Genomic DNA, 572,213 nt, shown 5'->3' on the forward strand with positions numbered 1-572,213 from the left:
AGTGGCGTTCACGCTACATCTCTTGTCTCCCACCTGCTACTCACAAGTGGAATTGCATGGCTGCCTTCCTCCAGGTTGGATGAGGCTATTAAACTCAATCAGGGAAAGGAGGGGTGAGCAAAAGTAACACAGATCACTCCTGAGCCAGAACTTTCAGCTAGTGAGTCATGATAACCATCTGAAGGTCGTTTCCCTCTCCCAGAATGACCAGAAGGGTCACTGAGGTGCTGGCCTCACCCCTGCACAAGGAAGACACATGGACAGGAGCGCTCGTGAGCCGGCATGGATGTGTGGACATGTGGCAGGCAGGACACACGGAGAGGAGTGCTCATGAGCCAGGACGGACGTGTGGCAGGGAGGACACATGGACAGGAGCGCTTGTGAGCCAGGACAGACGGACAGGAGCGCTCGTGAGCCAGGACACATGGACAGGAGCGCTTGTGAGCCAGCACGGACGTGTGGCAGGGAGGACAGACAGACAGGAGTGCTCGTGAGCCAGCACGGACATGTGGCAGGGAGGACACACGGACAGGAGCGCTCGTGAGCCAGCACAGACGTGTGGCAGGGAGGACACATGGACAGGAGCACTCGTGAGCCAGGACAGATGGACAGGAGCGCTTGTGAGCCAGCACGGACGTGTGGCAGAGCTGAGAACACCACCTTGTGTTTTCAAGCACAGGCTATCACAAGCACAAATGAACATTTCCTCACAGACACGTGAGCTTAAATTCTCCTCCCTGTGTGCCTTAAAGCTGCAAACCTCAACCTTATTATTTTAATACTTTATTGTTTGATTTTCATCTAAAGTAGCTTTTTGACAGAACCCTCTGAGTCGTGCTTCAGCGGGAGAGAATCCCGTTAGCGAGCTGGGGCCGGCCCGGCCTTCCTGTGGCCAGCTCATGTTAGTGTCCTAACCATTGTCTGTTGCCTATCAGAGATCCTCTTCAGAGACCTGCTTTCCACGAATACCAACACGTTCTAGTGTTTCCCTTCTTTGTAACATTTACATGTAAATCCCTAAATGATTTCTTTTCACCTGTCCTCTTTTCGGTGGCTGGGAGGTAAGAGAGCAAAGCATCAGGTAGAAACCACTGACCATAGAAACATGGATATGTGTCGATGGATTGTTTCACTAATTTGTATGGGTTTTAGTCAAAGTGCCTTCCAACTAATATGGACCTACCATGGGTTCCAGCTATAACCACTTTGGGCTATATACCCAAATAAATCTAAGTCCACATATGGTTATTTACATACCAATATTTATTGCAGCACTATTCCCAATAGCTAGTTAGGTGCCTGTTGACAAATGTATACGGATGGATAGACGATAAATGGATGGATGGATGGATGGATGGATGGATGGATGGATGGATGGACACACAGGTAGACAGACAGACAGACACAACAAGGGGTTATTCAACTACAAGAAAAAATAAAGTGTCATTTGGAGAAAAAAGGATGAGCTGGGGTCCTCGTGCTAAGTGAAACATGCCAGACACACAGACAAGTTCTGCATGCTTCTGGGTGGACGTGGGGCATGGAAATGCCACCGAGAATCCATTGTCAAGTAAAACTATCACACACTAACACCGCACTAAAGCGTGTCGCCTCAGCATTCATACTGGACATCTGAACACGCCCCCCTGTGTTCAACAGTAGCCCTCCTCCACGGGGCTATTGTTAGTGGGGGTGGGATTTCAGGCCACCCTTCCGCATGAGCTCTGATACCTGGCCTTGTACTTCCCCGCTTCTAGAAGCTGCCTTGTGCTCTTCTAAAAGCTTCAGTCTTTGGAAATACAGAAAAGAAGTGCGTGGAAATACAGAAATGCAGATGAGTCGAAGAACCAGCTCCAGTGGTATCCTGGGTAACAGAAGGACCTCTGCTAGGTTCCTCTCTCCCGGCTCAGATCAAACCGCGGGGCTGACTGCTTCTAACAAGTCCACAGGTAGGTAGGGATAGTCTAGCTCAAACGGCAGACTGAAGTCTCCCCTCAGTCTGGTCTTGTGGCACCCAAAATAGCTAACTGTAGGCTATTTGTTAAATGAACAATAAACATCCTTACACACTAGGCACTGTTAGAATGTTCTCTTACTTATAACTGAACCCAACTAACCAATAGAAGCACGATTACTTCCTTGGTTACGGTTTTCCTAGATGGTGACTTGGTTTTCCCTCTGTGAATCTTTGCTTTCTGTATTGTTCTGTCTTTTTTCTTCTAACAGAAATTTAGTAGCTCTGCAGCTACTCATAAAATATCACTTGAAGTTAAAATCCTGCTTGTTAGTGTTCTGGGTCTCTCCCGTTACCACCCCTCCGCTCCTTCTCCCTAACCTTATTGTCTCTGCTGTAGCTACGGCCTTACAGAGGGTAGAACGTGCACTAATGCGCTCGAACCGAAACTCAAACCAGGGCGACAGGTATTTACTGTGTGCCTTGCATGCTCCAGCCCTGGGCCAAGTAGTGTGACAAGTACAAAGACCAGACCCCACGCCTCTCCTCCCCACCCTCCTCCCCACCCACCCCTCATCTCCACCTCCTCCTCCCTACCCACCCTCTCCTCCCCACCCATCCCTCCTCCCCACCCATCCCACCTCCCCACCCATCCCTCATCTCCACCTACCCCTCATCTCCACCTCCTCCTCCCCACCCACCCCTCCTCCCCACCCACCTCCCCACCCATCCCTCCTCCCCACCCATCCCTCCTCTCCACCTACCCCTCACAACCCACCTCCCCACCCACCTCCCCACTCATCCCTCCTCCCCACCCACCTCCCTACCCCTCCTCCCCACCCACCCACCCCTATCTCCACCTACCCCTCATCTCCACCTCCTCCTCCCTACCCACCCTCTCCTCCCCACCCATCCCTCCTCCCCACCCATCCCACCTCCCCACCCATCCCTCATCTCCACCTACCCCTCATCTCCACCTCCTCCTCCCCACCCGCCCCTCCTCCCCACACACCTCCCCACCCACCCCCTCCTCACCACCCACCCCTCATCTCCACCTCCTCCTCCCCACCCACCTCCCCACCCACCCACCTCCCCACCCACCCACCTCCCCACCCACCTCCCCACCCATCCCTCCTCTCCACCTACCCCTCACAACCCACCTCCCCACCTACCTCCCTACCCCTCCTCCCCACCCACCCACCCCTCATCTCCACCTACCCCTCACAACCCACCTCCCCACCCACCCCTCATCTCCACCTCCTCCTCCCCACCTGCCCCTCCTCCCCACCCACCTCCCCACCCACCCCTCCTCTCCACCTACCCCTCACAACCCACCTCCCCACCTACCTCCCCACCCACCCCCTCCTCACCACCCACCCCTCATCTCCACCTCCTCCTCCCCACCCGCCCCTCCTCCCCACCCACCTCCCCACCCACCCACCTCCCCACCCATCCCTCCTCTCCACCTACCCCTCACAACCCACCTCCCCACCTACCTCCCCACCCATCCCTCCTCCCCACCCACCCACCCCTCCTCTCCACCCACCCACCCACCTCCCCACCCATCCCTCCTCTCCACCTACCCCTCACAACCCACCTCCCCACCTACCTCCCCACCCATCCCTCCTCCCCACCCACCCACCCCTCATCTCCACCCACCCACCCCTCCTCCCCACCACCCCCTCCTCCCCACCTCCTCCTCCCCACCTCCTCCTCCCCACCTGCCCCTCCTTCCCACCCACCCCTCCTCCCCACCTCCTCCTCACCACCCGCCCCTCCTCTCCACCCACTCCTCACAATCCACCTCCTCCTCACCACCCACCCCTCCTCTCCACCCCCTCCTCTCCACCCACCCCTCCCAACCCACTTATCATTGTGACTTTCATGTGTGGAATTGGAAATAGAAGTGACGTGCTTTCAAGGTAAGAACAGGGGAAATCTTTGAGTTCGCAGCCCTGTCGTGAAGACACTACCGACCTCCTCCTGTCCCCTGGAAGGTCCCTTCACGGCGCAGTGCGTGGCAGGAACAGGCCTGCTTAGAACATCCGTGCGCGGCCGGCACGCGCGCGCGCTGACTCCAGGTGCGAGGATCAGCAGCTCCAGAGCGGCTTCCCTCCCACCACAGCCAGCGGCGCGCACCCCTAAAATCCTTAAAACTCATGCAGCAACTACCCTTGGCCTGGAAATGTTGAGCCTTTCTCTATCCACTTATTGGGGGAGGGGAGCTTTTTATCATAGCCGCCAGAGGTGGAGGGAAGGGTAGATCATTCCCCTGGAGAAGATAACATTAGATTACTAAGTGACCCAGGCAGCAAACGGAGACGGAACTAAAAATAATGACCTTCAACGGGTACCAAAGTGCATTTTGTACCAAAGTGCATTTTGAAATGAGAAACAAAGTGTAAAAATTCAAAGTAAGGAACACGTGGTATTAGGAAGTACAAAGAGCGCGTTACAGGCACAGGTGACCTGGCGCTGCTGGCGGTGGGGGCAGAGGGTTTGCACCTGGACGCATAAACACAGGAGCAACGGGACGGCCCCACCTCTCTGGACTGTGTAACGGAATCAACTCATGTGCAGGAAGCAGACGTGGACTGTGGAATTTGCACACCACGTGAGCAGGGCCCCTCAGACCTTGGCTTCCTGTGTTCCCCGAAAAGGCAGGAAGCATGGGGGAGGGGCGTGGAGGTGAAGGGACTCATGCAGAGTGCTTTTTGCCTACTTCGATGGTCCTGATATTCTACCACGAGACTGCTGCCCACAGACTCACAAACAAGGTAACACGGGTCAAATGATGCCACCTAGAGGAGAGCCCACGCGCGTCCAAAAGGCACCTGGGGGTTGGAGTGCTCATCCGTCCCCACCTGGTGCTGGTCACCGGGACGAAGACGGCCCCCGGGGCGGCCCCCGGGCTAGGGTGGTGACCTGCGTCAGTCACGGACCACCTGCCCAGGTCACACTTCATGCCCAAGGTTCTAAGAGGTTGCAGATTTCCATCTTCTATGTCCGTGGAGCTAGGTGACTAACGGCATCTACCTGACCTATCTAGCAGGACAGGTGTCTGAGCGTAAGCACCCTAGCCAAGACTTGCTTCCCACGCGTTGATGAGGACACACTGGCTCAGGCAATCACCCCAGGGTCACACACCAGTGAACCCCCAGCCCTAAGCAAGGCCTGAGGCCCCCCTCAGCATGCCCTAGTGCAACCTGGCTGGTACTCAGTGGCTGCATCTTGAAGAACAAAGCAGGCTCCTGTGAATATAGCTGAATGCATGCAGCAGGACGCTGCATTATTGAAGAACTGCGATGGAATGATATAGAGCGGGGTCATGACAAGACACAAACAAACAAACAAACACACTCTCTTTCACTATAACCTGCTCACCAGGCAAGGCCATGGAAGCCCAGCCCCTGCCCTCGACGCTAGAACTGCTGTCCTACCCCCGGTCGCTGCATCACCCCATTTGGTCTTTGTTATAGCAAGACAACGGCAAGAGAAGTCCTGTCCACAAGAGACAGAGACAGCAGCCCGCCAGTCACGGAGCCTGTGCCGGAACACGACTGCCCAGTGAGCTGTTACACTGAGCTGGGGCCAAGGCCTGCCTAGCGAAGGCCTGGGGAGCTGGCCAGCCATTTGATTCACCGCTGAGCCCGGCGGTCCACAGTGCTGCCCAGATAACCACATGTGAAGGTTCCATAGCACACTCCCTTCAAGAAGAAACGCGTCACAGCGCACGCGAGGAGTCCTGGAGGAAGATGAAGCTGACTGAAAAATTTGCAAACGTAATTATCAACTTAATAGTGTGTGTATCCAGTTCAGATTGGTGTATAATCACTTAACTAATAGAAAGAAACTAATTTGCCATTACAGCTGTTTTGAGATTACATTTAAAGGCAAAATTAGCACGTACTAGGAATTACAGACACAGACTCGATTTTAACTTTAAAAAAAGACCATTTCTCTCTGATTGCCCCATCAGTAGCTGCAACAAACAGTAACTAAAGATGGAATTAGCACTAAAGTCCTGAGCAGCAATGGTGGATGAAGTACCGTACCAGCCCATGCCAGGGCCAGGTCTAGCAGCCGTTTACTAAGTTTTGATGATAAAATACTCATCAAAACTACTCTTCACCATGACCTGAATGCTAGAGACATAATGGTCCAAAGAACTGGCACTCTGATCAAAAGTCCTCCTTTTTCATTTTATGTCAGACAAGGAGAGCGGTCCTGTCCTGGAGCCCTCACCCTGTCTAGAGGGGAAAACCCAGGTCAGACTTTGACTGGTTAAGGTTTTATCGTAAGCCGATGAACACGGTCTCCTGTTGGAGACTGACGCCAGCAGATTCAAAGGCACAGGAAAGATTGTTATCTATATGCACAAAGCAACCCGTTCTGTGAATCCCTACGACAAAGCAAGATGACTCAGCCTGACGCTGGGGTCAAGCTCTGCCAGGGGATGCCTGCCCGGGCCTGGAGAGCACATCCTCCCGTGCTAGCTGCGACCCCCAAAACCACCTGCACGCCCCTGGGTGGGAAGTCAGTACGTCCTCACAAGCACACCACGGGGCACCATGTGGCCCTGGCACACAAGTTCCTAATTCATTTTAACTGATTTGAATGGTGACCACCAAACGCCTCAACGTCTCGGGAGGAAATGTCTGCCATTCTTATTATTATTAGAATCTGAGGGTCTCACGGGTCTATTTAGAGCCTGAGGCCAAACGATTTTTAATAAGCGAAAGTCATCTGAAAACAGAGTGGTCCCACAGTTAGGGGACAGCCTGGCCCACAAAGAAGCAGTGTCTAACTCCAAAAAATGGAGCCAAGAACGGTGCTCACCGTGTGTGTGTGTGTGTGTGTGTGTGTGTGTGCATGTGTGTGTGCGTGTGTGCATGTCCGTGTGTGTGCACGTGTGTGCGTGTACGTGTGTGTGTGCGTGCGTGTGTGTGTGCGTGTGTGTGTGCGTGTGTGTGCGTGTGTGTGTGTGTGTGTGTGTGTGTGTGTGCGCGCGCGTGTGTGTGTGCGTGTGTGTGTGTGTGTGTGCATGTCCGTGTGTGTGTGCGTGCGTGTGTGTGTGCATGTGTGTGTGCGTGTGTGCATGTCCGTGTGTGTGCACTGTGTGCGTGTACGTGTGTGTGTGCGTGCGTGTGTGTGTGCATGTGTGTGTGCGTGTGTGTGCGTGTGTGTGTCCAAGACAAGCTGAGCTCTGGAAAACCCAGGTCCCTGCACCTCAGAACCAACCATTAGCAGATGGCCAAGTACACACTTTCTAGTCTTAACTTTAAACAAGAAATGTTAATCTCATCATTTCCTCATTTCTAAAAAACATAGTAGTAATAATAACCCATTTTTTCATACCAGGTAAAGAATGCACGGCTGAACTCACGTGATTAGCTCCTTCTTCCACCCTGATTAATGAGATGTTTCTTATGGCCTTGACCTCCTTTCTCTTACTGAATTCCTCCCCTCTGCTTTGAAGGCTGCCAGCACAGGAGCGTGGCATTCACCGCAGTAACGATCACACGTGTGCTTGGGGCACCTGGGTGATATCTGCAAGATACTTTCCCATATTCAGTGAGGAATGCAGAAACAGGCCTTCCTATAAAATGATCAAATTACTGTTTGGAAAAGCCTCATAACACATGACTACAACATGGCCAGCTTTGTTAGTTAACAAGGTTAATATGGCGCCTTCTGGCGAAGCAACCAAAGCCAGGCAGAGAAAGGGCATTGTTCTGGGAGTGAGGGCACAAACGTCTCCAGCCTCCCATGGCCTACCCAATCAAACCACAGGGCAGGGAGCCGAACCCCGCCCGAGACCAAGCAGACTCACCCACAGATTAGAATCCAGATCTCTGACTCTCAGCTTCCCATTTACTGAAAATCATTCCGGATGAAATAAAATTCATGACATCTGGGACCAGATTTTCCTGGAGCATCTAAATCTCATCATCAGTATGAGGAAGAGGTACAGAAAGAAATCTCATTTTGAAGAAAAAAAAAATGTAGAGCTATCTATGTATATATAAACATTAACACAGCCCTCAATTCAGAATAATCCTGGAGGTGACAGTCACGCAGCCAGTGACCGCTAAGGAACTGAGCAGATAAGAATCCTCGATTCCGCTTCCCCCAATTCCCCAGAGAGGCAATGATGGAGAAAGAGAAAACCAAATCAGGCAAGAATGTATTTGTATAGTGTAAGTAAATTAAATTTACATTCTCTATTTAGCTCCACTCAGGCTCACTTGTGAGGCCAACCACCAGCACAGGCTGGAAGGCAAGGTTGCTAGGGTTCCAGGCAGCATGGCTATAGTTTTTTTTTTTTGTTTTTTTTGGGGGGGGAGGTCCGGTCGTGGGGCCTGAACTCTGGGCCTGGGTGCTGTCCCTCAGCTCTTCAGCTCAAGGCTAGCACTCTACCACTTGAGCCACAGCACCACTTCCGGCTTTTTTCTTTTTGCTTATGTGGTGCTGAGGAATCGAACCCAGGGCCTCAGGCATGCAAGGCAAGAACTCTACCACTGAGACACCTTCCCAGCCCCATGGCTGTAGTTTAAAGCTGAAACATACCTCAAATTAGGAATCACTACATTTAATTTTCTTTTAAGTCCCTTCAATCAAGATTTCCTGATTCTGCCGGGCACCAGTGGCTCATGCCTGTAATCCTAGCTACTCAGGAGGCTGAGATCTGAGGATCTCGGTTCAAAGCCAGCCCGGGCAGAAAAGACTGTGAGACTCCTATCTCCAATTAACCACCAGAAACCTTAAGTGGTGCTGTAGCTCAAGTGGTAGAGCACTCACCTTGAACTGAAGAGCGTAGGAACAGCGCCCAGGCCCAGAGTTCAAGCCCCATGACAGACAAAAAAAAAAAAAAAAAAGATTTCCTGATTCAATGCATCTAAGATGTTTTTTAGTTTGTTCATTCATTGAAGAAGTGTTTTTTATTGATATTGCAGGGCTGGTGTTTGGAGGGCTACAGTTACTGCGTCAGGGAACAAGTGTGCTTCTCTCTGAACAGGCCACCTCTTCCCGTTTTCCCCCAGTTTCTGTCCCCCACAAGTGACAGCGTTCATTGTCGACAGTGTCTAGTGAGCATCACTGCTGCATTGGTTCACCCTTTGTCCTACCTACAAAAGGTACAGTAATCAAACCCAGGAGAAAAGACGACAAATAACATCCAGACGCAAAATAACCTCAGGTATGACCGGCCTCACGGGAGTGAGTGGTGGCTGAGCCAGCGCCCCGTGTCACACAGCCCCGAGCCCTGAGCCCCGAGCCCGGCTGCGGTTCCTCGGGCTGGGCAGGCCTCACGGGAGTGAGTGGTGGCTGAGCCAGCGCCCCATGTCACACAGCCCTGAGCCCCGAGCCCCGAGTCTGGCTGGGGTTCCTCGGGGTGGGCAGGCCTCATGGGAGTGAGTGGTGGCTGAGCCAGCGCCCCATGTCACACAGCCCCGAGCCCCGAGTCTGGCTGGGGTTCCTCGGGGTGGGCAGGCCTCACGGGAGTGAGTGGTGGCTGAGCCAGCGCCCCGTGTCACACAGCCCCGAGCCCCGAGCCCAGCTGTGGTTCCTCGGGGTGGGCAGGCCTCACAGGAGTGAGTGGTGGCTGAGTGAGTGCCCCCCCCGTCACACAGCCCCGAGCCCCGAGTCCGGCTGGGGTTCCTCGGGGTGGGCAGTTCCCGAGCAGACCCTGAGCACGGCATCATCCCTTACAGCTACCTATGCTTGCTGAGTTCTCAAGAACAGCTTGTCTTTAGTGGGGGCAAGATGTAGGAACGGGGGTCTGTGTGTTATTTAAGAGGGCTAATGCACATGGTAAGACCAGCCGCCCTGAGCCTTGCCCGTCACCGCAGACCGTGGGTGTGGCGGCCGCATGGCTCAGGGCGGTCACGGCTGAGGGCTGAGCCGCCCGTGCCCCGACAGTGCAGCGCTGGGCTGCAGATGCAAGATTCCCTCCCACCCCCAGGCCACCGGAGTCCCCACACCTGCGCTGGGCAGCCCAGGCGGCTCCCAGACGCTCCCGGCCGCGTGGGGATCGCGGTGGGATCTCTGCCTTCTTCCCTGCATTAAGTTTGTGAAAAACTGCCACCCGCAAGCAGTTCAGCGGCGCCCGAAGGTTCATGTGCTTACCTGCACGAGGCACCTGCGGGACCTGAAATCTTGGTTTTCAGAATTTCTTTTCATTTCTTGTACTTATGTATTTTATGAATGCATTTAGTGGGGAAAAAAAAAACATGGAATAGAACTGTGAAAAAGGTTTGCGTAGAAGTGGAGATTGAACCAAGGCCTGGTACCAGGAAGCACTCTACACCGCAGGGCACCCAGCTGGGTGCCCACGACTTTTACTAGGAAGCAAGGGCCGTGGGAAGACAGCAGGGAGGCGGGGGAAGCTCAGGAACAGGTCCTACGGGGACCGAGGTGGGTGGGAATCACATCACAGCGTCTGACTGACGGCCAGGCCCTGCTGCCCCTCGCTCAGAGCCTGGAGCAGGTCCCACAGGCCACGAGATTCTCGTATTTTCCATCCAGGAGATGCTGAAGATAGCACTGCTTTCACGGTGTGATACTTTTATAATAGACACAGGACAGCTCACAGACTCGTTGCTGTATTTGGTCCACGTAATGATGACAATGTTCACCATTACTGGCACTGCCGAGACCCCGGGGACTAGCAGGGGGGGGGGGGGCGGGGACACTGTCACCAACCAAGGTCACAGGCACCTTGTCTGAAATAGTACTCGTCACATTTCATCGCAGAGAAACTTGCCTCTCATTTTCATTCTCTCCCACTCTCCCTCCCTCTCTCTCACACAAACTCCCCAATTTAAAAAAAACAAAGAGGAAGAATGGTACATTTACAGGAGGGGAGGGGAGAGGCGGGGAGGGGAGGGGCAGGGAGGGGAGGGGTGGGGAGGGGAGGGGAGGGGAGGGGAGGGGCAGGGAGGGGAGGGGCGGGGAGGGGAGGGGAGAGGAGGGGAGGGGCAGGGAGGGGAGGGGAGGGGCAGGGAGGGGAGGGGAGGGGAGGGGAGGGACAGGGAGGGGGGGCACGGTGCGCTCTCTGAACAGGAGCAGAAGCAGCTGGGAAAGGTCCAGGGCAGCCCCGCAGCCAGCCCCACGCGAACATCAGGAAGAGCGCTTTGATGATCTTCCAGCCAAGGCGCAGGCCGGGGAGCTGCGTCACTGTGCATCTCGCGTCGGGAGACAGCTGAGCCCACAGTAACCCCAGCACCACGGAAGGTCCCCTCACAGGACCAGCTGTCACCCCAGGAAGCCTTCACGGTGGGGGACTCCCCCCACCTCTCCCTGCTGCCATTTCCTCCTCTGATTGCCACCCCTGCCCCTTCCCAACGTCTCTATCAACTTCTACGTTGGCTGGCCGCCATCCACCAAACAATCCCAGAGTCCGGGCAACTGGAACAGTGGCCCCACTTCCTGAGCAGGCTGCAGGTCAGCACGGGCTGCGTTGCAGGTGAGCCCAGCCAGGGACCCAGGGCAGGCCTTCTCAGGGCAGAGTCGCAGAGCGCGGGGCGGGCTGGGGGCCTTGGCTGAGAGCGGCAGCCTCGCTTCTCCTCATTCCCCTGCACAAGTTCAGCATGAACTGGCCGCCATCGTCAGCCAAATAAAGATTTTTCAAAAGAATGATACAACCGAGTACGTGCGTTACTAAAACAACCGGAAATTTATAAGACCTCAGAGTTGGAGACATGCTAGACCAACCCCAGAAAGCTAGGGCGGTGACCAGGACTTGTGTGGAATACATTATGCCTTCATCATTTAGTGTAGAAAGCATAGAACCCAGTGAGTCCTGTGGGACCACACAGAGTCACAGAACTTAAGCGAGTGAGGTGAAGAAGTACTTAAATACAAGTCAAAGGAGGCGGAGAGGCCTGGGTCTGTGTGTAAGTCCAGGCACGTGTGGCGGCACTCACAGCCTCCAGCCTGCTGGATGCCGGGCGCTGCGTGGCATCAGCGGGGTGTTGGGTGGGGAAAGTCTGTCCAGAGCTGTGGGTGTTTCTGATCACCCCCTCCACTGCTGGCACCCTAGTCTGCAGTGTTTGCATTTGCACTGGAGTCCTCCCCGGCTTCAGAGAGAGGAAGGCTGGGGCTCCCTCTGGAGGTGCACAACAGCTCCGACTTCAATCGGCTTGGAGCCAGGAGTTCCCTCATTTTGCTTCTTACTCTGAACTCTCGGATGTGGCAGAAGCTTGGCTTTTTAGAAATACAGGGTTCGTAATAGGCGCAGAAAGCGTCTTACTTGATATTGATAAGTATCCAACATTAACCCTCCTTCCATAAAAGTGGTAGGATGTCATTTAGTCTGTTGCTCCCTTCCCCTAAAACCATCACACGCACAGATCCAATTTCATTTTCACACTGGAAGGAATAAAATTTTTACCCTGGGGCTGGAGCTTGAATAATTTGCAAATTAAATTTTGCTTTTTTTTTCAAAAAAATTGATTACAAGTCAGTGCAATCACCAGGAAGAAACACGTAAGTCGTTCCTAACTTTCAATGTTTCCACAGTGATTACATGTTGTATTAATCAAGGTCACGGCCACCTCGTTGTACCCGTGTCAGTGAAGACCTGATGCGATGTGTTAATTAAGAATCACCATGGCAATGGCTGCCGCCTGAGCTCCACAGCCCTCCACGAGCAGGAACGGGGCATGGGCACGCGCTTCACCCTGTTACCCCCCCCTCCCCCGCCCCCCCCGTCCTCCCCCAGTCCCCAGTGAGGCTAAAATCCCATCAGACAGACGCAGCAGCACCCATGCAGAGACCATAGGACCCGGCCTTGTATTAAAATCCTGGGAGGAAACATTCACTGCTGCTTCATTGTATGTATGGATAGTTTTCAAATACCATGCTCTTCTTTATTGCTCAAATCTCATTCCAAATATGATTGCTTCTGTGGGGAATTAGAAATGATTAGAAAACAAGTCCTAAGCTACAAGTTAAAGCCCGATTTTTCTTTCCAGCACTTGGGGACAAATTTCTGTTCTTGCTACACAGGCTCAAGATCAGCCCCTGACCCCTGGGGCTCTCTGTGGCCCCCAAAAAGCACCCGCCTCCCTCTGTCATTGAAAACCCTAACATTCACAATTACCAGCTCAAGTCTCAGCATGGAAAAGAGCCATCTCGTCTGGAGATAAAGGGATGGGCTTCACATGTGTTTGTTTTTTGGCAGCCTGGTGTTGCAGGAATTCCCACCTTGGTCAGATCATCCTCTGAATGCTCCACGATGACCCTGTCCACAGTGCATTCTTTTCTATCTCTCCAGTGATCTCTCTAAGCTACTGAAGCCTTAAACTCATTTCTCAGGCTTCTGCAAAAGAAGTCTTTTTTTTTAAGTAGAGAAGAAACATAATCTATGTTGCCTGCCTGCAAAAGTAAAACATCTTTGTTTGCAAATGCATTTCTTTCCCAAAACATGACACTGCATACCATCTTCTTGTTTTCCCCATAGAAAACGCGTCTGCAAAGAGAAATTAAGAAAAGTTTCTTCCACAGGGGCTTCACTGTTATTTAGTTTCTAAAATACTAACTACTGATGACCACTGTAGATGATCTTTCCTACTGCAAGAATGTTCCGGGCTGAATTCTGCTCCCACTGCTCTCCAGAGTGTTCTGGGCTGAATTCTGCTCCCTCTGCACTCATAATGGGGGCCTGGCCCTGCTCCTGAGCTCGGCGGGCAGGTGGTCTCCGGGGTGTGTGTCCCCCTTCGTGAGTGGCCCTGTGAGGAGAGATCAGGACACACGGAGGACACAGGCAGGGGCCCATGTCCCGAAACCAGCCCTCGCCACCCCTGGGCCTTCCAGGACGTCCAGAAAACCAGTTTGGTGCCTTCACCACCAGCGGTGTGACACTTCAGACAGAGCCGCTGTCACCCACTGTCACCTGCCCCACGTGTCAGGAGAGGAGAGGTCACAAGCAGGAGAGCTCCAGGCATCGTGTCTACATTTAAGACGGAAAGGAGGGAATGTGACTTTAGATCAAAATGCCTGGAAGGCAGGACTCGCACCTTGGACTTCAGACGCTCTGCTGCCTGCTGCAAAGGCACTGCAGGGCTCAACACAGTTAATCGGCTCCAGAACCAGAAAATCCAGGGGTGTTGACCTGGTTCAGAGGACATAATCTGGACTAAGAGTCTTTGTCTCTGGATTTTTCTCTCACTGTATTTCCTTCTTTCCTGCTTCTCCTGAGTATTCCTAGAAATCCTAGGCTTTTTTTTTTTCCTCATGGCAACAAAGTGGCTGCTCAGTTGCAGGTCCCACATCCCCACCTCCCAGAACCCTATGGAAAAGCACAGGCTCACTTCCCCCTTCGCACACTCTCCTGGACTAATTATGAGAGATACGTTTTATACTCCACCCTCAGCCCAGTGTCTAACAAGGCTGTGTTCACTTGATAATATCAATGAGCCTCAACACTGCGGAAAGGCAAAGCTTTGTGCCAGCCCAATTAAATTTCTCCTTCGGTCATCAGATGTAATGACAAGAATGATCATTCTGCTTCAAAACCATCAGTGAATAAAGTATTTAAAAGTAATCTAATCAGGGCTGGGAAGGTGGCTCAGTGGTAGAGTACTTGCCTCTCATGCATGAGGCCCTGGGTTCCGTTCCTCAGCACCACATACACAGAAAAAGCCGGAAGTGGTGCTGTGGCTCAAGTGGTAGAGCGCTGGCCTTGAACTGAATTGCTGAGGGACAGCGCCCAGGCCCAGAATTCAAGCCCGCCTCCCCCCAAAAAAGTAATCAAATCTAATCTAAGTCAAAACAGATCACTCAGATAGAACATAGATCGGTAGCCAGACACAGTGGCACACACCTGTAATTCTAGCCTTCAGCTGCCTGGGGCAGGAAGATCACACGTTCAAAGCCAGACTGCTCAACACATGAGACTGTTCAAAACATAAAACACACAGAGAGAGGAATTTAACATCATCTGCACAGCCCTAGAACCTTTTCCCTCTCAGCCACAGTCATGATTCCTCATCACTCCCATTTCCACTCCAAAAGCATCTGCCACCTAGCCACCGTCTGCCAACTTCACCTACTTCCACAACCTACTACCCACTTCATCCAGCCTCTCCTCTGTCCCTATGCGCCCAGCCACTCTAGAGACGTTGGGAACGCTTGTTCTCAGGTTAGGAAGGAGAAGTGGCCGTGTAGCCCCGCCCCTCTCTGGACTTTCTCTGACTGGTTCATGGTGCAGTTCTACGCCTATGAAGCACACAGTGGGGCTCGAAACGTGCCTGCGGTGCACAGCAAGTGGAAGCGGCCGGTAGCAGCCGCGCTGGGGCCACCAGGGGGCGCTCCCAGAGTCGGCCTCACGACTCACCGCGGCAGCGCCCTGGCCAGACCCAGTCAAGGACTGTGCTGGGTGCGACCACAGAAAGCGGCCAACCCTGTGGGCTTTGCCACCTTAGCAATCACAAATCAAGGCCACAGACGGTTGTTTGCTGAGCAACTCTTGTGTCAGCTAGGGACACAATGTAGGGATGAAATGGCACGAATGCACAATGTAGGGATGAAATGCACGAATGCACAATTTCAGGGTGAAATGGTTCTAGCATTCCGTTTCGCTCCTCCATGAGCTGAGGGTGCGCAGTCTGCAGCTGGCCCCATCTCCCCGTTCTCTCTCCTTTCTTCCGAGGTCCCCGATATTTGTGTTCTCACAGTCTTTAGCAGCACAACGTCCATCGGTGTTAAGTGTGTCCACACTAGATCACATGCCGCATGAGGAAAGCAGCCACGTTGAGCTGACAGGTGCTTTACAGCCAACGCTGCGCTGTCGTCGGTGCAGCGGGAACAGAGGGGTGGTGCAAGGCCACTCTGGGAGTGCTGGTCCTCCATGGACGGACGCGTGCTGTGCTGGCCCCAGTGCACGCCACACCTCACAAGGCGCTGAAATTCTGAGTGCTCTACCAGCGCCTCTGGCTGGGCCAGGACCGAGAGCCAGGCAGGAGTGAGTACCTCGAGCTGAGCAAGGAGCTGCCTAGGCCCCGGGCCCCTCAAGGCACTCTACACATGGGGTCAATCAGGACCTCCCCTCCCCCAAAGAGCCTGGGCTGGCCAGCTGGGCATCCCTGCTGGGTCAGGTCTGCTTCCAGAAGGCAGGCTGCCTGCTGACCCCAGGACGGGCCTGAGAGGTGAGGACGCAGACCGCAGGATGGACCTGCAATCCATCCACACCCCACTTCTAAACAGTGCCTCCAGCGTGACCAAAGGGAAGTATGGCTCACACAGCTTCTGCGGTTTGGCAGGTCCCGCCATGAAAAGCACTGCTAACAAGGTTTGAGGAACCGTGAGTAGTCAGCACCAGGGTGACAGGATGGCTGATGTGATGTCAGGAACAAGGCGGCCCCACCATGGAACCCACAGCCTGGCGAGGTTCACGGAGCCACAGAAACAACCCACAGCCTGGCGAGGTTCACGGAGCCACCGAAACCACGGAGTCACAGAACCCACAGCCTTGCGAGGTTCACGGAGCCACAGAACTCACAGCCTTGCAAGGTTCACAGAGCCACAGAACCCACAGCCTTGCGAGGTTCACGGAGCCACAGAAACAACCCACAGCCTTGCGAGGTTCACGGAGCCACAGAAACCACGGAGCCACAGAACCCACAGCCTTGCGAGGTTCACGGAGCCACAGAAACCACGGAGCCACAGAACCCACAGCCTTGCGAGGTTCACGGAGCCACAGAACCCACAGCCTTGCAAGGTTCACAGAGCCACAGAACTTGAGGCCTTGCGAGGTCACGGAGCCACAGAACTCATGGCCTAGCAAGGGTCACGGAGCAGCAGAACTCAGGGCCTTGCTAGGCTGCAGGAGCGAGGGTCACAGAGCTGCAGGACAAGCAGGGCACCAGGACCCACAGAGGCCAAAGCTCAGACCCCACTCTGCAGTGTTGCCTCCTTCTCCCAGGGCAAATACAGCCCCACCCCAAATGGCAACTGGATAACAAAGAAGACAAAAATCAAAACTGCAGTCCCACAAGTGAACATGCAGACAGCGCCTGGACACTGACGAGACTCCAGTAACACAAGCCACACAGCAATTAACTCTAAGCACCTGCCTCTAACGTGATCATCACTGATAAAGAACTGCCAGTTAAACGAGCCTGTTAACTCTGTCCTCTTTTCCTCTCCCTTTCTCCCTCCCTTAGGTTCTCTCCCTCACTTTCCCCCTCCCTCTCTACGCTCCCCCTCCCCTTCCTCCCCTCCCCTCTCCCCTCTCTACGCTCCCCCTCCCCTTCCTCCCCTCCCCTCTCCCCTCTCTACGCTCCCCCTCCCCTTCCTCCCCTCCCCTCTCCCCTCTCTACGCTCCCCCTCCCCTTCCTCCCCTCCCCTCTCCCCTCTCTCTTCTACTCTCTCCCCTCTCTCCCCTCTCCTTTCCCTCCCATCCACCCCCTCCTCTCTCCTGGCCACCATGATGAAGCAAACTTCCCTCCTCCACCACTCTTCCATACCTTCCAAAAATCAGCAATATTTTAGAGAGTTTAGTTCATTAAAAGCTTCATTAAACAACCCATTTTCCATTCCACCGATGTAAAACCTTTTCTTAAAGACAAGAAATTTGCCCTATCATAAAACAAGTATTTTAGTATGCAGGTATGTTTCACTTTGCTTTTGGTGTGAAGTAGCTCTATGAAGGGGTCTGGTTACCATCTTTACATACAGGCACATACGGTTCTCTCCACTATATTCACCTTCCCTCTGTATCTATTACATATTGTCTATTTGTTACATTTTGTGCAGATAATGTGCTTCTGTGATGTTTACCCCACCCACCGCCCTCCTTTCTCCAAATAGCTCCCCCTTTACAATCATTTCATATCATGGGTAGATCCTACGATCCTGCATATGAACAAAACCACGTGACTCCTTTCTGAGCTTGGCTCGTTTCTAGTTCCACCCACTTTTCCGGAAAGCACGCCACGCCTTCTTTACGGCTGAATAATACTACAGAGCATATGTGTGCCCCATGTTCCTTCACCACAGCTGCTGGTCTAGGTGTTGCTTTGGAAGCTCTGTAAGGGCCGCTGGGCTGGCCCCTGGAGTCAGGGCTCTGACCCCAGGCCTCGCTGGCCTGTACGCTCTGAGACTGCTCCTTGGGTACAGTTTGCAGCCTGGTACAGTGTTGTTGTTATTGTTACTTTGTTTGGGTTTGATGTAGGCTTTTTGTTCTCACCAAAACGACAAGAACAGAGAAGGAAGCATATCAGATGTCTGGGAGCCGAGTTAGTCCTCAGGCTCAAGCTACAGAAGGGAGACTCAAAAGGTGTCAAGACAGACAAAACCTGGGTATTTTCCACTTTCACATGACGTTTCTTTTTTCATACACAAGAGTACTCTGGTGATTTTGTAAACTTATTACAAGAAAGTATAGTGGTTCATTTTCCCTAGACCTTTTTCATAGTAGTATCAGATTTATTTCGCAGCAAATCTCACTCGGGGCAGACTCCGTCACACAGGTTTTGTAACTTACCACTAGTTACTAGCTGTTTTATCCCCTTTAAACTTTTGACTTCAGATGGAAGTCTTTTTCTTAAGTATTCTTTCTAGTTGGGAAACAGCTAGGGAGAGATATTATATAGTCAGTGACTTCCGCGGGTCCCACCATTCTCACGGTTAACTTTTCGCTCCTGTGCCGGTACTGGGACTCGGATCAGGGCCTCAGTGCTCTCTCTCCACTTTTTCTCTCTGGGCAGCACACCTCCTCTTGAGCCGCAGCTCCACTTCCAGTTCTTAGGTAGTTTATTATAGATAAGCATTTTTAACAGACTTCTTTGCCGGGACTGACTGCAAATGGAAATCCTCACATCTCGGCTTTCTGTGGAGCTGGAGCTGCAGGTGTGAGCCACCAGAGCCAGCTCTGACACTAACTTTCTACTTCTTTCAGGGGTGAGGGACCCTTTCTCTGCCAAAGGCCGTTGAATATTTGTAACATATACAGTGAGGCAGAGAGGCCACAGGAATCCACGAGCTGCGGGTCCCACCATGCACCCCAAGCTACGAACCTGCCGGTCCCACCATACACCCCAAACTACAAACCTGCCAGTCCCACCATACACCCCAAGCTACGAACCTGCCGCTCCTACCGTGCACCCCAAGCTACGAACCTGCCGCTCCTACCATGCACCCCAAGCTACGAACCTGCGGTCCCACCATACACCCAAGGCTTTATCAGGCTTCACAAAGCCCTGAGCCAAGGCTTCCCACCCATGAAGCCAGCTCCCTAAGAGGAATTGTTTTGTAATTCCTCCTTACCTGGCAGCCGCATCTCGGGTCCTGCTCCTGCAAGGCCTCTTCTAGGAAGCAGTGGTCTACCGCGGTGGAGATGGCGGCTCTCCTCCTGGCCACGGGCCTGGTCACGACGTGGCCGCAGAGGGTCATGTCATTACCACCTCATCTGAGGGCGGCCCCTGCCCACCCACAGCGGTCCTCCACCTGGCTGTGGTGCTAGAAACCCAAAGTGCTTTTCAAGCACAGGTCCCCAGGAACACTTGAGCCCAATTAAGTCGGATTTTCCGTAGCAGAATTAGTAGTAGCTTGTGCATGTGTCACTTTTGTTTGTTCTTTAAAAGTACTTGTTCTAGTGTGTTTTTCTTTACCTCCACTAGACCTGAACCCTCTTTCGGAGAGGTGGAACTCTTCCGCTCTTTTTAATGTTCCTAGCTACACAGTTTGGGTTTGTAGCTTCTAATTACACATTAGAACCACAGGTGAGCGACAAATCCTGAAATGGAAGGAAGTAAAACTTACGTGAAAGAACCAAGCCAGCACTAAAGATGTCAAAGATGTATAGACCAGAAAAGGCATCCACGTTCCTGAACATGCATGTTTGGGGCCTCTGCAGACAGGCAGGAGGAGCTGTCTGAAAGTGCCGTCAGCAGAGGCGTGGCTTGGGAGGCCCAGGCCCCCACTTTTTGGTGTAATACACAGAGCAAGGAGATGAGAAGGGAATCTGCAGTTACAAACAAATCCTGTAGCCAATCAACGTAAACCAGGTGCAGGTGCAGTAACTGCTGGGTTCTTGCTGAGCCAAGTAAGCCAAGGTAAAGGCTGCTTACTAATAAAACTCTCCCATTAGAACGCTTTGATCTTTGATTAGAAATTGAATAGGCTCAGGAGTGTAGATTGTTTTCTGTGTGCCTGCTCTCCTGTGTTCTCACAGTAATCTAATCAGAGCTACATGAAACCAACGTGGTTGTTACACATAAAATTTTTTGAAAGCAGTCAATATTCTGAAACACCACAAGATGGAGATGATACTCCATTTACAGGGTGCTAGGCGTTTGGGTTTGGTTTGTACTCTTTGTTTAAAATGCTCCCAAAGTCTTTTGGACTTTTGTGGTTAAAATAAAGAAAGAAAGAAAGATTTCCAAGTGGATGGACCTAGAACAAATCGCATTAAGTGAGGTAAACCAAGCTCATGTTTTCTCTCGTTTGTGGAAGCTAGATCTAAAGTGCACCGGGACATGATAAATTATACGGGACTGTAGGTATTCACACACAGCGAGGCCGAAGGAGGACACTGCTGGGGGAAGAGCACAGGCCTCTGATCATACAGAATGCTGCTTACCGAATGAAGACAAAAAATGAAGATCTCCAGACCATCAGCGTTTCTAAATGACATTTAAAAGCAAAACCTCCAATAAAACAAAATTGTTACAAGGCTAGCCATTATAAAGCGGGGTGAGGACTGTGAGTAATCTTTGCTTGTGTGCTGGCCGTTTGCATTTATCTTCTGTATGGAGCTCTGTAGTTTCCTCTAAGAAGCAGCTTCTAGATAAGGAGTCATTCACCCCTGATCCCACCCCTGCTAGACTTGAGAATCACTTAAAGTCACTGTCGGAGCAGGCCTGACATCATATGACTGCTAAGAATAACACTTATGGTGTTAAGCATCTAAAGTTGGGTGTTTGTTTCAGCTAAAACAAGAAAGAAATCAGTACCTGGTGCCAGTGGCTCACAGCTACCAGCCTAACTACCTTGCGTTAAGATCAGGACTGGGACCAGTTCCTGCAAAACAACCTGAAACCTCACCTCAGCCAAGAAAGCACGCACAGTGGCGTGCGCTGGCCATTCCAGCCCCACTGGAGGCTGCGAGCAGGAGATCACAGTTCCAGGCCAAGCTGGGCAATGCAAGTTCATGAGACTTCTTCTCAATAGAAAATCTGGGCATAGTGGCGCATGTTTGTCATTGCAATCTAGGCCAACCTGGGCCTATCTCAAAAGGAACCAGAGGAAACAGGGCTGGAGGCACTGAAGCCCTGGATTCCACCCTCTGTGCCACGGAAGCAGAAAAAGGAAATAGGGGTGCTGTAGAAGTGGGGTGCTAACGTAAGAAGACATCTAAGAGGTAGCGTTTGCGGTCAGGAAATGGGCACTGAGGCAGTAACCACCAGACACTGTGTAAATCGTACTCTCAGTAATGTAAGAGTATAGACCAGAGTCCTTAACCTTGCAGTTGGAAAGGACTGGTTCTCACCAAGGGATAATTTTGGCCCCCCTGGACATTTCTCAGAAACTGAAGACATGGTTGATTTGGTCCAAACTGGAGTGGGAAGAAGTGTTCGTATTGGCTATATTGGCTCTCTTAAGCCAATGGAAAATTCACAATGGATGGGAAACAAAGCAACAGTTGTAACTGTCATTTCTCCTCCATACTTAAATCCTGTTTCAGCTGAAATGGTTTGCTGTTCAGATTAAGTGGCAAAAACCAGACCACAAAGCCTAAAATGCAGAGGTTCACAGAAGTCAGTCATGGAATGAATACACAAAAATGCATCTAGATTTCCTTACATCGTTTCTATCATCTTGTTTTGTCTGCACTTTGTGAGCTTACAGTGGAACTACATTTTCATGTTTTAAGCACACTTGTGTGCTTTTCTACCCTGATCTTGAGATGCTAGCAGTTCTGCTTCACTGGGTTTAAGCATGACAAAGACTCCTACTTCCCTCACAAATCCTCTGGCTCCCACCAGGATAAAATTACTCAGAAAAAGTAAGCTAACTTATCCCACTAGCTCCTGTAAATAAATCTGCTCTCACAGAGTTCCTGGCTACTGGAAGCGTAGGAAACTGTGTTGAGCAGGCAGCTTCTGGCAAGTACTGTGTCATGGCATACCAACTAGAGAAGGAAAAACAAAAACACCCCGTGACATTCCAGAGAACACAACCTGCAGTACTGGGGACTGAACCCAAGGCTTCACACACTCTAGCAGGTGCGCTACCACTGGGCCACTCCTCCAGCACAGCTAATCTTTGAAGGGAGAAACAGATGAACAGCACCTTGAGTGAGGAACCGCCCGCGCGGGGAGCAGGAACACGATTTGACTTAGATGGTAGATTTAGTGCCCACACAACTTTTGCCATCATCCGTCAAGTGGTACCAACCAACGATCAAGCACATTTCACCTGGTACTAACATTGCACGGGTGAGAAAAGGCAAAAGCAGAAATTACGGGGCCCACAGGAGACCCAGCAGCCCGGGACGAGGGTGCTGACCAGCACACTACCAAGCACGCCTCACCCTGGCTACCTTTACTTCTCCCTCCTCACCCAACCGCCTTCTTCTGTTGGAATTTAACCTCTGCCTTCTCAGCACCTTGGTGCCCTGGGAGCTTCTTCCCTTTTTTCTGTTGGGTCTGAGAACTTCACGCTCAAGGCAGCGAGCAGCAGTGGCCCCAGGCCTCTACCAGAGCCAGACTGCCATGTTGGCCGCACAGTGCCAACTCCACACCTTCCACAGACCTGCTCTTGAACTGCCCACCATCCCACACAGAGTTCATCTGATTTGCAGTAAGAAAGGATGTTCACTACGCATTTGCTAAGTGGAATCAGAAAAGAGGCAGTAATGCTTAAAATCACAGCCTAATAGTAGCGTTAAGTCTGATATGGCTGCATTTCAGTAAATCCAGACATAAATTAAGGAAGCTGTGTAGCACATATTTCATTAGAAAAATTATTTTATTAATTATGTTATATACATTTTACTTAATACAGAATTTGTAACTATCTGATTCAATATATATATGTAATTTTTCATATTGAACACTGAGGCAATTTATACAATGAACAAAGTTTAAACACTTCTATTTTAAATAAGTCTGTCAAAATCTAGATATATATGTGTGTGAATATGCGAATATATATGTTAGTTAAGAGAAACTATAGAAAGTTTAAAAACTTTAAAGCTTCAGAATTCTAAGAAAACCACTATAAAATGTTAAGTATTTCAATGAAAAATTAAATCTTTCAAAAATGACTAAGAACAAATCTGTATTTTTTTAATGCTGGACCCAAACATAACATGGAACTATTTAGGTTTTAAATTATAAATTATGTTAATTTTAACATTTGCAAAATATTTTCAGTGTCTTGAATAGCAAAAGTTTAAGAAAATTTATCAAAACTCTAGCTCAGATGAGAAGAACGATCCCTTTTAGAAGTGTCAGAGCAATAAACAATGCAATTTTCTTCTCTCTGGCACTTGGCAGTAGGGACAAAAACACAGGATTTATTTAAAATAATAACAATCTTATTTGTTTCTCCTTTTCATTTCAAGTAAAATGGCTATGTATGACAAAATGTTTCAAATTATAGATTAAGTATCCAAATATTCAGTAAATAAACAAAAACATAGTACCTTTCAAAGTCCCAAGATGTTCCCAAATATAAGAGGGAGTTGGTATCTTTACATGTAACATTACAGAACCTATGCTATCATTGGATAAATAATCCTATACTGTTATCCAATTTATCATAAAATGAGGCCAAATTAAAACAAACCTATACATTCAACTAATATAAATAAACTTAAAAGTTCGTGGAATAACTCTCCTACATATGAATAGAATACCTATTACATACCAGCTTTCCAATAGTCTCCATTCCTTTAATTAAATTTGATATACTTATTTCATTCCCAGAATTATCTCCACTCCTTGCCATCCACACAAAAGTAAGAAAATGGAAGTATGATTTCTAAAATTATTTAACAATTCATAGATTATAACTTCATTTTAATTATTATGGTCATTTAAAAATCTAACAATATATAGCTTTCCAATCTTGTCAGCCTATAGACACGATCATTTAAGACAATTAGCACAAGAAAAGATTGCTATAGCAGCTTTCACAATTCAAGCAAAAGACTTCAGGAAAGTGCTCAATCTGCTCACTGTTTTTTTGTGTTTTTTTTCGTTTGTTTGGGTTTTTGTTTTTGTTTTTGTTTTTTTTTTGGTGCTAATACACTGGACTTGAACCCAGGTTTTTCTGCTCCTATCTCACTCTGCCAATTAAACCACACTCCCAGTCCAGTTTGTCTACAGGTTTAGAAATACAATCGCTTGGATTTTTCTGTCCTGGCTGGCTTCAAACTGCCGTCTTCCTAGATGGCAGCCCCCTGAGTAGCTATGATTCCAACAGCAGACAGCTGCCAGCACCCTGCTATCTCTAACTTCTGCTAGAGAGTCTGGGGAATGTTACTCTGACAGAAGGATGACTGCTGATTTACAAAAATGAACAGACACAGACATGTACTTTACACCTATACCAATTAGCTCCTGACCATGTATACAAATAAAGGGCCAAAACACATTATGAAACACATAATTCTCAAACTATTTCAGATACATTTCACAGGACTGTTGTGAAAACTCACAACACAAAGAAAAAAAAAGCACAGCGTTTAGTGATTATCACAAATACTATTTACGGAACAATGATGAAAGTGAAATGTCATTACTGACTTGAGTTTGTCATCTTCTGTTTATTTCTGATGGTGGCTCGGAGTTTACGTATGACCAGCCTATCGGGTAGAATCATATCGCCTTGTTGTTCTAGGTAATCTAATAGATTCTCGGTCCACTGGAGGGCAGCTGCATGATCTATATGTTTCTCTGGAACCAGTTCTGTGTCCTCCTCCTCATTTTCACTGGATTCATCTGTCTGGCCTTGGGCTCTCTTGATGATTTCAGTGTCGGTTAACACCTCGTATCCTGGCTCAGTACTGTCCACTTCAAGCCATCTTTCAATGTTCTCAGTGGTGGGGCTTTCCAGTCCTCTGGTATGCTGTAAAAGGGTGGCCACAGTAGCCACAGAAATATCTTCTTCATCAAAGACCAACCCTTCTTTCTCCTCTATGGTGGGGAGAATCTGCTTCCAAGCTCTGCTAATGGTAACCGGCTTCACCAAGTTCCACGCCATGGCTACTTCATAAAGTGCGTCCAGCAGAGTTAACCTCTTCCAGAATGATTTCAGGTCATTGCCTTCTTCCAGATTGTTCTGCAGAAGGCCTGCCCGATAGTTCCTCTTGGTCGCTGCTATGACCCCCTGGTCCAGGGGCTGAATCAGTGGAGCCACATTGGGTGGTAAATACTTGGCAAAGATCTGGCCATCCTCTGACCGCAGGACGTTTTCATTTGGGTGCGTTGGCGAATTACCCAGCAGCAGCACAGCCTTCTCCTGCAAGCCTTTGGATCTTAAGTGCTCTCGAACCTGTGGCACAAAGATCTTATCGAACCACTGTCGGAAAATGGAAAGGTCCATCCATGCACCTCTCCGGCTGAAATAAGAGACGGGCAGGTTCACGGTGTCCGTGGCCTTGAAAGAGCGAGGCTTCCTCGCTCCGCCCACCACACACAGCTTCAGCTTGTGCAGACCCGTCGCGTTGGCGCAACACATGACAGTGATTCTTTCCTCGGAGGACCTGTGCCCGGGGGCGGAGCCTTTCCCTCGGACGCCCGAAGTCCTGGCAGGGAGACACTTCCAGAACAGCCCGGTCTCGTCCGCGTTGTAGATCTGTTCGGGCTGCAGATTCTCCCGCTCGACAAAGTCTCGGAAGCTGTTGCAGAAGTCCTCCACGGCGGCCTGGTCGCCGTTCGGCCGCTCGTTCCGGATGTTGACCTCCCGGATGCTGTGCCGCTGCTTGAAGCGGGTGAGCCACCCGGCGGAGGGGTTGAAGTCGCCGTCCATGCCCAGGGCGTAGAAGAAGAACTCGGCCCTCTTGGCACAGATGGGCCCGGACACGGGGCGGCCGCGGGCCCGCTGCTGGTTGAACCACTCGAGCATGGCGCGGTCCAGCTCCTCGTACATGGACGGCTTCATGGACTTGCGCTTGGCCAGCAGGCTGGTGGAGTCCGAGCTGCTGGCGTAGCTGATGATCTTCTCCTTGTTCTTCCGGATGTCGCGCACCGTGGTCTCGCCGATGCCGTACGCCGCGGCCAGCCGCTTGGGCGGGGCCCCGTCCTCCAGCTTCCGGATGATGTCCAGCTTGTCCTTGATGGTCAGCACCACGCGCTTCCGCTTCCCCGACATGGCGCCCGGGCGAGGAGGCGCGGCCTGGAAGAGGGGCAGAGGGGGTGACGGGGTCCCCCAAACCCTGACCCCGCGGCCGGGTTCGAACCCAGCTCGGCGCGCGGCCCGGGCCTCGCTGACCCCCGAACCCCCCCCCGGCCTCGCTGACCCCCGAACCCCCCCCGGCCTCGCTGACCCCCGAACCCCCCCCGGCCTCGCTGACCCGTCCTCCCCCCCGGCCTCGCTGACCCCCGAACCCCCCCCGGCCTCGCTGACCCCCCCGGCCTCGCTGACCCCCGAACCCCCCCCGGCCTCGCTGACCCCCCCGGCCTCGCTGACCCCCGAACCCCCCCCCGGCCTCGCTGACCCCCGAACCCCCCCCCGGCCTCGCTGACCCCCCCGGCCTCGCTGACCCCCCCGGCCTCGCTGACCCCCGAACCCCCCCCGGCCTCGCTGACCCCCCCGGCCTCGCTGACCCCCGAACCCCCCCCCGGCCTCGCTGACCCCCGAACCCCCCCCCGGCCTCGCTGACCCCCGAACCCCCCCCGGCCTCGCTGACCCCCGAACCCCCCCCGGCCTCGCTGACCCCCGAACCCCCCCCGGCCTCGCTGACCCCCGAACCCCCCCCGGCCTCGCTGACCCCCGAACCCCCCCCCGGCCTCGCTGACCCCCCCGGCCTCGCTGACCCCCGAACCCCCCCCGGCCTCGCTGACCCGTCCTCCCCCCCGGCCTCGCTGACCCCCGAACCCCCCCCGGCCTCGCTGACCCCCGAACCCCCCCCGGCCTCGCTGACCCCCGAACCCCCCCCCGGCCTCGCTGACCCCCCCGGCCTCGCTGACCCCCGAACCCCCCCCGGCCTCGCTGACCCGTCCTCCCCCCCGGCCTCGCTGACCCCCGAACCCCCCCCGGCCTCGCTGACCCCCGAACCCCCCCCGGCCTCGCTGACCCCCGAACCCCCCCCGGCCTCGCTGACCCCCGAACCCCCCCCGGCCTCGCTGACCCCCGAACCCCCCCCCGGCCTCGCTGACCCCCGAACCCCCCCCGGCCTCGCTGACCCCCCCGGCCTCGCTGACCCGTCCTCCCCCCCCGGCCCTCGCTGACCCCCGAACCCCCCCCCGGCCCTCGCTGACCCGTCCTCCCCCCCGGCCCTCGCTGACCCGTCCTCCCCCCCGGCCCTCGCTGACCCGTCCTCCCCCCGGCCCTCGCTGACCCGTCCTCCCCCCGGCCCTCGCTGACCCGTCCTCCCCCCGGCCCTCGCTGACCCGTCCTCCCCCCCGGCCTCGCTGACCCGTCCTCCCCCCCTCCCCCCCGGCCCTCGCTGACCCGTCCTCCCCCCGGCCTCGCTGACCCGTCCTCCCCCCGGCCCTCGCTGACCCGTCCTCCCCCCCGGCCCTCGCTGACCCGTCCTCCCCCCCGGCCCTCGCTGACCCGTCCTCCCCCCGGCCCTCGCTGACCCGTCCTCCCCCCCGGCCCTCGCTGACCCGTCCTCCCCCCGGCCCTCGCTGACCCGTCCTCCCCCCCGGCCCTCGCTGACCCGTCCTCCCCCCCGGCCCTCGCTGACCCGTCCTCCCTCCCTCCCCCCCGGCCCTCGCTGACCCGTCCTCGCTGACCCACGCTCCCGCCCGGGCCCACCTCGGAAGCAGCGACTCCACAGCGCTGACAGCCGCGCGCGCCGCCCCGCCCGGCGCCGCTCCCGGAAGCCGCCCCGGAGGCGGGACTTCCCCCTGCCCGCCGGAAGTGGGCGGGGCGTCCTCTGCGCGCCCAAAGCCGGGGCGGGGCGGCGGCGGGGGCGCTTTGAAGGTGAGCGCGCGAGGGCGGAGCGCGGCGCGGCCTGACAGACAGCCGAGGGCGGAGCGCGGCGCGGCCTGACAGACAGCCGAGGGCGGAGCGCGGCGCGGCCTGACAGACAGCCGAGGGCGAGGACCGCGTCTCCCGGCGGGCGCCAGTGAGGTACGACGGGCTGGCAGGGACGCCGCGCCCTCGGCCCCGCTCTGCCCCTCGGCCCCGCTCTGCCCCTCGGCCCCGCTCTGCCCCTCGGCCCCGCTCTGCGCCTCGGCCCCGCTCTGCCCCTCGGCCCCGCTCTGCCCCTCGGCCCCGCTCTGCCCCTCGGCCCCGCTCTGCGCCCCTCGGCCCCGCTCGGCCCCTCGGCCCCGCTCTGCCCCTCGGCCCCGCTCTGCCCCTCGGCCCCGCTCTGCCCCTCGGCCCCGCTCTGCCCCTCGGCCCCGCTCTGCCCCTCGGCCCCGCTCGGCCCCTCGGCCCCGCTCTGCCCCTCGGCCCCGCTCTGCCCCTCGGCCCCGCTCTGCCCCTCGGCCCCGCTCTGCCCCTCGGCCCCGCTCTGCCCCTCGGCCCCGCTCTGCCCCTCGGCCCCGCTCTGCCCCTCGGCCCCGCTCGGCCCCTCGGCCCCGCTCTGCCCCTCGGCCCCGCTCTGCCCCTCGGCCCCGCTCTGCCCCTCGGCCCCGCTCTGCCCCTCCCTCGGCCCCGCTCTGCCCCTCGGCCCCGCTCTGCCCCTCCCTCGGCCCCGCTCTGCGCCCCTCGGCCCCGCTCTGCGCCCCTCGGCCCCGCTCGGCCCCTCGGCCCGGCCGCCGGGCAGTGGGGACGCGCGCCGGTCTCCGCGCTGCCGTGGGGAGGAGCGCGGCCTGGAGAGCGGGTTCCGGCCTCTGCCGCCCGCCGTGCCGGGCGCGGCCCTCGCCGCCCGTTCCGGGTTGTTCCCTGGCCCGGACCCTCCGGCGTCGGGGCGGGCAGAGCCGGGCGGGTCCAGGGGGGGTTCCCGGGGCGCCGGGTGGCGGGGGTCTCGGGAGCGGACCCCGGTTGGTGGCCGGTGTCCTGGCCCGGGCAGTGGGGGAGGGACCGGGTCAGCTCCAGCCAGGTGACAGCCCTGGAGCCGAACCCCACCTGGCTGCGCGGCGGGCTGCTGCCGGCCACTTCCCCAGAAAGGCCACCGGACATTCATCTGAGCCCTTTCTTGATCCCTCCCAAGCCCCTTTATGACAGAAAACATCGAGGAGGGGAAATGTCTTAAGAACACGGGTGACATTTGAGCTAGTCTAGGGCTCCGCTGACCTCCAGGTAGTGTCCGTGAACACCGTCCCCTGCTCGCTCACACGGCCGGCTTTCTCTCTTCTGGAGAACATATTAATGAATGAAGATCTGGAGGAAAGGGTGTTGAAAGGGTGTTCTGGGGAGAAACTCAGGTGACATCATCACAGTCCCTTCTTTTAGTTGTAGAATTCCAGTACTGTGAGACAAGGAACGCAATTGATGGGAATGAATTTTGGCTTTTAATTTCCATTCGCTGGCAGGAATCATACCTGTATTATGTGTATCTCAACTTCTAAGCAATCATGAAATGGTGATAGTATTGATCTTCTCTATTCACTTATTGCTTTCTGGTTTTTATCTAACGGCAAGGTATTATTACAGAATAAAAGTCTCATTTCAAGAAACTGAGTGTATGCTGAACATACATAGGAATTGCATGCATTTGCATAGATGCTTTTTCTGAGTAAATCCTAAAGATAGCCTTCCATGCTCATCTCTCTCCAGGTTCGTTCCTCTTTCCTCTGCCCTCATTCTTCCCAACCCAGTCTAATATAGTAAAGAGACCCAGAATTTATCAATAGGAGTCGACTACGTTTGTATTTCCCCTTGCAATAACAGATTTTTTTTTACCTTATTGATAGTTTTGAAGTTGAAATGCTGGCAATTTTTTGATTGACCAAATAAAATCATTTATTTAAAATAAATATATGTTGTCTCAAGCACTGAAATTCTGCAGTTTTTCAAAATAAATATTTTTTCATCAAAGTCTGCCTTTCTCTAAAATCTTTACTTTTGACCTCATTGGGCCATCCCTTAAATTTTCTAATTAGTATCATCCGTAAGATAGTGGAGGGAAGTCTGCAAATATTCCTCTCTTTTACACATTCTTTTCTTGCCTAATGAATGAATAATTTACAAAAGTGTCCTAGTTCATCTGTACTAAAATTCAGTTGGTAACATGATAGGAAAAGCATATTTGTAAACTCCAGACCAATTTTATGGTTATTTTCTGAAAGTAAAATTTAGCAAGGAATAAGATATTAAAATATTTTAAAGGCTTAATCTTTACTACCTATACAAATATATTGGCAGCAGTCATTGTGTCGTACTGGATGGGGAGTCAGGAGACCTGCTCTCACTAGCAAGCATTGTGATCTTGGGTAAATCATTTATACTCCATGTCCTTGCCTTTGATATTTATAAGTGAAAACAAATGGTATGTTCCTTGGAGGATTATTGTCAGGATTTAAGAATAAGTATGAATAACTATGAAAGTAAACAAAAAATTAGGCAATTTCTTTTTAATGAATTTTTTTAATTTTTAAAATAATTTTTTATTTATGTGGTAGTGAGGAATTAAACCCAGAGCCTCATGGCAAGCTCTCTACCAGTAAGCCACATCCCCAGCCCTTGTATTTCTTAATACGTACAGACATCAGTCTTCTTAATAGTGTGATCATCTTTTTCTACCATTGTCCTAGAAATAACATTATAACTTTCTGAACATCTTTTTGGGTTTTTGGTTTTGGTTGTGGCTGTGGGGCTTGAACTCAACATCTGAGCACTATCCCTGAGCTCTTTTGCTCAAGACTAGCATCCTTTCACTTGAGCCACAGCGCCACTTCCAGTTTTCTGGTGATTAATTGGTAATAAGGATCTCACAGACCTTCCTACCCAGGCTGGCTTCAAACTGTGATTCAGATCTCAGCCTCCTGAGAAGCTAGGATTATAGGCATGCGCCACCTGTGCCCAGCTGAGGGTGTTATCTTTTTAAGTCATCTGGTATGTGTAAATCTATTTTGGATCCTAATAAAATCAGCTTTTCACATTATTTCTTACTGTCCATGTTTGCTTCAGTCTATCAAAACCATCTTTGTCATTCATCATCTTTAGTGTTTTTTCATTATTTCTCTCAATTCCAAACATGTTTAGAAGAAAGGCTTATTACAGTGTAATGACTCATGACATGCTCATAATTGGTTTATTCAAATTTAACGTATTTGCTTACAAATACTTATTTGTACTGTATGCCTTCAAATTATAAGTTCCCTAACCTATCTAGTTTCTATTCTAAGAAACACCATCTTTTCAGAAACTCAGTGGACATATTGTAAAGAATACATCCATCAGTAACATAGGAATTTTTTTTTAAAAAGTAACCACACATCTCTGATGTTTTTTTCACCTTCATTGGTTTTAATATAAGCCTTCTTCAAGATGCAACCAAACTATAATGCAGGTAACAGACTCTTGTGCCTAGTGACTAGAATTGTTAATATTGCTATTAGGTTATTGTAGCATTTATTGTCCACACCATAAACATCATTTCTAGCGTATAGTGTTACAACTACTGTTCTGACTTTTAGAGTTGTTACCATCATAAACAGAGACATTGGCTTATAAATATACCAGGATTTATACAATTTAATCAGAAGTATCTTTCCTATTCCAAGCAATCATCTTTTTTATAAACCTGGTCCAGCAATACCTCACTGCTCAAAAAAAAAATTAACTTCCAAGTTTTGGCATTTCTTTCAAAGTGTGTCTCATGTGTTTATGAATGTCCTTAATAATAGTTGGAAACTGCTAATAGTCTACATACATACCCTTAGATTTTTATTTTTCATTTCTGTGGGGGTTTTATGCTGTCATTTATAGAAAATTCCAGGAATGTTCTGTACATGGTAGAAATACTGAAATGATCAGACTCATGTGGTTGTTTCATTGCAGGGAGCTAATGGCTAAATTCTATAAGCCCTTACACGCATGTATAAGATCAGCCTCATTACATCATGACCACACTTCTAGTCCATAGCAACCAGAAGTGATTCTGATTTTCTAATTATCTTACCTATCTCTTGATTGCTCCTTTATTATATACTTGGGATCATTTTAATGGAAATCACCCTTTTTTAACATCAGAAACTGACAGCATTTGGTTTTCTTCCAATATCATCTCTGCTTCACCATGAAACGTTCTTGTTTTTCTACTTGACTACACGATTGGATTGTTAGTAAATTTTCTGTTGGATTGTACCATATCTAACCCTACTGCCAGCTTGCTAAGGTACAGAGAGGCTATCATCAGACTGGATAGGTTATCTTTCACTTTTCACTGCTGCCTCATGTCAGTTGCTACTTTACAACTTTCCTCATGCAAAGTGATTCTTTATAATTCATGTCAGTTTGCTACTCAAAATCCACCTTTGCCTAAAGGATGATCACCTTGGATACCTCATTCTACTTTTCTATTCCTGTCTCCCGTTTTGAGCCTGAAGTTTCGTTTTTGTTTGTTTTCCATCCATAGTTTTTCAGCCTCATTTACTGATCATAAAATGTTTGTTATCAACACCAAACACTTTGTTTTTACTGTTTTTACCTTCCTGAAATTACTTTTTCCTTTACTCTCTCTTTCCAAACATAATCAATCTTTCAACTATAAATATTTTGTGAAGGGCTTGGCCTATTAATATTCTTGCATGTTCATATTTTAATTGCTGTTATTTTTATCATTCATTTTGTACCAAATGAATACCTTGAATTTTTCTTGTTTTTACTTTCGTTTTACATATAAGTATTTATTTTCTGAAGGTCCCAGGAACATGCTTTTTCTTTGTATCCCTTTCAATACAACATAGCACAAGTTGGAAAATATTCATGTCATTGTTTCATAGATGTTGAGTAATTATTTGTATAATGGTTTATAATTTTATATTTATAATAACTTCAGATATCTTACCCAGATATTTCATGTAATTTTACCTTTGTGGATCATTCAATAAAATCATATAAAGATGATGTTTGCCATATATTAATTCATTGGTACAATCTATTATATTTCTATAACTTTATTTTGTAGAAGCTTTCATGAAAATGGTACATGTTAGAAGACATGAAACAAGGAAACGTTCTAAAACTCAAGTGCCTGAACAAAAATCTCGAATTGACTGGCGGCGGACTAAGAGAAGTATCTCACAGTTATGTGACGATGATGAGGAGTTGGGTAGTGACGATGATCTGGATAGTGAGGAAAGTGTTGATAATAACGAAGAGCTTGATAGTAGTGAGGAACATCTTGATAATAAAACAAAAGCAAATGAAAGAGAACTTGCGTTGACCAAAGTTGAAAGTGAAAGAAGCAACAGTAACCTCATTTACACCGGCAGTGGCTCAACATTTGAAGAAGAAACGAACAAAACAAAACTTACTGACTTACTAGGTCATGACAAGCCTCTGAGTCAAGAGGAGGAGGATCTCCACAAGCACAGTGAACAGATCTTAGAGGAGGATTTAGATGAAGAATGTGTCAAACGAGGAAAGAGAAAACGGATAGCCTCTACGATGTATGACAGCAATGAAAGTGAGGACAGTGATGTTCTAGTTAGAAAAGTAGGCATTAAATGTCCACGTCGAGTGGTGGAGGATGACTGCTCCTCCGTGGAAATGGAGCCAGAAAACCCTGAAAAGTCATTAGCTGCCCGAAAGCGAGGACAACTTCAGAAGTTGAAAGAACTCGCAAAACAAAGGTCTCACCAGAGATACAGTAGTGGTAGAGATTTTGAGGTGTGTTGTATTTTGTTGGTAGTATTATTGTTGTTTTTAAATTTTTACTTAAACTTATTTAATTTTTATAATTGCCAAAGTACTAGATTCTCTCTTCAGCAAGTCTAGAATTTATCAGTTAATAAAATACCCCTGAACATGTTTAATTGCATGGTTGTTCCTAATAGTCTTGTTTTATTATAAGCCTCAGTTTCTCACTTTTTTAAATTGAAAGGCTGTTGTTCTCTGGTCTTTCCTCTTCTTAAATGCTTACATTCTTAATGTCTATCTTAAACATTTTATACCACTTAACTGAAGCATAATCTTCCTAATAAGTTTGCCATTCAACATGACAAAATTCTCTAATTTTAATCTTAAAAATATGTGCTAATTTTGTGGATTTCTTTTATTCACAGATTTAACCTTTCAGACTTATATCCATTCTGGCCCAATTTACTGAAGCATTTATCTTAATTAGGACTCTGAAAAAGAATCTTGCCCAAGTGATAACGAGGATGATGAGGAAGAGGATGAAAAGGAAGACAATTCTGAATATGAAGAAGGAGATGATTATATTATTGATGATTTCGTAGTACAGGATGAAGAGGGTGACAGAGAGTATAAAAATGAACAAGGAGAAAAATCAACTATATCACAACTGAAATTAGTAAAACAGGATTCTCTTTGTAAGTTAAATATCAAGAACATTTTTTAACTTGGTCAAATTTATATATCAAATAAGCAAGTCAACTTTTTAACATTTTTCAGGTATCTTAAATGTGTGAGGCTCACAGTTATTCCAGTGCTCTCAGAAATGCTTTCAATCTAAAAATATATTAACCCCAACTAGTCTTTATTTCTAGTATCTCTGTCAACATTTACCACTGTAGAAATACAATTTGAAACATAATTTCTTTATTTAAAATACAGCAACAACATTCCATGAAAGAATAAAAACTATATTTTCTAAAAATATTGTTTTGCAATTCTAGACCTTGTTTTTGGCAGTACTGAAGCTTGAACGCAGGGCCTTGCTCTTTCCCTCAGCTTTCTGGCTCTTGACTCTACCAATTGATCCCTGCCTCCAATCTGACATTTTGCTGGTTAATTGGAGATAAAGTTTCAGAGACTTTTCTGCTTGGGCTAGCTTTGAAACATGATCGTCCAAGTCTCAGCCTCCTCAGTAGCTATGTTTACAGACATGAGCCACAGAAGCCTAATGAACCATCTTTTGTTTACCATAAGAGGTGGCTAGATTCTTACACTTGCTTTGCATTTAGTCTGTTGTGACGTGCTGGTTTGTTCAAGTATATGCAAACAGTTTTCAGACAGATAGGGAGCTGAAAAAGGGGAGGGGTGTTTTGAGAATATTTTTAAAATTTGTAACAGTTTTTAGGGGCTTTATTGTGCTAGATTCATACAAGACATATGATAACTTATCATATTCAAACCTATCACCCTCTTAGCATTCTCAGAATAATTGTAGATATTCTCACATAGATAGCTAGCAAGAAAAGGGAAGAATAGTTTAATAGCTATCTTTAAAATGATAATGGATATTCTAATTTAACGATACACCAAAAGCTGACAAATGATTTTAAGTTAGTCATAATATGGAATCTGAAGCCATGTGAGCCAATGTTTGGTGCTCACCTTGTAGTCCATTGGTCTGTGTTGAGTTTGATTGGGCCTTCTGTCCATGTTTAATTTTGTAACACTAATGTAGTCATTTGGAAAAGACAGAGTGTGTTATGCAGATCTTCAAATTTCTGGTATGAATTTTGCTGTATGATTTTTAAAATGTTACATTCATTACTATTACCACTAATCACATCAGAACAATCATCTGATACTGAGAAACTTCAAAAGTATGCCAAGTTCACAATAGCACATATAAGTGTATCACAATTCTGATTTCTAATGTTCCTAATAAGTTTTCCCTTAGCAACCTTGGGGACATTTAAAATAATATCTGAAAACTGCACTAGAAGCAAGTAAATTTGGAAGATAGAGATTTGCTTAGTGCACCAAGTCTCCAAGGCAGCTACAGGCTGAGTCAGCTGATTCTGCTGCTGATACTCCCAGTTTCCTAGCACTGATCATTTCTATTCAGGTGTGCTTTGTCTGCTTGATCCTAGCATTTATTTTAAATTAATTTCAGATTCTTTCAGTGATCACTATTCTCACTTTGAAAGAGTTGTGAAGGCTCTTCTGATCAACGCTTTAGATGAATCTTTTCTGGGAACATTGTACGGTAAGTTTGCAGTATAAATGAAACATTAAAATTTGTTTTTTTCCTAATTTTTAAACCATCACTTTTAAAATTAGCTTAAACAAAATCAAGGAGAGCCATTCTTAAAACTTACCAGTTGTTTCTTCTAGGATGCACCACACCAATAATAGATTTGAGTGAAAAGTTCAGTGGGTTTTTCATTTGAGATAAGTAAAAAATAAGAACATGAACAGATTCATGACCCAGAAGAGCTTTCCATGAATTTGAAGAAATAAACTCCTAAAACAGTAATGCTCAGAACTCATGTGCTGGCCCAGTTTCTCTCGAGTTTTTGGAATTTCACTTCCATGCCATTTTATGCTTTCATGTAAAATGAATATAATTCATTTACTACAGAAAAGTCTGTGCTGTGGGGGAAGGCTATGGAGTAAGGGGAGCTGAAATCTATGCCATGGAAGATTGATCAAAGAATGTCTCTCAGGGCTAACTTTAAATAGAAACCCGAAGTGAAGGAATAAGTCATACAGCATATAGGGACAGCAAAAACTGAGATCCCCCCCCAGGGAAGAGTTCCTGGTATTCAGGAATGACTTAGAAGGCCTGCAGAGCTAGAGTGGAATGAGTTCTGAGACAGGGTGGAAAAATGAGTTCAGGTAAGTATGTACCAGACATCAAGGCTTGGTAAAGCCATGCTGATGTGTGACTTTGTGGCAATTAAAAAAAAAACACTTATTAGATTCATTAGTAAAATTTCAAAAATGGCAGGAAACAAGGCATAACTTCACAGACCATGACAGATGTTTATAAATAGAGAATATAGTATGAACCAAATCAGGAAGGCAGAAGCGAGCGTGGCATACCAAAGGAGAATGAGGAAAATAACCAGCTAAAGGAAAGTTCTGCTTTGTTGGCACACGAAGTCACCACTGGATCTGTGGAATGGAGCTGATTCAGAACTTTGACCTGGAATTCAGTGGTCAACCCATGCCAACTTTGTGTGAGAGAATACAAGATAACTTGCCAACCTTTTATATCTGACTTTTTATTATCAGAAAATAATGTAAAGTTCCCTTGTATTCTGGAGAAATGAAATTTTCATTTTTTTTGTAACTTAAGTATTTCTGACCAAGTATCTTCCTAACACTCTAGGAAAAGGTCTTTAAATATTCAATTGATCCAATTTTTCATATGGACAGAATGATTGTTTTTATTACTGTTACCAATCCCCTGGCAGATGGTACCAGGCAAAAATCATATGCAAAAGAAATGTTGACATCTCTTCACTATTTGGATGATCGCTTTATTCAGCCTCGTCTAGAGAACTTAGTTTCTAGAAGTCGATGGAAAGAACAATACAAGGTATGCACTCTGTGACTCTCATGCACTTTGGGGAGATGGCCTCAACAGACCTAGTCTTCCAAAGCACTGACATTTGTCAGCGTATTTCTCCTCACCTGCCTTAAAGGCTATCATTGTTTTGATCATACACATGAATTTATCTGATAGTTAAGTATTGCTGGATGATAAATAAGTTTAGAACATCTCTAGGGCTTAGTGGTTCAAGGAGGCTGACACCAGCCAAAAGCTGGAGACTTTATTCAAACAATAACAAGTACAAAGGGCCTGAGAGTGGGGCACATTTCATCCAATTCAGCTTTGAATTCACTGGTGGTAAATTAGCTGTAAATTGCTAGGTTTAAGAGACATCTATGCAATCACAGAATCACAAGACTTCAAGTTGAAGAATGGCTACCATATAAAGCTTTTTGATTTGGTACATTATTAAACCTCTTAAGCCTAAGTTTCTTCCTCAGATAGAATATTTATCAGTTTAAAGGGAAATGTGTACTTACTTGGAGCATAAAAGGTGTACCACAGCTCTTATAATGTAGTATAAATTGTTTTCTTAATAGAAAAGCAGTAGGACTGGATGTGGTGGTGCATACTTGTAATCCTATCTCCTTGGGCTGTAGAGATTGCAGTCCAAAGTCAGCTGGAGGAAAAATTAGCAGACTCCATCTCAACAAGCAAACCAGATATAGAGTTATAAGTCTGTTAATTCCAACTGGACAAGACACTTAGGTAAAAAGATCATAGTCAAGGTAAAAAAAAAAAAAAAACAGAATATTTGAAAATGAAAGCAAAAAGATCATAGGTTATAGCTTAAGTAGTAGAACACTTGTCAGCAAAGTTCAATGCCCTGTGTTCAAAGCCCAGTACTAGGGAAGAAAGGGGAAAAGATAACAGTATATATTTATAGAACATGCGACTTTTGCCAAGAATTATATGTAAATTGTGTTATTTATTCTATGAAGTAACACATGAGGAAGTCACCATTATTTCTACTATGCTAAAAATGATGAAAATATAATTTAGAAAAATTAAGTAACATAAGGTTCCATTGTTGGTAATTACATAGACCAGTATTTAAGAAACAGTCCAAGAAACCTCAAGAACCATGCTCTAGGTCATAGTATGCTTTCCTGTACTATGATAGGTTATAGAGAGTTTGGACAAACTCATGCTGGAACAGTATTTGTGAACTACACAGGGTGATTAGAGATACAGGTGACTCTGTAATATCTTAGGATAAGCTAGTTCTACTGCTGAACACAAAGAAATAATATGACAGAGTCAACACTTCCAAAATCTCAATCATTTATCCCAGCAAAATGTATTTGTCAGTATGTCCAGTAGGAATCATCAAAAGTGCTCTGTTTGCTGTAGTCATTCAGGAAGCCAAGCTGACAGCTGTTACCTGGGGCAGAGCTTCACTGAGTACCACAGAGGCAGAAAGTAGCTAGTCACCTTAAGATACCTGAATCTCAGCCTCTAAGGGGCCATGTCTGGAGGAGCTATAAGCAGGAGAAATATGAAGAACAGAAGGAAAACCATGTTTTGAATCACCATGTGGGAAAGAATCTATCAGTATTTTTGGATAGGTAATTATTGTCTGGCTAGTGGAGGATGTGAGTATGGATTAATAATTATGCTAACAGTGTATTCATTATGTGCACATCAAATGCTACAGCAAAACCCACTCCACTGCTAACTGCCAAGGTAGTGGCTGGTACAGACCCCAAGTGTAGGCAGAAATCCTTGGTCACAATAACTCCACCGCCCATGCAGCTTATTTGTGCATGCCGTGTATTTGCTGGGTTTGTTTATTCATTGTTAAGTTCAGCTATTAGACTCCATCAGTAGAAGACATGTAGAAATCAGCATTTCAATGTGTATCAACACTACTTAGCAGTAACTCATAAGTATGAGAGAGATAAAAGTTATTCTTCCCAGTCTAGTTCCTTTTCACTTACTATCCAAGATTAAAAATCTGTTTCTTAAATTTAATAACACATTTACTGTATGCTCTGTATTAAAGTAAGAAATATGAGTGAGTTTTGCTTTTATATTTCTTCCCACTAAGATATATTTTATTTTGGCTAGATTCTTATTTTATCTTAAATTTTTGTTTTCAGGAGCGAGTTGAAAATTATTCTTCTGTAAATATCAGTCAGAAGAATGCTGAGAACTGTACCTGTCAGGCATGTGGGCTACATCGTCACTGCAGGTACTCTGTGCACTTGTCAGGAAAGCAGTACAACCCCAGGACCATGGAGACAGATGATTTCATGTCACATGATCAGCAGGTATTCCATTCTCTAGTGTCAGTTTTCAGTACTTAGAAACGTTAAGTTCATAAGTTTGCATAGGGAGTCCTCAGTAATATTCACAAATAGTGAAAAGAGTACAAGGAGAGAAGGTATGATTTTAATATGAAAAGTATGTCTTACATAGCACATTCTTCCTCACTCACGCACTGAAGTAACATTTTTCTGTACATTTCTCCTGTCATGGGAAAAGGGGTGCACAGATGGAGGGTGGTGAGGAGGAGGTCACTGGGCAGGGAGCCACAGTTGCCAAACAAGAACTGGACCCAATGAAAACGTTGATGTGATATGATCTACAATACTAGTAGACTGCAGGTAAATAATTGAGGATGACTCGTCCTAACATGAGAAAGCTTTCTGACTATCTGGAGTATGTCAGAGTGCATAGCAGCCAGCATTTCCACAAGGAGGTCTTAATTGTGAATGAGTAAGTAATTGGTATACAAGAGCAGTACAAGACAACAGGAATGGCAGATAGCACTTCTACTTACCTTTAGCCTTTATAAGAATGCTGCACTTGTAAAAACAGATGTGTTAGTATCAAGCATTTCCTTTGCATATGCATGGAGGATGGAGGATGGATGAATAGGAAAGAAACCAGAGTTATCTCTAAATCTTTCCTGTTATTAGGTGGTGGAAATACTATTTATTTAAATTCCTCTACTAAATGAGGTAGTATGATTTCTCAGTTCTACTGTGCGATATAGTTGGTCACATCCTCTGGGCAGTAAGAGTATAAAAGTATCACTTAGAAAATGTATGTAGGCATAAGGAATTCAGTTAATATTTTTAATGTAAGTCTTTCTCAGCATAGCAGATGTACATTTCCCGCTCTTTCAAAGCTGCTCTACGATGTTCATTGAATAACACATGTAGAATCTTATCAAAAGTGATTTAGTACTTCAGGGATTTGCACCTCTTCCTAGCGAAGAAGGTAGGGTTTAAAAATGATTTTCATAGCTCTACCAATCCTGTGAAGCAAAAAGACTCTATATACAATAATTGGTTCAAATATTTAAAAAGCGAAATGGATCACATGAAATAAGAGCAAAGGATATTAGTACACTAATCACACAATAGAAAATATAAACATTAAATTAATGAATGAATGCTTATTCCCTATTTAAGTGAAATTATCTTAAAATGTAGGTTCATAGCCTTAATGTAGCAAAATGTTTCATGCTCAATTTATAAAATGCAACATTGTCAATATTACAGTGAGACCAGTAAACATATAGAAAATAGTATTACTAGAAGAAAAGGTAAGATTTATCTGGATAGCTATATATCACAAGAGACACAAAGCTATATATAGGCAGTACCTATAAGTTTGTCCTATGTAAATAAATTCAGTAAAAGCAAATGATGTCTTTGTGAAGGTCATTGAATTATTATAAGCATTGATATACTAAAAATTTGGAAACAATCCATGGTAGCAGTATAATACTCTACAATATATCAACATTATGTGTCAGGATAAAATATAGCCATTAAAATAATATCATTATTGCTATTAATATTTACAATTATTGTGAAAGCATAGTGAAGGTAAAGTAATAAGCAGTATAAACATTATCCTTTAGACCATGAGAATGACAATTTGCCTTGTGAAGGTTAAAATGTGTGTGTTTGTGACTTTAACTAAGTATCACTATTCCACAATAATGTGAAATTTATGTAGTTACCTAATCTCAATTTAAAAAATGTTCTGATCATCAGAAAACAAAAACAAAAAAATTATCCTTTGTGTAAAAACTGGATGTATGTAAACTAACCTATTGTATATTAAGCAAGTGTGACTGACATTCTTTTACAAGTATTTTTATTATCATTTAGTAGTTGCACAAAGGAGTTGCCATTCAGCAGTTTATTCATACAGTGCATCTTGATCAGTGTCACCCCTTTCCACATGCTCACTCGTCCCTCCCAACCCATGCCTTCTCTCACTTTTCCTAATTTTGTAGGAGATTTATTGACATATTCTCTCCCACTTTTTCTCTTCATTTGTCTACCTCCTAACCCTTGACATTACCCCAACCTTTTCAAGTACCTATTTCTTGGTATTTGATTTGTTGAATTATGATTTTGCCTTTCTAAGGAATTACATTGTTTGAGTTCTGTCCTGAATCTACCATATTTTAGTTAATACATTTGTGTACCATCCAGTATACTTATTTACATATTTAATAAACTAATTCTAGGCTGGGTGCCCGTGGCTCACACCTGTAATCCTAGCTACTCAGGAGACTGAGATCTGGGGACTACGGTTCAAAGCCAGCCTGGGCAGGAAAGACCATGAGACTCTTATCTCCAATAAACCACTCAGAAAACTGGAAGTGGTACTGTGGCTCAAGTGGTAGAGCTCTAGCCTTGAGCTGAAGAGCAGAGGGACAGCACCCAGGCCCAGAGTTCAAGCCCCACAACCGACAAAAAAAACCAAAAACAAAAACCAACTAATTCTAGCTTCCACATATGAGCAAAAACATGTAACCTTTGTCTCTCTTGGCCTAACTTAATTCACTTAACCTAATTTTGTCCAGGTTCTTCTATTTCTTTGCAAACAATGCAATATGATTTTTTAATGTCAAATTGTATTTTTAGTGAATTTTTTGGGGGTCCATCGTGGGGCTTGAACTCTGGGTCTGGATGCTGTCCCTGTGCTCTTCAGCTCAAGGCTAGTGCTCTACCACTTGAGCCACAGTACCACTTCTGGTTTTCTGGTAGTTAATTAGAGATGAGTCTCACAGACTTTCCTGCCCTGACTGGCTCAGATTCCAGCCTCAGATCTGGGATTGAATCCCAGATCTCAGCCTCCTGAGTAGCTAGATTACAGGTGTGAGTCACCGGCACCCTGCTAAGGGAATAATCACTTATTAAAATCTATTTTAAGAGCTAAGCTTTGAGGCTTATGCCTGTTACTACAGCTACTTGTGAGGCAAGATGAAAGGATCAGAGTTCAAGTTAGCCAGGCTAAAAAGTAAGACCCTATTGCAATGAATCTAGTAGTTCATAGTTAGAATCCCAGTTATGTGGGAGATATTCTCAGTCTGGCCAGGGAAAGACAGTAAAAAAATAACCTAAAAGCAAAAATAACTGAATGAATTTTCCATTTTGAAGTGCTGCTGCAGGTACATAAAGCTGATACCCTGGGATTAAATTGAGTTCTTTTTTAAGGTGCAGTCAGTACTGTGAAGAAATTCCTTAACTGAATTTGTCTAATGAAAAAACTTTTCACCTCATGTCTTTGAAAGAAATAATACACTGTTGGAAAGTGTGATTATGGTGAATGAGTCATTTCATTACAGCAGTGTGAGGTAGGGTGCTGAAAAGAGAGGCCTTGGATCTCCAGAGTGGGGACACCTGAGTTACCTGGAGGACAGAGAGGTGTGAGACTGAAAGTCAGCTGAGAAAACTACGGATCTTGAGTCAACTGCCCAGAATCTGCCTGGACTCCTTCAGCCTCCTCTAACCTGAGGAAAGAGGTTGCAAATTTGAGGAAGTGGCCAGCCTTACACAGTATGTGCATGTCACAAGCAGAGCTGGAGGAAGGAGGAGTCTTCTCTGTTGTCTGTGGCACTCCTGTCTGCTGCACTGTGGAATATCTGGAGATCTAACACAGGAAACAGACTTCATCCCATCTTCCTCTTTCATACAAATCCTTAACTCCCTCAAGTTGCTGACTGGTTGAGAATATCCTTAGCTAACTGGATACTGCCAAATCTGCATAATGCAGTTCTGTCCAGTTGTCTTGCCTGGGTGAGCAGTGTTGATTGACATGTCCATAAGACAGACTTCATAAATTACAACTAAGATTCTGTCTATGGCCCCGCCACTCAGCATCTTTAGCCTTAGGAAAATTTTGGTGTGTGTTCAGCTCCATGTCTGATTTCTAGATATGCAGGGTTGCTCGGTTCACACTGACAACTGATGTGACCCCATTACTCTCAGATTTGTTGGTTCACGGGACCAGGCCAACCCTGAGTAGTGGGTTAGTAGTTCGTGTTTCACATTGCTTATCACATAGCACTTATTTGATCCATTCTTGCTGTAATTGTTTTATTAGTGTACAGAAATATACTTAGGCGATTAGAAGCAGCCTCCATATACATATGTGGAAATTTTAAGGAAACTACTCAGGATAGGGATTCTTTTTGGCTATTTATAGTACTTTAAACAAATGGAATATTGCAGTATAAGCTGCCTTGTTCCTTGCCTATCAGTTTATATGATAAAGAAGAATCATATTGGCTGAGTGCCAATGGCTCACCCCTGTCATCCTGGCTACTCAGGAGGCTGAGATCTGAGGATCAAGGTTCAAAGCCAGCCCAGGCAGGGAAGTCTGTGAGACTCCTCTCCAGTTAATCACAGAAAAAGCCAGAAGTGGCACTGTGGCTCAAGTGGGGGGAAAAAAAGGAGCCTAGGGACAGCACCCAAGCCTAGATAAGCAAAAGAGGAGGAGGAGGAGGAGGAGATGGAGGAGGAGGAGGAGGCGGAGGAGGAGGAGGAGGCGGAGGAGGAGGAGGAGGAGGAGGAGGAGGAGGAGGAGGAGGAGGAGGAGGAGGAGGAGGAGGAGGAGGAGGAGGCGGCGGAGGAGGAGGAGGAGGAGGAGGAGGAGGAGGAGGAGAAATGGCAGAAATGGAGATACACGGGGTCCTCTCATAGCCACTGCAACAATTGTGGTGTCATTTTTATCAAAGTGGGACATACTGCCAGTTGAAGTGCTGAGGTATCACTTAATACCAATTCTGGTTTGATAATGTTGAAATGGAAAAGCTAATGTAGTAAAAAAGCAAAGTATACTAATACTTGATTATTTCTAATGATCTAAAAAGCAAGAAAAATAGGCATAGAATCATGAAAAGAAATTGAAACATATTTTCTACAACTTTTGGGGGTTTAGAAAAGCATGTGAACATGTCCAAAATACCATACTCATAAGAAAATGCATCAAACATGAGTTGCTAATCACTGTAACTTAAATTTGCTTTTGCAATGTACTCTTGGCTCATCTATTGACTATCACCTGTGTGAAGTCTAGCTTTTTTTTTTTTCTTTTTGCTTATGTGGTGCTGGGGAATCGAACCCAGGGCCTCATGCATGCAAGGCAAGCGCTCTACCACTGAGCTACCTTCCCAGCCCAAAGTCTAGCTTTTTTGTCACAGAACAAGTTCCACAAATATTAAAAACTACACTGTAGTACTTGTACTGGATTTGTGAAAGTATCACCTGTTAGTGAACTTAATTAAGCATAAACAAAGTACATATGTTAGCAAGAAGTTCACATCTTTCTTTAGGCTGCTACATGACATTATAGTTGATAACTTCATAATATTCAGACCCCTTCTGAGGTCTTTTCTACAGTAAGAGAAATACTGTAGGTTAAATTGACTTGGTTTGGGCAGTCAATAATGCTTTCTTCCTAGCTTAGCTATGGGTGTGGATAACATTGTGAAAACATGTTCTGGTTGATTAATGCTATAAAAAAGAAGGTTTTCAATTTTATAATCCTACTTTGTTTAAACATATAAAATTAAAATTCTAGCTAGCAGATATTTATGTGATATTCACATATGATACATTGGCACAACAAATATGCTTAAACACCAATTTATTTTTTATACTACACATGTTTTGAGGAAATCAGTTAAAAATTACCAATACTTAACATTGGTAAAGAGTTTTAGTTTTGCTTGTTGCTTATTCTTAGGATATTATCATAATCCAGAGATTTTAACACAGTAATATATACATGTGGTACTTGGCATTCTTTCTCTTGTTCCATGGTGTCCATCTTTCTGCCATTTTCTCTTCTTTCCAAACCTTTACTATTTTCAAGAATCACCAGCTTGAGGAAGTTGATCCTCCCTGTTTAGGTTAAATACTGCTTTTACTTATATCTTTTATGTATCACTTTTTACATGGCTTTAGGTACATTGTTTTATAATTTATTTTCTCCCAAGACTGTAAGCTCCCTAATGCAGGTAATAGGTCCTTCACTTATCCAGTATCCACTACAGTACTTGAGCATAGCAGATGCAAAGTTTTTGTTGACTGATTCTGTAAATTAAAGACAAAGAAGCTATTAAAGAAACAGGTAAGAAAGTTAATAATGTATTTATTCGATTGTAATAGTAAAGAAAATGTAATAATTCATTATTGTGTTATACCCTTCATATGTAAGATTATTATGTCTATTTTTTGTGTTAGGTATTTACTGTTGGCAGAATTTGTGCCAACCGCACCAAAATTTATCATAAACTGAAACATTTTAAATTCAAGCTGTACCAAAAATGTTGCTTCCTGGCAAATACAGAAGACGTTGAGGATGAACAGGTTAAAGAAACCGTGGAAAGAATTTTCAGTCAGTCAGAAGAAAGTGGCTGGATTAAAGAGGTAAAACCAAAGAACCACCTCCTTCTGTGGACCCTGGAGCCTAGTTTAATGAGCAGAAGGACACAAGTGAATTCGCAACAGTGACATGCCAGGGTCTCCTCTCTTGTTTTTGAACTTTCCCTCTTCCACTCATTCCTTTCATGCTTACCATTGTCTAACCCTGAACTATAGATAAAATCTTAACAAAAATACTGTTCTTCTGTGCCTTTTCAATTACACAAGGTCCTTACACATATATGAAGTCCCCTGATTATCTTTGACAACATGTGGGATTTGTGTCCGCTTTACAACAGTTCTTACAACCTGAGAGGGAAGAAGCACCTGGTACCACTGAGGACAGGATCTCCACTGCCAGTTCAGATGCCACCCACAACCTCTCCTGGGGGACATGGGCTGAGCAGTGAGGAGAACTAACTGAAGATCAACTGGCAGCTCATAAGCTCTGGTCTGCTCACAGAGCTTTTACAGATGTCTATGGTGTATGCCAAGAATGCTAATAGGATGGCAGTTTCTAAAATGAGGCTAGCTTAATGGATGTATAAGATTCAAGTCATAGATATTTGAGCAACTTAGGTATTTAATCTTTAAAAAGGAAAGGAAAACCTCATTTGAGAGCCCATGCTTCACTTCTATCTCATAGGGAAATGTGTAAAAGAAGAGGAGAAAAGGCAAGAGAGTTTAGCAGATACTATCCGAGGAATGGGAAGAAAGAACATTTCACCTGGGACAGGTTAACCTGCACCTGTTGTGTGCAGCCCAGGCCTCCTGGGAGAGAGGAGGGTACAACTTTAAGCAGTTGTCTTGTCACCTCCCACCACCACTGGTGGTTTTGTCTGCTCATGGCATCTCAACCCCCTAGTCTTTCTCTAGTCTTTTTCTCTAGTGTCGTTTGCTTTGCTTCCAGTTCTCTGATTCCAAATGCTCGATACTGCCCCCCCCACCTCCTCCCCCCCACCTTCTCTGTGCCTTTACATTTGCCTTAGGGAAGAGCCATCCACTTATCCAGTAGCTCTGTCTTCATTTTCTTAGTTGTTGAATTCATAAGTGCTTTTATTGATGCCATTAAGAACTGCCAACCCTCTAATGGAATTAGAAAACATATTGCTATATTACATTTGTAAATTTGCTTTGTTTCCCAATGCCAAATTGAACTCAGGGCTAAGTACGTATGATGCCACCGAGCTGCACCCCAGCCTGGTAAGCCACATTTATCAAGGATAGAGTGATACATGTAGAAAAAAGACTATGCATAATTTACATAGTATTACTATTATATATAGGAAACATTAAACTTCTTGAAGGAAAAAACAAAAGGCATTTCTGAATCATGTACTTTAAAGAAAGCTTAACAAGGTTAGGGACAATAGCTGGGATCTGAAATAACAAAAATATTCCTGAGCGAACACAGGTAAATGTCATGAACGTTGCATTCACTAAACATTAAGCAGTGAAGGCACATCACAGCACACATGTGTAAAGTATTGTGTACATTCTTTCACAAAAATAAGAGCTTCGTTTTCTGAGATTCCTCTCACTTTAAAAACTAAGCAGATGACTTTCTTAAACTAGTTCCTAGAAATCATGAAATTTATATCTACCATAAACCTATAAGGACTGTGATGAATCTCAAACGTTGTCCCACAGTGTCTGACATCCTCGCCCTCACTGTCTCTGTGTCTCTGATGAGCCCCGAAGTAACGGCACGTAGGCTGCCTGTGCTCCTGATGCAGGCTGGTTTCCTGGCTGCGGTCAGGTGGCCATGGTGACCCCTGCAGTGTCCCCTCATCATGCCTGGACTCTGGCATCTGAATGCACCTCTCAGCTATGCCTCACACAGATCATTTGTGCTTGTCTTTCTGCTCTCAGCTTGTCCTTGACATTTTGCTTTTTCCTTTATCTTTACTGAGCATTTCCCTGTACTATCACATAGTATCTCAGCCACCTTCCCTCAAACCTGCCAAGCAGGCTTCATTTTTGTTCTTCCTTCTATTCACTGAACTAGGTTTTCATGTTTTTAATCTAATTGCATTAAAGGAATATAGAATCACTCAAATATAAGAAAAGAACAAGTGAGCCAGGCACTGATGGGTCATGCCTGTAATCCTAGCTACTCAGGAGAATGAGATCCTAGGGTCACAGTTTGAAGCGAGCCCAAGCAGGAAAGTCTGTAACACTCTTATCTCTAGTAAACTAGCAAAAAGCCAGAAGTGGAGCTGTGGCTCAAATGGCAGAGCACTAGCCTTGAGAAAAAAAAAAACTCAGGGATATTCCCTAGGCCCTGAATTCAAGCTCCAGGGATGGCACGCACACACACACACACACACACACACACACACACACACACACACACACACACACACACACACACACACACACACACACACACACACACACACACACACACACACACACACACACACACACACACACACACACACACACACACACACACACACACACAGAAAAACAATAGGAGAATTGTAATAAAATTGAAATATATAAGACATATACTATGTATCTTATTCTAAAATACCTTTGGAAACATGCTAACAAATGTTTTCATTAAGGAGAAAGTAGAAGGCTAGAGGCACAGCTCATGTGGTGGAATATTTAACTAACAAGTCCAAAGCTCTGAGTTCCAAAGGAAAAAGAAAGAGAAAAATAAGCAGATGGAGTCCTGGCAGTTGAAGAAAGATTATTGGTACTGGAAAGAGGAGGAGGAGGAGGACAAAAGTTCCTATGGACTAGGGACACATGAACACCAGAAGTGAAGAAAACTCCAACAGAAGCACCCAAGTTGGCTTACAATTGTGTTTGAATACATTTTAAGCACATTTCTACACAAATAAGGACTTTACATTGTAATCAGAAACCTATCATTTTCCTTAGTCTTCTAATTTCTTCATCGAAACTTCTTTTCCCTTTTTTCCTTACCTTCAATTGATGTTTCTCAAAACCTTGCCCTTAACCATCAGAACTGCCTAGAAGCTTGTCAAAGAAGAAACATAAATATATAGGGTGTTATGCACCAATGAAGACATTGATTTTTTTTTTGGTTGGTTGTGGGGCTTGAACTCAGGGCCTGAGTGCTGTCCCAGAGCTCTTTTGCTCAAGGCTAGCACTCTACCACTTTGAGCCACAGTGTCACTTCTGGTTTTTTAGTTAATTGGAGATAAGAGTCTCATGGACTTTCCTGCCAGGGCTGGATTTGAACCATGATCCTCAGATCTCAGCCTCCTGAGTAACTAGGATTATAGGTGTGAGCCACATGTGCCCGTGATTGATTCGTTGGTGAAGCAAATATGAGAACCGCAGCTTACTAGTACCTGTTGCACTAGGTTTTGACCCCTTTTCCAGGATTCCTTTGTGGGTCCAGTCTGCTACCTCAGACTAGAGACTCCTGATTCCTTTTATGTTCTGACTTCTTTCTCACTGCATTCCCATAATCTCAGCTATTTTTATCAGTAGGTCCATCTGGTAAGGGATAATCTTCATTATTAAAATAAGACCCAAACTCCCTTAATGTCTATGAAGAACTATGGGAGCTGCGACTTTAGGCAGAGAAAAATGGCTGCGTAATGCTAACTGCCTTTTGTGTTTTACTTTCCCTTTTGTGTTTTTTTTTTCTCACCAAAGCTATCACCCCTCCTACCCTTTAGAAATGGTGTGCTATAAGGTATAAGTATGCATTCACATATGTGCGCTGCAAAGTTGTCTCCCTCCTACCCTTTAAAACACAGAGTGTATGCTGTAATGTAAAAGCATGTGTTCATGTATGTGTGCTACCACTTTCTAGTAGTAGAATTTGGAGACAATTAAATTATTTTTCTAAATCTCATCTGTAAATGTGAACTAAATATTAATTAGGTTTTGGTTGTGGAGATAAATAATACACTTCAGGCATTTTAGTATAGGACCTAGAATTAGAAAGTTGCCAATTAATGTTGGCTATTATTGTAATAACGCTGAGAGATTTAACTTCCTTTTATAGTATAACGGATAGATTTTCATTTTCCAAAATGAACTTAATAAATGAGAAAAACAATGTAAATATTATGATACAAGAGCATAAAACACTCAAACTTTTAAAGTCTGGGTTTCTAGTCCTAAAGCACTTTACTGATATCTAATGATATCAGTATCTAGGCCAGGGAATGCCTAAGTAGTCTCTGACATGGGTTGGAATCTTAAGATCTTGAGAATATACAAAAGGGTTTTATGGCCTTGCCTAGAGAGGAAACACACCCCTTCTGTGTCCCTGTCATCACGAAATTCTTGGTCATTGAGATCTTCTATTTCTTGGGAATAGACCCCCAGAATTCACGAGTCAAGAAACCATTAGAGCATTTAATCTCAATGTAAGTAAGCACTTTGAACTCTGTATGTCCCAAACAGAACTCACTGTATCTTTTTTGCTCCTCCAGTCTTCCTGTGGAAAAACCCTGAGGTTTTCTACCTACTCACCTTGAAATCTCTGTATCACCCTTGAATCCTTAGCTTGTTCTACCTGGTTCATTATCCTTCATCTTCATTGTCGTCATTCAAATTTGGCATTTGGCATTTGGCATTTAAGCCATCCTAGGCAACAGGACAGCTCAATTTATTGCCCTAGGTTCTATAATTAGTTGCTAAGTGGTTTGCTAAGTCTATTATTTTGTTCTTTCCCTTGTGTGTGAGGGGGAGGGGTGGGGCCAGGGGAAGTGGTGGTGCTAGGGTTTAAATTGAGGGCCTCACACATCCTCTAGTTTACTTAATACTTTCCTCAGATCATATTAGTTACTTACAGTATCAAAGTATCTCATTACTTCGAAGTATCTCATTATTTGTCAAATCACTGCTCAACTCGTTAGCCTAGCATCTCATGCTTTTATACTTGGTGTCGTTGGTGTGACCTAACCTTTCTCTAGGAGAACTCAACTCTCCAGATTCATACATCCCTGGCATGTCAATGTTGATGAACTGTTTTATGCAGAAATCTTCGGCACTAATGTTTTGCCTACCAAATCTTGTTACTCAGAACCCTTTAAAAGCCAGTTTTTCCTGGTCTCAACTACTTGTGGCTCCTCTTCTGAACTCTTTTTCAAAGTTACTGCATTTGTACATAAGGATGGTACTGGAAAATTATCACCTTAAGACAGTCATGAAATGAATAATAGTACTGTTTGATTTCTTTCCAATGCTGTGACTTAGAAATCCTTATTTGAAATTTAGCTCCTAATCATTTAAATAAAATGAATTTTGTTACAAACATGAAATAGATTTGTTCCTGTTTGTGTATGTAGTTTTGGAAAGGCTAATTTATCTTCACTGTTTTAAGTCAAATAACAAGCTTTTCTATTGTATGTGCAGAAATATGGTCAACTTCAGAAGTATCTCGATTTTGCGGATAACTTTCAAGATGAGAAGTTTGAGTTGTAGCCCATTTCCTTTGAAGAAGATCTTATACTTTCCTGTAAATATGAAGATCATGTTTCTCTGTATCATGTGACATTTATATATTTTATGTGTATCTTCATGGCAAAATATTTGCTCATGTAAAGTCCAAGAGAGATGGCACTCTACAGTCTAATAAAACTTATCTGCTGTACATGAAAAACATAAGATTTATAATTTTTAACCCAACAACTATATTTTAAAGTTACATAGCAATGCCTCTATAAGACACGACTATCAAATGAATGTGTTATGCCCTTTACATTTTGGAAAAATATATTGTAACAAAATATAATTAAACTAACATCTATATGTATTTATTACTGAATCCCTGTCCACATCTGTGTATTATCTTTTGGCAATATTAAATAAACTCCTCTAATTTTGTTTGTCTACTGTCATCTAAATCAGTGAGCCATGGAAGAAACCTCAATGTGTCATTCAGTCCAGCGACCTTGCCATAAGAGTTTGGCTGTTAGTTAGCTTCTTGCTCTCAACCTTCAAGTAAGATTACCGGCCTGAGCCACTAGCTGTGATGACACCTGATTAAATGTAATTTTTTATGCCAAGATTGGAATGTGGTTGTCTTTTTTTCCGCCTTCGTCTTTGACACTGAACATTAAACCCAAGGCCTCTTGTATGCTGGTCAAGTGTTTTCCTTGACCCATACCCCAGCCCTTTTTTGTTGTTTTTAAGAGAGACTCTTACTAAAAGTGCCAAAGCTGACCTTGAACTATTGATCTTCCTAAATAGCTGGCAAAATCTGAAACTTTTTGAGAGGTGACATGCATTTTAGAGCATGTTGGATTTTTGTAATAAGGATGTTCAGCTGGTGAAGGCTGTTAATTTTCCAAAACCTGAAAAACTCCAAAATCTGAAACATTTTTCATGCCTGTATTCTGTCTGAGTATAGTTATTACTGTTTCCAAGCTAACACTACAGATTCTGAGATATATGTAAAAGCAGGCCAGACTATGGCAGATTAAACTGTGAACACAGGTAATCTTGAAGTGTGCCCATTGATTTAGTTCATTCTCATCTATAGTTCCTTTTGAAGCAGGGTCATATTACCAAAATATTAGAGTTGATTTAAATTAATAAAACTCCATTGATGGAGTCCAAATGACTTCCAAATTAGAATGTCGGGCTTATTTTGGTTCAGACTTTATATTCACCTCAGTTTATGTTCCATAATTGATCATGACAGGCAGAACTGTGTCGTTGACATGAAATTTGTTTCAGGAAGGATCATCAGTAGGGGGTTAAATATTTGCATGAGAGATACTTGATTTGTGTTGTTATTAAACTTCTTTATTACATAGAAAACCAAACACCTTGATAACAACCTTGCATTTGGTTTTGTCATAGATGATTGAATTTCAAAGTCTTTTTTTTCCTTCTAGCAATACCATCCTCATAAAGTATTTTATTTTCCCTACTGGATTGCTTGTGACTACCAGATGGACTTAGCCAAAGACACTTAGGAAGGCAGGTATGGTACCTTCAGTGGACAGCACTTATTTCTCCTCTTTCACAGCTCTGAGGACTAACCCACCAAGCTCCTTACCGTACTAATGAGCCCTTCCCAGTGTGAGCCCAGCGAGTGCGCTCAGTGGTGTCATTCACTGCATATTGAAAAATGAGCATCCTGTCCTCAGGGGGGCTGTGATGCAGGCCTGGAAGGGAAAATACATCCCCTGGCTGGGAATTTCTTAGCTTTTTAGAGCTGGTGAAATGGTTGCATAGAGGTTGGGGAATTTCCCCAGTCTTCCCCTCGTGACCAAGGCCAGGCTGAGGTGAGAGGGTGGTTGAGAGGCACAGGCTTTGGGATTCACCTCCTGGCCACTGGGAGGCCCTCTGCCTTCCTCTTTCCGCAGGCCTGGCAGATTACTCACTCAGAGCAGTGGCACCAGCCTTCCACCAGGGAGCCTCGAGCACCCCCCCATCTGCAGCTTGCTGGCTCGCTCTCTCCTCTCCCTCTCCCTCTGTCTCTCTCCCTCTCTCTCCCCCTCTCCCTCTCCCTCTCCCTTTCCTATCGGAGCACAATGAAAGCCAGTGTGTTGCTGTGACTTCGGGCGGCAGCCAGTGTCAGCAAAGCGCCTAACAACAGCCTCTGAGAAAGAGAAAGGAAAATACAAGCTACTTTTTTTTTTCCTTTTCCATTTATAAAGCGGAGCATTACAAGAGATAGAATCACATTGCTGATTGCGAGTCCAGACCCTCACAACCACTGGCCGGGATGGAGTGTACAAAAGTGGACAGAAAAGTGGCTGGACAGGACTCCGGGCAATTTGCTGGAAGTTTGTAAGTTTGACCATCTTTTGTAAATTACTCTCAGAAGAGTTTGTCTCTCTTGCTACTGTGTTAGAATAGAGCTGGGGATAGAAATAAGAATCTTAAGCAGGAAAGAAAAAAAATGTGTTGACGGCTCTCTCTCAGTGGTTCACCACTTCGGATTGCTTTCCTTTGAGGCTAGAAACCTTAGAGGAATGAGAATTTTTTACCGGTGATTGGATTAGCTGAGGGGGGAAAAGCCTGGTGCCAAAGTCCAATTACTGACAGTGCTGAGGACTGAGAGCTGTCTCCTCTTGGAAGACAACGGGGCGAGGGAGGAAGAATCAAACACCGAGAGCAGCTCCTGGATGTGGCATATTTTGAACACTGATTTGAAAAAAAAATTCTGAAGGCCACGGTTTGGAAAAGTGAGGACTGGCTGCTGGTTCCCTAGACCAGCCCAGACGGCCACAAAGAAGGGGGCGAGGCGGCTGGCCCGGGCCCCGGGGTCCCCTGCTGGGTCTTGCTGGACGCCCTGGGATCCTGAGCCAACCCCAGGCCCTGCGCTCGGCCGGTCCCCGCTGGCTCCCAACTCTGCCCAACTTCTCCAGAGCTGTCAGGTGCCTCGGAATAAGCTCCTGGGGCTCGTTTCCAGCTCACCCCCGCGCGTGGCTCCTGCCCTTCCCGGACGCCCCGGCCGGCTTCCGCAGACCCCGTCCATGTAGCCCTGCTGCGCGCCCCCGGCCGACGCGGATCCGAGGGCCCCAGCCCGCAGGAGCCCCCAGGCCGCCAGCCCGCCCGGCGGGATGGGGGACACGGCGCCCCCGCAGGCGCCCGCGGGCGGGCTGGGGGGCGTCCCCGGGGCGGGGCTCCTCGGGGGGGGCCCGGTCACCCCGGTCACCCCACGCGTGCACAGCGCCATCGTGGAGCGCCTGCGGGCGCGCATCGCCGTGTGCCGCCAGCACCACCTGAGCTGCGAAGGCCGCTACGAGCGAGGCCGGGCCGAGAGCTCGGACCGGGAGCGGGAGAGCACCCTGCAGCTCCTGAGCCTGGTGCAGCACGGCCAGGGGCCCAGGCGGGCGGGCAAGCACGCCAGGGCGGCCCCCGCCGCGCCCCCGGCGCCCCCGGGCCCCGCGCCGCCCCGGGCCGGCCCGTCGCCCGCGTCCGACCACCTCCGTCGCCAGCAGCACCCGCTCAACAGTGGCAACACTGGGATTAACGGCGACCAGCAGCAGCGGCCAGCTTCGACCTCCGGGGACCAGCGGAACTCAGCCCTGATCGCGGTAAGGCACCTGCTTTTCCCTGGCTCTTGCTCTGGTTGTGTGGCTTTTATGATGGCAGAGGTCACCGTGGCCCACGTGGGGGACGTGGCAGCCAGGAAGGCCGCAGGACACTGGTGACCGCAGAAGCCAGGGGTGATGTTGTGCAGTCCGCTCGCCTCCCTGCCCAAGGCCCGCGGGTGCTGATATCTAGGTTATCCTCCAAGCGGAGGGTATCCCCAGTGTATACAAAGATGAGGTCTGGGACTTCCGGGGGGCCCCAGCTTGTTTTGCTTTGTTGTGTGTATTTTTGGAAGATCCTAGGCTGAGGATCCTTCACTTTGACTCACCATCTCTGATTGGGCCCAGCTGGCCCCACAGCATCCATCAGCTCAGCTGACCTCTATCAAAGCCACTTCCTCCGGCCCTGTGCCCCTCCCACCTTTGAGCCCCTTCCTGCTGGACGGTTGAGAAGGTAAATGTGTAAATGCCGCTGAGAGCTGCAGACCAAGTTCCCAAAGGCAGTGAGGATGTTCCTTAAGAGGCCTGCTCCCTGGGCTCCTATGGATGGATGTTGGTCACCACGGTCAGTGTGGTTTCTAGACACTCCAATAGTGCTGACCCCACCGTGAGGAACCGGCTGGCCCACGGCGCCCCAGGAAACACCGTGTCTCCAGCCACTCCTGGTGACAGCAAACGCAACCCCAGGTTCTGACTAAGTTTCTGACTGGAGCTGCTTCCTCAGAGACACAGGCACAACCCACTCAGAGGGAGTCTCCCTTGAATCATTGATTCTTAGTGCCAGTCCTGGTCAGGTGACCCTCTGCCTGGTGTTGCTGGTTTCCTCCAAGCTGCTGAGCCTAAGGCCTGTGGGTAGAAGGTAGAGCCCTGCCGTGCAGGGCTGTGGCCCTCCCCTCTGAGATCCACAGGGCTCCCGAAGTTCTGTAGCTGCTCAAAGGAAGGATGGCACTGTGGCGAGCCCCTCCTCCCAAGGAAATGAAGGGCCTATGGACAGCCAGACCCTAGGGTGCTTCTTTCTAACTCTTCTCATTCCTGCCCCGGGTCCGTGGTGGTCAAGTTTGGGAAGCTCTGAGCACCAAGGTATTTCTCTTCTCTTCCTCCATCCGTCTGTCTGGCTCCAGATGAGAAATGCCTACCCTCGCCAAGCTGCCCAGTGTGCTGCTTTTACCGTGAACGCAGGGAGCCCAAGGGGCTGCACTGGGCTTCCAAGCCTACTTCCTTTCCTACCATCTTCTCCATCCCAGATTCTCCCTAGACGTCCCCAGCAGAGCAGTGGGAGTTTCTTTTGGGAAAGAGGGAGGGTTGGGAGAAGAAGGAGGGTAAAGAACGGCTGGAGTGATGAGAAGAATGAGGTTTATAATTATGTGTGTGTCACTGGTATCTGCAGCCAAAAGTAACTAAATGCCTTGATTGTCCCAGAAAATTTATAATCTGTCCACAAGGCTCCCCATAATACGGCTTTGTGTACTTCAGTCTCCTGGTAAGAGTTTCAGGGATGATTCTGAGAGTGAGGCACCAGGCAGACCTTGAGATGGAGACTGGCCACGCCGGGTGCCCAGACCCACAAAGGGGCCAACCATGGTGTCCCTACGACCTTTGCATCTCAGCCTCTGCAGGGAAGGCGGCATGACCTTGTGTCCCTGGTTTTCTAGCTCTTGCCAATCTTGGAAGTAAGACAAGATTGTCTCTTTATCCAGAGTATTCTGGGTTGAGAAGTGAAACTAACTTCAGTGGTTGTTGTGACTTTACCATAGCAATGTTCCTGCGGGCAGGGGAGCAAGGAAACTATTCCACCTTCCTCCACGAAAGGCTTCCAGCTACAAAAGCCAAAGGTGTATGCTCTGCCGGCCAGTTCTCCCTTTTCCTCACCAACCATCTCCTGAAACCTGTCCTTGGAATGTTTTGTCCCCTTGGTACTCAGAGGTCTGGTAAAAGCAGGAAGGACAGGCAGCTGATACCTAATGTTTAATCTCCACTGAAAATGTGTGGCGCTTTGAGGGTTAGTGCACACACACCCTCTCCCCTTTGAGTTATTGGAAATTCCCTCTCCATTTTGGCTAGTGAATGTGCCTTGTTGCTCTGCATGCTACAAAGGGAGAGGGGCTGCAAGTGCTGGACTGACTGATAACATTGTATGGGGAGGGAGGTCTGGCTTTAGGGAGTGACTCACCAAGCCCAGAACACATGGCAGTCTCGCTGCTCTTTGACTCCTCATTTTCTGAGACAATGTTAATTTACAAAGGCCTCTGCTCAGAGCAAGTGTTAAAATTCTTTCTTAGTTTTATTATCACTGTCTCCACAGCCAGATTTATGGAATCTGGATGTGCTGAATGTATCACTTTAATGGTTAGTGTGTGTGCTATAAGTGGCTAGAATGTCCTTTGGAGGAAGGGGGAGACTATTGATCCTCTACAATCAAATGTGTGCTATGTCCTCAGATGGAAGCGGTTTCCCACATACCATCTAGTAAAATGCTCATCTCTAATGGGTGATGTCTGTGAATAGAGGTAAAAGAACAGCTTCTGTTCAGTGGGGTAATGTCGGCTTTGAGGGGTGTTCTATTACAAAGAATATATAATGTCCAGATCCTTTCAATAGCCTACATTTCAATAACAATGGAAGAATAACCCCCAAACCAGTTCTAATTCTGTCTACACTGAGAACCTAATTCTGAGTCCTTACGCAGCCAGTTTCTTCATTTAGCCCAAGTACAAGTTTAGGGAAAGGCCACTGCTGCTGGGACTGAGGGCTGAGCTTGTAGGCTTGGAGCAGGTCTGCTTTTCTAGCCTCTTGGAGGGGGCAGTAGGCATGAGATCATTTTCTGCTGAAGTATGTTTGAATCTTTGAGTGAGCTGTGAAACCGAATAATTGCAGGTCCATGGGACAGTAAGGTTAGACTTCCTTTCCCTTTTGCCTGAGACAAGCTCTTTTTCTGCTGCCTAGGTTGTGAGATGCACAGGGAAGTAGTTTCTAGTCATTTCTGGCCTTACTGATTATCTTTTTCTCTCACGTGGCATGGACCAAAGAATGCAGATTAGATAAGGATTCTGGATCACCTAGCTTTGAGCTGCTTGGTGGTCACTAACCAACGGGGTGATCTAGGACAAGACATTTAGAAGTCATCTTCAAAACCAAGAAGGAAAAATTTAGCGGCTGCCCTCCCTTGTTGAGTGAAGCAAATGAACCTCTGTTTCTGAATGGGCTTCGGGAGAAAAACCCCTTCAGAAATGCAAGACTTCCTTTGTTACTAACATTACTCATAATGAACAGCTAAACAATGAGTAATACTACCAGATTTTCCAGAGATTAAAAGTATACTCAGTCTTCAGTTGTCTGTTTTAAATGGTGCCATAGCTTTTGTTGTAAACAGAGGGCTTTGGCATTTCTAATTTAATGATAATCAAGATAAGAGAGAATCCCTGAGGTCCCCAGGAAGTCTTCCTTAAGACATCAGAGTCCTGAAAGTAATCTGAGTTTTCTAGTGCCTGGCCTCTGCAGGCCCCTGCACGGATATGCAGGCTTTGCAAAGTTGCAGCCAGGGCCTGAAAGGAATATTGGAAAAGTTGTTTATACAAGTAGCATGGGAAAGTTAAATAAATTCTCTAAAATGCTAATCATTCGCTTAAGAAAGTCAAACAAATTAAATGATTGCCAGAGTTTCCTGGTTGTTTTTAACTGATAATCATCAGGTTTCCAATTGACAGCTCAAAATTTGAAAGCTGCAAGCAGGGGGGTGGAGGGAGGTCCCGGTATGGGCATCTCTGATGGTCTATTGGATAAATATCCTTCTTAGGCAGTGATGGAAGTGTTCACCTTGTTTATATCTGCAACTGTCATTCCTGAAGAACAGGCCTATTTTGTTGTCGTTGTTTAGAACGAAGTAACTAAGGGAGAGCTCACACCTATTCAGGATTACCTCTTCTTTCAAGTACAGATAGACAGAGGGCTTAGGTAGAAAGAGAAGTTGGTCATCAAAAGCTGACAGAGAGCCTGCCTTGACAGCAAGGTGAAACTGCTATGTAAATAAACATAGGTCCGTATTTTTGTAGAGAGAATGCATCTGCTTTCTTTGACATAATGTCATTGTTAAATGATATTTGTGAATTTTTTTCTAACTCTTAAACTTGTAACACCTATGACTTCCCTAAGCCTGTAATTATTTTTAAGTCTCAAGATGTTAAACCTGGGCTTTCAGATGTGCTCAGACATAGAAATTAGGTATGACTACAGTAGTAGCCATGATACGCTGTTTTGTTTTTTATATTTATTTGATTATTGTTGGCCTGAGAAAAACTGGAAAGAAACCCTAGAAAAAGCCATTCATTTCTGCTGTACACAACAGATAAACCTCCTTGACCTCTGTGACAGACATTCGTGCAAATAGACAGGGCCATGCTTAATGAAAACAACACTAAACTCTTCCTTTTGCATTTTCTCGCGAGTAAGTTTCCCTCACACTCCAGGAGGCTCTGTGGGAGAAGGGGAAACATGGCTAAAGACATGATCCCTGCTCACTTACAGTCCCATGGAGAAATCAAGAGCACACAATGTGCTGACCAGGCAGACTGTTCAAAACTGGCATAGAAAAGCATAGAACGAAAGGAACAACTGTACAAGATACAGGGCACTTGGATGGCTTATTTAAGTCCTGCCAGCAAAAACCTGGCAACATTTGTTCCCTTTTATAAATAAGAGCAATGAACTTTAGAGATTCAGCAAATGGACGAATGTAGGCACAGATTTTCAGTTACCCCCATGTTTAGACCCATACTATATACCTCTTGCTGCACAAGTTTAGGGAAGTAACATTCTTTATTCAGGATCAGTATCTCTAGCTGCAAAGGAAAGCTAGAGCTATTTAACAAGACGAATAGGTGTTTGATGCGCAATAGTTGTATAAAATACAAGTACTGTACATCATTGGCAGAGGAGAGATTTATAGTCAGGCTTTGTGAGGAATATGGGTCTCGGCAGGGCCGAGGGGGCAGGGAGAATGGTAAGGTTAAGCTGGGGAATGGGAGATGTGGAGGGGTAGAGCCAGGTACGTGAGGGTACGAGAGCAGTGTTGGAGGAGAGAGCTGGACCCTGACACTGCTCGCCTGCTGGTGAGACAGACCCACCCGTCCTGGAGCTCACCAGCAGCCCTGGTAAAAGATGGAATGAGGAAGCTCAGAGGAGTCAGCAGCTACGAAGCAATAATAATCCTTCATGTACTTGAGGACAAGTATTACATTTCCCCTGCAGCAGACTCTTCTCAGAGCATACTTCCTAAGTGTTCTGTACTACCTATCTCCAACGCCCTCGAGCCGTTTCTCCCATTCACAGTGAGATATATACAGCATGACACGGCCTTTGGCCCTGGAAGGAGAGGTTTGAAAGTACACTGGCTAGACACAGACGGGAAAGTAAAAGAAGCAGAAGCAAAGCTACTGCTCTGCGCGGACTTGCTGAGCTCCCCATCCAACCAGAAAGGACATTACTCTCCTTTCTGAAACTTTCTTAAAATGATTGGTGAAGAGAAGGTGCCCCACTGCCCTGTTTCCTTCAGTGGTTTACTAGAACAATTGCATGTGGCGGGGGAAGGGTAGACTCAATCTCCCTAGAGTCAGTTAAATACCTTCCTTCCTGAGAACAGAACCAATTAACACCTTACAAATCCCCGGGTTCTAGGACCCACTGTCTAGAACGTGACTGGAGTGTACATAGAATATAGACTGGTTTCCATTCAGTTCCACTTCTTCTGTGAAGTGCGGGCTTGGAGGTAAATGAGAAATGTATGCTATATATTCAGAGTTTTGAGCTCTGAAAGAGAGTAGCCCAAGCTAATGGATTTAATTAAAATTTTAATTTGCAGTGTCTAGTTCTTCAGTGAATGTAGTCACTGAGTAGCAAAAGGTTAGAAGCTTCTTGCTATGAAGATTTATATTTATGCCTTTGAGAACCACATCTGGGCTAAGGCTGCTAAGGAATCAGTGGGCTGTCCGTAACTGCAAGTGAACAGACAACACAGATCAGCCCTCTTCCTCACCTTGTCCAGGAGCATGTTAAAAGTTCCTTGCCTTGATGTGGTTCTTGGCTAGGAAACTTTCTCTGCTCAGTACCTTCTAAAACATCCCTTTCCACAAGAAACCTGAGGAAGTATTGCCAAAGATTCAATGCAAAATTTAGAAAGCAGGATGTCAGGGGCTGGGGATGCAGCCCCCTGGCAGAGTGCTTAACTAGCGTGCACAAGGTCTTGGGTTCTATCCTCAGCACCAGGGTGGGAAAATAGAACATGGTATTTATGTTGCAGTAATTGGATTGGAACAAGAATGTTCTTCGTCCTTTGCTGGGTAATATTTGAGCAAAGATGGATTTATTGACTGTAACTCAGAACAAAGAATGTAGTCAAAACATTTTGGTGTTTTTCTTGTTCTCTGTCATTTAAACTTAGATTTTCTTTCCTTTTCTCACATGGACAGTAAGGTTTAGGAAGTATAGCATCAGATTCAGTTGGGTTTATTTGTTGTTGTTGTTTAATGGTGTTCTTTATTTTTATGACTGATTTTGGCAGGTTCATAAGTACTAGGGGACCACTAACATGTCAATTTAAAAATTCTCTTTTGTCAGAAATGTGCCTGGATTATATTAGTGGGTCCCAACCACATGAAGTCAGCAGTCAACAACAGGGTTGTTTTCAGGTAGTCCTGACGGATCTGAACAGAAATTTAATGACACTGCTATCTAACAAAATTTTTAAAGGTAGTTAAGGCAAAAAATCTGCAGCTGCTAATAACTGCCAGAAATCTGTTGGATATGTGGTATAATCTCTTAAAGTCATGGTAACCAGGGTAGAAAGAAGTGACTTCATTGAATACATTCTATCCACTGTACTATATTGTATCTTTCGAGTGAAGATTGTCATACTGGCTGCTCTTTTTTGGAGGCCTCTGGAGTCTGAATTATATAAAAATTAAAAATGCTCTGGCTGAGCAGCTGAGAAACCAAGTTTTTTTTGTTGCTGCTCATGTTCACTTAAGACTAAGCCAAAAGAGACTTGCTAAACCAGCTAAGGCTTGTACAGCTGATTGCCACAGCACACTCTAATTTCAGGCAGCAAAGGGTATGAGTTACTGGTATTATCCCATTTGGTTGTTTGACAGAAGTGTTGGAAAAATTGTAAAGTGCAAGCATAAAAGACATCAGGAAAGAGTAGTAGTCCTGACAGAAACAACGGACAAAGGCAGTAGCTTAGTCAAGTTGGATCTATGTCCTCTAAGCATTGCACCAAAGAGAGCTTCCTTTTCTCACTTAGGTTTTTTTGCATGTGGATCTGTTTGCAAGCTCAGTCCCCCAGAGAGAGATTCTGAGCTGTCTTTGTGCTAAATTAAACATTAGTTTTCTCCTTGGGAACCTGATCTTCCATAGACTAGGCAACAATATCTTTTTGAGAGAGCTCCCAGCTAAGCATTTCCCCCAGGAAGAGAATGCTCAGGAGTCTTTTCACTTCTCTGTCTGCTTAGCTGGTGTGACTATGGTTCCTGGGAATTGTTTTGTCTAAATAGGTCTAGAAGCCCTTAGAGCAAGGACTTGTACTTTAATCCTTAGCACAAGACTGCCTTCCACTGCTTAGCATATAATAAATAACCACAGAGCACCAGCCAGGTCATGTAGGATAACAGCCATGTATGGGAGGGAGTTTCCTGGCCTCCCTGCCCTCCTCCCTGGTTCTGTACCCACAGCAATGAAAAGGAGCATGTTGCAAATTACAAGCCATGTGACTTCCATTCCTCCCCGACTCCATTCTGCCCATCCCCCTAGAGGACCAGTTCATATTGCTCTAAAAATAGGCCACTATTTACAATTTATAGAGTTGTATGAGCCCTTAGAGAGAAAGCAGACCAAACCCTTTTTTTTCATAGGTAGAGAAACTAGAGCCCTTTAAAAAAACAAAAACAAAAACAAAAACTCCCTCCCAATATCACAGAGCAGTAGAGTTAGAACCAGAGCCCTCTCACTCCACGCAAGGCAATTGTGTTACAAAGGTTTTCTTTTTAAAACAGAAGAAAACCATTACGGGACATTTTAGATTTTTGTTGATATTTCATAGTAGGAGAAGTGTGGAGCTTAGAGCCAATGATAGTTTTCTAAATAGCCATAATAATTCCTTCCATCTTACATACTTAGTGTGATGTGTCATTGGTATGCTCCTTATTAAAAACAAAGCTATCTCCTTTGAATCTTGCATGACCTTGTGATACCCTTTCACCAATACTATGTGACAGAAATGACAAAAGGACACACACTCTAAGGTGGCCCCACCTCTATTTCACACTCCTGAGCATGTATGCCCAGCAAAGAGAAAGGTTCTCCTCTGTCCTATACCCTTGAACGTGTGTGGCCTAGCCAGCCCCCTATTCAGAGAGCCACACAGGGAACCCAGTGAAACCAGCAGAGAGATCACCAAGCAACCTTCACTGTTCAAAGTCATGCACTTTGGGGCGGTTTGTAATGTAGCAAAGCAAAATGGCCAGCCAAATCAAAGCTAAAAATCCTTCATGGCAGAGTTGCCCTGCTTTCTTATCTGTGCTACCTCAGATGGATTTCTTCACATTTTTGAGCCTCGTTCTCTGCTTTTGAGGATAATCCTAATTCTCTCAAAAGGTTATGGGGGTTAAATGAGATAGTTCATGAAAGAGCCAGTCCACATAGCACACAGGAGAACTGGACACACATTCATCTCCTTGCTCTCTTTTGTCTCTTAGCACCATGTTAGAATTCAAGCTACCCTTCCTTTGTTATCTTGCTTTTCCCTCTTGTGCATCACCATTTTCCTAGCCTTCCTCAGCCCACAGCTCCCCTGAACAATTTTTTTTTCTCTCCTGGATGATGGCCTGGTGCTATCATTCCTCCCAACTACCAAATTTCCCTGATTCTTGTTACGCTCCAGGAACCACATCTGCCTTGGGTGTAGTCTACCCTTACAATAGAAAAGGGTTAACCTCATAAAGATGTCGCTCCCTTGTACTGTTACGCTGCCCTTGGGAGAAGTCAAACAGCACAGCAAATATGTATGGGCAGCATAATTGCATTTGATCTTCCAGGTCACAGAAGACTTTGTTAGCGGTCTCTATTCAGCACTCCGGGAGGAAGAAGCTCAGTCTGACTGCAAGTGTGCTGCTCCCACACTGCCAATTCATTTTTTCTAGGAAATTAAGTGCTTCTTCTTTTCTACCTCATCCTTTACAATAGGTGAATGAAGAAAGAAGGAAAGATGCTGTGGCTTGCCTACTTGCTGTAGTTAGCGGTGCCATCCTGTGAGAGTCTGGCCTGGGAACTTGGTGTTTAGATTTGATAGGAGCTAATGGTGCACCTCATCAAAGTCTTTGCTTCTTTGGTATTTGGCTTTTTCTTTGGAGAAAAAGAAGCACTTGGCGAGTAGATTGGGTTATTTTGTGTCTTTCAATAGTGTTTTGTGTGTGTTTCTTAATTTCAGTGACTCCTTACTTCTCTATCTAAAAAAGTGAAAAAAAAGTCGAGAAGCGTCTAACATATTCCTGGGCACTAGCTCCCAGCCATGAGGAAGGGGTTGTCTTTGTATTCCTTGCTCAGCATCCTTCCTGGACATAATGAGCACTCACCATCTCTGACCCTGCGTGTGGATGTGAAGTTCCAGTGTAAGAAACACAGCTGTTAGTTGGATTCATTAAACTTTCACAGGGAACACTGATTTTCCCTAAGTCCCCCCAACTGCACTGGTAACATTTCTGTGGGGGTTAAAAAACTCCCCCAAGTACTACTGTGAAATAATTCCATGAAACATAAATATAAAGTGAAAAGTAAAATATTCGGTAGAATTCTTGCTCAGGAATTGTATGTATCAGTCTCTCCATCTGTTCTCCCCCATGCCCCACAGCCCAGACACATAACAATTGAAAAGTGTGGATTGATGGATGGGATTTTATACATGTCATCACTTCATTTTTTAAATATGTTTCCGCTTTAAAGGGGAGCTATAAAAGAGAGTCACTGAGAAATTGGCCTGGGGGAGGGGAATTCAATCCGTGGCTTCTTTTTTCCCCTCCTCTTATCACTAAAACCCTAAGCAGAGAGTGTAATCACCTATTCCCAAGGGCAGCCCTAAGCCCTTAAAACTCTGCTCTGTTTAGGGATTTAACAGAACTGGGGGAAAAAAAGAAACACAGTTTCTGCTCCCAATAAGCCAACAAAGGAAGATTTTCCTGAATAAACAGTAAATCCGAAGACTTTCCTGACATGAACCCTTTCTTTTCTATCTTTAAATGCAGTTAGATGCAGCTTTTCCTCTGCATCTTTACAATGTGGAGAGTTTTGGGGGGTCTTTGGACCACGTTGGAGCTCTAGACCAGCTGGGTGCATTTTCCTTAACAAAACAAGATGTAAGTAGCATGAAGCCAAAGAGTCATTTGGTCTTGGCTGTCACTTCATGTTGTTTCAAAGGACAGAGCGCTCAGCTTCATTGTCTGTTAGGTTGCAACCATAGAGATAATGACTTTTTCCCCCTCAGTTGCTTCTCAACACCTTGGAATTTCTTTTGTCAGGATTTCTAAATGGAAATATCTTAATGTTATGCTATGCAACATCGCTTTTCTTTCTTAAAACACTAAAACAAAGTTTCCTTTCTTTTTCAATACATTAAATCTTACCTTTGCTTAGAGAATGTACTTCAAGCTCCAATCTTTCTCTCTCTCCCTCTAACACACACACACACACACACACACACACACACACACACAATTTTGTTTATTTTGGTTGTATATGTATATGGACACAAGTTGACTACCCGTATGAGTTTCAGAAAAAAAATGAGAGATGAAGAAATACATCAAAGAATATTTAAAGGAATTGCTGTACAAAACAAGAGCATGCCAATCTTCAGAATCTAGAAATGGGGGAAAGAATGTTATACTTCATCAATAAATGGATCAATAACAGGAAACCTTCACCCTGGCCCGTGCTTTAACTAACAAGGTATCATCAGGGCAAGCTGCCCTGCTTTGTTTCTCCAGCTGCAACCCCTAAGTTTGGATTCCTCAGCACCCTGCATGGCTAGATTATCTTGTCATACTGCATTCAGCTCAAATACCACCTCCTAGAGAGACTGCCTTGGCTGTCCTAATTAGGGTAGCCACAAATGATGATCTCCTTCTCTCCCCGAATTGCTAGTACTACTCCTGTGGAAGAAGTTTTCTTTTCTTTATAACTTTCATCACTGTCTGAATTTCTGTTCATTTCTTCTTTCTTTATGCATTTCCTCTCTTCCCCCCAACAGGATCGTAAGCTCCACGAGATGGGCATCTTAGCAGTTTTGTTCACTGTTTCTGTCCCAAGCCTTTAGCAGTTCTTGGGGCAGCACGTTTGGGGTCGTCAGTCAGTGTTTATTGGGTCAATGATAATAAGCCCAGTGGCTTTTAAGCTAGAAATGTCTTTCAGAGACAGGGGTTAGGAAAGAGAGAGCAATGTGTGGCAGGATTCCTACCCCCCTTCCTGTTTAATTATTCTCTAATCTACGAGGGTGTGTGTGTGTGTGTGTGTGTGTGTGTGTGTGTGTGTGTGTGTGTGTGTGTGTGTGTGTGTGTGTGTGTGTGTGTGTGTGTGTGTGTGTGTGTGTGTGTGTGTGTGTGTGTGTGTGTGTGTGTGTTGGCATGTGGTGTGTGCGTCTGTCTGTCTGCATAAAACAGGGCTTCTATGAAAAATTCTTAGGCTAATCTCTTAAAATTCTGACTAGATCCAAATTCTAATGCCCTATCCCTGACATGAGAAAAATGTTAGCTGGTATAAGGAAAAGGATGATAGATCAGAGTTACAGATACTATGTTCCTACAATATGATTGATCCTGTGCTACCTTGCACCACAAAGGACATAACAATTTGTGTGTGTGTGTATGTGTGTGTGTGAGAGAGAGAGAGAGAGAGAGAGAGAGAGAGGAGTATATACCCATATATATATACATATACCCATATACCCATACTATAAAGGCTTGAACTCAGGGTCTTATAGAGCTTCTTACTCTTGCTCAGCTTCCTTGCTCAAGGCTGGCACTCTACACCTCCAGTCAATCATTTTTGCTGGTTGATTGGAGAGAGCCATTTAGACTTTTCTGCCTTGGCTGGCTTTGAACATGGATCCTCCATCTTTCTGAGCAGCTAGGATTAGAAGAGTAAGCCACTGGCACCCAGCAGAGAGGCTTTACATTTTAATGGGGAGACACACAGTAAACAAATAAAGAAACAAGATAAATTTAGCTCCTCATTCCTTACTTAATGTGGCTGATTAAAGATTGATTTGGGTTAACTAAACAAATCTGGGAAGGGCTGTGGAAAGTGGGAAGTAGGAATCTCACACACACACACACACACACACACTTCTGAGGGACCCCTTTTCACGATTGTTCCAAGCCTGTGGGGGGTGGCACAGCACTAGGCCCCTTAGCCAGTCTGTGTGAAATGAGGATTCTGGTCTTTAGGAAAACACAGTCTTATCATGCCTTCTACGCCTAGCACTACCGTGTTCACTTCGTCAGAAGTCACTGGACTCAAGAATTCAAAAAACCTGATGGAAGTTTTCTTTAGTAGAGAATATAAGAGGTTGTGATGTGGTTGAGTGATTTCCTAGGTTTTATACATAACATTGCAAAAGGAAAAAAAAAAACAGAGAGAAGAAAGAAAGAAAGAAAAAAAGAAAGAGAAAGAGAGAGAAAGCAAGAAAAGGAAGAAAGGAAGAAAGGAAGGAAGAGAAAGAAAGGGGAAAGAAAGGGAAGAAGAAAAGAAAGAAAAAAGAATGAAATAGAGGAAGAAAGAAAGAGAAAGAAAAAGAGAGAAAACAGACAGGAAGCTGGGAATAGCATCACAACACTGGTAAGGTACAGCAAGCTGTCAGGAAGTATTCAGAAGCATGTAGTGGTGCTTACAATCGTCACAATAATATCTTACATGTACACATCCATATGGTCCTCACAGAAATGCTGCTATCTGCAAGCTATCAGTATAGCTATTTGTGGTTCACAAATAAGTTGAAATTGATCATAAAATCCACAAGTTCTGGGACTTGAACCAGGTCCTGGGCAACGTTCATGAGCTTTTTGCTTAAGGCTAGCTCCAGTTCTGTTTTTTTGCCCATCAATTGGAGTTAAGATTCTTACAGACTTTCTTGCCTGGCCTGGCTTCAAAACATGATCCTCAGATCTCGGCCTCTGGAGTGGCTAGGATTGCAGGTCACTGGTGCCTGGCATCAAATGCTATTTTTGAATCACTCATCTGTAGTGTGTGGGCCTGTGTGTATGGACATCTCAGGGTGTTCTGGGGGCTAGCACCTCCGTTTCAAGGACAGGTAGGGCAAACCCAGATTTGTTCTTGCTGATCCCTTCTGTGACCATCAATCTACTCTTGGGGCCAGCGGTTCTGCAATGGGACACAGTTGGCGAAGTTGAGCTAGTCCCTAAATCCTCAACTATACTCACAGCTAGGCGGAGACCTGGCAGCTCACGTCCACACAGGCTGAAGCAATGCCTCGCTCTGAGGGAGGCGTGAGCAGAGTGAGGAGGTCGAACACCCCTGCCACACCAAAGCTAGAGGAAAGGAAGTTTAAATCACCAATTTGTAGGAAAGGGAAGTAAGGTGAGGAAACACTTTAGTTTTTTTAAAAGTCTATGTTTTGCTGCCTGTATTTCTTGTTACCCTTGGGAGTCAACTGTGGGTCTCAGGAGAGCTACAAGATCATTAAGAAGAGAAATTTGATCTTGAATCAGAGAAACACATTCTCTTTGGAACTAAAACTGGTCTCTTAAGTATTTCTTCTTACTGTTGCTTATTTTGGAATACCTTAGATTGAACTTAAGGGAGAGATCATTGGCTCTTTTCTGAGAAGAGTTTTTTTTTTTTTTAATCCATTTCAGGTCTAAGAGGAGAATATATATTTTTAAAATTGATGAGTGTTTTCTTATTGCCAAGAGAAATGTGGTGGCTTGTAATTGATAAGATTTTGTTTCCAGGTGAAGATGTGCTTTATGTATCTTTTATTTTCGGTATCAATGGTCCTATCAGCCATCTAGTACCTAACCATTTAGTAAATGTTGAACTAATAGTTTTGAAAGAAGCACCGCACTTTACATTTCTCTGAGTATATGTCACTAAATGGAAATATTGATCTCCAAGTTATCTTTTGTTTCAGCACATTAAAAACATCACAGTGTTTAATATGTCAGATGCTATTCTTAGTTTTTAAAATATTGGCTTATGTCCTTCTTACACTATGAGATTATTCCTACTTTACAGGTCAGGAAATTGAGGCCTATGCTGAAGGAACATGATACTATTTAGCCATAAGCAGTAAAATCAGAAATTGAACTAAGCAGGATAATGCAATGCCCACAGTTCAAACCACTGTTGACACTGTGAGTAAAGAAAATCATACTCGCATCTGGGTGTGGCTAGGCTGCAGCTCACATCTGATCTGGAACTGATTTGGAACCCACTTGCAGTAAGACATTTGAAGGTCAATGGCAACCAGACCTAACTAGTTATCTAGGTGCAGGTATCATTCAGAGGGAAGGCCTACAGGCCAGAGGCTGCTCTTTGAGATAGTTGCCCTAATCCTACATTTGAAAATGTAGGAAGTTCTTGGATAGGCATAGTCCATGATTGACATGCATGTCTCAGCCAGCATCCCAGGGCAGATCTGAGTTCTGAGGAGGCTGCTCAGGGGATACGTCCAAGGAGAAAGGAGGGCTGTGCTGGGTATGAGAGAGCACCAGATGACTGGCCTCTAGGAGTGGACCCTGCTTTGGGAATCCAGGCCTGGAGCATCTTCACTACAGATTCCAGATGAGGTGTTGATCCCAAGGAGAAATAAATCAGAACTGACTGTACTGAGAGTGGAACAAAAATCCCTTCATGGAACAAGCTTAGGTTTGCGTAAGTTCATTAACTTTAGGGAAAGTGCCTTGAAGACAGGTGTGACCTCTCTTCCTGACTATACAGATAAGGTTTCTCTGTTTTGTGAGTTCTGTGCAGCTGCACTTTGCTCCTCCCCTGCAGTCAGATTGCTCTGGCCAAGCCCCTCTTACCTGACAACTGAAGATATGCATGCATTCTGGAGGAATTCCTGGTGGGGTAGAGGTAGCAGGGAGACAGTGTGGATGTTTCAAATAATGGCCTTAACTTGAAGGTGACCAATAGGACTTGCTTTGAAAAATCAATGTTTTCCTTTAGCAAATACGTGTTGACATGTTTTGTCTAAGCTCTACCCTAGGCTGTAGAAACAGAGAGGTGAGTGGACAGTATCTAGGATTTCTTGGACAGTGCTTTTCTTTTTTATCAGCAGCTCTTTTTATGCTACTAGATAAGAGATCTAGCTTCTAGAGGAGTTCTCTGAATAGAAAGCAGATTGTGCACAGTGGCCAGTGTGTGTTTTCAGGGAGGACATTTCCATGGTGTCCTAAGATTCTCCTCAGGTTGTAAGACCCAAAGAACCCGAAGACCAGCACAAGATTCTACCAACAGCAAGGCTGCGTGGGTCTCATTCTATACAGGACAGCCCGCCCAGGAGGTCTGCACACTCTCCCTTTCTTTCTGTGTCTATTCATCCAGTTTCAGGAATCTGATCAGAAAACAAATATAGCTTGCTTCATGCTTAACATATTTCCATAGCCTTAGACAGTTATCAATTTTGTTATCTATCTAGGTAAAAGGCCAATGGTCTGAGTTATTTTCATTCTCTATTGCAGTTAGTTTAAACCCAGTCCAGTAAATTTTTCACTTTGTTCTTAAGTGACCTCTCACCATTTTCAGGCTTCTCCTCCGCCTCTCTTGACCTCAAACATGAACTTGATATCTCCTTTCATAGTGAAGAACTTCTTGGTGAATAGGGAAAAGTGGACTACACCTCCCTCTTGGGCTTTTCAGAGTCACACTGACTCTATTATTATTAGCTGTGCTCTCTGGGCTGCTGGAGTTCCTATTTTGGCACTGGACCATCAAACGCCCTATTTTTAAGAGCCTTTCACTTAGTTGTAAACATGTGCTGTGGCTGGGAGCTCACTCTCTTTACTCATATTTACCCAAAGCATCTTAGCTGTTGAAAAGCTGTTATGATGAAAAAATTCAGAATCAAAGCTCAGCATCCAAGATTATTTTTTACATTCATCTAACATAGAACTCTGTGTGATCTTTATCAAAAAAATAATAAAATGACATTTAGTTGCTTAATTTGATGGTCCAGTCATAGTGCTAATTTGAGGGGAGGAAGAAATAGAATGGCCAAGTCATGTCTCTTTGAAAATGCTCTTCAAACTTGTCCAGAGGGCGATGCTTGCTGCATAACACACATGACCGAGCAGATGACAGAGAGGTCAGTCCAGTTTGCTACAAAAGTAGTTTATGCCCTGAACGTATTTAGAATAAACACAACATCCTGTAGACGTATCTCCAGCACACTCTAAATTCTGGAGCCTTCACTAGTCTCATTAGGAGAATATAAATACCATCTCAACCTAACCATTAGCTTTCATACATGTGTTAATGGGCTGTCGATGTCTGAGAACCATGTATGGATGGTTACACACACACATGTACACATATACACACATACACACATAGACACATAGACACAGGAATTGGGTGAAATAAAAATACTACCTGTATAGCTAATATTTTGATCTTTCACAAGAATTGCATACAGTGTAACAAAACATACTTCAATGTTTTGAGGAAGCTTAAAACAGGAGGATCGGGAATTTAAATGCTGGAGAGGTTGAACTGACGACTTCCTCTTGTGATTTATGACTCTAAAAGTAATGTTAAGCAGATTCTTGTATTCCACAGGAGAAGCAGTGTTTGTGGTACTTATCACAATATGAAAATATCTGATTGTTCTGTTTTAAGATTATATTTCCTTCAAATAGGACTTAAGTTCTAAAAAAAAAATAGAACAAAAGTTAATGTCTCTGGGATGCTTTTCCTAACGTGCACAGACTGTATTCTTTCCTTTTGGGCAGGCAGGTTCACTCTGCAGCCCAGGATGTCTGTGCCATACCATCACAGTACGTGTGTTCAGGCCATGGCAGACCACAAGAATACCTCTTATGTTCTAAAAGCTATCAGGAGAGGAAAATCTTTGTAAAATCCTGCTTTAAAATTCCTGGTGGCTTGGGTTTTTTGTTGTTACAAAGTGAGATTTCAGTTGTCATGTTAACAAGAAGGTGAAATTAGCCAATTGTACCAATTATCTATTGCTGCATAACAAAACTTAGATGCTGAAAACAACACACTTTCTTTATCTAAGAGTCAGAAACTGGGGAGCTGCTGGGTAGGGTGGCTGGCTCAAGGCCTTGTGTAAGGCTTCAGTCCAGGTACTGGCTGGAGCTGCAGTCACTTCAAAGCCTGATTGAGGATGGAGGATCTGCCTCCATGTTCACTCAAAGTGGTTATTGGCAGGACATCTCAGTTTCTCACTGGCTGCTGGCCATAGATGTCCGTTGTTTCAGGCCCCTCAGAACCTGCCTGAGTCCACAGAGTCCCAACCAACCCGAGACAGTGATCCAACAGGGAGAGCCCAATGCTGACACCAAATTTCAGAAGTAACACTCTTTCCCTTAGACATGTGGAAAACCAGGATCATTGGGGCCATGCTGGAGGCTGCTTAAAGTAGACCTAAGCACTAGTTCACAATTAAGGCTATACCACCGCTATTTAAAATTCAGTCACATCATATCCACTGAGGGTCAGCTCTCTACGAGGCCCTCTTCTAAATAGAATATAGCAGAAAATCAACAAAGATCTTCCTCTCCTGAGTCTTACATTATGTTTTATATGGCTGTAGTCACTATTTCCATAGTGAGTCCACATGGGTTGTGGGCTATTGTAGTTAGGATAAGTACAGGGGCCATTGTTTTAGACAAGAGCCGCCCTGGGTCAGCTTCAGCAGGAAACAGGTGAGGAACCGCCTTTATCTACTGGTAATAAGGATAGGTTTTTAGAAAGAAATCCAGAACAATGTCATCTCACTAGTGATTACATTCTTTTATTAGTTAACTTCAAGTGATAGCCTCTCTCTAAAGGCTAAAAGGAGGAAGGGAAGTACTCAAGAATTAAGGGAAGTAGAGAACATTATAATACAGTTTGGGAGTCCCACCATCTCATGTTTGAGCCATAACCTTCCTGCTTGCTTCTCTTGGACATATTGTTTGACTCATCTGGGCCTCAGGCTTATGTTTCTAAGATGAGGATTGCAATAGCACCTTTCCGGGAGTTGTAAGCAGCCAGTGACCCAAAGTTCTTATCACAGGATCTGGTTCTTAGGGACTGCTCAGTTTTATCTGCCTTTGCTTCCATCCGACCCTATCTGTGTACTAATACATGATCAGGACTCATTACCAAAATTGCTGTCAGAAATGTCCTCCTAGTTAATCCCAACTCTCCAGGACAGTAAGAGGATAACTAGACCCCCACAGCAGTCTCCCCTGTCAGTGTCAGAGCAGCGACTGTCTCTAATATTGTTAGGAATGAGGAAGGAGAATTCTGCCTGGTGTTCACTATGTCTTCTTATTTATCAACACAAGTTTACCATTTGGAAAGCATAAAAGTGCTTTCTGAATGCAAAGGTTTCCTATTTGTGCTATTTTTGTTGACTATCATGTGCTAACAAGCCTCTGTCAGCAGACACACACTCTCCAGGGTCTCTGTCTTATTTTGTCAGCCTCAGGCATCTGGGCTAGAAAATTCATTTCCCTCAGCCCAGGCCTGACCAGGCAGCCCTTCCCTGCCACAGAGGTGGCTGCCTTCCCTAGTGCCTCTTTTTTTTTTTTTTTTTTGAGTGGTATCATTAGAGAAACTGGCAGTGAGAGAAAAGGGACCCTGGTCACTGTCAGCTTCAGGAAGAAGATAGGAATTCAGTTGGCAAGTATGTTTTGATAGAGTGGAAAGTATAATTCCTGAAGTTTCCTAGAAGTCTGATCCCTGAGCACCACACATACCCCTCATCTTGTAGGCCTCCATTGCCAGGAAATACATGCACAGTCAATCCACAATCCCTGGAAACATAGGAAGACAGGAACAAATGCAACCAATTCTGAAATAGCCATGGGCTGTGACTAGTTTGAAGTGGAAGACATTCTGAAGATAGGAGGGCAGAGAAGGTTGGGGAGGAGGGTGCAAAGCAGGTGCAGATGCTTTGGAGTCAGACTCTGACACTGATTGGCCCTTAGACAGCAAGGGATGGTATTTCTTAACCTAACCCAAAGCCTATTCATGGAAATAATGCCTACCTGTGAGACTAAGCATGTAAAACAGCATTTAACACATTGAAAAGTCTCAGGAATAACCCCGTTTCTTCCTGCACTCTACCAGTTTTCTAAGTTAATCAAGTTAGACTAGGAGGTAATTACAGCTTCTGGTGGGGGGGTGAAGGGGGTTGGTTCTCTAACTTTGCTGTATTTGTCAGTCATGGGAAGTGTGCTAAAATTCTGGATTCCACCTTTAGAAACCCTTGGTTCAGGAGGTCTGCTACATTTAGAAACCCAAGCCTTATGCTAACTCTCAGTCTTGGGAGGGGTTGAAGTCATCTTGGCTTAAACATTCTAGTATTTGTAAAGGTCAGAGATAAAGCACGTTCTTTTAGAGACTGACCATACTTGTTGTGAAGCTACTGGTGTTTCCAGTGGCTTTGGGGTGTCTGGGAAGGTGCTGCTCCCCTTCCACGGAGACTCTCGTCAGCTTCATGTCCAATGTGAACGGAACAATCAACTACTTTCACAGGCACCATTGCAAATGCAGGCAGGAACGGGGTACCCAAGAGTATCTGTGGAATGCAGGCCTGAAGCTGAAGGAAAGTAGGACCAGAGGGCTGGGACAGATAATGAGTACTGAGACACGGAGTGCTTAACTCTTACGTGACGATGACTCTCCACCAGGTGTGTAGGGCACGGTGGCAGGCAGGAATCTAACTGTCTGGTCTTCAGCAGGCTGCCGGGTCATTTTCTTAATTCAGTCTCCAAGACACAGCTTGGATGTCCCTTTGGTCACCATCTTGTCCATTCTCCATCACTGGGCATCTCACCATCTCCCTTCCATACGTACTAAGAGCCAAGAGCAAGAGACATCCTTCTAACACAAAACTGTTCTTGTGACGCCTCTGTGGAAACCCCTAAGTTGTCTCCTGTTACGCATCACAGGCCGCTCCTTGACTACATGGCAGGTGAGGATCGTGTCTCCCCAGAGACCCCAGGTCTTCTTCCCCTCGGGTTGTTCTCCCACGCATCGCCTGGATCCCTAGCTGCCTCTCAGTCTTTACAGATGTCAGCTCAAATAGCAGCCCACAGAGCATCTCCGCTGTAAAGGTTTCTCCCCACATTCTGCCTCTTAGTCTTTCCTTGTTTCTTTGGAGCATTTGTGCTTTGCTTTTCCCATTGTGGTGTCATCCTCTTCTGCATATAAACACCACCCTGCAGTTTTCCTCACCCATGTCCTGTGTTCCCCACAGTCTGTGGGACTGTGGTTGCTTGTGAATGATGCACAGGTGCCCTGGCTTGCTCTCTTCTAGAACATAGGGTATTCATCCTACCAGAATATTCAGTGGCTTATTTAACCCAACTGAAATGCAAAAAAAAAAAAAATCAGATATTCCTTCATTCTATTTTTCAGAAGAGTCAGAGGATAATGTCTTGCTCAAATGACAGCAAGGTTATCTCCATGTGATAGAAACCTTGCACCTCCTGGCTTGCTGGTGGGTTCAGCAGCCTTAATGGCTGACATGCACTTGTTGATGTACACTGGGAAGAAATGAGATGTGAAATTGGGTTCCAAAGGCCTGCAGTGTGTGCAGACACAGGGTCCACCTCATGTTCTTCACCACAGTGGCCCCGAGACAAGGTACACAGTTTGACCACCGGCACAGAGAGTGGGCTTCGAGCCAAATGTCTGCAGGGACAGACCAGATTGCTGTCTTCCCTGGTGGGCCTCCTGGATACCAGCAAGGAGACCATGAGAATGGGAAAGGGGTGCCATGCAAGTACTCTTGGAATCCAAAGAGACAAAAACTTAAAGGAATATAAAAAAGAAACAGGGAGGGTGGGAGCCAGAATTCCAGGACACAAACACTAATTTTTAAAGTCTGAAAGAGATAGCTTTAGGAGAGTAGAAGGTCGAGTTTATACAAGCATATGGGAAATGCAGTCCTAGGAGACAGTAGACTGTGTAACTGAGCTAGATAAACATAAATGTATTTTATAGGCAGTGCTAATGGAATGTTTGCAGGTATCATTTCCAACAGGGACAAGCATGTTTTCCCTCACTCCTGCTCTCCCCTTGGTACCTCTGGCTCCCCGTCTTCTGAATGAATACTGTTCACCCCGCTGTGTACCATGGGTGGGGTCCGACATTGCCAGTCACCTCCCGGGTGAAGTTCTCTGGCTGAGAGCCTGGCCCTCTCTGGAGCTGAGGAAGGCAGCTTTGGCTGTTGAAATCAGGTTGGAGAGCAGAGATCTCAGGCCCCTTCTCCTGCCTACTGGACTCACAGCGTCCACTCTGTGGCTTCCAGCAGAAGAGTCCCTTGATGTTTTTATAATTTTGGGACAAGATCCCAGTTTCTCACGGTACTGTGACTTCAGCTTCCAGGTCAGTGTGCTGACTTTGCTCCTCCCTGACCTATGGTCTGGGACCCAGGAGGGCAGGGGGCTGCCTGCCTGCCTCTGATACTCCTGTGTCAGTGTCCCCTGGGCCCCCACCGGAGATAAGGCCGATTCTGTGCCATATATTTATTCTTGGGACAAAATGAATCCATGAGATCTTCTAGGCAGACATAAAAAATAATGCTTGACTCGGGGCAGAAGTTTGGGAGGCATTTTGGAAAAAGGAGAAAAAGCTGAAATTATCTACCCATTGCCAGGTTGTGCTGTGTTTTAGGTTATCTTAGCAGGAGGAGATGGCAGTGCCCCGGTGTACAATGCTTATTGTACCTCTCAGATAGGACTGTCACCAACCCACAGGAAGGGAGCTGTTATTGTCCGGGAGTGGGTGAGGCCTCATGAAGAAGAATCTGTGGTATGAGGAAATGTTAAACAGGCGGTTCTTCTTAGGAGAGGGACATGTTGAAATGACTAAGAATGCTTCCAAACTACCACTCTGTTAAAGGTGTTGTCTTTGAGATACTCCAGAAAGATCTTCCCAGGGTGCAGCTGAGGGAACCAGGGGCTTTTAACAGCAGCTATGGGACCATTTGGGAGGCACGGGCTGAGAAGCTGCCCCGACTCCTGCCGACTCCCATGTACACTTTCCATCTTTAAATCTCATCAGCTAAGCAAGGCCCAGCAGAACTACCCTCAGGAGGCCTCAGAACATTCTTTGGTGAAAACACTCAGTGTCCGTTTGTGGAGATTTTTTTTCCTTCATACTCTTGCCCAATCCCAAAGATCCTACTATGGAAAGAAAAAACAAATTCAAACATAGAATCTCCGAATGAATTACTAATGCCCCTGATCGAGTACATACCACAGTACGGAATCACTGGCTCCCTGGCCTGGAACTGGGCAGCATGCTTTATAAAAATGTAGAGAGAGCAGACTTCTGCTGTGAGGCTCCCGTGTGTACATTTTTAGTAAAGTATCAGGTGTCTTCGTCCTCCTGTTTATGAATGTATCTCAAACAATGTGGTCACTTCCCCCAAAACACCTTACCAAACACGCACTGAAGGAGTGAGTAAACCAAAATGTACTGGGAGCCCTTTAGAGGGATTGCTCTTCTTTTCAGTCTTAACAGAAATCTGTAGCAGAAGAGAGGAACCTTTAATGGCAGAAGACAGACTAGAAAAGGGGAAGGAAGTCAGCTTCAGGAATGGGGCAACTTCTGGGAGGAGAGACTAGCTGGGCACTGAAAGATTTTGAGTGTTTGGGACATGTGGTGGGGCTCGGACCAGGAAAGGAGTGTGGGGGTTGGGCGGTAGGGCTGTGGCTTGAGCAAAGGCTCTTCCATTCCAGAGAAGCTGGAAGCATCCAGAGAGGACATTGTAGAATACTGTTCTCTCTACACTAGATTCCAATGAGCACCCAGGATTTGCATTGTTGACAGCTCTTTCTGTGGGTGCTGAGGTATGGGGCTTTGTGAACCTCTTAGAATCAGACTATTGGTTTCAAGTCAGGAAGATAGCATTATGAATCGCAGCTGTCTAGAATCTTGCATAGATATAAACTCTATACTTGTTTCCTTCACATGTGAAAGAGGGGAAATAGTGATTAGATGGTTGCAAAGCAGGGGCCCTGCCTGTAAAATAGTTTGCATAAGCCAACACATCCAAGCACTTAGAAGATGGCTGTTTTGCATGGTGGTCCACACCTGTAGTGCCAGCTATGTGGGGGCTGATTAGAAAGATGGCGGCCATCTAGGACCTAGCCCAGGCAAAAGCATAAGAACTTATCTGAGCCGGGCACCGGTGGCTCACACCTATAATCCTAGCTACTCAGGGGGCTAAGATCTGAGGATCGTGGTTCAAAGCCAGCCTGGGCAGGAAAGTCCATGAAACTCTTATCTCCAATAAACAGTCAGAAAACTGGAAGTGGGGCTGTAGCTCAAGTGGTAGAGCGCTCACCTTGAGCTGAAGAGCTGAGGGACAGTGCTCAGGCCCAGAGTTCAAGCCCCATAATTGACAAAAAAAAAAAAAAAAAAAACTTATCTGAAAAATAAACCAAAGCAAAAAGCTAGGTGTGTGGTGCAAGCAAGCACAGGATCCTCAATTCAGACACAGTATCACAAGGACCAAAGAAGAGATTATTATTTTGTCTAGCCACATCTTTTGAGGAGACAGAAATTAGGCATTCTCGTAAGATTTAATAAAGGATGAGCTAATTCATAATTAAACTGCAATTAAAGAACCTATGTCTGCATCACAATATGGGACTCACACAGCTGTAATTCATTTCTGTTAAGAAAACTCTCTAAGGCTAACTTTTTATAACAGGTAAAAATAGCCTGACTGCCACCGATGATGGTGACAGCTGCATACCACGAATGCACTCACAAGTGTGCAGTAAAACATTTTATGATATAGATACACACATTCACATGTCGCGTGCACACACACACACACATTCTGTCACATGTGTTTTGTCACAGGTCAATGGCCTGAGTCTTACTTTTACGCTCCTTCTCTCCTGGACCTCCTATGGTGGAATTCATTTTAGCACATAGCTTCACAACCATTGTTAAAATTAGCCTAGTTTGCTTTGAAATACATACTGCACCCCTTCTAGGGAGAGCTGTCTGGGCTTGTCATTGTGACTGCAGCCACTGCAAAGTGAATCCTATGGTATTTGAAGTTCCCCAGTGCAGAATTGGAATTAGTTCTCATACACAAAAGCCTATTGTTTTGGATATTCACTGGATGATTAAAAAATAAAATGGCATAGGACTTTGCCTGAGACATTTTATCTTTAGCTTCAGACTTTTCCTTTGTGAGATGATGAACTTGGTGGAGAAATATGGGCCACCCTTACATTCTTGTTGCATAGGCTTTATGTGGTGTCCATAATAGTCTTTATGTGGTTACACGCTATACTGAAAGGAAGAGTACCTTTGTGCTTGATACCAAAAAGGACATAGAAGAAATCATTTGAAAAGCCAATGTATGAATTGTTTCTAATTGCCCAACTCAGAGTGAAATTCAGCCTCAGTGCAGTATTCCATCTAATTCTAGACAAGTTGGATTCCAAATGCTTGTAAGGAAGCATGTATAACTTGGCACAGCTTCCCTTTAGCTGTTTCTACAAGTAAACGGTGAGCTGGATTTCAGGATGGCACTTGCTGGCTCAGTGGTGTGACTCCCATTGAGGTGCCGTGTCCCCAGAGCCACTGATGGCTCTGCTACTTTCCACCAGGCTGATGTGGCACGTCGTGTCAGTCAGCGGTGGCCGGCGCCCAGGCCCGTAGATATTCTGTAAGTCATGATTCAGTTCGATGGGATAGCTGGCAGACACATCTTAGAGATCCCAAGGACAGCAGAAGTCAGCGCAGCTGTCCAGCTTCTGTTCTTCCTGCACTTCAGCCTCTTCTTTTGTTGCCCTTGTCATTCTGTAGCATGCCAGGAGTAGGCTCTCATCCAGCACTTTCTCTTTATACACAGGGGCTCTGAGGTCTGAGGGGGTGCCCAGCATCCTGTGCAGAGCCCAGCATCAAGTCAATGCAGTGCTTTCTCTTTTATTCTGAGACAAAATATGACCACATAGCCCACACTGACCTCTCACTCACAATTCTGTCCCAGCCAGCCAGGTGCTGTGATTACCAGGGTGAGCAACCATACCCACTCTGGTGCATGACTTTCTAGAACCCATGTGAGTTAGAATTACTGATCCCATAGCAATGCAAATCTAAGGACTGGGGAGAAAAGGCTTACATGGCTTTTGCTCTAAGCATTTTCTGTTAGAGAAGTTATTCTGTGAGACCTGCTTTTTGAAGAGGTTTAGAGTGCTTTTTTTTCAGTGTACTAAAAATATCAGCCCATATGCAACATCGTGGTAACATGAAAGATGCCTTGGTGACCTCAGCCGCACTGGGGCGGAGAGTGAAGTACTCTTACATTCTCAAGGTCATCATGCTGATGAGATGGTTCAACTGGGTACTCTCTTAAGCAAAATTAATCTAAAAGGTAGTTTCAGCATTTTAGCCCTTCTAAGTAACTGACTCTTCGCATACTGCTTTTCAGATTATTGAGTGGAAAAGTTCTAACTCTGACACAGCAATGGTAAATTTGGCCATTTTTAGAGTAATTTATCTATAGTAGAATTTCCTTTTTGACAGAGTCACAGCATAAACTGAACCATTGTTATGACTCTTGGCTCCAAATATGACTTGAGGTTTTAAAAGCACAAGAAGCAAGTACTCACCTTACCTGTTCTGTGAATTTTAGAGTCTTGCAGGGTGTCCATAAAGAATATGGAATATCTTGGCAGTTAGGACCTTGAGCACTGGAACTGAAACATTAATATTTATTAATTGAGCAAATTGAGGAAAATTATTTCATTCTAAGGCTTTAATTCCCCTCTTTCAAATCATGATGAACTAGGACCTGCCTCACAGAGATAGTTATGATGTTAAATAATGTTAAATACAATCATCACTATCACCATCATCATCACCATCACCACCATCATCACCATCACCATCACCATCATCATCACCATCACCATCATCATCACCATCACCACCATCATCACCATCACCACCATCATCACCATCACCATCATCATCACCATCACCACCATCATCACCATCACCATCATCACTATACCATCCATTAAATGATACAAGGTCACATATGCAGCTCTCTGCATAGATGGTGTGGCTGTAGGTACAAATAAATCAATAGTACCTTTGAGTAGAATAAACCATGTACATACTAGTCTTTCTACTACATCTATAATGTTAAACTGAAGGGAGTTTTGGCCTCTGAGTGTGAAGGTATTGTCTGGGATCTATACAAAAACATATTAGCATTTCAGATCTTGGTATGATGTCAGGCACAATAGATTACTCATTTCAATAGGAGTTCATTTGCTCCAAAAACATTCATCCTGACATCCAGGGCATACTGATGAAGGCATTGTCTTATAACACCACAAGGACAGTGATTCTTTCTCTCTGTGTTTTGCTGAACTTACCCAATGAATTATTTTTGTTTCACTTCTTCATTCAGTGAATTCATGTTGCAGCAGTTTGTATTGGGACAGGAATACACGGAACAGAACATAGGTAGCACATACATACATGTGAGACTGATTCATTCAATAGGTATTTGCTCATGCTCTACGATGCAAATGGCATTGAGTTAGTTGTATGGTCCCTGACTACAAGGACTTTCAGGTGTAATGAGAATATAGACTGGAAACAAGCAAGTATTACAGAAATAGAAATAGAAAGCCATGCTTGTTTATAACCATAGAGACATTCTTTAAATTTTAAGCTGAGACATCGAGGAGCAGGAATTAGATGTGAAAATAACGTTGAGAAGTGTATTCAGAGATAATAGAGAAACTAAACCTATACCTCTGTTGGGTTTGTAGCTTAATATTTTATGCCTAAAGGAAGTTTCTTAAGTGATAAAAGTTACAAGATAATTAGATTATGGGTTTTGGAAAATGACTAGATAAAAGAGAATAAAATATGATCGGGTATGTAGTAAGTGAAATATTGATGCCAGAATCTAGAGTAATACCATAATTACTTAAGTTGTCACTAGAAAGGATCTTGGGGTTAGTATTTAAACACATAGACCCTTGAATGACACACCAGTCACCCAGACATATGTTCAAAAGGCTTCAGTTACACTTCAAAAGTGCTATTGTTTAGCAGATCACTGCACTTACTCTCGGTGGTTTAGGGTATCATTGAAATATCTCGGTATAATTATTTCCATACATTGTCATTGGTTCTACATGTTCCTTATTACATGGACTAACTCCCCAGATTTGAGCTATGGTGAAATGAAACTTCCTCAATAATCTTGATTCAGATACTGATGTTGGTTGTCCCCCAAACGTAGTCTCTAAGACTGCATAAATTCTGCATCTAGAATTATAAAGAAGTCACAAGTCTTCCCTGTGTATGTCTGTGCCGTGACTCCACAGTGTATTAACCTGCATGCATGATCACACGAGGCTGGACGACTCCTCACCCGCACACCAATGCAGCCGTGAGTCAGAGGCCATTCATTTCCTTGGGCTTTGTATTAGTTCTGCTCCTGAGCTTTCCTGGGTAAGCTATCCATGGACAGAAAATCAGATTCTTCCACACAGAGTATGTCTTTGCAGGAGATCTGTGGGATTCTGGACACTTGATACCATGCACCCCAAGTCCCTTACCTGGATCAGGAGAAAGCGACCCTGCTGTCACCTACTGAGGGCTGCTGCCCTGCTTGCTGCCCAGCGCCTATCCTTCAGAGCAGAGTGAGGAAGCAACTGGGGTTTGAAAGCAGCTCCAACTCTGCAGCTTCAGGAATGTGTGGGCGCTGCAGCTTTAAGAAGGCATTTTTTTGCCTCTGGCTGCTGCAGGGAGTCCCTGGGCTGGAGTGAATGGGAGTTTTGTGTAGAGGCTGATCCAGGCCCATTGGTAATCAGGGCAGCAAGGCACAGAATCCTTTCAAACTAGTCTTTACCTACAGTGAAAGTAGAAGTCAAACTCACACTGTAGGTTGGGCACTAGCAGCAACTTGATCTCCCTTCATAGATGATAATTAGCACAGTCTGGGAGCTGGCCGCCCGGCCTGCTTTTAGAAAGTGGAACAGGACTGGGGTTCCGAGCAATTGTCTTCTGTGTTGCTGACGGGAAGTCGCGTGGGAACGCTTAGGACTTCAGGAGAGTTTGTGTTTTGTTGGGCTGAATGCCAAGCTCTTGTGACTTATTACAGCCGTGAGTGAGCATGCAGAACAGCATCCTATGTAGCGATTCAAAGGGCAGGCCCGCTTTAATCAGGGAAAGATAAAGCACTGGGTATTCATAGTATGCTTTATTTCAACTTGGAAATGATAAACAAATGCAAAATTTTGGTAGTCTTTGGGTCTGATCTTTTAACTTTGAAGAAAGCCTAAGTCAATTCCTTGTGCTCACCCAAACTCAAAAATCAAACAAAACTGTTTCTACTTTACATGTAAATATCCCTTATAAAGAACGGGGTACCCTTAACCACGCCCTCCACAAATGCCAGTTCATCTCAACTCAGCCCCAAGAACGCATAATTTCACAGGCTAAATTGATTTAGTGTGAAAAAAAGTGAGTTGGCCAGATTTCTTTTAAATGCATCTCCAGACATTTCTTGGTCTCCCTGATCTAAGGCATTTTGATCATTTTATCCCTGGTGGTACCATAGGACCTGGCCCCGCTATTGTTCAGTCATGGCCAGCCATGCCAAAGGCAAAAAGCTTTCATAGGGCTTTGGCGAAAACGTACTACCTAGGTTCACATATGGGGACATTTTGGAAATTTGCATACTATTTGTGCTTTCAGATCACAAAGGAAACTCACCATAGCCCCCCTCTGCAGTAGTCCACACAGCCCTGATATCTGAGGTTGATGTCAAATCCCTTTTTTATTTTGTGCTGTGTAGATGTTGCCTGGAAGTTCACTTGGAGCCAAGCCTTTTGAAACTTTTTGATCCATCCCAGGGAACTCTTGGAAGAGGAGAGAACTTTACAATTTCCATTTTTAGCCTAAAACAGATGTCAGCATGTTAACTCTTCTTCCTTCCATGGGCCTGGGCACAACAAAAGTGCTCCATTTATTCCCGAAAGTATTTTCATTGACAGACTTGAAGGAAATGTGTGGTGCACAAAGGAAGCTGCTTGAAGCATAGCATGAGGAAAGCTATGTTTTATATTCTAAAGCATGAGAGTGAACGTTGCTTGGGAAGCATTTCCAGGGCTCAGGAACCGTTTTCACAGTGTTTACGCTGGTATTTGTCCCCTGCAGTTTTATTTGGTTGCCAGGCTAGCTATTTATTTTCACACAATTTGACTGTAGAGAGAAATATTTTACATAGAGACAGATGTTTTCATCTGCCTTAAATTTCAGCTACTATATTTCCAGGTTCTGGTACCACTCACAGTAGTTCATCATACAATTGTGCAAATAAAGTTTCTAACATAGAAAATTATTTTTGTGTGCTAGATGACCGATATTTGGGACTTAGACAATCGATGAAGAATTTTTCCGCCAGAATGTTTCCACACAGGATAGTTTCACGTATATTCTAGAATAGGGTAGATCCTGTCTTTTTGTATTATTGGTATCTGAAGAGACCATTCTGGAGCAGTATTGGCTCCCCCTCCCACCGCCATCCTCTGTCCAAGGTGCATTGTTTTCACCATCAAGCGTCATGCATCCCAAGCTTATGGTTTACATCAGCTCTCCTTGCTTGTTTTGTACATTCCAAGGGTTTCAAAACATACCCTCACCGTTATGGCGTCACAGACAGTAACATTTTTAACAACATATACTTGCCATTGTGTATTTCCCTGCGCTGTGCTCTGTGTTTTCTCCCTTCGCTACCTCCTGACTTTTGGCAACCATTGATGTTTTTATTTTAAGATGCAATGGCTTTATGAGTATTTCCTTAAAAATCAGAAGTTATCAAGAAATAGATTAAAGTCGTGTTTTTGTATTAAGGAGTTGTTACAAATGGTGTAGCTCTGATTCCTTATATGCAAGTGACAGTTTCTTGACCTAATAGAGTTTTAATTACAGTCAAGGCAACTGTAGCTCTCAGGAGTTTGGAATTTTCACCAAGTAGTTGAGTTATAATAGAAGGCAAAACAACAGGACATGTTGTTACCAGAGCATAAACCATAGCTTTCTTTGTTCTTGTCCGGGAAAGAGCTATTTATCATGTGTTCTGGGTCTACCTCAGCCATGTTCCCAATTTGTGTTTTAATATTGTGGCACTTCCAGGCTGGCCGGTGTCCCCTTTCCATATCTTCTGTCATTTTTCCAGTTAATTTGCTAAAACGTAACTCTTAGACCAAGTCTGGGCATAAAATCTTTAAATGATATTCTCAGCCTACATCTAAAACTCTAAACTTCCCAACTTGCCCCGTACCTTGAGGATCCGCATGTCGGGCAGACTCTGGAAGCGTGACTATGATAGAAATCCGTCTGACTTTCTGAGGTGTGGGAGAGTGAACCTGGTCTGGTACTGCAGCCAGCGTCCTTTCCCCAGGACACTGTGATCAGAAGGCGCTTGTAGACAACTGAGAGTTCAATGGGGCTGGGGGACACGGTGTGTGTGTGTGTGTGTGTGTGTGTGTGTGTGTGTGTGTGTGTGTGTGTGTGTGTGTGTGTGTGGTGTGTGTGTGTGTGTGCGCGCGCGCACTAAGCCTGTGTCCCGATACCCACAGCTTTGCACGTAGTGTTTGCCGATGGGATCGGTTGGCCATTGTTCCCATAGCTATTTGCTCTTTTCACTCTCTCAGGTGCCCTGAAGAGAAGTGCAGCACAACAGGACACCAGTCCACTGTAGAGGTCTAGGATGGGCCAAGGAGTCGTACACATCTACCCCGTCTTCTGTGGGTACCAAGCCAAACTAGGGCAGCATGCCTGCCTGCCGCCCATCTGTGTCCCATTTAGACTCATTTTCCTGGATCTGTTCTTACAGGACATTCATTTTATCACTTGTATTGGGCCTGTCTTGTCCAAAAGCTGGTCGCTTAGTCATTACTGCTAAAATTAACTCTTGGCGTTGAAATAATTCAAAGGAGGAAAGGAAAATAGATCTCTTTATTTTTTTTATTCATAAAGTTCTAGATGGGTCACAATGGAACACATATACACATAGACACACACATATCCAGAATATATTTTATATGGGGGGAAATTTGCTGTGTCATTATAGAGATTATGTAAATTCTAACAGGATTAGCAAGAAAGAGAACATCAGTTATACTCTGACATTACATGATATTTTGACATTAGAACAGTTTCTATATTAATAAATTGCATGACGTGTCTATGAAGTTAATGAACATACCACTAATTGGGAAAGTATTCATGATGCCTGAGCACGTTTACTTCAAAATGGACTGTGCAAAGATATACTCCACATTTACAAGCAAAATGTTAGAAAACCTTGGTAGCACAATGTCAACAATTGGTCATTGTTGACTGGAAGTTTGACTTTTTTAAAAAAATGAGCCCTTGAATTAATTATAAATTGGCAGAATCCTTTTAGAAAGCATTTTGGCAATATCTTCGAAGAGCTATAATAATCCCTGTGCCCTTTGCCTCAGTAATTTCACTTCTCAGAATCTCTCAGAGGAAAGAATCCAAAATATGGAAAAAGTGATATGCTTGAAAATAATCATAAGCATCAGAGTTATTTATAATAATACCAGCCCTCAGAATGAACTGAATGTACAATAAGAAAAGAATTAACTGAATTTACCTATCAGTAGAGTAATACACATCAATTATAACAGAAATGCTAAGCCCACAGACATTGGTATGTTATTCTTTGGTTGTAAGCAACACATACACACACACCCTACACACACACACACACACACACACAGAGACACACACACACACACCCTACACACACACACACACACACACACACACACACCCTACACACACACACACACACACACACACACACACACACAGGCTCTGACAAATCAAGGAAGGAATTTGTTACAAGAGCATGGAGTGGGGGGGGTTGTGTAGTCCACAACATGTCTGAATAACTCAGCCTAGCAAAGATAAAATATGGGAGCAGCTCTGAAGTTCCTAGGGACAGTCAGTAGGATGTCTGGGACACCTGCTCAGGAGACAAACAGCCCTAGCGGTTTTCTGACAAGTGTCTCCCAGCCTCCATGAGCTGTGTCTGTCTTTGATCATATGACCACTTTAAAGAGGTTATCCTTGACTGACAGCCCCACCCAGATGCCACAGAAGGAGGGGACTCTGGGGAAAGAGAGATACATTGCATAAAGACAGAAGAAACTTTGGTGCTGAACAGACAGAAGAACAGACCTGCAAGACACAGAACTTTTCTCCTCTATGTGTTCCAAAGGAAGTCAGTGTAGGTAGAGACTGAAGTAGTTCCCTTTTGTATCACTAAAGCAAGCTGTGCTGTGTAGAGTGACAGCATAAAAATAAGCCCATGTCTTAACTACGTAGAACTATCTGGATGCACGCGGGGTGCTTGTGAGTGGAGCACCTCACTTTCCAGCTGGCACTGACAGTGTGTGAGTGTCTTCTAAATTTTCTCTTGTGTGTGTTCATTCGCCTATCTCAGAGTAGTCCCAGACCTGCTGACTAAATATCCAGGCATACAGATTCAGAATTTTTACTTTCTAGGAAAAAAGAATTTGTTTTGGACCAATATATCTGTCTGTGGGAATAATTTTTGCCTAACAAATCTATAAAAATATAACCTAGCACCTCTAGCAATTCATAGTAAAAACCCTTTATACAAAAGAATTCATTCAACGCCATGAGGCATATTATTTTAAACAAGGAAACGATAATTGACACCTGTTGAGAGCCTACGCTCAGCCAGGTGTTTGGATAAGCATTTTACATGTTGTCCTCAAAATAATCTGGTGAGGTAACTGAGACATGGAGATTTAGACAGTGTGTCCAAGATTCCAGACTCATTAGCAGATTCAAGAGCCGACTTAAGTCTACCTCTGAAGCTATCAAAAAGGTGGTGTACAAATTACTAAAGTCCTGGTCTTTGTGTAGCTATCTCCCACCCCCCCACTTGTTGCCCCAAGCCTCTGGAGTCATGGATCCCCTCCTATGATGTCAAAGAACACAGGGCTCCTTCCTCCCTTTGCTTATCTTCTTTTGCTAACTCCCCTTCCAGCCCTTCCACTGTAAATGGCTCACTCACGTCTCCACACTGCACTTTCTGTACCGTGCCTTCAGGGGAATGTGGGTCTCCCCTCAGTCGTGTGGTTCCCCTAGGAGATGGCTTGCTTTCATCCTGTCAGAGGTCCACTGTCCCTGGACCTGCACTACGACATTGCCCTGTTCCTGCCTGCTCTCCCACTCTCTGTCTTGCCTTGGACCTGCTCTGACCAGCTGCCTTTCTGTGTGAAGGTCACCTCCACACGCGGTCAGCTTGCCCAGGCTTCTCTTCTTCCCAGCTCCTGCTATCATCCTGACAAATCCACATTGCTGAATGAATCACTTCCAAGACTCAGATTTGAAACCTCTTCGTTTCCTTAGCATTCACATCAGCTCCACAGAGAACTGCTTTCCATAGCCTCATCTTTCCTATACCATCCCTTTAAAACTGTATGTATGAAATCTCAGCTTCAATGTCACACTGTCTCTTGCCCGCTTCTATTTAGAGTTATCCACCAGCATTTGAGAAGTGGGTTGAGGGCTTCTCCAAGGAAACTTCTTCCTTCAGAACCTCTTGCTGCCCTCTGGCCTGGGGGTCAGTCCCACACATGTGGCTAGAGCAAAGTCTAGCTGCTGTGTGTAGATGCTGTTAGCAGGCACAGGACAGCGTGCACCAGGCATGTATGCAGGGCTGCTGGCTGCAGCTACCGCCTTCATGGAGCAGGAAAGCCCTCCAGTTCTAGGGTGACCCTAGATGACGAGCACTGTCCTTGTGTCTTATTATGGATATGTAGTTTCACTTCCCCACAGAACCTATAAACGCATTCCACTTCTCTTTCATATCTGTCAAGACTCTTGAACAGTGTCAGACAGACGGAGTTCACATTCTACCCCTCATAAACTCAGGCGTTGCTGAGGCCCAAGCCAAGACCTTCCACGTGAACTTCACCTAAGGTCACTAAGTCAAAATTTAAAGTGTTAATGGAAAAGCCTTTAAAGGTCTCTAAAAACGGTTTCTCTTCCACCCTCTCCCCATCCTTAGGTGGGCCTCTGGCCCTACACTTCAGTGCATAGAGATGGATGGTTGACTCATTACCTTTTTTTATTTGTATTTTTATTGTAAAGGTGATTACAGAGGGACTACAGTTACGTAAGTCAGATCATGAATACATTTTTTGAGCAGTGTCACCCTTCCCTCATATTTTCTCAATTTTTCCCCTCCCAGGCCCTTTTTCCTATTTCCCAGGTTATATAGTTCATTTCCAACAGTGTCTAGTAAGTATCATTGCTGAATTATTTCACCGTTGTCCCACTGTTTCTGTGCTTCTCCACCCTCCCCCCCCCCCCCCCGCCCAAATCAGAGACATATTACCTTTAATTGTAGAAAAGCTCATCAGAGGTCTGCAGTAAGGATTAGTTCAGGAGAGGACTCTGTCAATAAGTGAACAACAAGGCATTCTTCTGCTAGAAGAAATGTAATACTGCTTTCCCTCTACTTTCCAAGAGTCAACTCAAGTCTCTTCAGTACTTTGTTGGCCATCCACCCACAGGGCTCCTCCCCCTTGCTTATTAAGATACAGTGCAATCAGCAAGGCACCTATGTCTGCCTTCTTTAAACAATACCTGGAACTTAACTGCAGTGGCTCAAGTTCTTCTCCTGTTTATTCTTTTTTTTTCTTTTTTTTTTAATTTAATTTTATTTTATTTGTGAACATACTGTACAGAGGGGTTACAATTACATGGGCAGGATAATGCGTACATTTCTTACCAAGCATTGCAGCCTCCTCCACATCCCTTCCCAGCCTCCCCCCTCCCCCCCCCCCAGTCCCAATCCTTCTCCTTCCCCCCCCCACCCCGCACCGACGTTGTAAAGCTCGTTTTGGACATGACAACTTGTACTTCTCATTGTTGCAACAGGTCCACCTGTATCCTTAAAGTGTTTATTCTTACTTTGCACTTCACTGTGAACTTTCCTTCCTGGAATTTAGGAACTTTCTGATTACTCTTTTCAACTTGCTAGCTGCAATTTCTTAGTTGGTGATGAAATCAAATTAGTGAGTTGCAATTAATATTTTATAAAGTAGAACAAAAAAACTAAAAAGGAATATGTTTTACACAGTGGGAGGATTCTTTTCTGAAAGTTTTGTATGGACATGTGATGTATGCTGGGGTATGGTGTTAAGTGCATATTTGTGATGAGTTGTACTAGGAAAGTTGTACTAGCTACAATTTGGGGGTTGATGAGACCCACAAAAGAGTGTTACAGATGAATAATAAGAAATTTGAGTATTAGCTACACTACCATTTATTTTTAACACAATCTGACACTTTGACCCTCCTTGCCCAGCACAAGTCTTACAAAAAGACAATCCTAGCAAGATGTTGATCCTGCTGCTACAACTGTTAAAAATGGACAGCTTTTCATAAAAAGATTATGTTACTTTTTCCTTCTGACCTCGAGTTTATTTAGTAATTTGGGTATAACAGGTGGGCACATAAGCTGCATTAAAAAAAAAAATCAGTAAATATTTTCCTACCAGAGTGACCTTTGACATGGAATCGCCCTTGTTCCAAAGGAAAGCAACTTCACAGTCTGACCATTTATAGTATATCTCTGAAGTGGCTTTTTTTTCTTTTGTAGAGGGAAAGTATTCAAGCTTGGCATTTGGCATTTGTCTGACTTTCCCAAAATCCTTATGTACTTTTTTCTTTTTTTGGTCCTGTTGTGGGTCCTGAACTCTGGGCCTGGGCGCTGTCCCTCAGCTCTTCAGCTCAAGGCTAGCGCTCTACCACTTGAGCCACAGCGCCACTTCCAGCTTTTTCCTTTTTTGCTTATGTGGTGCTGAGGAATCGAACTCAGGGCCTCATGCATGCAAGGCAAGCGCTCTACCACTGAGCCACCTTCCCAGCCCTCCTTCTGTACTTATTGTGCTTATTTCTATGGAACAGAACTGCTTTAGGACCAAAATAATTAAGAACCAACAGATCAGTCTTGTGAAGAACTGTTTAAAAATGAAACCTAAGCTAATGCTGAAAATACCTAAAATTAATTGGTTTCCTTCCAGAGCAACTTCTGAACTTTGGACATTTAGCATTTGTTTTCTAGTTGCAATAAAAGAGTCAGTTCTGACCTGAAGAGCCACAGTTAAGTAAAGGCTAAGGAAATGGTTCACCAACCACCAGGCTGCTGGACCTGCTAAAAACTATTACACAGTCATTCCAGTCCCAGGCTCTGCTCATCTGAACCATTCGGAGTTCAGAGGATCTTTCTAGTTTTCCTCTTTGCTCCACATATGAAATCTTCTCCGCTTTCATTTTAACCTGAAGCTTCAATGCATCTGTTGGGATGGGATTTTGCCCCATTTTACCTTCTCTGGGCTGGGTCTCTCATGGGAGGGGCATGACACCATATTGGTATTGTTCGCGGGCTTTCAGGGGCTGTTAGGCTGGATGTAATTTTTCAGCCGAACATTTTTGAGGATCTCTGCTTCTTACATCTTTATGGTTGATATTTTGCTGTTGTTACTATTGCTATTTCCTTTCGGTTTACTTTGCTTTAGACCTCTTCTTTTAGTAAAGCATTTGACATTTTAATCGTTATTACCAATTAATATGCATTAGAAAAATTGGATGATTTAACATGCTTCAGATGACCAAAAATGCAGCCCTTGCTCTCTTACAGCCTATTAAGGACTGAGAAAAATTATTCACCCTGTCTGACTGATTTTAGATATATAATTCTATCTGATCTAGCTATAGTGAAATTTAAAAAAATACTATCTTAGTCTGCCACAGACTCACACTTTTATTGGATAAGTGGATTTAAATGTTTGTTTGTTTTAATGCTTTTGAGCTACTCAAGGCCTAACCCTTGGTACTGGGGTTTGTACGGGACCTTGAGCTTGCTGCAGGTGACTTACTGCTTGTGCCACGCCTCCAGCCCCTTTTTCTCGGTTACTTTCCAGGTAGGGTCTTGCTTTTTCCTCCAGCTGACCTGGGTTGCAGTCCTTGTGTTGTGGGAGAATGGCAGGCATGAATCACGGAAGCCAGCCGTTGGTTAGGAGGGAGTCTCATGAACATTGTTTTCTTGGCTGACCTTAATCCAAGACTCCCTATTCTCTACCTCCCAAAATAGCTGGGATTATGGGTTTGTGCTACCTTACCAGGCAAAATGCTTCAAGCCTATCCTATGCCCAACATTTTCAGTGAACTGGGCAGGAACTTGAATTATGAATGCTGTAATAGTAAAAATGTGGGTAGTTGTGTCATACAAAGGTGACATTATAGCCATTTCATTAGGTTCTTTTAAAGGACATGTGGTTATCTATGACTTTAGAGTTGTGTATTTAAAAACAAATTGCCTTGGCATCAAGTGATTTGTCTAAGTTTTTACTTTGCTTTTGAAAGACAGGAAAGTATTTGAAGAAATCCAATGTCAAATAGAAAATCCATAAACAATGATCAACCCATACACAGATCTTTCTCTAAGGTGAATTGATTCACAGAGTTCTCTTTCGTAGTCATGGCTCCTTCTGTGAGGCAGCTAGACTTCTCTCCCAATCTTCCCACTTTTTACATTTCAGTCCTGTGAACACACACTGTGCTGTTAAAAGAGCAGTCTTATTCATGAATTTGCCTACCATAATGATAGCACTATTCTGACACCCTCGAGAGAATAGAGGCATAGAAAAAGATTAGAGAATGACTGCAAAGGAACCAGATAGTCTTACAGAATAACTCGCCCAGCTGAAAGAGTTTTTTGGCAACAGATACAAAAGAAAATCTCTATACAAGCAAGAAGCGGACGAGGAGAATGGTGGAAAGAACATCCCCTGTGGTGACATAGTAATTGTAAGGGCAGGCCTCAGTTTCCCCATTCATAAACGGATACACATAACATCTGCTCCATAGGAATTACTATCAGGATTAAATGAGAAAAGTGTAGTTCTTAGTTTGGTGAACATTTAATAGAGGAAAATTTACTTTCTCCTCACAGGATGCTCTTCTTGTTATGAATTCTACATATACCTACAATCTAAAATGTTATATTAAAAGCCCTATACAGCACTAAATTTTTTGATTCTGTGAGAAGGAAATTTTTTTTCATTGGACCAATTCCATTGTACACAGACTAATTTAACAATAACTATGATATTAACCAGGAGAGGAAGGAGGTAACTTCACTGAGTCCCACACAGGAGAGCAGCCATGGCCCTATGCTACAAGGTGAAATGGTGCATGATAGTAGCCTGGAAAACATGATTTGCTATTCACTGAGAGGTAAGGCACCTTTACTAGTGAGGCATTCCAAAAGATTGCCAAAGCCAGTAGCCTGTAATCCTAGCTGCTCAGGAGGCTGAGATCTGAGGATCGCGGTTCAAAGCCAGCCCGGGCAGGAAAGTCCATGAGACTCTTATCTCCAATAAACCACTAGAAAACCAGAAGTGGCGCTGTGCCTCAAGCGGTAGAGCGCTCACCTTGAGCTGAAGAGCACAGGGACAGCGCCCAGGCCTAGAGTTCAAGCCCCACGACCGACCAAAAAAAAAAAAAAAAGATTGCCAAGAAAACAGCTTTCCCAACTTACAAGTATTAAAATGGACACACAAATCCCCAGTAGAGTTATGCTGTGGAACAGGGCCTTTGGCAGGCAGCCAGCTGCCCCAGCATCCCGCCACACAGCTCAGCAGGGGCTGCTGGGGAGCTGTGTTTGGAAGGTGAGGATCATACAAAAATAATTGTCCTTTCAAGGACAATCAGATAGACACACTCAGACCCTGCAAAGAGACTGTGGCTGGTATTTCTGAATGAAAATGGTGAATACACATACACACATACACACACATTGGTGTGCATATACACACATCGCATGCATACACACAGGAGCAGGTATAAACCACAAGTAGCTCCTTTGACAAAGGATGCCAGAGCCTTCTTTAAATAAAGTGACAAAATAAAAGGTAAAAATTCTAAAATGAGGGGAAGAAGAAAATGCAATCTCACTTGCCTAGATGTGACTTTTTCTGAAGTTGCAACCATGTGATATATAACTAAGAACCAAGCCATAAAGTAAAAAGAGGCCTGTGCAGAATCAATACTGACAATCACATGGTCCTCAGAAAATCTCTGAACTCTATTGAGCTCTTATTAACCCAGGAAGCTAAGTAAAATTTACATACTGCCTTCAGAATGTAGACAAACTCACCTTTAAAAAAGCATGTTGCTATATATGAAGTTATAAACCTGATTTAATAAAACACGAGGAATATTACATCAAGGTAGAACAAAACAGAAATCCCAATAGACAGAGACTGGCAGGGGGCAGAATGCTTTGAGAAGGCAGAATTGAGTCACCCTACTTCACAAACTTCTACTCGAACCTGCCCAAGTGAAGAAAGCTGGGATTTATGAGCGAATCTTAACCGCCTAAACTTCTCGGATTTGAGAGGATTTAGAATGCATAAGTGATTGAAGAGGTGGAGTGTGGTTCTGACAACAGGATACACAGCCATCTTGAAACGCTGATGGTCTCACGCGTTGTCCTGGACTCTGTGCTTCTGCCAGCCTCCCAGCGCTGGCTGTCCAGGGGGACATGCTGGGCTTGTTTTCGGCCTCAGAAGCAGAACAGTGGCAGTTCTTTTGGCAGCAGCACTAACATTAGTAGTTGCAGCATCAATTACCATTTAATGAGCCACATTCTCCCTACCGGCTCCTTCGAGCCACTAGGGTGCCATTTTGTGCTGCAGAGTGGTAAATCAAATGCACTCTACTAGGTTGAAAGATGAACTGCACTTCCCTCCATGCTCAACTTATTCCCTGAAAGCGAGAGAAGTGCTGGGGAGAATAAAAGCCAGGCAGTGTCCAGGGCCAGAAGGGCCAACATGCCCACAGTTACCACTAGACAAAACAATGTCAGTGATGAAGGAGATGTAGTCCAGGGGTACTTGGTTACCTTCTGCTCAAGGCTGCAGACAGAATCACATACTGCTTATACACTTGAGAGAAGTGGGAGGAGTTAGGAGACTTCTAAGGTCCTTCTTGATTCCAGTTACTTATTTATCTAGGATTCATACTGATTCCTTCCAAACATTTTAAGCAGTTAAAAAAAACAGATATGTGGTCATAAAAGTTCTTCAAAATAACCAAAGAAAGGAATTCTGCATCTTTGAATGTGTGTGCATGTGTTCCGGCTGCTGAGAAAGTCAGGTACAGCAAATAAGCAAGTGGTACCAGGTAAAATACCTGCTCTCCAAAGTCATGTGAGGTAATTCTACCTGCATCTCAAGTTCCACACATCTCAAAATTCTCCTAACAATTATTAGCTTCTATTAATTTGAATAAATGCCAGAGAAGCATGTTTAATGTTGAGCATCATGTCACATACTTCTGGCTTCCAGCTTCTAAAGATCAAAAGAAATCAACATTAGATGTATACTTGAGTGTGTGGATGTATTAAAGTCCTGGTCTTTGTATTCCTAATCTGTCAGCTAGTATAGGTTGGGAATTCATTCATTCCTGAGTTTACTGGACCCCACAAGTCCCAGGAAGGGCCTGTAGGGGTCTGAGCAGTGTAAGTTGGAGGAGCCATTCTTATGTGTCCTTTTGCCAGCTGGATAATTATTTAAGTGTGTGGTTACCCTTGAGGCCTAATACACTCAGGGTTAAATACAAGTGGTGTTATTTAGACTCTACACAGGTAAAAGGATTAATCAAAAAGTTGCTATCTAAACACAACTATGTTATGCCAAGTGATAGTTCCAAAAAGCCAAGTTTCAGGTACAATTGTTTTGATATAACCTCCAAGTCACTTAAAAAATAATTCTGCCATTTTAGGACTAAAGTACTAAAATTGAATGTAAGTTCCACAGACAGTTAAGAAGTAAAGTGGGCATTAACCATACCAGAGCTGCTATCCCCATACAGCTTTTGACCCTAAGTGTACAGCCACACTCACGTAGTTAGAAATAAACAGAGTTAATTATGATAAGAATTCAGTACCCAGTGACTTGTTTTATTCATTGGAAAAGTATATCTTCAGCTTCCCATTCTTGATTCTCTGCTTAAGTATCATTCTTCCAGATTATACTTTCATCATCTTGTACAGTGTAAAAGTAAACTTCAATTTTCCACACTTTCTGAAAATAATTAAATTAGTTTAAATTTGCATTGGGCATGAATGAAGAGTCAGATTTAATATAGAATGGTTATGGTATTACATTTTCAGCTTAGTAGTTTGACTTTGTTCAGGCAAGTTGGAAAATGTGTTTATCTGTTTCACACCTGGTTCTAGATTGTAACCAATTAATGTAGTCTGAAAACCTAGGTATCTAGTCCCAAGTAGTAATACTATGATCATTTTAAAAGACACTGCACATTTTCTCTGAGCTTTGGCTTCTTTTTTCTGAATTTTGGTGTGTGTGTGTGTGTGTGTGTGTGTGTGTGTGTGTGTGTGTGTGTGTGTGTGTGTGTGTGTGTGTGTGTGTGTGTGTGTGTGTGTGTGTGTGTGTGTGTGTGTGTGTGTGTGTGGTGTGTGTGTGTGTGTGTGTGTGTGTGTGTGTGTGTGTGTGTGTGTGTTTGCCACCAAGTATTTCCATATATTGAACAAGGACAGACCATTTCCTGTGATTTTTCAGGTGGTTTCCATGTTATGTCATTCACTCATAATGTCCAATGTAAATATTTCGGTGGCATGGTCTAAAGTATCAGGATACAGTTCTACTTAGTTCCAGAGTTTGCGCGGGGCCCTTTCAGGGTTTAGCCTCTCCATCCACACAAGTACCAGTAAAGCATATTGAACAATTCAAATGATCAACGCTTTCTTAAATAAACTTTGTAACTTAGTAGTAACATGGAAGACTGGTTTTCCCTGTTTAGCCATTTGGTGGCCTTACAGGGAATTAAGCAATAAAACATACAAAAGAAGAGCATTTCTATGTCAAGAACATTGGCAGGTAATTTAGACACTTGGTTGTTCTACTCAGGAAGGTGACCTAGGTGATGACTTTGTATTCAGTTACTACCAGGTAATCCATTTACACTCTTTAGTCTCTTAGGACCACTCCGGTTATATGTGTTTTGATCCTAAAACAAGAAACTCCATACTGTTAGAAAATTTTAAACTAAAGAAGACAGAATGGAAATGAAAATAGATATAGCATAATTTTTTTTTACAGATTTCTAGTTCTAGTCAAAAGGTGGCTAGAAAGGCGTGGTCTACTAATAAGACATCAAACTTTGAACTTAAGAAAAATACCCCATCCAAAGAGGGAAATAAGACATGTGTGTTCATACAATGCCCCTTTCATCCTCCAAAGGGATTTCATCTAATGAATTTCCCCTGAAGGACATTTTAGTTACCATTAGCTTCTCTTTGGGATGTATATATTTCTGGCTGTGGTCATTTATTAAAGAGAACGTTAGCAGATGTTATTAATCAAATACATTTACAAGAGCTATGGCTTTTTATGTATGCCTGTGAAGTAGCTCTCCTTTCCTAACAGGTTGTCTGGGGGCCTTTGGTGAAGCTGTCTGACGGTGGTCATCTTTATCCTCATAAGCCTGATGGGTATCTTTTCTTCTTTGGGCCTGATGAGTGCTAGGCACTGGTTACTTTGCACACTGTCCCCATTTACACAGTCATCTCTCCCTCGAGGCTGTCTTCAGGCTGCTGTTTATGGTGGAGAACACATCTATCTGACGGTGAACTTGGGGCCACATTGGAGTCATGGCTGATGTGCTAACTGTGGAAAGATAAGTTTGAGTTGCTGTTTCCCAATAGAAATGCTCAAATGACTTCCTATCCCAGAAATTGATTAGGAAGTACAGACTAGGTTATTTTCAAAGCCCAGGTTGTATATATACTTGTTTGATGCACATTAGGAAATTAGCATGACAATGTATTCAACAAGCTTTAATTAGTAGCTCATTTTGTGACAAATCTCTAATAATAATGATTTTTTAAAAAAAACCCTGGAAGCTGGTGGCTAACACCAGTAATCCTAGCTACTCAGGAGCCAGGTTCAAAGCCAACCTGAAGAGCAAAGTCTATGAGACTCCATCACCAAATTACCAGCAAATTTCTGGACTACAGGTATGGTTTAAATGGTAGAGTGATGGCAGAAAACAAGAATGCTGAGTGAGAATTTGAGGCCCTGAATTCAAGTCCCAGGTATATAAAAGAAAAAAGGTAAAAATAAATGATGATAGTTAATATTTATTAAATGCCTACTATCTGCTAGATTCTGGGCTAATTTTCTATGCCAAGAATAACAGTACAAGAAGTTAAATTTTCTTCTTCCCCTACTGGGATTTGTATTCAGAGTGGGGAGATAATGTAAAAGCAGACACCCATGACATAAGCAGCAGTGGAAACGCCAGCAGAGGTAGTTTGTGCCAAGCAAGTGTCAGCCCCTGGGTTGAAGCCCCAGGAGCACCAAAATGCGAGTGGCTGCATTTGTGAACCAACTTTTGCACATAGAGGACAGACGTTGGCAGTTCTAGTGAGTTTGTAAGTTAAGTGTCCCTGTTGTAGGTCTTTAATACATAGTCCTCTACCTCAGTTACCTTATTTGCGAAGACTTTTCAAGTGGGTATCCTGAACCAGCAATTTTTATCTCTTAGGAAGAAGAAAGAATCACTCAATAGCATTATTGTTGTTGTTTTAACATTTTGTGAAAGGATAATTATAGTGTACAGTGCCTGTGTTTTATTTTCCTTGGCATAGGGGCATCTTCTTTTTCTTTTCTCTGAGTGAAAAGTTGGGGTTTGAACCTAGCGCCTCAAGCTTGCTAAGCTGGCGTGTTACCCCTTGAGCCATTTCTCCTCTGGCTTTCATGACTTCTTTTTTTTTCTTTTGTCGGTCCTGGAGCCTGAACGCTGGACCTGGGTGCTGTCCCTGAGCTCTTCAGCTCAAGGCTAGCACTCTACCACTTGAGCCATAGTGCCACTTCCGGCTTTCTCTGCTTATGTGGAATAGGACCGAGGACTTCATCTCAGGCATGCAAGGCAAGCGCTCTACCACTGAGCGACCTTCCCAGCCCCCTTTCATGACTTCTCGATATTTTCTTCTGTCAGTCACTCATGCCAAGTGCTGTGATAAACATGGAGGGAAGTAGTACTAAACATACACATTCCCCAAAAATGTGCTAAAGAATAAATACTCATGCAATTTTTGGTTAATACACTCACATGAAGGTAAGACAGATAAGGTTGGTTGTGGTCCTGGTTTTGGTATTGGCTAAAAAGTCCAACAGAGTTCAATGCATCTGCATTGAACAAAAAGAGAGAGAGAGAAAAAAACCTGCACCTTGACAGTTCCCATCTCTAGTTTATGGCTTATTTAGCTTTTAATTTTATAAGTGATCAAAAGTTAAAGTTCATGGATTACACAATCTTTTGTTTGCCTCTGTTGATGGCTTATTTAGCTTTTAATTTTATAAGTGATCAAAAGTTAAAGTTCATGGATCACACAGTCTTTTGTTTGCCTCTGTTGATGGATTGGCTCCTGCTTTCCTGAGTTTTTAATGGAAACAATTATATCATATAAGAAACTATCTGGCCTGTTTCTATTCCCTGGCATCATATATGGAAAAATACAGCAGTTAGTTGAATTGTCTGCTAGAAAGTAGCCTTTAAAGGAGAATATAAGGGAAGAACCATCTCAAGTGTATATTTTAAAGTAGAAGAGAAACATAGAGGAGGAACAGTGGGAGGTTGTCTCTGCTCTCGTTCCAGGCTTGGGGGATTATTTACTAATGACATTTGTGTTTGAACTATAAAAGTCATGTGATTACAGATTGTAGTGACATGATATCTAATTTGTCTTCATTGTCATAGCAGAGTTTTCTACCTAATTCATACCAAGAAAACTCAGGTTTTCCTGTGCAATTCAAAGAAATATTTTTAAAAAGGAAAAAGTATCAACATGCCATGTGATCTAGCATTAAGTAAGGGTATTTGCAGCCTTCTAGAGACTAAAAGATCATAAAAGTTGCTACCAGCTTCAATTTTGGTTTGATTCCAAAGGCCTGGGCCTGATCTGTGAGAGTAGATGTCAATATTATTTGTTCTGCTTGATATATGTAATCCTTAAAAAGTTATATTTACAATGAAATTTCAGATTGCAAATTAATGTGTACTAGTGTGTTCAAGGCTAGCACTCTACCACTTAAGCTACAGCACTCAAAAAAAAAAACTTCCAATTTTTGATCTCTAATCACATGTGAGTCTGTTGATGGCCGTGTGCAGGGATCGATTTATAAATATAGTTTACATATCCCAGATTCATTTTGTCCTGAACTGATTCCATGGTAGAACAAAAATGCTAAATTGATTTTTTTAATAAAGTTTTCAAGTAAGAGAAAAGAACTCTTGCAGTTACCATTTAATCTGATTACACTTTTGAGATACAGAAGTCCAGAGAGCCTGGCTCACCTGCACACACAAACTGTGGTATGTCTGCATGGACATTGTGGTACATTCCTCAAAACTGTCCCAACATTTATTAGTTTCTATTAATCTGAATAAAAACCTGGAGAAACATGTTAAATGATGATCATCCTATCAAACACTTCTGGCTTCCAGCATCTAATGATCCAAAGAAATCAACTTAAGAGAGTATAGGTGGAGTGTGTAGCTGTATTAAAATCATGGTCTCTGCACTTGTGTCAGCAACTACAGGTTGGCGTTCATTAGTCCCTGGGTTATATGGGACCCCACAATTCCCTGGGAGGGGCCTTGTGAGGTACCCCAACACACACATGCATCAGCACCGTAGGTCTGTGGTCAGCTGCGCCTCTCTCTCAGCAGTGCGCCTTTGCAGCTCCACCGTCACTCACCATGCCAGTGACCAAGGTCCAAGCCTAAGAACAAACCCTAGGAATGACACATCTGTAACCAGAGACACCCTAAGAGACTGGAAACCACGATGGTGACTGCAGGTAGAGAGACTGGGATTCAGTGTTCCAGAGCTTGGCCAGGCTTCCATGCGCTATTCGTCATCCTCTTTCTCTTCCCCTTACATTGTATATAGAGCTTTATGGTTGGCAAAAGACTTTGCTACACAATGGCTCCTTTGATCTGTAAATGGGCAGCTGGTGTGCCCATGCTTCATATACTGTGCAAGCCCTCTCCCACAGTGAGACGACCCTCCTGATACTTTCTCTAGCTTTTAGCAGGTCTTCTGATCCTGTTCCCTGTCCTGGATGAGCTCCTTCCTACAAGCCTAGAATTTTAAGACAGAGCTCCATGCTGCCATGCTCAACAGTGACCCTGTCTCCTTGGAGAAGACACAGTTGTGTCCATTTTCTATCCTCAGCTGAAGTTTGCCTCCACATCTGCTCTTTCTTCCATATTCCTTATGTCAGTGAATGATGTTGCTCATCCCAGCCAGAAGTATGTGAGTTCCCACAGATGATTCCTTCTGTCTCTTCGGTTCTGTAATCACTCACTTCCTGTGTGTCCATTTCTTAAATCTCCCTCTATTCTTCCCTTCTCCTTTGGAGCTGCTGCCACATGTAAGGTCTTTTATATCACATTTCCTCACTTTGGTGAGAAAATATCTCACTAGCTCCTAGGCCTCCAGGAAAATCCTTTCCAATGAGCAACTGCCAACTGATCTTTCTGAAGTGCTTTCACAGTAAAGTTCAAGCTCATTAGCAGAGTATGTGGAGACATTGTGACGTGGTTGCTGAGAAAAGATACTGGCAGCTCTCAGAAGTAAAGCATGTTTAATGCCTCTGTGCAGAAAGCCTTCCAGATCCTCTCTAATAAACTGTTTATCTTTCATGACCCGGTGGCTTGCAGCCATCTTCATGATGCACCTCCTCTCCAAGTTGCTAGCTTGACCTTAGGTAGTTTTCATTCCTTCTTAATACCTAACATCAGCACTTATCGTAGCACTGAGTGCCAAGTTCTGGTTTGCTGGGCTGTCCTCTTCTCCATATTTTAGGCTCCTTACAGGCAGAGAGCTGTTCTGACGGCTTCACCTGGCCCACCACAGCACAGCCCTTGGGAGATGGTGGAGAATTGGATTTACTTTTTCCAGGGCATAAAGCATGCACGAGAGAGATGGATTCACTGCACGTGGCAAGTAGTTGCCCGTGCTTACCAAAAAGTTAGGCCTATATAAAGTGGTATTAGTTTTTAAATATGTTTTTATTGTAAAAATACTGTACAGAGGGTTTACAACTACATGAGTAAGATACTGAGTACATTTCCTATCGAGCATTGTTACCTCCTCCTTTATTTTTCCCCTACCATCCTTTCCCTCCCCACCTCCCCAACTCCTCCCTCCTCCTTCAAGTTGTAAAGTTCATTTTCTACATAATGTCTTGTACATCTCATTGTTACAATGGGTCAACCTGTATCCTTATTTCAGCATTTTGTTATTACCCTTCCCCTCCCCAAATTAGAAAAAATGTGTATACAAGATGCAGGACACCAGAATCAAATACAGTAAAACGGGTTATACCATGGGGGAGGAACATACAAAAGAAACAAAAAACTCACAGAGTGCATTATAGGTGCATTAAAACAACAGCGACAAAGATTAACACCTCCTGTGTTGGGGTTCATTTCGCTTAATACCATCTTATCTGGTCATATGTACATAGCTTTTGGCTTTTTCTGCTTGTCCTAGACATATACTAGTTATTGCAAATAAGGGAAACCATGGGACCTATGTTTCTTTGGGCCTGGCTTACTTCACTTAATATAATTTTTTCCAAGTCTATATATACTATATATAATATAATATTTAATATATTATATATAATATAATATATATATACCTAAGTGGTATTAATTTTTTAATTATTTTAGTAAGATTTTTTTAAGCGCACTTTACCTACTTTTATCTGCTGTGTGGAATTTGATAATGCCCTCTGATTCTCTTAGTACCTGAGCTGCTTGCAGGGCAGGGGTTCTCGGAGTGGGGTCTGAAGCACAGATGCCGTACCCCAGGGGATTTGTGATCCGCACAGACTGCGTGCTGACCGCGGATCTGTAGGATGGAGACACGCCGCGAAGTCTCCTCCCCGCCATCCTGATGATCCCACGAGGAGAGGATCACTTCCTGTGAGCGACTCAGCAGCAGCCACCCTGACACAGAGGGACAGCCGCATTTCTGGAATGTTCGCTCTCTACCACCGTCCTGTCTAATTATTAGCTCTTTCCACACTCCAAATTAGTATGCCAAGATTTAACGCTGCAAAACCTCTATTCGACTTTCAGTTCTTTCGACACTCAGTCTCGAGCCTGCCTGGCCAATCACGAGCTTGCCTTAGTACCTGGCCAATCACGAGCTTGCCTTAGTACCTGGCCAATCACGAGCTTGCATTAGTACCTGGCCAATCACGAGCTTGCCTTAGTACCTGGCCAATCACGAGCTTGCCTTAGTACCTGGCCAATCACGAGCTTGCCTTAGTACCTGGCCAATCACGAGCTTGCCTTAGTACCTGGCCAATCACGAGCTTGCCTTAGTACCTGGCCAATCACGAGCTTGCTTGCCTTAGTACCTGGCCAATCACGAGCTTGCATTAGTACCTGGCCAATCACTGAGTTGTGCCGTTGAAGGGACCGGCTAAGCTTCCCAGGGGGAGATTTTTTTTTTTTCCATTTTTGTGGGGTTTTTGGTTTTGTTTTTGTTTTTCAGTCATGGGGCTTGAACTCAAGGCCTGGGCATTGTCTCAGCTTTTTTACTCAGGGCTAGCAGTCTTACCACCTTGAGCCACAGCGCCACTTCTGGTTTTCTAGTGGCTAATTGGAGATAAGAGTCAGCCTGCCTGGGCTGACTTTCAACAAAGCCCTCACGATCTTAGCCTTCTGAATAGCTGGGATTACAGGCGTGAGCCACCAGCACCCGGCCCCAGTGGGAGTTTTTACGGAACCTAGACCTAGCTTTCTACTCAGAATCCCCTATACCTGAGAGCTAACTAGCAGTTAGATAAATGAATGAATCCTGCAGTATTTGTCACAATACTTTACAGATGGAGGTTTGTACTCTAGCTGCACAGTGCAAGGATTGGAAGCTTTTTCTTTCTTTTTTTTCCCTAACCTGAGAAGCTATAACACTTGTTTATATGGAAGAAAAGGGGAGAAATCATGGAAATGGAAAGACAGCAGCTATCTTTCCTTTCCTGCTTTTTAGTAGTCATTCTCAAGCTGGGTCAGTTTGATTAGAGTTTTGTTTTGTTTGGGTCCGGTCGTGGGGCCTGAACTCTGGGCCTGGGCGCTGTCCCTCAGCTCTTCAGCTCAAGGCTAGCGCTCTACCACTTGAGCCACAGCACCACTTCCGGCTTTTTTCTTATGTGATGCTGAGGAATCAAACCCAGGGCCTCAGGCATGCAAGGCAAGCGCTCTACCATTGAGCCACCTTCCCAGCCCCTGATTAGAGTTTTAAAAGCAGACATCTAAATGTGTGAGTCCATTCAACAGATCCCAGAAACTACTTACCTTCTGTGTCAATAATAAAGTTGTATTTGGTTACAATTTGACCTTTTAACTGTGGTCAGTACAAGTTGGCCTGACCCAGGTGACTTTCTTGCTTTGGAGGCTGCTGTGTTCAAGGGCAGACAAGGGTAGTTTTTTGCTTAGAAGTGGCCTCTTGTGACTTTGCTGTCTTGGAATTTAGGATGCAGTTTTTAAAAGTTGACCCCTGCCAAACATAAGGAATGGCTCTTGCTGTGCTCACTGTGGAGCCGAGGACATCCTTCCAGACAGCTCTGAGTATCAGTCAGCCCCAGCCAGCGTGGTGTTAGGCATCTCCTCAGGAAGCAACGGGGCTGGAGGACACAGCAGTCTCATACATTCTGTCTGCCTCCCAATATTTGGTGTTCTCTAGAAATGGAGACTGGACCAGGAAACTGGTGGCTGCTTTGTTATGATTTCATGTTCTCTGAAGAGTTGCAGGTTCTACTCCATTTCCACCAACATGAAGTACCAAAAGCTCCCCCAGGCTCAAGCAGCTGCGTGAAAACCGATTTCCACCACCCTTCTAGTTGAGCATTAGGAATCCCAACAACACACAGGCCTTTCCCCAGCCAGCCTTTCCCAGCCATTGCTAACCCTTTTCCCAAGGAATGTGGGTGTCAGAGGTGGGGAGCAGAGTCTCCTGGCTGGGCTGCACGTGGTTACCTCTGCTCAGCATGAGGAACTAGCATAAAATCCTACTCGGTAGTTAAAGCACCATCAAGATGGGCAGAAACTTCAAAGACAGCACTTTTATTGGTTTGTAGCATGTACTGTGTGTCAGGAGCTACTACAAATCGTAGAAATAGCAGAAATGTTTAAACTTGGAAAATGAATAGATCAGGAACAGGCTTTTCTGCAGTTTTCTAGAGTCAAATTACAAAGATGCCTATTGTATATAATGTATCTTGTATATACAGTAGCATTAATAATTAGTATTATTAATATAACTATATATAATATATAACTAATAATATAACTAATAATATTAGCTTTCACTGAAAGGCCTGGCATATCTGATTTCCTCAACAAGGTAAGACAAAAAGAAAGCCACCTCCTTAGTACCTGGATAACGAAGAAAATGCAAAAGGCAGGATGTGTGTGAGAACTAATTCACTATTTGAAAGAGGTCTGGGTGGGGTCTTAAGCACTTTTATAATATAGAAAGGAAGATATAACCTAGATATCCTCCAAGAGGGAGATCACAAGCATCTGTACAAGGAGAGATGATGCAGCTATTGCAATTGGAATGATCTATGTACATTTACGTGGAATTAGGTCAACATGATATTATATGAAGTGGAAATATAGTTTTTAAAAGATCATGTCTAATATACACATATATGCAACAAGATTCAGGTCCAAAATTCATCAAAACATTTAAAGTGGTCATGTCTTTGAATCCTAGTGATAGAGTATTTACACAAAGCATGAAAGCTTTTCCAGAATTAAACATACACCTAAAATGTAGAAAAGAACAAGAATTAGGAGCTGTGAATGTTTTGTATCTTTTGTTTTGAATTGTATTTCATTTTTCCAATATTGTTTAATTGCTAAGTAGAAATAACGTCATGATCCATAAAAAATTTTTATAAAGAAGAAATACCCTAAAATGTTATGCTTAGTAACAGAAATAAAAATATAACAAAGGAAAACTATGCTAAAGAGGAAGGGATATAAGTAAAGATGTTTTTAAAGGAAAAGATTAAAAATGTTTTAAAACAGCACTAAGACTAAACGAAAATACCAAGAAAATAAGGACACAAAGAAAGGAGACAGAAGAACACAATGAAACCGTCTTATAATAGATGGGAGTTACACATTACAAAAATGTAGGGCTGGGAAGGTGGCTCAGTGGTAGAGCGCTTGCCTTGCATGCATGAAGCCCTGGGTTCAATTCCTCAGCACCCCATAAGCAGAAAAAGCCGGAAGTGGCGCTATGGCTCCAAGTGGTAGAGTGCAGGCCTTGAGGTGAAGAGCTGAGGGACAGCGCCCAGGCCCAGAGTTCAGGCCCCACAACTGACAAAAAAAAAAGTAAAAATGTAAACAGAAAAATTTGATTCCCACAACAGCCAGAGAAGTTAGTAATTGTGAACATTTTACCCCAAGTTAGATGGGAGACGTGAAGGCCCGGGGCAGGGCACTGTCTTCGGGGGAGACACTCTCCTTTCTGGTGGTGGAACAGGCACTCTTGGAGTCAGCCAAGCAAGACTCACTCCTTCCTTCACCTGGAAAAATCAGGACTCAAGCTTACTCTCGAACCCGTGCTGCACACCATCTCTTCTCGTCTTCTGCTTTGTTTTCTCTTTTAGCCTTGTAGAGAATAATTTGCTATAGGAAGGAAGAATAAAAATAAAGAGAAAAGGATAAAAAGCTCCAGAACAAGAAAAACTTTCCAAAATGTTTATTTGTTTAAACAAAGAAAGTAAATTGCTTTTGTTGGCACGCAATTGCTATTTGAGGCTAGTGTAATTTTTCCTAAGTCAGATATTGATGAAGCCCAGTAAATTTAGTCCTTAAGTGGGGCCATTAAATAAATAAGTAAATCTTTTCAAGGAATAAATATTCTTCCAAAATTATTTAACTTTTTAGGGAGAATAATTGCATTGAAAAAAGCCGAGAAGATTGCCCTGGTTTGCAAATGATGCACAATTCAGAGTGTTTTCCATTGTCAGAGCAGTACCTTGCTTTTTCAGTGGGATGGGGTGTCTGTTCTGACTTCCCTCATGCTTCTGTGAAACAAACTTTAATGCGATCAGCATCACATAAAAACTTTTTACATTGAAACAGGAAAAAAAAAAAACAGATTCTGACTCTGCATGAGTGGCATGCAGGTGGTGAGGGAGTGGCTAAATGTTCTTTGAATGCCAGGGTAAAGTAGAAATGATCTCTCCCGGACAGCTGAGGGCCAAGCAGATGTGCTGCTGCTACAATTTGCATATATAAACATCTCCAGGGATCAGAACCAGACTTTTGCAAAACAGAAAGGTATAAGGTCATTTTTTGCTTCTATTTAGACCCAGATTGTAACACAAAGAGAGTTGTCTAAATGGAAGTCTTAAATAGCTTAATTGTACAGCAAGTTAGAAGTTAAAGGGTCAGAGTAATGTTAAGTAAATGAATCTGTTTTGGAGAAAACCTGTAATGCAGCATTCCAGGTCTCCAAAGGCACAACGCCATTTGTGTGTGTGTTAAAATACTTTAAGACCAATTACGGTGCTCTCAGACTTCCAAAGTTTCCTCAAATTTCCAACCTGTGCAAAATAGCCTGACCAAGAACAGAGCACTAAGGCTGGTTCACAAACTGCTTCTGAGATTTTGTGGAGAAGATGTTTACATGTTTGTTTGTGTGTGTTAGCATATCTGTCCTGCTTTCCACAAATTGGTTAGGTTCTGGCTGCTGACTGTTGTAAATTTTTAAATCTGTCTGAAAAATCTGACACTGGCACGGTGGGCATTCTTGTGAAATCACGGAAGTGTTTGTCTAGACCTGGAAGCCAACAGCTTTTAACATACCCGCTCAGCAAATATTTTTGAGTTCCTACTGTGTGCATGGTACATGGAGCAGACACACATTTAAGAAACATGGAACTTACGTCCCAGCGGGCAAAACAGAGGTGAAGGGCCTAGATGTGCAAGAAGGCCTGTGGATAAGTCGGAGAACAAGAGAGAATTGTAACTCAGAAGGTCATAGAGCCTCCCTGGGAAGGTGGCGTCTGAGCAGGCACTGCAGGGAGGCGTGAGGGAAGAACTCCAGATACTGAGCAGAGTGAAATACTAAGACAGGGCATCCAAGGGGCCGCATGGCTGGCACAGAGAGGAAGGGAGTTGATATCAAAGAAGGAATGTTGCCTGGGAAGCATTGCATGGGACCTTGTAAAAGCTAACAGGATTTCGGCTTTTGTTCATTTAAATAAGGGTCTTAAGCAGAAAACTAGCATAATCTGGCTGAGGCTATAAATGGATCTTTCTGGCTATTGTGTTTTAAAATGACTGAAGGGAGAAAAGGCAGCATTTTAAAGGAGATGATATAAGCAGCCATGATAACAATCTGGTGAGAAACAGAGCCTTGGAACAGACTGTTAGTGGTAGAAATGGGGAATGTGGTAGAGTCTGGATATCTGATAGAGACAACAGAAATTTTAATGGATAATAGATGAAGTTTGTAAACAGAAAAAAAATCAAGAAAGATACCAATCTTTTCACTAGAAAAACTAGACAGATGGGTTACACTTTGTTTTAAGGAGAAAACTGGAGGATCAAGTTTTTAGAAAGGATCATGAGCTCAGTTTTGGACATGCTAAGTCTCAGATATCTAAGGAGATGTCTTTTGGATATGAGTTGGAGTGGAGGGGAGATGTATCGGTCATCCCCATCTGAAGTGATAGATTTCACTAAAAGTCAGGAAGCTCGGTGGGAGGCCTCTGAGAGTGGAGGTCCCAGCGTTTAGAGGTCACAGGGACAGGCAGAAGTAGGACAGTCTGCCAGCCAAGCAGTCAAGGTGCACGCATGAAGTGATGTTTCATTTGGCGTACCAAAATATCTCTGCACTGGGCTCACAGAATCACATTCACTTTAGAAAACAGTGAAATGAAGTCTAGTTTAGTTCTACCTTCCTTAAAATTCCCATCACAAAGTCACCGGCCAATTGTCTTTGTCAGCTTTGTGAATGGGCAATTTTAAATTTCTGAGTGACTCATGCATCTGGGAATCCCTCTGGGCCTGCTGTGACATGAAATAAGCGGACTGTGATGTCCCGAACTGCACTAATTTCTAACGTTGTCTCAGTGTTTGGAGATTGATCCCAGTCCAAACAGACACCCGTCAAACCATCCGGCGTTTTCTTGATTTGCAAACTCATTTTCTTCCCAAGTCAGCTTTTGAATTTTTCAAATATTTACCTTTTGGATCGCACACAGGTAGAAAACATGTTTATTCCTTTTAAAGATGCTGTGGTAGGAAGGGAAATGGAGTTAAATCTTCTTTACATCCAAAGCCATCATAGCATCCACTTTAAAATAAATGATGTTCTAGAGAGCAGAGATGGTGTCCGGCCCGTTGAGAGCGTAAGTGCCTGTCATAAAGACAAAGCCATCTCCACGTTTCCTGAGTCCCCGTGAAATCAAAATTCACATTTCCAGTTCATTCAACAGGTGCCTTATTGTCAAATGCTTCTTGTAGGAGACACTGTTGTTGGCCCAAACAGCACAAAAAGGGCTAGTAAGCAATCACAGGCGGGTCCCTCACAGTGCAGAAAGCCCAACTCCAGCGTGGGAGCCCTCCTGCCACCAGGGGACAGGCCTCCCTGTCCTGCAGCACAGCCAAGTGGAACTAGGTACAGGAGGAGCTGGGCCACGGTGCAGTGGGTCAGACTAGGCAGGACTTTCCTTCTCCTTCTCCTTCTCCTCAGTGGAGTTTTCCCAGTCAGTTCTTCTTTGCACCTCTGGGCAGCAGTGATGCCCTGAGCAGTGTCTTGAGCACCTTGTGCAGTAAGCAGTAGGTGGTTACAGTCACTTGTTTCATTAAGTTTCACTCTCTGCTTGCCTTAGGAAAATTGTAGGAAAAGGTGTCACCTTCGTCTTTGTCTTCATTTCATCATCGTCTTCTTCGTCATTGTTGTCATCTTCTTGTTTTCCTCCTCCTCCTCCTCCTCCTCCTCCTCCTCCTCCTCTTCCTCTTCCTCCTCCTCCTCCTCCTCCTCCTTCTTATTCTTCTTTCTCTTCTTCTTCTTCTTCTCCTCCTCCTCCTCCTCCTCCTCCTCCTCCTCCTCCTCCTTCTTCTTCTTCTTTTTCTTCTTCTTCTTCCTCTTCCTCCTCTTCCTCCTCTTGTCTTCCACCTCCTCCTTTCTTCTTTCTCCTCTTTTCTTCTTTTTCCTCTTCATCTCCTTCTCCACACTCTTCTCTTCTTGCTGCCACTTCCTCTTCCTCCTCATTCTCCTCTTCCTCCTCTTTTACCTCCTCTTTCTCCTTCCCTGCTTTTTCCCCTAGCTGAAAGCCGAGCAGTTTCACATTGTGCTGAAATTAATATGCTCTGTTTGTTTTGGCTGAATTAAGCATCTATACTCACACATTTCCTCTCTTTTTGTCCATTTCTGCTTCAGACTTTATATGTGGGAAAGGAATTTCATTTAATGGAGACATCAATTTTCTATTGTCTTTCTTGAGCCAGCTCATCTCTGCATGGATCCTGAGTGCTTTTCTGTGCTCCATCATCAGCTTAGCCCTGACTCCATTATTATTCCCCATTGTTTTTTTTTAATCAAATTCCATATATTTCCCACAAAAGCCCAATAGCTGGTTAATTTGCTACAACTCCAAAGAAATTTGCCTTTCCCTTGTAGGCCATATAACCCGCGGTATTCTACATCAGACACGTGCCCTTCAGAGGAGGCTGTGAGAGGAGGTGTCCTTCGTGTCCTTGGTATACTTGGTCATCCACACATTCTCTTAAAAACTATCTGTTCCTGGAGCAGGTACACTCCACGGGAGACGTAGTTGTCAGTGGGGTTGGAGCTAGATGTGCCTTACGTATTTATAAGTTAGCGTGCCTTGGGTGTTGGTCCAGAGGGGATTTGCTGTACGGCATGCTGTGTGGTAGTCGCCGAGGCACCGCCTGGAACCTATCTCCTGTTGTAGAGGGAAAAGCCTGTTGCAGTGCAGGGGTGTCCTTCCTGCTGCTAGGTCTCTAGGCATTAATATGTCTTTCTTTGTTCATTTACCATCAGAACTCAGAGACTTGCACTTGATAGGCAGTCTACTGGTGAGCCAAGCCTCAAGCTCTTTTTGCAATAGTTACTAGTGAGATCCGGTCTCACTTCCTGCCGTTACAGGCCTGGGGCCGTGATCTGCCTGTTTTAGGCTTCCCACCATAACTAGGGGGACAGGTGCATGCCACTGCACTTGGCCATTGATCAGGAAGGGGTCTTGCAAACTTTTCTGCCCTGGCTGGCCTTGAACCATGATCCTCCCAGCCCTAACATCTAAGGTAGCTGGGATTTACAGATACGAGCCAGACGCCTACTTTAATATGCCAGCTTTACATGCTCACTGTGTGGTCAGAAATTACAGACCTTTCTGTACCACATGATTTGCTTTTATGTGACTGTTAATGGTGTTTTCATTATCATATATAAATATGCATAGTTAGGGTTTTTCTTGTGATATTCCCATACGTGCATATAATGTACTTTTATCAAACTCACCCTGTATCACTCTTAGACTGTTTGAGATACAATTAACTTGAAGCAGAAATGATCAGCTTCCAAGTATCAGTGAAGCATCACATGAGTGTGTCGCTCCTCAACAACTGCTGTCCTCCTGAAGTCCAGACTAGCCCCAGGGGGTGGGCAGGGGGCTCACCCTGAGTGGAACCTGGCCAGCATGCCTGCAGTGTGCTCCTTTTCTTTGAATAGGCTTTCTCTCTGCCGTTTTGAGAACTGTGCGGCTACATTCTCAGCCATGTTGCAATTGCTCACTTGAAAGTTTACAAGGCTTGCAGGAGCAACTCACAGGGGAAAGACTCTGTTGCTTTTCCATCATGTTCCGCCTAGGCCCAACTCTCCCCTCCTCTTCCAAGTGCAGAGGCTGCTTTCCTGTCCATGTCTGCATGTGGAATGCCTTGCAGTGAGTGCGGTTGGGCTTGTGTATCCTCTTCGGTAGCTTGTTTTCTTTAGAGATCTCACCATGTTCCTAATACAGGTCATCTGACACTGCAGGCTTTTTGTCCTGAGGAGTAAACAGCAGTTTAGTCGGGTATAATCTGAAATGTGTTGATTTCTTTAGGTTAATGTTATAGCTTCCATATAGCTCAGGCCTGGCCATCCGCTAATTCTTTGAAAGCCAGAGGGGCTTATTCTTCAAGCTCCTCTCCTGACAGAAGAGTACATTTTTATAGTTGAAGATTGGCATGGTTTGTGTATTCATTTTATCTTTGCAAAACCAAATAAGGACCCTGTGTACAACCAAGCTGTGGGGGAATGTGGTAGCCTCTTTCCCTTTTTTTTTTGTCAGTCATGGGGCTTGAACTCTGGGCCTGGGCACTGTCCCTCAGCTCTTCAGCTCAAGGCTAGTGCTCTACCATGTTGAGCCACGGTGCCACTTCTGGTTTTCTGGTGGCTAATTAGAGATGAGTCTCACAGACTTTCCTGCCCAGGCTGGCTGTTGAACTGTGATCCTCAGATCTCAGCCTCCTGAGTAGCGAGGATTACAGGTATGAGCCACTTGTGCCCGGCTTACTTTTCCAAATATTAAAAGTCTTGATTTGGAATGCAGTCAACCTCTTCATTTTAGGAGCTCCTTTAGGAGTGGTTTGGGTCACAACTGCTACTGTATTATAATGACTAGCATAATTTGTAGTGCTTAATCTGTGGATCTCCTTATAAGCTAAATTTGGAAACTTTAGCATGGTAAAACAAGTGAGGCGGGATTCCAAGATGGGTAAAATAAAGCTAGGAGAAATGAAAATCCCTTGCCCAGGGTGACTAAGAGGGACAGGAATAGAGCCTGACTCCTCACAGAATGGTTCTGTGTGGGTGAACAAAGAAACAGAACATGTCAACAAGCAGAGAGAACTCAAGCTCAGCCGTGCAGCATATTTGTACATGCTGCTGTAGATTGTGTTCAGAGGAGTTATTTTTGCCACAGTCTGTTCCAGTGCATAGCCCTGCCAGAGGGGTTGGCTTGCAGATGACTTGTGCCCAGCAGACACAGGAGTCAGAGTCTCCAGAGACTGGATTGAGTAGGGGGCTAGCTCTTATCAAAACTGAACTGACAGGCTCCGCACTCTGTAACTAATTTCACAGCTGTTGACCACATCTTGTTATGTCAGGGGCCACATAGGGTTATGGAGCTGTGAATTTGGAGCTGGGCTAGGCACCCCTACCCGTGAACTTGAGAATAAATAGTAGCTGAACGCAGTGTGCGCAAATGTAGCGTGATAGCCCATGCAGAGACACACAAGGACCCTTGGCCTCAACTGAGGCTATAGCAACTAAAGTAGCCATTTGCTTCCCCTCTGAACTGTAACTACAGCTAGCATTTACTTTTCATTAGAGGGATTTCTATTGTATCTGATTCCTTCACGGAAACCTCCCAGATATATTAATATACAGGCAAGCTCAGGGAGATTGTGACAAGCACAGTGTATAAAGGAACCAACACTCAGATCGTCTGGCTCCACAGTAGGTGCTTTTCTAATGACAATGACCAGTTCTACTGCTAACCAGGTTCCTGCGGCCACCGCGGCCTCCTCACGCCCACAGAATCCAAGTTGAGGCTCCAGGCAATTTCCCTGGGCTGAGAGGATGCAGGGAGTGTGGGGAGCACAGTCTACCTCGCCAGTCTTTCCAGAGCCTCCTTGGTCTCCCTTTGGGTGGAATGGACGCTTACTCTGGAGGTGTTGTGGCCAGTTCTTTTGTAGTTTAATGTTTTATAAGCTCCATGAACATTTTTGGGGGGGAACATTTTAGAAATGCTGAACATATTATTGTGATGAAATAATGATGACTAATATTGCTATTAAATTGTTGGAATCAGAATGGCTTTAACCTGTTTTTATTCAGGATGTTTATTCTAGTTTGTCTTATCTTGTCTTTCAAATGGCCCTGTTGGCTTTGAAACACTAACAATGTTTTTTCTCTTAGGCTTTGTTCCCACTTTGAGCGGTCATGGGCAATATATTTAAAACATAGTGGAGTTAGACGTCACATTTTACTGATTGGTAATAAAAGAAAGCTGAATAATCATTGCTATTAAGGAGATGGTAATATACTTATTCACAGGGTAAATAAAGTGCTCTTGAGACATAGGTTTATAATACGATAGAGTACACAAACCAAATATGTGAACCAGAAATTCCTGAACATTTTTCCAAACTGCTAGGCAGGCCATTTTCCAGGAAAATGCTGTGTCCATTGCTGCCCAGCCTAGCCACAGAGAGATCAATAAACACACAGATGCAAAGTTGAGTCATGAAGGATAACATTGAAAAGACAGTACAAGAAGGTGAGATCGTTTATCTAATGGCTTGCCATTTCTTAGACATTAAGGAAACAAGATAAAAATGGCTTAAAAGTTAGAACAAATAGGGACTCCCAGGGTGAAACAGAATTAGCACTAATCAGAATCCTGAGGAAATTTTTCTACTTTGATTCTTGTGAATTTTATTCATGCATAAGATAATGGTACTGAGGGTTATGTTGATATATCATGACATGATAAATAACTATAAATCAGCACAGCTGGAGAAGTAAAGAACTATATTTGTTCCTGAAATTTTCATTTTGTCATAATATCTTCTCCATAATTTCCAATGTAGCCAGACCTCCCTCTCATACTTTTAGCAACACAGCTTTTCAGGTTAGCAGTGTTCCACAAACTTGAGTGCCTGTTAGCAAAGCATTCAGGCGTCTTCATTCCATCTCCAGAGATTGGGTAGAAGCCAGGAAGAGGGAGGACATGAGACCACTCTTTTTTTTTTCCTTTGGCTGTTATGGGGCTTGAACTCTGGGCCTGGGCGCTGTCCCTCAGCTCTTCAGCTCAAGGCGAGCACTCTACCACTTGAGCCACAGTGCCACTTCAAGTTTTCTGGTGGTTAATTGGAGATAAGAGTCTCACGGACTTTCCTGCCCTGGCTGGCTTTGAACCATGATCCTCAGATCTCAGCCTTCTGAGTATCAAGGATGACAGGCGTGAGCCACCAAAGCCCAGCTAATGAGACCACTCTTTACCAACACTAGCACAGACAATAAAGAGCCAGCAGGGAACAGCCCTGAGCACTGGGAGTCTGCCCTGGGCAGCTTCATGGTCAGACCTGCCGCCAGGTCAGAGGCAGCTGTCCTCTGAGCTCTTGCCTGGCCCCGCTCTTGGATGATAATTAGAATGGATGTTGGAGACATCTCTGAATCCGGTTTGCCTTCCTGGACTTGTGGGATGTGAAGGAGCCTCTGGATTGCCCCATAAAATGGATTTTCAAACAGTTGTCTTCAGCACACACACACACACACACACACACACATGCGAGAGAGAGAGAGAGAGAGAGAGAGAGAGAGAGAGAGAGAGAGAGAGAGAGAGAGAGAGAGAGAGAGAGAGAGGAGGGCGGTTTATAAGTGGAATCTCTAGGCAAACAACTGGAGCTGGGGACACCTCTGTGTGTAAACACTTCCAGATGGAGACAAGCTTTTCTCTTTTCTCCACAGCTTTCATTTTAAAGGGTGATTGGGAGGGAAGCCTGGGGGCAAAGCACATTAAACTCACTTGCCTGGCTTCTCTTCCAAAGAAGACTGACTCACAATTGCAAGGGGAAAATGGCCATCTGAAGAACAAATCTTAATCTGTTCCCTGTAGTCTATCAACCCATGCCTTTCAGAAGAAAAGAAAAAAGTAACTGAGGAAAACAGGGCAAGTTTGTGGAACATCTTGAAGGAGGCTGGTCTCCTTTAGAAATTGAAAAGATATGCAGAAGGCTGTTGGTTTAGTGGTTGGTAGAGCAATGTAAGGAAGGAACTTAAAGCAGCACTACTTGTTCCATAGGGTTGCTTGATTGTTTTCACCCGTTGAAAGAGTTGTGAACAGTTACAGTTGTTTAAATCCTTGGGTCTACCAAAAAAAAGTTATTTTCCTCATGTGTGTGTGTGTGTGTGTGTGTGTGTGTGTGTATTTTTTTTTTCTCCCAGGACACAAGTCATCCTCCCCCCCCCCCACTTCTGTAGCTTCCGGTACCAATGTCTGCCTGAAGTAAAAACACATGTACTTCACCAAAGAAAGAAAGAAAGAAGGAACAAGAGTCCCAGCTGCTCCTACTCTTCCTGGCCGACTCCCACTAGCTATCTCCTTGTTGCTGTAAAGTTCTTCCAGGCCTAAGGCAGAGATGGACCTCTGCTCCAGAGTGACTTAGAATCTATGACTCTGGGCTGGACGGAGTGTGAGAGTCCATGCATTTCTGGGCTCTCCCAGCATTAGACCCTGTGCCCCTGACCCGAAGTGATTACGTAGTAAGCTTTGCTGGGCAGTGCTAGGCCAGGGCCATCTTGCCCACCACATGAATGTGATTCTTGTGTGTGGAGAAGCCACCAAAAAATTCAGCTCACGTAGCACCTAAAGTGAACACTCTCCTCCTGCTCCCCTGTGCCCCGGCAGTGGACAACAACAGGATGTGGTTTTAAACACACATAAGCCTCTTCGGGCTGGCTCTTTCTGTTTCATCCGTTTTTAAGGTACTAGAAAACATAATCTACATCTTTGAAGAGAACTTTTTTTTTCCTTGCCATTCATTAGTATGTTTTCTTTTTACTGTTCCATGTGACATCAGGACAAGATTCCTTTCAGGTACTTACAGTAGCACTGATATATATTCAATGAAAACATGGGATATTTACAAAGCATGCAGATTAACAAGGTACACTAAAATTTCGTCTTCTGTGAATATAAAAATAGATTGCATTCACTGTGCATTGATATCATTAAAGATTCTCTGCTACTGTCCTTCGAACCTAACAGGTTCGAAGTAACAAACAGGTCACAGTAAAAGTGAAAGACAGGTAGTTCCAGAGCAATTTATTTACAAATTAATTATGGCCTGATGCCTGGAAAGGCCATAACTTAGGATCAGGTAGATGCCGACAAAGTGCAGGCACTTTATCAGAGACAGAGGACTTACAGTCTAGAGGAAGTACAGAGGAAGCTGATGACATCCCTGGGTCCCCACGGCTTCCTTGTCCCCTTTGCCCTTCTTTCCAACCTGTCTTTTGCTTCTGGAACTGGGTGTCTTCCTGTCCCATCTGTCTCCTCTTTTCTTCTTCCCCGGCTTTATCCCATTCCCATTACCCCCAGGATTCTTCAGGGAGAAAGAGCAAAGAGATGGTCAGGATGGCAAGCAGGGAAATACTGAAGGGTTAGGTACTTCAAGTTTTGAGCATGTGCTAAAAAGGGGGTGTCACTTCATTCACATTATCTTGGAAAACCAAAGGCCCTTTTTTCTATTTTTTCTCCATAATAAAGACTATCTTGGATTGTGGAGTCTATAATTATGCTCACTGAACAAATAACTCGAAAGGGAAGTAATTGCCTTTCGTATATCAAAGTTTCAACTTGGGTTGTATTTTCTGAGCGCCTTACATGCCTGCGCATTTTGTTATTCAACTATAATGAAAAAGTAGAGTAAGTTCATATCGGTGTCAGTACCTGCTCTGTGTTAAAATCTAAAATTAAAGAAGTCATAAGCCTCCTACTCTGAAGATTTCTCAGTCTCTTAGTGGAGAAAAGAGCATAAAAAGATCAACTGCTGGGGAAGAAGAGAAAGGTTCTCTAAAAGCACAGATCACTGTGCTTTTTAAACAAAGGATGCAAACCAGTCTTCCCTCTCTTAAGGGAATAAAGGGGCTATCGGAAATTTGGCAATGAAACAATTTATATAAATTGCAACATTTTCCTACAACTCTACTATACAATTGGAAATTTTTTCCCACAGAAGAGCCTTCCAAAATGCTGAATGCAAAGCTTGGGATCCCAGAAAATGTTATGTTGTGCCTTGTGCCCATATTTGGTCTGCTGGAATTTGTTTTTTCAAGACGCTCTCTGCTCTCACTTGCAGTTCCACCGTGTTCTTCTGATTCTGAGATTGCCACCACTTGGGGAGCAGAAGGACTGTGGCGGCCTCTGCTCCCCTCCTTCCTTCCTCTCTGCAGAGATATTTATGGAATGCAATAGAGTTCCAGCAAGCGGTAGTTCAGGCTGACATGCTTCTGTGCTTGCAGATGTGTAGAATGCATAGCTTCCTATCTTCATCTGGTTAGCTCAAGAAATAATTTAGGGTGAGCAAAGTCATTTAATAAATACAGACTGCTTACTTCTGTGAACCACTAGAAATGTGGCTCTCAACTTCACAAGCTTACCAGGGGGTGTGGGAAGACAAGCACTAACTACTTTGTTTGCAATTGGGATAAAACTACAGAGGACAAATAGAGGTATCTGTGAGCACGGGTGGGGCTGCTTGTAGAAGATGTACAATGATCAGGAAAAGCTTGTCAGAGGGGATGTGTGTAGGCTGGGCTCTGAGTGGTAAGAGGAAAGCTCTCCAGGCGGAGGGGTGAACGCTGAGTCTGAGCAGGGGAACCTGGCGGTGCAAGGCGATCGGAGACCATCAGAACCACCACAGCACAGGCAGCAGGGCAGAGTGTGCAATGAAAAGTCACAGAATTCAGCACTGGCCTCGGGAATCGCATGTCAACACTGGACTCCGATCCTCACAGGAGTAACGATTTAAGAATGTTCATAGAAAGGGGAATTATCCAGACAAAACAAAGTCTCAAAAGAGCCCAGGTTTTCAGATGAGATGGAGCCAAGTCCAGGCTCTAGCCATGATCTCTCCTGCATTCCGGACTTTTGGCTTAGTGAGTGCCATCCTCCAGGAACAGCCACGGCTGCCCCAAGCACAGATGCCCCTTTGGCAAAAAGGAAAAAATGTCCTGGGCTCAGTTCCTTGGAGCTTGTCAGAAAGCTCGTGCCTTCTCAGAAAGTCTTGGTCAGTTTCTACCTGCCTGTCGCTGGTCAGAACACTACAAAGAAAAGAAAGTGAGACTAGCATAATAGCACAGGAGGCGGGGCTGGAGATGTGGACTGAACACACTAACTTTATACCCTTAGCCTCATGACCACGGGTAAGGAATCACCATGCAGATCCTCAACTCCATGTCTAAAGTGAGGTTAACTGAACTCATTTCTGTGCCCACTACAGAGTTAGCCTCAGCCCTCATGATCGCATGGTGTGATGCTTGACCTGGTGTGTTGTTACCCCCTGGCCAGGGCGGGTTTTGTAACTGGCACTGCTGATGCCGTGTTCACCCGCAGCACTGTGTGAAGGAATTAGAGACATTTAAGCAAGCTCTGGAGGGAGACACCACTTTCTCCTCGCGCAGGCTTCTCTCCGTTGTGTTGCAATTTTAGGCAGTTCTTGGCTTACCTGTCTTGGCTCTCTCTTCATTCTTGTTTTGGCAAGCGCCTTTGTTTTGAGATGTGTGAAATTAGAATCAAATGCAGGTGTTTGAGTTCCTTTGATTTTGTTTTTTGAAAGAGCTTTTAACTCGGCTCAATTTAATGGCAGGATATCAACATATTTTTAATCAGGATTTTCAAAGCTACCTGGTTGATATTGTACCTACAGAAAAGGAAAGAAATCTCTCAAAGATTGAACTACTCGCCCTACCGTTAAGAGCCACAGAGCCTACAAGTTGAGAAAGAAAAAAAAAGTGTTGCAACATTCCTTCCACACTCCCACTCCCCCTGAGGTCCTTCCACTTCCTTCCCATGGCTGTTTTTAGAAGCCAGTGTGTTTTTCTCACGTCCGGCAACAAAGGATGTTTTGTGCTATTACTGAGGTTCATGTGTGTGACTTACTTCAGAACTCTTTCTAGAAAGTGCTGTTACTATTTGCATAGAATTAGTAGAATCTTATCTGCAGTGAAAGTCTCAGGCAGCTACTGAATTTCAATTCACTTTCCTTATGTCTTTGAAAATAATCCGAATAGAAATACTAGCTTTCCTTCTGAAGTCCCATGTAAGTTTTTTTCTTTTACAAACAATATTCAAGTGATTCCTTCAGTGTATTGTCCTGATTCTTATGTGCCATTATAAAGAGTTTTCATGAGTTCCTTCGTCTGAGAGTGACAGACTGAGCAGGGATCATGGGGACCCTATCCACAAGCTTGGCTGATTCTCACGGAGAGAGGTTGTACTGTGGGAACAACCAGGGCAGCCCGTGAGGCTCATTGTGATTCTCTGTGCAGCCACACAAGGCGGGTAAACAGAACTGTCAGGTAGCTGAGGATCACACCCTCCATCCTGAGACAGGATCTATCTTCCCCTTGTCACATAATAGAAACCATCTTAAAAATATGCTGGAACAATCTCATCTCTTCCAGAAGAATAATGGAGTTTACCTCCCAGGTGTTCTCTCTGTTGATGCTAAATGAGCATTTGAGGAGTTGGAGACACGTTTTGTGTCAGTGTGCTTGTTCTAGTACAGAAATAACAGCCTTAGCTGCTTGGTAAATAAGACTGCATTGGAGACACTCTACCTGCTCCTAGTAATCGACCAGCTCTGAAGTCTTCAAGTAAAACCCTCTGCAAGTGGATGTTACAATTCCTCTTCTGTGGGTATGAAAAGAGTTTGGATTCCTAGATCAGTGTAATGCCTAACATCTTTAGCATTGGTCATATTAGATCAGCACACCTCAGGTGGCTTTTAGTAGTTATTTTGACATTGACTCTTTTCTCTACCAAGCTGAATCAAGTGAAGATTTGGAAAGTCAAAGTGAATCAGGAAGCTCCCACATAAATGAGGTGTGGGGAGGGGTGTGTACCCTGAAGGACAATACAAAATCGCCCTTGGTGTGCTTTTTATTCCTGTAGTGTCTATGGTGAGCACAGGCTTTTTGTGCTTGGGGGTACTATGCAAAATAATTTTAAGGTGAACCAATTGACGAGAGGAGCCTAAGTATTTACTGAGACCACATAGCTTAGCAGGAGGAAGCTAGAAGCCAAGATCTCTTGTCAGCACCTCCCAATGAGGTCCACCTGGGCCTATAAACAGGTTATCCTTGAACAAAAGCCTCCAAGTAATCCTTCACTGGGAAGCACAGATGAAAATGCTGGCGGCATAGGTAATGGTGGAAAAGGCATTGAGGTAAGGTTGCCGAAGACCATGACAGAGGGGAGACTGCTTGTGCATGAGTCCCAGCGGGGCTTTAACAGCAGGCAGGCCCTCAGCAAAGCTCCTGTGATGGCTGGGCTTCCCTGGCCTCCTCCAATGCCAGCGAGGACCGTCCTCCCGCCCCTCCTCCCTTAAAAGGCGAGCAGATGTAAAGGACTGAGAAGGATACTTGCACAAAGACTACATGGGGTTTCTTTCATTATGGGAATCAGATAGGGTGCCTGTGAAACACCTGATGCATATGTAGGAGTTAGCTATTAACGTGTGTGATTTAAACAGAGAATTCAGCACAATGTGGAGTACACCTGTATTCAATACGTATTGGTTAACTCCATTACCTATTGTATATGTCTGTGTGTGTGTCTAAAGAGAGAGACATAGGGACAGGAGCGAGGAAGAACTCTTTCTCTCTCTGTCTCTCTCTCTGTCTCTCTGTCTCTCTCTCCACACACACACACACACACACACACACACACACACACACACACACACACACACACACACACCACTCCAATAACATAAAGCACCTAATTTTATGGGGCAGAGTACACAGAACAAACTAGAAACAAACCAGGCTATCCAGGAGCACTCCTCGTCTCCAACTTACACTTCAAGGGTTTCTTGTGATCCTGTCTGGAGGCTCCTCTTTCCCCCGTTGCTTCTTCAACATTTCCACCAGGACAGAACTTGTAGCACCTCATAACACCTTTGGATCCTTACCTATTTGGTAAACTTTCTTGGCTTTTGTGCTTGACTGAAACTCTCGACTTAATGATGATGAAGGTAGTTTCCTAACGGTGTCCCCAAATTTCAGTGATAAAGCAAGAATTTGGATATCAATTTTTCATAAAAGCATAGAAATGCCTCTTTAAAAGGTGGTATTGAAAGGGTCAGGTGGGGATGGGGCTCAGTGGTAGCATACTTGCCTAAATCCCTGGGTTTGATCCCAGTACCACAAAGAAAGAATAATAGAGGGAATGTGTTGAAAGTAAATTATAAACTTGTATGGAAATACCACAGCGAAGCCCTCCACATTGCATAACTGATATCAGTGTGTACCTTGACGTACAGTACAAAATCGCCCTTGGTGTGCTTTTTATTCCTGTAGTGTCTATGGTGAGCACAGGCTTTTTGTGCTTGGGGTACTATGCAAAATAATTTTAAGGTGAACCAATTGACGAGAGGAGCCTAAGTATTTACTGGGACCACATAGCATAGCAGGAGGAAGCTAGAAGCAAGATCTCTTGTCATTATTGCCAGACAAGTCACAATTAATTCTGAATCAAGTCAGATGTAGTTGTCCTGCCATCACAAACCTGTGTCACTATTGAGTCAATATGGAGAGACAGCAGGACAGGTGAACACCTGGTCATTTCAGAAGTGTCCATCACTTCATGCTCTATACGGAGAGGAAGTGTGGCAGCATACTCATTCTTTGTGATCTAAAGATGGAATTTTCCACCCACTTACTCATTAATTCATACCTGGAAGGCAAGGTCAAAGTCTGACCTAAAAGTGTACATCTGAGCACTTGAAACTGTAAGATTAAAAACTTGGTGTGGTAGCTCATGCCTGTAATCCTAGCTACTTGAAAGGATCAGAGTTCAGGCCAAAAAAGTTAGCAAGACCCTATCTCAATGCAAAACAGCTGTTCACGGCGGTGTATGCCTGTCACCCCAGCTACATAGGAGGTGGGATGGGCTGAGGCCAGGCAAGGCAGGAAAAACATGAAGAACAAGACGCCCCCACCCCCGGGTCATGTTTTCATTCAGTCCCCTCCTGCTCTGTGCGGTCAACAACAGGAACATCCACCGTGTGGACAAAGTTGAATTCAAACATGGGGGAAACGCTTGACTGGGCCCTAGGTCGCCTCGCCCTCCCCTTTCCTGTCTAGGTTCACGCATGCAGGTTGGGGTGGGAGCGTGAGGTGCTAAGCAGAAACGTGCACTAGAGTTTCTGGCCACTGAACTCCTTCCTGGAGTTCTTCTCTTAGCAAGTTTGATACTTTATAAGTTTTTCTTGACTGAGCCTTCTGTGCTCTTCTCTTCCTCCTTGCTTAGAAGTCATCAAACTGATTGTGTGTGTGTGTGTGTGTGTGTGTGTGTGTGTGTGTGTGTGTGTGTGTCCAGGCTACAGGGGTGTGTGGAACTGACTTCAGACATTAATGAAGGCTTTCTGGTCTCTGCTTGTAACCTCAAGCTGCAGTCAACAGAACAAATCAGAAAGTTCCCAGAACTAAACTGAAAGTCTTGTGTAAGGAGGATCACATGAGATTTCTGTCTTTGCAGAACTCCTCTCTGTGTTATGATTCTTTTGATCATGCTACACATGAAAAGCAAAGGATCCGGCCATGAACCACTGCCTTGTTTCCCTGGGCATTCACAGTGGAGACAGAGGGAGGAGTCTGAGGACACTGAGAGAGGAGGTCCTCTGCCCCTCAGGTCACCTGTGCGCATTGCACAGAGACGCCCTCGGAGCAGACCACCACCTCCATACACCACACTGAGGAGTCAGCACTGGACACTGTCCTCCCCGGATTGCATTACAGAAACGGGCACGCAGAGGCTCCCATGCCCTGGGTGGCTTTCAGAATTAGCAGTTTACAAGGACAGTGTGCACATCAATTCGAAGTAGATCTGGGGCCCCCGTGGCTGCCCTCCGGGACACCCTAGCAGGAAGGATCACTTAGTGCCTAACATGTGCACATGCTCCAACCATGCCCCAGAAGAGAGGTCAGAACTTTGTGTTTTTTCAACTGGTGTCCTTCTGCCATCCCACTTTTAAACATCTTGTAAAATCATGCATTCTCCTGACAGCACCCGGAGAACTGCACCCTTAACCAAATGTGTTCTTGTGGAAGCGTCCTCAAATGTAAGTACACAAACTGAGATGGCTGCTGTCATCTGGTGGGATCAACCCCCCGTGACTCAGAAATGCACTCCAAAGCTCACGATCGAGAAAATGACTGAGCCACTCCGTAGGGGAGCTGGCCTTGCCTGAACCAATCACTCTGTCTTATGAGTTCTGGTCTCCCTCTGGAGACCAGACAAGGCCCTGTCAGTGGCCTTGTATCTGTGGTGTCCAGCATGCCACTTGCCATCTAAGCCCTCAGATGTTTGGTGAATGTGAAATGCACAGAATTAAGGTTGGTAGTGTGGTTCCGGTGATCGCGAAATGAGCTTGAGCTAGGCTACAAGTCTGCAGTCCATACGAGCTTGTATTGAAGGGAGTCAGCCGGTCTGGTGTGTCTCAGTGAAAGCCCAAAGTAGAGATCACATAAAAGGTGGAATGTTTCCCCCCTAAACACTCAGGAGTTAAACTGGGGCCTGAAAATCCATTTGTAGATAGTTTCAGTCTGAGGCTAACAGGTATGCAAGAAAGGTTTGTTTAAGGCTTAGTTTCATATGGACTCTTATTTGGGGAAGAAAACCTTCACATGGCACTAATATACCATAAACTGTGATTTATAAAAAGTCATTTCCTATCCTGTCTCGGGTGAGATTTTTAGTACTTCCAATGAACTTCCCGCTGAAAGAGAAAATGGTAAAGCTGGCAAAATAACCTAGCTCTGTGCGATTTGTTTTGAAAGCTTGCTGTCTCTGAGAGCCTCTCCAGCTTTACACTCTGCCAACGCTTTGGGAATGCAGTGGGAAACAGATCTTTGGGGAAGCTTGAAAGTTAAGACAGGTGGACACGGGAGCACCCGAGTCCACCCGTCCTGACCACAGCGCTCCCGTGTCCACCCGTCCTGACCACAGCGCTCCCGTGTCCACCCGTCCTGACCACAGCACAGACCGACGGGGCGCACTGGCTGAGCTCCAGTCGGGACAGAGCTGCTTACCGAGCCGTGGCCAAGGAGGTGCTGGGCAGTGTGGGCGTGGCCGTGGGAGGTGCCCAGCGGCGTGGGCGTGGCCGTGGGAGGTGCCCAGCGGTGTGGGCGTGGCCGGGTGGTGCTCAGCCGTGTGGGGTGGCAGTGAGGCATAGGCATGGCCAAGGAGGTGCTCAGCAGTATGGGCGTGGTCATAGGAGGTGCTCGGCACTGTGGGCGTGGTCATAGGAGGTGCTCGGCACTGTGGGCGTGGCCATGGGAGGTGCTCGGCACTGTGGGCGTGGCCGTGGGAGGTGTTTAGCCCTGTGGGCGTGGGCGGCACTCAGCTGTGTGGGCGTGGCCGTGGGAGGTACTCGGCAGCGTGGGCGTGGCCGTGGGAGGTGCTCGGCGGCGTGGGCGTGGCCGTGGGAGGTGCTCGACAGTGTGGGCGTGGTCATAGGAGGTGCTCGGCACTGTGGGCGTGGCCGTGGGAGGTGCTCGGCACTGTGGGCGTGGGCGTGGCCGTGGGAGGTGCTCGGCGGCGTGGGCGTGGCCGTGGGAGGTGTTTAGCCGTGTGGGCGTGGCCGTGGGAGGTGCTCGGCGGCGTGGGCGTGGCCGTGGGAGGTGTTTAGCCGTGTGGGCGTGGCCGTGGGAGGTGCTCGGCACTGTGGGCGTGGGCGTGGCCGTGGGAGGTGTTTAGCCGTGTGGGCGTGGCCGTGGGAGGCGCTCGGCGGCGCGGGCACGTTCGTGGGCGCAGCCGCGCTGCCCGGGGCCGGGCGCAGCAGGCAGCAGGCTTTTTCTGGGGCAGGAAGTGTCGGCGCCTCCGGCCGCCTTCCACCCGCAGAGCGCGGCGGTGCCCTCGGGCCGCCAGGGGCCGCCGGGCCTCGCAGCACCGCACCGCAGCGCAGCTTCGTCAGGTCCGGCCGGCCTCTCGCTCCTCCTCCGCCGTGGCCGGACCGCTCCCCGGGCTCAAGGTTGCATCCGTAGTCGGGCGGCCGAGGACCGGCCCGGGCCGAGAACCGGGACCCCGCACCCCGGGACTCGCAGGACTGCGTCCCCGCAGCTCCGGCCGGACGCGGCTGCCGTGGAGGAGCGTGGGTGGGTCCCTCCGGCCACGCCCACGTCCCGCCTCCTCCCTGATCATTGGCTAGCGTCTGCCAGGCTCCACCCCCCGGAGGTTGGCATTTTCCAAATGCTTCCTTTTGTCAGCTTGATGTTCTCCAGAATTTAAAAGCGGAAAGGCTGAGAGGAGAACAAGGAAGCTATTAAAGATGCACTAAATAAACTCTACTGGGAACGAGGGTGTTTAAGAGAGAATATGTAACTTTTGCAAGGGAAGTTTTGTGACTGCTTATTTTAACAGAGGTCGTGTGTGTGTGTGTGTCTGGAAGTCTGCGTCTGTGTACCTGTGTATGTGTCCCATGTCTGCCTATGTGTGTGTCTGTCTGTGCATCTGCATGTCTGTGTGTTTATGTGTCTGGAGGTCTGTGTGTGCGTGTGGCCGTGTGTCTGAAGTCTGTGTGTGTGTGTGTCTGCGTCTGTGTACCTGTGTATGTGTCCAATGTCTGCCTATGTGTGTGTCTGTGTGTGTCTGTGTGTGTCTGTGCATCTGCATGTCTGTGTGTTTATGTGTCTGGAGGTCTGTGTGTGCGTGTGGCCGTGTGTCTGAAGTCTATGTATGTGTGTGTGCAAGGCTGTGTGTGTGTTTCCCTACAGTAGAGAAGCAGATGTTTAAAGGAGTCAGGCAGGAAGCAGCTCTCATAAATGAAAAGGTTTTTTTTATTGAATTAATGAGCTAAAGTTTCCCACCAGCAATTCATTCAACCCTAGGCTACATAAAAGAAAACCCATTTAACTGAAGTTTAATCATCTAACTTTTAAACATGCAACTAGATCAGGCAGCTCAGCTACCCCAGATAAAACTGAAATAACTGTGTGCTGACTCTAGATTATTATTAATTGGTAGTTAAAAGCCATACCCTTTCCTTCATGGTACTCTTCCTCCTTCACGGTGCCGAGTGCCAGACTCCATCCTTATTGTCTGTAGAAGCTAAGAGTCCTTGGCACAGATTTCTCTTTCCTTTAAGCTGCATTGTGAGCAGGTGCAGATGGCTTTTATGAACTGAGCCAGTTGAACTGTTCTGTTTAGCCGGCAGAAACAGACATTTTAAAAATGAAACAGCCGTGTCTTACCTATAATTCTGCTAGAAAATGTTTTCCTCCTTTTATGATGAATCTGCCACCTTTGTTTCTCTCTCTTAATGAATCTGTTTACACTTGCAGCCTTCAGGACATCTTCTCACTAAAATCCTCTGTTTTTCAGTCCTGATGATTTCACAACCAGATCCATTGCAAAATAAGAGTGATGGGCATTAAAAAAAAACTCTCTGGAGATTTTAAAGAACCTTTTCTCCCTGTCCTGTTTCTTCACAGCATTCTCAAATAGTTTCAGAAAGACGGAAAATTATGAGACTCTTTACAAACATAATACAAGCTACTTTCCAAAACCTACAATTATTAACTGAGCAACAGAAATTAGGGAGTCACTGCATGTTCCCAAGTTCTTGTTTGGTGCTTACACTGCTAAGACTTTCTGAAGAACAGTCACTTAATTATTTCTGAGTACAGAAAGTGCTGTGGCCCTGGTGGTGGTGATCTCTGGCTTTCTGTTCTAGTCACACCCATGTGGCTTCTAAGGTGCAGGCCAAGTACCCACAGAGCCCAAATCAAGAACACGGAATGAACAAAACCAAAGCTTAATGTTTTACCTGAGCAAAGTAAGTCCCCAAGTAGAACAGATGAACTAGCCCCAGCCAGATAGACACTTATGTATTTTCTAAAATTTTGGGACAGTTCCACAAGCCCACAAAGGGGTGGGGCTGGGGGCGGTTGTTCCGTTGGGTCTGTGCAGGGCATCTTTGTGAGAGCTCATGAGGATGTGAAGGACTGGGTCTCTGCTGCTGTGTTGACCTGCTGCAGGCACAGAGACCCAGGCAACAGTGGTAACTGGTGATGCTGTTCTGTCAGACAGAAACCAACTCGCCAAGCTTCCTCTCAAAACTTAAGGTGTGGGAGATCAAATGAGTCCAGAATCTTCTGACCATACCACAGACAGTGTTTGTCTTCATAATTGCCAGAATATTTCAACATGTTGAGTCTAATAGCTTTTCTAGTTCATGGTGTAGGAAGAAGCTCTTTCAGCCAGCCTGCCTGCATGGCCTGTGGTGAATTATTACATATCCGCGTGCTATTTCAGGAGAATTAGACATCTTAATTATAACTTTTTTCAGCTTGTGTGTATATACTGTATGCTTTTGAAAGGAAATTTATGGTTATTCTTCATTTCAATATGACTTTTCATTTTTCTATAATACAATAGTACCTTTCTGTTGGCAATTGCCATAGGGTAGGAAGTCTTGTTTCTACATCAGAGACTTATTTGGAATCATTGGTCTCGCCAAGATTATAATGTGGTAATTGCATTTAAAATTGAGCTGTGCCAAAGCATTGCAAAAATACTAATAACCCCACTAAATATATAACACTGACACAGACAGTTCATCAGCTTTTCTTAATACTGCAAAAAAAACAAACCAGATTTTCTCTCTCTTTTTTAATATGTGAGGAGAACCTTGGGAAAGAATAATCACAGTATAAAATTGAACAGCTAATCAAGTTTTCCAAATGGCTTATTTTAATTGTACTTTAATACTCTAAACCACAGGCGCCTGGTTTTTGTTGTTGTCTTTGAGTGTAGATTATACATCAAACTGCTGTATCACAACAAAGAAAAAAGTTATTGGTTAATATTTCCTCATACCCTGTAACTGATGATGGTGCCTATGAGTCCTGTAATGAGAAACATCCTCTTCATCCACTGGTCTATGCAAATCAAGTTCTACCTATTACCAAAGAGGAGTTCAGCTTGGAAATGAAGGCTTGGAGCTGTGGTTCTGAGATCGAGATTGTGCTTTGTATGTGTGACGCTCTGGGTTCAATCCCCAACACTAAAAATGCAAAGACCTGACACCCAAGACGTGACACCCCTTTCTGCTCCAGGCCCTTGTTACTGTTACTATTTTTTATGATACAATACAGACTCCAAACTAGGTAATGGCTCAAATAGTACTAGAGAAGCTAGTACTCATTTCCAACTTTAAAATGTTAGAAGGATTCGCCTCTTACTTGCCATTTCGGTTGCTTTGGACCTGGTGGGTGGTCCATGAGCCTTCAGTCCAGTCCTAGGATAACTCATTGTTTCTGACTTGGACTTTGATCCAAATGTGTTTTCTCCACATACTCCTAAAGCCCAGAGAAGCTATATATTTATTCTTTTAGACAATAACTCTTTCAAGAGTTCCCTTTTGAATTCCATTCTCTCCAATCTATTTAATCTGTGACCCAGTAATATTCTATTCTCTTTTATAAACAGATTTGTTACCTGACCATCTCTGTTCTTACCAGACATTTGAATGTTCATATATTTTACTTACTTGTTTATTTTTGGTTGTGGAAATGGAGCTTGACCTTAGAGTCTCGCACATTCACTCAGCTCGTTCTTGGTCATGGCTGGTGCTCTACTTTTAGGCTGGCATATTGCTGGTTAATTTGAACCAAGATGCTCCAAAATCTTAGCCACCTACACCTGGCTTTGTTTATATGACTTGACTTAACTCTTCTAGGATTCCTGGCCTCTTAAGATATTATCGACCCCCTTCTATATCTCTTTTCTATAGATTAGGTTTTGTCTACCTTCCTAGTAGCAACAATGGGAGAAAAGCTATTGATCAGGAGTTGGACTGGACTTGTTTGTGAGGCACTGGACAGTGCGGTCTCAGCCGTGTGGGGACACGCGGCAAGACTTCATTCTAAATTGAGTTCCTTTCTTCTGATCTCACAAACTATTTCCAGAGGTTAGCCACTTACAGAAAGGGAAAACACTCTCTTTTGGAAGTAAAGAATGTATTATTTGACTCAAAACACAACAGGAATATTCCTTGGCTGGGGTTTGGCTGTGCTTTCCTCCTAACAGCCTTCTCTGAGTTCATTTGTGAGGTATCCTCACATGAAACCTGAAATCAAACTCTAAAATGGTGTCAATCACAGTTTTATTGTCTCCTCCATGTTAATGAAACCCACAGCCAAACAACCAAAGCTCTGCACTAATTGCTTGTCCTCAGAGTCGGGTATTTCAGGTCTAATTCTCCTAGAACACCAGCTGGCATGGAGTATGCAAAAGCGTCTTTCATTACTTTAACCACTCATGTACTGATTTCATGCCAGAGAAGCTTTCGAGTCCCTGCAGTGACAGCAAGCAGAACAGTGAGCCCTTTCCTAGCTTTTATTAATATACAAGTCACCCCATGGATGCATGTAGTTGAAACAAATGTTTGGGTTGTCAGGATGTATCCAGATAAAGTGTTTATTGTGGTAAACATTTGCTAGGCAGATTCCTTTCATTACAGAAACATTCCACATAATGAGCAAGGTGCAAACTACAGAAATGTGTGATCCTTGAAGGAACTATACCTGCTGGAAAAGATTATGTCATTTTCCAAATGCATGCTTATGTGGTTCCCAGACTCGATGCATAATTATTATATTAGTGGATGAAGGGATGAATTGTTAGAGTTTGATCATCTTTCTGACCCATTGCTGATCTATGAAATCACACATTGTTGCTGGGAGTGAATGCCAGGTATTCCCTCCCCATTTGCCTAGTTCCTCCTCTTCGTGTTTGTGCACTTACTCTGTCCTGTACCCAATGTGGCCCTCACCATTAAAGTTAAAGTTTCCCACTGGGACCTTAACTGCTTTACCCTATTGCTGTTTCTGCTACAAAAGTTTAGTCTGTAATCGCCCACCACACATCTAGGAAGTTGAATAACCTGTCAAGCAATGTGAAAATTTTGTTGTCTGGAAAAAGAGGGAAGTATTCCTTCTTGTAGATGTTTACATTGAGCTTAACAGTTGACTAAATAGTACAGATAACAGCCATGTTCGTGAGAGACGGACAGTTTAATTTGATACAGAAAACCAACTGGCATGGAACAGTTATAAAGAAGTGAGGGTTATTACGGACTGGGGCAATTAGAGCCAAGGATAATAAGGTGTTAATTGTGTGGGTTGGGCAGTGAGTCTCAGAAGAGCTCAGGCAGGTAGAGATCATCCAGGCTGAGGTCACCCAAGAAGGCTTTCAAAACAAGCCAGCAATGTTCATAAGCCCCCTGCACGTTCATGGCACTGTGAGAAGTCGAATCACAGACATGGGACTTAGATGGGATCTGAGAGGATGAGAGGGGCTCTGCCTTGCCCGGAGGAGGAGGTAAAGCTCTTAGAAATACAGAAGCGGGGGCGGGGCGGGGGGGGAGTTGTGTGTGCAGAGAGTGGACAGGGGAGGCCATGGCTGAGGTAATCGGCTTAGCAGCACTGCAGCTCCTCTTCTGAAAGTCCTCTTACCCTCATGCAGATATGCTGGCTTAGACTTTTCAATCCATTTTGGCTTATGCATTTAGTTCACAGGTTTCTCTGTAAGAGGGAGAGAAGAGCAGTATTATTGTTCTTTGGGGTTCTGGACAATAATCTAGCAGAAATGATAGCGTGAAACTGACTAGCATCATGTCCTTGCAAAGGGAAGCATTTAGGGAAATGAAGGTGTTGGCAGCCCTAAAATGTGTGGTAAATGCACAGAGTGCCCAGGAGCCTGGCAACCAAGTTCTTGGGTCATTTGCTCATCTATTGTCTTTGGGTTTTATAAAACTTCTCGGGTAACTCCATTTAAGAGGCACATATTTCTGTGCTAAAATAGGGAATAGTATTCACTAGTATTAAAATGAATAGTATTCATTATTCCTTGTGCTTTCTGAATTCCATGTACGCTTATCTATATTAAAAATCCCCTGCTATGGAGACTAAGAACCAATCATTACTGGTTCAGAGACTCAAAGACACCCAAATACCTTAATCAGACATCAGGGATGTATAAGGAAAATATGTATTTGGAAGATAATAGGAATTCAGCACTGCAGGCTATTGTGCTTTCTGCCTTCTGTTTAAAACGAAGTGGTTTTGTTTTTACGATAATGCAGTATCACAGTTTTCTATTCTGTCAAGGCAACTGCACTGGACTGGCAGCTGTGGAGATTCTGGAGGCCATAGCCAGTTCTTGCTGCGCCAACAGCACACTCCTTTGTGGGTCCTGTCAGGTGTCTACAGGAGGAACTGTAAATGTAGACTATGCCAATGACATGACACCCCCTGTCATCTTCCTCAGGATCCCAGAGCTGCTGGAGTGTGGGCTCACTTACACAACACGGCAGGAGAAAACACTCATTCTGGCAGAAGTAATGCAGTGTGTCTGCTGTGGGAATGTGGGGGCAGGATGCTCAGACAGGGCTCAGACAGACTTCCTGGGTTCCTGTCTCCCTTCAGCCCTCATCCACAGCCCTGGGCAGGGCCTTAAAAAGCACTTGGGGTGATGATACCTGACATGATAGCAAGAATCTCCGTGTAAACTGGATTTTTGCAGAAGGCCCTCTTTTTCCATTGATTTGCACCATATGTGAAAGTTAAGAAGGTTGCTCAATCCATTAGAGTGCAGAAATGTCAAGGGAACGACTAAGGAACAGCTGCTCCCCTGGCTGACAAGCAGGAGGTCAACCTGAGGGAAGCAGTCACTGGTATCCAGGTGTGCTGACATCCAATCAAAAGACCGATGATTGGCAAATGTATCCTGTCCATGGCCAGAGGCTTTGTGAGCCGAATGGCTATTCTCAGAACTCTTAGGTCCCATCCTGGGTGCTTCAAATCAACCATAGACAATATGTAAATGGAAGGTATGTCTGCGTTCCAATAAAACTTTATAGAAACAGTTCAGGGGGCCTATTTGGCCACAGCTCACAGCTTGCTCTCCTTTGCTCCAGATCCAAAGGACACAGTGATCTCGAAATCTCGTTGGCATCTTCTTTAGGAGCCGCACCCCACATCTGACCTATCATGGAGAATATCAGTTTTTCATAAATCCAGGGGTGCTATTAGATATAAGTGCCTGTTCTGATTCAGGCAAAACTGACTCTTTTCATAGCTTTCTGAGGAAAAGGTTGTTATAAGAATTTCTAAGTATTGAAGAGTCATCCGTCAGAATTGGCTTTGTGCTACTATTTCCTCAGATGTGGAAGATTTGTATTTCTCAATGCTTTTTTGAAGTTGAGTACATTCATAACAAAAGGTCGTTCACTAACCCTGTTAGATAATGGTAACCTGAGTAATCTCAGAAAAATCTGACTATGCACTTCTTTTTCAAAAGTGTGATTCCAGAGTTTTGTGGCTTAAGAAATGGAAATGAAAGCCGGGCGCTGGTGGCTCACGCCTGTAATCCTAGCTACTCAGGAGGCTGAGATCTGAGGATCGCCATTCAAAGCCAGCCCGGGCAGGAGAGACCGTGAGACTCCTATCTCCAATAAACCACCAGAAAACCGGAAGTGGCGCTGTAGCTCAAGTGGTAGAGCGTTTGCCTTGAGCTGAAGAGCTGAGGGACAGCGCCCAGGCCCAGAGTTAAAGCCCCACGACTGACAAAAAAAAAAAAAAAGAAATGGAAATGAAGTAAAAGTTTCCAAGAAGCTCTAAGTTTTGATGAACAATTGCTCTTGGATCACAAACAAAAGTTGATGTACCTATGTACATGTATACATGTTTGCGAGAGAGTCTGTGTGTATGGGAAAGGGAGACACTTGGGGGGGGCAGTCAGAGAAAGAGAGAGAAGGAGGGAGAGAGGGAGGGAGGGAGCAAGAGCCATCTTTGAAAGGCAAGTCAGAAAATATCCTGGCAATAAATGTCCCAGAATTAAAACCTCTTTTCCCATTAAACCTGTTTGGTGGGTTCAGTGTCTTCAGACATGCTGGAGTTAAATCGATCTATCTTTTTACTTAGGCCAGCTTACAAAAGCTTTCTCTTCCTGCAGCTAATTGTTTGAAAACAATCCTTTAGGAAATATATTTTTCTCTGGGCTCAATTCAGCAGCAAGACTTGATGGGGATGGAAAGTCAGTCTGTAGTGCGAATCAAGGAATGGAGAGAGAGGCTGGTCCACTTGCTTTGTTGCCCACTTGGGAGCCCATGAACACAGTTCCTGCCTCAACTTCCCTATCTGACTCCCCACTAGCTCTTCTTCATTTCACTCTGCTCTGTGTTCCTCACCAACTCCTGAACACTGCAGAGGGTTTGTGTCATGATGTGTCTGGAACAAAGTACTTTGTTCTTTTCCATTTCCTTCTTGATCTTACTCATGCTGAGATATTTTAACAAATGCAGAAAACCTACATGAATATATAATGTCTCCCAACATAAAGAGTTCATTTTCAAAGGTAATAGTTTTGTCTATCTGTAAATGCTTTTGGAGAGCATTTGAAAGAAAAGTTGCTTTTTGCTAGGAATGAGTTATAGTAAAACATCCCTTTGTATGGTTCTATTAGTCTCCAAAATGAATCCCATATAATCATCTTGTCCTAATACTTAGTCTAGCTGGGATTTTGGTGAAGAATATTGCTTATAGATTATTTTAGATAACATTTCAGATCATTAAAATCTTGGTCTCTTTCTCAGTCATGTCCATGCACTTGTCATTAAATGATTACACTGTGTCTAGGTTTGGCATGACGGTCTCACAAAACATTTTCCAGTATTTCCTACTTAGCTGAATATGGAAATGTAGCTCAGAACCTGAGCATTTAGTGATCTCACATGACCAAGAGAACATTAAGGAAGGAAGGAATGCAGAAATGGACATGATGATCTCTTATAAAGCCCCTATTTTGGTAGGAAGGTATGGTTTCAATTAGCTAAATGCAGTGCCAACTCTGTTCACACGTACTGCAACATACTGAATTTAGTATTGTCCTCGTCTCCTGCGTGCTGCTCCCAGGATATGTGTGTGTGCAGTCAGACCCTGGAGACTGCAGAGCACGTAGTGGCCCAAAAAGAATCAGCAGGATCTGATATGGGCTACTTGGACCAGGAAGCCCAAGAGGCTCTACCTCTGTGTGCTTCTTAGTAAAGCATTTTACACGTCTACATATCCATTCACTCATTCAAATACAGGAAGTTTTCATCTCTATATCAGGTGCCAGCAGTAGCTCAGGTACAGCCTCATTCTTCCCACAGTTTACTTCTTTTTCGTTGTTGTTGGTCATGGGGCTTGAACTCTGGGCCTGGGTGTTGTCCTTGAGCTCTTCAGTATACACTGCTTCTTATCATTAAATTGAAAAGAAACATATATAACTCATTGAAAAGATAATATGTACAAATCCTTAAAAGAGCACTAAAGTGAAGTACTGCTTTTAAATTGAGAACTAGCATGTATAAATATGTATAAATAGAGTGCTTGTGTTGCATGCCTGAGGCCCTGGGTTCGATTCCTCAGCACCACATAAACAAAAAGAAAAAAGCTGGAAGTGGCACTGTGGCTCAAGAGGTAGAGTGCTAGCCTTGAGCTGAAGAGCTGAGGGACAGCGCCTAGGCCCAGAGTTCAGGCCCCACAACCAGACCCAAAAATAAAAATAAAAAAATAAATATGTATAAACATATATAAATATACATATATTTTACAGAAAATATACAAATTTTTCAGATATTAATTTGTGTATTTTTGTAAACTGGAAGTTTTTGCAAAAATGTTGTCATTGTATCCATATTCTGTCCTAGTCAGATAGACTGTTCTAAACTAGCTGTGTCTATCTATATTCATCATTCCATATTCTAAACAGCTCAGGATTTACTTTCTAAAAATGAAACCAAGTGCATTCATATTTTGGAGAAAGATTTTCATTGAACAGTTCATATTTCATCAAATGTCTTTTTTTAAAGCTATTTCAATTATCAGGTTATTTTATCGAGGACAATAATTCTGAAAATTTGATAAAAATGTTTTCATCCTAAATGCAATAGTTTTCTATTTAAGAAAAAGTCTTGCGGATTCTAGAACATCAAAATATCACAAATTTCTGTTGCCCGTATCTGCCCATCTTCCTAACTTTGATATCTGTAATTTTGCAAGACAGAATATTCTGAACACGGACACCAAAGTAACTAGAATTTTCTGCAATCCAGAATCCACTTTGTTTCCAAATAATAGAAAACTTTTTTTTTCTGGAATGAAGAACTCTCTCAAATGTTTCTTCTCTATTGGTATGACAAATGCCAATTGTAAATTCTTAAGTGATTCAACCAGTGAGTATGTATTCAAGGATGGTAACAGATAACACTGCGTATTTATTTCTTTGTCTGGGTGCTTACAATTATATAAGGGAAAGGGCTGGTCGTGTGCTAGGGAATGACTTGCAGATGTATCTGACAGCTCAGGGAGGTGAGCTGGGGGCTCGGTGGGGCCTGTGGGTGTGGACCGCCTCCTGCAAGGGTGGATGGAACCCCAGTAGAACCGCACTCATTGTTTGAAGAGTACCCAGATACACAACTTGTGGTCCTGGAAGCTGTGATGCTGGAGTTCTTCGTGTGTTAGACAACATTCTGATCACCATTCATCAACCCCTTGGTACCAGGGACTTAAGGTTTTCTCCCTCTCTTCACTTATCTGGGAAATTCTGGCACTAGACAGGTTTGGAATGTTTCTGTTCAAGACATTCTTAAGTGATTTGGTAAGAAGTAAAAGTCTTTACTGCATTTTTTCTGAGAAACTGCTTTTCCTTTTGTCTTGGTTTAAACCCTGAACTCAGCTAAGGCTCTTGATTTCCATACACACTTTCGGGGGTGAGAGGGTAAAGAGCTTTTAGTTTTAACTAAAAATAGACCTTGTTTCAGAAAATAGTTCATGTATTTTTAAAACAACAAAGACCATTTTACAAGAGAATCCACGAACATGGTTTCAAAAAGAGAACCCAACGCTCTGACAGCGGCACCAGCAGTCTTCCACACGGCTGCTGAAGGACTCCCGCCTGCCAGCGGCGCCCCACCAGAGTGGCGTTCAGCCACCCTGTCCAGGAGAGGGGCCTGTCTTGGTCTGCCTCGTCCAGCTGATGGAGCAGGCTGGCGTGCCTTCTTCACTCTGTGACTACGTGTCCCACAGGTGCTAGGCAGGTGCTCTCCATGAAACCCCACAGGTGCTAGGCAGGTGCTCTCCATGAAACCCCACAGGTGCTAGGCAGGTGCTCCCCATGAAACCCCACGGGCAGCCCTTTTGTGCCGCAGTTATCTCCCAGGCAGGGTCTCATGCTTTCACTTGGGGCTGGCCTTCCACTTCCGTCCTCTTCCCTGCTCCTCCTACTTGGCTGGGGCTGCAGGCACATCGACCTTGTTCTTTGAGATGGGATCTCATAGACTGGGGTTGAACTTGAACTGTGATCTTCTCTGTCTCTACCTTCTGCATAGCTGGGATTACAGACTCTGCTACCATGATCAGCTGATCATCCCTTTTCTTTCCCATCACTGGACTAGTCAGGAGAACATAGTTTTTCTGAGGGCAGCATGTAGAAGTCAGTCAAGTGAAACCATTTTTGAATAACTTCATTTTTCTTCTTGCCAACCCTACACCTCTAGAGAAACTGTGTTAATCCTGGGAATCTGGTACTCTTATGAAAGAGAGAAGCATGAGAAATTTCCAGCAACTTCCAGAGAGTTACAGAAAACCAAGAATTCAACCTTGTGGTGGCTGTAGGTAGTGTCCAGAATTAGCTTATTTCAGGAGTAAGCCAGGCTGTGAAGGCCCTAGGCAACTCCAAGAACAGGCTACCAGACACAGTATGACTCTGCAGAGCAGAGAAATCCTATGAGTCTTTCTTCTCTTTTTTAGTAACTGGACAAATGAGTTTGTAGTGAGTCCATATGTGAAGACAGAGACATTAATAATAACAATAATTACCAGCCAAGCACTGGTGGCTCACACCTAAAATCTAGGTACTCAGGAGGCTGAGATCTGAGGATCAAGGTTCAAAGCAAATGAGGGCAGGAAGATCCTTGAGACTCTTTTTTTTTGGGGGGGGGTCTGGTTGTGGGGCCCAAACTCTGGGCCTGGGCGCTGTCCCTCAGCCCTTCATCTCAAGGCTAGTGCTCTACCAATTGAGCCACAGCACCACTTCCAGCTTTTTTCTTTTTGCTTATGTGGTGCTGAGGAATCGAACCCAGAGCCTCATGCATGCAAGGCAAGCGCTCTACCACTGAGCCACCTTCCCAGCCCTGTCCTTGAGATTCTTATCTCCAGTGAACTAACTGAAAACCAGAAGTGACGCTGTAGAGCAAAAGAGCTCAGGGAGGAGTTCGAGCCTTACAACCAACAAATAAATAAACAGTACCTACTCTATGCTCAGAATTAAGCTAAACACATTGTATGAACTTTCTCCATTAAACTTAAGACAACCATGTATGGATGTTGTTACTATTTCTATCTTCATTTTACACATGAGGAAACAGTGAGAGGGGGAAACGCCCATCCCTTGTTCCATAACTGAATTGTCTTTTTTATATTATGTAACTATGGATTTGTCACATTTATTATGTTTCTGATTCATCAATTGAATATAAAATTTCTTAATGTTTCCCAAGTGAAATAATAAGATATTCTCACTAGTCTTTAACCAATTCTAATGGACTTGTTTTCTGCTAATTTTACCTGACTTAGAGGTTTTAGAACAGCAAAGACCACATCTGTCTTTGTGATCTCTTAGATGACCTGCAATTATATGCTTAATAAATAGATTTTCATGATAAAGAAAAGGAGGGATGGGAAATTCAGGTCAGACAATGGCTCTTCAATTAGGAGTTGACATTGCCTATAAAAGATCTTTATGTATTATATCCACTTGGAAATAGATTCATGTTTAATTTTTGCTAAGTGAAACTTTATAATATCTCTTGAAACTAACTGGAAAACTTTCCAAATTAATGCTTAGCAGTTTGGCATGTGGGGGGAAAAATCTTTCCTCTCAAGCAGCTTTTCCAGGGAACGGATTAGTGTTAATTAGAGGGTATTTTACTAATGGAATATTTTTCTTCCATCAGTGTCACTGTCCTTCAACTCTGACAGGGAGTAGAGGCAAGGCTTGCTGTGACAGGCAGGAAGACCATTTAACAAAACTCTTACCACCCACCCTCAGACTACTGCCTTTCCTTGGAAGGCCCGTTTGGGACCAACCTGTTAAGTTACAACTAGCCTGAGTCTTTTCTCCAAGTCCACTCAAATTCTTACTCCAATACAATAGTGAAATAGGTCTTTAATAATTTCTTGCATGGCAAGGGCTTCTCAGGTCAGCTTCAAGCTCCACGCTGTTTGTTGTGAATCAGGTGGGAATGCTGGCAGGAATGCTGGAATATGCAACCACTGAAAACACCTGCCACACTTTGTCTTCATGTGTGCAAGATGACAAAGGCACAGGGGTTGGCTGACGAATATGTTATCCACGGAGTGACAGTCAGGACCTCTTTAGTCTGACAGAGGAGGGTTCTACTATATCACAGAAACTGGTATGCACACTAGGTGTTGTTGCTCTCAGGAACCAATGATCGTAGATTTGAGATGGTTTGAGTTCCTACAATGAGAAAGATATGGACTGTGGTAATCCACACCTCACGGGTCTGTATCCTGGAAGGTCCAGCATCTCCCCCGAGTCAGTTTCATGGTCTGGGCTTAAGGTCTAGTGGAGGCCGTGGTCACCGTTGGGCTCAGGTTGTGTGGTGAAGGATGATTTGCCTACTTGGCACTCACATGGCTGCTAGCAGGTGCTCTGTGAGCTGGCAGCTGGCTCTCCCGTAGCAGAGGTAAAGCTGCAGTGTCTTTTACAACCAAGTTTCTAAATTGAACTCCTTCACTCCTGTTTGTGAGGAGGGGCCTCTGGGTCAGTCCGTCTGACACTGGGTGGGAGGTAGTTACAGTCCTCTTGTGGACGGAGGGAAGCAGTCAATTTGTAGACATTAGGAACCATTGAGATAGAGCATTATTGAAATCCCTCCAATATATTTGCATAAATCATGTTATTTTAAATGGCTTGACATTCCATAGTTTTCTGTTTGTCAATAAGAAGGGCTTTTAAACAAAGTACCTTTCCTGGAAATTAGCTAACTTTCTTAAAAATATATATGACAATATTTTTTTAAAAAACTTATAATCCTGCCGGGCGCTGGTGGCTCACGCCTGTAATCCTAGCTACTCAGGAGGCTGAGATCTGAGGATCGCCATTCAAAGCCAGCCCGGGCAGGAGAGACCGTGAGACTCCTATCTCCAATAAACCACCAGAAAACCGGAAGTGGCGCTGTAGCTCAAGTGGTAGAGCGTTTGCCTTGAGCTGAAGAGCTGAGGGACAGCGCCCAGGCCCAGAGTTCAAGCCCCACGACCGACAAAAAAAAAAAAAAAACTTATAATCCTGAGAGCACGAATCCGAATAATGACACAACCTTGTTTTTACTTCCATCTTATCCCTCTGGAATAGATCTAAAAATTCAAAATAAACAGGTCAATCAATTTCAGTCAGGCTCCAATGGCTCACACTACATTCCTAGCTACTTGGGAGGCTGAGATCTGGAAGACTAAGTTTCAAAGCCAGCTCGCTGCTGCAGAGCGATGGGGCGTGTGCTCCTATCAGGAAGTGTACCCCATATCCTCTGCACACATTCGTGCTGAGAGCAAAGATGACACCTCAAATAATTTGCCTTTTCTTCCCCATCCCTCCATCATGTGACAGCAGGATGGTCAGAAAACGCTTCTGGACTGAGTAGGCCTCCCAGTCTCGAGGCAGGAGACAGGAACGGCTTCTGCCAGGGCCCGAAGTGCTGCTCACCTCAGGGTGACCTGTGGGGCCTCCAGGTCTGAATGCACCTTTCAAACAGCCCTTTATCTTTAATAACTGCATTTTACAATACACGGCCCTTAAAGGAGAAGTCCTGGCCCCAGGAGGGGCCTCCACAAGGCTCCGCACACCCACTCCTCAGCACAGAACAGGTCCGTGGAGGCCCACGGTGGGGGAGGGGGCGTGGACAGAGAGGCTGCCACGTGCGAACTTTACCTGCGGACATTTCTCACTGTGGCTGCAGAGGGCCAGGCCACATGCCAGCCCTGTCCACACCTGGCCACCGGCTCTGGAAACCACGTGGCAGCAGAGGGCCAGGCCACATGCCAGCCCTGTCCACAAGTGCAGCAGCAAGTCCGCACCCACGTGTTCTTTCCGAGACTGGAAATCCAGGCCACAGGCCGCTAAGAGAGAGAAAGGCGCCAGTGATTGACCAGGTCGCTGGCCGCGTGGGGTGCAGAGCAGGGCAGCGATGGAGACTCCGTGCTGATGGCTGCTGGACAGCTTCTTCAGCGTTCACGGCTGTCCACGTTTCATCTGGCTCTGGGTATAGCCCGTCCCCCCCAGTGTCACTGTTCCCACAGGACAGGGGACGCCCGTGTCACCTCCCACAGGACAGGGGACGCCCCATGTCACCTCCCACAGGACAGGGGACGCCCGTGTCACCTCCCACAGGACAGGGGACGCCCCGTGTCACCTCCCAGGGGACGCCCGTGTCACCTCCCACAGGACAGGGGACGCCCGTGTCACCTCCCACAGGACAGGGGACGCCCCGTGTCACCTCCCACAGGACAGGGGACGCCCCGGGTCACCTCCCACAGAACAGGGGACGCCCCGTGTCACCTCCCAGGGGACGCCCGTGTCACCTCCCACAGAACAGGGGACGCCCCGTGTCACCTCCCACAGAACAGGGGACGCCCCGTGTCACCTCCCACAGGACAGGGGACGCCCCGTGTCACCTCCCACAGGACAGGGGACGCCCCGTGTCACCTCCCACAGGACAGGGGACACAAGGCAGAGGGCCACGGAGGGCTCAGGACGGGGTTTTGCTCACGGAGCCCACGCAGGCTGGGGAAGCCGCAGGAGGGCGCGTGGGGACAGCGGTGGGCGGCGGCGCCAAGAGAACGCAGACGGCCACGCGCCGTCCTGACCCGCGCTGGCCCCGCTGACGGCCGAACCTGCTCCGGGGAGGCGCCGCGCACCGGCTGGCTGTCCGTCCGCGCCCTCCCTGTGAACATCCACACCGGCTGTCTGTCTGTCCGTCCGCGCCCTCCCTGTGGACGTCCGCACCGGCTGTCTGTCTATCCGTCCGCGCCCTCCCTGTGGACGTCCGCACCGGCTGTCTGTCCGTCCGCACTGGGCGTTTAGAGACACCCGCCGGGGGCTGCACGGACGTACCTGACGCACGTCTTTTTTTCTAGCACGTTCCACCGTCAGACGATGACCGGTGCAGGTGAGTGTGCAGAAGGCTTGCAGAGGACCGCCTCCACCTGCGGAGCACGGGGGCCTCTGGAAGGGCGCGCCCGCCCGCCCGCGCGCCCGTGTGCCCGCCCGTGTGCCCGCCCGCCCGTGTGCCCGCCCGCCCGCCCGCCCCGTGTGCCCGCCCGTGTGCCCGCCCGTGTGCCCGCCCGCCCGCGCGCCCGTGTGCCCGCCCGTGTGCCCGCCCGTGTGCCCGCCCGCCCGTGTGCCCGCCCGTGTGCCCGCCCGCCCGCCCCGCGCGCCCGCCCGTGTGCCCGCCCGTGTGCCCGCGCGCCCGCGTGCCCGCCCGCCCCGTGCGCCCGCCCGCCCGCCCCGCGCGCCCGCCCGTGTGCCCGCCCCGCGCGCCCGCCCGTGTGCCCGCCCCGCCCGCCCCGTGCGCCCGCGCCCATGTGCCCGCCAGGCCGCTGGCTGCTGGCCTCGGTTGTCGTCAGAAAGGGAGGCCTTCCACCGGGAGGAAACCCACCCGCGCCACGCGCCGGCAGGAGGGCGGAGAGTTCTGGAACGCAGCTAGGATCCTGACTGGAAGCCTGGAGTGGAGGCAGGGAGCACGGAGACGGGGAGAGGGGGGGAGAGCGTGGGGAGCGTGCAGACGCCGTAGGGAGCGTGGGGTGGGGAGCGTGCAGACGCCGTAGGGAGCGTGGGGTGGGGAGCGTGCAGACGCCGTGGGGAGCGCGCAGATGCCGTAGGGAGCGTGGGGAGCGCGCAGACGCCGTGGGGAGCGTGGGGTGGGGAGCGTGCAGACGACGTGGGGAGCGTGGGGAGCTTGCAGACGCCGTGTAGAGAGCGTGGGGAGCTTGCAGACGCCGTGTAGAGAGCGTGGGGAGCGCGCAGACGCCGTGTAGAGAGCGTGGGGAGCGCGCAGACGCCGTGGGGAGCGCGCAGACGCCGTGTAGAGAGCGTGGGGAGCTTGCAGATGCCGTAGGGAGCGTGGAGACGCCCAGAAAGCGTGGAGAGCGTGCAGACGCCCGGAGAGTGCGGAGAGGCCATGGGGAGCGCGGTGATGCCGGGAGAGCGTGGAGACGCTGTGGGGAACGCTGAGTTGCTGTGGAGAGGCGGCACAGGACGTGGAGAGGCCGTGGAGAGGCTGCGGAGAGGCCGCACAGGACGTGGAGAGGCTGCGGAGGCCGTGGAGAGGCCGCACAGGACGTGGAGAGGCCGCGGAGGCCGTGGAGAGGCCGCGGAGGCCGTGGAGAGGCCGCGGAGGCCGTGGAGAGGCCGCGGAGGCCGTGGAGCGGCTGCGCCCTGACCCGGGGGCGGCGGAGCAGCGGCGAGGGCGAGGACGTGTGGCGTGGCCCGAGTCGGGCACAGGAGCCGGTGCAGAGGAGCGGGAGCGGCGGTGGAGGCGGAGGCCGCCGCTGGCCCGGCGGGGTAAGGCCGCGTCTGCGTCCGTGGACTGGCCGGCGAGGGTGACGTGGGGGCCGAGCGCCCTGGAGGCGCGGCGGCGGGGCTGGACGGAGCCTGGCCCCGGCCGGCCTGGTGGGAAGGGCCCTCAGCCGTGCGGACGCACGTGGCGGAGGCACCGACACAGACTCGGTCCGGGCTGAAGCCATCCCGCGCTGCACGAGGGGAAGGGGGCGCCGGGCGCCTCCCCGGGAGGTGAGCGCAGGGCCGCCCTCGTCGCGGGTGGGCGCCGGGTGAGCGCCGGGCCGCCCTCGTGGCCGGTGAGCGCAGGTTGGGCGCCGGGTGAGCGCAGGGCCGCCCTCGTCGCGGGTGGGCGCCGGGTGAGCGCCGGGCCGCCCTCGTGGCCGGTGAGCGTCCGGTGAGCTCCGAGGGCGGCGCGCTCAGCCGGGCTTCCCAAGTGGGGGCTCAGATGGCCGCTCGGGGAGGCCGGGGCCAGGCACTTAGGGCCGCGTCTCACCCGCCGGCGTCAACCGGAAACAGCCGGGAGCCGCGGGGCCGAAAGTGCTGCGTCCGCGGGAAGCTCCTGGGCTCCGGGGATTCGGGCCTGCCTTCTGCCTTGGCAGCGAGCTCGGGGCTCCCAGCATCCGCCGGAAGCTCCGGGCGTTCGGGCCTGCCTTCTGCCTTGGCAGCGAGCTCGGGGCTCCCAGCATCCGCCGGAAGCTCCGGGCGTTCGGGCCTGCCTTCTGCCTTGGCAGCGAGCTCGGGGCTCCCAGCATCCGCGGAATGCCCCATCTGCGGAGAGGAGGCCCGGGAGCAGGGCGCCCACCTCCGACCGCATCTGACCCTCATGTGGCCCAAACCTGCAGCACGTTCCTCCGTGGTGCAGAGGGTGCTGCTCGGGAGTTAACCTGCCTCGGGTCCGGTGTGCTAGAAGAGAAAATATGCCGTTTGCTTCCAAGAATTCTTGACCAAAAACAGGTGCTTTATAAGCCTTACCAGCTTTCCTGAGCTCCTGGGAATGTCCTCACACGCCTGGTGGGAGTGTGCTGCTGCTTGTATTAGAAGCGTTCACTCTGTGTTCAAGTGTTCGTGCTGTGTGCGCGTTACAAGAAAATCCTTTATGATGGGTGTGTGTGTGTGTGTGTGTGTTCCAATTGTCTCCTTGTCCCAAGACTGGGAATAAAAATAATTTGAATTTGTAGCTTGATGCCAGTGTCCACTTTAACCTGATTCACTTGTCTCAGGTTTCTTTGCAAAGCTCTCAGAGGTGCTGTGGCTCCTGTGTCTGGAGACTGTAAAGAACTTCCCCCTCTTCCTCAGAGAACCAATTACTGAGAGAAAGGGAGAATATTCTTTTCTGATGTTTTCTAATTTAAACTTAGTGAATGTTGTTTCAATTGCCATCTTAAAGACAAAGAAAAGCAAAATGTGTGCACAGCGCTCTGTGACTTTCCTCCATGGGATGCGGGGGTGGGAGGGACCTCTAGTCTTTTCTGTGGCCTCCTTTGGAGTCCAGATGCTTCTACACTGTCCTGGGATGAGTAAATATCAGCCCTCTTCCCAGGAAGATTTTCTAGGAGGAGGATGGAAGGAAAACTGCTACTTTTCAGAGAGCTGTACCTGCCACCTTTGCTTCCTATGGCAGAATCTCTGTTGATTTATTTCCATGGTGCTCTGATTTCTAGAAGGAGTAGATATCTCATGCAGTTTTAAGAGTAGCAGTAGCTTCTTTCCAAGACATTAATTCTGGCCACAAAGTTAATGTTTGTTAATGTAATGTACTCGCTGACCTTTAAAAGACCATAAACTAGAATTAGGAGGCCTTTATTCCAGGCCTCAGCCTCTTTCAGTCTCTTGAGTATCAGTGGAAACAGTGCATAGGCTTTATAGTAAGAAATACCTAAATTTGAAGCATAATTTCTACTCGTCACCTGTGTGGATGAGCTCCTGAAACTCCTGTGTTTGTTGTTTAACCTTATCTGCAAGATGGGCTGGGATTGTCCCCCTGACAGGCCCAAATGAATGCCTCTTTCATACACTTTGGCTGGAAACACTCAAAGAATTCTTGTCATCACTTTCCCCTCATTAGGAGATGCAGGCACCTAGGCCTGGGTTTGTGAGAGTCTTACCAATTCCACGAATAAACACTTCTGAGCTCTAAAAGGAGTCTGCCTGTAGGGGTTCAGACTGTGTTGCTGAAATCACCATGCTCTTTCAACTTGTGGAAAAACTTGTTTTCTACTATTGATAGTTCATTTGTTCCTTTATGTCTGTGGGATCCTGGTATTGCTGACTCTTCCTAGGTCATGGGCTAATTACTCATTTATTAGTTTTCTCAGGGTCGTGTTTCTCCTTTCCCCCTCTTCGCTGGTACTTCTACTGGAGGTTGTGAAAGTGGTGACAGGACCTTGTCCTTGTTAGCAGCCTGACTCTCCACCCACTGCTGCTGGCTGTGAAGGCCAGGAGGACAAGGGCTGCACCTCTGCGGCTTGGCCTTCCAAATGGCTGCTTGCCCCTTCTGACCACCCTCCCTTGCAGGGTCACCTTCTCTGTGGATCTATCCTTTGGGAGTCTTCATTGGGTTATTAACTGTCATTCCTGCCTCAGCTTCCATCTCTGGGATATGGATTCTTAGACCTGTGTTCTTTGATCTACGTTTTCCTCTTAGTCTCCAGATCCTTCCTGGTTTGCTGTGAGCTGCAGTGTTCCATCCACTGTAGAGCCCACACCACAAGGAGGGTTGTATGTGGCTTCTCCTACACGGCCTTGCCATCCCTGTTGCCTCCATCCTTTTAACCCCCTACCCCTGAAGACCCCGCAGGGAAGCTTTTGTGAAAGCTGGTCTTTAGACACTATCGCATATGGTTACTTGCCCCATCTGTGTGCTCACAGCCTCTTTGTCGTAATTCCCATTACACTTTCATATTGATCTCTCCCCAACAAGACGATGAGCTTGTCAGATTGGAGACTCGCCTGTCTCCAAAGTCCTGTCAGACCATATAATGTTTTGCACACAGAAGGAATCCATTAAATACCTGTTTGCCGAACAAATGCATTCATCACTGTTATTAAGATCCAAGGAATACTTATTTTTTCATTTTATCTTCATAGTTAAATGTTTGACACTAACTCACTAATTTACCATACATTCCACAAACTAACACAGAGCCTTCCCATCAATATCTTTCCTGTCCTAGCAAGATGGTAAGAATTAAGAATTGGGCTTCCTGAAATATTTCAGGAATCACTGACTTTCAGTGATTCTCAAATTTCTCTTAAATTTATTTGGCTTAAATTGTATTTGAATTTTTTTTTTTACTACTTAAGCTACTCTGGCCTCAACTTTATGATGATTATACAAGATCCAAAGACAGGTAAAGATATAACCCTGAATGTATTCCAAGAAAGGGGTAAAGTCAGCTTAACATGTGGTTTGTGAAAGTAGTCCATACACAAAGCTGTAGAAGAGAAAGCAACAAAAGAATTTCAAACTATGTAATTATTATTATGCCAATTCTGCATACATGTGCATTATTACATCTAAAAGTAGCTTTAGAAGTTAAAGATATAAGCTGGGCACTGGTGGCTCTTGCCTATAATCCTAGATACTCAGGAGGCTGAGGTCTGAGGATCATAGTTGAAGCCAGCTCAGGCAGAAAAAGTCCATGAGACTCATTTCCAGTTAACCAGCAAAAAGCTAAAATTGAAATTGTGATTCAACCTTGAGCCAAAAAAAAAAAAAGCAAGAGCAGGAGGCCCTGAGTACTGATACACACACAAAAAAGTTGGATTACTTGCCCATTCCTGCATTACACATTTGCCCATTCATGCAATACAAATGTATTACAGTGGGCAGTTAATAAGTCTACAGATTGCAAACAATAACAATTCTAATAATGAACATTATTGAGCACTTACTGTATAGTAGATACTTTGCTCAGTACTTTGTGTTCATCATTTTGTCTTCTCAGTATCTTTTCAACAAGATTCTAATTATTTCTGTCTTTTCCATGAGTAGATGAGTCTTAGAAAGCTAGAATGGCTTGTTGGAGCACATGTAGTTTTAGAGCTATTTGATCTTCTGTGTTGAATGGATAAATGTCCTTTAGTCATCTTGGTGTAATTTACTAATTAGTAATTGATAAGTCATTTTATATGCTTGTATTAGCTGTGATTTATGCAATTAAAATAAGGCATATGACTCATTTGAGAAGAAATGGAAAACAAAATTCCTTGAGATTCATTAAGCATAGCAATTGATAACTACTGGATGTCTGCATCCACATTTTAAAAAAGTCTTCTCTTATACCACATTTTTGAACTTACCAAAAAGAATGCATGCTTGTGTTTTTTGGATCTAGAATTCTTTCTTAGGTAGAAATGCAGGAAAAATCTATTTCTTTAAAATTGGACAGTACTACCACAAGGGAAAACTTATTTATTAAATTGTACTTCACTGTTCCATTCAGAGGAGGAGATGCTGAGGTCTATTGCTTGATATAAAAATACAGTAATTTAAAAATTAATCAAGGTTTTCTGGTACTGTTCAAGTCAGTGTGCTCAATCATGATGAAAAGAGCCTGCAGATTTTATAATGGCTCCATGTTAATATATTCAGAATATCTGGCTGTCAGAGTGAGTGCATTACAGGATTCCAATTTAGGGTTCTTTTCTTGATGTTTGGTGCTTAGAGTTCTGTTTTTGAGTAATTGTTGAAGATGGAGCTGACTTCATTATTAGATTGGAGGAAAAAATCCTGCTCCACAGAAGAAGTTTGGGGTTTTAAAGATTTTTAAATTTTTGGTTGTTTTCTGTTTAACAGGCAAAAAAAAAAAAAAAATCCCTGAGCATGTTATTTCTGTCTTTATCAATCCAAAGTAACCAAATTGGAAAGGTACCACAAAATGCTGATCTCCAGGACCCTCTCATAGATTCAGCCAGGGAAGGAGATCCAGGAATATGCACTTGAGTAAACACGTAAACAAGCTGGGAAAAACTTTTTGACTTACTGATAATGGACACACCTACTCCTTAATAGACTGCGGACACAGACCAAAAGCAAAAGGAAAAACTGGTTAGTTTCAAAATGCAGAGTTCATTCCATTTAAAGCATCTGGGCCTAGCCCTGCTTAGATTCTGTCAGAGAATATCATTGCTTTGAAGTGAAATAAATGAAACATACTCCTTTAATGACTGTAAGAACTTCAAGAAAGAAAAAAGGTTGGTTTCCAAATAGTTCTTTTTTAATAGTCCCAGAAATCAGTGCTAAAACTTCAGGGTAGAATGTATAAAACATTCTTGAATTGTATTTCATTCTTGAGTACCAGGCACATTACATTTGTATCACCAAACAGAAATAATGAAAAGCAGGTGCTTTGTCAAGTTATTTTTGTAATTGGAAACTAGGAATTGATATATTTTGCAAAAAATTTTACAGAATGACCCCAGTGGGCGTGTCTGGTGCTGTCCTATAGGTCAAGTAATCTTAGACTGGTAAAGGATATGGTATGTAAGAGCAGGAGTGGGCGGGACATTTAGACTAATAATACCTTTTATGACTATGGGAAATGAATCTTCTTTTTCACCACTGCTGTAAAGAAATGTGGCCAGTTGGTAAGAAGTGCTTGTTCTAAATGTTGCAGAATCTCAGTTTCAGAGCTTACAAATAAACCTTGCAAGAGTGTTAGTATGGAGAAAACAGGAAGACAACTTCCTCTCTAAACATACACCATTTCCTGGGGAGGAAATGGGGGCTTAGAAAAACAGAAATGTTCTTTGCTGGCTCTGTAAGTGAGTGGTGTCTATTTAGAGATGATCATATATGTTTATAGAAACCAGGGCACAGACCTTTAATAAAAATGAAATCCTGAACGTGCTTTCGGAGTTTGGTAATGGCAGACTCAGAACTGGGACTCGTCGGTGTGGTACTTCTGTTTTTGACTACCTTTGATTTCCTCATGTCCCTGCCCTACTGGCCTGGACAGTTCTTCCAGGACAGCAGTTAAACACTACACTGCAAAGTCGACTTGAGCTCTGCTCTATTTCAAATCCATTGGCAAGGCTCTGGAAAACCAGGTCTGGGAGCAGGCCAAGCACCAAGGCCTGAGCATGGGCTGGTGTGTCTGGAGACACCTCACCTGAGACTGCACAGGTGAAGACAAGCAGCATCCAGCAATAATGTGAATAGGAATACTTCCTGACCAGCTAACTAGCATGGCGTGTTTATAACTAGATTTAAGGACAGAGTAATAGTAAAGTGGCCTTTCTTTAGCAAGCAGTTTGGTAATTGTGAGCATAAATGACAAACACCCAGAGCCAAAGGCGTGCTAAGTCTTAAGAACCACATGCTGGCCTTGAATAGTGACTCCAATCATGCTGAGGTTTTGGCTGTAGAATTGTCCTGTAGACCTTTAAGAACCATTGAAGATGGGCCTGCAAATACTAGAAATGATTTGTTTGTGCCACTATTTGTAGCGCCCACGGAACACACAGAACAAGAAGCTGTGCTCAGAGTACCACGGCCATCTCTGTGACAGTGGAGCACTCTAGCCATCCCTTTAAGGAGAACAAATTCTGTACTAGACAGCAGAGTAAATCTCTCGTGAAAACTAAAAAGCAAGTGGCCTCAACATCATTCATTAAATTGCCTTGAAAGAAGACGGTTTAACTTTACTGTGTGATTTCGGGAGGTGTTCCTCCTCCTTTTCTTCTCCTAATACTTTATGGTCTATATATATTTTCTTTCTTTTATCAAACAATATTTTATGAAGACCCATTAGTCCCTCAGCCCCAGTGTTCCTTTTAATACCTCTATTTTTTCCAGATTTGTCTTTATTGGATGCAGAGTTTACAGCAAGAATTAAGAACAAAGCTGCATCTTGGGTTGTTAACTTCACACATAGTGCTAAATAATTGCACATCAGCAACCAGGGAGCCCATGACTTCCAGGCAGCATATTGGCGTTTCTCTAGCCCACAATAAGTACTTAGTAGCACATTAATTTTCCCTTGTGTTACACTATTAATCACATGAGTATCCATGAGTATCCATTTTACCTGAATCTTTTCTTTTTTGTTTGCATGTGCCTGGATGTATGCTTGTGTGTGTGTGTGTGTGTGTGTGCTACTGAACTCAGGGCCTTTCTTGTTCAACTTGCTGGTTCAGCTGGTGTTCTACCATAGAGTCATGCCTCCAGCCCTAAGTTTTGCTGGTTAGTTTGGAGATAGTCTTAGGGACTTTTCTGCCTTGGCTTGCCTCAAAATGTGATCCTCCTAATCTCAACCTCCTGAGTAGCTAGTGTTACAGGCATGAGCTACCTGTGTCTGGCAACAAACATATTTAATGACACGTAAGCTAAACATATTTCCTGTGTTCATAGAGCGTTTTGAAAAGATGAAGGAGCTATTTCTATACAAAAGAACTTCAGTGTTGAATCTGCTTAATACAGAAAATCAATTCCATCAAAACACTAATCATGAAACGCTCATATAAGCTATTATTACACATGTTGTCTACCCTGTTCCACATTTACCCATTTTTCTTTTTTTTTTAATGGTTATTTTTCCTTTTATTTTATTAATTTTATGTGGTACCAAGGAATTGAACCTAGGGCCTCATGCATGCTAAGCAAACACTTAACCACTAAGCCATATTCCCTGCCCTACCCATTTTTCTTTACATGTGCAAGTGAGCCCTGTTAATATGGACCTCTGCAGATAGCATGAGCAAAACATGAATTTAAAGACAAATGTGCTGTTTTTGAGGATCACTTAATGCTCAATTGTTTTTTGCTATAAGCCAGATATCAAGGAAGCTTCCTGAAGAATAGCAAAGAAGTTAGGAAGAGGATGAAGACATGTTTTGATTTTTGAGAGGAAAGAAAGGGGTTCTAGTGCAGGGGGCCTGTCACCATCAGCTGGGAAACTGGGAGAAGAGCAGAAGGTAGCTGAGAAGCAGTGGCGACTGGGTCCCGGGAGAGCAGTCACACCACTTGCCATGCTCACTGAGCCCGTGTGTCACACGTCACACCCAGGCTACAGCCCAAGCAGCATGAATCACACAGCTGGAGGACTCTGCCAGACTGGCGCATTGGAACCCAGTATTGGTAGAAGGTGTGTTTAATTAAGCTTAGCCTAGGCATCTTGAAGGGAGTGGCCAAGTCATGTTGACCCTTGCACCCACAATGCACTGCCTAGGACATTTCAGACCTTGCACAGTGGATACTGGCTGAACCGTTAGGCAGCTGGGAGGAGCTGTACACATGTTAAGGCCCTGGGATAGTATGGAGGAGAGACTAGTCTTAGAAGAATGATTAAATGAAATACTGGTAAATCACACCATTAAAGCACTCCAGATATTGTTACTAATGAAACAATTGATGGCAACAGTTAGGTTACTAATATAGTTGCTCAACAATTGGAGCATTCAATTCTGTGGCAACCAGATGATTATGCGTTTCACTGTGTTGACATCATACTGCAAAATTCACACATTCTGTGATCAGAAATTGCACCAGCACAAGCACAGCCTACCGCACCTAGTGCAGGAGAGACTTGTGTGGCTGAAACGTCCTCCGAAGAAGCACAGACACAGAGACCTGAGCTTTCTGTGCTGGGGGAGCCCTGGGTGGGAGCTCCGCTAAGGATTACTAACATGAATAGTGACAAAAGGAAGCTGATTTCACTTAAGTGTGACTAAAATCACCTCTCACAAACCTCTGCCCACCTTGAAGGAGGTGAAGGGTGGGATAGAGACCTGGGTCTTTGTCCCACCCCCGTTACTTAAGTAATTTCCTCACAGTTAGGTGAAGGCACTGAGGCATTTCTAATATGAATTGTGGTTTTAAAGTACTCAGAAAATATTTGAGGTCTTTGCTGAGACCTGTTAATGCAATGCTTTCATCTGTATAAACATATCAATAGAATTATGGGTCCATAATTCAACGATCTCTTTGTTATCTTGAATATAATTAACTTCATTGTCCTAGGAAGGCTGTGTCAGCAATTCATTAACAATGTCCTTTTGGAAAGGATTGATCCTCCTGCACTGTTTGTTTTCCTACCTTCTTGTATTTCTGCTACAGATCTAAAACAGAGCCCTGTCTCCACCCTGGACACTGACTTTCTTCTGGGCTGAGGCTCTGTCTTACTCTCTTTGGTAGTCCCTGCCTCGCATAGAAACAGCAGGGGTATAGTGGCAGCTCAGTGGTGCAGAGTGTGCCTGATGTGTGCCTCCAGATGTGTTCTACCCTGAGAGGTTTTCTCCTTTGGAGGCAGCCGCCACACAGGTTGGTCTCCATTCCTGCCCCCCTTGAGCACCTCAGCATCTCTGATTATCCCAAGTTCTTAGGACTGGATAATGGGTCCCAGCCCCTCCACAAATTATCTAGATTGGAGTGTTCTTCCTGCCAAACACTCAGTAATGAATGGAGTAGGGGAAAGGAAAAAGATTTCCGTAGAAATGTACGTCTAAGTTCATGGTATTGAGATGACTACACTGAAATTTTGGTAAATCTTTCAACAAATCAATCCTGACGTATTTTTATTCATGGTGGACCCTCATGATTTCAAGAATGTGAAGTTGGAGATTCATGCCTGTTTCTGTGCCATTGTAACTGGTCACTGCTTGTGTGCTGGGGCGGGGGTGGGAAGGTACCGGCGTGCCTGGGCCTGCCTGGGGAGGAAAGGGTGCCAGGCTTGGCCTTTTCCACTCTTCATGGTGCCTTGCTTCTGATGGTTTGCCAAGTGACCAGAAATTTTAAGAGTCTAAATGCTTATGAAATACAAATGCAAGTGAACAAACACAGGGCCATATTTGACAATGAATACTTTCTACATTTTTTAGATTTGACTTGCTACATTCTTTTCCAAAGCCAGCAGGACATGAACTTACCAGTTGATGAGTATATTCACGGTGAAACCATTAGACTAATCATCAAAATGTTCATCTCTTGAAGAATGTTAAACGTTTAATTCGGGCAACTATCCAGATCAGCCCTCATCATTGATGTATAGGCATCACCACAAGCTGAGAGACTGTTCTTGTTATATATCTGGTAAATCCTCAGCTTCTCAGCTGTCCAAAACACAGCGTGGTACCCTCTAGCCATTTAATAAGTATCTGTTGATTAAACGAGTACCTCGTGACTTGGTTCTGTGGTTGTGTTTACATTGGCAGTTGATGTGCCATCTTTTGGAAGTGAAAAGGAAGTGTAGGTTTACTTTCAGTATCTGGCACTCCTGGGCCCTGGCGCATCCTGCCTGCTTGTGAAGCAGTACCCTCGGCGCTATCAAAGGCAGCCTTCTTCCACCCTCCTCACCTAGGGGTTTGTACCCTTTTAGAGAAATAGATCTTCCTACAACGTGTGTGGTTCTGTGTCCTTTTGTGGCTGGTGACCAATGGCTGAAGTGTGCCTCCTCCTCCCTAGTGGTCTTTTTCTAGCTCATCCACGATGGAAGAAGGTCACCTGTGAAGGTGATCTGAAGCTCTTCTCATATTGTGATTCCATTAGACTATTTTCCAAGGGCTTTCCATAGATCATGTGGCTCTACTTGATTTTTTTTCACTAGTACTTTTTGTTGTTTGGGCAAATAAGGTGTGTGCATTTTTTGTTTTGTGCCAGAACTAGGATTTGAACTCAGGGCCTTGTGCTCACTCAACTTTTCTGCTCAAAGCTAGCACGTGAGCAGTGCCTGCAGCTCCCTCTGAGTAGGTTTGGGTGTGAGTTCTTCTTACAGTGGAGTGCTCAGGGTCTCAGACTGGAAACGCAATTGAGTAAAACTCTCAGTTTGAACTAATTTTACCACAGTCGAAATAGGTTTCTAGAGGATTCATAGCTTATGATTGTAAATGGAAAGATGCTGCTATAATTAGAGAAATCACATCCCTTTAGGCAACCAAATGTCTTCTTTCTCCTCCTCTTCATCTCATTCTCCTCCTATTCCTGATGCTTCCTGGAATTACTTCTGTTTTTACAGCGGAGAGAAATGTGTTATCAAGAAGGCATCAGTAATTATGATAAGTAGTTATAGACAATTATCCAAATATCCCACTGCTTTGGAGAATTAGTCAATAGAAATTTTCTTCATTGTATTTCAGATTTCACATAATAAGCGAATGAGGTTTTCACTACCTTTATTTAAAAATAGAAAAGAGAGAAAAAGTCTCTTTTTTGTTTCAAAAGAAGCAAAAGTCTTTGTGTTCTTATACAATATGGCTTCCAAGTCATAAACCAAAGTCGCTCATAAGTAAGCTTATTATCCTGGCTGCTTTTGTTATGTGCAGTTGAAGGCAATTTTTTCCTCCTTCGCGATTACCCCCTTGTCCAAGTGGTGTGAGTGAGGGACAGGGCTGACCAAGATTTCAGGCAGCACCTCCACTTACTCCCCAACTCCCCCCTCCAGCCACTCCCCCCACCCCCCCTCCACCCACTCCCCCCCCCAGTGCCACAGACACAGCCACAAGTTCCCAGCATGTCAGCAGTTAAGACAGGCAGAGTGAGGCCTGATGGTGGCCTGAAGGAAATAATTAAATTGCAGCAGTGTTCTTGTGAAGAATATACTAACTTCAGACATCTTTCTCTGATGAAATCTGTCAAGCTCTTAGTTTTCAAAATGTGGGAACTTTCATACTCGTGTTGCTCCTCGCCACGGGATAGGTCCCAAGAGAGATTCCATTCATTCCTCCTAGAGACACAAGAAAAAGAAGGAAGTTGCACTAGAAGCTTGCTAGAACTGTGCGTACTCTGAGGTCTGACTGGAGGAACAAACTTGGGATCTCAGCACAGCCAAACTACAAAGTATTTCCATTCCTTGTGGGCCATCTAGAGCTCAACTACGGATCCTGTGACTGGAATCAAGTGAGCTGCAGAGAGATTAATCGTGGGCATTCATTAATTATGGCCATGTTCACATTCTCTGTGTGGCTGATCTTTCATCTGTTTGAATGAAGGGTCTTCCTGTCTTTCTGAAGTGATAAAAACTGAATTCAGCTACATACGAAGTACTCACACCTATATACCTTGACTCCTAGCTATCCACTCCCTCTTTCTTCCTTTTTTTTTTAATTTTTTTGGGTCGGTCGTGGGGCTTGAACTCTGGGCCTGGGCACTGTCCCTCAGCTCTTCAGCTCAAGGGGAGCACTCTACCGCTTGAGCCACAGCAACACTTCCAGTTTTCTAGTAGTTTATTGGAGATAAGAGTCTCAGGGACTTTCTTGCCCGGGCTGGCTTTGAACCGTGATTCTCAGATCTCAGCCTCCTGAGTAACTAGGATTACAGGTGTGAGCCACCAGAGCCCGGCTCCACTCTCTCTTTAAACCTCCAGTAAGGTTTGCTTCATGCTAACAAGTAATATCCACTCAGGTGAAGCTGGAAGAAAAACCAGGCTTAATAAAGTGTTGGTCTTCATTTTGGCATTTGTGGAAACTGTTGAAACGCAGAGCGACTCCTGCATCCATTATTTCTCTCATCTCTCCCAGAAAGTGGGCGGATTTCTGGAAGGGTATGGCATTCTCTGGTTGATGTCACCATGCTTCTCCAGGTTCCTACTTAAAAGTGTAAACAGAAACCTTTCTAACTTTACACAATTAGCTTTTAGAAAAACTGTGCTTCTGAGTGTTTGGATTGGGGGAAACTAGAATCAGAAGAGCAGTGACGTCTCAGACGCAAGTACTAACAGACAGGATCCCCAGCAGTGGAGTCACCACAGCCAAGCCACCTCACAGCTCCCAGACAAATCCTACACAAAGGGCAAGATGTGCTCAGAGTAGTGGGCCTTGATCAGAGGCCGAAGACTGAAGGCTGGCCCTGGGGTCTCAGAGAAGGGAAATCCTTTCAGGAATGGGGCCCCTGCCCAAGGCATCACAGCTCACTTTCTGCTTCCTTAAATTCAGTCTGCCTATAAAGGATGTTAACAAGTCATTCTGGAGAAGAACCATATGACTTAGTAGTTGCTTAAGGGAAAAGAATAAAAAAAAAAAGGTGTGTGTGTGTGTGTTGGGAGGGAGAGGTGATAGTATATTGTAGGGAACATTAATAGAAATAAATTATCTGGAATAAGAAAAGCATATCAGAGTTAGGTTTGGCAATGAGAGAAAATACAAAATAGCTAGGAACTGGTAGCTCACGCCTGTAATCCTAGCTATTCAGGAGGCCGAGGTCTGAGGATCCCAGTGCAGCACAGAGCCAGAAATGGAGCTGTGGCTCAAGTGGTAGATCACCAGCCCCAAGTTCAAGCCTCAGTACTGGCAAACGTGGGGAAAAAATGTAAAACAACATATGTGTTTATTTTTATCTTTGTAAATGATATGCAGAGGTCAGTGACCCAGAAAAGGAGGACACTTCACAGAGACTGTATGTGAAGGAGGGGCTAGCGACCCCCATAGGGGTGGGGGGTGAAGGGGGGCTGACTCTCTATTTAAGGACCTAGTCACACCTAGATGCCCATGCAGATTTAGTTACTCACCCCTGGTTCCAGGAGTGGCAGGGAACTACAGCCTTTGTTTTGGGTAGCTTTAGGACCAGCCACAAATCAGGGATAGTCTGACTCCTAAAGGAAGAAAAAGGGACTGTCCTCTGCAGCGTCCCCAGTGCTGCCATGAGAAGCCATAGACTTCCTCTCTGATCTTGGTTCACTAAGGGGTCACTTTTCATTCCTGGAAGCCACACTGGAGGGATAAATAAGAGCCAGCGTGTCCATGGGGACTGGACTAGTGTGGGTGAGATCTGCCTCTGCCCTCCACCTACCCCAGCATGAGGATCATGGAAGACACGGAGAGCAGAGAGTGGGGGGAGCAGAGAGTGGGGGGAGCAGAGAGTGGGGGGAGCAGAGAGTGGGGGGAGCAGAGAGCGGGGGGGAGCAGGGTGGGAGAGCGTTGCTGGAGCTATGTCCACAGCTGGTCAAGCCAGTGAGAGGTCTTTCTGGTCCTCAGAGCATTCCTGAGGACCTGTGAACTTTGGAGAGAGCAGACTTCCTGTCTTTGAAGGAATTAAGTAGTAGCCCAGTCAGCCAGTGATCAGTGGATAACCTTTTCACAGGCCTGCCAGGCTCTGTCTTCCTCCATCTGCCAGACCCCTAGATGAGCCTTTTAAATGAAAATAGATCACAACCCTCCTACTTAATCCTTTCAGTAGCTTTCTATTTCCTCCAATGGTGTTTGCTTACTCAGCTGAGAGTCTCCAGATAAAACTCCTACTTCCTCAAATGTGTCAGATTCTTCCTCCTCAGGGAACTTTGCTCATATCTGCACTTTCACACCACCCAGCCAACTTCTACCCATCCGGCTCCTCTGGGGTCTTTGGTTCCATCCTCTCAAGGTGTCTCAGAACTTCAGCCATTCACTCCGGGATGCTATGGCTGCTCTGGCTGATTTAAGAACCCCTGCCCAGCCAGTCCGCAGGCCCCCTGGAGGTCGGGCCTGCTACACTCAAGCTTAGCCCATGGTAGAGACTGGTGGAGAGGCCCACAGAGGTGCAGGTGGCCGAGGGAGAAGTGGTAGTGGGCGGAGTAAGGAGGAAGCCAACAACAACAACAACAAGGTTGTGGCTGTCTTTCTTGCTCATCCCCTTTGTGCTTCCTAGAGGGAGGGACTGAGGCCTGGGAAGGAAACACTTCTCTCTCACTTGATGGCTTCCTACCCCAGTCAGAGCAACTGTTAGAGGGAGTTTGAAATACTGGCTGTGTTAATGGAGGTCAGAGGCGCTGAGACTGAATTTACAGCTACAAAAAGTGAGCCCAATTTATTTTCTGTTATTCAAAATTAGTTATGTTGAAGGACGAACAGGCACTTCCTGGACGTAAGCTTGTTTGACTTTGTCGTCTACTCGGTGAGCCAGTGGCGTTGGTCTGCACACCAGCCTTGGCTTCCAGGACCCATCTGTGTCTCTCAGTGGCTTTTCACAGACAGACTGAACTCTGGGCCTCCAACACTTGCTGCCATTGGCTGCCTGGTGCCTAACAGCCCCCATTTCCATCAGAGGTCTCAGATACAATATTAACACGTTGATTTACATTCGCGGAGTGAGTTACTATTATTATTCTATTACCTATTGACAAATAGGGAACCATGAGTTTGAAGAATGTATGAGTGGAGATGAAATGTTTCTTTGTGTGTAACCCCTGTTTTCACTGTATTTGCTTTGGGTGCCCTGCATCTAATTCGGGGAGGGGAAGGAAAAAAACAAAATGCTTAAATTGGGATACAGGTTGACCCATTGTAACAATGAAATGTGCAAAACACTATGTTAAAAATGAACTTTACAACTTAGGCAGGGGGTGAGGGTGGGGAGGGAGGAGTTGGGGAGTTGGGGAACTGGGGAGAGAAGGGATGGTAGGGGAAAAACAAAGGAGGAGGCAACAATGCTCAATAGGAAATGTACTCATTACCTTACTCATGTAACTGTAACCCCTCTGTACAGTATTTTTACAATAAAAATAAAACTACAGGAAAGGCATGGGACTGTAAAGAGATTGTGTGGACAGGACTAAGTTCTTATTTGGAGCTTGGGGTGCATCCACACGGTAATTCACACTAAGTGGAGCACCTGCCACCCGCCCACCACCCAGGATGCTAGTGTAGCCCCCACAGCCCATGTGGGACCCTCCAGTCTGGAGTTGCCCTTAAACAAGCAAGACACGCCTCTCTGATTTGTGTTGTAGCTGGCGGGCTGCACACACATTTTCTGCACACGATTTTCTTGAACACATCTGCTTTCCTTGGTGTGCAGGAAACTACAGCAACATCTCTCTAGTTTCAGGGAATTGTGTTATGTTCAGGCAGCTCAGAACAGTGGTTACCCAGAAAAATGACTTTTTAAGTAGCATCAATATCTGAAGCTGATTTTGAAATGATGAACCAGAATTTCCTATTTTATCCAACCCCCCCCCCAAAAAAACTGAAATGATCTGATTGCTACAAGAAAACACAAGCAATAACCCTATTGTAGGCATTCTTTTTTTGTTTGTTTTAAAAGGCATGCAGTCACCAAAGCATGCTGTGGGTACAAGGCATTAATTAACAATGGTTACTATTTACTTACACTTAAAATGCTAATTGATTTGCTTTTTGAAAAATGCTCAGCTTGCTTGGCTTTCTTATAGGTGCTTAACTATGGTGTTAAATTATACATTTTGAAATGGATAGGGAGGTTTAATTCTCTTGATCTATATAGTATTTCAGTTCCCTAAACAAAACCTGCTGGTACAATTAATCATTAACCCACTTGCTTTAGGGATTAGAGGAAAGAGAAGTTAACTCTTTTGTGACTTTAAATCATCAAGAGGGAAAAGATGGTGGGCCGCATGGTTGTGCTGCATTTACAGAGGCTTGGAGACGGGAGGGTAATATTCAATTAAACTTCTAGTTGCTCATAAACACATCTGGCTCTGGCCTGGACAGAGTCCCTGGGAGTTGTATGTATGTGGTGTGAGTCACTCCTTCCTGCTGGGTCCTGGGACAGCCTCCCTCCCTCCCTCCCTCCCTCCCTCCCTTCCTTCCTTCCTTCCTTCCTTCCTTTCTCTACTTTGGCAGCAAAGATTAGTCAATATTTTATTGGAGAAGCAAAGCCCCAGAGGCACGGAGCTCATAATCAGTTATCTTCTCCAGGACCTTCCTGCTAGAGGACGGAGAATTCCTCTGTGAGGGTCTTTCCCTGGAGTCCTCCCTCCAAGGCCCCCCTCCCTGGGCTCGCCGGCCCCCTGGTGCCCAGCCCTGCACTGGAGCCCAGGCACTGCCAGGCAGGCAGGACTTCAGGTTTCTGTAAGCAGAAAGCCAAGCGACATCTGGGGTGTGATCTGTGGCTCGATCTGGGCCTTGCTGAAGAAGATGCTTTCCTTTAACGCACAGAAGGTCAGGAGCATGGCTTGTGGCTAGGTCAGGTCAGGTCAGAAGAACAGCCTGTATTTGAAAGAAAAGATGAAGCAGGGGGGCTTGGTGTATAGAGCATGGGTGCAGACGCCGGTCGGAATCTTCAGCTCTTCTACTTTCATCTTGTCCATATAGAAAGAATCAGGAAAATAAAAATTCAGGTTCTGAGTATTTTTTATCTTGTTTTAGTGACACAGAATTATGTCGATTGCCATGAGGAATTTCAAGCGCATTCATTCTAGACATGAAGCTTTCTCTGTTTGTCAGTACTCCTTTAAATCTCACAGAAGCTGTGGGGTTGAGGGCCAGGGAGGATTCTGAATCCACCTTCAGAAGGATTTTAAAGCTTTCCCCCAGTGTCTTTTCTTGCTGAGAATAAAGGGAGGGAAGGGGCCAAGGACTCAGCCCTATAGCTACATTTTCCCCCAAGGAATTTCACATTTAGTTCTTGTGCCTTTGGCTAATAAAAAGAGACACATTTAGCTCTTGTGAACAAAAGAAACATATTGCAAAATGGAATTCTTTTACTTGAAGATGTTCTAGATTTCATCTCATCCAACTCTACTTGTAACTGGAAGAGAACAAATAATTTACTCTAACAAGGTTACTCTCTCCCTGCAGTAAACTTCCTTGCATTAAGATGGCTTTTTTTTTTTTTAGATGAAATAAAACAGGGAATTTGCTGGTTGGTTCAGAGAAGAGAGCTAAACTACAGAATTTGTATTTATCTGTCAGATCCCTTTCTGTAATTGTGTGGAAATTTTCTTGGATTCACCTTTTCTTTGACTGTTAAAATATACAACCAGGTGTAGACAGCATCACCGATTCAAACACCGGAACAGAATTGATCTGTTACTGTAACAGTATCTCAGCTGGTCTGGCTTAGCAACCTTTCTCTCCCCAACCTACCATTCCAGATTCTCATTCAGCTGACCCTTTCTTAGCATACATTTATTCGATTGACCACCTGGTTGCTATTACAGAGCCTTGGCTTTTCTTTTATTTCTACAACTATCGCCGTTTTTGTTTCTTATTTTGAGGCCAGTTCTGGATTTTCAGTCTGGAAGGTCAGACTTGTATTCTGCCATAGGGTTCCTCTTAGGCAAATGTCAGGTTAGGAGGGGATCCAGAAAACAGACATGGCTTCAGCAAGAGTAAGAAGGGAATAGAAAGAAAAAAGGGGAAAGACCAAATGGAATTTGCCAGCTGCTTTCATTATGTTTCTTAAAATGCAAGCCAAAGTCTACACGAACAGCAAAGATGGACTACTGTCCAGTTACAGTAAATGTGCAAGTTAAATACATTTTCCTTGTATTTCCTAAGAAATAGAATAAGCAAGAAATAAAAATAAGGCATCTCTGGGAACAGAAATTTCCATTTTGTACACAGGAGAGGGTTTCGTTTGAAATTGGTAAATACATGACTGTTTTGCATATGTTCTGGAAAACACGGTTTGTCTTTTTGACCCTCACAGAATTCTTTCCTTTATTACTGTCTCTTCTCGTTTCTGGAGCTGAGGATGTTGTACAAAGAGGCTAGCGCACAAAAATCCACCAGTTCGTTTTTAGTGTTGTGTTCTTCTGCCAACTGAACACTGCTCTCTGATCAAATTGACAGTGTCTGCCTAGTCCCGTACGATTTTGACCCGTGTCCTTCATCAAATGTCCGTCAGTGGAGAGCAGCCAGATCTAGAGGGGAGATAGATAGAATGCTACGGGAGCCTCTTTCCTGGTGACTACGTGGGCACAAGAAGTACGCAAGATGTGGCTCCTAGTGTTCACACTCTTGTGAGTTATTCAGGCGCATCTGTCCCACCAGAATTTGTGTTCCAAAATAATCCCATTTGGGAGTACACAAAAGCAGAGTCAGATGCCTTCATGGTGCCAGCCTGGTAGAAGTCGGGACCCACAGTCCGTGGGGGTGTCTAGGTGCGGCTGGAGCTTTGGACTGGTGCACGCCCCAGGTAGTAGAGATTGCTCCACTGGAGGACAGTTTTACTCAGCTCATGCCAAGGCTCAGTGTGGGCAGAAGGATCCCACGGGGTACTAGTCTACTAGTCTAGGACAAAATTCTTCCTGATCTTCTGAAGACAAGTATCTTTAAATAGATGAACTGAATGCAATTTGGGGTGGGAGGCCAGGCACATAATTATGAAGTTACATCGCTATCCTCTGCTGTTCTTAGAACCATTGGTTCTAAGAAGCATCCACAGAGATGTTTGTAGCACTAAGGAATCGATGTCCAGTTCTGTTAACCCTGATTTATGCTCCTTACCCAATGGGCTTCTTCCTTGAACCCCAACCACAGAGGCGCTAAGGTCCTGGTCTGCAAAGACCAGGGAGCACTGTTCGGGCCTCTCCTCAAAAGCACCAGCAAATTCATCCTTGCTAGAGGCCTGGGCTCCCTCACTGCTCAGCCAGGTTCCCAGCCCTGACTTCCGCCAGTTGACCCTTGGCTTGGGAGAAGGCTCGGGCTCTCTTCCCTCCCTACATTTTCACGTAGGATGGGAATGACGGGAGGTTGGCCCTCTTTGAGCTATCCGGATTTCTGGTGAAATGCCTTTCCCAGCACCCAATTGGGTGCTTCTTTCACATAGTGGACATTCAGCTAATTCTTACTTACCAGGGGTGCCTTCTCTGTTGCCGAACCACCACAGTCCTTTTGCTCACTCTTCTGCAAGCAGTGATTCCCGTTTGGCAATTTCCATCTGGCTGATAGCTGGCGCCTTGCATCCAGTTGAATCCTTTTACACAGAAGTCCCCCTAAGACTCATTTTGAACTACAGAAATTTACACTTAAGCTGTAAAATGCCACATTTTAGGGTGGGCTCCAGATTGTTGAGAACATTTTGATCCTGACCTTATTACCCCAAGCAGTCTTCCTTGGCCATAGATCCATCCTAATGATAAATTCATTAAATGTGTTTCTACACATTTTACCAAATCATCAACACAGAGTATTTACAGATCAGTGCCAGACACAAGCCTTCAAATAAAATATCCAATCTCAACATAAGGGCATTACAGATTCTAGGTTCATTACTAAAAGTAAATACTTTATGTTCTAGTAAAAGAGCTTCTCTGTTTCGATTTTCAATGTGAAATGATTTCCTTGAAAAGACAGAGTAAGAAAAACAAGAAGTTTCTTTTTTCTGCATCTGGTAACATGCACAATTAAGCTCAGTCCCAGACAGGCCCAGTATGCTTTGGCTCTGAACTTCTGAAGAAAAATTATCTTCGTCATCTTTGATATTTTGTGATGAAGATGATGATGATGATCACAGTGAAGATCACAAGGATGGAAATAAACAGAGACAACTGGATAAAAGTGTAAATACCTAATTCTAGTTTTGAAGCTGTTTCCTCCTTGATGGATTCTTTTCTGAATGAAGAATCACTTCCCACATGTGTTCCCAGATAATTCATCAAAGACAGTACAATCAAATCTAAACACACAGTGGCCAAGAAGTCAGGCCATTGAGTAGACTGCAGTTCCTTCTTAGTCTACAGAACTGCTCTGAGGAAGCTCAACAGAAATTACGAAACCTATCAGGACAAACAGAAGCCATGCTCCAACCAGCAGAGCCACAATTCCAAAGCCTAGATTTTCAATTACCTAGAATTAGTCATAGTAGTAAGAGATTACTTTTCTTTCTTGTCTAACGTGCGCTACCATGCGATAATGTTTAAGCTTCAGATTTCTAGTAGAGAACTTAAAGCATCCATTTTAAATGTTTCAAAAGTCTGTGTTCTCATAGAGTTGCTTTAGTCATTGAAAACATGTATACAGCAGTATATGAAGATTCTGTACATAGTGAATATGAAGCAAGCGCGCGCGTGTGCGCACACACACACACACACACACACACACACTTTCACTATACAAAATGGCTACTCATTTCTAAAAGCAAAACCCAAACAGTTCGACAGTATGTAGATCCTGCCGTCGGATCTCATCTGTTGATAGAGTTTGACTGAACCCCAGCAATGTTCATTCCGTTGAAAGAGTGGCAAGGGCTTCTCGTCTCTGGCTTTTTGGGTTCTGGAAAGCTTCTTCTTGTTTGTTTCAGTAATGAACACATGCAGAGCACTTTTAGTGCTGCCGTGATGTCCCCTAGGTCTCTGCCTCATAACTTCTTCCTGTGATACTTCCTCCTTCCAAAGATACTTCACGTGTGCCTTTTCCTCCCCCCCCACCCCTGTATTTCCAGCGCCTGCCCCCCCCAGGCAGCCGAGGGGGGCTCCGTGGCCCTCATGCACCCCAATCTTAGAGCTTCTCAAATTACCACTCACATTTTCACTTCTCAGTAAGGCGATGTGACTTCTCAATAGGACAGAAAGTTCACATAGAGGCCTTGATATTTTCAGAACACGTTATGCCCTGAGGTCTGCTCACCTTGTTTGCTGTAATGAGGATACATGCTTTCTCTTTGCCTGAGGGACCCTCAGGCCATTTGTCCCTGTTTATTGGTTTTCTCATCAGAAGTTCTTAATTAGGCATCAGTAAAATAATACTCCATAGTCACATCCCCATAGTCACACAGGGAAGAAAAGAAGGATTGCACAAGTATCTAGATTCTTCAGAAGAGTGTAGTAGGGGAGATTTACTGACTTCCCCCTTATCATCAACCAAATCAGATTGTGAAATCTGAGCCATGAAAGTTATAGGAATGGCTAGAAACTGACTTCAGCATCTGTGTTAGAAGCATCCAACCTGGGACAGCTTAAGGAAAAGAAAAGCTCAAACACGTGTTTCTCAGAACAGACTTGGTGACTTCACTGGTGAGCCTAAGAGCTCTTACAGAAGTGAGCCCTGCGATCATCACTTTCCAGCCAAGGTTCAGCAGGTGCTGCGACAGTGACTGGCCACTAGCAACAGCATCTAACCAGAAGCCTGGGACATTCCTGCTGCACGGATACTGGGTCTGACGCCTGCCCAGTGCAGGGCCCACAGTCTGGGTGAGGCATCCCAAGCTAGGGAATGAGGGCCTTTAAAAATCCTTAGTCACTTCTGCAGCAAGGCCCTGATACTGGCCAGGGATTCACGGATACTCCTCGGTGGCATGTGACGTACAGCGGGTGAGAGAAGAATTTCACTCTTCAGATCATTTGTTGTAGCACAGGCTCCACCTCCTGATCGAGGTCGGGGTGATGGTGGCGGGCTGTGGCCTGGTCTCAGACGCTCAGGGAGATGCTGCCTGTTCCCTTTCCTGGGAACAGCCCGGCACCGACAGGAGACCACGTCCCCGGCGCGGCATGGCTCCTCACAGAGCACGATCAGCCTCCAGTGATCCCGCAGAGTGTCCAGGGTCTCTCTTGTGGCTCTTCTAGTCACTTTGAGTGTGTTTTCCCACAGTGTTTGTACATGTTGGTATCTCAGCCTGGCCCTGTCAGACAAGGAAGAGAAAAGTATGGAAATGCTATATTGCTCATGTAATTCAGTTATTTAGTTTAGAAAACACAGCGTTGTGGATCTCGTCAGATTTAAAATTGTATCCCAGATGCAGGATCGCATTTAAACACCCACATACAGGCTCGAGATATTCAGCTTTTCCTACGTCCCTTAAATATTCCCTCTGAAAACCATTGTCTTTTTAATCCAACATGAAGCAATGAACAATTCCAAGCTGTGTCACTGTCTCCCATGTCCTTTTCATTCCCAACCCCTCACATTCTGTCTTCTCTAGATCCCCCTGAAATATGGGTTTGACATTGCACGTAATTTCAGAGTCAATGTTTATGTCCAACACAAAGATATTTATTTGAACATAAGGAGAACAGGCTCAGTGTCCCTGTGGCTTCTTTCTTAGGAAGGACAATGTGTCTCAAGGCATATTTTATGGCCTGGAAAGACTCGGCCCCAAATAAACCCCATTTCCCCACAGTGTCAGATTTTCCACTTGAAACACTGACACACCTTGTGACTTTGGCAGTGCCCTGTCATGTGGATAGTTGTCTGCCAGTGCCACTGATGCTATCTTGGATAAAACCTGTCTCATTGCCTGTAGGTTGTGAGAGAAAGAAACTCGCACACCACCTGCACTCTGCATCTCTCTCCATGTCATCCCTGCCCTCTTGTCTGCCTCTCTTGCTTTCTCTCTCTCTGTATGTGTCATCCCTGCCCTCTGGGATATAGTTCAGCCCCCAGGGGGACTGCAGTACCCCTGAAAATTGACAGTCACATTCTATTACAACACAAGTTCCCCACTTAATACCATGGTCTAGGTAATGATTCGTAATCCTCAAAGGGCTTCCTGCCAGTGACAGCTGAGCTCAAGCCATTGAGACACCTTGACGTTTGGTGGTGATGACAACCCTGATCCAATCAGGAGTGAAAGCAATGGTCTGCCTGGAGGCTTCCTGATAGGTCTCACATCTGGTTTACATGTGGGGCTCGTGGGGCCCAGTGGCAGCGATGGGCTGTGACGGTGCCTTTGTTTCCTGTTAGATGTAAACCCTGCAGAGGCAGGGCCTTTCCTCTTCATCTGTCTCTAGTGTCTACTATGGTGTTAGGCACACGGAGTGTTAAGTCATTACTTCCCCTGCCTGGTTCTCTGTTAGGGCTTCGAGCTCCCATCTGTCAGCCAAGACAGGTGCACCAAAGTGCAAAGCCGTTCCAGTTGTTCACAGCTGGAGTCCCTGGTATTGGGGAGGTAGGGATAAAGGAGGATGATAGTTTGAGGCTAGCTTGGAGAGAAAGCTAGTGAGACCCCCATCTCAACTAACAAGCTGGAGATCGTTGTTCTGTACACAGAAGTTATAGGTAAGATTACAGTCCAAGACCAGTCCCATGGCAGGAAGTATGAGACCCTATTTAAAAAATGACTAAAGCAAAGGCAGGCTGGGGTAGATAGCAAGTGTTCAAGCCCCACTAGTGCTGAAAATAAATAAATAAATAGACATATAAAAATAAGAGCTCCTCAGCTCGCTCCTACCTCAGGATGAGCCACCTACCTAACCAAGATCTAGGTGTTTCCCAGCATCTTTTCATTATTCAGTGCAACAATGTGTTGCATCTTATGCTATTTGGCATATTGCAATGGGCTTGGGCTTCCTTCATCACTTCCGGCAAAGGGGCTGTCATCTTCCTTTGTGAGAACTGGGGGCCGGCTTACCTCAGGGGAGGAGCAGGGTTAAAGAGGTGCACCTGCTCGGGCACCGTCAATAGGGCATTTCCTCTCACTCCTGGTCTCCCGTGTGTGTGTGTGTGTGTGTGTGTGTGTGTGTGTGTGTGTGTGCGCGCATGTGCGTGTGCACGTGTGTGCTGGGGCGGGGATTGGGGCCACTATACTTTGGGTTCACAGTGATGTGAGTTATAATTGTGATTTCCATCTCCTCTGGTACAAAGGACAAATAATGGTAAAATGGAGTTGCAGTGGAAGGTCATGTCTTCTCCAAACTCTCCAGGACATGTGGCAGGGCCTGTGGCACTTTCCCCTCCCTGATCCCTGCAGGCCTGTGGCACCTTCCCCTCCCCCTCCCCCATCTCTGCAGGCCTGCGGCACCTTCCCCTCCCCCTCCCCCATCTCTGCAGGCCTGTGGCACCTTCCCCTCCCCCATCCCCCCTCTCTGCAGGCCTGTGGCACCTTCCCCTCCCCCATCCCGCATCTCTGCAGGCCTGCGGCACCTTCCCTTCCCCCTTCCCCCCTCTCTGCAGGCCTGTGGCACCTTCCCCTCCCCCCTCTCTGCAGGCCCGTGGCACCTTCCCCTCCCCCATCTCTGCAGGCCTGTGGCACCTTCCCCTCCCCCATCCCGCATCTCTGCAGGCCTGTGGCACCTTCCCCTCCCCCATCTCTGCAGGCCTGTGGCACCTTCCCCTCCCCCATCTCTGCAGGCCTGTGGCACCTTCCCCTCCCCCTCCCACCCCATCTCTGCAGGCCTGCGGCACCTTCCCCCCCTCCCCCATCTCTGCAGGCCTGTGGCACCTTCCCCTCCCCCTCCCCCATCTCTGCAGGCCTGTGGCACCTTCCCCTCCCCCTCCCCCATCTCTGCAGGCCTGTGGCACCTTTCCCTCCCCCTCCCCCCTCTCTGCAGGCCTGTGGCACCTTTCCCTCCCCCTCCCCCCTCTCTGCAGACCTGTGGCACCTTCCCCTCCCCCTCCCACCCCATCTCTGCAGGCCCGTGGCAACTCCTGGTTTCTGCAGACAGGAGATACTACAGAGGCTTGCTTTGCATACCATTAAAAAAAAATCTCAGTTCAAGTAGAGCCAGGGAAGTTTTTGTTGGCTTGCGTTTGAGCTGATTTTAAATTGCAGAACTAAGTTTAATTTGGCTTCCACTTCCCCTGATGAGGAATAGCAGTTCTACTGCAGGAAAACCTGACACTCCTTTATTCTTGCAAGGATGGTAAAAATTTCTGGGTCACAAACCAGTGGAGAAGAAATAGAGGTGCATGTAAGCCTCCTGGGATAACTGCTCCCTGCAGTAATTATTAGGAGGCGTGAATTCAGAGGATGTCAGCCCAGGATCCAGGACCGTCTTTCCTTCTTGTTTTTCCCTGGTTGCTTCATTCATTGTTGCTTGTGCAACACACTAGGCGGGGGCTGCTTCACCCGCATTTTCCAAAGTGCTTGGAAATGTGGAAAGGCAGTGATAAAAAAATGAAGCCTTGGGGTTTGAAGGCTCTAAGAACATTAGTGTAGCCAGACTCCAAGCCAAGGTGTTCCCCAAACCTGCTGACAAGGCCAGCACCTGCGCCGTGAGTAGCCGCTCCTGTCTCCAGGCATTCAAGCCCAGTTACCACAAGTGTGTTCAGGACTGTGCGTGACGCAGCCCCCCTTTTCAAAGAGACTGCCATTTCCCAAGGAGATCAGACTGCTCCCATTAGTACAATTGATGTCTAAATGTTGACTGTGAAATTTCAGAAGAGAGAAATTGCCAGAGCCTGTAACGTCCCGGGGCCGTCTTCACAAAGGATAGCCCAGGAGAGGAAAGGCAGACGCCGCCTCCTCATGGTAGCCTCTTGGGTCCTGAGTTGTCACCTCACACCTGGGTGTGCCAGGTGGGCACCGGGTTCTAGACGTGAAGGAGAGCAGAGGTGACACTGTGCTGCCTGTCATGTGCTGGGGGATGGGGACGGGAGGGGTAGGGGGGCAGGCCAGCCTGGGGGGACAGCACTAGGCCACTTCCGTGAGTCACTCCTGCTCACCCTGCTCGTGATCACCTCCGTCCATTTAGAGCCCACACAGAGGCGTCAGCCCTCACTGTCTCCCTCCGTCCCCTAGGCCTCGAGAGAGGCAGGTGGGCCCCTCATGTGTGTCTCCTGCTCTCTCCGGACAAGCAGTCCTAATGAGGATGTGCTGATGTGCTGGAGCTGGAGAACGCGAGGGGAGGGAGGAAGGCCAGAGCCCTCCTTCCGGCCTCACGCCTCTGTCACTGCTGCAGGGGCACCAGAGCCTGCCGCCTCCTCTGCCTTCTGCCCCTCGCCCAGCACTCTTCTTCCAGTCCTGCTCAATCACATGGCTCCTAAAACTCAGGCTCTACCATCGTTTCTTTACCCTTTCCTCCCCAGACCTGCCCTCAAAGTCTCAGCCTCGTCAGGCGCAGGTGGCTCACGCCTGTCATCCCAGCTACTCAGTCCCGGTTTGAAGCCAGCCCAGGCAGGAAAGACCCCTTGAGGCACTGTCTCCAATTAACCACTCAGAAACCACAAGTGGTGTTGTAGCTTAAAATGATAGAGCTCTAGCCTTGAGTACAAAGAGGCTCAAGGACAGTGCCCAGGCCCTGAGTTCAAGCCCCACACCAACCAAAAAGAAAAAATCTCAGCCTCTCCATCCAGACCTGACTGCTGTCCTGAGCTCCAGCCCTTCATCTCCAGGGCTCCACGCTCTCTTCAGACAATCTATGCAAAAGGAGGCCCCGCAGCCTTCTTTTACAGGGCCTTCTTCCTCTCGCCCCGTGTGTCACAGGACAAATATAAAACTCCCTCTTCAGACCCAAGCCCCTTTCTTTGGTGGCAGAACGCTTCCTCCAAGGAGCCGGGCTGGTATCTGCTGTGTGCCCAGTCCCTGCACCCACCTCACCAAAAGGGAAGGGGGGAGGCCAGTCAGCATGGCCAAGAACCTGACAAGAGGCAGTTTGTGATGCCAAAGATCACTGTGCCGGGGAGGGGAGGGAAGGAAGTTAGAGGATTCCTGTAAGAAAGGAAGTCTGGCTTGGGTCTGGGTCGGCGTCCTGCGCCTGAGCGGCAGCATGTGAACAGGAGCTGCTCACGCTCTCCATCAGCACACACGGGTGCTGCCGTGTGAGAGCCTTACTGTAGGAGCCTCGCATTCCACAATGTACACACAGAAAAATATTCCCAACACTTGTTTAAAAAACTATTAAAACCATCTGAGTAAAGTTGTGGAGCATCTCAGGAGGACAAGTGAAGTGCCAGCCCCCTCTCTCTGGACTAACATGCACCCTGCCTTCTGTGCAGTTATGGGTACAACACCGTGACCCCCTGCCCTCTGTGTGGGGGTCAGTACTGCACCATGACCACCCTTTCCTCGGTGAGGGTCTCAGTACAGCACCGGCACTGCTGCTGTATTCTCCTGGGGTCTTTCTAAGGTAGCACTAAAGGACAAATGCAGAGGTGCAGGGGGACTCTTCCTCCCGCGCGGGACTTGAGCAGGGACCACTCAGGAAAGAAGCCAGCATCCTGATTCTCTAATTTACATGCAGCTTGAAAAGCAGCTGTCTTGTCTCACTTCCAAAATGAGCAAACACGTCAGCTGGGCCTCCAGCCCTGAACCAGCTGCATTCGAGCCTGTTTCTCACTTGTGCTGTGCCGCAGAGCTGTGAGCTACCTAGGTGAGGTAGCTCAGGAACGCGACTCAAGAACGAGACTCAGCTCGGGCCAAAGATGACCTGCCTGCGTTGAAGATTTCAATATGCATGTGGTCATTCAGCCAGCATTTATTGAGCACCAACTATGTGACAAACATAGATCTACTCTATACTTTCTTGATTTACCACTGTACAAGAAAAAAGATCCGGTCCTGCGGTGACTTGTGCTTTATTGAAATCATGACCTGCCACCTGAGGACTGAGGAGAGAGGTCAGGGCCTTCCACAGAGCCCCAAACACTGAGGAGTGACAAGTCCCTTCCCCTCCCTTGTCTGTGTCGCCTTCGCCTCAGCCATCTCCCTTGGTGGGTGCCCTCACTACACCCTCAGCCCAGAGTTAACTCCTCTTTCTGGACTGTGGGGTATTTCATGTCTGACACACCTATTTTCTGTTCCATTGGTCATATGCCTGCTGGACAGCCAGACAAGCATGGTCTTTTGTAGGACATATGCTTACTTCAATTAGCTTTGAAAACATTTAGAGCCAATCATATGCTTTATGCTTTATGGAGGTCCGGGAAGAAGAGGTGTTGAGTCAGAGAAGTGAGCCATCGGCAGAGTGCCACATCTGGAGCTAGAAGGAGAGCCGGCACGTGCGTGGGCAGAGCCTGGATCCCGCGGAGACTGAGGCTGGGCCAGAGTGAAGGTAAAAGCACAATGGCGGTGACAGAGGACCAGTGCCATGTGGTTACAGCTCACACACAGCCAGCCTCGGTGGTTCTACCTCCCTCTCCTTTACGCTACCTGGGGACGCTCAGAAAGAGAAGAAGCGGAGGTTAGACGGGGAAAGAGGCCAAACTAGTTTGCAATTCTTGCCAGAACAAAAGAGCAAAAACTGCACAGTGAAGCCACGTCCCTCCTCAGCCTTGCTCTCCACCGCTGTAGCCCAGGACCCTCTGTCATTTGTCACCGAGTACGGATGCGTGCACCCGCCATCAACCCTCCACGGACAGGCAAGGAAACCTAGGCCTGCCTTGCTTGGCTTCCTATGAGGATTTAGAGGCTGAGGCATGCTGAAGGTTCTTGAGTAACAACAGTCTCCAAAAGCTCCCTTGGAGAGCAAAGCTCATCTGCGATCAAACTGAATCAGTGCCCTGGGAGGCTCATTTTCTGAGCTTTTTACTGGAATGATAAATATGTTGGCTGTGGCCCTCTGGTGAGGACAGGAAACATTAAGTATTGGTTATCAGTGTCTGATTCAGCTTTAAGTAGGGCAACATTAATTATTGCTAAATGTATGCAGTTTGGTTCATAAAAGTCTGGTGTGGCAGAGAAGAAGGGATGGAAGCACTGGCTGGGTGGCCCAGGCCAGGCTGCATGGCTGTACTCCGGCCGCACGCCGGGGCTGACCTGGAGGCAGGACTGGGCCGCAGACGCCTGCCTGGGTGGATTCGGAATGTCCTGGGCAGATGGTCAGAGTGCAGGTGGACAGCTCAGGTGTGGGTGACATTAGGGATTTCACTTCCTCTGCCTCTCACCCTCTGTTGACACTGCAGAAAACAGTCAGAGGAGGCAGGCCTGACCTAACTTTTGTGACTGCTTTACCTTTCCGAGTGTGCGCTGGTGGCGACCAGGCTTCCTGTGGCCACTGCTTCAGACGGTCTTTGAGGAGGGAATCATTGACACGCACACCTTCTGGTACCCTGTCCCAGGTCCTTGGGAATGGGCCGCTTCTGAAGGAAGTGCTGGTCCAAGCAGGCTTGCAGTTGGCAGGGCTGGAGGGAAAAGAAAGGTGCCTTGTTTCAGGTGTGCTTTCTCCTTCCTGGGTTATCTGAGCGTGGCTCTGGCTGCACCACAGCCGGCATGCTACGCCTTCCGAGATCCAGGTGTGCCGCCATGCACCGACGTTGTGAAACTGAAACACTGTGCAGCTCACGCGGAGTGGACTCGTCTCTTTCCAGAAAGGCATTGACACTTAGAATTTCAGTCCGTGCAGCCTCATTCCCAGGATGCAATCAGAATTACAGGCTTGGAAGAAACTTTAGCAAAATCTTGCTTCAGTCCAGGATGAGAGGTCTGGAAGGACTGAGCTCACACACAGGGCTGTGGGAAGGGGCAAGGAAGAGCCCCTTGCAAGAAACGAATCTGAGACAAAGAAGCCGGTTCCAGTGTCAGGATAGGACTCTGAGCTTCCAACGCAGTGGTGGGGCCATTACCTGAAATAAGCGTGTAAGAAGGAGCCGGGTGGGGGGCGGCGGGCAGCGACAGGTGAGGTGCAGGCCAGCTTTAGACGGGCCACGTTTGAATAGCCCTCCTGATGAAGCCCCACAGAAGTTGGCCAGCCCAGCCACGGAGCAGGTGTTCCTCCGGGGATCATCCCCACAGCGTGGGGACAGGACCCACGGGGGAGCAGAGGGTGTTCTGCCAGAGGATTTTAAAGGAAGAGGAGACGGGGCCCAGAAAGTAACATAACACAGGGGTTTCAGAGGATGAGCTGCCAGGGGGCAGAGTGACATCGGTCCGTTCAAAGCACACCGGTGTTTACACGCAGAACTTTAGGAAAACTAAACTCTTCTCAAAAGCTGGACAGTTGACTACACCCCAGGCTGAAGCATGGAACAAACAAAGCTGTATGTCCAATGGATGCCCCGGCCCTGTGCACTGGACGCCCCGGCCCCATGCTCCTCCACCCAGGGGAGGCCAGAGCACCATAGACTGCAGAATTTGCCCCCAAAGCTGCAGACCTTGAGCCTTGGGACTTCCGTGGTGAGGGCAAGAGGCAGTGGTGGGTGAGTCTTTAGGGTATGGTATGCGCTCCTAGCCCACAGTGCCCACTGCAGGGCAGGAAACAAGATACAAAACGATTCAACGGAAGTAAAACAACCACCTTCTCTTAAAATGAGCCAAAGCATTTATTCTTTATCTAAATTCACTCAACACTTTTGTGTTAAAACGCGTTTACTCGGTGCACCTGGGAGTCTTCAAGCTGGTATGGGTCTGCCATCTTCGTGGGAGTTGTAGCATGAATGTCCTTCACGATTCCACATGTGTGCGCAGGTGTGTGTGAGTTATGGATAAGCAGGGACAGAGAGCTATGTCAGCATTCAACAAGAACCACAGGCAGCATTGAGATTGCATATAACCTCTGTTAGTTAGAACTGTAGCCACACTGCCTGGGATTATGAATGATACATTTAGGCACAAATATCATGCTTAAGATAGAGCAGTGCAGGAAAGCCTAATGCTATTGTCAAATTAATAATCTGGGGAAAAACATTCAACCCCAAATGATGCCAGAGAAATATAAATATGAGGATCAGTACGACACTATTTTTTTCTCCCTCCAAATTGGCAAATCTGTTTTAAAAATTATAACACTCTGGGCTGCCGACGTCAGGAAATGAGTCTCCGCTCTGCTGTGAGAGCGTAATTAGGGACAGCCTCTGAGGACAGCCTGCCAACATCATCCCAAACCTTTAAACGGCTCTTCATCTTTGACCCAGGTGGTCTTCCGGAATTTATCCTAAGGGAACAGTCAAAGAATTGTATACCTAAATTGGGTGACTCTTTATGGTATGTGAAACCCCCTTTTAAAGAAATAGGGGAAGTATAAATGTTTACTACATTAATATTTCAAAACAAGAGAAGTTCCATGCTCATCTTCTGCCACCCTTGTTCAGCGGATGAAGCTGCACTTCCTTGTTTGAAAGGTGTGTTGTGCTGCAGCCATATCTCCATGCACACTCCTCAGGGCAACTGCATCTGTGCGAATTACGCATTTCCACCCTAGAATGACTACAGAAGAACCAGGGCTGGGTTTTGGCGCTGTTTCCACAAGCCTTCCAGATGATTCTCACGCTCCCCAACATCTGAGAACCTCTTGGAACACAAATGTCCTTGATTAGGTTGAAATGCCTATTGTAAAGTAGGAGGTAAGCAGACCACAAAGCAATATGTACTTGAAAAATACCTGCACCAACGTGCGCCTGGGATTTCTGCGGCCACCGCTTCTCCAGCCTGACTTCTCTGGGGCCGTGCGGCAGTGTCAGTGATTGGTTGGCTGTACCGTGGCTTGCGCCTTCCATGCAGACAAGGTCTGTTTGGAGCTGTGTCACAGAGAGCATCTTGTTCTGTGGGGAACTTCATATACAGAGGGAAGTGTAGAGCATTGTGGGCAAAATCCTGCCGTGAAGAGACCGGAGGGTAGGTCGGGACCACCTTCCATCTTTTGTGGTAGGAAGGGGATGGGAAGGGGGAGGACGGCCCTCTGTAGCAGAGGGCGGTCTCTTCTTCACCTCTAAGCTGGAGGAGTGAGAGGTAGTCTCTGAAGCTCCTCCCCTCTCTTACGATAGATTCTGGGTGACAGAGTGACCCCCAGCCAGAGGCAGTGCCGTACTCTCTGATCTGCTTCCGCAGATTGGATTTCTGAAAGCCCGCTGCTTTTTCAGGAGTTAAACCTCCTTTAGCAGTTCCCCTCCTGCTCAACACTGAAAATCCAGTTACCTGATATACCACATGAATGATGTCAGCAATGAAAAGTGACGCTGTCCCTTCAGACCAGTTTCCACAGAGCAGCTGGTGGACAGCGTGCAGTTAGGACACGGCTGCTTCTGGAAATACACAGAGAAACCATGATTATGTGCTGTAAGTCACCAGAACTGTTCATTAGAGTTTCCCTGTATTAGAGAAAACGTAGTAATCATTTAGGCCAGGTAGAGACTTGAGTTCTAATCCTGGCCACCACCTTGTCTACCTCTCTCATTTGAAATTCCAGTTGATCTCCAGCAATATTTTGTTTGTGAACATGAGCTTAGTGAGTTTACAATGGAGAGTTGTATTGGGACGTAACCTGGCTCCTCCAGGTTAGTGAGGAGGCTGAACAGTGGTGCAGAGCGATGATGGCACCATGGACCTCACCCAGGGCCAGAGTCACTTCTGCCGTCTCCAGTGAGCTCTTGACAAGGGCTGGGAGAGGAGCACATGCACTGTCTGGGGCTGGTGATTGCCAGTGTTTTTCTCGGAGTAAAGGAAGTACATGCTTCAACTGCTGAGACAGCCTAGGGATTGGGGAATAGATTTCTGTTTAAAGAGTGAGTGTGTGTGTGTGTGTGTGTGTGTGTGTGTGTGTGTGTGTGTGTGTGTGTGTGTGTGTGTGACGACACAGTGATTAGTGTGCCCTCCACTGTAAAGAAAGGCTGCAAAGTTTGCCTGGCATATGAAGTCGTGCAAGAAAGAAGCCTGGGCTCCAGCCAGCATCCTCGAGCTGGGCTTTTGCACAAGTTGCAAATCCCTGGAGGAAGTGCTAAAGCACAGAAGGCTGCGTGTCGTGGGCTGCACTAATCCAGGCAGGAAATGATAATGACTTAGCTACATAAGCAGGGCCTCTTGTGGCCAGCTGGGAAGGACAGCCATCTAATTCAATAATGGCAGGCCTGGGGCCCCTGGGGTCTAGGCAGGCCAAGCGGGGGGCCCTGCCCAGCTGCCCTTGCTCAGGGTTGTGGGGTTCCGCCGTGAATTCTGTGAAGATGAGGTCTTCATCCTCTAGTACCTAGCACCCAGCACAGCTCCTGGAACACAGCAGCTGCTAGGCCTAGCCTAGGAGATTTTTTAAAATATTTTGCCAGCCCTATAAAATGTTTTGTTTTATACCAGTGGAAGTGCCAAGAATTGCTTTTATGAGCCTCATGTGAAAGCAAAAGAAAAAATTCAGACTCAGTTCTGCATGGAAAGAATGAGATATGCTGAGCGCCAAAGCAATAAAGTAGATTGCTAACAAGAGAGCGGAGGTAAGCGCTCCATGTTGAAGTTGCTTCCTTTTTCTTTTCACTGACCAAACGTTAAGCTGGGGTGTGTGATAGATTAGAGTTGAAAATGAACGGGCAGCTGTGGATGAGGGAGAGGGGGTGATGCGCGCAGGGTCAGAAGAGCTGGATCTGAGCCTGCTTGTGCCGGCACCAATCTGTTGAAAGATCCAACTTCCCTGCCTGCGAAGTGCCAGGCCTACGTTATAATGAGTGATTGCATTTCCCGGGACAGGGCTCCTTCCAACCCCCGCCCACCGCAGCGTGGGGGACGGGGAAAGCAGGAGACATAATCGTGTGGCTAGAACATGGGACGTGCCTGGACAGGCCGGTGATGACTGGCCGGGGCCGCCGCGGAGAACGGAGGGCCGGGCGCAGCTCGGGGGTGGAGTGCGCCTCTAGCGTGTGCGGGCCCCAGGTGCCATCCCCAGCATCAGCAAGCAACAACAGCAAAAGCACCTTGCCTGTCGGACAGCACACGTGAAGTATAACATAGAACTGCGGTTATATTGGTAATGCCTCAGGTTCTTCCTGCAGCATGGAAGTAAAAATTGAAGCAACCTAAAGTGATTTTGAAGCGAGCTCCCATCCCCCGTTCTTAACCCCTGTGACCCCCACCGCCAAGCCCCCCTCGACCCCTTCCCTCAGTGGACTCCAAGATTGCCTTGTTTATCTCATGGAGTCAAATAGGAACCTATTAAGGACCAAAAAAAACCTACCAGGGCTGTTCTCGAAGGACTGTACGAGGAGGAGGGAGGGAGATTTATGAGATGAGGTAATAGAAATACAAATAGAAAAGCACACCCTGAAGGAGCTTTTCCCTTGCAGGCCGGTTCCCTCTGTGATTGATTTGTGTGGAGAGATGGGGAAGCTTCAGGCTGCCACCCTGCCTGCTCTAGCCTCTGCGCATGCTTGGCGGCCAGGTCTTCCAGCTGGATCCTCTGAGAAACACAGGGCCATTTCCAGGGCTCCTCTGTGGCATCACGTGTAGGGAAAGGCCCGGTTCCCCCCGAGTTGTCCCGGTGCTATCCGTGACTGGTAGTCAAGTGTTCAACAGGAGTCGCTCCTAGCAGCGTGAACTCTGGGTCAAACCCAGCAGTGTGGCCTCACCACACTTATCTACAGTGAAGGACAGATGCTGCGTGATGCCCGGCGTGCAGTGCTCACAGGGCTGTACAGATTCCACCATTATTTCATCAGGTTCTGCAAGCAGGTGTGTTACACAGGCACTGTGGCTTCCCACCCTAAAAATGGGAAAGCCCAAGGAATGTGCCGGATTCACGGTTGGGCTGAGAGCTGGGTTCCCTGGCTCTGAATCCTGTTGTCAACCAGGCTGAAATGTCAGTGAAGCATATTATAAAGGAAGAGAAGTGTAACAGGCAGACAGGAGGTGACCGGAGGAGAAGCAGCCAGGATCCCCAGACCCACCTGCCCTGCTGAGGAGGAGAAGCACCAGGATCCCCAGACCCACCTGCCCTGGTGAGGAGGAGAAGCACCAAGATCCCCAGACCCACCTGCCCTGCTGAGGAGAGAAGCAGCCAGGATCCCCAGACCCACCTGCCCTGCCCTGGTGAGGAGGAGGAGCAGCCAGGATCCCCAGACCCACCTGCCCTGCTGAGGAGGAGAAGCACCAAGATCCCCAGACCCACCTGCCCTGCTGAGGAGGAGAAGCACCAAGATCCCCAGACCCACCTGCCCTGCTGAGGAGGAGAAGCACCAGGATCCCCAGACCCACCTGCCCTGCTGAGGAGAGAAGCAGCCAGGATCCCCAGACCCACCTGCCCTGGTGAGGAGGAGAAGCACCAGGATCCCCAGACCCACCTGCCCTGCTGAGGAGGAGAAGCACCAGGACCCCCAGACCCACCTGCCCTGCTGAGGAGGAGAAGCAGCCAGGATCCCCAGACCCACCTGCCCTGCCCTGGTGAGGAGGAGAAGCACCAGGATCCCCAGACCCACCTGCCCTGCCCTGGTGAGGAGGAGAAGCACCAGGATCCCCAGACCCACCTGCCCTGCTGAGGAGGAGAAGCACCAGGATCCCCAGACCCACCTGCCCTGGTGAGGAGAGAAGCACCAGGATCCCCAGACCCACCTGCCCTGCCCTGGTGAGGAGGAGAAGCAGCCAGGATCCCCAGACCCACCTGCCCTGCCCTGGTGAGGAGGAGAAGCAGCCAGGATCCCCAGACCCACCTGCCCTGGTGAGGAGGAGAAGCACCAGGATCCCCAGACCCACCTGCCCTGCTGAGGAGAAGCAGCCAGGATCCCCAGACCCACCTGCCCTGCTGAGGAGGAGAAGCAGCCAGGATCCCCAGACCCACCTGCCCTGGTGAGGAGGAGAAGCACCAGGATCCCCAGACCCCACCTGCCCTGGTGAGAAAGAGAAGCACCAGGATCCCCAGACCCACCTGCCCTGGTGAGAACGTTCTGAGGGAGAGGCCCGGCGCCTCCTGGGCCTGAGGGCATCACCCCTTCCTGCCCCGTTCCCTGCTGATTTAATACACAAGCCCATATTGATCTTTCCTATAGAGAAAAGCACCGCGGCAGGCAAGAGAGAGACACAACTTATTGAAACATACATTTTTGCCTTATTCAAGACAATAAACACTACAGGACATGTGACTAGTAGTAATACACTCAGACTATGATATTACTTTCAATAGATTGGATCTGGTACGAAGAATAGCGCCAGTGGGGCAGGGTTTTGTTACTTGTTTTCATTGTGAGCACCACACAAGCAAGGCTGGCTGCCACTCACTTGGGAACTACACAGCAGTGCAGATTTTCAAGCACACTCTCGACAGGGGGCTCTCTGCGCTGTGGTTGTGTTGGTGTGTTGGCGTGTTGGCGTGTTGTGTGTGGTGGTGGTACTAGGAATGCACTCAGGACCTCTGCCAAGGAGGCCACCCCAGCTCTTCTTGGTCTCTGTAAGGTCAGTGCTTTAGCCAAGTGCCCCACAGGATGCGCCTGAAGCTTGAGAAGCCGAGGCGAGGGGCGGGCTGGTGATGCTCATCGGGCGGTGACGGCAAAGGTCCCTGCCAGACTGTGAGATCCGAGGCCCACACCTGGGGCAGCTGGGCTGGCTTCAGGCGCTCCTCTCGCGTGCCCCTCTCTGTTCCTCCTGCTCACGTTTCTATGACAACAGCCCGGAGACAATTTGTATTTACGAAAATCACATTAATTTCAGTAGAGCCTGGGGACTCCTTACACATCAGTGTCTTCCAAATCCAATGTGACTCTGCAGCACAGCAGCTGCCCCTCCCCAACTGTGGGTGGTGCGAGAAGGGGCGCTGGCCCTGTGAAAACAGGACAGGCTCCAGGCACACCTGCCCGGGGCTCACTCTGTCTTTTCTACCACCTCCCATGTCTTCCAAAGAAGGCTTTATTCTCCTAAAATGACAACTCTAATTTCTGTCCTGAAAAGAAAGACTGGGAACCCAAGGCTTCCAGCACCCGCCTTCCAAACTCGGGGTCTATCTAGACTGTCAGAAATAAATTCAACAAGAGTCAGAGGGTCGTGGGACAGCCGTGCCTCTAACAGCTTGTCTGCCCGCTCTGCATAGAATCCGGCGACAGCTCCTCTCAAACTGAAAAATATATCTTAGAGCTGGGGGCATGGCTTGAGTGGTGGAGCACCTGTGTAGCAAGCACAATACCCTGAATTCAAACCGTGTGTCTACCAAACAAGAAAAAGAGAAGTTTACATAGGAACTAGGATGGTCATGTCTTGGTGTGGGGAAGACTCTGTCTAGCGGGTGTTGATTTGGGATGCTACAGCACAGACCCCGGGCCTCACAGGTCAGGTCCAGCCACCCTGCCAAGGAAAAGACCAGTCACCTCACCGTGAAGGGCGGAGAAAGGAAGCACGTGAATGCACCTTCCTCCAAAGGACTCTGCTTCAAGTTTAAACGAGGAGGAAGGAATTGAGGGGAGGGTAGAGACGTGCATGATAATTACACAGTTCTGGGCCTGCAGGTGTGTGTGCACATCACCTCAGGACGAGGCAGTAGGAGGCATTGCTGTCTGGCGAGTGGCCCGTCTTTGGGAGACTCTGCTTCTCTCCCAGGAGGTTTCTTCCATCTCTCTTTTTTTATTATTATTATTATTATTATTAAGTTTTTTATTGTTAAAATACCATACAGAGGGGAAAAAATTACATGGGCAAGGTAATGAGTACATTTCTCATCAAGCATTGTTGCCTCTTCCTTTGTTTCCCCTTCCCATCCCCTCCCACCCCCTCCCACCCCCCACCCTGCGCCAAAGTTGTAAAGTTTGTTTTTCGACATTATGATTTGTACATCTCATTGTTGCAATGGGTCCACCTGTATCCCTATTTAAATGATTTGTTTTTCCCCTTCCCCTCCACAATTATACCAACATCAAATACAGTGAAAACAGCGGTTGTACCATGCGGGGCGGGGAGGAGACATACAAAGCAACAAAGAAATCATCATATAAATAACTTAGAAACAATAGCAAGAAAAAAAAACCATTTGAGTCCCTATCTTGGGGTTCATTTTGTTTAACATACCTTATCTGACCTTTTCTGCTTGACTTAGACATATACTAGTTATTGCAAATAGGGGAAACCATGGGACCTATGTTTCTTTGGGCCTGGCTTACTTCACTTCATATAATTTTTTCCAAGTCTTTCCATTTCCTAACAAATGGGGCAATGTCAATCTTCCATCTCTTGTTGTGAAGAGATGTTTTTCATGGATTACAAGATGGCTGCTGGAGAGAATGTCTCAGAGCAAATGGTTTACATGTGTTCTACACAAACATACTGTTCTTGTCAGCTGAGGGACAAGAATGGCAGTGCAGGTGGGTTCCGGGAAGGTCATCTGAAGGCTGGCCATTACTCTTCCATGCCACCAGTGGGGAGACACAGGCAGACAGACGCTGATGGTTGCATGGTCTCGTGGGCAGCGCTCCGGGGCGGTGTGTGATGGTGTCTGGAGAGGCCCTCGGCTGGTCAGGGCGGGTGCGTGGAGCCGGGGCTCCTCCCGGTGTCCCTTCCTCTAGAAATGTGATCTGAGTCAGGGGGCTGAGACCTCCAGGCGCGTGACTTCACCTCTGAAGTCTTCACACTTCATCGGCTTCTCCAAACACCGGCTTCAAAACACTGGCAAAACATTGAGCACTTATCAGTCCCTCCATGTGGTGTCTACCTTTCTGGTCCTGCCCCTGAATCATGGTGACACTGGCACAGAAACCATTTGAATCCTGTGCTCTCCCAGCTGTCCTGGCTCCTGCGGCACTGTGTCTCCCCTGACTGCCAGCCTGGGGCGGGGCTGAGGACTCTGACAGCCACTGTAATTAGTCCAGGCACCACGACCTGCCCGACATGGGGCCAAAAGAACATGGAGTTTAGGGTTCTGCGGGTTTCGGGGCTTCTGCCTCAGTGTGCTAATGTCCCTAGCTCAGAAATGGAGCAGCATGCTGAGACTGCTCTCCGGGGACTCCTCCTCTCAGAACCAATGACCGGGTAGACCTGTTGTAATTTGACCTCTGTACTTCGGGAAGAACAGTGGCCTTTCTTTAGCTCCTCTGCTCAAAAACTCTGAAGGTGGTTTTCAGAAAGTGGTTAGCATGTCCTGGCCTCACCCCGTGAGGAAGTCGAGTAGCTTTGTTTTGCTAGTTGGAAAAAATGAAGCATCAAAAGCTGAGGCAATCACCAGCTGTCCTTCAGGGAGGCTCGCCACTGGAGGACCAGGGAGGGGGCTGCCTCCTAGTCAGTGGAGAGGGGGGTCCGTGATGTGTGGAAATGCAGGCGGATACAGAGGCTCCCCCTCCCTCCCTCCCGGAGACACCAAGCTCTGCAGAGATGGCTCTCTCTGGCAGACAGTGACCTTCGGCTAGGCCATGGAAAGTCCAGGTGACTAGAGTACTGCACCTGTGGTGTGTCAGGGTGGAGGGTAAGAGGTTGCCTGGCAGCCGGGCAGCACAAGCCCTCTCCAGTCCACGCAGGGGGGAGGCGGGAGCGGAGGGTGCGAAGCAAGCAGCTCCTTCCTCTGTCCGACCACGGGGACAGATGGAAGCCCCGGGCTAGGGAGGCGAGTGTGTCAGCCATCCAGGGACATTTCCTGTCTGCAGCAGGCAGAGTGCCAGCTCTTCAAGGAGCTGGAAATGGGAACTGGCGGGGGCGGGCCGCACAGCCCTGTCCCTCGGCGGGTTTTAAGGCGCGCAGAGCGGGAGCTTGTTTATGTGCTGCGTTTTCTTTTATGTTTCCTCTTGTCCTACTTGATGGTGTTCAATCCTCAGAGGTCACATTACAGTTATGGCCCTGGCACACTTCAACCAAGCCACTGTTCCGGCCACAGTCACTGCTCAGGAGTGTGGCTGGAGAGGGTCGGCTCACTCAGCCTCCGCTTCTCCAGCGTGCATGTTCTGGAGAGCAGAAGGCCGCCAGGGGCAACCCTCAAGACAGTGAGCACCCTGCCCTCCAAGGAGCATTGTTCACGGAGCAAGTTAATGTGCACCGCCCTCAGATGGCCCAGGGCAGCAGGGAAGGCACAAACGCTGGACCACGTGGCAGCAGCCACCAACTGCATGAGATCTAACAAGAGAAAACGCAGCCTGCTTTAAAAAGGACCACTTCAGGGGTGTGGTGGTACATGCCTGTAACCTCAGCTACTCAGAAAATGAAGAGAGAACTGTGAGTTAGAAGCCAGTCCAGGAAAAGTTAAAGGACCCTATCTGAAACTTACCACAAAAGGGCTGGGAATGTGGCTCAAGTGGTAGAGCCCTCACCTAACAGGCTCAAGCCTGGGTTCAATCCTCAGCAATGGAGTGTGCACAGAAGGGGTAGGTAATACCGGCAAGGGAGAGACACAGCCAAAGACTGCCCTGGGCTCTGTTGGTGCCCCAGAACCCCTTTCCTTACAAAAGCAATGCCGCCCTCTGGCCTCCCTCCGTGGTACGGAGCATTCACCTGCACTGGAGAGTCTGAAGGAGCCCAGTGGAGAGCACTCTCCGACCCGAGTTCTGAACAGACTAGGAGCCCTCTCTGTCATTCACACAGGAGGTCTAAGGGGGACGATGCAGCCTGGAAACCAGCCACCTTGGCCGGCCCAGTGAGACAGTCAGATCAGGACCCACACCTCTGCAGAGTGAGCCACACGGCCAAGAGGCCACGGCGTTAGGCAGACTCGACAGTAACCCTCGGGAGCAAGGGAGAGGCTGCTCCTCACACTGCCCCGTAGATCTGCCCACACCTGCGCTCTGTTCCTCCACAGCCTTCTCTCCACATTACTGTTTGTCACACATAACAGTCAGTGGTAGCATAGTGTGGGTGTGTGTGCACTGTGAGAGAATGCCCTTTGGCTCACGGTGCCTGGTACCTACCAGGCATCCATAAGACTGTTGTGCTGAGCTGACCCCAACTTCTAAGCCTCTTTGCCAACCAATGCTAAAAATGTTCTTGGTTGGGTGGTCTCAGAAACTTTGGCATGTTATTCTAAGTCTTCATTATCAAAGTCGGGATAAACAGTGATAAGACAGTTGGCAGGTGCTAAAGGGAAAGCTATGACACGCAGATAAAAGCTGCCCAGGCAACTGGAGGCTGATTCCGTGTCTCAGAATGAACCTGGGCAGCTGAGTCTGAGGTTCCCTTCTGAGTGATTGTGTTTGCAGCCAGTGCACGTGCTGTGATGTGGGTACAGGGGGCACCAGGGATGGATGAACCCCAAACGTGGCGGGAAACCTTCCATCCTCTGTGGTCCCCTCTGCCCCGGAGCCCCACCAGCACCTGGGAGCTTGCTAGAAATGCAGCTTTTCACACTCGGCTCCCCTAGGACTCCTGGGGCCCCAGTTCAGCCCTCCATCAAGTCCTCGAAGTTTGTTTGATTTGCAGTGTTGTGTTATGCCTGTTCTACTATAGAAAGAGCAGATGTACAGCCAGGAAAGGACTAGCAACCGCTCGTGTATTTTGCAAGGTGTAGTCCTAAACACTCTAATGAATTCTCTCCTTGCATCCTTCCAAAAGCCAGTGATATGGTTACTGTTTTTCACTGACTTTGATAGCTAAAGAATCTAAAAACACAAGGCCAGTGCCTCAATTGCCTTTGGTTACCAAACAGCAGCAAGTAGTCAAAATTATTAATATTTTAATGTAGCATCTCTAAAGTGTTGGAATTGAAGCTAATAAAGCTAATAAATGGTTTGCTAGGGTGGCACAAGAGGCAGAGTAAGGGCTGAGGCCCAGGCCATCTTCCCATCTGCCATACCCAGGGCCTGGGCTTAAGGGCCAGGGAAAGCAGTGGCCCTAGGAGCAAGCATCAGAGTTCTAACTCACTCGGAACTCACACAAAAACTGCGTAGCTAAAAACAGAAGCTGAAATCCCAATGGAGCCTCCCAATATCACAACTGGGTCATCCATGAGCTAGCTGAAGGATAAGAAAAGAAGCATTCCTAGTGCCCCCGGCCCCCAGCCATCTCCTGCTCGGAGAGCCGGGGTGTGAAGCCCCCTGCATCCTGGCTGTAGGAATGGGGTCTTTTGCATCACTTAACCTTGCTGTGGCTCTCTCCCCGCTCCCTCCACCATCTGTGTAGGCCGACTGCTGGCCACGGAGACCGGGGCACCTAGAATGGCTGCCTGCCAGAGCAGCATTGTTCAGCCACGTTGGTATTCTAGCAAGCCTCCCGTCCTTCTTCTGGCACATCAGCATTCTGTGAGCATCGACTCTCCTGGCCCGAACACCCTGCAGGGTTCTGCCTCAGCCATCACCATCCGTCCTGTTTTACACACACGGACTCTAAGGACTGTTCTGGAGAGCACGCTCTTGTGTCAGGAAACTGGAACCATTTTACACGAAACGCTGAGGAAAACATTGAAAGGGCTGTGTGTCTCTCCTCAGGTTCCAGCGTCTCAGCTGCGAGAGAGGAAAGGGCTTTGTCCACTTAGCTCTGCGGTAGTTAAGGGAATTAAAACTTAGAAAGTTTAACACATAGACCTTGGAAGAAGATTTTAATTGGCTGGTTGGCCTTTTCTATCACCATGCATTTGGGTAGCTGTCATGTTTGCGAGTAACTTGTTTCATAGGCTGGTCGTCTAAACCCAGTAGAAGTCATTCTTGGATAGCACCACGGGGCTGCTGAGTGGATGGGCTTGTCTCCTGCTCTTGATAGAAACATGTGCTTACTCTCTCCCGCCTTTGGATAAACACTTTTCTTTCGGTAATTTATCCTAAAAATAGGTGTAGAGTGCCTAATTTTTTTCTTTTTTGGGGTGCTGGGATTGAACTTGGGCCCCCTACTTTCCGGGCAAGCGCCAGGCCACATCAGCCACACCCTCAGTCCTTACCACCTTGTTGGGGTCTCACGCTTTTGCCTGAGTCGGAGCCAGTCTGGGACCCCCGCATCTCTGCTTTCCTCAGTGGCTGGGATAACTAACCTGTGCTGTTGAGCCCAGCCCACGTTAGCTGGAACCTGTGTGGGTAAAGGGCCTGGAATTTTCCGCTGCCAACAGGAGAAGAAGGCACGATAGACTAAGAAGAAATCCTAGTGATCTTTTTGATGCTGAAACACAGTTCAGTGTTCCAGCTCAGCCCAGTGCATCACAAAGATACAGACAGGTGAAAAGCACCACAGGCAGGGCAAAGATGGGCGCTGAGCAGGCTTTGGAAAAGGAAAGGGTCTGTGAGGCTGGAGAGACGTGGGGATCAGATGAGGGGGCCGGGCCATCCTCGCCAGGGCCGTGTGACCTCCCGCCCACCCGGCCTCTCTCCCACCAGCTTGGCCTTAGCGGGGTCTGCGGGGCTGGACTCTGACTCCCCAGGCCTCCCTGCAGCTAGGGCTTCACCGCACAGATCCGGCCGCGGCGTCTCAGAGGCTGCCTGCAGAGGCTGTCTCTGAGCAGCTGCCTGGCCCCTGGGCTTTGTGTGTTTCCAGTGGAAGGCACCACCACCTCATCCCTTTCACACTCTGCAGCCTGTGACACTAGCATTTCAAAGGTGACACCATGGCTGCCCCCAGCACCGGTTATGCCTCGGTCCATCTGAGCCTGTGCAGCGGCGTCTGAAGGCCTGGCCGGATGAGCACCAAGTCGTGACGCCTGGGTCCTGGGTCAGCAGGGCCTTGCTCTTTGCTCAGGTGGACACCTTGGAGGCAAATGCATTTCTATACCTTTGAGCCTGTGCTGGGTGCAGGTCTCTGAGACCCTCCCTGACCATCAACGCACTTGGCTTCTCTTTAGCGGCTCTGAGAACTGCAGCATGGTGACCGGCCGCAGGGCCTCCTTCTCTGGCTGTTTCCCCACATCTTACTGCTGTGCCCTTTTTTGCTCCTGATTCTCCCTGTAACTCTGGCTGAGAGTAGGCGGGGATGCCCACAGAGCTCACGGCAGAGCTCTCTGATGCCTCCAAGGTCCCTATAGCAGCGTCACTGGCCCAACGCCTGTGGGCTTGGCCGCTGTACCGTCTCCATGTGTGGGCAAGATGCTCTCGCGCCCACTGTCGGGCACGACAGGATGGGCTCCACCCGGCTCCAGTAGAGCCTCTGCCTATCAGAGACTGCTCAGCCTCACTTCTGGCATCACATTTCTGCCAGCGTTCTGGAGCTCAGCCCTTGCTAGAACTACCTGTTGGCTCTGCTTACACTGCTTTAGTCGGCTTAAATTCTTCTGCAAACCAGTGTCAAAGGCCTTCCCACATTGTCAAGTACCTGGCAATGATGGCCCATTTCCTCTTCATCAGCACGGAGTTGCTGTAACACGTATCAGAGATACCTGGCTTGTGAAAGAATGGGGTGATTGAACGCACAGGTTTGGAGGCTCCTGTCCGTGATCCTTTGGCTCCATGGGTCGAGACTGTGGTAGCTCATCATGGTGAAGAGTGTGGACAGGGGTAAACCTCTCACCTCGAAAGAGAAGGGAAGAGAGTGCGTCGCGTGGTCTCCTTCAGAGCACACCGAGTCTTGAGGACCTCCCCGCCCGCCTTCTATCGCCTCCGCCGTTTTCCCTCAGCACCACGGTGGAAACCGAGCGTGTCCCAGTCCTTGGGAGGCCTCTAGGTCCATCACTGCAGCAGTGAGGTAGGGCCTGGGACTCTGCATTCCCAGCAAGCTTCCAGATGGTTCCGAGGCCTGCTGAAGCAGGGAGGCTTCACAAATGTTTTGTGAGAGATGGAAAAATAAGGTGGGAAATGAGGTGTGCTGTCCGTGCTTCCCAGGACGGCCGCAGAGACCTCGGTCTGTCTGTCCTCGCTTCTACGACCCCGCTCTCCTCACACCGAGGAGCGGAGGACGGACGGGTCAGGGGGGCGCTGTGCACACCGCCTTGCTACCCTCTTCCTCCTCCTGCCAAGGTAGTCAGGGTGTATTCTGGAGCTGCAGGGCATTTCAGACTGGAAGCATTCTCCTGCTTCAAATCTGACCCCTGACACTTGGGGGGAGGCCGCGTGGCCGGGACGCACCTCAGTGTTCCCGGGTTCCCACAGGCCTCCGGAAGTACGGCCCGTGCACACTTCCCTTCCCCTCACCCGCGGCAGCACTAACAGACTTCTATTGTGTTTTTGCCATTCAGCTCACTTAAAGGGAGACATTCTGCCCCAAATTAATATGCATAGTTGCTCTTAGAAACTTCCAGAGCTACATTCCCAACAAAATCAGACCTACTGTTTTATCTGAGACAACTCCCCAAAGAAAATCGCAGGATATGAATGAACAGAACAATTCTTTATGTTTGCGGTAGACAGGCAGACAAAACCCAATAAAACTGAAGAAAGAAAGAAAGACCCAGCCATGATTGGTTTTCATAATTATGTATTCAGAGTGGAAGGGAACAAGAGAAGAAGGCTTCTTTCAGCATGTCTGGGCGTGACAGACGAGGTGGCCTCACCGCGTGTGTGCAGGAGAGAAAAACGCACCAGTGTCTTGTTAAAGGAGATGCTTCATGTTGGACAGAGATCTGTTTCCATCTGCAGTGCCGGCGACAAACACCCAGTATTTGAGTCCTCATTTGCATTAAGTGTAAAGCCCCTCACAGTAGATCTAGCAGAGTGGCAGGTGATTGACTGGCAGGCACCCCGCCCTTCTTTTCTGTGTCCTGCAGCAGAAACAGTCTTCCGTTCAAGGCACAAAACAGGAATTCACCCAGATACCCATTTTCTCCCTAACAGTGCCCTCAGAACTTGCATGTACCAGGCTTAGAAATCATGCAGGGTGCAAAGAACTGTACCTTCCCTAAGCTCATTTTCTCTTCCTGTAACCAGCTTGCTTCCATGAGATAGGAATAGTTTTAGCAAGAAATCAAAGGAACAAAAGAAAAAAGGGAAATGCTAACTAAATGGGCTTTCTTTTCTTCACTTAGGTGGAAAAGATAATAAACTTTCTTCTTACCTAAAGTACACAGCCTTTGTTGGTGGAAAAGATAAATCCAAAAGATCCTTACTTGAGCTCACGGAGCAATAAATCAGACCTGTGATTATTTTAAAAAGAAAGTAACAATACAGTTCTTCATGTATCTGATTAAGAGAGCTTTAATGCATTCATGAATCATTTCCTACGGGTACCATGAATTCTAGGTTAATGACAACAAAATGTTAAGTGCAGGAAGTATAAAAAAGAAGAGTTACGGCGTAAACTTGCAGTCTCTGTGTTACAGTCATGTGAGAGCCTAAGCCTTGCAAATACATAAATTAAATGTTGAGATCTGGTGTCCTGGCAGATTATTGCACACTACCCGTGGCATAGGAAAGGAAATGATGACAAAGTAGTCTGCTGTATGGTGCACACAGTGCTGTTTCCTACAGCTGCTTCTTCACTTTGTGCCAGTGAGTCAGACATTGTGAGTTTAGCATCACATGTTACTTCAGTGAATTCTTTACTAAATCTTAGGTGATCAGCCTGAAATTGAAATTTGATTGAAGGGTGAACCCTAACCTGAGGTCACCCAGGAGTGGATCCCAGAGTTTGTGCTGTGCCCAGGGCCCACATGACCAGGGCCAATTGAGACCAGAGCACTGCTGTGTGGACACGGGACAGTCGGGGGATGGGGAGCCCTGCGTGGTGGTGATGTTTGCACACTCTGTGGGTCATGACACTGGTGCTCACAGAGTTTCTGCCTGGTGGAAAGTGCTCAAAGTACTTCATACAAAATTACCCTAGAGATGATGGTGTCCACTCATCAGCTGAAGACACTGAGGAGCGAAAAGATCCAGTCAGTGCAGATGCAGTGGCTCATACCTGTATTCTTGGCTCCTTGGAGATTGAGAGGAAAGGAGTTCTAAGCCAGCCTGGGGGAAACGTTCATGAAACCCCATCTGAACCACCAGCTGCCTGCAGTGGTATATACATGTCATCCCAGTTACCTGGGAAGCGTGAATGGGGGGATCGCAGCCCAGGTTGTGAGACTCTATTTGAAAAACATTTCATCAGAGGACAGGGATGCGACTCAAGGGAGAGAATGCCTGCCGAGCAAGTGTGAAGTCCAAAGCAGAAGTCAGATGGCTGTCAGGAGATCCACAGGCCTGGAGTTGGCACTTCCTGCCGCGCAGGCCATGGTCTGCCCCAGCCTGCCTCCCACATCCACTCTTCCCAGAGGTCCTGTGTGCCATTCCCAGCCAGCCCGAGTGTGAGCAAGCAGTACAGAGGACCAAACACCTGGTATGTGGCTTTCCATCATTTTTCTCACCAAAACCTATGATTCCATAACCTGCCTCCAGATCCCAGGAGATATAATTCCTTATTAGAAACCGGTTACCTGCAAATAGTTAAACTACTGATACCAACCATTTAAGCCTCATATCCTGAAGGTCTCCTATGCAGAATAGCACCCTAACAGTGATTCAAATATGTAAATTTTACGTCACTTTGGATTTAAGTAAATGGAAAGTCATTGTTTTGTGTGTGATTGTACTGCCCGATACCACGTCTGTAGGTGGTAAACTGTGCTTATACTTAATCCTTCCCGTTTATGTGTATGTGTACAGCTTTTAAAGGCCCTCACATGTCATGATTTTATCTGGACAGTTCCTTTTACAGAGCTTGGGTGTTAGAGGGCTTTAAGCAATGAGGGATGGGTTGTGCAGCTTATGAATGGAAGGATAGAACTCATATGTCTTCCAGACAAGCCTGCCTGCCTGCCTGCCTGCCTGCCTGCCTTCCTTCCCTCCTGCCTGCCTGCCTGCCTGCCTGCCTGCCTTCCTTCCTTCCTTCCTTCCTTCCTTCCTTCCTTCCTTCCTTCCTTCCTTCCTTCCTTCCTTCCTTTCTTCCTTCCCTCCTTCCTTCCCTCCCTCCCTCCTTCCTTCCTTCCTTCCTTGCTTGCTTGCTTCCTTCCTTCCTTCCTTGCTTCCTTCCTTCCCTCCTGCCTTCCTCCCTTCCCTTCTTGCTTCCTTCCTTCCCTCCTGCCTTCCTCCCTTCCCTCCCTCCCTCCTTCCTTCCCTCCTTCCTTCCCTCCTTCCTTCTTTCCCTCCTTGCTTCCTTGCTTCCTTGCTTCCTTCCTTCCTTCCTTCCTTCCTTCCTTCCTTCCTTCCTTCCTTCCTTCCTTCCACTACGCAGGCTGGTATAAGGCTTCTCATGGGCCTCCCACACTTTCCCTTGAAATAGCACAAGCAACATGATGTTTCCTGGCCTATCACCATCAATATTTCAGCTTTTAAATGAGGAGGGGGAGGTCTCCACAGAGATTTCTGCAGAGATAGGGGCGTTCTTGGTCTCCATTCACAGACGTTGAGCGGTTCATGGCGCCACTGTCTGGTTGAAGCAGGGCTGAGCTGTCTGGCTGCAGTGGGTCCCTCAGTCCTCCTGGGGAGTCGGGAAGCAGGGATTAAAGTGTGCAGCAGCAAATGCTGCCTCTGAAATTTTTCCGTAGAAATGTAAGGAAATGGGAACTCCCTGAAGTTTGGAATAAAACTAGACATCATTGTGAATAATCTCACAGTACCTGCCATGTAAAATCCAGAATAATGGGAGTAGGAGCGAGATGACCAGGGCTCAAAGGCTTTCTGGTGTTCCCCGTGAGGACTGTGATCTGAATCTTCTCACAGCCTCAGACCCCCACACCCAGAAGGCTTTTGTAATTAGGCATATTCTCCTGCACCACAGTATGCTGCTCCAGGGAGAAGCCCATTTGTGAGCAGTTTTAAACTTTGCCAAATAAAGGATTATTGGCAAAAGGCAGTGAACACTCCGATAATGACCCAACTTTAGAAAACACACACCCTGCTGTGTTGTATTCAATCCACAGTTCTCTTGAAATAAAAAAGAGACAATGCCTGCTTTCAGACACTAGAGATCTTTTGTATTCTAATAAAAGTCTAAATTAATGTTTTAAAAGGTTATTGCTATTTTTTCCCATTTAGCTGGCATCACTTATGTCTTATTTAGACAAGATCCTATGTTATTTTACAATTCCTCTTTTTTCACACAAAAACTAGTATTTGATTGCATTAGATCATCAGCTTCTGGTTTTCATTAGCCAAACCAGAAATACCCTATTATTAACAAAAAAAGAGTTGTTTTCTTGTTCTGAAACCTATTATTTTTGAGGCTACTGTGACCGTCAGAGGAAAAATTATCTTTATAAAACCTGACACAGAGATGATCAAGAGGAACAACATAACCTGCTCCACGCCATAACCGAGAGGAATAATTTAATTCCTTGACGTTGTGATGCCTCCCTTATTATGAGAGGACTTCAAAGAGTGAGACTGTGATGAAATAAACTGTTGGCCTGGGTAATGCCGGCCACTGGTGCAGTGCTGCGTGGATTCTACCTTCAAGAGCTCCTCGGACCTGAGGGTTCGGAGGGCTCAGGTCTCCACATCGCTGAACGGAAACTGAGACATCGGCCAATGGTGGGTGTGTATTTCACTGGCCTGAAACAAAAAAGGAGTCAAGATCACTCTCACACAATTCAGGAATCCCCTAATTATCCCACTGTACAATGATTCTCACATAAAAACGCATACACCCTCGCATTATGCCCGAGTACCTGACAAACAGCCATTCTGTCTTCTGTCCTGGGCTCATCCCAGGAGTGCTGTTTTAGCCCAAATTCAAGTGCCTTAGCAGAGACAATAATTGTGTTTTCCTAGAATTCTTTATTCCTCTGTACTTGGACTGATTTTAAACTTTGGAGGATTGAATAATTACCCAGGAAAAAATTGTAATTTGTTAACAGTATGGTAAAAAAAATATCAGGCCAAGACAAAAGTGTGAAAACTAACTTGAACAGGGTAGAATCTCAATTTTCTCCGCTGGCTCCTGGCTTGTGTGCTTGCCACAGGTCTGGTGGACACCCGGTGGGTGGTGTGTCCACGCCTGGGCACTTGAGCCAACAGAGAGGACATCAAGAGGGGAGAATCATCCACCGAGGTGGCAGCAGTCCCCACGCAGAGACCTGGGGCAGCCATTCAGCTCCGGGAACCTTCTGTGCCGAAGGTCTCAATTCGTTTTCCTGGTTGTCCACAGCTTCCTTCATTCAGTAGGTTTTCTGTGTTGAATTACAGTCACGCAGTCATCGCTGCCCACACACCCAGGCCTTTTCTGTGTCACAGAGTGGATGGGCTGGTCAGGGTGGGCGTAGGCCGCAGAGATGGATGTCTCAAAGGCCCTTGGCTTTTGCTTAGGTACCTGGTACCGTTTGGGGCTTCGCCATCATTTCTGGCATCACCCTGAGAAAGCGAAGCTTTTCCACTGCCTGTCTGAAAGGCGACACACGGTTGTAAATTTAAAATCTGGAAAGGTCCCTGGAGAAGCCCCTTCCTCTGAAGATTGCATTCTGTGTAATTTCTGACAAAGAAATCAACATGGCTGGCGATGACTTTCTTTCCTTGGCAAATGGAGAGGAAGGAGCTGTTGTATTGGTGCTGGGTGAATCCTTGTTGGACGTGCTGTCTCTAAGCAGACATCTGAGCTGTGTGGCTGCTGCACACAGGTGCATTAGGAGGGCTGGTTTGATCCACGGTACGTTCAGATGGACATACAGAGAATAGTTTTATTAGCATGTGGGTTTGGCGTATTTTCCTTGTAAGGACTCTAAGCATCAGATGATAACCTGGATAATATGACTTGCGGAATAATTAGGTAACTATTTTCAAGAAATCTGGAAACCACTGTATGAAAAACGGCTTTTCATGTTTTTCAGAGACTTAAGGAAAATGAGTTTACACATCTTTTTGTGGCACAGGATTTGAGAATGGGCTTATTTCTATCAAGATGGAGACTGAGCTCACCAGGAGAGTACACTGATTCCTAGTAGACTCAGGAGCTCTGGGGGTCCTAGCAAGTTGCTGGTCTCTAAATGGAAAAGGTGCTGGGGTCCTTCCTGGCCTGTGGCCCAGAGGTCCTTCCAGCTCAACACTTCCCACTGAGGGTACATTATCTGCCACCTGGCTCCCGGGAGCTCACCTGCTGTCAGCCCTGACCGCCCTCCCCAACCCCCCTCGCCTGCTCTCTCCAAGAGCACTTGGGGGTAGGAAACCCATTAGCAGCCATTAGAGGCTCGGCAGCCACTGCAGTGGATCTTTAAATAAATTTCCTGGGAAGCCTTATGGAGCACAAGATGAAGAACAGCCGCTCTGCCGCCCCTCTCACAGGTGGCTTAAAAAGCTCCCTTCAACCACAGTACCTCAGGGGCAGGGGCAGAGGCCTCCCCACGCAGGGACAGCCGCCGGAACATTCTCACTGGAGGAGGTTGCCCAACGACTCAGGTGTCGGTCGAGCACAGAATGTGGATCTTCCTTCTTTCTTTGGTGTTCCATTTGCTTCCACTCAGCCCTTTTCTAGGTGTGCCCTGCTTGATGCAGGAAGAGGACCTCAAGTCACACACAAGACCACCCCCGTGTTTTCATTGGGACACTCAGTTGGGTAACTTCTGCCACAGCCATTTCCTTCAAAGGAAGATGACAGACGCCTGCTGGCTATGAAGACACTGCTTTGATGATGGGGAATCATGTGGCAGGAAGGGGTTTGTTCATGGAAAGTGACTGTCCTTTGGTGTTAATACATAAAAAGATGCTAAAATCACTGCTTTGGGAACAGAGTACTAATGACAACACATCTAATAGTTTTGATCAGTATTCTAACTTTATAACTTGTTCATAATGTTCCTTATCCAGATGACTGATAGTAACCTTAAATTCCTTACCGTTTTCTCTCCTCCCCCTCCCCAGTGTGCAGATACACATGCAGTGGGTGCACTGCGTACTGCAGTGGAGTGTGGATGGGCAATGAGTTTGTGGACAATGCAAAACTTGTTCTTCTTCATTACGAGAAGCAAGAAGCAAAGGATTCCCAAGCTTAGATCACACGAGGGAACTCTTTTTGGCTCCCAGCAACCGTGTCCTTCAGTTCTCAAAACATGGGGACTAAAGTAAACCTAGACTCAGTGAAAGGCTTTGCTGAGAAGACAAAGAAATTAGGTTTTTCCTAAAGATTTTCTTAAACTGGTCAGATTTGCTTCTTCTGATCCAGGCATGTTAAAGGCAGTAGAAGAAATTCAGTCTTGAGAATTACGACTTTAAACAAAGACCAGAAAGACTTGAGTCTATTTTTAAACCCTTCTCATCTTCTCTAGTAGCCAAGTGCAACGTAATTTGAATTTGTTTCCTGTGAATGTGGCTAACTTGATTTAGCAATCTCCTTCATACTCGATCTCTAATATTAAGCATCTACAAGATTTTCTTTTAACCAGTTTCCACATAGAATTTTCTGTGTAGAGCTACCCTGAGGCCCGTGCTCAGGGAAAGCTGATGACATTGAGATAGAACTGTTGTTGTTTCCCTAATGGCTCTTAAAAAACAAAAACAGCAGTGGAAAAAAAAATACCAGGGCACTAGTCAGGTGTGATTGTTGGCTGACACTTCACTCGGGCTGCCCAGGGTTCCCCAGGAATTATGAACCGCAGTGGTGTCCCCGGTAGTAAATAAAGCAAGATACAGTCATTTTAATGTTCATCTGATTGATTCACCTCTCTTCTCCGTAAGTTTTTAGTAGCACGAAGCTTGTTCCCAGTGAAAGGTCAGCTTGGAAATAAGCATAAAGTTATTTACAGGAACTGAGGCAGAAAGTGAGCTTTCATGCATTTTTTTAAATGTCTGTGTTCTGCAGAAGAAAACGAACAGTGTCATCCGTTGAAAGAAAAACAAGTGGCTACCTCATATGAAAGCCAAATAAATACACACCACACCAGAAGAGAGTGCCACTCACTCTAAAACTGAAACTCTCCAAGGCCTGCTTCCCTGATTCTGAAGATGTAAAACATGCAACTGTGAATCAAGGTCCTAAGAAAAGAGGCAGACATTGTAGGAAAGGAGGGAGGGGGTGGGGGGAGAGGAGAAGACGGAGCTGGGGGACAGGGTAACCGGGCGGGTTTTCCTTTCAGTGTGAGATGCTAACTAGACATTCGTGGTAGCTACAGGACCAACAGCACCTTTCAATGTGTAATTTCTTGTCAGTTATCGAAATGGGATTCAGCTCATGCATATGTAACTGTGGACGTATGACGTGCACGTGTAACTGTATCTGCCGAGCAAACCGGCCCATCCGTGAGGAAAACACAGAGAAGAACCATGGTGGTGAGGAGGAGAGAAGTGGGACTTACACTGAGCTTTGGCCTTCCTAGAGCAAACCGCGAGGACAGACTTCTTCCTGTGCTGGGCAAGGGAACGGTGGGCTGTGCTGTGCCATGGCGTCCGGGCAGTGTGGACTTTACAGTGGGCTGTGCTGTGCTGTGGTGTCAGGCGGTGAGGACTTTGCAGGGGGCTGTGCTGTGGTGTCAGGCAGTGGGATGGCCTGGTCCTCACGCAGGACTTTGCAGGGGGCTGTGCTGTGGTGTCCAGCCAGCAAGATGACCCGGTCCTCATGCAGGACTTACTTTGTGTCATGTTGGTCCTTGATTAATAGCATTAATAGGACCACAGCTCTGTCAATGGCAGGTCACTTCATCAAAACTACTTATTCCCCAGCGTGTGCATGGCTCCAGGCTGGGAAGGGGTGGTCTCTGGTTCATTTCACAGTAATCCTTAAGGTGTATAGTTGCTACTGCTATTGTGAAAATCACACACACACACACACACACACACACACACACACACACACACACACACACACACGCACACACACACACACACACACACACCCTAATACCCAAGAAGTAACAGAAAGCTATAAGAAACTTGACCTGTACAAGGTCTGCTGAAATCAGGACACTGTGACAAGAGACAGGGAGGAGATTCTCCAAGGCTCTGTAGCTGAAGCCAGGACAATGCTATTCACCCAAGCACTGAAGTCAGAGAGACCTAGTTTATGAGACACGTGTGTTTACTACTGCTTCCCAGCCCCAGCCCCGGGCACCAGGGAGAGAATCCTGTCCCTGAATGGCAGGCGTTCTGACTGAGGGGTCAGCCAGCATCCGAGCAGAGCCAGGTGCTGTCATTCCTCTAGAGGTGACAGAGAACATGCCTCTTTCCAGGAAAATTGTAAGAAAAGCTGACCTTTAAGGAACTGCTAGTTACTTATCTTTTTATCTTTTAGTTAGCTTCTCTTCTTAGCCCCAAAATGCCAAAATTGTGACCACAGCTTAAATAATTAAAAATTACAAAAAAATGCTGCCACCTCGTAGCTGAGCAAAATTAATAAAATTCATATCACTAAGTAAAAGTATAGTCCTAAGGGCTACCTCCTAGGCCCAGGTGTGAAGATTTGGTGAGATAATACATAGCAATTGGGGTGGAGCAGTTGATACCTGGCAAATCCTCAGTAAATATGCACTGTTACCACCCCTGCTGTGCTCAGGACCCAGTGCCCAGCGCCACAGGAAGGAACTGTGGCTGCTTACCCCCTAGTACGTGACTGAGCTGCCAAAGAGCAAACAGAAGTCAGTAGTACTTACGTTTTTCCATGTTAACGGCTTCCGTGCACCCCGCAGCTGGGAGAAGAAAGGCAGTGCTGGTTGAGAAGCAGGAGTGTGCCCTTCACATCCTACCACAATATGGCAAATAAGCCGAAGGAATCCAGTTAGGACATTTCCACGTGTCAAATGGAATCTGGTGAAAAGAAGTGTACATTAATTGATGTAAGCAAAGTGTCTTTGACTCATAATGTTTGGACAAGGGTTTGGCTGGATTCAAATATATAAAAAGCCACAATCTTCTAAGCAAGTAAATAATTCCAGAATCTTAAAGTTCTCATTGATGTTGTAATAGAGAACATTAGGATCAGGGACATTTGCTGTTGTGCCTTAATACATTTAACAAATACATGTCATTTTATTTAAGGGTTGAAGATTATAGCAGACACTGGGGTACAATGAGAAATAAGAGATGCTGGTTTTGCTCACTTGAAACTTGTGAGAAAGATAATTTTAAAATTTAGTTGTAATGAGGGGTATAAAGGAAAAAATAGAGTCCTGTATCCTGCCACTTCCCACCGAGACAATCCTGAGTGCTAGAAGTATTTGAAGAGTTACAGAGATCTACTTCAATGATGATGAACTGTCAGGCCCTACACAAGCAGGAAGAGAGGTATCACCATGTGCACCCATAAGCTGCTGTCGGCTAACTACGCCTCTGCTTTCTATTACATAGACATACAAGGTATGTTCTCTCACAGGAAAGCACATTTCCCATTTTTTTAACACTCTGTGAGGTTTTGGTTTGGGGCCCAGTGGCCTGGTGGAGGGGGGGGGACGGAGGGGGCGAATGGGGTGGGGGCGGGGCACTGCAAGGGTCTGGGAAAAGCAGCCTGTGAAAGCAGCCTGTACATAAGACAATAATAATGGGGACACACATGATACGAAATGTGACGTTGCATTCATACCTATTTATCTACCTTCTCCAGATTCAATGAAACTGAACTCGAACACAGAGTCTAATCAACTAAGAGAGGAGCATATTAATTTCACATTAATAGAACCACGTAGTATTGTCATGGATCTCCTGTAATTTTTCCAAATGCTCAGTACTGAAATAAAAAATGTTTTCCTTTAATAGGAAGCATTTTATTAACCATCTAGTAAATTCTGTTCTCATTCTTTCAGAATTCTGAAAGCAGTATCAGTTTCACAGAGGTTAATCATTAACTATGAAATGTGTTGGGTGCATTGAATGAAAGTTATCAAAAATATCTTTGTGCAAGGAAGCCCAGTTTTGTTTTATTTATATTGATATCTAATATATTTTTATATTTTATTTGTTCCTATATCTCTCAGCTGATCGTATATAGAAGGAATTCACTGTATGTTATCAAATCACACAGCCATATTTCAATTTTTTTCTCTAACATTTCTTCCAGTGGGACCACAGAGTAGAAATAGATTTTCCTCTTTGTGATGCTATAGTTGTGAACTGCGGTTACTAGGAAAGCACACTACCGCTTGAGCCATGCTCCCAACCCCCTTTGCCCTCCTCACAGCTCACCCACACCAAGCTGTGCCGCTTGTGCTGGGAGAGGTGTGACTGAGGGCATGATCGGTGGCATCTCAGGCCAGGCCTGCTGAGCAGAGCTCCCCCTGTGGGGAGAGCTTTCTGGAATGAAGTCTTTTCCCCTTCCCGTGTGGCTGTAAACACTGCCTCCACCGCCCTGCACGGGCCTCCAGAGGAGCAGCTTCCAGGAAAGGAGGCTGAGGTGGAACAGAGGTCCCGCTCATTTTCATGGCCTTGTACAGAAGCCGTGCATGGGAGCCGGATTCGAAGCCCGCAGCTGTGCCAAGATCCAGATGTGCTTTTATTCTAAACTTCCCTCCAGATGTCTAGTTACACCGCAGAAGCGCCGTAGAGACGGCTGGTCACCTAGGTATATTCAAATACAAAATGTATCCCCTATTAACCTTATTTTCAAATTTACTCATTGGCTAATTTCCTCAGCTCCCAATAGGCAGCAAATGACTTGGCCCTGACTGAAGATGTCTAGTTGGCCTTGGTGGGAGACTTCAGCAGAGATTGCTGCGTTGGCAGCTCCCTTCTCGGTGACGACCGTGTCCTGCAAGCCCCAAGGGGAAATGGCTCTGCCTGGCAGTCCTCTGGTAGGAAGCCCGGCGGCAGCAGAGCCCGGCGGCTCTGTTAGGTCCTGGAGATGGCTCCGTGGGGTGAGAGCATGCTTTCCTCGTGAGCCCTCACCGTACGCTCCTTTCCATTCAAACAGCAGAGGGGGAGCTTGGCGCCGCTCAGGCCGCCTGACCCTTGTCCTCACTTCAGGCTGAACCTTTCCTGAGGGTGAAGGAACAGTGGGTCTAATGGTGAGGCGTCTGCTTCGAGGGGACCACCCTGCCCTGCTGCCCACCTCCCCGCCCTGCTGCCCACCTCCCCGCCCCGCCGCCCACCTCCCCTCCACCGCCATGTGTTCCCCACACCCTTGCCTTTGCAGACAAGCGCCGTCCCTGTGCGCCAGGTGCCACCCACCACCTGCCGTGCCCACGTGGCCTTCAAGGCCTGGCCTGCTCTCTGCTCACCTCACACGTGGTACAAGAGCCACATTTTTCTTGCTCATTCTGGGGCTTGAAATCTGGGCCTGGGGCTGCTGTCCCTGGGCTTTTGTGTGCAAGGCTAGTGCTCTACCACTGTGCCACAGTTTTCCTTCTAGCTTTTTGGTGATTAATGGGAGATAAGAGTCTCATGGATGCTCCTGCCTGGTCTGGCTCTGAACTGTGATCCTCAGGCCTCAGCCTCCTGAGAAGCTGGGATGACAGGCGTGAGCCACCAGCACCCAGTTCTCCCATATATTTTAATTTATCTCTAGATTATTTTTAATTCTTAATGCGGTGTAAATGCTGCCAACATTGTTATAGAGTCCTTATGGAGTAATGACAAGGAAAGTCTGTACCTGTTCAGTACGGATGCATTTCTCGTTCAGATGGTTTCTACCTGGGCTGTCTGAGTTTGCAGATGTGGAGCCTGTGATACTGAGGGCTGACTTGTTTTCTCTATTGTTCCATTAGCTGCTGTGATTTTCTCTCACAAAATGTCACATCTTCGTTTCTATAAAGTTTATCCTTCCCACTTGACTCCAGAAGCCTAGCGGCAGCTTTCTCTAGCTTTCTCTGGCCCGCGTGTTCCCGGAGCCCTTGCCCAGTGTGGAGCTGGTGGCGTGGCGACAGCTTGTGAGTCAGCGCGTGAGCACAGGGCTCCGGTGTACGGGAAGCCTTTTTCCCAGGTTCCCATGGAGGATCCTCCCTGAAGTGCTCTGCATGGGTTAGAAATCTCTGTGAGGCAGGACCACCAGGAGCTTTTCCCCTCAATCCAACTCCGCCCTAGGGAGTTAGAACTGGAACACAAACCCTTTGTTTCCCCACACGTGGCTGTCCCAGGAAGCATGCTTTCCCCGCGCTTACCTCTGCAGCCTCAGCTCGTGGCTGAGCTCACCTGGTAGAGAAGAAGCCCGTCTGGGGAACACAGCCTGGTGAGATGGTGTTCTAGCTGGAGGGGCCTGACTCCATGCCTTTCGCTTAGCCGTTAGCCACATGCCAGGGCTGCAGGGGTCATGAACAACACGCTGCCCGTGCCAGAGAGAGCAGGCGGCGAGTACCTGCACACGTGGATGGAGTGAGGGTGTGCAAGGCCTCTCCCCTCCCCCTGCAGCCCGGCCCAGGAGAGAACGCACACAGCCACACCGCCCTCTGAGAAGTGGATGCTGGCCTGCGCGGGGCAGAGACGTCCTCTGGCTGCAGGGACACTGATAGGAGATGTCACCTCTGCCTCCTCCTCCTCTAATGGTCTAAGAGGCTGGACTTGAGACAGGTGGTCTCCACACTTCTCAGCCCAAGGACTTCATAGCCCCGGGGTCACTCTGTACAGAACGAAGTTCTTCTGCCTGAATGACCACAAGGAATCTGGCCAGAGCTGGTCTATGACTCGGCCGCCCCTCCCTTTGTGGCTGCGCCCACAGACCTGCATACAGCAGGGTCTTGGCAGACTTTCAGGCTTTCTGCAAATCCAGCCGTGAGCAGGAAACTTTGAGCAGATCCTAGAAGAAATACACAGAGTTTCCTCCTCTTCACTGGGAGTCATGGCTCAGGTTGGAGAGTTGCCTGCCACTCAAGAGGCTCAGGCACGGCTGGTCCTATTTCTGGGGAGATGAGATCAGCCGCACGGTCTCCCAGGCCAGCCCCTCACGTGCATGGGGTCACCGCACACAGAAACGGGGGCTGGACACCTCAGTGCCTGGCTTTCCTGTCTTTCCTTTTCAGTCCCTTCTGTTTGTTTTTCCAAGAGTGTCTCACTGCAGTGAGACTGCCAGGCACCAGAGACCCTTCACAGTTACACGGAAGTGCCGGGGATTCCTGGGACCCAGGAGAGACAGCGGGAGGCTGAAATCTAGAGGCAAAAGACATAATATATGCTTCTTTGGTGATTTTGGCACAGGGTACCAACCTACCTGCCTATTAAGTGCCTTTTGGCCCCTAGCTACCAATACACGCTGGACAAATCTACTTCTTTCCTTCCTGCTAACAGGAAGGGCCATGAAGGCCTCCCTTGCACCAGCTAGTCAACCCGTTATTGAACCAGTATCAACTGATTCCTGTATACCAACGGAAACACTGTAATGAATACACCCGACGTCCAGGAAGGTCTGGTGAGCTCCGTTCCAGGCTGGGGTCCTGGGCTCCCCTACACTTGGAGTCCTCTTGGCTGCCCTGTGGCCCTGGGAGCCCCGCTGCGGGGACCGACCACCTGTCCTCTCTCTCCACACACACATTGTCCTGGGAGGTGATCAGCACCTGAGCTCAGCCCCCTGACTCTGCTGCCCTCACACCTGTAGTTCTTCATTCCACAGGAAACTGGCTTCCTCCCAGAAGGCTGCCTGCACCACTTTCCAATCTCATAGATTCAAGCTCACAGCACTTGCCCTAGAATTACTAAGGAGAGCAAGACACTAGCTTTTGAGCAATTTGGAGGCAGGAACTAAGTAAACGCGAGCTCTTTGTAATTAGCTTTGCTTCCTTCTCCTGTTTCTCCTGCGTCTCCAAGGACCCAGATCCTCCAGACCAGTGGTTTGCAAACCCCGCTGATCATGGTCGCCAGAGACCCTTTACTATTCGAGTTCCTGGTCCCTGCTAGGCTGAAATTCTAATTCAGAAGACTGGAGGAGGGAGGAATGAGGACAAAGAAGAGAAAGAAGATGGAAATTGCTCACCCTGGCACCTTGCTCCACAGCTCTCCACAAACGTGATTTATTTTTATTACTCATTACAAACAGTTAATGATATAATAATTATCCAAAAGCAATTAGATACAGGGTAGAATCAAAGTGCTTAAGGGGCCGGAAGGGAGGCTTATAAAAGAGGCGTGTAAACAGAGGAGGCAAGTGTCCCCCAGGCAGGTATGATCTAGAGATGTGCGGGTTTCTGAGCACCCTCAGTGCCATGAGTGTGTGCAGACGACCCCTGACCCTCGGGTCTGCAGAGGGCGCTGGGCCGCGGTCTCCATCCTGTCGCACCATCCTGTTGACCCCGCAGCAACTCTGGGCACATAAGTTCTGAGCACATAGGGTCTGCCTGGGGCTGTGTGTGGTGCGGGGGATGCCGCAGCGCACACGGCAGAGCCTGTCTGCTCATGGAACGTGTTTTACGCTCTCCCACATGACATCATTGTAAGTTGTAACTGAGGTGATGGAAACAAGCAAGGTTCTGTGCTCAGGGACGGGGTGAGTCCAAGCAAGAGCCAAGCGGGGTTGTCCACAGCAGAGCAGGGGGAGGTGGGCTGCTTTCCTGACTTGTTTCTTGACACATTCTGTTCCCCCACACTTCAAGATTCAGAAGATTGCTATGTGTTTGTTACAGATCTACCTTTCATAGTGTTTTCTGTCTTTGTTCAACAAATCTTTGTTAAGAAATCACTCCTAGATACTGCCAGGGTGCTGGAGTCTGGGCATTTCAAGTATCTTCCCTCCAGAAGCATGGTGGCTGGGTCGTAGCCCGCCGTGGTTCATGGTTGTATGTGCTTGCTTGCCTTCCCTACTAGAGAGTCTTGTATACGTACGACTTCGTTTTGCATCTGCTGCGTCATGGGCCCAGTGCCTTATAATTGTAGGTTTAACAAGTGTCGGTTTTATTACGTCAAATGACAGTTCTTAGCCATCAAAATCATTTCTTGCTATAATACAGGTGGTTGTGGAAGGCTTTGATCTATTAAATAAGAGAATAGAGATTTCTTTTAAATGAATTGGAGTCACCTGGTAAAAGGCATTGTCCGGGACCAAATTATTTCTTTGTTCTTTTTCGGGCCTCATTATAAGTTCTGTTGTTCCTTGACTGCAAAACGTGTTTCTAACTACTGAATGTCCTTGGCTTTCTCTCTGAGGGCACGGACGGGGTGGTGTTTCTGATTGCTTCTCCGTGCACTTTGTCTTGGTGCCATCCTCCAGGCTGAATGTCGCCGTAGCATGACCAGCCCTGGGTGAGTTCTGTCCAAGGCAGCCTTGGGCTGCAGCAGTAACCCAGTGATGGAATTCGCAAGACTAGCCTTATGCCCATGCCTTTGTGACTTTCATATTAGAAAAACATTCCTCCTTGTTCGCTTCATATTCACTTTCCTTTGTAATGCCCTCCTCTTACCTGGCTGTTTTCCTGAGTTCTTTCCTCAGTGCCCTCCGCTGGCCTCTCCCCTCTCCCGTTCCCTTCTCCACCTGTTGCAGAGCACAGTCAACAGCCCCGGTGTCCTCATGCCTTGCCGAGTGGCTCGAGCCCTCCCCTGAGGAGGACACCCTCAGGGCTGCCGTCACCCGGGGGAGCTCGGCAAAGACAAGGGTTCTCCTGGTGGGGTGCTCACGGCTCCCTGTCATGGTAGAGCCTGCTGTTTGGTGAAATTTCAGATTCTACGTGGTTATTGTCAGTAATATTTCAGGCTTCCACAGCCATGCAGCCGTAGAAATGGGGCGGGGTCTGGGGAGGCAAGTGTTCCAGGCAGAATAATAGGAACAGACGGGTTGGTTGGCGTGAGTTGGACTGAAAATGGAGGGAGTGAGAAGGCATGAGAGCTGAGCACATGAGGGTCAAATGGTGGCTCCGGTGCGGCCCATGTGGCGTCCTCTCGGGAAATGGCTACAGGACTCAGTTTGGATTATCTCTTGCCCCGTGGCAAAGTCTGAGGAACGGTCTGGGTTTTCCCCAGAAGGTGCAACTCCCTTGCATTCTTGCATTCTCTAGGTGTTTGTAATGCTCTCTCTCCTGGATGAATGAAGCTGCCTCCAGTCCTGGGCTCCGTGGAGCTCACCAGTGTCTAAGGCTCCACCACCCCTCGGCTGATGGGGCGGCTGTGCTAAGCCCAGCCTGCGAGTCCTCGGGTTCCTGTAACCGAACTTACCCCCCAGTCCTCAGCATGCAGCTCAAATGCAAACCACAGAGACAGTGTCACCTTTGTGCAAACGACAGGGTGAGGAAGAATTAGGAGCGGAGGGAAAGCCGTTTGGTGAGCCTGAGTGGCTCTGTCTAAAGTTGTACAAGAGCTTGGCAGCAAACCTGCCGTGGGGAACATTGTCGGGCTCAGAATCTCCACTGGACACAATGAGGCTCTCCTGGTAAAATGAGTTAATATGTCTGGAGATGCAAGGAAAGAACTTGAAACTGTAGACCCAGAGAAGCTAATGGTCTGAAATAAAACAATGTGGGACAGCGAAATTCTCATGTAAACTTTGGCACAGTACATTTCCTTTGGAACACCATGATTAAATGTCATTGAAAAGAAAGCACAAAGTGCTTTTCTTTTTAAAGACTTTTCTATTGTGTTCTATTCTCTTCCTCCTTCCCATTTATCTTCTAGGGAAAAAAAAAGTGCTTGTTTTTGCACTGCAAAATGCAAGTTGAATTCTGACTTCACACAAGATGAGGCCAAACCTATTTTTGCCTATTGCTCTCTGATTTTCCATGACTCAAATACACAGTGGGTGCCGTGCCGTGCCGAGGACAAACCCGCAGAGAGGAATTGCAGCGGCTGTGCTCAGCAGCTGGCCGGGTGGCTTTCACACTTTCCCTCTTGCTTCTCCTTTTCCTTCTCTCTCGGATAATACTCACCATGAGAGCAGAGGCACTTGTCTACCACAGGAACGATGAGTGTATTGCTGAGACTCGTATTCCACGAGGAGCACTGGCCAGTGAAGAGGGGTAGACGGAGTGGAAGGCCAGAAGCTGCCAGCTGCCCGGGCAGCCGGGCTAAGGGACAGGACAGACTTGGGGGCAGTCTCCTCAGTGCTGTGATGGCTAGCCATCCCACCTGCTCCCTAGGTCCCAGAAACCACGGTGGTCTCAGGATGCGTGCTGTGGGTGATACCTGAGGTAAACGGAGGCACGTGCCTGACCGCTCAGGCTCTTAGTCTGGCCCCAGGACAGCAGTGGCTGGGCCCTGGCTGTGGGGAACCCACCCCCACGCTGCCACCAGAGAACAGCAGGAACAGCAGGCCCCCCGCCCTCCCTGTGCATGCCACTTCCTCCTGCCCTCAGGCGACACCCACTGAGCAGAAACCACGGCTGCCACTCTCTCCTGGGAAGCCTGAGCCCGTTCCCCGGGTGTAGCTCCTTGTCCGGGCTGTCCAGGCTGTCCCGGGCCTCCCTGTGCCATTGCTGTCATGGCTTTGGCCCTGTTGAGTGCCTGTGCCCTGCACTACAGCAGCTTCTGAGAACGCTTCCATCTCCACCTTCCGAAATCCCGGCCGTCACTGCTGTGTTCGGCTTTCCAGGGGGTAGACTGCTTCCCTCTGGCCTTCCCTCCGTGCAGCACGGGAATCTGCCTCACAACAAGCATTCACAAGTACTAGAGTAAGACAGCTCTTGGCAGGTGGGCAGTAAGAACTCACTAGGAATCAGATGGTTTTCCTCAGAGTGGCAGGTGGCTGGAGACGGAGGCCCCTCGGCCTCATGGGAAGATTTGTGTCGACTATTTCTTCCACTTTGGATTGGACGTCCCAAGCTGAGGGCTCTGAATTTCCAGGATGTGTTAGTGTGAGAATCAATCGCTCCTGTTCTTCTCCAAGGGCTTTCTGTTTTTAATTATGGAGGAGAGGCCCAACACGTGTCTCTGGAGAGGTTATGGGTCTGCGGCATCTTACTAAGACACTCGCTTTCTTGTCTTTTTATGTGCTCCTCTAGTCGAAGTGCCGTTTCCTTTTCAGGGCCTGTTTTTAGCAACTTGATGTCAGCTCTTTCAGTTCTCACAGCAGGGAAATCCAGTGGATTCCCAACTGCGATTTGAAGGACCTCAGTGGAGTTAAAGAGGTCAAACCATGGGGGAGGAAAATGCTCGCTGGCTTGGGCATACAAGCACTCCCGCACCCAGCTGTGTGCAGAGACAAATCGCAGCTCTGTATGGACTCATCGACGCCTGTCATAAAGTGATGGATTTGCTAGGAACAGGTAAAGGTCAATAGGAGAAAAAAAAACTTTTCTTTTTACTGCCAAAAGTAATAAAGAGGAAGAAAAAGGCACCTGTGACACTAGGCAACAGGGAGGAAAAAAATGTATGTTACTAAATGATACTGAGAAATTTTAAACACAAACAGTAAGAAAGAAAGATCTGCTGGCGAGGTGAATGCAGGCAGCACAGAGATGGCCTCGGGGTGGCGGATTCTTCTCCCCTCAGCCCCCACACCCCTTCTCCCTGACTCTGACGTCGTTTCTTTGATGGAGAAAATGATACAGGCAGCCAAAAGATAAAATTCATTAGTTCTTTCCTGTTCGGAGCTTGAAGCTGATTGGTTGGAAGCCATTTCCACAGGTGACCGTAGCTGAACAAGCGATTACATCCGGTCTGAACACTTTGAAATACCTTCAGTTGTCAAGATCAAGTGAGGTGCTATTTTAAATAGGCTTCTTGTATCCATAGGTTTCTGATCCTCTGTATACTTCCGGAAATTTCCACAGAAGCTACCCATGCTGATGATCTCTCTTTAAAGTTCCCTGCACAGGACTTTCCCATATCCCCATGTTCATTTGGACATGAAACCCAACAAAAGCCTACCTGAGTGCAATCCCCCAGCATTTCTCAGTGTCCTGTCTCCAGTGCCCTTTCTAGGTGCTGATGTTCCTTTCCCTTGTTTATAGGAGGAAGGGAGAGGCGGACACGACACCTTCCACTTGGTATTTGAATCAGGAATTGGAGCCTCTCTGTATCCCTCAAAGGGATAGAGAGAGAAGAGGAGGAAAACGTGGAAGTGGATGTTGTCCGTGCCACACAGGACAGTAAAGACCGCTGGACGCTGGGAGCTGGTACTTCACGCCTACAATCCCAGCTACTCAGCAGGCTGAGATCTGAGCACCGCAGCTCAAAGGCAGCCAGGCAGGAAACACAAGGAGACTCTTATCTCCAATACACCAGCTACTCAGATAAAGCCAGAAGGGGCGCTGTGGCTCAAGTGGTAGAGCACTAGCCTTGACTATGAAGAGGCTCAGGGACAGAGTCCGGGCCCTGAGTTAAAGCCCCAGGACCAGCAAAAAACAAACAATAACAACAACAACAAAACCAAACTGCTGAAGCAGCCTTCTGCCCTGCAGCTTCTGGGGCCGCTGCCCTCCCCTCCTCCTCTCCTCAGTCGAGCTGGCCAGCTGGCACTGTGGGGAAGAACAGGATGCCACCTTGCTTTCCTGTGGTTGGCCTCTCTTCTTGCCTTCACACCCGCCAGCTTGACCTCACACCTAGACGTGGCTCTGCCTGGAGGGACGAGGAGTCAGCTCCCTCCTGCCCACCCTTCTTCCTCTGGATCTCCCGCTGCCCAAACCTCCTCCCTCCCAGTCCTGACTCTCGATGCTCCCCACCTGCCCCATCCTGCCCCTTGTCTCCCTTCGCTCTTTGTGGGACTCACAACCACAGTCATACTTCAGCCCATGTCTCCGTGTGTCTCTGCCCACTCTATAAGTAGCCCAGAACCCTCTGCTGATTCCTCACGCTGGGTATCTGGCTAGCCAGGGGTGGTCTGCACTCAGAGGCCCCCAAACATCTCGCATCACGTACCCACACGTGAGTCCCCGCTCCCCCTGCCGCCTCCCCGACCGTGGAGCAGGGTCCTTCTCTTTTCCATGGCTCCGTCACTATCCAGTCACTGATCCAGCAATCTGGATCCGGCCCTGATTCCTTTCCCTGTGTGAGCAATCACGGACTTCGTGAGGTTTCTGGTTCCTGATTTCTTCCTCAGTGACCGCGGAGGAAGCAGGCTTATAGGGTCAAATCCAGTCTGCAGTGGCACTGTCCTGTACTGGAGACACAAAATGATCTGCCTAACTTTTGTTGGGGGACTGCCAGGCTGTAATAACAGTGAAACTCTCGGAACGAGGCCGTGGTGCAGTGCCGAGGTAGAGCTGTGGCCAGGCACATGTGCTGAGGACTGGACCCTGATAGCCACGGAAAAGCCAGAGGCTCCGAGGCCCCAGTAGGGTATGACGGGTGCAGAGGCCATGGGTCAGGAAGGGTGGTTGCCTCCACACTCAACTGGCGGGCATAAGGCAGGTTCAGTGAAGAAATGAATTCTGGGGTTGGGGGCCAAACTCCTCATGGCACTGGTCCTGCTGAACTGAGCTCTCAGATTAAAGCACTCTACAAGGTTGAAGTTGGGTTTTTCCTTAGCTTAACTCTCCCATCCTGTGTCCAAAAGGCAAATGGATCCAACAGCAGCAATACTTCTGAAGCTGAGGAGATTCCTGCGTTGATTACGACTGTGTGCTTAGCACTCATCATCAAGCAGCATAACGTTCTTATTTACCCCACTATCTCATGTCTGTTTATGGCGGCGGGCAGTCTATTCCCACAGGGGACCCAAGGCGCTTTGTGACCCCTCCCTCCTTTCCTCCCCCTCCCTCTCCCTCTCTTTCTCTCCCCCCTCCCCCTCTGATGATGATGGTGATGATGAATCAATATTCATCATCACATTTACAGAAAAGAACTCTATAACATTCTGGTTTCAAGATTGGTTTTGAGGACAGCGCGTGTTCTGGAAAGCAGCTGTTCTCAGTGGGTAAGGAGGACTGCTTTGACAGGGAGGATTACCGTTGATTCACAGTTTGGGTGTGTTACAAGTTTTCATCTCCAATATAGGTGGGGGTTTTCCCTCCTCAAAGAATATGGCCGCACAGGAAGAGTTAGAGTCGGGCAGACGGAGGTGTGATTGCTGGGCTGAGCAGGTTAGGTGGAAGGGAGGGCAGGCGTGGCTGCAGGACATCACCTCACAGAGCAGCGAACTGCTGACCTAGGAGAGCTTTGTTGTCTCCTAGTTAGTGGCATTTGAATAATCAAAAAACATTTCCTATAAATGTATGACAAAGAGTGGGACTTGAACACCAAGTTGAAGAGTCTGCGCGCAGACGTCCTGGAAAGCAGAGGGGACTTTCCTATCTGCTCTTACAAGTTCTCACTTTCTGGTATAAAAGGCCTAAGCACCTGGAGTACAGCCTGCGGGGCTGTTTGTGGTGTGAGCCTCTTCGTGTTTCACAGAGCTAGCTTGGCAGGTTCCCCTCATGGGGAATGAGCCGGCGGGAGAGAGCCGGGCTCCCTGAGCCATGGCCTGTGCGGTTCATAGCTACAGCGGGGCAGAGAACACACACAGCGACGATCGGCACTGGCCCTGGAGACAGGTGCTATAAGGAAAATACTTCTTCAGAAGTTTCAAAAACACAATGGCCGCAGCACCAAGATCATCAAAGGGGCCGCTTGGCACTCAGGTGCTTTGCCAAACTGCCTTCGAGCTCTCCTCACATTCCTCTGTGATGGTGTTCAGGAGCCAGACATCCGGGCACCTCTGGACAGGCCGCCGCTGCCTCTGCCTCCGGGTGACTGGGTAGAAACCAGCTAGTGTGTTGCAGTGCTGGGCTGTCCACATGGACACCTCATGTGCAGACTGCCCTGGTGCTTTGGGGCAGAAGGGGTGGGATGTACCCCGAGCCTCCCTGGGTATCCTGTGTAGAACCTGGGAGGACAGAGGAAACCCTATTGAATTCTGCTACCGTGCGAGGACAGCCTTTCGTTTTGATTCATTAGTCCTTCTTTCATAAAGGATGTAGAAAAGCCACATTGGGAAATGCCGAGAGATAAACCAGAATAAATGTGTACACTAAGCCTTACTCCAGCCTTTCCATTTTAATCACTCCAGACAAAACATGCCGTGGTCTCATAAAAACTTAGAATGTAATTACTGGCTTTGTGACTTCTTTGTTTTAATTAGGACTTGTTTATTGCAATAATAGGACTATTCTTAAAGTCTCTTGAACAATAACAGCAAAAAAATACTGCGTATGAGAAGGTCACCAGACACTTAATTACTGGGGAAAAAATGGATTTCACAAAATATTGGAATCAGGTATTCAAAAGTTTTAGAACCCTGCTCTTCCCTCTCCCTCTCTCTCTCCCTCCCTCCTCCCTTTCTCCCTCCCCCTCCCTCCCCTTTCCCCTCCCTCTCCCCTCTTTCCATCAGTTTCACCCTCCTGGCCCCTCCTTGCTATCAGTTTTGCCCCTCCTTCCTCTCACAGACCTGCCCTCTCTGCCTCTAGTGGTACATGGCTAAGAATGGCTCCCCTAGAGGCCACCTTCCCCATCTCATTTCAGGTGCTCGTGAATATAACTGAGTCGGTCTTGCTTCAGTTGTAGATTACCCGAAGAGCATTTAAAAGTTCAGTTTGAGTCAGATGTCCAACTTGATCCAGTCTGTTGGAGGAGGGGAAATGTCATATTCTAGATTTTACTTAGAAATGTGCAGACTCTTGGAAAAATCAGTGGCAGACATGGTGAATGCAAGTTCACTGAACTCTCAATTACATACGTCCTATAGAGTCGATGTGGAAACACTAGAAAACAGACATGAGCAAAGTAAAAAGCAAAAATGCTTCTTCATCCCACCACTAGAAAACTTCAACATCTCAGTGTGTTCTCATAGATGTTCCATTTGCTTTAAACTATCTTTTTATTTCTGTATTCATCTGGATTATACTTAAGGACATGGTATAGTGATTAACAAGACAAGTCTCTCCCTAGAGCTTGTTTTATAACACAAGAGACACTTAAAATTTGGAAGCTAAGTAATAAAAGTTTTGGAAATTATAAGTACTAGAAATGAAATAGCCAAGAGCTTGTGATGAAAAACAGCAGGGAAAATGTTCTTTAGATGAGGCGGTCATGAAAAATGTCCACTAGAGCCACCTTTGGGTTGAGGTAAGGAGAAGGAGGAGGGGAAGTATACATGCTGGGCAGGGAACCATATACACAAAAGATGTGAAGCCAAATCATCACTCACGTGTTAAAACAAAGAAACAGCAAATGTGTTGTGCTGAGCTTGGTGGCAGAGATGACGGGTGTGGCGTGAGGTTCTCAGAGCGCAGTTGGAGGACACACAGCAGCTCGCGGAGCCTAGAGCAGACAGGAACCGCCCACAGGCGAGGAGTGGGGCAGGGAAGGAGCGTGGTGGGCAGGCCCTGCGTCCCACGCGCGCCCTTGCCAGCTCTGTGGCAGAGCCGAGCGCCAGCGCCAACCAAAGGGCGGCGGTGTCTTCCGCTAGTTTCTGAACAGACTGAGCACGTTAGTGGCCGCCTTCAAACCCCAAATGAAGGATGCCCTCTCTGACGTGTGGGTTTGCCGGCACTCAGCCTGGGCGCCGCTTTGAGATGAGTCCCATTCTCACAGCGACAAGAGCCCTGCACATCCATGCCGGCTCTGTCTCTCCACGACCGCTCAGCTCTCCTCAGCTCCCTTCCATAGCCCTGCAAATGGGCAGAGATGGCAAAGCATCAGCTGTGTGTCGTATAAAGGAAACATGGTTCATGGCCACAAGCGGAGAAGCAGTGCACCGTGCACTGACTCATAGAAGGCCCCAGACCTGGGACTGCCCAGGCAGGCAGCCTTCCCTAGCGAGGGCAGAGGGGACACGAATGAAGCAGGTCCACGTCTCCACAGACCTGGACCAATTACAAGAACCAAAGAGCCCAAGTCAGTAAAGCAAGGAAAGAAGAGGAGGGAAAGCATGAGCTTTCCCTCAGGGTGGACCGTGAGCTGGGGCCTTGCAGAGGCTTTCCAGCCCAGGCCTGTGCTCAAGGGGACAGAGAGCTGCTTGATTAATGACACTTAACGCATCCTACATCCTGCCAAGAACAACACAGATTTCAGGAGAACTACCAGCACTATAGACATCACGCTTACTTTGGACTCCTTTAGATATATTTTGGGCAAAACTGAGTCATGGTTGAAGTATTTCATGCGCAAAGCAGTTAGGTTGCTGTTTTGTTCAGGCTTTGGTAGAATATTATGTTCTTTTCCGTGTTAAACACAGGGGTTGGTCTTGAACAGCCCCAGCCCTGGCCTTGCACGCCCGCAGCCATCGATGGTGACTAAGCGTTAGGCAGGAGGGTCACACCAGTGTGCGTTGCGCAGTGTCCTGCAGGGATGCTGTCCAAGTAGGAGACAGCATGCAAACTCAACTGGGAACTTTTCAATTGATGTAGACATTCCGTGCTTGCTGGATGAGGAGAGTATCAGAATGTCTGAGCTGTACTTGATTGTGAGAGAGTCTGAATTCCTTTCCTGCTTTCCCAGGTCTGGTGCTTCCTACAAAACCGTAATTCCACAGACATCTCTGCAGAGCAAGCATCGCACAGAACTATTGCTTTCTGCTTTGATTTCAGACATACTGGCAAATCCTTTTTTCTTGTTGTTCTAACATGTATGAAGAGCAATGCTTCTTATTATCAGTGCGCAGTAATTGGATAAGTGAATGGGTTTCACTGCGGGATTTCCAAATACTTACGTGTTTATGCTTTGAGCATGTCCCCCTTCCCCTCTATAGAAGAGTAGTATTTAAATAATGTTCTAGATTCTTTTTTTTTTAAGTCATCCCCTGCTACTAGCACTAACTATGCACATTTATCAAATGTACAGTTGATACTAAGTAGATAAGTGTGTGAACAAATTCCAATTTTACCAATGAGGAGATGGCATGGTTTTGCAATTTTCATTTTGTCTGTTTCTGGCCTGGCACATAGGCCAGCCAGGATGGCAGGGGGAAGGATCTGTCCGTCAAACTCAGGGTCAGGTCCACCTCCTGTGGGCAGCAATGGCTCTGCACCACGCCTGGAACGTTGCTGGGCCTCTGTGTGTCCCACTAAAGCCCGGAGGCCTGGCTGTGGAGGGGGATGACGCGGTCACGTTCACAGGAGAGATGGGAGCCACGCTTGAAACGGTCTGAGCACTCTCTGTAGGGCCACAGCCTCCCGTTCACCTTCACGAGGTTGCCTGTCACCCTCTCCAAGGTGATGCTGCCCTTACACACTCCCACCCTGTCCAGTGAGGTGCTGCGGGTGATGGGAAACCTGGGACATTTTCCAGGAGAAAGGGCTGGAAGTGCTAGCACTGAGCAGATGAGGACGCTGGATCCCTTTGTCTTCTTTGCAGTGGTGAGTGAGCGTCTGAGGCAAACTTCATCTTTTAGTTAATCTTCTACACGCCGGACATGAAAGCCAAGGGAGAGGGGAAAGCTAAGGCACCGAGCAATTTGGAATATGAGGTGTCTTGAGAGTTCTTACATGGATCCAGAATTCGTAGTGATCCAGCTCCTCTATCCGTCTCTGTCTTGGGTTTCATAAAAAAGAGCTGTTTGCTGACCAGTCTCATCTCGTTTCTCAGAGTCCAAATCTTAGAGAACAGTTTTCAGATGGATCACACATACTTTCTGTGACCCCATATCAGCAACTGAATCCTACCGCCGCCACCCCCACCCCCGGCCCTGCCAGCCCCACCTCCAGCCAGTACAACCCCCCCCCTTCTTTTTCCCCCTGAGGGCGTGAAAGCACACATTTCTGAGATTTGTGCAGAAGAATGTGCCCTGACTCCTCTTCAGCTGCGTGCAGGGCGTGGAGGGCAGCGGAACAGAGCCTCACGCCCCTTCAGCTGGGGTCCTTCTGTTTCCCACGTTTTTCTGAGGAAGACGATGGTGCAAACAGTACCCTGGTGGGAGTGGTGAACGGCGGTGGGCTGGGCCTGACAGAGTCCTCACAAGCCACCAGCTTCTTACCATGCTCAACTGTTCAGTGGCTGAAAGAACACTGAAACATTCAGTCAACAAATAGACTATTAGTGTAAGCATATTAATATGCCTTGGGGTAGGTACTGAAAAGAACTTTCTGTCTCTCTCTGATCCACACACCACCACCAAAACCCAGAGCAAAACTACCACCGCCAGTGTAAATCTCCTTTTACTTCTTATACTCAAGGACGTATACAGTTCAGTGCTTACAGTCTGCCGGGCACTGCCCTGCTGCGTCCACTGAACGATGCAGCACACCACGTCCACCCAGCAGCCTCCTTCCACACCGGGGCGCGGGAATCCGACCTACGTGTGCTTACTGTGTCGCTGCAGCCCCGGCGCTGGCTTCAACCTCCCCATCTCCAGCCTCTCCCCGCCTCTCTCGGCCTCCCCCGGCCTCTCTCGGCCTCCCCCGGCCTCTCCGAGCCTCTCTCAGCCTCCCCCGGCCTCTCTCGGCCTCCCCTGGCCTCTCTTGGCCTCCCCCGGCCTCCCCCGGCCTCCCCCGGCCTCTCTCGGCCTCCCCTGGCATCCCCCAGCCTCTCCGAGCCTCTCTCAGCCTCCCCCGGCATCGCCCGGCCTCCCCCGGCCTCTCCGAGCCTCCCCCGGCCTCCCCCGGCCTCTCCGAGCCTCTCTCAGCCTCCCCTGGCATCCCCCGGCCTCCCCCGGCCTCTCCGAGCCTCCCCCGGCCTCCCCCGGCCTCTCCGAGCCTCTCTCAGCCTCCCCCGGCATCCCCCGGCCTCCCCCGGCCTCTCCCGGCCTCTCCGAGCCTCTCTCAGCCTCCCCCGGCATCCCCCGGCCTCCCCCGGCCTCCCCCGGCCTCCCCCGGCCTCTCCAAGCCTCCCCCGGCCTCTCCGAGCCTCTCTCAGCCTCCCCCAGCATCCCCCGGCCTCTCCAAGCCTCTCCCGGCCTCTCCGAGCCTCTCTCAGCCTCCCCCGGCCTCCCCCGGCCTCTCCGAGCCTCCCCCGGCCTCCCCCAGCCTCCCCCGGCCTCTCCGAGCCTCTCTCAGCCTCCCCCGGCCTCCCCCGGCCTCTCCGAGCCTCTCTCAGCCTCCCCCGGCCTCCCCCAGCCTCTCTGAGTCTCTCTCAGCCTCCCCCGGCCTCCCCCGGCCTCTCCAAGCCTCTCCCGGCCTCTCCGAGCCTCTCTCAGCCTTCCCCAGCCTCCCCCGGCCTCCCCCGGCCTCTCTCAGCCTCTCTCAGCCTCCCCCGGCCTCCCCCGGCCTCTCCGAGCCTCTCTCAGCCTCCCCCGGCCTCCCCCGGCCTCCCCCAGCCTCTCCCGGCCTCCAGAGCCCTGCGCCATATGCACGTGCCATCCCACCCACTCCTGCTCTGTCGTCTGGATGTCAGAATGTCTTCACTCGTAAGTCCCTCCAAGACTCTGCACGAGAGGATGCTCTGTGAGTGCTCAGGGCACAGGTGTTGTCGGGAGAACCACAGCGTGTTCTTCCCTGAAAAACGTGTAAATCTTGCATACTACAACTGGGGTGGCATAAAGATAAATACGTTCATTATCACAAATGAAAGCATGAATGCAGCTTAAAGGCTCACTGTTTTCTTCATCTTAAAATGAGCGGATCCCTGAGGTAAGATCGCTCATACCACGTGGGATCCCCTGCGCCCCTGCCCTAAGTCACCCTTCTACCTGTGGTGGCTGGTGCCGCCCCCCAGACAGGATGAACGCCACCCTCAGCGCCGATCTTCTGGGAGGAAAGTGGGGTGTTGCTGTGCGTACTAACAGAGAGAGAGCTGTCTTCCTCAGGTGGCCCTGCAAGTCGCAGTCAGACGTGGCACGCGACTCCCGGGCTCCACCACACAGGGCCGAGGGTGGCCTCTGGCGCTCGGGCCCAGGGTCATCCCCCGTGGAGCATGGCCTTCACAGTGGAAGTCTTCACTGCATTGTTTACCATACCTGTGGCCTAGAAAAAAAACCACTCCATCTTCAAACTTCAGTTTTTCTCATCTTCAAAATGGGGGGAATGGGTAGAAGTAATGGCAGCTGCTAGAGGGGTTGTGAAGAAAGCACACGTGAGCTTATCTGTCCACAGAGCCGCCACCAGCCCAGCTCGCAGGGAGTGACGCTGCTGTTCCCAGGCCTAAGGCCTGCGGCGGGGAGCCAGAGCTGGGCTGCCGGGGCAGAGCCGGGGCAGAGCCGGGGCAGAGCCGGGGCAGAGCCGGGCAGAACTGGTTTTGTCAAGGGGGTGGAAAATGAATCAAAGGAGCTAAGCTAGACCTAGGGAAAGACTGTGATTTTGTTCGTTCTTTGATAGGTGTTGGTTCTGAGGCCCCTGCTCTTCCTGAGCCCAGGGGGCCAGGCGTTAGCAGCGTTGGGTGTGGTGCACGTGACCACAGCTGACACTGCTCTGTGTCAGCAGAGGAGAGCTGGAGCGCCTCGCTGCACACCCCGCACGCCGCCCTGAGCTGCAGCCGCCCTGAGCTGCAGCCGCCCTGAGCTGCAGCCGCCCTGAGCTGCAGCCGCCCTGAGCTGCAGCCGCCCTGAGCTGCAGCCGCCCTGAGCTGCAGCCGCCCTGAGCTGCAGCCGCCCTGAGCTGCAGCCGCCCTGAGCTGCAGCCGCCCTGAGCTGCAGCCGCCCTGAGCTGCAGCCGCCCTGAGCTGCAGCCGCCCTGAGCTGCAGCCGCCCTGAGCTGCAGCCGCCCTGAGCTGCAGCCGCCCTGAGCTGCAGCCGCCCTGAGCTGCAGCCGCCCTGAGCTGCAGCCGCCCTGAGCTGCAGCCGCCCTGAGCTGCAGCCGCCCTGAGCTGCAGCCGCCCTGAGCTGCAGCCGCCCCTCCCCGAGCCACGGCTCAGGCACATCCTTAGAACTCTCTTTGTTGTTTGTTTGTTTGGGTTTTTTTAACTGTATTTTTTTGTCTTTTCTTTTTTGGTACTGGGGATCGAACCCAGGACATTGCACCTGCTAGGCAAGCGCCTCACCACTGAATTACATCCCAGCCCTCATTAGAACTCTTGGTTTAAGTAACCGAAGCCAAATCCGTATGAGTTCAAGCTCATGACTTTCTTATAAACATTCCATTTTCTGCGAGGAACGCAGAGTCACAGAGCTGACCTAGGGCTGGATTCAGCCTCTGCACCGGAAGTGCATGTCTCTCCTGTCTGTTCCTCTCTCTCTCCCTTCCTGGAGACGTACTTTCCTGTTGCTTTAATTGACACAAGTGAACTGAGGCTCCCAAGTTTTGGGAATCACTACACAGCCATCAGAAGAGAGCCCGGCCTGCTTTCCCTAAGTCTGGAACCCCAGGTTGATTGATCCAGTTTGGGTCCAGTGCCTTCCCTGGTCACCCACCAGTGATTGTAAAAGACTGAAGCTTGTTTGCCAGTGTCTCACGTCACCATAACTGCACTCCTGCCAGGGTGGGAAAACGAGGCAGGGGCAGGGATGATGGACACAGGCGCTGATGAGCTGCATAGGACACACGCGGGTCCCTCCCAGCCCTGTCCTGCTTGCGCCCTGGCCGCTCTCAATTCCTCCTCATTTAACCTGAGAGCCCCAGGCCCCTTCACGTGAGTTTGGCCTTTGCCCAGGACCATTCCAACACACCATGTAGAAATGGCACAGAACCACACAGATCTCAGGAAAAGCCCAGGCCTAGTGCTTCACAGCTCTGTGGCCCACCAGCCAGCCCTTCCTCATCTGTAGAACAGTGGCCATGCCACCAACCGGGGTTCTCCGGAGATGACGGGATGTGGACCACAGCCCACACCTGGCCCTTGGTCACACTGACCTCCTTCTCTTGGTTCAACCACCCATCTTTCTGAAGGACGACAAGTGGCTTCTAGTGAGGAAGGAAGAAAGAATTGCTAGAATTTTCTATCCAGGAAATGTTTCTGCTGTTTCTGAGCAAACATTAAGTATTTAGCGAGTTGAGACCACTGGGAAAGTCACAGGGTGGAGACAGATCAATGAAGATTTGACTTGCCCTCTTTTCTCCTTTTATAACTTTTTGGTGTGACTGGGTTGTCCCTAAGCCTTACTTGATATCGTAAGGTTCATAAAGCGCCATTCATTCAGTGAATAAACCGCGTAAGCACGCTGCTACTCGGGGCCCCTTGCAGAAGGTAGTAGGCCATACGTTTTCTGAGTTGTTTGAGAAAGCCTGGTGCTAAACTGTGCCGTACATTGTCTCCTTTCTGCCCACCATTAGCGGCCGTCACCCCATTGAGACCCAGACACAGACGTTGCCAAGTTCCCGTGGCACGCGGTATTAGGATGGATTTGGCTGTGAGCCTCGAACACCTGTGTAGTTCCATCTCTCAACACCTGGGTTTGTGTTACAAGACTTAGACACTGCCAACAGAAGCAATCTGTGCTCAGATTTGTTTGATAAATAGCAATCTCATGGCTTCTGTCTGTACACACAGCAAGCACCCAGGCACCCGGATCGCCAACAGAGCTCGAAGGGTTGTGGGAATGGCCGCGTGCACACAGGGCTGAACATGAGTGATGCATTTCCTGCCACCCAGCTCACAGTATGCCCAGACACAGAGCAGTGTAACAACACAGAGAAAACAAGGCTCGGGATGGCCAGCACGTCTCAGACCAGAGAACAGTGCTGACTATTAGAGGACAACAGGAGCGATCCAGGTTGAATCTGAAACAGGAGCTGGACATGTTGCGCTGTGTTTAGACATGCTGTGCGCCACTCACTGGAAGGTGCCTGGGGCTGTGTGTGTGCTGGTGTGGCCAGCCTGCTCTGGCGCAGGATAATTCCTTCACCCTCTGACCTGTGCACCAAGCCACGGGGACTCAGTGATCTCTGACCCGGTTGACCTGTCCCTCCAGAAGCATTTGGTGTCACCTGTTTGGGCTTCTAGAGTTCCTACCTGTGCCACTCTGGGATGCATGGGGCTGGTGTTTCACTGCGAAAGCCGGCAAGCATTTCAAAGCTATGATGCTCTTAATTAACGACTGCGCTGATCTCTCATGACTTACTTTTTTTCCTTTTTTTATTCCCTCAGCTCCAAGGCTCCTTGAAAAGAAAGCAGGCAATCAGCCTGTCTCCTGTCAGCAAGAGGCCCAATGGCTTTGTGGACAACTCCTTCCTGGATAGGAAGAGAATCTGTGCTGGGGAGAGCCTCCCTGCAGGGCAAAGCAGCCTCCACGTCAGTAACGGACCGAGTCAGCTCCTGGTGGGGGCCGTGCCCGGGAGCCAGGCACCCCTGCGAAAGGCCAGCACCCTGCCTCCACCGGCACACTCGCCCGGCAGCAGCCTGTTCAACACGGGCTTGAAGGAGGTGAAGAAGGAGCCAGGAGAGGCCCTGTCTTGCAGTAAGCACATGGATGGACAGATGGTCCAGGAGAGCGTCTTTCCTGACAGGTTCGGAGACGAGCCTGGGGAGCAGCTCATGGACCCGGAGCTGCAGGAGCTCTTCAACGAGCTGTCCAACATCTCTGTGCCACCCATGAGCGACCTGGACCTGGAGAACATGATCAACGCCACCATTAAGCAGGATGATCCGTTTCACCTTGACCTGAGCCAGCAAAGCCAGAGGAGCACGCCCAGGCCCTCCCTGCCCATGGAGAAGATAGTAATCAAAAGTGAATTCTCACCCGTCCTGACCCAGGGCCCCTCCAGCTCTCCTCAGCTGAGGCCCCCGTCGGCCGGCCCGGCCTTCTCCATGGCCAGCTCTGCCCTTTCCACTTCATCCCCAACCCCGGCCGCCCCTCAGGGTCAGGCCCAGGCCCAGGCCCAGACGGCGCCCGGAGTGAGCCGGGCCCTGCCGGGCTGGCAGGAGGTGTCCCATGCCCAGCAGCTCAAGCAGATCGCAGCCAGCCGCCAGCAGCAGGCCCGGACGCAGCAGCACCCGCCAGCCCCGTGGCCGGCCCTGCCCTCGTCCGCCGGGCCATCCCCAGCCGCGTTCGGGCAGGAGAAGATCCCCAGCCCTGCCTTTGGCCAGCAGCCGTTCAACCCGCGAGGCTCCCCCATCCCTGGGGTAGGTGGGAGCAGCAACCAGCCAAAAGTCATGGCTAGCTACATGTACAAAGCCGGCCCCGCGGCCCCGGGGGCCGCCCTGGACGCACTGCTGCAGCAGAAGCCTCCAGAGCTCAGCCGGAGCTTCCTCAACAGCTCACACCAAGCCTTGGAGCCCCGGCCGGGCAACACCAAGCCCCTGTTCCATTTTGGCTCAGATCAAGCAAACCAGCAGTTGCCTTCTGTGTTGCCTTCCCAGAGCAAGCCTTCACTCCTACACTACACACAGCAGCAGCCGCAGCAGAACTCACTTGTAAATCAGCAGCAGCCGCCGCCGCCGCCAGCACCCCAGGCCAGCCATCCTCTGTCAAGCCAGCCGCTGCTGAGGTCACCCCTGCCACTTCCGCAGAAGAGCCTGCTTCAGAAGATGCAGAATCCATCCCTCCCAGGCCTGGGCTGTCAAGTTGCACAGCCACACCGACAGGTAAGGCTCCAGCCCTGCATTCCAGGTTCCAGGGACTGATTAGCGTGCTCGGACACTCTCGTTAGGACCACATGGACTCGAGGAGTGGTCCGATGGTCTGGTTAGGACTGGACGGTCTTGAGGAGTGGTCCGATGCTCTGGTTAGGACTGGATGGTCTTGAGGAGTGGTCCGATGATTTGGTTAGGACTGGACGGTCTTGAGGAGTGGTCCGATGGTCTGGTTAGGACTGGGTGGACTGGAGGAGTGGTCTGATGGTCTGGTTAGGACTGGACGGTCTTGAGGAGTGGTCTGATGCTCTGGTTAGGACTGGACGGTCTTGAGGAGTGGTCTGATGCTCTGGTTAGGACTGGACGGTCTTGAGGAGTGGTCCAATGGTCTGGTTAGGACTGGACGGTCTTGAGGAGTGGTCCAATGGTCTGGTTAGGACTGGGTGGACTCGAGGAGTGCATATGAAGACTTCGCAGGACAGGTTCACTTGGAGTACCTGAAGGCACAGGCTGAGATCTGGGATAGTCAATAGTTTTTGCTCATTAAGACTATTTAATTATTACACAAAAATGCTGCCTTATAACTCATGTAATTGGTGCTCATTTGTCAGTCCATCTGCTTTGTTCGGTGTTAGGTCAGTAAGTACTTCCAGAGTCTGTTTCTCATGAACAAAATCAGGGGTGAGAGAAGGGATTGAGAACAACTCAGATTTATCGATGATGATACTAGGGAAGAACTTTTTCTGCTTGTCACACTTGACATCAGACATAGGACTCACTGTGGGATTTGTAACTGGGCCTTTAGCCTTCGACCGTCACTGTCCCAGCTCCTGCTGTAGATCTGTTGCTGGAGTTGTGTTCAGTTAGTTTAGTCGTGAGCTTGAGGGATTCTCACACCCGCTTCCCTTTACTGTGTCCGCCGTCCCCCACTGTCACCAATGGGAACAATGCTTTGTGTTGGATGTTGGATGTGGCATAATCAAATTGTGTGAAGAATGGTTTCAAGTCATTCCTTCTGTTGTCTGGGAGAAAAATGGTATTTGATATTTTATGCAGTGTCTTCAGTGGCCTCATCTGCTGATATTTCCAGGCTTGGAATGTGTTACCTCCTGGCTACAATTTTCTTCCCTTCCTGATTTGCAGTGTCAGGAAAGGGTGAGAAACAATCCTTGGATGATCAGGACTCATGAGGGCTCTATGCCAAAGGAGTGATCTTATTCGGAGCTATAGACTCAGTCACTTATAAAGTGTGCATTTTTTATAATGTTGGATCTAGGCTTAAGTGGATTCTATATTTGGCTTAGAATCCTCCCATGTCTCAAACTTCTGGGAGGGCAGGCAGCCAGTGAATGGATGGTTTGTTGTGACTGAAACATATATTTATACATTTCCTGCTTAGTTTAAAGCCAAGATCCTCAACCTGTGTTACAACCTCAACCCACTCTCTCTACCTACCCATGCTTGTTCGTTGCTGTTCCATATCAATCCTTGGTGTGAACCGGGAAGTATCTGTCGACTTCCCCACCGCTTTAAAGGAGGGTTTTATGCATCTCTGGTCTTCAGCTAAACAACCAAGAAATTGCTTCCAAGTGGCTGGGTGTTGGTGGAAAAAAATCTCACAGGCTGCCATTACTTTTTTTTTTTTGTCGGTCGTGGGTCTTGAACTCTGGGCCTGGGCGCCGTCCCTGAGCTCTTCAGCTCTAGGTGAGCGCTCTACTACTTGAGCCACAGCACCACCTCCGGTTTTCTGGAGATAAGAGTTTATTGGAGATAAGAGTCTCATTGACTTTGCTACCGGGCTGGCTCTGAATGGCTTTCCTCAGATCTCAGCCTCCTGAGTAGCTAGGATGACAGGCGTGAGCCACTGGTGTCCGGCTCTTCTAATTTTTTTTTATTACTCAATGAAAGAAATTATAAGCAAGATTGTATTGGCTAAAACGCCTTCTCCAAGAGGAACGTGGTGGTGAATTCAGTGTTCTACAGTCACCTAACACACAAGCCCTGCTCTTACTGAGGGTTGTTCACATAGGACAATGCCAGGGTTTGAGTTTAGAGACTAGACTGAGGGAAGAAGAAATTGGGAGCATAGAGGACCAAAGTCATAAGGAAGCAGGGAAACAGTTAATCAGAACCTAGGAATGAGACCAAAGAACAGCAACAAGCCTGGGGTCAAAGGTGACATATTGACATGGGTTTGGGGTGGAGGGATGGCGCAATGAGTCAGAAGAGACCCAAAGACCACTCTGAATGCCTCTCCACCCTTCATGGCTCACTTTGGCTGGGTACTGCTAGGAGGAAGAAGAGGTGAAGGCAGGCGGATCACAGGTTGTCAATGACAGATCGGGACAATTATGTGGACATGTTCATTGTGCCTTAGATGTTTAATGCTCTATCTTCTAAGTTTACAAAGGAAAGAAAAATCCAGGTTAAGCACTCTACTCTTCTGGCCAAAGCTTAGATCAGGGTGCAGAGTGGGTTTCCAGCTCTGTGTGTGCATGTAATTAGGCTGAGAGGTTCTATGGGGGATTTTTAAGGGCAACATGATGTAGCCCAGGCTTACCTCAAATTCCTACTCCTCTTCTCCCTCACTTGTCACTATAACTGTACACCATCACGCCCACTTTAGCACTGAAGAATCTTAGTTGGAAAAAGTAGCAGGAGGGAATTTGTATGGTTTGTTGCTTTGTTAATTAAAAAAACAAACAATAGTACCAACTCTATGTCATATACAAATAACCAAATGGACATGTTACCAGCTGATATACTTTTTACAGGTAAGGGTACTGGGGTTCAGAAAGGTCAAATCACTTGCTCCAAAACATTAGTAATTAAAGACTAGAGCTGCCTTAAAAACTACCCTGCCCAGGCAGAGGCAGCAGGTAGAGTGGTTTGTATGGTGGTGCCAGTGCCTTTTCTGTGATAGCTTGAAGTTTGCTGTTCCCCACACGCCTAGGCAGAAATCACAGCCAGAGGTGAAACTCAGATCAGCACTGATATGGGGGAGAAGCCTCGTCCAAACCCAGGGGTGCACAGAAGCAAAGATCCCAGGCTGTCACATTCGCTTCGTTCTGAACTGGCATTGGTTTCTATGTGTTCATTCAAAAAAGATTGCGGAATGCTCGCGAGGTGCCCGGCACGGTTCCGGGTATAGTGCTTCAGTTGTGGTTTGTCTGCAGGAAAGGGGAATATCCATTTCTTCTAAAGACTAAAAATGATGACTCAGAGGTTTGCAAATCCGCTGTCTTCCTCACCTCACAGGCTTGCTCTGCTTCTGTCACTAGGTTGATTTGCTACTTGTGCTTTGGTATCTCTGATCCTAGATAAGAGTAGGAGGAAAAAAAGAAAGTGGGTATGATGTAATTTTTTAATACAATGCTTGTAGGGCTGTCCTTGGGTTTTGTAAATGATAAATAAAACTTGTTCACTCTTCAATGCCATCCCTTGGGATGTAAGTACCTCTGGAGTCAGTTTCACAGTAGGGAGAAACTGTAACTCTTTCATACATGCATTCATTCACATGATAGCCAGGTATCAATCACCACCGTGGGACTGGGGATTAAAGATCAATGATCTGGTTTCACACCCTCAGTTTGAAAGGCAGGGAAGGTCTGGTCTTTCCCTCAAGAGAATTTGATCTAGAAGTGGCAAGTGCCCACGTCCTTAGCACCCTATTAGATATATCTACCGCATTTTCCCGATAGTCACAATCTACTCTGCGTACCAAGCAAACATTACAGGGGCAATTCTCTTAAGTCAACAAGTTCAACTTTAAGCATGCTATTTTAAAACTTTTACAGGGTATAACTTTTATTTACTAGAGATTTCACTTTCCATCCTATTGTGTTGTTCTAACATATAATAGCTGGTTGCACAATGGAATAAGTTGGCATAAGGCAACAATAATGCCTGTATCCTTCAATAAAGAAATAGACATAGCAATAAGAAGTATATTCTACCCTTGGGATCACAACTCACAGGGATCAACAACAGCTAGAAAATGACTCCTTCTATTTTCAGTCCAAGGTCTGTGGCTGTGAACTACACCCATTAATAAGAGCCGTGCATTTAATGCATTAGTGGACAACTTAGCCTGTTGAACACTGACTTTTGAACTAGAAAAAAAAAACTAGGGTTAAGAATAGCTTTAATCCAAGAAATGGTTAATGGAAAATCTGACAGATATTTATCTGTGATATAAATTAATCCTCTTTGCCCTGTTCTCATTAGCTGTGCATTCTCTACGTCAGTTTCAGCAGTTACCGGGTGCTGGAAGGGAGGGGTGGTTTCTTTGGGTGAAATGAAAAGGAAGCCACCATGTTAATTTGTACATTTGCACAGTGATAGTTAATTAAAGTCAGGCACAAAGACTTTAGATTCAGGAGTTCTCGGTTTGAAACAAAAGATGGTACAAATGTTTAGACTATTGGGATCAGAGAGGTGTAATGTGAGTGAATCGTTTGACTCCTTCACATTGTCAATCCAGCAATGGAGCCCAGGCTTACATGTGTATAGACATGCGTGCAAGCACTCGCGCATACACACACACATATACACACACACACACACACACACACACACACACACACACACACACACACACACACACACACGGGCAGCCCTCTGGGCACTAATTAGAAAACGCTGTTGGAATATTTGCACTTCATGCAATGCATTGAAACAATAAAGTGGTGCGTTATTCTCTGAGCAATAAACTGTGGAGCGTAATGTGGAAAGCCAGCGACTGCTAACCTGCAAGACCAGGTTTTCAAGGCCCTTGAGGGTTCACCCTGAATCCTGTGGCTCCTCTCAGGAGCTTCAGTGTATGCCATTAGGAAGCATGACCTTCGCCGACAGGGAGCTTGGCCCTCCTTGATGGTCCCCGGTCTGTGCGGGCTGGCGCCGCAGCCTTGCCGCCTGCTCTCTGGCTCATGGTCAGGCAGGAAAGTCCACGAGACTCTTATCTCCCTCCAATTAATCACCAAAAAAGCAAGAAGTGGAGCTGGGCTCAAGTGGTAGAGAGTTATCCTTGAGCACAAAAGCTCAGAGACAGCATCTAGGCCAGAGTTCCAGCCCCAGGACTGGCCAAAACAAAACCAAAAAGGTCTCCACAGCTGGTGTTTCTGCATACGCGTACTGTACGAGACACACATCATCATTTTATACACATTCCTTGAACCTCTCTGAGACTCAGCCAATGTGGTATTCAGATGATGGAAAACATCACACATCTCAGCAGTAGTCAAAATAACTCTCAACGGCAAGTCTTTTAAAATGAAGAGTTCCTCTTTTATGCATTGCACTGAGGTAAGAAAGGAGAATGTTGGTTCTAAAAAACAGAAACCCAGGACCCACAAGCCTAGCAAACCAGAGTTAAGCTGGTCTACTCCTAGGAAAGCTCCAGACAGCACCTGCAGGGACCCACCACGCGGGCCATCGGGTGTGCCGCGGACGGGGCTGCAGCCCAGCCCAGCCAGAGTAGAAACACGTCCCCATCAACCCTGTGGACAGCACCATGAGCAGGGGGTCCCAGACAGCAGTTCTCCTGCCTTTCCAGGAACCTGTGGGGGGCTGTGTTCATGCGAGGTTCCTTCCCCGCCCCCCCAGCTGGTCCTGTGGGAAGCCGGTCAGACAGACCCTCCCTCCCCCCACCCCCACCCGGCTTTGCCTGGCTCGGCCGCCTTCACTCATTACACAGGCCTTCCTCCCCCGCCTCCGTCCTCAGCATCCACTCTGGCACTTTGTGGGCACTTAAGTGTGTGATCAATAATTGATGGCATATCGAGGGCTGGAGTCAGTTCTTGGGGGATCTGAGATGAGGAAGGTGAAATCCTGCCTGGTCTGAGAGGGAGACGGACAGACGGCTGAGACTCCACACGGGTTGTCAAGCCACGTGCCTGTAGGCGCAGCTTCTCTAAAGGAGAACAAAGGAAATCTGAGCACCTCACTGAAAAAAATGAGAAACCACTGCAGCTGTTTTCTGATTTTTGTAGTCTACTAATGAGAAACAGCCCTCGGAACCTACCCCTTGAACGCCCGTGTTCTGCCCGGCACAGAATCGATGCGGATGGGCCCTGTTTTCACCGCGGAATATTATATCAGAAGGAACACAGAAAACATTATCGATATTTTCCTTGGGAAACCCGTTAGCTACTAACACTGAGCCTCTAAAACTTCAAAACTGAAAACAAATGCATGATCGGCTTTGCAATAAAGAGTGGGATTCAGGGCCAAGCTGGAGCTCTGGTTCTCCTTTCCTGTTAACTTGTATTTTTCCAGGGCAGTACTCCACAGAAAAATAAGCTGCCCCACTCCTCCACCCCGGCGCAGCGCCTCGCATCATCCCCTGAGCGCTCTCTGCGGGTGTGGCTCAGCAGACAACCGGGGAAGCAAAGGCATTTCCACGAGGTTTGGCTGATGCAACCAGAGAACATTTGATTGCTCAGACACAGGAACCTAACTTTCACTCCCATGTCAAAAATGGGGACGTGCAGGAATTCCGCATCCCTCTTCTCTCAGCTCACGGCACTCCATGCAGACAGACGCAGAGAGCACAGAGGCAAGGCGGCGGTGGCCTGGGGCCGTGGCTGTAAATCCTCCCTCACACTCAGACCCTCTCCGAGAGTCTACTAAGGAGATCAGTTGGTTTTATTTTCTCTGTTGGGCCCACGGTTCCCAGGTGACCCTCTGAACTCGCCTGAGAGCAGGGCAGGCTCCACCCTTCACATCCCAGCTTTTCCTGAGAAGCTGAGCGTGGCGAAGGCCTCACGCCTGGCCTCAGTGCCATGCAGGGTCCGGGGCCTTACCACAATGCCTCTGTTTCCCTAGATGTCCATTGAGGCCAATGATCGGCCGTGCACAGCGCCTCTCCACTCTTGTCTCTGTGCTGACAGGGGAGCCGGTGGAGAGTTGCTCCACTTTATGTTCCTATACAAGCACATTCAAGATCAAAATATCCCGTGCTATTATCATTTAAAAATTGAGAACTTCCTACAGATGAGCCCTGCAAGTCAGCTGCAGCCAGCTACTTGGTAAGTTCATCGCAGTTCGTTCTCGGTGCCATCCTCAGGAATGGAGGCGGGGATGCGCAGCACCACGGGCCAGACGGGCTTCCTGGGTCCTTGCCCTGTGCTGTTGTGAGCAAAGATATTAGAACACACCAGGGAGGAAGTCAGTGCTCAGCCAGCCACAGCTCGGCACGTCTCCTTCATCACAGCAGAGCCAGAAGGGCCTCGTGGCACCCAGCTAGCTCAGGAGCCTCGTATTTCTACTCAAGAGACCATCGGGCTCGGCCCATTAAATTGTCACTGCTTCCAGCTAGGACGACTCTACTAATTACGTGTGAGTCTGACAAGAAGGAAATCAAATAAAAAAGAAATAGAGGAGGTGTCAAAGGGATGGGAGAATATAAAAGCAAAACAAAAACCTTCTTGCGAGGTTAAATGGATGATTTTTGCCCATAATGCAGAAGAAGGAAAGATTCACAGCACAAAGAATGCAATAAAACCGGCCAAGTTATTCGGTATTGTTATAGTATTAATGCAGCAGATCGGGGCTCGTCCTGTAAATTACATACAGTCTGTTCCCTAAAGAGTACACTTGGTTTCCATACTAGGGTTTTTAAGTCCTCACAGATTGGAAGTATAAATATGGAAATTTATGGTTATCGATACCTTGAGCCAAATCTGAAGAGAAGGGGTTTGGACTGAGGTCTAAAAGCCCTTGGCTGAACTAGAGCCTCTGAGAGATGGTTCGGTCTGGAGCTGCGTGTTGAGAGGTGAGGAGTAGGGTTGGGGGGGGACCTCCCTCGGGAGCACCCTCGCCTTGGACACCCAAACGTCACTTTGGCTGAGCTCTGAGCTCTGCCCCCATTCACAATCCTTCCATAGTGAAAGTGGTTTTGCATGGGAGAAAAATGAGGAAGGGGGTATCAAGTTCAACAAGAAATGTACTCACCACCTTACTTGTGATGTCACTGTAACTCCTCTGTCCATCAACAGTCTTTTTGCAGTGAAGCTGTTCCCTTATAAAGCGGTCTCTCCATCAGCCTCTCCCTCACAGCCATCTCTTTTTTTTTTTTTTTTTTTTGTTGGTCGTGGGGCTTGAACTCTGGGCCTGGGCACTGTCCCTCAGCTCTTCAGCTCAAGGCGAGCGCTCTACCACTTGAGCCACAGCACCACTTCCACTTTTCTAGTGGTTTATTGGAGATAAGAGGCTCACGGACTTTCCTGCCCAGGCTGGCTTTGAACCATGATGCTCAGATCTCAGCCTCCTGAGTAGCTAGGATGACAGGCGTGAGCCACCGGCGCCCAGCCAGAGCCATCTCTTTGAGGTTGAAGAGACTTGGTTTCCTTCCTTTTCTTCCTCATGTCATATACATTTTTGGCTCTTGAGGCAAAAAAAAAAAAAAAGCTAAATTTATTTAAACTATGTAAAATTGCTCAAATTTAGGTTCAGAATTTCAGAGGTGGCATGTGTCCAGTAAACATCTTAGGAGAATCTCAGAATTGTGACCTCCTGGTTCCAGATCCTAATGCTAGAGCCACGTGTGAGCCTCTAGAACATGACAACATGCGATTACACTCTGAAGCCACGGCTTTGCAGCTAGAACTTCCCCATAAGCAATCTAGGCAAGAGCAAACTGGAAATGGTGAAGCCCCCAAAAGAAAAGTGTAGCTACTTAGAATTTTCTGTAGTTTCTTGTAAAATAGATTGTTTCGAAGTTGAATGAGTTGTGTCCTTGTGTCCCCCCAAATCTCATCACCCACCTAACTTGGTTTTCTTTGTCTTTAAAATGAGGTGTTCTTTGTTGTTGTTGTTTGTTAGTCGTGGGGCCTGAACTCCGGGCCTGGGAGCTGTCCCTCAGCTCTTCAGCTCAAGGCTAGCGCTCTACCACTTGAGCCTCAGCCCCACTTCTGGCTTTTTCTGCATATGTGGTGCTGAGGAATCGAACCCAGGGCCTCAAGCATGAAAGGCAAGCACTCTACCACTGAGCCACCTTCCAGCCCCTAAAATGCAGTGTTTTTTTTTAGGTTTTTTTTTTTTTTTTTTTTTTTTTTTTTTTTGTCGGTCGTGGGGCTTGAACTCTGGGCTTGGGCGTTGTCCCTCAGCTCTTCAGCTCAAGGCGAGCGCTCTACCACTTGAGCTACAGCGCCACTTCCGGTTTTCTGGTGGTTTATTGGAGATAGGAGTCTCACGGTCTTTCTTGCCCTGGCTGGCTTTGAACCGAGATCCTCAGATCTCAGCCTCCTGAGTAGCTAGGATTACAGGCGTGAGCCACCAGCGCCCGGCTTTTTTTAGGTTTTGTTTGTAATATGTTTGCTCCAACAGACTAGAGAAAGGAAACAGACTGATGCAGTTAGAGGTGGTTTCCTGATGGCCATGCTGAGTCCAGTCTTCAGGACAGCCGGTCTTCAAAGTGGATAGTGGCCATCTATGTGTCATGTTGACCCTTCCTCTGTACCTGTGTGTTAATCACATATAGGAGAGACTGAACACAACAAGAGAGCAGGAAGAAGAAGGGTGAAGGAGAGGAGATTTAGTGTCTGGATGATTAGAAGAATGACATTAAATCCAGTGCTCCTAAATAGCTGCAAACCTTTGTAGACCATCAGCACAAACCCAGTCCATAACAGAAAACTAGGCTTTGCCTTCCCCCACCCCTCCCTCCTCACTTGAGAACTGCAGTCCTGAGCCCAGCCCCCCCCCCCCCCCCAGCTCCTCTCCACAGCCCACCATGCTCTCCCGAATCCGTGGGCACAGCTGCATTGCTCAGCAGCCACTCGGGTCACACTGGGCCCCCGTCCGGTGCCACCTGGAGCCAAGTTTCTCCGCAGGCCAGGATCCCGGAGTCCTTGGGACTGTTCCCCTTCCTTGCCCAGGGCACCTGGCCTGCAGCCTGGCTCCACACTGCCAGGTGCGGAGCTGCCCAGACACACCACCCTCTTTGAGAAACTGATCCTAAAATCCTCCGTTAAGAGGAGCTCACTCAGCCGGGCGCTGGTGGCTCACGCCTGTCATCCTAGCTGCTCAGGAGGCTGAGATCTGAGGATTGCGGTTCAAAGCCAGCCCGGGCAGGAAAGTCCTTGAGGCTCTTAGCTCCAAAAAACCACTAGGAAACCGGAAGTGGTGCCATGGCTCAAGTGGTAGAGCGCTCACCTTGAGCTGAAGAGCTGAGGGACAGCGCCCAGGCCCAGAGTTCAAGACCCACGACCGACAAAAAGAATAAAAGGAGGCACTCACTCCCTCGGGAGGCCTGGCCCTTCTTCTGCCCTGGATAGATGCTGCCTCACTGACCACAAATGAGAGTTGCAGGTCAAGCCTGCGCGCTTTCCTTAGCTAGAAGGCCCCTCAGCCCCATGGCCTGCCCGAGGCGGGGACCGTGCCCTCACACGCAGCAGACGCACCCACCCCTGAGCAGCAGATCAGCCTCCCACCTGCCTGTTCCGAAAGCTGGGCCCAGAGACATGCGCCTCATACCGGTGTAAGCCACATGACTTTGGTTTAATATCCAGTATATTTACATCTCCCACGGCTGAATGGGAATACTCTGTGCTTATTTTAATTTAAAGATAGAAACAATTCAAATATTCATTTTATAAAAGAAAAGGAAGGAATAGAAGAAAGTATGAAGAAAGAATGGGTACTCGGGGAGGAGACTGGGTTACAAGGAGGATGAAGGAGGCTCAATACTACCAAAATAAATCACTTGCAGCTATGAGCACAGAGCAATGAAACCTGCTGAAATGGTTCCGGAAGGGAGCAGAGACAATGAAAAAGGGCGGATATTGCCTGGAATGTAGACTAAAGGGTAGAAATGTAACAATGACCCCCCATAACTAATGTAAGTTAATTTTTTTAAGGAGAGAAAGAGAAAGAAAAGCATCTTTTTACTTTTTCTTTCTTTTTTTTTCTCCCTGGTTGTGGGGCCTGAACTCTGGACCTGGGCACCGTCCCTCAGCTCTTCAGCTCAAGGCTCTACCACTTGATCCACAGCGCCACTCCTGGCCTTTTCTGCTTATGTGGTGCTGAGGAATCAAACCCAGGGCCTTTTGCATGCAAGGCAAACACTACCACCGAGCCACCTTCCCAGCCCCATCCTTTTTACTTTTAACTCTCAAGCTAAAATGTCTGTTTTTCAAAGTGACCAGCCGCTCTGAGGACTGCATCAGACCCTTCCGGGGTGGGGTGGCAGGACGGGACCTTTTTGCTAAGCTTCCTTGGGAAATTCTAACATGAGTAGGGCTGAGAATCGCAGTTGGAGGGGGGTTCACATGCACCACGCCTCCACCTTTAAAAAGTTACTCCTTCTTACATTATGTCAAAGAAAACCACTCTAGGGCAATGATCGGAGAAGGAGTGGGGGATCTTTCCTCCAATGACTGGAAAGGGATTCCTGTGGAAACAGCTGATGGAAATATTTCCTCAGTGAAATGCTCTATGCATTGTTACTATGACTCAGGCTACTCAATAATTGAGAGGTAACACTCACTGCCACCGTTTAACCAAGTTTAGAAGGAAACTTGCTGGACTAGAAATGTTAGTAGGTTAGAAGTTTTTTAAAAACATACTTGGGCAGGTATTTTCTTCATATAGTTGCCTCTTTCTTAGGAGAGAATTTTCCACTTGATTTGGCCCTGTTTATAAACCAACAAAGCAGGGAAAAAATGTTAAAACTCAGTACAGAGATCAAAAAGACTTTCAAATCAGCAGCTTGAAACCACAAGCTTGTAAAATATGGTATTCAAAGCTGTTTCCTGGGAATGTATAAGTGATCTGGGTTGAAATGAAAACAACCATGTGAGGTTGTTGTAGTTACTTATTTTTTCAGCTAGCATTCATATTAATGTGAACTACCATAGTCAAAAACATGATAGGCCTCAATAAGTTGTTATTTCCTCACTTTGATTAGATTCCCATGACAAAGTATTTGAAGCAATTTTATTGTAGTAATTTTCTGTTTACCAATAACAGATTTAAAGGATTTTTTAGAAAAGAACCCAAATGTGATATAATTTCTGTAAGAGTTTCATTTGTTGAATCTTATCCTATATACAATAGAAGAGTAGCGTAATTGTGTTTTCAAGGATGGGTGCTGACATAATAGACCTGCTTCTGAAATAGAAACATTACAGTAACAGGGCTGTAAACACATTTACCTCCATAGAAGTGGCCCCTTGTTACTGCTCTAAATGCGGGTTCTGTGGTGTGGAAGTAGGCATTTTGAAAGGTCTGTGTCTTGAATTGCTGTTTTTTAAATAGTGTCAGGCTATACTGGACAGACACGCATCGATTCTGGAAATGTGGCATGAGGGGAAAAAATGTATGTAAATGGAGGCTTACCGGTAGAAGAAAAAACGTTAGAAAGGCAAGTTAGATGCTGGGTTTGCCGCCAGGAACTCTGGGGGAATGGACGTTGTCCTTTCCCGACCCTTTCTGGCTCAGACCCCTCCTCTGGCTCTTCATTCCTCCAGGCATGAGCGAGAGCTGATACCAGGCCCTGTGAGGTCTGCGATCAAGACGGCACATGCTTCTGCCTGGAGACACTCATCACCTGCCAGCCTCAGCCTCCCCACACCTCCCGACACCCCGCCTTCCCAGAGCACACCCGTTCACCCCACCTCCCGACACCCCGCCTTCCCAGAGCACACCCGTTCACCCCACACCTCCCGACACCCCGCCTTCCCAGAGCACACCCGTTCACCCCACACCTCCCGACACCCCGCCTTCCCAGAGCACACCCATTCACCCCACACCTCCCGACACCCCGCCTTCCCAGAGCACACCCATTCACCCCACAGCTCCCAACACCCCGCCTTCCCAGAGCACACCCGTTCACCCCACACCTCCCGACACCCCGCCTTCCCAGAGCACACCCATTCACCCCACAGCTCCCGACACCCCGCCTTCCCAGAGCACACGCATTCACCCCACCTCCCGACACCCCGCCTTCCCAGAGCACACCCATTCACCCCACAGCTCCCGACACCCTGCCTTCCCAGAGCACACCCATTCACCCCATCTCCCGACACCCCGCCTTCCCAGAGCACACCCATTCACCCCACACCTCCCGACACCCCGCCTTCCCAGAGCACACCCATTCACCCCACAGCTCCCGACACCCTGCCTTCCCAGAGCACACCCATTCACCCCATCTCCCGACACCCCGCCTTCCCAGAGCACACCCATTCACCCCACACCTCCCGACACCCCGCCTTCCCAGAGCACACCCGTTCACCCCACTTCCTGACACCCTGCCTTCCCAGAGCACACCCGTTCACCCCACTTCCTGACACCCCGCCTTCCCAGAGCACACCCATTCACCCCACACCTCCCGACACCCCGCCTTCCCAGAGCACACCCGTTCACCCCACTTCCTGACACCCTGCCTTCCCAGAGCACACCCGTTCACCCCACTTCCTGACACCCCGCCTTCCCAGAGCACACCCATTCACCCCACACCTCCCGACACCCCGCCTTCCCAGAGCACACCCGTGCACCACACCTCCCGACACCCCGCCTTCCCAGAGCACACCCGTTCACCCCACCTCCCAACACCCCGCCTTCCCAGAGCACACCCGTTCACCGCACACCTCCCAACACCCCACCTTCCCAGAGCACACCCGTTCACCCCACACCTCCCGACACCCCGCCTTCCCAGAGCACACCCATTCACCCCACACCTCCCGACACCCCGCCTTCCCAGAGCACACCCGTTCACCCCACTTCCTGACACCCCGCCTTCCCAGAGCACACCCATTCACCCCACCTCCCAACACCCCGCCTTCCCAGAGCACACCCATTCACCCCACACCTCCCGACACCCCGCCTTCCCAGAGCACACCCATTCACCCCACCTCCCAACACCCCGCCTTCCCAGAGCACACCCGTTCACCCCACTTCCTGACACCCTGCCTTCCCAGAGCACACCCATTCACCCCTGCAGAATCTGTGCCGCCTACCTCCGTGTGCCCCTCTTCTGGGCTCATTTCTCTCATAGCTCTTACACTTTGAGGTAGACTGCTCACTATGCTTGTGTTTTTGTTTATGTCTATCTGTTAGGTGTCTCCAAAAGCAGCTGCCATTTTAACATCACTCACTGATTTCTTCCAGCACCTTGTACAGTACCTGGAGCATACTACATGCTTTACTATTTGTCATACCAAAAAAAAAAAAAAAAGATTCTGCATCCTTGTCCTTAGCTAATGTAACCCAACCAGAGCCCTGGTTCCTGACTCTAAGGAGCCTGGCCTCACTTTACCCAGTTCTGGACACACACACACACACACACACACACACACACACACACACACACGCACACACTCCCTGCATGAACCACCCTTTCCCTGCTTGCCTTCCTGCTGTCTTGCAAAGAACTGGGAGCTCACCATGGAGCTCAAGATTTCTGTGTGTGTTGTGCATGCGTGTGTATGCATGCTTGAGCATATGTGTGTGCATGGGTGTGTTTGAGAGAGAAAAACAGAGACAAACAGAGGCAGAGTACTGTATCTGGGCCTAAGAGAGAAGAACATGGGAAGTGCTCACATGTTGGGAAGTATGTGCCTTGACAACTAACGTCAGTTGCTATCTTGGGTATATTTTATGGACCTCGAGTTCTTTATTTTGTCTTTGGAATAAATGCTCGACAAAACCAGAGCAGTTTTTCTAGTGGCCTTTCTTGGAGCATTTCTTTAATGTGATTAAGTATTTTAAATCTATCAGCCATGCATTCAAAACATTTCTGAAACTGCTAAAACATGAGGTGCAGAAAGAACCTATTTTTCATTCCATGTTGATAGAAAGATGCTCCTTCTGGTTTTACAGGGATACCGTCCCTGGTTAAGATGGTAGCTTCTTGGTTTAAGGCAGGAATTCTAATCCTTTCTAAACTCTCAACATTTGTTTCTTATACACATAGAATGTAAGCTAAATGACAAACCCAATCATGTGTATAAAATATGAGAGTCTTCAAGAGAGAAAGATCAGTTGTTCTAAAATTAGAATAGCAATAATTATTAAAGCCAAGTAAAAATTTATTCTAGGCCAAGTATTGTTAATTGTTAATTCATTTAATCCTCACAAAAGTTTTTTTTAGGAAGATACTGTTATCTTCCGTGCTTTCTGGCGTAACAAGGTGCTTGTGAGTTAACCGCTTTCACAAAATCATGCAGTTAGTAAGCACATTGTACAGACGGAATAGAGTGCCTTCCACAAGTGTAATTGTGAACTTTTCATGTGACACTGAACTTAGGCCAGAGGCTTGCTGCGGTCCTGGGCTGTGAGGACAGCCAGTGAAGAGCGGGCTCTTTAGATACACGCTGCACGGCTGTGGTCAAGGCTCAGCGTGCACACACATGTCATCAAGCGTGTGTCCCACAGGGTCGGAAGGGACGGGTGTCAGTCCTCCCGTTTGACCAGTATCCTCTGGGGTGGGCCTGACCGGCGGCTGCCTTGTCCAGGAGTGCAGATGGCCCATTACCAAATCACCCTACTGCCCAAAAGTCTCCGGTGAGCCGCTGCTTCGTGACCGGAGCCTCTGCTCTTCCCGGAGCCTTGGCACTGATCTGTCTCTATGTCAAATCATGTATCTTTAGAAAAACAGCGTCAGCCAGTCGTGAGGCTTGGAAGCTCTAGATGAGGATACTGAATTCAGAAACATTTATTGGAGTGAGGACTACTTCTAATCACATGGAACTGTTCCTAACCAAGCCATAGCTAATCAGTAGTGATTACTGAAATGCACATACTAAAGCGTTCACACGTTTTTACTTTTCTCTTTAAACGAGCGTTCATTGAGTAGCTGTTTAAAAAGCCGTGTGATTCTCTAAGCAGCCTTGGCTGTGGTGTGAGCAGTTGGGCCGGAGTGTCAGCGTTTTAGGCCGGTGCCTGGGCATTCCTCTCGTAGAACTGGGAGGTACCAGTGCGTTGTGGGTGCTGACAGGCCGCTGTCGGATGCAGTGGCTTGTTGTACGCCTGCACTTCCCATATTTATTGGCACAGTTGGCACCCGATCTGGGGTGGTTATTATTGTAGAAACAATCGTTCACTTCCTGGAAAATAAAACTTACCGAGAGCATATGTGATAAAATATCCATCCATCCTAGCTTCGCGCCCTGGCGCTCAAGGTGTGGTAACAGAAAGGCCAGGATGGCTCCGGTTTCTCAGAACGTACATAGCCTAAGAACACGTTGCTCACTGGGGTTTTCTTAATGGACTGTCTGTCGTGTGACCCTTTCCCTTCCTGTGAAGCCCTCCTATCACACAAGGATAACTGTCTTCGTAACTGGCCGTCTCACTCACATCTGCTATTCTGAAGCCAGATAAGGCTCTGTCGCCAGTGCCCATCCTCACCCCAGGAAAAGCCTCCCAGGGGCTGCACGCTGACTTTAGGAATAAGCCCGAGCAACACTCTTGAACATGGCCCCAGCTTGCACAAAGCCCGCAGGATCGTCTCTGTCGGAGCACGCACGTCAGCCCTCGGGCCCTCGCCCGCCTTTCCTCTCCAGCGCACACCTGCTCTGCCACGCCGTGGTCCTGGCACACACCCCCGCCCGTCTCTACCCCTCCGGCTCTGCCTGGTGCCCCCGGGGCTCACAGCCAGCGAGGGCGCTCCATCCTCACACGGTGCCTGAGGCATCCGTAGGACTGTATTTTATTGGACTCATTTGAGGTGCTTAGTCTAACACAGAGAAAACTTCAGATAGCAGAGAAAGGAAGAGAATGAAGGGAGAAGAAAATGGGAGAAAAGAAGGAAATTTTTGTTTGAAGTGGAAATGTCTTATCTGAAGTAATTCCCTTCATCATTTGGAATGGCAAGTTTGCATCCTTTGGCCGGCTGCCAGGTGGCCGGCCCGGGAGGCCCTGGGGCTCCTCATTTCCCGCCGCACCGTGTCAGAATCGGGCTGGCCCGGGGACCCCTGTGGCCCACGGACACAGTCCTGGCTTCAAGTTTTTCTTGTCGGGACTGTATTTATCTTCTCAAAGTTAGTTTTTCTCTCCTGAGACACTGTTCAGAAAAGGCAACCTGCACTGCCTGCACTGCCCGCCTGCGGTTCCTGTTCAAGCCGCTGGAGGCCCCAGCACAAGCTGCCTGCCCAGGACTCCCTTCTGTACCCAGAGGCTGAAGCCACACTGTGCTTCCATCCAGAGAACCAAGGCAGACGAACAAAATAAAAAGGGGAAAAAGGGGCTGGGAAGGTGGCTCAGTGGTAGAGCGCTTGCCTTGAGCTGAAGAGCTGAGGGACAGCGCCCAGGCCCAGAGTTCAGGCCCCACAACCAGACCCAAAAAAAAAAAAAAGGGGGGGAAAATAAAAGTAGAGGTGCTGTGATGGATTTGCGGTGGTGTCTCCTTGGGAATGTGATGATCTACAGGTCCTTTCTGAAGAAGAAGTGACAGGGGCAGCCCTTGTTCAAAGTGTGTGTGTGGATATGTATCCCAGGACCAGAGCCGCGAGCAGCTCGAAGGGAATGGACCCCCAACTCGCCGCACCTCTTGGAGGCTCAGTTTCTCTCTTCGTGACACTGAAGAATACTATCTTATTCTTGTCCGTTTCCTAAAAAGCAAATAGAGTTCTTCAGGGAGCACAGTTGTATTATCCACCGAGCCACGTCACAGCTCGGGAAGGAGGGACCTTCAGAGCCCAGCCACAGAGGGGCTCAGCGAACGGAGTGAGCGTGGTGTTGGAAGTGATCTGATTGACCCAACGGCATTCATTCCTCAGACACAGGGCCTTTTAGTCAGCCTTGCTTTATCTTCTTTTTTCTTGTTCTTTTGTTAGGAGAGCAGAGCCAGAGTTTGAACCCAGGGCTCAGACTCGCTGGGCTGCCCTCCGCCACTTGTGCCAGGTCTCCAGCCATGCATTTTATCCACTCAGAAATGGCAGCTTCCAGCTCACAATCCAGTGCCGCTGCCACGCACAAGGGTAAAGTGATCAAGAAATTCTAGCCTTTATTTTAGTCATAGATTTGCAGTTTCCATCTTGGGAATGACAGAGAAATCTTTGACAGAGAAAGGCAGGCTAAGAGTCCTTACTACTTCATAAGTTAGTACTTACTAATGTATTCTAGGGAATTTGCTTCAACTCAGAATGCCTCGGATTTCTCGCCAAAATGAACTCTTTCGAGTGATCCTTGCTACTCTAGAGGCTGAAATCAAGAGTATGATGGTTTGAAGCCAGCTGGGCAAAACGTGTGTGATACCCCTCCCTTCACAACCAATAGCTGTCCCCAGCGGAAGGAGCCTGCCGTCCCAGGGGCCTGGAGCCGAGATCAAGGGGGTTGTGGATCCAAGGGCATCTGGGCAAAAAAGTCCATAAACTCGATCTCGAAGGACAAGTCTGGGCCTGTTAGCGCATGCCTCCTACCCCACCGCAGCTGGGAAGCAGGAACTCCGCCTCAAAATGACCCAGTGCCAAAGACGGGCTGGCAGCATGGGTGGCGGTGGAGGCCAGGCCTCGCCATCCGAGGCCCTGCGGTCAAACCTCAGCATCACACCCCACCCCAGAAGAGGAGAAGTGCATTGTCGTCTCCCGTCTGTGGAGAGGGTGGCCGGGATCTGGGCATGACTCCAAAGCTGCAGACAAACTCTGGAGTCAGAACAGAAGACCGGGGATCCCTAAACAAGATGCCCAACATAGAAACCTAACTTCGGTGTTTTCACTCTGTGAACTTTTTGCTTTCCCGGTCCTCCCTCTGCTACTGTCCGTCGGGGGATTCTGGGCACACCCGATCCTGTGTGTGTGAACCGGGGAGAGACGAGCCTTCTAGGGGCCTTCCCCGTCCCGGCAGCCTCTCCCCGCAGAGGCTGACCTGGGCCGCTGAGCTGAAGCTGTGGGTGGGCACAGCCAGCAGTGCACTTCACCCAGGACGTTGGTATTCCTGGGATGCAGTTAGTTCGCATCCTGCGGCTTTGTTCCAAGTGCATACTCTGCCATCAAAATGGCCCTCCACACTGTTTTTGAATGAATGAAAAGATGTGTGCCTCCCAGACGTAGGGCTTTGCTGTTGGGACGATAGCCGACACACACGTAAATGAGAGCTGGGGAAGTCGTTACAGCTGAGGTGGAAACAGAAAGACTTGTGAATAAACAAAAGAAGTGTGTGTCTCTTGAAGCCAAGATGATGCCAAACATACATGCCACTGGTACTGTGCTTTCCGCTTCATGGAAATCAGTATTCCACTGCTTCAGATGCTCAGACTCTGCATTTCTGAAGAGCCCATTGTGTGTGTCGACGTGACAGGGGCAGGAGAGAGCAGGAACTCTAAGATCCCAAACTTGGAGATTATCAGATGTGCAAACAGAACTGAGTGAAATAAATGTTAGGACAAAACAGACTCATCTCTAAACGTGGACTACCAAACCAGAGTTTCTGTTTCAGTCTCGGAAAATGGCCAGGAAGTTGAAGTAGGGAGTGACTCCTCAGAGTTCTCTAAGATGACTTTGTTAGCGGCCTTGTGCGGCTCCGTTTGGCACAGTAGGGACAGAAGCCCGGGCCCAGACCCTGTCCTCCCCCCCCCACCCCCCCACCCTCCGGTACGGAGTGCCTCATCAGAACAGGCCTGGGTGGGAAGCAAACCCAAAAGTCATTTAGTTCCACCCTCCCGTTACTGATGGAGGGCCAAGGGTGTGAGTTCATTCACACAAAGTAACACACTAGGTCATACAAGTCTCCTGCCTCCTAACACATCCCCTCAAGGAAACATTGATCCCTAATTAGTCATATAAAACAAGGGAACCAGATCCTTAAAAAATAACAATCAAATGCTATTATTTGGTTTTTAAATGAGCCATGTTCACCTTTTCATTTGGTTGCTTTTGTCTTGTCAGCTTCTTGTAGAAAGAAGACTTGCTGCCTGGAATGTCAGCTTGGGCATTTCCTCAGACAAAGGGATCTTTTAAACGTGGCTAGTGTTCCTTTGCGAGCATGGCTCCATCTCACAGGGCACATCCTATGGTTGGTGTTTACAGTCGGTTGTTTAAATCACGTTCGGTGCTTGGTTACAGGGGCCGTTGCTTTGTGTCTGTCTCTCCCTCTTTCTCCTTCTTCTTTGTGCTTGACACAAAAGGATGGGGCCCGGGACCCTCTGGAAATGGATCTACGTGTGCGTGCGTGTGTGAGCTTTACAAAGCACTGTCATTAAACATGAGAAGTCACTCGGTCACATCATCTCTCCATGCAGAGGTAAAGCAGGGAAGGCCTCTGTAAAGTTACACGAATCCACAAAGCTCTGTGTGTGTGTGTGTGTGTGTGTGTGTGTGTGTGTGTTCATTTATACCTTACTACTTAGAGGAGCGGCCTTTTCTTAGTTGATTTATTTATTTAGCTTGTCTCTCTCTTAGGAAGTTTGAGATTAGCTTTTATTTCCCCCTCAGCTGCCACCAGTACTAACCTTCTGTTTCATGTGGAACGTAACTACAGTAACAGATTTTTAAAGAGATCTTTAGGTTTTAATTCTGATTATGCTTTCCTTTCAAATTGTTGAGGTTTTCCTAGAAATCCACGAGGCTGGAGGGTGGGGGCAACGTCTCTCACTAAAGTAGTAGAAGTGGTCGGCCTGCCTTCTGCTTCCAACAGCATTGCTAGTATCAGATGTAGAAGTCAATGTCTGTCTGAAATGGAAATACAGTCCGCTCAACTTTGGAGGCAGGGGCCATCTGCTGGACAGTTGGGGTATTGTGAGCAAAAGTAATATGAACAGAAAGCACCGTGCAGTGTCACTTCATGAACAGACCCAGGGCCCGGGGAGCAAACAGGATCCCTCACTTACCGTCTGCATTCGGATTTTGTCATCAGAATAAACATATCCCTCCCTATCTACAGTGCCAGATCCTGAAGCACTCCAGTTTGTGGCCATACCAAATGTAAAATAAGTGCTTGTCTTCTGAGAAAGAATTTTAAAATGTATCTTACAGTATCCAGGAACCCTCAAAATTAAAAACAGAGGTAATATAAGAGAAAGTGCAAGCAGTGATGAAATAGGGTTATGTGAGAGTAAAGGGTAAGTACCGAAAATCAGAACCACATGCAAGGTTTAAACACAGGCTAGCCACGGACGGCTCCCTGCGGGCCCTGCCAGGGCCGACCCCCAGGTGACACCTGCCTTTCCCACCCTTGAGAGGGGCTGTGGACACGCAGGCCTTGGGAACGCCCCAGGTCCCGGACGCCGGCCTTGCGCGCACTGTGTCACGTGGGCTATCTGTGTTCTCACGCCTTAGACAACATGTGATGAATTCCACTGCCATTGTGCGCTATTAAAATTTTTCAGACACTAATTGACAGCATTCCTCTAAAGCACACCCGTTTCGAGTTACAACTCCGAAGTCGGAGGCTGACAAGAACTGTGAGTGGGAATGACGTTTCTTCATATGTAGAGAAATGAGCTATTGCAGGATTCCAGTTTGTATCTGGCTAGGAAATCCAAGGGGATTTTGTAGCAAGTAAGTGGTGAGCGACCCATGAATCCCAATAGAATATAAAATCATAAACTCCATCAGTATCTTCCATGAAGAGCTCTCAAAATGGAGGCACCAAGGCATGAGCTCTGTTTCTGAATTTAAAATACATGTATGTCGCTAAAAGGGGCACAGGGCAGACAGAATGCCAAACAGATGAAGAGAAAGTGGAAAGATGTTCCCAAACGTATGAACTGTTTGTCCACATGGCTTCCTGGTGCGGATGTCTGGTGTCAGGCACTGCTAATGAGACTGTTACCGCTCACTTCCCTTTTAGTTTATAAATGGAGTAGAATTAGGCAATCACTCTAATGAGGTAATAGGAAGATAAGTGCACAGGAAAATGTGATAGGGTTTTCTCCTGATTCGCCCGTGGCTGTGTGGCCCATTCCCACCCCATTAGCTCCCTCTTCCCTTTCCAGACTCCCTGCCTCAAGCAGGCTGGTCCGCAGCCCCGGGAACATGTTGCTGGCTATTATTTATAAGTCTCTCTCCTCCTGGCAGGATATGGAACAGCTGCTAGTCTATTCTCTGCCACAAAGACCAACTTCCTTCTTTTGCCCCTGGATGATTAGAAGAAAGTTGGGGAGGAGCAATTTATAGCTGTGTGACGGCACCTCTGTCTTATTTTATGTTTATTTATACTGTTTCCATGTCCGCTGGGGATCGCTGGGCTCATCAGGGCCACTCCGCTGTAGAAGTCTCATCGAAGAGGCTCTGATGGCCACAGAGACACTGTAAAACTCAAGGAAGTAGTGGATACTTCTTCTATGGGAATTTGAAGATCAAATCTCTTCTATTTCCTCCTCCTCTTCCTTCTTCTTTACTCTTTTGCTTCTTCTCCTTCATTTTGATGCATTGATAGACATGTGCGTTCTTTGTTACATGAACAAGAGGTGGCTTGGCTTTCTCAAGTCATTTTTCACCGACTTTCTGCCTCCAGGACTCTGCACAGCACCTGCTCAGTAAATGCCGGTGAGTGAACTGTGTGGGATGCTGTACAGAGTTCTGGTTTGTTCTGAGGTACCAACTATGTTAACAGATCAACACTTACTTCCACCCCCGGATTTGCAGCCAGGGCAAGCCCCGTCACCTGAAGGGAGCTCTTCTTCTGAAACTTTCTGCCTTAGATTATTCTGGGCTTCAGGCCTCATGCTAGACAAAAGAAGTAAGGTCATCCAGTAATTCACCATGTAACCTGCAGGTAAAGAAGAATGAGAAAGGTCTCAGAACATCAGACAGATCTGAGCAGCTTGGGAAGTAGATGTGGAGGGATTTCTCTGGGTTCTGCAGGGATTGAAGAGAAGTTGCGAAGTAGGAAGTCGGTGTCAGACCTGTCACCCAGAAAAGATTCACACGTCAGCGTGAAGTCAGAGAAAGTCACCTAAGGGGCAGGAAGGAACCAGTCCAGCCTTAAAGCCTCCTTTTGGTGAGGGTTTGATGCTGGAGGTGGTTTGCTCTGGTCGAGGCCGTGTCAGGAAGGAGCAGAGCAGTTTTATCTGTGTCTTCGATTATGCAGAGTCAGCGCTTGACCTCTTACTCATTTTTTTGGTATGGAAATTGCTTAGTAAGCATTAACTGTGGGTGGTTGAAATGGGTTCCGGAAGAACTTGAGAGGTGATGCTCTTAGTAAGGATTTTATTTTATTTTATTTTTGTCAGTTGTGGGGCTTGAACTCTGGGCCTGGGCGCTGTCCCTCAGCTCTGCAGCTCAAGGCTAGCACTCTACCACTTGAGCCACAGCACCACTTCTGGTTTTCTTGTGTTTTATTGGAGATAAGAGTCTCACAGATTTTCCTGCCTGGGCTGGCTTTGAACCGCGATCCTCAGATCTCAGCCTCCTGAGTAGCTAGGGTGACAGGCGTGATTTGTAAGGATTTCTAAAACAGTAACGTTTCCAGCACTAAAATATCTCCTCATGTAAGTTTCTGTGTGTGACAAGTATCTGGCTGGTCTGGCCCTGGCACCTGCTCCAAGGGCTCCGTAGCCTACCTCAGGAGCACTCAGAACCTGCTCCCACAGCTACTTCAGTGCTAAGAAGGACGCCTGCCTTCCTGACACCGGGTTGGAGGAACGCCGCTGGGGTTCTGAGGGGCTTCTGAGGGGGCAGGTCTGGCACGGGCCCTTCACCTTCACTGCTTTCCTTCACCTCATCTGCTTTCTAGAGGAGATTGTCTTGAAACAAAACCACCCTCCCACCTCCACCGAGTTTTTGATCCAGGGCTCTCAGCGCTACACAGCACGCTATTCAACGTGGCAAGAGTCCCGCAAGGCTCCGGAGAACGGAGGCCTGCAGGCCCGGTGCCTGTGCCGCTCTTCTGCCCTCTGTCCACACCGCCCCCCATTTCCTAAGCAGCTGTGTGGTGACACAAACAAGCTGCAGGGGCACCGGTGGGACTGGAGGCTGGCGAGCCTCACAGACATGCGGAAGACCTGGAGATGAGTCCTTCCTGGTGCACAAACATGGAACGGGCCCGAGGCCTCTCCACACACAGCCCACGGGGATCTCCACCCATGGCCTGCAGGAGTCCACACACACACACATGCACGTGCACACACACACGCACACACACACATACACGTACCACACACACATACACACACAGCCCACGGGGATCTCCACCCATGGCCTGCAGGAGTCCACACACACACACGCGCGCACACACGCACACACACACACACCACACACATACACACGCGCGCGCACACACACACACCACACACGCGCGCGCACACGCACACACACACACCACATACATACACACACAGCACACACACACACAACCCACTGGGGCCTCTCCGAGATGCAATTCTTACTACAGCACCCCAGCTGTGAGGATGCAGCTCGCCAGCCACACACACAGCCAGCTCACTTGCAGTTCTACTGGGAAAGTCCATGTCGCTGTATAGGATCTCATAGTGCAGTTCACACAGACCATCCTTACCTGTTTCCTGGACAGCCAAGCTCAGAAGTAAACCAAGAGTCAGACTACCATGCAAAAGTGGAAAATGTTTTTTGTTAACTCTTTGCTCATGCCACTTAAACTTATGGCATACTCCAAGAAACCCATCAAATGTCTCCATGAAGAGTTCATTCTTACATATCAAACCCATCAAACATCTCCATGAAGAGTTCATTCTTACATATCAAACCCATCAAACATCTCCATGAAGAGTTCATTCTTACATATCAAACCTGCCACGAACACATTCCCACGCAGAATGCCATGGCATGGCACACTCCCAATAAACAAGCACGAGTCAAGCTCGTACCCCCTTCGCATCCACTCCACCAACACGTCCATACTTCAGATCTGAAAGAAACACTGGTACACACTGGCACACTCAGTACCACACGTGTACATTCATAAACCTAAGAGGGATTCCATTTCTGCAAGCCAGCCACTAGAGAAGTTAGGGTTCTTCCCTTGCGTATAGGGTTGTTGAGAGAATAAAATGAGATCAAAGAGTATAGTTGAAAGGACCATGGCTTTTTACCATCTAAGGCAGCTTTATTGTTCCAAACACAGTTGGATAGAATTCTGTCTACTTAAGTACAGAGTGAAGTCCTCACTTCCCTGATTTAGACTATTAATTACCACTTTCATTATATGTAGTTAGAGAGGTTTTTTTCAACAAATGAAAACCACTAAAATGAAACTATGGGTCACCTTCTAAACAGCTATGAGATGGATTTTGGTCAGTACCAACTTGTCTTAATAAAAAGATTCAGTACCCAATTTATTTCCTGGCCTAGATGATGATAATCATCATTTCTATTTATTGAATCCTCACTGTATGCCAGGGACTGAACAAAGTTCTGTAATTGCATTCTCCTGATTAATCATCAGATATTATTCAACTCTATTTTTCAGCAGAGACCAAAGCTCAGAGCGACCACAAGATTTGTCCACAGTTACTCAGCTGCCCACAGTGGAGCCCAGGGGTCAGGCCAGGGGTAACGGTAGCCCAGACTCCACGCTCCGTGCTGCACAGTCTCCAAGGCGATGGTTTTAAAACACTGGATTTTTCCAGGGAAGCCCATTGCTAAGCACAGTAGATGGGTTTCTTACTCCCTTTAAAACTATACTTACCTCCTTTGGGCATTAACAAAAATAAAAGGGATTTTATTGAAATAGAGTATCAATGTTAGATGAAAATATGTGAGAGTGAAATTTTCATTTTATTTTAATTTCCCTTTTCGTCTGTATTGTCACCTATTCTGAAATAAGTTCATATTCACAAGCAAAAGAGGACATGCAAAGAATAGTGAAGAAAAATAGAGCCCAGGGTGCGGGTTCCAAAGTCAGCATTCTGCTGCCATCCTGTCACAGTCCTGTTGAAGGAATAGTGACCAGAACTCCGCGTCTGCCTTGGGGACATTGCAGACACCAATAGGTCCTGTTGCAGTGTCAGATGCATCCCGGCTTTGCTGCAGTGGAAAGTTTAATAGCCTTCCCCCCAAATCTCAGCTTCATGTTTTGTCTACTTACAATGTTCTTGAGCATGTATTCCTGCCAAGAAGAAAAATTAAACTAAATCTTCCACTACGGCTAGCACATTCTACTTTGTTCTGATTAATTCATAGATCTGTGCCATGAAAGAAGTTGAAGTTGGCGAGCAAAATTCTAAATTAGGCAGTTTAATTGTCAAATAAATGTTAAAACTTGCACGAGGGGTGGGGAGGATGTAGAGATGCAGACACGCAGACATTTGGAACCTATAAGTGGGTATTTTCTTATAGGTCATGGCAGTCTAAGAGAAGGAAAAAAGGAAAAAATACTCATTATGTTAGATCAAATAGCTATTTCTTTAGAAAACCTGAAGATAAATGTAGTAAAATTTTAATTTACTTCATTTCCTTCAACGCCTCTCAACACATTTGCTCAGGAAACAGCCACATAAATGAAATGACCTACATGTGCAAAAAATTTTTGCTCAGAATCCCTTTCTTCCTGCCTGAGTTGAATTCGTGCAAAAAGATCGGTTTTCTGAAAAATGAAAGATAAATTTCACCAGAAGGGTTCCGGCTCCCAAAAAAAACTTGATTTGGGACATCAAAGGAAAATAGGAAATGGACGGTTACCTGTTTACTTTTGTTTTCCTGGATCATGTAAGTTTATTATGCTCTTTGGCTCTTATATGTTATTATTTCTCAGTCTGAATTTTGTTGTTTTCTACTAACTTGCTTTCATGAGTGGAGTGGTTCTACCATTAAATAAAGTAGAATAATACCTCTTGCAGCAAATGTAAGGCTTAGCAACCCTTTAAGTGTGGGCCAGCCACGGGTGACTCTTGGTGAGGTTGTACTACTTTCCCCCCAGGACGTGGGGGCTGGAACAGCACAGAGCCCTGAAAGGCCTCCACCTCTCAGCCACCCCCCAGCCCCCCCCCACCGCGTTTCCACAGCTTCTCCTCAGTCACCACAGGAGGCTGACAAGGAGCAGAACAAGGAGATAGTTCTCTTCATCTGAAAGTAAATTCTGTGGTCCTTCATTCAGAAGCAAGACTAGACAAACAGAACCCTAAGGGCAAAGACAATAACAAGCAGGAAAAAGAGAAAGGAAGTTTCTGGATTGTGAGGGGAACAGAGACAGACGGAGGGAAGGCTGAGCCAGGTGCGGGCCAGCACTCCTCCAGCTCACCTTTCAGGCTCTCCAGGAAGTCGCGCCCATTTGGAGTATATTTTCTACTTGACTCGGTCATCTGAGTAACAAAAGACATTCTCCCACGTGATGAATTCTGTCTCCTTTCAGACCTGTGCAAAAGTGGACTGGTCACTGCTCTTTACCCCGGATTGCTGCCCGGTGTGTTGCTACACAGTTTAAGAGAAGGGATTGCAGGTGCAGCTCAGTGTACAGCGCCAGCCAACGAGCAAGTGTCAGGTGCCAACTTCTTCAGTCCTAGTCTTGAAAACACACACACACACACACACACACAGAGTTTAAGGGGAGTGAGTCCTTAACTCTTCCTGGATGTGAGAAGTGAACGTGAAAAACTGTCTGTCCAAACAGGACCTAGGCCACCTTGTTTATGTCCCTACGGTTACCTTTCTCCTACGTGCTTGTCTTGTTCTCTAATGGACATGTCATTTTAGCAGGCTAAAAACAACCATTCCACAACAGATTTTGTCCCCTGCTTATTACACGTATCTTAGAGAAGAGTGACATTTTCCCACAAAATTCTTAGTTGTAGTAAAACTTTCCTTTTTCCTTTTTTTTTTTTGTCCTGGGGCCTGAACTCTGGGCCTGGGCGCTGTCCCTCAGCTCTTCAGCTCAAGGCTAGCACTCTACCACTTGAGCCACAGCACCACTTCCAGTTTTTTGTTTTGTTTTTGCTTTATGTGGTGCTGAGGAATTGAACCCAGGGCCTCATGCACGCAAGGCAAGCGCTCTACCACTGAGCCACCTTCCCAGCCCTGTAAAACATTTTTTAATGTCTATTTTGAATCATTATTTCACTCTACTGAATCATTGTTTCACCTGGGTATTCTATTTGCAGCGGGGGCGGGGCCAGGAGTTCATCCTGGGCCAGGAACCGGAACAGTTTCAGACTGTTTTCACCTTTAATTCCTGCAGCTGCACCAGAATTGCATTGTCATTCTCTGTTCCTAGATGCCCAGCCTAGGACCAGAGTGATTACAGGGCTTTCCCGTGGTCAGGAGATTGGAGCTGGGACTACACCCAACTCACTCTCTGTCTTCTCTCCCTGTGCAAAGTGTGGCTGGAATTCCAGGAACAGAAATCTTCTCACTCTATCTTGAATTAAGAGAAATGTGAGAGAATGCTGAGACACGAGGGTCTGCGAACGCTGCGGCTGGATTTCTCTCTTCTGCGACCCCACCTCTCCCACTTTGTCCTCAGCTGGAGTTTCCTCTCTAAGGGCCCAGTGGCTTTTCCCAGAGACTCTGCCTGCCCAGGGTGCGGGCCGTCCAAGACCAGCCTCCGTCCTCCACAGACCCCGCCCTCAGTCAAAGAATTGGATCTACTTTGGCAGAGCAGATCGCTCCAAAAGAAGGGCTTGTAAGAACGTGTCTTAAGACATGATTGAAATGCATACTCCTTTTAGAGAGCACGTTCCACTTTAACGTGTAAAGTCTGAATGACACACTCGCTTCCACGGCTCTCCTCTCCACCTTCCTGACCCGTCTCACGTTTTCTTTGTTTGGCTTCTTAGAGGCTAGTGCACAATTCTGCGATTCCTATCTTTTTTCACTGTGGCAATTGAGACTTAAATTCAGATGTGCTCCCCTGGGACCTCTGGGACCCTCCCCCTCCATGTGCTCATCAAGGTAGTTTTGAAAAAGGAGAGGATCCTTGCAGTCTTTGAACTCAATCTCATCGGTTCTTCCTTAGCCTTCTGTGTGAGCCAGGACGTGTTCTGGAAGTATGGAGTTGTTAGAATGATTGGGTCAGGAAAGAACTAACTTGCCTCATGAGCAAACCAGTCCCTCTGGCCCCTGGCGTGAGAATGTTACCATTTCCATGGATCCCAGGACCAAAGGCTGGAAAGCACTGCCCGCTACAATCTCAGGATGTGTGCCTTCCAGGCTTCGCATCATGCCTACATTATTTTGAATTCTTGGTCAAATGTTAAAAAAATAAATTTGTCATGAGAGCTGGCAGCCCTTGAGACGTTTGGGGGATTTTTCTGAATGGCAAGCCTTTTCCAAGATCCCACCATGATTTCTTGCATTGAGAACCTGGTTTACAATAGGAAACTAATTAAATGGTTTTATATACATTTCAGGTTGCTAACACACACACACACACACACACACACACACACACACACACACACACACACACACACACACACACACACACACACACACACACACACACACACACACACACACCTGCCCAGCTGGCCGGCCATGCTGCCCATGTTATTCTAGAAAGTGATAGAAGGCCAAGGAGCTGGGAGGCAGAGCCTGTGCTTCCAGGACCCCAGCACTAAGTTGCTGGTACAAAGTGTAAAGCCCTGGCAAGGAAGCATGTGCCGCACGTGTCCCAGTGAGACCCGTTCCGCTCAGGGCCCGAAACACCAGGATGTTGGGAAGTTGAACTGCTTAACTATCATTATTACAACTGAAAGTGCATAAAATGCATCAGTAAAATGGACTCGATGCTTTGACTCAGTATGATTTAAGAAAAATAATGAGGCATGTTGTTCTTTTCCAAAAAAAATGAATATTTGAAGATGGGTTGACAGTAGAGGGTGAAGGGATAAGAATAACAGGGAAGCAGCCCTTTGTCTTAAAACCTTTCGAAAAGTAGTTTTCATTTTCGTGCCTAACAAATAAAGCCTCCCCGATCTCTGACGCTCCCCTGGGGGGGGGGGACAGTTTCTAGCCTGAGAAATGCAGTTGGAAACCTGCTATGCTGCCTGGGGTCCAAACACAGTGCCTTCCTCCTCCTCCTCCTCTCTGCTCTGCTCCAGGAAAGATCAGGGTCCCAGGTGAGCCCGCAGGGGCGCCGCACTTCCTGAGTCCTCTCACCAGACACAGCCCCGTCCCGTGGTTTCCTCGCCCGTGCCCCGTCCAAAACAAGATGATCGAAACGCCCTGCGGTCCGTCTTCCAGCACTCGGTTGGACGTGTAAGTGTGATAAGCATACTACAAAGCACAGCGTGTGCAGCATCCCAGGCTCCAAGGAACTCAAGACCTGGCACGGACTGATTGACTGATGGATTGATTTGCTGCCGCCACCTCCTCCTTCTTTTGTTTGTACTGAGATTTTTACTCATGGCCTAAAGCATGCTAGGCTGCCATTCTACCACCTGAGCCATGCCTCCAGCCCTGCCGGCCTCCACAGCTCATCCTCCTGAGTAGCCAGCATTACAGGGGTGGCCCGCCAGCGCCTGGCCAGTTACACATCCTGCCAGGTGTTTTGGGGCCGTGTGGTGTGTACAGGGCATGTGTGATTCTGTCTTCGGAAGTAAACTAAACTTGTGGGTAATTTAGAGGAGCTCCCTCATTTTAAAATAAGTTACAGTTTAGCTACTGAAAAGCTCACCTTTTGTGTATACAGTCTCACAGTTTTGACAAGTCACCTAACTCCAGCCACGATGGTAGGAGGACGGTTGCCCATCCCGCTCACTTCCTGTGTTCTTTTGGCTGTTCCCCAGCATCCGACCCCCACAACCACTGACCTGGGTCCTGCCCCATCACATGCTGCCTACAATACCCAGGGTAGAATGCTGCTGTACCGGAATGGAGCCAGACAGTATTCGCCTTTTACATCTGGCTTATACTACCTAGAGTAGCACCTCCAGCACCGCTGTGACTGGAGCTGCCAGCGTCAGCTCCTCTGCGTGCCCTGTGGCTGTGCCACAGTGTCTGTCCAGCCACAGGGTGAAGGGCATGTTGGTTGTTTCCACCTTGAGTGTTAGCTCACCTGGGTGAACAGTGGCGGTGTGGCTGCTGGGTCACCTGCTGGTTGTGTGCTGAGCTTTATCAGAGACTGCCACACTGTCTCCAAGGTCACTGCGCCATGTTGCTGTCCCGTCTTCTCACCCAGGTGTGCCGGCTGGAACAGGCTCTCCTTGAGGATTTGACCCCGGGACATGGAGGAGGGGAGTCTGGGGACGCTGAGGACTGAGCCCCACGCACCCTGCCATCGAGCCACCGCACCCCTCCCGGCCCCCAGACAGTAGGGATTTTCTTTTTGGAGACTCTAAGTTTTTTGTTCATTAAACACAAATTGAGTTTGAAGACAGGAAAGAAATAATACATCATGTAATGCAGAAGGAAAGTCGATAATAGCTGCGCCACTCGGCTCAGCACGTGCGCCAGGCATCTCTGCTCTTTGCACGCATTTCCCCGCTTAACCCTAGACTTGCAGGTGCTGCTGTCCTCAAGCCGTATAAAAAGTAAGCATCAGAACATGCTCAGACCCAGACCTGCTGACTTTCAATCCCTGAACTCTTCCTCTCCCTAAACGAAGAGTGAACGTACATCTTTCTCTATGGATTTTAGAGGGGGTGCTTTAAAAATAAAAAGGTAGTGTCACAATACTTTTCCCAAAAATGCGTGCAGTCCTGCCAGCGAACAAGGTAAAAACACATCTTTTCAGTCCACCTTTTGGCCCCTGCTATCTCTTGTTCCCCGGAAGCCAACCTCACCACCCCTGAGACTGCAACTCTGAGCACTGGAAGACTAACAGTGGAAATTTCCAGCCCACAAGAAAACAGGATCAGGAAAGAAGATGAGTGGCCAGATATGGGTGGAATGTGAGGCCTGTCCATTTTGGAGACTTTCTCTCTCCTGCCATCCTAGCCCTACATCCAACCACCAGTCTACATCATCTGAGTAAATAAACCTACATTATCTAATTGACCCCCGTATAAACTTTTCTCGGGGAAGGATCATCCTGTTTCCGTTATGACCTAGTTTAGAAACTGGAGAAAATGTAATCTCCCACATAGGTGAAGAATTCCTTTGAGATGACAAACAACTCCCAGCCTAAGTGTGATTCCTGGAAGACAAGCCCGCAGAAGGTTTAGGTTGTAAAACTCTCCTAGGCCGCCATCCCCCTCCGGGGCTATCACTGCAGGCTCCAGAGGAGACCCCATCGAAAGGTAATTTCCTGAATGAAGTAGGCTCATGTGGAACAAATTGAAAATCCTCGGCCTTTCAACACAGTTGGGTTTTTTTTTTATTACTTAATCTTGTAAAAATTTTCTCACTCTTCACTTCCCGAGAAGATATTTCAGAAACAGAATGAAATTAAAAATTGATCCACTTAAAAATGGAAAATTTCAGTAGAAAATGTTTAGCACGGAGCGAATGGGGCCTGGGGTGAATGCGCTCTGACTCTGAGATTTCCTTTCTGTGTGACTCAGACGCTTACTCCAGACAGCACTGCCCTGCCTGTGATAAATAGCATTTTACAACCTGTTAAAAAATAAAAGCCCCCCAAGCTGAGCACCGGTGGCTCACGCCTGTCATCCTAGCTACTCAGGAGGCTGAGATCTGAGGATCGAGGTTCAAAACCAGCCCGGGGGCAGCAAGGTCCGTGAGACTCTTATCTCCAATAAAACCCACCAGAAAACCAGAAGTGGCGCTGTGGTTCAAGAGGTAGAGTGCTCACCTTGAGCTGAAGAGCTGAGGGACAGCGCCCAGGCCCAGAGTCCAAGCCCCATGACCGACCAAAAAAAAATTAATGAAAAAATTAAAATAAAAGCACTGCATGTTAGAAGTACAGGAACATAGATTCCAGGATTGATGAGATCGGCAAAGGGCGGTGGGTTTAAGAAAGCACAGTGGAACAGTGCCAGGCTGTTGTGCACATGGGTTCCTTACCCTGTCCGTTTTCAGAACGTCAGACTCTTTCTATGTGCCTCATTCTGTAGCTCTGTTGCCTTGACGAAACGTTTGGCTGAGTAGTTAATTGTTTTCTTCTAGAAGGAAAAGCCTTGTGAAACACGTACTTACCACCCATTCTACAGATACGCGTCGAGAGCTCATGCGTCCCCAGTGCTCTGTCTGTGATGAGACACACTCGGGGGACGTGGTGCCACGGGGCCCAACCTCGCTGGGAGAGGCGGGCACGTGGAAATCAGCCAGGGGGAGCACAGGGAAATGGTGGTGAGGAGTCAATCACAGGAAGAAGAGGTTCAGGCAGAGGGAGACGGCGGTGGAGGAAAAAGAGGGGACTGCGTGAGGAGAGCGGTATGTCTCAAATGCCCGTGGTCCAGAGCTTGCCTAGCATTTGTCTCGGTATTTGCACTTGACCTGCGGGACAGTAGACCTCAATCTCTTAAGATAATAAGTGGAACGAGATTCCGATGCTGGGTGCCCCGAGGGGTCCGTGCGATGTGAAGGATGGTGGGCCGGGGGCGTGGCCTCCTCCGCTCCGCCCTCCTCCCTGCCAGGCTCACACCCCAGCTCTGGGAATGTCCTCCCAGCCTGCCTCCAGGCGCTGAGCTCCAGGCTCTGCCGGGGAACCGGTTCAGGCCGCAGTTCAGAGCACTGTCGAGGAGGCCCCGCCAGGTGAGCGGAGAGGACACAGATGCAGCCGCCTAGGACACCACTGGAGACTCCCCGAGGTCGGAGGAGCGGAGGAGGCCTTCCTCTTACCCCTCATCCACCTCAGACTCGGCGTCTGCACCACAGATGCTTTCTGTGCATCTAGGGGAGGAGAAGGTTGTGCAGGAAAGTAGAGAGAGCCTGAGACGGCAGCGGCAAGCCCTGGCCCGGTGCTTCACTGATGACGTAAGAGTCTTTACACACAAGGTCAGTCGTAATTTTGACGCCATTCTTGGAGTCAGTGACATTGAAATCTGGTTCGTACAGAAACAGTGAGGCACAGAGAAGTAGAGCAATTTTTTTTTAATTGTATTTTATTTGAGAACATACTGTACAGAGGGGCTACAATTACATGGGCAGGATAATGCATACATTTCTTACCAAGCATTGCAGCCTCCTCCTTTGTTTACCCTTCACTTCCCTTCCCCGCCTCCCCAGTAGAGCAATTTTTAAGGGAGTTGACAATTAGGAAGTCATTAGTGCTAGGGTCGCATACCCATATCCCTTCTGTATCCCAGGTGGTACTGAGGTTACTGTTGGTTTGTATTTTAATTGTCATTGATTAGTCCTACAAGAGTTTTATTCTGCTGTATCCATATACACATGCAATGGACCTTGATCAGATTCCACTGCTGCACCTCCTCTCCCTCCCCATCCTTCCAGAACCATCTCGCCCGGGCGCAGCCCGCTTAAAATACTGTGTGTGCACTTGTGAAGTACCACGGTGAAACAGGCCGTATAAAACTAAAACCCTTAATGACAGGAATGACCACACATCCCTCCCTCCCCCAACCCTGCTGGGGTTTGAGTGCTGGAGCAGAGTTGCTGGAAGAGGCCGAGCCCGTGCTCCTGCTGCGTGGAGGCTGTGTGAGCCGAGGCCCCGGGGAGAGGCCGAGCCTGTGCTGCGTGGAGGCTGTGTGAGCCGAGGCCCCGGGGAGAGGCCGAGCCCGTGCTGCGTGGAGGCTGTGTGAGCCGAGGCCCCGGGGAGAGGCCGAGCCCGTGCTGCGTGGAGGCTGTGTGAGCCGAGGCCCCGGGGAGAGGCCGAGCCCGTGCTCCTGCTGCGTGGAGGCTGTGTGAGCCGAGGCCCCGGGGAGAGGCCGAGCCCGTGCTCCTGCTCCGTAGAGGCTGTGTGAGCCGAGGCCCCGGGGAGAGGCCGAGCCCGTGCTGCGTGGAGGCTGTGTGAGCCGAGGCCCCGGGGAGAGGCCAAGCCCATGCTGCGTGGAGGCTGTGTGAGCCGAGGCCCCGGGGAGAGGCCGAGCCTGTGCTGCGTGGAGGCTGTGTGAGCCGAGGCCCCGGGGAGAGGCTGAGCCCGTGCTGCGTGGAGGCTGTGTGAGCCGAGGCCCCGGGGAGAGGCCGAGCCCGTGCTCCTGCTGCGTGGAGGCTGTGTGAGCCGAGGCCCCGGGGAGAGGCCGAGCCCGTGCTCCTGCTGCGTGGAGGCTGTGTGAGCCGAGGCCCCGGGGAGAGGCCGAGCCCGTGCTCCTGCTCCGTAGAGGCTGTGTGAGCCGAGGCCCCGGGGAGAGGCCGAGCCCGTGCTGCGTGGAGGCTGTGTGAGCCGAGGCCCCGGGGAGAGGCCGAGCCTGTGCTCCTGCTCCATAGAGGCTGTGTGAGCCGAGGCCCCGGGGAGAGGCCGAGCCCGTGCTGCGTGGAGGCTGTGTGAGCCGAGGCCCCGGGGAGAGGCCGAGCCCGTGCTGCGTGGAGGCTGTGTGAGCCGAGGCCGGCGCTTGGCAGGAAGGCACTCCACCCTTGCGCCACGCCCTGGTCCTTTGCAAGCTGGTTGTTTTGGGAGGGGTCTTGCTTTGCCTGTGTGGGCCTGGGCCACAATATTTACACTTCCTGCTGAAGCTGGTGACACTGGGAGGGGTGCGGGGCTGGGCCGATGCTCCCACCTCCTCAGTGGGATTACAGAGGAGAGCCACCAGAGCACAGAAATCCATCCTCTTAGGCCAAGACCCAGGCACTTTACCAAAATGATTTTCTCTACCATTGCAATCTGGTTACCATTTTTCCTTGAGACAAAATACGTAATTGTCTGTTAAAAATGTGTCTTCCTCCTTGCCCTTTTACTTCCCTAAAATACTGCCAAAATGTCCTTTAACCAGCATTTTCTTCTTTGCCTCAGCTATTCCCTGCCTTTGATACCTGGGCTTTCTGTGTTTATGATCATCCTATATCTTCACTTGCTCCAGTCCTGGACGACTGAGAGTCTGCCGTTTAATTAATCTGTCACTTTACTGTGGGAGGCAAATCCATTTTGAAGGGGATTCTGGCCTTGGTCAGCAAAACTTTCCTACCTCTTGACAGAAGCTCTTGCTCTTGGTAATCCGACTTTCTGTCCATCTGGCATGTTTGCCACCTGTGCTTTCTTATCTCCTGCCCCACCCAGAGTATGCCAGCCATTCTCTCTTTGCTCCAGGTCTGAAAAAGTCCGTGAAGTGAAGGATGTGTGTAAGTGGGAAGGAATTGCAGCACATGGACACCGTGTGTGTCAGAGCCTCTGGTGCGGCCTCTGTTTGCACTTCCCTGCCCCTGCCCAGGTCCACCCCGCCGGGCGCATGCCTGCTGCACCCAGGTCCCGGGTCTGGAGGTCCCAGATACGGGAGGGAGGCTTTGTCCACTGCCCACTCTTGGCTACTGTGTGAGAACCATGGTGAGCAAACGGGTGCGTGAGGAGTGAGTAGGAGAGAAAGAGGCCTCCGGTTCCCCGGGCCGTGCGCTTCCTGAGGCACGGAGCCCGCTGTGGCTCGCCCCGCCCCAGGTGCCCTTCCTGAGGCACGGAGCCCGCTGTGGCTCCCCCCCCCCCCGCCCAGATCCCCACTTGCCTGGAGGGAGGTTGCTAAGGGAGGCTGGCCACCGTGTTCGGTAGACAGCAGAATGCCTCCTGGAGAGCGGCCGGCCCAGATCGCCTTCTGCAGGGGGCTCGGCTCTCCGGAGCCCGGCAGCCTCCGCGTCTGCATGCCTTGCCTGCTCTCCAGTCTTGAGCAGACCTCTGCTACGATGTGCCAGCGGCCTGGCCTGCTTCTACTAAGCCCACGGCAACATCACCCTCATTCCTCAGGTTGAGCCTAATGCTACCAGGGTAGACTATCCGCCGACTACTCCCGGTCAGCCTGCGGTCGCTTCTGTGCCTCACATCAGCAACGCCGTTTCTGATCAGCCGAGTCCACCTTCATCTGACTGAGCTCCACGTCTCAAGTTGAATCCTTCGTGTCCATCTGTACTCCACCCCCCAAAAGAAAAGTGGCTCCGTCTCTCCCCCGCTCTCCCCGTGCTCACTGTGATCTGGTATTTGGCCTGTGTGTTTCTTTCTTTCCTGCCCCGTGGCCATCAGCGAGTGTCAGTGACTGCCCTCGGCCTCGGTCCAGGACCCGTGTCTCCCCACGGCTGCTGCGGTGCAAACCACGGCCCCCCTCCCTCCCTGTGTGCTCTCTGCTCACCTCCTTTCCAGTCCAAGCCACTCACCACCCAGCTGACAGTGACCTTCAAAGCATAAATCAGGCCATATCACACATCCGCTCAAAATTCTCATCATTTCCTCGTCATTCAAGACAACCTCAAATACCGCCTTCATGTGATTCCCTAGGGACCAACATGGGGTCAAAAGTTCCGGAAGCCACTAATGGATGATCTCTGACACATACTTCTTCTGCAATTATACCCCTTTATTCAGATTGTAATGACATCAGAGGCTAAATAATGGCAATAGTTACCATAGTAACTAAGCCTGGTCTACAGGAGGCATTTAACATGCCTTATCCTTTAATCCCTGCATCCACGGTCTCTATCTCACTAATGAGAAAATCAGAGACCTTAAGACAAGAGTGAATTGCCAGGACTTTAACCCAGATATGAGTGCTGTCTATGTTACTCTTTATTTTTATTTTTTTATTTTTGCTGGTCCTAGGGTTTGAACTCGGGGCCTAGGCACTGTCCCTGAGCCTCTTTGTAGTCAAGGCTAGTGCTCTACCACTTGAGCCACAGTGCCACCTCTGGCTTTTTCTGAGTAGTTAATTGGAGATAAGAGTCTCATGGACTTTCTTGCCTGAGTTGGCTTCAAATCATGACCCTTAGATCTCAACCTCCTAAGTAGCTGGGATTATAGGTATGAGCCACTGGTGCCCGGCTCAACTTACAATTTCCTTAGATCTTTGTTCAAGATGTTGATGTATGCCATCAAATATAACAGTCTTAGGTTCTGATTAGAAAGTTGAGAGCAAGCAGATCAAACACAGCCTACAGTTTATGTGAGGTGAAGGCAATGACTCTGGCTCCAGAGAGCATACAAGGAGGTGAACGAATTGGAAAGAATCAGACGGAATGGTTTGTGGGATCGTTGTCGGCAGCCATTGCAAACCCTACGAGCTTCCCCCTGGAGTTTGCCGGGTTTCCTTCCGAGCTTGGAGCCCACTGATAGTTCTAGTGCCCATCCCCAGGGCTTGGGTTCAAGGATGCTCATTGTCTGCGTGGGATTTCTCATCTGGCCGCCACACACATTTGTGTGAAGAGCTCAGTTACCAAGAATAAGGGGGTCTCCTGCTTAAAGACTGCCCTGGTGAGTTCCACCACCTGGGTGAACAGAACACTGTGAAGAAGTTACAGGGCTAAGTGCTGAGTGCGCTTTTATCATTTGTGACTGGATTTCCTGTTTTCTGTAGTTTAGATATATTAGTTAAAATTACTCTGAACCGTTGGAGACCTGACTTCACTTAATCCCTAGCAGTTTGAATAAAGTTAATAGATATAAAGAATCCCAAAGGCTATCTCAATTTGTTGTTTACTAACTATGGTGTTTGTTATTGGCAAGAGAATATGTATTGCTCGGCTGATTCCTTTACGCCAAAACTTAACCTAAATCTGTCTCTTATTATCAACCTTCCCGCCCCACTGACCTCCTCATTCACAGGCATCACAGACACATCAGGGATTTGAGGGAAAACAGATTCCCCACCTCAGCCTGTTCCCACAGGCACGCCCCACCACGGGGCTGCTAGACAAGTAGCCCCTGCGCAGCTGACTCAACATTCATGAGAATGCTTGCCAAGTGTGGCACTGCTGCACCCCAGAAGCAGAGCACCTGAGAGAGGGCTGCGGGAGCAGGTCACGCCTCCCGAAGCGCGACACTGCCTCCGCTCACAAGCTGTGCGCGCAGAGACAGTAGCCACGGTGTCACTCCCACTCCTCAGTGTGTTGCCGAAGGAACACGTTTCTGATGCTTATTCTAGAAAATAGTGTCGGATCAATTCCTTGCCATCTTCACACGTAACCTAGTAAGCAGATGTGAAGTAAACGGCCTGTTGTGTTCACCCCCCGTATCCATTCAGAGTTTGCCAGGCTCAGGATAAAAGTGAAGAGAAGTGCACACACAAAGTCTGTGGACACTGGCAGCATTTGAAATTGAAATGGTGAGGAGCATGCCAGGCCTGCCCTGCGGTCACCCAGGGGGCTCAGTCCGTCAGAGGAAGTGCACCAGACGGCTGGGAACAGGGAGCTGCTTGGTGCTTAGTCACTGTCAAGCCTTGTTCTTCAAGGCTGGGTTGTTGAACACGGCTGGGGGGGGGGGGGGGGCGGAAAGGGGGTGGGGGAGGAGGGGGAGGGGGAGCTGTTGTGGCTTCCTTGCTGTGAGATTGTGCGGGCTGTTCCTGATCCCCGGATGGGAGTGCTCTGCTCTTTTCAGCCCCACAGTGAACTTGGTGAAACCACGGTAACAGTGCCTGCTAGTGGCCCCTGGAGAAGAAGCTTCTGGCACACTGTTCACCACCATGCTGTTCACCTAGCGGCACTCCAGCCAGAAGTACTCACAAACAAGCAAGCAACGTGGCTGAATTCTGGCAAAAAAAAAAAATCACATTAAAAATGTTTAATAATAGTAATAATTACCATAATAAATGAAGCAGATAGAGACCTTGTCTCAACACACACAAACACATACATATACATACACATAGGCACACGTACACATAGGCACATACACACATACCTTCTCTTTATGGCATTCCTTTGTATTCAGAAATCCACATGTCAAGCTGTGTTACCCTTTCTCTGGGCCTCTCTGAGCTTCTCTGCTCAAAGCTGGTGCTCTGCCACTTGAGCCTTTGGGGAACTGGGGAAGTCCAATTAGCACAGGTGCTTTAAATGCTCCCAAACATGGAAATCAGTTTTGCACTTAAATATCTGAATAGAAATCTGGTTTTCTTGAGAAAATGATCACTGTTTACATGTGTGCATACAACATGTGTGTATATGTGTCTGTGTGTATACAACATAGATGCATGCATGAACATCTATAGCACTATTAGTACACGCTAAGCAAACGATGCTGTAGTGGGGTAATGTAAAGAAAGAAATCTGGAGGTTTGCCACAGTAATAGTAACAACGAGAATAGTTACTTATGAGAATTGCAATCTGCAGTGAGTCGATTATACTCAGAGCTCACAATTGCTCCTGATTCAGCTCATGGAACTGTAATCCAAGAACATCATCAGTGGCTCAGCTTTATAAATCCTGGCAGCCAGCACGGGCTTCTCATCCTTGACCATAGGTATTATGTGGAGGAGAACCTGACCCCTCTGAAAGGCTGGCCTTGAACATTTCTAAATAGCTGGTGTAATCCTGGGGTGGGAAAAAACATAGCAAAATAAATCACTCTATGCTGGACTGTGAGTTGCTCTTTGCATTTGAATAGAAACAGGACAGCCTTCCTTTACTGAGATAAATGCCTCCTGGTGAATCACCACATTCTCCCTGCTTTTCCTAAGCAAGAGTACATAGACCAAGATCTAAGCTGTTTCTTCTACTCACTGAAGCCCTAGGTAGTTCTAAGTATACCAGTTGGTTTTGTTAGCATTAACTTGAACCAACACTCCTTACGTACCAGTCTCTGCTCTTTGAATAATAAATGTAGTTAAATCCAGATCCCCACAGAAACAGTAACCCCTCCACTTTTTATAGCAGTGTGTATGATGAAGTTGCATATTAATTACCTGGGAGAAAACCAGTTGCTTGAAAACCGATTAAAGTGAAGAGCAGGTTGGGATGTAATTGACTGATGAAGGGAAAGTTGCCGTGCTGAGGGGCAAAGGACTGCTGTGCATGGAAAGCCGCCATCTCACTCAGTCCTATTTGGTTCTGATCTTTCTTTTTCTTTTTTTTTTAAGTCGATCATGGGACTTGAACTCTGGGCCTGGGCGCTGTCCCTGAGCTCTTCAGCTCAAGGTGAGCGCTCTACCACTTGAGTCACAGCTCCACTTCTGGTTTTCTGGTGGTTTATTGGAGATAAGAATCTCATGGACTTTCCTACCTTGGCTGGCTTTGAACCATAATCCTCAGATCTCAGCTTCCTGAGTAGCTAGGATTACAGGTGTGAGCCACTGGCACCCGGCTCTGATAAGTTTCTTTAAAGCTTTAAGGCAAGTGGACTGCCCTTCTGTCCATATGTCCTGTGGCTAGTCAATTTCATATTCACATATCTGATATTTAGTTTCTCTTTAAAGAACCCAAAACATTTGAATTATCCCTCAGAATATTTAATAGCACATCATCTTTCTAAAATGGAATACTAGTATTTGCCCAATGCCTTGCAAAGAACAACATTTTGAACTGATATTAGAATGTCAGTAGCATCGCCACAGCTTTTTCTATGAGGAGAAAACTGAAGAAAACACCTTGGGGAAAGTAGAGTAATAGGATGAACTTCAATAAAAATCTTTCAAGGAAATCAGATTGTAGTATTAGATAAGTTGCTTCTTGCTAATACCAAAAAGTTGATTTAGTTGCTTCAGTTAAGTATTTTTGAGACAACTTTTTGGCTACATATATATATATATGCAAATAGTTGGCTGACTTTAAGTTTCCATGATACTCAGTGATTGCTATAACATTTTATATTCTTAGTCCAGGTTCTGCTAAGGTTATGGAGAAACTAGCAATTTCATTTTCTTTTATTTCATACTCAGGATAGCTGAATAGCAATACTTTCAAATTCTAAAGGGTATCCAGTTGGCTTACATTTAGTCACAGTTTTTATTTAAATATTCAGAAATGCTTATACTAAATGAACTGTTATTTGGATCTAGCCAGCTGCTAAATAAATGCTGCAGTTACAAATGTATATCCTTTAAAAAAAAAAAAAAAAGGGACCACATGGAACTGGAAAGCTCATGACAGTGTAAACACCGCTGGCAGCACAGGCCATCGGCCTCCCTTCACCAGCCAGCAGTAAGGACCCCAAGCCACAAATGTTTGCCAGACCCAAAATTCACAGGACAACTTTGTTCCAGCCAAGGCTCTGTTCCCGGTTACAAATAACAGAAACCGTGCAACCGAGCTGCTCGAAGGAGGAGGTGGGAAGTTCACCTGTGCGCACATCTGGACTTGTGTGCAAGGCTTTAATTGTAAGCAAAAGTGTGTCACACATTGACAAATAACCATTAGTGTTCCCAGGTAAGACATAGTAAATCCAACATTGACATTCATCATCTTAATGAAGAATTTTTGATATACCAACATCTAAGTAATAAAAAATGTATGTTATGGTGAAGTATTTCTGATTTCAAAGTACTTCCTTTGGGGCTGGAGGCGTGGTTCAGTTGGTGGAGCGATAGCCAGTGAGTAGAAGCATCAGGTACCGAGTTTGAGTAACTGTCTCAGACCTAAAAACAGACAAACAAATACTTTTTTAAAATTTGACAACAAATAATACCAAGTATTTCTATTAGGCTGTTTGTACTAATGAGTAGGTACATGAATGAAATATGTTCTTGAAATAACCCTGATGTAAGTAAGAAAAAATGTAAGTAAACTGCCAGGTGCTGCTGGCTCACCCAGTCATCCTAGCTACTTAGAAGGGTGTGCAGCCCGTCCAGGAAGATGAGATGTTTATCTCTACATATGCAGCAAAAAAGCTTTAAGTAGAGATAGGACTCAAGTGGTAGAGAGCCAGTCTTAAGGGAAAAAAACTAAGGGCTAGCTCGAGGCCCTGAGTTCAAGCTCCAGTCCTGGCACAAAAACAGAAAGAATTGACCTATTCCATAACAAAGATGTGATGGGGTGTGGTCTGACTACGGTCACACAGGGCGCACTGACTTGTGCTGAGCCCTGTCCAGATGAAGTCAGCCTGCAGCATGAGGATACGCTTGAGATCTGGGTGGATGAAAATGAAAACTCAGGCTTCACACCTGGCAATTCCTACCAAACACAGAGAAACAAAGGTTAGATGTTCTGTGTGTGTGCATGTGTGTCTGTGTCTGCGTGTCTGTGTGTGCAAGGGAGAGAGAGAGGGAAACAGAGGCAGGGAGAGAGAGGAAAAGAGAAAGAGGGGAAGAGAGAGAGAGAGAGAGAGAGAGAGAGAGAGAGAGAGAGAGAGAGAGAGAGAGAGAGTCTTCCCAATCTTATCAATATAATTAAATCCCAAGTACTTTCTTCTAGACTTTTAGCCATAAGGGAATGGCTCATCTGGCTGTAGTTTATGAAGCTAATTTGATCAATGTCAATAGAAAAGATAGACCAACAGAACTGACTTTCTCATTTTTCTCCACAGTACACCTTTCACTGGAGGCTTTCATCTTTCTAAAACATTACTTTGACACCCTGAAGATGACATGTGTTCATACAGTTTGCATAAATAAGACTTGGTAGGTAGCCTGTTTTTCAGGGGGTTGATCCAAGTGAAAGCTCTACTCTTCGAAGTTCATCCCTTGGCAATCCTTAGGGCGAACACAGCTGTTTGAAGTCACACTGGAGTATTTAGTGGCTTGCTGGCTTAATCCAAAGAGGCTCCTCCCTAATGCTCTTGTAGTCATTGTAATAATGCATGGGCAAGAGCTAGTCACGTCCTAACAGAGTAGATGAAATACCTTTGAAGACTGACCACAGTCACTACACTTCATTAGTCCTTCTAGACGTCTGTCAATTAGACAACTGACAATAATTAAGACACTCTTTCATTTCTCACAAAAGGAAATCGGACAGAATTTTAAGCCATTTTGTAGGCTGATACCTTTTGTATATTTTAGACCGGAATAGAGACTTGAAGATTATAGATTATCTCTAGCAAAATAATTAGCAGGTTTTCTCTTTTCTACAAAATCAGGGAAAATTGAAAATCATTTTTACATCATCATTTGGGAAGTCAGACATTATTATCAGTGCTACCTGTTCTACCTTGTACCTTCCACATTTCTCCAGAAGAACATGTCCATAACTCAGCCCAGCTTCTTCCACACTTCTACACCCAAGCCTGCATTAGAGCAAGAGAGCAAGCTAGCCAGCCACTCTCCAACTCCCAACTGAATTAGTCTATTACTTGCTTATTATACAGACATAACTTTTATGTCCTGTTGCTAGGTTGTATTAGACTCAATGAAAAAATAACTCGAATTATTTCATTACAGTGGTATTTACTGCTTACTTGATTAAATAAAAATGGAATTTCAACAATCCTAGGGCTAGAATGGAATTTTGAGATTATAATCTAAATTCTGTGTTTAATGTTGGAGAATGTAAGGACTAAAGAGGCTATAAAATGACTAAAATTAACACATTTCACGGGTCACAAGGGACAGACTCTTAGAATATAAAAATTATAGAAACAAATAATAGTTCAGCATAAATGACAACTTCCTGAAAGCATACTGCATTTGTGCTGTTATGTTGAATACCATAGATCTTGTCATTTGTAAAGAGTTTGGTGTCTAGGAAGCTGAAAGCCTAAGCATTTCACTCACTTTACTCAGTTTGTTCTTAAAACCACAGTTGGGCTGGCACCAGCGGTTCACGCCTGTAATCCTGGCTACTCAGGAGGCTGAGATCTGAGGATCACACTCCACAGCCAGCCTAGGTAGGAAAGTCTTCATTAACCAGCAAAAAGAAAAGCCAAACGTGGAGAAAAGAATTACAAGAGTGCAGAGAGTTGCATGGAGTTTAATATCAATGAAGTACAGAATGAGGAAGGCACGGAGTTCAGATCGCCAACGGCCTTGTAGGCCACTCTCCCAGGATTTGATCTCTAATAAGGAGCCATGGTTGCTCGTAAGCCTGAGTGGAGAATGAAAGGTGAGCCAGGAGACCCCGTTCTGTTACATTGATGTGCACTACCTGAGGTGAGCAGGAGGCGCCGGTTCATTACATCACTTACATACATGAGTCTGCAGTTCTCAGCCTTGCTGCTGGAGGGGCTGTGTCTGTTTGGAGAATATGTGAATTGTGAATTGTGGGTAAACTTGTTAGCCGTATGGTGTTTGTGGAGGCGAGAGGAGTCGTAGCACAGTGCTACAAGGAAGGGTTTGAAACCACTGCGTGAGAGGCAGACAGTTCAGCCCTGCCACGGAGTCCTTCTAAAGTTGGCGTTTCTCTTTTAAGACAAAATGTCTTATTCCTCCCCCGAGCTAGCCTGACCCCTGACATGTTCCCGGGCAGTTTTCACCCCACGCTGCTGCTTCACTCGGGAACGGGTCTCTGTGCCTCCCCAGAGGCTGAGAACTCACCGGTGTCCCAGTGAGTGAAACATCAGGTTTCACAGGGCTGGCTCTGGTGACCGCAGAGCCATCTGGATGGGACTCTGATCAGATCAGGGAAGTGCCCCATTCCACAGAGGAAAGGACAGCTGCCGCTCAAAATCCCAGAGGACTAAGGAGAATGAGAGCTCACCTCTTCAGCACCTCGTCCTCAGAGACCGGAGCGGGTCGGTCAGACAAGGGGCAGTTCTTCCCAGCAAAGATGTTCTTCTGCCTGTTTCTCCATGCTGTATGTCCATGCTTTGTTCTCCCAGTGAGCTGTGTGACCTTGCACCAGTCAGCCCTCAGCCTTTCAGAGCCATGTCTTCCTCAGGAAACTGAAGCCAGAGGAAGGATCTCAGATGCCTTTTCATTTCCCAGAGCTGGTAATGGTTGCGAGAGTAGAGAACGCCGTCAGCAGGTCTCGTGATAAGTGTTTTATTCCCAGCTTGCCAGTTACTTCCAAGAATTTCTGGGTACTTTCTCAATGGCATTTTTCCCCCAGTCGAGTGTAAAAGAAACTATCTAGCACTACATGGCAGTATAGAAATAGAGCAGAGGTCAACAAACGCACTGCAAACGGTCAGACAGCAAGTCTTACCAGCTTTGTGAGCCGTAAGGTGTGCACCACAAATATTGGTTTGTTGTTGTGTGAGAGCTGCACAGACAATAAGTAAGTGAATGTCATCTTAATGACCAGAAGAGGTGGAGGCCAGACTTGGATCACTGTGTCATCATTTGCTGGCCCTGAAGGCCTGAAGCCCCGAGACAGCTCTGCAGCTCTGTCCCCAGGCTCACTCCCAAACCTCCGACGAATCCCTCTCTCTCACCGGGAGGAGCTTCTGGTTATTTCAGTCATCCACAACTAGCGGACCACCTGTGCCCCCAATAGCGACTCTAAAGCAAGAGGGCCTCCTAGCATGTGGAAGAAGTGAAACAGTTAAGGCAGAGAGAGAGAGAGAGAGAAAACTCGCAGACAGCCCAGAACACGAATAGCCTGCAGGAACAGTCAGGCAGTTCATGGAGACCAGTGAAGAAGGAAGGAAAGCAAAAAGATTGATCGACTGCACGCCCATTTGTGAGATGGACGTACAGATGTGCCCCACTGGGTACTGCATCTTGGATTTGTTTTGCAAATTGCAGATGCCTGGTTTTGGAAGCCAAGAAAAACCAAGGGCCAAACCACTCTCTTGGATCTCAGCAATTTTCATTACTTCATTTTCTGTGGGGGGGGGGCAGGGAGGGAGGTGTCATTAAATATTCCCCTTTCCAAACAAGAGAAACAGAGAGCCGTTTTCCCCAGGAGCCTAGAAGAACACAAATACTCTCTAGAATTCATTTTAGAAACAAGAGAACAATCCAGGCCCCCAAACTTTGACTCCTCGTGGAAGTGACTGTGACACGAGGCTTAGCCCACAAAACTGCTTTAACCGTGAAATGGAACAAATTCCAAGTCCCAATATTTCATATCCTTCAGCAAAATGGAGATTATTTTGTTGATACTTCAGGACTGTCCTGTCCTGTGCTCAGATCAGTCCTGCCTGGTAGACTCTCGCATTACAATATGAAAGAGAGGGGTTCTCCCAGTGTTTTCCTTTACTAGTCCTCCTAAAGGAGCTCACAGATGACTGTGGTTTACAGAGACTTTATCAAAGCTGGACCCAGTGGCCAGGCCTCTCCCACACTCTTTGTTACTGATATTTACAAGAGTTTCCTTATATCTCTTTAAATATTTATCATAGAATTTTAAATTAGCGGAACTAGCTGGAAAGGCTGAGATGATGCGTTTGTTCTAAATTTTTTCATTTTGACATTTTATTCAAAAGTATTTCAAATCACCTTTTGGGGAAGACACAGTTAATAACTGGCACTTTGTGTTGAAGAAAAAATAATGCCCCTTGGAAGAGTTCAAATGTTCCCTTTCTTCTCGATCAGGTTTCAGTACCTAATTTACCCTGGTGAGTAAATTTACCCTCCCATGCTTCTGTGGCCTTCCAGGGTCAAGATACCAAACCCGTCATGCAATAAGCTTGGGGAAGGAGACTTTCTGTACGTTAAAACATGCATCCATATGCACACGTCTACTTGTGCCCATGTTTTGATCATCTCCAGCCTAAAGCTTTGGATATCATGTAGAGGACTCACCAAGCGGGTTCCTAACATCCTTCAGACCAGGACTAAGCTGCCCCCCAGCAGTGCGGGTGTACAACCTGAAAACGAAGGCCCGTAGGGTTTTCCAGTGGGCATGGAATTGGGCTGTGGCTGGCACTGCCCCGATTCCGGCTGAGACCCGTCTCCTCTCCCTGGAACAAAGCCCTGTAAGAGAAAGCCACGTCCACAGTCTCTAGGTTTCCTTGGAGTTTGGTCATAATCACACAGTAACTGTTGTTTTAGGACGAGAACATGAGCAGGCCTATCCTGTGTGACGAACTCAGCATTTTCTTCATTCAGACAGATCAAGAGCACTCAATTGGACATACCAGGGCCAAGCTGCCAAGTTTCAGACTGCTGGCTTTTGTTTTTCAGGCGGTAAAATGGAGGGAGGTTGGGATAGGATCTCTGCCTAGAGCCGAGGCTGGCTTGGAACTTGCCTTAGCCTCTCAGGTGTTGTGATTATAGGTGTGGATGGACCACTGCGGCAAGATTTCTTCTTCTTTCTTTCCTTTTTTTTTTTTTTTGTACACTTGAGGAAAAAACAGAATTTCCACATATGAGCATTCCATCCCATGATCCTATTACCACAGGTGTCCTGAGAGCGCTTTACCTGTTTTTCTGTTGTACACGTACCCGTGCAGGTGGGAGTCGGAGGTGGTCTGTTGCGTCCTGAGTCACCTCAGCAGTGCCCTGTCCTGCGGGCAGCCAGGCAGGACTTCAGCACAACAGCCGCTAGGTAGAAGGCTGTCTTCAGAGGTCGGAGCTTCAGCCTCGTGCTTGTGCCATACCAGCAAAAATGTGGTTTTATGATTTCTAGGGTTTATATATTCAGGCGGATTTTTTTGTTCATTACTGGACCATAAACTCTCCAAGATGAGGGCCATGTTTGCTAGTCTTCTTGTACCCACAGCTGTCTGTCAGCTCACTCCAATGCATTGCTGAGAATCAAGGAGAATACCTGACTGGCCAGAGCTTTCTGCCCAAAGGGTCTTCATTTGTCATTACCTAAAAATGGTTAGCATCCTCTTATCCAAATTTATTGTATATGCAATTTGATTTTTTTTGTTGTTGTGCCTGTCCTGTGGCTTGAACTTGGGGCCTGGGTGGTCCCTGAGATGTTTTTGCTATGGCTAGCTCTCTATCACTAGAGTTACAGCTCTACTTCAAGCATTTTTGGTAAGTTATTGGAGATAAGACTCTCATGGACTTTCCTGCACAGGTTGCCTTAGAACTGTGCTCCTCAGATCTCAGCCTCCTGAGTAGCTAGGATTATAGTTGTGAGCCACTGATGTCTGGCTGTGCAATTTGAGTGTTTAATCAATGCTTTCTCATTGTCGGTGAATTGTGTAGTCTTTTATTCCATAAATGCCTTCTGCCTGAAACACTCAACTTTAAATGCATGAATTAAAACATCATTAACAATAATACATGCAAAGTTTAGGGTAAAAAAGAAGAATTTGTTAATCTCTGTTTGTTCTTGAAATCGTGCCTATGTTTGTATGCTGTGTTTCTCTGAGATTCCATGAACACCTTCTGGAATGTAGAAATTCCACCCTGCGTCTTGGGGAGCTATCTGACGGCCCAGCTTCAGTAACCCACCTGCTTCTGTTGCTGCTACACGCAGTTGTTTCTTCCACATTTTGCAAGCAAGTCCCTGATGTCCAACCCTTTAGCCATGCTTGAACTTTGACACTGGGAAAAACGTTTGTAATCTAAGGATTTGATTTTTGTGCTTCATTTTTCTTCTTTTAATTCACAATCCACCGCCCCCCCCCCTTCTCTTCTTCAGGATCAACACTCTGTGGTGGGCCAGAACACGGGCCCCAGTCCAACTCCCAACGCCTGCTCAAATCCAAACACTGGAAGTGGCTACATGAACTCCCAGCAATCCTTGTTGAATCAGCAGTTGATGGGGAAGAAACAGACGCTGCAGAAACAGATCGCAGAGCAGAAGCAGCAACTCCTTCTCCAGCAGCAGATGCTGGCCGACGCGGTAAGGCTCACACCGCCTCCTGTTGCCTGCCCCTGTCTGCCCCACATAGGAAGCCACTCTTCCTCCATTTCCAGTCAGTCCTTGGCTCTCTCCCTATTTATGAGACCACAACCAGCACATCCTAGCTGTAAGAGAGATGAATCCCTTATGCTCAGTGTCGCAGAAAACAAAGACAGAAAAGCTTGACTTGCCAGCCTCTGACAGCCCCGCCCCACACAGGAGCAGAGCAGAGCAAACCGGTGTCACTCCTAGCCCCGAGAGGCTCCGAGCCACACAGACCCAAACTGAGGACAAAGCCAAGACTCAGGATGAAAGGCCCTTTTTAAAGAAAATATGAACATATATTTTCCATTTTCACTCTATTTGTGTGGCCTTTTAAGACAGATGAGGTCATAGTTCACAAATACTAGCCAAGAATCCTGCTCTAGGCCTGTCTGCTCATCAGCACACTCCCGTGACCACACACAGAACTTCGCCCAAGCCCCTCCACCCCACACCTCCACCCCTCCAGCCCCTCACTCTCTCCCTTTAAATGTTTTAGTCAAATGAAACAAGTTGAACATCTCCAAGTTAATGGAGTCAAAGTACAAAGAAAAAGGAAAAATAAAAGTGGCAGAACACTTGTCGAGCATGTGTGAGGCTGAAGGTTTGATTCCAAGAATACACATATGTATGCACGCATGCACACACATGCACACATACAGACACACACACATGCACACACAGACACACACACAAACACACGCACGTGCACACACACACACACACACACACACACGTGCACCAAGTATGAAGCATACTATCACGACCAAAGATGTTTCTAAAGGAATGGTGACTGGAGTCCGCTGGGCGGAAGGGAGACAGTGGGAAACAGACTGACTCGCTCTCAAGTAAGGAATATGGAGAAATACACTTGCACAGACAGAGGAGCCACAAACTGAGCCGGCACAACACAGCCAGCTCTGCTGATGGCACAGTTTTCCGTTAATCAAAATTCCCATAAGTACACCATTATCTCTACCTATGCAGTTATTCTTTTTGTTCGTGGTGGTCATGGGCTTGAACCCAGGGTCTGGGTACTGTCCCTGAGATCTTTTGCTCATGCTAGCGCTCCACCAGCTTCAGCCACAGCTCCACCTCTGGTTTTCTCATGGTTTATTGGAGATAAGAGTCTCACGGACTTTCCTGCCCGGGCTGGCTTTGAACCGTGATCCTCAGATCTCAGCCTCCTGAGTAGCTAGGATTACAGGTGTGAGCCACCAGAGCCTGGCTTATATGCTTATTTTTAACTTGAAAATGGCAGTTGCTTTGAATGCATATAGAAGAATTGCAGTGCAGCAATTCCAAAAACTTTATGACCCACATGAAGAAGTAAAAAGAAAAAGAAAAAAACAGTCTTAATGTCCAGAGTGATCTGACATTCATGGCCAAGTCGTTTTGTTCTCTGTTGAGTATAAATGACCTTACAACATAGCAACTTCTGGTAGGGTCACCCTGATACCAAGATAAAGTGAGAGAAGATACGGCCACTTCATTATTTGGTCTGAAAATAGATCACGGTATGTATGATTCCCCAAATACAAGACATCACCCTCTTGTGCTAAATAGGCAGTAACTACTTTACTGAAGAGTATAGTCAAACTCACTTTCTGACAGTTTTCAATCTAGAAAATCTCCACTGCCTCAGGCCGTTGCTAAATCATCCAAAGCCTAAATGCTGTGGTAGTTTCTAAGGTCTGAGACAACCCGTCCAGGGGGTGCTGTTCCCTTGTCAGTGAGAGCATCCTGGGGGGCGCAACGTTAAAAGACTTTCCTAAATTCATCTCTTAACTCCACACATCCATTGTAAGGATCAAAAGGTGGCTGAGAAGGGAAACAATGGAGACCAGGACAGTTCTGAGATATTAGAAGGAACACAGAATCACCAGCCGGGGGCCTGGCCCTGTGTGGCAGGAAAGAACCTGAGTTTTCCACTCAGGATTTGGTCTCTGCTCTTTCACTGTGTGACTGTGGGTAATCACCGAGCCTAAGGAAGCCTCCATTTCTTCTTCTAATTGAAAATAAGCCTGCTTACCTTGGAGGCTTGATTATGGGGGTACAAAAAAGAGGAAGTACACATATAGGGTCTCCCGGGGCCGGCAGTGTGTTGCATGTTGTGCATCTCTGAGTTACCACAACTAAATGAGGTTATGATTGACACCCAGAGGTCGCAAAATGGTTCTGATACTTTTACTTTTCTGAGTAACTCATAAATTTTTACAAGTGGAAAGGTAATGGTACAATTTTAATACATTTTCATTTTTGTCCTTAAGGAGAAAATCACACCACAAGAGCAGATAAACCGACATTTGACCAGGCTGCCCCCAGATTACAAAGACCAAAGAAGAAGCGTGGGCAGCCTCCTGCCGGCAGCCCAGTTCTCCGGTGAGTGTCTCCCTCTGGCTGGCTCTGGCCGGAGCCCGTCCTACGTCCCCGCAGGTGGGCTGGCCCAGGTGGGGGGCGGGGCTCAGCAGAGGCACAGGCGTGGGGGGCGGGGCTCACTGGCTCACTGGCTCACTGGCTCACTGGCTCACTGGCTCACTGGCTCACTGGCTCACGGGCTCACTGGCTCACTGGCTCACTGGCTCAAGCCTCCTCTGGAAAGGCTTCTTGTCCAATAGTGCTACTGCCAGAGAATAGTGAACCTCACAGCTCCACAGCAAACACGTTTCAGTAAACTCCCCCAGAGCCTCAGAGGGGCTCTTCTCACATCACAGAGAAAAACGTTTTTGATACCTTTCCCACTATAAAATAAGTGACAAACAGGACTCCCCACCCACCCTTCACAAAAGAAAAACAGATCTCCTTCCAGCTGCTCCCCTAGGAGACGCTACTGAGCCTCCCGCCGCCACCGCTCCCACTCGCGTCTCTTCCACCAGAATTTTTAGTACTTTTTTATGTTTATTTTTTATGTTTATCCTCCCAACTTTCCTTTACCTGTTTTACCCATTCCCCATCTACCAAGAAAGTCATAAAGGTAAGCATAAAACACAAGTGTAATAAAGACTACTTTGGAGAAGGGGAAAGGGGAAAAAGAGGGATAAAGGTGAGTGAGTTTGAGATACATGGCAACAAGGAGCCTTAAAGAGAGCGGTTGAGCAATTCTGGGGAGGCGAAGGGAAACCGGCTCTGTGGGGCTGGGCCCACAGAGGAAAAGAAAAACGGACAGTCTGCAGGCACAAAGACAAATGAAACCGCTCAGAAGTTCTCTAAAGAAGGAAAGGCGGTTTGCTCTCGGGGTCCTGTTCAGTGCAATTTGTATAGGTCGCTCTGTTTTGAAACTTCTTCAGCTGGACTGGCTGTCTCCTCCCTACAATCGGGACCGGGCTGTGATGCAGCCGCTAAGATCGCTTTGCCTCTGTGTAAAAATGCCGTTCTCTATTTGATGGTCCTCAGAGAGATGCTGTTATATTTGTTGGTACAATGAGAACCACCTTTCCTAGATGCTAATATTGGAAAGAACTACCAAGAACAGTTAATGCTTTCTGTCATGCGAGCAACTTCTGATGTAAAGTGCTACTATTTTGTGACCTTTGTGCCCATTTGAAAGCCTAGCTTTTGGGAGGCTGAGGCAAAAGAATTTCCAGTTTGAGCCTATCCTACTCTGCACAGAAAGACCTTACCACCACCACCACCACCAACAGCTTCTTGGGGTATTGTTTGAAATTAGGGGGATAACTTTTCTGATTCCTTGTAGCATTTATGTAGTATAAACTCTCTTTTCGGGAGACCCTAAAATATAAAGATGCTGTTGTTTAGATCGTTGGCATTGTGTGTACGCTCAGCTGTCGCTCCAGCTCTCTTCCCTGGTCCCTCTTTACCGCACTTCTGGAAGCATCTGCAAGATGCACGGCCATGGGAAGACTAGAGATGCCAGGGCTACGCGAGTGTGCATCCACCTGCAGACAGCAAATGACACTTGTAGTGTGGGGTCAGGCCCAGGCAGCGTTTGTCGACACGCTGTTCTCCTAACTGACATCCTGCAGCTCCCAGGGTAGACAGCTCTCTAGTTCGCACTGTCTCTCATCCTCCAGGCCCACCCACCTTCCTTCATAAAAGCATCTTTCCCTAAGCTTTTCTTTGCTTTAATCTCATTCGTTCGTTCGTTGAGACGTATCAGTTATGTAACAATTCCACGCCATCCACTAGACTCAGGAAATATGACTGAACGCACAGGCAAAAACACCTTCCCTGACGGAACTCCCCACCTATCGGGCACGTCCCCCTCTTCCTGGGGCTCCATTTTTGCCTCTCAAAGTATTTCTGGCCGTGGCTGTAGCTGCCTAGAGGCAGGGCGCGTCCAGTTCAAGGGCGCGTCACTCATGAATGTCCCACACTGGCCGCCAGTGACAGGCATTGGGGTAACGGACAGGTCTGTTGGTGCTGTGGAGTGCGCCGTGCCACACGGAAGACTCACAGAGAAAACATGAGACGGGAGTAAATAAAAAGCGTGAAGATGGAGTGGAGCCTTGGCCTGAGACTTTAAAAGAGGGTTGAGATTAAGATAAGAGAAATGGCAAGAGGAAGTATGGCTGGTGGTGGCTTCAGCAGCTTCCATACAGACAGAAATCACCGGACTGTGGAGGGCACCAGGCCTTTACCCTGTGGACCCTGGCAGCTTCTGAAATGAGGGTGCTTCAGATGAAGAAGGAGGAGTGGATTTCCACGGCCACCAACAGGAAGATAGAGCAGGAAGCCTGCATCTCGTATACAGTTGCTGAGTGATCCAGATTCCCTGGCCAGCAGATAATCTACACTCTCTCTGGGCTCAGCATATAGAAAAGCTCATTCCAAATGCCAGCTTAATCAATAATATCTCAGCGGCTCCAGAGCTGGGGAGAGGAATTGGAGGCATGGCTCAGTTGGTATAGTGCTAGACAGTGAGAGAAAGTGTCAGGTATTGAGTTCAAGTCCTGATCTCAGACCTAAAAAAAAAAAAAAAAAAAGAAGAGGAAAAATGTGAAACCTATTACATTAGACCCATTCCATTTTAGCTTCTTTGTGTTCCATACACTCTTCATCAAGGAGTGACCGAGGGTGGGCCTTCCCATCAAAAGCTGACGTATTCCTTTTATATGTTGGATGGTCATTTCTCTTGTTCTTGAATTAGAAGTTGCTATAGAAGACTGTTATGAACAGGTATAATTATTTTCTCTTTCTTAGGTGGCTCATCCTCGGTGAGTTTAAACTCTAACCAGGCTTTGACAAACCCAGTTTCAACACACGCCATTTTAAATCAAAACCCCAGCCTCATGTCTGCTTCCCATGCGACCAGAGCGTCATCCTTGCCCACGGCAGCCCACAGCACAGGGGTGTGCACAGGTCTGCCCTGCGGCCAGCCTGGCACCTACGGCGCCTCGCCCGGCATGAATCAGCTGACCCAACAGAGAAATCCAAACCAACTGCTAGCACACCCAAGCAACCCTCTGCTACCACAGCCGTCAACGTTAGGGCCAAACAGCAGCAGCGATGTGGCCACCAGGGCCCTTGGGTTTGGAGCTGGGACTGCTGGCAATTCACAACTGAGACCAAATCTAACCCACACTATGGCAGGCCTGCCTGGACAGAGACCGTCATCATCATCGTCATCATCCTCCTCGTCGGCATCATCATCGGCATCGGCATCAGCGTCCAGTGGGGTGGCCACGCCCCACAGGGCCACACGGACCTGGGCCTCTCCAGGCGTCACGGCCAGCCAGCAGGTGTCCTTGGGGGTAGCGGGCGGGCGCTTCCCCGCAGCCTATGCCCCCGGTCAGTCTCTGCAGACCCCCCAGAGGACAGCAGCCCCGCCAGGCCAGCTGACACCCACAGTGCAAATGAGGCCCGCCAGCCAGATGGGGCAGACGCTAAGTGGACAGACCGTGGACCCCCCCAGGGGCCTGAGCCTCAGACCCGGGCAGCTTGGCACACAGGTTCTATCTAATCTGACCCCAACAGGGGCAGGGTTGAATCTGCCTAGGACCGGCATGAGCCAGCGGCCACCTCTGACTCCCAGTACTTTTCCTTCCTCGGACCAGAGCTCCAGCGCTTTCCAGGGCAGTGAGCAGGTCAGCGAGCTGGCCTTTGACCTCCTCGGCCGGCAGGCTGACAGCGTGGGCCCGGCACTGGACAGCGATGTGGACTTCATCGACTCTCTGCTGAGGACAGAGGCTGGCCACGATGACTGGATGAAGGACATCAGTCTTGACGAAATCCTGGGGAGCAACTCCTGAGGAAAGGGCGGTGGATGGCACACCCCCAGACCTTGGGAGCAGGCTGTGAAGGACACCCCCGGGCCAGGCCGAGCGCAAGCCTGCCGCACACACACGAGCCAGGCGCAAGGCAGAAAGGAATCGCGGTTCTGAAGAGTCTGGTCCAAAATCTTGTCCAGACTCTGAAACCTGAAAGCAGCACATTGGGTTCACTTTCCGGTCTAAACCAGGGAGCATGTCACCCAGTGGACCCAAACAGAACTGTCCTATGGATGTGTCGTTGTGTAAGAAGTAAAACAGAGCTTGTAGCTTATTTAAACCCCACATCACCAGGAGGTACTAGTTCCATTCAACAGCAACACATTCCTTAATTTGCTCTCATAGGTGAGTAAGTGTGGTTTAGTTTTCCACTGTCTTGTCATTTAATTTTCATAAGGCTTGCAGACCATATCAAAATGTGATGGGTTTATTTGGGAAAGAAAGGATAGCCAGCACACTTAGAAAACACCGGTGGAGTGTGGAATCCCTTCCCTAGACACACACCCCCCCCCCGTCTTCATTTCCTCACATGCGCCACGTTACAGTGGGATCTATAGCCAGTGATGAAAGGGGGATGCAGAGCGGCAGACCTGCTTCAGATCCCACAACCCGCTTCTGAGTCTACTCCTGTCTAAGCTTCAGAAACCAAGACAAACCGATCCATGCCAAAATACTGAGGCACCTAAAAGAGTGGGGCGTTGCCATCAAAGAGAGTTATGGGGCCATGAACAGCTGACATTTTACTTATTGGGACTGGCACCCACTGGCCAGTTCCTAAGCTGAGGGACATGGAGCATTGTCTTTGTCACTTTGATGACCAGAAACTGGCTTGTAAGGAAAGAAAGTGAAGGCCCAAGCTGCGACTAGAAAGCATCATGTGTTGACTAGAGACAAGGCACAGGAATGGCAGGTGTGCGCGGGGACAATCTTTTTTCATGGAGTTTAGAGGAAAGAATAATTGAGAGAAGAAAATGATCGTTCCTTCTTTGGATGTATCATGGGCTTGTCTGCAGAGCCACAAAGTGTCAGTCTACGCCCGCGTCTCTGCCTGACACAGTGAGACCTATCTGTGTGCTCCCTGATCTCCCCACGCCCAGGTTTTCTCCCTCTGAGGGCTGAGTGCCATGTCTGTCAGAAACAGAATTTTGGCCAGGCACCAGTGGCTCATGCCTGTGTCAACCTAGCTACTCAAGAGGCTGAGATCTGAGAATCGTGGTTCAAAGCCAGCCCAGGCAGGAAAGGCCTGAGACTCTTATCTCCAATAAACCACTCAGAAAACCGGATGTGGCGCTGTGGCTCAAGTGGTAGAGTGCTAGCCTTGAGTTGAAGAGCTGAGGGACAGTGCCCAGGCCCAGCGTTCAAGCCCCATGACCGACCAAAAAAAAGAAAGAAAGAAAGAAACAGAATTTTGATAGCACATTTAGCCTCAGCACCCACGCACCAAGGAAGATGTTCTGACGTGGGTTCTATGCAGAGTGCTGCTCTCGGTTTCCTACCTACAGAACAGCAAAAGTTGTGCTCCACCTTCTAGTTACATTTTCAACTACCAAATGCAATTTAACTGGAGCCATCTAAAACCTACGTCTTTTGGTATCAGTTCAAATTACAAACAGAAACACATTTTGAGTTCTGCCATGCCCAGTCTTACAGGTGCCTAGAGGCTGCTGTCCCCTCCGGCCAGCACCCAGGTTACTGGCCAGGGTCTTTTCTGTGCTAATTTGTAAATACAAATGAATTACTTGTTTTGTACACTTTTGTAAAGAATATTTTGGTAGAAAATACTTAAAACATATTCTTTGGGTTATATTTATACATATGTGAAATAAATATACTATCAAAAGGTTATATTTTATACAAAAAGTAAATTGTTACCTTTTGTATGCTAATATACAAAGTTTTGTATAATATGACAGTTTATTTTTAGCTTAAACCATACTTGGCCAAGTAGGACCTTCTGGAAACTCTCAAGAGAATCATTAAACAGATTTATATTCTGAAACCTCAGTGAGAAAGCATTCCCAGTTTCAATCCCTACCTTTGCTTTTTCCTGCTCCAAATTCGTTATTAAGCCCACAGTTCTCATGTCTGATTCGATTACTCCTCTGTGCACAATTATATCAGTCCTTTTTGCATGTAGCCTACCGTGTGTTTTTCCATTTTATAAAACAGTGTTTCTCCATGAACAAAGAGAGGAAAAATAATGTACATATAAACACGTTTATTCTATGGCTCTTCCCAGTTACTGTATATATCTGCCAGCATTTCCCAGCTACTCTTCTGTAATTCAGATGATTTCTACCCTAACATTAACAGTGTGTTTGCAGTAGCTGTCGAATTTAAAAGATAAGGCAACCAGAATGTTTGAATTTTCTTCTATCTTAATGTGAATTTCATAATTAATGTCTATTTATTCAGCTATTCATTAAAATACAAGATTCCTTGGAATAAAATGGTGTAATCTATAGTTTCTGTTTGTTCACAGCCTATTACCAAAGATGAGGTAATTTTCCTGAAAGCTAAGATAATGACAATTTGAGGACATATTTAGTCAGAACCTTAATGATTTATTAGAATACAATCTCCCATTTATAGATACCAGACTACTTAAATGTAGACATTGTTTATCATCCTGGCATATTAAACAGGAGATAGAAATATTTTTCTTTATTTTTTTGATTCAGAGACTAGAAATCAACTTAAATGATTCATTCTTAAATGCAATGACGATAAATAGCTGCTCAGTTGAATGCACTAATACACCTGCACTGCTGTAACTGTACCCTTATCTGTAACGATTTCAACTTGTAAAACAAGCATTTTGTATTGTGTGTGATTTTATGTGTAAAAAATACTTTAAAAAACTCAGAAGTGGTTTTCTTGAATGAGGTCATACTTTTAATCAACAACAGTATTTTATTACATTACAGAAAGTTCTGGGAACTGTTAATATCAGTGAGTGTTTGAAGGCAAATTTATCCTATAGGAATCTTCCTATATTCATGAAATGCTGTCCTTGTCAGTATAGATGGGTTTGCCTAGCTACTAAGTTCTGAGGAAACACTGCCTGCATCTCCTTGTTTTTGGTCACTTGCTTTCTTGGTTGCATTTGGTCAGACCTGGCAGAGCGAGCCACGTTCAGGGTTCAGGAGCACATTTAATGCCCTTCATTAATTGAGAAAGGCGAGAGAAAGGTAAGCCTTTGTGGAGGTAAGAACATCCATTCCAAATTCTCCTGCTCGGAAGTGGCGCTGTAGCTCAAGTGGTAGAGCGCTAGCCTTGAGCTGAAGAGCTGAGGGACAGCGCCCAGGCCCAGAGTTCAAGCCCCATGACCGACAAAAAAAAAAAAAAAAAAAAAAAAAGTTATAAACCAAATTCTCCTGCTGTCTAAAGATGTCACTATAGGGTTCCAGTGCTTCCCGACATTCTCTTCTTTAGTACCATTATTAATGGAACAATAGTAAAAGTGGCATTTGACCACTTGGCGATTCCAAGGACATATTTTGGGGGGGGAAATTGGTCCTTGTGCCAAAGAAACTAGAAGATAGTAAATAAGTAAAATCAGCATCAATAAAAATAATATGCACTCAAATTAAAAGAGAGAGAGAGATGGGTAGAAGATGGCTAGATCACACCCTTCCGAACAAGAAGACGGAAGAGTCCTGGCTCTGAGCACTGGAATCAGTGGCTGGCAAGGAAAGACGTCTTTAAAAACCCACGCATAGCAGCCGCATTTCCCAATGGACACCCCGTCCCCTGGGGAGTGACCAAGCAGTCACCTTCTCCCACCTCGGACACAGTGTACAGGAGCTTTAGATGAGGACTCAGAAGCCAACTCTGATTTCTGATCAAGGACACAAAACCCACCTCCTAGATTCCAAGATCAGAGATACCTCAAAGCAAGGGGCTGACTGCACAGGCATGGGAAGTTGGGAAGCCAAGTGGAGGCTGGAGAGGGCATCCAGGACAACAAAGGAGGAAGCCATGTCCACTCCTCAGTGGCAGGTCAGGGCCAGGAGGCCAGTACACTGTGCGGACTGCAGCCTGGGCTGCGCTGGCCGCCAGGAGGCGGCACTGAGGCGGGGGGGGCTGTGAGACACAGGAAAAGGCTTGCTCACATGTGGGCCTCAGCCGGAACACAGTCACACAGATCCACACAGGGAAGGGCAAGGAATAAACCTGTCAGTGAGCAGTCCCGAGTCTGACAGCCAAACCCACACATCTCTGCCTGAACCTGTCTTGGATTCCAGGCCTAGAGCTAAAGGTTTCTCAGCACAGCCTCGTTTTTGTCCTTCTCTGCTTCCAGATGGACCGATCTAATGTAAATCTACTTATTATAGAATGGTATCAAGTAGAGGACTTGAGCGCAAGTATATGAAACCCCAACTAAGGGGTTTCTGAGTTCCCAGACTCAGGAACGTGTGTCCTGACCCATGTCCTTAGATATACAGTTAGCTCATCATTTAAAATCAGTGTGAAGAAAAACTTTTATCGTACAATGATCAGCGTTATTCTTTCCATTCTTAGAAGCAAGCAGAAGAACAGCATGTCTTAAAATCAGGAACATCTTAGATTTGGTGAGATGTAGTCTTTGCCTGACGTAGCCGGGGGTCCACATGGCCAGCCTGACTCGGCAGGGGGTCTGCCCACACAGCCAGGAGCACGGTGGTGGCTCTGCGGTGGGTGCGTCGAGGCTCCCTTCCTCACTGCACGGTGACGGTAGGGTCACCTCCTGTCCACGTCCAGACCAGAACGACGTGAAGGACAAGCCGCGCTGCATAGTTAGCGTCTGCCTTTTCCTGGGAGAGAGCTGCTCAACCAGAGACTTCTGTAGACATTCCTCTCTAGTCACAATGGTGTCAAGGCTTTGTAGATCTTGAAGAAACCGTGGGTCTAAAGTCTGAATTGTATGCTATGCGGTGAAGGACAGCAGTGGGCCAGTAGTTGGAAATGATGACAGGAAAGGTGTAAAGAGTTGAATGGGAATAATACACATTAATTCAAACACTGATTTTCCTCATAAGAGTATAGGGAGATGTGACTGGAAAGCACATGGGGTCTTAGTTATCATCGCACTGTGTTATGTTCTAAGCCGGACGAAGACTGCACAGCTGTGTTTTCGGTCTCGTGTGCTGTGAGGAGTCAGAGGAAGCTGGCCTACGCTATTCCTCACCCTCGCTGCTGTGGCTGCTGTGGGAGGTAAACAGGCCTTTCTAATTGTAATCATTAACATGTCAGATTTACAGACAGAAGAGGAATCTCAAAAGCTACTAAATGTATATGGAAACAAAAACCATGTGGTGTCAACCTAAGTATAGAGATAGCAATTGTGATACACAGCCAGACATTACCGTAACTGAAAGTAGGAGAGCCAGGACCTCATTTCCCTCGAAGAAGAGGGACCTGAGAGAATGTTCTGCCAGCGAAGATCCACAGATCCAGGAGTGGTAGCAGAGAGTGAGGCAGGCCCCGTCCACAGCCTGGGGACCAAGAACAGCAACCAGAACGGAATCCACCTACGCTTTCTGCTTTTCGGGTAAGTACACGTCAAGCTCTGAACTGTGCTGGGGGAGAAGGGGGCTCACGGTAGCGCTAGTGGTAGCGGTGGTAGTAATAGTAGCAGTAGTGGTGGTGGTGATAGATGTAGCAGCAGTAGTGGTGGTGGTGGTAGTAGTGGTGGTGGTAGTAGTAGTGATGGTAGTAGTAGTGGTGGTAGTAGTAGTGGTAGTAGTGATGGTGGTAGTGGTAGTAGTAGTGGTAGTAGTAGTGGTGGTGGTAGTAGTGGTGGTAGTAGTGATGGTGGTAGTAGTAGTAGTGATGGTGGTAGTGGTAGTAGTAGTGGTAGTAGTAGTGGTGGTGGTAGTAGTGGTGGTAGTAGTGGTGGTGGTAGTAGTGGTAGTAGTGATGGTAGTAGTGGTGGTAGTAGTAGTAGTGGTGGTGGTAGTAGTGGTGGTAGTAGTAGTAGTGGTGGTGGTAGTAGTGGTGGTGGTAGTAGTGGTGGTGGTAGTAGTGGTGGTAGTGGTGGTAGTAGTGGTGGTGGTAGTAGTGGTGGTGGTAGTAGTGGTGGTGGTAGTAGTGGTAGTAGTGATGGTGGTAGTGGTAGTAGTAGTGGTGGTGGTAGTGGTGGTGGTAGTAGTGGTGGTGGTAGTAGTGGTAGTAGTGATGGTGGTAGTGGTGGTAGTAGTGGTGGTGGTAGTAGTGGTAGTAGTAGTGATGGTGGTAGTAGTAGTGATAGTAGTAGTGGTGGTAGTAGTGGTGGTAGTAGTAGTGGTGGTAGTAGTAGTGGTGGTAGTAGTAGTGGTAGTAGTGATGGTGGTAGTAGTAGTAGTGGTGGTGGTAGTGGTAGTAGTAGTAGTAGTGGTAGTAGTGGTGGTGGTAGTAGTGGTGGTAGTAGTGGTGGTGGTAGTAGTGGTAGTAGTAGTGATAGTAGTGGTGGTGGTAGTGGTAGTAGTGGTGGTAGTAGTAGCAGCAGTAGTAGTAGTGGCTTCCACCCGAGAGAGATCTACTCCTGAGCAGGAATCGTTACTACCAGCTCCTGAGTGGCCTTGGTGCAGCGAGAGTGTCCAGGCCCTCCGCCCAGCTTGGGGTGAAGGGCCGTGTCAAAGCCCTGCTCCGAGCGTGGATGGCATCACAGGGCACAAACCCCATTCACGGCGGGCAGCACGGCCAGCCTAGCTCTAGAGCCCCATTCATGGTGGGTAGTGCGGGCCAATCTAGCTCTAGAACCCTATTCACTGTACATAGTGCGGGCCAGTCTAGCTCTAGAACCCCACTCGTGGTGGGTAGTGCAGGTCAATCTAGCTCTAGAACCTTATTCACTGTGGGTAGTGCGGGTCAGTCTAGCTCTAGGACCCCATTCGCAGTGGGTAGGGAGGGTCAGTCTAGCTCTAGGACCCCATTCGCAGTGGGTAGGGAGGGCGGTACTAGCTCTAGAACCCCATTCACAGTGGGTAGGGAGGGTCAGTCTAGCTCTAGGACCCCATTTGCAGTGGGTAGGGAGGGCGGTACTAGCTCTAAGACCCCATTAGTGGTGGGTAGTGCAGGTCAGTCTAGCTCTAGAACCCCATTCACAGTGGGTAGGGAGGGTCAGTCTAGCTTTAGGACCCCATTTGAAGTGGGTAGGGAGGGTGGTGCTAGCTCTAGAGCCCTATTTGCAGTGGGTAGTGCGGGCGGTACTAGCTCTAGAACCCCATTTGCAGTGGGTAGTGCGGGTGGTACTAGCTCTAGAACCCCATTTGCAGTGGGTAGTGCGGGTGGTACTAGCTCTAGAACCCTATTCGCGGTGGGTAGGGAGGGCGGTGCTAGCTCTGAGCCCAGGCCCAGCCTTGGATGAGTCCTCAGGGCTGGGGAAGATGGCAGCCCCCTCAGGTGTGTGCTCAGTGTGGCCTGGCCTGGCCTGGCCTGTGCCTGGCTGTGAGAGAACCCAGCAGCCACAGCCACAGCTGTGTGGACCAAGGTCACCAAGGGGACCACAGCAGAGACACCAGTAGCACACAGCTGCACCTCAGTCACATGGCAGCAGAATCCTCAGGAATGACTTTCCCAAGGCAGTGTCTTTATGTAGCAATTAAAATAATTTTAAAAATTAAAAAATGCATAAATATGACTGATTTATTTTTTAAAATATGAGTTTTTTAAGGTATTGGTAATGTTTTTTTCTAACCTGATTATGTGTACTTTAATGTTTGCTATATTATTATTCTTTATAAATATATCTTGACCCATGCTTTGTTTGCTATATTTTGTAATAATTCTTAAAGGCTATCAAATGAGGAATGAGAAAAATAGATGAGGGACTGCATTTGAGCTAATCAAAAATCAACTAGAAATATTTTGCCCTCAAATTGTTTTTCAAGTTTTCATTCCATTTTAACAGGATCAGAAATAGAAAAATTAGAACATCTATTATGTATGTCATCCAAGCATGAAAGTCTTCTGAGCAAAACCCCAAAAGAACAGCATGGACCCTGTATCAGGAGTTGTGAACTCTGGTGCTTGATAAAACATCAAATTATACATCTTACATATATTTATTTATATATCCTATGTTTTGAGTTTGAACTCAAGGGTAACACTTATTATACTTACGCTAGGCCCCAGCCCAAATTGCATGTTTTAACTTAAAATGTCTATGCTTTAAAATATTTATATTAACATAGGTTTATATACATTTCAATAAATCTATTCCTTATTTTTATTTCTTAAATTAACCACCAGTTCTACTCATATCATGTAAGGGGACATCTCCTCTATCCAACATTGATCAAGTGGACTGAAGTTGTACAGAGATTTGTTTGAGAACTACAAGGAGGTAAGGATAGGATGGTACAGATGTTATGTGTGTTTAAAAGTAGCCCAGGCCTTAACATTTATTCCTGAAAAATATAAAACTAAACATTACGGAGTATTATGGGAATCAATAGAACATCAAATAACTTCAATGTTGTCTGACCCATTGCTCATTCACATACCAACCTGAAAGTAGTACCATCTCAAAGCACTATAGAATTAGTTAAGTGTACGTGAATAGTGGGAGTGAGAGGCAGGAGAGATCGTCCCTTTATATACAATGTGTGTTTTCTTTTGTATAATTCTGTCTTTCATTATGTACTGAAAAAATAGAAGATTATTCGACATCTGGTCTTTGGTTAGCAGGGCCTTTTCAACTTTGGAATGGCCAGAAGGTTTGGAGGATGTCTTAATCCTGTTCTGAGTATATCAAAGTGATGTCTTTGTTCGTTTTACAAAACCAAAGTGAGGATGGTGTTGTAAGGATTAGATCTGGACAATACAATTCAGAAAATGACTTTATTATGGAAAAATATTCTGCATCTTGTATCTAATCCAGAAAATACAGTAATAGAGAAGGCGGCATTGCTACATTATACTGCAGTTGCAAAAGTTATTAAAATTATACAAATTAAAGGTTACATGAAGATGTACAGCTGGTAAAGGGCATAACTGAGTGAGTTTGAATGTTACAAGGTTATAATGACGTGGATTATTCACGGGTTTTTTTTTTTAACCAAACTTATTTCAAAGGCCTTCACTTTAGCATTTCAAAGGTAGTGGATAATATTTGAAAAAAAGGTTTCTCTTTTTCTAAGCACAATAGTTGTAGGGTTGGGGGGTTAAATATACAGAGGCTTATAAAGTAACATATACTGGGCGTTCTGAATGTCAGTTGTATGCACAGATGTCTTGGGCATGAAATATTGGACTATTTTAAACTAGTTTTCCTTTCCCAAAATAGTTATTTGCACTTGTGTAGTGACATAAGCCTTGTAGGTGGTGTAGAGAAAAACTGATAATCCTCAAAAATGGAGAATCGTTCAGATCTCCAAATTTAACTCACCCCTGACATGAACTGTGTATTTGCTTCTGTGTCAAAGATTCCAAACAATGGTAAGACACATCTCCCCTCCTAGAAGAATGTCCTCATTTCTCCTAAGTGGCTCTCCTCACAAAATTCAGATTTCATGGAGAGAGCTCAGTGTGTGTGTGTGGGGGGGGGAGAGGGCTCAGTGTCCTGGGGGAGGGTTGGAGGGAGCTCAGTGTGTGTGGGGGGGGGGGGGTGGAGGGGGCTCAGTGTCCTGGGGGGGTGGAGGGGGCTCAGTGTGTGTGGGGGGGGGTGGAGGGGGCTCAGTGTCCTGGGGGAGGGTTGGAGGGGGCTCAGTGTGTGTGGGGGGGGGGTGGAGGGGGCTCAGTGTGTGTGTGGGGGGGGGTGGAGGGGGCTCAGTGTCCTGGGGGGGTGGAGGGGGCTCAGTGTCCTGGGGGGGTGGAGGGGGCTCAGTGTGTGGGGGGGTGGAGGGGGCTCAGTGTGTGGGGGGGTGGAGGGGGCTCAGTGTCCTGGGGGGGGGTGGAGGGGGCTCAGTGTCCTGGGGGGGTGGAGGGGGCTCAGTGTCCTGGGGGGGTGGAGGGGGCTCAGTGTGTGTGGGGGGGGGGTGGAGGGGGCTCAGTGTCCTGGAGGGGTGGAGGGGGCTCAGTGTGGGGGGGGTGGAGGGGGCTCAGTGTCCTGGGGGGGTGGAGGGGGCTCAGTGTCCTGGGGGGGTGGAGGGGGCTCAGTGTGTGTGGGGGGGGTGGAGGGGGCTCAGTGTGGGGGGGGTGGAGGGGGCTCAGTGTGTGTGGGGGGGGGGGGGGTGGAGGGGGCTCAGTGTCCTGGAGGGGTGGAGGGGGCTCAGTGTGGGGGGGGTGGAGGGGGCTCAGTGTCCTGGGGGGGTGGAGGGGGCTCAGTGTGTGTGGGGGGGGGGGTGGAGGGGGCTCAGTGTGTGTGGGGGGGTGGGGGGGGTGGAGGGGGCTCAGTGTCCTGGGGGGGTGGAGGGGGCTCAGTGTCCTGGGGGGGTGGAGGGGGCTCAGTGTGTGTGGGGGGGGTGGAGGGGGCTCAGTGTCCTGGGGGGGTGGAGGGGGCTCAGTGTCCTGGGGGGGTGGAGGGGGCTCAGTGTCCTGAGGGGGGTGGAGAGGGCTGGGTGGGGGGGTGCAGGGAGAGCCCGGCAGGACGGAGTCCTGGCGGGCCGGGCCCCACGAGAGAGGGGCTTTGAACTGCGATCCGACCTCATCCGAGCCCGGCCCGCGGAGCCCCGCCCCCTGCGCGCACAGCCCGGCCCGCGGAGCCCCGCCCCCTGCGCGCACAGCCCGGCCCGCGGAGCCCCGCCCCCTGTGCGCGGAACCCGGCCCGCGGAGCCCCGCCCCCTGTGCGCGGAACCCGGCCCGCGGAGCCCCGCCCCCTGTGCGCGGAACCCGGCCCGCGGAGCCCCGCCCCCTGCGCGCGCAGTCAGACCCGCGGAGCCCCGCCCCCTGCGCGCACAGCCCGGCCCGCGGAGCCCCGCCCCCTGCGCGCACAGCCCGGCCCGCGGAGCCCCGCCCCCTGTGCGTGCAGTCAGACCCGCGGAGCCCCGCCCCCTGCGCGCACAGCCCGGCCCGCGGAGCCCCGCCCCCTGCGCGCACAGCCCGGCCCGCGGAGCCCCGCCCCCTGTGCGCGGAACCCGGCCCGCGGAGCCCCGCCCCCTGCGCGCACAGCCCGGCCCGCGGAGCCCCGCCCCCTGTGCGCGGAACCCGGCCCGCGGAGCCCCGCCCCCTGCGCGCACAGCCCGGCCCGCGGAGCCCCGGCCCCAGCGCGCGGAACCCGGCCCGCGGAGCCCCGCCCCCTGCGCGCACAGCCCGGCCCGCGGAGCCCCGCCCCCTGCGCGCGGAACCCGGCCCGCGGAGCCCCGCCCCCTGTGCGCGGAACCCGGCCCGCGGAGCCCCGCCCCCTGTGCGCGGAACCCGGCCCGCGGAGCCCCGCCCCCTGTGCGCGGAACCCGGCCCGCGGAGCCCCGCCCCCTGCGCGCACAGCCCGGCCCGCGGAGCCCCGCCCCCTGCGCGCGGAACCCGGCCCGCGGAGCCCCGCCCCCTGTGCGCGGAACCCGGCCCGCGGAGCCCCGCCCCCTGTGCGCGGAACCCGGCCCGCGGAGCCCCGCCCCCTGTGCGCGGAACCCGGCCCGCGGAGCCCCGCCCCCTGTGCGCGGAACCCGGCCCGCGGAGCCCCGCCCCCTGCGCGCACAGCCCGGCCCGCGGAGCCCCGCCCCCTGTGCGCGGAACCCGGCCCGCGGAGCCCCGCCCCCTGTGCGCGGAACCCGGCCCGCGGAGCCCCGGCCCCAGCGCGCGCAGTCAGACCCGCGGAGCCCCGCCCCTGCCCGGAGCCCCGACTCCGGAGCCCCGCCCGCGGAGTCCCTAGGCTCCGCCCCGGCGCCCCTTGGCCTTCGGCTTCCGGGTTCCCTCTCAGCCCGGCAAGTTCTCCTCGTGGCCACGCGCGCTTCCCTGCTCCGCGCGTGAGTCCGCGATGATGTCAGCGCGCCGGCAACGTCTGAGGGTGGGGTCAGCGCGCTGCACGCTGGGAGAACATGGCCGCTTCCTGCGTCCAGCCCGGACCGGCGCTCGCCTGACCGCGGACACCGCCCGAGCCCGCCGCCCTCCGCCCTCCGGCGGCAGCCTCCGACCTCGTCCGCCTCCCGCTCGGCCCGCCGTCATGGACAGGAGCTCCAGCTGCGAGAGTCTGGGCGCTCAGCCCGCCGCCGCGCGGCCGCCCAGCGCGGACTCCCTGTCCAGGTAACGGGGCGCCGGGCCGCGGTTCCCGTGGTGCCAGCTCACCTGTTCCGGCGTCCCCACCCCTCCGACCTCCGACCCCCCGCGCCCCCGGCCCCCCGACCCCGCGCCCCCGACCCCCCGCGCCCCCCGACCCCCCCCCGCCCCCCCGCCCCCGACCCCGCGCCCCCCGCCCCCCCGCGCCCCCCGACCCCGCGCCCCCGACCCCCCGCCCCCGACCCCGCGCCCCCCGGCCCCCCGCGCCCCCCGACCCCCCGCGCCCCCGACCCCCCGCCCCCCGCGGCCCCCGCGCCCCCCGACCCCCCGCGCCCCCCGACCCCCCGCGACCCGACCCCCCCCCGCCCCCGGCCCGCGGCCCCCGCGCCCCCGACCCCCGCGCCCCCGACCCCCGCGCCCCCGACCCCGCGCCCCCCGGCCTCCCGCGCCCCCGCCCCCCCGCGCGCCCGGCCCCCCGCGGCCCCCGGCCCCCCGCGGCCCCCGGCCCCCCGCGCCCCCGACCCCCCGCGCCCCCCGACCCCCCGCGACCCGACCCCCCGCGCCCCCGACCCCCCGCGCCCCCCCGTCCCCCGCGCCCCCCGACCCCCCGCGCCCCCCCGTCCCCCGCGCCCCCGACCCCCCGCGCCCCCCCGTCCCCCGCGCCCCCGACCTCCCCCCCCCGACCCCCCGCCCCGCGCCCCCCGCCCTTCTCTCAGGTGTAACCTCTTAGGCGGGGCACAGGTCCCAGGTGTTTGCTTTTTCCTCACCGGGCAGCCCACAGTCCAGGGGCCCCTCGGCCGCGCTCACCCGGCCCGGCCTGGCCTGTCAGCCGGGCTTCCCCGCGGGTCCGAGAGGGGCGGTACTCCCGTACTGGAACTCCCGAACTAACTGCCTATTGTGAAGGCAGTGAGTGGTCTGCTGCATCGGGGCCGTGTCCATTAGAAGGGTTATTAGACAGCAAATGGCTGCGTGATTTCACACAATTTCCTTTTTTTTTTCCACTTCAGAAGTTGCTTCGACTTCTCATTTATTTGGGGCTGTGCTAAGTCTTAGTGGTACTGTCGGTGTTTCCTGTTGGTGTTCATCGAGGAACCTCATTCAAGTAGATTCTTCCCCTACATACACAGATACTTGTCCACTTTTTTTTTCAGAGTCCTAATCAGGCCACCTAATTGTTGGTTTAATTGTGTTCTCTACTAGGCTATTAACTACTTGAGAGTAAGGACTACTCATATCTTTAGCACTTAACATAGATCCTGCTTGTCATAAGTGTCCAATAATAGTTGTTTTTCTTTTTTTTTTTGGTCGGTCCTGGGGCTTGAACTCTGGGCCTGGGCGCTGTCCCTCAGCTCTTCAGCTCAAGGTCAGCGCTCTACCACTTGAGCCACAGCACCACTTCCGGTTTTCTAGTGGTTTATTGGAGATAAGAGTCTCATTGTTTTTCCTGCCCCGGCTGGCTTTGAACTGTGATCCTCAGATCTCAGCCTCCTGATTAGCTAGGATTACAGGCATGAGCCACCAGCGCTCGGCTAGTTTTACTTTGTAAAAGTAAGTTTTTCAGGAGAAATTGTGTGTGTGTGTGTGTGTGTGTGTGTGTTTGCTTATGTACATTGTACATGTTTCAAACATTTAAACTAGGAAATTTAGACATTGAAGGTTCATACCATCAACTGTAAAAATCATTTAGGAAACAAGTTGTACAATTATAATTTTTAAAGTTACAAATGGTAACTATAGTTCAGAATAGAATATAGAGAAAGTCTCTGAAGCAATCTGTTCTCTCATTCAAGGGAGACAAGTTAGGAGCACAGGAGGCAGTGGGCTAGAAGGGATTACTGAGGTCTGGAGCTCCAGGGCTAGGCAGTTTTGGCTTGTACATTTAATTTTCCTAGTTTGCAGTTTTCTCATCCTTATACAGGGCCTGTGGTCATCTCTTGTCTTAAAAAAAAAAAATGTGCTGCTGTAGCAAGCACAAGTTTTTCTCATTTAGGCTGACTAGTCAACACAGGTGATTCTAATGCGCAATAACATTCTAATGCTATCCTGTGTCCATGGAGACGCCAACTTTAACCTTCCTTAGGCTAGGACAAGCAAAATCCTGACATTTGGAGTATCTCAGCCTTTTTACAGTACTGTCATCCTTACCTTTTATTTTTATGGTTTTTGTACAGAGGCTCAATTAGGTTATTGTCCTGTGGATGTGTTATCTTTTGCCAAATGATAGTTAATACTAATGTTCAGTGTGTCACAAAAAGACATTTTGCATAATGGACATAAATGCTGAGTTTAACTCTAATAAGAGAAATTATGCAAAATAATATAAATACCTTCTGTGAGAATATGGAATCTTTAGCTTTCTTCAGATTAGCAAAAAAAAATCAGATTTATGACAAGTTGATAATATGCTGTTCTCTAGTTTCTTCAGGTACTTCTATTATGACATGAACTCAGTTGATATGTTTAAATATGTTAGTTGATAATGTCTAAGGCCTTCTAAGAATATAAATCTGAAAAAAGAAAACGGCAATGCAAGTAGTTGGCAGTGATGAGTAAAATGATAGACTACTGATAGGCTGCTGGCAGTTCAGCTGCCTCATGAGACATGGGTTGTCTTGTGTGCTCATCAGTTCAGAATTCTGTTGCTTCTAACTTTTCCTTTGATGTTATCACAAGACTGATGCCTTTGTCCTCATAGTTATGTCATCTCACATCCTTAAAAAAATGGTATTCTTTGGAGTTTTGATTCTCTCTCCATTCTAGCAAATTGGTTAACTCCTGAACGCCTTGCTGTTTCTACCCTTCACAGGTAGGGGTGGAAGGGGGGGACATGAAAACTGTTTGGCTTCAGCAAATGATTTTATTCTTGTTACTGCTCTGATTCTTGTTGCAAGTAGGACTATATGCAATATAGTTATTGCATAACTGGAGTTATTAATGTAGTTATTGCATAATGGGAGTTATTCTAAACCTAGACTTCATAACTGTAAGAAGCTAAACACCAAGATTTGGTACTCTATTGGCAATATTTTGTCATCTTAGTCTACTTTCTAATTCTTCATGTGTGTAGTATGACAGAGTACATTGTCTAGTTACTTTGTATATTTTTACTATGCATAACCTATTAGATATCTAGGGCCAGATATATTATTTGTAAACACTGTAGTATTCACCTAGTCTTACTCTTCCTGTTCAAGGGATAAAAAATTTCATTGAATTTGTCCTGAAGAGTTACAACCTCACATTCAAACACAAGTTAGTTTTATCTGAATCCTCTTGCATTATGAGTGGGTTTTACTCCTTGTGTTGTATCTCTGTGCCTAGTCCTGTCTATGTTGAATTTGTCCTCGAGAGTTACAACCTCACCTTCAAGGGTGTTAATTTTAGCTGAATCCTCTAGCATTATGAGTGGATTTTACTCCTTGCATTGTATCTCTGTGCCTAGTCCTGTCTATGTTGAGCTAATGTGCTCTTCACTCTTGCTATTACTTACTCTGACTTCTTTTTCTCTTTTATCCCTTGCCAATCATTTTACTTTTTGTTTCTATTTGTCATCTAGGCTCTTGTTACTCTGGGCTCTGTTTATCCTACATTATTTTAATTTTATCAGCTGGTTCCTAGTTGATAATTTTATTAGTATTTTTGAGCCTCCTGTATTTACTTGTAAGTTTCAGTTAAAAAAGAAAAAAAAAATCCCATGAAGTACCTTTCCTTAAGGTAGTTCTCAACAAATAGCAACTTTTTGTTTTGAGGCAGAATTTGCTCATGTAGTCCAGGCTGGCCTTGAACTCCTGAGTACTATTACAGGAGTGTACCATAGCCCCCGACCTAACTAATTGTAGTTTGAAGTTGCATGTTTGTTAATATAACCATTTGAAAAATAGCAAATCTTGAGGAGTTTATTTCTACCAACTTTGATTACTTATAGATGCCTGAAGAGGGAGAAGTTCCCATCTTTGCTTTCAGCTCCAAGGTCACTTAAAAGTGCTGTGTTCCCGGAAATCTGCTCTGGGGTATTCCACTATTGGTGATGGAATTGTGTAGGGTTTTAAATTATTGACCATTTGCCTCTTGCCTCTTGCCCAGAATTAATGTGGAGAACTCTGGCTATAGGACACTGTGAAGCTATCAGATTGCATCATTATTCGTAGCTTTCCTCAGACAATATCCATTATTTTGGATTTCACTATTCTTAGGACTCTTAAGTAACTTTTGGTTCTCTTTAGACCCAGTATTGTGGGGCTGGGGGTTTAGCCCAGCGGAAGGGCGCCCACCCGGCATGCGCAAGCCCTGGGAAAAAAAAAAAAAAGACCCAGTATTGTGAACTAATCAGGAAATCATGTCTAAGTTATTCGGAAAGGACATTTAAAGACATACTACTCAAATGTAGATAAGGTAATACTGAAGCTGAGATGGGCACCCTATGCTGTTCCTTACTGCGTATGCTATTGTCCATAGCTTTCTGTTATGCCATCAGTAGTCCTCCCTGTGGTCCTCAGACCAGTGCCCACACTATCCCTTGAGAATGTGTTACAATGTAAATTCTTGGTCCCGGCTTCAGACTTGATGCAATTAAAAACCCTGGGTCAGAAGAGCTGCCGCTTTAGCATGCCCTTCACATGGTCTTGATGCATGCTGAGGTTTGAGACCTGCTGCCTTGCATCTTTTGCTAGTTGCTAGTCATAGCTCCATCGACATTAAACAGACTAAATGAGGGTTTATGTTAGAAATACTATCAGTCTGTTATCTAAGATAGGCATTTTTGTAGACAAGTCGACTGAACTAGTAGAAGGTAAATATAATCTCTTTTCAACTTATTATATCTGGTTTTTAAAGGAAAAAAATTGAGCTTTTTCATTTTCAACCATATGTAACACAAATCAAAAATGTAAGTTTTGGGCCTTTTCTTAAAAGTAGATACATTAGTGCTAACAGGCATTTTAGAGTATGATAGTGGAGAAATTCCAGAAGGCTATCACTGAACTAATAGAACCTGGATTGTACCAGTGGGAAGGAAATAGATGGTTACAAATGTTCTGAAAGCAGTAAGTTTATTTTGGAAAAGTACCAAATGAATGCGATTGTTTTCAAAACCATCAGGGCCAAGATTACATGTGATTTGGGATTTTGACTTGTAAAAATTTTCCAGGTTTTAGTGTGGAATATTTTCCATTTTTAGGGAAGTAGCTTTGAATATGTAAAATACATCTTTCTGGCTTAAAAGTGAGTATAATTTTAATAACTCTTAAAAGAGATGATAGTTACAGATAGGGAATTACTGGGCTCTTCCACAGGAAGTCAGGTTAAACATGGAACTTTTAAAAGAAAGATTAGATTGATACAAAGTTACTAAACAATGGGAGTATGGAAGAGGTCCTCTTAGTGAAAATAGTAACTTCAGCTCCCTTTCCCATGACCTTACTGCAAATAGTGAATTGTGCTTTTCTCTCCTAGTGAGGGTCTGTGTATGTGTCAGTGCTATCTTATAAGATGTCTTGTGCTTATCTCCTTCTTAATCTAGATTAAGTAATGGCAAATACTACCTTAAAAAATGAGCTTTATGCTTTACTATATATAAACCTCAAAAAATCCAAAATATGGATATTTGGGAAAGCATTCCTTCTTTATCAGTTAGGTTTCATTTCGGGTATGTCTGTGTATGATTCTGGGGTTGATCTCGGGGCCTTGCACCTCCTAAGGTAGGTGAGCTCTTGACTCCTGAGCTGCACTCCATTTCCCAAGGTAGGGTTTTAGATTTAGCAGAGTGTAGCAGAAAATAGAGACTAGCCAAGGTCTACAAAAAGATGTTTTTCCCTCCAAAACCCCAGACATAGTTGTACAGAGTTGAGGTGCGTCTGAGTGTGAAAGGTCTAGAGTCTGATTTCTGAGCTACCTCATGAACCCACGTTGCTGTTGGAGCAATTGTGTTTTTAAGAAGAAGGGTCTAATCTCTCTCCTTACAGAGTGCATTTTTTGGTAGTCATGGATTATATATCCAGTTGGCTATGACCATGGCTAGTTCCTAGGGAGTCAAGATTTCTTAGTTCTTCCTTGTGCTAAGCTAAAATTTAGAGCTTGATGTCCCTGAGGAGTAGGAAGTGGGTAGTGGAGACAATTGGCTACTTCTCCCATAGCATACAAAGGAATCGTTCAAAAGCCAGAGACACTCTACATTTGAACTTTAACTGTTACACAGCCTCAGAAACACTTCTTCAGAGACACGTGGATTGATCAGTGTAGGGATCATAGTAGAAAATGTGTCTCCAGGTGGAGGTGATGCACTGTAGCAAACCAAAAATGAAATCTGCCTCGGACACTTTGAACTCTTCAGTTAAACAATTAAAAAAGAAAATAGTAGCTCTGGGGCTTGAACTCAGCATAGGGCCCTACCCTAGCTCTTTCAAAACTTAAAACTTAACTTTTCCAAAACCTAGTGCTCTGTCACTTGAGCCACATCTCTTAATGTACTTACTTTTTGTACATTACTTTTTTGGGCCTGATTTTTACAATCCTAAATCTAGGTTCACAAAAATTAAAGTGATACATTTGATACACTGCTAGTTCATTATGTGACAAAATCAAAGAAAGATCAACTGTGTGTGCTATTTCATTTGCAGAGCTCAGGGAATTGTGTGATTAAGTAGTGGTGGTAAGGAGGTTTATGGTCTACTTTGTTTATTCCTGTCCAGGTTGGTGTCCATGTCTAAACCACATATATCCATGTGTTTATCTCCTACAATATCACTCTAGTTTTGGCTGAGATATTTTGCCGCGGACCAGCTCTGTCGGGACAACGGAGGACACCTAGTGGAGGAACTGGAATAGGTGGGGAGATGGCAAACAGACAACTTGCACACCAGAGGAGTGGATGCTGAGTGCGATTTAACAAGCTTTTATAGCAAAAGTCTGCATGAGAAAGGGCGAAAGGTTACACAGTCTTGCTGCAGGGCTTCGTTCTTGGGGGGTCACCAGCTGGTCGCCTGATCTTGTTTTTTGGATGACTAGCTATGACGATAGGCACTTGTTTTCGGCTTTACCTCTATTTTTAAGAAATACAATGGGTTTTGATGTTTACCACCAATTAACCATTAACCAGAGCATATGGGCAAGGTGCTGAACAGAAAGGCATGAACTCTAGTACTTCATAGTTACTTTTGTTTAGTTTTGTACTTTATACGTTTTAAATCTTTTCTAAGCAATTGTGCTTAGAGGGTTCCCAATTTGTGGCCAAAAATCATGATATTCAGTATACTTAGTTAAATCTAGCCACATATCAAATTTAAGCTCATAGTGTCTTTTCTGTAACCCTTTCACATAATCGTTTACTTTTTTCTATAGAGGCCTTAACTGTCCCATAAGATCTTTCTTGTTCCTTCTTTAATAGTAAGCACCAAGGAGGCCTAGATCTAGCAAGTCTCTTAGTAAATGAAAGAGAGTAACAGGAAGTTCTTTCTCCTAAGTAGTTTTCCCAGCAATTGCCATCCTTATCATACACACCTGTAAAAGGCTATGGATTTAGGGGAAGTCTCTGGGGTCCTCTAGATAATGGAGGAGCCCACCATTTTCCTCTGATAAGCCATTGTCATCTTTTATCTACCAACCTTTTAGGAATCTTATTTAGCTTTTGGTCTAAATATCCCTCTACATCTTTCTTATCTACAGGATATCTATGTGAATCTATTGTATATGTTTTTAGGATTAAAGGAAAGTCCCCAGTAGCCATACACTCTTTCTGCTCTAGCCACGCCTACAGCTTCTTGTAAATCTCTTACAAACAATTCCTTCTGCTGAAGTGACATCATGAAACCCCCAAGACTTTTATATTTACTTATGACTTGTATAATAGCCTCCATAAGAGGGGCTTTCAGGGTAGCACTTAACTCTGGTGAGTTAGTCATATTCTCAGGACACTCATCAGATGTTGGAGTTGTCAACACTCTTAAGAAAGAGCCTTGAATAAGGGAACGTTGAGCATGAGTAAATACAATGAGCAGCAGGAACAGTAAAAGATTAATAGGCACTCCTATACAGTGAAGAAAAGAAAAGCAGGAACAGAAACACATCTTTCCCAGGGGCCTGCCAGCCTTTCCGGGAGGTAGGCCTCTTTGAAGCCCCATTCTCTGAGGTAGACTTCAGTGAAGTCCCATTCTCAGAGATAGGTCTCTGTGAAGCCCCATTCTCAGGTCTGAAAGCAGGTTTCCCATGCTAAGCAGACTCCACCAGAGTAGGCGTGGCAATATTTTTCTTGTTCCATTGCTAAGTGTATTGTCTCCATACGAAAAATAGAGTTGTTTGAGGTCATGTTAGTTTGTGAATACTTTTGCCATTATTTTGTTTATTTTTATGTCTGACTTAAACATTTAGTGAAAATCAAGAGAAGTTGGTGTTATATGCATTCTCTTTCTTTCTTTCTTTCTTTCTTTCTTTCTTTCTTTCTTTCTTTCTTTCTTTCTTTCTTTCTTTCTCTTTCTTTCTTTTTTTGGTCGGTCATGGGGCCTGAACTCTGGGCCTGGGCACTGTTCCTCAGCGCCACTTCTGGCTTTTTCAGCTTATGTGGTGCTGAGGCATCGAACCCAGGGCCTCATGCATTCAAGGCAAGCACTCTACCACCGAGCCACCTTCCCAGCCCTTGTATGCATTCTTGTGTTATTCAATTAAAATGTTTTTCTTTGGTGCTTGCTTGTGCTTAACCTTAGAGCCTGAGCACTGTCTCTGAGCTCTCTTGCTCAAGGCTAGCACTCTACCACTTTAGCCACAGCTCCAGTTTTGGCGTGTGCATATGCACACACACGTCTGGGTGTGGTGGGGGAGGTGTAATGGAGAAAGAAGGAGAGGGAGAGGGGACTTTTCTGACCAGGGTGGCTTTGAATCATGATTCTCAGTTATCAACCTCCTAAGTAGCTAAGATTACAGGCACAAGCCACATGTGTCTTGCTTAATTAACAGTATTTTAAGCATGTAATTTCTGTGTGTGTGGTAACTAGGATTGAACCTAGGGTCTCTCAGAAGTTAGACAAGTCTTCTACTTCCTTTTGTGTTTGGTTTTCTGAGATAGACTGTCTGCTAACTCTACCCCTACTTGCCCTCAACCTTCCCATTTCCTGCTTCTTCCCAAACAGTCGGGATTACAAGTATGCACTACCCTGCCCAACTGGGGTATATAATTTCAAATGTCAGAAAGTTAGTCATTTAAGATGTAAGTATAGTAGATAATATCTTCCAGTCAGTATGACATTTAATCAAGAGGCTGAGAGCATGTTATAGGCATAACTAACAAATATATCTATCATTCATAAGCAGACTTTATCTGATAGCAGCAAATGAGCAGTTATTGCAATAGAGTTTTGTCAGGAGTTTGTGCATTATTAGAAAACAAAAAAGGATAGCTCATAGTGAACTGCCAATTATAATACTTTTCTTGATCTTAGCCAAGATGTCAGCAAAACAAAAAACAAAATTTTGCTATTAGGAAATATTCTTCCATTAAACAAAGGTAGTAACTATAAGTAAAAATAAGAACACCTGAGATAAAGCTTGCTTTCTAAGTGATAGATAATAATTAATGACAAGTATGAGTAATGAATAAAATGTAAATGTAATAAAATATAATAGCACTTAACATTTAATGTATGCTTACTGTGTGCTGGACAAAATATCTTCATATATTGTCTCATGTGATCTTCACAACTGCATAAGGTAGTAGGAGTGATTTTTCCATTGTATAGATAAAGCTGAAGATCAGAATGAACCATAGTCTGTGGGACTTCATGGTCTGTGTTCTATAAAGATTTTACCAGGCTCGAAGGGTACCGCTGTGGTGAAAGCAGGGAGACAAGGTCCCTGGTGGTGGCAAGAACCCTCTCTTAACAGGGTGCCATTTTGTTGGGGGAGATGAAAGTATGTACTGCTTTTGCATGTTGAATCTTCCTATGTTTGGAGAGAGTTTTCTCTAGCTTTGAATGTTGTTTTTTTTTTTTTTTTTCAGCTAGAAAGTAGAATGTTTTTTCTTCACCTGATTAAAAAAAAGAGCAATGTTACATTTTGATGATCCAAGTTATAAAGTAACTCAAAGCTTGCACCATCTCTTCTGCCCCCATATAGTTATTGAGTTCATTAAATATCTGAATTCCCCTAAGTTCCTTTGTGTTTGTTTACAGTTAATGTGTTAAGAGCCATGACATTTGAAGATCATCTGAAGTGAAGATAAAACATCTCAAAAATTATAATGTAAGTGAATGGGAAAATGCAAAAAAGTGGATAGAAATTAATATTGTCAACAGTATCTCTGGAAACCATATATAATCAATCCCAAATGGGTGCTTCAGCTGGGCACCAGTTGCTAACGCCTGGAATCCTAGCTACTCAGGAAGCTGAGATCTCAGGATTGTGGTTCAAAGCCAGTGCTAGGAGGAAAATGTGAGACTCTTACATCCAATTAACCACCACAAAGCTGAAGTGGAGTGGTAGCTCAAGCGGTGCAGCATTAGCCTTGAGCAAAAACGCTCAGGGACAGCATCCCGGCCCTGAGTTCAAGCCCCAGGACTGGGATCCCCCCAAAATAAGTAACTTCAGACTTTTATTCTCCATTCAAATCCCAGTCCTGAAAATGCTATGTTCTCTTACACCTGAGGAAAACAATCACTAAGCTTTAGTCATTCACTACTTTTCCTTGGAACCTCTTTTGGTGTCCATGTTTTATTTTTTTTCCTTTTCTTCTTTTGCACTTGACATTGAACATGAAGACGGCAACAAAGGTTTTAGAAGTAGAGATGTAGTAGACCACTACTAATCTTGAGTTTTGAAGCTCAAGGACAGCAGCAGCACCCAGGCCCAGAGTTCAAGCTCTAGAAACAGAAACACACACACACACACACACACACACACACACACACACACACTCTCTCTCTCTCTCTCTCTCTCTCTCTCTCTCTCTCTCTTGTGGATGTAAACTGTTGCGTGATGTACTGCATCACTATGTTCTTCTAGGTTGTGAGTCCATAGTTCTGAGCCTGCTTTTTCTTTATGATTCTGGATGAGTCACTTGTGTTTTCTGAGCCTTTGTTTTCTTACTAGAAAATGGGGGAAATGGTAATCTGCCGCCCTGCATTTGTGAGAGACTGGAAATGATGATGGATAATGACAGAATAGCCAGTGTGCTGTACAGGGTGTACATGTTCTAGACATTGTTGGAGTATTGTAGTTGCATTAATTTAGCATTAATATAGCAGTTTTTCCAGGCATAGGAAGTGTCATCCCACTGCACAGATAAGGCAGCCAAGGCACAGAGAGGTTAATAACCTCAAGGTTGTACAAGGCACCACCACCAGAATTCAGCTCTGGACTGTCTAGCTTCAGAATTGGTAGTTTATATGGAAAATGATGTGAGAGCACTCTGACATTTTGTGGATGGTTACAGTGCAAAGCATCATTGATTTGTGCAGAGAAGTTATATCTCGTTGCATTGAAAGAGTAGTGCTATATGTAACATAGCAATAATTTTTCTTGTCTTGGGAAACTAATGGTTATATGATTGATTGAAATAATTTAGATTTGCATAGTGGAATGAGAATAATACTTAAGAGCTCATTTTTTCAAGACGTAAATTCCCTTGTGTTTTCTATATTTTCCCAGATTGAAGTGAGTATTAGCTGGCTAAATGAATTAATTACCTACTCATTTTAGAGTTTCTACCCTTATACTGGGACAAAATACTGTTTCTGACTACTGTCCTTTGAGCTCTTAATAATTTGGTCAATTTTCAGTTTATTCCAGTGTTTCTCATAGTTAACCAATATATAAAGAAATTTTACTTCTAAGCTACTTGTGAACTCATAGAAGTTTTAGTTTAAGTCTTAAAGCTTAAAATTGTTCTCTGAGTTTGAATCTTGAGTTTTGAATGGATTCTGAAAAGCTGTTTGTTTTCTCATTTCCTGAAATTCATTTCAGTAAATATTACATGATCGGGGCACTGGGGCACTGTGTCTTGGTGTACCTTCCTTAAAGAGTAAAGAGCATCCTCCTTTGGTCCCACTACGAATCTGAGAAGCTCTTTACAGAGTGCTATGGTTTTGGGAAATTGGTGCTAGACTTGTTCCTCTTGCTCCTTTAATCCCTCACTATATTTGACTAGAATAATTTGGTTTTTACCAGCTTTATTTAAATTGCAGATAAAAATCTTTGGAGAAACAATATTTTGAAGAAAATACTTTTATAATCTATTCCTGTACAAACTGTCCAGACTTATTCCTGGTGTTATCAAATAATATACCCTGATTTTTAGTTGAGAAAACATAATTGATGTGACAAATTTAACTATCCTGGTCATGTGTACCTAATAACTTGGGTTTTTCCAGAACAACTGTTAGCAAGCAGCAGTTCAAAGATTTAGATTTTATTTCTCTAAAGAATATAGAGTGTAGCCTCTCATTTATATCAGTCAGATGCTGTGACAATCGGATTCTTTCTACTCTCATGTCCTATTGATGGGTTAAATTAAAAAATGAAACTTTCTGACACAGCATTTTTTTAAAAAGATGCAGATTAGTTTTAGTGAAGTTTTTTTTATTTTAGAGATTTTGCAAATATTCTGACAATGACTCTTGTGTTCCCAATGCATTATACACATACAGGCCTTTCATTTTTTTAAATCAAAATTTCAACAAAATGACTGATAGCTCAAGCTTCTGACACTGTAGTCCATTGTGTAAATACTGAGCAAAATTTGCATTCCTAGAAAAGCTTGTTTACAGTTAGAATACAGAAGGCATTCTTTAATGCATCAGGCAAACTCGTGTAACCTTTAGGACATTGGTTACCAAAAAATGCTTTTAAAAAGTACCCTTTCTTTTCATGGTGTACCAAAAAATGGAATCAGTGATGAAAGTAGTGGTTTAAATGAGACAAGTGCTTCAGAGCTTGTTTCTTTGTGCACTGCATAGATGGGAGTGTAAAGAACTGTGCCCAGGCCTGCTCTAGACCCATTGTTTTCTAGGGTAACAAAAAGATTGGTGACTTCTAACTTCCCAGGATAGCTTGACGTTGAAATGTTTAACTGCATTTCTAATTGACAAAAACACTTTTTCAAAAAATACTTTGATGAGATACATGACTTTTCTTTGAATTTTAGTGTTCAGTGAAGAGAAGAGAAAGATAAACATGTTTATCTTGTGTTATGTGGATTTTGTTTTCTATTCATATTGTCAAGTATCTCCAAGTGAGGGTTGACTGATACTGACACAGTAATGATAAATTTGGTTAGTCTCTACAAGCCAGTGTGGACAGTGGAAATTCTGGTGGTGGAGTTGGCTGACTTAGGCTTGAATACATTGAGTGAACTAAGAAGTGCCCTGGTATGTTTATACCTAACTTTTAGGGACAAATGCTTTGTTTCCCTTAGAATTTACAAATGGACTTTCTTGTAAAATGAAGAATGACATGGGAATATTTGTGGATACTATCTAGTGATAGTATCTGGAGATGGGTTTCTCTCTTTGTAGAAATAACAGGGATTTTTTTCATAGTACTTGTATAAAAATTCATTTCTTTAGATGTACTCTGTGTGTATAGTTGAATGTATGGTTACCTGCACGCACATGCCCACGTGCACCTGTCCTGGGGCTTGAACTCAGGGCCTGGACATTGTCCCTGAAATTTTTTTGCTCAAAGTTAGCATTCTACCACTTGAGCCACACCTCCACTTTTGGCTTTTTGGCAGTTAATTGAAGATAAGAATCTTGTAGACTTTCCTGCCTGGGCTGGCTTCAAACTGTGATCCTCAGATCTCAGTCTCCTGAGTAGTTATCATTACAGGCCATTGGCTCCAGGCATAGATGTGCTTTTTAAAATGTGCATGGTTTTATCCCAATTCTCAGCAACAATGCAGCTGGAAAAAAAATTAAAAAAATAAAAGTGTACTTTCTTATGAGTTATTTCCAGTGACTAATATCTATAATTCAGTTAATCTAAGAGGTGCATTTTGGAATAGATGCTTGGCATCGGGACTTGGGTGGAGAATTGCTCTGAAGATAGTGGCATGGGAAAAGAGCATTGTGTCATAACAATGGCAGACCAGTAAATGTGTGGGAGTGACTAAGAGTCAGATGATGGGATTTCTGTTTTGTTCTCATGGTGGAAAGAAAAGTGTGTCACTCTGGTGAGATAATGGCTGGACTTTGGGAGAGCAGAGGATGACCCGTGCTGTGCTGTACTGTGAGTCTTCTTTTACTAGAAACCTAAATTCTGTTTGTGAATAGGTATGTCTATGCTTGTATTCATTTGGCTATTTTCTGGACCCAGAAATTAGTATTTAAATATAAATGATTTCATTCTTTTTACTTATGTACTGGGAAAAAACGTAACAGAATTATGGCTCAGAGGGGTGAATCTTAGAATAATTTCCATTTGTGAAGGTCATGAGACTGCATATTTGTAATCATGCAATCTTACTCCTTTTGAGAGTTGATCATCTGAATTTAGTAAGTTAGCCTATAATTGCAGCTTTATTCTCAGATATTTTGAGCTTTGGGGAAAAGAAATCTGTAGATACATACATGTAAAGAGTAGTTGATATCAGCTGGGTGCCAGTGCTCACTCCTGTAATCCTAGCTACTCAGGAAGCTGAGATCTGAGGATCATGGTTCAAAGCCAGCCCAGGCAGGAAAGTCCGTGAGACTCTTATCTCCAATGAACCACTAAAAAACCAGAAGTGGTTCTGTGGCTTAAGTGGTAGAGCACTTGCTTTGAGCTGAAAAGCCAAGGGACAGAGCTCTCAGGCCCAGGGTTCAAGCCCCATAACTGACAAAAAAAAAAAGAGTAATTGATGTCATTAATAGAATAATGTCATTGACATCATTCTAGAATGCTGGTTATATTCTGACCATCATTATTGTTTTTTAAATTTTTTATCTTTATTATAAAGGTGATATAGTTATGTAAGTCAGGTAAAGTACACATTTCAGTGTTTTTGAGAAAGTATCTTCTCTATATTTCACTGCTTTCTAAGGTATATGTCTTGTTTACAAGTATTTTTGACATATTCAATGCTCTTGAGGGTAAAAGTTGTCTTGTTCATCTTAGAGATACTTTCTGTTGCCTCACCGTTTCTGTACGCACAAGTATGCAGAATTCTCTACTCCTTTGATCTTAATTATTTGCAGGCTATTTAGGGCCCAGAAACTTCGTTTGTTATGACTTTGATATTTGAGCCTAGTCGTTACGTGGGGTTACTTATTTACTTTTGTATTTCTGTTAAAAGGATATACAGGAACAGAAGGGAATTACAGTTATAATTTTATTTCATAACTTTGGTCAATGGTTTGGATAGAAATTCCAACACTAATTGGGAAGACGCACATTTTTATGGTGCAGCACTTATATGAGGGGCCTTGTACTGGGAAAGTTTATGCAGTGTAACTAAGAAAGTCATGGAGTCCAGTTCTCAGATGGAGCAATAGGAAACAAGCTTGCTAGAGTGAACTGTGAACTACAAGTACATGCATCAGTGGGGCAAGAGTGCTGGAAGACCGCCCTCGCTATAGAAAGCCTTGCTGGGGCGATACCTTTTGCTCTTCGTGGAGTCAGGCGTCGGGCAGTAGCTTCATTCTCCAAGGCTTAGCACCACCATTACTTCAGGATGCTGCCCATCTCCCCTTCCAGCCTCCAGCTCTTGTCCAGTGGTAGTAGCGGTACATAGTAGAATATACTGCCTGCCTCTTCTTCTCGTCGTCACTTCTTTTTCACAGACAACAGCATGGGTTATTTACACTTTGGGGCTATTGTAAATAATATTGACGCACATATTTAAATATGACTGATGTTTCGTAGGGGTCTGCTCGCATGTGTCTTGGGTATCCACGAGTGGAACTTCAAGGCAGTGCAGTGGCTGTGCGTTATCTATTGAACTATTGCTGAACTGTTTTACCATTTCACCTGATAGTATAGATGGATGGCATTTAATCAGAAGTTAGCTACAAAATAAGAAAAAAAAGCAAACATTCTCAATTGATCCGTTTTCTTTGCTTACATTAGAAATCTGGATAGTGCAATTTCTCATGACTTTTTATCATTTAGATTCTTGAATGCAAACCAAGTTACTACTTCCATTTTTTTATTCACTTCCCTTCTCTCCTAAGAAATAGCATCCTACTTATTTGTGGGAGGAAGTGATTTTCATGTTGTAATTTAGTCATTTTATAGATGTTTTTAATAAACAAGTTTATTTTTTTGGGGGGGGGGTCTGGTCGTGGGGCCTGAACTCTGGGCCTGGGCGCTGTCCCTCAGCTCTTCAGCTCTAGGCTAGCGCTCTACCATTTGAGCCACAGCGCCACTTCCGGGTTTTTTCTTTTTGCTTGTGTGGTGCTGAGGAATCAAACCCAGGGCCTCATGCTTGCAAGGCAAGCGCTCTACCACTGAGCCACCTTCCCAGCCCTGAACAAGTTTATTTTAAAGACTAAAACTCAGTTCTTACATATCAGAACCTCAAAGGGAAGTATTTCAAGAAAATCTAATAAAAATTTGACTTTTGGTATAAGGAATACTTTTAGTATGTTACAAGTGACTTTAAACTACACATATGTTTTAAAATATGTACTTAAGCCTTAATGCAAAATATCAGGTTTTTCAGTATTCTTTTTTTTTTTTTTTTTTTGTCGGTCATGGGACTTGAACTCTGGGCTTGGGCACTATCCCTGTGCTCTTCAGCTCAAGGTGAGTGCTCTACTGCTTGAGCCATAGCACCACTTCCAGTTTTCTGGTGGTTAATTGGAGATAAGAGTCTCACAGAGTTTTCTGCCTGGGCTGGCTTTGAACCGTAATCCTCCTCAGTAGCTAGGATTACAGGCATGAGCCACCAGTGCCCGGCTTCTCATTTTTCTTTAAATATTTGTAACTTTTACTAATCTAAAATGATACTATCACTCAATATGTGGCTAATATTGCTTCTTTAAAACTAAATTTAACAATCTAGAATAAAAAGCTCTGTAAGACTTTAAGAAGTAAAAGTAGCTGTAGAATGTCATGACTTGCTGTGATGGAAGTAGATATTCAGGTCAGACCTGTGTAAGTGTAGAATTCTATGTGGTACAAGTACAGGAGGGTACAGAAAGGCCTGTCATAATGTCGTCATCTTCTGTTCTTCTGTATGCCAGCTTCCATGAGTAAAGTTTCTAAAATTCTTTCCAACTAAAATTTACACAGGAAATTCAAGTAGGAATCACATCTAACTTTCTACATTAACCCAAGGTTCTGAATAGAGTTTTCTATCTCTTAAAAATCTTAATTGATGTATAGCCTAGCTCTTCTATCATATTGATCTATACTTGCTGAAGTGTTCTTTGTGCTTTGGTCCTTATATAATTTTTGTTTTTGTAATTCTTTTGTGTTTTGACCTAGCAGTTTCCTGTATTTCAAGACTCGGTTCTCACAAGGTTGTCCCAACATTTTCTGGCCAGAGTTGATAATGCTTTTCTTTTCTCCTGTCTCCCTTTGCACCCACTTCTGTCTTAGTCAGTGTATATTTATAGTCATTATATTCCACCAGGCATTTATTTCCCTCTCTGTTATAAGCTTGTAAACTTTTTGAACATCAGCACTATACGAAGTTTGTCTCCGTTGTCACTGTACCTAGCATAGTAGTTTTTCATGTTGGAATTCTTCATGAATGTTCTTTAGGTGATAGGTGGATAGATAAAATGAATTAGTTCAGAATATGTTCATGAGTACTGGTATAGTCTATTCAGAATGAACTTGGGTAGTAAGAATACTTAACATTTTAAGGATACAGTTTGTACAGCCAGTGTTGGTAGCAGCAAACACACTGGTAGCTCTTGCCTATAATTTCAGCTACCCAGAAGGCTGGGATCTAAGGATGGAGGCTTGATGCTAGCCCAGGCAGAAAAGTCCAAGAGATTTGCATCCAATTAGCTAGTAATAATGCTGACCGGAGGCATGGTTCAAGTTGTACAGCGACAGCTGTGAGCAAAAACACAGAGTGAGAGCAAGAAGCCAAGTTTAAGCCCCCACACCAGTACGCAAAATAACTAGACAGGGCTGGGAAGGTGGCTCAGTGGTAGAGTGCTTGCCTTGCATGCCTGAGGCCCTGGGTTGATTCCTCAGCACCACATAAGCAAAAAGAAAAAAGCCAGAAGTGGTGCTGTGGCTCAAGTGGTAGAGCGCTAGCCTTGAGCTGAAGAGCTGAGGGACAGCGCCCAGGCCCAGAGTTCAGGCCCCACGACCAGACCCCCAAAAAAAAACAAAACAAAAAATAATTTAATAAAATTCCATCTTATATGTATTTAGATAAGTATGAGTAAGCAAAGCAAGATTGTTGAACGTTGACAGCAGACATTTTAATGAACTAAAAAATTATAAATACAACATCTAAAATTTTTTTTAAACATCTGTACTTTTGTATTTTGTAGTGCCTCTACTTCTCACTCAGAGAATTCGGTGCATACAAAATCAGCTTCTATTGTATCTTCAGATTCCGTTTCAACTTCTGCAGACAACTTTTCTCCTGATTTGAGGGTATGTATACTGTTGGAAATTTCTGATGAAGTACCTGTTGTTGATATTGGTGATCAGCTGCCTGAATATAGCCTTCAACCATTTACCAATATTTCAGTCAAGCCAGCAAATTTGCAATGCTTATTTTATTCAGATATCCTCTATGTTATTTTTGTTAAATATTATATTTAGTGATTGTTTCCTTAGGTTTCTCTCTGCTGTGACAATTTCTCAGACACTTCTTGTTTCTGATGACTGTCTTGTCTTGAAAAGCATTGGTTGCATTGGCTGTCTGATATGTTACTTGTTACTAAACTTGAGCTTTGAATTTGGGAAATGCATTTTCAGCACACTGTCCACAATTCACACATCAGCAAGATGTGTTACTATTCGTGTTAACTCTGACCACTGGGTTGAGATGGTGGTAGTACCCCCTTGTTCCAGTGTCTTTTGTACTCTTGGGGAAAAAATTACCCCAAACAGCCCATCCTAAGAAGTCACCCTCTACTTCCATAGGGTGGAATGTCTTCATACATTTATAAGGAAGTATTCATGGGAGATTTGATTATCGACTCATGATATTTATGTTTAACTTTGTTACCATCTAAGACTACTTTCAGTGCTGTTTCCAACTCCAAAGCTGGGGATCTTTCAGTAAGATATGTCCTGTGATAGTGGTGTTAATCTGAGCACTTCTCTACTTTCTGGCACTACAAGATGCTGGTCATGTGTATTCTTGCCCAGACTTACTACCCATTTTCCCAGGAACTGTCTCCTCCCTCTCTTCTTCTCCTCCCCTCTCCTCTCCTCCTCTTCTTTATCTCCTCTTTTCTTGTTTCCTCTTTCCCTCCCTCTCTCGAACATAAAGCTAGTGTCATATAATGTCACATTAAAAAAAGGAAAGGACATAAGCAACCAATGATTCCTATGTGATAGATATTGGGCTGAAAGTATAGCTAGAGCATACAGCAGAGAGAACATTATAGAGCAGTCTACATCGTAAGTTAATACAATGGTGTTACACATTTCTACTTTCACTATTTAGGAGGCTGAGGCAGGAGAATTGCGAGTTCTAGGCCAGTCTGGACTGTATAGTGAATTTGAGGTCAGCTGAGACTGTCCAACACCTGACACCTGTTAGATGTCACCTGTTTGTTTGTGAGACCCTGTCACAAACAGGGCCATTGCTTTAAAAAAAATCTTTATTGGAAGATATTTACAAAAATAAGAACCAAGGAAAAATAAACTGATTAGAAAGACGTAAACATCACTGGCAGAGAATGCCTAGAAAGGGAGGCATTTAGAGAAGACAGGTCCACATCAAGAGCTGTGAGCACAGACAGCATTGCCACATTTGGCTGAGAGGTAAATTAAGGTTGAGGAATGACTTTGTCTTAAATGACTCTCGCTATGGGTGATTTCCTCTCTGGAACAAAGCCTGGATGCAGAAGGGTGAGGAATTGAAAGAGTTGGAGGAAGAAACTTACTGTGTGGCAGAGAAAAGAGTAGGGAGGGGGGAGGCGTTAGCATTGGACAGCTTGAGGTATTGTGTTCTTAGAAAATCCCTTAGAAAACCATATTTGCATTCTCATAATGCAGTGTGGTCTTCTTCACAAGACAAGTGAACAGCTACTGTTGATCAGGAGTCTTCTTTTTTCAAAAAAATTCATGACATTATTTACAGATTCTCTTAATTGTTAGGTCTACCCAAGAGCTCAACTTCACCCAAATTTAAATGCACTGCAGGCCTTTGGATTGGCTTAATGGAAGGGAGTGGGCTTCAGAGTTTAGTAGAACTCTAATTTAAACTCAGACTGGTATTTCAGCTTGGTGATCTTGAATGAATTATACTTTGCCTGTTTCTCCTGATCAATGAAATACGGACATAAAACTTCCTTTATTGTTAGGCTGTAGTAAGTTGGATGTTACACATATAAAGTTATAAAGTTGTATATGTGTGTGTGTGTGTAAGTGAGATTGTAAGGTGTTCTTACAATGAGGTATCTGCTAAATGCCTTTAGAAAAACAACTATAAGTTGTAAACTATAATTTTTGTAGTTTGGTTTAAGTAGTGTAATATAACTATCTACAAGCATGCATAATTAGTTGAAATTCAAATAAAGAAATAGCCTTTCAGTTTAAAAAGAAGCAAACTTGTTTTGCCTGCATCCCATCCAGGTCCTGAGGGAATCTAATAAATTAGCAGAAATGGAAGAACCACCTTTGCTTCCAGGAGAAACTATTAAAGATATGGGTATGTAATGGTATTTTTAAAAATTTCCTTCTTTCTGACTGTAGAAAAAATACATAAAGAAAATAAATTTACTTGGAGAGATACCTCTTCCCTTGACTCATAATGACCATAGTAGCCTAAGCATCAGTCTTGTATTTTCTATAGTGATTTCAACTTTAGAAGCATTTTGTATATATTACCACTTGAAAAAGAAGGAAAGGGAGCCCAAAAGCATGTCCCCTTGTGTGGGTTACAAGATAATAAGCAGATTTCTCTTGCATAGGTAATTGGCTCTGAAGGAATTGAGGAAGGTTTTTAGTTATACTGAATAAAGTTTTCCTAGCTTGCAAGGCAAGTCTCTACCTCTATATAGTGGTAGCTTTATTTAATTTTAAAAACTTTCATTTAATTGAAACATGCATTGGAAGCCATGATTTGAAAACTAGCTCATAGTTGAGTATTCTTGAGGGAACAGTTTTGAAGGTTAGAAATGATTGTTATAACGTCAGTCTCATTTTAAATTCTGTGTGAAGGCAGTGCTTCAAAGTGATGGAGAAGCAAATCCAGGGTATTATGAACACTGCCATTTTAAATAATACCTTGAACTAGTGGTTGCTAAGTTAACCTGCTTTATCTATGAAAAGCATTAATTAATACAACACTGTGAAATATGAAAAGCATTTAATACAACACTGTGTTGAACAGTTATTTGGTCAGGATTATAATATCCACTTGTTTTTGTCTGTTGTGGAGCTTGAACTCAAGGCCTGGGCAATGTCCCCGAGCTTTTATTGTTCAAGGCTAGCACTCTACCACTTTGAGCCACAGTGCTACTTCCAAATATCCACTTTATTTAAAATTGCTTTATATATATTTGATTTCACCTACAATATTTTCCTCAGTTATAACCAGATAAGTAATGTGTGGCATTACATTTGGGATATTGTATTTTTCGAGCTATGCTGACAAACTAGACTGTGGCTCAAAGATAAGATTAGTGCTATGGACAAGAAACAGTGATAACGATGAATGTACACTCTGCCATGACACACATAACAACCAAGGATAACTGTCATTAGTGGCATAACCACATCATTTCTAGTCCACAGGGATAGTATTGTCTTCTGTTTCTTTCTGTTCTGTCTCAGAAGAAGAGATAGGCCCTCTACCCCTTCACTCCTTCCCAGTTACTCTGTATTCCTTCTCAAATGAGTGGATAAGATTCTCAGGTTTTGGGAATCCTCAATGCTGTGTTCTCTTCAGTGTAGTTAAGCCTAACTATCAGAATAACATTATAAGATGAAGAATCTACACTGGGGCACAATGTAAACTGTGGATGTGTTATATCTTCTCAGCTAAAGATGTAACTTATATATGTCCCTTCACTGGTGCTACACGAGGAACACTGACTGTTACCAACTACAGACTGTATTTCAAAAGCATGGAGCGGGTAAGACTCATGGGGTCAGTTTTGTATCTGTGTGTGGTACTATAAATTGTAAACTATAATTTTTATAGTTTGGTTTAAGTAGTGTAATACAGCTATGTACAAGCATGCATAATTAGTTGAAATTCAAATAAAGAAATAGCCTTTCAGTTTAAAAAGAAGCAAACTTGTTTTGCCTGCATCCCATCCAGGTCCTGAGGGAATCTAATAAATTAGCAGAAATGGAAGAACAGTTTTGTTCACTTCTGGTCATTTGTAATGTTTTTTAACTTGTATATATGCAAGGGGAAGGAAAGATGACTACCACTGAGCTAGACCCCTAATCCTCTGGTTATAACTTCTATCTTATATAGTATCAGTTGCTCAATTTTGTGTTTGCCTTTTTCCTCCTAGGATCCTCCATTTGTTCTAGATGCTTCTCTTGGTGTAATTAGTAGAGTAGAAAAAATTGGTGGTGCCTCTAGTCGAGGTGAAAATTCTTATGGACTGGAAACGGTATGCAAGGTAAATTTTATAATATGTATACAATACAATTTTATTCCTTGTGAAAGGCTTTGTATCTGGAAACTGGTTTTCAAGATAGCAAATGAATTGCATAGTAGAATTGTCATTCTAGTAGAAGAAAAACTAAACTTCTCTGGTTCACTGTCAGTATCCTTCCTTTCTTAACTCTCTACCAGTGCCCAAAGTAAAAGAAAGCACATCCACAATCCTAAATTGTTTCTTTTGATAATCTTTTTTTGGCAGGGAGGAGGTGGGGGTGGGGAGGAGGGGGGTGGTTGACCATGGGACTTGAACTCTGGGCCTGGGCGCTGTCCCTGAGTCCTTCAGCTCAAGGTGAGCGCTTTACCACTTTGAGCCACAGTGCCACTTCCTTTTTTTTTCTGGTGGTTAAAGCCAGCCTGGGCTGGCTTTGAACTGTGATCCTCAGATCTCAGCCTCCTGAGGAGGTAGGATTACAGGCATGAGCCACTGGTGCCCGGCTCTTTCGATAATTTGAGAAGTTAATTTGAATTTGGTATAATGATTTAATCATTGTCTTCATGGTTTTTGTTACAGTCGTAGCTGTAAGCTTTGTGTCAATGAACCCTGTTGGTGTTGATATAGGGGGAGGGAGAGGAACGTGGTAGAGGGTGAGATTGGAACACAAGGTAAATAAATGTGTGGAGCTGTGGCAATGAAATTGCCCCTTTATAACTAGAACTAAGCTGAAAGAAAAGGGTTTTTACTAGGGCAAACAAGATCTCAGTTCTTAGCAAATTTTTTTTTTAAGGTATGATGAAATACCATTTTGGTTCTGGATCAGACTTTAGTACACTAGTATTATACACGCATTACAGTATAGTGATTTTACACAATGATAATAAAACTAGTTCAAATTCTACCTAGAATACAACATTTAAATAAAATGGATAGCCTTGAAATTATTCTTGATCTCATTTTTTTTTTCTAAGTGTTGTTAAGATATCAGTCCAAGCCGGGTGCTGGTGGCTCACGCCTGTAATCCTAGCTACTCAGGAGGCTGAGATCTGAGGATCGCGGTTCAAAGCCAGCCCGGGCAGGAGAGACCATGAGACTCCTATCTCCAATAAACCACCAGAAAACCGGAAGTGGCGCTGTAGCTCAAGTGGTAGAGCGCTCGCCTTGAGCTGAATAGCTGAGGGACAGTGCCCAGGCCCAGAGTTCAAGCCCCACGACCGACAAAAAAAAAAAAAAGATATCAGTCCACAAGGGGCTGGGACGGTGGCTCAGTGGTAGAGCGCTTGCCTTGCATGCATGAGGCCCTGGGTTCGATGCCTCAGCACCACATAAGCAGAAAAAAAAAAGAGTGGCACTGTTGCTCAAGTGGTAGAGCGCTAGCCTTGAGGTGAAGAGCTGAGGGACAGCGCCCAGGCCCAGAGTTCAGGCCCCGTGACCATACCCCCCCCCAAAAAAAAAAAAAAAACAAAGATATCAATCCACAGAACATGAACATCTCTTATTAGCTGAAGCATAGAAAATTGCTTATGGACAAATAATGAAAGAGCCTGTCTTTCTGTCTGACTATGGAGCCTGGAAGATATTAACCAAACTATTCAGAATTTTCATATTGGAGAAAAATAGATCATCTCAGGCAAAGTTTGAGTCTGTCAGTCTAGCAGCACGGGTTATGAGGAAGTCCAATAGAAATGTGTCCTAATAGGAATAATAAAGTAGGGAAATAATCAGTAGACACAATGAAAATGTCATTCCAAAGAAACAGGTTTTAATAGGCAAATCCTGACAAAATGGGCATTCACGGGAAAGAACATGCACTGGTAGTGTGTGTGAGTCATGGTACTAAGCTTCAGATGCAGTATCTCTAATCTCCAAATTTTTTCATCACTTGTTTCCTCTCTCACTGGCTGGCGTTGAGTCTGAAAGTATAGGTAAAATTTCTTCCCTCGAATCCTGCCTTGGTTTCTTTTTCTTTTCTCCTGCTTCCAGGAGCTGCCCTCTGTTTTTATATTGTTTTTCACAGATCTTAATGGTTTTTTGTTGTTGTTGTTGTTGTTGGTTGTGGGGCTTGAACTCAGGCCCTGCACGCTGTCCTTGAGCTCTTCTGCTTAAGGCTGGTGTTCTATCACTTAGAACATGGCACCACTTCCTGTTTTCTAGTGGTTTAATTGGAGCTGAGTCTCACGGACTTTCCTACCCGGGCTGGCTTTGAACCATGATCCTCAGATCTGAGCCTCCTGAGTAGCTAGCATTACAGGCGTGAGTTACCAGCACCCAACAGTCTTAATGTTTTATTCAGTAGTTCCAAGTAATCTTATTTATTCATTAAATAAAACAGTCAAATAATGATTAACCTGGTTTCTAAATCTTTTCTAGGATATTAGGAATTTACGATTTGCTCATAAACCTGAGGGGCGAACCAGAAGATCTATATTTGAGAATCTGATGAAATATGCGTTTCCTGTTTCTAACAGCCTGGTCAGTTCTCATCTTTGAGGATGTGTAAAATGATTAATTAGGTTATATAGGATCTATACATTTAATCAGCTGTAAATAGTAATTTAGGTTTAAGCTAACCTTTTGGGCCAGTTTGTTTAGATAGGAAAGATAGCTCATTTCAGAGTATCTCCAACTGAAACTTTTTGTAAGTATGTGAACTTTTAATCTAGAAGACTCCATGATTAAAAGCTATTAAGATTTAAAATCTCCTTTTGAGTTGGAATCTTAACTGTAAGACAGCAAGTTGGAGCAGTTGTTAGTGTGCCTCCACTCTTCCCCTTCTTATCCCAGCTACAGAGATAAAACATTGATCATACTCTAGTAAGGGAGGAAAATTTGAATGCCGCACTGCTCCTTTGACTCTTAACGGGTTTTGTTTTGTTTTCTTATAACATGGTTGAATCTATACCAGTAAGTCTATAAAAATGATATTTTTTAATTCAAATTATAAGCCAAAAACAATTCCATTTAATGTTTTAGAAAATGTAGAAACGTCAGAGCTTCCTCATCCCTGCTGGTAACTAGATGTTATACTATTAGGTACAGGAGAAGATCCTTGTTTAAAAATAAATTTCATTATTTAGAATTTAGACTTAAGCCTCATCATGTAGAATTTAGAATTAACCTACAAAGCTAACAAGGATATCAGAAGGAAATACGATGCCAACAGTTGGTAAATTTCTTGGGTTGATCTCTGTTTTTCTGTACTTCAGAAAATATTTAAAATACTGTATTTTAAAGTACAAACCAAAAACTAAAACAACATGAGAAAGTGCCAAAAATATTTTCGCAGATAAAAGTATATTAAAACAGAAAAGTTAAAATTTTTAAAGGATATATTTCTGACTTATAATCTTATTATGTGACTTGTAACTATCATCTGTTTATATAGCCTCTGTTTGCTTTCGAGTACAAAGAAGTATTCCCTGAGAATGGGTGGAAACTCTATGACCCTCTTTTGGAATATCGAAGGCAGGTATGTACTTCCTAGTTTTTCAATATTAGTGTTCTGTGTTCTTTTCATTATAAAGAAAAATGGGTAGAAGAAGAAAACCAGGCTTGGGGGTGGTTGTTGTTGTTGTTGTTTTTAATGAATAAACACTAATCCTGATTGGTTACCTTTCACTTTCTTTGGACTGCTTTCCAGAATGTTAGTATCTCTTATGAACTTTTATGAAACTCATCTGAGAATTTAAAGTATTAGTTTATTTAAAAACAATCCTTAGAAAGAGAAAAATAAGGAAGTCAAGTAGGCATATATGCTTCCATATTTTTATATTCCACTTAATACTCAGATTTTTATTTATTCTATAACTGAAAAATTTCTTTATAATTGTTCTGCTTATAACTGAATTTTTGAAGGTTTTCTATCTTAATAGCTGCATAGTGAAATTCCTGTTATGGGTATGTTAAGCACAGCATTGATTTACTTTGATCAGTATGTAAGAAGAAAGTCCACTCATCGTTTTGACTGATTCTGTCACATCTTTCATGTGCATATTAAGCACTATTGGTGACCTCCTTCTCAAATGTTTTCTATTTGTGGATATTTCTGATACCTGTTTGCCCCTTTCTTCTCTTGCCTTTTCTTCTGAGACCGTTTTGCTTTTTAATTCTTCACCAGTGTTACCAGCTTCTGAAGGAATCCTCTGTATTTCCTTGGTATTTTTCATGCTCCAAAAAGGAAGGTATTCTACATCTGTTTTCTCACTGCTGTAGCCTCTGGATGGAGGGTAGTGCTTGGCATGTATTTGACAATAACTGTTGAAGAGCATGAAGGAAGCTTATTTTGCCTGTAGTTTCTGAATCTATTTGTCAACTAACAAATCTTCTTTATGTATTGATATGTTTACTGAACTATGTGGTACACTTGTATAGGATACATGTGTATGCCAGGATTTTTCTTAAGCATTTCCTAAATACTAATTCATTTGTCTATCTTGGTTCTGTGAGCAAGGTACTAGTATCTGCACAGACTACATGTAAACTGAAGATAGGAATTAGGGACAAAGGTATTCAGTGTGGAAACTAAGATTTGAGTTCAGGAAATCTGGCTCTAGAACCATGCTCTTCATTATGACACTTTTTCCCATTATCAAAATCGTTTTTATAAAAAGACAGGTTTCTGATCCTGAGAGACTGTCTCTTCTTGTAAAGAAAATTTTCCAGAGTAGTTCTAATAAAATTTCACCCATTAGTGAGAAATGTGTACATTTGTGTTACATAATTAGAATGATACAATCTAAAAACGGGCTGTGGTTGAGGACCCTGTCCAGCACCCACACGGTGTCTTGCGAGGCAGGCTTCTCTCGCAGACGGTTTGGCTCCAGCTGCCATAGTCCTGACCAGGACGTCCTACCTGTCCTACCTGTGGAGCTTTGGTATATCTCTGTGTGCATCACAGACTTAGCCTGCATAGCATACGTGCACTAGGTTCTGTACTTTTCTTTTTGTGCTCAATAGAGTTTGAAGATTCTAAACATCACAGAACAAAGCTTCCTTTTTCAAACTGAGAAAGCTCAAATACTGTAAGATTCACTCTAGTTTTCAGCCCACTGGTGTTTTGTAGACTCATAGTTTATGCAGATGTCATATTCTAATTGTAGACCAGTGAAAAGACTTGGGTTTGGACTTGCCTTTTACTGACTCTCACACTACATATGCGATCTTGAGTCATTTGTGAACTAGTGCTTTCATTGTTACTGGTGCCTGTGGGGTCCTAGGATTCCTCGTCCATCACTTTCTATAAGGACAGTATATGCTGATTCACTTACCTGCTGGAAAGGCAGGCCATCCAGAAGTTTCATTAAAATACCTTCTCTTCCTCAAGTTCAGGTTTCCTTGGTATTTCCCCATTGCCCGCTACCTGTCAGCTGCTGAAATAGTATTTAGCCAAGGTACAAAACAGAATCATTCCTGGCTTACTTTTTAAGTAGTTGTATTTATCAATAATAAAATGAAAAACAGATTCTCCGAAGAACAACGGTATTTATTTGGAAAAGCAGAGCATTGTATTGGCAGTAGACATTGTTTTTGTACACATTTGAGAAGCTGAGACAAGAAAGAAGTTGTGAAAGTCCAAAGTGAGGAAGAAACAGCTCAGGGCCACAGTGAAGGTAGTGCCGGTCTCAGGATTGGGCGGGTAGCCTTGTAGAAGCACTGGGTTAGTTGCACCAACTTGTGGCTCAGCAATTGTATCACAGCCGCCTTTTCACAAACTCCCGCCTTTGTTCAGGCCTGCCTGGGTCAGGGTTGACTCAGGCAACTCCAATTTCATTCTGGCAGCTTCAGGTCACCTTGACTTTGAAGCACTGTAAAAAAGTCAGTGAGACCCCCTCTTCCCCAGTTCTCAACCAGCAAGCCAGGCTTGGTGATACACTGTGTAATCCCAGCTATGCAGGAGATTTAGATAGTTAGGTCCAAGATCTGAGACAGGCCCTTAGCCAAAAATGTAACATCTTATCTGAAAAATAAAAGGAAAAAAGGCCTGGGGTTGTGGCAGCCTAGCAATCAGGAAGCCCTGAGTTCAAACACCAGTAATTCCCTCTGCAAGAAAACAAATTGCTTGCTTGAAATGCCAGTTTTTAGAACTTACTGGTTATATTTGCATCATGTCTAACCACTTAGGTCATGGGGTGCAAATTGGGCCCAAGCTAGAGCAAGACGAATAGGCCAGGGATAGAAGTCTCCATGGAGACTATCTGCCATGTGACACTGGCTGCAAAAGGATTGTTTTCCTTCAGAATTTTAATGTCATCTGGCAAAAGCTGGAGGAGCAGTACTTTATGGGAAACTGCTTTCGACTGTTTTGTATATAACAATCAGAGCAAAGTAAGCACATTTTTCCTCATAATGGACTCTTGTAAATAGGATAGGTTGGGAAGGTGCATGTATCTGTACTACTTCCTAATGAGTAGCTTTGGTCAAATCACAAACTGCCACCACTACTTCTTGTACAAAATGACATTCACAGGGCTGGGAAGGTGGCTTGCCTTGCATGCCCTGGGTTTGATTCCTCAGCACCACATAAGCAAAGAAGAAAAAAAAAGCCGGAAGTGGTGCTGTGGCTCAGGTGGTAGAAGCACTAGCCTTGAGCTGAAGAGCTGAGGGACAGCGCCCAGGCCCAGAGTTCAGGCCCCACCACCGACCAAAAATGACATTCACTAGACCTGAATGTGAGTGTCACCACCCAGATGAATGGATCAAGAAAATGTGGTATATATACACAATGGAATTCTGTGCCTTCATCAGAAAGAATGACATTGCCCCATTTGTTAGAAAATGGAAAGACTTGGAAAAAAATTATATTAAGTGAAGTAAGCCAGGTGCAAAGAAACATTGGTCCCATGTTTTCCTTTATTTGCAATAACTAGTTTATGTCTAGGACAAATAGAAAAGGTCAAAAGCTATGTACATATGACTATATAAGATGATGTTAAACAAAATGAACCCCAAGATAGACACAAGTGTTTTTTCTTTCTTGCTGTGGTTTTTAAATGTATTTATAATGTACCATGTGATTTGTTTGTTTGTTTGTTTCTTTGGTGTGCTCTTCCCCCATGGTATAAATACCCTGTCTTCACTATAGTTGATTCCGGTGCCCTACATCTTGAATATACATTTTTCTATTTGGGGAGGGGAAGGGAAATAATGAAATGCTGAAACACGGGTACAGGTTGACCCATTGTAACAATGAGATATACAAGACACTATGTTGAAAACGAACTTTACAACTTGGGGGAGGGGGGAGTTGGGGAGGTTGGGAGGGAAGGGATGGTAGGGAAAAACAAAGGAGGGGTAACAGTGCTCGATAGGAAATGTACTTACTACCTTACTCATGTAACTGTAATCCCTCTGTACAGTATCTTTATGATAAAAAATATATTTAAAAAAGAGAAAAAGCTTGCAAGTAATAGATGTGGAGTATAGCTTTCTGAAATTTGCTTAAAGCCACTTCTGTGGAATTTGTGTACACGAATAGCAGCATTCTAATCAGACTGAGACTGTTCTCTTTTGAGATAGAAGGAATATTTGCAGTCCCACCTTCCCTATGTTGAAAGGTCTAATCACTATTCCAGCTTAAGAATTGACTAGAGGAGATGGGGAGGTTGACAAGGATGGCGACTGCCCTGTTGTCCTGTAATGTTTCATTGGAGAACTGGTCTTTTATTTCATGTGTAGGGCATTCCAAATGAGAGCTGGAGAGTAACAAAGGTAAACGAGCGCTATGAGCTCTGTGACACGTACCCTGCCCTCTTGGTGGTGCCAGCAAACATTCCTGATGAAGAGCTGAAGAGAGTGGCCTCCTTCAGGTCCAGGGGCCGGATCCCAGTAAGTGCATGCTCGGGCGGGGCTTGCTTTGCAGATTCTTTGTGCTCCCCCTGAGGCTGTAGGAACTGGAGCATGGGAGCAGCAAAGTCTTTATAGTCTGCATGGGAACATTGGAGACTGAGTTATTTGCTAAAATTAAAACTAAATTTAAAATCTGTAAACAGTAAAATTAAAAATGCCTTGTACTTAAGTTGAAAACATTTTCCCTATACATACTATCTCTGTATCTTAGGCATGTTTATATTGTTATAATGTTCTTTTCCATTAAATCCAAAAAAGAAATGGAGAATGATGATCTAGAAATATCAATTCAAATAATTTTAGTCACAGAACCCACAGATTGTGAAGACTTAAGTTACTTTAGAGTTTTACTGATTAAAGTAATAAAATCAGAACATTAGGGTTACTTAGCCTTGTTTTGATCTATTACTTTTCTAAGAACACTTTCCAATAATCAGTGATTTCTACAGATTAGTATCTGCTTAAGAATTAGACCAAGTTTTCCAGATGGTAGTGACAGGTGACTTTTCCTCACAGGCAGTTGTCCTCTTATGGCCAGTCTTTGGATCCAGAGAAAGAAGAGCATTAAAGAAGGGTTTGGGAATTACAATGGAGCAGCATGTGTTTTCCTTCTCCCCTCTGTAGGTTTTGTCATGGATTCATCCCGAAAGTCAAGCCACCATCACTCGATGCAGCCAGCCCTTGGTAGGAGTGAGTGGGAAGCGAAGCAAGGAGGATGAGAAATACCTCCAGGCCATCATGGATTCTAACGCTCAATCCCATAAAATCTTCATTTTTGATGCTCGGCCCAGTGTTAATGCCGTAGCCAATAAGGTGAGATGTCTTTTAGTCCTGAGGCTTTATAACTGCAGTTTTCACAAGCCAGGTAGACCCACGTTCTTATCTTGGCTCCTCTACTTGGTGTGATTTTAAATTTGTTATTTAATATTTCTGAAACTGAAAGTTTATATGAATTAAGAAGTAGCTAAGGCAGATACACAAAATATCTTAAAACACTGCAAACTCTGAGGGATATAACCATTCAACTTTGATTATAGTTCCAGACCTGTATGTTTTTGCATGCACACATTTGAAACAGTGAGATAATTTCCTTTTAAAAATTATTAGCACTGGGGCTGGGAAGGTGGCTCAGTGGTAGAGCGCTTGCCTTGCATGCATGAGGCCCTGAGTTCGATTCCTCAGCACCACATAAGCAAAAAAGAAAAAAGCCGGAAGTGGCTCTGTGGCTCAAGTGGTAGAGCACTAGCCTTGAGCTGAAGAGCTGAGGGACAGCGCCCTGGCCCAGAGTTCAGGCCCCACGACCGGACCAAAAAAAAAAAAAATTATTAGCACTATTTTTCTATGTCAATGAAAATTCTTTTGTAGTATCATTTTACGGTATCATAACTAGACTGAACTGTTGTTAGATATTTAGGTTGAGTTTTTAAACAGTGTTATGGAAAACATTCCTAATTTTTCCTGCCCTACTCAGGTTTTTGAGGGCCTGGTGAGTTCCAGGCATCCTTTATTTAAAAAAAAATCTCTCCTAAAGGAAGCATGAGGGAGGAGAATGGCATTCTAAATCATGTTAATTATGGATAGAAATGTGCAATGAAATAATTGTCAGTGAAGACTCAGCTAGAGATCTGGCAGATATTCTCTAGAGAACTGCTTGTTCCCCTCCCTGAGCTTTGTTCATTATCTGGTGGGAGTGAAATTTAGGGTTATTTTCTAGGACAAAAGGGAAGGGAGAAATACGAGGCAGAAGTGGTGTTAGGGTAGGGTGTTAGGTTCCTTATCAGTCTTTCTTTAAAAATCATTCCCACACCATTATTCACCTTGGATTTTTTTTTTTTCTCCTTTCCTTGTTGGTCCTGGTACTTTGATCTCAGGGCCTGGGCACTGTCCCTGAGCCTTTGTGCTAAAGGCCAGCACTCTACCACTTGAGCCACAGCACCACTTCCAGCTTTTTCTGAGTAATTTATTGGCAATAAGAGTCCACAAACCTTCTTGTTCAGGCTGGCTTTGAACCTCATGGATTTCTTCTTTAGTTTACAAATGTGTGTCCCTTCAGTCGGCATAGTGGAAATACCTTTGTAGCCCAGTGAATTATATATGACACCTACTCTTGGAATCATGACCCGGGTCAAGAATTAAAACTGCCAGCTATTAAGTTCTTCATGTATGGAAGTGGCGCTGTAGCTCAAGTGGTAGAGTGCTCGCCTTGAGCTGAAGAGCTGAGGGACAGCGCCCAGGCCCAGAGTTCAAGCCCCACGACTGACAAAAAAAAAAAAGTTCTTCATGTAGACCAACCCCAGTCAATTTTTTGCATTAGCTCTGCCAAAAGTAGCCACTCTTCTTTTATAGTAATTTTCTTGTATTTTTATGGTTTTATTATCAAAAGTTGGCATCTCCAGGCTCTAGTTGTACCTTTAAAAATACTCAGTGTGGGGCTGGGAAGGTGGCTCAGTGGTAGAGCACTTGCCTTGCATGCCCAAGGCCCTGGGTTCGATTCCTTAGCACCACATAAGCAAAAAGAAAAAAGCCGGAAGTGGTGCTGTGGCTCATGTGGTAGAGCGCTAGCCTTGAGCTGAAGAGCTGAGGGACAGCGCCCAGGCCCAGAGTTCAGGCCCCACAACCGGACCCAAAAATAAATTTAAAAAAAAAAAATACTCGGTGTGTTTCACATCTCAACCTACAGCCCCTCACCTTTGTGTAGACTGTGGTTATTAGGATTTGGTGAGTTTCTGGTTTTTTTTGTATTGGGGATTGAATCTGGTTGTTGGGCAGGCACACTACAACTTGAACATTGCCCCAGTCCTGCTTTTGTTTTTTTGAGTTAAAAGATCTTGGTAACTTTACCTAGGTTGGTCTTGAACTCATAATTGTCTTGCCTCTACCTCTCCAGTAGCTGGGCTTACAGGTAGGTAGATGCTGCACCAGCTAGTCCAAATTTGTCTTCCGTAGGTTTCTAAGAATTATGATTTTATGCCTAAGTATATATTTTCACAAAACATAAAAATACTAAGTCTAGAAAAAGTTTTTCAGCTATAGTTTAGTTTGAAAAACTTAAGATGTACATTGTACATTGAAATCTTTGAAGATGGTGGTGTTTGGTATTCTGTACTAGATAGCGACGTTTAGTATTCTATTATGTGGCTAATGTATATGCAGATTGTGACGATCAGTCTTGATTTGCCAGCTTTGGCTGGTGTGAGAACTGCCTAGGGTATTGGTGAAGCGTATCTCTGGTTGTGTCTGAGGGCATTTCCAGAAATTATTAGACCACAAGGGCTCTGACCCAGTACACTGATGGCCTGGAACCGTCTGTTGGGCGGTGAACTGTGCAAGCTGGGGACTGGTGGGGAAGGTGGGTTGTTGAGGGTATCTTTGATGTCATTTGGCCCTGGAACCCTCCTGTGTTAATCACTACCGACCTGAAAAACTCTGGCATCTCTGAATCCACAGACAAGTAATAATTCTCTTGACATTTGGTAGATGAATGCTGCCAAACATGAAAGCCATTAGAGTTGCAAAGACTTTATTTTGCACCTATTAAGAGTAAATGAGGAACTGCACTGGCAAAGCAGGCCTAAGACCCTTGTACCTGAAGCCTAGTCTAATGGTGTAGGTATGAAGGGAAGGGGGTGGGGGAGGATTTGCAATCAGAAAAGCTGGCTCTTGAAAATGTTTATGTACTTGCATTGAGTGTTAAAAGCCACGAGGGTAAATGCTTGTTTCAGTTAGATTAGTGAGCCAGGCTGACCAAGAGCCTGAGCCATCCGCAGTTCTGTATTGAGTATTATGTGTAATCTGTGGTGGCTTTCCACATCCAGTGGCTTGTGATGTCACTTACCGGTTCCCATCATGTGCCCTTGTTACAGGCCAAGGGTGGAGGTTATGAAAGTGAAGATGCCTATCAGAATGCAGAGCTGGTTTTTCTGGATATCCATAATATTCATGTTATGAGAGAATCATTACGAAAACTTAAGGAGATTGTGTACCCTAACATTGAGGAGACACACTGGTTGTCTAACTTGGAGTCTACTCACTGGCTAGAACATATTAAGGTGTGTATATGCTACTATGTCTCAAGGACTTTCTCTACCTTTTATATTGCCTCTGTGAAAGAGACCTTTCTAAACAGTGGAAATTAGGTGACTGCTCTGCTAACTGGAATTACTGTTTGGATGTCTGAATGCATTTGGTTCTGTTGTATTCATTTTCCACCGTATCTGATTTCTACCCATCCTTCAGACTCCATTGCATTCTTTCATGAAGTCTTCCCAGGCTGTCTTTATTTACATTTCATCCTTTTTCTTTCCATTTAACCCAGGTAATATTGTCCTTCATTTATTTGCTTTTATGTCACACAACATATGAAGAATCCAGACTCTGTTAGGAAGCACTGCTCATATGAGTAGGTATCCAGTAAATACTCACTGCATGATTTATGAAGTTAAAACCACCTGGTTGGAGAAATGAGCAAACACTAATATGTTAATGTTTGAAGCACCTAGCCATTTAATATTCTTTCCAAGGATGATCTAAATTTCAGTAATACAAATTACCAGGCTACCTATAGGCTATGAAATGAGAAATACATTTAAAGAGCAGATTTTCCATCTGAATTCTCTGAAACACAGAATTGAAAACGAAAGTGATTTAATGAAAATTACAGCCCTTTTGTTCTTTGTAAGAAGCTATGAGCTACACCACATGGGGCCTGTTCATAGGCCCATGTGTGAAATTATAGAATGTGCTGCCAACCATAAGACTTGATTTCGAACTCATAAATGCATGTGTTTCTGAAAATGTCCAGGTGATCAGTTGTGTCAGGGCACCATGCTTCTCAAGAAGCTGGCTTTGCCTCCCAGCAGAAACAAGTCACACACACCCCTCCTATTCTCCAACTCTGTCCAAAAATCCACCTTTCCAACCACTCCCCTGGAGCCTTCCCATTCTTGGACACGTGGTGTGTTGTCCACTTCCTGGTTTGCAAGTGGTTAGGCCCTACTACTACAAAGAACGCAAGCTTCACAAAGCAGGCAGTTCTGTAGATGTGTCTCTAGCACCCGAGGCAGTGGGCTAGAGAGGGAGGGGGAGCCCTAAGTCTTTATGAATGAGCACCACTCTGGATCACACTTGTCAGTTGGCCGTTGCTAACTAAGCCTTTGCATTAGTGATTACTAAGCCTGAATTTACATTTGTTCACAAATGGTTCTGAAACATAGGTTGAGGGTGCTTCAGAACACAATCAAACTCTGGTTTCTCATGAGCCTCCCAATCCTGGTCGTTGTGTGTGCTGCCATACTGATTTTAATGGTAGCCATACAAAAGGATGGGAACTACATTGTTTTTCTTGTGGGTACTGAAGTCTAAACTCAGTGCCCAGAGCTTGCCTCAGTTTACTTGCTCAGCTGGTGGTGATAATACTTGAGTCACACCCCTAGCCCTGCTTTTGGCTGGTTGGTTTTGAGGCAGATCAGACTTTTCAGCCTGGGTTGGCCTTACTGGATCTCACCCTCCTGAGAAGTCAGTATCACAGTCATGAGCCACTGGTACCTGGTTTAATTACTCATTCTTAAGGATCTTTTGCTTTTGTGTTTAGTTCTCACTCAGGACTTTGAAGAAAAGTTATTTTGCATATTGCTTCTCCATATTTCTCAAAGGGTTAAATATTCTGATAGTAGGTGAAGTTTTTATGCAGTACCTTACTGCAATGTTTTTATTATGCTTGCTGTTCACTATCTGACATGAAACATTTTAGTCTACACATTATTTTAGAGTAAGTCTAATTGATTGCTTTCAGGTACTTTGTTTAAATAATTACTTTAGATAGTAGAAACTTAGACTTGAGTTAGCATAAGATTACTTTTGTTTGTATAGATGTCGACATACTTGATTCTTTAGAACTCAGTTTTTCTGAAGTTACTTGGATGTGTTTGGTAAGTTGTGAAAAGCATTTTCAAGAGGCCGATGCTCCTCTCCTCTCTCCACTGGGCAGCTAATCCTGGCAGGGGCTCTGCGGATTGCTGACAAGGTGGAGTCCGGGAAGACGTCAGTGGTCGTGCACTGCAGTGACGGCTGGGACCGCACAGCACAGCTCTCATCCCTGGCCATGCTCATGTTGGATGGCTACTACAGAACCATACGGGGATTTGAGGTCCTCATCGAGAAGGAGTGGCTGAGCTTTGGACATCGATTTCAGCTAGTGAGTAAAAAACTTTGACTGGTGTGACAGGTAGGCCATGTGGCAGTGTTGACCTAAAACTGACGACTTCTCTAGAGAGGAATGAATACAATATAAAAATGTGGCTGCCATCAGGCATCTGTCCCCATCCGTGAGGACTGCCATCACTCAGTAAGGTCTGTGGGTGTTTCCTACTCCAAAGAGTCAGTTAGGCAGCCCTTGAGAGGCTAAGGCAAGAAGAAGCAAGTTCCAGGCCAGCCTGGTTGTACAAGACCCAAACAAAACAGTACGATCATGATAGAATCATAAAGCACTTCTAGCTTATCTGACAAGTTAAAAAGACAACAGTGGCTTCTATTTCTTAAAGAAGCTATACAGAACAGTATTGTTCACATAAGGGTTTTAGGACTAAATGGGAGTAAAAATAAAAATTCAACTCAGTTGAGACTAAATCATGGCTTTCTATTATGCTTCCCAAGACAGTAAAACTCCAATGACCATACACATGCAAAGCAGCACGCTCATCCTTCACGTGGTAAGTCACACAGGAACACATTCCCCACATCCTCAGGTCATTCCATTACAAAGACAGAGTCCAAACACGTGTCTTGAGGAGAGACTTAATGAGGCTAATTTTTGCTGTTACATTGGGTCACTGTAGCCCAATTGCCAGCACTTGCTGACTTGGCTAAAGGCACAGAGGCTTCTACTTTTATCACTTTTGCACCATTATTACAAATGCCAGTGTGGGGAAAGGTAAATACTATTGAGGGATTTTTTTTTAAGTCTCAATTTGAGAAGGAATCCCTGCTTTGGGGAAAGGAGCAGGGTTCTGTTTGAACTGGGTGAGTGACCGCAGGCTTGAGAGGCTGATCAGGTGCTCATGTGGCTTCTCCCATAGCAGCAGTTCACTCACTGGCTAACACAGTAAAAGAGAAGTGTGCATTCTGCTGCCCCTGTATGACACACTTATAAGGAGACTTGTCTCCAGGACTAATGTCTTAAGCTTTGAGGGCCAGTCCATTATCAACCTTTTAATCGGGGTTTCATTTATTAAGCTTCCAGAATTTTTCTGGAAGTTTATATATGAAAATGTGTGTGTGTCTAATTGTCAGAATTGTGAAAATGTCTACTTCCATATTGTGCTTATGAACAACAGTTTCTTGGAACCAGATCTCCTTTCGTTGTATTTACTTTTATGTTTTACTAATACTGTTTCATTTTGTGCTTCAGAGAGTTGGCCATGGAGATAAGAACCACGCAGATGCAGACAGATCGCCTGTTTTCCTCCAGTTTATTGACTGTGTCTGGCAAGTGACAAGACAGGTGACTTCCTGCATTTCTTTTGCGGGGCACTGGTTTGCAATATAACTTTCTCCACTTTGAACTAATGCTACATTAATATGGATATGCTCAATTTTAGAGAATGATCTCTTTATTACTAAGAGAAGTTAGCTAAGTAGTTGCGTGATTTTCGCCATCTTAAGGAAATTGGATAGAAACTAACATGGTACATGACAAACACTATTGTTTTTCCAAAAGCTTTGTAATAAGTAGGTTTATCTGAACAAGGACCAATAGATTTAGCCTTTTGGGAAAATACTAGAAGTAACTGAAAAACACTTGGAAGAATGGTATGTTATGGAGAGGGATAAAAAATATCCCCTGTATAAATGCCTGCTAGTTATCTATCCAATGTATGGATGCAATTCTATTTTTATAAACTATGCCTTTGATGTATTGGGCTTCAAAGGGAAGGGGGGGGTGCTGCATATTTATAAGTTTAGCCATGTTTGCTATTTCCTACAGTAGGTTTGAAGTTCTACTTTGAAATATGAGCTACATGAATCCTATCAGACTTTGGGTACTGGCCCCCAAATAACAGGGTCCACTTTTGGTTGACTGTTGTCCTGTTTAACTATAGCAGAATTGCATCATTTACTTGGCAGGAGTTGTTTTGCCTTGGAGAAGCCATGAGATTTGTGTACTTTTACCCTTGGTAATTTTGTTAATGTTCTAAAAGCAATGCTCTGTTACTGTTTTCTCTGTGAGGAAATGTTCACTGATTAGGCTAACAGTTTTGTCAAGATGATGAAAAACTTAAAAGCATGCTGGGAAGTGATGGGACATAGAACTAGCTGTTTTTTACAGCAGTTTCTCATTCAGCTGTGGAGTGCCACCTGAAAACTGAGGGCCTGTTAAATTGCCCTTTAAGAAGTCTGTTAGATCACCTCACTGCTGTTATATGTTATGTATGCTGTCCTCTACTATTAAGGTTACAACTTTTCTCAACCAGTAATCTTGACATTCATGGAGTTCTTTCTCATAACCCTCTTAGTATAAGAAGCTTCTGGACAGTTTTGAGATGAAGCCCTTTGCCTTTGGGGGGAAGGAGTGTAACACCCCCCCCCCAATGTATAATAGTAGTAGTCTATGCCCAAGTCAAGACTCAGCAAAAGTTTGGGAGAACAACAGACATAATGAGACTTCCCCCAGCCACTCAAATAGGAAAGATTACCTCAGAAAAGCAAGAGATTGCTGGACCACAAACCAAGCCCAGGCCATGATGGTTGAATACGTAATCTTGAGTGTGGTTTTTTCTTATTACAGAGGGTCTATCCTTATAGGGATGTGATTTTTGTTTTCTAATGTGTGTGTGCTGTTCAACTTGCAGTTCCCCACTGCCTTTGAGTTCAATGAATACTTCCTCATTACCATTTTGGACCACCTGTACAGCTGTTTATTTGGGACATTCCTCTGTAACAGTGAACAGCAAAGAGGAAAAGAGGTGACGTATGAACCAGCCTTACTCCTTTCTGTACTTGCCCTCCAAGAATGCACTCAGACTTAAACCAAACGACCCCTCTTCTGGTGTTTCTTTTAGGTACTACTTCATCTTACAAGTTGTAATACGCTTGTTTCCTTTCTAGACGTGGGCCTGGTCTGTTTTGAAGCACCTCTGTCATACTGCCAAAGGTGCCAGCCAACCACTGGCTGAATTCTGGAGGAGATGGCGTCCCTGCTAAAGAGAAATGAGATATGTGGGATCTTAAAAATACCATTGTCCCATTATTCATGTAGAATGGAAATCCTTCAAAGGAGCTACAGAAAATACTCATTTCAATGGACAGCTCAACTCCCAAAACACTGCCTGCATATAAATCAGGGATTTTGTTTAAAGTTGTAGATGAGTACTGTACAAGACTCAAATCCTGAAGTGACAGAGGCAGGTGTGCCACACTTGGAGTCCCAGAGACTGAGGCAGGATGATTTACAGGTTTGAGGGTAGCCTCGGGATCCTACCTAACTTCTTTTTTAAAGCATGGGTGGCATTGTGGCTCAGTAGTGGAGCACTTGCAGAAATACTCTGAAAGTACTGTTACACTTTCAATGTCTGGCCAGGAAATAAAATGTTCCATGCCTGGAGGTGCTCGTATTTTAGAGAAAGTTACTGTCCAAGTCCGTTCCTCCTCCTGACAACCAGAGAATGCCTCTATAAATTCCCTGTTTAAACAGCTTGTGGTAGAGGAATCTGTACTTATGTTTCCTTCCTACAGAATCTACCTAAAAGGACCGTGTCATTGTGGTCTTACATCAACAGCCAGCCAGAAGACTTCACCAACCCCCTCTATGGGGGCTACTCTACTCACATCCTCTACCCAGTGGCCAGCATGCGCCATCTAGAGCTCTGGGTAGGGTACTACATACGGTGGAACCCGAGGATGAAGCCCCAGGTGTGCTGGGGTGGATGTAGGGAGTGGGGAGGAGCTCATCTTGCATACTTTATAACTTCCCAGTGGCTCATGCCTGTGATCCTAGGCAACTAGAAAGGTAGCTGTGCAGAGATGAGTAGTTTGAAAGTTTTGAGATTTCACCTCAATCAATAGCAGTTGTGGTAATAAGTCATCCTGGCTACTAAGGGGAGGCTAAGATTGAGGAGACCCCACCTCAAGAGGCTGGGTGAGGTTTGTGCTTGCCATCCCAGCTACACGGCCAGACTGGAGGAGGAAAGAGCCACACACACTGGCTGCCTCGTTCACAGGTGTGTAGCACAGAGGAGTGGTCATTGTCTGGGTTTTGTCCTGACCTCACTTGAGGCAAATTTCTACTTTGTGGCTTGCTGTCTGAAGAACAGCTAATGAAAAAGCCGGGTGGAGATAGTTGAACCTGAACTTAATTGTGAACGCTGATTGCATTGGTAACTGCTGAAGAACACTCATTGCATGTATGTTTTGCACTTGTAGGAGCCTATTCATAACAGATACAAAGAACTTCTTGCAAAACGAGCAGAACTTCAGAAAAAAGTAGAGGAACTACAGAGAGAGATTTCCAACCGGTCAACTTCCTCCTCAGAGAGGGGCAGTTCCCCTGCCCAGTGTGCCACTCCTGTCCAGACAGTTGTGTAAGAGGGGCAGAGCCTCACCACGGCAAACTCAGTGTAGGGCCACGCTGTGGCCTGTCTGGGGGGTGGTGGGAAGTCCAGATGCTGAATATTTACCTGTACAGAAGTGTGCAACGGATCTGTCCTTTACCTCAGCATCTGAAGATCAAAATGGGATAAAGCAAGCTACAAAGGAACGTGTTACGTGAAATCATCTAATATAGGCCCCCAGTCTACAACAGATCAAAATCAAGTAACACTCTTTCTCCAGCTTTCCTTATAGTGTAAGTAGTAAAAATTACTGCTGGCATTATATCCTACTAAAAATAAAAAGCAGGGTGTTTCACAATGATGCTTTATAAAGAGATGCTTCAGGGAGGAAGTGGCAGCCACCCATTTGTGCAGTTTCTCCACACTGTAATATGCTACTAAGATTGACTTTTCTGAAGTCTGTATAGATAGCTTATGGTAAGAAACACTATGCTCAAATTTTCACAAAATATTTTACTATTTTTTCCTAATTATACTGAGTGATATAAGTCTACCAAAGAACACAATGCATGTAAAGAATATCAAGGCCAGTAGAAAAAAAATCTTGCTTCACTATTCACCTGTAAGTTCGGTGCTGGTATATAAATATAAATATGACTCTGTATTAAGAGCCATATGTAACGTACTGTAACAAAGGAAAAAAATTTCATACATTGTCAATGTCCAAAGTTACCTTTTGCAGAAACGTTACTTGAAAATAATTAAGTGCATTTTCAAATGGAAATGCTCGCTTTCAGCAGATTTGTCCTCTAACACCCAAATCAAATAAAAATCCACTATTTTTTTCAATCATTAATTTACTGTTGTCAGTATTGTAAGTATACTGGGTAGTACCAAATCACTTGGTTGTTGTGTGAAATTTGTTATTTGTACTGCAAATATTTAAAAACAACTTATGTATTCCACTACTCATCTTTTGACACAGACGAATGATGGAAAAAAAAAAAAAAAAAGATCAAAATGTCAAAACTCCTGTGTGCATGTATGAGAAAATCCCAGTAAAACCAACCTTACTACAGACAGGTGCTATTTGTAGCCTCTCACACCTCAACATACTTACATTCAGTTTCCACCTAAAAACTAGGGTCAGTGTGAAAATGCCACTCTTCAAAGCTTTCCCGTGATTTCCCATACCTCTAGGAGTATGCACGTGCAGAAGAGGAGTCAAGTACAGAGCAGCTTCTATGCAAGAGACCGCCAGTTGCCTACTAGGGCGGCAGTGTGCATGAACAAGTCCTGGCTGCCCTCCAGAGGCATCGAGCTGGAACCTGTGCCTCACTTCCCTGTTCTCATCTGCATACTTACAACTCTCACAGGCCATCTGTTGTCCCATATAAACTACAGACACTGCCCCCCTTCCTCCCCCTCCCCTCCCCCTCCCTCTTTGGCTCATTCTTTCTGACTTGGACCAACTGTTCTTCCTTGAATTCAATTCTTCCAAGTTTAGGCACCCTCTCTACCCCACAGTCTTGTCCAGGCTACACTGCTTTCCTTCACCACACCACTGAGATAAACAACTCAGGTGTCGCCCACTAGCCTGTAAAAATAGATGCTGGCATATTGCACAGAAGTATTTTACAGGTGAAATAAAGCCATGCTCTATTACAAACTCGCAAAGAAAACTGAAGTAGTACTTTGTTTTTCAGTTCTTACCTGAGTGTCAAAAGCTGAAGTGCTTAAAGTTTGAATCCTAGTTGAGGAATTAGGAAGAGATTTAACACTGTTCAATTAACTGTTGTCCTAATTACACAGTTATGCATATGAATGACCTGAAATTCAAATAAGTAGGTAATAGAAGTTTAATGGTTGAAATGGTGGTTGAGACAGAAGAAATATTTACCATATCACCAGAGCAGTTTCTCACCTCCATTGGGTCTCACTTGTCAATTCAGTGGTGTTGCAAACCCCATCAGAAAACTGCACACACAAGCAAAAGTTGACATACAGTTTCAGGAGATGCACAAATATCTCAAAATCTAAGGACATTAAATTAGTAATTCTTAAGGAATTATTTATTCAATTTGAATTAATTCAGGAGTCTTGAACAAACCTACTGTCCAGTACCTGGAATAATTCACACTGGCTGTCTTTAGATAATCTTTAGCTTCTTATCAAGTTAGCTCCAGGAAAGGGAATCACCAAAGCAGTTCCTGTGTGGTATGTGACCCTCAGTCTTATTACACACCACCAGACAGTTCACGCTTGTTCAGCTTAGCTTCTACATAAGAATAAGAATGCACATAATTTATCGGATACCATGTTCTCAGGCTTATCAAGATACTAAGTACCCTTTTTAGAAAAAACATCCTTGAGAATTTACAACAAAGCCTTTGTTAAAGAGGCTGTTAAGGAAAATTTCACTATTTCCTTTTTAAAAAGCTTTTTTACTTCAATGGCAAAATCTTCATCTAATTTGTATTAACACAATTGACAACTGTGTGTATAGAGTTCACAGTTTATACCAAAAAGTCAAGGGTTCACTGAGATTGAAAACCACAATGCCTTGAATAGCATAATTACAGACTGCAAACACTGGAGCTTTACATCTTCCCTTATTCTATCTCAAAATCTCATTTCATTAGTTTATCTTTACTTAAATGATTCCTGATCAGGGCTTTAAAAACGTTCAGTGGATTAAAAAGTAACACAAGTCTAATAGTGATTAATGTCTGAGCTATCAAAAAAGCAAGACCAAATATCTTAAATATATAAATATTTAAATATAAAAATCCTCCATTACAGGTAGTAAAGGAAAGTGGGTACATCATGCCCAGGGAAGATTTAAAAATGAGACTTTTCAAGGACACACTGCCTACAGAACAGCCTCACATTTTGAAAATTTAAACATAATTTGTATGTACAAAGATCTAGTTTTAAAAAAATCACATCCACAAGTAAAAAAATTGGTCATTTGTTTACAAAGTGCAAAATATCAGTACAGCAAATTCATCTCAAAGAAACAGTGGCTTTCCTGGCTTTTCATTTAAATGGTTTTAACATTTAGTTATGCTGAGTAACACAAGAAGCCTGCATATGAAGCTCCAGGCCCTTTTAATACCTGTTATTCATCCCAAATCCGGCAAGTGAGAACCCTGGAAAGTAAACTGTCAACATCTGATAGATGAGGTACACATTATCTGAATAAAATTTATGACCTGGTACTAATCAGTAATCCCAACACAGATTATTGCTTTGTAATGAATTCTGTATGGTTTGCATGTCCTTCAATAACTGCAGATTTTTCCTGCTTTTTTCTCCAGGTCTCAGTTTGGCAAAATGCTTCTTACTTGTGGTCCCTGTGACTCCGGGGGAACGGTTGCTGCTGTTTCCTTCTTCTTCCAGAGTCTTTCTGTTAGCTTTGGATTCCTTCTTCTGCTTATCCATCTTCTGTTTCTGCAGCTATACCAAATAACCAAGGCAGGAAAAAGGGAGAATGTAATGAAAATCTTTTCTTCTGAGACTAGTACATTTTGTTTCTGAAACAGTCTTGCCACATGGCCACCACAGGTACTAGGATTACAGGCCTGCACCACCATGCCCAGATGGCATCAGTATTTAAAAAATAATCCTCAAACTAACACATTCAGATGAACGTTTTTCAAGGTTTATTAGCATAAAGGCCTCAATTCAAAATAGAATCATTAAGTGCAAAGGAGGCTAGAAAACTCCTGAGTAGGCAAAAATGAGACACCTTTTTAAACACAAATTTGGAACATATACCTTTCCCCAAAGAGACAAAAAAGAACCAAGCTTGTACCCTAGCTCTACCATTACAGGGAGGTGGCATGTCTTGGGAAAAGTGTATCACAACCCTTTCCAAGACCCCTTCTCTCTCCATTTTTACCTCTATTTCCAGAACATACTTCATATCGGATCACCAAAGCCAGTCTAGTTGGATTTTCCCTGATGTGTGGGAAAGTGGGCACATTCCATGCCAGGAGGGGACTTAAAAATGAGACTTTTCAAATAAATGCTGCCTGTGGCTAGCCCTAGGCCCATAATACCAACAACCGTAGTAACCCAAATGAACAGGTGGGTTATGGTGTTTCTTTCCCGGTGAAAACTCTTAGGTGGACTTCATCAGTGCATCTAGATGTAAAAAATACCTGCTTCACATAACAAGCAACATGTACAGTAACTTGGTTTAGTTACACTTGACTTTCTCTTTTGGAGACAGAAAACTTCTAGACACATTTTATGGTATTTGATTTGGATAAAATCAAGTGTTTAAATTCTTCTCAAGTTAAAAATAGTTTGTTACCTATGACACTTGTTGCCAACAATATTTTTGAAAAAAAAAGGTCAACAGAAAATTGAATGAAGCAACACAATTACCTGGGCTTGGTATTTTCGAACTTTAGTTATCTGGCTGGCTTTTGCTTCCATTCTCCCCACGAGAGCCTCCAGCTCACACTCTAAGTTGTCTTTCAACTCCACAGTTGGTGACTCCTGGACGAGTTTTATAAGCTGCTGGTGATCGCTATACACAGATCAAAAGCAGGTGTGGTTTATTCTGACCTTTACCCACTACATGGCTTTCTTTGGTGTTAAAAAAAAAATGGTGGTTTTACAAGTTTCAAGAAAAACAAGTATTTATATTCAAATTTCACCCATAAGAACATTACATGTGTAAAAGGCAAAATCTAGAAAATGCTGGTTTTCAAATGTGGTATCCTAACTCAAAGAAATAAAACTATTAGAAAAGACAGATTTTACAGTTTTAAGGCCAGTCAAGAATTATGGTCAAAGCCAGCCGCCGGTGGCTTCACGCCTGTAATCCTAGCTACAGAGGAGGCTGAGATCTGAGGTTCACGGTTCAAAGCCAACCCTGGCAAGGAAAGTCCGTGAGACTCTTATCTCCAATAAACCACCAGAAAACCGGGAGTGGCGCTGTGGCTCAAGTGGTAGAGTGTTTGCCTTGAGCTGAAGAGCTGAGGGACAGCACCCAGGCCCAGAGTTCAAGCCCCATGACTGACCAAAAAAAAAAAAAAGAATTATGGTCAAAATTGTTCAAAAAAAGTAGGACCATTACCAAGAAGCTAAAAAACACTGAGAAACTAGCACTAAATGTAATTTTAAAAGGAAACTCACAAGCTCATTTGCCCAAATTCATCCTGCAAAGTCTGTAAGACTTCAGATAGCTCTTCACTGATGCTGCTGGAGGAGGGCGGCGCCATCAACTTCTTACTCTTACAACCCCTCGAAGACACTTGCTTTGCCAGAGGAACGCTGTTGACCACCCGATCATTGCACAGCACTTTGCTATGCTGCTTCATGAGATGTAAGACATGCTGCACGTTGGCTACCACGGCATGGCTAGGACTGGTAGACTGAAGAGAGAAAAATAGTAAGTAACTACATCCTCTCATCCTGCCTTCTTTTTACTAACTGGGTAAAAATAAACCCCTCAAATGCCTAGGACATGAATCTCCCAATTTACAGAAAATTAATGGCCAGACCCCATGGATTTAACCTAACCTTAAGTGTCTGCAGTCCCTCTTAGTTTCCAATTACTGCTACTTACTTGGTTTATCAGCCACCTTGGTTACAGGGACAAACTTCCCAACTGCTTTTTTCAGTCTCTTCTGTCTCAAGCTCCAGAGTGCTAGCCTAAAATATTATTCTGACCACATTGTTCTATTTGAAATCCTCTGATTTAAGACTAGAAGGAGCTGGGCACTGGTGGCTCACACCTACAATCCTAGCTATTCAAGAGGCTGAGATCTGAGGATCATGGTTCAAAGCCAGCCAAGGACAGGAAAGTCAATTGTGACTCTTATCTCCAATAAACTCAGAAAAACTAGAAGTAGTGCTATGGTTCAAGTGGTAAGAGCGCTAGCCTTGAGCACAGAGAGGTTCAGGGACAGCGTCCAGAAACAAAAAAAGACGAGAAGGACCAAATTCCTCCACATGGAAAAGAGACACCTACACCACAGAGCTGCAACCCATACTCCTGTTTCTGACCCCATCATCTCTTCTGCTTGGGGAACCGATCATATTTACACTTCTTTCACACAGTAACTTTTATGCCATTCTTCAAACTCGGTTAAGGTGATTTTTGAAGGCTTCTTAAAATGGCCAGCAAAGCCTCAGTTTACTGAACACCAGCTAGTCAGCAGTGTTCTTCTGAGGAGTGGGCCGTTCACTTACTCCCTTCTCTGTCTGGTTCCCCCTCAGCGCCAGATTACAGGTGTGCATACTAGGACTCACTAAGCTCATGCATGTCACATACAGGCTGTCAGAAAGGACTCCACCTTCAATCAATATGAGGTCAGGACTTGAAAATTCGTACTTTTCAAGTTTGCCACTTGATTCTGATCAGGTTTGGAAGTCACTGTGCCAAACTGAGCAGATCTTCTAAAGTTTGTATTGTTAGCAAACTGAATTCCACATGTATTTTAAAATATTACACCCTACATAACCAGTGAGTAATTATAGGAATACAAAACTGGACTAATATTCGACAGTCCACATAATTCACTATTCTAACTCACATACTACTTTCAATACACAACCGACAGCTGTGCACTTTTTTGCTCCTATTGTTCTTTCCTGATTAATACAATTTTATATCAGTTGAATCTGAAAAAATTAGGACTTTTTTTGTTTGTTTGTTTTGTTTTTTTTTTTGTCGGTCGTGGGGCCTGAACTCTGGGCCTGGGCGCTGTCCCTCAGCTCTTCAGCTCAAGGCGAGCGCTCTACCACTTGAGCTACAGTGCCACTTCCTGTTTTCTGGTGGTTTATTGGAGATAGGAGTCTCACGGTCTCTGCTGCCCGGGCTGGCTTTGAACTGTGATCCTCAGATCTCAGCCTCCTGAGTAGCTAGGATTATAGGCGTGAGCCACCAGCGCCCGGCTAGGACTTTTTTTTTGGGGGGGGGGGTCTGGTCGCGGGGCCTGAACTCTGGGCCTGGGCGCTGTCCCTCAGCTCCTCACCTCAAGGCTAGCGCTCTACCACTTGAGTCACAGCGCAACTGTTTTTTTTTTTTTTTCTGCTTATGTGGTGCTAAGGAATCAAACCCAGGGCCTCATGCATGCAAGGCAAGCACTCTACCACTGAGCCACCTTCCCAGCCCCTAGGGCTCTTAATTTGTGTATTTTTCTCGTAATGGATTTTCATTATGTCACAAAGCCATAGGGCTATGAAAATGAAATGCTCTTTGGTGGGTGAATGGATCAATTCCAGCCAAAGAGTGAATTATTATTCAGGAAAAAAAAAATGAACTAGCTGGACATTGGTGGCTCAGGCCTGTAATCCTTGCTACTCAGGAGGCTGAGATCTCAGGATCTTGGTTCCAAGCCAGCCTGGACAGGAAAATCTATGAGACTCTTATCTCCACTTAACTACCCAAAAGCTGAAAGGAAAACTGTGAATCAAGTAGTAGAATGCTAGCCTTTAGCAAAAAAGCTCAGGAACAGTGCCCAGGCCCTGTGTACACACAGGATTGGCACACACAAATATATAAATAAGTAAATAAATGAAATATCAAGCCAAAAGAAAACCTACAGTGACTGTAAATGCATTGTTAAATTTTTTAAATAAGCCAATCTAAAAGTCCACATACTGTACAGTTTTAATCATGGGATGCTAGAAAGATTCAACTTATGGAGGAAGTAGGCTGGAGGTTGCCAGGGGACCAGAGAAGGGTGAAGACATTCGCGTGGGAGACTACTCACTAGGACACGCATTTGTCAGACTTGCAGGGTGTATGACCCAAGAGTGGTCCCTTATGGGCCAAATGGGTTCATGAGTTTAATGGACACACCACATAGGCATGGAAGTCCGTATAGACCGTGGCTACACCTCTGGAGGCAGGGACAGGAGCCCTCCTCTCAACTGTCCCGTGGCCCTTCAAACTGTGAGTGAACAATCCCAGGAGGGCGTGGGGAGAGCAGCAAGCAAAGGGGGCCTGCCGTTCCTCAAGAATGAACTGTATGGCAAAGGACGGCAACAGAAAATGACTTGTATTAGACCCCACTTATCTTGCACAAGGAAAGCAGAAAAGCTAGGACATAGTTCATTCCTGCAGTCTCTCACTGAGTGTTTATAAAAATAAACACACAGGGGCTGGGAAGGTGGCTCAGTGGTAGAGCGCTTGCCTTGCATGCCTGAGGCCCTGGGTTCAATTCCTCAGCACCACATAAGCAAAAAGAAAAAAGCCGGAGGTGGCGCTGTGGCTCAAGTGGTAGAGCACTAGCCTTGAGCTGAAGAGCTGAGGGACAGCGCCCAGGCCCAGAGTTCAGGCCCCACAACCGGACCCAAAAACAAAACAAAACAAAAATAAACACACAGCAAATACAAACTAATTTCAAAAGCACATTTACCATCCAGGTTGGTAAAATTTAACAATCTGGTTAAGTACATAAAACATCTAAACATTAAACAATCAGCAACTAACAGTGTTAATTGTCTATTAGAAATCACTTGTTGATATTTGACTCATGACCATTATCCATTAATGTAATAATTAAGGAACTTGAAATGTGTGTCATGACTTCTTGGAGAGTTAGTCTCAGATACAATTGGGATGAGAGTAAGTAGGTATGATTTATTTAGATGTCCACTGTATATAAATATAAACCCATAGGCTTCTTGCCACATACATACCATGTCACTCCTTGATTTTACAAACAGGACCTCTTTCTTTTTAACTCTGCCCTTTCTCTCTGAAGTCTCCTTCTCAATTCCATTCTGCTTCCCTAAGCCTATAGAACCTGTCCCCATTTCTATCTCATTCTTAGATCACTAGGATTCACACTGGTAAAGGGGAAGGATAAATGTGTCAACTGTGACAGGCACAGACACACAATTCAAATATAGAAATCATACAAGATCACATAGGAGTTCTACCCACTCACCTTTCCAGCAACGAACGGCATATCACCCAAGCTTAACCTATAATGTGGTTGTGTACCAAAATAGTTCCTAGGACCTTTCTGGAAAAAAAAAAATTTACATGTTGATAAAACTTTTCTATACACAACTAAGATGCCAGCTTACAAAACTATGTGCCTTATATATAGTGGCATTATGCTCTTGATCATGCTCACAACAGCACCTGAACTTCAGGGGAAAATGTTCTTGAGAAAGCACAGTTATGTCTAAGTAGAAGCATAAAATTAAGCATCATAAAGGATTTTAACAGCAAAAGGCCATCGGTACTTTGCTGAGTAACACCAAAGTACTTCCATGTGTTATCTCATTAGCAAGACTGTCCTTTTTTTTTTTTTGTCGGTCTTGAACTCTGGGCCTGGGTGCTGTCCCTCAGCTCTTCAGCTCAAGGCGAGCACTCTACCACTTGAGCTACAGCGCCACTTCCGGTTTTCTGGTGGTTTATTGGAGATAGGAGTCTCACGGTCTCTCCTGCCCGGGCTGGCTTTGAACCACGATCCTCAGATCTCAGCCTCCTGAGTAGCTAGGATTACAGGCGTGAGCCACCAGCGCCCGGCTAAGACTGTCCTTTTGAGTAAAGCAACAAATGAAAGAGGTTCACTCAAGGTTACAGTACACATGGTTCATGAGTGCATTCATGAGTGTTCACACAAGCTATACCAATCAATCAGCATTTGACGTGACTGCTTCTGTTTTCATACCTTATCTGCTGGTTTTGCCTTTTTTTTTTTAACTTTTTTTGTACTGGGAACACATGAAGATGAAGATACCTTATCTTCAAAGATCAGTCTGTTTGTCTCAAGACCAGTCTGCAACTAGGAAAAACGTTAAGAGTGCAAAGTTAAATGTTGTGAAAATAAAAATTACAAATCAAATTTGAGATCTGCCAAGGAAAACCTTATATAGTAGTTTCTAAGAAACACATCTTAATTTTATGACCATAATTTCTGCCAGTCTGTGAGCCTGTGCGTAGTATTTTAAACTGATGCCAGTCTTTCATTTTGCCTTTACCTGCTATAATCAAATTGTCCTTCCTTTAGCTTGACGCCCACACTTGCACCACTTGTACCTGTCCTGCAAAGGGGAGGGTGGCTTAGCTGGTAGAGTGAGCCAAGGAGCAAACACATCAGGTACCAAGTTTGGGTCCCAGTTTCAAAGCAAAGAAGAAGGTAGAAAAAGGAAGAAAGGAGAAGGAAAAAGAAGGAATTCTAGTTATGAGCTATGTACAGCAACTCCAAACTAATGGGATGGCATTTTCTCACCAGTTGGAGAGAAAAGTACACTTTTTCCTTTCACTCTGTATCTAAAGGTATCAAAGTTATTTTGCTTTTTTTTCCTCCAGAAATTTTCAAACTATAATAAAATATCTTTACACTAGAAATACCATGGATTACTAAAGATTGGGGAAAAAAAGGTAATTTTCCCTAAGCCAACTGACCATATTCCTTTAAAAACAGAAAACAAAAAGATAAAAGAAACTCTGGTCTCTTAAGTAGTACTTTTTTTTTTTTGCCAATCCTGGGGCTTGAACTCAGAGTCTGGGCGCTGTCCCTAGCTGCTTTTGCTCAAGGCTAGCGCTCTCCCACTTGAGCCACTGCACCACTTCCAGCCTTTTCTGTGTTTGTGGTGCTGAGGAAGCGAAGCCAGGGCTTGCTGCACATGTGCCAGGCGAGCACTCGCCCACACCCCCAGCCTTCTGAGTTGTTCTTTTAAATCTAGCCCTATATCACAACGGCATAGAAATTGAGGGGGAAAAATGACATTGCCAAATTTCTCTCCAAACTAGTTTTGAAATTTCTACATTAGAGAAATTATTTTAAATTTTCAGGAAATTATGATGGAGCTAATAGGAACACTCAGAACCATCAAATTAAGTAAAACATTATGATGAGATTTTGAAGATGTTGCAGACTAAAGGCATCTCCACCCTTGGGACCACATCCACTCTGACACACTTCATATAATGCTTTGGACAAAGTAGCTGAATAGGTGCAACGCAACAGTCTGGAAATTACTTTTCTGGAAAACTTATGATGTCAATGAGCAGAACCTGTAAGCAAATGACTTTTTGACTAGCTTAACTTTCAGCTACCTGTGCCAGAGTTTCAACATTTCACAGTGTCTTCATCATCATCCATTTCATTTTACCCAATTGCCCTGAGACACAAAATGAGTCACTTCATTAATGTCAAAGTCCAGGCTCTGAATGATTAAACAACCTGACCAGGTTACACAAAGTAAAACCTCTATACTCAGAACCCACTACTATAGTGTGCACATCCGAATGCCAAATACTTACTGGTAATACAGCGTCAGCAATAACTGATTCGGTTCCTGTTGCTGAGTAGAAAAGAAAGCAAAGGTACTACAAACTAATGTTAAAATTTAATGAACCAATGAACTTGTTAACAATGGCATTTTGCACACACTGGTCTCAACACCGCAGTGCATCTAAAGCCTAGCCCTTCAATCTACCTGGCCCAAGTGAGGAAGAGACCCAGTAAAGAGTCTACCCCAAAGTCAGAAGGGGCAGAGAAAATCTGCCTAAGGTCAAAATGAAAGCCACGACAGCCATGTAACTCAAGTGCACACAGAGGGAAAAACGTTAACTCTACAAACTGACAGAGCTAGGTTTTTGAGAAGAAAATGTCCAGTTTAACAGAAAGAGAATATACTGAGATCAGTTTACCAGAGACGCTTTGGAAGAGACAATGCGGTATGTTTCTGTTCTGTGGTGACATGTCTGAGAAAGCCCAGGACAGAGAACGGCAGAGCCCCACCCTGACTGTTCTTGTGTTCATGTGAGAAGATAGAAGGCTACAAGTGGGCTCACTCCTGGAATTCTAGCTGCCCACGAGGCTGAGCTCTGTAGTTCAGGACTCATCTCCAATGAGCCAGAAAAAAAAAAAAAAAGCAAAGCTAAAAGCAAGGCTCAAGTGGCATAACAACAGCCATGAGTGAAAAAGCCTAGTGAGAATGTGTGGTCCCGAGTACAAACCTGGTCCTAGTATGCATGCACACAGCGGTGTGCACACACACACACAGAGAAGACGATTACAGTTGAGAGCTTGTATACTGGACTGTTCTAAGGCGTAAATTCACTTAAGATGGTCAAATATAATTTCATATTTATATCCACAGAGCAGTAAAACACATTAAGAGCTTACCTAATCATAATTCAGCTTACCTCAGCTGCCTTTGCTTGCATACGTTTTCTTTCTTCTTCTTCTTCATGGAGTTTTGCTTCCAACTCTTGCATTTTTTTCTAATGATAAGGATATTAAATTGTAATTAGTAAGCCTCAAGTCTTTGACTAGGTCCTAACAGCTAACTGTGAAGAGGTACTTAATGCTCCAAGCCCCTTACAGGTAAGAATTTGCCAGAATAAAAATAATTGTCATTCTCATGCTAGAGATACACCCACTCTGTCTATTCAAATGTATTCTTTTTCTAACAAACTTTGCTAATACTTTCTAAAAGAAGAATGTCAAAAAGGGTAACAGTAAAAAGGGTCTGTAAAATTTTAACAGAGCTCACAGGGACAAGTGATGAACTTTAAGCACAGTCACTATGTCTGTGAATTCAGTCCGGTGACGGGCTTGAAAGTACTCAGACTGCCCTCTGTTAAGTCACCCAGAGCCCCTGTGAGTGAGCTCTACAGAATCAGTGGTAACATGTAAGGCCAAAGGTCACAGCTTGTAAAAGGCCAACAGGTTATAGGAGGCCTACATTAGTACTCTACTCAGTGGTTAAATACATCCCAAATGAAACACAAAAATGAAATTACTTCAGAGAACAAATCTCCCATAAGGATATTTAAGGACATTTAACCTTCAATTATTCTTAAAAAATAAGCCCTGTACACAGCAAAAGCAGTCCTGAGGGGCAAATTTATTGCCCTCAGTGCCCACATCAAGAGAATGGAGACAGACTAAGTAAATAATCTCATGTTGCAATTAAAACAGCTAGAAAAACAAGAAAAAATGGGACCTAAAGCTACTAGACGAAGCCAGATAACCAAATTAAAAGCAGAGATTAACCAATGAGAAAATCAGAAAACCATAACCAAAATAAACCAAACAAAAAGCTGGTTCTTTGAAAAAATAAACAAAATTGATGGCCCATTGGCTAGATTAATTAAGAAGAGAGGAAACCCATATTAATAGGATTAGGGATGCCACGGGAAACATCACAACACGTACCCAAGATATCCAAACAATTCTAACAGACTACTTTCAAAAGCTATACTCTCTAAAGGAAGAAAATCGGGCAGAAATGGATGCATTTTTAGAGAAATACAAGTTGCCCAAACTGAGCAAAGAAGAAGTTAACCAATTAAATAAGCCAATATCCTATAATAAGATACAGGAAGCTATCAAAAGTCTTCCAACAAAAAAAAGCCCAGGACCAGATGGATTCACAGCAGAATTCTATAAGACCTTTAAACAAGAACTAATACCCATACTCCTCAAGCTCTTCAGAGAAACAGAGAAGGAGGGAGCTATCCCAAACTCATTCTACGAAGCCAATATCACACTCATCCCCAAACCAGGCAAAGACCCAACCAAAAAGGAGAATTACAGGCCAATCTCCTTGATGAACACAGATGCAAAGATCCTTAACAAGATTCTAGCTAACAGAATCCAGAAACACATAAAAAAAATAATTCACTATGACCAGGTAGGCTTCATCCCAGAGACACAGGGATGGTTTAACATACGTAAGTCAATAAATGTAATCCAACATATCAACAGAGCCAAGGTCAAGAATCACATGATTATCGCCACAGATGCAGAAAAGGCCTTTGACAAAATTCAACATTCATTCATGCTAAAAGCTCTGGAGAAAATAGGAATAGAAGGAACATTTCTAAAAACAATAAAAGCCATTTATGACAGGCCAATAGCCAATATTATACTTAATGGGGAAAAGCTACAACCAATTCTCCTAAAATCAGGAACAAGGCAAGGATGCCCACTGTCTCCACTCCTCTTCAATATAGTCCTAGAACCCTTAGCCAGGGCAATAAGGCAAGAAAAAGACATTAAAGGGATCCGCATAGGGAAAGAAGAAGTTAAACTATCCCTTTTTGCAGACGACATGATACTATACCTCCACGATCCCAAAAACTCCATCCCCAAACTCTTAGAAATCATAAATCACTTCGGCAAGATAGCAGGATACAAAATAAACCCACAAAAATCAGTTGCCTTCCTATACACTGATAATGTACAGGAAGAGAGGGAAATAAAGGGAGCAACCCCATTCACAATAACCTCCCGAAAAATAAAATATTTAGGAATTAACCTAACCAAAGATGTAAAAGAACTATTTAATGAGAACTATAAAAAGTTAAAGAAAGAAATTGCAGAAGACACTAGGAAATGGAAAGACCTCCCATGCTCCTGGATAGGCCGACTTAATATAGTAAAGATGGTAATACTTCCAAAACTAATATACAAATTCAACGCAATTCCTATTAAAATCCCAATGACGTACATCATTGAAATACAGAAAACAGTCCAAAAATTCATATGGAACAACAAAAGACCTAGAATAGCCAAAACAATTCTAGGGAATAAAGACAACATGGGAGGGCTATCCATGCCGAACTTCAAACTCTACTACAGAGCTATAATAACAAAGACAGCATGGTACTGGCACAAAAACAGACCCGAAGACCAATGGAACAGAATAGAAGATCCAGAAATAAATCCACAGGCCTACAGCCAGCTGATATTCGACAAAGGAGCCAAAGACATACAATGGAAGAAACACAGCCTCTTCAACCGCTGGTGCTGGGAAAACTGGGCAGCCACATGCAGAAAACTAAAAGTGGACCCCAGCCTATCACCATGCACCAACATCAACTCAAAACGGATTAAAGACCTTAACATTAAACCTGAATCTCTGAAACTACTGCAGGACAGAGTAGGAGAGACACTTGAACTAATAGGCACAGGAAGGAACTTCCTGAACAGAGTCCCAGGGTCACAACAAGTTGGAGAGAGACTCGACAAATGGGACTACCTTAAAATAAAAAGCTTCTGCACAGATAAAGCTATCGCAACCAAGCTAGAAAGACAACCAACTAATTGGGAAAAAATATTTACCAGCAATATATCAGACAAGGGGTTAACATCCTGTATATACAGGGAACTCAAGAAACTAATCCCTCCCAAACCTAACAAACCAATTACTAAATGGGCAAGGGAACTAAAGAGGGACTTCTCAAATGAAGAAATAAAAATGGCAAAGAAACACATGAGGAAATGTTCATCATCCCTGGTGGTGAAGGAAATGCAAATAAAGACAACCCTGAGATACCACCTTACCCCAGTCAGAATGTCCCACATCCACAAATCAGCCAAGGACAAATGCTGGAGGGGATGTGGAGAACGAGGAACGCTATTACACTGCTGGTGGGAATGTACACTTATACAACCACTTTGGAAAGCAGTCTGGAGGGTCCTTAGAAAGCTAAAGATTGACCTCCCTTACGACCCAGTCATACCACTTCTAGGCATCTACCCTGAACAACAGGAACCAGTATACAAGGACACGTGAACCTCCATGTTTATTGCAGCATTGTTCACAATAGCCAGGATATGGAAACAACCTAGATGCCCCACCACAGATGAATGGATCCAAAAATTGTGGTATCTATACACAATGGAATATTATGCAGCCATTAGAAATGACAAAATAATGGCATTTGCAGGGAAATGGATGGAGCTAGAAGGAATCATGTTGAGCGAGGTAAGCCAAGAATGAAGAGACAAACAGTACATGGTCTCCCTGATAAGTGGATGATAAATCCAAAATGTTAGGTGATATGACAAAACTAACAGGACTTAAGAAACAAAGAACTCCCACTCATGTGGTTGAACCACTACCAAATATCCCCATGCTGCTGATCACATATATGGTATATAACATGTGAGCACCGTTATATATTACAGACTGTGATAGACAATTTGCTCCAGGAAAGTTAGAATGAACTTGTGACTTTAAATGAGCATCATTATTCCACAATACTGTGAATTTCCGGAAATTAAGTAATCACTTAATCACAATCAAAAAAAAAAAAAAAAACAACCTCGGGGGAGGGAGGGAGGGAAGGGATGGTAGGGGGAAAACAATGGAGGGGGTAACAATGTTCAAGAGGAAGTGTACTCATTACCTCACTCATGTAACTGTAACCCTCTGTATAGTATCTTTACAATAAAAAAATTAAAAAAAAAAAAATAAGCCCTGTATGCCTACCAGACTGTAAAATGGCAACACCCTCCAGTTTTTAAAAACTACTATTTCTTTGCAGTAAGACCATATTTATTGGCAACTAATTTTTTAATGAGCATGCTTGTATTACGCATTAACAAGGAAAAGGCACCTCCCAACCTCAGCAAGGGCCTGCATCGTGGTGAGTTTGTTATACTCCTGTTCCAGAAGATCCAGCTTTTCAAGCTGGCTCTGAACATGTGTTTGATCTTGCTGCCGCTCTCTTTCCAGGGAAACCTGGGATACATCAAATGCACAATGATAACATGATAAAAAAGTAACACTGAGCACATCTTAAAATACATTGTATGCTATATGGCCCTTCAGAGAACTGCATACATCTAGAGAGGAATCCTAAGACTTAAGACAAAGCTCTAGGAACACTACCAGATGGCTGATTAAAGCAACCCTTGCCTGGCCTGTCATTATCATACAGAAAATGTATGTAATCACGTAATTATTTCTTAAGTGGGTCATCTATTACTCAAGATGTAATGGGGGGGGCTATCTTTTGTACTTCATTGGAAATCTTTTTTTTTTTTTTTTTTTTGGTGCCAGTCTCTACAGAGCCATAGTAGGGACATCAGAGCTATTTTAAAAATGTAGGGCTGGGCAGTTGGCTCAGTGGTAGAGCGCTTGCCTTGCATGCCTGAGGCCCTGGGTTCGATTCCTCAGCACCACATAAGCAAATGAAAAAGCCGGAAGTGGAGCTGTGACTCAAGTGGTAGGGCGCTAGCCTTGAGCTGAAGAGCTGAGGGACAGCGCCCAGGCCCAGAGTTCAGGCCCCACAACCGGACCCCAAAAAAAAAAAAAAATGTATTGTAAACATCTTCATTGCAAATGTACAAAGTTACCTGAATAACAAAGATCTCTAATATAATAAAACTATTTTGTTAAGCAGCTATTGCAAAGAGCTTTAAGAAGAAAAACCTTTAAGACTGCTGTCTCACTTAAATCTTTGTAGAGGGACTATGCTTTTTTTATACCACAGACCTAAAAGACTGTAATTTAAGGAAAACACTACCAAATATACAAATAATCACAACAAAGAACCAATCAAATCAAATCTTCAATACCACAAATAACCCAAGGAATTTTCAAACCTGGACTATTATAAAAACATCATTATAGCCTCACTAAAAAAAGTCTTTAATTCATTTTCTGAATGTCTATTCTTGAGTGCTCATCTATGAGTCAACCACCATACCTGCTTCTCTAAGACTGAGGTCCTCTCCATTTCCGCATGCTTAATCATATTCCGCATGTACTCCAATTGTTTTTCTAAAAGATTACATTTATTTTCGGCAGCTAACAACTGAGATGTCAGCTCTACAAAAGAATATTTAAGAAAAGCAGAAGTCAACACATAAAATAGTTTCAGCAGGTTAACTGATTTTGGAACTACTGTGACTCCCTTATAAAAAACACATTCTGCAGGGTGGGAGGGGGTGAGGGATGGGAAGGGTTGGGAAGGGGAAACAAAGGAGGAGGCAACAATGCTTGATAAGAAATGTACTCGTTCGGAAGTGGCGCTGTAGCTCAAGTGGTAGAGCGCTCGCCTTGAGCTGAAGAGCTGAGGGACAGCACCCAGGCCCAGAGTTCAAGCCCCACGACCAACAACAAAAAAAAAGAAATGTACTCGTTATCTTGTCCATGTAATTGTAATCCCTCTATACGGTATTTTCACAAAAAATAAATGAAATAAAAGACACATTCTCTAGCCTGTAAGTTTAGATTACCTAAATCATTTTCTTTCTATATGTTATGCTAATCAGTAAATATAATGTGCATACTTGCTCCTCACAACAAACCCAGACCAACGTAATTTTGTTTTGCTTAATGATAGTATAGAGAATGACAAGGTAGAGTATTAGAATAACTTTACAGTATTTATGGCAAATTTAATTTCCTTTGCAAAATGAAACATACCTTGATTGTGCCTTGACTCTTCATTCTTTGAGTTTTCCCTTTCTTGTAGCTGTTCATCCAGTACTTTCTTATATTCAATTGTTTCTCTAGACAATGTTTTCACACTTTCTTCTGCCTGAATCCTTTCAAGCTCTAAGCGTCGAATCTTATCTTGAAGATTCTTCAAAGCTGAAAATATGGCTGCCAAACAGAAAGTAGGTAACAGAACAGTATATATGGGGAAAGTTCAATGAAAAATTAATTTTTAAAATGTGATGAATAGGTCCAGTGGAAGATCATTCCTTCAGAAGAGTAAATTATCTCGTAATTTTAAAAAGTCCATTTAGAGACATCTATGAGTTTCTGAAATATTTTAGCTATTTTAAGTAAAAACCCTTTACTATGACAAAAACATTTCAAAGATAATTCTAAAGTGGCAACAGCAACTAAGAAAACCTTGTTAATCATACATAACAATACATAACTGTCATTCATTATTAACTGACTATTTTTTCTTGTTTATATACAAGATCACAAGCAGACTCCAATTGTAGAATTAAACTCACATATAAAAATGACTTTAATTTGCACTTTTTTCTTTATATAAGAAAAAAAGCCTAGGATTAGGTCTCCTCTAAAGGATTCTGATGTGAGATGTGATACACATTCATTACAGGAAATGTAGAACATAACAACCAATAATCCTATCAGAGACAGTAACAATTAGTTTTGGGTCTTTCAATCTTTTTCTATAAGTACAAAATAAAATGAAATAAAAATATAATTGCTTTTCACTTTGACATTATTAAACAATAAGCATTTGCTTCACCATACCATATAGTTTTAAGGTTTAGTTTTCTCTAGAAACTGAAAAATGTACTATATCAAAAAAAAAAAAAAGATCTTTATTTTAAGCTGGACGTGGCATTCCTAGCATCTGGGATGCTTAGGCAAGAAAACAGGCTGTCCCGGACAGCCTGTGCTCCAGGTAAAGACCTAGTTTCAAACGCCAACAGAGCCCAGATGCAACGTGAAATGTCTAATGTCAATGTCTGAGCTTAACTTCTTTTAAGCCACTGAGGGTTGTATATGTGGTTTTTTTTTTCAGTATTTTACATTATAGTATATATCTTCTGAACTGTTTGTCCAGAAGTTTCTTCTCATACTTTGTATTTTTTTTTTAAGTTTTTGTTTTATACCGATCCTGGGGTTTGAACTCAGGCTGGGTGATGTCCCCACACTTTTCAGCTCAAAGCCAGCGCTCTACCATTTGGCCCACAACTCCACTTTTGGCTGTTTTGGTAGTTCAGTGGAGATCAGAGTCTCACAGACGTTCCTGCCTGGCCTAGCCCTGAACCATGACCCTCAGAGCTCAGCCTCCTCACTGCTATGATAATAAGCATGAGCCACTGGCACCTGGCTGCCAGGAACTTAACAAACCTTAAACTATTTATTCCTCTTCCTTTACAACAAATCTGGCTGATACAGTTTTTCAAGAAGAAAATTTCAACAAGAGAGTATAGTGTGTGAAAGGCTTGCAGACTTGAAGTGAATGGTATTCAGGTGGGCAGAAGAGAAACTCAAAGATGTCCACACCTAACCTTTGTAGTCTCTGATGAATGCATTATGTAAAACGGCAATAAGGACTTTTATATGGACAGACCTTCAGATACTGACATTATTCCTAACTATGTGAATATGCTACTTTCATCCTATGAGAGGAAACCTCTCACCAATTCTTGTTAGAGAAGTCTGAGCGACTAAGCATAGGAGAGGTCTAACTCACTGCTGCTTTAGGGGACAGCTGGAAACCATGAGAAGGAACATGGAGGATCTGTGCGAGAAAAGGCTGACTCTGACGGACTATAGAAATGGAACCTCCAACATTACCAACAAGCAGTGGAACTGACCAACAGTCTGAGCGAGGTGCAAATGTAACTACCCTAGGGCCTCCAAGAAAGAACACAGCCCAGGGCTGCGAGTGTGGCTCAGTGGGAGAGTGCCTGTTAGCATGCATGAAGCCCTGGGTTCTATTCCTCAGGACCACACAGAAAAAGTCACAAGTGGCACTTTGGCTCAAGTGGTAGAGTGCCAGCCTTGAGACAAAGAAGCTCAGAGACAGTGCCAAGGCTCTGAGTTCAAGCCCCAGGACTAGCAAAAAAAACAAAACAAAACAAACACAGCTCCAGTTACCAGCTTGATTTCAAACCTGCAGGATCCCATGCTAGGGACCAAGATGAACACATTCTGATTTACTGTAACACAAGAAGTTTGTATTGCTTAAAATCACTGTAGTATTTTGCTAAGGCAGAAAGAAAACTAATATAGATGGCAAGTTCTACTAACAGTGTATTTCACAATAGCCAAAGAGTTGTAGATGAGAGATTAAGGATGTAGTTATTGAGGCAGATAGGGTCTGATTTATATGGAAAAATCTATGGAAGGGTGCTGAAACCTTGTTTCACTGAAAGAGGAAAGAATGTTAAGTGGAGATAAAAATGAGACAAAAGAATATTAAATGAGATTAAGAATGAGAATGGGGGGGGGCTGGGAAGGTGGCTCAGTAGTAGAGCGCTTGCCTTGCATGCCTGAGGCCTTGGGTTCCATTCCTCAGCACCACATAAGCAAAAAGAAAAAAAGCCTGAAGTGGCGCTGTGGCTCAAGTGGTAGAGCACTAGCCTTGAGCTGAAGAGCTGAGGGACAGCGCCCAGGCCCAGAGTTCAGGCCCCACGACTGGACCCAAAAAAAAAAAAAAAAAAAAAAAATGAGACTGGGCAAGATTAGTTAGGAGAATATAATCGACATACAGGTAAGAGAAGAACCTAAACCAAAGCAAGGAGAACATATACTTTTGAGACAGATACTTTTGAGATACTGTTGTAGCCAAAACCCAGGCATGATTCCTAACAGATGTTGAGGATGACAAATTAGTCACTAGTGGGGTGCAAGTATGCTACTGTCCTGATTTTTGTGAATGATGATGTTCAACCATCAATATAAAGAGCAAAAGAAAAGCCTACTTTGAGAAGGCCAAAAACAGAATGGGGAGATAGTTTCTAAATGTCAAAACAATGGAGGATGAGGCTGCCGGTGAGGCTCAGTGGCACACACCTGACTAGCAAGAGCAAGGCTCTTGGACTTTTTACAAAAGCAAACCAAAAAACCAAACCAAACACGTGACTAAAGTAGTGGAGGGGTGAAGTGTAAAGCAGCAGGTAAACACAGACAACATCTATTCAGGGTTGTCACCTCTGCTGTTGCTCTCTGGATAGGCAAGTGTGGGCTTATGCGGAGAGCGTCGCAGATCACTGTTAAGGAAAGGCTTGTCAGGTGGGTACAGCACATATGGAGACGAAGAATGGCGAACCACACTTCCATTAGATCTTGATGGCTGAGCTATGATGTTCTGAAAAATAAAAGCACAGAAATTACCTCTCAAACAAGGGAACCAAAAGTAGTTATGACTAAATACTAGACTGTCTGTCATCCACAAGACAACAAAAAATTAGCCTACTGACTATACAGCCCAGTTGTTTACTGTGAAGAAATGCAACTTTTGAAGCCTTGTTTGTTTGCCTAAACATAGTCACATGGTAGACTATAAAACTGAAGGCATGCTTACATGCCTTGCCTTTCTTAACAAGCACCGATCCCCTTTATTTTCATGTTATGTTTACTCTGCCTGGAAAAGGCACTCTGGTCTGTCTCTGAGGCTGTCCCTGATGACCCTGTCTATCTGCAACACTACCACTACATGACACATTAACATATGTTCTGTGCTATAATAAAAATTTTGTCTTCTGTCCCCGACTCTAGACACAGATCCAAAAACTCCTGGAATGTCTTAAGTAGCAGGGATAGCTAAAAGGGCAAACACTTTACCACTTGAGCCACAGCTCCTCTTCTGGCTTTCTTGATTGTTAATTGGAGGTTAGTGTCTCAAACTTTCCTGTCTGGTGTGGTTTTAAACTGTGATCCTCAGATCTCAGCCTCTAGTGTAGTTAGGATTATGTTTGGCTAGTAATAAAATGGTTGAAATCCATTTTGAAATTGACTTCATCACTGACCTCAAGGAGGGAAGTGCCAGTCCAATCACCAACAGATAATAATGTATCCACAACACCTATCTTATGAGGCTGCAATGAAAACTCCTTAAGAAGAAAGTTTGGAGAAGCTTCTGGATTGACAAACTAAAATGCTCAGGTGATATGCTGGAGAGTATGTGGAATCCTTGCTTGGCTTATACCCCCTACACTGAGAGACTCTAGAAAATGACTCAACCTAATCCGTAAACAGCTGGACAGAAATTCAGGACTCGGCTGATCACTGAAGGAGCGAAGTCCTGTGAGACTGTGATTCTCCTAACTGGGGTTGGCGAGTTCTGAAGTGAATTAGTTGTGGGAAGCCTAGTTGGTGTAGGTACCATTTCATAGTCTATCCCCAAAGTTATGAGGGACAGTTCCACCCACTGAAGACACAAAGTTTGGTGCTGGTGGTTCTGGCTCACATCTGTAATTCTAACAGCTCTGGAGGCTGACACCTGAAGGATTGAGGTTTGAAGCCAGCCAGGACAGGAAAATCTTTGAGATTCCATCTCCAATTAACCAGCAAAAAAAAAAAAAGATAGGCTTGAAGGCACAGCACATGCACTAGAGTGCTAGCTGTGAGTAAAAAAGCCCAAAGAGCACGGAGCTCCAAGTTCAAGTGTCAACACCAAGACAAGACTGCTGGTGGGAATGTGCGTAGGTCCCAGTCTCTTGGGAAACAATTAAGCATTAGTAAGTAGAGTTGCAAAGGCCCTTGCAGATGTGGTTACCGCACAGTTTTCCTTCCCTCATATTTGAAGATGATTGGGCCTAAAACACCATGCACAATCAACAACCTATATTGAGCTGCAGATATATCCAGGAATTTCCCCTCACACATTTTTTGTCTTGGGATCACTCTACACTGATGCTACTCTACTATCTGGTTCTGAATTCACTCTTCGGATACTGTTTTGGTTGATGGATATGAAGATGTCGCTTCCCACAGACATGCAGGTGAAGGGGGAACGGCCTTGAAGATGCTCGAAGAGCGCCACAGGGTTCCTCCTCAAGGGTCTGTCGGCCATAGAGCTGATGCTCTGAGAAACTTCTGCCATGTAGGGGTAATCACAACAGGACTGTACCCAGCCTACAAACAACCCCCAAACCCTAATGCCCACAGAATATATTACTAGGTCTATAAGACCTCTTCTTACCCTTTCCTTAGCTTCGTGATTCATTTTGCTCATTTGAAAACTGAAACATTAATACAAATACTAACCTCAATATTGAGGGTTCAAACCCTTTAAAATATGCAAAGTGCTTAACATAATGCCTGTCAGTACCACTTAAATATTTCGTATTATGACGATCTTAAAAAGTGTGATAGTGGGGCAAGCAGAAGGGATGAAATCAACAGGAAGGCATTTACCTCATTATCCTAAAAAAAAAAAATCTTAAATGTGAAATCAGAACACAGAACAAAATTATTGATAAAGGGCAAAACCTCTTGGTGAAGAGAACCTAGACTGACTAGCAGTCAGCCTCACACCTTTCCATCCTTGCTAAAAAGCACAACATCGCTCTCTCTCTCAAGTTTACCAAGCTGGCAGCTTTGCAGTTTACCACAAACTGTGCTGAAGCCACTGACACCCTGAGGCCTATCGCAGCTGTACTGAGTTGAGGTCTACCACAGCCGTACTATCACAGCCTTACCGAGTTGAGGTCTACCACAGCCGGACGATCACAGCCTTACTGAGTTGAGATCTATCACAGCAGTACTATCATAGCTGTACTGAGTTGGTCTATCACAGCCATACTATCACCACAGTACTATCACAGCCCCAGGAAGAGCCAAGGGCTGAGCTCCAGCAAAGCCAGCTGGGGTGGCGGCAGAGGCTGGCAGGCTGGTGTCAGGCCGTCAGAGAGCAGGTGTGGAGGGCAGGCCTCAGGCCCTTGGAGGGCAGGTGTGGGGCAGGCGCTGGAGAACAGATGTCAGGCAGGTGTCAGGCTGGCCTCAGAGAGCAGGGACCCGGCAGGTGTCAGGCCAGTGTCAGAGAACAGGAGTCAGGCAGGTGTCGGAGGGCAAGTGTCTGAGAGCAGGTGTCGGTAGGGCAGGTGTCAGGCCAGTGTCGGAGGGCAGGCATTGGGCAGGTGTCAGGCAGGCATTGGAGGGCAGGCATGGGGCCAAGTGTCAGGCCGGCCTGCAGCTGTAGCCCTCTCCCCTGGTCCCGGAGGCCGGGGGAGTGCAGTCGGCTGCCCCCTTCCAGGATCCATTCCTCCCCCTCGGCCCCCGGGGCAGCCTCGGCTCCTTCTGGTCATGGGCTGCGGCCCTCTGCCCCCTCCTTGGACAGGGCCTCCACTGGGAACACGCGTGTCACCCTGAGAGCCCGAGAGCCGCCGGACTGGGCATGGGGCGGGCGACTCCAGACACGGAGACGAGCCTGCACACGCCCAGGACACGGGATGAGCGTGCACACGCCCGGACACGGGACGAGCCTGCACACGCCCGGGCACGGGACGAACATGCACACGCCCGGGCACACGCCCGGGACACGGGATGAGCGTGCACACTCCCGGACACGGGACGAGCCTGCACACGCCCGGACACGGGACGAGCCGTGCACACGCCCGGACACGGGACGAGCCGTGCACACGCCCGGACACGGGACGAACCTGCACACGCCCGGACACGGGACGAGCCTGCACACGCCCGGACACGGGACGAACCTGCACACGCCCGGACACGGGATGAGCCTGCACACGCCCGGGCACGGGACGAACCTGCACACGCCCGGGCACACGCCCGGGACACGGGATGAGCGTGCACACTCCCGGACACGGGACGAGCCTGCACACGCCCGGACACAGGACGAGCCGTGCACACGCCCGGACACGGGACGAACCTGCACACGCCCGGACACGGGACGAACCTGCACACGCCCGGACACGGGACGAGCCGTGCACACGCCCGGACACGGGATGAGCCTGCACACGCCCGGGCACGGGATGAGCCTGCACACGCCCGGACACGGGATGAGCCTGCACACGCCCGGGCACGGGATGAGCCTGCACACGCCCGGGCACGGGATGAGCCTGCACACGCCCGGACACGAGCGGGGCACACCCGGGCGCGGGGTCCACGAGGCCGGGCGGCGCGGCCTCCCCGCGGCCTCCCCGCGCCCGCGAGCCCCAGGTCGGCCGTTGCACCGCCCGCCCGCCGGGCCGCGGAGGACCCCGGAGCCGTCGGCGCCCGCCGGGCCCCCGGAGAGGCCCGAGGCGCGCCCCGAAACCCCCGCGAAGGCGGAGGGCCGCCGGGACCCCGAGCCCGCCCGGACGCCGCCGCCCCTTACCGAGAACCGAGAGTCCGAGGCCGCGGAGACCGACGCCGCCGCCATCTTCCCACCTTCTTCGCACGGGCCTCCGCAGCTCCGGGACGGCCCCGAGGTTCGAGAGCCGCAGCCCGGGACGGCCTCACAGACGCCCAGGTGGAAGGGGCGGGCGGCCGGAGAGGGTCCGGGAGGGTCCGGGGCCCCGCCTCACACCCCGCAGGGACGCCCAGGCCCGGTGCTCTCGCCGGAAAGGCACTACGTCCTAACAGACGTCGCCCGCAGCCAATCACAAGAGCGGACGCCTACCCGGGCGCGGGAGGACCGCCCTCGCGGTGACGTCATAAGGCGGCGCGCGGCGGCAGCGCCCGGGTGGGCCGGGCCGCCCGCCCGCGGGCCGCCGGGAGTCCGCGGCCGACTTCCCGATGGGGGGGGGCGGGGCGGGGCGTCGCCTGGGGCCGAGGCGCCGACCGCGCCGGGCTCAGGCGAGCGGGACGGCCGCCCTCCCCCCATCAGGGCTCCTGAGAGCGCGCGGGACGGGCGCGGGACGCCTCTCAGGTGAAGTACGGACCAACTCGGGGCCAACTTCGACCCGGCCCCAGGGAGGCACGGGGCAGACCCCGGGCGGGCGCGCGCGCGACTCCGGCGCAGCGGGCGGAGCGCCCGGCGCGGCCGCCCGAGGGCGGAGGCCGTGGGCGGGGCCGAGCCGAAGCGGATTTCGCGCGTGAAGGGCGTCGGGCTCTCATTGGCCAGCGCCTTCCGCCCTTTGTGGGCGCTGCCGGCGTCGCGCGGGCGCGGGGCGGGGCGGGGCGGCCGGGTGACGCGGCCTCCCCGCAGCCAATCAGAGAGCGGGACTCGAGGCCGGGAAGGAAGCGGATCCGCCGCCGTGCAGCCAAACGGCGTCCGGGGCCCCGCTTCGTCTCCCTCCGCCGCCGTCGGGGCCTAGGCGGGAGCGGCCGGGGAGGCGTCGCTGGGGGGACCGGGGCGGGAGTGCCGGCGGGGGGAGACGGCGGCGGCGGCGGCGGCCGCTGGGCTCGGGCTGCGACTCCGGCGCCGAAGCCCGCAGGGCCCTAGGCCGGGAGGGGCGGAGGAGCCGCGGCCGGGCGGCGGGGCCCCGCCTCGGAGCGGGATGGCGGCCTCGGCCCTGTACGCCTGCACCAAGTGCACCCAGCGCTACCCCTTCGAGGAGCTGTCGCAGGGCCAGCAGCTCTGCAAGGTGGGCGGGTGGCGGGCCCCGGGCGGGCGGGAGGGGTCCTCGGCGGGGCCCCGGGCGGGCGGGAGGGGTCCTCGACGGGGCCCCGGGCGGGCGGGCGGGCGGGCGACGGGCGGGCGGGGTCCCCGGGAGCTCGGGCCCCCGTGTTTGCACTTTCTCGCTAGGACCCCGCCGAGCCCGCGGCTCCCTCCCCCGTCCCGGACCGGTGCCTGCCTGCGGCTCCTCCCGCACCGAGCAGCTTCGCCCTTGGCCGGCCCGGGAGTCGGCGTGAGGGCCTTGTGGCCCCTCCGTCACGCCCGGCCCGGGCCCCGGCCCCGCCGCCCTGGTGGAGCCGGCCTCGGCGGCCTGGCTCGCTGACCGCAGGTACCCTCTGGTTGCAGGAGTGCCGGATCGCTCACCCCATCGTCAAGTGCACTTACTGCCGGTCAGAGTTCCAGCAGGAGAGGTCTGTATGCTGCAAACCCACGCTGAGCCTAGGGACGCCAGGAAGCCGCCCTCGGCTTGACTGAAAGCAGCTAAGAACTAGGATTCGGCCCCAGGAAGTCTGAGTTCTAAACCATTTTACAGGTGGCGGCAAAAGAATATTGACCTCGAACCCAAACCCCGGTGGGATAGTGTGCCGCTGCACTCGAATCCGAGGAGATAGGCGATCCTAGCAAAAACACGAACACAGCTGCTCTCGGGCCTTAAAAAAATTAGATGTTAGTGGATGGCGGGATCTAGTTTTACCAACTGGGAGATAGATGGTTAAGTGAAGAGTAACACAGACGTTAGAGCCCCCATGAAAACAAGCAGCCAGGGAGGAGGACAAGTCATTTTCCCCCAGTAGTAGCAGCAGAGAATATTTGGGGATTAGACTGAAGACAGGAAGATGAAGCCAGGCATGGGGGGCATGACATAACCCCAGCAACGTGCAGGTGAAGGTAGGAGTGCTGTGAGTTTGAGTCCAGCCTGGGCAACGCAGCTAGAACCTGTCTCAAAAAGAGAAAATACTTACTAAAAGTTAGTAAGAGATGCACATTGTAGTAAAACCTTGTCATACACATGCAAATCAGAGTGTGTTTTTACTGCTCCAGTTCAGTTCATTCTTCAATTCAACTTTGTTATTTAACCCCAGAAAGCTACATAAATGTGGTCATCTATATAATTTCCTTTTCAGCAAAACTAACACGATTTGTAAGAAGTGTGCGCAAAATGTCAAGCAGTTTGGGACAGTAAGTATGTTTCGTTTTAATTTTGTGTTATTTTGACTAGTTACGGCCTTCCATGAAAGTATTTAGGGTATGACAGTCTAATAGGAAGATGATAACATTTATAAGCAGAAATTAGATAGATGTTTTAAGTGCTGTATACTGAATACGAAATTTATGAAGTATTCTCTATAAAGTTACAAATACAGCAAACTCATAGAAAACCTACTTACGGATAGTGTTTGCATAATCAAACTCTCCGGTTTAGAAATTTTATATGGCAGTGTTGTTCAGGTGTTCACAAAATTAGTAACCGTGTGCTAGCACAAATTGCATCATGTATAATATGGTTATTGATGCATTGGTATTTATTTTTGGTATTTATTACTAAGGGGTTCCTGAATTATCCTTTGAATATCAAAAAAAAATCAAGATACATTTATTATAATTAGTGTTGAGTATTCTCACACCACTAATTTTTGTAAATGAAAGCTCACCAATTCTTTTTATGTTTTCTGTACCTGTGTAGGATAAGTTACTGGGTTATTAATTTTTTTTTGTAAATGCTATGACAAACTACCTAGGCTTTTGAATTAGAAATTGTTTTTTAAACTGAGTTCATGAACTAAGTATCATACATTCATTTTCATTTTTGAGACCTTTATCGTGAGCAGTTTTGTATTATATAACAATTACAAATCATGAGTACATGATCTTATTTATTCTATTCAAGTAATAGCTTCATGACTCTAGACATAAATGTTGGTTGAATTAAGAGAAACGTGATGAATGTCTCTGAACATGGCAAGATGACTGACTCAGCAGAGAATTATGATTTTAACTTAGTAGTTTCATTAGTCCTAGAAATGTCTGTTGGTTATGTTTCATTACTTTAAAAGTCACAGTTAAGGTAAATGCTATGTTTTGCAGCCCAAGCCTTGTCAGTACTGTAACATAATTGCAGCATTTATTGGTACCAAGTGTCAGCGCTGCACAAATTCTGAAAAAAAGTATGGACCGCCTCAGACCTGTGAGCAGTGCAAACAGCAGTGTGCGTTTGACCGGGAGGAGGAGGGGAAGAGGAAGGTAGGTTTCATCGGTCTCGAGGTCTTCTGGAAGTTAAAATAACAAAATAGAAATTATTATGATCAATACGTGTTCTGTTCTTGGGGTCCCTGAAAACAAAAAATTAGACGGAAGTGTAGGAATAGTGAATATCCTCCTCACATGCTTCAAATACAGGATTCATGTTGGTCAGTGACGATAGCTATACTTTAAAAGCTATTCTTGCCCGGCTAATGGCACCACACACATGCTCAAGTAGGATTATTTTGCCCAGGATTCAAGACCAGCCTATGTACATCGTAATTAGACCTTGTCTCAAACAAAAATTACTATGTCCTTATGTCCTTTCACCTACTTTTTGCTAATTACTTGAAGTTGCTGTAGTGGAAAGTACCTGGTGGCATATTAGCACAAATTCAAAGTCTGCCTTGGGTCCAGGCTTCTATTTAAAACCAGAGTTTGTTTTTTCTCTGTCTAGTGACGAGTATGTGTGTGCATGTGGTATTCCTGCTCTGGTCCCCATTCACACAGGTCTCATTTGTCTCTCAGTTTCAGTGGATGCGAAGGTGACACTCTTGGAGGGCCTGGTCCCTATGTCCAACAGTGTCCCCTCCAACCTTAGTTGTAAGACATACCGCTCTAGCACTTCTGGAGTAAACAAACAAGGCATAAACTTGATCATATTTTTACAGGTTTTAATCTTGGTGGTAGTCTCCTTCCCCTTGATTAACACACAATTGATTTTCCTTATTTTCTGCATTTATATTCTATAAAGTTGCCACAAACACAGAATTAGCAAACCATTACTTCTTAGGGAAATGAGAGATTAGGTCCTTGAGTCTAGTTATAACATACTGGTTGCTGACCAGATACTATGTGTTCTGTGTTTAAAGTCACGTTTCATGAACATGTTTTTGGTTAATCGAACCCTTGGCCAGTAGCACTGACAATGCCTAAACAAAGCCTTTTGCTAAGGCACAGCAAAGACATTGAGCTTAGAAATGCAAACCCCTCAGCACTATTCTCTAGACCATTTTAAACATGACAATTATTAACAAAATCTGGAAATAATTAGGATTTTTTTCTGTAAGTTCACACTATAATTCTAATAATTACACATTAAACATTCAGAGTAGATTTCCTAGCAGTTTATTGTGAACTTACACCTTCGAAGAATAAGAAAAGAGGTTAACAAGTGTCTCTCAAAATAAAAATGCCATCTGGGCACTGGTGGCTCTCGCCTTTAAAATCCTAGCTATTCAGGAGGCTGAGATCTGAGGATCGCAGTAAAAAGCCAGGGCAGGAAAGGCTGTGAAACTCTTATCGCCAGTAAACCACCAGAAAACCAGAAGTGGCGCTGTGGTTCAAGTAGTAGAGCCCCAGCCTTGAGCTGAAGAGCTGAGGGACAGCGCCCAGGCCCAGAGTTCAAGCCCCATGACCGACAAAAAAAAAACAAAACTAAAAATGCCATAAGACTAAAAGAAAGTCATATATTCACTAATTTTATAATCCTTTGTGCAAACTTTTACTCATATATCAAAGAATAATTTTATTTTTTTTTTGTTGGCCGTAGGGCTTAAACTCTGGGCATGGGCGTTCTACCGCTTGAGCCAGAGCACCACTTCCAGTTTTCTAGTGGTTTATTGGAGATCAGAATCTCACGGACTTAACTGCCTGGGCTGGCTTTGAACCGAGATCCTCGGATCTCAGCCTCCTGAGTAGCTAGGATGACAGGCGTGAGCCACCGGCGCCTGGCTTCAAAGAATAATTTTACTGTCATTTTGCAACAGTCTGTGTGTGAAATACAACTAGAAGTTGAGTAGTGTGTCTTTCAAGTGTCACTTAAACCCAGTTTAAGAGTGCATTTAATTTCATATGAATCTTTTCTTAAAAGGTTGATGGGAAGTTGTTATGCTGGCTTTGTACTTTATCATACAAAAGAGTTTTACAGAAGACAAAAGAGCAGAGGAAGAGCTTGGGATCTTCACATTCAAATTCTTCATCCTCATCCCTCACTGAGAAAGACCAGCATCATTCAAAGCACCACCATCACCACCACCACCACCACCACCACCACCACCGGCATGGCAGTGCCCATCACAAGTAAGTGTTTTGAAAGCGTGTTTTCTAAGATTGTATTGGCAGGGCCAATAGCACTGACAGCGCCTGAACAAACCTTTAACTAACTAGTGTTTTTCTGTGAGGCATATCAAGGAACTGGGTGTTTCCTTAGAGATGCTGATGAGTTCAGGCCCCACCACCAACCAAAAAAACCCAGTGCTGACGAGGTGCTGGTGTGGTTTGCATTGTTCTGGTAAGCTTTCTGAATAGAAGCTTGTGACCATTCAGAAGGTGCCTTCCCTCCCCGGGTCGTCCTGCATATGCTGTGCACTCTCAGCTGTGGAAGTCCCCAGAGTCTGAGGTAGTTGAGGTAGTTTTAGCCCTTGGTATTTTGCTATTTTTTGTTTGTTTTGTGCCGATCCTGGAGCTTAAACTGACGGCCTGAGCACTATCCCTGAGCTTTTGTGTTCAAGGCTAGAGCCCTAGCATTTTGAGCCACAGCTCCATTTCCTAGGTTTTCCTGCTCAGGTGGCTTTGAACCACAATGCTCAGATCTCAGCTTCCTGAAGCACTAGGATTATAAATATGTGCCCAGCTTTTGTCATTTCTTGTTTTTTTAAAACATGCTTTTTTGTTTTGAACTCAGGGCCTGGGCATTGTTTCTGAGTTATCCCTGAGTGCGATAACTACCACTGAGCCACAGTGTCCAGTTTTCTGATGGTTAATTGGAGATGAATCTCATGCACTTCCCTGTCTAGGCTGGCTTTGAACCATGATCCTCACATCTCAGCCTCCTGACTAGCTATGATTATCGGAGTGAGCCACCAGTGCCCAGCTAAAACAGATGCTTTTTAAAAAATTGCTAACTATTCAAGTACTTGATTCTTAGTGACTTCAAGTGGGGAACAAAGTTGTAACGTAGTAATGATATTTTAAGTGTGTAGCCTAAAGCACTTTTTAAGATGTAATTATAATTTTTGTGGACAAGCTGTCCACCTCCTAAAACAAACAAAAAAATAGAAACGCAGAGGGCTGGGAAGGTGGCTTAGTGGTAGAGTGCTGGCCTTGCGTGCACGAGGCCCTGGGTTCAATTCCTCAGCACCACATAAGCAGAAAAAGCCAGAAGTGGCACTGTGGCTCAAGTGGTAGAGCACTAGCCTTGAGCTGAAGAGCTGAGGGACAGCACAGTTCAGACCCCATGAGCGACCAAAATAAATTAAAAAAATAGAAATACATTCACACTTAGGTATCCTCAAAAGATTGGTTCCAGGACCATTGAGGACACCACAGAAGCCCAAATGCCAACGTCCCTTATGTAAAATTGCATAGTATCACACATAACCTGAGTGTGTGTTTTCATATACCTTAAATCATCTGTAGACTACAGCACATAATACAGTATGAATGGTACATAAATAGTTGTCAGACCTTCTGTGTTCAGAGAATACACAGAGAAGAAATCTTGATAGACCAAACTACATTTTCTACCTGCAACTGTTTGACTTAGAAGATGCTGAACCAGAGGATACTATTGTTTGTTGGGTAGACACCATTATGAACAGGCTGTGCTACGTTCAGTAGATTAGAATAAAAGGAACATCAATACTGGTGAGAGGTGGTGGTTTGTGCGAAGAGAGCAGTGGTCATGGCTCAGGGTGGGTTTGTACCCAGGAATGGACAATCCTAGTGGCTCAGGGTGGGTTTGTATCCAGGAATGGACAATCCTAGTGGCTCAGGGTGGGTTTGTACCCAGGAATGGACAATCCTAGTGGCTCAGGGTGGGTTTGTACCCAGGAATGGACAATCCTAGTGGCTCAGGCTGGGTTTGTACCCAGGAATGGACAACTCTGAAAAGTAAGGTGAGAATTATTAAGTGTTTCTGATAAATGATTCGAAGAACTGGTTAATGCATAATTTGTGTGTAATTATGTGGCCATCTAATGTGCACATGGTAATATAATTTGTAAAAAAAAAAAAAAAAAAAAAAAACTTTCTTGCCATTCATTGTCACAGATAGAGTGGCTCAAGTTACTAGAATTATAAGGTATATCTCCCAACTATTTCCACTGATTGTTTAGAACCTAGGATTTGGACTTTGCTTACAAAGTTCATTGTGTTATTTTATGATACTGGGGCTTCAACTCACAGCTGTCACTTGCTATAGCAGATGCTATACCACTGGTCATTGTTGGTGTGATGTTTCCCAGGTTTTTGAGCAAGACTTCTGGGTACTGATGGTATTCTAGAAGACCAGGGAGACCTCCTTGGAAAATTAGGAAAGGATCAAATTAAGAGACTTGTGACCATCAAAATATACAATTCTCAGTACATTGGATTATCCGAGTTTTCAATTTGCATTATTAGAAAAGTAGTATAACTTTAAAAGGACAAAATTTAGGGCTGGGAAGGTGGCTCAGTGGTAGAGTGCTTGCCTTGCATGCATGAGGCCCTGGGTTCAATTCCTCAGCACCACATAAGCAAAAAGAAAAAAGCTAGAAGTGGCGCTGTGACTCGGGTGGTAGAGCACTAGCCTTGAGCTGAAGAGCTGAGGGACAGCGCCCAGACCCAGAGTTCAGGCCCCATGACCGGACCGCCCCCCCCCCCAAAAAAAGGACAAAATTTCGTATAAAGTAGTAGAGAGCAAAAGTTTAGTGATTCCTAGACTTTAAAATTCTGCAGTCCTGTAACGATTACAACAGGGTTCTACAATTATGTGCTTGTACACCTCACCCATTGATACAGGTCTTGATTAACAAAGGCAATTGTCTCTTCATTATATTTGCTTTAAAGAATTTAAGATGGCTAGTAGTCATTAGAGTAGAATTTATCCCATGAAAATATGATTTATTCAGTATATTAGTTTAGCTTGAAAAACTTAAACATACTTCTCTGAGCAAAGAAGTTACAATGTTTTGAAAACATAATTAGACTCTACTAAGAATTACATTAAGTAAATATTAAATGTTACTATCAGATATCATTTTATATATTTTTCAGAATTAGCAATCTAAGCCCAGAACAAGAGCCAGGACTATGGAAACAGAGGTAAGTACATTTTCATATTCTAAAGTATTTAAAATTATTTTTGTAGATTTGATACCTCTAACTTTGGTTACTTATGCTTAAGAAACACATCAGTATTGCTCAGTAATATTTTAGGGGTAAGAATAACTTGATGTCTCTGCCCTTTTTACTGAAATGACTCTAACTAATGTTTGGTTTCAGCCATAAATCCTCTGCAGCAATTCAGAACGAAACTCCAAAGAAAAAACCCAAATTGGAGTCTAAGCCATCTAATGGAGATAGGTAAAAATGTATTCCTTCACTGCTGTAAAAATCTATAACTTAGTTGAATGGCTTATAGTCGATTGCCAGTTATTATTAGATAAAAAAATAAGAATAGAATCCAGTGTCTTCAACATTGACTTCTTTGAGTCACCTAGAAGAGTAACCTGATCAGTTACAATTTTAACTTACTTTTGGCAATGAGAAAGTGGCACTGAACTATGTTTTTCTAGTTGGGGAATAAATTTGGGGTTTAAAAGAGAGCAAGTCTAAATAGAGATCATTCTCTTTGTTTATCAGAGAAACATCTGATGGTAATATTTCTTATTGGCCTGCTTAGAAAATGTTTATATTTAAAAAATACTCTGTGACTTTATTTTAGTTCATTAGCCAAAAGTTTACTGATGTTACTGTACAAATTGGCTGCCTATTGCTTTACACTAGAAGTATTGACCCCCTCAAAGCTAATACTGAATTATATTTCTGCAGGTGTATGTAATGTGTGCCATTAGTAAGGTAATTTGCCAGTTGCATCCATATCTGTCAGGTACATATTTTTTTGCATTAGCCTTAAGGATGTTTGTGGAATTGTCTTATTTATGCAATTTGAACACCTGCTAACTTGCATTCTACTTCACTTAACTATGGTTTGCTTTTTTTTTTCTAGTAGCTCTATAAATCAGTCAGCAGATAGTGGGGGAACAGACAATTTTGTCCTTATAAGTCAACTGAAAGAGGAAGTGATGTCACTGAAGCGTCTCCTACAGCAAAGGGACCAGACCATCTTGGAAAAAGATAAAAAGGTAAAGATACGGCTTGCTAAATACTGATACAATTCACATCGTAACTGATCGTGTGACTTGTGTTAATTTTAAAATGAGATGCAAATGGAATGTCATGTAAATTCTTCTGATTTAAAAATGGCCAATCTGAATCCAGTAACTGATGAGAAGTAATAGTGTAATGGTGGGTGTCTCAGGTCTTTCGTAGGAAGGAATTATACGTATCCTGTGTTACTGAAGAGACAAATGCTAACAAACAGGTTTATGGTTTTCTTAGGCTGAAATCGTCATGGCAGAGTTGTGGGCAGGCATATAGAGCAAGTGTCATCCAGTCATACTCCACTCCAGACTCCAGTTCTAACACTTGGCTATGTGTTTTTGGACAGAGTACTTTCTGTCTTTAGGCCTCAGTTTTCAGATTTTAAAAGTAAAAGTATCAGTACTATTTTGTGAAAAGGTTGTAATGTCTGAATGAGCATGCAGGGTATCCGCCTCAGCTCCTGACTGGTATCTTGGTGTTCTGGTATACAGAGCCTACTTATGGTCTACACGGTGTAGTGCTGTGTTCAACATCATACCCAGAAGGCACAATTATAAATCTACATAGGGATTGTATGCCTCTGTGTATCCTTAGCAGAACTTGAATTGGCTTTCTCTTCTGACATTTAAGGACTTTTGTACTACAATTTTGCACACATCGGTTGTTAGTGAGCTTGTTTTCTTTTTTTCTTTCTTTTTCTTTTTAATGTTTACTTGAAGTGAATTAAACATGTAAATATTAGCAGTGGCTGTACAGTAGAAAATAGGGTAACTGAGTCAGGTCCCTGCGGCTTACACTTGCAATCCTAACTACCCAGGAAATTTGATATTTGAGTATTGCAGTTCAAAACCAAAAAGCCAAAAGTAGAGTTGTGGCTCAAGTGGTAGGGCAGTAAGTAGCCTTGAGCAAAAAACTCAAAAGCAGTACCTAGGCTCTGAGTTGAAACTCCAATACTGGCACGCGCGTGTGCACACACACACACACACACACACACACACACACACAGGTTTATGCTTCTATTAACACTTTTTAAGTTGGCATTTATGAAATATATTCTGTGCGCTGTCTTAAATATTTCTGTTCACAAGATCAAGTAACCTTGGAAAAGCTAAACAAAATGCCACACTTCCTTAAAAGCAACAATAATTTCCAAACTAAGTTGTAATGAGTTGTAGAATATTGAATTGTTCAAATGATTTTTTGTTATTGTGCAGTTTACATTTTCTGCTTTTAAAACAATAATGAGGTTTTGAAATAGTGCTCTAAGGAAAATAATTATAAGTTGAAACAGCTATATGCCAGTAGCTTTTTCTTATAAATGTATGACAACTTTGTTATTTTCCTGCACTGTTTCACACTCAGTGACTTTTAGAGCCAGACACTAGATTATTAGAATGCAAAACATAAAAAAGGCAGTTGTCACACAGAGTTGATGGTCTGGGGGCAACTTCCAGTGTGTGAATAGAAAAATTATGTTGGTTGCTCTAATGTGAATTCATCTTTCAGTCTAGGAATATAGAGAACATACAGACAGAATGTAGAGAGAGAAAATTGAGTTGAATTTGAAGGTGATAAGCACAAAACTTTGATTTGGAAAGGTGAATGTAAAGCACTGACTTTTGACATTATATGTATTCCTTTACTAGGATTGAGTACTTACAGAAAAAAAAAACCAAACTTCCTCAGTTTTGGTAACACATACTTTTAAAAATAACCCGAAGCTATTTCTGTGTGGTTCTAATAATGAAATTAGATAACTTATTTTTAGTTGAAAGTCACGAGATAGTGTACTTTTATGTATGTCAATTATATGTGTAAAATATTGTCTTTCAGTCTTCCTTAAATCACTGATCTTTACCTTATCTAATTTAGTCTAGGTTTTCATAGTAGCCACCTTATCCTCATTTCATATTAGTTGGATCTCTGTGCTTTGTTCTCATTATGGTCTTGTGCCAGGTGCTGGTGGCTCATGCCTATAATCCCAGCTACCAGGAGGCTGAGATCTGAGAATAGTGGTTCAAGGCTAGCCTGGGCAAAAGAGCCCATGAAATTCCTGCCTCCAAATAACCACAAAAAGCTGGAAGTGGCTATGTGTGGCTCAAGTGCCAGCCTTGAGCACAAAAGCTCAGGGTCAGTGCTCAGGCCCAGAGTTCAAGCCCCAGGACAAGCTAAAATAAAATGTAAACAAATAAAAATGGTTTTGTGATGTGTATCAAATCCTGGATATAATTTAGAAACAATAAGGCAGCTCTTGGTTGCTAAATCTATCATTTTTATACATTCTGAAGCTTTATCTTTTATCTATGAAGGGTTATTTTAACCCAAAATCAGCTTAAATGTTTACTTTGTTCTTACTAATGTGAAGTACAGGTTTTGACGTGCTATCCAAGATTTTAGCCATTGTTTCTGTTGGTATACCAGGTTGTCAAACACTAGGCAGTGAAACCAGAGCAAAACAGGCAACTTCTCAAAAGTTTTACTGAGCCGGGCACCAGTGGCTCACGCCTGTAATCCTGGCTACTGAGGAGGTTGAGATCTGAGGATCAAGGTTCAAAGCCAGCCGGGGCAGAAAAGTCTATGAGACTCTTATATCCAATTAACCACCAGAAAACCAGAAGTGGTGCTGTAGCTCAAGTGGTAGAGTGCTCGCCTTGAGCTGAAGAGCTGAGGGACAGCAACGAGGCCCAGAGTTCAAGCCCCATGACCAACCTCCCCCCCCCCCCAAAAAAAAAAAGTTTTACTGATTGCCAGGTATTACAATATAAAAATACAAACTGAATATAGTTGACAGAATTCATCATTTCACCAAATTGGTGCTTTACCTAGGAAACTATAGTGAACATCTTTTGCCTTCATGGTGAATGTACACTTATTATGAAGCATTCTTAAAACAGTGATTGTGTGCATGAGCAGATACATGTGTGTGAATATATGTACACACGTGTATGTACATGTAAACATAACGTCCTTTCTCTTTTGATCACTCAGTTAACGGAGCTAAAGGCAGACTTTCAGTATCAAGAGTCAAATTTACGAACAAAGATGAACAGTATGGAAAAAGCTCATAAAGAAACCGTAGAACAACTTCAGGTAAATGATATTATTTATATAACATGTTAGTCTCAGAGGACTGAATTTGGGCAGTAGAGGTTGGTATTTGGGGGGGAGGTGTGTGTGTGTGTGAGAGAGAGAGCGAGAGAGAGAGGGAGAGCGAGAGAGAGAGAGCGGGAGAGAGAGAGAGACTGGGGCTTGAGTTAGGTCCTCCTCAGGTTTGCTGGACAGTCACACTGTCCCTTGAGCCACCCCCCCCTCCCCTGCGCTTGTTAAATTAATACATGTTTTAGATAGGCTCTCCTGGTTTTGCCTAGGCCAATCCCAAACTTAGATCCTACTGCCCGTACCTCCCATGTAGCAGAGATTACAGGCACACACCACCTTGCCCTACTTGCTGGTTGTTAAGGAGGCTTGCTAACTTGCCTTAGCTATCCTTGAACCATTATCATCTGATTTCTTCTGCCTTCTGACTTAGAGTATTGGTGTAGGCCACCACATCTTATCTCAGTTTTGATTTTGACTTTTATATATTCTTAATCCTGATACCATTAAAAATTGTTTGGCCGGGCGCTGGTGGCTCACGCCTGTAATCCTAGCTACTCAGGAGGCTGAGATCTGAGGATCACGGTTCAAAGCCAGCCTGGGCAGGAGAGACCGTGAGACTCCTATCTCCAATAAACCACCAGAAAACCGGAAGTGGCGCTGTAGCTCAAGTGGTAGAGCGCTAGCCTTGAGCTGAAGAGCTGAGGGACAACGCCCAGGCCCAGAGTTCAAGCCCCACGACCGACAAAAAAAAAAAAAAAAAATTGTTGTTTGAAATCACCTGAAAAGTGATTATTAATGCTGAACACTTTTGCCTAAACTTCAAATGAATTTTCAGAAGGAGATAGTAGTTTGGATTGTGTACAGTGAGTGAAAAACAAAAACACTGAGTGACTTACGTGAAAGGAAGGTCTTCGGGAGTGATTGCTCTGACAGCGGACATGGAGGCAGATCTTTGCGTGTCAGTCAGGGCAGGTGTGGCTGTGGGCAGCCCTGTGAGTCACAGGTTGTACTGAACCTGTGACCTCTGCAACAAGCCAGGCAGTGCTTTCTCTGCCCGCGGCTCGTCCTCCACTGAGTCTCAGGCATCGCCGTCTATGAAGGAAGCTGTAAACATTCAAAAAGAAGTCGGGTGAAGTTGAGTCAGGGTGGATCCCATATCTGGTATGTGGGATGGTGAGCATCCAACACTTAACTCTCCATAAACTGAACTGTGTTACATGTTTCTGACACATGGAGTATCTGTTGAGTAACATCAGTAACAAGTTTGAGGTTATTTCTCTTCTCCTCTTCTTTTCTCCTTGATGCGGTGGATCAAACCCGGGTCCTCACTGGACAAGGGCTTTACCATCCAGCCAGCTCCCCACCTTGACTGTCGCTTAGATGTTTGAATGAGATTTTTAGCCTGGGTGATGTCTTTGCAGATTTCAGAGTAAAGGGAACACTACAGCTTTCAAAGAAAGGTGTTAATTCTGTCCCATTTTTAAGTTTTTCTGTTTTTTTAAATTCTAATAACACCAAGGGATATTTGCTGTTCCTATTTTGTGGTTTTCTATTCTGCATATATCTTTGCAAGGACCTTAAATTGAGTAGAGGTAACTTCATGAGAAATTCAAGAGACAGACAGCCAACCTGTCTTAAACCTGTTCTTATTAAAAGAGATTCTGAACAAGAATCTCTCATAAAATCAATCCAGAGCCGGGCGCTGGTGGCTCACTCCTGTAATCCTAGCTACTCAGGAGGCTGAGATCTGAGGATCGCGGTTCAAAGCCAGCCCGGGCAGGAAAGACCGTGAGACTCCTATCTCCAATAAACCACCAGAAAACCGGAAGTGGCGCTGTAGCTCAAGTGGTAGAGTGCTCACCTTGAGCTGAAGAGCTGAGGGACAACGCCCAGGCCCAGAGTTCAAGCCCCACGACCGACAAAAAAAAAAAAAAAAAATCAATCTGGAAATTACTTTGATCAAAGAGGGGTCATTTTATGGAATGTCTGTCTACCCTCTGTTCTGAGAGGTTGCCAGTATTGTCATGGGAATTTTGTTTAGTAAGTATAGTTCTCATCCACCTTGCAGGTAGTACTTTTAAGTTTAGGATGTTGATTACCTGAAATATCATCTTCCTCCTGATCTCTGATGCCTTGTAATCAAAGCTCTGAAGTAAATACAGAATGAGCTTAATCACAGAATACCTATGAACAGTAAGAACTACTACTGAAAAGAGCAATTTGTTTTTGCCTTTTAAGTCAAGTTGCAGCCCCAAAGGAACCCTCTTTGTATTGGCTTGATCCTGAAGTTTCATAGTCCCAGATACTTACCTAGGAAGGGGTACTCCACATACTTTCTTACTTGGACCTTACAGTGACTTTAGTGTTGGGCCCATGATATGGAAAACCTTTAGTCATTTGTCCTGACATCTTTCTCCAGTTTAGTTCAGCTCTTTCCTTCTCTGCACTCATTCCCACTAGTTCAGTTATTTCAGCCTTCTCTTTTATCTTTGTTCTCAGAAGACTTCTTTATGTCTTCTTTATGACTTCTTTATGCTAAAGATTCTCTGTCACGGCTCAGTGCCATCCTGTCCACTCCCTTTAGCAGCCGTTGGTGCTAGTAAGATTTTTACTGAAACAAGTAAACATAATCATTTAATACTTTTGAATCTGCTGTCCTGGAACACACAGTCCTTTTAAAATCTTTTTTTTTTTTTTTTTTTTTTTTTTTTTTGTCGGTCGTGGGGCTTGAACTCTGGGCCTGGGCGCTGTCCCTCAGCTCTTCAGCTCAAGGCCAGCGCTCTACCACTTGAGCTACAGCGCCACTTCCGGTTTCCTGGTGGTTTATTGGAGATAGGAGTCTCACGGTCTCTCCTGCCCGGGCTGGCTTTGAACCGCGATCCTCAGATCTCAGCCTCCTGAGTAGCTAGGATTACAGGCGTGAGCCACCAGCGCCCAGCTACCTTTTAAACTCTTAATCCTGAGAGTAAGTACTATCCTAGAATTGCACCCCCTAAATATCAAGACTATTGAATTAAAGTTAGGCTCATCTAGTAGGTAAGTGGCTTACAGGGAAATGGAAACATTTAAATGCTCAGTAGGTGTTTTATATATCTGGAGCTCCTTTTACAAAGGAGACCTCCAGGGTTCATAGCAAAACATGCTGCACAGCCAGATTGAAGTCAGGATCTACCTAATTCTTTATTGCAATATTCTTCCCGTTTGACTGGCAGTTCTAGTGGGTTTTTACTGACTTTTGTAGGCTGTGTGACAAAATTGTATTTCTAGGATAAAAACAAATATGTATTTACTTAAATATTGCATTATAACCCCAATGAGTTAAAATCATATTATATCCACTTAACAGCAGGTCACTGTTTAAAGGCTTTTTCTTTATAATTTACCACAGAGCTAAAAATAATAAGTCCAACTTCTTGATTTTAAGGAGTATCTGGTAGAAGTGTCTGGCGTGTCTGTGGGGTGTGCGCTCTGCTGGCTGCTCCTTACCCACTCCCCTCTTTTGCTCTGGCCTTGCCGGCCTCAGACCACAGTCCTCCTACCCACAGCTCTGTACTAGCTGAGATGGCAGGTGTGTGATAGAGATGAGTCTCAGAACCCCAGGGACTGAACTGCTGTCTTCCAGGGCCCTGCTGTCCAAGCAGCTGGCGTGGGCCATCTTGCCTAGCTTCTGGTGTAATGTTTTTATGCCGTTCATAGCTTGGTTTTCTGAAGTGTGTGTTGCTTAAATGTACTGTTTTTAGCCAGTAGGCCTATTTTAGCTCTAGATTACATGAACAAGTAATGGAAACATTTAAACCACATCCCTTAGATCTGGTCAGCTAAGTAATGAATGGAATGATTATGAATGTGCTACTCGACACCTCTAGCTGCCAGTCACTTAGTTTGTCTTCTGAGTTTTTCTGTTTAAAGGCAAGGTAAAAATCCTTCTCGAATTTTAGATTTGTGTGTGTGAATTCAGGGCCCTGTCCTGAGCTTTATTTATGGCTGAAGGCTAGCACTCTACCACTTGAGCCATACTTACACTTCTGGGGTTTTGCTGGTTTATTGGAGATAAGAGTCTCACAGACTTTGCTGTCCAGGCTGGCTTTGAACCACAATCCTCAGAATGCAGCCTCCTGAGTAGCTAGGATTATAGGCATGAGCAATCGGCATCCAACTTCAGATTGTTCTTTGAAATCATAATTGAGCTTGAAATTGAAAATTACCCCCTTTTTATTATTCGATTGCTATGGACTAGAAACCGTATTCAGATCTTTAAAAAAATGTGACGTGATTGCATGCATGAAACAGCACTGAGGATTTGGAAATCATATGAAGAGTTTGGAAAATGGCAGGGGACAGAGAATCAAGCCAGATAGCACTGCGAGACCTGGGTTTTGGAAGTCGTGGGTATTAGTATGAAAAGTTTTGAAAATCATCAGAATCAATATGAAGAGCTTGGAGAATGGAGCCAGGGAAAGATGACATCCACAGAAGACAGCTTCCTGGACATATGAAAGCTGCAATTAGGGTAGAGAATGAAGATCATGACTACTAAGTCTGTTTTCTCAGCAGACATAATCAGTGGTCCCTGGAAGACTGGCAGTTACACTGTTATCTGTTACGCTTTTGTTCTAAGAATTTTTAGAGGACATTAGAAATAGATTCAAGAGATTTTAATTATGTGAGAAGCTATAGATTTAGAGAATATTAGTCCTATGAAAAATATAAAGATAATATTGGCAAATAATTGTTATAAAACAGGCTAGAATCTCCTTTTATATAAAAGAAATATGTTTAAAATGGTTTTTTAAAATGATTTTGAAATCTGTTGTGATGTAAAATGGTTTCCAAACTTTAGCTAGAGGGTTTCTTCAACGCTGTTGTTATTTTTGAAGCAGTGGTCTGTTTCTGAACTATTATCGTTCTTCACATTTTGGCACAGATTTAGCACACGCTCACTCGATCGTCTGTATTGTACACAGAAGGGATTCTCATGGAAGCTTCCACACCTGGGATACTGTATTGCATAACAAAGGCAGTCAGACTATGAAAATGTTTACCCAAGTTCTCCACTGACAGAGAAGTAGGGGCCAGCATACCTAATGAGATTTTATGAGATTAAAAACAGTGCTTAATGGGCTAGGAAGGTGGCTCAGTGGTAGAGCGCATGCCTTGCATGCATGAAGCCCTGGGTTCGATTCCTCAGCACCACATAAGCAAAAAGAAAAAAAGCCGGAAGTGGCGCTGTGGCTCAAGTGGTAGAGCGCTAGCCTTGAGCTGAAGAGCTGAAGGACAGCACCCAGGCCTAGAGTTCAGGCCCCACGACCGGACCCCCCCCCCCCCAAAAAAAAAAAACAGTGCTTAAGTCATAAAAACAGTAAAAACTAAGGCAAGTAAGCAGAAATAAAACCAGAAAGCGTGGGTCTGATATGCACTTTAGAAACAGAATAGCAGGGCTGAGGCGTGGCTCAGGGCAAGTACAAGACTGAGTCCAACCCAGGAAGGGGCCTGCCGGGGGTGCGGCTCAAGTGTAAAGCTAGCCTTAAGCAAAAGCCAAGCTTCCTTGTGAGCACACTGTACCACACACTGGGCAGATTGAGAGAGGGCTGTCAATCAGATGCATTGTACTTATACACTGATTTGCTGGATGCTAACTAACTCCTTTGCACAGCTACTTAAAGATAAAAACATACACCATTTAAAAATTACTTATCAAGAAGAGGCTTTTCACAAACTAATCAAAGTAAATAATTCTTGCAAAAACAATTTCTGATGCTTTTTATTTACAAGACAGTAGAAAGACCTGATACAGCTTGCTGAAAAAGTCTTCTCAATTGTGCCCTTGATTGATTCTTTAATTTTTTTAATTACAAAATTCATCTTATTTAAATAGTTTTTGTGTGTTAAGGTAAAGGACTGGTTTAAAATTTAAACCTTTTAGGGGACTGGGAAGGTATCTCAGTGGTAGAGTGCTTGCCTTGCATGCCTGAGGCCCTGGGTTCGATTCCTCGGCACCACATAAGCAAAAAGAAAAAAGCCGGAAGTGGTGCTGTGGCTCAAATGGTAGAGTGCTAGCCTTGAGCTGAAGAGCTGAGGGACAGCGCCCAGGCCCAGGATTCAGGCCACACAACTGATCAAAAAAAAAAAAAATTTAAACCTTTTAAATTGATACACTTTATTGCCTTTTTTTTAATGAGGATGGTGGTGAATTTTGATTTGAAACAAAAAGCATATTACTGACGTTTACTAAGAGATCCAATAAGCCAATATAAAATTTTCTCCAGTGTTTTAGCGAGATCTTCTGAGGCATAGATGGAAAGAGATGTTAAAGTAGTACTCTTCTTTCACCATGGCACTTAGTAATACTTCAGTCTTTTTAAACCTTGAATTTTTGTCTCTCACAGGCCAAAAACAGAGAACTACTCAAACAGGTTGCAGCATTGTCAAAGGGTAAAAAGTTTGACAAAAGTGGAAGCATACTAACATCTCCTTGAAAAATTATTTGTTTAGTGTTTCTGTTGACAATGTAAATTTGGGGCAGGGTGGGGAAGGAATCTGTGAAGCCCTGAAATTCTGTGTAGTGGAAAAATATTTTTGCACACCAGATGAATTGGTGTGTTTCCTACTCACTTTTGTAACTGATGTATAGCCTTTTTTAAGTTGTAAAGCATTCAAATAAAGCTTCAACTGGTTTGAAGTAACTTTGATTATTTGATATCCAGAAACTTTTTGCCAGCAATAGTATGAAATGGAGTAGTGCTCTTTATAAAATGCAATAAATAACAGAGTAGATTTGGTTTTAAGAAGTCATAGCAGCAGGGCTTTGTGTTTTGGGTTTTCTTTAACACTATGCTAATTTCAGATAAAGTTTTCAGTTTAGAAATACAAAACATTTAAACAAGGAAAATGTGAACACTGGTTTGGGAAAAATTGTATTTTTACTTTGTATCTACATGAACTAGGAGAGAATTATGGTGCTTTATTAAATGGACTTCAGAATATATGTACATATGTTTTTAAAAGTTACAACATTAATGTCAATATCCTAGCATTTTCATTACTGGCATAGGATTTCATGTTTATTGTTCAATACCCAAGGTAAAATGTGTTTTTGTTTTGTAAAAACTGTAGATTTTTACTTACAAGTGCCTTTTTGCCACCCAGTGTTTTTATTTATAGGAATGCTGATCTTTTGTACATAGTTTGTTTTAAAATCATGTTTAATAAATGTTTGTATATAAATGCTTATGTACAAAAGCCTATTTCAAAAAGAAATCAAAGTTGCTAGTAATGTGTTTGAGGTTGCATATTGAGAACTGACCATGCATATAGACTAGATTTTGTGCTTTTTTTGTGTGTGTGTGATAAGGGAAGCAGTTGGCTATTGAATTCATTTAATTACGCTGAGATGCTTCTCTAAAGATTTAGTAAATTTATTTTTTTTTTGGCTATATAGCTTCATGTCATTTTATGTTCCATGTTTTGCTTTATTTTTTATATAAAAATTGGCTTCTACAGTGATTCATATATCTGCTTTCTCTATATTATGTGGTTATCTAAGTTAATATTTATATATACATCATACTTAATTTGTATGCTTTGCAGACTTGCAAAACTTTAAATAACTTGTTATAATCTAATCTGCTTATCTTTGTATAAATTGGAACCTCTGTAAGATTCAGGCACTAATAAAATTGCCTCAGAGTCTTTAAGTTTATCAATAGAACCAAGATAATGTGGAATAGATTATATGAAGTTACTAGTTTTTTTCAGTCTGTAATGGAAATTGATATGCTACTCAGTAACCAGTTCTATTTTAAAACCTCAGGCATTGTTAGATACACTGTATAGATCAAAAGATTTCCTCTAGGAATTTGTGGACAGAGATAAATTGTTTGAAGTACACTGTTACTCAGTTTTGAAGGTTTCCTTTTTAGACAAATGTTGATTGCGAATTTCATATCAAAGATAAGCTTTCTTAAGAAAACATGGTGATTGTATCAATTCTTTTTAACATGATTCATGTTTCAGTAGACTACTTATAGTTGTTTATTATAATGATAATGAATATTTATCCAGTTTGGAAACACATCATCTGGGGTGATTTTCAAGAAATGGTATGATTGAATCAGTCAGATTTGGAAAAACTAAACCAGCTATTTTTATGAGATCTTCACACAAGTAATCTTAAATTTGCTACTATCAAACATGGTGGGTAATGCTTATTTATGAAATTTTCACATAAGTAATCTTAAATTCACTGCTTTCAACCATGATTGATAATGCCTTAACATGGACTTTAATGTTTTCAAGATTCACTAATTTCACAAGATAATCATTACTTTTCTTTAAAATTTGTAAGCTTTTATATTCTGGGTTTATAATACCCTTTGTCAATCCACAGGGATCATTGTGGTTCTAAAATAAATTGTAGTAGTTCTTATACCTTGTTGGAGATGCTACAAAAGAAAGTTACCCTTTCCCCTTTAGCTAGCAAAAACCTTGAAAAAGCTAGTTTAATTCATTAAGCTTTGTAAATTCTAAGGTTAAATCCATTAGGGGCTCCATGGTACTTAGCTCTAATTAACTACCCTATCTTTTTTCCATTTTCTTACTTTATAACAAAATCTTGCAGCTGTATAAACTAGTAATTGAGTCCCAGTCCCAGTATATTGACTTAATGAGCTGATACTCTTTAAATGTAAGAAGATACTGTAGTGTGCTGTATTGTGCTTTTAGCCTGATTACTGCGATTAATTAGCATTTACCAGTGAGGTCCATTTTGGCTCAAGTTATTTATGTGTTAATAGCCTGTGAATATTGCAGTCCTTTTTAGATTGTATTGGTCTAAATATGCATTCTGCAATGAACCTGTTAAGCTGTTCACATGTATAGATGATCAAAATACTGTACTTGTACACATCTGACTGTTGACATTTTTGTACTTTTTTCTAAATCCAATGTTTCACAATAAAACGTTGTCAAATGCTTTGTATTAGTTTTCTGTTTTTGCTGCAACAAAGTATCCCATGCTCACTGGCTCGGAACCACAAGCAGAGCTGTCCTCACAGTCCTGGAGGCCAGAAGTTCTTACGCAGCCCACTGCCCCTTGGCCCTGTGTGTCCGTGCCCGGCCTCTCGTTTTATGTCTCCCTGGCCATCTGCCACGGACCCTCGGGCCTCGCTGGGCCCACCCGACGAGCAGGGAAACCTCTCAGCATATCTGCACAGCCCTGCAACACTCCGTGTCCATGGTCTCCAGGGATTTCCAGCACAGGCATCACTGGAGGCCATTACCGAGCCTACTGTGCACCTGTCCTTCTTTTTTCCCAGAATGAAGTTCCAAGGTGACAGGAAGGAAATGGCTCAGGCTAACCATTAGGAAATATTTTCTTATCCATTCAGTCTGTCTTAATACAACAGTTATTTTCCTGGGACTGGAGGAAATAAATTATTTAAGCTTTGGAAGCAAAAATACAGGAAACGGCTGGGTGAAAAAGCATGAGCTAGAGAAGGAGGGGAGGCTGTGTAGGAGGAATGTGGCACCCCCTTAGGAAGGTAGGGACAGGTTTCAGCACCAGATTTGTGACTCAGACCAGATAACCTTACATTTTAAGGAAACTAGCAGTTATTTTCTCTAAGTTTATAGTGTACTGACTTTGGCTAACATCTTATTTTCCAAAATAGCTTGAAATGGGCTATCAGTGTCATGGCATGCAGCAAGTTTACTGCAGAAATGACTGTTTTCAAGAGGTGTGTGTGTAGTTGTGTCAGATTAGGCAGCTGAGAATAAAATAAGAGTATATGGACCAAGAAAAATCTATTCTTACTCATGACCTGACATGCGGCACAGAGGTTTTTCCGTTGTTGAGCTTGTAGGTGATCTGAAAAGCTATGTCTTCCTCTCACGTTTGATGCCAGTAGGTAGGGCTCTACCAGACGTGCTGTGCTAATCACGTTCCACAGAAAGTGTATCGTAGAGAGTTAAGAGTGGAGAGACTCACTCCTAAGTGCAAGGACAACTTAAATGGATGCTAGTGGCTCATGCCTATAATCCTTGCTGCTCAGGAGGCTGAGATCTGTGTATTGACATTCAAAGCCAGCCCAGACAGAAAAGTCCATGAGACAACTTACTCTAATAGTCTACAAGAAAACAAGAAAGGGAGCTGTGGCTCAAAGTGGTAGAGCACTAGCCTTGAGTAAAAGAGCTCAGGGACAGCGCCCAGGCCCAGAGTTCAAGCCCCATGACCAAAATCAAAAAACAAACAAAAAACTTCATAAAATGACCCTAGAAGTAAATAGATACTTCATAAGAAAAATGCAAATGTAGTTATCAAGCGAAGATGCAGCACAATAGTTACTGCAAAGGTGTGTTTTGATTGAAGTGCGGAATAATGTACATATACATTCATACTTGGACCTGACAATTCCATCACTAAAGATCTAGCCCCATCCACTTGGAAGTATTAAAAGCCTATATGCATAAGGACGGGGTGGGGGGTCATGGCTCCAGTGGTTTAGCACCTTCCTAGCAAGCTACCCTGCAGTAAAGTCTCAGTACCACCCATCCAAAGTCCTTGCTCATCGGTATGCAGGTTATTTGTAATAGCAATGATCAGAAATCAGAAGATCATCAAAACCGATAAGGGAGTGGTTAATTAACAACTATGGCATACTACTCCACAAGTAGGGTAGAGCTACACACACATACACACATTTGGGGGGTTCTTGCAGTAGTACTGGGGTTTGGACTTAGGGCTTAATTGCTATAAGGTAGGAGCTCTACCACTTGAGCCACACCTCCAGTCTTTTTGTCTGGTCATTTTTGCTTTTTGCCTAAACTATGCTCCTCCTGGTCACTTCATTTGAGGTCTGGCCTCGTACCCTGGTCTTCCTGATGTCAGCCTCACATGGTTAGGGGCAGAAGTATGAGCACCATTACCTGGATTGTTTTTTAACTGACGTCTTAGTGGTAACTTTTAGAAACTGGTTATTAGGAGTGGGAAGGAGGTTTCATTTTTTTCAATGAAGTGTGTGCAATTGTACAAAGGGGTGATTTTCTTATGTTGGCATAATGGACTTTGGCCATGTTCAGTCTATTGCTTTGGCCATGTTCAGTCTACTGCTCTGGTCATGTTCAGTCTATTGCTTTGGTCATTGTTCAGTCTACTGTTCTGGTCATGTTCAGTCTACTGCTTTGGTCATGTTCAATCTACTGCTTTGGTCACCTTCAGTCTACTGCTTTGGCCATATTCAGTCTACTGTTCTGGTCATGTTCAGTCTACTGTTCTGGTCATGTTCAGTCTACTGCTCTGGTCATGTTCAGTCTACTGCTTTGGTCATGTTCAGTCTACTGCTTTGGTCACCTTCAGTCTACTGCTTTGGCCATGTTCAGTCTACTGCTTTGGTCACCTTCAGTCTACTGCTTTGGCCATGTTCAGTCTACTGTTCTGGTCATGTTCAGTCTACTGCTTTGGTCATGTTCAGTCTACTGCTTTGGCCATGTTCAGTCTACTGCTTTGGTCATGTTCAGTCTACTGCTTTGGCCATGTTCAGTCTACTGCTTTGGTCATGTTCAGTCTACTGCTTTGGCCATGTTCAGTCTACTGCTTTGGTCATGTTCAGTCTACTGCTTTGGTCACCTTCAGTCTACTGCTTTGGTCATGTTCAGTCTACTGCTTTGGCCATGTTCAGTCTACTGCTCTGGTCATTGTTCAGTCTACTGCTTTGGTCATGTTCAGTCTACTGCTCTGGTCATGTTCAGTCTATTGCTTTGGTCATGTTCAGTCTACTGCTCTGGTCGTGTTCAGTCTACTGCTTTGGCCATGTTCAGTCTACTGCTCTGGCCATGTTCAGTCTACTGCTCTGGTCATGTTCAGTCTATTGCTTTGGTCACCTTCAGTCTATTGCTTTGGTCACCTTCAGTCTATTGCTTTGGCCATGTTCAGTCTACTGCTTTGGTCATGTTCAGTCTACTGCTTTGGTCACCTTCAGTCTATTGCTTTGGTCATGTTCAGTCTATTGCTTTGGTCACGTTCAGTCTACTGCTTTGGTCACCTTCAGTCTACTGCTTTGGCCATGTTCAGTCTACTGCTCTGGTCATGTTCAGTCTATTGCTTTGGTCACCTTCAGTCTATTGCTTTGGCCATGTTCAGTCTACTGCTTTGGCCATGTTCAGTCTACTGCTTTGGTCATGTTCAGTCTACTGCTTTGGTCACGTTCAGTCTACTGCTTTGGTCATGTTCAGTCTACTGCTTTGGCCATGTTCAGTCTACTGCTTTGGTCATGTTCAGTCTATTGCTTTGGTCATGTTCAGTCTATTGCTTTGGCCATGTTCAGTCTACTGCTTTGGCCATGTTCAGTCTACTGCTTTGGTCATGTTCAGTCTACTGCTTTGGTCACCTTCAGTCTACTGCTTTGGTCACCTTCAGTCTACTGCTCTGGTCATGTTCAGTCTACTGCTCTGGTCATGTTCAGTCTACTGCTCTGGTCATGTTCAGTCTACTGCTCTGGTCATGTTCAGTCTACTGCTCTTGTCATGTTTAGTCTACTGCTTTGGTCATGTTCAGTCTACTGCTCTGGTCATGTTCAGTCTACTGCTTTGGTCATGTTCAGTCTACTGCTTTGGCAATGTTCAGTCTACTGCTCTGGTCATGTTCAGTCTACTGCTCTGGTCATGTTCAGTCTATTGCTTTGGTCACCTTCAGTCTATTTGCTTTGGTCATGTTCAGTCTACTGCTTTGGCCATGTTCAGTCTAATGCTCTGGCCATGTTCAGTCTACTGCTCTGGTCATGTTCAGTCTACTGCTTTGGTCATGTTCAGTCTACTGCTTTGGTCATGTTCAGTCTACTGCTTTGGCCATGTTCAGTCTACTGCTCTGGTCATGTTCAGTCTATTGCTTTGGCCATGTTCAGTCTATTGCTTTTCTTAATGTCCTTCCATCATCATCCTAGTAATTTTGTCCTCTGTGCAGAAACCTTTAAATTCAATGCACTCCCTTTTGTCAGTTCTTGCTCTTACATCCTGAGTAAATTCTCCTGTTTTCTGTAGTAGTTTCAGTTTTACATCCACGTCTTTGGTCCATTTTGGATTGGTTTTAGCACATCTCAGTCATTTCCCAATGCTCGTTGAAAAGCCTGTCTTATCTTCAGTGCATGATGTTGACAATTTTGTCAAAATACTCAGATGGCTGTGGCTCTGGATTTCTGGGTTGATTTATTCCTGTTCTTCGTGTCTGTGCTTGCACCAGTACCACATTGATACTGTTACCTTAGCACTAGAGTATAATTGAAGTCGAGCATTGTAAAGCTTCTGGCATTGCTCTTTTTACTTCGGATTACCTTGGCTACTTTAGGCAGTTTACGTTTTGATGTGAATCTTAAGATTGAATTTTCTCAGTTCTCAAAATTTCTCAGTTCTGTGAAGAATGACATTGTGATTTGATGAGGACTTTCTGAGTCTGTGTTTCAGTAGTATAGCTACTTTCACAGTATTCTTGGATCCCAAAAAATGTGAGGTTTTTCATCTTCTGGTTTCTTTATTCAGTGTTTTATCATTTTAGACATCTTTCACTCTTTGGTGTTAAGTTGATTCCAGAGTATTTTTTTTTTTTAGTCATTGTGAATGGGATTATTTCCTGATTTCTTTTTCAAATTCCTGACATATTAAAAAGCTATGATGCCAGGCACTGTTGACTCACCCCTGTAATCCTAGCTACTTAGGGCACTGAGATCTGAGGATCATAGTTTGAAACTAGTCTGGGCAGGAAGGTCCCTGAGACTCTTAATCTACAATTAATCACCAGAAAGCCTGAGTAGGACTGTGGCTCCAAGAGCTAGAGGGCAAGGCTTGAGCAAAAGAGCTCAGGGACAAGGCCGGGGCCCAGAGTTCAAGCCCAAGGACCAACCCAAAAGAGCAAACAAATAGTGATTTTTAGCTAGAAGCTTCATCAGATCTTGTTTTTATTGAAGCCTTTCGGGTCCTCTCAGCATAAGATTATAACATTGGCAGATAGGGACAATTGGATTTCTTGCTTTCCTATTTGTATTCCTTGTATTTCTTTCTCTTTGTTAGGTGATATGCCTCTAGAAATTTATTGATTTTGTGTAGATTTTCTCATTTATTGCATTAGTAGTTTTCAAGTACTCTCTAATGATCTCTGAAATTTATTGGTGTCCATTGGGATAGCCCTTTCTCATTGCTTTAGTTAGTTTTGGTTAGTTTGGCTAAGGGTTTATCAGTCTTGCAAATAATCAACTCTGTTTCACTGACAACTTTTCAGGTGTGATAACGTCATTTCTTTTTGGGAAGAGTCCTTATAATACCTACTAAAATAATTCAAAATTAAAAGGTATGGTATTTGATATTTGCTTCTATCTAATACAGGGAGGTGGGTTGGAATGTAAATGAAGCCATAGTACTGAAAGTTGTTTGTTTTACGAGGAGGTGTGCACAGTTTACTGTGGCCCATTATACTATATTCAGTTTTGTGTTAGTTTGATGTTTTCATAATAAAAAGACCCTGGGCTTAGTGCTGAAAACCACAGAACTCCTCCACAGTCATTTCTCAGCAGCGCCTGTACATGGTGTTTTCAGAGTCAGGTCTGGTTTCTGATCCAGATGTTAGAAAGTGAAGTGTCCCCAGGGGCCTCAGGCAGAGGCTTGGCCAGCAGAGGGCATTGGTGTGGAAGGCCCAGAAAACCTTGGAAGACAGCCTGGTGTAGGAAGTAGTGCCTTTGGGGCTAGGTCAGGATTCAGTGAATGAATCTTAGAGAAGCACTCAGATTCTTGCCCTTCTGGCTCTTCTCAAAACCCTAAACAGTGCCTTTAGTTTATTTTTTTTGCTGGACCTGGGGCTTGAACTCAGGGCCTGGGTACTGCCCCTGAGCTTCTTTTGCTCAAGGCTAGCACTGTTAGCACTTGAGCCACAGCGCCAGTTCTGGATTTTTCTGTGTATGTGGTACTGAGGAATCAAACCCAGGGCTTCATGCATGCTAGGCAAGCGCTCTACCATGGAGCCACCTTCCCAGCCCTAAACAATGGTTTTCTATTTGAACCTCTCCAATGGCCTGAAAGGTCTTAATGTGAAGATAAGTCTTTCTATGGCTAATCAGGGCAGTAGTTATTTCCTCTACTTTATAATATGCAAAGGAAATAAAAAGTATTTGAAAGATTTTGTCCTTGGTCAGATCTGCTGCTGTCCATGGGGGGCAGTACCTCACCACTGAACCGCCCTGTGCCCTGCTTGCCTTTGACACTTGGCGGCTGGAGTCACTGTAGGAAGAAGCCTCTGCCTTACTCTTCCTGCTTTGTTGCATTCTCCCAAGCAACTGCTGCGGGTTTTGTTTTTTTGACTAGTGTATAGTAACTACAGAGAGTTTCATTGTGATGTGTGTGTGTAATGTGTGCTGCAGACACGGATGTGCAGGTGTCACTGCCTTCCGCCCATTGGATGTGTGCCCAGGGATGTGTGCAGGTTCCGGCCTTGGTTTGTGAGGAGCACCCGTTCTCACAGAACTGCACTGATTCACCACCACCCCATCCGGGCCAGCATGTGTCGCAGATGAGTCATAGACAGGTGAAATGCAGCCCCTGTCGTTGTCAAATGCATTTCCTTTTTGGTGAAGGAGCTATTTATCTCTTTTTCTTTTTTGTAAAAAGGTGTTTTAAGCTGACAGAACTCAGAGCTGGGCTGGAAATGGCATTCTTTTAGAGAAAAGAATTGCACGTTTGAGGTCTCTGAGTTCCTTTTTAAGTGCTTAGTTTTGTGTGATATTCCAAACCTTGTGGCAGAACCAGAGCAAACGGCCCACGGCTGCAGATCTTCAGAAGTCTCGTTGCGGTGTGGAGGAGCAGTGGGCATGTGGGTGATGTGCCCCTGGCACATGGCTGTGAGGTTGGGTTCCTGGGCCCGTCCTGGACTAGGGCGGGGAGCAGCTGGCTCAGACGGAGTTGGGCCTCCATGTAATGATTGCTTACTCTCCATAGTGTCTGCTCAAGAAGGTAGGGTATTTTATCTTTGTAAGCTTTCCTCTAATTTTTTTTTTTCCTGGAGACCTCGCAGCTCTGTGACATAGCAGTCAGATTCCTCTTCCCTTCCTGTCTCCCCGTCCTCCTGTGAGTTCTTCGCTACTCCTTGGCCGTGAGGGCTCCATTCCCCCAATCACTGCCCGCCCACCGCCTGCTCCACAACACACCCCTGTCACGTCTGGTGCTGTTCTGATTTACAAAGATACCTCGGTGACACTTTACCTGTCTGATCAGTTGACTCAATTCAAGGTTTATAGGCTGTGTTCACTGTATTCTGAAGGAGCAGCCTCTTCAGGGTCTAAGTGGAATCCAGGGCCAAATTAAACCACCTTTTCCTTCCCAGTGCTTGCTTTAGCAAAGGAAGTGGAGATGGACAGCCTCCCAGTTTCTTTCTCAAGTCCATGGGTTCTGTAGAGAGAGGGTAGGTGTGGAACTGAACTGAGGATCATAAGACTTAAAGGGATTGAAAGCAGGTGGTAGTAAAAGTTGTAGTCGAATCATAAAATGTCTTTATCTCGTAAGTAGTGTTGTGTAGAAATGCCACAACCCACGCTGCTGAAAGAATGGGTGTGTGTTCACATGGTGTACGTGTGACCATGTTCACATGGCACACACACCTGTGTGTGTTCACGCAGCATTTTCTCATCGCTAGCGCTTCATGACTCACTGCCGCCTTCCTTCCAACAGTTAATGATTAACCAAAAAGGACAGACAGCACTAGAACCTAAAGGATGGTAGCATGATAGGTCTGGACTCCTTAGGCTTTAGATGCCCTAAAAGTCAGGGGTTTAAAAAAAAAAAATCAGGAGAATAGCAAGTGTGGGTCATGACTGCTTTCTGTCCGGCAGAGGGATGGACTAGAGAGAAAATATTTTGTGCAGATTTTTTTTTGGGGGGGGTCAGTCGTGGTGATTGAACTCTGGATTTGGGCGGGGCGGGGGTCCGGGGCGGGGAGTCGGGGTCCGGGTCGGGTCGGGGGTCGGGGGGCCCGGCCCGCCCGGCGCCTGCGGGTGGACGCACAGGGAACCGCTGCAAAAGCTGCAGCCTGTCAGCCCCGGGGGCGGGGCCGCTTCCTTGGAGGATTTGCATACGCTCCTCCTTCCCCTGTTGGCGGAGCGGCCTCCCCACTAAGGCCCCGCCTCCACCCTCGGGTCCCCCTGCGGAGAGCAGCTTAAGTTGCCCGGAGATTCGAGGCGGTCTCGGCCCTGCGATTGGCGGGCGCGGCTCCCGGCCGGGCTGTGGAAGCTCATTGGCTGCGGGCTGGCTCTCGGGGGCGTGGCCGCGCGGCGGCGTTGCGTCCGGGCCTGGCGGGCGCGCGCGGCAGGCGGGAGGAGCCTCGGGCCGTGAGGAGCCGCCGCCGTCTCTGCCGTGGCTCGGGCGGCCGCTGGCGCTCCACGCTCCGCGGGGACGCGGAGCTGCGTCCGTCCGGCGGCGGAGACGGCGCGGGCCGGCCGAGGTGAACGGAGGCGGCGGCGGCCCGTGCGCCGCCAGCTATCTGCGCTGTGCCCACTGCCGGAAGGTGCGAGCGGGCCGGGCTGCGGGGGGCGAGCGGGCCGGGCTGCGGGGGGCGAGCGGGCCGGGCCGGGCCGGGCTGCGGGGGGCGAGCGGGCCGGGCTGCGGGGGGGCGAGTGGGCCGGGCCGGGCTGCGGGGGGCGAGCGGGCCGGGCCGGGCTGCGGGGGACGAGCGGGCCGGCTGCGGGCGAGCGGGCCGGGCTGCGGGGGGCGAGCGGGCCGGGCTGCGGGGGGGCGAGCGGGCCGGCTGCGGGCGAGCGGGCCGGGCTGCGGGGGGCGAGCGGGCCGGGCTGCGGGGGGCGAGCGGGCCGGGCTGCGGGGGGGCGAGCGGGCCGGCTGCGGGCGAGCGGGCCGGGCTGCGGGGGGCGAGCGGGCCGGGCTGCGGGGGGGGGGCGAGCGGGCCGGGCTGCGGGGGGGGGGGGCGAGCGGGCCGGGCTGCGGGGGGCGAGCGGGCCGGGCTGCGGGGGGCGAGCGGGCCGGGCTGCGGGGGGGGGGGCGAGCGGGCCGGGCTGCGGGGGGGGGGGGGCGAGCGGGCCGGGCTGCGGGGGGCGAGCGGGCCGGGCTGCGGGGGGGGGGGGGCGAGCGGGCCGGGCTGCGGGGGGCGAGCGGGCCGGGCTGCGGGGGGCGAGCGGGCCGGGCTGCGGGGGGGCGAGCGGGCCGGGCTGCGGGGCCAGTGTGGGGGTGCGCGGGGCCGGGCTGCAGGGGGGGTGTGGGGGTGCGCGGGGCCGGGCTGCGGGGCCAGTGTGGGGGTGCGCGGGGCCGGGCTGCAGGGGGGGTGTGGGGGTGCGCGGGGCCGGGCTGCGGGGCCAGTGTGGGGGTGCGCGGGGCCGGGCTGCGGGGCCAGTGTGGGGGTGCGCGGGGCCGGGCTGCAGGGGGGGTGTGGGGGTGCGCGGGGCCGGGCTGCAGGGAGTGGTGCATGGGGCCGGGCTGCGGGGGGGGGGGTGTGGGGGTGCGCGGGGCCGGGCTGCGGGGCCAGTGTGGGGGTGCGCGGGGCCGGGCTGCAGGGGGGGGTGCGCGGGGCCGGGCTGCAGGGGGGGTGTGGGGGTGCGCGGGGCCGGGCTGCGGGGCCAGTGTGGGGGTGCGCGGGGCCGGGCTGCGGGGCCAGTGTGGGGGTGCGCGGGGCCGGGCTGCAGGGGGGGGTGCGCGGGGCCGGGCTGCAGGGGGGGGTGCGCGGGGCCGGGCTGCGGGGCCTGGGTCGCAGAGGGACTGGCCACCGCCTTCGTCTCGGGCGGATGCAAGGCGGCGGGGGTCGAGGAGCTGAGGTGGAGGCCAGAGGAGGCAGGCGGGGGAGGGCAGAGGGCGCCGTGACCCCGGGCCACGGTAGAGCCCTAGGTCTGGTCTGCACAGCGCACCTCGGCCTCTCTCTGCGCGCGGCCTCTCTCTCTCTCTGTGCACGGCCTCTCTCTGCGCGCGGCCTCTCTCTCTCTGCGCGCGGCCTCTCTCTCTCTGCGCGCGGCCTCTCTGTGCGCGCGGCCTCTCTCTCTCTGCGCGGCCTCTCTCTCTGCGCGCGGCCTCTCTCTCTGCGCGCGGCCTCTCTCTCTCTGCGCGCGGCCTCTCTCTCTCTGCGCGCGGCCTCTCTCTGCGCGGCCTCTCTCTCTCTGCGCGCGGCCTCTCTCTGCGCGCGGCCTCTCTCTCTCTGTGCGCGGCCTCTCTCTGCGCGCGGCCTCTCTCTCTGCGCGCGGCCTCTCTCTCTCTGCGCGCGGCCTCTCTCTCTCTGCGCGCGGCCTCTCTCTCTGCGCGCGGCCTCTCTCTCTGCGCGCGGCCTCTCTCTCTGCGCGCGGCCTCTCTCTGCGCGCGGCCTCTCTCTCTCTGCGCGCGGCCTCTCTCTCTCTGCGCGCGGCCTCTCTCTCTGCGCGCGGCCTCTCTCTGCGCGCGGCCTCTCTCTCTCTGCGCGCGGCCTCTCTCTCTGCGCGCGGCCTCTCTCTCTGCGCGCGGCCTCTCTCTCTCTGCGCGCGGCCTCTCTCTGCGCGCGGCCTCTCTCTCTGCGCGCGGCCTCTCTCTCTCTGCGCGCGGCCTCTCTCTCTGCGCGCGGCCTCTCTCTGCGCGCGGCCTCTCTCTCTCTGCGCGCGGCCTCTCTCTCTCTGCGCGCGGCCTCTCTCTCTGCGCGCGGCCTCTCTCTGCGCGCGGCCTCTCTCTCTCTGCGCGCGGCCTCTCTCTCTGCGCGCGGCCTCTCTCTCTGCGCGCGGCCTCTCTCTCTCTGCGCGCGGCCTCTCTCTGCGCGCGGCCTCTCTCTCTCTGCGCGGCCTCTCTCTCTCTGCGCGGCCTCTCTCTCTCTGCGCGCGGCCTCTCTCTGCGCGCGGCCTCTCTCTGCGCGCGGCCTCTCTCTCTCTGCGCGCGGCCTCTCTCTCTGCGCGCGGCCTCTCTCTCTCTGCGCGCGGCCTCTCTCTCTCTGCGCGCGGCCTCTCTCTCTCTGCGCGTGGCCTCTCTCTCTCTGCGCGCGGCCTCTCTCTCTGCGCGCGGCCTCTCTCTCTGCGCGCGGCCTCTCTCTCTCTGCGCGCGGCCTCTCTCTCTCTGCGCGCGGCCTCTCTCTCTGCGCGCGGCCTCTCTGTGCGGCCTCTCTCTCTGCGCGCGGCCTCTCTGTGCGGCCTCTCTCTCTGCGCGCGGCCTCTCTGTGCGCGCCCTCTCCTCGGTCTCTCCTTAGCCAGCCTCTCTGCGCTCTTTACACACTCGAAGAAGAAAGGAAGAGCTCACAGTGAGCAGCCCAGACACACGCGCGTGTCCGGGAGCAAGGACAGGCAGAGCGCCAACCAGGGTTGTTTTCGAGAGTTCCCTGTGGTCAGCCTGCTGTGTTTTCCTGAGAGAGTTGGGAAAGCAGACACACAATGCCTGTGTGTCTTTCTGTGTGGGTTTCTTGAAACAGCTTTATTGGGTGAGCACGTTGATGGCAGTTATTTTTCGGTAAATAATGGAGTCACAGGAACAACACTTGGTCACATGAACATTGGGGTCACATGAACACCGGGGTCACTTGAAGAACACTGGGGTCACAGGAGCACTGGGGTCACAGGAATACCAGGGTCATGGAAACACCACTGGGTCACGGGAACAACACCGGGGTCACAGGAACATTGGGGTCACAGGAACGACAGGAACATTGGGGTCACAGGAACTCTGGGATCCTGTGAACACCGGGGTCACAGGAACATCACTGGGTCACAGGAACACGGGTCACGTGGACACCAGGGTCACATCCCATCGGCACCGCCCAGCTCATGGCCTGTGGCCTGTGAGCTGTGAGCTGTGATGAGCCCACACAGCCACGTCGGCTCCTTCGCTGCAGCCTCACTGCAGGCCGCATGCGCACCACCTCGCTCAGCTTACAAGAATCGCTTCCCAAGTTTAAAAGTCAAAAGTTACATCTTAGAGCGAAAAAATACTTGAAACGCTTGGTCCCTTCAGGATGCAAGTCACGCTCTCTCCCTGAGTGAGGAAAACTGCTTTTACTGATTGGATGCATTTTTAAATGACGACGGCACTTGGGCAGATGTGTTTCTACCTTCCTCTGAGGTTGTAAGAAGCTATTTCTGTTGACATAGAGTTCTTCCCTAGGAGAAAGTATTGCAGAGGGGAAATTCAGTTTCATTTTCACCCCGTCAGTAGTCCAGCTTTACTAACTACAAGGTGTTCCGTTTTGACTTATGGAGCAGCATGAAATAAGTGTCCATGGAGCTGGGATAGTTCGTGCCAGTTGTGACGCAACTTGGCAGATCTGTAGACTTGTAAGAATGCCATTCTTACCTGCTCTTGAAAGAAATCAGTGTCTAGAAACTTCAACTCGACATTCTAGAAGTAGCACATAAGGGTGTATTTGTAATAAAAGACATTTTTTGTGTTTGATAGAATATATGTGAAATTCATGTATAAGTAACTATCAAAATATGGTTCTTTGAGTTTTTTCTTATGTATTCCACTTGATAAAGTATACGGAAAGAAATGAGACGTAGCACTTTGAATTTGATAGTAGTTCATAATGGAAGAGTGAAAGTCATGTATATTTAGTATGAATTCCTGTGTGCTGTTACATTCATTACTAGTGGTGAAGAGAAAAGGGGTCTTTGTGAGCAGTTTCATTTGTGGTAGTATGCTGTTGAATTTTGAGGAAACTTGAGGAACTGAATTCCCCTTTAAATGAAATAATTTGATTCAATGCAGTACCTAAATTTTGAGTTGTGTGTTCTGTGACTATCACACCTTTTCTTAGAAATATCTTCACAATTCTGGTTCAGTATCTTACAAAGTAAGAAAATTCCTTTTTTTTTTTTTTGTGAAAATACCGTATAGAGGGGTTACAATTACATGGGCAAGATAATGAGTACATTTCTTATCAAGCATTGTTGCCTCCTCCTTTGCTTCCCCTTCCCATCCAGAAAATTCTTTTTTTTTGGTGGGGGGGGGGGTCTGGTTGTGGGGCCTGAACTCTGGGCCTGGGCGCTGTCCCTCAGCTCTTCAGCTCAAGGCTAGTGCTCTACCACTTGAGCCACAGCGCCACTTCCGGCTTTTTCTTTTTGCTTATGTGGTGCTGAGGAATCGAACCCAGGGCCTCATGCATTGCAAGGCAAGCACTCTACCACTGAGCCACCTTCCCAGCCCAAAGTATTATTGAGTGTAAGGTTCTTTTTTTTTTTTTTTTGGTCAGTCGTGGGGCTTGAACTCTGGGCCTGGGCGCTGTCCCTCAGCTCTTCAGCTCAAGGCAAGCGCTCTACCACTTGAGCTACAGTGCCACTTCAGAAAATTCTTTTTTTTTTTTTTCTTTTTTTTTTTGTCGGTCATGGGGCTTGAACTCTGGGCCTGGGCGCTGTCCCTCAGCTCTTCAGCTCAAGGCGAGCGCTCTACCACTTGAGCTACAGTGCCACTTCCAGTTTTCTGGTGATTTATTGGAGATAGGAGTCTCATGGTCTCTCCTGCCCGGGCTGGCTTTGAACCGTGATTCTCAGATCTCAGCCTCCTGAGTAGCTAGGATTACAGGCGTGAGCCACCAGCGCCCGGCTCAGAAAATTCTTAAGGTATTAAATACACCTCATTTGTAAGTTTCAGGGAAAGTAGTGAAGAGGTAAACCACATAGAGGAACAATTGAATAAACAAGACTCATCAAATTTTACTAAATCTAACTTGCTCCACTGTTGATTAATGAAGTTACTCATTAAAAAAAAAAAAGTACTCAGCTGGGCTCTGGCTTCTCATACCACGCCTGTAATCCTTGATACTCACGAGGGTGAGATTTGGGGATGGAGTTCAAAGCCAACCTTGACAGGAAGTCCATGAAAAAAAAATCACTCTTTGTAACATTAGTGGCTGGTGGAGCGTAACACATTTTACCTGAAGGAAGTCCTGTGACAGACGGTCAGTCTGACCTTGATTTCAGCAAGGAAGCCCAGAGTGTCAGTCCCTACCGGCAGACAGGGGACACCAGGATGAAATTGGTGAGCACGTCTGAGCAGGTAGAGCTGGCAGCATTGAAAAGGCATAGTTGGCCGGGCACTGGTGGCTCACACCTGTAATCCTAGCTATTCAGGAGGCTGAGATCTGAGGATCGCTGTTCAAAGCCAGCCCGGGCAGGAGAGACCGTGAGACTCTTATCTCCAATAAACCACCAGAAAACCGGAGTGGTGCTGTAGCTCAAGTGGTAGAGCGCTCGCCTTGAGCTGAAGAGCTGAGGGACAGCGCCCAGGCCCAGAGTTCAAGCCCCACGGCCGACCAAAAAAAAAAAAAAAGGCATAGTTGGCTAGTCCCAGGGATGCACTTCCAGCGGTGGTCGCACTTTTTCACGCGCCTTTGCGATCAACGTATTTTGACACCTCACGGAAGGTTCCGGCACAGATACTGTCAAAATACGGGGGCCTCCTTTGCGGTCAGAATGGTCTGATATTAGCAACTTTGTGTTTCAAGCAGTGGGTTATACTACTGGCTAGTCCTTGGACCCGTTCATCTTTTCTTGTGAGTGTTGTCACTGGCAGTGAAATGGTGGGAAGGGCTTCGTGCCACCTTTCACATCGTGATTTAGCAAAGCTGACTGTGATAAACCACAAAGCACACATAACAAACCCTTGGGGTCCCCAGTGATTTCTGAGTGTGAAGGGATTCAAAGACCAAAACCCTTGTGAGCTACTGAGGGTAGAGTACCATGCCTTCTGTGCTGTGGAGGAAAGGACAAGAAAGAGCAGATAACATGAGGAGAAAATGTGGGTGATGTTCTCTCCACAGCCTCCACCCCGTGGGGGGCTCACCTGCCGGGGCCGCTGGGCCAGTGGTGCCCCCGTGGACACCCCAGGCCCCCCCCCCGGAGCCAGAGAGCAGCTGTCTCGGGTTTAGAAAAGGGTGTAGGCCACAAAACATGTGCTCTGAAGGACTGTCCTCCCTAGTTCTGTGCAACGCTGAAGAAAGGTCAGATCCAGTGATTATGTCCACTGTGCTCTGATTCACTGATGAACTGAGAACTGAGAGAAGAGCAGGCAGGACAAGGGAGAATAAGACACAGGTATCCTGTTAGGACAAAGTAGACGAGGTAGGACGGCTTTGAGCCAGGACTTGCTCACTATGTCCTCCAGGGAAAGGGGGTTGGGGCTGTGTGAGGATATACTCAGTCCTCAGCACCTGGGGTCGGGGCTATGTGAGGATGTACTGGGTCCTCAGCACCTCGGATCGGGGCTGTGTGTGTGATGATGTACTCAGTCCTCAGCCCCTGGGGTCAGAGCTGTGTGAGGATGTACTCGGTCCTTAGCACCTGGGGTCGGGCTGTGTGTGTGAGGATGTACTAGGTCCTCAGCACCTGGGGTCAGGCTGTGTGTGAGGATGTACTCGGTCCTCAGCACCTGGAGTCAGGGCTGTGTGTGTGAGGGTGTACTGGGTCCTCAACCCCTGGAGTCGGGGCTGTGTGTGAGGGTGTACTGGGTCCTCAGCACCTGGGGTCGGGGCTGTGTGTGTGAGGGTGTACTGGGTCCTCAGCACCTGGGGTCGGGGCTGTGTGTGTGAGGGTGTACTGGGTCCTCAGCACCTGGGGTCGGGGCTGTGTGAGGATGTACTGGGTCCTCAGCACTAGGGGTCAGGGCTGTGTGTGTGAGGAAGTACTCAGTCCTCAGCACCTGGGGTCGGGGCTGTGTGTGTGAGGATGTACTGGGTCCTCAGCACCTGGAGCCTGCCTCACCTCCCTGGAGAGGTCAGGACTCATTTGTTGCACTGGTTAGACCTGGTGAGGCTCTACAGTAACTTGTGGTGGAAGTGGGGATAGAGAAGGAGCTCACATTGGCTACGCACCCTGACGAGCGGGTGGCACATTTGTCAGCTCTCTGCACCGTTTCTCTGGGGCCATTCATAAGTGTGTTGTAGATTATTTTAATTTATTTTATTATGTAATTTATTTCATTGTTTTAGATTACTTCAGACTCCCGTGTAGTCTGAAGCTAGCATATGGAGCCCTCTTCTTCTCCTCTCCCACTGTCTCCTGGACCGTGCAGTGCACTGAGCACACTGATGCACAACTCACAAGTCACACGCAGCTTTGCCCCTCAGAGATGGTTAATGCACAGTTCCCCATTAGCAGAACAGGACTTGGATTAAAAGATGCAACTGTGGACAGTGTGTCCATACTGGACATGACACAGAGCTAACACATGAATGCTTCTGTTCTTCCAGGGTATGTCTGATGTCTGTTCTCTACAGCCAGATTTTCTTTGTAAGAAACACTTTTGGGGCAGGCACTAGTGGCTCACACCTGTCACCCAGCTACTCAGGGAGGCTGAGATCTGAGGATGGTGGTTCAAAGCCAGCATGGGCTGGAAAGTCTGTGAGACTTGTATCTTCAATAAACCACCAGAAAACTGGAAATGAAGCTGTGGCTCAAAGTGGTAGAGCACTATCCCTTAGAAAAGAGAAAAGGGACAGCACCCAGGCCTAGAGTTCAAGCCCCACGACTGACCAAAAAGGGAAAAAAAGAATACGTTGAGGAGTCGGGTGCCAGTGGCCCACGTCTGTCATCCTAGCTACTCAGGCTGATATCTGAGGATCTCGATTCAAAGCCAGCCTGGGCAGGAAAGTCCATGAAACATCTGCAATTTAAAAAACCACCAGAAAAGCCAGAAGTGGCGCTGTGGCTCAAGTGGTAGAATGCTAACCTTGAGCTGAAGAGCTGAGGGACAGCGCCCAGGCCCAGAGTTCAAGCCCTATGACCAAAAACAAAAAAGAATATACCAAGGATGTGGAGTCAAGTGGCAGAGCATTAACAAAACCTGAGCAAATGCACAAGACCCTGAGTTCAAGCCCTGTAGTGGCACGTGCGTGTGCGCGCGCACACACACACACACACACACAGAATTAGCATACACAAATAAGTCGGCACGTGCGTGCGCGCGCGCACACACACACACACACACAGAATTAGCATACACAAATAAGTCTGACCAAGTAATACAAATGGCTACTTTAGGGCTATTTCTTGTACCAGAGACTTCCTAGCAGTATTTTTTTTTTGAGGGGGGGGTCCAGTCGTGGGGCTTGTACTCTGGGCCTGGGTGCTGTCCCTCAGCTCTTCAGCTCAAGGCTAGCGCTCTACCACTTGAGCCACAGCACCACTTCCGGCTTTTTTCTGTTTGCTTATGTGGTGCTGAGGAATCGAACCCAGGGCCTCATGCATGCAAGGCAAGCGCTCTACTGCTGAGCCACCTTCCCAGCCCCTTCCTAGCAGTATTAAAACTACATGTTTTACTTTTACTTGTCTCTCTACTAATTAATAACTACTTATAATAGAAGACTATGTTATTTTGGGTATCTGTATCCCAAAACTTCATCTTCCCAATTATAGATATATGCTTAACATTTATCTAATCAGTGTTTTGCAGGTCTTGAGGTTTGAACTAAGGGCCTGGGTGCTGTCCCTGAGCCTCTTTGTGCTCAAGCCTAGTGCTTTACCACTTGAGCCACAGCACCATTTCTGCTATTTCTGAGTGGTTTATTGGAGATAGATTCTCATGTACTTTTCTGCCTAGACTGGCTTTGAACCTTGATCCTCAGATCTCCGCCTCCTGAGTGGCTAGGATTATGGGCATGAGCCACAAGCACCTAGCATGCTGAATATTTAGAAAGATCAGTATACCTCAGGGATAAGCTGGATTCTGTGAAGAATCATGGTTATCTGAGTCTGAAGTTACTCTGAAGTTTCAAAATATGTTTATTTTGTCGTGGGGCTTGAACTCAGGGTCTGGGCTCTGTCCCTAGTCATTTTGCTCAAGGCTAGTGCTCTACCACTGGAGCCACAGCTCCATTTCAAGTTTTCTTGTGGTTAATTGGAGATCAGAGTCTCATGGGAACTTTTTTGCCCAGGCTGGCTTTCAACTGCAACCCTCAGATCTCAGCCCCCTAAGTAGCTAGGATTACAGGTGTGAGCCACCAGTGCCCAGCTGCAGATATGTTTTATAATAACGATGGCAACCTCCACTGAATGCTACCTTGAGATATATTTTATGATAAAGATGTGTTGGTGTGCGCTCTGCCTGTGCTCACTGCATTCAGGTGTCGTTGTAAGGATGCTTCAAGTCACAACCCATGTTTTATGAGTGAAGGATCGGGTTCAGAGGGCTTCTGCAGCTGGGCTGCCCAAAGTCATCTTTCAGGAAGTAGCAGACCTGGGATTTGAAACCACTTTGAACTCCAGAGCCACACGTATCCACATAAGCCGGGCATGGCTTCCCAGGGGGCATGGTGTCAGCCTTGGGGAGTGGTGTGAGGAGAAGGCAAGTCATTCAGTTGAAAGTAACATCCTCTGAGAAGTTAAATTGAAAAACGTAAAAACAAAGTCGATTATTCAGAATACTTGCTATGGAATGAGTTTAAGGATTGTACAGTGAATACTGAGTCAGTGAGTGACTATAACCTGGTACCATTTTCCTGGGTTGCATATTTGTAAGAGAATCAGCATGTGATGTTTTACACCATGGAAATCTCATGGTACATAGAGCGATGACACAGTTCAGAGTGTGAGGTTCGAGTCTGGTTTAGTCCGTTTCTTTTGAAAGGAGGGCTTGACAATCATGCACTTTCATAATGCATGATTCAAATAAGATTACTAGGGGAACTTGGGGCCGCCTTATTACGATTACCTGTGGAAAAATTAAGTGCACACAACCTATAAATTGATATGGGTAGTGTTTCTTACTCTTATTTTTTTTAAATAATCACTGGCCTAATACACCTGATTTTAAGAAACAAATTCTCTTAATATATAAGCAAGCATTAATGGAAAATGTTTTGGTTAGTTTGGGGCTTGTAAAGGTTAAGAACATTCATGACATTGACCTTTTTTTTTTTTTTTTTTTTAGTTGGTTGTGGGGTTTGAACTCAGGGCCTGCGCACTGTCCCTTAGCTCTTTTTGCTCTACCACTTTGAGCCTTAGGGCCATGGTTTTTGAGTGGCTAATTGGAGATAAGAGCCTTACAAAGGACTTTTATGCCAGAGCTGGCTTTGAACCACAATCCTCAGATCTCAGCCTCTTGAGTAGCTAGAATTACAGGAGTGAGCCACCAGTACCTAGATGACATTTTTTAAATCTTCCTTTAGAAGTTATTTACTAACACCTATATGGTTTTATTTTACTTCATTTACTACTATGTGTTTATTAGCGATATTGCAAAGAACATACGAGTCATAGTGGAAAATGGAAAGAATTGCTCATGAGTGCCTCAGTGATAACTTTAACTTCAGATATCTGTCAAATGGAAGAAACGTATCAGCACTCTTTAACGTGATTTCATTTCAAATGCTGGGCCCCACCTAGAAGTGTCCTTCATCACAGTGTATACCTAGGAAAAACTACCGCATAGGATTAATACTGTTTTCAGTTTTGAGAGAAAGTATTTCTCAGCATGAGAGAAACTTGTGATTGAGCAATGGCTGAGAAAGTAATTTACAAGGTTTCATTGAGAACAGACATTTACAGGGTTTGGCTGAGTCTGAGCCAGAGTGTGATTATTGTAACTATAAAATTGGGCAGTAAGCGTTCTTTTAAGGTTTTCATATTCGAGGGAGTTGGTTCCCAAAATGAGCCAGAGGCAGACTGAGGGCAGCGAAGAGATAGGTCCTTGTTTAGATACAATAAATTCGGGAGTTTGTAACTTACAGTTTTTGTATCTCTAGCCCCTGTGTGTCTCATCTGCTCTACCATTCTCCGCCAATATGGTGAATGTTGTCTGTTCAGCCGGATTTTGTTTGTACAAACTGACAGCCTTGAGAGAAAACGTTCATTTGAGAGAATGAATATTTTATAAGAAAGAAATGCAAGGGACCTCTAAGAAAGCTGTCAAGAAAGCTACTGGATTGGATGGCGCCTGGGGAAGTGGAGCAAGGGCAGGGTTGCACAAAAAGGAACACCTGAGTTGTGTGAGGAGTATGGGGAGAGTCTGGTCTGTAATCAGAAGAGTGCTTACGTGAAAAGCAGGAGACGCCGGGTCAGGGGGAGTAGAGTCACCACAAAGTTGAGTTGAAGTTTCTATTCTACAAGATGAAAAAGCATTAAAAGATCCATTACACAGAGTGCGCAGAGTCAATACTGTGTTAGAAACTTAATTGTTAAGAGAGAAGAAGTGAGTTGGGGCTGGTGGCTCACGCCTGTCATCCCAGCTACTCAGGAGGCCGAGATCTGAGGATCACAATTCAAAGCCAGCCCGGGCAGGAAAGTCTATGAGACTCTTACCTCCAATAAACCACTAGAAAACCAGAAGTGGTGCTGTGGCTCAAGTGATAGAGCAAAGCCTTGAGCTGAAGAGCTGAGGGACAGTGCCCAGGCCCAGAGTTCAAGCCCCACAACCGACAAAAATAAAAATAAAAAAAAGAAAAGAATTGGAAGAGACAGACAGACAGGATAGTCCTTGGTACTTTCCTGTAAAGTGAGAAATTAAGACATGGAATCATGGAGTCGGCTGATTTTGTTCCCCCTTTGCCTTCCTCTCCCCATGTTCTGCAGTCACGCTAAAATTGGAGTGACCATTAAACTAGTAACTTCAGCGCAGTTATTTGCCATTTCAGAAAGGCATAACAAGTGCCTGGTGATACGATTTTAAAAGTGAAGCACAAGAAAAAGCCAAAGACAGCGATGTCCGATAGCACCCCGAGCACACAGGTAGGCAGGTGGCTGAGAAACGAACTCAGTCCCGTGTAACCAGTGGCTATAAGCCACTTAAAGATTTCCCCAAAACTAATCACAACAGAAGGAAATGGAACCTCAGTTTCTGGGCTTTTTACACTTAAATGAAAAGCTGAGGAAAAATATCACAGTTGGATAGAAACTCCAACTTACCAACTAGATAGGTAGAAAGAAAAAGGGTGGCAGGGAAGGAGGGAGGGAGGGAGGGAAGGAGGGAGGGAGGGAAGGAGGGAGGGAGGATGACAGGAGCACCAGGAAAAGGGTGTGTGTCCAGAGGTGGTGGTGCACACTGCGTCTGGCCCCTGGCACTCCGGAGGCTGACACTTGGAAGGACAGCCGGAGACATGATGCCAGCCCCCTGTCCCCTGCGCACCGGGCCAGGCTCACCTCCACTCTCCTCTGCCCTGGTTCTTCTGTCTCGCCCTGCACTGGGCGTCGAAGCCAGATCTGGCCCACACCTCTGCTTAGGAACATTTTACTGCAAATAACCATACAGTAAAAGGCTTCAGCATATTTGTGGCTGCCAGGTATCACTTTTGAAGTTAGTGGGTTTCGTGGCTATTTTTCTCCGCTGATGAAAATAAAATAGGTTAAATATGTTGGTTAGTATATTGTTAGTATTCAGCAAGAGGTTTAGAGATACAGCCCAGTTCACCTACCTTCAGAAATCTTCACACAGTTCTCAACTACCACAAAATACACCCCACACCTCTTGACACAAAGCAGTTGGTCTTAGCATCATTTATGTTAATGAACCGTCGGGTAACTGAAATGGGAATGGCATGGGAAATGATCATGGCAAACGGTCTCTTCGTCCATCACTGTGCGGATCACATGCTTCTGTGAGCTGTGCACCTTTCTGCTTTCTGGTCAGCTGGTAAACACTTAAGCTACCTTGTAGTTAATTTAAGTGCAGAGCCTTAGTTTGATTTGTACTGCAATGTATTCAGTCTCCAGCTCCAGAAATTATTTTTGTAGGCTACTCAGAATAAACATTTTATACACTTAATGGTACATTCAGCTGATAAATATGGTATTAGTAATGAGCCATCTGTATCTACAAAAGCCCTGTAAACCCTTTAATGTAGAAGAATGTATTTTTCTCCCATACATTTCCTCTAAATTTTTATTTCTCTCCCTATTGACATTTTTCCCTCCAACCAATGACTTTTTCCTCACGGTCAGATTCTTTAATGCTTGTTCACTGAAATGGCAAGTTGTCCTGAGTTGCTTGCTCGGCAGGGTGTGGCACCTGACACGTGGTCACTTCCCAGCAGACGTGCGTCCCAGGCCGCCCGGCCTTCACGGCCCCATGAAATGCCGCACACTCTGTATTTTTTATGTTACAGCTCTTGGAGCGCTTCCTTTTCAGAACGTTAGAACATTGCTTTTTAGTGGGTAAAGTGGCCATTTTCCCCATTTCCTTTGCTGGCTAAGAAAAAATTCAAAGCAGGAGAGGCCTCCTTTACCCTTAAACACACCTGTGAGGAATGAAGCGATTCTGGAGAGAGACTGCATGATTTACATGAAGTTATACTTACATGGTGTGTACTAAAATACTGCATTTTAAAAAAAGTTTTTTTATCTTAAAAAATTACATGCCCTGCTAATATGATAGCAGGTAGACAGAATTACCGTTTTCTCCATTTCTTAAATTCAACTAGTCTGTATTTCAAGTTCCATGTGTTTTTTTTGTGGTTTTTTTTTTTTTTTTTTTTGTCAGTCATGGGGCTTGAACTCTAGGCCTGGGCGCTGTCCCTCAGCTCTTCAGCTCAAGGTGAGCGCTCTACCACTTGAGCCACAGCACCACTTCCGGTTTTCTGGTGGTTTATTGGAGATAGGAGTCTCACAGTCTCTCCTGCCCAGGCTGGCTTTGAACTGCGATCCTCAGATCTCAGCCTCCTGAGTAGCTAGGATTACAGGCGTGAGCCACCAGCGCCCGGCCAGTTCCATGTGTTTTAAAGTAAAAAAGTTTTGTATTAATATGCTTCCATTGTGTGCAGAAGTTCCACAAGCGAGGTCTTTGCTCTAGGAATTGGCATGTGATCCTTTTTTTGAGTGACTTTTTCCTTAGCTTCCAAAACATTAACAGGACACTGGTGTACTCGTGTGCGCTCACATTCAGCTTTATCACTGTGGTTCGTAGTGCAGGTGTGAGCTGCGTGCCCGTGTGGACTGTGACAGGGAAACGCACTGAGCATGAGGTTAGCCTTTATCTTTTATCCGCACAATGACCCAAAACTCATTGTGGTTTCACAGAGTTTATTTACTTATTTTTCCTATGTATTTTAGTACTTTAGGAATAAGAATTTACTTAACTCTTCTTAGAAAATCATCATTGATATATAAAACTTTTCTTTTAAAAATAGAATAAAACAATCAGAGAATCTCGACCCTTGACAAGAGGACCGAGTGCCTTTATTCCAGAGAAGGAGGTAAGTGTCTGTCTAAACACGTGCAGTGCCATTTAAAAGAACAACACACATTTTTCATACGTAAGTGAAATGTGTGTTGCTCTTAGGTTTCTTATTCGTGTGTTGGAAAACCAAGGAGGTGGTTTCTCTCCCTCCTTCCTTGGCGGTTTGAGTGTTTCTTAGGTTAAGCGAGGGTGTTCTCCTGGCGTGCTCAGGATGCTGGCGTGGGGTGCCGTCGCAGAAGCAGGATGAGTGGGCTAGCTCCTGCCAGAGTCATCTTCACACGGGTTTAGCCACCTTCTCATTGAATGACAACCCTCCGGACCACAGCGGCTGTGGAGGAGGCCCTGGCGTGGCACAGTGGCATGCTTTGGCCCCGTCCCCGCTGCGGCTCACGGACGGCTCCGCTCGTAGATGGCTGGGTTCATACAGAAGACCCCGAGATGCTTTCTCAGTTCATGTAGCAACTACGAATCTATTGCTACTGCGAAGGTTCCATTTAGACAAAGAGCTTCCGCTAAGGCAAAGCAAGTGAAACTAACAGACATTCTCTGGATTATATTATATTTTTTAAACTACCATCTTTATTTCTGAAGATGATAGAATGGATAACACATAATGAACTGAAGTGAAATCATCTCTTTTTCCTAAACAGCTATAATTAACATTTCTTCACAGTTTATGCCTTACAACTTACCTTTTAAGATTAAATTTCTCTCAGTCAACAGTACCTTTGTGTAATTTTTCTTTTCAGAAAAAACTTTAAAGAGCCTTCTCTGAAGTGAGAACGCTTTCTCACCATCACCTGGGCTGCAGGAGATACAGCTCTAAGCCTGACTCTGCTGTTAACCAGGCACAGACTGGAATTCAATCTTAACTCCAAAATATGACATATCTTTGTGTTAAGTCTAGAGAAGTAATTATAAACTACAAATAAATAATGAGCCAGGACTGGAATTACACATTATTTGTCTGTTAGTATATAAACTCTTTCACCTCGAAACCAGCCCAGTGTGACGCCCACACTGTTGTTATGTATAAAGCTGTGTATAAATAAGCTTTTTCACTCCCTAAGCAGGGAGGTCCACTCTACTGGATTGTTTTGTTTTTAGTAATAGAACAGGCTCAAAATAAGAACAGTAGTCTTGTGACCTTATTAATTTTTAAATTATCATGTTCTTAATCCCTAAAAAGACTCCAGAAAACTTCTTTAAAGAATGTTGAAAAGGCCAGGCACTGGTGGCTCATGCCTGTAATCCTAGTTACTCACGAGGCTGAGATCTGAGGATCATAGTTCGAAGCCAGCCCGGCAGGAAAGTCTGTGAAACCCTTACTCAGAAAAATCCAGAAGTGGTGCTTTGGCTCAGGTGGTAGAGCACCTACCCTTGAGCACAAAGAGGCTCCAGAACAAAGCCAAGCCTTAAGTTCAAGCCCCAATATCAGCAAAGAAAAACCAAAAGCAGAAGCCAGGCGTCAGTGGCTCACACCTGTAATCCTAGCTACTCAGGCTGAGATCTGAGGATGGTGTTTCAAAGCCAGCATGGGCTAGAAAGTTTGTGAGACTTTTTTTTTTTTGGTCAGTTATGGGCCTTGAACTCTGGGTCTGCGCACTGTCCCTCGGCTCTTCAGCTCAAGGCTAGCGCTCTACCACTTGAGCTACAGCACCACTTCCGATTTTCTGGTGGTTTATTGGAGATAAGTGTCTCACGGACTTTCCTGCCTGGGCTGGGTTTGAACCGTGATCCTCAGATCTCAGCCTCCTGAGTAGCTAAGATTATAGGCGTGAGCCACCGGCGCCAGGCCTGTGAGACTCTTATCGCCAATAAACCACCAGAAAACCGGAAGTGGTACTGTGGCTCAGGTGGTGGAGCACTTGCCTTGAGCTGAAGAGCTGAGGGACAGTGACCAGGCTAAAAGTGCAAGCCCCAAGACACACACACACACAAGCCCCAAGACACACACACACACACACACAAGCCCCAAGACACACACACACACACACAAGCCCCAAGACACACACACACACACAAGCCCCAAGACACACACACACACACCAGAACACACACACACACCAGAACACACATACACACACCAGATTGTTGACAGGCAAAAACGAGCAAAGGAAAACATTTGTCTAAAGTACTCTAATTTGATTATCTTCACAAGCTCATGAGATCAAATGTAAATGTATATAATCACATGCTGCTACTTTTTTTGTTTTTGTTTTTTTTGTTTTTTTTACTAATATAAAAATGTATAATTATTATAAAATATAGTACACTGGGATATGAAATTGTATTTTTTAGTTGTATAGCTGAGATGTCAAGGAGAATACAGTTTTTCTGGATTTAACAATCTGTGATTCTTGGTGTCTTGCTTTCCCATCATAAAACTGGTTATTCACAATACAAACTAATGAGTTTAGAGAGCAAAACAATAAGCAAGGAAATAAAGGACTTTTTAGGTAAGGTGTCTTTAAACAATTAGAACATCTGTTTATTCATTATTTTCATCTGCAATTAGATAGCCTGCTGTTCGTTTTCAAAGTGTTACAGCTATACTTCTTATTGTGGTAAAATATACAAAAAATGAAAATTACCCTTTTAACTTTTTTTTTAATTGTAAAGATACTATACAGAGGGTTACAGTTACATGAATGAGGTAATGAGTACACTTCCTCTTGAACTTTGTTACCCCCTCCATTGTTTTCCCCCTACCATCCCTTTCCTCCCTACCTTCCCCAGGTTTTTTTTTTTTTTGATTGTGATTAAGTGATTACATAATTTCCCGAATTTCACAGTATTGTGGAATAATGATGCTCATTTAAAGTCACAAGTTCATTCTAACTTTCCTGGAGCAAATTGTCTATCACAGTCTGTAACATATAATGGTGTTCACATGTTACATACCATATTTGTTTAGTAGTGGTTTGACCAGATGACTGGGAGTTCTTTGTTTCTTAAGTCCTGTTAGTTTTGTCGTATCACCTAACATTTTGGATTTAGCATCCACTTATCGGGGAGACCATGTACCATTTGTCTCTTCGTTCTTGGCTTACCTAGCTCAACATGATTCCTTCTAGCTCCATCCATTTCCCTACATGCTGCTACTTTTGCTCACTACAGATTGATACAACAATGCCAGGCAATTGGTAAAACAATGTGCTTCAAATGCCTAGAAAGCAGATGCTTTTCCCTCAGTTTTATAACTGTGTTTAATGTTTAATAACTTAACATTTGTTGTTTAATAAATCATGATACCAAAGCCAAAAATGAATGGTATTTTAAAAAATTGTTTCTAGTAAAAGCAACTGCATAATTTCAGAATCTGTTAATATCAAATGAATATTCATTTGCCTCATTCCGTAATGACAAAATTCATGTAAATCAGGGTCTGTTTACGGGACAGTTCTTACCCTGTGTTGTATTTCTTGGTTTTCAGGTTGTCCACGCCAATACCGTGGATGAGCAAACACACTTGCTCGTGGAGGAGTACTCCACGTCAGGCCGTCTGGACAACGTCACACAGGTCATGAGTCTGCATGCTCAGTACCTGGAGTCCTTCTTGAGGAGCCAGTTTCTCATGCTTCGGATGGGTGGCGCCCTTCCCCTCCCACACAGGCACTACATTGCAATCATGGTAGGTTCGATGCAGTCCCCTCTGAAATGCAATGTGTCCGTGAGCATGTAGAGAAGTGTATAAACACAATAGAAGAACACCAACACCATTGATAACTGTTTCGTTTAAGTTTTGGTAAACTCATTGTCTACATTTAATCTACCAGGTCCAAATAGTAATTCATAGGTCTGTTTTTATTCTTGATTTATCTTTTCATCATTGATAAGCTCAAATTACTGGTGACATTTTCTGTGGACATTTATCTTACACATGAAGATGATTGCTGATTTGGTCAAATAAGAAGAAAGAATCAATTATCACTAGTGGACGTTCTGAATAAGAGAAGAATTCTTCACTTCTAAGTATAGTTCTTGTTATGGGCAGGCTACCTAGTTATTGTTATCCGCAAGTCATGTAATTGGGGAGGAGAGTCTACACTGGGATGATAGGCAGCCAGAGTGAACTGGTAGAAAGAAACAGTGCTGCGGCTGGCTGGCTAATGAAGAACACGATGTGTTTGGAGGGTCTGGGGACAGCTGGACTAAAGAGCTGGCCAGAATAGCCGGATTTAGCAGAGTCGTTTTTTTTTTTTTTTTTGGTCGGTCATGGGCCTTGAACTCTGGGCCTGAGCGCTGTCCCTCAGCTCTTCAGCTCAAGGCGAGCGCTCAACCACTTGAGCTACAGCGCCACTTCCGGTTTTCTGGTGGTTTATTGGAGATAAGAGTCTCACGGTCTCTCCTGCCCGGGCTGGCTTTGAACCGCGATCCTCAGATCTCAGCCTCCTGAGTAGCTAGGATTACAGGCGTGAGCCACCAGCGCCCGGCTAGCAGAGTCGTTTTTACAAAATGCTACTTGGTTATTTTTCTATATTCTTACTGAGGTTTTGAACAACAAGCAGAATTTCTCGAAGGATGAACTTGACTAAAACTATAATTTCAGCTTAATATTTTGATGGCAGTAAACCTGGTAAAGACAGAATGCTCAGAAACAAGAGAGCCCAGATAGAGAGATGAGAAAGGAGGATGGTCCTTTCCTGAGAAGCAGCCATGAAAGAAAAGAGGTCGGAGTCTGCTCTGCATGCATTTACCTATCTGTCAGCACCAAAACTGACTGTGTGGGAAGGAAAGAATCCGTGAGCGCCAGGGTCTACTAGTAGCATGGGGTGCTGAGGTCCGACAGATATTTAAGAGAAGTGCTTAAGTTAGCAGGAATTCTGAATTACTGAAGTACAAGCTGATAAGATACTGTTGTACTATAAAGAGAATTATATGTTTGCATAGTGGAGAGAGTATGTATTTCCATAAAATGACTATAAACTGGGTTCTGGGTTAATTTATACCAAGTTTTGGAAGAAATAATTGGCTTCATGTCATAATTATTTGCTTCTATAAGCATACAGCAGCTGTATGAATGATTCAAAACCTACTGCAGAAATACAATGAACATTTTCAAAGAAAGAGGATTGTTTTTCTTTTTAAAAAGATTTATTATTATTTATTATTTATAAAAAATCTCATGCTGGACACTGGACATTACGTGCCTATCATCTCAGCTACTCAGGAGGCTAAGATCTAAAGATCATAGTTCAAAGCCAGCCAGAGCAGGAAAGTCTATGAAACTCTTATCTCCTATTAACTTCCAAAAAGTCGAAGTGGAGCTGTGGCTCAAGGTGGTAGAGTGCTAGTCTAGAGCAAAAAAGCTCAGGGACAGTGCTCAGGCAATGAGTTTAAACCCCAGGACCAGCACAAGCACACACACACACACGTGCACAAATACACGTGCACACACACACATGTTAATAACTCCATCTAAATTATTTATAAATAGAATGAAACTAATGCTTTTGTTTTATCAATGAATTCTTTTCTTTATACCCTAGGCTGCAGCTAGACATCAGTGTTCTTACTTAATAAACATGCATGTGGATGAATTTTTAAAGACTGGAGGTATTGCTGAATGGTTGAATGGTTTGGAATATGTGCCACAAAGGCTGAAAAATCTTAATGAAATAAATAAGCTGCTAGCACACCGCCCCTGGCTGATCACAAAAGAGCACATCCAGGTACTGAGTGTTTCTTTGAAATGAACAAGAGTGCTTCAGAGCCAATTTTTAGTTAAATGTTTTCTTTAAAGACTTAATTTAAACTCTTGCAATTTATAATCTTGAAAAATAAAAATGTTGTATTAATGGATGTATAAAAGATAAATTTGAAAAGTTATGGGTTTGACTACAGATGAATACATAACTTCCTTAGGGGTGGTTCATTTTGCTAGGACTAGAGTTTGGTAAGGAGCCTTGACAAGGCAGCAGGTAGGGCAGGGGAGCCACCAGCAGGCAGGTGCCTGGTCCTCTGCTCAGGGCCGCGTGAGCGTGTGTGTGTGTGTGTGTGTCTGTGTGTCTGTGTGTATGTCTGTGTCTGTGTGTGTGTGTGTGTGTGTCTGTGTCTGTGTGTCTGTGTGTGTCCATCCCCTAGTGCATTAACTTCTGCAGGCCCTGTCTCCCTCCCACTGTGGAGAGGGTCCAGATGAAATGAGTTCTAAACTCTTTGAAGTTCTAATATTCTATAACTTTAAGATTCACAAAAGGTGCTTATTAAATAAAAAGAGATTCTCTAGCTGGCTTGTGAAATCTTAAAAGCCTGGATGAGGACGGGACTTGGGCTGAGGCGAGCCCTTGTGTTCACGTGAGAACTGGAGTGTGGGCGAGGTCATTACAGAGTTCGCTGACTGTGCGTAGCAGATGCAGCCATCCAGTACCCAGGAGCTGTTGTCTGCATTATTATCTGTGCAAGCCTTATTTAAACCCTTCTAACCAAACAGAAGTGTTCTTGTCTTTTGTTTTGCATTTGCTTAGGGGTTTTTTGACTCTCTTCTTTGGTGCTTTGCCCAGTTATTTAACCAAGCCAATCTGTGTATGCTTAGGTTTTCTGGAAATTTTTGAAGCATCATCCTTTCCTAAGGTTTGAGTTCTGATTGGATAATGGTTGGTTCAAGGACTGTTTTATGTCCGGTCTGAGTTGTTTCATGCCAGACACTTTGGTGGGATGGTGAGACCAAGGCCTGGCCGTTGGGTTTGCTGGAGTGGGTGGGAGCAAGCACAGGCCGCGACAGTCAGTCCCCGAACGGCCATAGTGTGTGATTGTGAGTGAGCACTGCACAGAGAACGGCTCTGTGGCTGCTGAGAAGTCACATTGGAGCCGGCCTTGAAGACTACGGGGGAAGATGAAAACATTTCATAGGAAACAAAGAGAATGTCATGTCACAGTAAGAACAGCTTCCTGGTATTCAGCTTAAGGTTGGGAGATAGAAAATGGAAAGACATACTATATGGTCATATTGTACATAATGCAGTGAATGCAGAATCTATTTATTTTTATTACAAAATTTGTTTTTATCCTCAGAAAACTGTGGTCTCTAGAGGCGTAGGGAGTATACAAGCTGATCCCTCAAAACACTAGAAAATGGGTGTGTATTTTAATACATTAGTGTATTCTATATCAAACACATTTGAACTGAGTCTATTATATATAAATTAATATGCTACATTATACAGACTAAAATAGGAGTCCTGGTTATTACTGTTGGTAATATGTCTGAGCAAAAGAGCGTGGCCATCACTGTGGTGAAGAACTCACTAGAAGTTTTTGTGCCAAGTTGTAAAGTAAACACACTTTGTAATACACAATACAATTTACCATGCTGGGACTGAAATGCCATTGCTAGGCAGTGCTGCCCCGAGGGATAGGAGGTTGGCTGATTCATCTTTGTGGCACTGGACTTCCAGCTTGGCAGGTAGGCGTTCTACCTCTTGAACTGTGTTCCCAGCCCAGAGATCGTGAGAAGAAAAGACTCGTAAATATTCTGTTATCAGGATGTGGGAATGGAGCCTCCACAAGAGGTTGTCAGAGGCGGCAGGTATTACCTAATTACTGGAGGAAATGCATGGTTTGAGGTAACAAGTGGTCAGAAATAAAATCAGGTAGTGATTTGCAGATGAACAAAGTTCAAGTAGAAGAAACAAATTGTCTAGGTCTTCAAACACTACACACAAGGAGAGAAGACCGGGGATAGAATTAAGACAAGTCAGGTTTGCAGGCACTAGGGGAGATGAGGGCTGGCTGTGGAGATAAAAATAATCCCATTTCAGGGCAGAAGAAGAAATCAGCAAGTTGGTCATTTGGCAGTGTATTGGAAAAGAAGCCATCATACACCGACTTTAAAAAACTGAAGTGACCATGAGATGACATATAAATGAGCGTTGACTATGGTCCAAGGTTTAAAGAACAAGCTAAAAAGACACTGTAAATTCTAAAGAATTCTTCTAAAAAAATTCCTCAACAGTAATATAAAAATTATAAAAGTATTTAAAAATCCTACTAGGAAATATGGCCAAAATGTAAACAAAACTATAACTAAAAAAGCAATTTATTCTTCCAAACAACAACAAAAAAAAAATAGGGAGCCGTTTAACCATTTTAGAAGCACAGGAATGGAGAAGTAGTTAAGTATAAAGTTAAATATTGATGGATGATATTTAGCCTGTTCTCAAAACATTAATAGACTAAAATAGCTTTATGATGGGCTGGGAAGGTGGCTCAGTGGTAGAGCACTTGCCTTGCATGCATGAGGCCCTGGGTTTGATTCCTCAGCACCACATAAGCAAAAAGAAAAAAGCCGGAAGTGGCGCTGTGGCTTAAGTGGTAGAGCGCTAGCCTTGAGCTGAAGAGCTGAGGGACAGCGCCCAGTCCCAGAGTTCAGGCCCCACGACCGGACCCAAAAAAATAAAAAATAAATAAATAAATAAAATAGCTTTATGAGATAGTAACATGTCAGAAGGCCAAGTCTGAAAGACAGAAAAGTAAATATAAATGATCTAGCTATATAATAATGATTAAAGGTTTTATTAGCAGTTAAAAAATTGATTATTTGGGCTGGGAAGGTGGCTCAGAGGTAGAGCACTTACCTTGCATGCCTGAGGCCCTGGGTTTGATTTCTCAGCACCACATAAGCAAAAAGAAAAAAGCCGGAAGTGGCGCTGTGGCTCAAGTGGTAGAGCACTAGCCTTGAGCTGAAGAGTTGAGGGACAGCGCCCAGGCCCAGAGATCAGGCCCCATGACCAGACCCCCCCCCAAAAAAAAAAAATTGATTATTTTCTTTCTTTTCCCTAAGCTATTTGTAATATATAAGTGTTTGCACGGGTGAATATGTTAACAATAGAGTCAAGCAAAATAAAGTTTGTTTTGTTTTGTCAGAGAAGTGAGCAAATGACCCTGAGAGACAAAGCCCCTGCACACATTAGAGAGAGGGAAGGGGAGAGAGGAGTGGAGAGGAGGGAGGGGAAAAGGAAGGAAGGGAGAGAGGGAAGGGAAGAAAAGGAAAGGGGGAGGGAGAGGAGGGGAGGGAACACATGAGTCAATAGGAGAACTCCCTGTGGACTTGGAGCCACACAAATGAAGGTTTTCATCATTCAGCCAACAGCACAGGAAAAGTGATTTTGCTAGAATAGCTTTAAGTTCCCTTCTAGTTTTAATGTTTCTTGACCCATCTTAATAGCATAACCTATAAAAGGGCTTTGGGGGCAGAAGATCCATTGTGTCCTAGAGCATTTAGAAGTCACCCTGTAAGCTTTGATAACTTCACTGTAACATTGTTTAACCAAAGCCCTACCTTCAGTAAGTGAAACACTTTGTAAAGAGTTGTATTACCACAGTCATAAAATTAGATGGCCTCTGTTTTTTAAGACTGCTTTGCAGAGTTCTGTGGTTCCCCTGTTCACTCAGATTCTGGTTGTCTTTTCAGAAGCTTGTCAGAACTGGAGAAAACAGTTGGTCGCTGCCTGAGCTCGTGCATGCTGTGGTCCTCCTGACCCATTGCCATGTACTGACAAACTTTGTTTTTGGCAGTGGCATCAACCCAGAGGGAGACCCAGACGTCTCCAACCAGCTCAGGCTAGCCTCCGTGAACAGATTCTGTGCCTGCGATCTGGCTAATGACAACAACATCGAAAATGCATCTCTTACCGGCAGCAATTTTGGGGTTCGTTTCCTTAGTGTTTTTCTTTACCAATTTTGCTTTAAGCTTTTTAATGTTTCATGACTTTATTCACTTGAAATAACCTTGTACAGTTTTTCCTGTTACAAAGGTTTAACTATGGGCTGGGAAGGTGACTCAGTGGTAGAGTGCTTGCCTTGCATGCATGAGGCCCTGGGTTCGATTCCTCAGCACCACATAAGCAAAAAGAAAAAAGCCGGAAATGGCGTTGTGGCTCAAGTGGTAGAGCGCTAGCCTTGAGCTGAAGAGCTGAGGGACAGTGCCCAGGCCCAGAGTTGAAGCCCCACAACCTACCAAAAAAAAAAAAAAAAAAAGTTTAACTAGTTGTGAAAATGGAGTTGGGTAACTTGAGGGGATGGTGGAGTTGGGGGGGGGGGCGCATGGGCAAGGGTGGCACTGGCAACTAACCAGACATGTGGAAGTGACGCCTCTTTGTATAACTTCTTAAAGATAAAGTTAAAAATTGAACTAGTCCCTCAGGTTCCAACTTGTCTTGTAGAGGCCTTTAAAAAGCAGATCATGTTGCTACAAATCATGTAAAGTAAATGTTACAGTCTAGGGATTATAACATTTTAAACTTAGACTCTTAACACTTTGCCTATAAGATACTGGAACAAATCATGAAAATAAGTATTTTTCAGGTTTTTTTTTTTTTTTACTGTGTATCTGAAAATTTCATCATACAGAGTAAAAATCTAGTGTTAGTCTTCAACCATCATTAGTGCATAGTCAATCGTAATGAACCCTGGATTCTTTTCACATATGCCACAGATACGTTAGAAAATGTATCTTATGAGAGCAGAAAGTAAAAACAGAAAATTTGAAATTGCCTTTTTTCAGTATAGTTTAAAATACACCAAATAGAATTGTAGATACATGTATAAACATATATATATACTTACAACTTTTTTGTATTTATAAATAAAGCAAGCATAAGCATCATGCTTGTAAGATTCGAATCTGTTGTGTATCTTTGGAGGTAGTAAAAAACTCACTTAGGAACTTTTTAAAAAATTATCAAGAAAAAAGGCCAGATTTAGAAAGATAATACGTTTTCTCTCACATGTGAAATTCAGAATTGTTTTTAATTGAATGAAAGTGCAAGGGTCCCTGTTTGGGAATTGAGAGGGAATCTGTGGGTGAGTAGGGAAAAGGGAACTTGGAGTTAAATATGATCAAACATACACACGTCTGAGAGTGTCATCATGAGACCTCTTATTTTGTGTGCACTAACACAGTGATCAGAAGTCTAGCTTTAATTCACCTGTCAGCTGGTTAAAACACACAGCTCAGCAGTTCTTAGTCTGACCCCCCCCAGTACATTTGGACAGGGTCCACAGCCCCACCCCGCCTCTCCCCCAGCCCAGTCCCTGGCAGCAGCCGCCCATCTGTGTTCCGTCTGGATAGTTGTCTGTCGTAGACACATCTTTAGAAATACCCCTCCTGATTATAGTTGTATAATAGTGGGTCAGTGTGTGCCACACAACCTTAACAAATGTGCCCATGCCCCTGCATGTAGTGGCATGGAGAATGGAGCAAGCTTTCCTGCTAATGACACCAGCGTTCTTGCGTTTGGTTCCAGATTGTCAATTCTCTAAGTGAGCTAGAAGCCTTAATGGAAAGGATGGAAAGTCTGCAAGAAGAGAGGGGAGATGAGGAGGCTTCTCAGGAAGAAATGACCACTCGTTTTGAGAAGAAGAAAGGAAGTCTTTTTGTGGTGTCTGGAGGTACTTTTCATTCATTTCCTCACCCAGGTGCTTTTATTTTTCACTCTGTTGCTGTTTGAAGACTACCGACACCGCAGCCTTCAGCAGACCCACGCGGCTTTGTGGAAATGCTTCAGCTGCGGTCCCTCCTTTCCTCACTCCTCTCCCTTGCCCTCTATGCTGCTCTCTGCCTTAGGCAGGTGTGTCCTTGGACATGCCCTGAACAGCCAGGGCTGTGTGCTGAAGAAAAAACTGTGTGTGAGCGCTGTTGATTATACACAAATCCATCAGCCCCTCGGTGGGCTTCCGATGCACAAAAGGGCGACACACAGGGTGTGCAGAGCCGCTGCCAGAGAGGCAGGCACACTCTTCACAGGACACTCCGGAAGTGTAACAGTGCAGGTAGCGGTGCGCATGATACAAGTCACGTGGAGAGAGTTCAGTAATACCGTAAGCCAGCCACTCGGTACTTGGTCAGGTACTCCACATGCGCACGCCTGTGACTGTTGTCACTCCCAGCGCCCCGCTGCGCTGCTGGGCTGGACAGGAAGTGTCAGCCGGGTACCTGGCTGGACACCTGTGTAGACCCGCCCTGTCCCTCATGGTAGGTTTTACAAGGTCCACTTCATTTCAGGTCTGTTTGAGACAGATTTCTAGGCTGGATGTTATTTGAAATAGACCCATTTTTATCAAGTTAGATGGGAATATCTGTTCTAATTTTGTGATTTAAAAGAGATAAGTAAAATCCCTTTTCACGAGATCAGTCGTTGATATTTTGGAAGATTGGCATATGGAGGGTTATTCTTAACATAGTTTTTTCTGAATTAATTGTAACACTTATCCTTATATTTGCATTTCTTTACGGTTTTTATGAAATATATATTAGGGCACTTTCTTAGATTGAATTCAGATTAATTTATTGTGTATTAAAAGCTACATCCTTTGCCCCTATCTTAAAAATAGGCTTTTTCTAATACTCTGAGAGTCTGATATTGAACACCACATAAGAAGTGTCACTAAAATAGCTTAAACTCAAGACAAAGGTTAAGCCTTTCAAATCATTCATCTCCATAGTGATCCTTTTTTAAAAAATTTTTTGTGAAAATACCATACAGAGGGGTTACAATTACACGGGCAAGGTAATGAGTACATTTCTCATCAAGCATTGTTGCCTCCTCCTTCCCATCTCCCCCTCCCCACCAAAGTCGTAAAGTTTGTTTTTCGACATAGCATCTTATACATCTCATTGTTGCAGTGGGTCCACCTATATCCCTATTTAAACAATTTCAAAGAAATACCTTATAAATATGTTAGAAACAATAGCAAGAAAGAAAAACCATTTGAGTCCTTATCTTAGGGTTCATTTCCCTAACATCAACTTATCTGACCGTTTCTGCTTGACTCAGATATATACTAGTTATTGCAAATAAGGGAAACCATGGGACCTACGTTTCTTTGGGCCTGGCTTACTTCACTTAATATATTTTTTTCCAAGTTTCTCCATTTCCTAACAAATGGGGCAAAATAAAATACCTAGGAGCCAGGCGCCGGTGGCTCACGCCTGTCATCCTAGCTACTCAGGAGGCTGAGATCTGAGGATCGAGGTTCAAAGCCAGCCCTGGCAGGAAAGACCCTGAGACTCCTATCTCCAATAAACCAGAGGCAACCAGAAGTGGTGCTGTGGCTCAAGTGGTAGAATGCTCGCCTTGAGCTGAAGAGCTGAGGGACAGCGCCCAAGCCCAGAGTTAAAGACCCACATCCGACAAAAAAATAAATAACCAAAGAAGTGAAGGACCTCTATGAAAACTTTAAAAATCTAAAAAAGGAAATCAAAACAGAACTTAGAAAGTGGAAAAACTTCCCGTGCTCCTGGATTGGAGCACGTTTTCACATTGTGAAAATGGCAATACTTCCCAAGGCTATCTACAAATTCAATGGGATACCTATCAATATTCCAGCCTCATTTTTCAAGGAAATAGAAGAGGCAATCCAAAAATTCTTATGGAGCAATAAAAAACCCCGAATAGCAAAAACGATCCTTAACAAGAAAGAACAGTGCTGGAGGAATATCAACACCAAATTTCAAACTCTACTACAAAGCCATAGTAATCAAAACAGCTTGGTACTGGCACAAGAACAGACCTCAAGACCAATGGAATAGTGATCCTTTTTAAAAAGCAGTTACCGTCTTGAGGGTAGATTAATCAGGCTCAGGTGCTGGGGATTATTTGCTTGTAACTTCCTTGTTGCTGTTAAATGTGGTGTTGATAACAGCTCTCACAGGTTCTCATCAGTCCTCCAGATAGTAATTCTGAAAGGTTTAAACTCTGTCAAAGTGCTCACACCTTAGGTTTGAGCTCCGTGAGTGGTCACACGCACAGCCACAGCGCAGCATCACAGAATCCTCCTGTTTAACTACTGCCCAGGTGAGCAAATGGCAGGGCCTCCCACCGCCGGGCCTCCTCCCCCAGGCCTCCTCCCAGGCCTTCCCCCCCCCCTCCCCCGGCCTCCTGCCCAGCCTCCCTTCCCATGTCTTTGCAAGCTAAAAGCCAACTGTGTTGAGCTGATTTTCATGCAAACACATCCGGATGAGACATCGTGGGCCCTGCCAGGCTGATAAGACGCTCCCAGTTGCCTTCACACCCATTCCTGAGCCACGCCCCACACCCCACTCCAATCCCAGAGTGCTCAATACTGAGCCGTCTTCAGTTTTTTAATTGGTAAAATTAGTGTTTTAATCCTTGGCGCTGTTGTTTAGATATTTCAGTTTATTCACTTTTTGCCTGAAAATTAAGTGTTAATCCTCAGCATCCCAGAATAAAATTATGCTCAAAATGTTACAAGTAAATATTGTGTATGAGCTCACATCATTAATATAGTCGCCTCAGAGATCCATGGGAAAGGGGACAGCTGAGTTCAGTATTATCAGCCTTGTCCTCTCTATTTACCTTAGCTGCATCTAATCCTGAAGACTGGCCGCCATTCTTTTCCTTCGATTGTGGAGAGGACATGACTGTCACAGCCGATGTTTCTCGGTATGTGGAAGACCCTGGCTTTGGGTACGAAGATTTTGCCAGGCGAGGAAAGGAACATTTGCCAACATTCCGGGCGCAGGTAGGTGATGCCCTCGCTGAGAGACGCAGGAGGAGCCGTTAGGCTCTCCCATCTGAAATGTAAGCGGGGGGGGGGGGGGGGGGGGGGGGGAGGGGGGGTTTAGGGCGTTTTTATAGCATCTATGCATAGTCCTCTTTAGCAGTCTTCATCCTCCTGGTGTAGCTTGATAGGCCCCAGTAGGTGGATACTTAGGTCCGCATCACCCCTGCCCACGAAGGGAAGAGGAAGCTCTGGCTTCATTTCATTATTTGCGGTTTTACATGGTAGCTGTGCGCAATATCAACACCTCGTTTGGAGAGCGGAGAGTGATGTGTGCCAAGATCCTGTACCACTGGCGCGGGCAGAAGGTCAAGCGCGGCCTTTTACCGGATTGTGTGGCTGCACACTCGGCTCTTGAGAGTGCTCGCTTGTGAGCTCAGTCCTCTGCCTGTGGCGCTGAGTCCCTGTCCCTGTGACTATATCGGGTCACCCAGGACCATTCCGGACCTGCGAGGGTGGGATGGGGCTCCAGGGGAGACGCCCAGGCTGCAGCCCCGCAAACCTAGAGCTGAAAGCCTAGAACACACCGCCGGAGCACGCAGGGCTCCAATGGAGAATAGCCTTTGGTAATGGGAGACCTTTCTCCTCCGGGACTACACCTGGGAGAACCACGGGTTCTCCCTGGTGAACAGGCTCTACTCGGACATCGGGCAGCTGCTGGACGAGAAGTTCCACACGGTCTACAGCCTCACCTGCAGCACCCTGGCCTCCTGTGGGGCCGTCGACACCACCACGTTCTGCAGGGCCTTGTTCAACTACGTGCACTGCATGTTTGGAATCAGGTGTGTTCCGTGGCAGGCAGCTGTGTGCACTGCGTGGATGACCACCCTGATGATCGTCGTAGTTATCGCCCACTCAGGAGTGAGTGGTTCTGGGGAGGAAATGCTACCTGTGGACGTTTGACTTTAAAAAATCCATTCTAAGCCAACACCAGTAGCTCACACCTGTAACCCTAGCTACTCAGGAGTCAGACTCACAGATCATACTTTGAAGCCAGCCCAAGCAAAACAAAGTTCTCCATCTCCAAAATAAACAGCAAAAATCAAGCTAGTGCCCTGACTCGTGGTAGAGCTCCAGCTAAACAAGCAAGCCAAGCAAATGTGCAGTCTTGAGCTCAACCCCAGGACTGGCACAAAGCCCGTGTGTGTGTGTGTGTGTGTGTGTGTGTGTGTGTGTGTGTGTGTGTGTGTGTGTGTGTGTGTGTGTGTGTGTGTGTGTGTGTGTGTGTGCGCACTTATGCACACATGTGTATATGGACATATGTTCACATATACACTTGCATTTTGTAGAGAAGTATTTTCTTCATTGAAAATGTTGTGAATCTTAACAGTGAAGCACATACAGAAACACAAGTAAGAGTGTATTAAGGAAGAGATGGGGAGAGGCAGTAATTACCGGGGATAGAACAACAGAGCCAAAGCAAACGTGAGAGCCCTTCCTGGCAGAATGGGTCGGCTATAAAAGGAAAATGCTTTGCATCCGGTTTCATCACCAATGAATTCTGGTTAGTTTGGTTTATTTGCATTTTTGAAAGAGTCATAATCAAAGCATAAGCAGAGCCAGGAGAGAGTCTGCTCACTGTGCTGACGCAGGCCCACAAATAACAGATGCTGAAATGACACTTCTCAGTCAGTATAAATTCATAGCCCCTACATTTAGAAGGACAGTAAGCAAGTGAGACTCGGTAGTCTCATTGAGAATGCTCTTTTCTTTGGAAAGTGTCTTTGTAAAGCCTTTTGGTGGAGGCAGAGTTACAGTTGTAAGTACATTCTACATGACCACACACTATATCATGTCTGATAGGAGAAAGTCTTTATGAACTTTAAGTCCAGCTTGTTACTGGGCTCCAGTGGCTCATGCCTATAATCCTAGTATTCGGGAGGCTGAGATCTGAGGATCGCAGTTTGAAGCCGGCTGAGGCAGGAAAGTCCATAAGAAAGTCGTAACTCCATAAACTGCAAACAAAGCAAGAAGTGGAGCTGTGGCTTAACTGTGGTAGCTCCATGCTAGCCTGGAGCAAAGGAAGCTCAGGGACACTACCAGGCCCTGAGTTCAAGTCCAGCACTAGCAAGAAATATAAAAAATAATAAAATTCGCCAGGCGCCGGTGGCTCACGCCTGACATCCTAGCTATTCAGGAGGCTGAGATCTGAGGATGGCAGTTCAAAGCCAGCCTGGGCAGGAAAGTCAGTGAAACTCTTATCTCCAATAAACCACCAGAAAACCAGAAGTGGCGCTGTAGCTCGTGGTAGAGCGCTAGCCTTGAGCTGAAGAGCGCAGGGACAGCAGTCAGGCCAGAGTTCAAGCCCCACCAGGCCAGAGTTCAAGCCCCACAACCAAAAATAAAAATTAAAAAAAAATTCAACTTGTTAAACAAAGGTTTTTTTTGTGTAATTTGACTAACGGATCCTAACATTTCCTGACAAATCAGTTAGTAATACAGCATTGTATGTAAGGGTCACTATACGTTGATCAGCCCTAATCTGAAATCTGATATCCAGAATGGTCTGAAGTCCTAAACTTTGCTTCTGACTTTAAGAGTTTTAGATTTTTAACATTTTGGACTTCAGGTTTTTAAATTAAAGATACAGGTTCTCTAAAAACTGTAGTCCGAAACACGTCTGGTATCAGGCATTTCAAATAAGAGATGCTCAACTGTGATAGTATGTATCATGGCACATAATAATTATACTGTTTGCCCATTGATTATCTTGGAGAATAAATTACCAAAGAAAAACGCTTCAGAAAAACAAATGGTAGTAGAATTTAATAATTGAGGTCCAATAAATAATTTGTTATGCAAGGCAATAGTTAATATATTTTAATAATTATTTTATTGTTGAATGCTACTAAACAAAGCTTATGTGAAGTAAAGATACTTATTTAATTACACAATACCTTGGAGTTGAAAATACAGAGAACCCTAGGCCCCCAGTTCCACAGTGCCTCCTTGTCGGTCTGAGCCTGTGTCCCCTACCCTCCACTCCCACAGGTGGAAGTGTGCTGTGCACCTGCCACACACCCCTGCCCTCTCATCTGGGGGGAAGGGGGGGGATTCCACTTGCTTTCTTCATCGGCCCTGCAATCACTGTTGAAATATGCTATTATTTCTTCTATCTCTAAGGAAGAGCCTTTCATCCTTCTTTTTCATCTTGCTGTTACCTCGTTTTTCTGTAGATTATCTGATTGCTATTACCATTTTTTCTCTCCCTGTCACTCCCAAACTCATGCAAAATCTCAGGCTTTTTCCTCTTTTCACAGACCAGCCCATGATCACACTACAGCTACCTTCTTACCTGACTGCTGAGCTGCATATTAGACCCCGGGCCCCTCTCTCCTCCCAGAAGCCCCCGACAGGAATGAAGGCCCGGTACCTCCGCTCAGCCCCGTCACCACCGCTGGTATTTGTGTCTCAGAGAGGCCCCGGCACAACCCATTTGAAATCACAGCGCCTCTGCTCCTACACCACAGATCCAGTTTCTCTGCAGCAGCATCTCCATATTACATATTTTTCTTTTAGTTTTTCTCTTTATACTCCAGTAGAATTTAAACGCCATGAGACAAGAGGTTAATGTCTGTCTTCTGTTCACTGGGAACCTAGAAGGGTACAAGGCACGTAACAGGCACTCAATAGTTACTTGTTAATTAATGAGTAATTAATGAGCTTTTGGTACGTAGTGCCTACAGAATAAATGTCTGTTGATGCCACTTAGAAATTACTGTTTTCATGATAATTCTTTGTCCTTTTGCCTGCAGGTATGATGACTATGATTATGGAGAAGTTAACCAGTTACTGGAACGAAGCCTTAAGGTTTACATTAAGACAGTAGCCTGCTATCCTGAGAGAACTACAAAGTGCATGTATGATAGCTACTGGCGGCAGTTCAAGCACTCAGAGAAGGTAAAAAATAAGTTAAGACTGAGCACTATACCACAGACAGGAAGGAGTTCAGTACAGCAGTACCATGGTTATGAAGAGTGACATATGACAGTACTAATAAACTGATGGACTGAAATTGAAATAGCATTAAAGTACTATGTTTCTTAATGCTTTTAAAGTCAAGTCTAGTAATAACTAAATTTCAGTTATGTGTTTGTCCAACACAGGGTATAAAGTAAATTTTAGCACCAGCCTTTGAAAGATAGTAGTATCTTTAAAGTACACTCTGCTCCTTTATATAGTGCCTTTAAACTACCGTTCTGTTAATAAGAACCAAACTTTCTAAGAGGTAGTGTTGGGCATAATTGAATCTTGACCCAGAAGGCATAGCCATTTAGAGTCTTTAACTCTAGCTAGCCCTCAAAGCTAATCTTTTAGAACACCGTTTCTCATAGTAATTTAGTATTTTACAACGTCTTGTCAAGTACAGGAGCCAAATATATTATTGCATAAGAATAACCCTTTGGGTACCTCCCCCCTCCCCCGCCCGCCCCACGGGGAGAGCCAGCCCCAGGAGTAGAACAGCTGTGGTGGCCTCTGACCTCAGGGCCTGGCCCTCACCATGCCCCTCCAGGGGCTGCTCCCCTAGGAGGAACCTACCCGATCTCACACCCAGCTTTTCATCAGTGTGGAAAAAGGTGATTTCCCTAGTGAAGACTGAATTTAAATGAATAAAATTGTATTTTTGTTACGAAAAGGACTATCCTTTTGATTGTAAGCTATGTTTTACTTTTTTTTTCTTGCGGTCGTGGGGCCTGAACTCCAGGCCTGGGCGCTGTCCCTCAGCTCTTCGGCTCAAGGCTAGCACTTTAACACTTGAGCACAGTGCCCTTCAGGCTTTTTCTGCTTATGTGGTGCTGAGGAATTGAACCCATGGCCTCATGCATGAGAGGCAAGCACTCTACCACTGAGCCACCTTCCCAGCCCCAGGAATATCCTTTTGAATGACCTCTATGGGAGTCATTAATTAATACCTAGTCACAGATCTCTACCAGCTTCACAGTATGAGACCTGGCCATATTTCCACCAAGTCCAAGAACCTCCTTTTGATACATTTCCAAGTTAGCTGCTTGCCGTGGTGAGAAGGCTGGGCTCTCACTCCAGGCAGATGCCCACCTCCTGGTCAGTGAGCCCAGATGGGGCTGCAGGCCTGTTTCTGTTTGCAGTTCATTTCCCCTTTTTCTGACATTTATCTAGAAACTGCCATTACTCGTCAGGAGAATAATCCAACAGCATACTCAATGAATAGAAAGACATTGAAATACCTTAATACCATAGCGTTTCCTTGTGGGAAATTTACAAAAGCTATTTTTAATTTGTCAGCTAAGAAGTATTTCCATAAAAAGTATTCTTCACAGTTCTATCTACAACTACAAGAAAGCTATCAGAAAATCATGCCTAGCTAATGAATAGCAGACACTAATTGAAACTGCATTAGTCATGAGGTTTTCACTTTTTACCTCTCAAGTAAATGTTAAGAAAAAACTTTTAAAATACTGCATTTTTCGGAAGTACAAATTGTGGGGAGATTATAATTCATAAAGGCTAGTTTTATACTCTAAAAGGTTAATAATGTACCATCTATCAAGATGTTAGAGTGTTAGAGACATAGGTTATCACTGCAGTTGGCAGCACCATTGTTACAAATGCAGGCTTGAACGTTACATCACGTACACACATTTGTATTTTGTTTGTATTTTGCCTATGTGCACATTAAAAAACCCAACACTGTAAGCATCTATATGAAAACTCTGAAGGCAGGCTGGAAGTGTGGCTCAGATGGTAGAGCTCCAGCCTTGAGCAACCGAGCTGAACACACAGATGAGGCCAAATTCAAGCCCTAGTACTGGCACACACGTGTGCACACGCGCGCGCGCACGCACACACACACACACACACACACACGAGAAAAAAGTAACAACACAAAACTCTGCAGGCATGTCCACTCTTCTCAGTGGGTCCTGATGGGTTCTGTGATGTTGTCCTCTCTAGGTTCATGTAAACCTGCTTTTGATGGAAGCGCGGATGCAAGCAGAGCTCCTCTATGCTCTCCGTGCCATCACTTGGCATCTGACCTGAAGCTCAGCTCAGAAGGTTGTCTGTGTGCAAAGACTTAAAGGATACCCAAAGTTGTTTGTGATACTGCATAGAAAGTTTTTTAGTTCTTAGTGTCAAAATTAGCTGTGTTTTCCTTGTTACTGTTTTGTTTTTGTTTTGTTTTGTTATGGCTATAATGTGTAATGATGCTCAACTTTACTTATAATGGCAAAAATAATGAGGAGCACTATTCTCCATTGCTTTTAGTTGGATTTGGGATCTGATCATCAGTCACGAACTTGGTTTGATCATGTTTAACGTCAGTGCTTTGGGATTTGTGTGTATGTATTTTTAAAACTTTTTTAAAAAGGAAAAGCGCTTACAATCTACACAAGCAATTGTTTTCAGACATTGGAATTCAGCAGAGAAAGACCTTTTCTGGCCATTCTAAGATTTTTATGTTGTGTCCTAAATCTAGTGGAGAAAAGTGTATGCTGTCAAACCAAGCTGCTCCCTCTCAGGAGCTGTTTAGTTTTATTCTTTTCTTTGTTTTTGTTTTTGTTACATGTCTGTTTGGGACCTGGGGGGTTATTTCTTTTCTTTTTTTAGTGCTATGGTGATAACACAAAATGTGATACAGCCATTGTCCATAGTTTAATGTGAAATTAATCATGATGAATTCTGTGGCATGGTACTGAAATGCCAAATTCAGATAGCGTTCCATATCAGATTTGTAAATGAAGGTGGAATTGGGCGCAGTCCTCTGTCATTGACAGTAGTGGGACTTGTACCCACAAGACTGACCAAAATTTTCTTTGCACATTTTTTCCTCATGGTTTTTTCTATATTGTAGTAAGCTAAGGAAGGTTAATAGACCTCTGTTTTCCCCCCATTAGGTTTTTAGAAGTTATTTTCCATGATTTTCTTATAATTGAATAGTTTATTCAAAATTAAAAATATTATGTTTCTACACATTAATGTGATTGAACAACAGAAACAGTGCAGTACATCTACAGAAGGCTCAGCTAAACTCCCCCGGGCTGCTCAGAAGTGTCCTTTTAAACAGAGCCATAAAGAAATCTTGCTCTAATTTGTTCAAATTTCTTTATTAACTAGGCCTTTTCAGTTTTACCTTACTTGGGTTAAACACCGTTCTTTTCATAGTGCCAAAGCATGCCTTTCCCCAGAAAAATCTCTTGGCAGCTTTTTTTAACAAAAGATATCAAGTCATAGGGGAGGAATAAGCGGCCAAAAAGTCCCGTTTTGCATTGGTTTATGTTACTTGATTAGACTGTCTCTAGAAAGCACAATGTTAGGTGTTTGTGGCTTTAATTTGCGTCGCACTGATGAACTAGCGAAGTGCCTAAGGAAGCACACAGCTACAGCAGGACACAAGGTGCTACTTCAGCACTGTTTTGGTTAATTTGGGTTAACTTGAATTTTATACGTGCATGCTAATTTTTACAAACGTCTAATCTTCATAATAAATGACATAATTAAAATTTCCCACAAGGATTTTATTTTAGATGTACTTAGTTGTTATATAGGACATACCTTTTCTCTTTTGCCTTTTTTTTTTTTTTTTTTTTTTTTTGTCAGTCCTGGGGCTTGAACTCTGGGCTTGGGCTCTGCCCCTCAGCTCTTCAGCTCAAGGTGAGCGCTCTACCACTTGATCCACAGCGCCACTTCCGGTTTTCTGAGTGGTTTATTGGAGATAAGAGTCTCACAGACTTTCCTGCCCAGCCTGGCTTTGAACCGTGATCGGATCTCAACCTCCTGAGTAGCTAGGATTACAGGTGTGAGCCACCGGTGCCCGGCTTGCCTTTTCTCTTACAAAAGAAAATTTTCTTTTCTCATCTGATTTGCTAAATCATTTTCCCTTTTCACTTGTCATGCTTTTCTGTTGCAGAACATTAGATTCCTTTCCTGTAGACGCTGTTCCGGGTAGAACAACAAAGATTACTGCAAAGCTATTAACATAGGTAGTTCTTGCTTGGAACCCTCCATGTGAGGAAAAAGGTACTAATATTTTAGAAGACAAGGTGGGGTTTTTTTTTTGTTTGTTTTTTTGTTTTTTGTTTGTTTTTTTTGATCGGTTGTAGGTTTTGAACTATGGGTCTGTACACTGTCCCTCAGCTCTTCAGCTCAAGGCGAGCACTCTACTGCTTGAGCTACAGTACCACTTCCAGTTTTCTAGTGGTTTATTGGAGATAAGAGTCTCTCAGACTTTTCTGCCCAGGTGGCTTTCAACCACGATCCTCAGATCTCAGCCTCCTGAGTAGCTAGGATTATAGGCGTGAGCCCCGGTTTTTTATTTAAAGAGTTTATTCCAGGTTGCTTCTGATCTGTTCATTGCACATGTGGTCTTGATTTGCTTTACTATCACTTATATTGATACCTAATAACTACAAGGAAAATATTTAGGAGGAGGCAACACATAACAGAGTAAACTCCCGTTTTACTTTGTGAACTTTAAGACTTTCAAGCCGAGGACATCATTTATTCTTACTTTTTTTTTTTTTTTTTTTTTTGGTCCGCTGTGGGCCTTGAACTCTGGGGTTGGGCGCTGTCCCTGAGCCTCTTTGTGCTCAAGGCCAGCACTTTACCACTTGGAGCCACAGTGCCACTTCTGGTTTTCTAGTGGTTCATTGGAGATAAGAGTCTCACAGACTTTCCTGCCCGGGCTGGCTTTGAACCACAATCCTCAGATCTCAGCCTCCTGAGTAGCTAGGATTACAGGAGTAAGCCACCAGCACCCAGCAATTCCTACTTTTTAAAATTAGAGTCTTTTCAACGAGTAGCCCTTTACTGTGATGCAGGTATTATGGGGTGAAAAGTGCATTTCATGTGTGAAGTAGGAGGGTAGGTTCTTAACACCACACGAGCCCTAGCTCTAGGGGAAACAAGGTGTAAGTAACCACAACGGCCACTTGGTTTTTGTTTTTTATTTTCCCTCCAGAAGTATAAGGAAGGTTTTGGTTTTGAAAATATCAGTGCCTTTAATAGATCTCTTGCCTAGCAAAGTTTTTTTTTTTTTTTTTTTTTTGGGTGGGGGGGTCGGTCGTGGGGCCTGAACTCTGGGCCTGGGCGCTGTCCCTCAGCTCTTCAGCTCAAGGCTAGTGCAGTGCTCTACCACTTGAGTCACAGTGCCACTTCTGGCTTTTTTTTCTTTTTGCTTATGTGGTGCTGAGGAATCGAACCCAGGGCCTCAGGCATGCAAGGCAAGCGCTCTACCACTGAGCCACCTTCCTACCTCCTAGCAAAGTTTTTTAGCTCAACATTGGTCTAGCTTATCAATAATCAGTAAATAGGTTGACTTGGAACTGTAAATAAAAACAACATAATGGATTTATGAGCCTCAGTGAACCAGCCTAGAAAAATTGAGTTCTGAATTTGCCAGGTCAGCATACACTGCGTCCGATGCTTTACCTTGAGTGCAGTATACTTTATCCAGTGCAGACCTGAAATCCTGACTCGGTTTTCTGGGGTGGTGTTTTTCAGAGTATTGAATTTACTATATAGTAATTTATAGCATAGCTTTTTATATTAAAAGATGATACTTTAAGAATAGCTATCTGGTTCAACTGATAGAATCATAGTCTTTACCCAAGACTCTTTGTGCCAAACTTAATTGTGCAGGCAGCTGTGTAAAACGCACATTGAGTGTGAATAATCCCTTGCCTATTGCGTCATAATCCACTAATACATACCTGTGAATAATGTCTGTTTGGGAATCCAAAGTTTACCAGCTTCTGTGGTCGTTCAGTATTTCCCAGATCATCTTAAGAACTGGGGTGGGGGTGGGGGTGGGGGGGTGGGTAGGATCAGAAGTTCATCTGGCTATGTATGAGACCCTGTCTGAAAATAAGAGGCAAATATGGAAATATCCTCCCATGTGAGAGTGAACCTGTCCTTTAACCCACCTGACTGTCCTCCAGATGGGGCCCTGGGATCCACCCCCCTGCCCCCCCCCACCTCCTACCCTGTGTCCCCCCTACCCTCCCACCCTGCCCGGGCTTCTTCAGGCAGACTGCTCCCTGGGGAGGGAGGCCTTGCGGGACCATCTCACCTGGTTGAACTGGGCATGTTGAGGGGGTCTGAGGGAGAATCTGGGTTCTCTTTAAGTAAAAAGTTGGCTAACCTAGGGATCTGAAGCCTGAGCTTGACCTTTGACTGTGGTTGTAAGCCTAAACAATGGCAGAGCAACACTGGGCTGTTCTTGAAACAAGAAACTCAACTTGGAGTATCTAAAAAGACCAAGTGATATTTGAACCAGGGACCCTATTTTGCGTTATAATGCCCCCTAAAGATTTTTAGTATTTCTAAAGTCTTAACTAATATTATTCCAGAGTAACATTTTCCTTTTCTACCTTAAAAGAAGTTTTAATGTGAAATCTCGGCTTTGTATGCTGTAGCAAAATAATACTACCAGCAAAGGATTAGAGATCTATACTGGAAATGGCCACCTCCAGGGCTGGTGCACACCTGCTTGAGGGTCTTTTAGACTCTCGTGGGAAAAGAACACACTCCAGGGCATGTTGTGGAAATGATCTCCACTCCGAGAGTGAAATGAGGTATTTTAAAGACAGTTCTAAATCATTTCCTTGGAAAGCAAGGTGATACACTCTTCTTTTTATCTACTAGATTTTTTTTGTCTTACATAAAAAGATAGTCTCACATGGAGTGAAAAGTAAGCTGCAGTAACACCGTGTAAACAGTATGCAACATTGTCTTGGTAGTACAATTTGGCAGCGAGCCAGAAGACCTCTGGCCTCTGAGACTATATGCTAGGTGGCCCTCACCCTACTGTCTCTCTGTGGGGACATAGAGTCAAATCAGTCTGTCCTCAAAGCATCACTGTAACTTGAATGTATGTATTTTAGCTGTTTTGGGAGCTTATCTCCATGCTACTTTGGTTCAGCAGTATCTGCTCAGGTGACACCAAGAAGGAACACAGCCGTGTGAAGTTGTACTTCAGGGCGGAGCCTGTGAGGAAGGAAACGCTCTCGCAGAACACATAGGGCACCGTGCTGAGACTGCGCAGCTCCCACCCCAGCCCACCTCCAGCCTCCTCTTTCTCCGTGCCTCAGCCTCTGCACACCCTCCTCCCGTCCCTCAGCCTAGTTTGGTCCGACCGGCTTTCACGCTCCAGACTGAACACTGCCAGATACCCGCTGATAAACGCCAGCCCATCTCTGGGTTACTTCTTTCCACATTCATTGGAATATGACTTTGCCTCCCACCATGGAAGCCACTCTACCCTCTGTCTCTATTCTGGCTGGTTCCCCCACCTACTCACCGGGTATTATACCAGTCCAGGTCTCAGCTTGCCCACCCATCCTGCCTTTGCCCCTGTCCTGGCTGCCAAGATATCTTCCTCTCCTCTACCTCATCCCCAAAGAGCCTCGCAATTCAGAATATTCAGCTGCTCGTGAATTCAGTAATATTACTAACATTTTAAATAAATCATAAAAGATGTTTGCCTTCTATCAAGGAAGGTGTCTTTATATGGAGCTATTTCTACCATGCAGAATTTAGCAAGATTTTAAAGTGATTGAATTGCTGCCCTGAATACCGGCCTGTGAATACTGGCCATCCAGGTTGCTTGAATGTAGAGTTAAAAGTTCCCAGCAGTCCAGACTGACCTGTAGCCTGTTGGCGGGGCGGGCGTCTCTTGGAGTACGCATGGCCTGAGGGGCTCCAGACACTGTTGTAATGGCTTGGGCCGTGAGACCCATTTCTCATAGAAGTGGGCATCACGGTAAAGCGAGGTTAGGTGCTCGCTGACCCCAGAAGGCCATTTGGCTTACTGTGTAGGTAAAACACCACAAAAGGGTTCTGAGGCGTTTGACCAGGCTTTCTTGGTTAGACTAAGCTTCTCGCCCCCCATTTCCTCCCTGTTGTTTTCAGTAGCCGAAGTATTTTGTGGGAGGCAAGGGTCTGCATTGGCTTTGGCCTCTCAGTGCTGTCCAGAGAGTGTGAACATTCTTCTCTTGTTCACAGGTGTAAAACTGTTGGGATTTTAATGTGGAGCATATACAAACGCCCTGCTTGAATGTAAGGACCGCGATGGTCTCTGGTGGTCACTGGTGTTTTCAGTCTTGGCTTGAGGGAGCCAGTCCGTGCCTTTACCGGCCAACAGTGAGCAAGGGCACAGTTACAGAGACTCAGACCTTGAGACCATAATGTGTCGAGTCAGGTGGCTGAACTGTGGCTCTGCCACCATGAAATACATAATTGGTCATCAAATGTACAGGGAAAAAGAGAAGACAGTGTTTGGTTCTTTTCAATGCTCGTGGAAATCTTTGAAATGCGGTGCATGTGATAACATAGCCCGTAGAAGAAATAAATGCCCCATTAGACAACTTCAAGCATGAGTAAGTCTAAATATACTGAATATAATTTTGGTATGTAAATTTTTTTCTAGAACAATCTTATTTTCTTGCACTATTCATCTCTTTAAAATGAATATATAATTTCTACAAGAAGAATAAGGAGAAATGATCTCCACATTGAGTGTCAAAATATCATTCGCATGACAATAAACATTGTTCACAGAGCTCAACTAGGTAAGTGTATATATTATGCATCACAATAAACCAGTGGTGTATCTCTTCCTTCAGTCAGTCAGTCAGTCTCTACAAATTTTCAGCCAGCTTTCCCAAGTCTGGTAAGAAAAAAAGCAAGAAGCAGGATGAAGGAAACATCACTTGGATGGCCCACTTTTTTCTTCCTTGTGAAATCAAGACTGTTTTCCCCATTCTGAGTTTCACTGGTTCTCCAAAATAAAAGTCAAGTTAAATGGTACCCTTGTTTGCCTAGGAAAGTTATAGAAATCGTATATCTGGGGCAGATACTTCGCTTGCATTCATGTCTTCTCTGAGGAGAAAGTACAGTTTTTCCTGTCTCTTTTTCCTCACATTTACTCCTTTAACACAAAATAAGATGATGTTGGGAGCGACTGGGCCCCATGGTGTCTTCCCAGGCTCAAGGGACAGGGAGGCCTGGTCAGGCCGTGCGGGACCGGCCCCTCCAAACCTGGTGTGGGAGAACTCAGTGTACCCTCTAACTTGTGAGATAGGAGTTGAACTTGAAAACTTTTCAATCTTGATTTTGCAGGGCAGCTACATAATGAATGTATGGAGAGACGTTGTAGCTGAGTTTGCACATGAGATCAGATTGCCAACTTTGTGACTTTCAATGTTAGACATCTTTTTAAGTTGCGAGTGATATATGTAGCATGGTGGGAAACATCTATGGTAGCTCTTTAATTCATCAGTATTACTACAGAACCTCCTTTGCATTCCTTGGTACTTTCTCTTCAGTGTAATCAGAAGCTGTGATGTTTTGCCTGTGTAGTCCTGTGCTTTATTACTGTAATTTGGGTTTTTTGTTTGTTTTATGTCACTTTGGACTAATGGTAGGAGGATCTTTAAGATTGCTATATATACCAGTCTCTTACTCGGTAAGGTTTTAAATGAGAATAAGCTTTTTCTCAGGTATTTACAGTTCACACACATGTCATTATCAGATGGCAAACTTCAGTTTAAGGTTCCAGTTCTGAAAACAGCACACTTAATGAGCAGCCATGTCCCACATTCTGGCGGACCAAACCCTGCTGTGGGCGTTGTTGACCATCCCAGCCTTTCAACTCTGGATGCCTCCTCAGCGCCTACAGAGGCCACAGAACCGGGAGAGCGTTTTGTATGCACAACTGGGTTTTATTTTCCTATGTTGTTTTACAGTTGTGACAGAGCTGACGGGGTGGGTCAGCGTATGTGTAGCAGTCCAGTGCTCTGACGCTTGTTGCTGCTGTCCTTTTTGCTGCTGTTGTTTTCTTTCCTTTGGAGGTGTGAGTAATATTATCTGAACAGATGCAGAAGAAACTGCCACTGAATCAAGACATTTGAAATACAGGAACTGTGTCTTAACATGTTAACAATAATTCATAACTGCACTTTTTATGATATTCTGAAAATCTATAGGTACAGACAATGGGTTTTGTTAAACTCACATTTATACTTGCAGGAATTTATTTCATTGTTCTTAGGAATTTTATTGGTTCAATAAAATTGGCAAAACTGAACATAGTCATTTTATTTCTTATTTTTTTATTGAGGTAAGTATTCTCTGCTTGATTACTGAAACGTATCCTGGTTATAGGAGTCATTTCTTCCCGACCCCACTTCTTTTTTTGTTTATTTTAAAGAGGTTTTTTTTTTTTTTTTTTTTTTTTTTTTTTTTCTGGTCGTGGGGCCTGAACTCTGGGCCTGAGCGCTGTCCCTCAGCTCTTCAGCTCAAGGCGAGCGCTCTACCACCACTTTTCTTGTAATATGTCTAGAATCAACTTAACATTGTATTAGTGGATTATTGCAATAGTATAAGTCACTCAAAATGTTTCACTGTTACCTTGTATATTGTTAATTATGCTCTCAACAAGATGCAAATTAATTTTAATAATACCTCTTACTAACCACAGTCATTAGAATGGGGAAAGGGACATTCTAGGTAGAGTCAGGGCCTGAATTCAGAAGACTGACCTTGTTCACATACTAGTGGCTTTGTGGCCTTGGAAGTAATTTAATCTCTGGATTGGGGGAGGAGAGGGGAGCCTGTTTGTGAGTATGAAATGCTGGTAAAACTTCCAAGTAGAAATGCAAAGCAGCTCTTAGAAGGCTCAGAGATGTGTAAAGCCTTTTCTACAAGGTTTTCCAAACCTGTGGTGCTTCTCTATGAAGGCCCTAGCACCACTGAGATCTGTAAGCCTTGCTTCCATATGCCTCAAAGAATTTAGAGGTGAAAGCCAGATGTGACTGGAAGTTGCTTGAATCGGTGTGGGTCAAAAAGAAAAGCAAAGGGTTTGAGGATGCAGCTCTGTGGTAGAGTGCTCTCCTAAAGGGTGAGGCCCCAGCTTTGGTCCCCAGCACTTCAAAAACCAACCCAGACAACCCCCAAATTTTAAAATCCCTTCCTCTTAATCATTCTGATTCCTCTTCTAGATTATTTACAAGACTGGTCACAAGTTGTCAATAATTGCTTTATTGAGCAGCTGAAAGGTACGTAGCATTGAACATAACTTGACAATCTCCCATTGCTTTTGTCATTTCCCCAGTAAAGGCTATTTGTGGTTTTGTGGGTTTTTCCTGTAGCATACAGGAAACAAGCCACTAGTGTCTCCATGCAGTGTGACCGCAGTGATCGACAGGTCCAGCTTGAGCCCCGTGGTCACCCTTTAAATTCCCTAAGGCCGAACATTTGCTAGAGGAATGAACATGGGAAATGAAGAGTCTTCATTCTGGTTCCATCTCCCAAGTTCCCAGGTCGCAGCCCCCGAGAGCCAGGAAACCCTGACAAGGACCGGAGACGGGGGGGCCCCACACACCTCCGGCCCTGTGTGCCAAACTGCCGCACAGTAGCTTGCTACCCTCCTTCCGCCCTGCTACAAGTAAGCTCGTCTTTAAGATGCTGCGTCACCTCTCTCACCAGCCAGCAAAGGGTTAACACAGGGTGCTCACCACTGCCTTCTGGAGTTATAGTTTGTACAACTTTGTCGCCAACCCTGGGTTACACCCCACGAGTGGACTTCACACTTGGTCCTTTTCTACGTCAGAGAAATTCTTTGGAACACACACACACACACATACACACACTCTCTCTCTCTCTCTCTCTCTCTCTCTCTCTCGACAATTCCATTCCAGCTATGGAAAGAAAAGTTTGTTTCTCTTACTCTCAATTTTAGGAAATGACATACTTGATCAAAAACTTGAGACACCCTCTCAATCTAACTGGAATGAATGGGACACTAATGTTTCCTGGCTTTAAACATGCTATAAAATAATTTTCCAAGGCATATGGTTTTTAAGTTTTATATACATATATTTTCCTTAGATGGCCAGAACTTACTTTCTTTTAAAACTCTGTCTTTCCCATAGCAAAGTAATAATTTAAGGACAGAAGCCAGTGTTTTACTATATTGAGTGCTTACTTGATATATTAGATAAAATGTTACAGACTATGAATTTTCATATTAGCTTAACATGTAGAGATTTCAGATTATTACCAGCTAGTGACTTCATATACATGAATTGAATCCAAGTTTAGCTAAGGACATCCATAAGTCTAGAAGCACCCAACTTCAACTTTGATCTCTCTCTCTCTTTTTGTCAGTCATGGGGCTTAAACTCAGGTCCTGAACACTGTCCCTTAGCTTTTTCGGTCAAGGCTAGGTCTCTAGCACGTTGAGCCACAGCTCCACTTCTGGTTTTCTGGTGGATCACTGGAGATAAGAGTCTCACATCACAGACTTTCCTTCCCAGCTGGCTTTGAGCCATGATCCTCAAATCTCAGCTTCCTGAGTAGCTAGGATGACAGGCGTGAGTCACTGGCGCCCAGCTTGCTCTCTCATCCTTACCTCTGAAAGGACTGTTTATCTCATCCAGATTGCTTTCAGCTCAGTGCTGGTGGCTCATGCCTGCAACCCCAGTATTCAGGAGACTGAGACTTTTATGATCTTGGACCAAAGCCCTAGCACTGATATAACACACACAGAAAAAGACTGCTGTCAAAGTTTAAGGCTGTATTTGACATAAAATGCTTGTTACCTCAAAGAAAAACATCAACAAATTTCAACTTTGGAGTAAACTAAAAGCCTAACAGATCCTTGAAAACCATGGAAAACTAAGCAGTACAGCAGATTCTATCTTTAAAAAGGAAGTTATTTCATCGGCACTTCATCAAAGTCAGTTGTGTGAGGGAGAAAAAGAAGCAAACTGACCAATGGTACCAAAATCTGAGAGGTAATGTGAGGAACTTCTCAGCAACTCTCAGACTCGAAGTGGCCCTCCTTCCAATTCTTCTCCCTCGCAACTTTGCACTGTTATAAATGAACGCCAGGATCTTTCCAGATGTAGCAAAGTGAGTGACTAAAGTTATTGGCGCGAAAGTCTACATAGCAGCTTACTACTTCCAGTCTCCTAATGAGCATTCAAATTAAAGTGCACCATCTTCCTTGGCAAATTTTACAGGCAAACACCCTGCCAAAGGTGCACTGATGGAATGGTACTTGACAGTAACCAGAGACTGTGGGAGAGATAAAACACCCCAGCTTTCTCTATTAAAAAAGCGAATTTGCTGACTAGACACTCAGGTTTTTGTTTTTACTTCTATAACTCTCCAGAGTTATCAAAAGTAACCTTATAGCCAATCCGCTTGAAGACACTGAAAACAGCCTGAAACAGGCCACCCATGGTGCCAAAAGCAGTGTCAAAGAGCAGAGACAGGGTGCCCCCGAGGCCCAAGGCGATGTCCTTGCACACAACCGGAATGGCACCCATGGTGTACACAGGAAAGCTGGCCACGTCGACCAGCACACGGATGGGAACGCTCAGGACGCGGCACACGGCCTTCAGCAGGCAACAGAGGACCCGGAGAACGGCCCTGATGACCTTGGCCACGACCTTGAGCACCTTCCAGGGAAGGCTCACCAGCTCCGCCCCAATGGCCACGAAGTAGGACGCGGCGGCTGAGCCCAGGCGGTACAGACAGCTCTCTACGCCGCTGACCACCTGCTGGGCGACATACCACAGGAGACAGACTGTGTTCCTCAGGACCGCGGCCACTAGGTAATAAATTAGCTGGAAAAGCCGGACGATGGGGGTCGCGATGAGACCCCAGAAGCCACTGCTTCCCGCGGCGGCCTCTGGAGGCCCCAGGGCGGCCCTCTGGCTCCTGGCACCGGCCGGGGACACAGTGCTCTCCTGAGACTGCAGGGCTCTCTCCTCATCCTGGACCTGATTCACCACCTCCAAGATCTTTTTCATCTTCTCCGTGTCCTGCTCCGCTTCCCCGCAGTTGTCCTGGAAGAGCTGTGGCTGGTGGGGAAGCAGCCTCTCGAGGTCCTTCACCATCACGTCCTCGATGATGCCGCTGCCCTGGGTGTGCTTGATGAAGCCTATGGCCCAGCCGCCGCCGGGCGCCGCACAGCAGGCCGCCAGCCAGACGGACTCGGGGATGGACACCCTGCCTCCGAGCCTGCGGCCCGAGGGCACTGCGCCCGCCAGGAGGAACAGGTGGTCCCCGCCACAGTGAGGGAGCAGGGCCCGGTCCATCAGGCTGCGGAGGTTCGTGTACCAGCGGTCCCGGAAGGACGGGGTCATGGGGACGGAGTTGGTGAGCGTGAACACGGCCTCGTGGGGGTCGTCGTTGAGGGCAAAGGGGTACAGCTGCCCCGGCTGGTAGTCGGAGTCCTGGTAGTCGCTGTTCAGGGCTTGCTGGCTGCCCAGGCCGCTCACGGAGATGGCAGCCTCGGCCTCCTCTGTGGCCTCCTCAAGGCTGCTGCTGGGGTCGTCGATCTGAAAGAGGGAACAGCACTGAGAGCTTGCTCTGCCCACAGCTGGGGGGAGAAGGGGGAGGGGCACCCGAACCACTGCCAAACTCCAGGGAAGTCCCACCACTCTGCGGTTTCTAGTCTGGGGTTTAAGGGCTTGAGTCTGACACACACACAAGCTCCCTGTTTGAGGGCACCCTTCCAATGTCCCGCTCTGTGTCCACCGCACCTTTGCTCTGCAGATATGCGGGGAGGGGAAAGAGGAAGAAGTGAGGAAGCTAAGGAAGAAAAGAACAAGAGGGTGAGAAAGATGGAGGGAAGGGGAGGAGAGAGAGAGGCACGTCTACACAGCCTTAGGACAGCTAAACCCTATCATCAGCGCAGGTGTCCATCAGCCAATGAAACGAGAAGCGTGGCGCACACGCGCATGCACACACACACTGTTCAGCCATAAAAGAATAAAGGTGCTTGGAGAACAATGGGTAGAAATGGATTGTATTAAATGGCAGGAGGTAGGAGTCATGGCATTCCCGCTCGTGCACGCTTGTGTCACTGGCTGACCTACAGTCAGGAGGTCAGGGTTGGCAGACTTCAGAAGGGAAGAGATGCAGGCAGGCCTCAAAGCAACCAGAGTTGGGGACTGAGAAGCCAGAGGGCCACCGCCTATAAGGTCTGGCCCACGCCTCTGGCTGCCCTTGGAGGCTAGTCAGCCCTGGCCACTCCTCCTCAGAATCGCTGCCAAGCTTCTGAACACCAGGACACTGCTGCGCTGGTGGCAGCTGGTGGGGTACAGAGGGTCACGTGTGCCAAGGCTAGTGTCAGCTGCTCATTTACCCACACACCCAAAGCCTTTCACAAGACACCCACGAGTGGGCAGATTAATCGCAGGCATTGCTACCTTGTGGGCAGATTAATCCCAGGCTTTGCTACCCTGTGAGCAGATTAATCCCAGATATCGATTCTGTGTGAGCAGATTAATCCCAGGCAGCAAAGTCTCCAAGACAATTTACCCTAGCTGCCCTTTTTTTTTTTTTTTGGTCAGTTGTGGGGCTTGAACTTTGGGCTTGGACTCTGTCCCTCAGCTCTTCAGCTCAAGGCAAGCGCTCTACCACTTGAGCCACAGCGCCACTTCATTTTCTGGTGGTTTATTGGAGATAAGAGTCTCACTCTCCTGCCCGGGCTGGCCTCTTGAGTAGCTAGGATGAGAGGCCTGAGCCACCAGTGCTGGCTCGGAAATGTTTTTAACAGAACAAGAGAAAAGCCACCATGGCCCGAGGTGAAGGCCTAGCAGAGCATGTCCCACTGGACAAGGCTGACCGCAGGCAGGCACCACAGGCCAGCTCTGGAGACAGGACAAGGAGTCGTGTCTGCCTGGAGAGAGACTACACAACAAAGGCTGGGAGGATCTCTCCAGCTCCAGCGAGGGGAAAGGTCACAAGGCTAACTTCCAGGCATTTTGGAGACTTCGACAAGCGGCCACAGGAGCTTAGACCTCACAGGAGAGACAGCAAAGATCACAGGAGCGAAGTCCATCCAACAGGGGTAGAAACTGAAGGTCTCCGCCAACCATCCCAAGCAGAACCTGTCTTCGCTCCATCTGGGGTACGCACCACAGCACCAGGCACAATGGAGACATCCAAGAGAGAAGACAAAACGTCTCCATTTTAATCTTTCAGAAACTTGGCTTTCCTTTCTCCATACTTTGTGGGTCTCAAGAAGGTCATAAATGTTCCAAGCTTCATCTTTCACAAACAAAAACAGCGACTGTTTCCTTACGTGGCCCTGCTCAGTCATGCATACTGGTCCATTCAAATGGCAACTTTGATCTGGATCAGTCCCTTCCCTTTGTTATGACTACTGAAATAACAAGATTTCCTGACATCCATGCTGCCATCACAGAAACACCTGGGGAAGGCGCACACAGCCGCCACGCAGTATGGAAGCCTTGCTTAAGGACCACGCATGCCTGGCAAAGTAACGCTTTCAGCTTACAAGACTCAAGGAAGAAGGAATCCTCCGCCCTCTCGGGCACAGAGCCCAGGCTGCTGCCCGTCAGACCCCTTGTGTGACTAGGTGAGGTTTCAGGGTGCACTGGTTTTGCTGGTTTCATTTCCCAGTGAGAGTACAGTGCATCAGTGAGTGAGTAAGTGAAGAGTGAGGGGTGGGGAGGGAGGGAGAGGGAGAGGTCCTAAGCCAGTTCCTCCCCGAGTCTCATCTTACAGCATCTCCATTCTCCTGGTTGTTTAGGCACAACCTGTTGGGTCACCTGTGACCCTTCCCTCTCTCTGACCCCAAAGCTTTCTAGCTCTCTCTTTGAAGCATGTCCAGAACCTCACTGTCATCCTGCCAAATGTCAGGCCACCATTGTCTCTGGCCAGATCACTGAAACTCGCAACTCTCTTCACTTCTACCTGTCGCCCAGTAACTCTATTAATCCAGAAGCCAAATGAGTCTATGAAACCACCAGCCAGACCCTGTCAAAACCCTGCTCAGAACACCACGGCTTCCCACGGCACACCGAGGAAAGCCCACAGAAACCGAAGTGACCTTTCACCTCCCTCCTCATCTTTCTGATCTCACCTGCTCATTTAACCCCACCTCTGTGGATGCTCAGCTCTTCCTCAAATGCAAGGAACATGCAGACATTCCCTCTCCTGGAACGCAGCCTGGCCCAGCCCATCTGCCTGACTGGCTTTGCTACTTTCTTCAGTCCACACTGAAAACCCACCCTGGCAATGACATCATCCCAGGAAACCGTTTTCAAACACCACCCTCTCCCTTCTCTCCTTCCCTGCTTCCAAGCATTTCCGGGGCTGCCGTTCTTGTTTATCATTTGCATTCTCTACCAGGTCCTAATCCCGTGAGAGCAGGTGATTGTGTGTGTTTAGGTCAATGATCCATCCACTCCTAGTGCTCACAATGGCCTCTTTGGTTATTGCTTTTTTTTTTTTTTTTTTTTGGTTACGGGCTTGAACTCTGGGCTTGGGCGCTGTCCCTGAGCTCTCCAATTCAAGGGCAGCGCTCTACCACTGGAGCCAGCCACAGCACCACTTCCAGTTTTCTAGTGGTTTATTGGAGATAAGAGTCCCACAGACTTTTCTGCCTGGGCTGGCTTTGAACCATGATCCTCAGATCTCAGCCTCCTGAGTAGCTAGGGTGACAGGCGCCGGCTGTTTTTTTGTTTTGTTTTGTTTTTAAGCTACATAATTCCACCCGTCTATCTATTCATTCAATCCTTCCTTCACTCAGTTTTCCATCATGCATTTTCTGAGCAGTCATAAATGGGGACGTATGTTAAGCGTTCGAGATGAAGCACAGATGGAGGTCTATATCTCAAGAGAAATTTGTAGGACTGTCCAACATTACATTTGCACCACTGGAGTAATAGCGTAATCAAGTATAGTGATACTGACTTGGAACTTACTATAGTCCAAGAATTGTGGCACATATTTACTTGTCTATTTGTCATAACTATTCAATAAGGTCTATGCTGCCATTATCTTTGAAATAGCCTAGAAAACTAGAGCTTGGAGAATACTAAACCACACACAGCTTCCAATGGGAAGAGCAGGTATCTAAACCAAGGCTCTTTAAGTCAGCCTGGGCCTGTCTGCTGCTTCTGTGCAGAGACTTAAGTGTATGATGTCTTCTATGCACCCCATGCAGTCAGGCTAGAACAATTACACAGGCTCCTACATGGGAGGATGCATAGGGAAGGAGCCCCTGATGGAAATCCAAAATAAAGGCCTCAAGGAAGATTCACGTGCTTTTACTAAGGTTTGGAAGAGCACAACTGGGCCCTCTTGAAAAATGCTTTAGCACAAATGTTTCACATCCTCTTGAAAACATGTGTGCATCCACAGATGTGCTCATACTTGCTCTACAATTGCTGAACCATGGGAGTAAGAATTAGAATTAATATAAAAAGACAACAAAGTCCTAACCAGGAGTGCAATAGCTTCACCGTGAGGCCAAAGACTCCCTGTGGCATTCAAAACGTGTGTGGACTGAGAGCAACTGCTCACATGCGTTCAAACCCAGGCTGTGTGACGGGACACCACCGTAACCACTCAGTTTCCTGGCCTATCCCCCTGTGTTCTGTTAGATTACAGAACTACTCATGGTATCTGACTGTAAGGACAGTCCCTTCAGTGTCCCTTTGACCAAATGGTAAGGTCTTACCTGCTGGCCTCTGGCATGACTTGACAATGTACTTTAGAGATCGTCGGCATCCTATTCAAAAACTCTTCCACTAAATGGAAAGGAGTCCAGAAACTCCTTTGAGATTCAGGTCTCATGTACTAAATCTGAACTTAGTTGTCAGAGGTTTAAGAATCTTGAATGAGGGGCTGGGAAGGCGACTCAGTGGTAGAGCGCTTGCCTTGCATGCATGAGGCCCTGGGTTCGATTCCTCAGCACCACATAAGCAGAAAAAGCTGGAAGTGGTGCTGTGGCTCAAGTGGTAGAGCACTAGCCTTGAGCTAAAGAGCTGAGGGACAGCGCCCAGGCCCAGAATTCAGGCACCATGACTGGCAAAAAAAAAAAAAATCTTGAATGGAAACACTCCAGATCATCTCCATATTTCAGAGAGCGATGGGCCTTCCTATCTCTCCATTCTCAATGTAAAGGTGAAAGCTTTTCACATGACACCACAACGGCTATCTCCAGAGTCCCACTCAGTTCTGCAGGTCTCCCTTAACCCCCCACGCGTGGGCAGACATGGGACCCGGTATTCTGTAGGCAGGGGAGAGAGAGGCATCACTGGGGCTCAGGTGGCCCTGGGGAAGCGCTGGTTCTACTTGTCTAGAGCAGGGGTTGCCGGCCAGCTCCAGAGAAAAACTTCTGGTATGGGGAACTCTTCACCAGGAAAACTCAGAGAACATCTCACCACAGCTGCCTGGCTGGTCCTCCGGTTTCATTAAAAATAAACGACTTTATTCATCACTTTTTATGTACTAGGCACTTCCAAAGTGGGTAAGATGCAGCCTCAGCCTGAAGAACCCAAGCTGGAGAGTCTGACAGATGAGTGACAACCAGAAAGTGCTACAACAGCAGCAAGCATGGAGACATTCCAGGAGCTGTGGATCTATGTCAGGAGGAGCCGTGGATCTATGTCAGGAGGAGCCGTGGATCTATGTCAGGAGGAGCTGTGGATCTATCTATGTCAGGAGGAGCTGTGGATCTATCTATGTCAGGAGGAGCTGTGGATCTATGTCAGGAGGAGCTGTGGATCTATGTCAGGAGGAGCCGTGGATCTATGTCAGGAGGAGCCATGGATCTATGTCAGGAGGAGCTGTGGATCTATCTATGTCAGGAGGAGCTGTGGATCTATGTCAGGATCTATGTCAGGAGGAGCTGTGGATCTATGTCAGGAGGAGCCGTGGATCTATGTCAGGAGGAGCTGTGGATCTATCTATGTCAGGAGGAGCTGTGGATCTATGTCAGGAGGAGCTGTGGATCTATGTCAGGAGGAGCCGTGGATCTATGTCAGGAGGAGCCGTGGATCTATCTATGTCAGGAGGAGCTGTGGATCTATGTCAGGAGGAGCTGTGGATCTATGTCAGGAGGAGCTGTGGATCTATGTCAGGAGGAGCTGTGGATCTATCTATGTCAGGAGGAGCTGTGGATCTATCTATGTCAGGAGGAGCTGTGGATCTATGTCAGAAAGAGCTGTGGATCGATGTCAGGAGGAGCTGTGGATCTATGTCAGGAGGAGCTGTGGATCTATGTCAGGAGGAGCCGTGGATCTATGTCAGGATCTATGTCAGGAGGAGCTGTGGATCTATGTCAGGAGGAGCTGTGGATCTATCTATGTCAGAAAGAGTTGTGGATCTATGTCAGGATCTATGTCAGGAGGAGCTGTGGATCTATGTCAGGAGGATCTGTGGATCTATCATGCCAGGAGGAGGCAGGAGGGCTGTTCTGGATCCTTCCATGGGAGGCTTTTTTCAAAGGGAAGCTGCTGGTGCAGAATCAGGAGTCCCAGGTAGTGCGGAGAGCCTGTGCCAGAGGCCTGCGGCGGGGAGGAGGAGGCCAAGCCTGGGACCCAGCATCCGCAGGAGAGGGGGAGGGGGCAGAGCAGGGGCAGGGGGAGGGGGCAGAGCAGGGGCAGGGGGAGAGGGCAGAGCAGGGGCAGGGGGAGGGGGCAGAGCAGGGGCAGGGGGAGGGGGCAGAGCAGGGGCAGGGGGAGGGGGCAGAGCAGGGGCAGGGGGAGGGGGCAGAGCAGGGGCAGGGGGAGGGGGCAGAGCAGGGGCAGGGGGAGGGGGCAGAGCAGGGGCAGGGGGAGGGGGCAGAGCAGGGGCAGGGGGAGGGGGCAGAGCAGGGGCAGGGGGAGGGGGCAGAGCAGGGGCAGGGGGAGGGGGCAGAGCAGGGGCAGAGCAGGGGCAGGGGGCAGAGCAGGGGGAGAGGGAGGGGCAGAGCAGGAGCAGGGGAGGGGGGGCAGAGCAGGGGCAGGGGGAGAGGGAGGGGCAGGGCAGGGGCAGGGGGAGGGGAGGGGCAGAGCAGGGGGAGGGGAGGGGCAGAGCAGGGGGAGGGGGAGGGGCAGAGCAGGGGCAGGGGGAGAGGGAGGGGCAGAGCAGGGGCAGGGGGAGGGGAGGGGCAGAGCAGGAGCAGGGGGAGGCGGCGGCAGAGCCTCTGGGCCCCGCGGGGCTCGGGGCGGCTGCAGCCGGGCTGGCCACCGGTCCCACGGGGACCGCAGCCCTCTCTCCGGGGCCCGAGCTCCTATCTCCGGCCGCAGCCCTCTCTCCGGGGCCCGAGCTCCTATCTCCGGCCGCAGCCCTCTCTCTGGGGCCCGAGCTCCTATCTCCGGCCGCAGCCCTCTCTCTGGGGCCCGAGCTCCTATCTCCGGCCGCAGCCCTCTCTCTGGGGCCCGAGCTCCTATCTCCGGCCGCAGCCCTCTCTCCGGGGCCCGAGCTCCTATCTCCGGCCGCAGCCCTCGTTCCCCGCCCAGATTGCACCGCCCGACGCGGGTCGGCGCGTACGAGGCCCCGGGCGGCGGCGGCCTGGCGAGCCTCTCCGCAGGGGGGACCCGCCCGGCGCGGGACCCCGCGCCCCGCCCCGCCCCGCCCCGCGTCCCGGCCGGGACCCCCGCGCCCCGCCCCGCCCCGCGTCCCCGCCCGCGGCGCCTACCTGCGGCTCGAGCAGCGCGCGCGGCGCGGCGCGGGGCGCGGCGGGGCGCGCGGCGCGGAAGGCGGAGAGCCGGGGCGCGCGGGCGGCCGCGTCGTACTCGGTGGCGAAGCGCGCGGCGCCGGCCCAGCGCTGGCACAGGCGCAGCGGCGCGGCGGGCGGCGGGCGCGGCGCGGCCCCCGCGTAGAAGAAGGCGCCGCACTCGGCGAAGCCGGGCCCCGGCTCGCGCACCAGCCGGGCCTCCCGGGGCGCGGGCAGCGCCAGCAGCGCCAGCAGCGCCGGCCAGCGCGCGGCGGCCATGGCGGGCCCGGGCGGCGGCGCTCCGACTCCGACTCCGGCCGGGCGGCGCGCGGTCGCGGGGCCCCGGCCGCGCCCCTTCCCGCCGCCCTCGGGCCTCCCGGAAGGCGGGGGGCGGCGCCGCGGGCGGGAGACGCGGCCACACCCCGTGCGCGGCCGGGCGGCGCCGGGACCAGAGCCGCGTCCTCGGGCCCTGGAGACCCGAGGCTGCCTGGGGACGGCGGAGGCGGAGGCGGAGGCGGAGGAGACGACGGAGGAGACGGAGGCGGAGGAGGAGACGGAGGCGGAGGAGTTGGAGGAGGCGGCGGCGGAGACGGCGGAGACGGAGGAGGCGGCGGAGGCGGAGGAGGCGCTGGGGACAGGCTGCGCTCTACCGCGGAGCCCCGGCACCACTTCCGGTTTTCTGGTGGTTCCTGGGAGATCAGAGCCGCTCGGACTTTCCTGCCCGGCCTGGCTTTGAACCGCGGTCCTCAGATCTCAGCCTCAGGCCTGAGCCACCGGCGCCCGGCTCGAAGCTCAAATAGTTTAAAGCACAAATTTTACCTTTTGTGAATTGTGAAAGTGGAGAGATTTTACTGCAACGGAGAGAAGTGGGTCAATTGGGGGAAATGTAGAGGCTGGATTAAATTGTGATTGGAGCCCGGTAAACACACACACGTAAAAAAGTCTGACCACAGAACGAGTTCCCACTTAGAGACTTTCCTGAAAGGAAAGCGTAGCAATACACTGTATCTTCCTTTGAAATCAAGATTCAACAAGGTGAATACAAGTTGCTTTTTTCCTTTAAAATATGAAGCAGATTAAGGCAGTAACTTTTTATATCACACAATTTTCCCCTGTTAAATCTCATCCACCCATCCATCCAAATCATCCATCCATCCATCCACCCATCCAAATCATCCATCCATCCAAATCATCCATCCATCCATCCATCCAAATCATCCATCCACCCATCCATCCAAATCATCCATCCACCCATCCATCCAAATCATCCATCCATCCAAATCATCCATCCATCCAAATCATCCATCCATCCATCCACCCATCCAAATCATCCATCACCCATCCATCCAAATCATCCATCCATCCACCCATCCATCCGTCCGTCCATCCATCCTTCTGTCCATCCATCCAAATCATCCACGTGCTGATTTGGGAATTATTTTTTGGGGGGTCGGTCGTGGGGCTCGAGCTCTGGCCTGGGCGCTGTCCCTCAACTCTTCAGCTCAAGCCTCTCGAGCCACAGCGCCACTCCCGGATTTCTGGTGGATTACGGTAGATCAAAGTCTCCCGGACTTTCCTGCCCGCGCTGGCCTTGAACCGCGATCCTCAGATCCCAGCCTCCCGAGTAGCTGGGATGACAGGCGCGATCACCGGCGCCCAGCTTTGCCAGGCTTCAGGAGGCTGAGTTGAAAATCATCGGAGGAACAGAGTTCGAGGTCGGCCTGGGCTACAGAGCCGGGCTCAGGAAGAACAAGACGGAAGGAGTTGTGCCTTGTTCTGTGAAACGAAGATGCCTAAGTCACCACCAAGTCTAGCAGGGGAGCCACGACTGGACGGACGAGGGACCGACTCCATGGGGTCTCGGCCCACGGAGGGGGCTGCCGCTAGGAAGGGGCGGGGCGGGGCTGGAGTCAGAGTGTGGGGCGGGGCCGGGGTGGAGTCAGTGTGTGGGGCGGGGCCGGGGTGGAGTCAGTGTGGGGCGGGGCGGGGCTGGAGTCAGAGTGTGGGGCGGGGCTGGGGTGGAGTCAGAGTGTGGGGCGGGGCCGGGGTGGAGTCAGCGTGTGTGGGGCGGGGCCGGGTGGAGTCAGCGTGTGTGTGGGGCGGGGCCGGGGTGGAGTCAGTGTGTGGGGCGGGGCCGGGGTGGAGTCAGCGCGTGTGGGGCGGGGCGGGGGTGGAGTCAGAGTGGGGCGGGGGTGGAGTCAGTGTGTGGGGCGGGGCTGGAGTCAGCGTGTGGGGCGGGGGTGGAGTCAGAGTGTGTGTGGGGCGGGGCCGGGGTGGAGTCAGAGTGTGTGTGGGGCGGGGCTGGGGTGGAGTCAGTGTGTGGGGCGGGGCCGGGGTGGAGTCAGTGTGTGGGGCGGGGCCGGGGTGGAGTCAGCGCGTGTGGGGCGGGGCCGGGGTGGAGTCAGCGTGTGGGCCGGGGTGGAGTCAGCGTGTGGGGCGGGGCCGGGGTGGAGTCAGAGTGGGGGGGGCGGGGCCGGGGTGGAGTCAGCGTGTGGGCCGGGGTGGAGTCAGCGTGTGGGCCGGGGTGGAGTCAGCGTGTGGGGCGGGGCCGGGGTGGAGTCAGCGTGTGGGCCGGGGTGGAGTCAGCGTGTGGGGCGGGGCCGGGGTGGAGTCAGAGTGGGGGGGGGCGGGGCCGGGGTGGAGTCAGCGTGTGGGGCGGGGCCGGGGTGGAGTCAGAGTGTGGGGGGGCGGGGCCGGGGTGGAGTCGGGGCGGGGCCGGGGTGGAGTCAGCGTGTGGGGCGGGGCCGGTCTGCAGCCTTCTCTCCTCCTTCCTGCAATTCCAGAGCGGGGCTCAAGTCCCGCTTCAATTCCGAGTCCGGCGTGTCACGGCGAGCCGGAGGGGCCGGGCTTTCACCCGGCACGTACGGAGCGCGCGCCGTCCGCGCGACCCAGCCCACGCGCGAGGGGCCGCCCGAGGCCAGCCCTCCCGGCGGCGGCGCCGGGCGGGTCGCGCGCGCAGAGCCAGGGCGCCGGCGGGGCGACACTGAGGAGCCGGGCCTCCGCCGCGGCGCCCAATTCAAACGCCCGCCCCCGGCGGCGCGGCCCGCCCCGTGACGTCACGCCGCGCGCCTCCGAGGCCTCTTCGGATTGGCTGCGGCCTCCGTCCGGGCGCCGTCAATCCGCCGAGGTTTCCCTTCCGGGTCCCGGGCTGCGGTGCCGGGCGCAGAGGCTTCTGGGAGCCAGGAGCCGCCATGGTGTGTGTGTGAGGGCTTCGCGGCTGCGGCGTCGGACCTCGGCCTCGGTGAGCGGCGGGAGGTCGCGGCGTCCTCCCTGCCTGCGCGCGGGGCGGCGGGGCCGGGCGGAGGCTTTCCTTTGCTGCCCGCCCGAGCCTTCCGGGGGCCGGGCGACGCGGGCCGGGCCGGGCGGGCGGAGAGGACGCGGGCCGGCGACGCGGGCCGGGCCGGGCGGGCGGAGAGGACGCGGGCCGGGCGGGCGGAGAGGACGCGGGCCGGGCGGAGAGGACGCGGGCCGGGCGGAGAGGACGCGGGCCGGGCGGGCGGAGAGGACGCGGGCCGGGCGGGCGGAGAGGACGCGGGCCGGGCGGGCGGAGAGGACGCGGGCCGGGCGGAGAGGACGCGGGCCGGGCGGAGAGGACGCGGGCCGGGCGGGCGGAGAGGACGCGGGCCGGGCGGAGAGGACGCGGGCCGGGCCGGGCCGGGCGGAGAGGACGCGGGCCGGGCGGGCGGAGAGGACGCGGGCCGGGCGGAGAGGACGCGGGCCGGGCCGGGCGGAGAGGACGCGGGCCGGCCGGGCGGGCGGAGAGGACGCGGGCCGGCCGGGCGGGCGGAGAGGACGCGGGCCGGGCCGGGCGGAGAGGACGCGGGCCGGGCGGAGAGGACGCGGGCCGGGCCGGGCCGGGCGGAGAGGACGCGGGCCGGGCCGGGCCAGGCGGAGAGGACGCGGGCCGGGCCGGGCGGAGAGGACGCGGGCCGGGCCGGGCGGGCGGGCAGGCGAGGACCCGGCTGCCCCCACGGCCGCGGCCTCTCCGCCTCCCCGGAGGCGCCCGTGGCTGCCCGCGCGTCGGGACGGGGCCGGCGAGGCGGCCGCGGCCTCGGCTCCCGGCTCTGGCTCCCAGCCGGCGGACGGCGGTGCGCGGCGTGGCCGCGGAGCCGACACGCACTGGCCGCTCCCACGGGGACGTCCGCGTGGCCGGCCGCCCGCCTCCCCCGGCCCCGCCGCTGTGGTCCCCGAGGACGGGCGGCCTGGGACAGCCCCGCACGGCCTGTTCCTGAGAACGAGGCAGCTCTGGGGGTCGTGAGATGGGAAAAGCCGTCCGGAAGGGTGGACAGTAGTGAGTAACTGAGGAACCGTTCCTCCTCCAAGCATAAAAGATGACTACTGCCGCCAGGCCCACCTTTGAACCCGCGAGGGGTGGAAGAGGAAAAGGAGAAGGTGACTTGAGCCAGCTCTCGAAGCAGTATTCAAGCCGAGACCTTCCTTCCCACACAAAGATCAAGTACAGGTATAGAAGATGCATCTCGTCTTGTTCACTGACAAGACCCAACCTCTTAAGTAGAATGCTCGTGATGCGTGATCAGTTTGAGTTCCATCCGTTAGCTGTTTTCATAGCAATAGAATGCTAGAATGTTCATGATGAATGACCATCTTTTTATAGGGATGGAGTACAAGAGAAGTTTTAGTGGTGAAGTTTTGCTCTGTGATTTTAAAGTGCTGCCAGAATTTCCGTTAACCAGGAATTTCAGTACATAGGTGGAATAGTAATATTCCAGAGAGACTACACATTCTCAGCACTAGTTCACAAGCCCTTGAGTTGATACAAAAAGACCAAAGGCATGTTAAGCAGTCTGCAGTCATACCATGGAACAAATATGTGATTCAGTTTGGACTTACTGAAATACGGGAAACATCACAGTGCCTGTTAACAACACTCAGATTAGGTTATTGTTTTGTCCTCTTGTTTTATACTGGAGGAGGTAGTTGCATTTGTAAATTGTCTTTTGCTATAGCCATGTGGTTTTTTTCTGTGTAGGTTGTTATACTTCTGGTTTGTTTTCTGTGTTAGACAAACTACTCAGGATGCCCCTGAAGAGGTTCGTAACCGTGACTTCAGGAGAGAGTTGGAAGAGAGAGAGCGAGCTGCTGCAAGAGAAAAAAATAGGGATCGTCCAAACCGAGGTACCACCTGTCCAAAATGTTTGTCTCATAACATCATGTGGGTTTTCTTTCATGTAGTAATCATTTGCACTTTGGTTAAATTCACTTCTTGTATTACTCTTCATGCTAATTGGAAGGGTTAACATTTTTGTATGCTGTCATACTTTTTCTCTTAAAAACTGGTGATGGTAAAATTTCTGTATTAGAATATGTAGTAACTATTTCAGCTCAAGACAAAGTGTTTCTTCTGTCTACAGAGTCAGTTTTGCAGCTGACTGTTGGAGAGCATCTGGAAGTGTCAGTTGTATTTTTGTTACATGTCCCGCCTATGAAAATTATTCCCTGATGGGGCTGGGAAGGTGGCTCAGTGGTAGAGCGCTTGCCTTGCATGCCTGAGGCCCTGGGTTCAATTCCTCAGCACCACATGAGCAAAAAGAAAACAGCCAGAAGTGGTGCTGTGGCTCTAGTGGTAGAGTGCTAGCCTTGAGCTGAAGAGCTGAGGGACAGCACCCAGGCCCCGAGTTCAGGGCCCACTCCCAGCCCCCCCCCCCAAAAAAAAAAAAAAGAAAAAATTATTCCCTGAATTACCAGAGAGGCTCAGTTGTAGTAGTAATGCTTTTGTAATTTACTGTTTAACCACAAGCATTTACCAGAGGCTTATGTGCCTGTCACTATGGATGTGATGTATGATCCTGCCATCGTAATGCTTTTAATACGGGCTGTTTGTGCCTCTAGCTTCCTATATTTGGACACAGAGAGGTCTATGCCTGTCCCCCTAGCACTTGGAGTTTGAGACAGGAAGATCCAGTATTTGAGGGGCCACATAGCAAGATGTTGTCTCAATAAAAACGGAGAAAAAAGGAAATGCAGCACTTGTATCAGTAAGCTATATAATGTTGGTTTCTCCCAGAACATACAACTTCGGTGTCAAAGAAGCCTCGGTTAGACCAGATTCCTGCTGCCAACCTTGATGCGGACGACCCTCTAACAGATGTATGTTCCCGTTTTCTGCTTTCATTCCTCTAGAGCAACATATTCTTACCCTGTTAGCATTAAGCGGTGATCTATATTCATTTAATGCTATTCAGATGTATCATTGACATCATTTGATTTTAACAGTGATTTTTTTTGGGGGGGGGTTGATCGTGGGGCTTGAACTCTCATTTGATTTTAAGACAAAGTGTTCTATTGAAAGAATATAAGACTTAAGTGTAATCTCTATAGAATCAAATAGGAGAACGATTTGTTAGAGCACATACTTAGGACAGGTTAGACTGCTACTACTACAAGGTACTCTCAAACTGACCCTCTGCCCCAGGCTCTTCCTCATTAGGAATGATGTTCCCTAGAGACAAACGGTGTGTATAATGGTTCCTTCTGTGCCTAGAGAGGAGGGTAACCTAGCAGGTTAACCGTTAGCACTGTAGTAGTGGAGGTGTGACTTCAGTGACAGCACCACCCTTTAGTTAGAAATTAGCACAGCAGTTAACATTAAAATTCAGTGGGCCCCAACAGTCATAAATTTGCATTTTTCTATTAAACAAAATCTGAGTGGCTTACGTGGATGGCATTTATGCATGTATGTAAATAATTCTGGACTTTACAGATACAGTCCTTAAAATAAGATGCTTAATTTTAAGTGAAATTTAAGTATTTGAAAAAAAAAAAATGCTTGTAACTGGGGCTTGAACTCAGCCTTGTGCAATGCTCAGCTTTTTTGCTTTTTTGCTCATGGTTAGCACTCCAATATTTGAGCTATGCTATTAGTCCAGGTTTCTTGTTTTGTTTTTTAGTTAATTGAAGATAGAATCTGGGAGACTTTAGCCTTCTGAGTAGCTAGGCTTCTTGGTGTGAGCCACCAGCATCTGAAAGCCACTGCACCTGCCTGGCCTCTTGGTTTGAAATTATTTTGTTTTGGAATTTATTGCCTATTTTGAATGTTTGATTGTACTTAATTACTAAATGAAAATTGCTCTGAATTGCATAAAATTATTTTGATGAGGGGCTGGGAAGGTGGCTCAGTGGTTAGAGCGTTTGCCTTGCATGCATGAGGCCCTGGGTTCGATTCCTCAGCACCATGTAAGCAAAAAGAAAAAAGCCAGAAGTGGCACTGTGGCTCAAGTGGTAGAGCGCTATCCTTGAGCTGAAGAGCTCAGGGACAGCGCCCAGGCCCAGAGTTCAGGCCCCACGACCGGACCCCCCAAAAAAATTTTGATGATGTATACGGTATAGACAATATGTTTCATTATGAAATAGTCCTTTTCTGGTTTGAATACTGTTATATGGAAAATCTTTAGGCCATGTAAACTTGCACATACTCTATCAGAGATTGGCATATTAAGAATTCATAAGCTTTTGTTGGATTTTATTGATTTTGACTGATTGGTTGGTGATTATAGTTATTATATTTAATTTGGTAAGTTCATTTTTATGGGAAAAAAATTAATTGTCACTATTTTTGTTTTAGGAGGAAGATGAAGATTTTGAAGAGGAGAGTGATGATGATGATACTGCAGCACTTCTAGCTGAACTGGAAAAGATTAAAAAAGAAAGAGCTGAGGAGCAGGCCAGAAAGGTAAAGTCAAAGTGTCTTCCCATCTTAAACATTCTATAGCAAAATGTTTTTTAATCTTCAACCATAGCTTATAGTTTATTTTAATTTGTCTTCCTCCATTAGAATATAAGCTCTGCAGAGATTGTCTGCTTTGTTTATTAATACGTCCCAGTCCTTGAAACTGAAAATATTTGGTTTTTATTTTATTTACATTAGTTATACACATCTCTTGCCTAAATGAGACATTTTGTCAATAAATTTGATAATTTCTGAATATCCTTAGACATTGTAATTGCATAGTGGGGTGTGGGGGAGAGGTCTAACTCAAGATTAAGAGTTGGTCATATTATAATCCAAGCTACGCAGGAGTTTTGAGGACTTTGTCTCGAAGCTAGCTTGGGCAAGGAAGTTGAGAGAGACGCTTACCTTCATTTAACCACCAGAAGCTAGAAGTGGAATTGTGGCTCAAGTGGGAGCTTCAGCCTTCAGTGAAAAAGCAAGAGATGTGAGGAGCTTTTAGACTATTACTGTATCTTACTTATCTTCAAAGCTTCTAACACTGAGTAGGAGTAAGTTAACTAAGAAAGAATTTCCAACAAAACTAAGAAGCTTAAGCTGTCAAAAAAAATAATCAGATTTAAAAGGCTAGGTGCTGGTGGCTCATACCTGTAATCTTTTTTTTTTTTTTTTGGTCAGCCATGGGGCTTGAACTCTGGGCCTGGGCGTTGTCCCTCAGCTCTTCAGCTCGAGGCGAGCGCTCTACCACTTGAGCCACAGCTTCACTTCCGGTTTTTTAGTGGCTTATTGGAGATAGGAGTCTCACTGTCTTTCCTGCCTGGGCTGGCTTTGATCCGAGATCCTCAGATCTCAGCCTCCTGAGTAACTAGGATTACAGGCGTGAGCCACCGGTGCCAGCTATACCTGTAATCCTAACTACTCAGGAGGTCAAGATCTGAGGATCACAGTTCAAAGCCTGCCAGAACAGGAGCAGGCAGTTGTTCCAGATTCTTTTAGCTTGCCTATATATTCAGAGGTAAGAAGTTTACATTCTCTGATTGGCCTTGAGGGAGGTTGAACTCTTGACATAGAAGGTCTTACAGTCTTAAGATACTCTGATCTCGCTGAACAAGGAAGCATGCATTATTGGTATTTCTTGGAGTTGTCTGACAGTTTAATTTCTTTCATCTCTTTTTTTTCCTTTGTTATCAGCTTTTTTTCAATGGTGTCCCAAAGGAACATTTCCAAACTGAGTAGCCTGTATCAAGTTAATGTGTGAAGAAAGGGCTACATAGTAAATATGTTAAGCTGGGATCTTACAGCCTGTTGGAACCATTCAACTATTACACTACAAAAACAGCCATAGATGATATATAAATGACTAGGTATAGCTTTGTTTAGGCAGAATTTCATTCTCAAACTGAGAAAGTGGGACTATTGGGTTGTTCAGCCACTAGTGTACCTGGCATTTGACTGTGAAAAGAGATGGTTCCTTTTTTGTGGCAGTCAGATAACTAAAATACCAATGGAAGGCCAGGACCTATGTCTCACCCATTAGTAGTAGTAGTATCTATTGTGTACATTGTGTCCTTGAGCTACTGCTTTTCTGACAACTTGGAGAGAAATGTCTTAACGCTTTTAAATATCGGTAGAATTTTTAAGAAAATAAGTAGTTTTTAGAAAGCTGTTCATCTTAAGTGATGTTGGACCTTCTCACCTCCAGATAAGAATGAAATCAGTGTTGATACCTGTGCATTAAAGGATAGGAACTCATATGGAAGATCTGGTTGATTTCCAAATCAGTTCCATGCAGTTTCTTTCTCTTGATCTGTTGTCACTAATTTGTCACCCTTCAAACAAAAAAGTGGGATTAATATTTAGTGTAAGATAATGTTACCAATAGGTCTAAAAGTTAAGAAACTAGTGCCAAAATAAAAGTAGAACAAGGTCAAGTGTGGTGCTGCACGCCTACAATCACATGGCCTTGAAGGCTGAGCCAGGAGGATCAAGAGTTGAGGCCAGCTCAGACTCCCTAGAAAGACTGTCTCTAAAAAAAGTGAAGAAAAATAATTTTTACCTAGTGAAGAAGTAACATCAAAATGGAATGGGTGTTGCATGTTAATGGAATACAGTTGTTTGCATGGTAGTTTGGCTTATAATAATTTTAGGCCAAATTATTTTGGTGAGACTTTTGTTGTGTATCTTAAAAATCCGGAAGAAACAAAATGAGGGAATGAAATCAAGAAAGGAAAGAGAAAGGAGGAAAGGGAAACCTATCTTGACACTTATTTTTCTCATACAATCCTGACCTTTTTTGTTGTTGTTTATGAATTAACGTAAGAAAATGGACATGCAGTTAACATAGCAAGCTTGAGTCTGCTGTCTTTGACAGGAACAAGAGCAAAAAGCAGAAGAGGAGAGGATTCGCATGGAGAACATTCTGAGTGGAAACCCTCTTCTTAACCTCACGGGCCCATCTCAGCCTCAGGCCAACTTCAAAGTTAAAAGAAGGTACTAGCAGTAAGGGGTTAGATTTATATGTAATGGTTGGGAGTTGTACAGCAAGGTGCATTACGTAAAGCATCTTAAAACCTCACCTCACTGATATCCTTCTTTGTCAGAAGAAGGAAGATAAATTCACTTCCAGTAGATACGTGTAATAACCAGCTGTGCACTCTGTAATGGTCTAAGACAGTAGTGAACTGACCCCATGACACCATAAAGCTTGTTTAAGTCCCAGAGACCACCTTCCACATTCAGACATCCAGCAGAAGAGTTGATTTGAGGGACTTGCCACAGGGCTGTCTTTATGACTAGCGTAGTCAAGACACATGCCTGTTTACAAGGAGGAAAGGTACAAGCAGAGGCTTTCGTGTGCTGTCTCTTCCCACAAGAGGTCACACAGAACAAAGCAAATGTATCAGAATGTGTGTGGTGTTGCTGCTCAGGGCACTCGGTAGAGACCCAGTGCTAAAGTTCCTTTGAGACTGGTCCTTTTAGGCAGCTTCTGCCAAGTACGTACCAAAGTCCAAACTGCAAAAAGGGGAGTAAATGTTGGGTATCAACCACATTGATTATTCACGAGGCATAGGGACTGACAGGGTGCCTGAACACAGGTTTCTAAAAGCCAGGGGAGGCCAGCCTTGGAGCTGACGTAAAGATGGCTTGTATGTTAACACTTCTCTGTACTTGGTTTGTGGAGGGCTGAGAAGAGAATGTGAATAGTAAATATTGTACAAGTACTTGAGACGTGGAATTGTGTAGAAGAGTAAAATGAACACTTATAGAGGATGCTGAAGGAGAGGAAGCTCATTATTTGTCTAAGGCAATTGGCAGATGTTGCTGACTTCTCTACATGGGTTATATTTCAGCACCACTGTGTTGCTTCTGCTTGCACAGTGGCTCCCTCTTCATCCTCACTCCAGGCTTTGGCTTTTTTTCCCTCCAACATAGCCTAATTCTATCCAATTATCAAGTCAGAAGTTTTTGGAGTAAACCTTCAGTGGCTACTTAACTCATTCATAGTAAAAAAAAAAAAAAAAACAAAAAAAAACAAAAAACAACTGTTCCCTTGTGATGCAGAGGCCAGGATTTGTTAACAGAGTGACAAATTATTAAAGACCAAACTCCAAGGTTTGTACTTGAGCCCTTAGAAAACTCTAGTGGGAAGGAATGTAGGCTAATTGGGGTGAGGGGCAGGGCAGGCAGATTGAAGATATGACAGCCTTGGGGTGTTTATGTCTACATTTATCCACGTGTAAAACATAGCCTTGGGGTGGTGATACATATGTTTTTGAGAGGGTAACTTGACCTGTCTCTGCAGTTAGTCGGTACTGGAGCTGATGTACTTGGGTCTTGTCAGTTTTAAAAACTGGGTAGTTGGGAAAGGATACCCAGCAGTTGGCATCTGAAAGCCAGGCCGGGCCACCCTGGCCAGACTGCTGCCAGGGCAAGGGAAACGAGCCCTGCGACTTCGCAGCACGGAGGGGTCTGGTGCTGGGGAGGCTCCAGAGGAGGTACACAGAAGAACCTGTCAGTGACAGTGTATGAATGCCAGGCTGCGTAGTTTATCCTTCCCTTTTTGGATGCGTGAGCGCCCTGGTCATACTGCTCTGCTGAGCTTTTCCCATTTTGTGCACTGCAGCTGTGATGACTTTACCAACACTGTTTTCCAAAGATGCTCCTGTTCTTTACCTGTTTCCCATGTGCAATTTCGTATTTCATGTGTGAGTTTATATTCTAGATAATATTCTGGAGTTCTGTGTTTTGTAGCCCATGCACGTGTGGCTTTTAATACTTGGTGAAATCCAGTCAAGAGTTCTAACATAGATGAGGGGTCGTATACGACCCTTAATTGCTACGCTCTAGTAGTTCTGTGTCAAGCCAGGTGTAGTGGTATATACTTAGGAATCCCAGTACTTAGTAGGAGGTTTGATGCAGAAGAATGCAGCATGCACCCCATCTCAGAAAACAAGAACAACAGTAATTTGTCCGTACTGTGGTGGATAACTACGAAATGATGACGAGGGTAAAATCCTCAGTCACCTGCCCTGCACCCTAGCAAGTTGGGGTGCATTAGTACTCATGGTACTGATGCTGTCTGTGTCTGACCTGAAAACAGCAAGCATGCCTATAGGTCTGTGTACTCTCTCTTTTTAGAATTCAAGATGTCTTTAAAAGAAAAAAATTAAAAGAAATTCAGATACTCTTTAGAGAAAAACTTCTTTAAAATATTTACTAGAGGGCTGGGAAGGTGGTTCAGTGGTAGAGTGCTTGCCTTGCATGCATGAGGCTCTGAGTTCAATTTCTCAATACCACATAAAAGCCAGAAGTGGTGCTGTGGCTCAAGTGGTAGAGCACTAGCTTTGAGCTGAAGAGCTGAGGGAGGGATAGTGCTCAGGCCCAGAGCTCAGGCCCCAGGATGGGCCAAAACACAAAAACAGGAAAAAATAAAATAAATATTTACTAGAGTATAAGTAACAAAATTAGTTTGTATGTTCCTATTAGGAATTGCCACTCATTATAATAAAGCAACATTCTAGATTACTTTGTGTTTTCCTTGGGTCAAGTAATGTGCATTTTAACATCTTTTTGTGTAATAAGTAAGCTTTGCCGTGCACATGGTAATCTTGTCTCCTGACACACACATTTTCCTTCTACCCTTCAGGTGGGATGATGATGTTGTCTTCAAGAACTGTGCAAAAGGTGTAGACGATCAGAAGAAAGACAAACGATTTGTAAATGATACTCTGCGATCTGAATTTCATAAAAAGTTCATGGAGAAATACATTAAGTAGTACAGTTTTATGTGCTTGAACACTAAAATGTTATGGATCAGCTTGACTGTTTTTGGTAGTGTTTTCTCCTTCTCCCCTGTGTAAATGGTATATAAGCCCCCTAATTATAAGTTCCAAATACCTCTTCCTTTAGTGATGATGATGGACTACTTGAGTATTGCTTTAGCAGTTTCCATTCTCTGCGTGTTTCCAGTCATGTGTTGTTTTTAATATAGGGAAAATGAATCTGCTTGTAATAAATATTTTTAATCTAAGTATCTTAATTCGTGTCCTTTTTGTTGTGACTTAGGCATTTCATAAAATGTTGCATAATTTCATTTCAAAGAAAAAATGCCTTTGTGTGTGGTTTTTTTCCTCTCCTCACTTCTCCTGCAGGCAGCTGTGTTAAACGCCTGATCTTTATCCGGTGGTGCTATAACTTTTAGGAGGTGGGGGCAGTTTCTTGCCCTGGCACCTTCCCAGGAATGAGGAGCCCCGCGAGAGAGGCGTGACAGTATCCTGGGTGGTCCCATGTGATCTCCAGCAGTTTCCTTAGGATTCCTGAGTGGAGGGGGCGGGGAACCTGCAAATGCTGGTCATTTATGCTGAGGGCATGAAGATTTTCAGTCAAAAGCACTACAGACAAGAAACCAAACAGGAGCCTGAGCTCGACTGCCTTCCCTGGGCCCACTCACCTTTCACATGCAAGTTCACAGTGTCTGGGTCAGGTAGAGCTGGGTTCTGATGCCCATCCTACCACCATGCACATCACATCCAAGAGTTCCGGAAGATTAGGGATGCCCACTTCACAGCCTTGGTGAGCTCTTCCATGTGGCGGCCAGGAAAAGTAGGAAAGGTTCTGTGGAAAAAGGCACCGCTAGAAAGCAAGACACAGTCAGTCCCTCTTAGCCAGGGATGACAGGGTCTCGGCTCTGAGGGCCTTCAGTGTGATGCTGTGCTGTTTTGCTTCAGTCACTGAGGCCCTAGCCCAAATCTCACCAGTTTAAAGCTCCCCTGTTCTCTAGGCTGACTGGCAAACCCCTGCGGCAGAGCCATCCTGGTATCCACCAACAGGCTCTGAATCCAGAATCCCCTTCAAGAGCTGGTCTGTAAGTTGAGAGGAGACAGCCCATACTTCTTTCTCTGCATCAGGAGGCCCAGAGAGCCTGGGCGGCGGCAGCATGACACTTGCTCAGCACCCAAGCTCACCCAGGAGTGGAGGACTAGCCCGAGAGCAGCTGCTGCTGTGCTGTACAGTGGAACATTCCGGAGGTACCCAGCATTGGAGCTTCAAGAGAAAATCAAGGAGGGAAGAGGATCCACTTTACTACTTTATCCATTTATTATATTACAAGATTAAGGCACAAGTTTAAGCAGCACAGAATAGGAAAATCTTTGGCTGACAACAGTATCCACATCTGTTCTTGTATTCCCCAACTCTACAGACCGGTACACCTCTCAGTGGAGGCCAGCGACACAAAGATGCCAGAGGTAACCTGCCTAGATAAGCAGGGTTTGCTAGAATACATGCCTGGAGCAGGACAACACAAACAGCAGGTGAAGAGGACGTGGCACCAGGACTTCCATCTACCGGCTGAATCAGGCACTTGCACTCACCCTGTTACACAGAACTTTACACAGATGTGCAAGAGCCTCCTCTGTCCCCCCTCAAATACTGGATAAATCTGACTTGTAATAAATACAGGCATCTATCCAAAAGCAGAATCCTGGGCAAAATCACATTTAACATACTGAGCATCAAAACAGCAGGAGCTGATATAAGAAAATGCTGCGCTACACACTGCCTTACGCAGAGGGCAGTACTTAATCCTGCAAGGAAGCCAAGTTTCATGACCAGGACATACTTCAATCACTGCAAACATGACAACATGCACTTAAGTACGACTGGCTTTACAAAATACCTACTGGATATTCAGACCAGAGACAAGGCCAGATAACTCTTGTAGAAGTTGCCCATGAGTACTCTTCTTCCACTATAACAGACTCATACCAAGAGGCTTCTTAAAAATGGTGACTTACCTTCACTGCTATCTGTATTTATTCATCCAAACATTCAACAATTTAGGATTGTTTCCAGAGCTTAAATCTATCCTCAAAGGATGAAGATTTTTCCCTGCGAAGGGAAACTGAAGCAGACCCTGAAGGCCACTCTAATAGAGGAATTTCCAAATGTTTTTATTACTTGGGCAGTACTGTAGTAATAACCCCAAAGAGGGGTAAGATGAAGCCCTTAGAGTAAGAAATGCTACTCAAGTTCTACAGCCACACCTCGCACACATACATATCCTGATAGATAATTCAATTACTGAATGAAAAACAGGTTCACTACTTAAAAGGAAAAGCTGCCCATTAATTCCAAGAGAAATGTATTAGCTTCGTGAAGGGGGGCAAGTCTGCATGCTCCCGGCTTGACTAACTTCTGGTAACTTCTTAATTATCTGCTCATCTTCCATGGAGCCACAGACCAGAGGCAAATACTTCAACAACCCTTACATGAAATAGAGATCACTTAAACACAAATCAGCAAAACAATAAAGTCAACAGTTATAAAGCACAGAAGCCTTTTTCACGTCTGCCTCAGGTGTGGAGAAGCTGTTGGCGGCTGGCTGTTCTCGGCTTCTTAAAGCCCTCACTACTCAGGAGACCCCAGTTCACAATGGCCACCAGATTTCTTCGCTTAGAAGTAAGGAAGACCTCAGAAACACACACTGCTTACTGCAGTACAGATGCAAAGCAAAATATCTGGGTTTTAGAGAAAGCATCTCTACTCAGCAAAGCTTTCTAGAATCTACATGGGAGCTCTCTGCCTCAACAATCTTCTCAACTCTTACTCTCCTCTCTCTCTTTGCCTCCCAGGACCTCAATCTTCCCTTGCAAATCTCAGATTCAGAAGGCTGCCAGCAGGGAAAGATTATCCATGCATCAGTACTTGGCACTTCTCCACGGGGGCCATTTGGAGTTTCTTCCACTGGCAACAGAACCACTAGATTCTCTGTTCCAAGCTCAGAATCTATTTGGAGCAACTATCTAGATCTCTGCCCCTGTAGCATTGTAGAGTCAAATTCCTATGAGTTCTAAAGGGTAAAACCTTCTCGGTTCTTTTTTTTTTTTTTTTTTTTTTGTCAGTCATGGGGCTTGAACTCTGGGTCGGTCTGGACGCTGTCCCTGTGCTCTTCAGCTCAAGGCCAGCGCTCTACCGCTTGAGCCACAGCGTCACTTCCGGTTTTCTAGTGGCTTACTGGAGGTAAGAGTCTCACAGACTTTCCTGTGAGACTGGCTGGTTTTGAACCGTAATCCTCAGATCTCAGCCTCCTGAGTAGCTAGGATTACAGGCGTGAGCCACCGGCGCCCGGCTGCATTCTCAGTTCTTAAATAGGGAATCTCCACCACTTCCTCCCCTCCCAGCCAAAGCTTAGGAGCAAGGCCACCATGAGCTGCAGGCATGGGGTGGGCATGCTGACCTCTAATACCCTTTGGCCATCAGCTTCTCGGAAGCAGAAATAGTGAGAAGAAAATGCTCAGAATATGTTCTGCAAATGCTATAAGGTTTTTGGCAAATGATGTGGTTTTCCTGGCAACTTAGTTTTATGGACCTACAGACCGTCATGTTTGTTGTCTACAGAATCATCAATGAAGTGACTGTCAAGACTCCTGATCCAACCACTTCTCATACCTCTGTGTGATACTGGCAGCATGCAGACACTGAACTTGCCAGAAAGCCCGCTCGAGGTTAAAGCAGAATTGTTTTGACATACCTTTACTCAAAGCCAAAGCCTTTGCCCCTCACCCTGACACAATACTCTCAAGTTCTATGGTCAGATGTCCCTTGAGAAAATCAAGATGATCAAGACTTTGGATATAATTTTTGATATAGTCTGTGGTTGTGCTTATAATAGAACACAAAGAGAAACATTCACGCCTAGTATTGATGGGCAATTCTAGAAGTTCTGTGTTTAGTCTTATTTCTTGGGCTCTGGAAGGTGTGGCAGCCGTGTGTGCGTGTGACACATACACATCACACATGTAGGACCCAGCCCAGGCGTGCATGGTATTACACGCCTTACTTGAAGCTGTTATCTCCATACTTACAGCTTCCCTTCTAGGCCTTTGCTTTAAAACCCAGCTTCTCCTGCCTGTGAAGAGCTGAGAAAGGATTTAGCCTTCTGAGCTGCATCTGCATCTGCACAGTCAAGTCAGGAGAATAAACTTGTACCTGCTCCCCGGCTCCCGGAGAACCACACACCGCATTCCACGAAACAGAGCTAGTTCTAGCGCTCTTCCCAGAGCACAAGGAGGCAAGATGCTGCATACTTCCAGAGCTCAGAGCAGATGCTCAGCAACTGTATTCTCACTTCTTACAGATTAAAAAAACTATGAGGACAAAATGACTGACGCCCTTAGCTTAACAGGAGGTGTGTCCCAAAAAAGAAGCTACAGATGCCTTTTCTCAAGAAGAAATCTTACTAGGTTAAGGTTAAAAAAAAAAAGATGGGCAAAAGCCCACAGCACTATTGTTAGAACCCCTGAAAAATGTTCATGTCCCCACCAAACTTCTGACAACCAAAACGCTTGATAATTTAGTAGGACCAGCAAGAGGGCCTGATGCTTGTGTGTGCCATAGTGTCCAGGCTTCTGGTGAAACTGGGCCGCAGTTCCGCTCATACCTGTTGGACAATACTGTGAGACACATGAGAGGGGCTGACAGCACTGCCTTGGCCTCCCATCTATAGATGCTTTCTAGTTTGTCCTCAACATTACTTGGAAAGAGTTTGTTGCCATCAGTTGAACCACATGCCCCATGAGGAGTGATGGGGGGTGGACAGGGCCCCTCCACCTCACCCCCATCCATTCCATACGATCCCCGTGTCCTGCGGGTGAGGCCGCCTGTGCCGTCTCCACCCCAAGCCTGCAGCAAGCCCAGTGCTCAGGTTTGCACAGTCCTCTGCTGCTGGATGTGAGACCCTAAGAGCTAGAGAGCAGGCAGCACACAGCTCCGAACGTACCTCGGCGCAAAGCTTGAGGCGGTCAACCCCGATCCTCCGTCGGGCCCAGGCTGGCTGGCCACGGCCATTGCTTCCTCTCCTCTCCTCTGGCCTCAATCTGTCTTCCTTCTACACCCTCACTTTGAGGCAACCATAACTTCACTCAGGTTACACTCCAAAGACCAGTCCTAAAACAGACTATCCACGCAAAGTGCCCTAACTAGTGTTGTCTTCAGTATTTTAGAGGTTAAAGTCTCAGACCTCGGACTTGCCCTTCCTTGTTTGCTTCCTTTCTTTCTTCTAAGAAGGCACAAGAAAAGGATCTTGGAAAAACACATTGAGAGAGAAAATTCAGTACCCTATTACCTATTTCAGTTCTCTTCTCTGAACCAGCATCTTCTAGCTTTGTAAGAGAAGCCAAGGCCTCTGAAGTCGCATGCAAAACATCACAGCAAAGGTACAAGAGACCCACACCCTTAATGGTCCTGGCTTATTTCTGTGGCACTTCTGTCTCACATCTATAACCTGGAAAACCCTAAGCATGCTGTGTATCTACTGGTCTGACCGCTTTCAAAGCCCATGAGCAGGGAAGCCTGTGTGCTCCTCCACACCAAGCAGACGACGGCTCCAGGGAAGGGGTGTGAGGCGGCTCCCCAGCCCCTCATGCAGGAAAGTGGGCGGGGAACCTGAAGAGATCTGAAGGCCACCAAAGCAACTGCTGGCAAACGACCATCCATTTCCTGCAGTGCTATCTTGAAAAAAATGCAATGGGGTAGAAAGAGTATCCCCTTGCAAGACAGCTCGCATAGAAGAAGAAAGCCAGAGCCATGATCTTGATGCAAGGTGTCACAGCGAGTCTTCTCCTCGCCCACCCGCCTCAGTTCACAGGAGGAGGCCGGGAGCAGCCCAGCCTGGCACCAAGGAGGCCGTGGCCGGGAAGCCGGCGTGCAGCTTTGTCCTACTGGCCACGATCAGATGTGTCAGGAACGAAAGGGTGACCAGTTCAGACATGTCCTCGAGGTTCCGAGCCTAAGGGACACATCTTATACGCAGACCAAAAAAAAAAAAAAAGCGCATAATAAAAAGTAAAATTAAAAAGAACAAAGTGGAGACAGAGATAAATGAGAGAAGTTAGGATGGAAGAAGATCAAGATCATGCTAATTCTGTTTAAAAAATACTGTTTAGTTCAGAAAATAGAAAGAAGCCTTGTAACCACCTGAAAACCAAGCAGGCAATGAGATGATGATCTCCATCCCTGGAGGCTTCTTACCCCCACCCTACTCACTTAGAAAATATCCCACAATGGCACAGGGACGCTGAATTACGCCAAGAGGAGCTCTAGATATTTCTAGCAGGTTCTTCTTAAATTAAACATGCAAAAAAGTGAGGAGAATGTGGCATTCCAAGAAACATCCAGGTTCGGGTTTATCTGCTTAAAGCCAGAGCATCCCACCTACAACGTTAGCCTCCATTTCCTATTTCTTCTGAACTTCGTTTCCAAACCCACATACATCTCCTCTTCCACTGTATGTAACAGAATCCATGGCCTTCTCCTCTCTCTGCAGTCATGCAGGCTTCCTGTTCTCTGTAACATTATAAAGAGTAGTCTTATAATCGGGAATCTTCGACAATGCCTTTCCTGGTTTCCTGTCTGCAACCATCTTGATCTTTCTTTTCTCTCTCTGCTACTTTTCTTGTTTGTCAGATTTCAGGTACAAACTGGGTGGCCGTTAGATGAGAACTTCCATCATCTCTCCATCGGGAAACTCCATCTTATGCAGCAAACTGCTGATCCGGCCTCTTCCATGACCAGAAGAGTTCTCTGTCAAATGGAAGAAACATATCAGCACCCTTTAATGTGATTTTATTTCACCCAGAAGTGTCCTTCATCACAGAATATACCTAAGGAAGGCCACGGGTTTACGTGGATAACCAGGGAAAGGGAAAAGCTGAGTGACAGGACTCAAATGCAAATAAAAGTAATCAGGCCAGACTCTGGTGGTTTGAACCTATAATCCTAGCTACTCAAGGGGCTGTGATCTAAAGATGACAGGTGGGAGCCAGCCCTGGCAGGGAAATCTAAAAGATTAACTTCCAATTAACCAGTAGAAAAGACAGGACTAGAGGTGTGGCTTAAGTGGTAGAGTTCCATCCCTGAATGGAGTAAGCCCAGCAAGAGTGTAGGCCGAGTTCAAGCCTCAGTGCCTGCACAACAACAAGAACCATGGTGTTGATGAAGCTGGGGCTCTGTACAGGCACTTTGTACCGGCGCGCCTCACCCCCACCTCTTAGAGCTGCCTGTGCCCTTCATATACTCCTTGCCCTGCTTAGAAACGGGCACCTCTCCAGCAGGAGACATGAGCCCTTGGCATTCAGAACCTTGAAGGCAATGTCTGTGAACCTGACACACCCCAGACCACCTCCTCTGGGGAAGGGTGAGTTACACGGCACACACCACCAAGGTGGAGGCAAGGAGTGTGCTCATTTCACACGTGGTAAGTCACAAGCGTCTACACACACACAGCCTAAAGGTGTTGGCATGAGCATGACTGGAGCGTGCTCAGCTCCCATCAGACTCCTTCTCCTGTGCCACATGGGGCCCTGGTCCCTCAGAGTCTGGTGGGGACGCTGCCACGTACCTGGCCTTTCTGCAGTCCCCTTGGCGGCTAGGTGTTTCAGGAGAGGGCTGTGGGAAGGGGTTGTGCTCAGTCTGCCGCGGCTGGGGAGGGAGGCCATGCTGGGCCACAGCGGTTGGGCACCCCTGTCGGTCTGGGTGCTGCTGTCCTTGCTGCCTGTCTTGGCGTGGGCGCTGCTGCCGGCCGAGGTGGGGGCTGGAGAGGTGGGTGGCAGGGCGGCAGGGGCGTGCTCCTGGTGCTCCTTCCCAAGCAGCAACCCTGAGGGCAGAACCGCGCTGGCAGTGGCGTTCGCCCTCCCCCTCCTCCTCCTCCTCCCCCTGCCCCTTCCCTTTGCTTCTCCCTTCCCTCTCTCTAAAAACAACCAAAAAAAATCCTAATCTTCGAGATTTCGTTCTTGACTCCGGAGTGCTTAATTCACTCAATGATTTATTAGCCAAGCACTTACAAACACAGAGAGTAAAAGCAGAAAGGACTCAGTTTGGTCTCTAAAATATACACTTACTTTTTTGGAGGGGGTCAAGAGGTGTTATTTATATTTAACCTGGTTAAATATAAATAAACTGTAGAATAAAATTATTCACGGGACAAAACCACTGGGAAGGGCTGTACTCAGCCTGTTGCCATTGGAGAAGGGACAACAGGGTTGAGAGAAAGCAGAAAAGAGGTGCTCAGAGCCAGAGAACGAGGGGTGGGAGATTTCTGCAGAGCTTTCGGAGACTGTGCCTGCCTTGTGCAGCAGGACCGGACAGAAGTCCTGTGCCTCAGAAAACTTAGAATGCTTCTCTGGTCCTGTGTGTGTTCCCACTGACCTCCTGCCTTCTGGACAGGTAGGGGAGGGACGGGTCTCCCACAGCTCCTGAGCTGTATGTGTTATTCTGTGAGCCAGACCTCTCTGGTGAAGAGGTAGGCTCCCACACAGCAGAATGCCAGCCAGACTCAAGAGAAGTCCTGCGGCAAGGGTGGGCTAGGGAAGAAGATATACTGGCTACAGAAAAAGGAGATGGTGTGTAGCAGAATTCACTTGCCTCAAACGCTTCCCACACAGCTGGACCTGAGTGCTCAAACACAGCACACATTCAGAAAAGTGCTAGCACTCCAGAGCTAAAGTCTATAGGAAAAACTTGTTCATTCATCTTGTTAAGAAGCCGGCCATTCATAAAGCACCCGTGCCAGGGCCCACTTCTTAAATATGTAACTTGGCTGTAAGGTTAAAGTGGAGGTTGGGCGCCGCTCTGGGGATGGAGATCCTGCCTTCCTAACTGGCCCCTAGGCGATGCCCATGCCGAGTACCTGTGGACTGTGTGGAGCAGCAAAGTCTTTGCCTAGTGCTTCACACATATCTCATTTTGAAGTACACAACATGCTCTTATTCTCCAACAGAGAAGGAAACGGGAGCTCCGAGAAACTAACGTCTCACAGCTGAGAAGTAGTGATAATGGGAGGCGAACCAGCGGTGGTGTAAACCCGCTGTGGAGCACAGCCCGCGTTCTCTCTACTTCCTCGGGCTGTGTGTTAACGTGGAAGGCTGGCAGGTGCTCCTGAGTAGGTGACAAGGTGAACAGCCTCTAGCCAGCCATCTCCTGAGCGTGCTGAGCAGCCGGGAGCAGACCTGTGCCTCCCTCTCCTCCCAAGGCCTTCGATGAGGTGACGGGGGGGGGAGGCAGAGCCCTCAGGCTCGCTCCCATTTTTGATACCCGGACACCAATTATAGCAACAAGGGGAATACTGCTGCAGACAACACAGCAGCTTTTCCTTCAGGCCAAGGTCCTCAGCTCCCCGCCATGGGCCTGCCAAATCCTGGGTGTAGGCACAGAGATGCCCTGGGCATCTTGGGGCGAGTGGAAAAACGGAGGAGAGGGCCCACGTTCAACCCAGTGTTCACACTCACACATGATGACAGGTGAAGACTGCTGGAATCCCTTTTAGAACTGACAGGCTTCGCCATGTCTCACGGCGTTCCCACAACCTAAGTGTGACCGAGGAGGAGACGCAGACACCTGCAGTGCACGGGTGCGGGCACCGCTCTGGCTCCTCAGTGGCCTGGCCGAGGGAGGGTGCGCTCACCTACGCTCCCCTTCCACGTCTTCTCCTCCATCAGCTGGCCACTGGTCAGGGAGGTCTGGCGCGAGTGGGTCCCGGCGGCGGCTGCAATGGACGGCACAGAACGGGCAGGCCGCAGGCTGGAAGGGTCCATCTTCCCGGCATCTTTTCGGGATCGCTGCTGGAGGACCTTTATCATGGCATCCTTCTCTATGATTTTGGCATGGAGATTTTTAATACTAAAATCAAAGCAAAACAAAATAATCCTCATGAAATACCATTTGGTTAGAAAACTAACGTTCCTCTCAGCCTGTCCGAGGGGCTTTAACCGTAATTTGGTGATGGAATTCAAGTGTTGTTCACATCTTCAAACATCTGCCACCTCCAAACTGTTTCAGGTGAGGCTTAGCACTGCCCTTCTCTGGCGCTGTGGGAGGTTCTAGGCCTCGGGGGGGGGGGGGGGGGGAGGGGTGGTGAGAATGACCAGGCCCCACGCTCGGGTTGCCCTGGACCACGGCTCAGGGACCACACTTAGCAGGTCTGGAATGGGGGCTGGCGGGGGATGGGATAGCACACAAACTCTTCAGCCCCCAAACAGGGCAAATTTCCACCATGTCTTTCCAAGGGGGAAGAAAGGAAGAATGGGCAGGTTCTGGAGGAAGACAAGTTCTCCTCGTGAGAGCAGTGAACACTCCTGAGTCTCTGCGTGATCCTGGCAGTGACTGGCCTACCACACAGCCTCACTCTTCCATCAGTGCCCAGGGCGCCTCAGGCCCAACTCACGCAGGGAAAGCTAGTGACTGCTGTTAGTCTGCTGGAAACCTGAAACCCATCAGAAGAGGGCATTAGCTAACATGTCTTTATCTTGTCGGTCTTGGGGATTGAACTTGGAGGTTGGGTACTGTCCCTGAGCTCTTCTGCTCAAGGACAGCGCTCTACCACTTTAAGCCACAGAGCCACTTGCAGTTTTCTGGTGGTTTAGTGGAGATAAGAGTCTCAGGGCTGGCCTTGAATGACCATCCTCAGATCTCAGCCTCCTGAGTAGCTGGGATTATAGGCGTGAGCCACCAGCACCAACCTACATCTTTCACTGAAATAACATAAACTCTTGCTTAAAGCCTCTGGTCACTGAGATGACTGTTTCTCCTTTCCAGCTTGTGGAATACCCAGAGCTAACATGGACATCTAAGTTCTGTCATGAAACAGCCTCCATCTCAGCCCTGGCGCTGATCTGCAATTATCCCCACAAAAAGCACTGGGGCAACTGGCTTAGTCGTGAACACTCTCCCCCCCAGGCAGATGGGAGTTTCTGGAGCTCTCCAGTTCATGGCCCCCCAGAGCAGGGCAGAGAATCTCTAGAAGAGCTGGCTGGACAGTGAGGACAACGGTCCCTTACGTGAATTCCATGTCCTGACATCTCCTGCTGGCCTGAGCCACCTCCTCCTCCTCCTGCCAGAGGTGGGCCTCCAGAGAGCTCTCGCCGTAGCTGCCGTTCCGCGAGTGGTTGACGATCGTGGTGTCCCTGGAACACAGAGCACACATCACAGAAGCCTCGCTGGAGTGGCGCAGAGGCGCAACCGAGAGGAAGCCATTCTGCTCTTCACCCTCTTCTGGAGCCCAAAGGCCTCCGGCCTCCTGCCTCCACTTCTCAACCCAGCCCCGCTCCACAGACGCCAGGACAGAGAGGTGGCAGTGCCCAGGAGGAGCAACCGAAGGGCACCATGCCCCCAAAGCTCCCCACACACGCCTCACCAGCTCCTGTCTTCCCAACTCTAGTCAGAATACAACAGTGTCTAAAGAAAGCAAAATGGCATTCAAAAATAAAACTCCTCTGCCCTTTCTACGGGGTATTATGCTCTGTGGCAAGTTATGAATGTGCAGAGATGGACACCTGCAGATTCATCATCCTTGTACGTGATGATTTTATGCTTCTTCTGCCTTTCACCCTTCTCCTACATTGATGGCTCACGTAACCCTAGCTACATAGGAAGCTGAGATCCAAAGAACTGGAATTCAAAGTCAGCCTGTGCAGAAAAGTCCAAGGGACTCTAGCTTTAATTAACCAGGCTGGATTTGACTGCAACCTTCAGTTCTCGGGCTCCTGAGTAGCTAGGATTACAGCTTTGTGGGAGCCCCTTTGAAATTGGAGGGTTCCCCCAAATATACAGATCCTAAAGCTTTGGTGATTTCAAGCATCTCCAAAGTAAAAGCCCTGAGCTCTAGGCAAAAGACAAATAAAGAAAAAGGCCGGCCATGGGGGGGCATCCAAGACCCTGTGTGAGGGCAGCAATGTCTACTGCTGGGGTCCAGCCACCCAGGACCAAGGAGAACCGCGTGGCTGGTGCAGACACTTCTTTGTGACTTAGCTTTGTGGACTGCAGTACTCTCTAAGCAAGCATTTACAGGAAGAATTAGGCTCTGTGCCTACAGAGAGAAAGTAAAGCAATGAAAGTGGGCACTGACATCAGCAGGGAAGGGTTCCCAGGAAAGTGAATCAGATCTCAGGTGGCCCACGGTCCACCACGGTGTGGAACCAACCACTTGTTTTCCTCACTTATAAATAAGAAGTATTGCTCTCAGGGTTGCCATGAGGATTACGTGACATAGCACCATGGTGCAGGAATCACAGAATGTACTGTGGTAACATCATTCTTAAAGATCACGTGGAATTCCACAGTGTGAATGGATGCCAGGTTATTAAATGGGTCTCATTAGACTTGATGCTGTTTAAAATGCATTGATATTTTTGGCAACAGTGGGATTAACGCCTGGGACATTCATAATGAAACCTTAGACAGATGTCAGGAACTAGAATCTTACTAAAAACAAGGTACATACTGTCAATTATCTTCCAGAAATGTTACATCACCTCGCTCTTCATCTAGCCTACAACTTAAAAAAAAATTTATTGTAAAGATGCCATACAGAGGGGTTGCAATTACATGAGTAAGGTAATAAGTACTTTTCTTTTTTTTTTCTTTTTTGTCAGTTGTGGGGCTTGAACTCTGGGCCTGGGCGCTGTCCCTCAGCTCTTCAGCTCAAGGAGAGCGCTCCACCACTTGAGCCACAGCCCACTTCCAATCCTGAGTAGTTTATTGGAGATAAGAGTATCAGGGAGTTTCTTGCCCCAGGGCTTTGAACTGATCCTCAGATCTCAGCCTCCTGAGTAGCTAGGATTACAGGCGTAAACCACCGGTGCCTAGAGTAATGAATACATTTTTTGTCAAGCTTTGTTATACCCTTATTTGTTGTTCTCCCAATTAGCCTGCAACTTTTTTTGCTGGTCTTGGCCTTGAACTCTGGGTCTAGGTGCTGTCCCCGAGCCCCTTTTGCTCAAGGCTAGCACTTTCCCACTTGAGCCACAGCACCACTTCTGGATTTTTTTTGAGTAGTTTATTGGAGACAAGTCTCATAAACTTTCCTAAACTGGCTTTGAACCGTGATCCTCATATATCTCAGCCTCCTGAGTAGCTAGGATTAAAGGCGTGAGCCACCAGTGCCTGGCTTAGCCTACAGTCTACAAAAAGCAATGATCTGCAGAAGATCTCTTCCTCTGGGGTGCTGCTGCTCTGGTGCTGTCTGGGTACTGACTGAGTGCACAATGCTCACCGCTCGGCTGCAGCGGACGCCGCCGCACTCATGGCGAAGTGGCGGATGGTGCTCTCCTCCAGGTACTTCTGCTCCCACCTGGTCATGTCAGCTTCCAGGGCCAAGATCCGCTCCTCCTTCTCCCGCACAAGTTCCATGAGGGCAGGGGCACTGTATTCTGGAACGTTGGCGGGCTGGCTAGTTCCATGTTTCTGGAGAAGCAGAAACAACGCCCGATGCTTAAAATGTCTGTAAGGCCACAGCAACCCCTGTGTGCAGTTAACTGCACAGAGCAGACATACCCTTCCGGATCTCAAGTCCATGCAGGGCTCCAGTGTGTATGACTACACGACCCTAACACACACCTCCTCATCTGTCTAGTCGCACCTAATACTACTACTACTCACTCAGCTATGAAACAAGGAATTATCTAATTCTGCAGAAGCTGGATTAACCACCAGTGTCTCTAAGCTAATCTGAAGTAGTCAGGATTCAAACTCCAGTCTGGCTCCACAGCCTCAAAGTTCTAACCTAAGAAGTGATTGCTGTTGGTTTTTACCAGAGACAACAATGAATTAAGTCTTGGCTTCTTGATCTCAGCACTTCCTCTAGAATCCTGAGAGCACATTCAGTTGCTCTGTCTCTCCTCTGAGTGGGAGATAAAATGGAGGCACAGATGTGGGAGTGAGATGCCCATGCCCCGCTGCAAGGCTCTCGTCTGCAATGGGATGTAGACCTGCCCCAGGAGAGGCCTGAGAAGAGAAGCAAAGGAGCCAGCAGGATGTGAAAGTACATCATCTCTAAGGCATAGAAAACTCATTCTCTGTCCCTTCTTTTCATCTCTGTCAGTAAAAGGAAATACAGTTGATTTACCGAGACTGCTCACAAGCAGTGCCAGAGTGCTGGTTCTGAGGCGGTTCCAACTCCAGCCCAGAGGCAAAGACGGGCCCTCTCAGGGTCTCGGGCTTCGGCAGGCCTCTGTCTGAATGTGGGCCAGGCTCCTTCACACTTGGAGGGGGCACAACTTCATCCTGAGACAGGTACCCCTCCCTCCCCAGTCCCAGGGGCTGCACACGTTAAATGCAGAGCCACTGCAGGGTGTGAGAAGTATTTAAACACATTAGCAAAGCCATGAATCGCCCAGAGCAGCCGCTGACAGCTGAGCGGCTCGTCCGAGTAAGCGCATGGAGGCTTAGGCTCTTTGTACCGGGTGCTTCTATTCTACAAAGCCTCCAAATATGTGTTATTCTAGGAAGTGGCAGCTAGCCAGTGTCCAACACTGAATGAAAACAGCAGAAGGCACCTGTCCTTACTTGACCTGGTGAGGAAGCTGCCAATCCCATTTGGACAGGACCTAGACTCAGGTAGGACAGATGGACCAGGCCATCAAGATGAAAAGACCTCTATTTTTAGACACTTTCCAAGAAAGTGCCACAGCCTCCTTACGCTGCTATTTATGCTTGTCATTTCCTATCTAGTGGCCACCAAAGCAGTTTACTTTTTCAGCATCCTCTTGACTTTTCATGAGATCAGAACAACTCTTCACTGTCACCAAGGGTTACTTCATAAACCTGGAATATCAGCATTCAAGCATACAGAGAGCGCACTGTCTCCACAAGGACCTATGCCGATCAGAACATAGAACTGAAGGTCAGGCAAGACAATGTCTGACACCCACTTAGCTGGTCCACAGTTGCTGTGTGCCAGGCATGCTCTGGGGACACCGCAGTAAAACCCAGAGCTCTGTCTGTCCCCACATCAGGGAATGTCCTGATGAGCCACATGACCTCCGGCTGGCCTCAACCTCCCTGGCCTCCCTCTTCTCCCTCAAAACACTGTCACTGTTTCCCTTCTACCTCACAGACGACTATAAAAGAAATGACAACGACCTTAAGGTCTGTGTTGGCGGGTTTTTAAAGATACAATTGTGAGTTCTTGAGAATGGTTTTGTGTTCATCATCTGTCTTTGGGAGGGCAAAGGGAGAACAGAAATGGAGGGAAAAGGGTGAACAAACGAGCAGCGGTACCCTCAATAATATGCTGAAGCTGAACTACACAACCTGTGGGTGTAAGCAGGAGGGAAAAACTAGGAGAGAGCGTGAAGCAAGGGGTGACTCGTGTACTCACTACCTGATTTATGTAACTATAAACCCTCTGTCCATCACCTTTATTTAAAGAAAAAAAAAAAGGAAGTACTTGTTTTTCTTTGTTTCCTTCCAGTTCCTGACATGGCCCTACATCATTGCAGGTACAGGAGATAACTTTTAGTGACAGAACTGTGAGTTCAGTTTCCTTGCTGCTAGTTCCTACTGTGTGGACTTCTTTTTCTCTCTACCTGTTACTCCACTCCTCAGCAGAGAAGCCGGGTAAATGAAGAGTATGGAAGAGGACATCAAGAACACTCTAGGGGGCTGGGAAGGTGGCTCAGTGGTAGAGTGCTTGCCTTGCATGCATGAGGCCCTGGGTTCGATTCCTCAGCACCACATAAGCAAAAAGAAAAAGGCCGGAAGTGGCGCTGTGGCTCAAGTGGTAGAGCGCTAGCCTTGAGCTGAAGAGCTCAGGGACAGTGCCCAGGCCCAGAGTTCAGGCCTCAGGACCGGACCCAAAAGAAAAAAAAAAAGAAAAAGAAAAAGAACACTCTAGGGCTTCAATGACTCTGACAGCAATGATGTTAACGACAGTGGTGAGAATGGCCTTTCTTCATCGACTGTTAAGTGCCAGCCACTGTGGGGAGAACTCCTGAAGATTTTCTCAGTTGTCCTTAGGACCTTGTGACAAGGACAAGGACATTGTGATTGCAGAGATCACTTACCCATGGCTGTTTTCTGCCCTCAGTCTAGCTCTGGAACCTGTGCTTCCAGTGAAGACAGGATTCCTTGCCATTCTGACCCCCTCCAGTGTGTCCAGCACACCTTGCAAGAGTGGCGCGCTCACTGATCTTAGAATGTCAGGTGGAAAGCCCTGGCTGGGTCCTGGCCTCAGCCACTGACACAGCATGGGTGTGGTGCTGACCCCGAGTTCTCTGACACGCCCAAGTCTCTCCAGAATAATGCCGGAGGGTCAGGGAAGCTGGTCTCACTTCCTCTTCGGGGAAGGCAGAGACAAAGCGGTGTTGTTACAGTGTGAACTGAGCACGTTTTCTAGGGGGATGGAGGGAGAGCAAGCTGTATGTGGCAGAATCTTGTCACGGGCAATCACGTCTGCACCAAGAGGATGGTGCCATCTGAAGCACATTCTCCTCTTCTTTCCGCGGGCGGCAAGTTACCTTCTCAGAGCAGACAGCACTGCTTGGTCATGCACAGGAAGCCACCAGAACCTCACGCTGCACGGGGAGAGGACACAGATGGCGCCGCGCCCGGCGCAGAGTGCAACCCTGGCCGCGGGTGCCTCCCGGGGGACGGACCCCGGCCCCTCACCTGCTGGGTTCTCAGGGCATCCAGCTCCCTCTCCAGCCAGGTCCGCAGCCTGCGCTCCATCTGCTCTCGCTTCTCACATGCCGACTGCAGCTGGGTCAGGGCCTGCTGCAGCTTCTCAACTTTCTCCACGTATGCTTGCTTCTCTCGAAGCTGAACAGAGAAGAGCAAAACAGCACAGACCTGAGGGCAGGTTCACGCAAAACAGCACAGACCCAAGAGCAGGCTCTCACGGCTGTGGAGGGGTGGCAGAGGGAACATGCCACTGAGTGCAGTCTGCCACTCGGTGAGGAGCAGCCTCCTGCCTGACGTTCCTGGGATAAAGCCGAGGCGCCTCCACCTGCTTTGTTTTCTGTGAACTCTGGAAAGTCTGTAAGCGCAGGATCCTCCGCCTCTAAGAAGGCTCATTAGGTCAGATGTTGCATGTGCCATTCATAAATGACCCATGCTCCAGCACACACCATTTTCCCCGTGTGCAGTCAGCAGAAGATGACCACAGGATTTGCCTGTTTGGTCCTGCTGAGCAGTGCGTGCCCTGGGGCAGTGCTGGCGTCCAGGAGGCACCCAGGACGCCCTTGCTCAGTGGACTGACATTGTCCTAAACCACAGCCAGGTCCTGGAGCCTGGGTCTGCCCCCTTCACCTCTGATAAGCTGAAGCACACCCAGAGGAGTCTGGTCAGTAACAGTAACTCTGTCGGCACTGCCACACGAATCGCTGTTCTTTATATGGAGTATTTCATGGAATGCCTCCCACTGACAATGAGAAGAAAAGTTTTTTTCTTATTTTCATTTAAGAGACGAGAAAACTGCTGGGTACTGGTGGCACACTCCTGTAATCCTAGCTACTCAAGAAGCTGAGATGTGAAGACTGAGGTTCAGAGCCAGTCCAGGCGGGAAAGTATGAGATTCATCTCCAAATCACCTTCAAAAAGCTGGAACAGAAGCTATCTATGGCTTGAGTGGCAGAGAACTAACCCAAATAAAAAAGCTAAGGGAGGGGCTGGGAAGGTGGCTCAGTGGTAGAGCGCTTGCCTTGCATGCATGAGACCCTGGGTTCGATTCCTCAGCACCACATAAGCAAAAAAGAAAAAGCCAGAAGTGGCGCTGTGGCCCAAGTGGTAGAGCGCTAGCCTTGAGCTGAAGAGCTGAGGGACAGCGCCCAGGCCCAGAGTTCAGGCCCCATGACTGGATCCCCCCAAAAAAGCTAAAGGACAGCCCCCGAGTTCAAGTCCCAGGGCTTCATGCATGCTAGGCAAGCACTCTACCACGAAGTCACATTCCCAGCCCAGGTGCATCTTTTTTCAACAACAACAATTGGATTAAGAACATCATTTTGGAACTCATCTTTTCAGCGTGCTAAGCATACAGATTATCTCTGGCCTTTTTCTTCCATACTTTGAACCTACATGAAAGGATGCTCAACCCAGCCGGGTGACACAGAGGTGACAGGGCCCTCACAGAGGGCCCCTTCTGCCCGGCCCCATCTCTCCTCCTCGAGGGCCCCTTCTGCCCGGCCCCATCCCTCCTCCTCGAGGGCCCCTTCTGCCCGGCCCCATAGCTCCTCCTCTTGCTCAGCTTCCACAGCCCAACTCCCTAGTGTGGACCTGGGACATGCTTATTCTTCAGTTAGGCCTGAAGGGAAAGTCAGCGCAGCCCAGTTCATAAAAATTAAGCCAACAGGTTGATGTTTCCAGAAACGACTAAGTGTGCAGTATTTGGGAACCATCAAACCCCCTGGACTAAGGTCACAGTACTGCACAGCCCGTTTCTAGAACTCAGAGTGAGATCTGCTGAACTTCAATCCTCGACCCATTAGCAGATGATTTTTGCCTTTTTCCTTGTAATAGGGAGCCCAAAGAACCAGCAACTGAACTCTTTTTTTAAAAAACTGTTGGCCTCTCTTCTGTACAGGCCCAGTAGTGTCCCTCGGTATGAAGCTGTGAGCTTGCTGCTGATAGTGTGTCTGTGCTGCCTGGTTTGGAGATATCCACATTTGTTTTTCACTCACTTTCTTTACCCATCCCAAGTCAGCTCCTCAAGGCACTTCTGGCTCAAGCAGCGGTGTCAGGAAAGGCCTGGAAGCCTCTTTCCCTTCAGACCCAATCCCCGAGGCTGGCCTCACCTCCTCTTCCAGCTTGATGACTCTGGCCTGGGCATTGCTCAAGGCCTGGTCCAGGATCTCAATGTGTCTCCGATGGTCCTCGCTTGCAGTCCGTACCACCGCCAGCTCCATTTCTAACCTCTCCTTTTCCTTCAGGAACTCTTTGTCTGGAAGGGAGAAAGGACAGAGCTCGCTCTGTCAGAAAGCACTTGGCCACCGGGCTCCCGTCCCTGGCAAGGGGGAGAGCCTAAGAGCAAATGTTTACAGGGCCGGGTCCCTGCCATCCCCCTTCCCAACGGCAGTGGAGCCTTTGAGAGCTGGTAACGGAGAGCCCCCAGCTCACAGAAAGGCTCACCGTTTATTAGCAGCTAAGTCTCCCTCTTGCAGGATGGTCCTTACTTTGTTGTTATAAGAGATCTTAGGAAAGGCCAGCTTCATGCTCAAGTTTTGGCTGAGTTCTGATGCATATACAGAGAATTCCTAGAACAGGCAAGTTGGCACACCAGGGAATTCATGCCCAGAATGGCTGTTTACTCAGTGGATATCAATTACCCAGAGCTATTTGGAATGGCGTTGTTTAGCCTGATGGCTCTGGTCCCACTGACACAGAAGATGTCTGCTCACACACTGTTTACTCTCAAAACCACAGCAATGGCAGAGGCTCTGAGGCCAAGCCAATCTGATTGATTCTGGCGCCTTCCATAACAGAGAACCTTGCACATGACTTCATTGTTCTAAGCTTGCAACTCTTCAAATAAAGCTAGCAAAACATATTTTTCAGGACTGCTGTTGAATATTAACATGACTGTCAGTGAAATGCCTACCAAAGGACTCAGCACATAACATATGCTCCACAAACACTCACATCTGTCCCTGGAGACTTAGCACATCCCAGACACCAAGCCACAAGCTTTACAAGAGAAGCCCCTGGATCCTCACATCAACTCCATTTGACAGACAAGGAATAAAGCAAGCACACCGTGACACTGGATCCTCACATCAACTCCACTGACAGACAAGGAATGAAGCAAGCACACTGTGACACTGGATCCTCACATCAACTCCACTGACAGACAAGGAATAAAGCAAGCACACCGTGACACTGGATCCTCACATCAACTCCACTGACAGACAAGGAATAAAGCGAGCACACCGTGACACTGGATCCTCACATCAACTCCACTGACAGACAAGGAATAAAGCAAGCACACTGTGACACTGGATCCTCACATCAGCTCCATTTGACAGACAAGGAATAAAGCAAGCACAATGTGACACTGGATCCTCACATCAACTCCACTGACAGACAAGGAATAAAGCGAGCACACTGTGACACTGGATCCTCACATCAACTCCACTGACAGACAAGGAATAAAGCGAGCACACTGTGACACTGGATCCTCACATCAACTCCACTGACAGACAAGGAATAAAGCGAGCACACCGTGACACTGGATCCTCACATCAACTCCACTGACAGACAAGGAATAAAGCGAGCACACCGTGACACTGGATCCTCACATCAACTCCACTGACAGACAAGGAATAAAGCGAGCACACCGTGACACTGGATCCTCACATCAACTGCACTGACAGACAAGGAATAAAGCAAGCACACTGTGACACTGGATCCTCACATCAGCTCCATTTGACAGACAAGGAATAAAGCAAGCACAATGTGACACTGGATCCTCACATCAACTCCACTGACAGACAAGGAATAAAGCGAGCACACCGTGACACTGGATCCTCACATCAACTCCACTGACAGACAAGGAATAAAGCGAGCACACCGTGACACTGGATCCTCACATCAACTGCACTGACAGACAAGGAATAAAGCAAGCACACTGTGACACTGGATCCTCACATCAGCTCCATTTGACAGACAAGGAATAAAGCAAGCACAATGTGACACTGGATCCTCACATCAACTCCACTGACAGACAAGGAATAAAGCGAGCACACCGTGACACTGGCACCAGGTCAACAGCAGTCCCACTTCACTGACTAGAGGGGAACCAGAACTGAGACCCAGTCTGAGATGTCCCGCCTTAGCCTTCCTGCCTGCACAGCCTGCTGAAACCTTCTCTGTGCTCACTGAGGTCTGCACTCCCTGCTGGCTGCCCAGGAGGAGGGCTCGTAACCTCCGTTGGGAACACTCAAGGTGGCCACTACTGAGGAATGGGATGGGCTGGGTGTCATTGCAGGAAGAACAAAGAATCAAGCATCACAAAACAACAGTGAACATGGAAGATCTTCCAGTGCTTTGGGTTTTTATTTTGTTTTTTGGTCAGTCATGGGGCTTGAACTCTGGGCTTGGGCGCTGTCCCTCAGCTCTTCTACTCAAGGCGAGCACTCTACCTCTTGAGCCACAGCGCCACTTCCAGTTTTCTAGTGGTTTATTGGAGATAAGAGTCTCACGGGCTTTCCTGCCCAGGCTGGCTTTGAACCACGATCCTCAGATCTCAGCCTCCTGAGTAGCTAGGATTACAGGTGTGAGCCACCAGAGCCCGGCTCAGTGTTTAGTTTTGTTGTTTGTTTTTTGGTGCTTACACTCAGGGTCAGGACACCCTATCTTAGCTTTTTCTGCTTAGGGTTGGTACTGTACCACTTGATCCTTGCTCCCCTTCCTGCTTTTTGCTGGTTAGTTGGAAATAAGAGTCTCATACACTTTTTCTGTGCAGGCTGACTTTGAACTGTGATCCTCAGATCTCAGCCTCTTGAGTGGCTAGGATTATAGGCAGGAATTACAGCACCCAATACCTTTCAATATTAAGTTTAAATGTTAATGGTCTCAACTTGCCAGTCAAAAGATGTAGAACAGCAACAAGCATCTAAAGTCTGGGAGACTTGTGTCTGATTAGCCAGCAGAAAAAGCCAGAAATGGTACTATTGCTCAAGTGGTAGAGTGCTAGCCTTGAGCAAAAGAAGGTCAGGGACAGCACCCAGGCCCTGAGTTCAAGCGCCAGGATGGACAAAAGGAAAAAAAAAAAAAAAAGTAGCCATAGAACATGGCCATGAAACCTGGGCACTGGTGGCTCATGCGTGTAATCCTAGCTATTCAGAAGACTGAGATCTGAGCATCACAGTTCAAATCCAGCCCAGCAGGAAAGGTGGTGAGACTCTTATTTCCAGTAAGCCACTAGAAAACCAGAAGTGGTGCTGTGGCTCAAGTGGTAGAGCACTGGTCTTGAGCTGAAGAGCTGAGGGACAGCGCCCAGGCCCAGAGTTCAGGCCTCACAACTGACAAAAAAAAATAAAAAATAAAAAAACCCACAAAAAGTAACGACTGGAAGGTTCCAGAACATGAATACCAACAGACTGATGGGAAGTGCCAGCTCACTCAGGAAGAGGAAGCGACAGACGAACCACATCCATGTGCAAGCTGTCCTCCGCATCCCTGGGGCACAGCCCCAGGATTCCTGAGAAGACCAAAACCTGGTCTACTCAGGTCCCTTAGGAATACTGGCATCGCTGGACAGGATGCTGAGTGTGCCATAGCTGTGCATGCAGGACGGAGGGAGAAACGGGAGGAGGGAAGGCGTGACACCGTCCAAACAGAAATGTACTCTTTACCAGACTTGTGTAACTGTACATCGCCTTTATAATAACAACTTAATTTTTTTTTTGCTAGTCATGGGGCCTGGGCGCTGTCCCTCAGATCTTCAGCTCAAGGCTAGTGCTTAACCACTTGAGCCACAGCGCCACTTCTGGCTTTTTCTGCTTGTGTGGTGCTATGGAATAGAACCCAGGGCCTCATGCATGCACAGCAAGCACTCTACCACTGGGCCATCTTCGCAGCCCCCCAATTTAAAAAATTTTAAATAAAACTGGCATAGAATCTGCATATAACACATTCTACCATATACCCAATTCATCCCTGGGTTAATTATAATATCTAATACAATGAAAATAGTTGTTATACAGTATTGTTTAAGGAATGACAGGAAAACCATATGCGTATGTTCACTACAGATGAAAACAGTTTTCCAAATATTTTCAACCAGTGACTGATGAAAACCATGTATGTGGTAAGTACAGAAATGGAAGGCCAACTAAATCTTAAGACGTACAAATTTACTGTGTATAATATGTATATAGTAAAATGTACATACTCATCTGCATTTAACTGAAGGTCTAATATGTATCTAGGTAGCTATATTATGCATATCTATACACGATAACGCCTTCGATGTTTCTGTTTGTTCATTTGTTGGTGGGATGGGGACTGAAGCCAGCACTGAGGTTGCACCCAGCCCTCTGTTTCTCAGATAGCTCTCATAGACGGCAGCAGCTGTGACCCAGCACCAGGGTCTGGCACAAAGACTCAAGGGGGAAAAAGAAGTGATCCATGGTAAGACTGACCAGGGAGAAAGAAATGTGTTGCCTGCAATTATACATTTGTTCTTCCTTCCTTTATTTTAATTTCTGAAACCCCTCCTATTGTCATTTTGTAACTTGCTGAGAAGCAAGACACAGACCAGTCTTTCTAAGGAAGAAAATTAGTAGCAGATGCAAGCTTATTTTCAATGGCATAAGACCAAATTTCCTGGACTTAAACACTCTGTTCCCTCAGTGTTCTCTGGCTCCATCAAGATACAGCTGTAGACTCTCACTATAATTCATAAACTAAAAATAGATCCAAAAACTTACAGTAAAAAACCACAGTTCCCACTGTATTGTTTGCTTTTTATCATACAATGAGCAAAAGGTTTGAATACAGATGTTTTCTGAACACGATGTTTTAGACTACAATTTTTATAAAATAAAAATTATCTGCAGAGGATACACTGGAGTATCAGCAAGTCTTTTACTACAATTGGCTCTGGTTCAAAGTTGAATAAAGAAGGCATAGAATGTCAATTCTAGCAGAACACATTGGGATGGTGGTCTGAATGTATCACTAGTAACAATTCTGGCTAAGGTATTTGCAGCCAAATATAATAACTTCTAGTATAGAAAATGTTGGGGGTTTTTTTTTGTGTGTGTGTGCTATACAGAATCCTTCTCAGGGTAAAAATGGGATGTTGTCACCCAACCCCACACCAAGAAATCTTCTGGAAAAAGGGAAGGAAAAAAATTGGAAAGTTCCAGTCCTAGCTGTGGAACACCTGCAGGACTTCAGGCAAACCTGCCCTTGGCTGCAATTTCTCTTTTCTTTTTTCTTTTTTTTTTTTGCAGAGAGAAACAACCAGTACTATTTATTTGGAAGTCTGTGCCATGGTGGGTACAAATTATATTCTCTGCTCTGTGGGACCAAAACCAAACAGAATAAAAACCAACAAACAAAAATCCCCCAAGTTCCAAAAAGCAGCAAGAAGGAATGCAGGAAGTCTTACAGAACATAGTGATCCAGAGGGGCCATGGACGTGGCACTCCTGTCTTCAATGCACATCCCACTCTGCTATCTACTGCATGGTTCCCACCAACTCAACTGACTGGACAGGAACTTAGGAATGAATAGCCAGGCCACTTAATCATTTCCCTGCCTCTATGCGACTTCCCTGTCCCTTCATAAACTCCTCCAGGATTGAAGTCTGTTTCCTCTAGAAGGAAGAGCTGTTAGCCATGGGGAAAGGTGTGACTCAGGATTTCCAGAACTGATCTTGCATCCCTTGAAGCCTTGCTGTGTGCAGGGACACAGCACGGAGGTGGGCATGAAGTCATTGGCTGCAATTTCTTCTTTTGTAAAACAGTTCAGTGTGCCGAGGCCTAAAATAACTGGAAGCCCAACACTGCCACTTTTCACATTCTGGCCTTTCTCAGCCCCTGGCCTGGTCCCAGGAGTGGCTCCCAAGGGCAATCACAATGACCTGGGTTCAAAGCTGCTGCATTTAACAGCTTGTATAACCCAAAAAGTCACTCATCCTTCCCAGGGCTCAGTTTCCTCATCTGTAGCATACCTGAAGAGATACCTGTATCTTGAAGGTTTGTTTGGAGGATTAAAAGAAACAACGTACATACAGATAATGTATCCAAAAGAGTGCTTGGCTCATAGTAATTACTCAGTTAGTGTTGGCAGCTTTGACTATCCCAGGCTGGCCTGAACTAGGACCAGAGGAGAAATATCAGGCGCAAACTTGCAAGCCACTTGAAGGATAAACTTAGTCATGAGATCAACAGCTCTGGGACTGTCACTAACAGTGCTCATGAGATGGTAGCTCAGCCAGTTCTGGTTTTAAAGACTAGTGTGTGACTGTGACCAGGCCTCAGGGGCCCAGACAATCAAGTACCCCGGCATGCCTGTGGCCCCTCTTCACTGGCAGCTAAGCCTTCGGCTGTGTTTCTACCTGTCTCAGTTTCTGCATTCCAAAAATAATAACCATGTTCCCCGACACTGGATTAAAAAAGACAAGGACAATTACATCATGGCTTATGAAGTGAAATCTTGGAAATACTTTGATAGTTCTTTTGCATCTACCTTAAATCTTTACTTCTTTTGCTTGGGGTCTTTCTTCCTCTTCTTCTTCCATTACTACTGTCTGGAACTGAAGGAAGAAAAGTAAGGACTGTGGCCACATTCAACTACAGCCTGATATGGAAGTAATGTTTTATTCTTACATAGCCACTCCTCCTTATTTATGAATCAACTGCAGTGGCTTTTGGGCTACATGAACAGAGTTGAGTAGTTATTGCCTCAAAGCCTGAAATATTGACTACCTGGTCTGCAACAGAAAGATTGCTGATCGTGGCACAGAACACAGCGAGTTCACAGATTGCCTATTACCATTTCGTTGAATATGTGGCAATCACCACTTCAGTCAACGTTGAGCAAGTGTTTGTTGAATGCTCTCAGTAGCAGATACAGGGCCACGCTCTGGAAAGGCAAAGCTGGACTACAATGGTGCAGATGACAGACTGGCCCTGTCTTTGGTATGTGCACAGGACAGGGGAAGACAGGACATGATTACACAGTCGCCTTTCCCAATGCGATGGGTCTATACAGAGGGGGAACACAGGTGTGAGGAATATGTAAGGGGAAGATCTAATAGATCTTAGGAAGCCTACCCCAAACAACTGACCTTTAAGTTGAGGTCTTAAGTAGACTTTCTGGCTCTGCACTGTCAGGGCAAAAGGCAGCTCCCTGACACTACCTGAAATGCAAATGGATGAAATGCAAACATTCTCAGTCTGTATACACTTAACTCTATCCACTTATCTAGCTATGTACTGCAAAAGAAAAATGTGAACTATAAAAAAGCTGGATGTTGCCAGGCGCTGGTGGCTCACGCCTGTAATCCTAGCTACTCAGGAGGCTGAGATCTGAGGATCGCGGTTCAAAGTCAGCCCGGGCAGGAGAGACTGTGAGACTCCTATCTCCAATAAACCACCAGAAAACCGGAAGTGGCGCTGTAGCTCAAGTGGTAGAGCGCTCGCCTTGAGCTGAAGAGCTGAGGGACAGCGCCCAGGCCCAGAGTTCAAGCCCCACGACCGACAAAAAAAAAAAAAGCTGGATGTTTAACCTTGAAATAGTAATTCTAAGCAAAACACATTTTAACGTAAATGAAGACCGTAACCCACGTTCACTTGCTTGACAGCAGACATCAACACCCGAAAAGCCAGCTCCATACTTCATGCGTGGAAAATCAAGAGTCCATAGTGAGTGTCCTTCCCTTTCACACTGGGTGAGCACACACCGATGCCCTGTGGACGGAGGGCGCCTGGCTGCCATGCAGGGGACCTGCTGCCCGCCAATGCTGACCAAGAGGGCTCAGGCGCCTCGCCTCACCCGCTCCGCCCACCCCCAGCTCAGGCGCCTCCCGGCTGGGGCCCAGTCCTATAAAACATCTTAAAGCTGCACAGTCCTGGGAATGGTAGTGGTCAGCCTAAAGGAAAGAGGCTAATGGAGGCAAGACAGCTTCCCAGGGGGCGGCAGCTCCCGGCTGCGGCTCCGGGCTGCGCCGCTCACCGTCAGTACCTGGCTGGTCACTGGCAGATCTTGCACATGTCAGAGCCAACACCACCTCCAGCACAATCACAACAAGGTAAGAGGAAGGAATCTCTGAGGCTGCAGATGGGCTGGAGGTGACACTCAACCCGTGAAGCTGTAGAAGAACAAAACGTGTGGAGAGCCAGGCCTGCGCAGGGAACAGGCAAGCAAACACAAAGCAGGAGGAAGGTCTAGGCCTCCTCCTCGGCGGGAGCTACGCTGCCTTCCCCCTTGGCGAGTCTGGTGGGGCAGGAAAGCCAACCAAGCAGGCCTGCAGACGGGGCCCGAACACCTTAGGAACACCTTAGGGAGGGCAGAAAAAAGCCGCTTCCTTTCCAAAGCAGACTCCACTCACGAAGATGCTGTACGGTTGTCTAAGATCTTAACGCACACCCATTTACAAAGTCCTCAGAACTGTGCAGAATTTGGAAAATAATTCATATAAATTGTAAATTTTTGTAAACAAAGTCTTTTTTTTTTTTTTTTTTTTTGGCGGTTGTGGGGCTTGAACTCTGGGCCTGGGCGCTTGTCCCTCAGCTCTTCAGCTCAAGGCGAGCGCTCTACCACTTGAGCTACAGCGCCACTTCCTGTAAACAAAGTCTTTAAGTAACTCCATATAGAGGGATTCTTTTAGTCTAGGCCCTTCTCTATTTCATATTAAGACTTCATACATTTATAAACTGTGACTTTATAAAAGAAGAAAGGAATCAAGGGAACATAAAATGGATGAAGTTAATATCAAGTAGTTGCAGGTAGACTACTGTTTTGGGGGTGTCTATTTCTTTTGTTTGTTTGTTTGAGACAGGGTCTCACTAAGTAGTCCAGGCTGGCTTTGAACTTGGAAGACTCCAGAGGGTGACAGATGTGCACCACCATATCCAGTATTACTTCCTTTTTAATTTCCTCCATCATGAGGTTTCAACTCAGGGCTAGGCAGGGTCTCTGCACTCTGTCTGTTCAAGGCTCGAGCCACAGCACCACTTCCAGGTTTTTTTGTAAATTGGAGATAAGGGTCTCAGGGCCTTTCCTGTCTGGACTGGCTTCAAATCGTGATCTCAGCCTCAAGTGTAGCTCATGCCCTCCTGTGCCACCAGCATTCAACATTACTTTTCTTAATGAAAAAAGATTTTCTCAAGTGTCATTCTACTTAGAAAAAAAGTGGGGGTGGTGGAAGAAAAAGGACCAAAGTAAAAAGAAAAAAAGAAATTTGAATAGTTTTAAACTGTTTCTAAATAATTTTCCCTCATGTCTTGAGACGCCCTGCCTAGATTCCATTACATCACATAACAATACTGAGATATCCCTAAACACTTGAAAAATGCTTCTGGTCTTTCTTGTCTATGCCATTGAAATAGAGTGGAGCATGTCTGCACAGAACACACCATTCCTTATAAAGTGGGAAGGGCCTTGTTGCCTAATTATGGAAATTACAACTTTGAGCCAGAAGGTAGTCTTCAGGAATGTGCCTGAGCTCATACAATATTAAACCCTAGAATTCCATCAGCACCAGCCTGGTCCAGAATAAATAGGGCCATCAGATGCAAGGGACTGACTAATGTACCCTAACAAGGGGGCAGGATGGCCGCAGAGCACAGAGCAAGCAGCACTGTCAGTGACGGCTAGCGATGAGATGGCCAGAAAAGCAAGTAGCTTCATATGAATCTGCAAGACTATGAAAAACATCCCCAACAAAACCCCAAACAGTATTAATGTTCACTCGCCAACAAGATTTTTTAATCAAGTGGGGGGTTAAAAATTAAAATTGAATCATGAAGAAACTAAAAGAATCAAAGGAAATTAAACCCTCCCAACAGTACTGACAATCAGAAACTTTGCCAATTATTTTCCAGTCATTAGCAGGTAGGGTGTGGAACCTATGCATCAAAGTGCCACTCTATAACATGACATGCTCTGGAAGCCACATCTGTGCTGCCGACCTCAGAAATCCATCAAGAAAAAATGGAATGCTGTAGGTTGAGAACCCAGTTGTCATGGTTCTCTTTAGTACTTTCATACCAGTCACTGTTCCCCTCAGCAACTGGATCAACATCTTTGTGAATAGTAGGCAGAATTTTTTTTCACTGTTCCTGGCTGAAATGAGTTCAGCAGCTTCTGGGAATGAGAAATGACACACCAAGATAGACAGTGTGGGGCTGGGAATGTGGCTTAGTGGTAGAGTGCTCGCCTAGCATGTATGAAGCCCTGGGTTCCATTCCTCAGTACCACACGAGTAGAAAAAAGCTAGAAGTGGCACTGTGGCTCAAGTGATAGAGCACTAGCCTTGAGCAAAAAGCAGCTCAGGGACAGTGCCCAGGCCCTCAGTTCAAGTCTAAGGACTGGCAAAAAATAAAAAAATACGATAGTGCAATGATTTCTGTGGATTACATGCTGCGAAAGAGGCAGCTAATCCAGACTTCTTCCTCAACCTTCCAGCCAATCAGAGTTCTTCCTCAACCTTCCAGCCAATTCAGAGTTCCCCAACCTGCCAACCAATCCAGAGTTCTTCCTCAACCTGCCAGCCAATCCAGAGTTCTTCCCCAACCTGCCAGCCAATCAGAGTTCTTCCCCAACCTGCCAGCCAATCCAGAGTTCCCCAACCTGCCAGCCAATCAGAGTTCTTCCTCAGCCGGACACAAGTCCAGACCTCACCATTGGCCTCTTTTGCTTTCTCGAAGAAAAGAAGTTATGACCCATTAAAACAGTGAGTGTCAGGAAGCAGCATTTCTATTGGTGTTGCTACTCCTTGGACAAATTATAGCGAGACAGAGAGGAATTGTAGATTAGAAGGACAGAGGACACAGCAGACTGTATGCTAAATTACCACACAAAAAGCAATTGCCATCAGTCCCACTGATAACTGCTAGGATTCTTTCCCCCAGCCACCACTAACTTGGGGGTATATGGAGAGACTCACTCTGAGAAGCAAAATGCCCCTCTGCAACCATGTCTTCATGCTCCTCGTATTCCCTGCTAGACAGCTGCCTGTTGGCCGTCTCCAGTCGATCTGTGAACAAAGAGAAGATAATTAAAAGACTTATATATGAGTTTAAGCAAGGAGTCTTAAATAAAGTAGTCTACAAGCACTGAGTACGAAGGGACACTCAGGAGGGAGCCCCAAAGTGAACTATTCTTGGGGAAGATCAATAAATGAATTCTAAAGAAGAGCTAAAGAAAGGCCTGAGATGCCACCTGTGCCCCTGTGCACCAGCAATGCTGGACAGGCTGAGACCACCTCACTGCTTCTGAACCCTAAACCTCCACTTTGAAATCCTCTCATAGACGCGCAATCTTCATAACCTCTAACCAAGCCCTACTCCAACTTTGACCAATAGCCCTAGATTTCATACAGTAACTACTACCTGAAAACAAAATTAATAAAAGTAACAAATTAATTCCCAGGTCAGAATGACTAATGGATGAAGACTATATAGTGAGTTCTAAATTCACTCAAACCACTTGGCATATCTTTATTTATTCAATTAAATGATGCAGCTCAGCAAGTATTTATTCGATATGTGACAGCCAACAGAAAAAGGCTTAGGTCCTAACTAGTGGGGACTACTTATACATTGAGTGCTGGAATGTATGAGGCAGCTGGAAAATGGCTTGCTAACTGAAAGAGAGGCTGGGCGCCGGTGGCTCACACCTGTCATCCTTGCTACTCAGGAGGCTGAGATATGAAGCTCGCAGTTCAAAGCCAGCCCTGGCAAGAAATTCCATGATACTCTTATCTCCAATAAACCACTCAGAAGACCTGAAGTGGCGCTGTGGCTCAAGTGGTAGAGCACTGGCCTTGAGCTGAAGAGTACAGGGACAGTGCCCAAGCCCAGAGTTCAAGCCCCACAACCGATCCTCCCCCCCCAAAAAAAGAGAGAGGTAAGAATTCATGGGTTGTATTATCACGTATCTTGGAAAGAAGTAGGCTGGAAGTAAAGCACATAGAATTGATGTGGAGATGTAATTAAGCAATCCATGAAAAGAAATAAAAAAACAAAAGTTCTGTTTTACTCGGCAATGAGTAACATGCACAAAATCAAAATGATGTGATAGTTGCTTGACCCCAAATCTGAGCATGATCTTGGGACAATATAAGAGAAAAAGTAATATAAACGAAGATATGACAAATAACTGCTTGAGGAAAAACACTGCTAGTAATAAAGTCACTGCTCTGGAGAATTGTAAGGAGTAGAGCAGGGCCGCTAGGGTTCTCATAAGGTGTAAAAGACTTCAACAATCACATGTATTCCCGCATGCATTCTATTGAAAGCGGAGAACCATGAAGGCCCCTACCAGAAGGGAAAAGCTGAGAAAAGTGCTTACCTCTTAGAATGAACAACTGAGGTTATAAAGAGAAACAGAAAACTATTGTTTTTAAGTCCTTCAGAAGCGTCGAATTAAATAATTTTCATGTTATTAACAGAAAGATGCAGTGGCTTTTACCTTTCGAGGAGGTATGGGTCTTCTATCTTTCCTGAAGGGTGAGCATATGTCTAGCTTTATCCTCTACATTAGCTCTAGCAAGTGAGACTCTGGCTCCCAAAGAATTCTACCAGGTGACTCAGCCTCATCTGGAAAGGCAAGTGCATCCAACACTGGTCTCTAACGTTCCTAGTCAGACAATGGTGAGTCACATTCGCACACAGACTCTCTTCCGTCCATATCCTCCCGCCTCGGCCACTTCAAAAGCTCCTTGCTGCAATGTCAATAAATAAGGCAGAAGAGAACAGCTCTGCTGTTTTAGCACCTCCACTTTCTCCGGGCTGATGACAGTTACAGGATTATCTGATACAGGAAGAAGAGCATGGTGGCAAAGCAATCTGGCTCTGGACCAAGCTGTTAATTACACAGGTAGTCAGGGTGGAGAGAATACAGGTAGAAGGTGACATGCCTCTAAGGTCTCTGTTGAAGTCGTGCAGTCTTCTGATTTCCCCTTCCAGCTTGTTTCTCATTGCTTTGTCCAGCGACTCTCGCTTGGTGGTGGACTTGACCAGACTCTCATAGGCTTCCGAAATTCTCTGAAGTTCTTTTTCAAACTGTAAGAAAGAACTGGCATTGAGTTGGCATCCACGCCAGTGTTTCAGGAACAGAGATGCTTAGCATTTCAGATGCACCTCACATTTCGTGTCTACCAAATTCCCGTGGAATCAATTTCGCCCCCATTCTGTCCTTTAAAGGTCAGTTAGGTTCCTGTCATGACAGATGCCTAAGTCTGGCTAGACCCTCCAGTGTTACCTTGTAAGTTTCTCGGTACTGATACTAGGCATAAATCTAAACCCAATTTAAGCCTCTTACATTTCGGTGCCCATTTGTAACTAGTATTACCATTCCCATTTAACACGAAAAGGTTAAAATATGGAAAGCCAAACACAACCAAAACCCAAACCTCTAGACGCTTAAGTGCAATACTCTGCCTTCCTATAGACCTTCTCCCCTGTCAGAGGCTTCATTACGAGTGATTACAGAGTATTTTTACTTCTTGTCTGTGAAAGTACCTCTATGAAAGATCAATGAGCTTTTAGCAAAGTGTAAACAAATGTACCACAGAAAGTCTCCATATGTGCAGGAATTGAGAGATACAGGATTAAAATGTTATTTTTCTATATTTCACCAAATTGGAAACTTTAACTGGGGAATACTTAGCTTACAGCACATATAAATTGACAAGTAGCCGTAATTGCTGTAACGAGAGTCTAAGACAATCATGTTTTTGAAGATCCTTCAATTGTGCTTGAATGCAGGAGGAAAGGTGAGAGGTCTGTACGTGTGGACACTTGCTGTGCTACTGTGGGAGAGGGAATCTGACACAGAGCTGACAAAATGAAATTGCTAATGCATCTCACTGGGCTCCGGGAGGCCAGCACCACAATTTTGGTCCTTCTAGAGGAGAGTAGTATCATGGAAACCTATTTTCTGAATGCAACTACCTAGGTCAGAAAGCTGCTCACTGTGCTTCTCTGAATAACACACACACTAATGTGTGTTCATTCTTTGTTTACAATGTGTGGAGAGTCTCCTAGGCCTCAGAATACACAAAGAAACAAGATAATTCTCAACTTTAGCAGCTCACAGGCTAAGCTGGTGTGTACCCAACCACAGGCACCTATACAATATAGAGAGGTCTGAGGGGTATGACAGCAAAATGCCATAAGACCTAGAGATGGCATAATTAATTTAACAGGGGAAGAAAAGGGGTTCCTTGAAAACTATCTCATTTCATTTGAAATAAGCCATAAAGGCAAATAGGAAATTTTCCTGTTTCTCTTCTAAGAAAGGTCAGTGGGTTTGGGCATTCTAGGCAGAAAATGAGCAAGAAGTATCATATGAAAATAAGTCCACATCTATCTTCCGCCTCATGGATGGTTTGGGGATGAGAATAGGTAGAAGTGGCAGGAGCCAGGACCAGAGGAAGGACTTCACGTTACAAGCAAGGTAGAGTTCTGGGAGGAAGCAGGGTAAAGAAGGGCCCTGGAGAGGTGGACTACAGCATCTTACACAGCAGGAATGGATGAAACAGAATACAATAAGTCTAGGTGCAAAGATAATGTAAACAGTTGAGCAACAGATTACAAGACATAAAGTAGGATGGACACATTAAAACACAAAACCTAAGGACACTGAAGAGCAAATCAGCAGGTCTTAGTGACTGGGTCTAACTGGTAAGGGAGAAAGCAATCAAAGACAAATAATGTAGAAGATGGGTAATACAACGTAACCAAGATAAATGATGGTAAGAGAACAGGTTTCCTGAAGAAAGAAAACCTGTTTAGCAACAAAAATACTATGCTTGGGATCAGCAGAATATCAAAGACTTCCCATTAGCAGGTGGAGGTATAGGCCTGACACATGACAAAGTTGACGTCAAGAATGAAGACAAAACTATCACAAGACTAGAAAAAGCCAAGAGAGAGAAGGCTGGGCGAGGGAGGAGAGAGACTCCAGTGGTGCCCTAGGTCCAAGAAGTGAAAAGCTTTCAAAAGGGGAAAATCATAGCTAATGCTCCTAGAAGTGACAATACAGCCAAGACAGTCGGGTGAGGCCAGTGGAGAGTTAGAAGGCCCTTGGACCCAGACAGCCACACTCCTTTTGGTAGCTCTTTAAATTTCCCTATGGCTGAACTTGCCAGAGTTGGCTCTCCACTATCTGCTATCTCCCAGGAAGCTTTTCTGTTGTTCTTCCAGACACCATGACTTGTGGGTAACATGGTAGCACAGAGAATAGCATGTCCTTAGTTGTATTCACAGTGCTACTGCACAATGCTCCTTCCTTTTAATTTTGTTTTCAAAAGAGAGAGCTCCAAAACATCATTGTATGCTGTTTATCTATAAAGGGAGGTCTTTGTTTCTGGTCAGATGAGCATGAGCAGGGAGCGCCGACAAAGGCTGCAGAGCACCATCAAGTCATAAAAAGGCTCACGGACCCTGAGAAGGGCACTCATCCTGCAAGCCCAGGACACGGGAGGCCTTCCTGAATCACACCACCCGGAAGAACGCTCCCAGTCTCAACTGATACTGTAACGGAAGGCACAGCCCCAACACGCAGTGCAGATTCAAACAGGAAGGACAGCCTAGAAAGAGCAGCACTACAATTCAAACTGATTACAGAAAGGAAAATGCCCAAATATAATTTTATGCTGATTAAAACGTTCATGTTTTCTTGAAAAGAACTACTGTGTGGCCTAAAAGATAAGCTAGGCCAGGCACCAATGGCTCATGCCTATAATCCTAGCTGCTCACGATGCTGGGATCTGAGGATCACCATTTGATAAACTAGGTATCATTTATCTGGAATGCACAATATTTGAAAACAAGCTTAGAATTCTCCCCTCGCAGTCTGATTTCCCGCCTGGGAAGTCTCCCCTGGAGGCACACTGCCAATCCCTATCCTCCCCGCCAACTTCCTCCTTCTGCCCTTTTATGCAACAGGAAAAACTACACCACCAGGATTTAAAATCCTAAGTTCTGAGCCTGGCTTCATCATAAACCTCATAACTTAAGTCACATATCCTCCTTGCTAGAGATGTGTACAACAAAAATTTAGGGCTGCAAATTGACAACTGTCTTAACCTGTGATGGGACAACAGAACACAGTATTCACAGACGCATTTATAATAGTCAAGGGAGTGAAACAGTTGTAGATTCAAGAAGTAGAACAACTTTTGTCTTCTTGCTCAGCACTCATTTCATCCCTTTTGGCCGCAAAGTCTAAGGATCATCCTCTATGCAAAGAAATTATACATTGGAAGACCTTATTTTTCAAAAGACAAACGTACAGATAGGCAACAGTGGGTCACACATCTGCAATCCTGGCCCGTCAGGGGCTGAGACCTGGAGGATGGCAGTTCAAAGACAGCCCATGCAGAAAAGTCATCTCCAGTTAACCAATTAACCTGGAAAATGCTACACTGGAGGTGAGCTCTGGCTAGACTGGCTCAAGCGGTAGAGCATCAACCAGGAGAAAAGAAGCCAAAAATGAGGGTGTGAGGCCCTGAGTTCAAGACCAAGTATTGGCATAGGGAGAGTGGCAAAGAGACAGAGACACAGAGAATTGTACATCAAACACAAGAAAGAGATACATGCTACTGGTCAGTAGAAAAGTCCATAATAATGAGACAGTCAAGACCACAAGGTCCTCAGGGGAGGCTACAGAGCTCTCAGAAATGTCTGCCCTTGAGATGCTTTAGGGGAGAAGAAATACTTGGTTCCTGAGGTGTTGAGTGGGTCTTTCGATGCTTGGGCTACAAAAAGGAAGAGCTGTCCTGGAGGGTGTCAGAAACAAGCTGGAGCCAAAAGGTAACATGTTATGTTTGTCAACCTCTAAGGGCTCAGGAACAACCTCCAGGCAGCCCTGTTTGTTTCTGGCCCTCCAATAAGGGCAGCCAGAGCTCCCTGGAGTCCAGACCAGACTTGACTACAGGGAACTCCAGCCCTGCGGTAAAAACTCGGCCCAGACCTGCTTTGGCACATCTGTGAACGTTTGTGCCATCAAATACACTGCTACCAGCTTTTTACTGACAGTGAAAAGACCACCTTACCTGTGAAAGTACCACTAAGTAATGACAGTCAGACCTGGGAGCATGTGGCCAAAACACCACAGTCTAGCCTGGACCACTCAGAACGGAGCGTGCCCAACACTCATGAAGAGAGCCTTTACCTGTGAGAGCACTGAGTATGCACACGGAACGGTCAGACAGGACCCTCTCACATGAGGCCAAAGGAACCATGGAGAGCGGCATTCTGTCTCTCCTTACAAAAGCCCCTATTTCCAGGACAGGATCAGACACTTAAGACTCAGCACTACCACCACATTTCCTCATCCCTTAGAAATGCAACTCAGGGTCCTGTGGATTTCTTATTGAAAACAGACCTCTCTGTATCCTGCACACATCAGACCCAGGTGACATTGCTCTTGCTAGGGGGATACATCTCTTCTTTACTCCAGCTCTTAGCAGGAAGTTCTAAGGATAAAAGGCTGCCATGTGATTTGATAGCTCCGTGACACCTGCAGGAGCTTCAGGGACTCACAGGGGGCAAGGAAAGGAAGGAGCACGGTAACTGGCACCCTTCCCCACTTCCTCTTTCTCTTCCCCTTTCTTTTTGTGGCACTAGGTTTTGAACCTAGGGTTCTCACACTTCTTAAGTAAGTCTACCACTTAAACGACAAACCCTCTAGCTCAATAACCTGTACCTGTGACCCTCCAGTGTCGAGGTAACATTGTTTTAGTTATCACTCAATGAAACAAACATGACCATCACAAGGTTCCCAAGATTCCTAGATTTAGAGGGAAATACTCTCCACTCATTCCCACGTTGCTGTTTCCTCTTCCGAGCCTGGGGAGCCCTACTTAGCCCCAGAGTCTGTCCCTACCGAAGCCGCTGCATACTCCCCGGCAGTAACTCACTCCCCTTTGGGAACACAAGCTCTAGCACTGCAGGCCTTGGGCACAAGGTCATACTTATTTTTGACTCCCTAAAGCCTTACACAGTTCCTGTACAAAAAGGGGCCGCGAGAAACACTGGCAAGTCAGTCCTCATCAACCCCTTGCCTCACAAAGAGGCGAGGAATCCATTCCTTCCAGGAAGCCCAGCCCCTTGCCCTGGAGTCACGTACCTTGTGCAGCGTGTCGGCATTGTCATAGTAACCCTGAAGCTCCTGGTGAAGCACGCGATTCTCCTCGGTTAGGATCTCCACCATCTGCTGGGCTCGCTCCACAATTGCAAATGCATCAGGACCAAGCTGCTGGCCAGGAGAGGCCGGTGGGGCCTGGGGAGCAGCCAGGGCCACTGGCAGTGGAAGTGGCAAGGAGACAGAGTGCAGCGGCCCGCTGACGGAGGTCTGGGAGGACATGGGGCTGTGCTGCTGCACTGTTGAAGGGAAGGGAAGCTGGCACGGGCGGCTGAGGGGACAGAAGACAAGACAGGCAGTCAGACCCCAGGAGGAGCAGGGTGAGAAGGAAGGAAACTCACCAACACAGGCACGCCAAGAGGCCAGTGTCCTGGTCACACGCTCCCTGTGCTTACTTCCCTCTGAATCAGCACCCTGTGGGCTGGTGGGGACACTGTGAACAAGGCAGCAGGTCCCACTCCCAGAAGCTTGCATTCTAGGAGAGGAAACACCTAGTGCCGAGGGTCAGGAAGGCAAGCCAATACAAAGAACACCAGCAAACAGCAGTGCAAGACAGAGCTGAAGCGGGACTAGGCAGGGAGCGAGGAGCCAGGCGAGGCCCTGCTCACAAAGGGTAGTAACTACGCACCACTTCTGGGATAAACACCTCCGAGGAGTGGGGATGGAAAGAAAATGGAAAAAAAAAGGAATGGGAGACAACATCTATTGAGAAAGTACTTGTAAATTTGTCTACTAGACTGTGAACTACGAGAGACTGGAGGCATAGCTCAAGTGGTAGAGGGTTTATCTACTGAGAAGCCCAGCTGTTTGTTTGTTTGTTTGTTTTTTAAAGAAGGAAATAAATTGAACAGAGCAAGCTCCTATAACAGCATGTGCTTCTGTTTTCTAGTAATATACTCATATGCACACACACACACATACACTCATCTCATATAATTAATTATGAAAGATCTAGGGAACTTTCATGAAGACTGGCATGTAGTAAGCTCTCCCAAATGCTAGCTCTTGTGTCACCATTGTGATCACTATTGTATTCCACGGTCCCTAAGACAGAATCCAGCCCAGGCATTCATGAGCAGCCCAGTAAACACTCTGTTCAGACTGAAGAGCTCTCTGTGTTTTTAGTGCAAGTGCTGCCAAAGTGAACATGTGCTCTGACAAACAGTCACTGAGCCCTGGTGCCGTGCCAGCCACCATGGATGGCATCAGCTCCTAATGCAGTGTCCTGTTCTGATCTTTGTAAACTTGGTATCTATCATAGTAAGTCTATTCGGACAAGAAAAACAAGGCCCAGGAAGTCATCTGCAAGGCACAGGGACAGATTAAAATAGACACAAGGTGTATAAGGGAAAGGGAAAGTCAAATATAGGCATTCTGACTCAAGTTCTTGCTGTTCATTGCTCACAGAGAGTGCAGAGGAAAGGCAGCCATTCGTTGATGCTCTGCTCCTGTCTTCTAACATTTAAGGAGCTATCACTGTATGTACGATCCACATTCTAAAACGATGGCAACAGAACTTTTTTGTTTTACTTTCTTAATTAGCTTTAAGTAGCTGTCTGGAAGGGTTTCAATTCAAGAGAAGCTTTTAAAGTTTCAAGAGACCCTGGGATAGAGCCTAGGGGCTAGAAACCTGCCCATGTGGTTATGCCGGACTACAAACTAGATCATTTCCCACCGGTTAAGGTCCGGTCCACAGAGAGCATGTAGCTGGCACTCATTGGAGGTCTCTGCTGTCCACCGGGTCCTACATTTCATGGCATGCTTGTGCCTCACCAGTCCTACAGTCCACATCTAGCCTTATTCTGTAAGTATGCACATCAAGGCTCAGAAAGTTCACACAATAAACCCAAGATCTCACACTCAATGTACAAGTGAGTTTCAAGCACACTCATCATTCCACCAAGGTGTTTTAACTACACAGCACTGCTTCTTAATGTAAGGGATTGTCTTTCACGCTGTGGTTGAATTCTAGCTCTGCTACTTTAGCCACATAATCACAAGTAAGCTTTTAACCTCTCCTTCGCCTTTTTTTTTTTTTTTTTTGGTAGGTCGTGGGGCCTGAACTCTGGGCCTGGGCGCTGTCCCTCAGCTCTTCAGCTCAAGGCTAGTGCTCTACCATTTGAGCCACAGCACCACTTCCCGTTTTTTTCTGCTTATGTGATACTGAGGAATCGAACCCAGGGCCTCATGCATGTGAGGTAAGCACTCTACTACTGAGCCACCTTCCCAGACCCTCTTCTTCACCTTTGAGTGGTAGCCATAATAGTACCCATCTAAGAATTGTGATAATTAAATGAAATGATGCATACCCACTTGAAGCATCATACTTCAGGTCAAGAAAGCTTTGTCAGCCTCTGTTGTTATCATACACTACTACTGGGTGTTATTCTGAAAAAGAAAAATCAGGCACTGGTGGTTCACACCTATCATCCTAGCTACTCAGGAGGAAAAGATCTGAGGACCATGGCTCAAAGCCAGCCCAGGCAAGAAAGTCTGTGAGACTCTTATCTCAATAAACTACCAAAAAGTGGGAAGTAGAGGTATGGCTCAAATGGTAGAGCACTAGCTTTAAACAAAAAAAAGCTCAAGGGCAGTGCCTATGCCCTGAGTTCAAGCCCCAGGACTGGCACCAATTAAAAGGGGGAAAAAAGGAAGTTCCACCCTTGGGTGTCCCTTCCTCTTCAGAAGCTACACAGTTCAGACTTGGGAATCACAGTCTCTTCCCTCAGGCAGCAGTGGGGCCTCTGGCACCACAGAACTCAATGCAGTGCAGAGTGCAGGGTGTTTCAGGGTGATGTCAGAACAGGACTGACTCTGTCTCATCCCTTCTTGGCCTACATTGCTCAAGACAGCAGCCAACAGCCACACAAAGCTACTGATCACTGGAGATATAGCTAGTCCCTGTGCTAAACAGAGTCTCAATACAAAAAACCCAAAGTGTATCTCATTAGCTTTTATATTATCTGTTAAATAATATTTTGGATATGACAGGTTAACTAAAAATGTTTTTATGCTTTTAACTAAATATCCATCAAAAATTAAATTTCATCTGTATCTTTTAACATCTTAAAAAGTGGCAGCTAGAGTTGGGCACCAGGGGCTCATACCTCCAGCTACTCAATAGGCTAAGATATGAGAACGGTGGTTCAAAGCCAGCCCAAGCAGGGAAAGCTCATGAAGCTTAATTCCAATTACTTGCCAAAAAGCTGAACATGTCTCTAGCTCACACAGCAGGACGCTATCATTTATCAAAAAAGCTCAACAAACAACAGTGCGCAGGCCCTGAGTTCAAGCCCTAGGACCAGCACACATTAAAAAAAGTGGCAGCTAGACAACTTTACATGAGACATGAAGCTCACGTGCTCACTGTTCTAGACCACGCTGCACTGCACCAAAGATCTTCGCTTGTGAGGACCCAGAGTGTGGAGAGCACCAGAGCGGCGCCGACCAGCTCTCCTGGCCCCCAGCCCCAGCCCCACCTGAGGGGCAAGAATGGCAAACGCAAGCTGTCTTCAACATGACACACGTTACGTCTTCTACATGAGCCACCAGCCTAATCTCTAGCAAAAATGATTGGCTGACAAAGCTTTGTAAAGTATGACAAGAAGAGAATACTAGATGCACGATCTGACTAAGTCACTCACAAAAGAGAAGCTAAAGTGGCTACATATTTTCCGCATAAACTGATAAAGGAAGAAATATAATGAAAGTATTTTTCAGTTTAGAAGTAATAACAATCCAGTTAAACAAACTTTACTGAGACCCCAAGCAATGAGTTTAAAAATATTTCCCAAGATAAAATACGTATTAGAATTTTTCCTGTGTAAAAATTCAATGTGTTTAAGAAAAAAATAAAATAAAATAAAACAAAAGCCCCAGACTAAAGGCATGGCCTCCATGCAAGGGACGACGGGTTTCTCTGATTTTTCAGACATTTTATGTAACGAGTATGTATAGCTACATGTTAAAACATAAACCATTACCTGAGTAATACATGTGCATCACAGAGAAGAAGAAACTATAAGAATCAAGAAAAGGAAACAAACTGAAAAAAAAAATAAATGAAATGATAAAGGCCCTAAATTTTGGCATGAAAAGGTTCAAATTTAGATACTTTTCATTCAGTAAAAACACTTAATATTTATTGGGAGTTCTGCAACTTTCCATATTTTCTAGAATGTTCTGATTCTCAAAGCAACACAGTCAACAACTGGTTTCAAACATCAATTATCTCTGCATAAGGAAACTGAAGGCAATACGGCTTTCCTCCCTTTAGGTGAGCAGGAAAGATGATGGGAATTACGTGCATTTTTCAATTATCCACAATGAGCATGTTCTATTTGTGGAAGTACGTCAGTTGGCTTGAGGAAAAACTGGCTATAACAAATTATGGATAAAGAAACAAGTGGTACATGCCTGTAGACCAAGTTATTGAGTAAGCTGAGGCAGGAGATCAAGTGCTCAAGACCAGCTGAGCACCATGGTGAACCTCCCACTTCTGAAAGGGCAGGCAGAGGCAGAGGGAGGAGAGGGAGACAAGGTAGGAGAGAGAGGAGAGAGAAGAGAAGGGGAGAGAGGGGAGAGAGACAAATAGGGGAAGAGGGGAGAGGTGAAATTGCGGTTTTCGGGACTAATTTGCTGGCACATCAGGGGATTAATCCACTTGAATCCCTTTGGTCAGGTAAACTCAAGTTTCATAAATGTTCAAATCAAGTCTCTACGGTTGGGTAAACTAAGATCAAAATGATTGCTATGTAAATACAGATAACCCTCTTGTTTAGAAAAGTTGTTCCCTTAATGAATTATATAGCTGGAATTGTCAGGTTTCTTGGGAAGGTAACTTGAACTTGACCCTAATGTCTTAAAATTCCCACACTTGCAGACCTGTGTGTCAGAACAAAGGGCATTTTACTTCTCTTACCCAGTAAGTCAGCCTACATACCACAAAACTCCTGAGTTCTGATACTGGTATTCTAACACGCTTTCATGGTAGAATTAAAACAGGGCTCATGGCCTTCCTTTCACTAGGGAAAATGTGTTAGTGTTAACTGAACAATTCTAGATTTGATTTACCACCTTTTGATCCTATGTAATAGCTCATTCCTTATGGCCTAAGCTGCAAGTAATTTAACATTTTGGAAATGTATCACTCAAAACTCTCCTCCTTCCCTCAGCCACTTCTAACTATGGAACTACCAATGTTTCTTTCTTTTTCTTATTTCTGCTGCCAGGTCATGGGGCTGGAGCTCGACCTGGGCGCTGTCCCTGAGCTTTTGTGCTCAAGGCTAGCACTCTACCACTTGAGCCACAGCACTACTTTCAGCTTTTTGTGTTTCATGGAGTCTCACAGACTTTCTGCATGGGTTAGCTTCAAACTGCAATCCTCAGATCTCAGCCTCCTGAGTAGCTAGGATTACAGGTGTGAGCCACTGGCACCTGGCCAAAGTTTCTTTTTTATAATACAGCACATAATAGATACATGCCAAACATGGACCCTACCAGGAGAAAGACCTCCCATTTAGCATTATCTTTTTGGCCATCAGAGGACTTGTCAGAGGACAAGTTCTCCCCAATTAACATAGTACACTGCAAATCCCTTGCACTGAAGAGAAGAAAAAAGGTGCTGGTAGTAGGGCTGTGACAAGAAGTGAGAATCTAGGTAAGGAAATCCTCAGCATGGTGTAAGACATTTTAGTTAGCCTAGGACAGAAGAGCCAGGCTGAATACTTCTACCCTAGTGCTTTCATTAAATAGCTATGCTCTTAAAATCAAAGTAACACATTCAGAGATGAACAAAATATTAGTAAACAGGCATCACTCTTCTTTTTGCAGGGCTGAGGACCGAACCCAGGGCCTTGCGCGCGCCGGCGGGCACCCTTCCGCCGGGCTAAACCCCCAGCCCCGGCATCACTCTTCTTTCTGCTTCTGGAAAACTAGTGCATCATCTACCAGACAAGCCTACTTCAGTGCATCAGAGCAGAGAGAAGGATTTGTAAGCAACAGTGTCAAAAATGAAAACAAGAAATCCAAATTCTTACTTTTCTCCTAAGTTCTCTCTCTTGTCTCTTCAGATCTTTCTGTCTGAGGCAAAAAGAAGTCTCAAACATCGTGAATTGAGCCAAACCACTCGTATTTGTTACATCCTGTGCTCCAGTTTGCAGCATGGAGCAGGGGGATGGAACTAGATGACCTCCACCAGAGGCCTCTCCTGTGGTCTTAAGGGTCTGTGATATGGCATTTGTATAGCCAACAGACAGCCTAACAGACAGAAGAACATGCCAGGAAAATTCACAAGGACTCTGCTTGTCTCCTGGGCCAAAATTAAGTTGAATACACAGGATGTTGAGTTTCAGGTCCAACCCTTTGCCATCAGGTGGCATCAGAACAAGAAGAGTGTAGGCAGCTTTGTCTGCTCAGCCAGCTAAGGGCTGCACTGCTGGGGCCAGGCTGGCTGGCCACAGGCAGGCTCACAGAGTGGCCTCATAGCGCTGGAGCCAGACTCAACGGCCAGCCGGCTACGATCTCTCAGACACTGCCATGTGTCACGTCAAACCAGCTGTCTAGCTTAGCAATGCACTCAATTTTCTCATACATTTTTCCTTCTAACATCACATCTTCAAGACAAATGACACTTTCTACAAAACCTGGGTCAGCATCTAGGAAGTGTTTCCCCAACTCAGCATTTCGTCAGCTCCCATTACACCTACTGCCAAATGACAACAAGCAGAATAATCCTCTTCCTGCGCTGCCACTTAACAAATATTAAAAGTGTTATGGAGTTGGGCAACTTCATTTGGGGAGATTTTCACCCTTTATTGAGCTCTCTAGAGGCTGAGTTAAATACTCAGGGAAAAAGTGAATAATCACAAGTTCTGATTGATGTTGAAGTTAACACCAGGTATTATTTTACACAAGTGAGGTCAATCACTATGATGAAAACATCATCAGGGATTTGACAGCTTTTGAGTTTGAATCTCTCCTTTGAAATAGGAACAACAGAAGGAAAAGAAGCGCTCCCAGGCCCCGTCTGGTGTTCCCCAACAGTTACATCAGGCCCACTAGGCAAAATGTGTTCCACCGTCCGTCAGAGGTCTTAGAGCTAGCTGCTTCAGAGCAGGCACTCGCCACCCACCTGCAGCCCAGCATCAGAGCTGGGGAACAAGTGGCAGACTGGGCAGCACACTCTGCTGGCCCCCACTGGCTCCTCCCTGGTGCGCTTGAGGTGGAAGGTGTGCCCCAGGGCATGTCCAGCACCCATCGCTGAGTACTCAGGGGCAACCCTAGAGTGAATGTCCAGTAACCGTAGGAGCCATGAGTTCTCTCTTCTCATGCTCTATGCTGCATAAACCCAGCCACATCCAAGCACTTTCCCAACTGCCACATTCCCAACTACTGTCTGTTTTCATCTAGTCTATATGGAATCAATCATAGAATCCTATCAGTTCTATTTCCCTAACTTTTTTAGGGGGCGGGGAGGTCGTTCATGGGGCTTGAATGCTTGGGCATTCTCTGAGCACTTTTGCACAAGGCTAGCACTCTACCACTTTGAGCCACAACTCCATTTCAGTTTTCTGGTGGTTAACTGGAGACAAGAATCTCACAGGGAATTTCCTGGCTTCAAACTGCAATCCTCGGACCTCAGCCTCCGGAGCAGCTAGGATCACAGGAGTGAGACACCAGTGCCCAGCTTCCCTGACTCTCTTAACACATAGTATTTCTTTATTCCTACTGCCTCAAGCTTCATATACCCTTGTCCATCTTTCCTGGCCTCATGGTTCCTCAGTCTTTCCTCTAATACATCCTACATAGCAATGTTCAGCCCTTAAGCATCAATGCATAGTCCCTGTTTGTGGATAAATTCTAAATTTCTTAGTATGACCAGCACCCACTAGTGCTGAGTTCCTGTTCAAACACATCATCTGTCATTCTATCATACCTAGTCTGTGTTACCGTACGGCCAATCTTCATGGCCGATCTCTAGTTCCTATAGTTACGAACAATACTACCTGCCATTCTCTTAGCCCTTTCTGCACACTTCTCTCCTAAATACACTGGACCCCGGTGATCTCTTCAGATACTTGTTTCCCTAGAAATAATGAAACAAGACGCTGGGGGTAGTGACCCTGTCTTTCTCTCAGAATGGAGCACAGGGGTGCAAAGAAGACATCCTCGTAAGTGTTGTTGATTCTATTAATCAGCCAGAACTCTAGAAGACAAGAGGAATTAAGCCAGGAGAGTGAAAAGATGCCCTTCATCAGGGTACTTGCATCTAGTCTCTAGTGGCCTGAGAGCTGGTGCTGTGACATTTATTAATCTCTCCAGGCTTTGGTTTTCCATCTGCTGAATGACTGTTCCAAAGTCTCTTTAGTACTTCCATTCTAGCATTCAGACTATCTTCCTTTAAACCTACAACAAAGGGACTATGAAGCCCTCTAGGAACCTGGGCAATCTACAAGGCCAGCCAGGAAGCTGCTCTTCTGCAGGCCTCTAGGCCGAGCTCCAAAGGCTCCTGGGGAAGGCTACTCCCTAGCACCCTTCTCCTCTCTTCAGCCTCCGCTGGGTATGAAGGAAATCACAGCTGCTTGTACTGTTTCGGACTACAAATTTCAGCCCCAAAGCATCTTATTAAATACTATGCACGAGTTTTTTAAAAAAGTGAAAAGAACGATCATCCTTCAAAGTAGCAAGTACTGAAAATGGAATTGCTGACTTGAGCCCCTAGGCTTCCCAATCACCTGGTGACACCGTACTCCGGAGGCGGCTGGTACCTCAGGACGGCCACTTCTGTTCTCACAGGCTGAGGGGCAGGGTACGGTGTCACCATCTCATGGAGCACCCCAGGGTGCTGGTCGTTGTAGAAAAGTCCGTGATCCTGGTTCTTGCTGACGGGAGACACCATCGGCTTGGTCTTGAAGGGGTAATCGGGCGGAGGGCCTCGCGGGTCCAGGGCTTTACTAGCAGGCGGGGCTGGGTTCGGTCCCCCTCCGGCTTTGAACCCCTTTCCGCTCCCTGAGCCAGGGAGGTGCTGCTTGGCACCATTCCTCTCCAGTGAGAGCTGCATGATCCTCTCACTGAGCGAGCGGACATGGCCCTGCTTCAGCTCCTTCAAGGCGTCGTCCTTATGTGCATGTCCGCCATGGGCGCGGTTCACTGCAGGCCTTCCCTCCGTGCGCGACTTCTGGCTGGTGCCCCCCGCCATGTAGTAGCCGTGGCCCACGGGTGTCTGCTGCTGCTGCTGCTGCTGCGTCTGTTGCTGCTGTGTCTGCTGCTGCCCTCTGAAAAACTGGGACTGGGCTTTGGCCTCCTCGTACGTGGGCAGCTCCTCATTGTTCTGCTGAGGCTGTGTGGGCCGGACCTGCCTCTCCATCGCCACACTATCCACCTGGCGTTCTTGACCCTGAGGCTCCTGGCGCGCTGACGGGTAGACCATTTGTGGCTCTTCTTGAATGAGGGTTTCCGTGGAAGAAAAGCTGCTTGCTGCGTGAGGAGGTCCTGCACTCCCTGTGGCTTGGTGCTGAATGGCCAGCAAATTCATGTTCTCGGTAGGAGTGCCATAGCGCAGTTGTTCCTGGATCAGCCGCTGTAACACTGTTCCAGCAGCCACATCCTCCGAACCTCTCATTTCCACCTCTGAGATCCTCAGGAAGTTTCAAAGAGGATCTTCAACTAAAGGATAAACACAGGAAAAGACACATCAGGCCATTCCCCAGGAAACGTGTCTCTATGTGGTGAACAATTAACATTTTAATTACAGTAGCATTTAAAGACAAAATGTCAACTATACCATCAGTTTCATCTCCCCTCTGATATCTCACGGACCTATTTCTCTAACTCCCAGCACGTACCCTTCTCCCCCCACCTCCCGACTTTTGATTCCCTCTCTTTGTACTCACTCCTGAACTTTTGCATCCTTCAAACCCTCCCTCTTTCCTTTAACTTCTCCACCGGTCTCTCCTCTTCACCAGGAAAACATATCCAACTCTTTCCCATCTTAAAAAATAACAATTTTTAAAGCCCAAACCAACACACACACACACACACACACACACACACACACACACACACACACATCCAACTCTTTCCCATCTTAAAAAATAACAATTTTTAAAGCCCAAACCAACACACACACACACACACACACACACACACACACACACACACACACACACACACACACACACACACACACACACACACACACACACACACACACACACACACACACACACACACACACACCCTTCTGTTGGCTCTACCATAGAATTTTCATTGTTACCCTTCATCTCCCTTTCCTTGTCTTCACTAAGCAACCTATACAACCAATATCTCAAATGCTCTGATTAGTAACAAAACCCAAGAACAGCGTCTGGCTCTCATTACACACCTGACCCCCTGAATACCTGGCATGGCTGCTCAGGCTCCTCGTGCAACCTTCTCCCAATGCAGCATCTGAGCTGCTTCTCCTCATGCCGCTGCACTCACGACCTAATTCCCTTCACTTTACCTCCCTCTTAAATTCTGTATCCCCTCAAAGAACTATTTTAAAATCACAAATGATGTGCTATGTATCGCACAAAGTTCTCTCGTATGTTGTTTTACGCATCCCACAAATAACCCTATGATGAACCCAGTGAACAGACACTCAGCCTCTCACGCCAGTGCATGTGCCAGCTGCTGCGGGGTCCTGCGCAGCCCGCTAAACCTACGCCTCTGACCTCTTCTCCAAACCCCATCTCTATCCTGTCTGCTAGGACCATGGGTTGTGTCCCCACTTTCTAGAACACTGACCTACACACAGGGCTGGAGGAATGACTCCACAATAGTACATCTATGTATGAAGCACAAGGCCCCAAGTCTAAACCCCAATTTTATAGACTAAAACTGAGCTTTGATCATTAGATTTGCCCTGACTCCTGGCAAAAAACAAAAACTAACAAAACAAAAGAAAAACACAACAAAACTTACTGCTATGATCTCAGGCAAATTATTTGGTTTTTCTGCATCTCTCCTTTGAAAAATAGGGAGATTAAATATCTGCCTCACAAGAATGTCATCAAACTTATCCCTTAGCATTAAAGAATGCAAGCTATAATTGAATGTAAACACAAAAGTCCAACAATAAAAATAGATTGTCAAGGCAGGAGCCAGTGGCTCACACCTGTAATCCTAGCTACTCAGGAGGCTGAGATCTGAGGAATACGGTTCAAAGCCAGCCAGGGCAGGAAAGTCCATGAGACTCTTATCTCCAATTAACCACCAGAAAACTGGAAGTGGCACTGTAGGTCCAGTGGTAGAGTGCTCGCCTTGATCTGAAGAGCTGAGGGACAGCGCCCAAGCCCAGAGTTCAGGCCCCACAACCAACAAAAAAAAAAAAGATTGTCAAAAGCTCACATAAGATGAATTTGCCAGATAATTGTAATAAACAACGAATATCCTAGGAAAAGAGATCAAGGTGGGTTAGAATGGTCCACTCATTCACTTGGCAAAAATGTCTTCAATCTTTTATATGCTGGTAGATGTTGGAAGTATGAGACTTAAGAGGAAAGAGCATATACCCTTGGGTAACAGATCTGAATGAATGGAAACTCTTACTAAAATTCAAATAAGAAATAAATAAGCTAAGATAAAAATGCAATTCTCATAGAAAATAATGTGGATAAAAAAATTAAAAATTAGGGGCTGGGAAGATGGCTCAGTGGTAGAGTGCTTGCCTTGCATGCCTGAGGCCCTGGGTTCGATTCCTCAGCACCACATGAGCAAAAAGAAAAAAGCCGGAGGTGGCGCTGTGGCTCAAGTGGTAGAGCGCTAGCCTTGAGCTGAAGAGCTGAGGGACAGCGCCCAGGCCCAGAGTTAGGCCCCAAGACTGGACCCCCCAAAAAAAAATTAAAAATTAAAGCTATTGAACTACTTTTTCACTGGAAAAAGATAAGTTGTAAGTACATTTGTCAAGAACCCTAAGTTCCTACCCAATTTTTTTAATTCTCTTATTGTTTTACCAGTCTCAAAAGCCTTCATAGATAGGCAGTTATTACAAAGGAGATGGTTCCTTCTATACTAGTTTTTAATTGTATCTTCTGAATTTATTACTTGCAAAAAAAAGAGAAAAAAAGAAAAAAAAGTGTGTAAGATTCTGAGAAACAGTAGGAAAAAGAGACTAAGTGATATAACTCTAAGTTCTTACATCATAGGACATGATTATAAATAAAGCACTTGCCAAAAACGAAACCAATACTCTCACGTTTATTTGTAACAGGAGGATAGGAAGTAAGGTGAGATATGCACTGCAGTAGTCCCTGCTGATGCTTGGAAGATATACTCCAAGACCTCAAGTGGGCGTCTGAAACTAAGATAGTACCAAATCCTACAGATGTAATGTAATTTATATGAAGTGTAATTTATAGATTATGTACACAAAGAAATTTTAAACTACTAGTAAAATAAAACATATGTAATAAGGCTATCTGAAATATATAAATTGGTGATTTCTGGTATTTTTCATTTAATATTTTTCATGTAACATTTTCAGACTTCAGTGGACTTCAAGTAATTGAAAGCTATGGAAAATGCAGACAAAGATAAGGGCTAAAAATGAGAAAGAGGGCCTTTCTGGTCCCAATACCAATGACAGCAGTAGGACTTACCAACTTTCTCCCTGATGCTAGTCTTTGCCTCTACTGTCAAAGAAGATGCTTTACGTCTCCCAAAATAGAGGTGGAAGTCTGGATAAAAGTGATGTGAGTCCTGTTGGGTCTGCCCAGGACTGCTGGGGCTGTAACAGACAGGAGGCAAAGCTGCTAAAAGGAAAGGAAAGTTCATGTTAGTGCTGATGAAGTGTGATTCACAAGCTCACGAGTCATTCTCCCACACTTCCACTGGTAGCAGAAGCTCTGTTTTCCGGATTCATGAAATTCCAAAGTTACTATTCAGAATGCTTCCAAAGGTAGGGAGGGAAGGGATGGGTAGGGGGAAAACAATGGAGGGGGTAACAATGTTCAATAGGAAGTGTACTCATTACCTCACTCATGTAACTGTAACCCTCTGTATAGTATCTTTACAATAAAAAAAAAAAAAAAAAAAAAAACAGAATGCTTCCAAGTCCAACCACCAAACAACCCATGAGTTCATTCAACAGAAGTTTTCAAGTGTCACTAAGTGAAGACACATATGCTTTTTCACACTTCCCAGTTCCAAGAACAACATTAGTAAAAGTCCTCAGTGGAATTAGGGCCACAGGTTCCGATGGTCAAGTTGGGGGGCAGGGAGGAGGAGGAAGTGAGAAGATAAGAAAAGGAAAACTAAAATGGGAACAGCAGCTGTGTCCCAAAATACATGAAGGGTACAAAAAAGCTGTTTGGGTCACTTTTCAAGGCTCTGTGCCAGTAAGAGAACATCTCAGCCCAGGACAGAGTGTATTTTCCCTCAGTTGAAGGTTTCTAAAGTCTCAGTGGCAGCATGGATGGAGCTTGGGTTCTGGGCTTCAGACAAGTGAAGGCCTTTCAACTCCAGTTAACCTCCTCAACACAGAAATCAGAGTGCGCTTCCTGTTCCAATTAAAGTGACATGGTACTCTGTCCTATAGTCACCAACAAGAGATGCCACGCCAGAAGTACTGATAGCATACGTGCCACCACTCCAGAAGTACCATAGCACACACACCACATCCATGATACCATGCCAAAAGTATCATAGCACACACACCACATCCATGATACCATGCCAAAAGTATCATAGCACACATACCACATCCATGATACCATGCCAAAAGTAGCACAGCACACGTACCACATCCATGATACCACTCCAGAAGTACCATAGCACACGTACCACATCCATGATACCATGCCAGAAGTACCACAGTGCATGTACCACATCCGTGACACCATTCCAGAGGTACCATAGTGCACGTACCACCACATCTGTGACACCACTCCAGAAGTACCACAGCACATGTACCACGTCCGTATTACCATGCTAGAAGTACCATATCACACGTACCACATCCATGATACCACTCCAGAAGTACCATAGTGCACGTGCCACATCCATGATACCACTCCAGAAGTACCATAGTATATGTGCCACATCCGTGACACCATGCCAGAAGTACCAATAGCACACAGACCATATCCATGTCACCACTCCAGAAGTACCATAGTGTACATTCCATACCCGTGCCACCACTCCAGAAGTAGCATAGTGCATGTGCCACATCCATGATACCATAGTACCATAGCCCACATGCCACATCCATGATACCACGCCAGAAGTATCAAAGTGCACATACCACGCCAGAAGTACAATAGTGCATGTATCACATCTATGATACCACACCAGAAGTACCATAGCACACGTACACATCTATGATACCACACCAGAAGTACCAAATGCACGTATCACATCTGTGGTACTATGTCAGAAGTACCACAGCACACGTGCAACATCCGTGACACCACTTCAGAAGTACCAAAGTTCACGTGCCACATCCATGATACCATGCCAGAAGTACCATAGCGCACAAACCACATCTGTGATACCATGCCAGAAGTACCAATAGCGCACAAACCACATCCGTGATACCATGCCAGAAGTACCAATAGCGCACATACCACATTCGTGATACCACTCCACAAATACTGATAGTGCACATGCCACATCAGTGATAACTTCTAGCACGGTAGGTTGAACCTGCTCTGACTTCACTGTGTAAGAACTAAGTTTAAGGCTCTTTTTGGAGAAATAAATAACTTAGTTTACTCTGGGAAGTGATGCCAGTTTTTAAAGTCCCTGCCCAAAAGATAATCCCATTAAAGCAAAAATAATGTTTTCAGCAATTGCTTCAAATCAGTTATATGAAAGTGTTACTTACCCTTTCCCATGAGGTCAAAACTCTGAGTTCAGTGACTAACAATTCTGAAGGCCCTGAGCTAGGGAACAGAATCTTCTTCCTGAGGTCTGACCTCAATGTGTGCAATGGCATGTGTACGTGTGTGCCGACCCTGTTATCATAGGAGTGTCTTATCTAACGGAAAAAGTCCTAAACCCAGATCCCTCACCATGTACCCAAGAATTTATAGTAATCTACACTGAAGGAATGATGCCAATAAAGATATCCACAAATTGGACCAAAGGCCAGGGCCAAGTTTATTTCCACTGTGACTGGGAAACATACCCAGGGAGGCCCGCATAACCACGTGGATCAAAGGGGGCTCTCTCAGCTCCGAGCTGATCCGTCACAGGGGTCCTGAAGTATCATGTGTCTATTACAGTTCTTTTTTGTGGCTGTTGCTGCCAGTCCTGGGGCTTGAACTCAGGGCCTGGGCACTGTCCCTGAGCTTCATTTGCTCAAGGCTAGCACTCTGCCACTTGAGCCACAGTGCCACTTCTGGCTTTTTCTGTGTATGTGGTACTCAAACCCAGGGCTTCATGCATGCTAGGCATGCACTCTACCACTGAGCCACCTTCTCGGCATTACAGTTCTTAACATGTGGTAAAGTCCACTCTTGAGAAGGAACTATGCTATGTCCGTGTCGCTCTGTTCACTTGCAGAGTGCTAACTGACCAGTCAATATCTAAGACAGCAGGAAGACTCCTGGACTCTTCATTTTTCCCAGTCCTGAGTCTTGAACTTGGGGCCTGGGCACTGTCTCTGAACTTCTTTGGGTCAAGGCTAGCACTCTACCACTTGAGCTACAGCTTCACTTCCAACCTGAACTCTTAAGAAAGATAAAAGTGAGCTGTAATCCAAGTTACTAAGGAGGCTGAGATATGTAGATCATGGTTCAAAGCCAACCTGGGCAGGAAAGTCTGAGACTCTTATTGCACAGTAAACCACCAGAAAACCGGAAGTTGCATGGTGGCTCAGGTGGTAGAGTGCTAGCTTTAAGCTGAAGAGCTGAAGGACAGAGCCATGCCCAGAGTTCAAGCCCCACGAATGACCTCCCCCCCGCCCCGAAAAAAAAAAAAAAAGTGAGCTCTAATTTACATGTAAAACACAAAAACTTCAGAAAAAAATTGGAGAAAAATCTTTGGAACAAAATGTTCTTACATATAATATCAAAAGCACTATTCATAAAAAAAAAGTCAGTACACAATATCAAAATTTAAGTCTTTAGTCAGATGTGGTTTCACACACCTGTAAACTCAGAACAGATCAGAGCAGGAGAATCACACATTCAAGGCAAAACTGGGCTGCAGCAGTAAATTCAAGGCTGGTCTGGCAACTAACTCAGTGAGGCCCTATCCCAAAATAAAAACAACAAAGGGCTGGACCACATTTGGTTAGTTGCCTGACTATGCAATCCCACAGCCCAATTCCAGCACCAGGAAACATAAACAACTAAAAAATGTTATTCTACAAAGTGTCCCAGAAAGAGAATCCCAGGGATGATATATATTCAAACCACACACATACAAAGGACTCACATCTATACTACACAAAGTCAGAATCCAGCAGTAAACTAAATAATCCAGTTAGAAAATGGGCAGAAGACATGAATAAACATCATACCAAAAACACATAAATGGCAAATAATAAGCACAGGGAGAGTGTTCAAGACCATTAGCTATTAGGAAAATGCAAATTAAAACCACAACAATATTAAAACACTTGGAGCCCAGGGAAGAAAGTGCATGAGACCCTGATCTCCAATTAACCCTAGAGAACTGTAACTGTAAGATCTGAGCACACTATATATTGATGGCTACTTTAAAAAAGGAGTTCAAATCTGCATTAAAAAATGAGCAGGGTACATTTCCTCCACACTATTAAACACTGTGGTGTAACCCTTGGAGGGCCCAGGAGTTGTGCAAAGAGGCTGGTGTGAACACACAGAAATGTTTCAAATTCGAACGCCTGGTCCACAGGGTGGGACCCAGGACTCACGGTGATAAAACTCACCGGTGCCAATACCTAAGCCAGGAGCTGGGTGCCTTCCTTCCAGCAAACACGTGTACTTGACTTGCTTACCCACAGCGGCCAGATGTACATTACACCTCTTCTCCATGACAAAACGAAGTCAAACCAGCAAAAGAAAAAGTCACTAGCAAACAAACAAAAAACCCTCAACAATCCCAGACAACTATTTCTAGTAAACCTTGTAATCAATTATGTCCTATTGTTTGACCTCTATACTACCCTTGTCTTTCAAAGATTCTGTTACATACTGACGTCCAAACTCAAAGAAAAAAAAATTGAAGGGCTGGGAATGAGGCTCAGTGGTTGCGCTTGCCTAGCATGCATGAGGCCCTGGGTATTCTTAATCAAGTATTCATAACCCCATACCGTGCTTTACTGTTTTCAAAGCATCTCCAGGAGGGACTGAAGAAATGCTGTGTGCACTTGGAGGCCGTCCTGTGCAGACCTCCACCTGGAGTTGGTACGGCCCTCACTCCACACGAACTGGCCCTGGCCAAGCCTCTCTTCATGCAGGTGCTTCTCCTGAGGGTGGCACTTTCAAGCTCCTTTAGTCTGAAAGGCCTCCACTGGCTTCTATGAAACGCAAACATTTGTTGTTGTTGTTGGTCGTGGGGCCTGAGCTCTGGGCCTGGGCGCTGTCCCTCAGCTCTTCACCCCAAGGCTAGTGCCCTACCACTTGAGCCACAGCCCCACTCCAGCTTTTTTCTGCTCATGTGGTGCTGAGGAATCGAACCCAAGGCCTTATGCATGCAAGTCAAGCACTCTACCACTGAGCCACCTTCCCAGCCCCAAGACAAAACTGCTTGGATTTCCATATGCCCCTCAATCAGTATTCCTCACCCTCCTCCATCCCCACAGGGCTTCAGAGACCCTGGCTTCTGTCCTCTGCAGCTGAGAGAGGAGGGTCAGAGAGGTGATGCCAGCTCCTTCCTGTCCACTTGAAAAAGTGCTCAGTGTCCTCCCTGGCCCACGGCCCCTCTAGCTGGCAAGGGGGTGTCTGTCCATTCCTCACTCCGGCCAGCCGGTCCCCGTCCACCCCTCAGTCTGGTCAGCCCCCCACCCCCCCTCGTCCACCCCTCAGTCTGGTCAGCCCCCCACCCCCCCTCGTCCACCCCTCAGTCTGGTCAGCCCCCCCCGTCCACTCCTCTCTGGTCAGCCCCCATCCACTCCTCTCTGGTCAGCCCCAGTCCACTCCTCTCTGGTCAGCCCCCCGTCCACTCCTCTCTGGTCAGCCCCCCGTCCACTCCTCTCTGGTCAGCCCCCCGTCCACTCCTCTCTGGTCAGGCCCCCGTCCAATCCTCTCTGGTCAGCCCCCCCGTCCACTCCTCTCTGGTCAGCCCCCCCGTCCACTCCTCTCTGGTCAGCCCCCCGTCCACCCCTCTCTGGTCAGCCCCCCCCGTCCACTCCTCTCTGGTCAGCCCCCCGTCCACTCCTCTCTGGTCGGCCCCCCCCGTCCACTCCTCTCTGGTCGGCCCCCCCCCGTCCACTCCTCTCTGGTCGGCCCCCCGTCCACTCCTCTCTGGTCGGCCCCCCGTCCACTCCTCTCTGGTCGGCCCCCCGTCCACTCCTCTCTGGTCAGCCCCCCCGTCCACTCCTCTCTGGTCAGCCCCCCCGTCCACTCCTCTCTGGTCGGCCCCCCGTCCACTCCTCTCTGGTCGGCCCCCCGTCCACTCCTCTCTGGTCGGCCCCCCGTCCACTCCTCTCTGGTCGGCCCCCCGTCCACTCCTCTCTGGTCGGCCCCCCGTCCACTCCTCTCTGGTCGGCCCCCCCGTCCACTCCTCTCTGGTCGGCCCCCCCGTCCACTCCTCTCTGGTCAGCCCCCCGTCCACTCCTCTCTGGTCAGCCCCCCGTCCACTCCTCTCTGGTCAGCCCCCCCGTCCACTCCTCTCTGGTCGGCCCCCCGTCCACTCCTCTCTGGTCGGCCCCCCGTCCACTCCTCTCTGGTCGGCCCCCCGTCCACTCCTCTCTGGTCGGCCCCCCGTCCACTCCTCTCTGGTCAGCCCCCCCGTCCACTCCTCTCTGGTCAGCCCCCCCCCGTCCACTCCTCTCTGGTCAGCCCCCCCGTCCACTCCTCTCTGGTCGGCCCCCCGTCCACTCCTCTCTGGTCGGCCCCCCCGTCCACTCCTCTCTGGTCGGCCCCCCGTCCACTCCTCTCTGGTCAGCCCCCCGTCCACTCCTCTCTGGTCAGCCCCCCCCGTCCACTCCTCTCTGGTCAGCCCCCCCCGTCCACTCCTCTCTGGTCAGCCCCCCCGTCCACTCCTCTCTGGTCAGGCCCCCGTCCAATCCTCTCTGGTCAGCCCCCCCGTCCACTCCTCTCTGGTCAGCCCCCCCGTCCACTCCTCTCTGGTCAGCCCCCCGTCCACTCCTCTCTGGTCGGCCCCCCGTCCACTCCTCTCTGGTCGGCCCCCCGTCCACTCCTCTCTGGTCAGCCCCCCCGTCCAATCCTCTCTGGTCAGCCCCCCGTCCACCCCTCTCTGGTCAGCCCCCCGTCCACCCCTCTCTGGTCGCACCCCTCGCCCCGGCCCCTTCAAGAGGCCCAGTGTCCGGGTGTCCTCCCGTCCGTCTCGCGGAGACCGCGGGACGAGTCCGGCTCCTCGGGGCGCAGGGACCCGCGCGGTGTCCGAGCCTGAGCCCGGGCGGCCCGTCCCAGCCGCGAGGCCTCGGCCCGCGGACCCGTCGGCCGAGGCGCGGGTCGGAGAGCCCGAGGACGGGGCGGATTCCACGCCAGCCCCGCGGAAGAGAAGGGCCCGGCCTGCGCTCGGAGGGGAAACGCGGCCCGGCCCCCCCGGCCCCGCCGGCCCCAGCGCTCCCGGCCCCGTCTCCCGTCTCCCGGCCCCGTCTCCCGTCTCCCGGCCCCGTCTCCCGTCTCCCGGCCCCATCTCCTGGCCCCGTCTCCCGGCCCGGCCCCGTCTCCCGGCCCCGTCTCCCGGCCCCGGCCCCGTCTCCCGGCCCCGGCCCCGTCTCCCGGCCCCGTCTCCCGGCCCCGTCTCCCGGCCCCGGCCCCGTCTCCCGGCCCCGTCTCCCGGCCCCGTCTCCCGGCCCGGCCCCATCTCCTGGCCCCGTCTCCCGGCCCCGTCTCCCGGCCCCGTCTCCCGGCCCCGTCTCCCGGCCCGGCCCCATCTCCTGGCCCCGTCTCCCGGCCCCGTCTCCCGGCCCCGGCCCCGTCTCCCGGCCCCGTCTCCCGGCCCCGGCCCCGTCTCCCGGCCCCGTCTCCCGGCCCCGTCTCCCGGCCCCGTCTCCCGGCCCGGCCCCATCTCCTGGCCCCGTCTCCCGGCCCCGTCTCCCGGCCCCGTCTCCCGGCCCCGTCTCCCGGCCCCGTCTCCCGGCCCCGTCTCCCGGCCCCGTCTCCCGGCCCCGTCTCCCGTCTCCCGGCCCCGTCTCCCGTCTCCCGTCTCCCGTCTCCCGTCTCCCGGCCCCGTCTCCCGGCCCCGTCTCCCGTCTCCCGGCCCCGTCTCCCGGCCCCGTCTCCCGGCCCCGTCTCCCGCCTCCCGGCCCCGGCCCCGGCCCCGGCCCCGTCTCCCGGCCCCGTCTCCCGGCCCGGCCCCGTCTCGACGCCGCAGACGCCCGTCCCGGGGACCGGCTCCGCTCGGAGAGTTGGCCGTCCCGGAAGCCACTCTCCCAGGCGGCCCCGCAGGCCGGGGAGGGCCGGGCGGCTCCGGCGGCCCCGAGCCGGGTTCCCGGCGAGAACAAAGGGCGCGGGGTTGGGGGACCGGGCCGGGGCCGGCGCCGCCCGCTCGCCGGAACCGGACCCCCGCGGGGCCGGGGCGGGGGCGGCGCCGTCCTCTGCGCCGGGACACGCAGGCCGGGGGCGCCCGGCGTCCGGGGTGGGCCCCAGGGGCGCCGGAGGACCCAGCTCCCTGGCCGCGGGGGGCGACCGCGAGCACCGGGGGAGGCCCGGGGGGCGGCGGGGCCCGCGCCCCCACGCGGGCGGACCCTCCCGGCTCCCGCGCCGCCGCCGCCGGAGGGGCTGAGGGAAGCCGCGCGCGCCGGGGCGCGGCGCTCCGCGCGGCACCGCGCGCCGCCGGCCGCTTACCTCGGTCCGCCGGCCGGCCGCTCCCCGACGCGGCCCCGTCCTCCACACGCGGCGACCACGGCGCGGCCCGCGGCGCGAGGGGGCGGCCGCCGGCGGGGCGGGGCGGGGCGGCGCGCGGGCGGCGCCCGACGGGCGTCCGGGCCACGCGGGAAGCCGGAGCGGCCAGGCCCCGCCCCCGCCCGGAACTCGACGCCCTCCGCGGGGCCCGGAGCCGCCGCCGCGCCGCTCGGCCCGCGCCCGCCCGAGGGTGGCCGGGGCGCGGCCCTAAAGCCCGCCGCCGCCCCCCGGGCCCGCACGGCCGCGCCGGGGCGCGCTCAGGCCCGAGACCGCCCTGCCCCCGGCGCGGCTGCCCGCGCCACCGCGGGGACGGCCGCCGGGCCTGGGCTCCGGCCGGGCCGGGAAGGCCGCGCGGCCTCGGGAAGGAGCGGGAGCGCGGCAGGGCCGGGAGCCGGGCCGGCCGGGGCCTGGCGCCCCCGCGGACCCCAGCCCGGTGGCCCCCGCGCCGACCCCAGCCCGGTGACCCCCGCGCCGACCCCAGCCCGGTGACCCCCGCGCCGACCCCAGCCCGGTGACCCCCGCGCCGACCCCAGCCCGGTGGCCCCCGCGCCGACCCCAGCCCGGTGACCCCCGCGCCGACCCCAGCCCGGTGGCCCCCGCGCCGACCCCAGCCCGGTGGCCCCCGCGCCGACCCCAGCCCGGCCCCCGCGCCGACCCCAGCCCGGTGACCCCCGCGCCGACCCCAGCCCGGTGGCCCCCGCGCCGACCCCAGCCCGGTGACCCCCGCGCCGACCCCAGCCCGGTGGCCCCCGCGCCGACCCCAGCCCGGTGGCCCCCGCGCCGACCCCAGCCCGGACCCCGCGCCGACCCCAGCCCGGTGGCCCCCGCGCCGACCCCAGCCCGGTGGCCCCCGCGCCGACCCCAGCCCGGACCCCGGCCGCAGCGCCCACACGGCCGCCCCTCCCCTGCCGCCTGGCCGAGGCCGTGGGTTCTGGGTTTATTAGGGCAGCGTGGCCGAGGCCGAGAGACCGGAGCGCCCACCGGCTCCTCACTGCCCACCGGGCGGTCGCGGCCCTTCCGGCCGGTGGTCCTGGGGACCCCAGGGTGGGCGGGACTTCCTAGGAGCAAGAGAGCCAAAGGTGAAGGCAGGAGGGCGGCTGGGGCCTCCGCAGACAGCCATGGCGCCGGGCGGGTCACGGGGACCTCAGGAGCACACGGTCCAGTGTGTCAGGGTCACGGGGACCTCAGGAGCACACGGTCCAGTGTGTCAGGGTCACGGGGACCTCAGGAGCACACGGTCCAGTGTGTCAGGGTCACGGGGACCTCAGGAGCACACGGTCCAGTGTGTCAGGGTCACGGGGTTCTCATGAGCATATGGTCTAGTGTGCCAGGGTCACGGGGTCCTCAGGAGCACACGGTCCAGTGTGCCAGGGTCACGGGGTCAGGAGCACATGGTCTAGTGTGTCAGGGTCATGGGGTCCTCAGGAGCACACGGTCTAGTGTGTCAGGGTCACGGGGACCTCAGGAGCACACGGTCCAGTGTGTCAGGGTCACGGGGACCTCATGAGCACATGGTCTAGTGTGTCAGGGTCACAGGGTTCTCATGAGCACACAGTCCAGTGTGTCAGGGTCACGGGGTTCTCATGAGCATATGGTCTAGTGTGTCAGGGTCACGGGGTTCTCATGAGCACATGGTCTAGTGTGTCAGGGTCACGGGGTCCTCAGGAGCACACGGTCCAGTGTGCCAGGGTCACGGGGTCCTCAGGAGCACACGGTCCAGTGTGCCAGGGTCACGGGGTCAGGAGCACATGGTCTAATGTGTCAGGGTCACGGGGTCCTCAGGAGCACACGGTCCAGTGTGTCAGGGTCACGGGGTCCTCAGGAGCACACGGTCCAGTGTGTCAGGGTCACGGGGTCCTCAGGAGCACACGGTCCAGTGTGCCAGGGTCACGGGGACCTCATGAGCACATGGTCTACTGTGTCAGGGTCACAGGGTTCTCATGAGCACACGGTCCAGTGTGTCAGGGTCACGGGGTTCTCATGAGCACACGGTCCAGTGTGCCAGGGTCACGGGGTCAGGAGCACATGGTCTAGTGTGTCAGGGTCACGGGGTCAGGAGCATATGGTCTAGTGTGTCAGGGTCACAGGGTCAGGAGCACATGGTCTAGTGTGCCAGGGTCACGGGGTCCTCAGGAGCACACGGTCCAGTGTGCCAGGGTCACGGGGTCAGGAGCACATGGTCTAGTGTGTCAGGGTCACAGGGTCAGGAGCACATGGTCTAGTGTGCCAGGGTCACGGGGTCACGAGCACACGGTCCAGTGTGTCAGGGTCACGGGGTCCTCACGAGCACACGGTCCAGTGTGTCAGGGTCACAGGGTTCTCATGAGCACATGGTCTAGTGTGTCAGGGTCACGGGGTCCTCACGAGCACACGGTCTAGTGTGTCAGGGTCACGGGGTCCTCACGAGCACACGGTCTAGTGTGTCAGGGTCACGGGGTCCTCAGGAGCACACGGTCCAGTGTGTCAGGGTCACGGGGTTCTCATGAGCACATGGTCTAGTGTGTCAGGGTCACGGGGTCCTCAGGAGCACACGGTCCAGTGTGTCAGGGTCACGGGGTCCTCACGAGCACACGGTCTAGTGTGTCAGGGTCACAGGGTTCTCATGAGCACACAGTTGAGTGTGTCAGGCCATTACCCGAAACAACGTTTTCTTTAGAGAACAAGTTGTATACACACACGGATTTTCAGTCGTGGGCCTTGAACTCAGGCCCGGGTGCTGTTCCTGAGCTCTTTGCTCAAGGATGCTCTACCACTTGAGCTACAGCGCCATTTCCGGTCTTTGTGTGGTTAATTTGAAAATAAGAGTCTCACGGACTTTTCTGCCTGGGCTGGCTTCAAACCTCGATCCTCCGATCTCAGCCTCCTTAGTAGCTTGGATTGCAGGCGTGAGCCACTGGTGCCCAGATTAAGTTAGGATATTTTAAGTCCAAGTTCCCCAGTGCTGTCCAAACCATGTCAAAATTTAAGCCCTTCCTGTCTCACTTCCAGATCTCAGAATGCTCAGGGGTAGAGTCCCAGAACCCACACGGGTGGATTCAGCAGTTTCCCTTGTCCTGGTGAACAACTCTTTCTCCTTCAGAAGCATTGACTACATCAGAACTTAACCCCTAGAAGCAAAGGATGATGGAGCTTATTAAAGGTTAAAAACAAAGCATCTAGGGGCATAAATATAAAAGGATAGGTTCCAAGCAGTCCAAGTGCTGAAAGGAGTATATTTCTAGCAAAGCCATAAACCCACAAAAAGCAGCATACACCATGCATACACAATGTGCTTTCTTTAAAGAAAGAAAGGGGGAAGGCATATATTACATTTTATAGTCAATACTTTTACCCTCTTTGTAAACATAGAACTGTCAAACCAAAACCTGACTTGGTAAGTCCCTGTTTATGTCCTCACAGATAATAAGTCCTCCTTTATCTGTATTTTCTCTTTCTGTGTGGCAGTTAGCCAGCTGCAGTCCAGAAACTAAATGGAATATTTTACGATTTAAAAAATGCCTATGATGTGCATACTTTGTGAAGTGTGAAGGCTCTGAGTGCCTGCTCTCCTTCGTCCAGGTGTGCGTTCCCAACCTGCCACCCACGGGTCTGGGTGAGCAGAACACCTCAGACAGACCTCTGCACACACTTCCTTCTACTACAGGAGCTTGTCATAATTATTTTAGCTCATTATTTGTTACTCTTCCATTGGCTTGGTTATACAGGAGATGTTCCATCTCCACATATTCACATTGTATTCCAATCAGTTTCCGTCACTCTCTGTTACGCTTCTAAAAAATAGCACTTCCAAAAGATTTCCTTATTGTTTTTCATAATTTACTCAATCTATTAGAGTGCCTATTTTGTAAGTTCAACTTTATCATATGTATGTATGTGAAAAAAGATAGCACCTGCTTGGCCGTCTTGGAACAGATCTTCCCTACATGAGGAACACAAGTGTGTTATCATCAGGCAAAAATACTTTTCCAAGCTTTTCTTTCAGTCCTGTATTTCAGGAAGACAGTGGTTGTTCAGCCCTCTATTTACCCCCGCCCTCCCAGCCCGCCCAGCTTGTTTTCAAAGACAAGTCATGTCCTTGAACAGGGTTTTCACCTAGCACAGCCTGCTCTGGACCCCTGACACAGTCCCTGTCCCCCGTGCCATGGTTGACGGGCAGCCCAGTGACCCTGGGTGCCGGGGGTACATCAGTGCTGTGAAGAGGAGGAGCCCTTGCCAGGACCAGATGGACTAAGAATGGAAGAGTTAAGAGAAAAAAAGGCAGCAGGTGGGGCTGGGAAATGGCTCAGTGGTAGAGCGCTTGCCTTGCATGCATGAGGCCCTGGGTTCCATTCCTCAGCACCACATAAGCAAAAAGAAAAAAAAAAAAAAGCCAAAAGTGGTGCTGTGGCTCAAGTGGTAGAGCGCTAGCCTTGAGCTGAAGAGCTGAGGGACAGCGCCCAGGCCCAGAGTTCAGGCCCCACGACCGGACCCAAAAAGAAAAAGAAAAAAAAAAAAAAAAAAGGCAGCAGGTGCCTATGGATAAAGAAACAACTCCTAGGAGGAATTAAATGTTACATAACTGAATGGATCATTCTGAAACTCTTCTCCAAGGATTCTGCTTCAATTATGGAAAAAATCCCAATAAATATTAAGTATCCCAACTGGGAGCCTGGCTCACTGGCTAAGTTTTAAATAGGAAGCCTGTTGGTTGTTTCCAGTTTCAAACCCAGTGACACACCAGTCTCTTCTCGTCCCATTGCTTTCTCCTATGAATTTTATTACCTAATAGGCACTAAACATATAGTTTGAACTATGCCTAATCCAAGAAAAAGAAAAGGAAGATATACCAGACATGGGTGGCTCATGCCTGAAATCCTAGCTACTCAGGAGGCTAAGTTCTAAGGATCGAGGTTCAAAGGTACCTAGCCAGAAAAGTCAGTAAGACTCCAATTAACCACCAAAAGCCAGAAATGGAGCTGTGGCTCAAAGGTCTAGAGCACTAGCCTTGAACACTAAAGCTCAGGAATGCACCAAGGCTTAGTTCAAGCCCCAGGATCAGCACACACACACACACACACACACACACACACACACACACACACACACACACACACACACACACACACACACACACACACACACACACACACACACACCAGATAATGATCATGTCCAAAGAAATTACACCTACATCAACTAGATAAGTAAAAGGAGTAGAGACAATAGTCACAAACTAACCTGGGGTCAAACCCTGCATGAGATGGAAGAGCTGTGAATAAAGAACCTGGCACTTGGTAACGTCAACAAATGATCATCATTCTGATTGCTCAGAAAAAGCTCTTAATATTGACTGGTTGGTTAATTCAGGATTTCTTAATCTTGGGCACTTACATACGTTGGGGCTGAGAATTTTTTGTTGTGCATTCTAGGACAGCCTCTGCCGATCAGATGTGGGTGGCAGCCTCTCCCTTTACCCACTGATAAAAACAAAACTATCTCCAGACTCTAACAAATCATCTTTAGTCCCTTAATTTTCCCTTGGCTGAAAACAGCTGAGTTGGCTTGAAGAAAAGAGGCTCCCAAACTCCAGGCTGTATCGACCATTCCCCTGAGCTCTTGAGTGATCCGTTTGTCCCCTCACAGAAAGCAGTCTCTGTCAGTGAATCTCGGGTTTCTCTCTGTGTACCATCATCATGTCGTGTGATGGGAGTTGCTGTGTTATCTTTTCATGAACCAAGAAAACCAATCCTTTATTTCCAGCAATGACACAGACATAGTGTTTTTATCCTAAAACTAGAAACAAACGAGTTCCTAAAACCATGGCAATGTAAAAGCCACTGTGAAAAGCCAAGTGTTTGTAGTGTCTGCCTACACCTCCTGAGGTGTACCTCCAGGAAGGTTTAACCCCAGAGGAAGAAGAGTCACCAGCCCGGGCACAGCTCCCCATGAACGTGGGGATCCGCAAGAAAGAAGGAGACCCCATCCTGAGCAACCAGAGACAGCCCAGGAAGTGGGAACAGAAATAGCCTGGACGTGTGGAAAAGGGGTTGTCCTCAACTGCGATGAGGGAGGCAGAGGAAAGCAGGCAAGAGAGGAGAGCAGCAGGAGGGTGTAATGTACTGAGGGGGAGTGCGTGTCAGGCACTGTGTCGTCGTAAGAGTCAGTCAGGGAGGCGGCTGGAGGCGGAGGGAGTGCACAGACATACCAAGCTCTCAGAGGACATAAAACGTCCACCCACCCAGGTGTTGGGTTGCACACCGGGAACCTCAGCACTCAGGAAGCCGCCGAGGCCCGAGGTAACCTGGGTTACCAAAAAAGGTGTGTGTGGCGGGGGAGGGTAGAATAACAACGAAAGGAAAGCTGACTTGCCATCGTCGTTCATATGAAATATTCAGAGGCTGGAGTCGGGGTCTGACTCTCCAAACAGAAATAATTTTTTTTTTTTGGGTCCAGTCGTGGGCCTGAACTCTGGGCCTGGGCGCTGTCCCTCAGCTCTTCACCTCAAGGCTAGCGCTCTACCACTTGAGCCACAGCGCCACTTCCGGCTTTTTTCTTTTTGCTTATGTGGTGCTGAGGAATGGAACCCAGGGCCTCATGCATGCAAGGCAAGCGCTCTACCACTGAGCCACCTTCCCAGCCCGAGAAATACTTTTTGTAAGGAGAAAACTTAAGCTTTCTGTCTGCCCCACCATTTGAGCAGTAAATGGGCATTTGTTTGTGGTTGGCAGCCAGAGACAGCAAACCTTTGGAGATGGAAGCAAAGGAGCAGACAGGTACATGAACATCCGTTCATCCTCCCTTCCCACAAGCCTCAGCTTTCCTCAGGCGTTACTCCAGACCAGCTCAACTCCTGCAGTTCCCTTCTAGTCTCTTGAGAGTGTGAGGTTTCCATAGTGTGTTGACTGTTGTAAAGCAATCTGAAAGCCGCTACCTGCCCACTCTTCCTATCCTAGTAGCCTTTTATTTGGGGAGGAGGGGAGGAAAGGATAGCATGTACTTTTTTAGTACTTTTCATAGCTCTGAAAAGATGATGAAAATAATACCAGATAGTCAGTAATATTACCAAAGCTAGACTTGAGGGGACAAGGAAAACAGAATTAAAGAAAAATAAACTTCAGGTAGAAAAAGGAGGGTTAGAGAGCAAGAGGAGGAAGAAGGGAATAGTGACCGAAGGAAACAGAAACAGAGACAGAAATGGGGAAGGAGAGAGACAGAGGGGAGCCATGGGAAGGAGAAAGAGAGACCAGAGAAATGGGTCAAGGGCGCGAGTGGAAGACCAAACAATGACAGCAAGTCAACTTAATGCATCCTCCATAAGTAAAATGGGTTAGAGGAACGTGATAGAAACAGGCAAGTCATCTTCCAGAATTATCATCCAGTAAGAAGGTCACCAGAAGCCATACTGAAAATTGAAGCCTGGAAATAACCAAGACTTCTTGTGTTCCAAAATTAGTAAAATATCGCCTTTGCTGTAGAATCATGCTTATGAATTTGAGAAGGAGTGGTCACTATCTTTGGCAAGGAAAATGTGTGCACGTGTATATGTACATGTGTATGCATGTGTGTATTTTATCTCAGAATTCCATATTCTTTCTTTGCTCTATTTCTATTGTTTCAATCAAGGTAGATAACCATTTATGACCCTTATTCCCTTTTATTAATTATCCAATTTCATTCTCTCTCCCAACTTGGAAACTTCACCTTCTGGACAAGGCATACCATCACTGCAAGCAAATTTGGGGAAGTCACAGTGATCCACTTTCCACACTCCTCTGTCCCTGTTGCCTTCCACCGTACTTCTGGCCCATGCCAGACTTCTACCCCCTGCTCCCATATATGCTCTGCTAACACTTGGCTTCCCACGTAAGTGGTTCAGGGGCCAGGAGTGCTGCCAGCACCTGTGACCCTAGCACTTAGGAGGTAGAAGCAGGAAAACCACCAAGTCGAGGCCAGCCAGGTCTACAAACTCTCAGGACCCAGTGTCAAAAAGAAAGAGAAGTGATCAGCACATACTGTCAGGAACCATGATAAATTTTATGTTCGTCTAGGAACTGCTGCTGTACAGAGCAGGGGTTCAATGAGTGAACTCAGAAGTGTTTGTGTGGAGGCTGCTACAGAGTCCATATTGGAAAATTCCTTTACTGAAAACTTGACTAAAATAAAAGCCACACCTATCTGAACAACGGTCCATTCATTGATTAACAAGCGTGTCCTAAATAGCCACTTTCTCCAAGTTCTCTGCTGCATACTATCAACCCTCTTTACCCCTAAAGAAATGGCTCTCTGACACTCCCTAGAGACACCAAAATCCACGCATTCTCTAGTTCTCCAGATAAGTGGCTCAGTGTTTGCACATAGCTTATGCACAGCCTCCTAAAAACTCTATCCTTTGATTACTTATTCCGCAGTTACACAGTATTGTTAAGGGAATAATGACAAAAGTGTGTACACATTCAATGAAGGTTTCTTTTTGAACAGAGTTGGTTGAATCGGCAGATGTAGAAACCATAGGTACAGGTACACTGTATTTCTGCAAAGATTCTTTTATTCTGCCCACAACAGGATCTCCCTGAAAAAAGAAGAACTTGTGTATTCTTCACTGTAGGAAACTGAGGTTGACTCTAGAGATATGTTCAATCTAAACCTCTTAAGTAACTGCGTGACACCAGGAAGAGAATTTAACTCCTCTAAGCTTCTTTTTTCTCCCTTATAAAATGAGGGAGAAATGTTCAACTGAGTTGTTCTGGAGGTGAAATGAGTTTATATGCCCCAAAAGTCAGGGAGAGACCATGCTACCCAGATGTGGGAACTGCAGCCAGGCTGAAATCTGTGATTGTTTTGCTGGAGCCTGGAGGCTGGACCACACCCTGTGGTAGGGTGAGGTTTCCTGTGAAGGGAATAGAATTTTCCACCCTCAATCATCCTGAGAAAAAGTTAAAATGGAGTGGAAACCGCCTCCCTTCCAGCTCTGGGGCCCAGACAGGCTTCCAGAGGGTGGGGAGATCTGAGGGCGACCAGCATGGATTGAAGGCCAAGTGGGTCCTGCACCCCCGGTGAGTCGCTTTGCAGTGATTTAAAGGTCCTGGGCCCGCTCTGGGCCTTCAGAGGAGCCCGAAGATAGCTGCCCTTGTTTCTTCAGCCGGCAGAGGACAGGACAGCAGGAAACAGGCTCTCAGCGCGTCAGCACCAAGCGCCAGGTATAGTGCGGGCAGGGACAGCAGCACTGCATTCTGTGGAACATTTACCCTCGTGTTCGTGGGCTCGTTAGGGTCCACCGAATTCCTGTCTCTGGACAAGAAGCCAGAAGAGCCAGGACTGACAATGCGTGCAGGTGAGCACCCTGAGGCCGGACACGAAGTGGGAGTGTCGCCTTCAAGAAAGCCTTCATCTCTTAGTAATACGGGCAGCGGACACTTGGAAATTATATGGAAATACTAATGGGTAAGATGATTTAAATCCCACGCTCGTAAGCTCGCATGCTGTTTACCATCTCAAGTTCCTGGCCCAGAGTATTTGACTCAGCTGGGTTTGTTCACAATGCCTGAGTCCTGACACAGTGAGTGTCGCATGGAGAGGCAGTGAGGAGAAATGCCATTTGACACATATGAAATGTGTAAATATACATGTATATAATATGTGTGTATATAAAATGTCTTCCTAGGGTTTGGCCATGCCTAAAGGTGTCAGAGCATCTGCCTAGGGATAGGAAGATATTTAATGATGGTTACTATATTCAAGCGTTTCTCAACACTAGAGTCTAATATCAGTGTCTTCTTTGTATTAATCAATGGACAGTCCATTAAAAGAGAGTAACTGATCAGCCCAGTGAAGAAACAACTTAACAAAAGTGTGATGGCTATGCTTGAGGGAAACCAAGAACAACAATAATCCCACTACCACCCTGTCATAGCAGGGTGAAAATGTCCCAGAAAATTAACAAGCAAGCCAGGTGCCGGTGGCTCATGCCTGTAATCCTAGCTACTTAGAAGGCTGAGATCTGAGGATCGAGGTTCAAAGCCAACCAAGGCAGGAAAGTCCGTGAGATTCTTATCTCCGATTAATCACTCAAAAAACTGGAAGTGGCACTGTGGCTCAAGTGGTAGAGCACTCTCCTTAAACTGAAGAAAGCTCAGGGATGGCACCCAGGCCCAGAGTTCAAGCCCCACAACCGACCCCTCCCCCAAAAAATTAACAAGTCAGTGGACAGACTGAAAAATCTGTAGTCCCACTGTCTTGGGGGACTTGCTGGAACAAAAAGTGTAGAGGAGGGGTTGGGAAGGTGGCTCAGTGGTAGAGCGCTTGCCTTGCATGCCAGAGGCCCTGCGTTCGATTCCTCAGCACCACATAAGCAGAAAGAAAAAAGCCGGAAGTGGCGCTGTGGCTCAAGTGGTAGAGAGCTTGAAAGAGCTGAGGGACAGCGCCCAGGCCCAGAGTTCAGGCCCCACAACCGGACCCAAAAAAAAAAAAAAAGTGTAGAGGAAGGGAAAATTCTTGCTCTCTTATGGAGCTAAAAGCCTTTGAATTTCAGATCCACGTTCAGACTGAAAGTTAGAGCACTGCCATCTTGCCAGGTATACTTACCATAATCCCAGCTACGCAGAAGGAAGAAAGGAGAAATTGCAGTCCAAGGCTGGCCCTTCCTGAAAAATAAGTAAAATGGGCTGGAAGTGTATCTCAACTGGCAGAGCACTTGTCTAGCAAAGGTTGAGCCTAGGGCTGGGAATGTGGCTCAGTGGTAGAGTGCTCACCTAGCACCCATAAAGCTCTCGGTTCAATTCCTCAGCACCACATACACAGAAAAAGCTGGAAGTGGCGCTGTGGCTCAAGTGGTAGAGCACTCGCCTTGAGCTGAAGAGCTGAGGGACAGCGCCTAGGCCCAGAGTTCAAGCCTCAAGACAGACAGAAAAAAAAAAAAAAAAGATACAAGGATCTCATAGAAAACCAAGAACAGCCAAGAACTTCACTCACTCACGCTGTGAATGGTAACGATCCCCCAAAGAGCTCCAGGATTAAAAAATAAAAATAACCTAAAGCAAAAAAGGCAAGAGTCACCTTTCAGTGGGTGAGGAACTTCCGAGCAAGCCTGGAGCCCTAAGCTTAAACCCAATACCACCAAAAAGGAAAGAAAAGAGAGCAGAGAGAGAGGAAGAGGAGGAGGGAAAAAAGGAGGGAGGGAGAAGGGAAGGGAGGAGAGAGGGAAGGGAGGAGAGGCTGGATTGCTCTCACTTTCTCTGTAGCAGGAAGACCAGGAGACGGTTACCACCCACAGCCCAGGAAAAGGTGCTTTCCTAGAATCGGTGGCACCTGACCTTGGATTTCCCAGTCTCCAGGACTGTGAGCAGTAAGTGTCTGTGGTTTAAGCCTCACACATTGTAGTGCTTTTTATGCTATTTTGACCTTGCTAAAATGTAGTATTAGAGAGTTTGAAACACGGTATGTGGTGCACACCTTTCTAATGGATTGCATTGAGCTGGATGGTGACCCAGCTATTTCTCCTGCCCCGATGTGGCTGCAAGGTGTGTGTGTGTGCACTGCAGTGGCCGGCTCGTCACACGCTCTTCTTGGTTGGTAACCAGAGCCACGGTAGTTCATCCCATTTGGGCTGCTGTCTCCCAGGTTCTCTGATAGTGCACGTGACCCTTGCCTGCAGTTTTCCTGCCCTCGGCCTCTTCTTGCCTGTCCCCCTTGCCTTCTCCCCCACCCCCTTTCAAGGACTGGCACACAGCAGCTCCATTCACCCATGGGAGGACGTGAAGGACGGGATCACAAGTGCCTCTGCTAAAATTTTAATATTGGCAATAATAAAAACAACTCCTAACGACTAAGTGCCTATTGTTACATCCTGAGTTTTTTGGGGGCTTGGATTTCTCCAGGTTCATTACAGATAGGACTCACCCGATCCTCCCAACTCCTAACAGAGCATTACCGGGAGTCCTTGTTAAAATCAGTCCCCGCGTTCGGCATCTTGCCACAGCCTACTGCTAGGAAATGGTGGGTGTGAGATAAAGCCCAGATCATCCTGACCCCCTGGTCTTCATTACTATGTTCACAGTGACTCCCACACACCACATCACCTCCCAAGTTGAGCAACAAAATGAGATTCACTTCTGAACATAAGCAAATCTGCTGAAATACTAGTGCTGTTTGGCTTTTTGTATTGTTTTGGTGATTATCTAGACCTATGTGATTTTTTCACAAAACTGTGCTAAAGAAGGAAGGAAGGAAGGCCTCTGTGTCCTATTTCCTATCTTGGAAACCCTGCACTTTAGAGATGAAGCACTAGATGAGAACCCAGTTCTCTTTAAATCCTTTTCCTTTACTCATTAATGCATACTTGGGCACTGAGCTGACTGGACGGCTTCATTCAGTGATAAATATACTTCTGTGGCTTCCAGCTTAACTGTGTCATGTCTTAGCTGAAGATATGTCAAATCTGGTCAGGCATTGTGTTAGAATAGAAGGGTGGGTAAGATGTGTCTGTCCCTGTGGAAATGACATTCTAACGGGAAAGACAATCATCTTAGAGTATGATGCCCATTGGAAAAGTAGTGTCTAGTGGCTATTAAGAGGTCTGAGAACTGCGTGCCAGTGGCTCCTGCCTGTAATCCTAGGATCACAGTTTGAAGCCAGGCTAGGCAGAAAAGTCTCCATGAGACTCTGATCTCCAGTTAACTACTCAAGAACGGAAACTGAAGCTGTGGCTCAAAGTGGTAGAGTGCTAGCCTTGAGCAAAAGTTGCTCAGGGACAGCACCCAGGCCCTGAGTTCAAGCCCAGTGATCCATCAAAGGAAAACAAAAAAGTTGTGAGAAACACCAGGGAGAAGGAAAAGTATGCCTGGGGGGTTTCACAGAGGGGGAGGGAGATTTCTGAATTAGACTTTAATGGACAAACTTAGAGACAAAAAGCCTGAGTTACTGAGAGTTCTGCCAAAGGCCTCATCATTTTTTAACTTCATTAGGTTTTGGATCCTCAGAGTGGCGGCACATACTATTAATTAGAATACTTAAAATATTCACATCAATAAATTCCATAGTAGCATTATAAACACCTGTCCGGTTGGATAAGCCAGTTTGCAAGTTACTGAAACTTTTCATTCTACAAAGCTGCTAAGAATGCTTGGAAAATAAGAATACCAGGACAATCATTGCAACTCTCAAACATCAGCCATTCCAGATAGAAGCGGTCTGTCTTCGTCTAGCATTGCATATTTTTGACTCATGAAAAGGGGCTTTTTTTTTCCACAGTGGATACTTAAAGCGTTCTCTTTTCCAATCAGTTATAACATTCTTATAAATGCATAAGTGCATCTGAATTTTATGTCTTGAATGGACACAGCTATTCTAATATATTTTGTATTTGGATTATTTTAGAGTTCAAAACAAGGATTGACAAGACTTTACAAAGATAAAAAGATTTTGCATAACAAAGACTGTCATTAGGCTCAAAAGACAGCCTACACAATGGGAGGGAACCTCTGCCAGTTATACATCGAAAGAGGATTAGTAAGCAGAGTATAAATGCAGCTCAAATCTAAACTCCCAGAGAATTAATAAACCAATTAAGAAATGGACAAATGAACTGAGCAGATACTTCTCACAAGATTTACAAATGGCCAACAGAAACATGAAGAGATGCTCAACATCTCAGGCCATAAAGAAATGCAAATCAGAGCTGGGAAGGTGGCTCAGTGGTAGAGTGCTTGCCTCACATTCATGAGGACCTGGGTTCGATTTCTCAGCACCACATAAACAGAAAAAGCTGGAAGTGGCGCTGTGGCTCAAAGGGTAGAGTGCTAGCTTGAGCTGAAGACTCAGAGACAGTGCCCAGGCCCAGGGTTCAGGCCCCACAACCAACAAAAAAAAAGAAAAGAAAAGAAAAGAAATGTCAATCAGAATGGCCATCATTAAGAATATGGATAACAAAATCTGGATAGAGTGATGAAAAGGAGAAAAAAGAACCATTAGGACATTGTTGGTAGGAATGTAAACCAGTAAAGCTACTATGGAAATCAGTATGAGTATGCTCAAAAAAATAAAAAGACAAAACCAATACCAAAAAACCTGAAGATAAAGCTACCATACAACCTATTGATACCACTCTTGGACATTGACCCAAAGGAATGTGTGCCAGGTACGGCAGGGCACCTGCACGCCTGTGTTCATCGCGGCACTTTTGATCATAGCCAAGTCCAGATGCCCTGCAACTGAATGCACCAAACCCACCCCCAAACAGACCATTCAACATATCGCTGTCTTTTGGGTTGACTAGTCTGAGTTGAGAAGTTCTCATTCAGATTCTCTCCTGGAGACATTTTTTTCCCCTCTCTCCCTCTATCTCCCCTCCCATTTCACACTCATTTTCTTCAAAGCACATGCTTAAACAAGTACTACTTCCCAACACACAGCAGCACAGCCCTGTTAAAGGGGTTGCCTGCATGTCGGGGCAGGTTCCTGGACCCCTTTGTGTCTTGTTATATGCCTGGGGAAGAAGGAAAGCACTCACCCCAGTGAAACCAAGCCACAGCTATCCAGCGAGCTTCTGCTTTTCTGCAAGACTCTAGAAGGGTGGATCCAAACACAAAACCAGTCACTATGGGGGCAAAAGGGGTATGGATGGCCGTAGACCAAAGGAGACCACTGCCACCTGACTCACCGGCAAGCTCCTCACACAACTAAAGTAGGAACCCAAGCCTCAGTCTGACTTTGTGGCCAGCCTTGCTGCTCACGACCAGCCCAGAGGCCCCGGGCTCACCCGGGGGTGCAGCTCTGGAGTCACCAGCTGTTCTCATCAAGCGTCTCCTGATCGCTCCTGAGTACTCAGTGCTCTCCTGGTGCCCCCCAAGTTAAGCTCCCCGGGCTGGGCACCAGTTAAGTAAAAGCTTGCTTACTTGAGAGGAAATCCTAGGGCAGAAGGGACAGGGACTCGGAGGCAAATCTATTCTGTGTCAAAAGAAGAAAGGTGATCTCAGCCTGGGGCCCCAGACTTTAAAAAGAGCAGGAGTGCTCTGACTGAGCCAACTCTGCTCGGGCAGTGATGCCGCCATCCAAACCACGCAGCTGTGCCCAGACACGCTCGGCCTCACGAAGGTGGATGGCTGGAACCTGACTCGCTCTGTTGTTCTCAGAGCTCACCAGGTACGAATGCACCAATCGTCTGGACTGGCAGCCAGGAGAGGAGCACCACGCACCTCGGCCCTGAGTTATAACATCTGTAAGAGTCCAACTCTGAAAACATCCCTCTAGGGCAGGGAGAAGGCATTTAGACTTCTGACAGACACGAACATTTCAGAAGGTGGCAAAGAGGGAGAGGTGGCAACGCTACTCCCGTTGGGGAGGAGCTGTCAGAAGCTGTTCTCAGAACTGGTGGATTTGTAAGTACACAATGGTGACAGAGGGATGACTGTTGGGATTTTGCAAAGGGAAAAATATTCATTTAAGAACAGGAATGAGTGATTTTAGGAAAGAAAGCACAGCAAGCTTACCAACAAAGGAGATCAATTTTTTTTTAATTTTATATTTTTTGTCGGTCGTGGAGCTTGAACTCAGGGCCTGGGTACTGTTCCGAGCTCCTTTTGCGTAAGCCGAGCACTCTACAACTTGAGCTACAGCTCCACTTCTGGTTTCTTTGAGTCGTTTGTTAGAGATAAGAGTCTCATGGAGTTTCCTGCCTGGGCTGGCTTCAAACCACGATCCTCTGGTCTCAGCCTCCTGAGTAGCTAGGATTACAGGCTTGAACAACTGGTGCCCAGCAAAATGTGTCTACTTTGACCAGGAAAGTTTAGAAAAGTGACATCTAAATAAGGGTTTGTTTTCTTTCCCCCTATGTGTTAAAGGTCGAGGATACACCAGTTGGATTTCTAACCTGAGATTCAAGGCCATGCAAACGACTCCCTCAACCAGACGCTAGGTCTAAAGACTGAACTGAAAGATTTTTAGCTCAGCCTTGAGCAAAAAAGCTCAGAGAAAGTGCTAGGCTCTGAGTTCAAGCCCCAGGATGGGCACACAAATAAAGGCTTTCTGTCTGGGACTCCACAGGAAGAAATGGCCATGCGTGACCTGAACTGAAGAGGAGCTCGGGATCAGTGTTGCAGCCGGCACCCTTCTGCTGAGGGGCCTATAGGTGACTTTGGGTCACTGGACATGTATTAAATTTCTTGCTGAGCTATTTTGAGGTTCTGAGATCTTCTTGTGTCAAGATTCACTCCAGAAAGAACTTGACAATAAAGTATCTCTTTCTACTCAGATAACAGAATTCACATACAACATTAGAAAGGGTGTTTTGAACTTAAGCACTTAAGATATATCAAAGTGGCTAACAGAAATTTGCAAGATTCTGTTGGGTGTATAGATAGAAATTTAGACAGCAGAGAGGAGGACAGCTTCATTAAGTGCAAAGTCTGTGAAGGCAGAGGTCACATTCACACCGTGCACCACAGTATTCCCCACACCTAACAAGTGGGAGCCCCACAGGCAGAGAGCAAGTGTGTCAGACAGTCCCTTTCCCACTGGTTTCAAGAACAGATCCGCTGAAAATACATGAAGGCACCATCTTGTCGACCCCCTCTTTGTGGGAATGCTGTTCTTTACTTGGTTTGAGAATTTTAAGAGACCACTTTTAGCCAGAGTAGCTTTGTGGAAATGTACCGTTGCTGACCAGGTATCTTGACTGTCCAGTGTGGAACCCGGGTGAATTGGGCATAACCTTCTCTGGCCACCCTACCTCTGCCTGCCCAGGGGATACAGCTGGTTCTAAGCACACGGCATAGTTCCTGTCGAAGCTATGCAATAGGTCCCCAGGAAGACTGTGAAACACCTATTTTTACAATTTACTTAGAACTTCTTGATGTCAATGCTTGAGCAACAGTAAAGTGATTTTTTTTATGGATACCCAAATAATCATTAGGATATGATCCCAGGTGATTTGAGGGGTAAGATTTGAGATCCGTTCATATGTGTCTCAAGTAAAGTTGAAAATCACCTTCCTGCTTTTCTGGGGGCAGCCTAGAGGAAAGTGCTAAGAGTTTATGTTAAATATGCCAAGGTTTGAACACCTGCTTTTTGCTTTATGGCCATGACATTTGGTAAGTTGCTGAACATTTCTTTTTTTTTTTTTTTGGGGGGGGGGTCCAGTCATGAGGTCTGAACTCTGGGCCTGGGCGCTGTCCCTCAGCTCTTCAGCTCAAGACTAGCGCTCTACCACTTGAGCCACAGCGCCACTTCGGCTTTTTTCTTTTTGCTTATGTGGTGCTGAGGAATCGAACCCAGGGCCTCAGGCATGCAAGGCAAGCACTCTACCACTGAGTCACCTTCCCAGCCGGTTGCTGAACATTTCTGATCTTCCATTTAGTAACCATAAAAGTGGCTACCAATGAGATACCACATGGAAAGCAGTGAACACACAGTATAATCCTCATAAAAATCAGAGCCATTCCCTCTCTACATTGCAAAAACAGCCATGGGAGAGCTGGCCTGGTTCTGACCTGCTTCTTTTGACTGACAGTAGCCACAATATCAGCCTGGATTTGTAGTCCTCATTCTTGGGTCAGCTTCTGAATTTGATCTGGCTTTTCTTTCTGGACCTAGTTTCCATCACCTGTTTCTGTTGCTCAGAACTACACCCCAAGGAGATGGTTTTCTAAAAGTAGCTGGCTCCTATGCTGTTGCTGCTCCAGCTGAGTTTCAACATGGGGAGAGAGTATGGCTAAGTTTAGATTTGTCCAGGACTTACATCTGATTCAAGGCAAGGCCAGGCAAGCCCAACCTACCTTCCCAGTCTTTTAGAAGTAGACGTTGCAGAAGGCTGGGAGTTATTGATTCAGAGCTGTGTGTCTACCTCATGTCAGCCTCCTTATATGGAAATTATTATTATTATTTTATTGCCAGTCCTAAACTCTGGCCTTAAACTCTGGGCCCGTGCACTGTTCCTGAACTTCTTTCTTGCTCAAGGCTAGTGATTTACCACTTGAACCATAGCATCACTTCCAGTGATTTACTGGAGATAAGAGTCTCACAGACTTTCCTGCCCAGGCTGGCTTTAAACTGTGATCCGTGGATCTCAGTCTCCTGAGTAGCTAGTATGACAGGCATGAACCATGGACACTAGGCCTTATATGGAATTTCAATGCATAAAATCATTTACTTTGTTGGGTGCCAGGGCTCAGGCCTATATTCCTAGCTACCCCAGAGGCTGAGATCTGAGAATCTCAGTTTAGAGCCACCCCACAGACAAATCCGAAGGACTTTTATTGCCCTACAACCAGCAAAAAGCTGGAAGTGAAGACATGGTTCTAGTGGTCTAGCATCAGCTATAAGCAAAAAGGCCAAGTGAGAGCTTGAGGCCCTGAGTTCAAGCTTCAGTACCAGAAAAACAGAATTGCTCCACAGTCTGTTCAGATTTGAGCCTCCAGTGCTGTTCTGAGCAGGAGTAACCTCAGAGGGCCTACAGAACAGGCACCAGGAAATGAGAAGGGTGTGGGAACACGGGGCGGGGGGGGGGGGGGGGGGGGGGAGTGGCTCTGAAGAGTCTTAGATAGTATCTGTTTACAGCACTTCTAGAAGAGCCAACCAGCTCCCCCCACGTCTAGGCTGAGGGAGAGCATAGCTTGCCCAGCCAAAAGCAAATAGTGTATGAAGGACTACGCACAGAGAGACAGAGACAGACCCTGACAGCCTCTGACAGGTGCTGAGGCAACCCTCAGCCCTGCTCCACCGCTCTCTAGAACCTTCTCATTCGGCTTCTTTTAGAAACATGGGTAATCTCCTTTGATGTTCCAGTTGTCAGGTGTATAGATTTTACTTTTTTTTTTTTGTCGGTCATGGGGCTTGCACTCTGGGCCTGGGTGCTGTTCCTGAGCTCTTTAGCTCAAGGCTAGCGCTCTACCTCTTGCGCCACAGTACCACTTCCTTGGTGTATAGATTTTAATGAAAAAGCTGATTAATAAAGAGGCTGACATTGTATATGATAATGGTCTGAACTGGCAAACAAACTTTAGAAAAGGAACAGATAGGAAAGATAACTGAAAGTACATGTGGTATTGGCAAATGAGAGAAAGGGAGAGTAGAGTGAAGAGTGACTCCTAGGTTTTGAATTGGACTAACTTCCTCATGACAAATTCAAATTATTACAGTTTTCCTTCCAGAATGCAAACTTCTTAGGTGAAGCAATTCAGAATGATAAGAATGTCTTGAATACCTTCTACAAGTCAGGCACATTAATTCCTCACAAAAACTAAGGAAATGGCTGGGCTCTGGTGGCTCATGCCTGTCATCCTAGCTACTCAGGAGGCTGAGATCTGAGGATCATGGTTCGAAGCCAGCCAGAGCAGGAAAGTCTGTAAGACTCTGATCTACAATTAACCACTAGAAAACCAGATGTGGTGCTGTGGCTTAAAAGGTAGAGCACCAGCCTTGAGCAAAAGTGCTCAAGGACAGCACCCAGGCCCTGAGTTCATACCCTATGACCAATAACAAAACAACAACAACAATCACACACACACATACACTCTCTCTCACACACACACGCACACACAAAACACACGAAAGGAATAAATACATTTTAAACTAGTGATAAGAAAACTGCTGAATCCCACAAGTAGCAAATGGGTAAGTAATGTATAACCCACCAGTGTATACAGTTAAGCTTCCTTAGATAATTGCTTGGATTTCAACAGAAAGCCATGTTTGAATTGGCTCTCAAACTTACTCAGGAGTGGTAGGGCTCATAAAGATGCTCTCACAAGCTATGGCATTGATATTTCTAGGTCTCCTTTTAATGAGTGCTTACATGCATGCTTCTGTGGTTTAGGTGGGCTTTGCTCTAGGAGGAAGGGGCCATTTCTTAGCTTCTTCCCCTTTGAGCCACATTTTACAAAGTTGGGAAACGTGCTCTTCTGGCCATATAGGGCTTCTGCTGAGCAATCAAACTTATGCTGAGTACCAATTAATGTCAGCAGGAAGGCAGATATTCTTTCAAAAGTAAACCAGATGTCTGGTTTGACTTTTCTATTTGCTGTTTTCTAAAGGGGGTAAGGAAATCCTTAAAGTGGAGGTTCCATTCTATCTCCATTCCATCAGCAAAAGGCCACAGGCATTCTATATTGTATTCTTCCTTGGGAGTGAAGAAACCCACTTTACTCTCCAGCTGAAAGGTCTGTCAAGGACATTTTTTATATGAGTCTCTGTTTTAATTAAAAAATTATTTTGTAATACTGAGGAATCGATCCAAGGCCCATGCATGCTAGGCAAGTACTCTACCACTAAGCCACATCCCCAGCCTGCCAGGGACATTTTAATCAACACATACTCTATACTCTTGTGGATTTTCTGAAAACTGTCTTGTTTCCTTACCTGAGTCACGTGGCCCAAACTAGCAAACCAATGTGTTAATATAAGAACAGTCATTAGTGTAATCAGTTCTGAATTAGCTAAATAATTTTGCTGATTGCTCCAGAGCCCTTCATTATGCACAGAACAGATCATACAGATGGCCCCCAGCCGGGGACCAGGTGGTGAGTGGGGTGATGTCTAGAGGACTTGAAGGAGGGAACCTGGGGTGAGAGGCTGTGTGTGTGTGTGTGTGTGTGTGTGAGAGAGAGAGAGAGAGAGAGGGGGGGGAGGGTTGTTTGGCAAGGAGGAATTCTGAGTCTCCTTCCTTTTGATGTCTAGGGCTCATTTTAAGAGATGTCTAGGCCCTTGTTGAATCTGTCTGCACACAACTACTTCTGTCTCTTCAGGGAGGTAGAGGACAAGGATCTGTGCTTGCAGCTGCTAGGACAGGTCTGGACAACTCCCAGTCAGCATGAAAGAGGAATGCCAGTATCTTTCAAAGCCAGGCTGGCAGGCCTCTCTCCAAAACAGCCTCTAGAAAGAGGCACCTCCTTGGAAAGGGACCTCTTGTTCTCCTTCATATTGAGGGGGAGCAGAGTCTAATACAAGTGGGTAAACTGAAGCAAGCTCTCCTCTTCAGATCATGATTGTCCTCTCCCCTGATAACAAAGCGTTTGTATTAAATGTTATGAGTATTTGTATTTGTTATACATCCTTTGGAAACGCATGGTTCTACCTCTCAGCTCCACACCCTGAAGACTGTCACTTTGTGTTCCTACCTCTAACAAATGAAAAAAAAAGTCAGTAAGGGAAAGGAGTGAAGGAGCAAAGACTCCTTGTCATACATTACCTTGGTCTACAAAGGATAGGAGAACAGTTTCAAGTTTGAAAAATGGGACGTTGAAGCCAGTTAGTTCTGTGCTCATGAACAAGTATTTCCACACTGTTAGCTTGGTTCCCTGAGCTATGGAACAGGGGTGTTAACACCTGTCCTGAGTCATCAAGATGTTGTGAAGATCGCAGAAGGTGAAGGCAAGCAAAGTGCCCAGTGTAAGCTCAGGACAGGCTCATAACTGGAACTTACTCTGTCAGAAGCACACGTCAGGATAGTTTCACTGCCAGACCAGATGCTGACATGGGCAGAAATGAAGCAGTGGGCTGGTGGTCTTCAGTTCAGAAAGACAGGCAGATCTGGGGTTTCACGATACCAGAAGGACTTGCTTGGAAATGTGTCACCCACATTTTTAAGCTGTTCTCAAATTCTTGAGCTGTCAGATATGCAATCTTGGTGGGCTTCACAGCACTTCTGGGAAGAGAAACCTTTCACTGCTGGGCTATGTGGAAACTGACCCTGGGCCTGTGAGGCCTGAACCCAGTCTCCATACCCCCAGGCTCCATATCAGCTACCGGTAGATCCATGGGTAGATTTACAAAAGGTAGAATTCTTCTGGAGAACAGACCACTTCCCCGAGGGAATGTGTAGAATGAGGGAGCTCTGGAAGGACAAGTTTAGTAGCTACAGCATGGAGTAAGAACCCTAGGTACCACATCAGCAAGTAGAACAGAAAACCATCCACTTATTCAGTTTTTTTCTGATAGCTCTTTCAGACAAAAAGCTAAACTGATCAGATGGAGACAGGCTTGTTCATAGGCAGTCCTAGTCTGCCCCCTGGTGGGTGAAGAGGGTAAGCAGCCATTATCTTAGGCAGTATCCATAGGTATGCATTGCCTAACCAAAATACAAGTGGTCTGATTAGGTGGTCTTGCTGTACAGGACCCTATGCTTTGAAGGAAGAAAACATCAACAGAAAAACAAACACATTGAAGATGAGAAGAGATGGTGGCTCATATATGTAATTACAGTTACTTAGGAGGCTGAGATGTGAGGAAAGTCTGTAAAACTTGTATCAGTATCTAATAAACTACTCAGAAAAAGCTGGAAGTGGAGCTGTGGCTCAAGGGGTAGAGTGGTAGCCTTGAGCTCAGAGACAGTGCCCAGGCCCAGAGTTCAAGCCCCAAGACTAGAAAACCAAACCAAACCAACAAACCATGAACAAAGACAACCACTGTATCAGTGCAGTACCTTGGTTTCAAAGGCGTGGTATACAGTGCTCTTCCTTATAGAAGAGCTCTGGGAGAAAATTTACTCTTGCTGTGTTTTGTGTGTGTGTGTGTGTGTGTTTAATTAAGGCAGCAGAGTCCTGCAGTTTACTGTACAGGTTTTGCAGTCAAACAAACATGAGGACAAACTCCCATTCTAAGAATTGTTAATCTCATCACCTTTGAACTGTATGAGTTTTTGGTTTTTTTGATCAGTTGTGGGGCTTAAACTCTGGGCCTGGGCATTGTCCCTGAATTCTTCAGTTCAAGATAAGCACTCTAATACTTGAGCCACAGTGTCACTTCTGGTTTTCTGGTAGTTCATTGGCGATGAGTCTCATGGACTTTCCGGCCTGAGCTGCTTCGAACTGCGATCCTCAGATCTCAACCTCCTGAGTAGCTAGGATTACATAGAGGTGTGAGCCACCAGCACCCAGGGAACTGTGACATCTTTAATCTTCATTTGACCACCTGTAAAATGGCCATTCTTGTCTAAAGCATAAGTTGTGAAATTAAGTACACATGCAAAGTGCTTGGCACTTTTTAAACTCTATCTTCATGCTCTATTGAAGGCCATTACTCTTATAGAGTACACCCAGGTCAGCTGCCTTTCTACCAATCTGAACAAAACTCTCCAACTGGAAAAGAACATTTCTTCTTTTATTAGTGTATACCAACTGCACAGAAGGGATTCGTTGTGATATTTCTATGCATGTGTATAATGTGCTTTGATCATCTTCACTTGAAAATGGTGTCTCAGTGCAATGTGGAATGATGGCTGCACTGGTGCCTCTGGCTGTGGCTATGCCTTGTCCATGAAGCGAATGTGCCACCCCCCCAACTGGGCCCTCCATGTCATCTTTCTTTGACATTGTAAATTTCCCTTCATGAAAATATCTTTTGCACATAGACTTGCTCTCACCATCAGGTAGGGAAGGGTTAAGAAGAGAATATGCTAATGGGAGAGAAAGACTGAGTGACCCAGCATGGAGAGCATAGTATCCTAGAGGCGAGGTGCAGCCTGCTTCTGATGACCTCTGGGTCAAAGGCTATGACACACAGAAAACATTGACAGCTGACTGGCAAATGTGCCAAGTGGAGGTTATTGGTTCCATGCAGTGCTGTGTTTTAATAGGAACTGGATGCATCAGGTACAGATTGTTTCAGACATGTCTCTATGAAGAACAGCAAAGAAATAGAGTGGCACACCTAGATATATAAATGGTTTATGTTTTAAGATGGAAGAGATAACAGTTATTTATAACAACAATAGAAAGGGATTATTATTTTTTTTTTTTGAGTCCGGTTGTGGGGCCTGAACTCTGGGCCTGGGCGCTGTCCCTCAGCTCTTCAGCTCAAGGCTAGCGCTCTACCACTTGAGCCACAGTGCCACTTCCGGCTTTTTGCTTATGTGGTGCTGAGGAATCGAACCCAGGGCCTCATGCATGCAAGGCAAGCACTCTACCACTGGGCCACCTTCCCAGCCCCTAGAAAGGGATTATTAAGGGGAAAAATGTTGATGCAGAAAAGAGAGTAAAGAATCAGAACAAAGAATCACAGACAACACCCAGAATGGCTGATATTAGTTGAAATAAAGATACATCATAAGAGCAAGTGGGTTGGGTTTTGATAAAACTAGAAAGTGATGAGGGGTTCACTTAAATGCCAACTTAAAATCCCAGAAACAATAAACATGTGTGATGTTCTAAATTTCCTTATCTTCTAATAATTATTTAAACTATTCCAAAAGATGATCTATAACATTACTTAAGAAAGCCTCTGGGGCTGAGAACACCGCTCGGGTGGCAGATCACTTGCCTAGCAAGCACAAGCCCTTTGGTTCAATCGCTCATCAGTTCAGGGAGGGAAATCAGACCCCACTCATCTACCAGCATGCACACAACAGGCAATTCTTAACTTTGTGAGATCATTTTAGGTGAGGGGATATTTTAATCGCATGCTACATTAAGACTTTACTTCAAGCATAAAACTTAAAATATTGTACCATGTTTGTGTGCACGTGTACACTCAGGGCCTGTGTCAGGGCCTGGGCACTGTCCCTCAGCTTTCAACCACTTGAGTCACTGCTCCACTTCTGGCTTTTGGTGGTTAGAGAAAAAGAATCTTAAGGACTTTCCTGCTGGGGCTGACTTTAAACTTCACTCCTCAAATGTCAGCTTCTTGAGTAGCCAAGATTACAGGTGGAGCCAATGGCTTGTCCTTATAACTTTTTCAAACTAAGGCATTTGTAGTTTTTTTCCCCTCAGAAGTTAAAACTAAGCTTGAACCCTTTCCCTCATGACAGCCTTGAGCTGTTGGCAGATTTGTATGAAGTGTATCAACTACTTGTTGCATTTGCATGAAGTGATGCTGATGGCAATGTCATCAGAGGTAGAAGAGACAATCAGCCAGGCCCAAGCTTGGCTCCTTGTGGATGCTCTGTGCCACCAGAAAGGTCAGCTTGTGTGCATACTGGCATGGTGCTGGGACACTGATCAGACCCTGAGGAAGGAAAACAAGATGATAATCAAGAAATAACTTTGTTCTCTGAAGCACTTGTTTTCTTTCCGAGTTTTGTCCAGCTAGATGGGACTCTTGAGCACCATCAGTAAACAGCCTTACGTACCTGCCAGTTATAGTACAGGTGGCAGAGTTTGAATGTCAGTCTCTGCATGTGGTCAGGCTTCAAGCTGTTGTCATCATAGATGATGTTATAGTGGGTGGGGCTGACAGTTCCCCCACGGGCAGTCTGGCTGACCAAGTAAAAGTCATACCTGAAGGTCATAAAATGAAATTAAACAGAATGAGCCCAAACCTAAGGAAGACACATGAATACTCACTAAAACTGATTTTCCAGGACCTCTTACCACTCAGGATGTGTTGCTTCTGAATCTACAACAGTGCCCAGAGGAGGGTTCTGAAGGGTGCGACTCACTTCTGTAAAGAACCGGGGCATGCACTTCTTCCTGACCATGAGCACAGACAGCCTGGGGGCAGAAGTCAGGAACAGAAGAGTAATCCATGTAGTTTTGTAATCTTAATATTAAATAAATAAAATTTACCAGAAGACACCACAAAACAAAGAAAGTACTTCCTTCCTTAGAGAAATACTCAACTTTTAAAATAGATTGTTCTCATTAGCTGCAAAAAGTATTATGCCAAATCATTTGGCTAAATGATGTTTAAAGGGCAGGAAGAATGTACTTGCCGGTACCATGGCTTGAACGTGGAGGCCTTGTGTTTTCTAGGTTTGCTTGCTCATGGCCAGCTCTCTGACACTTGAGTCTCTCCTCCAGTCCAGCATTTTGCTTCTAAGCTGGCTTTGAACCACAATTCTCTGATCTCAGCCTCCTGAGTAGCTAGGATTATAAGCATGAGTCATGGCACCCAGCCCTAATTTTGCATTTTTACTATCTTTCTTGCCTTTGCCACTTCACATTCTCACCAAGGAAAATTCTGTACTGAAATGCTGAATGTACAAATGCAATGAGGGAGTGGCGCTGTGTTCAAGATGGTCTGATTTCCATCTGTAGCTTGGATTTCTTTCATGGTTCCCACGCCTTCCAGCACTTTTCAGCACCATAACTCAGCACAGCAACTCAATGCCTGTAATTTATCCTCATGTATTACTTGTGCCTTCAATCTGAAACCACAGGTTGTTTTCTAGGCACATTAATATACTTTTTATACATGGTAAGCACAATAAGCATCTTTATTTGACAGCATCCCTGAAGACTTTCTGTCTGTGTCTGCTGCCTCCGAGGTATCTTTCTCTAGGCGACCCACCTGAAGCCCACAGCTTCTGTTTGCAGTTGATGTGAGGCCGTCCTGACCACTCACAGAAAACCCATACAGCCACACTGGCACAGTGCAGAAGCATGCTGCATAGAAAGTCGTGTTTGTGCACTTTGGTTTAATAGCTGCAAGTGGACATGCTATCTTTGGAAGTGGCAGAGAAAGAGCAATACCTGGTACTTGAACCGGATTCCCTGATGCTGCTCAGCAGCTGTGGGACTTCATATTCAAGAACTGTTTTTAGCTGGCCATTCCCAACACCATCACGATACACGATTATCCGTGCTGGCAAATCATGGTTGTGCTTGAACCATTTTTTCAGTGCTCCTGCAATAGTTGGTGTAAGTAAAGAATGATGCCAACCAAAAATAGCATTACCACATATTTTGGTGTTTTAAAAATACTTTGCTATTTCAGACACAAACAGCAGTATCTAAGCCGGGCGCTGGTGACTCACGCCTGTAATCCTAGCTACTCAGGAGGCTGAGATCTGAGGATCGCGGTTCAAAGCCAGCCCAGGCAGGAGAGACTGTGAGACTCCTATTTCCAATAAACCACCAGAAAACCGGAAGTGGCGCTGTAGCTCAAGTGGTAGAGCACTCGCCTTGAGCTGAAGAGCTGAGGGACAGCGCCCAGGCCCAGAGTTCAAGCCCCACGACCGACAAAAAAAAAAAACAGCAATATCTAATTTGGTTTAATATCTAATTTGGGTAATTCAGAATAGAGAAATATCAAGGTTGTGTTATAGTCTAATAAGAGTGGAAGATTTTAAGAGCATCTTTCATCTCTACTTGAGGATCTCTATGACATGATATATTCTTAAATTTAGCATATGTCTTTAGACCAATTTTCATATTTAGGCAACAAATTCAAATTTTAATTTATTCGACAGACAAGTGCCTAAAGCCAGATACTCTGGGCCTGGGCACTGTCCCTCAGCTCTTCAGCTCAAGATAAGCGCTCTATCACTTGAGCCACAGCACCACTTCTGGTTTTCTGTTCATTTATTGGAGGTAAGAGTCCCACGGACTTTTCTGCCCGGGCTGGCTTTGAACCAAGATCCTCAGATCTCAGCCTAGAATTACAGGGATGACCCACCAGCGCCCAGCTTCATTTGTCTTTTTCTTCTAATCTTCAACTTTTCAGTAGATATAGACTTTGCTATGTTTGTACCTTTTTCTTCCCTAATGAGAATAAATATGAAAACATATGAAAATGACTTCTCCACCTACTGTCAGTAGAAACTAAGAGTAAGAATTGTAACAAGTGCTAAATTTACCAGCTTTTGAAATGAGGGGCAAAGTAATAGAATGCAGTAATTCTTTTCAAGTACATATTATAAATATTACTTTAGAAGAGTTTATTTTGTAAAAATTCATGTTAGTTTGACAGAAGCTAATCATATAGCTAAGATGATCAAAGTGCTCACCAAATTCATTTAAAAAATTCTCACCCCTGCTTACAGCTTGGAAAATACACACTGGAGGAGAGGAGATCTGTACACAGTTGGGAGTCCTGCACTGCTAATAGGGTCTCCTTTCTCCTCTGCAATCCCTCCATCTTTTCCTGTTGTGCCCACTTTGCCTGTAAGCATGGATATGCTAGAGCCAAAGACTCGTCTCCTGTGTCTAGACTTACACAGCTCTGCCATACATCTACTTTTTCTTTTGGCCTTCAGACTGCTTTCCAGAGCCCACCAGCGATAACAAACTTCCTTCCCTTTTCAACTTTTTAGCTGTGACAGTCAGCACATAAATCTGGGATCCCCAATGAGGTGACAGTTGGCAGGTTTAGTGAGTTTGCTTCTGCCTAGCTGGTCTGTTTATAAGCTTGTGAAATTTGAATCTAAAGGACCATCCTTGGAGCCCACCCTGCTGCTGTAATTTTAGTACCAGTCATGAAGACTTTCAAACAGTCTGCAATATTGGCTGTTGTTTTCTGAAGGATGCAGCGAGAAAACCACCTAAAGCAAGCAAAAGATAAGAGTAAGGTTCAGCTTCAATATTCCTACTCTAAATATGTAGTAATACTAAACTAAGAAGTAGACATGAAAATCAATGTTCATAATTTGGTACATGTTATGTGATCACAATTATATTAAAAAGAACCTCATCCAAGAATTAATTTATTGTTACTTTGAAACCACAGGGTTGTAACTGGGGTGCCAGCCCTGGCTACTCACCAGTTAGATGGGCTGGCTATGTGAACTTCATCTTAATTTCTCCAATTGTACCAAAGAGATTGCCAAAACAGTCAAGTACTTACTACCTCCAAGGTCTGTGATAAACATTAAGCTCAATGATATATACAAATATTTAGGACAGAATTTGGAATATGGTGAACACTAACAGAGGCTGCTGTATAATAATAATAATTGGACTATTATTATTATTGGACATATTAGTTTAGCAGTAGCTCTTATGCTTTTAAAATCTTCAAGAATTTCTCAGGCATTAGCCTCCATTTCTATAGGTGATTCATTTGAATTTAGCCATCAACCTATCTAAATTTAAGAAGTTCTCATGATAAAGTCATTAGTTAAAAGCACTTGGAAAATGAATATCACAACAGAATATACTCTATGGTTTGGGTATAAAATGCCCCCTAAAAGGCTTGTGTGTTGTAGGATTATTCTTTAGTAGGCAGAGCTATTGAAGGTGACTGGATTGTGAAGGTGCTAATTTTATCAATAAATTAAACCACTGAATCAATGGCTGAATGTTACTAGGAGGTATGACCTACATTTGAGGATGGTCACTGGGGTCACCTTTGCTCTCTGTCTCTCCCCATCTCTCTTCCCACCCCTTTATGTACTCATGCACTTACACACATACACACATAATACACTCACATATATGCACAACACATATACACATACACTCATATATATACACATACATATGCACACATATACACATATGTAATATATACATACACATACATATATGTACAGATACAAGTACACACACATAGATAAAAGCATTTGAAAACTACCCATGGATCAGAGTGTCTCCATGGAAGTCGAGAAGTCTGATGGACAACTTTCAGTACATTTTTGACATTTTTGTAGTAAAAACCAAGACAACATATATACATACATACATACACACATATTATATATTATACACATATGTATGTATGTATATATACATATATACATATATATATATAGGTTTTTTTTCTGTCAGTTGTGGAGCTTGAACTCAGGGCCTTGGCACTGTCCCTAAGCTTTTTTCCTCAAGACTGGTGCTCTACCACTTGAACCAGAGCACCACTTCCAGTTTTCTGGTAGCTAATTGGAGATAAAAGTCTGATGGACTCTCATGTCCAGGCTGGCTTTGAACCATGATGTGTGGCAACACACTACACCAATATTGTAAAAAAAAATTTGTGCCAGTCCTGGAGTTTGAACTCAGGGCTTGGGATACTGTCCTTGAACTTTTGTGCAAGGCCAGCATTCTACCACTTGAGCCACAGCTGTACTGCAAGTTTTGGTGGTTATTTATAGATAATCTCACAGACATTCCTGTCCAGACTGACTTCAAATTGTAATTCTCAGATCTTAGCCTCCTGAGTAGCAAGGATTATAGGTATGAGCCACCAAAGCCCAGAGAAAAATATTTTTATATGTAAGTATTTTTTATAATCATTAAGTGTTAGTGTTTAAAATGAGCAAATCATTTACATTTTTTCGTTGAACTACAGTTAAACGTCTAGTTGAAGCCAGGCATAACACATGCCTGTAATCAGGCACCTGGGGGCTGGAGGATGACAAGGTCAGCCAGCCTGGGTTATAAGCCTGACAGACACAGCAAGGTGTTTTCTCAAGCAAAAGAGAGCAAGAGGATCTAATTTAAGACTGCAATAGTTACTTTAAAAGTACCTGGTGATTCTGGGGTTAACACTGGCCACAAATCCAACCACCACCTCCTCCTTGTTGAAGGCATCTTTACAGAGATCGATACCAACCACCATCAGGGACTTTAACTGAAAAAGTAAATTTGTCATGATTTAATTCAATTATTTAGCCAGTGATTAGTATGATTACTATGACTCTGTTATGATTAATTTCAGTATGAATAATGACTATTGTGATTAATGGTTAAAATGACTATTTTTTGTGGCAGTACTAGGGCTTGAACTAAGGACCCTGTGCTCTTGCTTAGCCTTTCTTGTTGTTTTTGTTGCTCGTGGGGCTTGAACTCTGGGCCTGAGCTCTATCCCTCAGCTCTTCAGCTCAAGGCTAGCGTTCTACCACTTGAGCTACGGCGCCACTTCTGGTTTTCTGGTGGTTTATAATGGATAAAGTGTTTCATGGACTTTCCTGCCTGGGCTGGCTTTGAACTGTGATCCTCAGATCCTGAGTAACTAGGATTACAGGTATGAGCCACCAGCAGATGAACTAGATCCTTTTTCATGAAAAAAATTTCATTCTTCTTCTATGTTAGCAGCTGAATTAAAATTCCTTGAGAAGAGGGGTCACGCTTCACCTTCTCTTGGGGTACTGCTGCAGTGGTTGTATAATTCCACAACCCAGGGCCCCCAAAACACAGTTGGTCCTGCATGTCCGTGAGTTTTGTATTTACATTGTATTAGCTATTAGAGGAGATCTAGAGATGATTTAAGGTACGCAAGAAAAAGAGCATAGGTTATATGCAGATATCACATCTGCAGGTTTTGGGTTCCTGGAGCCAGCCTCCCAAGGGTATCAGGGGAGCCTACTTTGATTTAAAAGTTGTTCACTGAAAGGAAAAGTGTAATGGAGTCCTCACTGGAATCTCGACGGCCCACAGCTCCCCTCCGAGCTTACAGATCATCTGCATAGCAATCTTGGTGGCAATACTCATCATTATCCCCTGTCTGCTCAAGGTCTGAGCAAGCACACACTGGCTTGGGACTGGGCAGTCGGAGCTCAGATATTTTTTAATGGAATCGTAACAGTTCTTTTGATTGGAAGGCAGAATACACATGACCTAAAGACAAAGAAAGCAACACAAGATGAAATCAGTTTACTTATGTCTGGGAAGAGTTTCTGGAAAAAAGTGAAGCCTCTAAACATCTTTTGCTCCTAAGTTTCCAAGAAACAAATATTAATGTACCTACAGTTGTCTTAAATGGCCTTTAAACCACTGATAAATGAATCAAGCAAAGCCCTTCTCTAGCCAGTTCTAGCTATCTCTCTTTGCTTTCCCTTCCTCCTCACTTTTCTCTTGAATTGAATGTTTGTGTTCTCAAAGTCTCTTCCTATTACTGCTTTCTCCTATGGTCAGTTGGTTTTCCATGGCTCTGCAAGGCAGTGGCTCTTTTTCAGGAAATGTGCAACAAGGATTCAAGAGTAACTGTGTGTAACTTACCCTCCAATAGTTTAGGAAATGATACTAGCAAACATGGTAATGATAAAGAAATATGGTTACATGTCAGACAAGATTCTAGGAAAGGTATATGAAAGTTCTTTGTATATTCTCACAATGTTTCTCAAAGTTTTGTTTCATTTACATAAAAAATAAACCTCACAGTGAGAATCCTATTCACTTAGTATAACATAGACATTTTTGTGTGTGTATGACTGAAAGAGAAACATGGCTAATACTGTTTTTCATGAGATATGAACAAGCATGTTGGAGGTGGGCTAAATGAACTGGGGAAGCTAAAGAGAAAGCAAAATATCAGGAAAAACCATGTGGTATCTGGGTAGGCAGCGATCTTGTTAAGAAGAGTAAGAATATCCAGAATGTCTAAAAACTTGGAGTTTAGGGGCTGGAGGCTTGACTCAGTTGGTAGCACACCAGCCTATGGGTGAAAGTGTCAGATACAGAGTTAAGAGTTCTGGCCTCAAACAACAGCAACAAAAACAAACAACAAAGTTGGAGTATGGTTTAATCATACTCTGGCTCCACTCTGTTACACCTGCATGTAGTTGGTACAAACACACACAAGGTCACACATACAACTTTGGGAAATAAGGCAACTGCAAGTGTCCAACATGGTGGTACAATGCCAGAGGAAATGGCTTTCATAGAAGATATAGTACACAGATGGCAGGGTTTCATAGGAAGCAGAAACATGGAGCCATGGGTACCCTAACATGTATGAGAAGAAATGGGAGTCAATTTAAGTAAAAGATGACCCTCAACAAGCTGGAAAAAAATGCAAGCAGCAGACGCTGTCAGAAGGCTAATAATAAACACTTAAAACTGGTAGAGCTAAGAAAATAAAACACTGACAAATAGTAATACTTTCTTAAGTATTTTAGGGAAATGCATAGTAATTTGCAAAAAAATCCAAAAAATGCCCTGTACTTACCAACTGAACATTAGGGTCCACATGTAGCTGAATAGCTCTAATGAACGCAGCTGTGTTTTCCTGTATGTTTATGCTGTAATAAAGAGATTAAGGTGTTCTTAGTAGCACATAATCATATGATATTAGAAGTAACATTAATGAATTTGCAAAGGACTACTAGTTTTAGGGAAAAAGCCACTAATGAAATATAAAAATCTTTTGAAGATAAAATTGTTTCTCAAGATATTGTACAAAATATGCAATCAATTTTTAGTAACCATTTTTATTACCATAAACATTGTTTTGAGGCAAATGACACTTTTTCGCCTGTACAGAATGCCCTCAATTAATATTTATATTGTTCAAAACTGGGTTGAAAGTGAACTTTTGAAATTTACAAGCTCAGGTTATCAAATTCTAAAACAGGGCTCATATTAAAGCAAAAATATAACTTCTCTAGTACTGACTGTCTAAGACAATTTTTAAATTAAAGTTTCAGAAACCATCAAGTTAGTGAAGCCAAAGTATTCAACTATGTTCCTGCATAATTCAAGAAAATAAAAGGGGTGGTTTCTTTGGTTTGATTTGTTTTTTTAACCACGGTAGTAACCTGTTTTGGAGCCTGGACTAAGCAACCTTAATCAGTCAATCATGTAACATTATGTTAGGGGCAAAAGGCTACAAACATAACTTCCATTTAAAGAACTTCTCAGCCGGGCGCCAGTGGCTCACACCTGTAATCCTAGCTACTCAGGAGGCTGAGATCTGAGGATCGCGGTTCAAAGCCAGCCCGGGCAGGGAAGTCCAGGAGACTCTTATCTCCAATAAACCGCTACAAAACCGGAAGTGGCGTTGTGGCTCAAGTGGTAGAGCGCTCACCTTGAGCTGAAGAGTGCAGGGACAGCACCCAAGCCCAGAGTTCAAGCCCCACGACCGACAAAAAAAAAAAAAAAAAAGAAAGAAAGAAAGAAAAAAGAAAAAAAAGAACTTCTCACCTTCCAATTAGGAATGTCATACATTCACAATAACAAAGAAAAAGAAGTAACCACAGTTTTATAAGCATATCAAGTTCAATATAAAGAGGCACAACAACGAATGGGTTCTAAAGGAAACCTGCTCATTTTGAGTAAATTTGTGTTTCTTATTCTCAGCCACTGAGAATCAACTACATAATAACTACTCCATAAATGTTCAAAGAATAACTAGGTGGCTTTACAAAAAAAAATGCTCTAAATAACTAACCTTATGTAACAGAATCAACAAGACTTATTTTAGATAGTGTGTATGCGCGCATGTGGGTGCATGCCTGTCCTGGGACTCAGCCTGGGTGCTGTCCCTGAGCTTTTTCGCTCAAGGCTGGTCTACCACTTGAGCCACAGCTCCTCTTCTGGCTTTTTAGTAGTTAATTGGAGCTGTAAGTCTCAAGGACTTCCCTGTGCAAGTTGGCTTTGAACCTTGGTCCGTAGATCTCAGTCTCCTGAGTAGTTAAGATTATAGGTGTGAGCCACTGGTACCTGGCTAGATTTGTTTCTTTTAAAATAAGCCTTAAGGGCTGGGAAGGTGGCTCAGTGGTAGAGCGCTTGCCTTGCATGCATGAGGTTCGATTCTTCAGCACCACATAAGCAAAAAGCTGGAAGTGGCATTGTGGCTCAAGTGGTAGAGCGCTAGCCTTGAGCTGAAGAGCTGAGGGACAGTGCCCGAGGCCCAGGGTTCAGGCCCCACGACCGGACCCAAAAAAATAAATAATAAAGCTACCTTCTCCTAGATTTATATATATATATATAAACATTAAGGCTTATTTTATTTTACTTTTTTGGGGGGGAGTTCTGCTTATGTGGTCCTGAGAAATCGAACCCAGGGCCTTATGCATGCAAGGCAAGTGCTCTACCACTGAGCACCTTCCCAGCCCTATGTTTTATATTTTTATTTTCATTTTATGTTGGTCATGGGGGCTTGACCTCGGGACCTAGGCACTGTCACTGAGCTCTTTTGATCAAGGCTATTACTCTACCACTTTGAGCCACAGCTCCACTTTCAGTTTTCTTGTGATTAATTGGAGATAAGAGTCTTATAGACTTTCCCACCTGGCTGGCTTCAAACTGTGTTCCTAAGATCTCAGCCTCCTGAATAGCTAGGATTACGGCATGAACCACCAGTGTCCTGCTTTTATTTTGTTCTTGTTATTATAATGATGTACAGAGGGGTTACTATTTCATAAGTCAGGTAATTAATACATTTCTTTTTGAAGAATGTTACCTCTTTTTTTGCTCTTTTCCCAGTTTGGAGTTATTTCTATAATTGAATTTTGAAACATCATAAGATCTATCAAGTAAATCATGAAATACAACATTTATTTTTTAGTAGCCTGTTTGCTGTTAAGGTTCATTAATAACTAATAAGGACAAAGGCAAAGGTGGCAAAATTTGGACTTACTAAGGATTTATACCCAACTAAGCTGGGTGCCAGTAGCTCATTCCTATAAGCCTGGCTACTCAGGAAGGTGAAATCTGAGGATCCCTGTTTGAAGACAACCAAGGCAGGAAATTATGATTCAAAGCAAGCTTAGGAAGGCATATCCATGAGACTCTTATTTCTAATTAACCAATCAAAAGCCAGAGGTGGAGGCGTGGTGCAATTGGGAAAATGCCAGCTTTGAGTGGAAAAAGCTAAAAGATAGCTTCTAGGCCCTGAGTTCAAGCCCCAGTACTGGCAAAAAAGAAAGATTTATTATACCCCAACCAATAATGAAAAGATTTGGAGGTATGAAACTTTCCTAAGAAGAACTATGAAAATAAAAGTCTTCAAAGATCAAGGTAAAACATAGTCTTTATAAAAAAAAAAAAAGTTATCAAATCTGTTTTCTTGTAATGAATCTCTTGGTACTTTGTATTAGAAAATTTTTACTAAAACAAATCTTTTTGCAGATAATGCCTTCTAATCAAACCAAATTAATATATTGAAAGTATTCAATGCATTCTCACATTTTAGGGTAGCCCACATTAAATCCTATGGAACTTCCGACTCTTCTCAAACAGCTCAGAAAACTCTGGATCACATTCTCAGTTCTGTTACTGCATAAAATCAACCATTTATTCAAAGACTGTGCATTTAACATCTTGCAGGTTCGTATATCCTTGGACCAATCAGCAGCAGACACAGGTTGACACTGAGCAAATAAAGATCATAAAAGGATGGGACAGATTTATTTAGGCAGCAATTGAGACAATATGGAAGGGCTGTTTGTTCCAATAGAATAATTTAAGACAATTTTTTCTTTAAAATATGGTTAATTCCTGTTTATTACAGCAATATGGAGGCCTACATTTTAGTGCTTTACAAGGTTCTGGAAATCAGTTTTCCCCTCAGCTTTTCCAAAAAGGGTAATTTGGATAGATTATCAAAATTAAATGATGAAAAATTTCTATATGCCAACACAAAACATTTGATGCTCAGTTATATTAGAGATATGCCAGTTTACTGTACTCAATAAAGACAAGAGAACTTTTTAAAGTGAAATGAAATACAATGGCCTTAAAGGAAAAGAGTGAAGAATAATGTAATTTTGCATGTGATATGTTCATTTGCCAATCGAAACTCTCAAGTGGCAGCAGATTGTTCAGGTTTCAGTATGCCTCTTAAGTACTGTCTGGAGTGACAGCTATCATTTAATTTGAAAGATTAACAGACACAACTGACACAGCAACTGAAAACTAACTATGGTAAAAGGAAACATAGTCTGTTAGTTATCTTTCACCAGAAAATTGAATTTTCTCAGTAGTGGCCCTTCCTTCCTTCCTTCCCTCCCTCCTTCCTTCCTTCTTCCTTTTTTCTTTCTAGAATGACAGGCAATAATAGGTAGGTCTTTTAAATATGTCATTTTCTAATGAACCTAAACCATGTCTCCTGGGTGCTGTAATTTTCAGTCAATTAAGTTTATACTGAAAAGGAAATCATGGCAGACCTTAAGTCTTAAGAAAAAAGGGAGCTGATGGGGCTGGGAAGGTGGCTCAGTGGTAGAGCACTTGCCTTGCATGCCTGAGGCCCTGGGTTCCATTCCTCAGCATCATATAAGCAAAAAGAAAAAAGCCGGAAGTGGCGCTGTGGCTCAAGTGGTAGAGCACTAGCCTTGAGCTGAAGAGCTAAGGGACAGCACACAGGCCTGGAGTTCAGGCCCCACGACCGGACCAAAAAAAAGAAAAAAGAAAAAAGGAAAAAGGGAGCAGAGTGCCAGTGGCTCACACCTGTAATCCTAGCTACTCAGGAGGCTGAGATCTGAGGATTGTGGTTCGAAGCAAGCCTGGACAGGAAAGACTGTGAAACTCTTATCTCCAATAAACCACTAGAAAACCAGAAGTGGTGCTGTGGCTCAAGCAGTAGTGGCTCTGTGGCTCAAGTGGTAGAGTGATCGCCTTGAGCTGAAGAGCATAGAGATAGCACCCAAGCGCAGAGTTCAAGCCCCACGACCGACCAAAAAAAAAGAAAGAAAGAAAAAAAAGGGGAGGCAGGAATATGGCCAATGAGAAACCTAACAAATATTACAAGCCCTCTATCACTCTGGCTAATGATCAAATGTACATATTTCCAAATAAAAATAAAATCACAGCACTTACTATGTGATCTTGCATTAATATTTTTTCTGAAGGCACAATCCGGCCTGTCAGAGATACTTGGTTTCCAAAATTTAATCCCCAGGTCTCTAGCTCAAATCGAGCAGCCTTGTTTCTGTGGGCAGAATTATTTTAAATCATTAGAGTATTAATTTCCCTTACCTTTGTTTTAACCACTAGAGATATAATTATAGATTACTGAATTACTCAGGGGCCAATCTCCTGTCTTTAGTGCTTCTAGCTCCTGTTTCTTGTCATTTTTTTTTTTTTTTTTTTTTTTGTCGGTCATGGGGCTTGAACTCTCGGCCTGGGCGCTGTCCCTCAGCTCTTCGGCTCAAGGCAAGCGCTCTACCACTTGAGCTACAGCGCCACTTACGGTTTTCTGGTGGTTTATTGGAGATAGGAGTCTCACGGTCTTTCCTGCCCGGGCTGGCTTTGAACCGCGATCCTCAGATCTCAGCCTCCTGAGTAGCTAGGATTACAGGTGTGAGCCACCGGCGCCCGGCCTGTTTCTTGTCATTTTTTTCCCTGCTAAAAGAAACTGCAAACAGTTGTGCTTGTTGGGGTTCCTCAGGAATGGGAACAGGTTCCCTGTGAGCACTGACTGGGAAAGATAGCTTTGAGCCAGGAAGGCCCAGGCTTAATGCCCAGATCTAACCTGAGTAACATGTGACCTTGAACCATTATTACATATTTCAAAGCCTTTGTTTTCTCACCAGTAAAACACAAATATAAGGAAAGTGGCTTCTTCACAGACTTGATGTGAACAGGCTAATATCTAAGAAGTACTCATCGTACGGGCTGCCACATGTTGTGAGTGCAATAGATGTGAGGTACTGTTCCTAGTAAGAAATTGTTAACAGGGAGATACTGCAGAGCTTCTGAATGTAAAACTGTTGCCTAGGAGGGAGTAGATGAAGGATGAGAAAGAAGGAAATATAAGGATTTCAGTTTGAGAAGATACACAGGCTTGACAGGGAAGAATATGAGGAGATTAGTGTTGGCAACTTTGAATGTGTAATTTAATTTGCTTCAATCAGAGTTTGGTGTTATGGCCTATGACAGAGAGCAATTTCTACTGAGCTGTAGCTCCTTGAGAGCAACCACCATATGGAGCCTGTCTCTGTCCCTAGCATGCTGTAGGCATGCACTCACAGGACACAGATGAGGTTCACACTTTGATTTCCTGGTAAAGGTCCATGTCTTCCTTAGGGAGGTTAAACTTCACCACTGTCACTCCACAACTGCCCACAATTTCCATCTACTAACTTTATCTCTGAATTCTCTGAATCCGTAATTTTCTTCACAAGTACCTGCTAAAGATGAGATGGGGCGGCCATCACCAGCCGGGAAACAAGGTGAGATAAATGTGTTAGTGAGATTTGGCAGGTGGAGGAATCAGGAAGACTGAGCTATAGACTCAGGTAAGAAGAACACACCAGAATCTTTTCTTGGGTAGGCATAAATCAAGGGGATTATCAACAGAATGGAACCTACTAGGATGGAATCCACTAGAATGAGAATAGAGATGCACATTCATAATATATAAACACTTAAGAAAAACTTTTAAATGAAAAAGATGCAAGGCATGCATATTCCTATGCCATTTTCCTAAAAGAGATATTTGCAAATGCATATCACCCTATAAGTGAAATAAAAGTCATTTAATCAAGAATGATTCAATGTTTTATTAAACAAATAATTACTGAGTTCTCTCTCCTTCCCTCTCTTCTTTCCTCCCTCATCATTTTATGTAAATTTCCAAATTCTTCCATGAGCTACTAAAAAAATGAAGCTGGATGCTAGTGGTTCACACTTAGAAGTTTAGCTACTTGAGAGGCTGAGATCAGGAGGACTGTAATCTGAGGCTGGCTTAGGCAAAGAAGTTCATAAAACCCCTTCTCCACTGAGAGCTGGGTACAATAGTGTGCATCTGTCATCCTGGTTATGTGGAAAGCTGGGGTTGGGGGATAGCAACTCCAAAGCAGACTGAGCAGACAAGTCTGCAAGGCTTCCTCCTCAGGGGAAGAAGCGGGGTATGGGCTCTCCTCTCAGTGGGAGAAGGGGGTGTGGGCTCCTCTCAGTGGGAGAAGGGGGTGTGGGCTCTCCTCTCAGTGGGAGAAGGGGGTGTGGGCTCTCCTCTCAGTGGGAGAAGGGGGTGTGGGCTCCTCTCAGTGGGAGAAGGGGGTGTGGGCCCCTCAGTGGGAGAAGGGGGTGTGGGCCCCTCAGTGGGAGAAGGGGGTGTGGGCTCTCCTCTCAGTGGGAGAAGGGGGTGTGGGCTCTCCTCTCAGTGGGAGAAGGGGGTGTGGGCTCTCCTCTCAGTGGGAGAAGGGGGTGTGGGCTCTCCTCTCAGTGGGAGAAGGGGGTGTGGGCTCTCCTCTCAGTGGGAGAAGGGGGTGTGGGCTCTCCTCTCAGTGGGAGAAGGGGGTGTGGGCCTCTCAGTGGGAGAAGGGGGTGTGGGCTCTCCTCTCAGTGGGAGAAGGGGGTATGGGCTCTCCTCTCAGTGGGAGAAGGGGGTGTGGGCTCCTCTCAGTGGGAGAAGGGGGTGTGGGCCTCTCAGTGGGAGAAGGGGATGTGGGCTCCTCTCAGTGGGAGAAGGGGGTGTGGGCCCCTCAGTGGGAGAAGGGGATGTGGGCTCCTCTCAGTGGGAGAAGGGGGTGTGGGCCCCTCAGTGGGAGAAGGGGGTATGGGCTCTCCTCTCAGTGGGAGAAGGGGGTGTGGGCTCCTCTCAGTGGGAGAAGGGGGTGTGGGCCTCTCAGTGGGAGAAGGGGGTGTGGGCTCCTCTCAGTGGGAGAAGGGGGTGTGGGCTCCTCAGTAGGAGAAGGGGGTGTGGGCCCCTCAGTGGGAGAAGGGGGTGTGGGGCCCTCAGTGGGAGAAGGGGGTGTGGAGCCCTCAGTGGGAGAAGGGCGTGTGGGCTCCTCAGTGGGAAAAGGGGGTGTGGGCTCTCCTCTCAGTAGGAGAAGGGGGTGTGGGCCCCTCAGTGGGAGAAGGGGGTGTGGGCTCTCCTCTCAGTAGGAGAAGGGGGTGTGGGCTCTCCTCTCAGTGGGAGAAGGGGGTGTGGGCCCCTCAGTGGGAGAAGGGGGTGTGGGCCCCTCAGTGGGAGAAGGGGGTGTGGGCTCTCCTCTCAGTGGGAGAAGGGGGTGTGGGCTCCTCAGTGGGAAAAGGGGGTGTGGGCTCTCCTCTCAGTAGGAGAAGGGGGTGTGGGCCCCTCAGTGGGAGAAGGGGGTGTGGGCCCCTCAGTGGGAGAAGGGGGTGTGGGCTCTCCTCTCAGTAGGAGAAGGGGGTGTGGGCTCTCCTCTCAGTGGGAGAAGGGGGTGTGGGCCCCTCAGTGGGAGAAGGGGGTGTGGGCTCTCCTCTCAGTGGGAGAAGGGGGTGTGGGCCCCTCAGTGGGAGAAGGGGGTGTGGGCTCTCCTCTCAGTGGGAGAAGGGGGCGTGGGCTCCTCTCAGTGGGAGAAGGGGTGTGGGCCCCTCAGTGGGAGAAGGGGGTGTGGGCTCTCCTCTCAGTGGGAGAAGGGGGTTTGGGCCTCTCAGTGGGAGAAGGGGGTGTGGGCCTCTCAGTGGGAGAAGGGGGTATGGGCCCCTCAGTGGGAGAAGGGGGTGTGGGCCTCTCAGTGGGAGAAGGGGGTATGGGCCCCTCAGTGGGAGAAGGGAGTGTGGGCCCCTCAGTGGGAGAAGTGGGTGTGGGCCTCTCAGTGGGAGAAGGGGGTGTGGGCTCCTCTCAGTTGGAGAAGGGGGTGTGGGCCCCTCAGTGGGAGAAGGGGGTATGGGACCCTCAGTGGGAGAAGGGGGTATGGGACCCTCAGTGGGAGAAGGGGGTATGGGACCCTCAGTGGGAGAAGGGGGTATGGGCCTCTCAGTAGGAGAAGGGGGTGTGGGCCCCTCAGTGGGAGAAGGGGGTGTGGGTTCCTCTCAGTAGGAGAAGAGGGTGTGGGCTCTCCTCTCAGTGGGAGAAGGGGGAATGGGGATGGCATCAGCCACCTCAGTGGCAACAGGAATCAGTGCAGACCAGGTGTGTGCCCAGGCAGGAAGCAAGACTCTACGTCATAAATAACCAGCACACTGTTGTCTTTTTTCAGGAGCCCAAGTCAGGGACAGAAATAGAGGGAAGATGCTGCAGTGGTACTCATTGGACACTATATTGAAAATAAACTGTACAACTTGTGGGTGGAGACAGGAGGGAAAAACCGGGAAAGAGCAAGGGAAAGGGTGATACTGTCCAAAAAGGTATGTATTCTTGACTGGGCGCTGGTGGCTTACGCCTGTAATCCCAGCTACTCAGGAGGCTGAGATCTGAGGATCCCAGTTCAAAGCCAGCCGGGGCAGGAAAGTCCATGAGACTCTTAACTCCAATAAACCACTCGAAAACCACAAGTGGCGCTGTGGCTCAAGGGGTAGAGCGCTCGACTTGAGCTGAAGAGCACAGGGATAGCACCCAAGCCCAGAGTTCAAGCCCCACGACAACCCCCCCCAAAAAAAATAGATATGTATTCTTTACTTGACTTACAAAACTTTAACCCTCTGTACATTACCTTTATATTAACAATAAAAAATTAAAATTAAGAAAACAACCAGCACAGAAAAGGGCTGGAGGCATGGCTCAGCAGTAGAGTGCTTGTCTACCCAACCTAAGGCCTTCCATTCAAGCCTTAGTACCACCAAAAAATCAAAACCTCAAAACTATTTAAAATTTCCTACTACACACTTTAACAAAGTAACAAATGAAGTCTATAAACATGTTATTTGACCTAGAATATCCAAAATACTGTCAACTGAAGATGTCACTAACCACATTCCAATTGCCCAGATCTAACGTATTAAACACAAAAGCTTAGCTGTCCAGCTGAAGCAGAGTTTAAAGCCTACCAGCACAGGTTCCCACTGCTGTGCTTCCATCTGGAACTGCTAAGTATCTGGGCTGACCCTCTAGACTCTAGACATCGATGTCAGGAGCCATCAAGGTTAGACATTTTCATCAAGGAAGAAACGTAAACACACCCCAGTACCTCTGGATGTTGTCAGCCAGCCTGGCCAGGTGCTGCTGCCTGCTCAGAGGACTGAGCTTTGTTTCCGCAGCCATGGCCTTCATCAGATGAAAATCAGAGGCTGCCTGGGCAGTAAGACCTGTGAAATACAGCAGCATTTGTAAACACAAAAGAATCAACTAAGGGTCATTGTGGCGTCACTGTAATAATACACCTGATGAAAAACAAAAGTATATTGGTCTCCATACTACCAAAATTCAAAAAATTGCTGGGTGCTGATAGCTCACACCTGTAATCCTAGTGATTCAGGAGGCTGAGATCTGAGGATGGCACTTCAAAGCCAGATGAGGCAGGAAAAGTCCTACGTGACTCTTATCTCCAATTAACCACCAGAAAAATGGAAGTGGAGCTGTGGTGCAAAGTGGTAGAGTGTATGCCTTGAGCAAAAGAGCTCAGGGACATTACCCAGGTCCTGAGTTAAAGCCCCACAACCAACAGGAAAAAGAAATACTGCAAAAAGCAGCTAGATTTTAGCAAAATATCTAGAGGCCTATTTTATACCAAAGTAACAAGTGGAATGCATGGGATAGAGTAAATAGATTTCAAAGGGGACTATGTCCTTTCACTTGTTTTTACTATTGTCTCCATGATTTAATTACTGCCCTGGCACTCAGCCACCATAAAGTAGTTTGTGTCCACTGCTGAGGTTCAGGAGCCTGTGGTCTGCAGCCCAGCAGAGTTTTAAAAGATAAACATTACCTGTTAGAAAGCAAAGCTCTGGTATCAGGTGGACAATCCAAGGTTCAGTGTTGTCATTTCTCTTGCTTTTCAACAGACTAACAAGCACTGGCTGATTTAGGTCAGATAAAGTAATACCATACTGCTATAAAATGCAAGATTAATGAGGAGAAAGTTAATATGGAAACACTGCAAGAAAGAAGCAAATCCCAAAATGTATACATAAATGAGCCTTTTTAGTGGAAGAAAAAAATGTCCCTCAGTTTCCTGAACTTTACGACTTTCTTTTAAGGACTTACTTTTTTAAAATATTAAGGTTCAGCTTTATGATTTTAATTATCTTTTATAATGTCATAAGACTTTTTTTTTTATTTAATTTTATTTTATTTGAGAACATACTGTACAGAGGGGCTACAATTACATGGGCAGGATAATGCATACATTTCTTACCAAGTATTGCAGCCTCCTCCTTTGTTTACCCTTCACCTCCCTTCCCAGCCACCCCCCTTCCCCCACCCAGTTATACCCCCCCCCACACCGACATTGTAAAGCTGGTTTTGACATGACATTTTGTACTTCTCATTGTTGCAACAGGTCCACCTGAATCCTTAAACGACTTGTTTGTCCCCATCTCCTCCACATGTTATACTGACATCAAATATAGTGAAAGCGGGGGTTACACTGTGGGGGAGGGCGTCATAAGACTTTTAAAAAGCCATTTTCATGCTCCTCTGGGTTTCATCCAGATTCAGAATAGCCTCCAGCTGATTTGTACACAGTCCAGTGACTTCCCCGGAGCTGACTCAGGGCCAGTGTCCAGAGGCACCAGGAGACCATCAGTAAATGTCCTTTGGGCATCTGCTACATGCAAGGAACTGTGCTAACTGTCGGTGTCCAGAAACAAAGAGCTTAAGTCATACTTTAGAAAGACTAAGGTTTAAGAGAGATCAGAATGTTCATATCTTGCTTAAGATGATCTAATGTAGCTAAGTTCATTAAGCCCTGGAAAGAGAGTCACAGAGCTTCCCTGTGAGCTGATTGTTGAGCTAAAAATAGTCAAGAATATTTAATGTTGTCTGGTTTAAAACAATAGGGGGGTAAAGGAAGCTATTTTTGTGAAAATACACAGGAGAGAAACAGCCAAGAAACACGGAAGGGACAGAATACACGAGATGAGGCTTAAAGGCAGAAAGTGACCAAATGATAAAGGATTTTAAAAAGCCTGCAAGGCACTGTTGGTTCACACCTGTAAACCTAGCTACTCAGATGATCATGATTTGAAGCCAGCCCAGGCAGGAAAGTCTATGAGACTCTTCTTTCAATTAACCACTAGTAAACCAGAGGTGGAGGTTTGGCTTAGTAGATTACTAGCCTTCAGCAAAAAAAAAAGCTCAAGGACAGGACCCAGATCCTGAGTTCAAGTCCCATTACTGACAAAGAAAAAAAAAGAAAGGTGTGCAGAGCTCATATTTGACTACTAAAGCAATAAAAAAAATCATGGGTTGTTTTAAGCTTGTGAGTGATATTATCAGGAGAATACTGAGACTACCAGAAAGCAGCAGGAGGCAGAATGAGAATCTCAGCCAATTAGGGGACAGGGAATAGAGAAGGGAGAAGATGTAATGTTATTGGAAGGCAGACTCCGCCTGGTAACTTGGGGGAACTTCCTGCACTGGAAAGGAACATGAAAAGCTCTCTAAGCTAAGATGAAAGGAAATACACACATCCATACCTGCTTGTAATAATCTATGTAGGAGATCTCCGAGCCGTCCCGCCTCTTGAAGGTGTGCACCGGCTTCACCGACCAGCTGATGTCGTCAATGCGGTAGGTTCTGTTATTGTACCTGGTAAACACAGGAAACTTTTAAGAAAGTTTTTCAGATCATGCAGACAAGCAGCCATTTCACTACACTTGTTACTTAAAGTGTAAGATAGACCAGAATGTCAGAAATTATGAGACAGTAACATAAGATAGTTGCATTTTTTGGCATACAAGATCTTGTATTCCAACAAATCCAGTGAGAAAGTTGGTAGACTACAATGTGTGTTTCTCACTGACAGACATTTCTGTTAAATGTTAAATCATGGTTAAATGTTCAATTGAAGAAGCATTACTTCAAAATTTCCCATCTGCTCTGATGTCATTCAAATTGCTCTGAAACTAGGGATCCTTTCTGATAATAAATACCAAGTAGGCTAAGCAACCACACAGATCTGCCATCTTGTTTAATCAACGTGGGTCAGGTTGCCTAAGACCACTCTTCCCCACCAGAACTGTGTAGCCTGCAGCATCCTGTAATGTGCTCCAGCCCGCAGAAATCTCCAAGGCAAGTTTCTCCAGAGCTAGGTATCCTGAAAGGAGGTTTCTTGAAAGTGTGGTATGCTGACCCATCAAAGAGGGAGATCTTCCTGGCCCAGCAGTATAGAATTGAACTACCCCTTTCCTATATGACCCAGAAAGTAACTTTAAGTGGAAGGCGAAGACTAACACAGTCCCTAAGACACCTCTTTGGATCAGCAAAACTATATGCTGTCTGGGCAGGGAAGGGGATCTCGGGGGAAAGCAAAGGAAGGGACGACAATGCCCAAAAAAAGAAATGTTCTCATTACCTGACTTAGGAAATGGTAGGCCCTCTGTACTATACCTTAATAGTAATAAAATTATTTCTTACTAGGTATATGCTAATACTCAGGAGGCTGAGATCTGAGGATCATGGTTTGAAGCCAGCCTGGGAAGAAAAGTCTGTGAGACTCTCATCTCCAATAAACTACCCAGAAAAAGCCAAGAGTGGTGCTGTGGCTCAAGTGGTAGATTGCTAGCCTTCAGTGAAAGAAGCTCAGGGACGGCACCCAAGCCCTGAGTTTAAGGCTCAGGATCAGAAAAAAAAAAAAAAAAAGGATGTGCTGAATTTTTGAATTTTTTGAATTCAGGAAGTCATTTAACCCACCAGTTTTTAATCCAGTTCAATGTGTATGGAGGGAAAATTATATATATATATATATATATATATATATATATATATATATATATATATATATAAATGTAGAAGTTTACAAAAAGTAAAACGTGCTCTTGATCTAAAAGACCTTAAATCTGCTATGGATCTCCTGTTCAGTACTATAACCTAATAAAATGCAATATAATGATCATCAAGAGTTGGCTGAGAGCAAAGTGTTTATGGGAACAGGCAGGTGAGTAACATACTTACTTCATCTGTGGAGGTGAAAATTTGAAATACAGAACTTGGGGCAGGGAGCCCAGGCAGGAGCACTAAAGTAACAAAGTTCAGGCTGCTGAGGGTCAGAACAGAAGAAGGGTATACAACAAGTAATAATGTTGGGACCATGCCAGCTTGGGACAGCCTGAACTTTAGACAATGGAGAGTAGCCACATCTTTTGCACAGGTGGCCAAACTTATCAGACTTGTGCTGTGGCCAGTGCTCCCATGAAATTCTTATTCAAAGAAACCTAAGTCATTCACTCTATAGAAAACACTGAGTAGATGTTTACCTTGTAAGGACAATGCGCCCTATAAGCTGTTTCTCACACATCTGGGTGAAGTCAGACATAGCAGCGTTGTAATAGAGATCAGTCATAAACTCCAGAACAGTTTCATTCCGGAGAATTTTATAACTTACATCAGCACTAAACAGGAGCCTGCTTTCATAATGTGACACAGAAATGGCAAACCCAGGCCAAAGGGATAATCTTTAAAAACATAAATTGAAAGAAGAAAAAATATCGTATTTAAAATGTTATACCAGAAAAATAAAGATTTGTGTGTGTGTGTGTGTGTGTGTGTGTGTGTGTGTGTGTGTGTGTGTGTGAGTGTGTGTGTGGTTTGTGGGGCTGTAACTCAGGGCGGCTTAGGCACTGTTCCTGAACTGTTTTGTTCAATGTTAGTGTTCTACCACTTTGAGCCACAGCTCCATGTCTGGTTTTCTGGTGGCAAATTGAAGATAAGAGTCTCATTGACTTTTCCTGCCTGGGCTGGCACTGAATTACGATCCTCCGATCTCAGCCTCCTGATTCGCTAAGATTACAAGTGTGAACCACCCGTACCTGACACAACAGTGATTTTTAAGTGATGATTTTCACTCTAATTTTCTACGGGTAACTTTTTCTTTAGTGTAATTTCTTCTAGTTGCTAACTAAAATGTTTATTTTCTGTTGGAGTGTTTAGTATACATGTAGGACCTTGGTACTACTGATATTCAGACTGCATAATTCTTGCTTAGGAGCTGTTCTTTGCATTGTAGGATGGTGAGCAGCATTCCTTGTCTCTACCCACTGGATTTCAGCATCATGCTCCCAGCAGTGAGAGCCAAAAATGTGACTTATGCCTTTCATTTTAGCTACTCGGGAGGCTGAGATCTGAGCACTGTTTAGAAGAAAAGTCTGTGAGACACTGGTCTCCAGTTAACTGCCCAAAAGTTCAAAGTAGAGGTGTGGCTTAGTGGTAGAGTGCTAGCCTCCAGTGAAAGCCAAGGGAGTGCTTGAAGCCCTGAGTGATTTCATTTGCAGAGATATAAAAGAAACCAGAGCTGGGCGCTGGTGGCTCACGCCTGTAACCCTAGCTACTCAGGAGGCTGAGATCTGAGGATCATGGTTCAAAGCCAGCCCGGGCAGGAGAGACCGTGAGACTCCTATCTCCAATAAACCACCAGAAAACCGGAAGTGGTGCTGTAGCTCAAGTGGTAGAGCGCTCGGCTTGAGCTGAAGAGCTGAGGGACAGCGCCCAGGCCCAGAGTTCAAGCCCCACGACCGACAAAAAAAAAAAAAAAAAAAAGAAACCAGAGTCCAGGCTATAGATGCTTTCTATATGGACTGAAAAGTCTTGAATAAGAAGTTACAGAAATGACATGAACATTCTAGTCTACCCTTTGAGAGCTTAGTTTGTGATACTAGCCAATCTGCAGGACAAGCATATGTACCGGTACTTGTTGTAACTTAGCTCAACAATGAACCCATGGATATTCCTATCCACACAGATTTTCAATCCTTTATGCACTTTGTTTATATATCTGTCTTTATATATACATGTCATATATATACACATGTACTTTTTTCTTTTTTTTCTGGAGAAAGTCTAAGGTAATAGAGAATAGAGAGGAACTATATGTTATACATAAACATACAATGTATATTAAATATACATTGTACATGTGTGTATGTGTATTTATTTTTCTGGAGAGCTATGTACCAACCAGTTTAAGGTAATAAAGAATAATAGGGAACAACCATGTGTATTGTGTGTACACACACACACATAATCTATATTAAACACACATTATATATGTATGTGTATATATGTACTTTTTTCTGGAGAATTATGTACTAATATAAGGTAATAAAGAATAACAGAGAACAACCATATGTATTATTTATATACATGCCCACATAATCTATATTATATATATGTGTGTATATATATGTATTTTTTCCAGAGAGCTATGTATTAATGAGTATAAGGCAGGATTGACACTTTCCCTGCAGCACCAACTTCCCAGTTTGGAAATAATATACAAGTATTCTGAATGATTTTGCCTTCACTAAGGTAGCTCTGTTGAATTCTCTATTTACCCACAATGATGTCATTCATGCCAACCACCTTGAATGTTCTAACTTCAATAAGACCACAGGAAACCAGCTATGTGTTACAGCACACAGTTTATCTTATTTTTTTTCATTTTTATATTCATAAAATTCAATTTCTGAATTCCTTCTAGAATTTATGATACTGTCCTTGTATAGAACAATACAAGGCTTCACATTTCACTCTACCATTCTCTAAAAAATACTCAAAAATTATAAAAGTCTAGTACATTCCAAATTACAGAGACCCTCATAGGAGGTATGTTATATTGCATTATAAACTACCCTGCTCACACTATGACCATTTCAGAGGAACAGAAAATACAAACTTACTTGTGCTGGGGAATTTCCACTGCCTTTGAAGGGTTATAGAAGTTCCTTCCAATTTGGTACATGGACAACTTTTTTAATATCCTGCAAGGGTATTTTTTTGAATCTTTGGTAAATATTAGTCAATAAAGTATAGTTCTAAAATTGTACTCAAGCTAAACACAAAATACTTAGAATGCATAGATTTTTTTTCTTCTAGAATATTTACACAATAAATATCCATCTATATTTGGACTGTCATTGCATTTGAGAATGACATAGTGAAGTTATTTTTCTCTGAGCTTAACTGCAATGATAAATTTGTGGTCCATTATGAACTGCAGCTGTGGTTACTGTAACACCGAACTGCAGCTGTGGTTACTTTAACATTGAACTGCAGCTGTGGTTACTGTAGTAAGCTGGAAAGGGTGAGGCAACCTGCCTCTTCCCCATTTTGAGAAGAGGCAAGATTTCTGATAAAGCTGTTCAAGCTGCCCAAAGATCTTACCTCACTGGTGTGACCCTTTGCCACTTGCCCAGTCACCTCCAGTACCTCAGATCACAAAAGGAGGTGACTGCATGGCGGGGGGGGGGGGGGGGGGGGAGGGGAGGGGTAATAGAGTTTGAGTCCAAGTCAGAATGAAAGGGTTCTACCTCTGTGATGTGGGTTACCAAATGTCACAAGCTCAAGTCTTGCTTATTTATTATTTATTATCTTTATTGTGTGTGTGCTATGGCTTGAACTCAGGGCTAGGTTATTCTCCTTGGCACTCTACCACTTGAGCAACATCACCACCTCCTGCTTTTTGCTACAGATAAGAGTCTCATGGACTCTTCTGCCTAGGCTGGATATGAACCACAATCCCCATATATCAGCCTTCTGAATAGTTAGGGTTTCAGCCACTAGCCTGAATATTATCATCTCCCTATTTATAAAGTCAGATTTCTATAACAAGTACCTTCCTCGGGGTGCTCAGTAAGCACGTTGTAAGATAAAACAATTGAAAACGCTTCGCCAATGGAAGGCATCTTACAAGTGTCAACTGACTCACAATAATCCCCTGAGAGGGGTTATTTCAGAAGCCAGACTGGCTTCTGAAAAGGGAAATGTCAGATATGATCAAGAGAGACAAGACAAGTTTAGGGTTAGAATTAGGAAAGAGTGTAACTGTTTGTGGTGTTTCATTATGTATGTCCCCTACTCACCAAAGCTAAAACTTGCCTGAGTCTGTCCTCTCCAGAGGCTGGCCTGGGCAAATGGGTGGTTGGCTAAGGTTTCTAAGCAGTGCATCCGAATGACTCATACAAGCTCTTCCTAACTGTGCATAGGCTTTACAGTATCCACCAGTCAGCTGGGAAGCACTTTGATTCCCAGGCCCCACCCATGATAGTCTATGTATTAGATCTGGTGTGGAGCTAGAGAATTTGCACTTGATCAAATCCTATCCAAGATGATTTTGGAACAAATGATCCTTATATTAGGCCTGAAGAACAATGAATAGTTTAGTTCCTTCCTTCTACCCCAGGTGTCTATGTGATCAAGGGGAGGGGAAGAAGGTGTTGCCAGGACAGAAAGCAGATGGCGGTTGCCTTTTATATTCTAATCAACCAGCTAGGAGAAAAATAAGTCCTTCAGCTGATTAAGCCAAACACAGTGAACTGATGTCTAGGGGTCGAGATGTAATGGAGTACTAGAAATGAAGAAAAGCAAAAAGGCACCCTCCTTCTACCAATGGAATGTCAATAACCCTTCAATGCCTTGTCTCAGTTCTCCTAATACTCAGTTCTGATAATGATGATTTGTGCTAACCAGAGGCTGTGACAGATGCTTGCACATTACTGTCAAATACATAAAAGTACATATTAAAAAGAAACTGTCCCAGTGATGATGCTGGGGCACAGCCTACACATTGTTAGGTTAAAAAGGTACACACTAAACGGCGCCAGTGGCTCACACCTTCACCCTTTCTACTCAGGAGGCTGAGATCTGAGGATCATGGTTCAAAGCCAGCCCAGGCACTCGAAAACAGAAGTGGAGCTGTGGCTCAAAGTGGTAGAGCACTAGCCTTGAGCAAAAAGAGCTCAGGGACAGCACCTAGGCCCTGAGTTCAAGTTCAAGCCCATGACTGTCCCCTCACCCCCTCAAAAAAAGGGACATAGTAGACAAGTAGATGGGCCCAACACCAGCACAGGTTTACTCAGAAAAAGCCAGACAAGAGGAGGGAGTAAAGCAACAGTATTTCTAACTCAAAGCACTGGTCTGGAACTTATGATAAGGACCTGGGCCTTAAGACCTAACACAAACAACTGAGTATTTTAATACCCAGGCTCTATGCTGAGAAGTATTGATAGTACAAATTAAATTTACATTTAAAATTCCTTACTTTTTGAAGATGATATTGAGGAACTGGATGCACATAGGAGAGCTTGAGGGCAGTTCACACGTTAGAGTGACAGTCATCTTTATGGTCTCATCTCTGTGAGTTTTACTTGACAGTTCTGTGACCTGGGAAAATAGGCACTTAAAAGGCACTCTGCTGGGCTTCCTCAAATATGTACAATGAAGGTATCAGAAAGCCACTCATGTTTCATATACATGAGTGAAAACAGAACCACAGATATTCCTATATAATGAATAACTTAATGTTCATCTTATGTTGGGAGGGGTATTTAATTCCTTGGTGTGTGTGTGTGTCTCTCTCTCCCCCCTCTATATATACATTTATATGATATGATCTATCACTCTATTCTCTAACTTAACAAAAGGAAAATTAAAGCCAGACGCATAGCTAGACGATTTGATACACAAAGAATTCCAGAACAGTGGACTGTAACCATTTTGGTGAGCAAGAAGAAGACATATCATGAATTACTTTAAGAGTCTTATAAAGATGAAAAATATCCTCCCAAGAAAGCTTCACATATGTATATACCACAAGAGTACACATGCACCCATTTTCAGGGACCGCTTGGATGCCCAGAAGTCTCTTAGAGGACTGTACTGCTTCTGTCAAGTTTGTGAATTACACATGCTCAAAAGCTTATTCATAAAACAGAGAAGCAGAGAAGAGAAACAAAGTAAAAGAGAGTATATAGTCAAGAGAGAAAGTAAAAATGAGGAGAGGAGGAATAAAGGTAGAAGTTAGAATAACTTCCAGAAATTTCATTCTGAAAATTTGAGAAGGAATCTTTAAAACCATGTGCCAAAACAAATCTTTCCTCCTTAAGAAAAAAAAAAAAAGATGGGGCTGAGAAGGTGGCTCAGTGGTTAAAGCGCTTGCCTTGCATGCCTGAGGCCCTGGGTTCGATTCCTCAGCACCACATAAGCAAAAAGAAAAAAGCCGGAAGTGGCGCTGTGGCTCAAGTGGTAGAGCGCTAGCCTTGAGCTGAAGAGCTGAGGGACAGCACCCAGGCCAGGCCCCATGACCGGACCCAAAAAAAAAAAAAAAAAAAAAAAAAAAAAAGAAAAGAAGGAAAGATAAGATACTGAGGAAATTGTTAGGACTTTTCTAACCTAGAACCATGCTTTAACAATATAAAAATGCAAACATTTGTTTCTGTAACAGCTCCTGGCACTGTATTCGTTTTTTAATGTAAGAATTCAGAAAACAAGTAAGTATCAATCTATCATCAGAGATTTTTTTCCAAGGATAACAAGTTAGAAACTGGCTTAGAAATTGACTAATTTTTAAGCATAAAAGCACAGGGTCTCATTAAAGGATAAAGGCCCCAAGAATGCTTACATTTCTTTTTTTTTTTTTTTTTTTTTTTTGGTCAGTTGTGGGGCTTGAACTCTGGGCTTTGGCACTGTCCCTGTGCTCTTCAGCTCAAGGCGAACGCTCTACCACTTGAGCCCCAGCGCCACTTCCGGTTTTCTAGTGGTTTATTGGAGATAAGAGTCTCATGGACTTTCCTGCCCGGGCTGGTTGATTTCAGCATTCTGAGTAGCTAGGATTACAGGCGTGAGCCACCAGTACCCGGCTTGCTTATATTTCTTGAGTAAATTTCCAAATATGTACTTATAATCTGGAAATTTAAACTTACATTATTATACCGTGCTACTTAAAATGCTGAGTTTAAGGATTCACTTTTTTTTTTTTTTTTGGTAGTGGGGCCTGAACTCTGGGCCTGGGCACTATCCCTTAGCTCTTCAGCTCAAGGCTAGGGCTCTACCACTTGAGCCACAGAGTCACTTCACGCTTTTTTTTTCTTTTTCTTTTGCTCATGTGGTGCTGAGGAATCAAACCCAGGGCTTCATGCATGCAAGGCAAGCACTCTACCACTGAGCCACCTTCCCAGCCCAAGGATTCACTTTCTAAGTAACATAAGTATTTAATTCTGCGTTTTAACTTTTCATACAGAAACTGGTTCTTTTTTTCTTTGTAGTAATCTTAATATTATTGTAGAACAAGATTTATGATAAGAACATCAATATCTTTAAGAATGAAGATGTTGAAAGCATAACAGTAGATATAACAAAATATCAATTTTCATGTCTAGTGGTCAAACTTAAAAATACTTTTAGAACACATCACTATATATTTCATATGATGGAACAAGTCATAAAAGAAACGTCAGTTCTGTATTCAAAGACTGAAGCTGTTTGGTAATTCAGGTGCGATTTGCAGATTTGAGATTTCATTTGCTGATGCAAATGAAACAGAACAAATTAAAAGCTCTGAAGACACAGGTACATGGTGTTTTTAAAGGTATTTCCCATTTATGGAAACGTTTTAAATGATGCCTATTTTTAGGATAGTTTATGGAAACGTTTTAAATGATGCCTATTTTTAGGATAGTTTATGGAAACGTTTTAAATGATGCCTATTTTTAGGATAGTTGTAGCTCTTATTTTTACAGTGCTAGAACATCGGTGGCTTAATCATGTAATCAAATACTGATAACTTAGGAAGTCTCTGAGCTTTCCAGCTGGGAACAGGAAAAAGTGAAGAGTTATCCTATCTTTTTTATTTTCTTGGTCAGTAGTGGGGCTTGAACTCAGGGCCTAAGCGCTGTCCCTGAGCACTTCCACTTTGAGCCACAGCACTGCTTCCAGTTTTCTTATGGTTAACTGGAGGTAAGAGTCTCATGGACTTTCCTGCCTGGTTTGGCTTTGAACTGCAATCCTCAGGTCTCAGTCTCCTGAGTAGCTAGGATTACAGACATATGCCACGGCCGCCTAGCTGCTATCTTTTAAATATACATGTCTAAGCATATGTCTGCATGCATATACATACGCACATATGTGGGGAAAACCATATTCTACCTTTTTTCCTAGCTTTTGTGAAAGAAAAAGGATAGCACCATCAAATGCTTTTGCTTTGTTGGCAAGTTCACTGTGATTATAAAGTAGAGCAATCCTCAGCCTTCTAGATTCGATATCTGGATTATAAGTCACATGGTACTGGTATAGATGCCAGTCTCGGGGAATATCTAAATTGAAGAGATTTGTAACCAGATTCACAGGTATTCCACTCGAACCTGGGGAAAGAAACAAAAATAACAATATTTTTTCACTAAAAATTACACCTGTTAACATTAATCATATTTAAACTTATATTTGCATAATAGTTGCTATAAAGCAAGCATTTTTAGTCAGTAGTAGCAGCTGATGTCTAAAACTTGAAGCTCGGCCATACCACATTGTGAACTGACGTGCTTTCATTTGTGAAGCAAGGCAACAGAGAAACATGGAAGCAGAAACTAACATTCTTAACTTTGGGAGAAGTTAATGAACCCAAATTCCTCCCAAGCCTGCCTCCAGCTCCAATCACTGCAATTGAAATCTGCTGCAGTAACATTTGCATATGCTGCTTTAAAGTCAGATTACAAAGAAACTGACAGGTTCTTACATCTAATAGTGTAACTCCCCAACCTCTGGGAAACCCAAAATAATCAAAAGGTAACCATACTTCTGTAAGTCTTGGAAAGGTTCCATCTGTGATAAGATCATTAGACAAACAGCTAACAAGCCCCTGAGACATGGAGGAGTAAGATAGGAGTTAGGAAGGAACTGTATCTTTTCTGTGTAAAAGTCAACAGGGCCTGGAGCTTCTAGTTTCTGTAGGGAGACCATATGTGTGTATAGAAGTTCCTTCCTCCTAAAGAAATTTTTACTTACAGCTTAAAAGTGCATAGGATAAAATCAGAGATAAACATGGCATAGTCAGTATTCAGGATGACATAATCTTCATTCTGCCTCAGGACAAAATCTAAGAGATGACTAAGGAGTTTCTTCTTACCTCTTCTCTCTTCATGAAAACACACTCACAGTCTGCATTATAGAATGTATGATTCCTGTACTCTGACTTACAGAAAAGAATGATATCAAATAAGCATGACTTTTCTTTTCTCATGGAGGAAGTAGAAGCATGAGCCTCCGAAGTGGTGAGGAAGAAAAACATGTTTTGTGTCCCTCAGTGTTTTCTCAGTCTCTGTATAGATCTGTTAGGAGCCAGGAGTCATGGGGCTATTTTAAAGGAAAGATCTCTTTTGTTCTTTCAGATCCCCAGGAAATGGCAACATAGCATCCCATATAAATGGACAAAGGGAAGCCAACCTAGAGAATGTCAGATGAGATCTTTTAAGATCTTCTATATCACCCTCATACACACTGCAGAATGGATGAAAATACCTGACAGGTGGTAAGGTAAGGACTATTTCACAAAATATTTTCTTTTTTGTCTCTCTCTCTCTCTCTGTGCATGCATGAGTAAGTTTGCTAGATGATGGCATAACATCTAAAGTATCTAGACAGTACTTCACACACAGCACATATTCTACAAGCATATGAACTTATTTATCTTACATCTAGGAATGGAAATTTTTTAAGCAAGACTTGGTACCATTAAAAAAAAAAAAAGTACTATGAGCTGGGTGTCGGTGGCTTATGCCTGTAATCCTAGCTACTCAGGAGGCTGAGATCTGAAGATCTCGGTTCAAAGCCAGCCTAGGCAGGAAAGTCCATGAGACTCTTACCTCCAATTAACCACCAAAACACCACAAATGGCGCTGTGGCTTAAGTGGTAGAGTGCTCACCTTGAGGTGAAGCGCTCAGGGACAGTGCTCAGGCCAAGTTCAAGCTTCACGACAGACCCCCCCACACACACACAAAAAATGCTTACTGCATACCTGTTTTACAGTCTTTCACATGTGCCAATTTCTGTCTGATACAGATACCCAGGTCCATGAAGTCCCGTTTCATCTTCACACTTCTTTCTGCAACAGTACTTCTAACATTATCCAAAGATAAACCATCTTTGTCTAAAATATGAGAACACAATAATAACTCACATATCATTCTGATGATATTGTCTACCACTAGGATCAATAATGAATCTAAAAACTCCGATGTTTGTGATTTTTTTTTTTTTTTGTCAGTCGTGGGCCTGGGCTCTGTCCCTCAGCTCTTCAGCTCAAGGCTAGCACTCTAACACTTGAGCCACAGCACCATTTCTGGCTTTTTCTGCTTATGTGGTGCTGAGGAATTGAACCCAGGGCCTCATGCATGCAAGGCAAGCACTCTACCACTGAGCCACCTTCCCAGCCCCAGATGCTTGCGAATTTTAAAATGTTCTTAACTATGCAAAAGTTTTTCACCTAAGAATTAGACTGTGAATAAAGTATGGAACATTTTGTTAGAAATAAATAAAATATGCAGAGTTAGTGTTCTAATTATATTCTTAATTTTTATTATCTTTAGTTATACAAAGGGATTTCAATTTAACATGTAAGTGTATGAGTATCATGAATTTTGATCAGTGTCATCCTTTCCATAATTTCTCCCTAACTGTCCCAATCCCACCCATGCCCTTTTCATTATATGTTAAACTTTTTTTTTTATAAGGCGAGAAATCTGTCTCCCTATGTCTAGCTCTGTAAAACTGTTCCTGTTTTCCTTCTTGAAAGCACACTGGAGTTCCATACCAGTGTCTGCACAGAGTGGGGTTGGAACCCTTTCTTTTCCCAGTGAAAAGAAAAGGAACTATCCTGAACACATTAAATTAACACCTTAAATTAAACACATTAAAATTCTTTCCTTCCTTTTTTATTTTCATGAGTTGTGGGGCTCAGGACCCAAGTGCTGTCCCTGAGTGCTTTTTGCTCAAGGCTACCACTTTAAGGCACAGCTCTACTCCAGTTTTCTGGTGTTTAATTGGAGATTGGAGTCTCACAGAGTCTCCTGCCCAGGTTGGCTTTGAAATGCAATCCTCTGATAGCAGCTTCCTAAGTAGCCAGGATTACAGGTGTGAGCCACCAGCGCCTGGCTTAAAATTTATTTCAAAATGAATGTTCCCTGTTTAAATAGTATGAAGAGGTGCTGGGGTTTTCTGATGTGTCTTTGACACTTTGAAGACAACAGAATGCCAAAAATCAAAATATTAAAGTATATTATTTGAAAATAATATGAGTAATGAATCTCTAGAACCCTGGCTTGGAATCTCCTGTGAGATAGATACTAAATGCAATTCCCAGATGTCGTCACTTTTACCTGCTCAGAACAACTGGCTTTATCGTTCTCAATAGAGTCTGTTTCTCAAGAAAATAAACTTTTAAAAATTCTTTGTCACTTCTTTATTTTACAGATCAATAAATTGAGAGGTAGAAATTATACATCTTAAATCCAGAGGCCATAATATTAATCATGACACACAATTTATTAAATGAAGAAAATAAAATTTAATTTAAAAATCTATTCAAACTCTACTTTCAATATAATGCTATCCTATGAATTCTATTCTATTCTCAAATTATATTAACCTCAGTAGACTGTCTTATATCATCCAATGCTCCGGATTTCAAAAGATGTTGGACATTTTCTAAAATTTCAGGCTACTGTAGGATGGTAAATATTAAGGGCTGAGGGAAAAGGGGAATTTATCATTTAATGGGAATAGATTTATGAAGGATTTCCATCACTTGCTATTTATAAGAATGTACAGCCAACATGGAAAAACAGTCTGGAAGGTGGAATGATGCCTGAATGGTGCAGGGTCTGGTGTACTCCCTCTCTTTGTGTAAATCCGAATTACATGGTGGGTGTGAAAGGGGTCTGGAGAATTTCCTGCCAGGAAAAGAAGGTGCGTCTAAGTGGAACCAGAGAATCTCCCGCCAGGAATGAAAAACCAATCATGTGATGGGTGAGAGCCCCAGACTCCCAGTTTGGGAGGTCCTAGGTGCCCAGGGCATTCACATTTGTTAGAAATTGAAAAACGAATTTGGTGGCCAGAACAGGGGAACTAACAGGTTTCACCTGAGGTTATCGGGTGACCTGTGTCCCCCATACATGCATATGTAGAAATCTGAACCCATGGTGCTTCAGAATGTTACTGTTATTTGAAGACAGATCTTTAAAAAGATAAGTTAAAGTTAAGTAATTAAAGTGACTACTAATCAGTCTGATGTCATAAGAGGAGGAATTAGAACACAAACATATGCAGAAAAAACATTACGTAGAAGCAGGGAGAAACAAGCCCATCTACAAGCCATGGAGAGAGGCCTCAAAAGGAATAACCCTGCCAACACCTTGATCTCAGATTTGATACCTCCAGAATTATGAGAAAATACATTTCTATTATTTGAGCACCTAGTCTCTGTTATCTTGTTATGCAAACTTATAATTAATGCACTGGGCATGCCAACTCCTATTGTGACAGTGTACTTACAGTGGCATGTTGACAAAGATCCCAAGACCACATCAGGGTTGCAAGGAAATGAACTACCACCCGACAGGGGTGTGTGTCCCAGGGAAGATGCAAAGTCAGCAGCAGCATTTGCCAGGCTTCTGCCATCCCAGCAGGTAATGATAGCATTGCATTTGGATGTCATAGATTCCTAGAGTGTTTTTTTCCTCTCAAAACTCTTCACTGAATAGACAGAATCAGAACACTGACTTCCTCAAGACATCGAATTACCACTTACTAAGCATTAGCAGCTGACTCCATGTTAGGGAACTTCTAAGTATATGACTATAGGCATTCAAAAAAAAAAAGATGTTCACAAAGCAAGCCTAGGTCTCTAAGGTTGGGTGAATGAAGTCCCTCTTGCTCCATTCCAGGGAACAAAGCTCAGGGGAACAGCCTCAGCAGAGCTTACCTTGCTGTGAAGTCCCGCTGGTTCCCAGGAAGCCACTGCCTGAGGCCACTTCACCGTCACCAGGATCAACTGATGTGGTCTATCAAAAGGGAAAACATCTTGTTCAGATAGGAGTCTCAGTCAGAACATTATTACAAGGTCAGATCAGTCACTGTCACGTCCTAAATCCTTAGACAAAGATGATCCAGGAAAAGAAAATATGAATGGGTAAAGCTCTTGATGAGGAAACCATGCCCATTCTGGGCATGAAACTGCTTTCAGTACCAACAGGAAAACACAGTGTCAGACCCATGTGTGCGGGTTGATCTTTGTGTTCAGGAAACCTGTCAGAAAGAAGGGGCACAAACATGCACGGACTGTTTGCCTCTGGGACTATGGGACGTGGACATAAATTGAACCTGGACGGGGCCTCTAGGCACAGGTCTAGAAGACAACTCTCTCTGCATAAACTGGCCAACTTCTTTAAAAACAGTGGAGAGAGAACCACTCACATTTTCTCTTTTCATGGAAAATGCTTGTCTTTGTTCCAGAAATTACTACAAAATGAGTGAAATCAAGAGAAGACCACTTTCATGAAAATGAAAATAAAATGACCACAAACTACTCAGCTGAGCACTTTTACTCTAAGTCTAAAAGGTGGCTCAAAATTCTGGAGATAGAGTTAAACTGTGCTTTTCTGAGGGTCCGCCCGATCTGTCACTCAAGACCAGCAACTGGCTCAAAGTGGCTAATCTACCACCCGTGACTAGCAACCAGCTCAAAGTGGCTAACCAAGCGACAGCAGCTGAATCAACCACCTTGAGTGTGTTAGGAATTATTGGTGTGTTAGGAATTACTGGTGTGTCAGGGATTATTGGTGTGTGAGGGATTAATGGTGAGTGTTAGGGATTTTTGGTTTGTCAGGGATTATTGGTGTGAGTGTCAGGGATTATTGGTGAGTGTTAGGGATTACTGGTGAGTGTTGGGGATGACTGATGTACCCGGTAAACAAGGCCGAACTGTACCAGACTATAATCCACATCATGGAATGAACAGGGCCACTTTTCTCCCCAAAAATGTACGGCCAAGTTAGAACGCAGCAAGGAGCGGCTCTTGAGGGGCTCGCGCGGCCACACTCTGTCTTGCTCGGACGCGGCCCTAGAAGGAACATGGGGAGAAGCGTCTGGAAGACTCAAGCTGGGCGAAGGTGCTGTCCTTAGAGAAGGAGGCCCCCGGAGGGCACGGCGGGAAGAAAGGAGGGGGCTTACCGGCGGCGAGGCTGCGGGGCGGCGAGGCTGCGGGGCGCCGGGCGGCGAGGCGGCTGCGGGGCGGCCCACGCTGGGGGCGCCGGGGCTGCGGGCGGAGCCGCGGGCTCTCACCCGCGCGCGTCCGCTCATGCTCCCGCGCGGTGAGGTCTGAACCCCGGGGAGATGGGAAGGGGCGGGAAATGAGGGGGCGGTGGGGCGGGGGCAGGGAAGGGGCGGGAAATGAGGGGGCGGAGGCGCGGGGGCACAGGGTCGGTGAGGCGGGGCGGGAGGCGGGGCGGGGCGGGGGCGGGGCAGAGGGGCGGGGCAGGGTGGGGGGACGGGGCGGGGCAGAGCGGATGGGGCGGGGCGGGGCAGAGGGGCGGGGCGGGGCAGAGCGGATGGGGCGGGGGGGGGCACGGTGGCGGGGCGGGTGGGGCGGGGTAGAGGGGCGGATGGGGCGGGGCGGGGCAGAGGGGCGGGGCGGGGCACGGCAGAGCGGATGGGGCGGGGCGGGGCAGATGGGGCGGGGCAGGGTGGGGGACAGGGCGGGGCAGGGTGGGGGGACGGGGCGGGGTAGAGGGGCGGATGGGGCGGGGCAGAGGGGCGGGGCGGGGCAGAGGGGCGGGGCACGGTGGCGGGGGGGGGGGCAGCGGGGGCAGCGGGGCAGGTGAGGAGGAGGAGCTGAGGCCCAGAGCACCTGCGCCTCATCTTCGCGCTGTTCTGACCCGGGCTGGGTCTTGAACCCGGGGCCCAGGTGCTGTCCTGAGGCGTTCTGTTCATGTCTCGAGGCCGATGCTCTTCCACCCGAGCCGCAGCTCCACGGGTCGGATCTCACCTCCACTTGGCGTGGACCGATGCCGT

The 572,213-nt window shown here is 46.4% G+C and overlaps 12 protein-coding genes and 4 long non-coding RNA genes across 36 annotated transcripts; 8 read left to right on the top strand and 8 right to left on the bottom strand.

The window, feature by feature from the left end:
• Window positions 1–24,144: 24,144 nt before the first annotated feature.
• LOC138841303 (jerky protein homolog-like) lies at window positions 24,145–28,064 on the bottom strand. The gene is made up of 2 exons (XM_070041974.1): window positions 27,893–28,064; window positions 24,145–26,305 (listed from the first exon to the last, which is right to left on the bottom strand). The coding sequence occupies exon 2, from the start codon at window positions 26,279–26,281 to the stop codon at window positions 24,707–24,709; it is 1,575 nt and encodes a 524-aa protein (XP_069898075.1). The 5' UTR covers window positions 26,282–26,305; window positions 27,893–28,064; the 3' UTR covers window positions 24,145–24,706.
• Window positions 28,065–28,110: 46 nt separating this feature from the next.
• Window positions 28,111–52,123, top strand: LOC138841304 (coiled-coil domain-containing protein 82-like). Its single transcript, XM_070041975.1, has 8 exons — window positions 28,111–28,210; window positions 33,159–33,862; window positions 34,320–34,527; window positions 36,003–36,095; window positions 37,309–37,433; window positions 39,551–39,721; window positions 45,950–46,135; window positions 51,485–52,123. The coding sequence occupies exons 2-8, from the start codon at window positions 33,167–33,169 to the stop codon at window positions 51,551–51,553; spliced, it is 1,548 nt and encodes a 515-aa protein (XP_069898076.1). The 5' UTR covers window positions 28,111–28,210; window positions 33,159–33,166; the 3' UTR covers window positions 51,554–52,123.
• Window positions 52,124–52,973: 850 nt separating this feature from the next.
• Window positions 52,974–280,015, top strand: LOC138841305 (mastermind-like protein 2). The gene is made up of 6 exons (XM_070041976.1): window positions 52,974–53,060; window positions 53,740–55,125; window positions 220,353–221,789; window positions 270,687–270,890; window positions 273,203–273,314; window positions 276,093–280,015. Exons 2-6 carry the CDS (start codon window positions 54,649–54,651, stop codon window positions 277,139–277,141), a joined length of 3,279 nt encoding a protein of 1,092 aa, XP_069898077.1. The 5' UTR covers window positions 52,974–53,060; window positions 53,740–54,648; the 3' UTR covers window positions 277,142–280,015.
• LOC138841299 (uncharacterized) lies at window positions 193,116–201,581 on the bottom strand. Its single transcript, XR_011376377.1, has 3 exons — window positions 201,229–201,581; window positions 198,302–198,455; window positions 193,116–193,283 (listed from the first exon to the last, which is right to left on the bottom strand). It is a non-coding gene; the product is annotated as an uncharacterized lncRNA (long non-coding RNA).
• On the bottom strand, window positions 243,970–248,945 carry LOC138841300 (uncharacterized). Its single transcript, XR_011376378.1, has 3 exons — window positions 248,871–248,945; window positions 244,281–244,424; window positions 243,970–244,184 (listed from the first exon to the last, which is right to left on the bottom strand). It is a non-coding gene; the product is annotated as an uncharacterized lncRNA (long non-coding RNA).
• An 8,996-nt stretch (window positions 280,016–289,011) lies between the features above and the next one.
• On the top strand, window positions 289,012–331,937 carry LOC138841306 (phosphatidylinositol-3,5-bisphosphate 3-phosphatase MTMR2). Of its 7 annotated transcripts, none has more exons than XR_011376380.1 (17): window positions 289,014–289,240; window positions 307,627–307,732; window positions 309,890–309,965; window positions 311,300–311,394; window positions 311,785–311,895; window positions 314,245–314,346; window positions 315,260–315,343; window positions 319,549–319,698; window positions 320,344–320,532; window positions 323,583–323,768; window positions 325,706–325,912; window positions 327,125–327,217; window positions 328,566–328,679; window positions 329,449–329,625; window positions 330,136–330,293; window positions 330,429–330,556; window positions 331,464–331,551. XR_011376380.1 is itself a non-coding variant. In XM_070041978.1 (17 exons), exons 4-17 carry the CDS (start codon window positions 309,920–309,922, stop codon window positions 331,723–331,725), a joined length of 1,974 nt encoding a protein of 657 aa, XP_069898079.1. In that variant the 5' UTR covers window positions 289,154–289,240; window positions 299,368–299,437; window positions 307,627–307,732; window positions 309,890–309,919; the 3' UTR covers window positions 331,726–331,935. The 7 variants fall into 7 exon arrangements, 6 of the variants coding, with proteins under 6 accessions (XP_069898084.1, XP_069898078.1, XP_069898081.1 ...); XM_070041978.1 differs by lacking the exon at window positions 330,429–330,556 and adding an exon at window positions 299,368–299,437 and having other exon boundaries at window positions 289,154–289,240; window positions 331,464–331,935; XM_070041977.1 differs by lacking the exon at window positions 330,429–330,556 and having other exon boundaries at window positions 289,013–289,240; window positions 331,464–331,937.
• On the bottom strand, window positions 328,603–356,042 carry LOC138841308 (centrosomal protein of 57 kDa). 9 transcript variants are annotated; one of them, XR_011376387.1, is made up of 15 exons: window positions 355,783–356,042; window positions 351,654–351,810; window positions 348,426–348,605; window positions 347,704–347,825; window positions 346,617–346,733; window positions 342,403–342,480; window positions 339,917–340,030; window positions 339,182–339,259; window positions 335,415–335,653; window positions 334,659–334,803; window positions 333,611–333,722; window positions 332,188–332,240; window positions 331,977–332,092; window positions 330,390–330,431; window positions 328,603–328,913 (listed from the first exon to the last, which is right to left on the bottom strand). XR_011376387.1 is itself a non-coding variant. In XM_070041985.1 (12 exons), the coding sequence occupies exons 1-12, from the start codon at window positions 355,825–355,827 to the stop codon at window positions 332,233–332,235; spliced, it is 1,395 nt and encodes a 464-aa protein (XP_069898086.1). In that variant the 5' UTR covers window positions 355,828–356,042; the 3' UTR covers window positions 332,105–332,232. The 9 variants fall into 9 exon arrangements, 2 of the variants coding, with proteins under 2 accessions (XP_069898086.1, XP_069898085.1); XR_011376382.1 differs by having other exon boundaries at window positions 332,388–333,722; XR_011376386.1 differs by having other exon boundaries at window positions 332,188–332,541; window positions 355,783–356,041.
• A 717-nt stretch (window positions 356,043–356,759) lies between these two features.
• On the top strand, window positions 356,760–398,042 carry LOC138841309 (protein FAM76B). 3 transcript variants are annotated; one of them, XM_070041988.1, is made up of 10 exons: window positions 356,760–356,974; window positions 357,352–357,416; window positions 358,131–358,185; window positions 359,092–359,247; window positions 361,121–361,329; window positions 364,285–364,332; window positions 364,513–364,593; window positions 365,240–365,375; window positions 368,383–368,484; window positions 397,965–398,042. In XM_070041988.1, exons 1-10 carry the CDS (start codon window positions 356,888–356,890, stop codon window positions 397,971–397,973), a joined length of 948 nt encoding a protein of 315 aa, XP_069898089.1. In that variant the 5' UTR covers window positions 356,760–356,887; the 3' UTR covers window positions 397,974–398,042. The 3 variants fall into 3 exon arrangements, with proteins under 3 accessions (XP_069898089.1, XP_069898087.1, XP_069898088.1); XM_070041986.1 differs by lacking the exon at window positions 397,965–398,042 and adding an exon at window positions 374,880–377,436; XM_070041987.1 differs by lacking the exon at window positions 397,965–398,042 and adding an exon at window positions 374,880–377,436 and having other exon boundaries at window positions 365,243–365,375.
• LOC138841311 (sestrin-3-like) lies at window positions 385,894–419,090 on the top strand. The gene is made up of 9 exons (XM_070041989.1): window positions 385,894–386,023; window positions 400,514–400,579; window positions 404,000–404,197; window positions 406,056–406,238; window positions 409,976–410,212; window positions 411,810–411,954; window positions 414,887–415,047; window positions 415,719–415,868; window positions 418,842–419,090. The coding sequence occupies exons 3-9, from the start codon at window positions 404,090–404,092 to the stop codon at window positions 418,845–418,847; spliced, it is 990 nt and encodes a 329-aa protein (XP_069898090.1). The 5' UTR covers window positions 385,894–386,023; window positions 400,514–400,579; window positions 404,000–404,089; the 3' UTR covers window positions 418,848–419,090.
• Window positions 419,091–430,085: 10,995 nt separating this feature from the next.
• Window positions 430,086–440,812, bottom strand: LOC138841319 (endonuclease domain-containing 1 protein-like). The gene is made up of 2 exons (XM_070042002.1): window positions 440,516–440,812; window positions 430,086–433,412 (listed from the first exon to the last, which is right to left on the bottom strand). The coding sequence occupies exons 1-2, from the start codon at window positions 440,810–440,812 to the stop codon at window positions 432,225–432,227; spliced, it is 1,485 nt and encodes a 494-aa protein (XP_069898103.1). The 3' UTR covers window positions 430,086–432,224.
• A 2,874-nt stretch (window positions 440,813–443,686) lies between these two features.
• Window positions 443,687–453,750, top strand: LOC138841313 (spliceosome-associated protein CWC15 homolog). The gene is made up of 7 exons (XM_070041996.1): window positions 443,687–443,774; window positions 444,857–444,995; window positions 445,557–445,669; window positions 446,559–446,641; window positions 448,116–448,223; window positions 450,592–450,710; window positions 453,367–453,750. Exons 2-7 carry the CDS (start codon window positions 444,865–444,867, stop codon window positions 453,494–453,496), a joined length of 684 nt encoding a protein of 227 aa, XP_069898097.1. The 5' UTR covers window positions 443,687–443,774; window positions 444,857–444,864; the 3' UTR covers window positions 453,497–453,750.
• A 2,842-nt stretch (window positions 453,751–456,592) lies between these two features.
• LOC138841312 (angiomotin-like protein 1) lies at window positions 456,593–511,347 on the bottom strand. Of its 5 annotated transcripts, none has more exons than XM_070041992.1 (14): window positions 511,262–511,345; window positions 507,595–507,801; window positions 502,955–503,107; window positions 499,049–499,979; window positions 490,299–490,584; window positions 485,080–485,224; window positions 483,106–483,195; window positions 472,280–472,425; window positions 470,160–470,309; window positions 466,765–466,955; window positions 464,552–464,677; window positions 463,180–463,394; window positions 461,119–461,373; window positions 456,593–460,301 (listed from the first exon to the last, which is right to left on the bottom strand). In XM_070041992.1, exons 4-14 carry the CDS (start codon window positions 499,933–499,935, stop codon window positions 460,210–460,212), a joined length of 2,583 nt encoding a protein of 860 aa, XP_069898093.1. In that variant the 5' UTR covers window positions 499,936–499,979; window positions 502,955–503,107; window positions 507,595–507,801; window positions 511,262–511,345; the 3' UTR covers window positions 456,593–460,209. The 5 variants fall into 5 exon arrangements, with proteins under 5 accessions (XP_069898093.1, XP_069898094.1, XP_069898091.1 ...); XM_070041993.1 differs by lacking the exon at window positions 511,262–511,345 and adding an exon at window positions 508,069–508,263 and having other exon boundaries at window positions 502,955–503,104; XM_070041990.1 differs by lacking the exon at window positions 511,262–511,345 and adding an exon at window positions 508,069–508,263.
• On the bottom strand, window positions 507,610–517,669 carry LOC138841320 (collagen alpha-1(I) chain-like). Its single transcript, XM_070042003.1, has 4 exons — window positions 517,663–517,669; window positions 512,300–512,376; window positions 509,739–512,249; window positions 507,610–507,750 (listed from the first exon to the last, which is right to left on the bottom strand). The coding sequence occupies exons 1-4, from the start codon at window positions 517,667–517,669 to the stop codon at window positions 507,610–507,612; spliced, it is 2,736 nt and encodes a 911-aa protein (XP_069898104.1).
• Window positions 517,670–520,236: 2,567 nt separating this feature from the next.
• LOC138841315 (uncharacterized) lies at window positions 520,237–527,932 on the top strand. Its single transcript, XR_011376388.1, has 3 exons — window positions 520,237–520,738; window positions 524,669–526,668; window positions 527,131–527,932. It is a non-coding gene; the product is annotated as an uncharacterized lncRNA (long non-coding RNA).
• Window positions 527,933–534,388: 6,456 nt separating this feature from the next.
• LOC138841314 (piwi-like protein 4) lies at window positions 534,389–571,515 on the bottom strand. Its single transcript, XM_070041997.1, has 20 exons — window positions 571,374–571,515; window positions 570,127–570,205; window positions 567,163–567,294; window positions 565,298–565,512; window positions 562,416–562,537; window positions 560,056–560,136; window positions 557,638–557,835; window positions 555,859–555,970; window positions 554,148–554,271; window positions 553,410–553,527; window positions 548,410–548,521; window positions 546,781–546,965; window positions 543,821–543,893; window positions 542,290–542,490; window positions 541,401–541,504; window positions 539,410–539,480; window positions 537,691–537,844; window positions 536,590–536,709; window positions 536,349–536,496; window positions 534,389–536,224 (listed from the first exon to the last, which is right to left on the bottom strand). Exons 1-20 carry the CDS (start codon window positions 571,500–571,502, stop codon window positions 536,108–536,110), a joined length of 2,595 nt encoding a protein of 864 aa, XP_069898098.1. The 5' UTR covers window positions 571,503–571,515; the 3' UTR covers window positions 534,389–536,107.
• Window positions 555,812–571,394, top strand: LOC138841316 (uncharacterized). The gene is made up of 3 exons (XR_011376389.1): window positions 555,812–555,951; window positions 566,536–566,680; window positions 570,089–571,394. It is a non-coding gene; the product is annotated as an uncharacterized lncRNA (long non-coding RNA).
• Window positions 571,516–572,213: the final 698 nt, after the last annotated feature.

This window comes from Dipodomys merriami, unplaced genomic scaffold (genome assembly GCF_024711535.1).
Source record: "Dipodomys merriami isolate MVZ:Mamm:240054 unplaced genomic scaffold, mDipMer1.0.p SCAF_314, whole genome shotgun sequence".
NCBI lineage: Eukaryota > Metazoa > Chordata > Mammalia > Rodentia > Heteromyidae > Dipodomys > Dipodomys merriami.

Excerpts from the sequence above, each read along its gene's own strand:
- LOC138841303 (XM_070041974.1), bottom strand. The coding sequence starts at position 26,281 with ATGTCGGGGAAGCGGAAGCGCGTGGTGCTGACCATCAAGGACAAGCTG.
- LOC138841304 (XM_070041975.1), top strand. The coding sequence starts at position 33,167 with ATGAAAATGGTACATGTTAGAAGACATGAAACAAGGAAACGTTCTAAA. Across the intron at positions 33,863-34,319 it reads GTAGTGGTAGAGATTTTGAG|GACTCTGAAAAAGAATCTTG; the intron begins GTGTGTTGTATT and ends TATCTTAATTAG. Across the intron at positions 37,434-39,550 it reads GATGGAAAGAACAATACAAG|GAGCGAGTTGAAAATTATTC; the intron begins GTATGCACTCTG and ends TTTTGTTTTCAG.
- LOC138841305 (XM_070041976.1), top strand. The coding sequence starts at position 54,649 with ATGGGGGACACGGCGCCCCCGCAGGCGCCCGCGGGCGGGCTGGGGGGC. Across the intron at positions 55,126-220,352 it reads GGAACTCAGCCCTGATCGCG|CTCCAAGGCTCCTTGAAAAG; the intron begins GTAAGGCACCTG and ends TTATTCCCTCAG. Across the intron at positions 273,315-276,092 it reads GCCGGCAGCCCAGTTCTCCG|GTGGCTCATCCTCGGTGAGT; the intron begins GTGAGTGTCTCC and ends TCTCTTTCTTAG.
- LOC138841306 (XM_070041977.1), top strand. The coding sequence starts at position 289,161 with ATGGACAGGAGCTCCAGCTGCGAGAGTCTGGGCGCTCAGCCCGCCGCC. Across the intron at positions 314,347-315,259 it reads TTCCTGTTTCTAACAGCCTG|CCTCTGTTTGCTTTCGAGTA; the intron begins GTCAGTTCTCAT and ends CTGTTTATATAG. Across the intron at positions 320,533-323,582 it reads TTAATGCCGTAGCCAATAAG|GCCAAGGGTGGAGGTTATGA; the intron begins GTGAGATGTCTT and ends CCCTTGTTACAG.
- LOC138841308 (XM_070041984.1), bottom strand. The coding sequence starts at position 355,827 with ATGGCGGCGGCGTCGGTCTCCGCGGCCTCGGACTCTCGGTTCTCG. Across the intron at positions 351,811-355,782 it reads CCTCGGACTCTCGGTTCTCG|AACATCATAGCTCAGCCATC; the intron begins GTAAGGGGCGGC and ends TTTATTTTTCAG. Across the intron at positions 346,734-347,703 it reads CCTCAGTCTTAGAGAAGCAG|GTTTCCCTGGAAAGAGAGCG; the intron begins GTATGGTGGTTG and ends GATGTATCCCAG.
- LOC138841309 (XM_070041986.1), top strand. The coding sequence starts at position 356,888 with ATGGCGGCCTCGGCCCTGTACGCCTGCACCAAGTGCACCCAGCGCTAC. Across the intron at positions 356,975-357,351 it reads AGGGCCAGCAGCTCTGCAAG|GAGTGCCGGATCGCTCACCC; the intron begins GTGGGCGGGTGG and ends CTCTGGTTGCAG. Across the intron at positions 359,248-361,120 it reads AGGAGGAGGGGAAGAGGAAG|GTTGATGGGAAGTTGTTATG; the intron begins GTAGGTTTCATC and ends TTTTCTTAAAAG.
- LOC138841311 (XM_070041989.1), top strand. The coding sequence starts at position 404,090 with ATGAGTCTGCATGCTCAGTACCTGGAGTCCTTCTTGAGGAGCCAGTTT. Across the intron at positions 404,198-406,055 it reads GGCACTACATTGCAATCATG|GCTGCAGCTAGACATCAGTG; the intron begins GTAGGTTCGATG and ends TTTATACCCTAG. Across the intron at positions 406,239-409,975 it reads TCACAAAAGAGCACATCCAG|AAGCTTGTCAGAACTGGAGA; the intron begins GTACTGAGTGTT and ends TTGTCTTTTCAG.
- LOC138841319 (XM_070042002.1), bottom strand. The coding sequence starts at position 440,812 with ATGGCCGCCGCGCGCTGGCCGGCGCTGCTGGCGCTGCTGGCGCTGCCC. Across the intron at positions 433,413-440,515 it reads GCGCGCTGCTCGAGCCGCAG|ATCGACGACCCCAGCAGCAG; the intron begins GTAGGCGCCGCG and ends TCCCTCTTTCAG.
- LOC138841313 (XM_070041996.1), top strand. The coding sequence starts at position 444,865 with ATGACTACTGCCGCCAGGCCCACCTTTGAACCCGCGAGGGGTGGAAGA. Across the intron at positions 444,996-445,556 it reads CACACAAAGATCAAGTACAG|ACAAACTACTCAGGATGCCC; the intron begins GTATAGAAGATG and ends TTTCTGTGTTAG. Across the intron at positions 445,670-446,558 it reads TAGGGATCGTCCAAACCGAG|AACATACAACTTCGGTGTCA; the intron begins GTACCACCTGTC and ends GGTTTCTCCCAG.
- LOC138841312 (XM_070041994.1), bottom strand. The coding sequence starts at position 499,935 with ATGAGAGGTTCGGAGGATGTGGCTGCTGGAACAGTGTTACAGCGGCTG. Across the intron at positions 464,678-466,764 it reads GCGTCCGCTGCAGCCGAGCG|GGACACCACGATCGTCAACC; the intron begins GTGAGCATTGTG and ends TCTGTGTTCCAG. Across the intron at positions 460,302-461,118 it reads GGGGACTGCAGAAAGGCCAG|AGAACTCTTCTGGTCATGGA; the intron begins GTACGTGGCAGC and ends TCCATTTGACAG.
- LOC138841320 (XM_070042003.1), bottom strand. Across the intron at positions 512,250-512,299 it reads CGGTGGGCAGTGAGGAGCCG|AACCCACGGCCTCGGCCAGG; the intron begins GTGGGCGCTCCG and ends TAATAAACCCAG. Across the intron at positions 507,751-509,738 it reads TGAAGGGGCCGGGGCGAGGG|GAGAAGCACCTGCATGAAGA; the intron begins GTGCGACCAGAG and ends TGCCACCCTCAG.
- LOC138841314 (XM_070041997.1), bottom strand. The coding sequence starts at position 571,502 with ATGAGCGGACGCGCGCGGGTGAGAGCCCGCGGCTCCGCCCGCAGCCCC. Across the intron at positions 536,710-537,690 it reads GAATCCGGTTCAAGTACCAG|GCTGTCTGTGCTCATGGTCA; the intron begins GTATTGCTCTTT and ends TTCTGCCCCCAG. Across the intron at positions 536,225-536,348 it reads ACCTGTACTATAACTGGCAG|GGTCTGATCAGTGTCCCAGC; the intron begins GTACGTAAGGCT and ends TTCCTTCCTCAG.